Consider the following 576716-nt stretch of genomic DNA (forward strand, 5'->3'; position numbering starts at 1 on the left):
ATACATATAGAGACACACACTGACACATATGCAAATACAGAGGTGCAGACATGTAGATACACTAACACACACTGACACACATACAGATACACAGGAACAGACATGCAGATACACAAACACACACATGTACAGATACACAGGGGGACAAATGCACACAAGCTTGATAAAGACCCGGAAGGGTCGAAATGTTGCTGCTTTTGCTCCAATAAAGCTGCTATTTTTTGTTATCCCAAAGTGCCTGAACCATTATTTATTCTACAAATGCACACAATGAAACACAAGCAAATACATAGACACACACTAATACACATACAGCTACACAGACACACAGATACAGACACCCATTCTCGGCGCTGGGGACTCTCCTCCTTTGGACGTCATCGGCTGAATGCGCATGCGTGGCAAGAGCCACGCGCGCATTCATTCAGTCCACAGGAAAGCATTCTCAATGCTTTCCTATGGACGCTGGATTAACTAGAGGCTGGATTAACACCTATATGTAAACATAGCAGTTTCTCTGAAACTGCTATGTTTACAGCTGCAGGGTTAACCCTAGAGGGACCTGGAACCCAGACCACTTCATTTAGCTGAAGTGGTCTGGGTGCCTTTAGTGGTCCTTTAACACCTCTAATGGAAGGTTAGCTCAATGTTTTAGGATGCAGTGGTTTTTCTATGACTCCTTTCTCTTGCACCTAAAGGGTTAAACATAATCCTGTTAGATTTGCTTGTTGCTTAAATTACAACCCAGCGAGTAAAATCATTCTATGCATTAATCATGCTGTTTCTCCCTACTGCTGTTAATGATTAGAAGTTTCCATATCCCCTAATAGTATGCAATTCCTCTAATATGAATAATTTGTTTTATTTGCCCGCCCAACAGAAATTTTATAACAAGATAATTTACTGTTAACCACTTATCCACATACGTACTTCACATCCTAATCCCAAAATATCCCTTCAGTACAGATAATCTTTGAGTTTATACCTAGGCTTTGTGTGATATCTATCAAAACCAGGGGCAGATCCAGATGCCAATTTGTTATATATCATATCTTATTAAGTCGATTATATGATGCTTGGTTTTTAAAGCAGCATCATTGTAAGAGCAATTTGGGTGCAGCAAGAATGATCTGGATTGTGATGTCGTGCATTTAATATACATGTTTAAATAAAATGGAGCTCAATAAAAAAAAAAAAAAAAAAAAGGATAATACAACATACAGCTGATCAATAGTGTTATTTCCAGACGATTGCTCATTAAACATCATTACAAAACTAAACATTTTTAGGAATTTTTTTATTTAAAACTGTATTTGACCAACCTGTTTAAAAGAGAAATATGAGCAAACATTTGACTAACATAGTGAAAAGGTAAAAACAAAAAACTGATTTTGTCTTAGGTGGAAATATCAGTCCATAATGTGTTAAAGATAACTTGTTGCAGGTGTCATTCAACAGTCTTTCCCTAAATAGCAAGACAACTCAAAAAGCAAACAATGAAACGTTAATGCTTGCCACTGTTTGAACGTCATATAAAATATTCATATTTGGCAGATGGAATGGAACCGAGTGAATTCTTTGTTTTGAGTAAATCTACAAAATTACTGCCAGTATCGACACGGTTAACCTCATGTGCGGATATAGTGGGTGGGGTCTTACTGCTTCTGTGCTTGCAGGCAATTTGGATGTACTTTCACTCTGTTGCCAACATGTCTGAAGAGACAGTTCTGCTTGCTGCAGTTTCATTGCTGTTTGCCTGTCAGCAAGGTAAGGCCGGGGTTAAAGTGATAATGACTCGTTTCAACCGTCTAAACATTAGATATTATTTGCTTAGAACTATTCACTGTGTATTCTTTCTTTATCAATTTAATTTGGTCTTTAAATCTGCATTTAAAGCATGTCTGGATGGAAATGCCTTAAGGCACTGTGATTGTCATTTAATTGAAGTGGTTATAGTGTCTGGCACATTCCTTCTGTTCAGTGTAAAACTTTTTTTTAATGTTTTTAGTGGTAAACAAGAGTCCCCAGTAACATATCCCCTCGGGACTGTTTAGGCTAGTGAGGAAGCATTAGCCAGAGCAGCAATGGGTGTTCTGACCACTTTCAGCTGATCACTGTGTGGTGTGTGGCTAAAAGTGTAACCTCTGCCCGAGCCATTTCTCCAGTAAGGGCTGGGCTGTACGTGGTCAAGGACTTTTATTTCCTACTACTTTAAAAACAGTTTAACACTGAATGGATAGGCAGTGCCAGGTGAGTCCGGCCAATTTAACCAAATCATTGAGATGAATTGTTTTATAGTGTCTACAGTGTCCCTTTAAGATCCATGATGCCACTTGTTTCAAGTGAGTGCACATGCACACATATGCCATTACAATAATAGGTGTGAGAAGATGGTACTTTGGAACTTGCATGTTTTAGACCAAGATCTCCATTGAGGATTGAAACACTGCCGGGTCCACATGTAATAAAATAAAAATCCAGTTGAACTAAGTGTAGCGTACGCATAATTTATTTTCATGTCTTTTAAGGGCTGGAGGGAGCTTTGGCCAATTCACCCTTCAAAACCACTCCATTAACAATAACTCCATTAAAAGATGACATTTTAAAAGGGACACACTAAACACCATTACCTTTCTAGATTATTGTAGTAGTTATGGTTCCCGGTGTCTTGGTGGAATAGTTTGACAAAAAATGGGCCCAAGTTGCCCCAGCATTTTACAGCCAAATTTCAATGGATATGTATGGATAACGTGAATGCTATCTTCTCAGAAGCAGTGTAGATAGTGGGAATCGAGAGAGGTCTTACTGTCACACCTCTTAAGAACTAACCCAAATACTTCTTGCATTATAAGCTAAGCTGTAGTGGTTAGGGAGCGTAGAGTGTGCCTTTAAAATTAGACAACCCCAGGCAGCAATCTGGCTCCAACATTTAATAGAATTTGTACTGTTTTTTTTATTTTTTATTTTCATGATATTTGCATATGTAACTGTCCTGTTACTGTCTTGAATAATGTGAGTGTTAGACAGTAAATTTTATAGAACATGTTAAAACCTGCACTCTATTAATATTACCTACTTCCTTTTCACAACTTCTACTTTAAGTATAAATTAGCCCTTCTCCATGTGAGAGAAAGAGGAACGCCAAAAACTACATTTCTCTGCAAGTGTTCTTTATAAATATCGCAGTTCATATTGTAAACTATGAAAAAGGTGTGAGTCTTGGCGTAAGCAAAGGGGAAATCTTTCAAATTGCTAAGACAGCAAGCAGCATCCCATATTGTTACCATTGCTATGACAAAATGTTACTTTTTAGCTTCATGTTACCAGATGATTGCAGTATGAGCAGCATAAGATATGTTGACCTTTCTTATAATAAATTCCATTTTTTTTATTTTTTTTTTTATAAGAATATTCTCTTGCTGAGGTAATTTCAACTAGTGGGCTACTAAGCAACTCATACTGCGCCTTGTGCCTAGTAAAATATGGGCACAGTATAGAGATTGGGTGCCCAGCCTGTTGACTTCCCTGGGCCGAATTAAGCGCGGAAGAATAGTTTTGAGCCACACATCAAAAGTTGTTATGGTACTTTTTAGCAGTAAACCAAAATGTTTAAATGTCTATCTCTGTTCCTGTCCAAATTAAAGAAAATTGAATTGCGTATATACGCTGAAGTAATTCAGCCTGACACACAGAGTTCAGGTTAAAATAACTTCGAGGAAATTTATTGGCAAGTAAGAAAAGCGGGCGCGCAGGCCCTTTTAAGAGGCATTTTGCATCATCATTGATTATCAGAATATCAGTAAATACACATCATTAATTGGATTAATTGTTAAGTGTCTGGATTAGTGTCCACCTATCAATATAATTAATTGGCTCAAAAACTAAGTGGTTAGCTATGTGTCCACCCACCGAGAGGTGGTATTGTTTGGACACGGGTGGGGACAAGGGGCTCAAGCGCCATTTCCCTTAGCATGAGGTTTACTCGGTGGAAAGGGGGGCTTGAGCGTCATTTTACACTGTCATGATGTCAGGTCTGTGATCAGGTGCAAGGTCTCTTATGAATAGAACATTTCATTACTACAGTGTTCTCATGGCCTTCAATTTATACTATGTTGCGAGTTAGGGGAAATTCAGCAGTTCCTGAGTTAGTCATGTCTTTATAGAAAATACAGTCTTTGTCCATTGTGTTAGACGTGCTGGGAAATTCTGTCATGTAATGTAGTTTTAAAATGAAGTCAGGTTATGAGGACAAAATGGAGGATTTGTCACAGTATGAAGTTAAAATGGAGTTAGTGCAATAATTCAATACAAGTTCAATAAAGATTTTTAATAATTCTACATCAATATATAATATAGATAATGTATATAATTATAGATCTTTAAAAGCCTTTTTCTTAATTTTGATATTTCAATTGTTTAGTAGAGAACTCCCTTATGTTATTATGTGGGATTGGCATATTTAAGGAGCTATCTACTAAACACATACTATATATATATATATATATATATACACACACACACACATAATCACAGATCTACACACACACACACACACATAATCACAGATCCACACACACACACACATAATCACAGATCCACACACATAAAATCACATACACATAATCAGATATACACACCCACAAACATGTCCACAGATCCCTGACCCCTTCCTCCTACACATACACAGCCAATCATTGACAAAACATACACAAAAATCACATGCACACACATTTTAATACTAAAGAGGTCCACCCAGCCTCCCTACCTTGCTCTGGGAGGCAGTGGCGTACACACACTCCATGGGGCCCCGGTGCAAAACCGATCCGTGGCCCCCCCCCTACCGTGAACATCTCCCCCCCGACACCCCCCCGACAGACACATACACACACACCCCCGACAGACACATACACACACACCCCCGACAGACACATACACACACACCCCCGACAGACACATACACACACACACACACACACACCCCCGACAGACACATACATACACACACACACACACACCCCTGACAGACACACAGACACACACCCCCGACAGACACACACCCCTCCGACAGACACACACCCCTCCGACAGACACACACCCCTCCGACAGACACACACCCCTCCGACAGACACACACCCCTCCGACAGACACACACCCCTCCGACAGACACACACCCCTCCGACAGACACACACCCCTCCGACAGACACACACCCCTCCGACAGACACACACCCCTCCGACAGACACACACCCCTCCGACAGACACACACCCCTCCGACAGACACACACCCCTCCGACAGACACACACCCCTCCGACAGACACACACCCCTCCGACAGACACACACCCCTCCGACAGACGCACACCCCTCCGACAGACACACACCCCTCCGACAGACACACACCCCTCCGACAGACGCACACCCCTCCGACAGACGCACACCCCTCCGACAGACGCACACCCCTCCGACAGACGCACACCCCTCCGACAGACGCACACCCCTCCGACAGACGCACACCCCTCCGACAGACGCACACCCCTCCGACAGACGCACACCCCTCCGACAGACGCACACCCCTCCGACAGACGCACACCCCTCCGACAGACGCACACCCCTCCGACAGACGCACACCCCTCCGACAGACGCACACCCCTCCGACAGACACACACACACACACCCCTCCGGCAGACACACACACACACACCCCTCCGGCAGACACACACACACACACCCCTCCGGCAGACACACACACACACACCCCTCCGACAGACACACACACACACACCCCTCCGACAGACACACACACACACACCCCTCCGACAGACACACACACACACACCCCTCCGACAGACACACACACACACACCCCTCCGACAGACACACACACACACCCCTCCGACAGACACACACACACACACCCCTCCGACAGACACACACACACACACCCCTCCGACAGACACACACACACACACCCCTCCGACAGACACACACACACACACACCCCTCCGACAGACACACACACACACACACCCCTCCGACAGACACACACACACACACACCCCTCCGACAGACACACACACACACACACCCCTCCGACAGACACACACACACACACACCCCTCCGACAGACACACACACACACACACACCCCTCCGACAGACACACACACACACACACACACCCCTCCGACAGACACACACACACACACACACACCCCTCCGACAGACACACACACACACACACACACCCCTCCGACAGACACACACACACACACACACACCCCTCCGACAGACACACACACACACACACACCCCTCCGACAGACACACACACACACACACACCCCTGACAGACACACACACACACACACCCCTGACAGACGCATGCATACATACAGAGACACACATACAGAGACACATACAGACATGGGCGTCCGCAGGGATTTTTCCAGGGGGGGCATAATTGTAATGACATCTATGCTTGGCCCCTATTTGACAGTGTCATGAAGGGGAGGAGCATAGTCATTATCACATAAAGCCAGGGTGAATAGCGTTTTCACAACTATGGTGTTAGGAATACATGTTTGTATTTCTGACACGATATTGTTCCTTTAAGCAAATAAAAGGAACATTCTGGTCACCATAACAACTTAATCTAAATGAAAATGCTATGATGCCAGGAAGCCCCTGCTCTTTCCTTTTAAGGGGTTAAACCACTCAAATGGTTTAACCCCAAAGGCTTTCTCCAGCTCCAGGTCCCTCAGTGGTATTCGGCATCTGAAACGGAGTGTCAGGAAGTGCAGATTGACGTCAGGCTTGGGTGCCGCTGATTGGCTAGAGTTGACGCTCTAAGCCAATCGCTAGTTCCCGGTTCATAATTTATTATTTTTTTCTTTTTTATGAATGGGGTGCTACTGATTGGCTTAGAGTGCCAGCTGACCGCTCTAGCTAATCAGCAACACCCCTACCCAGCGGCACTCTGTGCTTCCTGACACTCAGTAAATAAAAGTGAACACATTAACACTGATATTTTTTTTTTACCTGGGGAGATGAGAAGGTCCAGAGTTTCCCTGCCAGGCCCAGATACCAAAGCCTTATGATGTGGTGTCCAGAATAAAGTGGAGGATTCACTTAATGTGTCCTTCCTGCTCCAATCTCCTTTTCTTCTCCTTCATTTGGCAGTCTTCTTTTTCTTCTGACACTGTCTTCTATATTTGGCTCCTTCTGCTCCTTTACCTTTCTGCTTATTTTGCGCCCTTCTGCTCCTTTCTCATTCTGATTCCTTTCTGATCCTTGCAGACCCTTTCTGATCCTTGCAGACCCTTTCTGATCCTTGCAGACCCTTTCTGATCCTTGCAGACCCTTTCTGATCCTTGCAGACCCTTTCTGCTCCTTCTCCTGCTTTACCTTTGTGCTCCTTCTGTCCCTTTCTGCTCCTTGCAGACCCTTGCTGCCCCTGCTCCTTGCTGACTCTTCATTAGCCCTCCCACAACTCACTTGCCTAATCTATAGGCTGCCCCCCACGCCTCACTCGCCTAGTCTATAGGCTGCTGCCCCCCACGCCTCACTCGCCTAGTCTATAGGCTGCTGCCCCCCACGCCTCACTCGCCTAGTCTATAGGCTGCTTCCCCCCACGCCTCACTCGCCTAGTCTATAGGCTGCTGCCCCCCACGCCTCACTCGCCTAGTCTATAGGCTGCTGCCCCCCACGCCTCACTCGCCTAGTCTATAGGCTGCTGCCCCCCACGCCTCACTCGCCTAGTCTATAGGCTGCTGCCCCCCACGCCTCACTCGCCTAGTCTATAGGCTGCTGCCCCCCACGCCTCACTCGCCTAGTCTATAGGCTGCTGCCCCCCACGCCTCACTCGCCTAGTCTATAGGCTGCTGCCCCCCACGCCTCACTCGCCTAGTCTATAGGCTGCTGCCCCCCACGCCTCACTCGCCTAGTCTATAGGCTGCTGCCCCCGACGCCTCACTCGCCTAGTCTATAGGCTGCTGCCCCCCTCAGCCTCACTCGCCTAGTCTATAGGCTGCTGCCCCCCTTAGCCTCACTCGCCTAGTCTATAGGCTGCTGCCCCCCTCAGCCTCACTCGCCTAGTCTAGAGGCTGCAGCCCCCTTTAGCCTCACTCGCCTAGTCTATAGGCTGCTGCCCCCTTTAGCCTCACTCGCCTAGTCTATAGGCTGCTGCCCCCCTCAGCCTCACTCGCCTAGTCTATAGGCTGCTGCCCCCCTCAGCCTCACTCGCCTAGTCTATAGGCTGCTGCCCCCCTCAGCCTCACTCGCCTAGTCTATAGGCTGCTGCCCCCCTCAGCCTCACTCGCCTAGTCTATAGGCTGCTGCCCCCCTCAGCCTCACTCGCCTAGTCTATAGGCTGCTGCCCCCCTCAGCCTCACTCGCCTAGTCTATAGGCTGCTGCCCCCCTCAGCCTCACTCGCCTAGTCTATAGGCTGCTGCCCCCCTCAGCCTCACTCGCCTAGTCTATAGGCTGCTGCCCCCCTCAGCCTCACTCGCCTAGTCTATAGGCTGCTGCCCCCCTCAGCCTCACTCGCCTAGTCTATAGGCTGCTGCCCCCCTCAGCCTCACTCGCCTAGTCTATAGGCTGCTGCCCCCCTCAGCCTCACTCGCCTAGTCTATAGGCTGCTGCCCCCCTCAGCCTCACTCGCCTAGTCTATAGGCTGCTGCCCCCCTCAGCCTCACTCGCCTAGTCTATAGGCTGCTGCCCCCCTCAGCCTCACTCGCCTAGTCTATAGGCTGCTGCCCCCCTCAGCCTCACTCGCCTAGTCTATAGGCTGCTGCCCCCCTCAGCCTCACTCGCCTAGTCTATAGGCTGCTGCCCCCCTCAGCCTCACTCGCCTAGTCTATAGGCTGCTGCCCCCCTCAGCCTCACTCGCCTAGTCTATAGGCTGCTGCCCCCCTCAGCCTCACTCGCCTAGTCTATAGGCTGCTGCCCCCCTCAGCCTCACTCGCCTAGTCTATAGGCTGCTGCCCCCCTCAGCCTCACTCGCCTAGTCTATAGGCTGCTGCCCCCCTCAGCCTCACTCGCCTAGTCTATAGGCTGCTGCCCCCCTCAGCCTCACTCGCCTAGTCTATAGGCTGCTGCCCCCCTCAGCCTCACTCGCCTAGTCTATAGGCTGCTGCCCCCCTCAGCCTCACTCGCCTAGTCTATAGGCTGCTGCCCCCCTCAGCCTCACTCGCCTAGTCTATAGGCTGCTGCCCCCCTCAGCCTCACTCGCCTAGTCTATAGGCTGCTGCCCCCCTCAGCCTCACTCGCCTAGTCTATAGGCTGCTGCCCCCCTCAGCCTCACTCGCCTAGTCTATAGGCTGCTGCCCCCCTCAGCCTCACTCGCCTAGTCTATAGGCTGCTGCCCCCCTCAGCCTCACTCGCCTAGTCTATAGGCTGCTGCCCCCCTCAGCCTCACTCGCCTAGTCTATAGGCTGCTGCCCCCCTCAGCCTCACTCGCCTAGTCTATAGGCTGCTGCCCCCCTCAGCCTCACTCGCCTAGTCTATAGGCTGCTGCCCCCCTCAGCCTCACTCGCCTAGTCTATAGGCTGCTGCCCCCCTCAGCCTCACTCGCCTAGTCTATAGGCTGCTGCCCCCCTCAGCCTCACTCGCCTAGTCTATAGGCTGCTGCCCCCCTCAGCCTCACTCGCCTAGTCTATAGGCTGCTGCCCCCCTCAGCCTCACTCGCCTAGTCTATAGGCTGCTGCCCCCCTCAGCCTCACTCGCCTAGTCTATAGGCTGCTGCCCCCCTCAGCCTCACTCGCCTAGTCTATAGGCTGCTGCCCCCCTCAGCCTCACTCGCCTAGTCTATAGGCTGCTGCCCCCCTCAGCCTCACTCGCCTAGTCTATAGGCTGCTGCCCCCCTCAGCCTCACTCGCCTAGTCTATAGGCTGCTGCCCCCCTCAGCCTCACTCGCCTAGTCTATAGGCTGCTGCCCCCCTCAGCCTCACTCGCCTAGTCTATAGGCTGCTGCCCCCCTCAGCCTCACTCGCCTAGTCTATAGGCTGCTGCCCCCCTCAGCCTCACTCGCCTAGTCTATAGGCTGCTGCCCCCCTCAGCCTCACTCGCCTAGTCTATAGGCTGCTGCCCCCCTCAGCCTCACTCGCCTAGTCTATAGGCTGCTGCCCCCCTCAGCCTCACTCGCCTAGTCTATAGGCTGCTGCCCCCCTCAGCCTCACTCGCCTAGTCTATAGGCTGCTGCCCCCCTCAGCCTCACTCGCCTAGTCTATAGGCTGCTGCCCCCCTCAGCCTCACTCGCCTAGTCTATAGGCTGCTGCCCCCCTCAGCCTCACTCGCCTAGTCTATAGGCTGCTGCCCCCCTCAGCCTCACTCGCCTAGTCTATAGGCTGCTGCCCCCCTCAGCCTCACTCGCCTAGTCTATAGGCTGCTGCCCCCCTCAGCCTCACTCGCCTAGTCTATAGGCTGCTGCCCCCCTCAGCCTCACTCGCCTAGTCTATAGGCTGCTGCCCCCCTCAGCCTCACTCGCCTAGTCTATAGGCTGCTGCCCCCCTCAGCCTCACTCGCCTAGTCTATAGGCTGCTGCCCCCCTCAGCCTCACTCGCCTAGTCTATAGGCTGCTGCCCCCCTCAGCCTCACTCGCCTAGTCTATAGGCTGCTGCCCCCCTCAGCCTCACTCGCCTAGTCTATAGGCTGCTGCCCCCCTCAGCCTCACTCGCCTAGTCTATAGGCTGCTGCCCCCCTCAGCCTCACTCGCCTAGTCTATAGGCTGCTGCCCCCCTCAGCCTCACTCGCCTAGTCTATAGGCTGCTGCCCCCCTCAGCCTCACTCGCCTAGTCTATAGGCTGCTGCCCCCCTCAGCCTCACTCGCCTAGTCTATAGGCTGCTGCCCCCCTCAGCCTCACTCGCCTAGTCTATAGGCTGCTGCCCCCCTCAGCCTCACTCGCCTAGTCTATAGGCTGCTGCCCCCCTCAGCCTCACTCGCCTAGTCTATAGGCTGCTGCCCCCCTCAGCCTCACTCGCCTAGTCTATAGGCTGCTGCCCCCCTCAGCCTCACTCGCCTAGTCTATAGGCTGCTGCCCCCCTCAGCCTCACTCGCCTAGTCTATAGGCTGCTGCCCCCCTCAGCCTCACTCGCCTAGTCTATAGGCTGCTGCCCCCCTCAGCCTCACTCGCCTAGTCTATAGGCTGCTGCCCCCCTCAGCCTCACTCGCCTAGTCTATAGGCTGCTGCCCCCCTCAGCCTCACTCGCCTAGTCTATAGGCTGCTGCCCCCCTCAGCCTCACTCGCCTAGTCTATAGGCTGCTGCCCCCCTCAGCCTCACTCGCCTAGTCTATAGGCTGCTGCCCCCCTCAGCCTCACTCGCCTAGTCTATAGGCTGCTGCCCCCCTCAGCCTCACTCGCCTAGTCTATAGGCTGCTGCCCCCCTCAGCCTCACTCGCCTAGTCTATAGGCTGCTGCCCCCCTCAGCCTCACTCGCCTAGTCTATAGGCTGCTGCCCCCCTCAGCCTCACTCGCCTAGTCTATAGGCTGCTGCCCCCCTCAGCCTCACTCGCCTAGTCTATAGGCTGCTGCCCCCCTCAGCCTCACTCGCCTAGTCTATAGGCTGCTGCCCCCCTCAGCCTCACTCGCCTAGTCTATAGGCTGCTGCCCCCCTCAGCCTCACTCGCCTAGTCTATAGGCTGCTGCCCCCCTCAGCCTCACTCGCCTAGTCTATAGGCTGCTGCCCCCCTCAGCCTCACTCGCCTAGTCTATAGGCTGCTGCCCCCCTCAGCCTCACTCGCCTAGTCTATAGGCTGCTGCCCCCCTCAGCCTCACTCGCCTAGTCTATAGGCTGCTGCCCCCCTCAGCCTCACTCGCCTAGTCTATAGGCTGCTGCCCCCCTCAGCCTCACTCGCCTAGTCTATAGGCTGCTGCCCCCCTCAGCCTCACTCGCCTAGTCTATAGGCTGCTGCCCCCCTCAGCCTCACTCGCCTAGTCTATAGGCTGCTGCCCCCCTCAGCCTCACTCGCCTAGTCTATAGGCTGCTGCCCCCCTCAGCCTCACTCGCCTAGTCTATAGGCTGCTGCCCCCCTCAGCCTCACTCGCCTAGTCTATAGGCTGCTGCCCCCCTCAGCCTCACTCGCCTAGTCTATAGGCTGCTGCCCCCCTCAGCCTCACTCGCCTAGTCTATAGGCTGCTGCCCCCCTCAGCCTCACTCGCCTAGTCTATAGGCTGCTGCCCCCCTCAGCCTCACTCGCCTAGTCTATAGGCTGCTGCCCCCCTCAGCCTCACTCGCCTAGTCTATAGGCTGCTGCCCCCCTCAGCCTCACTCGCCTAGTCTATAGGCTGCTGCCCCCCTCAGCCTCACTCGCCTAGTCTATAGGCTGCTGCCCCCCTCAGCCTCACTCGCCTAGTCTATAGGCTGCTGCCCCCCTCAGCCTCACTCGCCTAGTCTATAGGCTGCTGCCCCCCTCAGCCTCACTCGCCTAGTCTATAGGCTGCTGCCCCCCTCAGCCTCACTCGCCTAGTCTATAGGCTGCTGCCCCCCTCAGCCTCACTCGCCTAGTCTATAGGCTGCTGCCCCCCTCAGCCTCACTCGCCTAGTCTATAGGCTGCTGCCCCCCTCAGCCTCACTCGCCTAGTCTATAGGCTGCTGCCCCCCTCAGCCTCACTCGCCTAGTCTATAGGCTGCTGCCCCCCTCAGCCTCACTCGCCTAGTCTATAGGCTGCTGCCCCCCTCAGCCTCACTCGCCTAGTCTATAGGCTGCTGCCCCCCTCAGCCTCACTCGCCTAGTCTATAGGCTGCTGCCCCCTCAGCCTCACTCGCCTAGTCTATAGGCTGCTGCCCCCCTCAGCCTCACTCGCCTAGTCTATAGGCTGCTGCCCCCCTCAGCCTCACTCGCCTAGTCTATAGGCTGCTGCCCCCCTCAGCCTCACTCGCCTAGTCTATAGGCTGCTGCCCCCCTCAGCCTCACTCGCCTAGTCTATAGGCTGCTGCCCCCCTCAGCCTCACTCGCCTAGTCTATAGGCTGCTGCCCCCCTCAGCCTCACTCGCCTAGTCTATAGGCTGCTGCCCCCCTCAGCCTCACTCGCCTAGTCTATAGGCTGCTGCCCCCCTCAGCCTCACTCGCCTAGTCTATAGGCTGCTGCCCCCCTCAGCCTCACTCGCCTAGTCTATAGGCTGCTGCCCCCCTCAGCCTCACTCGCCTAGTCTATAGGCTGCTGCCCCCCTCAGCCTCACTCGCCTAGTCTATAGGCTGCTGCCCCCCTCAGCCTCACTCGCCTAGTCTATAGGCTGCTGCCCCCCTCAGCCTCACTCGCCTAGTCTATAGGCTGCTGCCCCCCTCAGCCTCACTCGCCTAGTCTATAGGCTGCTGCCCCCCTCAGCCTCACTCGCCTAGTCTATAGGCTGCTGCCCCCCTCAGCCTCACTCGCCTAGTCTATAGGCTGCTGCCCCCCATCAGCCTCACCCCCTAATCTATAGGCTATTTTAACCCCCCCGCCCCCCATCCCTCCCCCCTAATCTATAGGCTATTTTAACCCCCCCGCCCCCCATCCCTCCCCCCTAATCTATAGGCTATTTTAACCCCCCCGCCCCCCATCCCTCCCCCCTAATCTATAGGCTATTTTAACCCCCCCACCCCATCCCTCCCCCCTAATCTATAGGCTATTTTAACCCCCCCACCCCATCCCTCCCCCCTAATCTATAGGCTATTTTAACCCCCCCACCCCATCCCTCCCCCCTAATCTATAGGCTATTTTAACCCCCCCACCCCATCCCTCCCCCCTAATCTATAGGCTATTTTAACCCCCCCACCCCATCCCTCCCCCCTAATCTATAGGCTATTTTAACCCCCCCACCCCATCCCTCCCCCCTAATCTATAGGCTATTTTAACCCCCCCACCCCATCCCTCCCCCCTAATCTATAGGCTATTTTAACCCCCCCACCCCATCCCTCCCCCCTAATCTATAGGCTATTTTAACCCCCCCACCCCATCCCTCCCCCCTAATCTATAGGCTATTTTAACCCCCCCACCCCATCCCTCCCCCCTAATCTATAGGCTATTTTAACCCCCCCACCCCATCCCTCCCCCCTAATCTATAGGCTATTTTAACCCCCCCCACCCCATCCCTCCCCCCTAATCTATAGGCTATTTTAACCCCCCCACCCCATCCCTCCCCCCTAATCTATAGGCTATTTTAACCCCCCCACCCCATCCCTCCCCCCTAATCTATAGGCTATTTTAACCCCCCCACCCCATCCCTCCCCCCTAATCTATAGGCTATTTTAACCCCCCCACCCCATCCCTCCCCCCTAATCTATAGGCTATTTTAACCCCCCCACCCCATCCCTCCCCCCTAATCTATAGGCTATTTTAACCCCCCCACCCCATCCCTCCCCCCTAATCTATAGGCTATTTTAACCCCCCCACCCCATCCCTCCCCCCTAATCTATAGGCTATTTTAACCCCCCCACCCCATCCCTCCCCCCTAATCTATAGGCTATTTTAACCCCCCCACCCCATCCCTCCCCCCTAATCTATAGGCTATTTTAACCCCCCCACCCCATCCCTCCCCCCTAATCTATAGGCTATTTTAACCCCCCCACCCCATCCCTCCCCCCTAATCTATAGGCTATTTTAACCCCCCCACCCCATCCCTCCCCCCTAATCTATAGGCTATTTTAACCCCCCCACCCCATCCCTCCCCCCTAATCTATAGGCTATTTTAACCCCCCCACCCCATCCCTCCCCCCTAATCTATAGGCTATTTTAACCCCCCCACCCCATCCCTCCCCCCTAATCTATAGGCTATTTTAACCCCCCCACCCCATCCCTCCCCCCTAATCTATAGGCTATTTTAACCCCCCCACCCCATCCCTCCCCCCTAATCTATAGGCTATTTTAACCCCCCCACCCCATCCCTCCCCCCTAATCTATAGGCTATTTTAACCCCCCCACCCCATCCCTCCCCCCTAATCTATAGGCTATTTTAACCCCCCCACCCCATCCCTCCCCCCTAATCTATAGGCTATTTTAACCCCCCCACCCCATCCCTCCCTTCTAATCTATAGGCTATTTTAACCCCCCCACCCCATCCCTCCCTTCTAATCTATAGGCTATTTTAACCCCCCCACCCCATCCCTCCCTTCTAATCTATAGGCTATTTTAACCCCCCCACCCCATCCCTCCCTTCTAATCTATAGGCTATTTTAACCCCCCCACCCCATCCCTCCCTTCTAATCTATAGGCTATTTTAACCCCCCCACCCCATCCCTCCCTTCTAATCTATAGGCTATTTTAACCCCCCCACCCCATCCCTCCCTTCTAATCTATAGGCTATTTTAACCCCCCCACCCCATCCCTCCCTTCTAATCTATAGGCTATTTTAACCCCCCCACCCCATCCCTCCCTTCTAATCTATAGGCTATTTTAACCCCCCCACCCCATCCCTCCCTTCTAATCTATAGGCTATTTTAACCCCCCCACCCCATCCCTCCCTTCTAATCTATAGGCTATTTTAACCCCCCCACCCCATCCCTCCCTTCTAATCTATAGGCTATTTTAACCCCCCCACCCCATCCCTCCCTTCTAATCTATAGGCTATTTTAACCCCCCCACCCCATCCCTCCCTTCTAATCTATAGGCTATTTTAACCCCCCCACCCCATCCCTCCCTTCTAATCTATAGGCTATTTTAACCCCCCCACCCCATCCCTCCCTTCTAATCTATAGGCTATTTTAACCCCCCCACCCCATCCCTCCCTTCTAATCTATAGGCTATTTTAACCCCCCCACCCCATCCCTCCCTTCTAATCTATAGGCTATTTTAACCCCCCCACCCCATCCCTCCCTTCTAATCTATAGGCTATTTTAACCCCCCCACCCCATCCCTCCCTTCTAATCTATAGGCTATTTTAACCCCCCCACCCCATCCCTCCCTTCTAATCTATAGGCTATTTTAACCCCCCCACCCCATCCCTCCCTTCTAATCTATAGGCTATTTTAACCCCCCCACCCCATCCCTCCCTTCTAATCTATAGGCTATTTTAACCCCCCCACCCCATCCCTCCCTTCTAATCTATAGGCTATTTTAACCCCCCCACCCCATCCCTCCCTTCTAATCTATAGGCTATTTTAACCCCCCCACCCCATCCCTCCCTTCTAATCTATAGGCTATTTTAACCCCCCCACCCCATCCCTCCCTTCTAATCTATAGGCTATTTTAACCCCCCCACCCCATCCCTCCCTTCTAATCTATAGGCTATTTTAACCCCCCCACCCCATCCCTCCCTTCTAATCTATAGGCTATTTTAACCCCCCCACCCCATCCCTCCCTTCTAATCTATAGGCTATTTTAACCCCCCCACCCCATCCCTCCCTTCTAATCTATAGGCTATTTTAACCCCCCCACCCCATCCCTCCCTTCTAATCTATAGGCTATTTTAACCCCCCCACCCCATCCCTCCCTTCTAATCTATAGGCTATTTTAACCCCCCCACCCCATCCCTCCCTTCTAATCTATAGGCTATTTTAACCCCCCCACCCCATCCCTCCCTTCTAATCTATAGGCTATTTTAACCCCCCCACCCCATCCCTCCCTTCTAATCTATAGGCTATTTTAACCCCCCCACCCCATCCCTCCCTTCCCTGATCTGTAGGCTCTCTGGCTGCATGTGTTGCTCCCCTGCAGTTACACTCAGCAGGGAGAAGCAGGGATAGATGCAGCTTCCTATCCCTGTGTCTCTCTATACACCTACTGGCCAGCGCCGGTATTGCAGCTCATTTTAAATCACACCAAAAATAGCAGAACAAGCTGAAAAATCCAGGGGGGGGCAAGTGCCCCACCCTTTCCCCCCCCCCCTGCGGACGGACAGAGACGCGGACGGACAGAGACGCGGACGGACAGAGACGCGGACGGACAGAGACGCGGACGGACAGAGACGCGGACGGACAGAGACGCGGACGGACAGAGACGCGGACGGACAGAGACGCGGACGGACAGAGACGCGGACGGACAGAGACGCGGACGGACAGAGACGCGGACGGACAGAGACGCGGACGGACAGAGACGCGGACGGACAGAGACGCGGACGGACAGAGACGCGGACGGACAGAGACGCGGACGGACAGAGACGCGGACGGACAGAGACGCGGACGGACAGAGACGCGGACGGACAGAGACGCGGACGGACAGAGACGCGGACGGACAGAGACGCGGACGGACAGAGACGCGGACGGACAGAGACACAAATACACAAAATGTTTCCTACCATGTGTGGGTCCAGTGGTGGCTCAGCCTGATGGGAGTCAGAGTTCCCACTCTGACTCCCTCCTCCTTTCAGTTTCCTCCCACGCGGGCTCTCAGTATGCTGGGAGGAGTGACGTGCGGTCACTTCCTCCCAGCCGTGATGATGTCCACACAGGGGGCCCGGTTGAGCACTTAAAGCGCTCAGCGCAGACCGGGCCCCCTTACAATCCATGTCCATCGGGTGGCCCTGGCCACAAAGTGTGGCAGCTGCTACCCGGTCGCGGGAGGCCGCAGGGCGGCCGGGCCCCCTGGAGTGCCGGGCCCGGTCGCAGCTGCGACCCCCTGCGACCGTGGTACGTACGCCACTGCTGGGAGGGCTGGAGTGGATCCTCTTCCTGGTGGCCAGTGGTTACTGCTGGGCTGGAGCCTGGGACATCTGTGCTCTTCATGCACAGGTTCCCCGCGCACCCAGCAGGGATGCTGGGATGATGTCATATCCTGGCGGACGGCTCACCCTGCCTGGTCCCCCTTCTAAACCCTTGCCCCCTCTACAAAAAAAACCTTGCCCACACCCTCTCCAAGACCTTTGCCCACCCCCTACAAACCCATTCACAAAACCTCGTGTCCCCCACCCTTTACAAAGAAACCCTGTCCCTCTACAAACCCATTCACAAAAAACCCTGCACTCTCTCAAGATCCTTGCTCAAAAAACAACTTTTAAACAAAAAGAAAAAAACAACAATATTAGCATGCACTTCCCTGCTCCTTCATCTGCTCCCTGCTGATCCGGACTCCAGACTCTCCCGCTGCGGTGCCGCTGCCCAGAGTGTCAGAGCATTCTGCTTAGAACACCGCGAGGGCGGAGCATGTGGACAGTACGGCATCGCGCACCTCAGTGCACCTCCGCATTCCTTCTCCTGCTGCCCCCAACCATTTCTACGCCACTGAATGGGCTCCCTGCCTCCCTCTTTGCCCGAAAGCAATGTGCCAGAATAACATGAGGTTTATTCACTCAAAACCCAATTTTTTTACAAAATAGCCATTAGCTGTTTTGGAGAGGTTTTCCTAAAACTTGCAGTTCAGTATCTGTTCACTTCAATTCAGTATTTAGATAAACTCCTATGTTTCAATACTGAGACGGACCTATACCTAACTGGGCCCTGTTACATCAAAAATTCTTTGAAAATGTCTCTCACCTGTCAGGAATTTAATCTTTACAAGGAGCACTTCTTACACTTCAGCCCATTGTCCACATCAATCTTAGAATGCAACAATACCAAAAGGCAAAATAGTTTAACCTAGTGCAGCTATTCTGTATAAGTTGTTGTAGCCCCAATGGCAAGCAAAATATAGCAATCCAACATATTCTTCAATCTCAGAATGCCATACTAAATATGCACAGCATTTACTTTTGACATTCCAAACCCCCTTTGCAATAAACTGGTGTGTTGCAGCACAGCTTTTTATGTGCAAGTTCTGGTATTAATCAAAATGAACCAACACCCATTTAGGATTCCTTAGCATGATGTAATTTAATGCTGCTGTGATGATAGGTGTGGTGAGCTCAAAAAAAGTTGAAACCCCCAAACCCTCCCTGGCTCACATTCTCCCAATGGAGAAAGATTTTACATTTTCCATGAACCTAAAACACACATGGAATAATATATAACTTTGCCTTATTCATGGATTCGTTTTAAATAATAATAATAATAATAATAATGAAAAAAATTGTTAAATGCACATTTTTGACATGAACACACTGTAATTTGCCATATTTAGGCTTTTGGTGTTTAAGAACTTATTAAATTGAGTAAATTGTAAAGAGAAGCTTAACTCCTTAAGGACACGTGACATGTCATGATTCCCTTTTATTCCAGAAGTTTGGTCCTTAAGGGGTTAAAGGGACACTATAGTCGCCTGAACAACAGCTTAATGAGGTTGTTCAGGTGAGAACTATAGCTCCCTGCAGCCTTTCTCATGTAAACACTGTATTTTCGGAGAAAATACAGCATTTACATTGAAAGCTAGAAACACCTCCAGTTGCAGTCACTCTGATTGAACCAGAGGGACTTCTGAGTTGATGGAGGCATAATATGCCTCCATCCACTCAGATCTGCTGTCAGCAGAGCACAGGGCAGCACTGTGCACAGCATCCTGTGATTCAGTATCTCCTCTCTCTGCATGCAGACACTGAACATTCCTCATAGAGATTCATTGATTCAATTCATCTCTATGAGGAGATGCTGATTGGCCAGGGCTGTGTTTGAATCATGCTGGCTCTGCCCCTGATCTGCCTCCTTGTCAGTCTCAGCCAATCCTATGGGGAAGCACTGTGATTGGATCAGGATCACATGTCAGCAGACTGCTTGTGTTTCTTGAGTCTAACAGCATGCAGAGTTACAGCTTCTGGCTTGAATACAGTAAGATTTTTACTATATTTATGGAGGCACGAGGGGCCCAGGTGGGCTAGATGGTCGTGTTAACACTATAGCGTCAGGAATACATGTAGTTGCACTGGTGACTATAGTGCCCCTTTAAATCTTAAAACCGATATGTCCCTTTGGCGTAGTCTTTGCATATTTCACAAAGACCCCAGAAACTGACAGATTAAATATGAGTTCAGGGGCAGCCAGGTGCAGGGGAGGTATATTTTACTTGCCTTAAGGCTAACCCTTGCATCTGTCGCTTTCTTTCTCCTGCTGTCCAATTTGGCTCCGGGTGCTTTGGTTGCCAGGAGTCACGTCAGTGCTGTACTTTCACGTATGCGCAAGAGTACAACACTAAGGTCTATGGAGAATCTCACGAGATCCTCTATAGACGGAGCCTGAATTGCACAGCCATAATTTCTGATGGCTGTTGAGATTGGAAAAAAGTTAATGGTGGAACTCTGCATTTTGTCAACCTCAGGCTTTACCATAAGACAAGGTACTACTTTGCCTCATAGTATATTTGGATTTTGTTGGACTTTTAATGGAATTCCAATGCAGTCTTGATCAGTGTTGCATAAAGAATACATATTGATGAAATACTGACACCCTGTACCCCAATGCACTTTAGTTTGTTAAAATGCTTTGTGTGAAATAGGTCCTCCTCTTGCTTTGTTTTTTTCCCCTTTCCATTTAATACCAAAGTGCAGATTTCAATAGAATTTCACACTTTTAGGAAATTAACCTTGTTCACCCCCACAGCTGTCAATCGGACAACAGGTCTTGTTCCTGATTTGTTAGCTCAGTGGAGTTAGACTTAAGAACCAGCAACTGCTCAGAGTACCTGCCTTGCAAAGACTTCTCATTGAGCTGTATTGGGAAGTCTGTGATTGGACAGCTACAGGAAGTCTGGGCTGAGTTAGAAGAGGAGGGCTTGCAATGGGAGCAGACAAGAGAACTGGTTTTAGACATAACCGTAATGGAAAATGCATAAATTAATTGATGCATGTTTTCATTGGGGTATATCTACTATTTTTTTTTCTATTTTATTTGGGCATTGAAGTGCACCTTAAGTAAATACAGCTCTACTTCGGGCTACATTTACAAAAACAAATACTTTGATTCATTTCAACTTTATCCTAAATCTACCTAAAATTTCCTTAGTAGGAGTTTAAACATAATTAACTGTTAAGTGTTGTGGCCAGGGGAGGGGCATGATCCAGAATATAGGGGACTTCATGATCTAGCAAAAGCCATGTATGCAAACTTCCCAAGTGTTCCTATTTAAGAGGGTAAGTCTATGTTTTGGGCCCAAATCCCTCTGTCCCTCTTTTTTATCCTAATGTCCCTCTTTTCTAAGCGCTCCATATTGTGGGTGTGTCTGAGTGTATAATAGAGCTCCACAGCAATAATACTTTCAGTAATGTGTCTTTAAACTACAATAAATGAGTTTTGAAATCAGTCTGCGTAAATTAGATAAATTGTTCTATAACTTATTAGTAAGTCACCTAAAATCTCTCAGAACAGCCTGGCCCCTGGCCACATCCCTACTCTCACCCCTAAAATAAAAGTGTCACTCTTTATCCATTTGAAATGTTAGGAAGTCTATGTAACTGAGAAAGTCATTTAGGATAAAGCAACTTTTTTTTTTTTTTTTTTTTTTTTTACAGGCAGTAGTTCAGTGTCAAATGCTGCAGGTGCCCCATGCATTTAGAGCCACTTGATGCTTATTATTGCTGAACAGGGTCCTGGTCGGGTGACGCGGCCCTTTAAGAACGCGACCAGGCCCCTGTAGTATCTGCTGGCTGGGAGTGAGAGCCGGTCACTTCCTCCCATCTTCAAACAGAGAGTGCCTTGCAGGAATCCGCCCTCCTGGACACAAAAGTTATACTAACAGGAGAGTGGCTCCAAATATAAAAATGATTATTTATGTGTCTATGTAATAAAGACAAAAAGGAATTGGGGGCACAACTGAAACATGCATTTTGCAGAAATGGTGCTGCCGACTGGGTAACTTTTGTCAAGCTTGCTTCCTAGCTCTCCTCTGGGACACAGGAGTCCTTCAGCCCCTAACCGCTGCAGCTTGGCTGGGGTCTCTCCGTCTCTTCCCACCCTGGAATAGGGTCCATCAAGTGTTTAAGCTCTCCTGCAGAGAATACATCCACCCAGACTTGGTAAAGGGTGAAATAGAACTGTTTTTTTTTTTTTGGGGGGGGGGGGGGGGGGGGAGGTTTATGGCCAAGTTGCCTGCTTATATACAAAACTCCCAGCAGGAGTCTCCACACAATACAATGCAAGCCCCTCCCATAAATCTCTGTGCCTGAGAGATAATTGCGTTAAAGATTCGGTAAGCTAATTCTCTCCCAAGAACAGAGAGGCAAACATAAAAAAAAAATACCCGAAACAATCGTAAAAATATATAATAACCCCACAAATAATACATCCCCAAATAGCCCTTATTTGAGCTCCCAAGTTCTCCAAATAGCGCTCAGATCCATACAGTGTAGGGGAAACGCCACTGTGTTAAATTTCTGACCGGTCACAAGTGGTCCTATGCCCAAAACCGTTCCAGGGCATTTGGTGCTTTGGCTGGTCAAGTTTCGGGAGCTCCAGCTGCCTCTTAGGTAGCATTTGTTCCCCTTAGTCTTGGGCACATTTTCTCCAAAAAGCGCTCTCCTGGCGAATTTCAAAATGGTTCAAAACCTCAAACCAGGTTGTCCATGAACCGCAAGGTCACCTCCTCTAAATCTTTCTGCTAAAAAAATAAAAAATAAAAAAAAATGTCAAAATTCTACATTTAAAAAAATAAAAATAAAATAAATAAATAAAAGATTTAACATAAATCAGTTTTATTAAAAACCTGGCTGTATTCAGATTGACCCCCCCCCCCCCTTAAAACTTGTGGGGGACATATTTAAAGATGTTTCCAGTCTGCATGCAGAGGGAGCAATAAGGTAGAATCCACAGCTAACTGTACAACCAGCCAGTGATAAACAGTTAAATAGAACATTTCTGGGGGAATCCCCAGCACTAGAAGTAAATCTATTATTTTTGTGCTCTAAGACTTTTAATAAGAAAGGGTTTTATGCATATTGCAATGGTGACTATATGTATTGAACTAAACATGACCCTGACATGATCGGGGAGTTCCTTAACCACAACTGGCCGCCATATGTGGAATAAATCATACTCCATAAAATTGGAATACCAGAGATTTTCCTTTTGAATGAGTCACTTTAGGATTAGTAAGCAATATTCTTCTTAACATTTTCCATCTCATATTAATATCTAAATATTCATAGGTCTGGTTTGTTTTGTTATCGTAACATTATATACCTCTGCTAGACAACGCATGCCTGCCTTTGGAATCATTTATCTGAAATGGAATATGTATTTCCTTTATTTTTTTTGCCCCCTTTGCTTTAGTAGACTGTGCCCACTCATGCACATGATGTAGATAACTATTGTGCATGATCCACTAAATTGAGCTCACAAGATGGCAACATTGTGTGTAAGCTCCTAACTCACTGCCTTCCTTGGCCTGCTCCGGCTCCTGGCTGGATTCCAACAAGGTGGGAAAGTCAGCAACTCAACCAGCGCTGTTGTGGTTATAGTGCCAATAATGCCCTGGCTCACTTTTCCTCCATTGTAATAGTTAAACAGCTTAAGAATCTTTTGACTTATCTGCAGTCCTTCAGGTGCTGTTTTCTCTACATTTCAGTGAGAACAGAAAGCTCCTGCTCGGGCACCTCTGTTGGCTTTGTTGAGCAATCAACCGATGCTCTCAGCCAATGAGCTCGCCCTCAGAAGAGCTAATGGGGGCTCCTCCTTACAAGCCTTCACAAGCCTGGAGAGGAACAACAGACCCCTAGTGTGAATCATTCTAAAATGATTTGACTACTTGCAATAGAGAGGTGCCAGCGCATTCATTACACCATAACCACAAACAGTGCACTGTAGTGGTTATGGTGGTTGGAGAGTTTTTTTTTTAAGCTTCGTTACATTGTTCTTTAGTGAAGTGATAGTTATGTAACCATTTTGGAATGCTAAGAGTTACTTAAATCTAGTTTGATCATTTATAGTCTGTTTTAGGATCAAAATATGATATCCCCTTTCAACAAGAGAAGAGTCAGATGCAGACATGTTTGTGATTGTTTGTCTTTTTTTACAAGATGGAACACTAAAGTGTTGGGAATAGAAGCATATTCCTAATGTTCCGTGGTGAGGGTTTAAAATATGTTTTACTTACTGTGGTGGAATCTCGGTAAAAATAAATTTAGTAGGCCGAGATTACCACGTGGCATGTGTACGTGCATATGCTGACGTATCGATCAGTTAGTTGCACGTGGCAAGATACGATCAGTAGTGTACAGAGCATGTGCGAGAATACAGGATGTAGTATTCCCCTCCTCCATTGTGCTGGACAGGCCATGCGGTCAAGCAGGAAGTTAATTCTTATTTGTGTTGATTGGTCAAGAGAATGTGCGGGTGGAGCTTAATATGGGAGGAGTTATATGCCTATATAAGGAGCCTGCACTATTGTCCAGGGCTCAGAACTTGCTGTATTTTGGTGACATTAGTCCCTCTGAGTCCCGATCGGTGAACCGAATAAAGAATCTCTTCCTTCCTGAAGAAACCTGTGTCCATCTCTCTGTGCTTGGCTTCCGTCAGTTTCTCCGGTATCATTTGGTGCATTGGCCGGGAAGCTCATCGTTCAACGGTAGCTGAGAAGCAGAGGCGTGAGACGGTCTATCTTTGCCCCCGTTCTCTACGGCTGCACCCCTGAACTTCTGCGTGGACCTCCCTTCGTCTTGGCGCCACTGGTCTGTTGTCCAGGAGATCATCGGCCTCTACGTAGTAAGTGCTGGGGTGTCCACATCGATGAGTGTGAACTCAGGTTCAGGAACGAGGAGGTAAGACAACTGCTGTTTTAGACGGCAGACCCACTAGGGGTATACCGATTGTGCGGTAGGCCCATAAGGGGTTAAATCTGTGTATGGAATCTGCCCCCTCTGTCGGAGGGAAGGAGCGAAGGCGCACCGCTCAATCGAACGCTCTTTAGTAAGACCGTTTGATTTGGTTTGGAGTCAGGCGGGGTTCAGTGTAAATAGCCCTAGCCGGACACCGGTGTCTTGTCTAGACTAGCGTTCTAGGGTGTACAATTTGTTCGCTAGGTCGGAGGGACCGGGAGACTAAGCAGACTCTGATGTACATTATCGTTTGCTAGATCTCAACCTATCTTGGCTAAGTGGGAAGGCGTGTAAATTTGGAACCCACTAGACCAGCGGTTCCCAAAGTGTGGGTCGCGACCCACTGGTGGGTCGCAGGGCGATTCCCAGTGGGTCGCGCTGACCCACACATTCAGGGCCGCCGGGCAGTCAGGCAGACTGACACCAGGAGGGAGCCCGGCGGTTTTCTCTGTATGCCGCCGGGCTCCCTCCAATCAGTCTGCCCAGCAGCTCCGGTCTGCAGCTCCGCCGGGTGCAGAGCTGCAGACCGTGTGATAGAAGTCTCGCGAGCTCCCAGAGCGTTACCATGGCAACACTCAGGGAGCTCGCGAGACTTTTACCCCACCGGACCACCAGGGAGACACTGGACCACCAGGGAATTCAAGTTAGGTAGGACACAGTCCCCAGATCCTTCCCCCTAATGTAAATCATTTTATCCCTACCCCCCCCCCAAACTGTAACCCCTTCACTCCCTGCCCCTTCCCCTCCCCACCCTGTAACCCCTTCACTCCCTGCCCCTTCCCCTCCCCACCCTGTAACCCCTTCACTCCCTGCCCCTTCCCCTCCCCACCCTGTAACCCCTTCACTCCCTGCCCCCTCCCCACACTGTAACCCTTTCACTCCCTGCCCCCCCCACACTGTAACGCCTGCTCTCCCTGCTCCCCCACTGTAACCCATTTTCTTCCTGCCCCCCACTGTAGCCTTCTCTCCCCCTGCCCCCCCACTGTAGCCTTCTCTCCCCCTGCCCCCCCACTGTAGCCATCTCTCCCCCTGCCCCCCCACTGTAGCCATCTCTCCCCCTGCCCCCCCCACTGTAGCCATCTCTCCCCCTGCCCCCCCCACTGTAGCCATCTCTCCCCCTGCCCCCCCCACTGTAGCCATCTCTCCCCCTGCCCCCCCACTGTAGCCATCTCTCCCCCTGCCCCCCCCACTGTAGCCATCTCTCCCCCTGCCCCCCCCACTGTAGCCATCTCTCCCCCTGCCCCCCCCACTGTAGCCATCTCTCCCCCTGCCCCCCCCACTGTAGCCATCTCTCCCCCTGCCCCCCCCCACTGTAGCCATCTCTCCCCCTGCCCCCCCCCACTGTAGCCATCTCTCCCCCTGCCCCCCTCACTGTAGCCCTCTCTCCCTCTGCCCCCACTGTAGCCCTCTCTCCCTCTGCCCCCACTGTAGCCCTTTCTGCCCCTGCCCCCTACACTGTAGCCCTTTCTCCCTCTGCCCCTACACTGTAGCCCTTTCTCTCCCCTGCCCACCCACTGTAACACTTTCTCCCCCTGCCCGCCGCCCACTGTAACCCTTTTTCACCCTGCCCCCCTACACTGTTACCTGCACACACACTCCCTACCACACGGTCACCCTCACCTGTCTCTGCGTGTATGTGTATCTGAGTCTCCTTTTGTGTCAGTGTGTATGTGTATCTGTGAGGAGAGGGACGCGTAATTCCAGTTCTTACATTCCTGCACCTGGTCAGTACAGTGATAACAGTATCTTAGCTACGTGTAATTAACTAACTGATACTACAAACACATATACATACATATGCCTTGTGGCAATCTTAGCCTGCTAAACTTGTATTTTACTGGAATTACATCACATATGTATATTTTATATACACAATATACACGCACTGCAATCAAACGCAAACATTACATACAAACACACCCATGTATTAAAACACTAAAATGATATACAAACACCCCTTCATTCAAACACCGACACTACACACAAAAAGCACACCTGCATTTAAAGTCCAGCACTACATTCAAACACCCCTGCGTTCAGACGCAAACATTACAAACAAGTACACCACTACATTCCAATGGCAACACTACATACAAACACTCCCATACATGCACACACATACACTTCAGCTTAATGAAGTGGTCTGGGTGCCAGGTCCATCTAGGATTAACCCTGCCTGCTGTAAACATAGCAGTTTCAGATAAATTGCTATGTTTACAAATGGGTTAATCCAGCCTCTAGTGGCTGACTCATTGACAGCTGCTAGAGGCGCTTCAGCGCTTCTTACTGTGATTTCCACAGTGAGAAGACGCCAGCGTCCATAGGAAAGCATTGAGAATGCTTTCCTATGGACTGGCTATATGTGCGCACGGCTCTTGCCGCGCATGCGCATTCAGCCGATGACGACTAAAGGAGGAGAGTCCCCAGTGCCGAGGGAGCCCGGCGCTGGAGAAAGGTGAGTTTTTAACCCCCTTTCTCTCCCTTCAGCCTGGCGGGAATGGGACCCTGAGGGTGGGGGCACCCTCGGGGCACTTTAGTGTCAGGAAAACGAGTTTGTTTTCCTGGCACTATAGTGGTCCTTTAATACACAAACATGCTTAAATTTAAACGCTCAAACACTGCTCACAAATATAACCCTGCAATGATGGGCAAATGGTAGATTCCCAGCAGGCATAGCATTGTTGAAGTTCTCCGACAGATGGAGATCTACCTTTTGGCCACACTTGCACTAGAGGGGGCCCCAGAAAGCATACTTGCACCAGGGCTCTCTCTACATTAGTTCCACCACTGGGATAATCAATGTGAGGGGCCTGGATGAGCAGGACACAACGTCTGATTCTGACTGAGTCTGTGAGTAAGCAGTTGTATGCCTCTAAAACTGATTGCCATGAAATGCAAAGTTTCTGCCTCTAAAACTCCATGATATATCAACATTATGCATCTAAAACTGCCACAATATGCCAAATTATGCCTCTAAAACTGCCATGATATGCCAATTTTATGCATCTAAAGCTGATTGCCATGGTGTGCCAATTGTATGCTTTTAAAGCTGATTGCCATGGAGTGCCAATTTAATGCATCTGACTATTTGCCAATTGTATGCCTCTGAAGCTGATTGCCATGATGTGCCAAGTTTATGCATCTAAAAGTGATTGCCATGATATGCCAAGTTTATGCATCTAAAGCTGATTGCCATGATATGCCAATTTTATGCATCTAAAGCTGATTGCCATGGTGTGCCAAGTTTATGTATTTAAAGCTGCCCTGATGTTCAAATTGTATGCCTCTAAACCTGGATGCCATAGTGTGCCATTTGTAAGCCTCTAAAACTGATTACTCTGGTGTGCCAATTTTATGCACCTAAAGTTGCCATGATGTGCCAAGTTTATACATGTAAAACTGATTGCCATAATGTACCAATTTTATGCATCTAAAGCTGCCATAATGTTCCAATTGTATGCCTGTAAAGCTGATTGCCATGGTGTGCCAATTGTAAGCCTCTAAAGCTGATTGCCATGGTATGCCAACTCTATGCCTCTAAAGCGGATTGCTATAGTGTGCCAATTGTATGCCTCTTAAGCTGTTTGCTATGGTGTGCCAGATTTATGCCTCTAAAAGCAATTGTGTTCACTTTTTAAAATATGCATTAAAAAAAGCAAGTGGGTCTCGAAAAATTACCATTTTGAAAAGTGGGTCTCGGGCCATAAAAGTTTGGGAAGCCCTGCACTAGACTATATGTGGTGCTTGGGCAGTGTGGCTAACCAAAACGGATGTAGATAGTTTTAGGTAGTCCATCAAGGTACTGGCCAATAGTTTAGTTGGGATTGTATATGTGTTAAAGATTGTTAGTAAAGTGTATATCTTGTTAGATAGCGCGAGCTCAGCCGTCTAGCGAGAGTGTTAATAGTGTGTTGCTGTATTATAGTGCACGGTACCATAACCCTGTATATTTACTGACATTGTATATAAGTACTAATCATTGTCGTCTAATGCATGTCTAACACCATAACCACTAATAATTGTATTGTGACCTTAAATTGTACTTTGACCTATGCTAACCGTACTGTAACTACTATTTGTAAAAGACGATGTTATTGGGGTGTGTTATAGACGGGTAATTCATATATAGAGAATTATAGCGTGGGTGACTGTATAGTTTCGCCAAAGGGCATAATATTGATTATTTAGTGACTGGTGTAACAGCTGTGTGTGTACGGGAATTCCCTGAGTGCTCATTGTGTTATTGTGTACGTTTCACTTGGTAACTGTACCACGTGGTGCTGTTGCCGGAAGAAACGGGTGTGACTGTTGAATAGAGCGTGTGTATAGTATTTGTTGTCAACGACGCTCCATTGATAAGTATGGGCGCGTCGGAGTCGACGATTTTGGATCCCTTAGGTTGTATGGTGAAGAATTTTAAAAAGGGATTTACAAAATGTGATTTTGGGGTTAAAATGTCTTGTGTACGTTTGGTCACTTTGTGCACTAGGGAGTGGCCTACTTTGGTTGCGGCATGGCCGCCACGTGGCAGTTTGGATCCAAATCTGGTACAGCGTGTACACGTGGCTGTATCAGGTAGGCCTGAAATTTACGGCCAGTTTCCATACATAGATTGTTGGAGGCAGGCCGTAAACGACTCGCCAAGATGGATCCGGATATGCCACGAGGAGCAATGTTGCCTCATGGTGGCCAGGACTTGTTTGTCCACTAGGACCACGGTTAGGCCCATTTTGGACACGCCCCCTGAATCCGAGATCCCTATACAGCCCCCTTACTTCCCTGTAGAGGGAAGTGATACAAGTACAGGAAGTTCCACACCCACTCGCCCGTTGTCCCCATCCACATCCGCTTCCTCCTCCAGTTCAGAATCCATCCCACCCGTTACTAAACCTCCCCTTCCGGTACCAACCCCCGCTAAACCCATGTATCCTGATTTGGCGCCAACTCAAGCTTCCGGTCAGGCTTCTTTTAGCCCGGCTCGGAATATTCTATTTACCGACCTTCCCCAAAATCAAGCTTCTACATCCTCATGTCTTACTACCCCCCGACCGGAACCTCTAACCGACGCCCTTCCACGTAGCCCTATACTAACCAGACAACTGACCGGTACCCAACGACCCAAACATTATCAGATGCCTCTTCGTTTGAATCCTGGGTCAGCCTATCTTGATGCCACAGGTCAAATGGTGTATGCTGACCCAGTCTTCGTATATGTCCCGTTCACGACTACCGATCTCTTGAATTGGAAGACCCACAATTCCTCGTATACTGAGAAACCACAAGCCATGACCGACCTGTTCACCTCGATAGTTCAGACACATAACCCGACATGGGCTGATTGCCAGCAATTATTAATGACATTGTTTAATAATGAGGAGAGGACTAGGATTAATCAAGCGGCCATTAAAGCACTGGAGGAAGAAGCCCATACTTTAAATCAAGCCAATCCAGCAGCATGGGCCGCAACTCATTATCCTAACACCGATTCCGAATGGAACGTTAATGGCGCAGACATGCGTCACCTAAAAGCCTATAGAGATGCTATAATTGCTGGCATGAAAGCCGGAGGGAAGAAAGCCATTAATATGTCGAAGACAGTTGACGTGATTCAGAAAAGTGATGAAGCGCCCAGTGTCTTTTATGACCGATTATTGGAGGCATACCGCTTGTATACCCCCTTTAACCCGGAAGACGCTGATAATTCCCGAATGGTAAACTCCGCCTTTGTCAGCCAAGCTTACGGAGATATTAAGCGCAAGCTACAGAAGTTAGAAGGGTTTGCAGGAATGTCCATCACCCAACTAATGGAGGTAGCAAATAAGGTGTACATGAATAGGGAATCAGAAAGTAAGAAAGAGGAAGAGCGCAAGATGCGTAAAAAGGCGGATATGCTAGCGGTAGCGATCGCAGGCGTAGATAGAGGCGATAGTAGGTGGAATAGGGAGCCCCTGAGTAGGAATCAGTGCGCGTATTGCAGAGAAGAAGGGCATTGGAGAAGCGAGTGTCCGAAAAGAGAGCAGTACGAGAGAGATCCACCAAGGGCAGGTTATGGAAACTTTAGAGGCAGAGCGAGAGGTAGAGGAGGTCCCGGAGGGAGTAATAGTAATAACAGAGGAAGTGTAAGAGAAGATAGATACTATCCCGCAGCGCAAAGGTCCCGCGATAGAGAAGGTAGGGACTTTGTAGGATTGGCTGACATGGTCATGGAGGACTATTGATACCGACCGGGCTCCATCCCCCTTGGCCGAGCGGAGCCTATGGTCGATGTATCAATAGGGGGAAAAAGGAGTGCAGTCATGATCGACACTGGTGCTGAACATTCGGTGGTGACTGACCTAGTTGCTCCTCCATCTGGAAGAACTATTACCGTGATAGGAGCAACTGGAAGAAGTGCTGCAAAACCGGTTCTTAAAAGTCGACTCTGTACATTGGGAGGCCACGTAGTAAAACACCAATTCCTTTATATGCCTGAATGTCCAGTTCAATTGCTGGGACGTGATATGCTATCCAAATTACAAGCGCAGATTACGTTCCTACCAAACGGAACAACATCCTTAAAGTTTAATGGACCTTCAGGTATTATGACATTATCCGTACCAAAGGAAGAAGAGTGGCGACTTTATACAGCGTTGACTAGCCAAAACCCTAGGAGTGATGAATCCTTATTCAACATACCAGGAGTTTGGGCAGAGAACAACCCACCAGGACTGGCCCGCAATATTCCACCTATTAAAATCGAACTAAAACTTGGGGTTTATCCAGTGAGCCTACGACAATATCCCATTCCGCAGAAGGCTAAGAAGAACATTCAATCTTATCTGGATAAGTTCATACGGTATGGTATCCTAAAATTCTGTACTTCCCCCTGGAACACCCCATTGCTGCCTGTTCAAAAGCCCAGTACAGATGAGTATCGCCCTGTGCAGGACTTGAGAGCAGTCAATGATGCGGTTGTTAGTTGTGCCCAATCCATATAACCTGCTTGCTTTAATTCCGGGCAGGGCTACATATTTTACAGTCTTAGACCTCAAAGATGCCTTCTTTTGCCTCCGAATTGCCGCAGAAAGCCAATGTATCTTCGCTTTCCAATGGGAAAATGCTGTAACGGGCTCAAAACGCCAAATGACCTGGACAAGACTGCCCCAAGGGTTTAAAAATTCACCTACCCTGTTCGGTTCAGCTCTAAGTCAAGATCTACTGGATTTCGAGTCCATCCCAGGAGAGTGTGTATTATTACAATATGTAGATGACTTGTTGATAGCCGCAGTCACAAGGGAAATATGTCAGCAAGCAACGCACGATCTACTACACATTCTCTGGAAGGCAGGATACAAGGTGTCTAGGAAGAAGGCTCAGTTGTGTCTGCCAACTGTCATATATCAGGGATTCCATATCTCTGAAGGTCAAAGGATAATGGGGCCAGAGAGAAAAGAAGCTGGTTGCTAAATACCAACACCCAAGAATAGAAGACAAGTGCGAGAGTTCTTGGGGGCAGCAGGCTTCTGTAGGATATGGATTCCCAGTTACGCGATATTGGCAAAACCTCTGTATGCAGCTATCAGGGGTACAGAACACGACCCCTTCCTATGGACCCCAGAACAGCAAAAGGCATTTGAAGATGTGAAGAAGGCTTTGATGAGTGCCCCAGCATTAGGTCTGCCTGATCACACACGACCATTAAGAATGGCTGTGGGAGTATTGACACAGTACTTGGGATCATGGCAAAGACCCGTTGCCTACATGTCTAAGCAATTGGATGCAGTGGCCAGTGGACTTCCACCTTGTCTAAGAGCCGTAGCTGCAGCCGCCCTGCTGGTAGCTGAAGCCGATAAACTCACTCTGGGTCAAGAACTTTATGTACGAGTCCCACATGCAGTACAGACGTTGTTGGATTACAAAGGAAATCATTGGTTTAGTAACAGCCGGATGACCAAGTATCAAGCAATGTTGTGTGAAAACCCAAGAGTGCATTTAGAGACTGTAAATACCTTAAATCCAGCTACCCTTTTGCCACAACCTACTGAAAGTCAACATGATTGTTTGGAAGTGATGGATGAAGTATTTTCAAGTAGACCCGATCTTCGTGATTTTCCCATCCAGAACCCCGATGTTCAATATTACACAGACGGCAGTAGTTATGTGAAAGAAGGGATCCGCTATGCAGGATATGCAGTAACAACGATAAACAAGGTGATAGAAGCTCGGCCACTGGCAAAAGGAACATCAGCACAAAAGGCAGAATTGATAGCACTGACACGAGCGTTACAATTGGCTGAAGGTTTAAGAGTGAACATCTATACGGATTCCAAGTATGCGTTTTTAACCACTCATGCCCACGGAGCTTTGTATAAAGAAAGAGGACTATTGAATTCAGAGGGCAAAGAAATCAAGTACGCAGCTGAAATCCTACAACTATTGGAAGCAGTATGGGAACCGAAAGAAGTCGGTATTATACATTGTCGAGCGCATCTGAGAGGAGATGGTGATGTAACCAAAGGAAACCGGATGGCAGATAATGCAGGTAAGCGTGCCGCTGAATCAGGAAGACAGGAATATGTGGAACATATAGCTGCTCTTATACCAACCCCACTGTCTCAATGGACTCCAGTTTATACAGCTCAAGAAGAAGAGTGGTTAAAGACTGAACCTGGAAAGTATTTGGAGAACAAATGGTATCAGCTAGAAGATGGAAGAATAGTCATTCCAGCATCACTAGCGGTAGAAATTGTCCAAAACTACCACAACGGGACACATTCTGGGAGAGAGAGTACAGAAGAATCTCTCAGAAAACATTTCTACATACCAAGATTGTCCAACTTAACTCAAGCCATTGTACGAAGATGTGTAAAGTGTGCTAAAAATAATGCAAGGCAAGGACCAGTAAAGCCACCAGGAGTCCAGTTTATGGGGGGACTCCCCATGTCCGATCTACAAATTGACTATACAGTAATGCCTAAATCTGGTGGACATCGCTACCTGCTAGTAGTTGTGTGCACCTATTCAGGCTGGGTAGAAGCATGTCCTACTCGTACAGAGAAAGCGGAAGAAGTTGTGAGATTCCTGCTACGAGAGATAATACCCCGATATGGACTACCCTGCTCTATAGGATCGGACAATGGTCCAGCTTTTGTTCATCAATGCCTACAACAACTGACTCATATGCTTGGTATAAAGTGGATGCTTCATACGGCATATAGACCTCAGAGTTCTGGTAAGGTAGAGAGAATGAATAGAACTATTAAGAACCAGTTGGCAAAATGTGTCAGGAAACCCAACTTAAGTGGAACGTTCTTTTGCCCATAGCTCTGTTACGAATCCGCAGTACACCTACCAGAAGGATGGGCCTCTCTCCTTTTGAAATCATGTATGGGCGACCACCTCCCGTACTTGGTAACTTAAGGGGGGATTTGAGTCAGTTGGGAGAAGGAATTACCCGGCAGCAGGTTGTAGAGTTGGGTAAGACTATGGAGGAGGTACAGAAATGGGTACAAGATAGATTACCTGTGAATATTTATCCCCCTGTTCATAGTTACCACCCAGGAGACCAAGTGTGGATTAAAGAGTGGAATAATGTACCGTTAGGGCCCAAGTGGAGAGGTCCTTATGTTGTTCTTTTGTCTACCCCTACAGCGATAAAAGTAGCCGAAGTGACTCCGTGGATACATCACTCCAGGGTTAAACCAGCAGCAGTCGATTCTTGGCAAGTTACAGCAGATCCAGAGAATCCCTGCAAGATCCGATTAAAGCGCACGACTCAGTCGGAGTAACGAGGAACCTTGTGGATTATAAATTTTGTTTCAGAGATTGGTAAGTGAGTGAGAAGGCCATAATAAAGCCTGTCCGCTCACCGACGTGTAGTTTAAAAGTCAGGAAGGGGGCGGGGCCTGACAGCCAAGATGGCCAGTCGCACATCCTTAGAGCTCCTGCTTTCACGGGCGTAAGTGAGCTGAAACCGAGCGATATGAACATGTTAGCAACACAGGGTGACCGGGAACAATCAAGGAACACCAAGCTAAACAAAACGGTACCAGCCCGGCACCGGTGCAATGCTGAAAAGCCTCTACCGGCCATGCGGCCTAAATCGGAGCGAAGCCTGAGGCCCGGGGAAGGCGGCCGATTCCCCGGCACGGGACAAGCTCGCAAAAGAGAATCCGCTACAGCCCTGCTGCCCCCCCCTCTGGACCGGCGGGGGACATCCCGGTCCTCGCTGGGGACGATTACCCCATACCACCGCCTAAACAAGCGACGAAACCTGCAACTAAACGACAGTCCGGGCCTAGCCAAGATGGCGGATCGGACGCAGCCTAGAAACAAGCGAATGCCTATTAAGCCACCCAAGCATACACTAGAGTTCGTTGGCTGGCTAAGCACCTACCTCTGGGCAAAATGTAAAGCCCGAAGACAATCACACAGGCTAGCCATGAAAGCAGTGATGGCGTAGATCCGCCCGGCCGCCCGGCGCCACCTGCATGGGAACCCTCCTTGTAAATCCAGAGCGGCCCCCAGACGGAAACTAAGCCGAAGCTCATCAGGGCGAGAGACGGCGCCGGGTCCACGGCATGCTGAACCTCACGAACCCACGCTATGGTACAAGACCCGACCTACGCCTTACCCTGCGGTCCCAGCAACCGACATCCAGCAGAGCATAAACAAACATGCAGATACCCACACAGCCCACTGCGACGCAGCTCAAGATGCAACACAGCCGGATTCCAGGGAACGAAACCGGCGGAGAGCTCCCCCACAGCGCACTGGGGAGGGACCCCAGAGAGCTACAGATCAACCAGGTCGAGCCGAGCAGAGGACAGACACCGGAATAGGCTGACCGCTGAACGGTGTCACTAAACCGCATCAACCTGAGCACTACGAGACACTGAGCCTTGCGGCAGCTAGCTCCACGTTATGGGACTCTCGTAAGCCACCCTGATGAAACATCTCCGTTAATACTTATACTCATGTGTTAACACGATCTGTAGATTAGCATGGTTTTAGCTCATCTTGTTCTTACCGCACCTTTGTTTTAAATATATTTCTGTAATCGACTAGCATTTCCACAGGGCCGACTGCATGATACCTAGCATGTACCCAAACAGAAACAACACATGTAATCGCAATTGAACCCTGTCCAGCATGTAACCTAATCTTAGCTATCACCTAAGCTATCTTGTTTGAACAATGTTTAGCATATTTTACATGACCCATCCAAGTTGCGTTTATGTCCTTTATTTTGACCATAGAAAGAGGCTTTAGTGATCTGCTTTCGGCTCTCTACTTTACTGTAAACACTCTACTCTTGCTAATAATCTAATCGAATGCTTTAAAAAATATAAAATGAGGCAGTTCCTCATGAGTGATGATGTACTGTATTGACGTTACCCCAAGCTGTATGAAAACTGTACACCCCCTCTTTATTCTGTATCCCATTTAACAAATGCATCAATAAAAAAAAGAATTACAAAAAAAAAGTCAGGAAAAGTCTCGAAGGGACCCCTGTGAAGACGAGCAGAACTCCATTCCCTGCAGCCCTTACATCCTGGAAGCTGAGGTGCCATCGCACGGCCGAAGACTGAGGATGCCGACGAAAGATGTGTTTCTGATAATGTTTTTATATATGTATTTTTATATTCAGGAAGGTAGAGGTACTGACACTCCTAGCTGTGAGGTATGCATTAAGACTACAAGAACAGGTAACCATATTTCCCAGACCCTAATTTGGCATTCGCAATACGAGTGTAAAGGAGATGTATCAAGATGTAGATACTTAAATATAGAATATAGTGTGTGCCATTTAGGAGTAGGAGAACCTAAGTGCTTCAGTCCAGAGTATCAACCCCGTACAATTTGGTTGACTCTCAGGAATGGAGATCCTCAGGGGACCCTAATAAATAAAACGGTATTAGAATCCGTACATTCTTCGGGTGTTCTGCTATTTGATGCATGTAAGGCAATATCAAGTGGTAGAAAGCCGTGGAATGTATGTGGGGATCTTAGATGGGAGAGAACGTATGGGTCTAATGATAAATATATTTGTCCCAGCAGTAAAAATAAGTACGTGAGTCCTAGATGCCCAAATAGAGATTATAACTTTTGCCCATATTGGTCTTGTGTGGGGTGGGCAACTTGGGGACAGACAGCAGACAAAGACATGATTGTGACTAAGTTGCCTACCAATCCATACTGTAAGTCTATGGAATGTAATCCAGTCCATATTCTTATAAATAATCCTGACCAAATCTTAGATAGATATGGTAATTTATTTGGGTTTCAAATATACGGGACGGGTTTAGACCCTGGGACAGTATTGTTTATAGGGATAGAGACCGATACGGTAACCTCCCAAACTCATCAGGTATACCATTCCTTTTATGAAGAGATGAGTGTAAATAATAAGATCCCCCCCATAACGCTAAAAATCTGTTCATTGACCGAGCTGAAAGTATTGCCGATAGTCTTAATGTTACCAACTGCTATGTGTGTGGAGGTACTAACATGGGAGACCAATGGCCTTGGGAAGCAAAGGAGATAATGTCCGGTTCTGAGGCAGTTGACCAATTAATATCTTCACAAGCCGATTATCAGATGAGTGTTAGAGGTAAATCCGAGTGGAGATTAAAGACCTCCATCATAGGTTATGTTTGCATAGCAAGGAAAGGAATGATGTATAATACTTCTGTAGGAGAATTAACTTGTCTAGGGCAAAAAGCTTATGATGATGATACAAAGAATACAACTTGGTGGTCGGCTTCAAATGGCTCAGAACCATCTAACCCGTTTGCTAGATATGCCAATTTAAAGGACGTGTGGTTTGATTTATCCATCACATCTAGTTGGAGAGCCCCAGCAAATTTGTACTGGATCTGTGGTAAGAAAGCCTATTCGGAGTTGCCACAGGACTGGGAAGGGGCATGTGTGTTGGGTATGCTCAAACCATCCTTCTTCTTGTTACCTATTGAAACAGGTGAGACTTTGGGTGTTAAAGTGTATGATGTGAATCATAGGAAGAAAAGGGGACCCATAGAGAGGTGCCTGGGAAGATAATGAATGGCCTCCCCAGCGTATTATAGATTATTATGGGCCAGCCACATGGGCAGAGGATGGTACTTTTGGTTATAGAACCCCAATTTATATGCTCAACCGTATTATAAGATTACAGGCGGTGGTTGAGATTATTACTAATGAGACCTCACAAGCGCTCAATCTTCTAGCGAAGCATAATACCAGGATGAGGACAGCAGTGTACCAAAATAGATTAGCCTTGGATTACCCATTAGCAGTAGAGGGAGGTGTATGTGGGAAGTTTAACCTGAGCAATTGCTGTCTTCAAATAGATGACGAAGGGCAAGCAATAGCTGAGCTTACTAGCCATATGGTTAAACTAGCACATGTGCCTACTCAGGTATGGAAAGGGTACAATCCAAGCAGTTGGTTTGGTAGCTGGTATGAGCAGTTTGGAGGGCTTAAGGCATTGGTAGGCGGAGTCCTACTGATTTTAATGTTGTGTCTACTCCTACCATGTCTTATCCCCTTAGTAGTTAGGTCTGTGCAAAGCCTGATAGAAAATATAGCAGAAAGGAAGGCTGCAGCACAGATAATGGCTATATATAAATATAAGGCTCTAGATCAGGGAGAACCAATGCAGGAAAAGGAGTGTTGAGGGATTCACATCATGGGAAAAGTCCGGTCTGGTTCATGGTAACCTGAGGTGTATGCAAACCAAGGTTAAGTGATGCCTCAAGTAATTGTGAAATATCAAGAGGCATCAAAGGGGGGAATGTGGTGGAATCTCGGTGAAAATAAATTTAGTAGGCCGAGATTATCACGTGGCATGTGTACGTGCATATGCTGACGTATCGATCAGTAGTGTACGGAGCATGTGCGAAAATACAGGATGTAGTATTCCCCTCCTCCATTGTGCTGGACAGGCCATGCGGTCAAGCAGGAAGTTAATTCTTATTCGTATTGATTGGTCAAGAGAATGTGCGGGTGGAGCTTAATATGGGAGGAGTTATATGCCTATATAAGGAGCCTGCACTATTGTCCGGGGCTCAGAACGTGCTGTATTTTGGTGACATTAGTCCCAATGAGTCCCGATCGGTGAACCGAATAAAGAATCTCTTCCTTCCTGAAGAAACCTGTGTCCATCTCTCTGTGCTTGGCTTCCGTCAGTTTCTCCGGTATCATTACCTTTACATACTTGGTTTTGCCACTATTGCTCCGCCTCCTCAACTGAGATCAGACCCGGAAAAAAGGTGTGCCCACCCACTGAAGACGTGTGATAGTCTGAAGTGTGCTACTGAAGCACTCTCTAAATGTCCTTGTTTTGGGGTGAAATTGGATTGATGTTTTATCACCCTTTTGCCCCCTCCCTCACCCCTTCCTAGTTTAAATATATCTTAGCAAAACCTCTGAACTGCTCACTGAGAACATTTGTTCCCTTTTGAGAAAGATGCAAACCATCCTTTTTGTACAGTTTATTTCCATTTCAAACAGAGCTACCATGAGAAATTAAGCAAAATCCTTGTTCCCAACACCATTCACCAAGTCTAAAGTTAAAGCCCCTAATACGCATCTGCCTGTCGTTCTGAGTGTTATGCACAGGCAGAACTTCAGAGAATGACCGTGTCCTGCCGTATATCATTGGCAAAAAACTTCCTTTTACCTCTGAAACCTCATTGCAAGCCAAGTCATTTGTCCCTAGATGGACAAGTACATCCAATTCCCCTTCCTGCTTTGCTCGCTTAACAATATTACAAATACGTCTCCTGTCTCTGTGAGCATTAGCTCTCACAAGACCACCATTGTCCAGCTCCACACCTCTTATGATGGAATCCCCCAACAAAAACTGCTTTCTATTAGGCCTCACCATAGTCTCCAAAACACCACTACCCTCAGTGCCTGAGCTTATCTCCATAACACCACTACACTTGGTGCCTGAACCTGTCTCAAAAAATGAATTCTGTAGAGCAACAGACTGTGCAGTATGCCTTTTATCCAAAACTCTAAGTCTACCAGATCAGTAATCCATCGGCAATTCCAGCCTGAGTTTGTTTACCAGATATTTTATAAATCTCAGACTTCAAACATACAATCTCCTGCTGCAATAAAGCGAACTTTCTACAGATTAGACAGCATCCAAATCTTTAAAAAGTGGAACGTGAAACAAATGCATAACAAATATTACACTGAACTAAGTCTGCCATTTTAATGAGGTGAATAATTTAAATCAAACAAATCTTGAATGTATTTATTTTTTGTCCTCTTGTATACCTCCAGTTTATCTCCAGAATATCTCCAATCACACACTTTGAAGCAGCTACCAAGCTATATTAGCCAAGCTAATGACCACAACCCTTCTATAACTTCTAAAAGCACCACCCACTAGGAATGTTTAAAACCTGGGTAGGCCTATGCTTATTTGCAAACAATAGCTGATTAACTAACAATCAATAGCAAGCACCTAGCTAATCGAAACAAATGCCTTACCAATAACCAACAGGAAATCAGACCCTGTGCAATCAGTAACCTTTTCCTAGAGATGATTCTTAAATGTAACAGTAAAAAGGAAAACTCTTGGCAAAATCTTAGACTGTTGAAGATTCTGTAAAACTCTCCAGAAAATCTCCAATCACACACTTTCAAGCAGCACTTAGATGTGTTTGTGCTGTGCCCTAGGACTGTTTCCTGGTGTTCCCAGATATAGGAACAAGCACATCCTGTGTGTCAGTGTATATGTCCATACATCTCAGAATTCAAACTTTAACATTATACAAAAGTACACCCCTGCATTCAAATATCCTCACTAAACACAAATACACCCCTGCATTCAGATTGGGAAGCTATCAAACTACAAAAAAAGGTTCTCAATTAATAATAGAGGTTTAGAACTTTGCTAATTTGATAGTTCAGTAAGGAAAGTGTTAAAATATGAAGTCTCCTGTCATGTAGTACAATTGTATATTATGCTAGCTTTAGCATACCAATAATGGCTAGTTTCATAATTTGATATACTTAGAGATTTAAAGGGACACTATAGTCCACCAGTACTGCCCTCCAGAGGAAGCCGGATCTGCGGGCGCATTAAACACAGTCAGCTGGTCCTCGCTCAGCAAGGCCAATCGCGTGCATCACGACAGTCTCGAGAACCTGCTTATGAGGCTGAGCATCACTGGACCCGTAGATGAACACAGCAGGAAGGCATCGCACCCATGGCTGATGGGGTGCCCCTCCACGACTTGGTGAACTGTTGCATATCTGTGTTAAAGTCACACCATCAATGGGCATCGGCTGAACAGATAATTACATTGATTTATGCTATGCTGTATTTACCATTCGGTTATAAGCTATGTTTCTGTTGTTCCTAATTTCACTATATTTTGTTTGTATTCCCCAAGTCTGTATGTACCAGCAGATAAACTGTTCCATATACTAGCAATGAACACTTCTGTATAATTGTTTTTACTTTACTAATGCAGTAGCATCTGCCATAATTAACTCTAACCATCTGGTGGTACTTACCTATTGAATATAATTACAGTTCCATTCTACAGCATTCTGACTTCTCCCTGTATTTCACCTAATAGAAAATACATCATAACATAATTCTATTTCCTTTCAGACAAAATAGTGCAGTATTCCTGACATCTCCTGTAATACCTACAGCTTTTTCATGTCATGCATACTCTTGTAAAATGTCATTGTAAGCTTGTCTGTTACTCCATTCACAACTAAAATAAAGAATTAAAATAAAAACCACTATACTGTAGTCACCAGACCACTTCATCTCAATGTGGTATTAATTCCCTTTTATTTTATATAATATTTTACTCCCTCTTGCTACCTTTGACTAATGGAGAGGGACATCCTGGTGGTCCATTGCGCTAACTGCATATTTTGCCTTCTTACTTATTAGACGAGCCCCAGCGTTACTGAGAGCATTGCCATGGTAACCTGTGGTAATGTTTTTAGTGATCGGTGCTCGCGAGAATATGCCCCAGCCGGCTCCAAGCAGTAGGTAAGTTACCAAGTCTTTCTGCGCTGCTTTGTATGTTTTAGTGGTAAGGGAGATCTCTGATTTCCCTACCGGCCCATGAAGATTAAGGGACTGTTTCTTCTTTGAGCCACGCTTACTGAGTGTCAGCCCTGGATGGACCGGCCGGGTAGAGACTTTGATTTCCATGGTCGGCCTCGGCCCTTGGCCACCAGGCATTTTCCCGGTTTGTCCGTTGTCCAATCTGGGTCTGTCTCCCTCAGATATTTTTGGTGTTTCTAAACTCATCGTGATAGATGAAGCAGGCCTTATAGAACAGAAATGTGATAATTCAGACCAGATATCATTAGAGAGTATTTCGTTTTATTTGTATTGTGGTAAAACAGTGGAATGCAGTTAAGCATTCTTTGGTAAATTCTTGACTCACACTTCTATTTCTCTTTTTTTTTTTTATTTTTTTTTTTTTAATCTGCCATGTAAATGTTATCTATCAGTGCTTATGGAACTCTAAATTCAACCCCCCTCTGTTATTATTTTCTAACGGTTTGCATTTAGATTATTCCTGTCAATGCCTGCCCTGAAACATGCCATCTTGGATAGTCCTTATCTGAATATTTTAGCTGCACAGATCCAGTCTCTTTGATCCAGAGTGGATGTCTGTAATGCTTGCATATAGTCAGGGGCTGTCAGGATCGGGACAGGGATCCAACACGCAGAGTACAAACAGTAGCCAGATACGTATACCGGACCTTAGAATGGCCGGACTAACGTAAGTAGTACAGTATAGAATGGTCAAAGACAAGCCGAGGTCGAGGGTAACAGAAGACAGGTAAGCGAGAGACAAGCCGAATCAAGGGTAACAGAGATAAGCAGAGTAAGGTAAACAAGCCGGGTCAAAACCAAAAGGGATAATAGAATACACAAGCACTGAGTGACTAGAACAAGCTAGAACCACGACAGGGCAATGAGCTAATGAAAGAAGCTCTGTTAAATACCCTGTTCAGAGCAGTAACCACGCCTCCGAGGCGTCCTGATTGGTCCTGCAGCAATTGAGTGACAGGTCGTTCCGGAGGAGTGTCCTGATGAGAACTTCCTGCCTAGATGCTGTAAAAGGCAGTCACTCCCTCGCGGCCGGCCTAGCATGACCGGATAGACCGCGGGGAAGGGAGCCATCAGACCGTCTGGATGGAGGAACAGCTAAGTCTCTACCTCTTTCGGAGGTAGAGACCACAGGTACCCTGACAGGGGCTCAGTCTCTCACAGAGCTCTACAGAAGACCATCTCACTTCCACATCTAATGTGTTCCTGTTTTGGCTCTGTGGTTAACCTATGAAAAGTAAGCCCAACATTGAAAACTATTTCAACTGTGCAGGTCTGCAGATTATAAATGTTAAAGCAAGTTAATATACAAAACCCTCTGTTATTTATTAAATCTTTGGTGATATTATATGTTAAAAGCCACAATGCAAATGCATTTGAAACAACCTGGATACGTGTTATATTTAGATTTCTTATATGTCCTACCCAGTACCTACATCATAAAAGACTATAGCAAAGGAACATAGTATGCCTTGGAAATGCTTAAAGATTGTAGTTTTTTTGTTCCTTTAATGTTTTCATTTGGAAGATCTGAAAGTAGAGATTTCCGCAGGAATATTCATTGCTATCCATGAAATCGGTCACCTTTTGCCCAAAACAGCATTTTAATATTAACCCCCAGTGTGGCTAGTAAGGTATCTTGCCCTTAGTCTTTCCTATCCCTTATGAATTAACCAACACTGCCAATATACTCAATATTACGCACAAATGTGAGTTTCCTATGTTACAAGAACTTGTATCCACATATATCCCAGTTTGCATATATATAGTCAAACCCCCTTTAAACTGGTTACCTTACAATGGGGGGAGGAAGGGAGGGGGGGGAATTCCTGGCACCGTAACCACTACAGCACACTAGTTTATAGCGTGCTTGGAGTATTCCTTTTTTTGGGGCAAGAAATACTTTCAATTTGAACATATTTTTCGGGAAACCAAAAAGCCACTACTCTCATTGTGATTTATGTCCTAGATAGGAAGAGACATAGACCCAGAACCATTTTTAATAATGATTGGACACTGGGCAAGCATTTCCTTCGGGCCCCTGCACCTTGTCCCCACTTGCTGGCATGCAATCACACCCTTCACGCCAACACAGTGACGGAACTATTCCAAGGGTGGCCAAAAGGTTGATCTCTATCTGTCGTGCAACTCCAACAATGCTTTGACAGCTGGGGCTCTAACATTTTCACATGCATGCAGGGTTGTATGTAGCACTGAGCAGTGTTTGAATATAAGCATGTTTTTGTATGGAGTAGGTTTGTGTGAATGTAGGGGTCTGTTTGTATGTGGTGTTGGCGTTTGAATGCAATCATGCATTTATGAGTAGTGTGTTGTTTTTTTTTTTAATGAAGAGGTGTGTTTTTATATATAATTTTGGTGTTTAACACAGAGTTGTGTTTGTATGTTATGTTGATGTTTGAATGCAGGAGTGTATTTTGTGTGTAGTGTTTGCATTTGAATGCTAATGTGTAGGCACATATACTGCCACACACACACCTACACTGAAACACCTGCAGATAAACAGATATACACACTGACCGACACAAATGCAAATATAGACACATGCAGATACACACACGGACACACATGCAGACTCACAGATTTACACACCTCACACCTACTGACATACATGCAACATTTACATTTGTAAACCCACCCTCCATTTTTCTACCTTTTGCTGGAGGGTGATTTCCCTGGAGGCAGTGTGGTGCCTAAGTGCATGGGCCTCCTTAGTGTGTGGGTGCCAGTCTGCACCTGCAGGCCCATGGGGGATAAAAAGAGATTGTTGAGGGCAGCAGGGACCACGGCAAAGCTGCCTTGGGCCCCCCAGGAGTAAATTGACCTGGATCAGCTGTCCTGTTTGCGCCTCGTTAAAGATGGCCCTTCATAGACTGGTCAGATTGAGGACTGCAATGAGCGTCTTTGGTAATATTTAGTTCAAGGGACACTCAAGGTACCAAAGGAGGATTCTAAAAAAAGAAAAATCATCCTGAGGCATGTTACAGGCAGTCTTCCACTTTGACCGCAAAGCTAGAAGACGAAGCAGGCATTTTATGTGTTGATTCTCAGAGGAATGATGCACCCCACAAAGTGTAAACCTTGGCTTTTAGCCACAACACTAACCACAAAAAATACAATAATGCAACAGTTCAGTTTCAGAGCACAAATCAAAAGTGGAGGAAATGGAGAGAGGGGAAGATAGCATTTCAGTATCACACTGGGCTAGCTGTGAATTAGAAGATCAGGTCAAGTACCAGGTCAATGTGAGCAGGCGTATGCCAAGAAGTCTAGATAGAGGACAGGAAAAAAAAAGCAGAGTTTGTGTGTGTGTTTTAAGGATTAACCGTAGACATGGTAACGTGCAGAATTATGGAAAGTAAATCCTGGCTTACAATATTCTAGTTTGCGATTTTATAGTAAAACTACATGGTTGTGTAAACATGAGATGGGGAGTATACGTAAATTATCAATCTGTCTTTGTGGACACTTCAGCTGCAGTCTCTCTGACTCACATGTTCGTTAAAGGGACACTGTAGGCAGCAAAACAACTTTAATTTAAATGACCACTCCACTACGGCTTCATGGGTAAGGAGTATTTTAGTTTAACCCCAGTTTATAAAAGTGCTGGTTTCTGTGAGAAATCTGCATTTTTATAAATTAACAATGAAACAGCCCCCCATGCTGTCTGTGACAAACTCCCCTTCCCGCGTGAGTTTGCCACGAGCTCCTGGAGGAGCTTGCTTGCCAGCCTCCTGCCGAGACTATGAGCCCTGCAGGGAAACCTGTAAAAGACTACCAAACTTGACCAACTGTTATCACTGATTTTGTGATTTTGTTAAAACTGTTTTGTGCATAGGACCATGTGCACAGTCATTCAAATCCTGAACCGACCTGGGTGATTTTTGGATATGTTGGTCCCACAGTTCGGGGCTATCAGGGGATATTACTTTTGTGCGGTTTCCTTTTTGTTTTTGGAGTACTTTTGGGGTGTTGTTGTATTACATGTTTTTTCTGTGCTTGGAGATAATTGGGTTAGATTAGTACAGTTCCTGATCCAATTATCTCCCATGCACAGAGGAGGGATTATTTTATTATGTATGGGAGTGTCATTTATGTAACACCTTGGTCGGTGACTTTGTGCTGCAGTCCCCCACAAGGTCCAGGGGTGATTCCAGGGGTGAGTTCCCCTTGCATGGGTACCTGCATATAAGGCCTTTGTGGCTGCCATTAAACGGATTTCAGCTTACACTCCAAAATTGTGTATCGTCCTGTTATTGGAGGGAAAAAAAGATTTACTCCTGTGTCTGCTGTTCCAGCTTGCAGGGGATTCAACGAGGAAAGTCCTTGTAAGGACTAGAGTTCTCAGGACTGAGTGTTGTCCGGAGCCTGGGGATATCTAGAGTGAATGCCCCATTCTGCTCCAGGAAGGAGCAGTTCCAGGACCCCAGTCAAGCCACGGCGACTGTGGGCAGAAGTGCTGCGGTTGGTCCCTGTTCCAGCTAGGAAGCGGTACTTGGCGGAGGTACCCAGCTGGAGCTCCGCTACACTGTCAATCAAACAGAACAGCCAGAGAGGTTTGGCCGGCAGGCAGGCTCTACTCACGTGTGCATTAGACAGGGCACGCGTGCACTTGGGCACCAATTCAGAGGCTTCTCATTAAAAAAGGAGAGGGCTTGTTAAGGCTGCAGCTCAAGAAAAAAAAATTAGATTTTTTTTTTAATTCTTTATTTTTGGTATGTCAGTGCAATAGAGTCATAACGGGTTATACATTATGTTATTTGCTTTTCACAACTTAGGTAACAAGCCATTTTCCATTGCTCAGTATTATTACCCTTGTCGCTATGTGATGTGTAGATTGCTTATTGATGACATAATTATTTTTTTTCTTCATTATATTATAACAAACCAACTGAGTAACCTTTGGCTACTTTATAAAAAAAAAAATGTAACCATCGTGGAGTGAGCCCTATGGTTTGGACCTTTTCCTCTGACTGCCATAAATGGGCGGTCGTGGTCTCACCCCATCGGCGGTGATAGCTCATATTTATAGGTTACAAAAAGGAAAATGGAAAAGAAGGGGGAGGGGTGGAATAGGGAGTAGTCCCCGCCCCCCACCCCCCCCATTGTAAAAATCGGAGCTCAGAAAGAAGTTCAGCTAAGTTCTATTTGTATTCACGGCGTGAGGAGCTTCCCCCCTAATCTTAATCTTAGTCCTCCCAGTCCCCTGCTGTCCACAAGTCCCAAACCTTATCATACGATTTTATAGTGCCCCTCACCAGTGCCGTGAGGTGGTCAAAAGATCTTTTAAGATATAGGCCCAATTAATATATGCATGAAAAATTAATGCACATTCATTAGGGGATATATCTACTTAAGTTATTGTAGTCTCTTTCTTTAACTTTTTTTTTTTATCCATTTGGGCAGTGTGTTATACTTTTAATGAAGCCATGTGGACGTATGGATCATGCCTCTGCCATTTAGGAGTTACATTGTTATGTTTATATAGCCCTAGTCATAACTTCTTGAATGTGACTTGCACAGCCTCCCTAAACACTTCCTGAAAAAGAACCTAGATATTCTAGGTTCATGTATTGCAATTTCTGTTTATTCCAGAATGTATTATCTCCTTTGTGAAGAAATTACCCTTTTATTCGTTATTTCTTCATTTTCCCTTCGGTAGATGGAACTACCGAACAAAGACCACCCTGGCTCATTTAACTTCAAAGCCTGCGTCAATTAAACCCTCTACGTGTGCGACCAGCGTTCGTACTACCGAACGCCACGTGGCTGAGAAAACCGCGGCCATCGCTTTTCAATCGAACAAAGGCAGCGGGACTTGGTCGTCGAGTGTCTGGAACTAAAATCGGACACTCGACTTCCCGAACACCGGTCTCAAACATACGAACGCTGGATCTATATGTACCGATTAGCTAGAAGAGCGCTATTCGGTACGGTTGTGCATTCGAATGAGGGGAACAATCGTTGCTAGGAGCCAGGGGAATCCATTCGTTACTTTTATTTGCTTTTCTCCCTTTACTGAATTGACCGGCAAAACCACCCAAACTTGTGGAACTATTTTGGGCAGCCCACCCACGGTGAACCGGTCACTGAGGGCTTACATAGTTTTTGAGAACCCCTGAACCGATCTGGGTGAAATTTGAATACGTTAGTCACCCAGATCGGGGCTATGAGGGGACATATTATTTGTGGGGATACCTCATGTATAAAGGGGTGTTCCAGATATTGGGGAAAATAGTGATCTTTCTGCCTGGAGATAATCAAGTTATTACTTTATCAGACTTGATTATCTCCAGGGCTAGGGGAGGGAATTGTATGTTTGTGCTGGGTGTGTTTTTATGCTTTTACTGTATGTGATTGGTTATATTTTGTCCCTCCCTGTGGGATGTCCGCTTGCATGGGGACTTGCGTAAAAGCCGGTGTGTGGTAATTAAAGACAGTTCATTTTGTACCCTTCTTCTTGACTTCGGCTGATGTTTGGTGATACGTATGTTTTACTAAGGGAATTATCTTGGAAAGCTATTTGTATTTCGTATGGATTTCGTCTATTTCAACTACCAAACGGAGAGCTATATACACTAGGCTCTGGTGGTTCGGGAGGAAACTACAGAAGGAGGTTTAAATACACTTGGTTTCCTTTCATCCTTCTCTGTTAATAGCCTTCTAGAGCTTGCAAGAGCTCTAGAACTGTGTGTTATTAAAGCTCAATTTAAAGAGCTGGAGATAAAAACCTCTAAAGCAAGTTACATCTGACAGAAAATGAACCTTTTTTTTTTTTTTTTTATGCAGGCTGTGTGACTCACAGCCAGGGAAGGTGTGACTAGGGTTGCGTAAACAGAAACAAAATTGATATAGCTCTTAAACCGCAGAGGATTGAGCAGTGAGACTGCAGGGGCATTATTTATACACACCAACTGTTTTAGTAAAGGGGCACTGTCACAGTTTGAGGACTTTGCAAAGACCCCTGTCAGTGAGCTGGGCATCCAGTGGCTGGGGGGCAGGCAAAGGTGAATTCTTGTTATTTGAGCCTGTCCCTCATAAGCTGCTATATTTTCCTGGTGAGTCCCCTCAGCTCCTGACACTAAAGCACCATGACCTGCTGTTACTGCTAAACTTTCTCAATTCACAAAAGTACACCATTGAGGTCTATGGAGGTCCACAGTTTGGCACTTCTGAACAGTAGTAGCTCCGCCCAGTGTCAAGAAATAATGTAGGAAATATACAGAGGCAAAGTAGTCCCTACTCTCTCAGTATATCTCTTGACTGGGTTGGAATTTCAGTGAAATGCCAACACAGTCAATATGAGATTCTATTTTTATGAAATACTAATTTCACTACATAAGACTAAAGTGGAAATTCCTACTTCTGCATGAGCAATATCAATTCCATCCATATTTGGATAGAATTCATTGGCATAGAGTGTCAATCCATGCTTCTCAGCTACCGTATTTATCGGCGTATAACACGCACTTTTTTCCCCTGAAAATAGGGGAAAAATCGTGGGTGCGTGTTATACGCCGATATCCCATAATTACTTACCTGTCCTGAAGCGTGGGCCGGCTTCACAGCGCGCACCGCGGTACAGGAACTTTAATTTCAGGTTCCGGTTTCCGGCGGGACTGAAAGGAAGTGTGCACAATAGTGTGCACACTTCCTTTCAGTCCCGCCGGAAACCGGAACCTTAAATTAAAGTTCCTGTACCGCGGTGCGCGCTGTGAAGCCGGCCCACGCTTCAGGACAGGTAAGTAATTATGGGAGGGGAGGGGAGGGGGAGGAAAGTACACTATGGGAGGGGAAGGGGAGGAAAGTACACTATGGGAGGGGAAGGGGAGGAAAGTACACTATGGGAGGGGAAGGGGAGGAAAGTACACTATGGGAGGGGAAGGGGAGGAAAGTACACTATGGGAGGGGAAGGGGAGGAAAGACCACTATGGGAGGGGAAGTACACTATGGGAGGGGAGGGGGAAGTACACTATGGGAGGGGAGGGGGAAGTGCACTATGGGAGGGGAGGGGGAAGTGCACTATGGGAGGGGAGGGGGAAGTGCACTATGGGAGGGGAGGGGGAAGTGCACTATGGGAGGGGAGGGGGAAGTGCACTATGGGAGGGGAGGGGGAAGTGCACTATGGGAGGGGAGGGGGAAGTGCACTATGGGAGGGGAGGGGGAGGTGCACTATGGGAGGGGAGGGGGAGGAAAGTGCACTATGGGAGGGGAGGGGGAGGAAAGTACACTATGGGAGGGGAGGGGGAGGAAAGTACACTATGGGAGGGGAGGGGGAGGAAAGTACACTATGGGAGGGGAGGGGGAGGAAAGTACACTATGGGAGGGGAGGGGGAGGAAAGTACACTAGGGGGGGAGGAAAGTACACTATGGGAGGGGAGGGGGAGGAAAGTACACTATGGGAGGGGAGGGGGAGGAAAGTACACTATGGGAGGGGAGGGGGAGGAAAGTACACTATGGGAGGGGAGGGGGAGGAAAGTACACTATGGGAGGGGAGGGGGAGGAAAGTACACTATGGGAGGGGAGGGGGAGGAAAGTACACTATGGGAGGGGAGGGGGAGGAAAGTACACTATGGGAGGGGAGGGGGAGGAAAGTACACTAGGGGGGGAGGAAAGTACACTATGGGAGGGGAGGGGGAGGAAAGTACACTATGGGAGGGGAGGGGGAGGAAAGTACACTAGGGGGGGAGGAAAGTACACTATGGGAGGGGAGGGGGAGGAAAGTACACTATGGGAGGGGAGGGGGAGGAAAGTACACTAGGGGAGGAAAGTACACTAGGGGAGGGGGAGGAAAGTACACTATGGGAGGGGGAGGAAAGTACACTAGGGGAGGGGGAGGAAAGTACACTATGGGAGGGGGAGGAAAGTACACTATGGGAGGGGGAGGAAAGTACACTATGGGAGGGGGAGGAAAGTACACTATGGGAGGGGGAGGAAAGTACACTATGGGAGGGGGGGAGGAAAGTACACTATGGGAGGGGGGGAGGAAAGTACACTATGGGAGGGGGGGAGGAAAGTACACTATGGGAGGGGGGGGGAAAGTACACTATGGGAGGGGAGGGGGGGGGGGGAAGTACACTATGGGAGGGGAATACTATGGGAGGGGGGGAAATTTCCTGGAATTTCTTTCTAAAAATGAGGTGCGTGTTATACGCCGGTGCGTGTTATACGCCGATAAATACGGTAATTACTGGTTTCCAGACTGGGGAAAAATTGATATTGCTAAAGCAGAATGAGAACTTGAGAGAAGGTTGTAATACTGAGGCCGAACTTTTGCCAACTTCTTTGTCCTAGTAAAGTCTGCATTGTATAAATTCTGTTAACTGAATGAAAATAGTGTCCTCCCCGTCTGAGTGGCACCATGGATTTTCGTATGCTGTGACTTTCCCAACCCCAGACATAGGCAATTCTGAATTTCAAACCTCCAGTCACGGCCAGGGTTTATACAAAGTAACAAAGTGAAAGAGACAGACATTTTATAACTATATCAACTCACAATATTTTCTGTTAGGTAATATTCTTAAAGAAAAAAACAAAAACAAAACCCAGAAGCCTAAGCTAATAGTTACAAACCCTTCCTAAAACAAATCAAGATGCTCACTTTGATTTCTAATTGTGTAATCACTCCTTGTGTGAGGCAGCAAGGTGGTGATGTTTAGCAGGAAAGGGGTGGAAGAATGTAGTCATATATTTCATGTAGAACATGATGAGTGAGCACATAAGTGTTATTTTGTAAAGTGGAATAATAGATCAAAGTTATAAAAGTGGAGAAATCAAGAAATCTGCTTGAACTTGCCATTGGTTCCCCTGACTAGTTTTGGGAAACTCCGCATTTCTTACATGTGCGTTTATGGTGTACACATGATATCTAATATATAGGCAACTATAAACTTTGGACTAGAGATCTTATGCTGATAAGTTGCATTATGTATTTTTTACACTTACGTTGGGGTTCAACAAAGTCAAAAAGATAAAACAGAAGTGAATCCTTCACTCACTACATTGAGAGGAATATAACCTACACCCCGTGGTGACTGGCAAGGTTTTTGACATAGTGGGGCACTAGTCTTCATCCTTGTATTAAGGTTGTGTCCCTCTCTGTAAACTTTGCCCCGAACCTGTTCAACTTTACTCACGTAATGTGCTAATACTTATAGTCGTTCACCAAGCACCGCCTTTAAACCTCCCTCTTTCTTTGAAGAAATGCGACACATCATGAGGAGAGACCAAAAACAGGAACAAATAGAAAATCCCAACATTTGGAAAACACGGTAACAAAGTCCAGTGAATGCCAGTCCATGGAACTTCTCAACCGGAAACCAACTTTAAGACGATAACGGAATCCAGCCATCTTAAACGAAAACCTACCGGGCAGAAGTGAGGACCATCGAGCAACACCAAATCAAGCTGTGAAAACTCAAAGAACAGGTTAAGCCCAACGGTTAAATCTGTACTAAAACCAAACTGCAATTGCCAAACCAGCATGAACCCCGCATGCATCAGGTCATATTACAAATAGTGCAAAACCCACAGTGCATAAACATGAAAATCAAACCAGTGCACTTGTACAGAAAAAAACACTAAATAAATACAATAACACCTACCATACCCTGGAATCTCTATATGAGACAACAACAGCAGGGATGGATAAACAAGTTAAACAAACTCATAAGAATGGGACAATACTGAATCTGTGTCTTTCATAAAATTATGACTTTTCGTCATGAAATGGCAAAATCCTGTAATTTTATGTCAAGCCTCGGAGGCTCATATTGCAAGTTTAAAGCTGACCAACAACCACCGAAAAAACGTGAGGGAATGGAAAAATGTGGATTCCCACGACTAGTCCGCTGTTCTCATCACGTCTTCCAGATGTGCACCTGAAGCCACAATAGAAGTGGCTTATGCCCCCTGGGAAAAGTGGGCACCAAAAACTGACGTGTCCACACAGGATATAGAGCGATGCGCACTAGTCCAAAGTTCATATTCTGGCAATCAAGCAGCAGGATACAAAGTCAGCGAAGCTGTAAAAGTCGGATACGATACCAACCAAATAGCCGTCTTCGTTAACCTAGAGATGTTAAAGGTCATCCAGTCCGGTGAGAAAGACTGCACATCATAGACCAGAGCGTGAACGTTCGAAACCCTCTTGCATGAAATGATGCAGAAGAAGGAGACCAACTTGGGCGACAATTGGGGCAAGGTTAGGTCTGCGATACGCACGGCCAGACTCCAATAATGATGTAAGGAATTGAAGGATTGGAGTCACAGGTGCTGAAATGAGAGCCACGTCACTAGCCAAGCACCAGCCAGTGAAAGCTCGTCAAGCTGTCTCATATGACCGTCTAGTACCGGGAGCCCATGCAACTGCCAGGAGGCATCATGTTGCCTCCGAAACCCCCAGGACATCCCAGGGACCCCGGAAATCCGCCACGCAAGTAGCAGGAGGAATACGTCAAGCAGAAGTGTATGCCGCAGACCCGTCAGATCTAGAAAAAGAAAATCCACGGCAAGCTCCAGCAGCTGCGGGAACCAGGACGGAGTCTCCCAAAACAGAGCCAGCAGGATCAATTTGGCCTGTTGGTGGCGAACCTGGAGGAGGACCCGAGGGAGCATGACCTGCAGGAAAGCGGCCACTGCTTCCACAGCCGGGTCCAGGCACCAGCTGTAGAACCGTTGAGTAGGGATGCAAAAAGGTAGATGGGGTAAAAAGGTCCCCAAAAAGATGAGATAGCGGAGAACACCCCCACGTCCAATCTCCAGTCGCAGCTGTCTGAAATATAGAGCGAACTCCAGTCCGCGATGGTGTTGTGGAGACCCTGAAAGGTATTCTGCCTGGACCACCGAGTCTTTGCCCAAGCAATACATCCAAAAGTAATTAGTTAGACGAGCCAGAACCGCTGATTGGGTGCCACCCATGTGATTGACGTATAGGACTGCCAAGACGTTGTCCATGCGCAAGGGAACTGGCCAGAAGATCCACAGCGTTGATGTGGAGACGGGCCTTGTTCTCTTACCAACGTTCGTCTGTAGTCCCGTTGTTGCAGTGGGCATCCCAGCTGTGGAGACTCGCGTATGAGTCCACAGTTACCTACGATTGTGAACAGAGGCAGAGAAGTTGTGGATCCATCAATTCAATTTGTCCCGCGTCTCGTTGTCCAGCTTGGATTGAGAATGCCTGCAGGCATTCTCGCCAGATGGTGTAGCATGAGCTGCGGGTATGACAGTGCGTGACGCAACTCCTTGAGGATGGTCCGAATATTGGACGTTGGAAGGCTCCGCAATTCTGCTTCTGAGTCCACAGTGAAACCGAGGAACTCCATGCATCTTGAAGACATGTAAAGCGCTAAGTGTTGTGCTTCCAAAGAAAATACAATAAGTCCCTGGACATCTGGGCCACTGAGACCATCAAGTCTGCATCTTCAGATCCAGTTTTGCCATCCAGTCGTTGCGAAGGAGCAGGTCCCGCAGAAGGTAGGTGCCTTCCATCTTGAAGTGGCGGTAGTGCACCAAGGTGTTGAGGGGATGTAGATTGATAATGGGGCGCATCTGGCCACCTTTCTTTCCCACCAAGAAAATGATGCTGAGGACCCCGGCAGGTGCTGTGGGTGCCAGTTCTATTGCCTCCTACCCGTGAAGGGCCGACAAGTCCACGTCTATTAACTCGCGATCTCATGGGGAGAATGAGATTGGGCGAGATGGAGGAATGTGACAATGAGGAATGTGGCAAGGCATGCTGGAGTGGCAATGCATCTATATGGAGACCCCCGAATGGTGTATAGGACCCAAGCACCGGAGTTGATGGCTGATCAGGCAGGGAAAAAGTTTGCCCCCTACACAAACCTGAGCAGAAATATGAGGTAGATGTAAGCTTACCGTAAGGGCATCTGGAGCTTGAGTTCCCTCTGAAACCTTGACCGCCATGGTCTTCCACGTGAAGGTAAGAAGGGGGACTGGTCTCTTGCCTCCTGATAGGGGGGTCCCTGGGTACGGTAGTAGTTATGGCTGGGCAGAAGACCTCTGAATCTGCCGGCCCTGGTAGAGACCCGCCCCTGAAATGCCCTCTTCATGGAGGATTGGGCTTTTTCAAGGGTGTAAAAGCCCCTACCAAACGCCCCAGGTCTTTGATAAAGGAGTCCCCTAATAGAAGGCCCTTGGCATCCTTGCCCACCTCTGTGAGTGCGAGATTGGCAAGTTTGGGCTCTATTTATTTTAAAGAGAATAGCCTTGCGCCGTTCTACAGACAGGGAAGTATTAACACAATACTTCCCTGTATATAGAATGCAATGTAGATAGCCCTCTGCACCAAACCGCGGAGTTCTTCCGGGTCAACCTGTCTGTTCTCAGCTTTGGCGTCTTTTGCCAGGTCAAAGAGCTTAGCCAAGGCACCAAATATGTACAGATGTTTATCTTGGCACGACTTAAGTGCCGAATCCAAACCCTTACGGGGGTTCCATCCCAATTTGGTATGGAACTGGGTCATTTTAGGGTCAACGACCGGGATCTCACAGACTTTATTGGGCACCAAAGGCCATGGGCATTCAGTCCTGAGTTTACTCCAGGCCGCCTTGCTGAAGGGGCACCGTACCCAGGTCTCCAGGTAACGTGCCATGTTCCGCTGGGAGCCACTCGTCCAACTTCAGATAATGGAGATCATCCGGGTCGAACATAGGTTCTCCCGACGGATCCAGGAAAGTGGAACCCATGGTAGCTGGGGTATCACTCCGAGATCCACTCACAGCAGCCCCCAGCTGAGTGGCGGTCAAAAGGTCAAGGCCCTGCTCAAAAGATGAATTATCAGTCACTCGAGGACTTGATACCAGCCTTGTCACTAGACGCAATTTCTGAGTCGGTGTCGCACATTTCCATCGCCGTGCCCCTTCTGCCTAGCGTGGAAGGGCTCTTCTGCGTGATTGAGACACGCTGTCTTGGGTGACCTCAGGTACACAGGTCATAGGGGTTCTGGAGGCAGAGGGAGTTAAATGCCTAGCTTGGCAATACCCATCTTGGTTGCGCACTCCGAGGAGTCCGAACTAAAACGTGGCTGACGCGTTGTTGGACCCGAACTTTCTGCGTCCAGCGAGATGCGAGAGTTAGGCCTGGGAGATGGCCTGAGAGAGGGCAGAGGACATAATGGCATTCAAGGCCGGCCTTAGGCCTTTAGGCGCCCTGTGCGAACAATCTTCACGTTGCCCCCTTCCCCTTCCAGTCATCCATGTATAGTGTGTGTGTGTGTGTGTGTGTGTGTGTGTGTATAGGAGTGCAGTGATTGTGTAGGGGATTTATTAAATTAATATTTAAAAACAAAAAAAATCAGGTGCACACAGTTATACGTATACACTGTCAAATCCACCACATGCAGATAGTCACATACATAGGATCAGGCAGAAACACACAGGTACAGGCAATAACACACATACAGTTACAGGCAGATAAACACACTCACACACAATTACAGGCAGACAGTCACACACCGGTACAGACCGTAACATACATACAACCACACATACAGTCTTACACACACCTACTTACTTACATGCAGACAGTCACACACACACACACACACACACACACACACACACACACACACACACACACACACAGGCGCAGTCAGCCCCACACACACAGGCGCAGTCAGCCCCACACACACAGGCGCAGTCAGCCACACACACACAGGCGCAGTCAGCCACACACACACAGGCGCAGTCAGACACACACACACACAGGCGCAGTCAGACACTATACACACACACACACACACACACACAGGCGCAGTCAGACAGTCACACATAGTTACCTCTGTTCATTATGGAGGAGTGGAGGCAGTGCAGCTTCTGAAGACTGGTTGTTGGGGAAGCAGAGACTTCTTCCTGCTTCCCCTGCAGCAGCTAACTGGCACTTTAAGCTCCGCCCCACCACCCTTTTAGCTCTGCCCCTGCCACAGGGAAGCTCAACCCCGCCACACGGTATGCTCCGCCCCCGCCGCAATGTTGCAGTTGTGTGTTTTTTTTTTTAAAAAAATGTTATTATATTTTAATAATGCTGGCCGCACAGCTCGCACACCCCTAAGGCTGGCCCTGATGGCATTAGTGACTGAGCGCTTCAGTGCCAGGTACTGAGCCTTATCAGGGTGGGCCATAGAGCCAACTACTGATGGAGGGGAGCTAGAAGCTGAATAAGGGTGTGCCAAACTACCTTTTGTCACTGGGTTTTTATGTGACCAACTGCCCTTTGTCTCTGGCTTTTGGAGAGGCCTGCTTGCCAGCATCTTGCCTTGTGACTATGGCCCCTGGGAAGTATTGCCATTTAAAAAGTCTGTTTGGGCTTATTGGATTTTGGGACACTTTTTCTGCCCCTTTGAGTCCATGGGAAGGTGTCTCTTCCCCTCCCCCGTTTCCTGTCCCATTGTTCTCCAGCAGGGTGTTGTCCCAGGGACACTGCCAGACCATTTGGAACTGGATGCTTTGTCCCTCCTCTGCTTCTCATCAGCCTTTGCTGATTTGACTGTGTTCGTGGGATCTGAGCGCTGCCCGGCTATAGTGAGCGCTCAGGTCCAAGCTATCTGGGGATGTGGGGGTTCAGTTCTATAGAATATTAGTTATGTATTTTAATGTGTTTTGTTGCAGTTGTGACTTATTTTCTGTACCTGGAGATAATTGAGTTTACTACAGTTACTTAAGCCAATTATCTCCAGGATAGAGGAGAAAATTGACCGGCTGCACAGCCTAAATCTGTGGAACTGTTTTGGGCATGAAAGCCATGCTTGCAGTCGGTCAAATAGGACTTCCATCTATCTTTAACCCCTTAAGGACCAAACTTCTGGAATAAAAGGGAATCATGACGTGTCACACATGTCATGTGTCCTTAAGGGGTTAAACCACTGGACCAAGTTGCATGATTTTTTTTTATATGTTTGCATACTGATTATGCTGGTTTAGAATATGTAACTTTTATGGAAATTGCATGTATGGTTGGGAAGTTATGAATATTGAATGAAACGGTGTATTTTCCTGCCTGTGATAATTACATGATTTTGCTATTACATGACGAAAAGTCATGATTTTATTAAAGACACGGAGGCGAGTATTGCATATCCCTTTCTTTACTGTTCACCAATAGCAGCAAAGGAAACAAACAGAATGAACATGTGATAACATAGGCCCCTCCCCGCTCAGGTCCCAGTATAACAGGCAGCGCTTCCCTTCCATTTCCCTCTTTCTGCAGATGCGACCAAGGAAAATGTCCATAACGAGAGTAGTGAGAATAAAGTCCCAAGGCAAAACATAAAACCAAAGAAGGTAGAACATCAACAACTGGGAAGCTTGACCGTAAAATCCATAGGACCGATGGAGAACAGCGGGAAGAGACCGACAAGACGGACCATTGCTTGCTGTCTTGCTGGATTAAGCTGTGAAGATATAAAGGAACAGGAGCCAATAGGTTAAAGTCGATACTTGCAACTAGTTTCAAGGTTAACCAGTGAGGACAAAGACCCCCATATGTACAGTCCCACAAAACAATAGATATATCTAGTATTATTGAAACAACAATGTCCAAGGATGGCCCCACTTACCGTATTGAAACCATACTATGCGGTGTGTCGTGGTATGAGTAATTCTGGGGGGGGAAAATATTGTTACCAGTGTGTAAGAGCAACCAAAAAGGGTGGGACAATACTCGCCTCCGTGTCTTTAATAAAATCATGACTTTTCGTCATGTAATAGCAAAATCATGTAATTTTATAACAAGACACGGAGGCTCATATTGCAAGTTTAAAGCTGGTCCATTACCGCAGCGAATGTATGTGGGGCCGGCCGAAAGTAGAATTCTCGGAAAGTAGACTCCCTAGACCAGTCAGCTGTCCTCATAATGTCTTCTAAGCGTGCGCCTGCCGACATCATGGAGGAGGCTGATGCCCCCCGTACTGAATGGGCACCAAATACCGTAGTATCGATGCCTGCTTGGGCTAGCAGCCATTTCACCCAGCGTGACAAGGTAGTGCTAGAAACTGGATGAAAAGGAGGGCGGAAAGATAAAAACAACTGAGGAGAGACGGTAGAGCGGTGTGGTTCGGTGCGAGTTTCGTATTCGCGAAGGCAGGACACCGGGCATAGTGAAGGGGAGGCAGGGAAACTAGGGTATGATACCGCTGAGATGGAAGTCTTAGTCCGCCTGCTGATGTTAAGTTACCCCGTCCGGGGTATATGACTTGGCATCGAAGTCGAGTGCACTAACATCCGAGACTCTCTTGCATGAGATGAGGCAGAGCAGGCAAACTAATTTGGCAGACAGCTGTTTGAGAGAGAGTCCTGCGTTAGCGGGCCAGGATGAGAGGAAAGCCAATACAACTGATACGTCCCAGGTCGTGGAGTAGCGGGGCCTGGGCGGTCTTGAGAATCTAGAACCCTTGATGAGTCGGCACACAAGGGGGTGTTGTCCCGCGGGGCGGCCCTCGAAACCTTGGTGAATCGCTGAGATAGCGGAACGGTAAAGGTTAATCGTCCTACCGGCTTCGAAGAGGGACGTCAGGAACTGCAGGATTATTGTTACAGAGGCCGAAACGGGATCCTCGTTCCGAGCCATGCACCAGCTAGCCCAAGCTCGCCAAGCTGACCCATATGCCCGTCTAGTGCCGGGAGCCCATGCTGCTGCCAATAAGTGTCTAGTCGTGTCCGAAACTCCTTGGACTTCCCAGGGTCCCCGGAAATCCGCCATGCTAGAAGTGGGAGAGAGCCTTCTAGCCGGAGGGGGTGATAGCGTCCCGTCGGGTCTTGCAGCAGGTTGTGGTGTCCCGGCAGGAGACGAGGGTAGTCCAACGTCATCTCGAGCATTTGGGGAAACCATGACTGCGTTTCCCAGAATGGGGTGACCATGACCAGCTCCGCCCGGTGCTTGCGGGCCTGCAGGAGTGAGCGAGGGATCATGGAAAACGGGGGAAAGGCATAAAGGAGGCCTCCCTTCCACTCTTGTAGGAAGGCATCCACTGCCTCCGCCATTGGGTCCGGCCTCCAGCTGAAGAAGCGTGGGAGTTGGGCGTTGAGCCGGGAGGCGAAAAGGTCTATGGTAAATGGTCCCCAGAGATATGATATATCAGAGAACACCTTCCTGGCCAATCTCCAGTCGCTGGTGTCTGAGAGAACGCGAACCCCAGTCCGCCTGAATGTTGTGCAGACCAGGTAGGTACTCCGCGTAGACCATCAGGTTCCGCTCCAGGCAGAATTCCCAAAAGTCTTTCGCCAATCTGGCCAGGACTGCCGACTGTGTACCACCCAGGTGGTTGACATATCTCACCGCCGAAACATTGTCCATGCGGAGCCGAATGCATGATGGGGCACGGTCCTTGGCGAAGCTGCGGATGGCGAAGGAGCCTGCCAGAAGTTCCAGGGCATTGATGTGTAGTCGGGATTCGGACTCCGACCAACGGCCCCCCGTGGAGACTCCCTCGCAGTGGGCTCCCCAGCCGTGTAGACTCGCATCCGAGTCGATCGTGAATTCTGCCATTGAGCCGAAGATGGCTTTGCCATTCCATGCGGACAGGTTGAGAATCCACCATCGCAGCTCGTCTTTCGTCTCGCTGTCCAATGATGCCAGATCCGCGTAGGATGCCCCGGCTCTTAGGTGAGCGATCTTTAAGCGCTGTAGCGCTCGGTAGTGGAGAGGGCCCGGGAACACGGCCTGGATTGAGGAGGCCAGCAGGCCTATGAGGCGTGCCAGTTGGTGTAAGGTGAGCTGGGGCCGGATAAGGGCCCTGCGTAACTCTTTGCGGATGGATCGAATTTTGGACATCGGGAGGCTCAGCGTTGCTGCCCCCGAATCCACTTGGAATCCTAGGAATTCCAAACGGGTGGCGGGGGTCAGGCATGACTTCTCCCAGTTGATTATGAAACCTAAGCGTGCCAGGAGGTTTATGGCTAGCCGTAGATGTGTGAGGAGGGTGGAACGCTCCTGAGCCATGAGGAGAATATCGTCTAGGTAGACGATTAGTCAAACTCCTCGACTGCGTAGCCAGGCCATAACAGGCCGTAGGAGTTTCGTGAAACACCACGGGGCTGAAGATAGGCCAAAGGGCAAGCAGGTGAACCGCCATGTCTCGTGCCGCCAGTAAAAGCGTAGGAGGTCCCGAGATGCCGCCGCTATCGGCACTGTCAGGTAGGTGTCTTTTAAGTCTAGCTTCACTAGCCAGTTTCCGTGGAGGAGGAGATCCCTTAGCAGGTGAATACCCTCCATCTTGAAATGGCGGTACCTGACTACGGCATTGAGGGGGCGCAAATTTATGACTGGCCTCAATTGGCCGCCTTTCTTTTCCACTAGGAAGATATTGCTTAGTACCCCTGCGGGGTTGGGGGGTGCTAGTTCTATAGCCCCTTTGAGCAAGAGGGTAGAGAGTTCCTCGTCGATCCATCCGCGATCCTGGAGGGAAAAGCGGATCGGTCGAGGAGGGGGAATGTGTATGGGGTGGCTGGTGAGTTCTATATTGTAACCCCGAACAGTGTTCAGTACCCAGGGCTCTGAAGTGATTTGTGACCAGGCTGGGAATAGTCTGCCCCCTACGTAACCCGGAGAAGAAATGGGTGGTATGAGGTAACTCACCGTATGGTCGTCTTGAGCTTGGGTTACCCCGGAGGCCTCTGGATCGCAATGGACGTCCGCGGGATGGAAAAAACATGGGGCGGGAGGCATCTTGGTACTGGCTATGATGTTGAAAGGAGCCTCTTCCCGTGCCACGGGATTGGGGGTAGTTGCGGCCGGACAGACGGCTCCTGAGTCTGCCGGCCCTGGTAGAGACCCGCCCCTGGAATACTCGCCTCATGGAGGCTTGGTCCTTGTCTAAAGCCGTGAATGCTCCCACAAAGCGCCCTAAATCTTTAATGAAGGAATCTCCGAAGAGGAGTCCTTGGGCGTCTTTGCCCGCTTCCGTAATAGCGAGGTTGGCTAGTTTGGGTTCAATTTTAAATAATATGGCCTTACGCCTTTCTATAGATAGGGAGGTATTTACACTCCCAGCAATACAAATTGCTCTCTGGACCCAACCTCTAAGGTCTTCAGGGTCGACCATGCGGTTTTCCGCTCTGGCGTCTTCCGCCAAGTCAAATAATTTGGCCAACGGTCCGAATATGTCCAGGTGTTTGTCCTGGCAGGACTTCAAAGCGGACTCCAGTCCTTTACGGGGATTCCAGCCCATTTTAGCGAGGAACTGGGTCATTTTGGGATCAACCTCTGGGGTGTCACAAACCTTGTTGGGCACCACAGGCCTAGGGCACTCCGCCCTCAATTTGTTGCGGGCCGCCTTGCTTAAGGGTTTTCTGACCCAATTTTCTAGGTATGTGGCAACGTGGTCGGCCGGGAGCCACTCCGCCGACCTCGGATGGTGAAGGTCATCCGGGTCGAAGAGTGGGACCCCCGAAGGATCCACGAGGGAGGGCCCCGCAGCCGCGGGGTTCCTGGTCCCTGTCTCGCCTCCGGGCATCTCTGCCTGAGCAGAGGAAAGGAGGTCGAGAGCGCCATCGGCGGCATCCGCATCAGAGTCGGAATCCGACTTGCTCATAGCCTCCTCATTTGACCCGATTTCTGAGTCGGTGTCGCTCTCAATCTGTGCTCTGGCACATTTCCATAGCCGCGCCCGTTCTGCCTGGCGCGGAAAGTCTCTTTTGCGTGGATGGGACACGCTTTCTGGGGCGACCGAAGGTGCGCCAGTCATGGTGTTTCTGGAGGCAGAGGAATGTTTGGACTTACGGGTAGCCTTTTTGAACCCCTCTTTAGACACCTCTCTCTGGGGTGTCAATAGGCCCGAGATTTGCTCGTCTGAAGGACGTGGCAAGAGGGCCTGTGAAATAGTGTGGGAGAGGGTGGAGGACATAGACCCCATAGCTGCCATAATGGCGTCTGTTACTGAGCGCTGTAGCGCTAGAAACTTCCCCCACCGGGGTGGGTATTTCCATCAGCCATAGAAGGCGAGCTATCTGAGGTGACAGGAGCCTCAGTTCTAATGAGTGGGGCATCTGACTCCCCAGAAGGAGTGGACCCAGCGGATAGTCTGGGTTTAGGCATGTTGGGAAATTAGCAGTAGTAATAGGGAATAGAGAACGTATGGGTTAGTCACCCAAACAGCGAAGTAGGAGATAAGGAAAATCGCTCTCACCAGGGCCCAGACCAGTGACACACTAAGATGTAGAGACAGGATGTCAGAAAATGCCCGCCGGAAAATCTCGCGGGATTCGCGGCACCCGCGAGATATGCGGTAAAGCTACCAAACGTGAGGGAAAGAATGCGAAATGCGCAAAGAGGCGCCCGGGTAGAAAAAATACAAACAGGAGACAAGACTACATAGGCAGAGGAGGTCTGGGCCCTGAGACTAGCGGAAAAAACAGATAGGACATAGAGGAACAATGAGACAAGTAACTAGACTTTGATACTGAAGAAATAAACGAATAAATGAATAAATAAATAAATGGATAAATACGAGTAAATACAAGTAAATGAGAGAAAATATCAATGAACAAAAACCAGTATACTAAGAGAATATGAGGAAAAATATGGCATGTACTTATCTTTGTGTCGGAGCAGCAAAGAAAGAGGGAAATGGAAGGGAAGCGCTGCCTGTTATACTGGGACCTGAGCGGGGAGGGGCCTATGTTATCACATGTTCATTCTTTTTTCATTCTGTTTGTTTCCTTTGCTGCTATTGGTGAACAGTAAAAAAAGGGATATGCAATATGAGCCTCCGTGTCTTGTTATAAAATTAAGTTAACCCGTTGTGTACAATTATATCACAGGCAGAGGGAAGGGTTTGTGTGTCCTAACTGGGAGTCTCTGACTGTGTTTGATTGGCTGTTCTACAAAACCATGTGGGTGGTAACTGTGTGTAAAAACTTGCATAAAAGAAAGCCCTTTGGTGCTGATTAAACAGATCATCTTGTACCTTCATGAAGTTTCGGCTCATGTTTGGGGGATTGGAGAATTGCCTACACTCTGGGGATTGTTATAATCACAATACTCCCCAGAGTAAGCTCTTGTAAGAGCTTGCTCTTGTTCCTGCTCTCTGGAATTCGGAGAGGTCGACCTACTGGAAGCTGGACTCTGGTCTTGGGTCCACAGTGGGTGGAGATGGTGAAACCCCAACCAAGCTGCGGCGGTTCGTAGGGTCTGCAGTGGTTATGGTGTCAGATGGAGTGCTTGGAGCCCTCGGAAAGCACTAGGAGCATTCATCAATGGTAGCCCGGTCGGGGTGCTAGCGGTTCTGTTACAAAGGGTTTCTCAGGTCCTAAGGTATATCTATCTCACCAGGGTAAGGGGGGGGGGGGGGGGGGCAGGCAGGCATGTTAGGCTTGGGAATATTAAAATGTGAGTCTCATAAAAAAATCAACACAATTCTAGACCCTTGGGAAAAGCTACAGTTGTAGACAAAAGTAATACAGGCTATAGAAGGGGTTAATCACCCGAACTAGCTACACCATAGAGAGGGAGAGAGGGGAGCTCACCAGGGCCCAGACAGGTGGACACGAGGCAAAGACCGAGCCAGAAGAATGGGTAGTAACAGAAACTGGCCACCAGTCTCACGAAACGCACAGCAAAAAACCTGCAAATGCGTCTGTAACGGACCGTTTCACTTACAAGAGGATAAAACCCAGTTTAGGCGATATCCCCCTTTTCCATAGACCAGCAGCTACAGCAATCACCAATCTCCCGAACTGCAAACTGTACGAATTCTGGAAACTCCCGAACTGGAAACACACGAACCCTGGAATCAGCCGAACAGGAAAAGCATACAATCCGCTTGCACTCCTGGCAGTCAGCATACAATCCAATTCCCCCAAAAACGAGACGACACATCGGTTTGAGGGTCAAGCAGAATCTCTGGTCTGGAACACCCAGCCTGCTTTTTATTACAGTTGTGCACATACAGGACACACCCAGGGGGAGGCATAAAACAACCAATCAAGTAACAGTACAACCCACACATCCCCTCCCCTCAGATAAGCAATTAACATAATTATTACATACAGTAAAAATACAGTTTCCACACATACTCTGTAACTTTAAAACCATACATCACATTCACATAAAATACATATACACAATCAATCCATTCAGGGGAACAACATATTAAAAAAATGGCATGAATCAGACCAGGGGTTCAAAAGTTAGTAAAAGTATCTTTTGTTCCCCCTGGCTGGCAGTATTTTAATCTGGCTCAAACAGTAAAAGTAAAACATCCCCACAATGCATCCTGGCTTCCTCCCTTCTGCCCTGGAGATAATTGGAGAAGTAATCCAATTATCTCCCAGGTCAAAGACAAAACTCCATTACACATGTGGGGACCTAAATACAGGATTATGTTTTTAAAATATATAAAGTTACTTTTTATACATTAAACACAAACATGTAACATATCCCCAGATAGCTCAGGTCTGCGTGCACATTATTAGGTGAATGGCACGCAGACCACACAAATACAGTTTAATTGCCATGGAGCCAAAGTCTTTCCCATAGTCTTTCATTATATGAATAGGCTCCATGGCATAGCTATCTGGGGGTATCACTGCTCACACAGGGCAAGTACCGAATGGCCCCACTGTGTTTAAAGGGCCAGACTGAGTGACATGCACTCTGTTAGGGCCGAATACGTTTTGTAAAAAGGGCCCAATCTCCCAGGGCCATAGTCTAAAGGCAAGAGGCGGGCAAGCAGCCCTCTCCAAGGACACGTGGCGAGGTCGGTTTCGCCACAGCGTCCAATTCACAAACCAAAATTCGGCCAACGGTACAAATTTGAGGGTAAAAACTACTGAAACGTCCAAAACTGCTGAACAGTACAAAAACTCTCAAACTGCGCAAATTTGTTCCAAAAAACAGCCGAAAGGCAACATTTTAGAGAGAAAACAGCCGAAAACGGGCGAAAAAATGGCTCCAAAAAGTAAGGGGAAGAGCGTCTTAAGTGAGGGGAAAAAGAAAACAAGGGGGGGGAAAATAAAGGAGATAATGGTAGAAAACAATATATAGCAGTATTAATAAAGGTAAAATAACAGGTAGAAGAAAATCTGAAATCACCAAAACCGTTAAAAGGCAATTAAAACAGATCATGTTTAGAGCAAAAATAGGTACTTAACGGACTGAGGAGCAGCAAAGAAAGAGGGAGGTTTAGAGGCTGTGCTTGCTGTTATACTGGGACTTGAATGGAGATTGGCTGGTGTCTCACTGTATATGTTCTATTTTTCTATTTGTGTTCTTTGCTGCTATTGGTGGACGGTAAAGTAAGGATTAAGCAATATGAGCCTTTGTCTTGAAATAAAATTATATTTTGTTTTTGCATACACTGTTTTGAGATGTCAAAAAAAAAAGGTGCGCTGTGTCCTTAACCCCTTAAGGACGACGAACGTACTATGCCGTCCTTGAAAGGGTGGCTCTAAACGCTGGAGGGTGGGTATAGTACGCCCAGCCGTCTTCCCGCTGTCCTGGCCCCCCTGGTCTTACCTGGACCGGCGATCCCGGTTGGGGGGGGGTGGGGGACGGGACGGACACAGCCCTAGAGTCCAGCAGTCCCCCTGCAGCATCTCCGGCTCTCCAGGGACATGTGATCACCATGATCACATGGCCGCTATAGGAGTCTATGGAGTTGCCTGCAGGTGGACTGTCTGAGCTCTCAGGCAGTCCCCCAGGCTGCTAAAAGTGTAAAAAAAAAAAAAAATCTATAAAATATTAAAATATATTGAACATATATTATATATGTATAATCTATTATAAAATAAAGCATTTCATAATATATTATGCATATATATGATTTCATTATAAGTGTACTTTGTGATATATACATATATATCTCAACATACACTTATAATGAAATCATATATATTCATTATATATGTATAATATAAAATGCTTTAATTATATTACATTATACATATAGGAAATAAAAGTGTATATGTATATATAATTTTTTTTTCTTTATTTTTGGTGTGCAAAAAGATACATACCAGCTTGTCATGCAACAACAGCACCAACAAACAGAGTATAAAACTTACATGTAACATGGCATTGCAAACATAACATGCACATTTTTGAGAGTGATTATAAGTAGACAGACATGTGTAATCTTAGATTAAGGTCTACGCTCATTCCTAGAGAAAATTATCTAGACTAGAGAGGAACAATAGTAAAAGGAAAGTAGCAAGACTGATGTTGTCAAGTAACTGTTGTGATTATCCCCCTAGGAGGCCCCCGGGTAGATATTAGCAGACTTTCTAAACTTTGGGCCCAAATACAGTGCAATGACCATCTGTACCATGTATATGAGAAAACTGAATATCCAAGGCAAAGGTGTAACTAATAAACAATAGGCTAATGGGTGAGGGAAAAATTAATAGCAGAGAGTCCCTCCATACAATTTTATTTATTTTTATATTTATTTACAATATATTTGTGTCTGTGTGCGTATATATATATATATATAACTATTAATTTTACATAATTATTTGATTTTATTAATTATAATTTGAGGGACCTGCTTGAAAACCCAGGCAGACAATCCAGAGAACTTAATTGGCAAGCCCTATATTTAACCCTGTAAATTTCCAAAACACCATAAAACCTGTACATGGGGGGTATTGTTATACTCCGGAGACTTCGCTGAACACAAATATGAGTGTTTAACACAGTAAAACTTCTCAAGACGATGAGATCACCAGTAAAAGTGCAGTTTTTGCTTACAAAAAATGCAAAAAAACAGATAGAAATGCTAATTTTGGCAAGCGTTTGTGACTAAGTGGCTACTAGAAAAGACTAGACATACCCCATTTTTAAAATGGTAGGTCACGGTGGGGTTAATTTTCATTTCTGGGCTGCCATACCGTCTCAAAGGCAACATAGCCAATCTGGCAAATAGCAATTTACAAAAACAGAAATTGGCAAATCTTATGTTTGACCCTGTAACAGGGGCGGGCTGGGCTGGGCTGGGGGGCAGGGAGGCAATTGCCCCCCAGGCCACCTTAAATCATTTAAAAACGGCTGCTGCAGGGCCGATCCCAGACGGCAGGTGCCTACTTTGCAGCCAGCGACAGAACTACTGGCTGCTCTGTCCGACCCCTGCTGATGTATATTGAGTGTGAATCCCACATCTTGCTGCTACCTGGTGGGAGAGTTGGGCTGAGAATCAGCACCTGCTTGGTCGCCTGCTCATGACATCACGGATGCTTGACCACAACCGGCCTGGGGCGGGCATTTTGCGCGCGGAGCTCAGGGGAAAGGGTCTGAGAGCCAGGAGACAGGAAGGAGAGAGGGAGACATAAACTGGCACTGGTGAGCAGTGGAAGACACTGAAACTGGTCACCATGTACTGCGAGGAGTAGGATTTCCAAATGGTGGACAAAGGTAAGTGCCCGCTGTGGGATATCTATTTAGTAAAGGACATAAAGGGAGCATGAAGGGGGAATAAGAAAGTAAACCGTAAAGGGAGCATGAGGGGGGAATAAGAAAGTAAACCGTAAATGTAAATAAAAGTCAAAATTATGGGGAGGTCTGTGGACTTTTATGGGAGAAGCAAACAAACTGCCCCCTGGGAGTATATCAAAAGAGGGGAAAAGAAGAGACTAGGACAATGGTCTTCTGTGGCTAAGAGTATAAAGACTGAGCTGGGCACATGAGCTGAAAAGTATCCCATTATAGGGTATTAATGAGGAGTTGGTCAAGTTTCCCACTGTAAAATGCCTGTCTATAGGATATTAATAGGAAGCTAAAGAAAATGCTAGAAGCTAAAGAAATGGGACAGATTCCACACTATAGATGTACATGCATAAGAAGTGACGAGCTGATAAATGCCCCAGTGTGGGGTATCACTTAATATTACTATTGCCCAGTGCCCTGCATGCGCTGAATTAACTGAGCACCCCTTGGAAATTCTGGCAATTGAAGTATCACTCTTTGTTGGCCAGCTAGCAGTAACCAGGACAATTGAGGTTGAATAGTTTTATCAGGGTCGGAGAATGGCAGGGAACCGGTGTAAATGTTTCTAAACGTGATATTAATGGGGATACAAATTGTAAGACATCCATTTTAATATTTGCCCCAGTACAGGGCATGTATGTGTTAGATTATAAACACCAGAATAAACCAAGGTGTGTGTGAGCATTAAAGGCTGTTACTGTGCCAGGTAAACGTGGGCATGGGAGACGGTAAGGGAAAGTGCCAGTATGAGGCATCAGATGGCATTGTAGTAAGAAAGGGCTCATTGATAATGGCATGTACCCATTTTGTGCCAATACATCCACCTGTGAACAGGCTGGGTGGGGCAGATTAATCGGATAATAAACATTTCAGGACGCTAGTCTGCTGAGCTAATCCTAAAGCTGAAAGTGGACAGACACCTCTGTCTGCAGCAATATACCGGCCGGGTGAAGAAGGAGGCAGGCAGCGGCGACGGAGTGCTGACTGTGCTTATGATCTTCCTGTTCCCTTGCGCGCCCTCTGTGCCGATGCTGGGAGACGGAATATGACATAATTCCAGCCCCATATTGCTAAATAGTGTGAGGGAGGAGAGAGTAGCAGGAAGATCATAAAAGCCACTGGACTCCATGGAGAGGACTCCTAAAGGTAGGAGCAACAAGCAATAAAATGAATTTGTGTGTGTGCAAGACTGTGTAAGTCTGTGTGTGTCTGAAAGTAAATGTGTGTGTGTGTGTGTGTGTGTGGCTGTCTGTCAGTAAGTTTGTGTGTGTGCGGAAGTGAGTGCATGTATATCTGTCAGTGAATGTGTGTCTGTCGGTGAGCGTGTGTGTGTGGCTGTCTGTCAGTAAGTAGGTGTGTAAGTGTATGTGTCTGTAAATAATGAGAGTAAGTGCCAGTGTGTCTGTCATCAGGGCCAGCCTTTGGGGTGTGCAAGCTTTGCGGTTACGCAAGAGGCGCCCGGCGGCCAACACAGCTTGCAAGTTGGGGACACCAACCAAAAAGATTCCCTGGTGGTCCACTGGTGCGCACCAGCAGTAGGTGCAGTCAGATCATATCCTCTCCCTCATGGTTCCGGCGCCCAGTTAGTGAGTCAAAGCACAGGTTGAGATTCTCAGCCTGTGCTCTGACAACATTGAAAGTCGGAGCCGCGAAGGAGTGGGTATGGCAAAGGGCTACTGATTAGCATAACATCAATATCCGTTATAACACCAGGAAAAGGTGGGCATGAATGGTGAACTGATTTGGTGGTGCAATGGGCCACTTGACTGGATTTGCCCCCCAGGTCTAAGGCTGCCAGCCCTCCCCTGCCCTGTAACTTTCAAAATCACCATAAAACCGGTACTTGAGGAGTACTGTTGTACTCGTGAGACATTACTCTACGCAAATATGAGTGTTTTAGAGCAGTAAAATGTATTCTACTGATATCATTGGTGAAATCTCAGTTTATTTGTGAAAAATGCAAAAAACGAATATAAACGCTAATTTTGGTCAGAGTTTGTGGCTACTAAAAAAGACTGGACATACCCCATTTTGAATACCGTGGGTTGTCTATTTTTACAAATGGTATGCCATGAAGGGGTTAATTTTCAATCCTGGGCTGCCATATGGTCTCAAAGGCAACATAGGCACAGCAAACCAATCTTCAAATTTCAATGTGAAAACATGGAAAAGGGGAAAGCCCTACATTTGACCCCTGTAAGTTTTCAAAATCCATAAAACCTGTACATTGGGGGTACTGTTGTACTCGTGAGATATTTCTGAATACAAATGTGTATTTTTTTTCCAGTAGAATTCAATAGTATTATGACATTCACAGTTAAAATGTCATGCAGAACTTGAAAAATAAATTTTCTTAATTTCTCATATTTTTTAGATTGTATTCATCTTAAACTATGTTTCATATATAAACATTTGATATGAAATTAACCCCTTAACGCCGTTACGGCGTGCTATGCCGTCACGGGTTAAGTGGGCTTTAACGCCGTTATGACGGCATAGCACGCCGTAACGGCTTGCAGCCCCAGGAGGTAAGTTATACTTACCTCCGCCGCGATCCGCTTCGGGAGGACTGCCTCACAGCCCAGGCAGCCCTCCCACGGCAAATCAGGCCCCCGGGGGCCATGTGATCGCTCTCAAAGAGCGATCACATGGCCCCCTATAGCTGGCTGTGGATATGCCAGCAGGGGGACTGTTTGAAATATCAGACAGTCCCCCTGCTGGTGGGAAGTATAAAAAAAAAATAAAAGACAAGTGTAAAAATAAATTAAATATATTTTTATATATATAATATGTATATATATTATATATATAATATATATACATATTATATATATATATGTAACGTCATACAAAGTGTATTTTAATATTAATATAAGTATATATATTAATATTAAAATACACTTAGAATGACGTTACATATATATAATATGTATATATATTATATATATAATAGATGTACATATATATATTATATATAAATACGTATAATTAAAATAATAAATAAATAAAATTATAAAATAAATAAAAAATATTGAAACAAAATTTAATATAAATTATATATGCATATGTAATTTCATTCTAACTGTATTTTGTTATTAATATATATATATCGGTAACAAAATACACTTAGAATGACATTCTATATATATATATATATATATATATATATATATATATATATATAATACAAATAACCGCAAATATATATATATATATAGATAAATACATATAATTACATAAAAGATTACATTAGTATACACGTAGAATTTAAATACCTATAAATGCATATATATTAAAATTCTACATGTATATTTAAATAATCTTTTAACGTAATTATGTGATTTGATTACCGTATATACTCGAGTATAAGCCGAGTTTTTCAGCCCATTTTTTGGGCTGAAAAACCCCAACTCGGCTTATACTCGAGTCAAGGTCTGTATTATGGCAATTTGCATTGCCATAATACAGACTGGGGGGAGAGGGGGGCTGGCAGAGCTGTAACTTACCTGTTCTGCAGCTCCTGTCAGCTCTCTCCTCCTCTGCGCCGTCCGGTCAGCACCTCGGTCAGCTCCCAGTGTAAATCTCGCGAGAGCCGCGGCTCTCGCGAGACTTACAGTGTAAGCTGACAGAAGAGCAGAACGGACGGCGCAGAGGAGGAAAGAGCTGACAGGAGCTGCAGAACAGGTAAGTTACAGCTCTGCCAGCCCCCCTCTCCCCCCCACTGAACTGCCACTGGACCACCAGGGAAGGAGAGCCCCCCTCCCTGCCATATATCAAGCAGGGAGGGGGGACGAAAAAAAAATATATAAATAAAATAAGATAATAATAAAAAAATAATAATAATAAAAAATTAATAATAACAAAAAAAAAAAAGGGTATAAGGACCACTATGGGAGGGGGGGGTATAAGGACCACTATGGGAGGGGGGGGTATAAGGACCACTATGGGAGGGAGGGGGGGGGATAAGGACCACTATGGGAGGGAGGGGGGGGGATAAGGACCACTATGGGAGGGAGGGGGGGGATAAGGACCACTATTGGAGGGAGGGGGGTATAAGGACCACTATGGGAGGGAGGGGGGGTATAAGGACCACTATGGGAGGGAGGGGGGGTATAAGGACCACTATGGGAGGGATGGGGGGGATATGGACCACTATGGGAGGGATGGGGGGGATATGGACCACTATGGGAGGGATGGGGGGGATATGGACCACTATGGGAGGGATGGGGGGGATAAGGAACACTATGGGAGGGAGAAGGGGGATAAGGACCACTATGAGAGGGAGGGGGTGGGATAAGGACCACTAGGGGAGGGGAGGGTAAGGACCACTAGGGGAGGGGAGGGTAAGGACCACTAGGGGAGGGGTGAGTCAGGACCACTGGGGGGGGGGGGTGAAGGAACACGGGGGTGGGGAGGTAAGGACCACTGAGGGAGGAGGAGGGGAAGTCAGGACATATGGGGGGGGAGGGGGCGGCAACAAATTTTTTGCCTACGGCGGCAAATATCCTTGCACCGGCCCTGCACACACTGCATTCACACACTGCATTCATACACACACACGCTGCATTCATGCACACACACGCTGCACTCATACACACACGCTGCACTCATACACACACACACATACGCACACACTGCATTCATTATACACACACTGTAAATAAATATTCAATTAATATATTTTTTTTAGGATCTAATTTTATTTAGAAATTTACCAGTAGCTGCTGCATTTCCCACCCTAGTCTTATACTCGAGTCAATAAGTTTTCCCAGTTTTTTGGGATAAAATTAGGGGCCTCGGCTTATATTCGGGTCGGCTTATACTCGAGTATATACGGTAATTAAAATTTGATTGACATGCCTGACAACACAGGGAGAAAGTGCAGAGAATTTAATTTGCAAGCACTATATTTGACCCTGTAACTCTCCAAGACACCATAAAACCTGTACATAGGGGGTACTGTTTTACTCGGGAGACTTCGCTGAACTCAAATATTCGTGTTTCAAACTGGTAAATTGTATTACAACGATGATATTTTAAGTAAAAGTGACGTTTTTTGCATTTTTTCCAAACGAACGGCACTTTTATGGACTATATTATTGTTGTAATATGTTTTACTGTTTTAAAACACTAATATTTGTGTTTAGTGAAGTCTCCCGAGAATAACAGTACCCCCCATATACAGGTTTTATGGTGTTTTGGAAAGTTAGAGAGTCACATATAAGGCTTGCATTTCATTTTTTTCACATTGAAATTTGCCAGATTGGTTATGTTGCCTTTGAGAGCGTATGGTAGCCCAGGAATGAGAATTACCCCCATGATGGCAAACCATTTGCAAAAGTAGACAACCCGAGGTATTGCAAGTGGGGTATGTCCAGTCTTTCTTAGTAGCCACTTAGTCACAAACACTGGCCAAATATTCGTTTTTTGCTTTTTTCACACAAAAACAAATATGAACGCTAACTTTGGCCAGTGTTTGTGACTAAGTGGCTACTAAAAAAGACTAAACATACCCCACTTTCAATACCTTGGCTTGTCTACTTTTTCAAATGGTATGCCATTATGGGGGTAATTCTCATTCCTGGGCTACCACACCGTCTCAAAGGTAACATTACCAATCTGGCAAATTTCAATTTGAAAATGTAATGTTCTATATTTGACCCTGTAACTTTCCAAAACAACATAAAACCTGTTAATGGGGGGTACTGTTGTACTCGTGAGACATCGCTGATTACAAATATGTGCATTTTTTTGCAGTAAAACCTAACAGTATTATGACATTCACAGTTAAAATGTCAGACGGAAATGCAAATTTAAAAAAAAATCTTATTTTCTCACATTTTTATTCATAATAAATGATGTTCCATATACGAATAGTTAATGATAGATTAAAGCCCTGTTTCTCCTGAACAAAATGATATATAATAAGTGTGGGTGCATATAATTTGAAAGAGGGGAACTACGAGTGAACAGACATATAGCGCAAATTCCAGTTTTTGTTTACGTTTTGTTTTGATCAGAACGTGCACTATTGACTCCGTCCTGAAGGGGTTAAACTCCTGTTTCTCCTGAACAAAATTTTATATAATAAGTGTGGGTACACTTAATATGAACGAGGTGAATTACGGTTGGACAGACACATAGCACAAATTCCAGATTTTGTTTTAAGTTTTGTTTTGATCACAACTTGTACAATTGGCTCCATCCTTTAGGGGTTAAGACAATATAAATATTTTTCATAAAGTGCAACACAAAATTGTATTTTGCAATATAACATCCGTGTACAACAATGATGTCTTAAATGAGGTGTAAAACCGTTTGTGCTCACCATAAAATAAAAGAGCACTTACAATATTCGCAACTCAATAGTAGAAATTTCTCTCCAACGTTCAAAGTATTGTTTATATTGTATATACTTTGAACGTTGGAGAGAAATACCTACTAGTGAGTTGCGAATATTGTAAGTGCTCTTTTATTTTATGGTGAGCAAAAAATGGGTTTACACCTCATTTAAGACATCATTGTTGTACACGGATGTTATATTGCAAAATACAATTTTGTGTTGCACTTTGACATTTTTTTATATTGTCTTAAAGACACAGCGCACCTTTTTGTTTTTGTTATTTTAAGTGTTTTTTGTGAGCTATTTGCACTTTTAACCCCTTAAGACCGGAGGGCGTACTATTACGTCCTTTTAAAAGCGGCTCTAAACGCCGCAGGGCGTAATAGTACGCCCTCCGGTTTTTAGTAACTTACCCGGTCACCGGCGGTCCCACGCCGGCTATCGCGGTTGGGGGGATTCCCAGGGAGCCCCCCCGCGGCACATCTTCCTCCTCCGGTCCCTCCCAGTCATGTGAGAGTGAGGTCCTTGCGAGGACCTCACAATCACATGGCCGGTATAGCTGGCTTCTGTATTGCCAGCAGGGGGACCAACTGTAATGACAGTTGGTCCCCCTGCTGGCTGAAAATCAAATAAAAATAATGTTAAAAGTGTAAAAAAAAAAATTTATACTTAGATTATATATATATATATATATATATATATATATATATATTAATATATATATATATAATATATATATATATGATCTAAGTATATATATATACATACACACACATACACCGTCTAGGTGTATTTTAATATTAATATATATATATATATACATAATTATATATATATATATTAATATCAAATTACACGTAGACTGATACTGATTAAATATATATATAATTATTGTTATATATATATATATTTATAAATAATATAAAAAAATATATAGATGTGTTTTATTTCGTTCTAACTGTATTGTGATATTAATATATATATATTTATATCAAAATACACGTAGAACGAAATAATATATATATCTATATACATAAATATATACGTATATATCACTATATATATACCTATATATAAATAAAAATATTTAAAAAAAATATATATATACGTATATATACACATATGTGTGTATATATATATATATATATATACATATATTAATTCTACACATATATTTATGTAATAATTTTACATAATTAGGTATCCTAATTAATTACAATTAGCGGGACCTGCCTGACCACCCATGCCGAAAGTATAGGGAATTTAATTTGCTAGCACTATATTTAACCCTATAACTTTCCAAGACACCATAAAACCTGTACATGGGGGGTACTGTTTTACTCGGGAGACTTCGCTGAACACAAATATTAGTGTTTCAAAACAGTAAAATGTATTACAACCATGATATCGCCAGTAAAAGTGAAGTTTTTTTGCATTTTTCACGCACAAACAGCACTTACAGGGACGATATTATTGCTGCAATACTTTTTACTGTTTTGAAACACAAATATTTGTGTTCAGCGAAGTCTCCTGAGTACAACAGTACCCCTCATGTACAGGTTTTATGGTGTTTTCAAAAATTACAGCGTCAAATATAAGGCTTGTGTTTAATTTTTTTCACATTAAAATTCGCCAGATTGCTTACGTTGCCTTTATGACCCTATGGTAGCCCAAGAATGAAAATTACCCCTATGATGGCATACCATTTGCAATAGTAGACAACCAAAGGTATTGCAAATGGGGTATGTCCAGTCTTTTTTAGTAGCCACTTAGTCACAAACACTGGCCAAAATTGGTGTTTTTTGCATTTTTCACACACAAACAAATACGAACGCTAACTTTGGCCAGTGTTTGTGACCAAATGGCTACTAAAAAAGACTGGACATCGCTTATTTGCAATACCTTGGGTCGTCTACTATTGCAAATGGCATGCCATTATGGGTGTAAATTTATTTCCTGGGCTACTATACAGTCTCAAAGGCAACGTAACCAATCTGGCGAATTTCAATTTCAAATGTAACACGCTATATTTGACCCTGTAACTTCCCAAAACACCATAAAACCTGTACATAGGGGGTACTGTTTTACACGTGTGAGACTTTGCTGAATACAAATATGTGTATTTTATTGCAGTAAAAGCAAACAGTATTATGACATTGACAGTTAAAATGTCATGTAGAACGAAAAAAATAAAAAAAAATCTTATTTTCTCCCATTTTTTTCATATTAAATTATGTTTCATAGCTAAATATTTGATATTAAATGAAAGCCCCGTTTCCCCTGAATAAAATTATATATAATAAGGGGGGGGTGCATTTAATATGAAAGAGGTGAATTACGGTTGGACAGACATATAGCGCAAATGCCAGGTTTTGTTTACGTTTTGTTTCGTTCACAACTTGTACATTTGGCTGCGGTGTTAAGGGGTTAAGGTTGCAGCTTTTAATCACATAGGAAGTGGTGTTTATAAATTTATAAAGACTTATTGTAGACATTTGGTTAGCGCCTATTTTACTTGTTGTTTTTTTTTCTGGTACACATACTGTTTTGAGATATGTTGAGTACTTTAAAGTACTTTTTATGTTTCTTCATCATTTTGTTGCTTTATTCTTCTTTATATAACGCTTTACTTTTTATTTTATTCTAGCTTACTTTGCCAACCTGGTAGGAAAATGCAGAATTAAATACAAGGTCATTCCTCCTGCAGTAACAGGTTCTCCAGAATTTGAGAGAACCCTCAGAGCACAGTAAGTCCTGGAAAAACTAAAAAAATAATATATTTTTATTACTATTTCATAAACATCACCTGTGTTTCTGTGGCGGAAACCGCCTCGCCACGGGACATTGGAGGGGCCTGGCTGCCTGCCTCCTACCTGCTGACTATGGCCCCTGGAAAATTGGTACGTTTGAACTATATTTGGGCATGTTTTAGTTTATATTGCTGCTGCTGGCCCTTTTAGAATCATCCGTGGACATATTGGGACATTTGGGAATAATGTCCCTTTAAGACTTTGTAACATATCACAGTAATACTGTCTTAAATATTATGTAGGTATTTATGTGTTCGGTTAAACTGGGGATATGTAGAAATGTGTGTTTTATGTGTTAAATGTATCCGTATGTAATTTTATGTCTTTTACTGTCTTTTTGTCTGCCATGTGGGTAATGGAGTTTTGCCTCAGTCCTTGGAGATAATTAGATTCCTTCCCCAATTATCTCCAGGCCAGAGGGGAGGGATTGTGAGGCATTGTGGGAGGTAACCGGTCTGAGCTGGAAAGTCATGCTGACAGGGGTTTTAAAAGATACTATTACGGGGGGCGGGGCTTGGAGGCCATGCTGAACGGTCGCAGGCTGCATGAGCTCCTGCTTCAAACCGATTGAACGGCAATTTGTACCACTCTAAAGGCGACTTACAGCTACAAAAAACCCACCACAAGCAAGGGGACAACGGGGTGCACAAATCGGTACCCGTCAAGCGACGTATCCACAGGTACGCACCCGACACCCCAGCAAGGCCTACTAGCATGGCGGGCACAGGGGAGACGGCCGCTCTCCTGCCGCCAATGACGTTGAGACCGTGGACCCAGAGCCCTCGTTCCCCCCCCCCAAGATCCAGCGGGGGTTATCGCGGACCACCCTTTTACAGTCTCCCTAACGAAGGGTACCCAAGCGACAGGACCTCTGAAACGAGAAAACGACACTGAGGCCTGCAAAATGGCGTCTAGCCCGCACGCCGCAGCCATGTACAGTGCCAAGGAAGAAACTGAGCTCCGTCTCAATGGCTTATTCAGCGCTTTATGGGAGAAGCTTGAGGCACTCTTCTGGCCAGCAGCACAAGGTACGCCACCAGACAGCACTACACAGGGCTCAATAGGGGAAGCCGGAGGGACAGCAGTAATTCCCCTCCCGGACCTCACTCCCAAGACGAGCAGGCATCCTCACCGGGCCGCTCCAAAGGCGGCAAAAGAGAAACCTACAGAGAGCAGTCAAGGCCTGAAAAAGACCATCATGGGGCAACCAGCAAGCAAACACCATCGGCTACACCGCCTACTTACCAACTCCAGGCGCAACACCCGGAGAGGCACAGCCTTTCGAGACAGACCCAAAATGGCGGACATAGCAAACCGGCCGCGCAGGAAACCAAGCAGCCCGCAACCGAGCCAAGCAAGGAGATCTGCAACCGGGACTAACCAACACTCATACAATCAGTAAAGTAAAGCATGGCGCAGGTTTACAGCGATACACCCCAGCGAACGCCTTGCCTACACCTGGCACGTTGCCATATCTGGACTGCAGGCTCTCTGGACACTGACTGCACCATGGGGCGATGACATACCCCGAACAGGCAAGGGTTGACAAGACACTTAGTCCCCCCTTCTCAGCAAATAACCATCATTGGGACTGCTGTTATTCTCTTTCTATTGTTACTTTCTTTCTTTGCTAATCTATAATTGTTTTTTTTTTTATCTCAGTGTAAGCACAGGCACCAGGATAGGCATGCAATGCAATTCTTATAGCAAGGTTGCCGCTCTCTAAAGTGCAACTTTTCTGGTCTAACGCTACTATTAGGAATTGTGCAGTTTATCTACCGCTACACATTTGTTCAACCATTACGGAATTCCCGCGCCTATCTTTGCGGTCTCCACAGCAGATAACCCGCTGCCCCTAGCGTACATCGTAAGTGTGCCCTATCAGTGCATACTTCACGCTTTCCCCTTATCATATGATAAGCATTATCAACTACCAGGTACCACCTGTTAACATAAAAAGTATAGCCTAGCTGTCTCAATGCGTAGTTGTTATAACTAACTAAACTATCAAAGCGAATTAACATATGAGGTTACTTGTCAACCGGCTTATATAAAAAAACAAACAAAAAAAAAAAACACGGGTACCCCCACACACCCAGCCTGTTTAACATGAGACGTTATCCTGTAATACACTACTGTTACACGTTTAAGCTAGATTACTTGCCTGAAACTCATTAGTTGTACTAAGCATGTTTTCATAACAACAAAAATCGATATAAAAAGCTGTGCACCTACCAATACCACTGTTTAACCTGTCTAATCCTATATATACTGTTGAAGCGTTGGACCCTAATATGTTATCATCCAAATCTAAAAATGTGCTGTATACTCCTATGCCACGTTATGTTATTACTGTTTATTACATTACTGCTTGGAACTGCTATTGTGGCTGACCGAGCCTATTGTTATATCACGCACAACAAAAATAAAGAAATTAAAAAAAAAAAAAAAAGATACTATTACTAACTTTTGAACCCCTGGTCTGATTCATGCCATTTTTTAATATGTTGTTCCCCTGAATGGATTGATTGCGGATATGTATTTTTATGTGAATGTGATGTATGGTTTTAAAGTTATAAATATTGGGTAAAAAGTATAGTTTAAACTGTATGAATAATGGGATTATGTGTCACACTAAGGGGAGGGGATGTGTGGGTTGCACCCGTGATGCTATTGGTTATTTTAGGCCTCCCCCTGGGTGTGGCCTGTATGTGTACAGTTGTAATAAAAGCCAGGCTGGATGTGCCAGTCCAGAGTTCCTGTTTTAACCCTCAAAGTGAAGTGTCGTCTCATTATTGGGGGAAGGATTTATTGCATGCTGTTCCAGTTTGACTGCTAGGAGTGCAAACCTATTTGTATGGTTCCTATTCAACTGTCTACAGCATTCAGAGGCTTGAGAGGATTTATATGCTTCTCAGATTCAGTGATTGTGGTGTCTGCCAGAGTGCTTGGAGTCCTCAGGAAACGCTAGGAGCATCCATCAACGGAGGGTACTCGGTCGGAGTACACGGAGCTCCGTTACAGTTTCAATGTCCATGAAGTCCCTTATTTTTCTAGGGGAACATCCGTGTTTTTATTTAAAAATGTTTAAAAAAAATTCTTTACCTAGTGTTTCAGTTTACTTTTTCCTTATTAAAGGAGCACTAAATTGTTGGTTTTCAACACTTTATAAAGCTTTCCTACGCTGTGAAATTTGACTCCTAGCTGAATGGTTGGCATGCACCAGTGCCCCTCAACCTTTTCTCATCCTAGACACACCAGAGCTCTCCCCAGAATCCTGCGTCACACCACAAGCAAACTTTATATTTGTGTATGTATATGTATGTGTGTGTGTGTGTGTGTGTAATGTATGTAACAAAGTACATACAAGAACAGTGTCACTTTGCCCCACAGAACATGGCACAGTATGTTTGCCCATTAAAAAAATTCCACGCTCATATCTCAAGCTGGCTTTAAATCATCTTGTGATGTACAAAAGGAACTAGGACCATTTGCATATCAGACCTATTCTACTTAAAAGGGCGTTCCAGACTCAAAATGCAGGCTGTGTCTTTTTGCACGAGCGATAAAGTAACCTCAGATAATCATTCAGCCTTGTTAGGCCTCTAGGCACAGTGAGCAAGTTGCAGAAATGTACAGATACACCAAAACGTGGATAAAACACACACTTAGTGGGCAATAGATAGAGGGAAAAAAAAAACTCCAAAACAATTACCCTTGTACTACAAGTACTGTAGATAAGGACTCCTCACAGTCCTCAAAATGATATGGAAAACAGACAATCTACAATACAATAATAACAGAGAAAAACATTATAAAGTGGAGAGTAAATGCAATAATCACACACAAACCAAAATTGATTGTAGGCGTATCATAAAAAAGGTAGAAACCTCAGGACTTGTGGAACATCTGGGCAAATATCGAGGGAAAGAAAAAATAATAATAGTGCAGAGTATCTCAGTCAAAATAGACACTTTAATATAAAGACACACTTACAAGATTGAAGTGAAAAACAGGCACATCATATAAAATAGGTTCAATCACAGGATCCCAACAAACCGGAACACCGGAGAAGGCAGCATCCAAAATAATAAATAAATAAAAACAAGTAAATAAAATAAAAACTCTGCACTTTGTTAAAGAGCCCTACACGTTTCGTTCAATAACTTGAACTTCCTCAGGGTCAAGTAAAACTCCTTGTAGGCATAAACGTCCATCAAGTACCAATCTTCTTTTAAACTCCTCTAATGTTGGCGCGCAATGTATCCGAGCCTATCGGCAGCATGCTTCCGGGTTCGTCACTCCTAATGCTTCCGTGTGACGTCACCGGAAATGCGGCTCTAGCCTCGCTTTCAAGCTAAAACCGGACATGGTGATATGTAGGCTTGCGTTCCACCGCTCATCATAAGAGCGAAAAGAGGCCATAATACATAAAAACATAAAGTAACATATCCAATATCAGTACAATATCCCAAATATTGGGTAATTACCACAGTTGTAATAACAAACCTTCATGTATATATTGTTATAAACCCTTAAATCAAAATAACAGAAAATATCCTAAAAATGAAATAAATCAACACTATTTAAATAAAGAGACGGCAGCAAAAAAAAATAAATATATAACATAATATCTTAAAGAAAGCAGATGTTTTTCTCTGTTATTATTGTATTGTAGATTGTCTGTTTTCCACAGTGAGCAAGTTCGCCATGTCTGGATTACGTTTTAAACTTGGAGAAAAAAAAACCACACTTTTTTTAACCCCTTCAGGACGGAGTCAATAGTGCACGTTCTGATCAAAACAAACCGTAAACAAAAACTGGAATTTGCGCTATATGTCTGTTCAACCGTAATTCCCCTCTTTCATATTATATGCACCCACACTTATTATATATCATTTTGTTCAGGATAAACAGGGCTTTAATCTATCATTAACTATTCATATATGGAATATAATTTATTATGAATAAAATAAAAAAAGTGTGAAAATAAGATTTTTTTTTTTAAATGTGCATTTCTGTCTGACATTTTAACTGTGAATGTCATAATACTGTTAGGTTTTACTGCAAAAAAATGCACATATTTGTAATCAGCGATGTCTCACGAGTACAACAGTACCCCCCATTAACAGGTTTTATGTTGTTTTGGAAAGTAACAGGGTCAAATATAGAACATTCCATTTTCAAATTGAAATTTTCCAGATTAGTAATGTTACCTTTTGAGACGGTGTGGTAGCCCAGGAATGAGAATTACCCCCATAATGGCATAGCATTTGAAAAAGCAGACAAGCCAAGGTATTGAAAGTGGGGTATGTTTAGTCTTTTTTAGTAGCCACTTAGTCACAAACACTGGCCAAAGTTAGCGTTCATATTTGTTTTTGTGTGGAAAAAAAGCAAAAAACAAATATTTGGCCAGTGTTTGTGACTAAGTGGCTACTAAGAAAGACTGGACATACCCCACTTGCAATACCTCGGGTTGTCTACTTTTGCAAATGGTATGCCATCATGGGGGTAATTCTCATTCCTGGGCTACCATACGCTCTCAAAGGCAACATAACCAATCTGGCAAATTTCAATGTGAAAAAAATGAAATGCAAGCCTTATATGTGACTCTCTAACTTTCCAAAACACCATAAAACCTGTACATGGGGAGTACTGTTATTCTCGGGAGACTTCACTAAACACAAATATTAGTGTTTTAAAACAGTAAAACATATTACAACAATAATATAGACCATAAAAGTGCCGCTCGCTTGTAAAAAATGCGAAAAAAGTCACTTTTACTTAAAATATCATCGTTGTAATACAATTTACCAGTTTGAAACACTAATATTTGAGTTCAGCGAAGTCTCCCGAGTAAAACAGTACCCTCTATGTACAGGTTTTATGGTGTCTTGGAGAGTTACAGGGTCAAATATAGTGCTTGCGAATTAAATTCTCTGCACTTTCTCCCTGTGTTGTCAGGCATGTCAATCAAATGTTAATCAAATCACATAATTACGTTAAAAGATTATTTAAATTCTACGTGTATACTAATGTAATCTTTTATGTAATTATATGTATTTATCTATATATATATATTTGCGGTTATTTGTATTTTATATTTAGATAGATATATATAGAATGTCATTCTAAGTGTATTTTGTTACATATATATATATATATATATATATATATATATTAATAACAAAATACAGTTAGAATGAAATTACATATGCATATATAATTTATATTAAATTTTGTTTCAATATTTTTTTTTTTTTTATAATTTTATTTATTTTAATTAAACGTATTTATATATAATATATATGTACATCTATTATATATATAGTATATACATATTATATATAACGTCATTCTAAGTGTATTTTAATATTAATATTAAAATACACTTTGTATGACGTTACATATATATAATATGTATATATATAAATATATTTAATTTATTTTCTATTTTATTTTATTTTTTTAATTCTTTATTTTAGCATAGACAGTTACAATGCAGTAATGGTTCACTTCATCGCTTACGCAGAAGCCTATTGGTAAAATGAAGTCATTTGCTAACTGTCTATTTTGCTGTTGTGATAAACATAAATAACATACATATTTACAAGAAAAGAGTGATATCGTGATGTTGGGACAAGTGCTGTGTGCGTCGTAGTGGTGTTTGAGGATGTGCGAGCGTTGCTCTGTTTATAGATTGTAATGTGTTTGGTATGATGCAAGTTGGACATTAGTAGTGCGGTAGACAGTACTTTTGGGTGCATACATACAGAGCGGTTACAGATGCGTGTGTTGTGCCCCATAGGCATATATTCACATTCTAACAGGGGACATCGGTTTGCAAGGGCATGACATGTCAACACAATGCACATTCTTATAGTAAGCTATAAAGTTCTGTGGTAAATATCTGCGGTGGTAGATAACAAGATGAGCTTGTAAGAAAAGTACTTGGTATGCAATTTAGTTAGCGTTATTTAAAATCTACACATTTTGGGCTGTCAGTAAAGTAGGGTGTCTGTAGGACGAACCGTCTAAGCCTAGGAGAACTTTAGGCAACTCCACATAAGAAAGAACATATTATACAAAAGCCTAGCTTTACGGGGCTAAGAAAAGTGAGTTAATGCAAAATGTAAACGTTGTGAGCATTCATATTCATTAATATCTCCCGTTACCTTGCCACCAGTTCATCCAAAGAGGTAGTGAATGAGTATGAATGATGTTATATGGTTAAGCGGTCATAATCTGGAATTTTAGTGAGTGTCGTGGTGAGTCACCGTTTGTGGGGCCTATGGCGATCCCTATTGGTGGGACTGTAGAGCGGCTTGTGTGCCACTAAGGTTCATGCCCTGGTGGGGCTCGCTAGTGACTCTTATGGAGTCATGATGCATACATGTGGGGTATGGCCGGCACCCCGGTAGCATAGGCTGGCCTCCCCAGTGGGATGAGTATAAGCCTATTGACTAATTGTGTGGGCGAGTGTCGTGGGGTTAAAGGAGACTGAGTGACAAGAACTGTTGGTCCCTGAGGGGTTAAGATAGACATTTTGGTGTCGTGCGGCATCGAGACAGGTAGTCACTATCGTTCCATTGGTAGGGCTCGTTGGAGTCTCTTGCGGGTTGAAGCGTAACAGAACCAAAAAGAGGAGAAAAAAAAAAAAACAAGGGGGTTGGGTTAACTGGAGAGTTTGTATCATCCACATGAGTCCTCCCTAATCCGCCGTGGTTTCGTGGAACTCTGGAGCCTCGATGATAATGTAGGCTGTGTGAGCACGAGAGTCTCTTTATGGGGGGTCCTCCCGCCCCATCTGGTGTGCATCTCCCGTAGGCCTGTTTCCTCTTTTCTGCTTTGTAGCGGTGTTCGCTGTGTTCTGGTCCCCCAGCGTGAGCTGCTCCGAGGGGGTCGGTGCTGGTATATTGAGTCCTTTTAAAAACTCTGTATGGTCTTCAGTGGCCGACAGGGTGTGTATTGCATACCCCTGCGATACCACCAAGGTTCCTGACAGCCCCCAGCGGTATTTTATGCCATGATCCCGGAGCGACCGGGTGATGGGTGCGAATTTACGCCATTCGAGAAGGACAGTGAAAGGCAGTTCTTCGTATATCAAGATCCTATTGTGTGCGATCACCAGATTAGGGTTTTGTCTAGATCGTGCCATGATAGCGGTTTTCACTGCAATGTCCCTTGAGACTACTATGATGTCGCGGGGTGCGTCCGCGGGTGCTGTGGGGGCCTTCCTGATCCTGAAGGCCGACACTAGTGGTGGCCATTCACCTTCTGTCCTGACTCCCAGTGCCTGCAGGACTTTATTGGCATACTCGAGTAAGGCTTTTTGGCCTATCGATTCTGGGGCCCCCCGGATTTTGAGATTTTTTCATCGGTGGCGCGTTTCTAGGGAGGTCACCGTGCGTGTAAGAAGTTGTACTTGGTGTGTGAGGGCAGTGACCCGGTAGTCGGTGTTAGTAATCTGTTTCCCCCTCTCCTCCTCTCGGGACTCTATTGCTCCCATGCGGCGATTCAGGCCTCCTATTTCCTCCTGGACTCCTGCGAGTTTCGCTTTCCACACCTCTCTCGGGTCCCGCAGGAGTTTTTTTTATGTCCCCCTTAGTGGATGGGGACTGATCGGAGTCGGATTCCGCTTTCTGGTGCACTCCGCTGTGGGTCTGATGAGTTTTTTATGTGTCTCATCCTCCCATGAAAGCTCCGAGTCACTTGAGCTGCGTGGCTCCAGAGGCGCCATGTCTGTTCGGGCTTGCTGCGGCGGCCTGCAGAAGGACAGCCTGATGTCTCAGTGTTTCTGACCCTCCGCTGGGGCCGTTATTCTGTGCTTTTTGCCCATCTCTCTCGGAGGGGTGTTCCAGGTGTCTAGAAGGTAGGTTTTTGAGCTCTGGCGTGATAAATAAAGTCAGATTTTGGGTCTCTGGAGCGGGAGCTCTGCAAGTATGCGACCGCTCAGTAGCTCAGCTAGCCACGCCCCCCCCCTTAATTTATTTTTAAACATTTTTTTTTTTTACACCTCCTACCAGCAGGGGGACTGTCTGATATTTCAAACCGTCCCCCTGCTGGCAGATCCATAGCCAGCTATAGGGGGCCATGTGATCGCTCTTGCGAGCGATCACATGGCCCCCGGGGGCCTCATTTGCCGGAAGGGGGCTGCCTGGGCTCTCAGGCAGCCCCCCAGAAGAGGATCGCGGCGGAGGTAAGTACAACTCACCTCCTGGGGCTGCAAGCCGTTGCGGCGTACCATGCCGTCGCAACGGCTTTAAAGCCCATTTAATGCGTGACGGCATGGTACGTCGTAACGGCGGGAAGGGGTTAATGAAATTTTGGTCTTTTAGTAGATAGTTTCTTAGTAGATAGTTCCCTAATCTTTGTGGGATTGCATTCATTGCATTTCATTTGTCCGAATGAGAATTCACAACTAAATAATGGCGATAGCTATATATTCCAACTGGGAAAAAAAAAATCGCTGTGTATTAAATCAGCACAGATTAACGTTTTGTTCCTACCAGGTCTTTATCAAGATCTCGATAAAGACCTAGTAGGGTTGAAACATTGATTTTTTTTTGCTGATTTAATATATGGAGTGATTTATTAAAAATCAGAGTGCTTCTTCTTTTCTTTTTCTTCATTGTTTATTGAGTGTCAAGTTATTAAACAATACGATTTTGCAAGAATGGTAACCTAACCAGACAGGAGTAGCGTACATAAATACAAAACCTTTTTTTTTTTTTCTCAATACTTTATTTTTGTGCGAAAGTCCTGTTACATCAAAAGCATACAATGTTCGTTGTATCTTGAGTATATGACACAGGCATTTACAGTATCTCTGACTTATTACAGGTAATCCTTCGTCCGCCAACATTGTCATGCATGCCATATAACAAAGACATTTAACTTTTTTGTTTTTCGCATAACTTAAATATCAAACCAGCAGTATGTGTCGAATGACAGACTATCTGCGCTTATGTGGTTGTTGTTACTTGTTGAACTTTGAACTTCAGTCGGGGGGTTGTGTCACCAATCCCTTATGATGCAGTCGTGGTCTGGCCAGGGGTGGTTATGTCGGTGACAAAATCTTTTTGAAAGACCATATTGTATAGTGATCAGAGGATTAGTCCTCATGACCACATTTTGTTTCTTCATCATCATGGCTTAGATTTATTTTTAACCTTCAATACAAAGAAAAATAAAACCTTGCAGGGGAAAGAGAGAAATAAGTGCGGTGGGAGAAGGGGAGGGGTACCGATATACCACCAAGGAGGCGTGAGTGAAGAGAGCCACCAATCTCCTAGAGGTAGACCCACCCCCCAACTTCCAGAGAGCCCACAAGTTCTGTGTGGACAAAAAGATTGCAAGGATCCCTCAGGGTCTGAAGAGTGAAGAACAAGTATTAGAATGTGACTGGTTATAATGGTCGGAATGTAATGTTAAAGTAGCAGAAATCTGATTCCTTATAATTATCTTATGGCTCTTTGGTCATAGTGCTATCAGAACTGTGTTTTATGTTTGGAATGTAGGACCAGTTATTATGACTATTGAGTTTAACACCTGTTTTGTTTTTTTCATTAGACAGAACTGTATTGAGTTCTCTGCAATATTCCTGATTGACCTTTGGACTGCGGGCTTGTTCTGCAACCAAGGTAAAATCTTAATTGTATATTAAATTTAAAATTGGGCAGTGTATTGTGGAACTTGATGCTATTAAACAACCTAACGTTAACAGTGCAAATATTTAAAAATAGTACATAAGGTTATGTATTCCTGCTGCATATACAGGTATGTCAAATATATCACAAATGTTTCATTGTCTTATTGATGCCATCCTGTTCCCCCCTCTCCCTCCTCCGTCCCTTGCTCTCTTTTTTCTTTCTGGCTTTTCACTGCATCAGTTCATTCATGATTGTTTGACCACTTTGTGTATGGCACTTAGATTTATTTATTTAAATTTTTTTTATGTATACCACATCTCTTACTTTTTCATCATGCCTACGTGTAATTCACATGTTCACAGGTATATATATGTTGGATACTATGTTTTCTTATTTTTGGGCCTCATGCTATCCCATAATGGCTATTTGTATAAACATACTCTGCATCCACTATAAAGACACTGCATTCACCACACACACTGTGTAACTTAATGGATGTGGGCATTTTTTGTTTGGTGTGTTTTTTTTTTTTGTTTTGTTGATGGGGTCGGGGGGCAGCATTGCATCCTTTGATATTGCCTTTGGCCGGCCCTGGACTAAGTGGCTACTAAAAAAGACTGGACATAGCCCATATTGAATATCCTGGGTTGTCTACTTTCAAAAAAAAATGTACATGTAAGGTGTGATTCAGAGATTTATAACAGATAACAGTGTTACAATGTCACTATTGATAAATTTTAAAAATATATACTTTAAAACCGCAATGTCCTTGTACTTATAGCCCTATTGATACCGGAGAAACTGACGGAAGCCAAGCACAGAGAGATGGACACAGGTTTCTTCAGGAAGGAAGAGATTCTTTATTGGATCACCGATCGGGACTCAGAGGGACTAGCGTCACCAAAATACAGCAAAGTCTGAGTACTGAATACATAGAGTACATTCCTTATATAGCACTGTAGCTCCTCCCACAATTAACTACACCCACACATACCCTTAACCTATTTAATAAATAGAGTCTAAACTCATCCATCCGGTCTAACCACGTGGCTCATCTGATACAAAGGAGAGGGACGCGTAATTCCAGTTCTTACATTCCTGCACCTGGTCAGTACAGTGATAACAGTATCTTAGCTACGTGTAATTAACTAACTGATACTACAAACACATATACATACATATGCCTTGTGGCAATCTTAGCCTGCTAAACTTGTATTTTACTGGAATTACATCACATTCCCCCCTTTGATGCCTCTGATATTTCACAATTACTTGAGGCATCACTTAACCTTGGTTTGCATATACCTCAGGTTACCATGAACCAGACCAGACTTATCTTATGATGTGAATCTTTTAACACTCATCTTCCTGCATTGGTTCTCCTTGATCTAGAGCCTTATACTTATATATCGCCATTATCTGTGCAGCAGCCTTCCTCTCTGCTATACTTCCTATCAGGCTTTGCACAGACCTAACTACTAAGGGTATAAGACACGGTAGGAGTAGACACAACAGTAAAATCAGTAGGACTCCACCTACCACTGCCTTAAGCCCTCCAAACCACTCATACCAGCTACCAAACCAACTACTTGGATTGTACCCTTTCCATACCTGAGTAGGCACATGCACTAGTTTAACCATATGGCTAGTAAGCTCAGCTATTGCTTGCCCTTCGTCATCTATTTGAAGACAGCAATTGCTCAGGTTAAACTTCCCACATACACCTCCCTCTACTGCCAAAAGGTAATCCAAGGCTAATCTATTTTGGTACACTGCTGTCCTCATCCTGGTATTATGCTTCGCTAGAAGATTGAGTGCTTGTGAGGTCTCATTAGTAATAATCTCAACCACCGCCTGTAATCTTATAATACGGTTGAGCATATAAATTGGGGTTCTATAACCAAAGGTACCATCTTCTGCCCACGTGGCTGGCCCATAATAATCTATGATACGCTGGGGAGGCCATTCATTATCTTCCCAGGTGCCTATCTCTAAGGGTCCCCTTTTCTTCCTATGATTCACATCATACACTTTAACACCTAAAGTCTCACCTGTTTCAATCGGTAACAAGAAGAAGGATGGTTTGAGCATACCCAACACACATGCCCCTTCCCAGTCCTGTGGCAACTCCGAATAGGCTTTCTTACCACAGATCCAGTACAAATTTGCTGGGGCTCTCCAGGTAGATGTGATGGATAAATCAAACCACACATCCTTTAAACTGGCATATCTAGCAAACGGGTTCGATGGTTCTGAGACATTTGAAGCCGACCACCAAGTTGTATTTTTAGTATCATCATCATAAGCTTTTTGCCCTAGACAAGTTAATTCTCCTACAGAAGTATTATACATTATTCCTTTCCTTGCTATGCAAACATAACCTATGATGGAGGTCTTTAATCTCCACTCAGATTTACCTCTAACACTCAAATGATAATCGGCTTGTGTAGATATTAGTTGGTCAACTGCCTCAGAACCGGACATTACCTCCTTTGCTTCCCAAGGCCATTGGTCTCCCATGTTAGTACCTCCACACACATAGCAGTTGGTAACATTAAGACTACCGGCAATACTTTCAGCTAGGTCAATGAACAGGTTTTTAGCGTTATGGGGGATCTTATTATCTATACTCATCTCTTCATAAAAGGAATGGTATACTTGATGAGTCTGGGAGGATACCGTATCAGTCTCTATTCCTATAAACAATAATGTCCCAGGATCTAAACCCGTCCCGTATATCTGAAACCCAAATAAATTTCCATACTTATCTAGGAACTTGTCGGGGTTATTAATAAGTATATGGACTGGGTTGCATTCCATAGACTTACAATAAGGGCTAGTCGGCAACTTAGTCACTATCATGTCTTTATCTACTGTCTGTCCCCAAGTCGCCCACCCCACACAAGACCAATATGGACAAAAGTTATAGTCTTTATTTGGGCATCTAGGACTCACATATTTATTTTTACTACTGGGACAAATATATTTATCATTAGACCCATACGTCCTCTCCCATCTAAGATCCCCACATACATTCCACGGTTTTCTACCACTTGATATCGCCTTACATGCATCAAATAGCAGAACACCCGAAGAATGTACGGATTCTAACACCGTCTTATTAATTAGGGTCCCCTGAGGATCTCCATTCCTGAGAGTCAACCAAATTGTACGAGGTTGATACTCTGGACTGAAGCACTTAGGTTCTCCTACTCCTAAATGGCACACACTATAGTCTATATTTAGGTATCTACATCTTGATACCTCTCCTTTACATTCGTATTGTGAATGCCAAATTAGGGTTTGGGAAATATGGTTACCTGTTCTCGTAGTCTTAATGCATACCTCACAGCTAGGAGTGTCGGTACCTCTACCTTCCTGAATATAAAAACACATATAAATAAACACAATCAAAAGCACATCTTTCGCCGTCATCCTCAGTCTTCGTCCGTGCGATGGAACCTCAGCTTCCAGGATGTGAGGGCTGCAGGGAATGGAGTTCTGCTCGTCTTCACAGGTGTCCCTTCGAGACTTTCCTGGCTTATACACTATGTGTTGGTAAGCGGACAGGCTTTATTATGGCCTTCTCACTCACACCTGTAACAATAAAATTTGTAATCCACAATAATTCCTCGTTACTCCGACTGAGTAGTGCGTTTCAACCGGATCTTGCAGGGATTCTCTGGATCTGCTGTAATTTGCCAAGAATCGACTGCTGCTGGTTTAACCCTGGAGTGATGTATCCACGGAGTTACTTCGGCTACTTTTATCGCTGTAGGGGTAGACAAAAGAACAACATAAGGACCTCTCCACTTGGGCCCTAACGGTACATTATTCCACTCTTTAATCCACACTTGGTCTCCTGGATGATAACTATGAACAGGGGGATAAATATTCACAGGTAATCTATCTTGTACCCATTTCTGTACCTCCTCCATAGTCTTACCCAACTCTACAACCTGCTGCCGGGTAATTCCTTCTCCCAACTGACTCAAGTCCCCCCTTAAGTTACCAAGTACGGGAGGTGGTCGCCCATACATGATTTCAAAAGGAGAGAGGCCCATCCTTCTGGTAGGGGTACTGCGGATTCGCAATAAAGCTATGGGTAAGAGAACGTTCCACTTAAGTTGGGTTTCCTGACACATTTTAGCCAACTGGTTCTTTATAGTTCTATTCATTCTCTCTACCTTACCAGAACTCTGGGGTCTATATGCAGTATGAAGCCTCCACTTTATACCAAGCATATGAGTCAGTTGTTGTAGGCACTGATGAACAAAAGCTGGACCATTGTCCGATCCTATAGAACAGGGTAGTCCATATCGGGGTATTATTTCTCGTAGCAGGAATCTTACAACTTCTCCTGCTTTCTCTGTACGAGTAGGACATGCTTCTACCCAGCCTGAATAGGTGCACACAATTACCAACAGGTAACGATGTCCACCCGATTTAGGCATTACTGTAAAGTCTATTTGTAGATCGGACATGGGGAGTCCCCCCATAAACTGGACTCCTGGTGGCTTTACTGGTCCTTGTCTTGCATTATTCTTAGCACACGTTACACATCTGCGTACAATGGCCTGAGTCAAGTTGGACAATCTTGGTATGTAGAAATGTTTCCTGAGAGATTCTTCAGTACTGTCTCTCCCAGAATGTGTCCCGTTGTGATAATTTTGGACAATTTCTACCGCTAGTGATGCTGGTATGACTATTCTTCCATCTTCTAGCTGATACCACTTGTTCTCCAAATACTTTCCCGGTTCAGTCTTTAACCACTCCTCTTCTTGAGCTGTATAAACTGGAGTCCATTGGGACAGTGGAGTTGGTATAAGAGCAGCTATATGCCCCACATACTCCTGTCTTCCTGATTCAGCAGCACGCTTAGCTGCACTATCTGCCATCCGATTTCCCTTGGTTACATCACCATCTCCTCTCAGATGCGCTCGACAATGTATGATACCGACTTCTTTCGGCTCCCACACTGCTTCCAATAGTTGTAGGATTTCAGCTGCGTACTTGATTTCTTTGCCTTCTGAATTCAGTAGTCCTCTTTCTTTATACAAAGCTCCGTGGGCATGAGTGGTTAAAAACGCATACTTAGAGTCCGTATAGATATTTACTCTTAAACCTTCAGCCAATTGTAACGCTCGTGTTAGTGCTATTAATTCTGCCTTTTGTGCTGATGTTCCTTTCGCCAGTGGCCGAGCTTCTATCACCTTGTCTATTGTTGTCACTGCATATCCTGCATAGCGGATCCCTTCTTTCACATAACTACTGCCGTCGGTGTAATATTGAACATCGGGGTTCTGGATGGGAAAATCACGAAGATCTGGTCTACTTGAAAATACTTCATCCATTACTTCCAAACAATCATGTTGACTTTCAGTAGGTTGCGGCAAAAGGGTAGCTGGATTTAAGGTGTTTACAGTCTCTAAATGCACTCTTGGGTTTTCACACAACATTGCTTGATACTTGGTCATACGGCTGTTACTAAACCAATGATTTCCTTTGTAATCCAACAACGTCTGTACTGCATGTGGGACTCGTACATAAAGTTCTTGACCCAGAGTGAGTTTATCGGCTTCAGCTACTAGCAGGGCGGCTGCAGCTACGGCTCTTAGACAAGGTGGAAGTCCGCTGGCCACTGCATCCAGTTGCTTAGACATGTAGGCAACAGGTCTTTGCCATGATCCCAAGTACTGTGTCAATACTCCCACAGCCATTCTTCTTTGCTCGTGTACATATAAGTAGAATGGTCGTGTGTGATCAGGTAGACCTAATGCTGGGGCACTCATCAAAGCCTTCTTCACATCTTCAAATGCCGTTTGCTGTTCTTGGGTCCATAAGAAGGGGTCGTGCTCTGTACCTTTGATGGCTGCGTACAGAGGTTTTGCCAGTATCGCATAGCTGGGAATCCATATCCTACAGAAGCCTGCTGCCCCCAAGAATTCTCGCACTTGTCTTCTATTCTTGGGTATTGGTATTTGGCAGACAGCTTCTTTTCTCTCTGGCCCCATAATCCTTTGACCTTCAGAGATATGGAATCCCAGATACTTGACAGTTGGCAAACACAACTGAGCCTTCTTCCTGGACACCTTGTATCCTGCCTTCCAGAGAATATGTAGTAGATCGTGCGTTGCTTGCTGACATTTTTCTTTTGTAACTGCTGCTATCAACAAGTCATCTACATATTGTAACAATACACATTCTCCTGGGATAGACTCGAAATCCAGTAGATCTTGACTTAGAGCTGAACCAAATAGGGTAGGTGAATTTTTAAACCCTTGGGGCAGTCTTGTCCAAGTCATTTGGCGTTTTGAGCCCGTTACAGCGTTCTCCCATTGGAAAGCGAAAATACATTGGCTTTCTGCGGCAATTCGGAGGCAAAAGAAGGCATCTTTGAGATCTAAGACTGTGAAGTAAGTAGCCCCGCCCGGAATTAAAGCAAGCAGGTTATATGGATTGGGTACAACTGGATGTATGCTAACAACCGCATCATTGACTGCTCTTAAGTCCTGTACAGGTCGATACTCATCTGTACCGGGCTTTTGAACAGGCAGCAATGGGGTGTTCCAGGGGGAAGTACAGAATTTTAGGATACCATACCGTATGAACTTATCCAGATAGGATTGGATGTTCTTCTTAGCCTTCTGCGGAATGTGATATTGTCTTAGGCTCACTGGATAAACCCCATGTTTCAGTTCAATTTTTATTGGTGGAATATTGCGGGCCAGTCCTGGTGGGTTGTTCTCTGCCCAAACTCCTGGTATGTTAAACAATGTCTCATCACTCCTAGGGTTTTGGCTAGTCAACACTGTATAAAGTCGCCACTCTTCTTCCTTTGGTACGGATAAAGTCATAATACCTGAAGGTCCATTAAACTTTAAGGATGTTGTTCCATTTGGTAGGAACGTAATCTGCGCTTGTAATTTTGATAGCATATCACGTCCCAGCAATTGGACTGGACATTCAGGCATATAAAGGAATTGGTGTTTTACTACGTGGCCTCCCAATGTACAGAGTCGACTTTTAAGAACCGGTTTTTCAGCACTTCTTCCAGTTGCTCCTATCACAGTAATAGTCCTTCCAGATGGAGGAGCAACTAGATTAGTCACCACTGAATGTTCAGCACCAGTGTCGATCATGAACGCACTCCTTTTCCCCCCTATTGATACATCGACCATAGGCTCCGCTCGACCAAGGGGGATGGAGCCCGGTCGGTATCAATAGTCCTCCATGACAGTGTCAGCCAATCCTACAAAGTCCCTACCTTCTCTATCGCGGGACCTTTGCGCTGCTGGAATATACCTGTCTTCCCTAACACTTCCTCTGTTCCCATTACTCCCTCTATAACCATTACTCCCTCCGGGGCCTCCTCTACCTCTCGCTCTACCTCTAAAGTTTCCGTAGCCTGCCCTGGGTTGGTCTCTCTCGTACTGCTCTCTTTGCGGACATTCGTTCCTCCAATGCCCTTCTTCCTTGCAATACGCGCATTGATCCCTACTCAAAGGCTCCCTACTCCATCTATTATTGCCTCTATCTGGGCCCCGTTTATCTACGCCTGCGATCGCTACCGCTAGCATATCAGCCTTTTTACGCATCTTGCGCTCTTCCTCTTTCTTACTTTCTGTATCCCTGTTCATATAGACCTTATTTGCTACCTCCATTAGTTGGGTGATGGACATACCTGCAAACCCTTCTAACTTTTGTAGCTTGCGCTTAATATCTCCGTATGCTTGGCTGACAAAGGCGGAGTTAACCATTCGGGAATTGTCTGCGTCTTCCGGATTAAAGGGGGTATACAAGCGGTATGCCTCCAATAATCGGTCATAAAAGACACTGGGCGCTTCATCGCTTTTCTGGATCACCTCAACTGTCTTCGACATGTTAATGGCTTTCTTTCCTCCGGCTTTCATGCCAGCAATTATAGCGTCTCTATAGGCTCTGAGTTGAACCATATCAGCACCATTTACGTTCCAATCGGGATCGGTGTTGGGATAGTGTGTCGCGGCCCATGCTGCTGGATTGGCTTGGTTCAAAGCACGGGCTCTATCCTCTAATGCTTTAATGGCTGCTTGATTTATTCTTGTCCTTTCCTCATTGTTAAATAAAGTCATTAGTAACTGCTGGCAATCAGCCCATGTCGGATTATGCGTCTGTACTATTGAGGTGAACAGATCAGTCATAGCTTGTGGTTTCTCAGTATACGAGGAATTATGGGTCTTCCAGTTTAAAAGATCGGTTGTGGTAAATGGGACATATACGAAGACTGGGTCAGCGTGTGCCATTTGACCTGCGGCATCGATATAAGCTGACCCGGGATTCAGACGAAGAGGCATCTGATAGTGCTTTAATTGTTGGGCACCAGTCAACTGTCGGGTTTGGATGGGGCTACGTAGAGAGGCGTCAGTCATGGGTTCCGGTCGGGGAGAGATAGGGTATGGGGATGTGGGAGGTCGGTTTTGGGAAAAGGTCGTAAATAAAACACTTCGAGCCGAGCTAGATGAAGCTTGACCGGAAGTCTGAAGTGGCGCCAAATCAGGATATTCGTTTCTAATGGGGGTGGATTCTGGTTCCGGAAGGGGAGATTTAGTACGAGGGGGGGTGGATCCTGTACTGGAGGAGGAAGCGGAAGTGGATGAGGGTAATGAGGGGAGGGGTGCAGGACTTCCTGCGTTTGCGTCACTTCTTCTTAACGGAAAGTAAGGGGGCGGCAAAGGGATCTCGGACTCAGGGGGCGTGTCCAAAATGGGCCTAACACCAGTCCTAGTGGACGAGCAAGTCCTAGCTACCATGAGGCGACACTGCTCCTCGTGGCATGTCTGGAGCCATTTTGGCGAGTCATTTACGGCCTGTCTCCAACAGTCAATATAAGGAAACTGGCCGTAAAGTTCAGGCCTACCCGATACAGCCACGTGTAAGCGCTGTACCAGAGTTGGATCCAAACTGCCACGTGGCGGCCATGCCGCAACCAAAGTAGGCCACTCCCTAGTACACAAAGTGACCAAACGTACAGGAGACATCTTTACCCCAAAATCACAAACTTTGAATCCCTTTTTAAAATTCTTAACCATACATCCTAAGGGATCCGGAATCGTTGACTGCGACGCACCCATACTTAACAATGGAACGTCGTCGACAACGAATACTATACACGCGTACTATTCAACAGTCACACCCGTTTCCTCTGGCAACAGCACCACGTGGTACGGTTACCAAGTGAAACGTACACAATAACAATAAACACTCAGGGAATTCCCGTACACACACAGCTGTTACACCAGTCACTATATAATCAATATTATGCCCTTTGGCGTAACTATACAGTCACCCACGCTATAATTCTCTATATACGAATTACCCGTCTATAACACACCCCAGTAACATCGTCTTTTACAAATAGCGGTTACAGTACGGTTAGCATAGGTCAAAGCACAAGTTAAGGTCACAATACAATTATTAGTGGTTATGGTGTTAAACATGCAATGGACGACAATGATTAGTACTTATTATATAATGTCAGTAAATATACAGGGTTATGGTACCGTGCACTATAATACAGCAACACACTATTAACACTCTCGCTAGACGGCTGAGCTCGCGCTATCTAACAAGATATACACTTTACTAAAACAATCGTTAACACATTTACAATTCCCAACTAAACTATTGGCCAGTACCTTGAATGGACTACCTAAAACTATATACACCCGTTTTGGTTAGCCACACTGCCCAATCACCACATATATAGCGAGCTAGAGAACCGAATTTACACAGGCGCCTCTTAGTCGCACTATCAAAAGTCTAGTGGGTTCCAAATTTACACGCCTTCCCACTTAGCCCAGATAGGATGAGAACTAGCGAACCGAATTTACACAGGCGCCGCTTAGTCTCCCGGTCCCTCCGACCTAGCGAACGTAATATACACCCTAGAACGCTAGTCTAGACAAGACACCGGTGTCCGGCTAGGGCTATTTACACCAGGACCCCGCCTGACTAACCAAATCAAACGGTCTGACTAAAGAGCGTTCGATCGAGCGGTGCGCCTTCGCTCCTTCCCTCCGACAGAGGGGGCAGATACACAGATTCAAAACCCCTTTGGGCCTACCGCACAATCGGTATACCCCTAGTGGGTCCTGCCGTCTAAAACAGCAGTTGTCTTACCTCCTCGTTCCTGAACCTGAGTTCACACTCATCGACGGGGACACCCCAGCACTTCTCACGTAGAGGCCGATGATCTCCTGGACAACAGACCAGTGGCGCCGAGACGAAGGGAGGTCCACGCAGAAGTTCAGGGGTGCAGCCGTAGAGAACGTGGGCAAAGATAGACCGTCTCACGCCTCTGCCTCTCAGCTACCGTTGAACGATGAGCTTCCCGGCCAATGCACCAAATGATACCGGAGAAACTGACGGAAGCCAAACACAGAGAGATGGACACAGGTTTCTTCAGGAAGGAAGAGATTCTTTATTGGATCACCGATCGGGACTCAGAGGGACTAGCGTCACCAAAATACAGCAAAGTCTGAGTACTGAATACATAGAGTACATTCCTTATATAGCACTGTAGCTCCTCCCACAATTAACTACACCCACACATACCCTTAACCTATTTAATAAATAGAGTCTAAACTCATCCATCCGGTCTAACCACGTGGCTCATCTGATACAAAGGAGAGGGACGCGTAATTCCAGTTCTTACATTCCTGCACCTGGTCAGTACAGTGATAACAGTATCTTAGCTACGTGTAATTAACTAACTGATACTACAAACACATATACATACATATGCCTTGTGGCAATCTTAGCCTGCTAAACTTGTATTTTACTGGAATTACATCACACTATAACTTTCCCAAAAAAGCAAAGAAGATGTTAACATTGGATATTTTAAAACTCAGGACAAAACTTAGAAACTATTTAGCATGGGTGTTTTTGGAGGGGCAAAGTTAGAAAAGGTGTGTTTTTTTTGTTTGTTTTTTTCACCATATTTTATAAAAATGTTTATAGTAAATTATATAATATGATGAAAATAATGGTATCTTTAGAAAGGCCATTTAATGGCGAGATAAACAATACATGTAATATGTGTGGGTACAATAAATGAGCAAGAGGGAAAATTACAGCTAAACACAAACACAGCAGAAATGTAAAAACAGCCCTGGTCCCAAACGGTAAGACAATTGAAAAGCAGTCTGATCATTGTGAGACTGGCTAGCATTCCTTTACTGAAAGGGTAATGTCCAACTCTGCTATCTTCTACTTTCTCATGGATTTAATTGCTGTGAATCTAAGGGTAGCAAGGTTATGCCATCATCTTATTTCCTGCAGTGACCAAGGGGTAACAGGGTGGACATGCACATACAGAGCATATGGATTTACTTGCCATCACCCTATTTCCTGCTGCATCCTAAATGAATAGATCAAGAGAACGGCAGGAGGCAGGAAAACTTGTCTACTTCAAGACCTAAGGTTCAGGAGACCCTTTCGATCTAAGGTCTCTCATTAACTTCCTTCCCGGACCAACGTATTTACACCAGGAAGAGAGTATGGTAGATCTCAATTTTGAGAAGTGGTCATGAAGTGAAAAGGTAAAAAGATGCTTTGTAAATTTCACGGCTTCTCTTCAGTTAGAGGGAGCTACTGTGAGAAATGTTAAAAGCGTCTAGAACACAAAGATTATGTTTCTAACAGGTGGATGGCATTATATTCTAGTTTACAGGATTCTTGAACATTCTTCATCATAAAGGTAGTATTCTTTGTGCACTGGATGAAGTCTATGGATTTGTAGGATTCTTATTCCCATGTATCTATTGCCCCACATCACCAAATGTTTCTCAGATTGCGTGGAAGGACACTTTTATCTGAAGTCACCTTGCTCCCTCCCAGTTCAGGGTATAGCTGGAAACACGGTTCAACGCGGTCCAAGGCACGGTACAGCTCTCTTCAGAAAGTGCAGTAAAAAAAGTAAAGGATGTTGACTGTCATATTACCTCAGCAAAGAGTTTTGATCCAAGTCCTTCACCATAGGTCTGATTAGATGGCACAAGGGAGGAGGTTAACTTTCCTATAGAAATCCCTTGAACAGTGATGACTATGAATACCATCCACTGGGGTTGAGGAACTTTTCTTCAAATTCGAATACGTTCAGGAAAAGGACACCCTTAAAGGATCACTATAGGGTCAGGAACACAAATGTGTATTCCTGACCCTATAGTGCTAAACCCACCATTTAGGTGGCTTGTCTGCCCCCCCCTTGGGCCCCCTATAAAAGTTTAAAACTCACCTTATTTCCAGCGCCGCATGGATCTGTTGGCGCTGGCTCCGCCCCCTTTCGTAACATCATCAACATGGGCACTTTGTAGCCAATCCAATGCTTTCCATTTTGATTAGCTAAAATTGGCACAGGGGTGGGGCCATGGGATCTCCCAAAAGAGTTCTTCTCGCTTCCATCAGGGCAGGTGCTACTTTCCTCATTCTGAAGGTTTCAATATGTAAAGAAGGGCTTATATGTTTTTCAACTGCAGTCATTAATACCCTTGTGAAGGCCATGGAAAATGTATATCCTCGGCTACCTTTACAGAGTTGGGATGCCTATTTTACTGGTCTATTTCTAATTAGTTTATTAGTCAAATTCATACTACCAAGGACGTTCTAAGTTCTTCATTCCAGGACTCCTCTAGGAATTGGCCACATCACCTCAAAGGTAAATGTCTCAGCACTCTCTGATCTCTCTTTTCGTGAAAGGGCTTTGATATGGAGGTATCTAAAGATCTGTCGGCTTTATTTATATGATCCTTCGGTTAACCATTCCTACCATGGAATTCTTCCCTGTTTTTTTTTTTTTTTTTTTTTTTAAGGGCTCTGAAATCTTCACCCCTTTTAACCATGGGACTCTATCTCTCTACAACTGCTTAATATTAAGTTAGCTCTATCTGTGACATTAGCATTGGGCTGAAGAATATCCGATCTTCAAGCACTATTTTGCATGAAAACCCCCCCCCCCCTCCCCATGTGTATTATCTCCTCTATGGAAGTAAGGTTTCAATTGCTACTCACCTATCCACCAATGCAGAGAGCACTATATTGTCTCTTCTTGCTTTCTATGGTCTTCTTAGCTTTCACTTAGCTGCTAAAATATCACATCAAGATGTTTATGTATCCATAAGTGGGGATTTATACCACTACATGCTGTATATACTGGAGTGGGTTTTAAGCTCCATTTCATGTGAGTTGGCAATTGAATATCTGTGTATTGTGTGTAGTGTGTGTGTGTTACATTGGTTGAGACATACTACACTATTGGATCCTTCCTGTCTTCTGTTTTTTTCATGTGTACTCACGGACACACTTTAAGCGACTAGAAGAAGCTTGATTTCCTCCCCCCCCCCTCGCCCAAAAAGAGAAAACTATACCTAGTACTGTACTTTACTATTTTTATTATTGCACTGTTCTCTGACCTAGACTGTACATTATTATGTATACTATTGTTTTGCTTGCTTTGTTACATCTGCCTAATTATAGTGATCATTTTGTCATCAGGTTTTCAGTTTGTGTTTTTATTGGGATTTTTTTCTACATTTCCTCTGGTGAGCTGTGAGTGAGTCCTCTATTTTCTTACTTAGTGCTTACCCATTATCTTGGTCTTGTACTGTCTTTCTGTATAAAGCTTCAGTAATTCCTACTGAACCAGACTGAGAGACCATTTAAAGGCTCATAAACCTTTTGCAGGTGGTATGGCTTACTTAGCTGATTAGAGTGGGACACTGAGCCTAGAATATTGCACCTTTTCACAATATTCTAATTTACTGAGATTGTGGATTTGGGGTTTTCATGAGCTGTAAGCCATAATCATTGCACTTATGACAAATCACAGCTTGAACTATCTTGCTTTGCATGTAATGCGTCTATCTCATATATTAGTTTCCCCTTTTACGTTGCATTACTGAAATAAATGAACTTTTGCACGATATTCTTTTTTTTATTTTTGAGTATCACCTGTATATTCAGCAATCTGTGTGTGTGTATTCAGCAGTCTCTGTGTGTGTGTATTTAGCAGAAACACAGAGGGAATGGAGAAGAAGACCATGACAAAGAGAGGGGCTGAGGAAGGGGGCAATGACACACTGAGGGGCTGGGAAGTGGATAGGAACACACAGAGGGCTGGCGTAGATAATGACGCACAGAGGAGCTGGGGATAGTGGCAAGGATACACAGGGGGGCTGAGAAAGAGGCCAATGACACAAACAGAGGTGCTGGGAAGGAGACAATGACACACACTTAGGGGTTGGGAAGGGGACAGGGACACACAGGGGCTGGAGAAGGGAACAATGATACACAGAGGAGCTGGGAATGGGGATAAAGGACACACAAAGGGGCTGGGGCAAAGTAAGACACAAGGGGGGCGTAAGGCACAAAGGGGAAAAATGGAGGATAAAGTAAACTAAGGGGGATAGATACACTAAGAGAAGTAAGACATTCAAAAGATGGGATAAGAAACACAAAACGGGGTTAAGAGACACACAGGTGAAATTTTTTTTTTTTCTAACAGACTCTCTAATGGATGCTGAGACTGCCTCTGTTAGAGCCCCCCCTCCAGGGCCCTTTATTATTATTATTATTATTATTATTATTATTGCAGACCCCCCTAAGCGGGTCCTAACACTGACCCTTCAGCCTGCTTGCCCGCAGAACTCCCTAAGCGGGTCCTAACACTGACCCTTCAGCCTGCTTGCCCGCAGACCCCCCTAAGCGGGTCCTAACACTGACCCTTCAGCCTGCTTCCTTGAGCTTCTGGCAAATATATCACTAATGAGACAGGGAATGCCCACCTGCCCACGTCAAGGCAGAACCCCCTAAACAAATTACCTCCATTTGTCTAAATATACATAGGGATTAAGGAGAGAGCGCAGGTAACTTTTTCTTTTCTTTGTTTTTTGCTATATATTGGGGATGATGTGTACTGTAGTCATTGCTGCCAGCCCAGTGGTGATGGGAGTGAGCGCAGGACTTCTCTTTTTGTATTGTGCCGCCCATCCCATGTGTTTCCTATTAAGGGTTAATAAGTATATAGGGGTGTATAAAAAAAATAAAAAATACCCCTCTCTGTCTCATTAGAGATATCTTTGCCAGAAGCTCAGGGAAGCAGGCTGAAGGGTCAGTGTTAGGACCCGCTTAGGGGGGTCTACCTTGACATTGGCAGGCGGGCATTCCCTCCAATGGCCATTGGAGCAACTAAATGACTTCCATTTGTCTAAATATACATAGGGATTAAGGAGAGAGTGCAGGTAACTTTTTCTTTTCTTTGGTTTTTACTATATATTGGGGCTGATGTGTACTGTAGTCATTGCTGCCGGCCCAGTAGTGATGGGAGTGAGTGCAGGACTTCTCTTTTTGCATCTGCATTGTATAGTGTTAACATTAAAACAGATTAATCGGGGTGGAGCCTGACCTGCAAGCGGAGCGGTCGCATGTTCGATGGGCTCCCACTGCACTTGCTTATTACATGGAAATACTCGACAACACTAAGCTTGAAAATATGTCGGGGTATGCCACCCATGTCAGGGGCATCCGGGTGAATCGCCTGATACCCGAAGTGACAGCATTCCATGATCGGGAACAAGAGCCGGCAAGCTGCGGCCTGCGGTGGACGGAGCTGGGGAGAGACGCCATATTCGATGCCTTCTGGACGAAAATAGTGAACAGGGGGAGGCAAGTGGAGATAGAGGCATACTCAAATGCAGAAACGACTGCACAGCCTACCCACAGAAGAGCAGGCATACCGTCGAAGGGAGCTCAGAGACGGCGCCATAGGAGGAGACCTCTCCCGCCAAAAAGGAAATACAAACGACTGCACCAGACGGCTACGCTGCACCGCACATCATGACAAGACCCCCCTCAAACTCAGCATCTCATCGACACCAGCTATTAAGCCGCGGAGGGATCGCCACTCCTCGCTGCACCAGACCCAGATAACGCTGAAAAGGTCCCAACAAACCCCACCAGACGCATCGTCTTCCAGCACACCTCACACAGGTCTTCACAGCAACGGGCGGAAGGGCCCAACACTGGGACTCTCACAGCTGGACTCTGTGTCGACCCGGCGGGGCATCGGCTAGAAGCAATGCGGGACTGTAAACACGGGCGCAGCTAGCCCCCCATAACACCCTTAAACACAGCAAGTAGAGTTTATACATAACTAACATACGGTACACTTAAAGTGATACACACAACTCAAAACGACCCCCTATGTGGAATGTATATAGCATAGCGAATCTCTGGGTGAAGGGTATAGCGATCTCTATATTAATCAGACCATCTTAACCCTCATATTTAGCAACATAAATCTTAACCTGGCTGCCATAAATAGAAGGCTCATATAAATGGCAATAATAATAATAATAAGCTCTAGGGTATTTTACCATCAAAAGGTAGCTCCTAATTAATTATTCATACCTAAGCATGCAAACTTATAATAGGTCTCCCTTTGGTCCAAGATTGACCTAAGCCACACATGAAGATAAGACTGTCGACTCACATATAGTGCATACAACCAACCTATGCTGTTAACTGTTTATGTATCATGCATGCACTGTTCATTTACTACTCCTATATTATTGTCAAAAAAAGTGCTGTTATTGAATGCCATGATATTGTTTATTCTGTGATATCCCATCGGCCTGTATCTGCTGTCGTGGTGATATGGGCATGTTTGTTACTCTAAGCACTACAAAAATAAAGAATTAAAAAAAACAAAAAACTGATCACTCAAATCAGACAATGTCAACTTGATTATTTTATTAAGCTTTTGCATCAGGTTTCTCGAATCTATTACATGTCTGCACTTTGTGACTCTGTGTCAGTTGGCGAAGGAGGAGTGTGACCCAGTGACTTGGATTACGGCGCTAATCGGTGGGACACTTTGACGTTAGGAATACAAAGATGTATTTGTAACACTAAAGTGTTCCTTGAATCTCTCTGACAGAGAGAGACTGTGTATCACTTCTCTCTTTTTTTTTTCCTTCTTCTTTTTCTGCAATACATACAGCTTCCTGCATGCACACTAGTCTTACCTAGGTACCCCTGACAAACAAGCCTTTGAGACTCGAGCCCTTCCCATTATAAATTAACCCTAAAAATTGAACTTTCAGTGATTTCATGCATTAGATTGGGTCTTAAGGTCTAAGTCTAAGAAAGAGCATTGTGCCTTGCAATGTCTCTGGAGATGTATTTTTGGTCCAAGTAGTTAGGACCATCCTCAGCCGAGATATTGTGGTTTCCGTAAACATCTGTATAACCAAAATCTTTTGTTGACCATGACACAAAGATGTCACTGTTGTTAAACCATGTTAACACAGAGTAGTTAAAAATGGGAAAATTAACAGTGGTCAAGTAACCAGCTTTACAATTCTAGAACCATTCGAGATCGAACAACCCATTATGACGCTGGATTCATGTTCCTAATGAAATATAGTGCTTTATCAGGCCGTGCGAATACCAGTTCTTTATTTGCATTTTTTTTTGGAGAGAACTCTAGTTCATGTGTTGTCACTGATTTCCATGATGCAATGTAAAATATGATAACTCTAATCTGTGAATTCTTCATGTTGACATATCTGATTTGTTGAATAAAAACCTTCTGACATTTGGGTTTCCTCAGGTTGCTCATATCGGCTTAACATGTAGCATATGCCAGTAACTACATGTACATTGTGTGATAAAATATACACTGCTGAATGGGATGGTCTTTATTTGTGTGTCAACTTGTAAAACTGAATATTGTCTATACTGATTATTTGTGAGTAACCCGAATTGTTGTATACTACTTGACAGCTAAATGACAGCTAGGAAATACATAACACTCTTAATATCTTGTTTTTATTTTTTCAGAGTTAGCTGCTTTGTTTGGCTTGTTATACATTTATGGAAGACGTATATATTTTTACGGCTACGTGGAGTCAGCCAAAGGAAGGCAAGTATCCCTCTGTGACTAAAAAACCCATGGAGCTATTTTGGGAATCCTGTTATTAGGGGTAGTATGATGCACCTATATATTAGCTTGGTCCCCAATGCTCTGCAGCCTTTTTTAGTAAGGGAGGTGGTCTTTCTCCATACTTGATTTCTGACCATATAGTTGTAATAAATAAATTAAAGGGACAATATAGTCACCTTAACAACTTTAGCTTAATGAAGCAGTTTTGGTGTATAGAACATGCCCCTGCAGCCTCACTGCTCAATCCTCTGGCATTTAGGAGTTAAATCCCTTTGTTTATGAACCCTAGTCACACCTCCCTACATGTGACTTGCACAGCCTTCCATAAACACTTCCTGTAAAGAGAGCCCTATTTAGGCTTTCCTTATTGCAAGTTCTGTTTAATTAAGATTTTCTTATCCCCTGCTATGTTAATAGCTTGCTAGACCATGCAAGAGCCTCCTGTATGGGATTAAAGTTAAATTTAGAGATTGAGATACAATTATTTAAGGTAAATTACATCTGTTTGAAAGTGAAACCAGTTTTTTTTTTCGTGCAGGCTCTGTCAAAGACAGGGGAGGTGTGGCTAGGGCTGCATAAACAGAAGCAAAGTGATTTACCTCCTAAATGACAGTGAATTGAGCAGTGAAATTGCAGGGGAATGATCTATACACTAAAACTGCTTTATTTAGCTAAAGTAATTTAGGTGACTCTAGTGTTCCTTTAAATGCTGTAGCTCATTAGCATGAAGTGTCGGGCCGAACACTGGCCATGTACCAACCCAAGAACCATGACAGCGCTTCCTCTGCCAAGCAGGACAAGATTAATGGGGTCCAAAAGGACTATGACAGGGTTGCTGATGGGCCCATCAAGGCAGTTGGCCATCTCACGTTATCACACATAATGTGAATGATAAATTGACAATATTTCAACTTTCGAAACTCTGTAAGAATAAACAAACATACCAGGTATTTGAAGGCTTTAAGAGAACTATTGGTTCTACATTTGGGACACTTGTTCTGCCTCACTTCCATAAACGCTATTGAACTAGTTACCAGGTGAGGTATACGGAAGATATAGAAGTGCCCCCTCCCCCCTTTGCATGTCTATATAGTAGCTGCCATCATGTCTCCTGGAAACAATTCTAACCTAGCGCACACATGACAAGATGGGATATCCCAAATACATCACATGCCAAACTGTGCCAGAACTGCCTAATTTTAGTGTAAGTCACTATAAAAAATCTGTTTGAGCGCAGAAAGCTTTTGGGGTTTATTTATTAAGTTTAAAGTTGTTGCAAAATGAAATCCAAACTGCATACATGCTATAGCTACACCTAGTCTGTTTAGTCTACATTTAGCAATCTGAAATGTAATTTGGGAATTCAGTGAATAACCTTTTAATTATTGTGAGCAATATGGAACAGATGCACTTTCAGATGATGATGATTATTTTTTCTTTTAACCCCTTAAGGACGGAGGACGGTTCAGGACCGTCATCGGCATTTTTCCATTGCCGACTGCTGATGGTCCTGAACCGTCCTAACTTTAAGATTTACTTACCCGATCGCCGTCGTTCCCCCGGCGGCGATCGGTGGTGCTCCCGTTGTGGGGAGACTGCCTGCAGCCCAGACAGTCTCCCCATGGCGAATTAGGACCCCTGGGGCCATGTGATCGCTCAACAGAGCGACCACATGGTCACAATAGGCGTCCATGTGTCTGCCTGCAGGGGGACTGTCTGTGCTGACAGGCAGTCTCCCTGCATGTGTAAAATCATAAAAAAAATTAAGTTAAAGTTAATAAAAAAAATTATATATGTGTGTGTATATGTATGTATGTGTGTGTATATATATATATATATGTATGTATGTATGTGTGTGTGTATATATATATATATATATATATATACACAAAAAATGAAGGCTTGCACTCACGGTCTGTTGTTGGAATTAAAACAATTCTTCTTTATTCAAATTCGCTTAAAACATGGTTGCTGTCATCTCATCAACGTTTCAGCCACATCAGTGGCTTTCATCAGGATTACAAAAACCAAGCTGAGTTGATCCTGATGAAAGCCACTAATGTGGCCAGCCCCCTAGATTGACCTATCGACCCCTGCATCCGCAGGCCGCCAAAAGGTGTCCCAAGAGGAATTGTGACAGGGCGCCCCCGGACCAGGGAGAGATGAGACAGGAACCTGGCGCCACGAAAGGCTGATCTTGCAATTTCTCACTCCTCCCTCGCGTGCCCACTGTGATGCCGGCAGCCAGAATTATGTAATTCCACCCCCGGAATACTAAACTGCGCACGGGAGGAGTGAGGAACACTGGGGTCCCACACTGGACCCCAGGCAGAGGATCCACACTAGCCCTCTAAAAGGTAGGGAGGCTGGATGGGCCTCAAAAAAAATAAAATTAATTTGTGAGAGTGCACATGAATATGTGTGTGTGTGTGTGTCTGTCTGTCACACATGTGGGGTTTGGAGAGACACAAGGAGGAGCTGAGGGTGGCAGAGACACATGGAGGGGCTGTGGGAGAGACACAGAAAGTGGCTGGGTGGGAGAGATACATGGGAGTCTGGGGGGGACACACGTGGAGGGGCTAGGGGGGAGAATGTGACATGAGGGGTAGAATGAGACATGGGGAGGGGCAGGGGGGAGAATGAGACACATGCGTGGGGGCCACAGGGCAATTTTCGCACAGGGGCCCGGTTGTTTCTAGTCGCACCTCTGACCATAACTGCTATAGATTATGTTCAATAGAATATAAGCGAAACGCTGACCTTTTATATCGGATGTTAATCTGCTTGCAGCTTTGCACTGCTTACATTTTTTTCTTATACAAATCTAAACAATATCAATGTTCTTTCGAAAATAAATGCTAATAAATAATTGCTCATTTATTTTTTATTTTTTGTAAACCTAATAAAAAAAAATAATGAACAAAAAAACCTGTAAAACGATCTAATCTGTATCTTATTTTCTTCAGGTTGAAAGGATTTTCGCTGTGTAAAACATCATTGATTTTACTACTGGTTCTGGCGTTAACTGGGATTACAAACAGTCTCTTTGAGAAGTATTTTCACCTAAACCTACTGAAAAAACTATTCTAAGAATAACGCAACCGAACGAATGACTTCCTACATTTAATTATCTTACAATATATGTTTAATTTTCCTTTATCAATATTTGTGGTCATATACCATTTATTATGATAGTATTTTAGTCTGACTTTAAATGTAATTTTATAAATGGACATTGTTGTAAAACAAATATGCAGAGAGAGTTGTTTGGAATTCAAGTTTAGGACAAACTAGCGGAACTATAACACATTGTTCAATTAGACTATTTTGGCCTAAAATTCTAAATTCATGACAACTCACAATTTATTTTATAAAGCAGAGCAATGAAGGCTAATAAATATATCCCTCTCCAGCTTTAAAGGGACGTGCATCATTTGACTATTATTTTTTTTTTTTAGATCAACAAGCAAACTCTTTTAATCCGAAAAGAATGTAATAAACTTGGTCAGATTGCATTATTGTGCACGCCTCTCTAGTAGGGGAGATTTTTCAACCCCCTCCCCCTGCTCTTTCCCACATTTCTCAGTTTTCAAACCAGTCCATTAATGACAGAAACAGGGCATTATGGTGCAGGAGAGAGAAACCCAACACCAGAACCTGCTCTGCATTAATGACACTGATCGAAATCCCTCTCTTCTCCCCATCAGGATGTTGCAAGGTGAAGAGATCTTCCAACTGCTCCTGTTAGACATGTTCAATGCACCTTTTCAGCATTCTTAGGGATAGGACACTGAATCGTTAGGGATGTGAAAAGCAAAGAATGAAGAAGCAGGCAAATATGTATTTTATTTTTTCTTCTTCAAATTTACCTGCATTTTTTTTCAGCCTGCAGAGTGAGGCAACAGTATCATTAAAAGTTAAAGATTAAGTTATCATGTCCCTTTAAAATGCAGTTGGTTAAAATTAACCTCAGTAGAGCAGTAGTGAAGGAAAAACATTTTTTCGGAGGTCATATTTTCATTAAGTACCAAGCAGTTTGTTACATACTTATACGTGAACCATATGGTTTCTTGCCATCACAACTCATGCTTCGGTTTATAAAGCTATGTTTCAAATACTCACCTGCATGTTGACCTGAGAATTTGTCAGAATTGCTGTGCCCAAGGCAGCTTTTGAAATAAGAAAATTATGTGCAATAGGACAATTTAAATTTTTATTATATATAGAATTTTTATATGTAGTAGGACTGATTTGTATTTTTAAGTGCGTATCATAAACCTCCATTCTATGCATGTATTCCTAAGGACATCACAGGGCAGCACACATGCAATAATGAACCCTAAGTGCTTCTCATTCATACAAAATAATGATAAAATACTCTGGTGCTTTTTCCCTGGTCATGAACAAGAAGCAGACCCCCGGTCAGTGGACGAGTAGCTGAATGGAGCTTTTCTTATTTCCTACTTTTGTATATTGTCTCACATTTTATCTAAGGTTACATGCATTTACCATGTTTGTTGTTGTTTTTTTTACTTTGAAAAGCAAATAATGTATTAATTACACTATAATAAATATTTAGTGGATGGTTTCTGATCCTCTTTATCTCTTTAGTAATATGCAGTAAAATCTTTAGGCAGGATTTGGGTAGGAGTGATAGAGGGTTAGAGGTTTCTTTTTTTGTGCAACAGTAGCTGCAATGTGGGCCCTCAGATGTAAACATGTTTATCTCTGGTATACCACTTCATACTGGATAACTGGAATGAACATTTCACATTGAATGGGTTTACTCATGCCTATGGGAGTTGCTCTAAATAACGTAGATCAGTAGAGGCTCACAGGAGGGTTTGGTATTTCAAATCTGTTGCAATACTGGCAGGCTACCACTCTGACCCAGAAAACACAATATTGCCCTCCTCTACACTGTAAACTGGAATTGCATAGAGGACACAAAACTGAACACTCTGCATATAGTGTGTATGTATTTTGGGCAGAGCGGGATCCTAAATGTAATTCTGGGATCTTGAGCTCTACATAACATTCAGTGGGGTTGTGGCATTAAATCGCTAACTAAGATGGTCCTTTCTGTGTCAGGTATTTTGAAAGTAGCTCCTATTCAGGATAGAAAAAGATATTCAAAAAGCTGGAGTAATCCAGACTGGTTGAGTATAGTACTGGAAAAAATAATGAATGAATGGGTAGATAGAAAATTAACCATACAAAATGGATACTGAGTAATCTGAATTAGGTAAAATATATTAACTAAACCTAGTGTAATCCAGCCTTAATGGCTCACCTCCAGATAGATCCAGTGATACCTTGGTACCTATTCGCTCCAGAAATCCCCACTGGGTACTGACTTTATTAGGCAATTAGGTACGGTCAAGTCCAGTGGTTTAGAGCGTATAGAATAGGTGTCTGTCAGGCGGCTGACCTAGGTATCTGGAATAGGTCACTGAAAAAGTCTGGGTAATAGTTAGTGCTGAATGGTTACTGATTAACTCCACTATACACCACACCTATGGTAGTATGGTTGTAAGTGACTGGTTAGATCAGAAGCCTGTATCGGCGTCAGGGGTGGCATGCAGCTTCACCACTGTAGATTAACCATTAGCATCTAGGTACACATATAACACTAGAAATAACTGCTAAGTCCCTGTAACGTTACTCTTATAGTAGTCACAAGATCTACTGGGATGTGTACTGCATGCTTGTCCAGATAACCCCATAGTACTTGAGGAAAAATCCTCTACAGACTGTAATATGTAGAAAACTGTGACCCAGCAAAAGGAGGTGAAAAAAATAGTTAGAGTGACTATATGTGCAGAACCATACTTAGAATGTTGGTTGCCTGCACATAGTGATAGATAGCCGTAGTGAGTGAAAATGAGCCCATAGAGCCCGACGCGCGTTTCGGTGCTTTCTTAGATGCACCTTCGTCAGGGGCTGACTGGAGACTGGTCCCTTGTCTCCTTTTATACGTAGTCAGATAGCTGTGTCTCTGAGATTGTCCAATCGTAAGCCGGTATTCCGGCGCCAAACTCCCCCACGTGATGGTATGCAAATGAGCAGGTACAACCATCCAATCATATGTGTTCTACTCCCTGTGGTTGTCTAAACGTATTAACCACCTCAGTGCCGTGAAAGTCCACAGGCATCTAAGTATATAGAGGGAGCAGTATCACTTTAGCCATTGAACTGTGCTACAGAAAATTCCGAAGTTACGGATCACATCACATGGACTCAAAACGGCCTGGTTTTCACTGTGTGTGCCGATCGAGATTCAAAGCTGATTCTCTCTGTTTCTTTATTGTATAGCAGAGAGAAGCCGGGCTTTAAAAGTCTCTCAGTCTCCATATGTGACCTACGGCCAAATATTCTTGACCAGGCGTTTCAGGACAAATTAATAAGCATAGAGGAATACAAGTTTATGCTCAATAAAAAACCTACCATAGCCACCTTCTATTCATTACCAAAAATACATAAGCAACAGGAAATACTAACCGGGAGACCAATCGTATCTGGTAATAATAACCTTACCCAGAACTGCAGCATCTATGTTGAACGCATTTTAAGTGGCCTTGTCAAAGCTCTCCCCTCATACCTAAGGGACACGAAACAAACTCTGAAAGCTCTGAACAGCCTGACATTACCTACCGAGGCAAAGCTGTGTAGCCTAGATGTAGAAGGGTTATACAGCTCTATCCCTCATGAAACAGGCTTAAACAATGTACAAAGCTTTCTCCAGACAAGAGATTCATCTCTGGGTGACCATAACCAGTTTGTGCTACAACTCCTACAATTTATCTTAACGCACAACTATTTCCTATTTGAAGGTATCCACTACCACCAGGTGAGAGGGACCGCTATGGGGACGACTTGTGCCCCCTCGTATGCAAACCTCCACCTGGGGTGGTGGGAAAAGAACATCGTATTCAGCCAGCAGTTCATGAAATATCATGAATGCATTAAACTTTGGAAACGCTACATAGATGATGTGCTGATTGTGTGGACAGGTTCAACTGAATTTTTTGAGGAGTTTGTAAAAGCACTGAATATCAACAATTTGAATCTTAGACTGACCTATGAAGTGGGGGGCAATCAAATTAATTTTCTGGATCTGACCTTAAAAACCTCAGAAGATAAACACCACGTCTCTACTACCCTCTTCAAGAAGCCTACAGCCACCAATAATTTTCTGAACTGGCAAAGTCATCACCCTGGGCCTCTAAAATTTGGGATACCAGTAGGCCAATATCTCCGGGTGAGGCGAAATTGCTCCACTCTGGACGAGTTCAAAACCAAAGCCAAGCTACTAAGATCACAGTTTAAGGCGAAGGGCTACTTGAATAGATGCCTAAAAACCGCCTACAAAAGAGCTTTGCTAACCGAGAGAACTACCCTCCTAGAAGACAATCCTAGGAAAGACACGTCACAAAACTTGATCAGATGTATTGGCACTTTCGACGCTGGTTGGGTCCCTGTGAAACAGATTTTAGAAAGATATTGGCCTCTCATATATCAAGACCAACACCTCAAAGAGGTCCTAACTTCACACGTGTCACTCACAGCCAGAAGAGGTCGTAACTTGAAGGACCTACTGGTGCCAAGCCACCTCTCACTACAAAAACCAGAGAATACATGGCTGAGGACCCCAACAACTGGCACCTTTCAATGTGGCAGGTGTAAAGCATGCAAATACATTCGAAAAAAATCCAAAGATTTCTCGGATTCAACTAACACGCAAACATATACGACTAATACCTTCTTCAACTGCCAAACAGCAGGAGTAATCTATCTTCTAACCTGCAGCTGCAATCTGAAATATGTAGGAAAGACCTTCAGACCTTTTAAAAAACGAATTCTAGAGCATGTAAACTCTGTAAATCCCTCTAGACACCTCGATATGGTCATCTCTCGACACCTAAAATTAAGACACGATGGCTCAGCACAGGGCCTACGCTTCAATGGTATCGAAAAAATTAAATTAGGTCCTAGAAAGGGGGATATAGATATAAAACTACTTCAACGGGAGAGCTATTGGATCTTCACACTGAAAACTTTATCCCCAAACGGACTAAATGAAGGTTTTTCCTATACTCCCTTTATTTGATATACACACTCATCTGGATCGGAGTAGCTTCTCCGAGAGACATGTCTAAAAGTACTTTTTATTCCCATTCTTAGTCTATGTACCACCTCTTTATGGCAGTACAGAACCCATCTATTACTTCCATTTTGAGCACGCTTTACTACTAATATATATTAGTACAAAAGAGTAATCTGTATATATTGTAAATATGTAAATATGTATATTAGTTATATGCTCTATCATAATCGCTGTGTCTCTAGGACCTAATTGTCCATATAGAGTACCTTATTAACTCTCCATTTTCCTACAATTAATTTTCCTCCATCACCATCCAATACTATATATGCTCTCAATAGCACTCCAAACCACTATCAGCATGACCATGTCAGTGTTTATGAGGAATGCACTGTTACAACAGAGCTGTCTAAATGTAAGCACATATATGCTCGACTTTGATTCAAAATAATACACACTGAATAATATGGCAAGCCACTAGAGGTGAAGATCGATATCACCTTCGATAAGATTGGTTATGGCCACGAAAATAATTAGTATTGTTAAACCTTAGAATACAGCATACAGTAATTCCGTATTGAGTAAAACTGCATCAACAGTGTATTTCTAACAGTATAGCATTTAATAGATCGGCAATCGTATAGACAGTGTCTAATTCCAAGTAAAACGTCCCTAGCAAGACTCCTATCTGTATATAGGAGTCTGAGGCATCAAGGGACAATTCAGGAGACTTTAGACACCTACGTTAAAATGCAATGATAACCAGAATACATACTCTCACCCTAGAGGACTGCATAGTGTAATGCCTTCTGGCTACATGCTATATCCTAAGATAGAGGGATTCCAAACAGCATTTGTCCACTAGGAGATTTGTTCAATCCTCTAACATATATGAACGTTTAAACTGGATACCCTTTGCTATATGATAAATAAACATAACGAATCAGCTGTATTCAAGTATAAACATGTAGCAGTATCGCCCCATAACTGTCAGCAACATAATTTGCAACGGTAGCCTCGTTCAAACACACTATCACCATAATTGGCATACAGTGATAATCATGCCGCTCTGGTAACCTGCAACTCTGTAATACACTGTAGCGCATCTCAACGGCTACATTGATACTGCTCCTCGCACACACCTAGATGCCGGTGGAATTCACCGGCACTGAGATGGTTAATGTACTGTGAGGACTGTGCAGTGGAATGCCGCTCTGGCCGTAGGTCACATATGGAGACTGAGAGACTTTTAAAGCCCGGCTTCTCTCTGCTATACAATAAAGAAACAGAGAGAATCAGCTTTGAATCTCGATCGGCACACACAGTGAAAACCAGGCCGTTTTGAGTCCATGTGATGTGATCCGTAACTTCGGAATTTTCTGTAGCACAGTTCAATGGCTAAAGTGATACTGCTCCCTCTATATACTTAGATGCCTGTGGACTTTCACGGCACTGAGGTGGTTAATACGTTTAGACAACCACAGGGAGTAGAACACATATGATTGGATGGTTGTACCTGCTCATTTGCATACCATCACGTGGGGGAGTTTGGCGCCGGAATACCGGCTTACGATTGGACAATCTCAGAGACACAGCTATCTGACTACGTATAAAAGGAGACAAGGGACCAGTCTCCAGTCAGCCCCTGATGAAGGTGCATCTAAGAAAGCACCGAAACGCGCGTCGGGCTCTATGGGCTCATTTTCACTCACTACTTTTTCTCACTAGGGCTATCTATCACTATGTGCAGGCAACCAACATTCTAAGTATGGTTCTGCACATATAGTCACTCTAACTATTTTTTTCACCTCCTTTTGCTGGGTCACAGTTTTCTACATATTACAGTCTGTAGAGGATTTTTCCTCAAGTACTATGGGGTTATCTTGACAAGCATGCAGTACACATCCCAGTAGATCTTGTGACTACTACAAGAGTAACGTTACAGGGACTTAGCAGTTATTTCTAGTGTTATATGTGTACCTAGATGCTAAAGGTTAATCTACAGTGGTGAAGCTGCATGCCACCCCTGACGCCGATACAGGCTTCTGATCTAACCAGTCACTTACAACCATACTACCATAGGTGTGGTGTATAGTGGAGTTAATCAGTAACCATTCGGCACTAACTATTACCCAGACTTTTTCAGTGACCTATTCCAGATACCTAGGTCAGCCGCCTGACAGACACCTATTCTATACGCTCTAAACCACTGGACTTGACCGTACCTAATTGCCTAATAAAGTCAGTACCCAGTGGGGATTTCTGGAGCGAATAGGTACCAAGGTATCACTGGATCTATCTGGAGGTGAGCCATTAAGGCTGGATTACACTAGGTTTAGTTAATATCTTACCTAATTCAGATTACTCAGTATCCATTTTGTATGGTTAATTTTCTATCTACCCATTCATTCATTATTTTTTCCAGTACTATACTCAACCAGTCTGGATTACTCCAGCTTTTTGAGTATCTTTTTCTATCCTTATTACTAGGGGTCAAGCCCCAGGACACCCCTGGAGTGTCCACTAAGGTGCTGTTCCACCAGTGTAGTGGTTCCAATTTTCTGGACCCATCCTCACAAGTGGAACCTTCCTATTCATTTTAGCTCCTATTCAGACCTTACGTAATGGGTTAACTGACCTGACTTTATCGTCCTTGGCGAGGGCAGGCCTTGCCACTAAGCAAACATATACGCGCACTCTCCACTCCTCCAGTTATGTAGTAAATGCAATGTACCCTACATAGATTTATATAAATACCTTGAGTTATGACGCCTTCTCTCTACGCCACAGCTATCATCCTTTGCCTTTGCGATAAGGCAATATCGTCCTTAGACCCTTTATCAAAAGGCAGCCTGCTAATCAGGTTGTCTCTCTCATTCTGTTAATGTCATTCAAACATCCGTTTATACTGGGTATCCAACTTACAAGAAGAAGTGGCAGGAGGAATTGGAAACAGATTATGCAAATTAATAAAGGTGTGACAATAACTACTAATGGCTCTGAATTATACGCAAAATACTAATCCGCTGGCATCTTACACCAGTTAAACTCTCACACGTACCAGGATGATTCCAGGCTGTGTTTAGGGGATGTGGAATGGAGGGAATGTATGTCCACATTTGGTTTTGCTGTCTCCTGGTGACACTGGTGTGGAGGAATATATTTGCTTTTATTCAGGAGAACATGAATATTCTCATATCTTTACAACCAGAGTGCACCAGTGGAGTACTAAGGGGAGGCTGTCCGGCCCGGGTGCCACCAGGTACGAGGGTGCCACCATGGCTGGCCAGGCTTGGGGTTCTGTGAACTGTGTGTCTGCACAGGGCACCATGGCAGTAGGGGCGCCGAGCAGCCATCACAGCTCACACACGCAGAGGCCAGTCAGGAAATACAGCAGGAGTACAGCATGGAGAGTTGGGGGTGGAGCCAAATGATGTGGAGGCAGACCTACAGGCAGCCTCCACTTGCTACTCTTACTGCAGCACACAGAGAGGAAGCATGAAGGAGTCCCTGCTTCCCCAACTACAACACACCAGGGACTTAAGTGATTCTACTCCTCCACCAGTAAGTGAGAGTGTGGTGTGTGTAAAACTGTGATGGTGTCTGACTCTGCCTGTAACTGTCTGCCTGGGACTGTGTGTGACTGACTTTCTGTGACTGTGTGTGTGTGACTGAATTTCTGTGACTGTCTACCCGTGACTGTGTATGACTGTCTGCATGTCACTAAGTGTGTGTGACTGGGTGATGCTGCCTGTAACTGTGTTTCAGTCTGCCTGTAATTGTGCATGTGACTGTGTGCATGTGGCTGTATTTGACAGTATATGTGTGTAACTGTGTGTGACTGTCTTTGCCCTGCAGTGAGCTGGCATATAACACCATCCCGGCATTGTCGTCATTACGGGTGTGCAAGGGATCTGTGCAGGAAGAGCACAGAGATCCCAGAAGCAACCACTGACCACCAGGGACTAAGAATCCACTCCAGCCCTCCCAAAGCAAGGTAGGGAGGCTGGGTGGACCTCCTAATTATGAAATGTGTGTATGTATGTGTGTATATCTAATTATGTGTGTATGTAACCGTGTATGTCTGTGTTTATTTGTGTGTGTGTGTGTGTGTGTGTATATATATATATATATATATACACACACACAACCACAGATATTTTTTTATTTATTTAAGTATGTCCTGGGTCCACAAAACTTTGCATTCATACATTAGGGTACAATAAAATACAAAAACAATATTAATACACAATATATACAAAATTTAACATAGAACAGGTAGGAAATATATAATCAACCATGACACGTGCATTCTGTTTTGAGGTATGTAGAGAGGGATCTCTTAAAGGACTTTAGGCTTAGGGAAGATTTGAAAGTGTGCGGGAGATTGTACCATAATTCCAGCGCTCTGTAGGAAAAGGAGGATTGGGCTGCTTTTCTTTTGTATTGGGCTAGACTAAATAAAGTGCTGGTACCAGATCGGAGGTTATAGGAATTGGGAACAGCCTGGGAGAGCATTCTGCTCAGGTAGGGTGGGAGCTTCCCAGAAAAGCTCTTAAACACAAGGCTGGAAAGATGAAGGGTGTGTCTGGATTTCAGCGACAGCCAGTTTAGTTATTTTAGGATGTCACAATGGTGGGTCCTGTAATTACATTGTAGCACAAATCGGCACAACGAGTTATACAATGTGTTGAGTTTATTAATGTGGGATTGCGATGCAGATGCATATACTACATCCCCATAATCAATGATTGGCATCAGCATTTGCTGTACAATCTTCTCCATTACTGTAGGGCCTAGGCAGGATTAGTTTCTGTACAGGGCACCTAGTTTTGGATAAAGTTTAGATGCAAGCTTTTCTATGTGGAGGCCAAAAGATAGATTGGGGTCTAACAACATACTCAGGTATTTGAAAGAGTGGACTGCGGTCAGTGTGCTATTTGATTTTGTCTTGATGGATAGGTGGGAATTGTGTAATTTGTGTAATTTAGGTACTGTTCCAAAGATAATTGGGACAGTTTTGTCAGTGTTTAGAAAGAGTTTGTTTTTTGCGATCCACTTTACTACCTCTGTGAACCAGTCTTCCAAAGTTTGGGTATGTTTCCAGACACCAATGATTCGTTAATTAGGGTTGTGACAGGTTTAGTAATTGCCGGCGCACTGATCTTCAACAGCATTGCTGGGGTTTGATCAGGTCCAGACTGGTTTTTCATTTTTAGATTATTAAAGTGTTTCTTAATGACAGTAATAGGTACAGGTCTAAACATAAACTTGTCTATATTGGGTATTTGCAAATTTAGTGGGGCCTGATCCACATTTGTAGTTTCAGGATGCGTGTCATTTATTAGCTTGGCAATCAGGGTAGTGGAGCATCCGACAAAATAATTCTTAAAGGCATGTGCTACATCTAAGGGAAGTTGCAGGCTTTGGTTATCTACTTTGAAAGTGGAGGGTTGGGAGTGGATTGGGGGAGTTTGTAATTTACTTATGACTTTCCAAAAGTTCCAGGGTTTGATCTGTTATTGTTCAGATTTTCACAGAATTATTGTTTGTTTTGTACATATATTTCGCCATTGTCTATATGATCATTCCTAGAGCCAGTACGCTTGAACTTTGACCAGAATGAAACCCGAAACAGGTACATTTGGATGAAGTCAGCTGTGATCCAATTCATATGTGCCCCCTTAACTCTCACCTTATGCATGCAAATTCCAAACTTGTAGGAGTTTGGACTGAAAGAATACAACTGCACAGTATAGATCTGGGATGATGTTTAATCTGTGCCATGGGAGGTTTTTGATGTAATTTAGAAAGGATTCAAGATTAAAAATGTTGAAGGACCTGGTGATTTTAATCTTGGAAGAGGATTTAGTAGCCTTTATTTTGCACATGTAGTATACTAAGCGGTGATCACTGAAACTGTTAGGGAGAGCACCTGCCTCCTGGATTCTATCAGGAGAAGTGGAGAGAATCCAATCGAGCAAGATGTGGTTATGGCTTTTAATGTTTATGCGAGTTGGGGAGGAGATTGCAAAGTCTTAAACAGCGAGCAAGAACTATTATTTTTAGGATTCAGCTAATCAATATTAAAATCTCCAAAAATCAACAGTACACTTTTTTAGTTTAGTTTGGTAGTATTGGAATTGTAGGGTTTTATACTTTTGTGGGTTGGTGGTGGGAGGTCTTGATTTCAACACTTAGATAAATTACAGCAACAAAGCAGGCCATGATGTATAAGAATTTGGTTCTCAGATTGTGGTGAGCGGTGCTTAAGAGGGTAGTGGTAGGAACATAACAGAAGAGTGAGTGAAGATGGTTACAAGGAATATTAACACGGTCAAATTTGGAGCCATGAACAGGAGAGATGATATAAACTCAGACATACACCTATTGTGTTCTTATGTGTGTGTGTGTGTGTGTGTGTGTGTGTGTATATAAATGTATATGTGTTTGGTAGATAGCTCCCTTATTTGGTGTCCTTAAATATTGCAATCCCACATAAGGATAACAAATAGGTGAGTTATCTACTAAACAAGTGAAATTAAGAAAAGGTTTTTTTTCAAATATTGATATTTTAGCTGTTTAGTAGATAATGCCCTAAATTGGCGCCCTTATGTGAGATGTCCATATTTAAAGATACCAAGTTAGGGTGCTGTTTAGCAGATAGCTCCCTTATTTGGTGTACATAAATATGGCAATCCCACATAAGGATAGCAAATAGGGAAGTTATCTCATAAACAAAGATCGAAGTTAAGAGGTGTCAGCCAGCCCACAACAAGAAATCTGGGTGGCTAATGTGAATGATATGCAAATTTGTTAACTGATGCCAACATGCACTGCATGCTGGCATCAGGTAGCCAATGGCACCCCTCCCCCAGTTTTCACTGTGATATCTTAAAGGACCACTATAGTGCCAGGAAAACAAACTCGTTTTCCTGGCACTACAGTGCCTTGAGGGTGCCCCCACCCTCAGGGTCCCACTCCCGCCGGGCTGAAGGGGGAGGAAGGGGGTTAAACACTTACCTTTCTCCAGCGCCGGGCTCCTTCGGCACTGGGGACTCTCCTCCTCCTTCGGTCGTCATTAGATCATTGGCTGAGTGAGCTGTAGTGGTTATGGTGCTTGAGGTGCTCCATTAGGCATTTTCTTAGGGTGCTAGTAGAGGTGTGTTTAACCCTTAAAGTTGAGCATTGCCTTTTCTGCAAGACAGCCATGTTTTACCTTAAATGGTTAAATTGACAAGAACCACTTTAATGGTCCTTTGATTTCTCTATTAATCACCTTTTTAGTGCAGAATCTTGGTCTCCAAATTAAAGGAACTTTAACATGAAAGCGAAACTATAATGCTAGAAAAACAGTTGTTTTCCTGGCACTATAGCTCCCTATAGTGCCCCATCCATCGCGGATCCCTCTGTGGTGCAGAAGGGGTTTCACTTATCTAATTCCACCGGTGACACTTGGCGCTTGTTCAGGCTCTACCTACTCTCCTCTCCTGCCATCATCAGTTGGCGAGGGGCATGCACGGTACTCACCGGGTTCGCATTAGTACTTACCCTATATGAAAGCATTGTATAATAATAATGCTTTCCTATGGGGTTTTGGGGTATGCTGGATGTCCTCAGGCACAGTCTAGACCAGTGGTAGTCAACCTTTTTTTACCTACCGCCCACTAATGCAACTTTTTGGTTGAAAACATTTCCTTACCGCCCACCAGTTTTCGCGCAAATGCGGAATATTTTTTAGAAAGGAGGGTGTGACGAAGTGCCCTTCGCCACTTTGTCCTGGAGAGGCCTGCTTGCCTGCCTCCTCCCCTGTGACTATGGTCCTGGACTATATTGCACTGCAAACCCTGTATTCAGGCATATGGACTTGTATTAGACTGTCTTTTTCCCTTTATCTATGCTGTAGGTTTGGACTGCTAATATAACCTAACAGCCAGGGGATTTAGGCGAATATACTGCATGAGAATACCATTACTGGAGAATACAGCCGTTCGTATGATTTCATGCGAATTCTTTGTGCTCTGAATAGGTGACCGCCATTTCGGGACTTTTCCACGTGTTCGCGGCCATCTTGCGTGCGAACAGCGGTGTTTGCCTGTGAACGCATGGAACTGAAATCGGACGCGCAAACAGGCGAATACCGCTAAGACCTCCAGACATCCAGAACTACGTACGGAAACTACCGAACGACCGGCCGTTCGGTAGTTATACTTAACTTAGTATGGGGATTCTAGCGACCACAAAGATGCGAATGGATGGCAAGAATTTCGTCTATTTTACCGTGCGAACGGAGACCGACCGCAAGGCCAAAACTCATGGAACTATTTTCGGCTAGTTGGTCTGTGCGGTCGGTCAAAACTTTGGAGCTCTGTATCTCCCGAACCATCCATCCGAATGGGCTGATTTTTGGACAGACTGTTCCCCTGAACAAGGGCTATTTGGGGATACCAGATTTAAAGCTGTACCCCCTGTTTTTGGGGTACATCCAGAACTTGGGTAAAATAATGTATGTTTTAATTGGGTTATGTGTTTATCTGAGGGGAGGAGACGTGGGGGTGTTACCATGCATGTGATTGGTCAATTTCATCCTCCCCCTGGGAGTGTCCTGTATGTACCTGATCCTAATAAAAAGCAGGCTGGGTGTTCCAGTCCTCAGACCTCTTCTGACCCTCAATACGTAGCCGTGTCTCGTTATTGGAAGGAATTGCTATATCACACTGGGGATTGCTATGCTCTGCATATTCCCCTGAGCTCTCAATCACTTAGCTCTTTTAAGAGCTTGTTCCTGTTACGCTCTCCTGGAGGAGAGGTCTTCCCCACACGGTCCTGGAGGACAGAAGCCGATCCAGGGTGGAAGGAAGACGGCGCGGCTCCAGTTAAGCTACGGCGGTTGTGGAGTCTGCGGTGGTTGTGGTGTCGTCTGCAGTGCTTGGAGTCCTCTGAGAGCGCTAGGAGCATCCATCAACGGAGGGTACTCGGTCGGGGTACACGGAGCTCCGTTACATTGGTGGCAGCGGTGGGATGGCGTCCTAGTGCGAGGAGAAGCAGCTCAGAGACACTGGTAACGTTTGGAGTTACAATTGAGGGCAACGCTAGCCATTGGGCAGCGCCCCTGGCTACCACAGGATGGCTTCCCTAGTGCGAGGAACAGCATCCTGGGAACACCCAGCAAAACTGGACTATTGGTATAGTCACGTACAGTTTGACGCTATGCTGAAGCGGCGGTTGGCTGTCTACGGGTCCCTTCTAACCGAGGAAATGGTACCAAGAATAAGGAGAGAACTGGCGGAGTATCTGCAGATGGAAGCCGAATATCGGGCAGTGAGGGCAAAGTATTCCGTCCCTGCGCCCCAACAACAGCGTGAGTTACAGGGGGCCGAAGGGGCCGTCCTTTCCCCCCAGCAGCCGTGTGTCCTACAGAGAGCAGAGGCAGTTGGTCCCTCTCTACAGCAACAGGACCATGGTAAGGGAGTGGAGACAGGCGGTCTCCCTCTCCAGCGGCAGTGTGTACCCCAGGGGGCCGAAGGTGCCGTCCTTCCCCCCCAGCAGCAGTATGTCCTACAGAGAGCAGAGACAGTCGGTCCCTCTCTACAGCAACAGGACCATGGTAAGGGAGCGGAGACAGGCGGTCTCCCTCTCCAGCGGCAGTGTGTACCCCAGGGGGCCGAAGGTGCCGTCCTTCCCCCCCAGCAGCAGTGTGTCCTACAGAGAGCAGAGACAGTTGGTCCCTCTCTACAGCAACAGGACCATGGTAAGGGAGCGGAGACAGGCGGTCTCCCTCTCCAGCGGCAGTGTGTACCCCAGGGGGCCGAAGGTGCCGTCCTTCCCCCCCAGCAGCAGTGTGTCCTACAGAGAGCAGAGACAGTTGGTCCCTCTCTACAGCAACAGGACCATGGTAAGGGAGTGGAGACAGGCGGTCTCCCTCTCCAGCGGCAGCCTGTGTTTCCGGGAAAGGAGCACAGCACCCCCTCTCCCCAGCGGCAGCTTCCCCCAACAAGGGGAGACACCAATCCTCCAGACGGCGCAGATGGGACCGTGGTCTCTGTGCCTGACCTACAGGGATGCTGGACAGCCTTTCCAGATCCCCAACTACCCTCACCGGGACACCCAGAGGAGGGGGTAAGTACAAATTCCCCTCCCCAGCTAACTCCTAGCGTGGCACCAGGGTTAACGGAGGCGATGCTAACCCCTCCTGACGTCCATGTTCCCTTGACTACTGAGCCGGACTATGGTCTCAGTACCCCAGCGGAAGAGCTGGCAGCTGGACAGAGCGCAGTCGGCCTCTGCCCTACCTTTGTCCCTGGTCCAGAGCTTGATGTCCTGCAGGCTACCCCAGCAGAAGAGCTGGCATCTGGGCAGAGTGCAGTTGGCCTCTGCCCTTCAAGTACCCTCGGCATGTGGCCTCATTACCACAGCCAAATACCCAGGTGCAGTGACTGTGTGTTGTGGGTGGGCTGTTCCTGTACTTTGATGTTGTGGGGGGGCCACTCGGACATCTGTTTATTGTGGGTTGGTGGATCGACTAACGGAGGCACTGACCGACAGAAGGTCAGGTGCCTGGTTAGTCTTCCCCCCAAAGGGGAGATATGTGACGAAGTGCCCTTCGCCACTTTGTCCTGGAGAGGCCTGCTTGCCTGCCTCCTCCCCTGTGACTATGGTCCTGGACTATATTGCACTGCAAACCCTGTATTCAGGCATATGGACTTGTATTAGACTGTCTTTTTCCCTTTATCTATGCTGTAGGTTTGGACTGCTAATATAACCTAACAGCCAGGGGATTTAGGCGAATATACTGCATGAGAATACCATTACTGGAGAATACAGCCGTTCGTATGATTTCATGCGAATTCTTTGTGCTCTGAATAGGTGACCGCCATTTCGGGACTTTTCCACGTGTTCGCGGCCATCTTGCGTGCGAACAGCGGTGTTTGCCTGTGAACGCATGGAACTGAAATCGGACGCGCAAACAGGCGAATACCGCTAAGACCTCCAGACATCCAGAACTACGTACGGAAACTACCGAACGACCGGCCGTTCGGTAGTTATACTTAACTTAGTATGGGGATTCTAGCGACCACAAAGATGCGAATGGATGGCAAGAATTTCGTCTATTTTACCGTGCGAACGGAGACCGACCGCAAGGCCAAAACTCATGGAACTATTTTCGGCTAGTTGGTCTGTGCGGTCGGTCAAAACTTTGGAGCTCTGTATCTCCCGAACCATCCATCCGAATGGGCTGATTTTTGGACAGACTGTTCCCCTGAACAAGGGCTATTTGGGGATACCAGATTTAAAGCTGTACCCCCTGTTTTTGGGGTACATCCAGAACTTGGGTAAAATAATGTATGTTTTAATTGGGTTATGTGTTTATCTGAGGGGAGGAGACGTGGGGGTGTTACCATGCATGTGATTGGTCAATTTCATCCTCCCCCTGGGAGTGTCCTGTATGTACCTGATCCTAATAAAAAGCAGGCTGGGTGTTCCAGTCCTCAGACCTCTTCTGACCCTCAATACGTAGCCGTGTCTCGTTATTGGAGGGAATTGCTATATCACACTGGGGATTGCTATGCTCTGCATATTCCCCTGAGCTCTCAATCACTTAGCTCTTTTAAGAGCTTGTTCCTGTTACGCTCTCCTGGAGGAGAGGTCTTCCCCACACGGTCCTGGAGGACAGAAGCCGATCCAGGGTGGAAGGAAGACGGCGCGGCTCCAGTTAAGCTACGGCGGTTGTGGAGTCTGCGGTGGTTGTGGTGTCGTCTGCAGTGCTTGGAGTCCTCTGAGAGCGCTAGGAGCATCCATCAACGGAGGGTACTCGGTCGGGGTACACGGAGCTCCGTTACAGAGGGTGTTTTACAAAAAATAAATGTACGTACATTTATCTTTTTATTTCTACTTAATGCAGGTTTATAAGGTTTTTAACTTTATAAAGTTTAATGAGAAAACAATAAAGTAAATTGAAATTACCTTTACTAGTGATTAATGAGATCCTTGAGGTTGATGCTGCGAGACTATTTGATATCTGGTTCGATTTTCGTAAGGAACAAACGAAGGTCTCTTTCAGTGATATTCAGACGACTTCTCTGTTTGCGCATAATATGATTTCTCATATTATCTCTCTATGATTTTTCTTGTGCGTCAGCTCATCTCCTCTCCCTCCTCAATTCCCCTCCCCACCTTTTTTTTTTCACCTTTTTTCTATTTTTTAACCTTCCTTGTAGCAATGCCCAGTAGGAAGGCTGAGCTAGGTAGCCCACTTACTATATAGTCCACTATAACAGACAGACACACGTACAAGACACACGTACAAGACACACATACAGACACACATACAGACACACACACGACACACATACAGACACACACACGACACACATACAGACACACACACGACACACATACATACACACACACGACACATACATACACACACGACAAATACACACACACATACACACACACACACGACACATACATACACACACACGACACATACACACACACACACACACGACACATACATACACACACACAACACATACACACACGACATACATACACACACACAACACATACATACACACGACATACATACACACACACAACACATACACAACACATACATACACACACACACAACACACATACAGACACACATACAGACACACATACACAAATACAGACACATAGATACACAAATAGACACATAGATACACACACACGACACATACAGACACACATGACACATACAGACACACACAACACATACAGACACACACACACACATACATACATACACACACGACACATACATACACACACGACACACACATACACACACACACACACACAACACACATACAGACACAGATACACACACACACGACACATACAGACACACACGACACACACACACACATACAGACACACACGACACACACACACACATACATACACATACACAAGACACACACGACACATACAGGAACACAGACAGACACACAAGACACATACATACAGACACACACAAGACACACATACCAACAGACAGTCACACATACATACACACACACAAGACACACATACCAACAGACAGTCACACATACATACACACACACAAGACACACATATATACAGACACACAAGACATACATACAAAGACACACACACACACACACACATTATATTTAAGTCACCCTCCTGTTTCCTACCTTTTAGATTCAGGAGGGTGACTTTCCCTGGGGTCCAGTGGTGGCTCAGGTGGATGGGAGTCAGAGTTCCCACTCTGACTCCCTGGTCTTCCTCCCGCGCGGCTCTCAGGGTTAGCTGGGAGGAGTGACGTGCGGTCACTTCCTCCCAGCTCTGCGATGTCATCACAGGGGGCCCGGTCGCGCTGTTAAAGCGCCCAGCGCTGACCGGGCCCCCTCACAATCCACATCCATCGGGTGGCCCTGACAGCATGGGCCACCCGATGGACCCCTCCATGTGCAGCCCCGGCGGTTTGCCGCGCGGGCCGGAGCCGCAATTTGTCACGGCGGTACCCAGTCGCAGGGGTACCGCCGGCTCGCACCCACCCGCCCGTCCGCCCGGTCGTCAGGTTGTCAAAACCTGGAAATCCCTACCGCCCACCTGAAATCCTAAAACGCCCACTAGTGGGCGGTAGGGACCAGGTTGACGACCCATGGTCTAGACAGCCACTAGAGGTAGAGTTAAGCCCGGCAGGTAATTATTGCAGTTAAAGGATCACTATAGGGTCAGGAACACAAACATGTATTCCTGACCCTATAATGTTAAAACCACCATCTATACCCCCTGGGCCCCTCATGCCTCCATAAATATAGCACAATCGTACTGTATTCAAGCCAGAAGCTGTAACTCTGCATGCTGTTTGCCTCAACAACAAAAACACAATCAGTCTGTTGACATCATCAGAAGTGGTAGCCTGATCCAATCACAATGCTTCCCCATAGGATTGGCTGAGACTGACAAATAGGCAGATCAGGGGCAGAGCCAGCATGATTCAAACACAGCCCTGACCAATCAGCATCTCCTCATAGAGATGAATTGAATCAATGGATCTCTGAGGAAAGTTCAGTGTCTGCATGCAGAGGAAGGAGATACTGAATGTTTGGGTGCATTTTAGGCAGCCATGATCCAGGAAGGATCTATAAAAGCCATCTGAGGAGTGGCCAGTGAAGTTATCACTAGGCTGTAATGTAAAGACAGTGTTTACAGCAAAAAGCCTGAAGGTAATGATTCTACTCACTAGAACAAATTCAATAAGCTGTAGTTGTTTTGGTGACTATAGTGTCCCTTTAATTAAAGGACCACTCTAGGCACCTAGACCACTTCAGCTTAACCCCTTAAGGACACATGACGTGTGTGACACGTCATGATTCCCTTTTATTCCAGAAGTTTGGTCCTTAAGGGGTTAATGAAGTGGTCTGGGTGCCAGGTCCAGCTAGGGTTAACCCATTTTTTTTTAATAAACATAGCAGTTTCAGAGAAACTGCTATGTTTATAAATTGGTTAAGCCTTCCCCCTAATCCTCTAGTGGCTGTCTCATTGACAGCCGCTAGAGGCGCTTGCGTGATTCTCACTGTGAAAATCACAGTGAGAGCATGCAAGCGTCCATAGGAAAGCATTGTAAATGCTTTCCTATGCAACCGGCTGAATTAGCGCGCAGCTCTTGCTGCGCGTGCGCATTCAGCCGACGGGGCGGAGAGGAGGCGGAGAGCTCCCCGCCCAGCGCTGGAAAAAGGTAAGTTTTACCCCTTTTTCCCTTTCCAGAGCCGGGCGGGAGGGGGACCCTCAGGGCACTCTAGTGCCAGGAAAACAAGTATGTTTTTCTGGCACTAGAGTGGTCCTTTAAAAACTGCAAAAATGATCACTGCAGGTTTAAGGGACCAGAAAGGAGCTGAAGTGGTCTGGGGGCCTATCGTGTCCCTTTAAAAATTAATATATTTATTTTCAATGTTTGAGTGTCCCTTACTTAGCATACATTACATTCCTCACACACCTTTTGAAAACAATAACAAAAAGGCTAGCAAACTTACTTACTTTTGCTTCCGCAATGAGATTGTCCATCTGGGTAATGAAAGGTCAGATTGTCAGGTTCTTATTAAGGCCTATTGGGCATGTATGGCCCATTGCAATTTAATGTTTCTCTATGAGATGCATTAACAGGCCAAACAAGGAGGATGTCAATTATTGATAGGATTCACGAAGAAGTGTCTTTAGTGGTTGTCTCGTTGACAAATTCTTACAAATATTAATACTTACAAATTGCATTTGATGTTTGGAGTGTCCCTTTAACCAGACTATATTATTCATTCATTCACAAATGTATTTATATTATTTGACTCTCCAAAACAATTACTCGTACATTTTTATATTCAGTACAGAACACTTTGGATTCCCCTTCTATTTTATCATGGCAATTTCCAATAAGATAAAATACCTTCATAGAACAAGCCAAATTATGAGGCGCTCTATTAGGAATAACTAAGAATTTTGTTTAAAAAGCTTGTGTCTTACACAAAAGTAAATCTAAATTCTGGCTTTAGTTATCATCTCTATATATTTGCCAAAAGTGCTCTGAAGGCCATCTAGATATGTTCTGAATGCCTGTTGGATCAACTTATTGAAAAAGCCACGAGAGACCAAGGTAGCACCTGTGCCCATGAAGGAAAGGCATGTGTCATTTCTGAATAATATTTGCCTTACTACCCTTTTATGAATACTTCAGAAAACTAGTATTCATTTATTGCTATTACATTTTTAGGCTTTTGGGGTAACTAAGACATAATAGTCACACCCTTACTTACCATCTGAAAGGCAAAAAAACATTTTAAGAGGGGCCCTTAATCATTGAGCAATTAATTATTATACTAAGCCTGCATGTCTGGAGATCTTGCGAAGTGGTTTAAAATAGCAGTATGGCATCTCAGGGAGGGCAGGGTAATATAATCAATTCAGAGTCTTCACAATAATATTCAGATAACATTTTATTTGCTTTTTTGTTTCATCAAAATGGTATGCCAATATCACTTTTTTTCTACAGCCCAATAATCTACAATATCAGAAAGAACCCAATAAAAAAATCAAATGGAGCAAGTTATGAGTTATACAGTACAAATTTCAAATTAGATGCTGTCTAAAGTGCAAAACTACTGCATTGATGATGAGTTAGAGAAGGAAATTAAAATACTCTATTTTAGACCAACAGTATATATATACATATATATGTATATATGTCACGGTATATACATATATATTTTTTATATATATATATTTAATTTTATTTTTATATATATATATATATATATATATTTTATTTTTTTTACAGACCGTACACCCAGTGATATCTGCATTTTTGTAAAAAGATATTTACAAATAACCAATTTCAAACATTTACATCAGCACCATAGTAAAAAAAAAAAAAAATCATAAAAAAAAAAAAGCAAAGAAAACTAACAAATAGGAAACAATTGTCATTTGTCTAAATATTGGTCCCAAAGTGGAGTATTTGGAGCAAGCTATACATAGAATACAAGGAGGCTAATCTTCTCTTTGTGGCTGTACTTCCCAAATAATGACAGATCGTATAGCATTGTCAAGTGGCATAGTCAAGGAAAAACAGACTTACAGCAACATTTAAATAACCATTTCAAACCTGGCTGTGCTCTCTGAGTTTTGCTCTGCTTTGTAGTAAATTATTTTCAAGGCTTTCCATTTGAGACATCCATTCATTGCTTCCAGTTCTTCTGGGATTTATCGAGAAAGGAAGTGACATGGCTGTAGGCAGCAAAACATCTATACCTTGTATTGACTTGTGAACATAAAAATGCACATAATGCTTGAGTCCAGTAACTGGGCCACTGGTCAAGGTAACCTGTAATCTCCAACTGCTGATAAACAGCAACAAAAAGTTATTTGGATCCAATTTTTCATTATCGCTCAAAAATACTTGAAAATCAGTAGCCTGTAGGTGTTCTGTAGGTACTAAGCCACTGATGAACTACACCTGCCATTATCATTTTACAACCAGTGTAGAATTAGTGAATGTGTGGTCTATCAAAGTTCAGAGCGGCAAGGGGTCTATTGTCCTTTAGTATTGCACTCTAACAGTCCCATTAAGTGTTTTTGTCTGTGAGGGGAACAAAAAGGTAACTATGCTTAGAAAGTCTCAGTATGTCATGTATGTATGAATGTCTCGAAAGTCCCTTATGGCCACCAATGGGTTATACTGAACCCTGTTACATAAGTAGACTTCCAATCAGTAAATTCTGTCTGTAGCAAAACATCATGCTATACCAATGGTAACCAGAACTTCAAAGGGATTGTTGCCTCCGGCCCTCTTGTGTTTTGTGGATAAGCCACAAGTAAATAAAACAATGCAGAGTGTAAATAGTCTAGTGCACAGTATATTGTTAACTGACAAATAAATATATTAAGCTTTCTTTAAACCTGCCTGTTTGCTTTTTTTTATATTTGTGTGTGTGTTTTCAAATATATATTTGAAAGCCATTATGGCAATGCATTGCAAAGGTCTAATTATACAATACAAAGAAAACAAAATAACATTTGCATTCACAATTTTGCTCATTTTTGGTGATACAAATGTACAAACACAGACTTGAATGATGTAATTTGTTACTATTACTGCATTTTGGCACTGGATTTTAGTTGCCCTGGTAGAAACAGAGGAAAGAAACACTGTGACATCATATTGTAACATTGTTTGAATACAGTGATTGACAGCAATGGACAATTACATTCTACGTAAATTACCCGTTTTTGTGTTTTGTTTTTTTAAAATCTCTCAATTTTATTTTGTATTTTAATAGATACTCCATTTAAATCTACAATCTTGAGAATTTACCATAAAATAAAATATAAAACAAAGTGTTAGGGTGCTGAATTAGATTTCAGTGGCTATCTGCAAAGTTATCGTAATCACTAGGGAACCGCACAGAAACCAGCTGTGTTTAAGCAATACTTATCTGTGAACTAGAAGAGCAGGTTTAACGCATACCTGTAACTATATAACACCAAAGAAGGTAAAGTGTCATGTATTTCTTGATTTTTTTTTTTTTGGCTCTTGGTACTTAAAGTTATCAATCTGTGCTGCGTTATATCGTTTGTTATGTTGTCTACATGTACTGTTGTCTTACTCCATTGGTACGGGAATCCAGGCTGAGGGCAGACAACTGGCCATGATTTCTGAAGATCAATTTATCGTGGTCTGTTAGCTGCTCTTCACACTTGACACTTTTACAAGATATCATGACAACTTCTGTGCAGACATAACCTGAAACCCACTTTATGTAATGTGTTGGTTGCAGACAATGTTGCACTGGTTCTAGCCATCTCCCTATCCCAGATATTAAGCATAACACTTATTGACCAATTCTATTAGACAAATGTGTAGGCAGCTGTTTGCAAAATTATTTTATGCAAAAATGGTAGAATGCCTGCTAACTTACATTTGGCCTACTTCAGTCTTTCAGGTAGTTGGGCACATTTTTTTTGGAGAGCCCTGTTTTTTTCCTGTTTGAGTCTCCGTTGAGGAGCTTAGTGGTATCATCCCAGTGGACATCCAGCAGGGAGCAGCTCTGAGACCGTCATACCACTCCTACAGTTAACATCTACCAACATCTGCTACTGGCTACAGATAGGAACACGTCTCTATGTGTAGCCGTTCTCCCACTGCATGCTGCATTGCTGTCAACTTGACAGAAATGCACTGATGACCATCTTGATTTCCTGTAACCGCCTGCAGTTCAGCTCAGCTATACAGAACAAACAAGGACGGGAGTGCCATCCTTCAACATTGAACACAGTATCATTTTTATGTTATATTGTCCAAGTCTGATCACTAAGGATTACCAAATAATTCATCAAGTTCCTGCATCCATTCATCTCCTGGTCCTCTGCTCATGATAGAGTCCACAAGGTCTGCACCATCTGCTATCCCAGGAAAAGAAGCAGCGGAGGCATCTGTATAACCGTATGACATGTCCTGACCAGGATTCCTGTCATAAGCTTGACCCTGGTTGCTTTGAGGAAAGTTACCACCTGGCATTTGATGTGTGGGTGCTTGATTAAAACTTGTCATATTGGAGATGCCAGTGTTCATAGCAGGAATTAATTGCCTGGACTGATTGGTTCCTTGTTGTCCAGGCATAGATTGCATCATTTGTCTGCTCATGGCTGGATTCAGGCTTCGTACTGTTCCACTACTGTCTACAACACTCTGACTGAGCCCTTGTTGAAAATGCTGCTTGGACATCCTAGGTTGCCCAGTCTGCATTGGATAAACCGCTCCATTGTTGAAACCCCCCATATCTCTGCTAGTTCTGACAGACATTCCTTGCAAGCCACGCTGAGTCCAGTTTTGCGATCCCTGGGGTAAAGAAGTCATCATGTTTTGAAGTCTTGGTGCCTGGGGCCTAGTTAGGGCTTGACCTACAGGTCCCTTCATTTGCTGATGCTGTTGAGACATAACAGAGTTTACCAGCATGTTCTGACTAAACCCCCCAACCATTGCCAAGCCCTGACTGGATGAAGGCTGCCGTGAACCCTGTACAGTGCCATGGGCCATGTTAATGCTGTTTTGGTTTGGGTGCTGCTGCATCATTTGGTTTACACCTGTGTTCATACTGTACATTCCAGGCTGGCTGACCGATGTGTTACTGTAAGGAGCCATTCCCATTTCTGGTTGCAGGGGAGCAGTAGGCATCGTGCCTGGGTTTTGGGAAGGACCCATAGAGATCATGCCTGCATTTTGAGCCATCATTCGAGATGTCCGCATGTTCTGAAGTGCTGCTTGGTTTCTGGCTGCTGCTATATCCTGTGGTGATCCTAAAAGCACAGAAAACCAAGTTAAAAATCAACACTTATAATTGTTTTATATCTAATCATACAGAAAACATTGAAATGGTCAATGAATAAATACAATGAAACTTAGGAAAACAAAACCTGTAAGAGCAGCCGATTATAAAATAAATTATCTGACGGAATTATAAGCCACCACACTAACACCCTGCAAGGTATTTTAGGATTTTTATCCTTGAGTTACTGTAATGCTAATACATACCCTTGAAAAGTAGTATTTTACGTGTCTTTTTACCACAAATTGTTTTACAAACAAGTCTACAAGATATGAATGTCATTTGTCTGAAGCTGTGTGAAACACATTTACACAAACCACATAAACGCCACACACAGTTCTTTTAAAACATAATAAAAAAGGAAAAATGAAGGACATATTTTTAAGAATGATGGACAGAAGGATTAAGACCGCAAAGGCAGACAGCCAATCCTAATGAAAGACACAAGGGGTAGAGAGAAAGCCTCTGGATTTTATTTAAATTGTCAGAAAATTACATTTAATTTGATAAACATGTTCCACAGGCATAAAAAATTAATAACTACTCACCTGCCCTATTTTGTAACAATTGTTATGGTGCAAATGTAACGTCTCTGGAAATTATACCAGTGAATAAAAACACTGGTAATTACATGTTACAGGGTTTTTTTTTTCTTCATGTGTTGCTCATGTATCTATTAAAATATATATTAACCCCTTAAGGACCAAACGTCTGGAATAAAAGGGAATCATGACATGTCATGTGTCCTTAAGGGGTTAAAGGATCACTATAGGGTCAGGAACACAAACATGTATTCCTGGCCCTATAGTGAAAACCCACCATTTAGGTGGCTTGCCCTTCCCCTCCCCCCCACTTAGCCCCCCTCTCAGAATGGGTTAAAACTCACCTTATTTTAAGCTCTACACGGGTCAGCCGGCGCTGGCCCCGCCCCTTTGATGACATCATCAAAATTGACAATTTTTATCCAATCCAATGCTTTGAAGCAGTTTTGACCAATCAGCACCTCCTCATAGAGATGCATTGAATAAATGAATCTCTATGAAGAAAATTCAGCGTCCCCATGCAGAGCGTTGGGACGCTGAACGGCAGGGCTGCTTACTGTGCAGCACTGAGCCAGGAAGCCCCTTCAGTGGCCATCTGAGGAGTGACCACTAGGAGGTGTCCCTAGGGACAATGTAACAACTGCCTTTTCTTTGAAAGGCAGATTTATCATCATCAAAACAGGAAGCACATACAGGAAGTCTAACAATGTGTTAGTCACGTGCCTTGCTCAAGATATAGATAAAAAAATATATATAATTACATTAAATAGCAAATGACTTTGCTTTAATGGCATATATTTGGTATAATGGTATATATTTATTTGCTTAAAGGGACACTATCACCAGAACCAATACAGCTTAATGTAGTGGTTCTGGTGCAAAGCGACTATCTCTGCTGTCCCTACAATGCAAACGCTGCCTTTTATGAGAAAATAAAATGTTTACATTGTTTCCTAGGGACACCTCTAGTGGCTGTCACTCCGGCAACTACTGGTTGCCCTTCCTTGCACGGCCATGCAATCTTCGCAGGGCCGACTTTGGCATCTTCAACAACAAACCCTATAGATACATTTGTATAATGTATTTCTACAAGAAGATGGTGAATGGTGCAGTCTGGAAATTGCCACCTCAATGTTCCCTATAAGGCAGCAATGGATTGACTGAGATCATCGCTGTTAATGATCTCAGCAAGGGAGAAGCAGCATTTGCCTTGAGAGTAGCCCGGAGAAAGACTAAAGGTCAGTTAAACTTTTTATTTGGCATTCAGGTGGGGCCCATAAATCTAAATAGAAAAACTCTTATGTTAGATATACATACATGAAATTCAAATTTTAGTGCTCCTTTAAAAGTAATGTTTCTATAATCTGGGCATTTCCAACCATATAAATATGTCAGCTGGTCTTTAATTAGTATCAAATGAAAAGCATGAAGAATATATCAAACATAGCTATGCATTGACGGAAGGCTTTGTCCCGTGGGCTGTGAATAGCATGAAGCACACCGCAGGACCTCTCTTGGCATGATTACTATTATTATAATTTATTTATATAGTGCCAACAATGTTGCAGCTAGATACACTGAACAATGACCTGTTGTAATTATCCCGTCCATGGAACCCCTCAGGCAGTATTGGGGTAAGGAGCACCAATTTGTGGTTCATGTTTTGTAGTTTGCCAAAATAGCATGATATGCAGTTAGGTTAATCTACTGACAAGCGTTACTTGTCTGCTGCGTAATATTACAGAGAGCAGAGTACTGAATGTATCAATGGAATAACTGGTATCTTCACAGATTATTAAACAGGCTGACTGTATCAGAGCCAAAATTCTCTCTCTAGCAGGAAGAAATGATTCAAAGAACTTTGTTTAATGTGCATTTGATTTATTACATTACCATGGATTTCATGGATTACTTTTTCAACACCAGCACTTTGCCCAAATATGCCGAGAGGAAAAAGCTGTTCAGAAGGCCCAAATTATTTAAAGAGGTACTGTCACTAACCAGGATTTTATTATAATGTAAATATTATGTTTACTGCTCCCTGCATTTGAAGGAACACTATAGCGTTAGGAATACACACATTTACTGCTAATGCTATAGTCCCCGTTTCTAGCAATATTGAGAAACACCAACTTTTCCAGTAAAATTAATCAAATATTTTACTTGCCCTTTTCCAGCTCCAAGACTCCCTGTGTGCTTCTTACCTCTCTGCCTCCTACAACATCCTCATTGAAACATGGTCCAGCTACTCATAGAGGAGTATGAGGTGCCATGCATTAAATGCTTCTAGAGGACTGAATCTAAATCTTTCCTAGTCACATGACAGTGTTTTACTTGGTCAGTGCAGAGGAAATGCCTCTTGTGGCTTGCAGTAGGTGGGTATAACCCATCAAGGCAAATATTACCGTTCTGCAATGTTTTAACTGTTTAAAGGGTTAGAATGACAGGACCACTGCTCCCAGGCCACTTCGTTCACAACAAATATGTATTTGTAGGGTGTGAAAAAGCTAATCAAATGTAGAAATCCAAATACAGTTATACACAGTGTCTTCAGAATATAAAAAGCATACAGACAAGGAGAAAAAAATAAAAAAATAATCTATTTGTTTTCATTTGCAATGTTTGCCCTGGCTTTGCCTTGTCCCAAATGGATTGTGATGTCACTTGCTAAAACTTATTTACTTTTAATACATTTGAAAGGAAATAGATCATATCATGAAACTACTGTATAGCCTATAAGACATTTGTATTTTTCTGACTTTTCGGTTATTTTAGCCTAATTGTTCAAGCTCATTTTAATCGTATAAGTGGTTCCCCACTGTTTAGTGAATAAACCCCTATATAATAAGTGCGTACAAGTATTAGATGTTAATTTTTACACCAAAATTAACATAAGAAATTATGCCTCTTTGAAAGTACATAGTTTGTCTTTAAGAGCAGAATCAGTGTTGAAGTAATTAAACACAATTAAGTTTAAGAGGAATTCTCACTACTTACACACAGGCTCTGTTATCGGCATTTTGTAATGTGCACTTAACCTTTTCATGCTCTGTGTCTTCAGAGCCATCCAACATGACCGTTAAACGGGAAAATGTAATTTTCCAGATGTAGCTCCTTCTGGTCTGCATGTATTACATGACAAGCCAGTGTATATACTATAAGGAGAGGACTGGAGATGTACAATGGGTGTTAAGAAAGATCATACAATTATATGTTATTACACGGAAGCCTGCTTTGAAACAAATCCAATTAGACTGAGATCCACATTGTAAATGTCATGTTTCATTTTAATATAAATATAAGAAAATAAAGTGAGATCAGGTATTTGTGATGTTTCTCCAGGGAATCCTCATTGGTCAGTGATATTTTGCCTTGGCACACCATGTGTTTGCCACTTAGATTTACTGTAAAGGCTGGCTAGATATATCCCCTGATTGTATGCTAAGCATAGTTTGCAGGACATACCTTGAAACTGGCTGACTTGCTGCACGCTGTATGGGTTTCTTTGTTGCTGCAGATGTCTGGTCAAATGTGGCTGCTGCAGCTGCTTTGAACATGTGAAAAATGGAGAACAATTAAAAAGTTAATGTCAAGAAAACATACCCATTTCAATCTCTATAATGATCTCATTTAATTTCAAAGGTTATAATGCATGGCTTTCCTTGTCTCCCTTTAACCTGCTCATTGAAACTGTGTATAAGATGCTGAAATTGTAAACAACTTCGTAGCCTTTGGTGCAGGTGTAGGCACTGTACAAATTGTGGACAACATCTCCCATAATGCTCTTACAGCCATACTGCTGGCAAAGCATCATGGGAGATGTAGGCCATACTATCTAGAGTGCCGAAGATTGCCTACAACGGCTTTAGTGGATCTCTGATAGCTTTCTATGAAAAAACACACACAGGAGTCACATGCTTGGAAAAAAAATAACATAAGTGAGGCCAATCTGTAAGCTGATAGAAACCATGCTGTTACTTTGTCAGTAAGACAGGCACATTGTTTAGTACCAATGTCATGAAATGTGGGGTTCACAAATCTCTTTAAGGTACAATAACCAAAATGACTGCATTGGCAGAAACAAAAGTGATTTAACTCCTAAACGGCCAAGAACTGAGCAGTGTGACATCCAAGACATGATCTATATACACCAAAGCTTCATTATCACAAGTTGTTTTGGTTGACTGTGGCATCTCTTTTATTCACATTTTAGATCAAAATTGCCAAAGTGGAAGCATACTTGACTTTGAGATTTTTCATTCAATTCAACTATTTGTGGCTTTAAATTTGAAATTCACTTATTCACTTTGAATGCTCACTCCAGTGAATAACAATGTGAACATTATAAATAGACATCTGTAAAAGTAAGTGTGTGTTCCGACATGGAAAACATGAAAGCATTATAAAACATAACATAAGCACATAATAAAGTGCCTGCAATAGAGACTTTTGACTGCATTCTTCACAACTGAAAGTGCAGCATGCACGACAGATTAAAGGTCTCTAACTGATGGATGTTATTAGGGACTGTGGAAGGTAGAGGGCAGTGCTGCTTTATAAAAGTTTAGTTCTCATCCTTTTAACCATTATAATATACAACACCTGCATGTTGTTTATAATGAACTTGTGTTTGAATGTACAGTTGGAATATAGCAATCACAGATTAACTCATAAGGGATTAACTTTTCAGCCCAATTCTTCAAAACAAACAAATCGCATTTTTGTCTGAATATCAGCTAGACATAGCGAACAGTAACATTCGACAGACCCTGAACTGCTGCACATCTTACCGTCTGTAGAAATATGGCTTAGGGTTGGTGCAACAGTTTGGGTAAAGTAACATTATGAGGGATATGCATAGTACGTATTGCCCAGTATGGCACTCTCTGTAGGCACCTATTTATTATTCTTTCCTTTATTTTCACAAAATGTTTCTTGCTGCCTCTTTTCCGTTTTTTTTTTTTTTTTGCTTGGTTAAAAAAAATGTCACATCCAATGTGTACAAACAGAGGTATAAAAGTGAGCCTCTCTTTGAAACTATTTTTTTTTTCACCACTGTAAGATTGGCAGGTTGACGGTTTTCACTTTCTTCAAAGTACAAAAAAAACACCCTTTAAAATGCAAACGTGCCTTTTCTTGCTAATAAATATCAGTCTTTTGTGCTCTAACTATGTGAATTAGTCAGTTTTTTTTTTTTAAATAAACCAAGTGATTGCAGTCTTTTCACTCATAATGTGTATATCAAGTGCGGTAAAAAAAAAAGTACCAATATATAAAGGATGGATAGCAAGAAGTAGTGCAAGAACTATATTAATAGCGTTAATTGAAGGGACACTATAGTCACCAAAACAACTTTAGTTAGCAGTTTTGGTGAGTAGATCATGCTGCTGCAGTCTCACTGCTCAATTCTCTGCCATTTGGGAGTTAAATAATTTTGTTCATGCAGCCCTTGTCACACCTCCCTGCATGTGACTTATATAGCCTTCCAACACTTCCTGCAAAGAGTCATCTAATGTTTACACTTCCTGTATTGAAAATACTGTTTAATTTAGAATGTCTTATCTCCTGCTCTGTCAATAGCTTTCTAGACCCTGCAGGAGCCTCTTGTATGTAATTAAAGTTCAATTTACAGGGCAGAAAATAAAAACATTTAAAGTAAGTTACATCTGATTAAAAGTGAAACCATTCATTTTCATGCAGGCTGTGTGTCACAGTCAGTGGAGGTGTGGCTACACCTGCATAAACAGAAACAAAAGTGATTTAACTCCTAAATGGTGGAGAATTGAGCAGTGAGACTTCAGGGGCATGATCTATACCCCAGAACTGCTTCATGAAACTTAAGTTGTTTTGATGACTATAATGTCCCTTTAAATAACATTAATTAGCCAACAGAGGCACAATACATTTCCAAAGTAATCATTTTACAAAATAGGCTTTGATTCAATAAGTTTTCCAAATGATCCGAACCCCCCCAACTTTTAGAAAACGTCCAAATTATGCAATAGAGTTAGAAAACTTTTCTAATTATTTATTTATCTGCAAAATATTCCATAGCCTTTAATGGTAGTTCTGTAGATAAATTTTCTGTAATTTTCTAACATTATTGGATCATTTGGAATGCTTTACATTGCTTAAAAAGCTTTTCAAATAATGTAATACTTTTGGAATAGCTTTTAAAAATATTGTTTTCAACATATTAAAATACAAAATATATCATATATATAAAAAATATATCAAAACACATAATATTACAAATTTACAATATTCTTTCATGTTAATAAATAATTGTAAAAGTTTATCCAACAATATTAAATCAAGGGCAAGAAAATAAGCAGCATAGGATTTACTTTAATTGACAAGCATTACAAAACATTATATCTAGTTTACATTTCACTATCTTATTCTAATACAGTTTCCTGTGGCCTCAATTTAGTATTGTTTAATACTTTTTCCAAATGATTGAATAAGCTTTTTGGATAAGCTTTTAAAAAAAAAAATTTCCCCGACATATTAAAATATTAAAAATATATAGAAAAAAAATCAATATGTATATAAAAAAATAAATACAAAAAATCAACATATTACAAAATTAAAATATCTTTCAGGCTATTAAATAATTTAAAAAGTTTATCCAAAAATATGAAATCATTTGGAAAACATATCCAACAATATTAAATTAAGGTCTATGTTCTTTTAATTTTTCTCGTAGCAAGTATTTTACTGTGCCGGTGCAGTCAGGCTTTAAATCCGTACCTGCTCAGCTAGTATCTGTTGTTGCTGCTGTTGTCTCTGCTCCCTGAGAAACTGCTTTTGCTGCTCCATGGCATGTAGCTGGGCCCTCTGCTCGATTAACATCTGATTCATCATAGCAGCTTGAGGCTGGCTGGGCATAAAGCCTGCACCTCCAGGGTTTCCTCCGGTGACTGGCACAGACTGCTGCAAGGTGCCAGCCGGCCTTGACATACCAACTGCATTCTGCTCCTGTAGAGAGAAAACAAAGATGTCTTTTTAGTATGGAATCTACTTTAACATCACACTCAACCTGTTGCAATGCTATAGAAATATACCTCCTGAAGAACTGGGCAAAGTAAATATAAATAAGCAGCAGTAAACCATGTGAATACTTAAATCAATAACAAGCAAATCCCAAGCATAACATGCTAGCAAATAAAATCTATATTCATGTAGATCATAGAGCTTTTAAGTACCAGGTTTTCGGATACTGTGCACACCAAGGAATGAGAGCTGCCGTATAACTTACCTTACAACCCGTCATATCATTACGGGCCCTGAATGTACGATTAGGGCCAGGTGAATTGGTGTTGGCATGTGTTGCAGTTATTGTACATAATAGCAAAATACTTTTTTCTTAGATATCCAATCAATTTGATCACTTTTTAATGAAAATGCTGGTAACAAAATGAGAAGATATGATAGCTATCCCATGAAATACTGAAAATAAGATTCATGTTTATACTATTTTTAAGGCTACGTCTGAGCACCATAACAAGGCATATGTACTGCATAGGTCATAGTGAATAGAGTGCCCTGAATATCTAATGTCAAAAGATTCATTTCCCTTCTTTAGTTGCCGTCTTGCCAACTTGCCTGTATACAGCCAGAGACCTAGTTATTTACATGCACAGATAATGGCTTGTGAAATCTCTGCACATTCACAAAATTGGGATCAGGGCTTAAAGCAAATGTACTTTGGTGACTATTAATTTGATGATAGATTCTATTAAATAAACCTGGTGTGTGAAAATACAGCTAGGGGTTAAACCATATATCCCATAAACTCCTGCTGGACAAACATTGTCAATTTGACAGCTTTTGATTGGTGGAACCTTTTCCAGATCTGGGAAGGATCTGTCTTTTAAAGACACTATATTTTTGTTTATTACTATCTATATAACGCATCAAAAGTGGGGGGTTATTCTGGCTGCATAGAACATTGAAAAAAAATAGTACTTTTATTTAGAATTGAGCAGTACTTGTGAAGAGATTGTTCATATATTCAAAATAAGCTAGTTACTGCAGGTAGAAAACCACTGGCCATCCCCTCCACCACCTTTTTGAATTGATCTGGCATTCCAATACTTGAATTGATAATCAAATACCAGTGTGTTCATTACAACTGTACAATGAAAAACTGCATAATCTATCTACCAATGAAAACGATGGGAATTAATTAGCATTTACTCTTAAAACACCATATTATTTTTTTTATTCAATATGTGTTACCTTCTTAAAGATATATGGCTTTATTGGACTGCACACATAGAATTAAGAGTACATCATTTTCTAGGAACATAACTGCAGTGCTGTCAGGATTATACAATAATAACATTATAATGATAGAGTATTAACATCAGAAAATCGTTGTAATAATTATGCAATGGTGAAATACTAATATAAGAACCAGACTGTCATAAAATAAGCAAAGCCACAGTTTGAGTAGTTGAGTCCTACTAAACTGAAATCATTTTATAATTCAGTAAAAGGAGTGTATTATTTTAGTAAGGCTTAAGACCATGCAAAACCTCTCATGAACCACATTTGGCCAGAGCGCCTATACTTGGGCAACTCAAGATTTTATGTTCAAGGAATTAAACTGGTGTCGTATAAAAATGCTTTTGAGTACAGTGAGCCAGTTATATTGTACTGAGTCAAATGTACCTTGAACTAAATGGCATTATATTAAATAGACTATCGAGACAAGTTCAAATATGCATGTAAGTTTGAAAAATATAGATAAAAATTATGAGATTTGATCGTTATAAATTTAACTACAATAATGTAGAAAGAGATGGAAAAATATCACATTTGAAGTTTAATCTATGATTCTGACTGGATGCTTTTATGAACTTCTCTAAATGTTCCATTTTATACAGACTTAGCTTACAATGAGGCTCGAGAAAGGCACTTTTGAGAGCCAAAACATTACATTTGCCTAAATACCATAAACTGTGTTTTAATGGTGATCGGTACACTAGGTCCTTTTCTTTATTATATTTCTTTATTATTATAATTTATTTATACTGAAGTATGGCCATTGAAGGGCAAACACCAGATAACATTTAAACATGGAAACACTCATTTAATTGTGTTTTTATTTTTTATTTTTTTAAAATAACCTCTCAGTTTTGGACTTGCCATAGACCAGCTAAATTTCTGGTTGGATGCTTGCGCACTTACGACAGGATACACCACTTTCACCCCACAGAGGAATTCTACTTTCACTCTTTCACTCTATAGGTGATAAATTCCATCATACAATCAATCTTCCATTCAGATACAGAGGTCGTTAGAATGCCCACACTGCTATGCAGCTAGGGATCATTTACTGAGATACAGCCATAAAAACATTTAGAAAGCTATTTGGAAACATAAAGGATACATACTTATATTGTTCTTATAGTGCGTGTATAGCAAGACACACATTACAGATCCATATATTAATAGAATTTTGTGCAAAGTTCTTCGGCAATTGCCTGTATGGTTTTATACCAACACTAAATACAAAGAGAAGCTTCAGGAGGTTGTGTAGACATAGTTTTAACAGTAGATGTCAGTGACACTCGCAGACAGACAGAGATTGCTCAGTTTGAACAGAAGATAAACAAATTGTTTGCAGACTCAATGCATACACCTCTTTTGCTTCGGCAGAGATTGCACCTTCAAATTCAGTGTGTTATTTGAGAACTATGATATAATGTGCTATGTTACAGGATAATTCATACCAGACAATGTAATACACTAAATACTGGTACCACTCTAGTTTTATTTATTCATTTAGATATATTTTAATTTGTCCCTACCACTTTCCACCTTATGGCGAGGCAGCAGGATGGACAGAATTGATACTGGTAATGCAGACATGCAAATTCCACATTATGAAGTTGGCTGAAGAAGACGTCACTTGGATGCCAGGGAGAAACCCATTTTTCTTAAAACAAACAAATGGGAGACCCACCAATCAGAGGCGTAACTAAAAACCACAGGGCCACGGTGCAAAAATGTTCCTGCCCCCCCATACATCTACCATCCAACCCATACTTCCCGCCCCTCATACATCTACCTCCCACCCATACGTCCCCGCCCCCATACATCTACTTCCCACCCCATACGTCCCCACCCCACACACATACACCCAGATATACTGATACAGACATTCTCTATCACACACACAAACTGTTAAAAAAAACATCAACAATTTTTAGTGACTTACCTGGGGTCTAGTGGCAGCCTCATGCTGATGGGAGTCAGAGCTCCCACTCTGAATCCTTCCTCTCCTGTGGCGCGGCTTCTTACCAGCTCTGACTTCGTCACTGGGGCACGGTTGCGCCTTTTAAGCGCCCAGAAAATCCATTGCCATCGGGTGGCCCCAAGAGCATGGGCCACCTGATAGGCTCCTTCAATGCGGCCCTAGCGGTTTTTCCGCACGGTCAAGCCGCACCAAAATGGTGGCAGGCACCCCGGTTGCAGGGGTCGACGGGGCGGCTGGGCCCCCTGGAGTGACAGGCTGGGTCGCAGCTGCGACCCCTGCGACCGCGGTAGTTCCGCCAGTACCACCAATAGATTCAGCAATGACCTGTAGTGGTTATGTTGTATATCTCCCAAAAGTTTAGAAATCAGGCTATATAAATAAGATACACCGTTCTTGGTCTAAGTTACATTTTAGTTGCATGAATGGTTATTAGTAAGTCACCTATAACATTCCCGCCACTGGCCACACCCTCACTCACACTCCTAAAATGAAATGATGTTGCTTAGACTGCCCGTTGTGACGTAGAAATCTGCTTGCCCTCCGCAAATATTCATGTAGATTGTTAATTGTAAAGGGGCCAAGTGAACCATTTTAGCCTCTTAACAAGTCACCCTATTTTTGTATTATGTAAGGCAAGTATGTCAAACTCAATCCGATAGGAATGCATTGGGAGGCTACTGTGCATGTGTGGCTGCGCGGCCAATCAACATCTCCATGGGGAGAGTTCAGCGCCTCCATGCAGACCCAATCTAATACACTGCTCCCTCCCCCCATTCTAATACACTGTCCACAAATCCAATACATTGCCCACAAATCCAATACACTGCCCCTCCACCAAATCTAATACACTGCCTCTTAATCTAATACACTGCCCCTCCTTCGTCCACTCTAATTGAATACACTGCCCCTCCTCCCAGCACTGTAATTTATTATACTGCCCTTTCTCCCCAAATGTAATACTTTGCCCCCTCCCTCCCCCAATTAAACATACTGCCACCCTCTCTCCCACCTTACTCCCTACCCCAATTTAATACACTGTCCCCTCCAGGAAATTAATACACTGCCCCCCCTCCCCAATTTAATACACTACACAGGAAGTTCCCCCAAGTCCCTCTTCCCCTACCTTAAGATGAGCCGCACATCCTCCAGTTCCAGCCCTGCTCTTCTCTGCTCAAGCAGGCCGGACGCTCCTCTGGCACTGCGAGCAGGAGAGAATGGGGAGTGGCTGGCCTGCGGTAGCACGCGATCGGCCGTGGGAGGGAAGACCAGAATCAGACAGGAAATATATTATAGCAACAACAACACAATGTGGCCCCAGGGCAGGTGGGACGCAAATATATCCATTGTGGGCAGCAAGTTTGGCATGCTTGGTGTAAGGATTTTGAGATAGAAAGCTAATTGGGAAGTATCATCATTTCACTCCAAATAGCGCTGATGGCTCTACAGTAAAGGATCACACAAGAGCTTGTTGGAAATGTCTCCTGCTTAATTGCCAAAAGTAGATATTCTTTTCTGCACTTGCATCTTGAAAAATTTGGTGCTGTGGACAATTTATCAAGGTGATATTTGATGCTGACAATGTTCTAAACAATGGCAATAGGGTCAGCTCTGATAAAATTACAGAAGTTTAAAAAGACCTCCCAACTTTCTCAGATTCAATTAGCCAGTAGTGCAACTAATCAAGTTACCCATACACTGCTATAGCTCTCATGTGTGAGATTGTATCAACTGGAGTTGCTTGAAATAAGTTTACACTGCACTTTCTCTCAGTCCTTTTAACACTGGGGGACAGCCTGGATTGGCTGCCTTTATTGGGAAGACTAATGACAAATGATTGAGAAGATAGATGCAATTTGCACCACCATGTGGCATTGAAGCCTTTGCAACTGACATGGGCTGCCATACCAGCAGCACTAAGTCTTCACGGCTCCATAAAGTCAAAGGTCTTTTTCTGGTTTAATTGAAGTTTATTAAAGAATTTAACTATATACCAAATAAAGGGTTAGCCTTATTTTTGTAAAGTAAGAGTAAACACAAATATTGGGTCTAATATTGCCTTTGATGTATTATACTACCATTGAAATGTAGTAAGGTATTCACAAGACTTTAATGTCCCTGTAAACAATGACAAGCATTCCCTGGAAATGTTAAGAACTTGTGGGGAGTGAAATATTTGACAAAAAAAAGGTGTGTCAATCGTACACATCTACGTGCAGAATTATATTTCATGCTATAAGACACTGGGCCTGTTCTATAGTCCAAATATGTATTCATAATGCTTAAGTGGTCTACTTAGATTTAGCCGCCACAAATTAAATGAAAAGAAAGAGAAACAAGGGTTTTATTTAAATGGACACTACAGTCACCAAAACAACTTTAGCTTAATGAAGCAGTTTTGGTGTATAGATCATGCCTGTGAAGTTTCACTGCCATTTGGGAGTTAAATCACTTTTGCTTCTGTTTATGCAGCCCTAATCACATCTTGTCTGGCTGACACAGCCTGCACGAGAACAAAATGGTTTCTTTTTCAATCAGATGTAACTTAATTTATCAGTTTTTATCTCCTGCTCTGTAAATTGTATGTACCCAGGACATACTTGAAAACGAGAGACATCTCATTGTATCCTTCCTGGTAAAATATTTGTAAATAAATAAATATATTTAATTAATTACATACAGGAGGTTCATGCAGTGTCTAGTAAGCTATTAACAGAGTAGGAGATACGAAATTCTAAATTAAACAGAATTTGCAATAAAGGAAGTGTAAACATTAGAGATCTCTTTACAGCAAGCATGTCAATCTCAAAGGCTAGCACGGGCCACAAAAACAAGGTTTATGTTTACGTGGGCCGCAAAAAACAAAACAAAACCCTACTAAAAAGTACAGTATAAAAGAAAACCTGCATTCCTCTCTACTAAACCCCAGTCTCCCCTCTGTACTAAATCCCAGTCTCCCCCTATACTAAATCCCAGCCCCCCTCTATTCTAAATTCCAGTCCCCCCTCTATACTAAATCCCAGCAACCCCCTCTATACTAAATCCCAGCACCCCCCTCTATACTAAATCCCAGCACCCCCCTCTACTAAACCCCAGCCCTTGTTTAAAAAAACCAAAAAACAATATTAGCCAACAAGCAGATTCCACTCACATTGCCGCTGCCAGTATGCGACTCCGGAATCCAGCCTCTGGTATACCGCGAGTTTGACATGCTTACTTTACAGGAACTGTTTAGGAAGGCTGTGTAAGTTACATGCAGAGAGGTGTGGCTAGGGGTGCATAAACAAAGTGATTTAACTCCTAAATGGCACAGAACTGAGCAGTGAGACTGCGGGGGCATGGTCTATACACACAACTGATTAATTAAGCTAAAGTTGTTTTAGTGGCTATAATGTCCCTTTAGCATATGTCCCTTTAACATTTTTCACTACAGAAGCATTCGGGACAAGAGGTATGCGTGGCGAGCACGGCGCTCATCCAAACAAATGCTTCTCTTAGGAAAGCATGGAATCCAATGCTTCCCTATAATAAATATTTAACGCATGTTCAATATCCTCTTGCAATGCGTGAGGAGGTTTAACTCGGTCAATGAAGCAGAAGCACCTTTTAGTGGCTGTCAGGAAGACAGCCACTAGAGGTCTTTAGCCCAGCAATGAAAACATTTCTGTATCTATAAAATGGAGATGGTTTACCCTACAGAACTAAAATGATAGGGTCACTGCATCTAGACCACTTCACTAAGATGAAGGGATCTGGCTGGCTATAGTGATCCTTAAACATATTTACCATTAAATCTCCAGCAAAACAGGCATCAGAAATAATGGGGCCCTTACACAACTCAAGGACTGGGCTCCAAGGGCTCGCCAACGATTCCTCCCACTGGGTTCACCCCCCAAGTCCGCGTTACAAGGATTAGTAAAGGAGGCAGTGTGAGTATAGCGAATGGAAGGTGTGTGCGTGTATGTGCATAGTGAATGAAGGGTGTGTGTGTGTAGTGGATGTAGAGTGTGTGTGTGTAGTGGATGTAGAGAGTGTGTGCGTTGTGGATGCAGTGTTTGTGGGAGTGTGTAGTAGATGCAGAATGTATGTGCGTGTTTTTCAGTTTGTGGGGTTCTACGGGAACTGTGGGGGCGTTGAGCAGTTTATTTACCAAATGTATAATTAGCTAAGAGGCAGTGAAGGGACACAAGATTTCCTGGTGGTACAACAGCATGTACGAAGAAGAGGAGGGTCCAGCAAAGTCCATCTTCCACCTTCAGCCAGGCGGCAGGTCCTCTCCTTCTTTAGCGAGCCTGGCATGCATTATGTGCCACATGAAGCATTGCCATTACAACCCGCGGCAACACTCTGAAAGCTACGGCTAGCAAAAGAACACTGCTTGAGGTAGAACATGGAGTGGTCTGTGCCCTCTCTTCATTATAGAAGACAACAGGGGCCTGCAGATATATATATATATATATTTATATTGAGTATTACTGTATATATATATATATGCATCTGCAAGCCCCAATATCCACATTATGGATATAGGGCAGCAAAGGCCTCGTACAGCTCTACTGACGGTACTCCCTGATGGAGGTCCTGATTCCCAGTACAATTAACATGCATACAGAGCAAAAGTAAAAAAAAACAAACACGGGAAGCGTTGCAGAAAATAAGTGTCAGTATTTGTAGTTCAGTGTAATGGCATTTATTTAATTACTGATGTGCTAAAGGTCTTCATTGAACTTGTGCTGCTCCACTCAAGGTTATTTGAGTAAATCCTAGTATTTATAGTATAATAGTGAAGATTTCTTTGCATTAAAACTTGAGATGCTTTTCATTTGCTAGACAACTAACTTTGAATTAGTTCCAACATAACAAAGGATTATAATGTGAAATGGTGAATTAGAAAGACCTTTGTCTGGGCCACATTAATACATTTTTATCTAGAAAAGAAAAAAGACAGCCTTCTTCTCAAGACTTATCATCTTTAATTTCCCAAGGGCACAATATCTACACTACATTATGATTTTCAATCCGACTGCAACCCTTTCTCCCAGTCAGTTGCATTCACAGACCTTAAGCAACAGACCTTAAGCAACAAAACTCTGATTGTGGCAAACACTGGGCCTTGTGATTCTCAAGTATTGGACAGGATCAAATCTTAAATCAAAATCAGAGGGCAAGTATTCATGCTGAATCAATCTGTGAATCAAATGGGTCACTTACAAACAGGGCCGGTGCTAGGATTTTTAGTTACACAGGCGAAGATGCATTTTGGCGCCCCCAACCCTCATTAAAAAAAAAAAAATGCATCTTCACCTGTGTGTCTTTCCTCCCAAGCCACAGGCACACAGGCATCATTTTTCAGTCACACAGTCAAAGTCATACAGGTACACTGTCATACAAAGACAGAAATAATCATACAGAGACATACAGACACATACAGTCAGAGACATACAAGCAGAGATAGACATGCAGGCATATAAAGACATACATGCATACAGAGGCATACCGTCATACAGACACATACATACAGACAGGCATACAGAAACATTCAGGCACATACATACAGACATACAGGCATAAAGAAACATACATACAGAGACATACAGGCATGCAGACACATACATACATACATACATACATACAGAGGCATACCGTCATACAGACACATACAGAGGCATACCGTCATACAGACACATACATACATACAGAAACATGCATACAAAGACATACAGGCATACAGAGACACACACATACGTACATACAGAGACATAAAGGCATACAGTTACATACATGCATACAGAGACATATATACAGACATTCAGAGACAAACATACATCCAGTTACATACATACATGCATACAGAGACATACAGAAACATACGTACAAGACATACAGACACATACATACATACAGAGGCATACCGTCATACAGATACATACATACATACAGACAGGCTTACAGAAAAATACATACTCACACACACACACAAACTCACAGACACATACTCGAACACACACACACACTGACAGACAGACACACACACACACACTGACAGACACACACACTCACTGACAGACACACACACTCACTGACAGACACACACACTCACTGACAGACACACACACTCACTGACAGACACACACACTCACTGACAGACACACACACACACTCACTCACACACACTGACAGACACACTCACACTCACATGCACACACACATACACACACAGTAATTAATTATCTAAATTAAAATAAAAAATTCCCACCCAGCCTCCCTACCTGGAGTGCTGGCGTGGGTCTTTCATTGGTGGTCCAGTGGGGCTGCTGGGAGGCGTGCGGCTGCAGTTGATTAGGAGGAGGCGGCGAGGGAGCTCTCTGATCTCTCTGACCGGCTCCCTCGCAGGCTGTTTTCTGATGCCGCGGGAGCCGGAATATGACGTCATATTCCGGCTCCCGCGGCATCAGCAAAAGGCGCGCGAGGGAGCCGGTCAGAGAGATCAGAGAGCTCCCTCGCCGCCTCCTCCTAATCAACTGCAGCCGCACGCCTCCCAGCAGCTCCAGGGATCCAGGAGGTGACCAGGCAGGAGGGAGCACTTCCCTCCTGCCGGTCACTGGAATTTTGCGCCCCCAGAGCCGGTGCGCCCTAAGGCGGCCGCCTGTGCCGCCTTATGGACGCGCCGGCCCTGCTTACAAATACCTTTAAACATCAGAAATAAATTATGAAGAGTAAGAATAGATCAGTAAGGGGAATAGGCAGTATGTTGTATAAGTAGCAGCTCAGAACTCAGATGAAATAAATACATCTATGAAAACAATGTTAAAAATAATTCTCACAGGCGCCTGCCAAATAGACCACTAGAAAGTACATTAGACCTGCAGCAGGAAAATATCTTATTGAAATGAAAATGTGTCCGGATTATCTCACAGATCTCATTACACCATATAAAACCCAAACACCACACGTATCCCGCCATAAGATAAACTCCAAGGAAGACATGCAGACAGGATTAAACAGAACAATTGCAATTCAAAAGTCAGATCACACATATTGTAACTAGCAGCTAAAATGCATACACATTCCCATGACAAGATGAAAATAGTGAATTTTGCTAAATATAGGCTACATGTATAATCACCCTGACAAGAGCTTATGAAATGATTCACTACCGCTATTTTTAGTAATTTTGTAATTACTGCCAGCTTGGTAGAAAAAGAGGAGGGATCCAATTTTAGCCACCCTACATAGTGGCATCTGAAGTGGTGTATTTAGAGATTCCACTTCTCTCCTATAGGTCAGTCATGGATATTATGTGTTATCACTTCGTCTTGGGCCTCTGGTAGACTGGACCATACCACCATGTCCCAGTGCAGTGGAGGAATACTTTGTTTAATGATGTAAATGCTGACCTTTTGACGAATATGGCAATGGACCGAGCTCCCATCAGCTGTCCGTCATAATTGCTGATGGGATCAGTCGTCATGTTGCCAGGTGGAAAATATATACCATGACTGTGAAAAGATGGCTTCCCCAAAGAGGGATAATATAAAGGACCACTGTCACCTCAAAACAATGTTTTGATATAATAATCCTTTCAGCACATTTTGAAAGGAAATATATATATATATTTTTTTTAAACAAAATCAGAAAAACATATCCTTACCATTAGTGTATGACAGGATCCTTCCGCCCTATACACATTGAGATTGGCAGCCTTCCTTGCTTCACTCTGTGCATGGATTCAGGCAAGAACATAGAGACTAACGGTTGTTATGCAAAGACCCCTATAGTGCTGTTTTAAGCTTGCCTCCTCTTTCTCACAAATCACTACAAATAACTTGCTTGTTGGATGACCTCATGCATCAATCAAGTTACATGGGAGGAGGGCCACACTGATAACACTACCAGGAAGTGAAGCCCATTTGTTTTACACAGCAAAAGCTCAACAAACATAAGACAATTAAAAATAAATGAGATGTAACATAGATATTTGGAAAAGGGTCCACTCTAACGGCTTACAGGTTGTTCTGCCTTTTGAGGTAAATATATTACCAACTCTGTTCTTGCTATCAGCCTTCAGGAATGTTTGGATATAAGATTCTATTAGATATAATATCGTAAACAATGAAAACACTGACAGAATTCAAATCGAAATGCAAAAAAGAAGAAACGTCAACATTACGCATTCAACTAAAACCAGGTACATTGACAGAATTGTTCACAGGTATTCACTAAGCTTAACGTTTTAGAGCATAAAGCTGTGAAAAGCTGTTCTGGAAAGGTTTTGCATATACACAGCTTGGCTGTTTTAGTTTTTAGTTTGTCATTCAGATTAATTTTGCTAAAATTTGGGGTTTAACGAATTGAACCAGAATAATTATTGTGTCGTTAAGAGCACGACTATTAGACAAAAATAAACTGTTCTTCTAAACTAGTTTTGTAAATGAAAAGCTGTTTAATAGTGCAATATAAAGCAACTGGGCCCCTTAACCCAGAGATTAAAACCTGTAGCTGTCCAAATTTTTTCCAACAAACCTTATTATAGAGAACTGACTACTAACCAGTGCTGTAGCTGCTCAGCCCAGCCAGTATCTTGACCCTTCTTGTTCCATGCAAGCCACTAGTAGTATGAATCATGTTTACTGGACAGCCCTTCAGTTTAACGTAACAGATATAAAATAGAATACAAATTAATTCTATTTTATCTCTAGGTTTATGGAAGGATTAACCGGGAGATATTAGACATTTCCCAACCTTTCTAGTAGAGAAGGAAATGCTGCACTCTCTAGAGATGCATAAAATAAGAAATCCAGTATATGCATGTTATGCTGGCTTTCATCGGTTTCTTACCAGCTGCAAGAGACAGAAAAAAACCCAGACTTTCTTTAATTGACTTATATCCCAACAACATGTTGGACTGTTAACCCATATAGTGCGTGTTCAAAAATAAAAGATTTTGGGAAGAATTTTGACATTCAGAACCAGGCGAGATGTAAGCTGTCCATTATGTGATAGCCAGCGAAGGACAATGCCGGAGTTCATACTTTGTACCAGTAGATGGTGTTATCAGTCTGATAGTCATGCTCCTCTCTGGGTGATTGTTGCTCTCTCCATGCCTCCCACCCTTTCAACATCGCCACCTTATTCATTCCCTCCCCCATACTTGCAGATGGCTTAATCGTGACTACAGTTCTTCCCCACCCCGCCAGCCCCCACAGTACGTCTGGGATAATGCTGCTAACGTAGAGCTAAGCAGTCAAGTGTGACAGCATAGAGCAGGTAGCCTGGCAACTGAAAGCATAATACTGAACAGATGGTGTGATGGACAGCATGCACACACACACACACACACATACACACACACACACACACACACGCTCACACTACCAGCCTGGAATTCCCTGCTGATTAAAGAAATAAAGGCTTGTTAAAATACTTAACATGCATTATTTGTTAAAGCTGTTCCAACGCACAAATAAAGCTTTTTATGACCATTAAATGAACCCATCGGCTTCTGACAGACATTCAAATAGTACCTATTGACAAGAACGGCTGTCAATTAACGTCATTTTGGGTGTGTAATGCTTCAAATGGCATTCAAGTGATTGTGCCAGTATAATTTCTGTACAAAGCACTGCTGTGACCATTACAGTGGAGACAGAATGTTGACGCACTGCCATCAGTCACCAAATGGCATGTATTTTCTTTAGTCCCGGTTATGGTACGTGTTTGAATCAAAGGATATGGTACTTGTTTGTGATGGAGCCTCTCTGACCCTCAAGGTGTTAAATCCGATTCTGCTAAATCATTCTGGAAGCTCTAGTGGAGAAACAGTCAGGAGCTGATTGCCACAAACTAATGTCATCCGGAGGGACTAAATGACATTATTCTCCAGCCTATCACACGGGTAAATACACTGTGACAGATTATAGAGATTGGGCAGATCTATCAGCAACATTTGGTTGTGGACATAATGAGATAAAAGTCAAAGTATGGTAGAGTAGTCGTGCTGTAGGCTGAAGAGGATAATCTCTCTCTTTTATTATAGACACACTTCACGGAGAGATCTGCTGCACTGGAGATAATGGGAAACTTGTGGGACTCTTAAAGGAATGAGTTCGTCCTTTCGACATATCAAACCTCTGAACACCTTTTTATGGAACCACAGGATTGGAAATGTTCCGATAGACAGATCATGCACAGTATATGATGTTTTAATGCAATGACTGAGCAGTGTTTTCTCCTAAATCTAGTGACATGTTTCATTCTAACAGTAGACCACAGGTATTTATCAACAGGGTAACAGCTTAAAAATCAAACAAAAACACATCTTTTTTTTTCTCTACTGAAATCACAAAATTCAATATATATATTTCCTAAATACTGAATCCCAATAGAGGTCAGTAAGGGTATTTGAATGTGCTAAACGGCTGTTTTTTTTAAATCTAAAGTTAACTTGAATAATTTAACACACGGACACCTATTAGACTCTTACAGCATACATTAAGCAGGTCGAGGAGACAGTGAGCAGTGTGTTAGACAGTTATATAGGAAACATTCAGCCTAGTGTCTCGCTAACAATGATCCTAGACATTGGAGTAGCCCAGCCCAGTGTGTGTGTGGTGAGGAAGGAAGGGGAGGGAGGGGTGTAGAGAATGCTCATAGCAGAACATTCTATGATATTGTCATTGTGCTGGAGGGGGGAGATAGAAAGATCAGAAAAGAAAAGGGGGGTGGGGGGTGCAGCTCTTCAGCAACAGCACAGAGACTTAGCAATACAAAGACAGAACAACATGTTTCTCAGCCAAGGCTAATTAAGGGGCCTGACACTGTGAAGGAGCAGTTCAGTCTTCTAGGTAATGATGGAGGATTTAAGTACATCCTTACTAAGTGGATTGGTCCAAACTGGCAGCAGTGCTTTGTTAAATTGTGGTTGTTAATAGTTTAGATACACTTTTAGCTAGTCATCAGTTCTTTCCCGTGTTGGCATTCTTGGTGTTGAATTCCTATAGCAGTAGTAGGGAAAGAGTCATTAAATGTCAAGTATTTGGAAAATGAAACAAAAATGATAGAAATATTTTGGTTTGTTCTCCATTAATCTCAAAGTTTCTAAAGGATATTTTTTTATTACAAAATGTAAAGGGACACTATAGGCACTCAACTGAATGAAGTTGTCTAGGTGCCATGTCCCCTGTCCCCCTCCCCCCTTATATCCATCAAACTTTTTCAATGCAGTATTAACTTATTGTAAAGCGCTGCGGAACACGCTGGTGATATATAAATACCAATAATAATAATAACCTGCCTCTAGTGGCCATCATACTGATAAAGCTCTACTACTTGCCTCCCATTGCTATCCTAAGTGGAAGCATTGGATTGGCGTAGATCATTGATCCTGCAACAGAGGTGTAGCGTAAATCAAGAGACAAGCACTGCGAGGGAGAAAAGGTAATTAAACTCACCGTTTTGACCCTGGAAGCGGTCACCTAAAGACAGTTGGGTTCCTAATGCTAAAGGGTTCCTTTGACCTAGTTAGGAATATTTATCGAAGTGTAATTGGGGAGGAGTCATCAATGAATGTGTGTGCCGGTTCCATGGTGACTACCTCGCTTACAGAACACTTTGATATATAAACTGCACCCTATGTCACAGCAATATGACTGCCCTCAGAGCTCCATTACTGAGCCTGAACGGTGAGGGGAAATGATGGATAGCTAATGAATGAAGGCCTGAAAATACAGTTCAATGCCACATTTGCTACTTCAAACCTAGATTTGCCATCTTCAATCTCCAAGAGCAGTGGTTTTCAAACACTTGTAGATGGAGACACACTTCAATGAGAGGAACATTTGCAACTATTTTAACCTTCAGCAGCAGCTTATAAATGTCACATTTACTTGAATACTTACTAAAGAGACATGCCTACTTCTAGCTAATTGACATATTAGTTTTAATTAATACCAGATGGGAATCACTATTTTAATGCAGACGCTTATTTAAAAAAAGCACATTTACTCTATTACAATCCTGAATTCAGTGTGTTCAGAGCGCACTTTGAGTTGGCCTAAGGCACATCAGTGCACTGTCCTAGACAGCTCCATAAATATATCTGCAATTACTTTTTAATATGTAACTGTATTGCACCCATTCTATCTTCACTGTTTAATACTGTATGATTTATGCGTGGCTGAATGTCTCTGATAACTAAAAAGATTGCTATGTGTTCTTTCTGGTAATAAAATAAGCTAAATAAACTAATCAACATCACACAGGTAGACGCGTTCTTAAACAATGTTTCTAATTTTACATTACGTGATGAACTTCTCCGTTGGTTTGAAAAGAACTTGCAGAAAGTTTAAAGCATTCCCAGTACTGTATTATATATTAAGAAAGTCCAAACCATTTTAAAGTGCATCGCCAATTCATTGTTTTGAATCATTAATAAAATCAATTAAATCAGTGGACACAATTCATGGCGATTACTAGCACTTAGTCATAGGCTTACATAAGAGCTATCATTTAATCAGCTTTTATATATGGCTAATTGTCAAGACATTCATCCTTACCCATGTTCTCTATGTATTAACACGCTCTATTTTATTACTTATAAAGCACAACAGGGGCATTCTGGAGTATATATTGCAACTTTGTAATTTGTGATGTTACCTTTGTAGTTTGTGTTTTTACCTGAGATGATCTCTATACGGGGGAAATTCATAACAAGTATTGGATGGCCTCTGTAAAAGGGTGTGTACCTAGCCGTACATAGCAATTGTATGCTGTAGTAGTAATATTAATTCAGTAATAAATCATGGTGGTCCATAAAGGGAATCCCTCCATGAACAAAATGATTGATGCCGCTCTGGAAGTATGAATTTTATGAAGTTTCATGTGCTGTCTGGCAGCCTGTACATGTGACATGCAAAAAAAGAAAGGAAATAAAGATTTGAAGAGCACACGTGCAATATTAAATATACGATACCCTTTAATTCAGTGACAGACAAAAGAAATTAGCTTACTATATGATACACTAGAAAGACACACCCCCAAAAAGTGTACCTCACACACACTATATAAAATATGCACAAAAGCGTGTATAAAACCCCAAGGGTGATATACACAGGTAGAGGGTGGTACAAAACAATACAACCTGTTTATGGCTGATCGTGAACGTGGAATCTATTGAATAGCAAAAATACAAAATATGGTGAAGTAAATAAGGCAAAGATAAATTTTGCACGTGGTAGAGAACTTACAAAAGAGAGATGGTAATCACGCCTGTCACCCTGTCAGGGGTATTGTCCAAATGAAGGATCAGATGTATATGATAGAGACTGGATAGCAGTGGAAGCAGGTGTCTGTCTCGTAGTATATGGAGAGGAGAGGTTCCAGATTCAATCGCTTATATGGCAATATCACTTTGGCTCAGGAATAAAAGAAAATAGAAATAGTGCAGATTGTATAAAATTTACAAAATTTATTACAAAGATTGCACTTACAGAAAATCAGTGGTAAAACAGCATGTCTCCATAATGAAGTTTTGGTCTGGTCTCCAGATGGTGATAGAAAGAGATCCAAAATTGGAGATGCACAAAAACAATAAAATAAAATAAAATGGAATGGACTATAATAACAGTGCTGGTTATTAGCATAAAATGTCCAGAGTGTAGTATCCACACTGTAGGATACTACACTCTGGACATTTTATGCTAATAACCAGCACTGTTATTATAGTCCATTCCATTTTATTTTATTTTATTGTTTTTGTGCATCTCCAATTTTGGATCTCTTTCTATCACCATCTGGAGACCAGACCAAAACTTCATTATGGAGACATGCTGTTTTACCACTGATTTTCTGTAAGTGCAATCTTTGTAATAAATTTTGTAAATTTTATACAATCTGCACTATTTCTATTTTCTTTTATTCCTGAGCCAAAGTGATATTGCCATATAAGCGATTGAATCTGGAACCTCTCCTCTCCATATACTACGAGACAGACACCTGCTTCCACTGCTATCCAGTCTCTATCATATACATCTGATCCTTCATTTGGACAATACCCCTGACAGGGTGACAGGCGTGATTACCATCTCTCTTTTGTAAGTTCTCTACCACGTGCAAAATTTATCTTTGCCTTATTTACTTCACCATATTTTGTATTTTTGCTATTCAATAGATTCCACGTTCACGATCAGCCATAAACAGGTTGTATTGTTTTGTACCACCCTCTACCTGCCTTTAATTCAGTGGTTTGCCAGAAGACGTCTCACAAAGAGACTTGAACACATTGACTTTAGTGTTAATAATAGGCTTAATCCAGTCCTTGAATATGCATTTTCATTACTAAATGTCAGCATTAAAATTGAGATTTCCATCTGGCAATTAATTCACCCTAGTTAGGCAATTTAGCTAAAAGTATTAGATGGTGCATGGATTTCTAGCACAGTTGCAGTTAAATATGATGTTTTTACAACAAATACAGATAGGTTAATAACTTTTTTTTTCTTTTTAAGAAAATTAGAAAAATCAACGCTTCCAGGACATGTGATCATGTATAAAACATAGCACTTATTATTTAGTTTAAAAGGTGCTTAGACCAAACACTTCTGTGCAAAAATCACAACAAGTACAATAGTCCACAAGATACAAATATATTGTTCGTTCACCTTACATATTTCAGGCTTATATCAGAAAGTTTTTGTTATTTTACTGCATCCACTGGCTTAACCTTGCTCTGTGACTGAGGCCATCTTCAGTCTTGTTCAGTCACAAGCAGAGCAAAATAAGGCAAACTGAATATGGCCCAAGAAAAGGGGAGCCCTGGAGCCATGAACATTCTTGGCCACATTCACCATCCCAACATGAAAAATACAGGGGGGACCGAACTGGTAACCTGCCTAGAGCTTCGTACCAGTTATCTAAAAAGACCCGGCACAATTTGAAAGTCTGAAACCATCTCAGAGTGCATTTTTAAGATGCTCCATGCTTGCTCATAGTGTCAGGATTTGTGAATGCACATTAACTTAATTAGAAGAACAAATTCTGGTTGGATAAGTTGCACTTATTAACAAAGAGGAGTTAAATATCACCCAAAAAGTGCAGTTTAAGTCAGGAGGTGAACTTATTTACGTGCATTCATGCATGCATTGAAATGAAAACATAGAGGCTATAATACATGTAAACGTTTATTTATATAACACAAAATGATTTAAAAAAATAGTTTAGGGGGAGGGGCGGTGGCTCCTGTAAAACTCTCCAGTTTTAGCCTCTAAAAACCGGCTTAACGGTTACCTGACGACTGGCTGCTGTGACCCAGTACAAGAGGCCACCCTGCGAAGCTCTAGTCCCTCGGAGGGGCGATCCCTGTTGCACACGATGAGGACCGCTCGGGCGGTGAGTGGGGTGGACGGCCGCTGCCCAGCCATCCTGCCCACCAGCGTAAGGCAGAAGCAAGGAGCTAGGCGGGTCTGGCCCTGTTCCCCTCCCTCTGGACCGGCGGGGGTGATCCCGGTCCCCACCCCGTGACCCATTGGAATGTCAGAACACTGGTGCTCAGAGCAGTGGCAGAGCAGACCCAGAACACAGGGCGCTCCCAAAATGGTGAAGACCGCATGGCAGGCGACCCTGATAACCGCCGAGCGCACTCACCTCTCCTGACAAGCGGACTGCAGACTCAGACAGAGCGGGAACAGGCGGTGTGGGTGCCAAGATCCTACAAGCCAAGCTAGGGAGGAGCTGCATTAACCCCTTCACGACGGGTGACGGACGAGGTCCGTCATCCTGGGGATGCCCTTAACGACGGGTGACGGACCTCGTCCGTCACGCGGTAAAATTAACCCCAGATCGCCGCAATCGCGGCGATCGTGGGGTTAATGGTGCTCCGGTCTGCCTCTGCATTAGAGGCAGACCGGGAGCACCGGATCGGGCTGTCAGAGTACATGTGCCCGCTCTGACAGCATGCCAGAGCGGGCACATGTGCTCTCTATACTCACCTCCGCCTCCCTGCACTTCCGGGTTCAGTGTGAAGTGCAGGGAGACGGATCTTCAGTGATCCTGCCCCCTGGTGTTAAAAAAAAAAGTTAAATTAAAATCCCACCCCCCCTTTACCCATATTAATAAAAAATTAACCCCTTCCCTGCCAATTGATCACTGACTACAGTGATCAATTGGCAGGGATTACATTTTAATATGATCTGATTTTTTTTTTTAACCCCTGAGGGTTAATTCTTTTTTTTTTAACCCTCAGGGGTTAAATTTATTGTATTAATTAATTTAAATATTTTAAAATTATAAATTTAGCTAGCTGGGGAGGGTGGAAGTTAGTGGGGAATTGGGGGATTTAGTGTTAGGCTAACTAGGGGTTAACGTTAAAAAAAGTTTTAAAATAAGCTTTAAAAAGTTAAAAAATTAAGTAAAAAAAAAGTTTTAATAACGTTTAAGTAAAAAAAAAAAAAAAAATAAACCCTTTACCCAGTCCAAATAAAAATTAACCCCTTGCCTGCCAGTCTATCACTGCCTACAGTGATCAAAATACAGATCACAGTATTATACTGTGATCTAATTTTTTTTTTAACCCCTGACGATTAACTTTTATTTATTTTTTAACCCTCAGGGGTTAAATTAATTTAATTAACTAATTTAAATATTGTATAATTAAATATTTTGCTAGCTGGGGTGGGTGGGAGTTATGGGAAAATGGGGAATTTACTGTTAGTGCTGCTTACTGCTAGTTAGGGGTTAACGGTAAAAGAAAAAGCTTAGAAAAATGTTAAATCTGTAAAAAAAAGTTTTACGAAAGTTTAGGAAACTTTAAAAAAATGAATAAGCAAAACAAAAGTTTAAAAAATAGTTTTAAAAAGTAAAAAAAAGTTTTAAAAAGTAAAAAAATACATTTAATAACGCTCATTACCACTACACCTGGTACAAGCTAGCGGAAAAATGATCCCACGCTAAGGTTCAAAATATGCCTTTTGAAATACCCTGGGATGTCTTCTTTAAGAAATGGTATGGCTTTATGGGGTATTTGGATTATATAGCCTGGTAAAATACTCTAAAATGGGACATGGGCACAGCGTAAAAATGTAAAGTGTGAAAAAAATGGAATGGCTGTGTCCCAAATGTGCCCCTCCGATGTCCACATATACCTGGCAAAGGTACATACGGGGGTATTTTTGTACTCAGCCGACATAGCTGAGCAACATATAAAGTATTATAGAGTGGTGGTACACATAAGGTTTGCAAAATATACTGTGCAAACTCACTTTGTGTGTCAAAAAGGCAGAAAAAACGCTTATTACCACTACACCTGGTACAAGCTAGCGGAAAAATTATCCCACACTAATTTTCAAAATATGCCTTTTGAAATACCCTGGGATGTCTTCTTTAAGAAATGGTATGGCTTTATGGAGTATTTGGATTATATAGCCTGGTAAAATACTCTAAAATGGGACATGGGCACAGCGTAAAAATGTAAAGTTTGAAAAAAAATGGAATGGCTGTGTCCCAAATGTGCCCCTCCGATGTCCACATATACCTGGCAAAGGTACATACGGGGGTATTTTTGTACTCAGCCGACATAGCTGAGCAACATATAAAGTATTATAGAGTGGTGGTACACATAAGGTTTGCAAAATATACTGTGCAAACTCACTTTGTGTGTCAAAAAGGCAGAAAAAACGCTTATTACCACTACACCTGGTACAAGCTAGCGGAAAAATTATCCCACGCTAAGGTTCAAAATATGCCTTTTGAAATACCCTGGGGTGTCTACTTTAAGAAATGGTAGGCCTTTGTGGGGTAGTTTGAATTTAAAACTTACGAAGATGCTTGGAAATTGCACATAGGTCCAGCGTCAAAATTCAAAGTTCTGTAAAAACTGATGTGGCTTGGTCTCTAATATGCCACTGTAGCTTCACAAAATAGTGCCAAAGACATTCATTGGGGATGTCTTTTTACTCAGAAGACTTAGCTGAGCATAATTTGAAGGTTTTGAACTTAGTGGCACATATGAAATATACAAAATGCCCAGCAAAAATGCAATCCGTATGTAAAAAAATGCACAAAATTATTTTTTACCACATACTTTGGCATATATTGGTGAATAAATGGGGGCATGCTAAGGCACAATATGCACCTTATGATATACCCTGGAGTGTCTACTTTTACAAATGGTAGGCCTTTGTGTTTTTTTTTTTGAACAGTCAAACTGTTATAATACCCCAAATGGAAGCATAGGCTCATTAAATCCGTCTCTCAAAATTCTACTGTGAATACTGAAAAGGACAGGTCTCCTGTATGGCACTGTAGCTTCACGAAATAGTGCCATAGACATACAATGGGGGTGTCCTTTTACTCAGAAGACTTAGCTGAGCATAATTTGGGGGGTTTGAACTTAGTGGCACATATGAAATATACAAAATGCCCAGCAAAAATGCAATCCGTATGTAAAAAATGCACACAATTATTTTTTACCACATACTTTGGCATGTAATGGTAAAAAAATGGGGGCATGTTAAGGCACAATATGCACCTTATGAGATACCCTGGAGTGTCTACTTTTACAAATGGTAGGCCTTTGTGGGGGTTTTTGAACAGTCAAACTGTTATAATACCCCAAATGGAAGCATAGGCTCATTAAATCCGTCTCTCAAAATTCTACTGTGAATACTGAAAAGGACAGGTCTCCTGTATGGCACTGTAGCTTCACGAAATAGTGCCATAGACATACAATGGGGGTGTCCTTTTACTCAGAAGACTTAGCTGAGCATAATTTGGGGGATTTGAACTTAGTGGCACATATGAAATATACAAAATGCCCAGCAAAAATGCAATCCGTATGTAAAAAATGCACACAATTATTTTTTACCACATACTTTGGCATGTAATGGTAAAAAAATGGGGGCATGTTAAGGCACAATATGCACCTTATGAGATACCCTGGAGTGTCTACTTTTACAAATGGTAGGCCTTTGTGGGGGTTTTTGAACAGTCAAACTGTTATAATACCCCAAATGGAAGCATAGGCTCATTATATCCGTCTCTCAAAAATCTACTGTGAATACTGAAAAGGACAGGTCTCCTATATGGCACTGTAGCTTCACAAAATAGTGCCAAAGACATACAATGGGGGTACCGTTGTACTCAGCAGAAGTAACTGAACACATAATAAAACTTTGTACAGGAATAGCACACAACAACTTTACAAAATACACATGAGAAGTTCTTTGTTATACGTTTGTGTGCGAAAACCCCCCAAAAACACAATTTTACTCCAATATTTAGCAGAGGTTGGCGGTAAAATGGCTACGTAGAAAGTGTCAAAACAACCTTAGGTAAATAGCCTGTGATGTCTACTTTATATAAATATATACTTTTGTGTGGCAATTTTGTTTTATTTTATGGCTATTAGGCTTACAAGACAAACATACCAAATTCTAAAATCACTCCATATTAAAATTTTATTTTACTCCTTGTGCTTTGTGACCTGTAACTACCAAAAAAAACTTAAAATCCCAGACACATTATATATTCTGTAAATCAGAACAAATAAATGAATTTATTTTTAATTACTTTCCTTAACCTGCACTAATTATGCACACATTATGATTGCAAAAACTGTAAAAAAAAACAATATTTTTCATTTTTTTTGCATTTTTCTGTATTTTTTTTATAATAAGTAAGCATTTATATATTTATATGTTATATCAAATTAAAGCCCTTTCTGTCCTTTAAAAAACAGTATATAATATGTGTCGGTGCAATAAATGAGAGAGATGCAAATTGCAGTTGAACGCAAACAGCAAGAAAATGCAAAAATTGCTTGTGTCATTAAGCGTAAGTCAAGCTTCTGAAGCTCTGTCCTTAAGGGGTTAATACCTGACATGGCAGAGGATACCAGCCACAGAAAGCGACAATGGTACAACACCTGGCCTAACCTGCCATACCAATCAGCTCACCGCAAGGGGGCCGAAACGCAAGGACTGACCACCTATAGCAGACATGGTAACTCGGACCTCTCTCCAGCCCAAGACAAGCACCCGACTGGACTGCCGACCCACAAAGGGACTATAAGTAATACAGCAGTCACCAAGCCTTTTGTCCCAATAAAGAAATCCTCACTGAATAAAGACGGGTCGCCTGGCATGCAAACACGGATCCTCACCTAGCTGACATGGGACCCACTTGGGGTGGACACTCTAAAGTCTAATCTTAAATGTTGATGCTGCTTTAGTGTTTATCATATATGTTTCTCAAGTCACTCATACTCTAGCTGAAGTCTAGCATAACATGCAACTCATAGCTTAGGCAGCCAAGAGAGATGTCTAACCACCTTATTAGTCAGCCTAACAAGAGCCTAATTACTAGTATTCATTAATTACTCTAATGGAACTGTTATATCTAGCATGACTTACTATGCATACTTATTTACCGTAGTTTACTTGTGTATTTCAAGCCTAGCTACTTAAACAAACAAAAAAAAATTGTCCACATATTCTCGACCACCCCTTTGTCACATATGTTTCAACATTGCATGAGGATTGCCGTTGGGGTATCTCGCGCACGTATGTTAACCTAATATGCACTGCAAAAATAAAAAAATTGTTTAATTTATGGGCATTCATTCTTGTTTATGGTTTTCCTTCCAGTCCCTTTAAAGCCAGCTGATTGACTTAAGAGCCAGTTACATTGTATACCTTGGAAAGGCCTGGCACAATGTGCTGTTGCTGCTGTGTTTGGGTATGAGAGGTATATAAATTATTAAGACTAGTATCAGACTCCAATATAAAATGGCAACTCCAAAATGGAGTCAACACACATCCCCTGTGCATTTTGGAAATTACACAGATAAACTGTAAATTAAGAAATAAAGACAGATCATATCTAGTTGGCTGTATATCCCCCTATAATTTGCAGGGACACCCAGCGTCTGCGAGGACCTGGAACCTTCTGAACCGTCTTCTCAAAGGGAGTATTGCGTATAACACATAATGCGATCTGCAGGTTTACGGTCACATTCAGCCAGGATGGATAGCAAAGGCAGGGTAAGTAGACCGTACAAAGGTGAAAGAGAAAGGGTACCAGAGAATTAGATATGATGCTCAATTGCCACATAATGAGCAATTACACCAAGTGTAAACGATACATTTAGAATATTTACATTCACAGAATACCTATGATATATTCACATCTACTAATATTGACACATATGCTTTCAGTTACAGCCTGACCGGGATGGGGTTAACTGTGCATCTACATGACTTATGCACACGATTTGAGCTGGTACTTGAACTGGGAAAAATGCCAACTGCTTCCATTTATAGACAAAACATCACCCTGTTGCCAAAAGGAGGCCCCTTGCAGCAGGCAAGCTACAAGAAAACAACAGCAGAAAGCAGTAGGCTTCAGGATGTGGCTTGAAGTGACATCATTGTGCACACCTTGCTGAGCTCTATTCACTGTGCTGTACCTGACCATATGGTCCACTGTGCCGAGCATCTGTAGTTTCTTCTACCCAGGAAACAACCGTTGTGCAGCCATATGTACCTAGGAAGATGGGTTACATCAGCTCTAAATGTGAAGTGGTCCTTTATGAGCTGGGTTACCTGTTGCTAATAAGTTAAGACTTTCTTGTTTGGAAGATACCCTATTTAGTATTACCTTGCATCAAGCTGTTATTAGCCAGTCATTGTGTTACAAAAAGATTTCTAAATAAATAAGAACATGCAGAATCATCAGCTTATAGCAAGAGACCCTTTATCACTCCCCCTACCTACACAAACACACACCAATTCGTGTACTGCGAGATGTTTTGTAGAATACTGGAATTAGCTGAATCATCTTGGGACAGACTGCACTATTGTTAGATCCTTTACACCCTCTGAAATGAAGATGATTAACTTTTTATATGCAATTCTTTACAAACTCACTTGGGAATAAGACTGAAGATTATGAAATAGCAGAGTCAAACTGAACATCACATTAGCTCAGCCCACAAATCATTCCAACAGTCAGCTTTTTGTCGACAACTGAATGCTAAATCTATAAGGTAAAGCACTGTAAATATAAATGCATGGTTATGGGAATCACAACTTCTGGGGGACTATTCTTCCCATGACCACCAGACAGTCTATATAGCCCTAGAACACACAAAGACGAAACAGTCCAAGACCAAGAACATCTTCACTGCTGGTAGCACTCATGCCTGTAGACTAATAGACTCGGAATACCTGAAATCCTAATCAACAATTTAACTATTGTTTATTTGGTGCAAGAGTTAGGTATTCTATTCAGAAACATGCTCATCCAACTAAGTTTTGAATCCGTTTCTACTTTATGTATCACACTATGCTGTGTAATCATGGATGCCTGAGGCTTAGGGTTAAAGAGACACTAAAGGCACCAAGACCACGTCATGTCAATGCAGTGTTTTAGTGCAGCAATCACTAACATTGCTGTTTCACTTTCCACCACTCTTACCCTATTTTAAAGTTTATTTGGAGGGATTTGGGCATGAATCAAAATAGGAAAATAAAAGCACTATAGCATTAGGAATACATTCCTTAAATATCATTCTTCAATAGGAGCTGAGAGGACAGAAGCCAAATCGTGGCTCACATGAGTAACAATTATGTAAATATGACACCTAGGAAACATCATATATTGATATAAATGAAAACGATAGATAACTTAACAACAACAAGTTAAGTACAAAGTCACAATGATCTGTATGGTCTATGAGTCATTTTCATATGTAAATATGTGTGAATGATAGGATATTTAGGGATTCTGCTGGTGTACCTAAAATAGAGGATAAGACATAGTGCTAATATTGCTTTATACTCAAAATAATATGCTGGTTTATATGCACTCACAAATTCCAAGATGGTAAAGCGTTTTATGGGTGCCTCCCCACGATGTAGTTGGGGGGTTGTGAAATGTCCCTCCTCGAGTGATAGTCGATGGGGTATCGGGGTCAGCAAGATGATCCAAAAGACTCCAACCAAATGATACTTCAAAGGCAATTTATTCACTCATAAAATTAGGAGGTGTACAAAAAATAGAAATATAAAAACAAATGTAAAAAGATCACCGGTCCTGCGCGTTTCGTCCTTGTACAAAAGGACTTCCTCAGGGAAATTTTTCAATAAAAACAATAATCACATGTACAATAACAAACAAGGCATCCTAAAAAACGCTACCAAGTAAAGGGACATTTCACAACCCCCCAACTACATCGTGGGGAGGCACCCATAAAATGCTTTACCATCTTGGAATTTGTGAGTGCATATAAACCAGCATATTATTTTGAGTATAAAGCAATATTTGCACTGTCTTGTCTTATCCTCTATTTTAGGTACACCAGCAGAATCCCTAAATATCCTATCATTCACACAGTTCTGTCATATGGTTTTCAGCTGGGAAATAACCCTGGGAAGCTGTGTACCTATAAGTTAAGTTTATTATTATTTTTTTTATCAAAACTAATTTTTTGTGTGCACACAAATCACTTTGTTCACGGTTGGTTGTGTGTATTTGCATCATATGTAAATATAAAAGGAAATGGTGAGTGTTAACAGTAGTAAAATATATTGATCTTGATAAAGAACTCCAGATTTAAAGAGATATTCCAGGGCAAGCAAGATGGAGAGAATCTGGGGATGTGTATCCATAGCATTCTTGCACACTTACTGGTGTGTCTGCACACATAAAAATGAACAGGAACCGTTTAAGCATGTGTTCTATACCTGCAAGCGTACCACCAAGGAGCAGATGTAAACGTGTTGCCTGGAGGGGGATGGGGCTGTCAGTGATGCAGCCACAAGAACGCCCAAACGGATTGTGTGTTGGCCTGGCACACATTTGTTCATAGAATGCCAGGAGCTCTATCATCTAGCAAAGCAGAAGAAGTCTGGCATGGGAAGAAATGCCTTGTACAGTAAATGCATTTAGTGGAAAAATAAAAATGGCAGCACAGGTTGGCAAAAAGGTGGTCATACAGCGGAACTTTAAGGCTAGGTCTGGGAGAGTTGAGAGCTAAGCAAATGGAATTAAGATTGAGTACATGGAAGTCTATGTACGGGCAATTTTTACCATTCCTACAGGAATCATGTACATGCTTACCCATACATAACAGAAGCAATGGCAGGAGCAACTAAAGAGGCCAGGTGCTTCCTAATTCAATCCACATATTTATATTATTTAGAAGTTATTTAGTACCAATATCTTCTGCAGTGCTGTACAATAGAGGTAATAAAGATAAAAATATATTAGTAGCAAAAGGTTTGAAATGTTTCATTTTGCAGAGGAAAAAGAAGGTACAGGTCTGGATCTGGAGAAAGATGGAATTCAAAGGAAGTTAAGGATCTACAAACATACTTTTCTGTAGAGAATGACGGAGGGACAGTAGGTAGAATGTGGGTGGGGGTGTACAGCTTTTAGTGGAGTACTGAAACATTTTGGCAAAAGTATCCTCTCTCTTATGTATATGAACACATGAGTAAGCAAGACTATAACTGCCTAAGGAAGGCTCACATTCTTAAAGGGACACTATAGTCACCCAGACCACTTCAGCTCAATGAAGTGGTCTGGGTGCCAGGTCCCTCAGGTTTTAACCTGCAGATGCAAACATAGCAGTTTCAGAAAAACTGCTATGTTTACATTGCAGGGTTAAGCCAGCCTCTAGTGGCTGTCTTCCGGACAGCCACTAGAGGTGCATCTGTGATGCGGAGGCATATTATGCCTCCATAACGCAGAGCGTCCATAGGAAAGCATTGAAAAATTCTTTCCTATTGACAGCTTGAATGCGCGTGTGGCTCTTGCCGAGCATGCGCATTCGGCCCTGCTGACGACGGCAGAGGAAGCTGACGTCAGCGGGAGAGGAGAGGTCACCAGCGCCGAGGGAGCTTGGGCTGGAAAAAGGTAAGCTGCTGAAGGGGTTTTAACCAGCGGATAGGGGCACCCTCAGGGCACTATAGTGTCAGGAAAACCGGTTAGTTTTCCTGACACTATAGTGATCCTTTAAGGGTCTTATGGCTCCCAATGGAGAAAGATTAAACAATCCCTAATTCTTAAATCATCTAGGCTCTTGAGAGCCATGTTTAGAACAATAGCAGTAAATGATGCCATTAAAGAAAATACGAGTGGGTATTTGTGGAACTTGTCTAAAGCACAATAAAGCACATACAATATAATTAACTGGTTAAAAAGTATTGTAAACCTATTTTGGAAAATGCAAAAGGATTAAACACTTTCAAGCTAAAAGGCTTATTAACAAGTTTGTAACAATGCTAATCACGGCACTGATGCATGAAAAGTCCTGCTAACTATTAGCAATAATGTAAATCTAAACGGAGTGTATATATTACACGTGGTTAAAGTGGATTTGCTTGTATTAATAACGTTTTGTAAATTGCTGTGAAATAGAGCAAGCGTGAAATTAAACACATACTCCAAACATATTGACCATACTAGTAATCACACGATGACTCACTGACCTCCTAATTCACACGTAGCGTTTTTATACCAGTTGGTATCCCAAGCTATTGTAAGGAATGGTGGCACATTGTAGGTGAGAACCAGCAGCTTCTCAAAGGGGAACATGCTCAAAACAAAAGTGCTATACAGAACGCAATTATACAGTCCCTCTCCTCCATCCACAAATATAAATCTTACGTGAATTTTCTGTTAACTAAAAATATGAGAAATCAAACAGTCAGTGTTCTGATGTCATGCCTGCCATAAAGTGCTCACTTCACATCCAGGAATCGATGGGTTGCAAGATCAAGGTTACCTATCTGGTTGCTATACAAACTATACACAGGAACACGTTTTAGTTTGAAAACAAATAGTGTCGGTGTGTTTATATATGTATATTATCTATCTATCTATCTATATACACACACACACACATACACGGCTGCTTAAAATTTCAAGACTTACACTACTAGCCCAGCAGAAAAGAGGCAGCAGATGGCAACTAAGTAGATTCAGATTACAGGTCATAATGGCCCAGACCAACCACACTCCCAGCTATAATCAAATGAAGAAAGGAGCAGACATGCTCGATACCACACAATAACAGGTTTTTTAGGGATACAAATGCAATGTTTTGGCTGTAAAAGCAGTCTTTCTCAATTTTACATTTAGCGCCCTAAATAAATCGCTGTTGCGTGGTATCCAGTGAGCCTGGTCTTTCTGCGTTTGACTACACTACTAGCCACACCAGGCCACTGCATACTTCCTTCTGCAAGCATGTGACCAATGGGAATTAACCGGACATTAGCATGCACAGCTACCCTGCCGCCAAATTACTCACACATGAAACTATTTCTATCATATACGTGCAAGCTAGAAGTTCCAACCTGCCTTGCACAGCTGCCTATAGAAGCCATATTTGTTTTATCATAATGGTGTTAAGACAGCAGCAAAGGTTAAAGAACTCACAAAAATACAATGGAAATTAGTTTTTAGCTATGCATTTGGAAGTAATTTGGCTCGCACAATGTATAAATAAACATGTAGTTCATAATTTAAGTTGTGTTAATCAGAATGAACTTAGAAGTAATTACTAACTTCACTAATGTTAATTGGCTGTGTGTAGATGTTACAATAAGCTGCCAGTTTCAAAGACCACTGATTGCAGTGGGGAGTCCTTAACACACACCTGATGGCCACATTTCAAGTTGCCAGGACTGAAAGTCCACTTGCCAATAACTAATGTCAACTTTGGAATTTTGAGCTGTTCCACAAACACAATTAACACTAGATGGTAAAAGAGGCGACTCTCCACCCAAGTTATGGGATCTGCAATCAGGGCAAATTACCGTAGTCTAGATAAAGTGGGGATATGCTTTCTCCAAGTAAAAATCTAACAGTAGCTTGAGGAATTACAAAACATTTAAGAACAATCTCTGCATAATTGGGTAATAGTAACATCCCCTGGATGTTGGACAAGAGTAACATCCCCAGAATGTACTTAGAAACCAGAGAATATCTGAATGTACATTTTCTGGTAAAACACGTTGTTGTTATTATTATTATTTACAATAAAAGAAATGGGACAGCAGGGCCAGGTACATCCCAATCTCAGTGAACATCAGAGAGGTTCCGTCTCAAGCTGAGCCTCACAACATGAGTTGTTTTGTATAATTGAAAAAAAAAATGATTAGGGCAACACACATTATATAATGAAACTTGGCAGCATAAGGACATTTAGTCCCATTTGACTATGAGTATTATTAGTTTTGCCTGTATCAAATTAAAAATGCAAGTGAAATTATTTCATTATCAAAAGTGACATATGACAGAAGAACCAAATCTTGACTGTGTCACCACACTAGCACTGCCTGGACATTTCTCGATCTCCAAAGACGTAGACATGATTGACATTGTTAGGGTCATAAATAAATAGTTAATGGAAAGAGAACTAGCCTAAAAGAATGGTTTTTAAAGTTGAACTTGATGGACTTCAATCTTTTTTTTCACTCTAGACAACTATGCTGCTGATGTCATAACAGGTGGTTTCACTAAATTGTTCGTAAGGAGTGATCAGTTCCGACTACCATCAGCATCCTGTGTATTTATACTGAATATATACAAAATATGTGCACTATAGTGAGAACAGCTCTGGCAACATGATGTAAATCTAAATTTTACATTATCTGATGGAATCCCATGCTATGTCTTGTCACTCGCTGCATATGTTTGTTTTGTACATTCTAATGTGTTTGTGTTTATATATATATATATATATATATTTTACTTTTTTTGTACGTTGTAGTAGTAGATGTAGATGTCAGAGTGGTATTGAAGCTTAATTAATAACCTGTCAAAACAAACAATAAAATTATATTCCTTCTTTGTGCCGCATAGATTATCAGCTATTCTGAACAGGGCCTTGTTCACATATTGTGTCAGTTAATATTAGTAAGTCAATTACTTGTGATATATCCTTAGTCTATGACAGTAAATTACTGCGGAATATGTTGGCGCTATTTAAATGTTGATAAAAATTATAAAAATGATAATGATGATAATAATAAAACGGATCACAAAACAATAAACAAACAAGAAATAAAAGAAAAAGAAAAAAAAGGGGCGGGTGGTGGTGGGGGGGGGGGGGGGGGGTGGGGGAGGGAGAGGGGGAAACAACAACCTAAAAACACTACATAAAGAAACTTGATATATTCCATTAAATTTCAAAGCTCCTCAAACTACACAGCATGGAACCATGTACCAAAACACAATAGATCAGCATCTCTGCAAAACATCTTGCTCTCCCCTCCTGGTTAAATAGGTAAAAGGCCATCTGACTTGGTGTTATTCTCCACAATAGCTCACCGGCAAGGTTTTAATAGCCATGACTCTGAAGCTTATAAAATCTGAAAAGAATATTATATCTGCTAATATAACTATCCTGAAAGGAATGAAAGAATTTCCAAAGCTCAATTTGCTTTCTCCGCTGGACGTGCACTACAATTATATGCATTGCTGGAACATAAAGAACCAAGATTAATGCCCCCTATTCTCACTTAAAATAAAATAAGTGCATGAATGTCAGTGATTTTTAAATATACGGGGTGGTTGCTGAGTTAAATGTTGTCTGCCGACCTTCTAGGGGAAAATAACAACTGTACTAAAGCAGCATTCTTGCCTGAGTTTCATGCTTACACACTGTTACAGAAAAAGGCTAGCTGGGATATAACTTTGGCTATTAATTATAGACAGTGAGGAGCAAACCGTCATTACAACCAATCATTTTTAAAAATGCCCCTTTGAGTTGTGCCAGGCCTTGGGAAAGGAATATATATTTGCCTGTGATTAGAGACTTCCAGCTCTTGCTCATTCTACTTGTGTGGCTCCGAACGGCCTTTGCTTCGACGTAGGAAGGTCTTATGTGCGTCATTCTTTGTCTTTGAGATCAGTTCTCCAGGGGATAGGATAAGAACATTGTGCTGTGCACTTACTGCTGCTCTGTTATGTCACTGGAGGGAATTTTTTTTAGGCAAGGGCCATTTGTATGCACTGCATAAGCATTGAAATTGATGTTTTTTCTGACCTATATAGGACTAGGAAGCAAAACAAGTGTTCCACATATAGACATGAAATTCCAGTAGTATAGCAACTGCAACTTGACTTAGCACTAATGACTGCACTGATCAGCATTGGCTGTCTTAACCCGCAGCATCATTTTCAAGAATGCATGTGCTTTAGCACACAAGGCTAAGAAAATAGACTCATGGGAAACTACCAGTGAGTATTGCATAAACTGTGTGAATGCTTCTGAAGATAGATAGACAATTCCATGTGACACCATTTAGTTATAGTACATTTGCATTATAACTCTGGTGTAAATCCCTTTTTTCATTTATGAAGCTCCTTGCCACCTGCCACTTTGATGTTATATTCTTCAATCTATTAAGTAATGTAGCAAGATAGCAATGTAGCAGAGACGACACTTTGCTATTCAAGTAAGCATTACGAATGCTATTGTCTTAAGAGATAAATAGAAGCCTTATTCCTTCACTTATGAAGACAATGCTTGTACAATGTTGTTTAAAGGGAGGTCAAATAACTCAGTGTGTATATTAACAATATACCAGCAATGCTAACAACTGCTTAATCTGCTAGCAAGACAACGCCTGCTCACTGAAGCTATTCTCTTCACATACTAATAGGTGATAAGAAATTGTAACTGTGTGCATTGGGAAAAAAAATGCACAATTGTGAAAAGTTATCAACCTTCCCGTCCAAAGAAATATGTTATTTTGTTAAAAAGAAATAGATCACAGTGCTAAGTGAAACCATCACCGCTTAGATTTTTACACTGCCCTAAAGCTAAATTAACTTAGCTATGTGTTGGCTCTTTATTTTAGCTTGACACCTTTTATTTTTTTAATCCTGTTGTATGGCTGACTGTCTTGGCATTGATAGAGCATGCCATGTAAATTACTTGAATTACAACAGTGCCATTGCACAGTGGAAGGAATGCCAAAGCATGCACTTACTCGGGGCATCTCTCTCCTGGTGCATCATGGGTCAATGATATAATGATATATTATGAAAATGGAAGTACTGCATAGGTAAGTGCCTTTTATTTACCCGTGTTATACTATTCCCTCTAGTAAGATCTTGATTAGCATTTACTGGGGGTGAAGGAATACAGAATTGTTATTTTTTCAGAAATGCTTTCTAATATGTATTATGTATATAGTTCGTAAATTGCATTTTTGTTTAAACGAACCTTACCATAAGAAATGTTGCATTAGTAATGTTACAACAAAATGTTATGTACTAGCCGGTGTGCCAGAAAGAAAAAAACAGTTTTCTCTACTTCATTCTGTAAGGAATTGTAGAAACCTAATAAGCAATGTTTTAGGTTTAAATGATGTGCTTAGTGGGGCCATGTGTAAGGTCCCACTACCTGAACAACTTGAGTCTTACTGGGTATGTGGTCATGAGGTCTGACTGGGCATAAGACTGCGGTTTGAACTTAAAAATGGGGACAATGAAAAGGGAATTAACATGCACAAATGTACAGACTTTTCCCCACTAGTTAAAGAATCGTATAGGGTTTTTTATTTATTTTTTATTTTACTTTTCATCTAATTAACATCAGCATTTATTTTAAGGAGCTTTAACCCCCTTTTTATGCTGACATAATTGACATAAACATACTTCAAGTACCTGTTACACCTGTGGTGCTTCTGAAGTGGATATATGGCTTTGTGAGCTGGCATAGAGGACAGACAATCTCAACCACCCACGTAATTATCTTTCCTTCTTTCAACAATAGTCAGTGAGTCAAAGGTTGTCACCAATCTGCACATACATTGCATGTCACAAAAGAGCATGTGCTCGACTACACAATCCTGCAAATGCTGAACTCTCTGAACCTGCATAGAGTGCTACTATGTGAGAGTCTTAAGTGCTGAGATCATCGCGCTGATAAAGTCTACCACAGAAAGAGCAGCAACGTGCAAACTCTTTATAAAGTAGGAGACACTGAACAATCAGTAGGTAAATCGGGGTCCATAGTTTGTAGGTAAACACTTTAAACATGTAGACCATAAATCCCGACAGTCCCAGATGCATGTAACCGACATGATAACTGAAGATCCAACTGACAAGGTATAGCTTTATGGATATATTTTAGAAGCTAACCAGGGATAATAAAAGGTGGAAAGAATGGAACGAGTGTTATTACTCATTAAAAGATCTTCAGCAGGCAAGAGGAGAAAATAATTTACAACAATGTCAGGCACTATCCTGGGTCAAGGACACCAGAGAAACGCGTAATCGATATAAGGTACCAGGTCAGGAATAACAAAGAACAGGCTAATTAAGGAAACAAGCCAAACTGTAACTGAAGACACAAGAATACAGAGACCAGAAGCCACAAACAGGTCTCCATCCCAAAGAAATGTGAGCATAAATAAAGGATGCTAAATGATGCCATCAGCCGGTGTTAAAAAGACAAAGATAGAAGGAGCAAGTGCAGATGCACTATTCGCACATTAGTACGAAGGTAGGAATGACACATGGTGTCAGGATTATTAAAGGAACGCACCAAGCACTATAACCACAAGTGCTGTAGTTATTATGGTTTTAGAATGGTTTTAGAATGTTTTGACATCTTACCTGGGATACACCACTACAGAAGAGTTCCAAGCTATCAGTCTCACCCAAGCTCAGCCGTGCAGTGATTAGCTCATTGGCTAAGAAAGATAATCTGATGCTCTCAGCAAATGAGCTGGTACTGTACTGCAGGGTTTAGCTTAGCAGAGCCAATGGAAGCTGGGATGATGTTCTATTTTCTCTATTATTTAGTTTTCTGAATATATTATATAGTATCAATTAAACTATAATAAAAAAAAAATCAAACTAGAACGTACTATGCGTAGGCGTGCGCAGCCTATTGCATTAGGGTGTGCACCCTAAAGCACAAGCACACGCTGCGTGTATATGTATATATATATATAAAATTCAAATAATGATGCACTCACTGAAGTTCTCCAATTACTGCCCGGTGCTGATCGGCAAAAATATAAGTAGAAACGTAGATAGCACTCCAAGGTCTCTTTTCAATAAAAATTAACTTTTAATTTTCCAAGTATAAAAATCAACGTTTCAGTCTGAAGATTCAGATATATACACACACACACACACACAGCTGTGTGTGTGTGTGCTGTGTGAGGGTGCTGGTAGTGTGATGTGTGTGTGTGTGTGAGGGTCCTGGTAGTGTGCTGTGTGGGTGAGGGTGTGTGTGTGTGTGTGTGTGTGTGTAATTGTGAGGGTGCTGTTAGTGTGCTGTGTGTGGGGGTACTGGTAGTGTGCTGTGTGTGTTTGTTAGTGTCCTGTGTGTGTGCTTTGTGAAGGTGCTGTATGTGGGTGTCGTGTGCTGTGTGCGTGTGAGGGTGCTGTGTGTTTGTGAGGGTACTGTTAGTGTGCTGTTTGTGTGTGAGTGTGATGTTTGTGTACTGTGTGTGTGGATGCTGTGTGCTGTGTGTGTGTAGGTGCTGTGTGTGTGTAGGTGCTGTGTGTGTGTAGGTGCTGTGTGTGTGTGCTGTGTGTGTGCGTAGGTGCTGTGTGTGTGTGGGTGCTGTATGTGTGTGTGTGCTGTGAGTGTGTGTGCTGTATGTGTGGGTGATTTGTGGGGGCCAATAAGTTAATAAAGATCCCCCTCCCTTCTTACCTTATGTAGGGAGGGGGGACCTTGCTGCTGCTTCCTTCCCTGGTGGTCCAGTGGAGGTGGGGGCAGATTACTTAACATCCCTCCTCCCTTCTTACATTATGTAGGGAGGGGGGATCCTTGTTCCTGCTGCCTTCCCTGGTGGTCCAGTGGAGAGTGAACTCTAGCCTGCGGGGCTAGAGTTCACTCTCGCGAGATCCGAGCGTTGCCATGGCAACGCTCAGATCTCATGAGAGGAACCCGGCGGAGCTGCTGGATAGAGCTCCCCGGGCCCTCTCCTGCCTCCCTCCCTGCATGTAGGTCGGTGGAGAGGGAGGCTTAGAGCAGAGCCGGCGCTTGGATAGAGCTTGCTCTGCATGAGCTGACAGGGGAGATCCTAAGATCTCCCCTGCCGGTCTCATTCCAGAGGCGTGCCGCGGGATTAGGGTGTGCCCAGGCACACCCGGCACACGCCTATGGTACTATGTATGTTTTGATAGAAGTGTACATTCATATCTTTACACCCAATATCTATGTAATAACCTACACGTTAACATACATGTTCACAAAGTAGAATTATGTGTGGGCAGGTATATGTTTTAGTGTGAGAGTACTTGGCATTCAATAGCGTATTTTTGTATGAACATATTTATTAAAAAAAATTCATTGTAGTTTTTAGCAGATGATGGTTTTCTGCTGTCTGTATATTTTCACACTTGACTGAAAGTTGCTATACACCAACATTTCACAATGTCATGTTGAGGAAACTGAGTTAAAGGATAACCATATTCATAGTAGTGACAGTATATCATGCCTCCCAACATTTCAAATGTAAAATGAGGGAGGTACAGAATACTTTGTCTTCTGATGCAAACCTAAATTTGACCAGGATGGAGCTTCTGCAGTCAGGTCTGGACAGTTCTGACTGTCAACAGCAGGATAAGGCATCTTCTTATTATAAGGTAAATTCTATGTAGGTCCAGAGACCTATGTCTTATGCGCAAGAGTACAGCAAGCGGACCACCAGGAGCTGAATACAATTGAATATGGATATAAGAGAAAGATGGTGGTACCCATGAGTAAGAGCTTGAGGTAAGTATATCTATCTTCAACTTCTTCCCCGGTCCACTTGTTCCAACTGAAGGTAAGAATTACATTTTCCAAGTCAGCTATGATTCCAGCTTTTGTCTTAAATGTTAAATTAACATTGAATTTTTATTTTAGTAATTAAACCTGTCAGAGCATATATATATATATATATTATTTCTAGGGTTCTTTCTAAAATATGCCAAGGCTCCGAAAGAAACAGAGTTGGTCTAAAAGGTGGAGATAGAGGAAAAATAAGGTGGAAGAAATAAAGATAGCAAGGGCCAGAACAAGAGAAGGCTGAATTAGAGAGGTATGCAGATAGGTTTAATTGTTAGCTGCCTGTATAAAAGGGAGAAGAAAACTTGGACAGACTGTGTAAAAGGTGCATGGAAAACAAATTGAAGGCTTAGCTTATACGTGCAAGAGGTGACAACAATAGGAGTTAACCAAGGCCCTGTGAACCTTACAAACAGCACTGGTATTGCCTTGGTCAATCTGTACACTTGATCTGACTAAATCATTCTGAATTATTGCAAAGTACAATTAGCACTGTAAATTGCAGCATGTTCAACAATATCCAGGCACATAGATCGATCCATAAAGCATTTAGACTAACATGATTAATTTTTCAAGCCCAGGATAGCATACATATACAGAAAAAAAAAGTCGCAAATCACCCTTTATAACATTAGAATGAATGCATTGGAAACAATGAAACACTACCAACTACTAATGGTTTTCAAAACATGTATAGATATCCAAGTAAGGCTAGCATAGCAAAGGTTTAATTCCCAAACCTCCCCTCAGGGCACCCAGTAATTGTGTGTACAGTTTTATTTCATGTCATGTGGCATCAGAATACAAGCTTAAAACAAGAAATGTTCTTGCAACTCTGTGTTAATCAAAGTAAACAAGGAAGGAGAGATTGTGAAATGTATTCTGATGATTGCCTTACCAACATTAAGTTTTGTGGAGACAAGGCTCTGAGTGTTTTACATTGCTCTCTGCTGTGATTGGCCCTGGTTGGCGATTATTATTATTTTATTGTTTATATAGCGCCATCAGATTCCGTAGCGCTGTACAATGGGTGGACTAATAGACATGTAATTGCAAGCAGACAACTGGAAGTACAGGAACAGAGAGGTGGAGGGCCCTGCTCAATGAGCTTACATTCTAGAGGGAGTGGGGTATATTGACACAAAGGGTAAAAGTAGGGGTATGAAGTAGGTTGTTAGAAAAGTATTCACTGAGGGCTGAATAGGTAATTTTTGACAGTTGCAGGAGAGGAGTCATGGGGGGTGGGGGATAAAAACCTATTAACAGTTTAATTGATACGCTTTCTTGAAGAAGTGAGTTTTCAATGATTTTTTGAATGAGTGGAGACTGGGTTAAAGTCTTATGGAGAAGGGACGAGAGTTCCACAGAAGAGGTGCAGCCCTGGAGAAATCTTGGAGGCGAGCATTAGAGGTGGGAGTACGGAGAGAGGATGTACGTAGGTCTTTGGCAGAGCGAAGGGGCCTCGACGGGACATACGTGTGTATTAGGGAGGATAGGTAGGTTGGAGCAGCATTATGTAGGGACTTGTAAGCAAGCACCATCATTTTAAATTGAGCCCTATATCTAACTGGAAGCCAATGCAGGGACTGACAGAGCGGGGAGGACGTGGGAGGTGCAAGCGAACAGGAACATGAGCCTTACCACAGCATTCATTACAGATTGCAGGGGTGCAATCTGGGAACATGTAAGACCACCGAGAAGGCTATTGCAGTAGTCAAGGCGAGAGAGAACAACAGCATGGACCAGCGCCTTAGGGGCGGATGTGCGCCATGTTTTTGAGATGGAAGCGACAGGATTTGGCGATTGATTGGACATGAGGGGTGAAGGATAGGTTGGAGTCGAAAAGAACACCCAGGCAGCGAGCCTGTGAGGTAGCGCCGTTGACTTGGAGGGAGACAGACACGGGAGTAGTAACACTTGAGGGAGGAAAGACCAGAAGTTCTGTTTTGGAGAAGTTGAGTTTAACCCCTTAAGGACACATGACATGTGTGACATGTCATGATAACCTTTTATTCCAGAAGTTTGGTCCTTAAGGGGTTAGTGAGCAGCCATCCAGTTGGAAATCGCAGAGAGGTAGTCAGAGACACGAGTCGAGATGGGCGGAGAGAGATCAGGAGAGGACAGGTAGATTTGTGTGTCATCTGAATAGAAATGATAACAGAAGCCAAAGGAACTGATGAGTTTACCAAGGGAGGCAGTGTAGATAGAGAACAGTAGGGGACCAAGGACTGAACCTTGTGGAATGCCAACAGAGAGGGGTTGGGGGGGGGGAGAGGCAGAGTCAGAGAAAGAAACACCGGAAGAGCGCTGGGAGAGGTAGGAGAAGCACCAGGAGAGAGCAGTTTCCCGTAGACCAACATTATGGAGAATGTGAAGAAGCTGTTGATGATCAACAGTGTCAAAGGCAGCAGAAAGATCAAGGAGGATTAGGATGATTTAGCAGCAATTAAATCGCTGGATACTTTGGTCACAGCCCTCAAGGTCAATATGCTGGCTTCACTGCCAACACATCAGCAGCAGAGCGTTTGGTTTAGGGGTCGCAAAACATTATTCAAATCTATACATTCACTAGCATTTCTGCTAGAACAATGTACGGATGGCATTTAAGGATCCTTAATTTAAATCTACTTGTGTGTACCACAACAGGTACATCTAAACACTAAAAATACTTGCCAAACAAAATTAAGAAATATATAGAGCAGACATATGCATAAACACTAATGCACTGGTTACTGATGTATTTATATCCTTTGTCATAAAGCACTCACAGGTTTTATAAGTAAATATAGAGGGACTCTAATGTATCTCATATGTGATTGAGGTTTCATTCTGAAAGCCAGGCCTTTTATTATCAACCTAGTTTTGGTTTGAAATTTAGATTAGCCATTTTTTAAAATGCCACCTGGACTGACATACAAAGAATGAAAACAATGATTTATTGATGGAGTGTTTATGACATGGGTAGATTGCTTTTCTACATTGGATGTAATGTATAATACCCACACACAGACAGAAAAGTGTCTATGAGATGTTGACTTATAGATATGGAAGTGTTAGATGTGTAAACCATGCTGCATTTCTTCTCTGCGACAAAAGTAAGGCTGTTATTTAGTTCATAAACTCACTGGGTCATTAATGGTTATCCCTAGCACTCCAGATGTTTGTGAACTAAATTGGATATACGTGACGCACAACACTAGGCTTATGGAATTGTCTGGTATCACAGCTGAAGAGAATGTGTCCCCTCTGAGTTGATGGCAGAAGGGTTATCAAAATTCTAATGTGGTCTACATTACAATATTCATTTTTGTCTTTAACCCCTTAAGGACCAAACTTCTGGAATAAAAGGGAATCATGACGTGTCACACACGTCGTGTGTCCTTAAGGGGTTAATGTAAATCTGTTAACATGAATTTTTGTTTATTAAACAGCTCTGTTATAGCACTGTCGTGGAGAGTGATGTACCAATTATAACAATTAATCATAGGTATTGTGACAGACAGCAGGACATATAATTAGACATACTGGTACAAGAGGTGTAGAGAAACCTGCTATAATCTAACATTTGACAAAGTGATATGCAAGATGGTGCATGGGCTTACACCCTAAAGCAGGTGTGCCCAAAAGGTAGATCCCCAGATGTTGAAGAACTACAACTCCCATGATGTTTTGCATGCCTTTAGAATGACAAACCATCAGGGAAGCCGTAGCTTAAAAACATTTGTGGATCTATCTTTTGGGCACCCCTGCCGTAATGGGATAACAGATATAAAGACAAAATGTAGCAGGGGAGAAAATAAAGCTTATAACCAATATTGGCTCATATTACATTCCAGTGTCTGTAACATCGTTTCCTTTTTCGGATTTTTAGGCCGGCATAATGCAACGGTTTTCTAAGTGACCACAGTGGTAATTCTATAAACCATTTCTCTGCCAATAATACCGCCACTGCCAAAAAACATTATGGACTTAAATCTGATTGTAAATTGGAATTTCATTATTAAACTATCAGTGTTAAAAGGTGACAGCTGTAATTAACTCACCATATTCTACAGGTGTAATGCAGAGTGTGCATGTCTATTTAAGGTGTGCAAGCAGACTTTTTAGGTATTGAGAATATGTGTACTTATTATGTTGTAAATTTTTCTAGTTATATTTAGTTATAGAGCTCATTGTGCTTTAATTAGTGGAATTATTAAAAAGAAATCCTGCGTTAACATAGCTTATACACGTCATTAAGTCCAGGTGTTTGTCCTGCTTTTTTTTTACCCCATTAAAGTGTCAATAATAATTCTTTGAGAAAGATGAAACCTTAGTGTTTACCATGAGGTATTTGGCCCAATTTTACCGATCCAATATTAGTAATTGTTTTTGTCATGGGCACATGATAATATATTTAATATGCCATTGTAATTTCCCTAAATGTGAGGAAAATCATAAGAAATGTATTTCAGATGTGAGCGATTGCAGAGTTGGTGAGATCTTCAGCAGATAATTAGTAGAGATTTCACACAGACAGAGAGCTATGGTCTATAACTGGGATGGGCAACCTTCGGCACTCCAGATGTTTTAGACCAGATCTTCCATGATGCTTTGTCAAGATTATGGTTGTAAAAGCATGATGGGAGATGTAGTCCACAACATCTGGAATGCTGATTAAAATAAAGGAGGGTGAGCAATTATGTAAAGCAAAAACTAGTCATTAGGGAAGCAGATTAGGAGCACAGCTGAGCCAAGAGAGAAATATTGTCTATTTGAAATCAGCTTGGTATCTGTACTGAACAGATAAGGTTTTTGTTTTGTCTTATATGATGGGAGGGGGAAATACAAAGGAATGTGAACCTTCCAGCCATTAAATATACTTAAAACGGAATGCAATCACGATATTAATAAAATGCATGCCACACATTAAGGTCAATTCATTATGTACTAGCAGTAATTAATATGTATATAATGGTTGGAAAAAACATCTAGTTTTATAGAGTGCATCAGCCGAGCAATACGAGAGATATCGGAATGCATCCTTCCAGGTAAAACATTTCCAAATACATACATAAATGCCGAAAGCCTTTGGTACCATAATATTGTGCTATGGCTCTGCTGCAGGGGTCTGGAAACAGAAGCAGACAGAATGTGCATGCTGTGGCTGACAGAGACAGACACTATGTGGGGAGGCAGTGTCACAGCATACAGCTGCAGCAGAGGGAACACAAACACGACACATGTTCAGTGTTGTTCACATGCATGCGCCAGTTGGAGGATACATATCCCTTGCAGACAGATGGCTGACTGAAATTCAGAGCTCATTTCTCTAGCTATCGGGATTCAGTGTGATGTCCTGCCCCTGGGGTCGCAGTGTAATTGCTGTCAAGTGCTTCAAGGCCAAAGATAGGTCTGCTCATCATTTCTCAAAGTGTTACTGCTGGGCTGTGAATGGGGGCAATGGTGGCAAAACAAGTTGGCAACCAGCTGCTCTCTACACAATATTTCCACTGAACACAGCCTTTTTGTCACTTCAGCTGCAGGGATTAGGGGCACTCTCACCAACCATGGATGCTTGTTAACCTAACCAGCAAAACGGAAATGGCTAAACACAACTTGCTATTAAAGATGGTACAGTAAAATGTATTTTATAACATAACTGACTATGCCTGTGGACAGCACATTGATGCCTTTTATTGCTAGAGGTGGTAAACATATTGTTAAATGTGAACCGTCACTTGCGGACAATTGCCTCGTTGAATAAAACATTTACAAATCACCTATAACTTGTGTTAACCTTTTCTGTGGTACTTCGTTTACATTTAATTGTATGTCAAATAATAAGTAAATTACACAATCAAGTCCAGCCCAGGCACAGCCAGGGCAGGGCACACATTGAATTAGAGAAAAAACAGAAAGGGTCCTTATCTAAAAAGTGATGCAAAAATGGAAAAAGGGAGGAGTCAGTAATACAATATGGCTGTTGGCACCACTGGTTTCCATGGTGATTAACCAACTTTGAGGACAGATCACTATAAAATTTCAGGTGTGTATTTTATGTGCAACCTTTCACTAATTAGCTCACTGTAGATTTATGTTATATTTAAACATTCTGTACATGTATGTACATATATATAATTTTTCACAATAGTACTCTAAACCAGTTGACATACTGCTAAAAGACCTAATACTCCTGATTTATTGCATAACTGTTATAACTGTTACTTAAATTGTGTTGCTTGATCATTAGTTTGTTACCATTGTCAATGCAACTGTATTGATTCCATAAGTGTGATATAACAAATAAAACAACAAATATTACATAGGGGATACGTGTCTAGCCGTTGAAGAAGATGGCAGCATAATCCTACTGCTCCTCGAGGCACCCGCGAATATAACGCTAAAATTCTGCGCACCTATCCAAACACTTTGCTGCAAATGGGACGGACAAAGAGACAGACGGATACCGGAACCCCACAACCATCGGGGAGTCCTCCATCCGCAACGTCCTCACGGCACCCCGAGACCTGGTAACGCAACTCCCTCCAGTCCACACCAGTGAGGTTCTCCCTGACACCCTCCCTCACATCAGAAGCTCCAGGAATGGAGTTGTTCACCAGGGCAGACTTTGAGGTCCTGTCAGACCACCTGGGCCGCGTGGTGAGAGATGAGGTCGCCCAGCTGTGAGCAGACCCGGCCAACATCGATGCCAGAGTAGCTCTGATAGAAACAGAGTCCAAGTCCCTCCGCACCGACCTCAAATCCACCATGACAGTGGTAACAGAGTATGCGGAGGACATAGTCCATTTAAGTACTTGGGTGGACGACCTAGACAACCGTGGCCGCAAGCTGAATCTCCTCATCTGGGGGTGAAAGGGAGGCTCAACAGAAAATATTGCTGAACTACTCCGCACCATTTTCAGTCAGGTGCTGGGTGGCCAATAATTACCCTGTCCCATGCTCAAATGAACACTACAACATCAATTACCATTCTGATGGTGCACAAACAGCATGAGGTACCTAGGGGTATGGCTCACACCCGACCCGGCGGACCTTTACAACCAAATCTATCTTCCCATCCTCAAGGCAGTCACGGAGGACCTACACACCTGTAACTCATATTACATATCATGACACTGCTGCCCAAACTTCTCTTCGTCTTCCAAACAGTACCAATCGCGGCCCCAAAGTCATTCTTCAAAACACTGAAAGCGGCAATCCGCGACTTTATTTGGAAAGGCCGGTCCCCACGCATAGGCAACTCCCAACTGACGTTACCTAAACTCCGAGGAGGACTCGTGCTACCCGATGCCGAAAAATATTTTCGAGCGGCCCAGTTCACTAGGATCCTCAGTTGGTCATCGGCGGTGCACAACAAACCTTGGCTTCAACTGGAGGCAGATAGCATCGGCTGCGATCTACGGACCTTACCTTGGATCACCAAAGAGCCCAGCAAACATATACCGCTCGCCAACCCATTCGTTACCGCAACTTTACAGATCTGGCACAGATCTGGCACAAAATATAATCTCACGACGGACCACAGCCCATTACTTCCGCTGAGGAACAACCCAGACTTTCCAACGGGTGACCAGGGCTCACTTCCGTGACTGACGAATTCACACCAATACTCCGCATGGCAAACGTCCTCCAGACGCCATTCGCCATCCGCCCACTTGTGAAATTCTTCCCAGAACAGCAACATACGTTCTTACATACACTTGCAAGAGAACAAATCACACGCTACACCCAGTCTATTCCACAAAAGCCCTGCCTCCTAAGAGACCAAACACAATTTGAGGTGCTTTGCATGCGGGCTGAAGCGCCACCAAGAGCCCTATCCTTGATCTACTAGGACCTGATTACCGGCAGATATCTATTGGCACCACCATGCATTCGACAATGGGAGGAGGACCTCGAAGAGACCCTCACAGAGGCGGACTGGGATAAGATCATAACACATGTCAAGAAGACGCTGGGGTCGGCACGCCTGCAGGAAAATTCCCACAAGATCATCACACGCTGGTACTTCACCCCTTTGATGCTCCACACCAGGGTTCCCACCATTCCTGATACCTGCTGACGACACGAGGCGGAAACGTGCACGTTATCCATGTGTGGTGGGGATGCACCCTCATCAAACCATTCTGGGAATCGATCAGCGAAATTATACAGGAAGTGTCAGACCAATCTCTACCACAATCCCCAGCCCCCTTTCTCCTGCACCATTCCGCCACACATACAAAAAATCAGTCACCCCGAGGCTCCTCAACGCGGCCAAGGCAATAATACCCATTTCTGGAGACAACTGCGCATGCCACCCCACAAGAACTGGGTGGATGAGGTGGAAAATATGAGAAACGTCACAACACCGAAAGAAAGGGAAAGATATACCCAGAGATGTTTCCACTGGTTGTGCTACATCTCCACAGATGACTTCGCACATCACCTGGCCGCTCCGTAGCTGGTAAGAAGCGGATAGGAGACACTCGAAACGGGGGGACAAGGGGAGGGACCTTAGGCTGGTATGAACTGGGACGGCGACCGAGGGCGAGAAACACCCCCCACCTACGCCCTGCCCCTCTAGTTCAGCTGTTCTAATGGGCCAAACCTATCCCAACATATGCTTACCCCTACATAAAAGCCATCCACACTGAAAACACTCCTGATTTGAACCTAACATAGGGACAGATAAGCCGGTATCTCTGTTATACCTACACATTACAGTCCAGACACCACTTGCTACTGGTAAAATTAGCACCTAGCTAACTATGCAGAGCCAAGCGAACCAGCTATCTGGGATGCCTACAAATAACTGATCATCTCCAACTGCTTATCTTCATATGTTAAATGCAAAGTCATGATTTGTTCGACTAACCGGAAAAAAATCTGTATAAACAATGCCTTTACTGCTAAGCCTCTGTGCATGCAAATTCATGTCAACTGCTATCACTTTGTGATATGCTTTACTCTATGTTATGCTCATAATAAAAACCATTTAACACAAATATTACACAGGGAAACCAGGACATAGACCCTAGATTGAAACTATCCTGCTGAAAGTAGAACACTTGAGAAATACAGTCATGGGAAAAAGAAAGTGCAGCCTCTGGTTTTACATATCAGGACATAACAACAATTATCTATTCCTTAGCGGGTCTTAAAATAAGTTAAACACAACCTCACATGGGCAACACATGACATATTACACATTCTCGTGATTTAACAAAAATAAAGCCAAAATGAATAAATGTCTGCACCGTAAGTCATTCTCTAGTAACTCATTATTTATTTCCAATCTGTATTCTTAGTCCTCTGCTCTTCTCCCACTAAACCTATACTCTCTGCAACCTTATATTACCATTTTGTTTCCAATACCATGGTCCTAACGTTGATACACATCTCCTGATTTTTCACATGCTATAATAGTTCACATTACCAACAGTCCCTGCCAAGGTAAGTATTTTAGAACTGTATATTAAAGGAACACTGTAGTCACCTAAATTACTTTAGCTAAATAAAGCAGTTTTAGTGTATAGATAATTCCCTTGCAATTTCACTGCTCAATTCACTGTCATTTAGGAGTTAAATCACTTTGTTTCTGTTTATGCAGCCCTAGCCAAAAATCTGGTTTCACTTTCAAACAGATGTAATTTACCTTAATGAATTGTATCTCAATCTCTAAATTGAACTTTAATCACATACAGGAGGCTCTTGCAGGGTCTAGCAAGCTATTAACATAGCAGGGGATAAGAAAATCTTAATTAAACAGAACTTGCAATAAAGAAAGCCTAAATAGGGCTCTCTTTACAGGAAGTGTTTATGGAAGGCTGTGCAAGTCACATGCAGGGAGGTGTGACTAGGGTTCATAAACAAAGGGATTTAACTCCTAAATGGCAGAGGATTAAGCAGTGAGGCTGCAGGGGCATATTCTATACACCAAAACTGCTTCATTAAGCTAAAGTTGTTCAGGTGACTATAGTGTCCCTTTAACTAACCTGGAAGCCACTAGCACTGGTCATAACTTTCATTAGCTGCCCTGAACTAAGCCCTGACTTCACTGGCATGGAGCATCAGCTGGGTCCAGATAGTTTAAATATAAACCCTGGGAGGATGCCAGGGTACTACTTTTACCATACCCCCCCTCGATCCCACCCCTGTGTATGTATGTATCTGAGACACAGATACACACACACCGGCACATAGTGACACATAGATACACACACCTTGACACACAGTGTGTATCTGTGTGTGTGTGTATCTATGTATGGATCTGTGTGTGTGTGTCTGTGTATCAAGGTGTGTGTATCTGGGTTTGTATGTGCCAGTGTGTGTATGTGTGTGTATGAATCTGACACACAGATACACTGGCACACTTACACTGACAAACACTAGCACATACACACCGACACACACACACTGAAAGATACACACAGTGACACTCAGATACACACACTGGCGCATAGACTCAGATACACACTGACACATACACACACTTAGATACACACAGTGACACAGACACTAACACACAGATACACACAGTGACACATACACACAGTGACACATACACACACTCAGATACACACAGTGATACATACACACACATGGAATTTTTTATATTTGCATCCTCCTATTGGCATATCTGTTGTCTGAAGGAGGGTGACTTGCTGGCTGAGGCTGGTGTGTGTGGGGGGGAGCTGCTCACTGCCGGCAGCTGCCTCTCTCCCTCCAGCACGGCATTTTCTATTTGAAGCTGGGAGGAAATGGCCATGCGTAATTTCCTCCCAGCATCCCATACTACAGGGACCCGGTCGCGCAATTAATCAGACGCGGCGCTGACCGGGTTCATTTGCAGCAGTGCCCATCGGGTAAATCACAGCGGAACCCCAATTTTGTTCTCCAGGGTTCTGCGGAACACCAATTGGGAACTGATGCTCTAGAGTCTAGACCATTAACCTGCTCAGTACAGCATCATCTCTATATAGCTCTTAAACGAGTCTGGCTCGCTTGCTCCATACAGCTCTATATATCAATTTGCCCTGTAAAGTCACTTATTAACTGTTACAGTGCCAGAGAGCTGAAAAAGCATCTGATAGGTCTCAACGGTTACATTATCCCATTCATAAATGGCCTGTTGTAATCCAGAAGGATAATGTCTGTATGAATTGAACAAAGTCATTAAAATCTGGAATTTATGAGACTAGCAGCATGTATTTTAGAGATTGTTGTCATCCACGTCAGCCATTCCCAGTCAAGATTATTTAGACGCATTATACGCTGCCCTGTCTTGCCATAGAAGGCAGCTGCTCTAATGATTGCACTTTAGTTCTTTAAACCATGGAAAAGCACTTTCTGATGGTTAGCCTCAGCTCAGAGCTCTCACTGACAGGCACACAGAAGATGCTGTGAAGAGCTAGTTGCAAATGACCCTTCAAATGCATCTGGATATTTCTGCTGTAGCCAATGAAGTCGGCTCTCCATTCATCAGCTGCTAACACAGCGTATCTGGTTGTCAGTACCACCCTGCAGCAACAAGACGCAAGTGGAAACTGCAGCCAGATCAAGCAATAGTAAACGCTATTTACAACGACCCTAATTCTTGATTAAAAGACAGCTGGTCTCTAAAACCACTTGAGGTTTCCGTACAGTAACTACCATATATCTTTTGTTTTTCTGCTGACAAAACAGTACATGAGCCATGCAACTGCTTTTTAAATGGACCAGCCTTGGCCATGAGCATGTAAGTGAACATATGTGAACTGTGCTTTTTGCAGCAATATTGTTTCAGGCAGAGCTGACAGATTGTTAATGTCTCTTACACATAGTGCAAGGGTGGTGAAATGGTAGTCCTCCATCTGTTGTAGGACACCAACTATGTAGTTTTATTGACAGCCATAAGACTGGCAGAACGTCATGGGATTAATAGTTCAATGGTAGTCAAGAGTCTACGTTTTTTGAATCCCTAGTATAATGGGTGGTCCTGTTTTTTGTTTTTCTTTCTGTACACTTATTTCTAGACTGTAAGCTCGTTTGAGCAGGGTCCTCAACTACCTCTTGTTCCGGTTTCCTTTTGTTATTGTCTCATTTTATTATAAAGTGCTGCGGAATAAGCTGGCGCTATATAATTATCAATAATAAGAAGAAGAATAAATATATATGGGCTTATTATTGTGCTGGAAGCTCCACTCCTCTGAATGAATAGCATACAAGCTAACCAGAAACCCCAGTGCTCAGACACTATTTGTTAATAAGCAGCAAAAAGGTGCCGATATTGGGAATGTAACCAGTATTTGACTTTCCACTTGTACTAAGATAGAATGACAGTTTACCTGTTCTCCATACTACAGGTGAATCAGATCACCATATCCACAAACACCTCTAGGAAACATGGATTTTACCATCTATCCACTGGAATAAGGAATCAGCACTGGCTACTACCAGATCCAACAAAGTCCTACACATTGTACTCTAACATCAACACCAAATAATTCCTATTTGTGTCTATCCCATCAATTATTTTTCTTGAACACTTTTGGGTTTTTTTTTTTGGTTGGGGGGGGGGGGGGGGGGGGGGGGGGGAGAGGGTATTTTTGGTCCAGAATCTAACACGGTTAATACCAGCTGTCCGAAACTTTATGATTAGGACTGTAGTATTTATTCCCAATGCTACAATATAATGTTTTATTGCAGTGCCTCTGGAATGGCTCCCTAGCATGACATTCAAAACTGACTTTATGCTTTCTTTCTTTCTCTCTTCATTATTATTTAAAAATTTAGCTTTTTTTATTTTCATAAATAATCTTGTCTGTAACCTGCATATACCACTCAATAAATAAAGACCGGCAAAAGTAATGTGAAACTAGTTGTTGCTTTTCTTATGACACCATCATACCCTTATATGTTTTGGAAGTGCTTGTGCAATGTGATTCCCTTGTCTGTGTATGTGACTAGAATATCAGCAGACTTAGGCTTGCTGATGGATGGTGAAGCACAGGTGTAGGGAGACAGTCAGGCAGTAGAGGAGGTTTATATTGAAGAGGTTTCAATGAGCTACTTGTGTCTGGTGGGAGACGTCTATAGCGGTCTACCATCAGAGAATGCAAGACTATGTGTATGCTTATTTTGTTACTTTGCAAATACTGGAAAAAATGACCATTCTATGAAGATCCAGTGCTTTGTTTCTCTTGCTACATAGAAGAGAACAAGGTTTTGGTGCGTCATACAAACTAATTTACCATCAAATCGGTAATTGTTGAAATTACTGCCGCTGTCATTAAAGTTTACTTATTTAATTATTTCCATGCTACAGATGTTAAATGGACACTACTGTTATCAAGACCACTGTGGTCTATGCGCCATGCCCCGCCTCCACCCAATTTAACTCTGCAGCTAAAAAAAACTGGACTGTACTACAGAACAGCAACATTTTCATTGCAGGGTTTAAATGCCTCTAGCGGCGGTCATTCTGACAATCATCGCTTCTGATGAAATAGCAGCGTAAAATGCTGACCACCTGATTAACGCAGTGTAGCTATTTGCTGCACATGCCCAGCAACCTCTAAATGCTTTCCTATGAAAGCACTGGATTGGCCGAGATCGTTGATCTTGATGATCTCGGCCAACGAGGCAGGGCCAGATGAGAAGACTAGTGCAGCGAGGTATAAAAGTTAAGTAAACTACCCATTTTTTCTCCCTACAAGTGGGGGAGGTCATCTAAATGGCCACCAGGGCACCTTAGCATTAGGATTCCTAACGCTATAGTGTTCCATTAACACAGATCAGCAGCCACCAAAGTTTTAACATCTCTCATATGGATTGATAAGAGGCACCTTGTTTACATGCTACATGGTAAAAATTACCACATTTTACTATGTCACTAAAAATTACACTTTGTAAGGTCAAGGTGTGAAGAGGAAAAGTAAATGACTGCAAACTCTCAAAACGTTATACATTAAAATATGTGATGTAATCTGTGTCACGTGTAACACTCTTGAAAGGGACTTGTCATTATGGCAAAAAAATATTTTTATATAAAAAAATAATACATACCGTACATATATTTGCAAAATGTAGGACAAAACAGAGGTATTTACTTATTATATTATTGTTTTTATTGAAAAAATGTGGGCCTGAGGTTTTGAAGGCTCAACGTCTAATGAACAGATCCCTGAATATTATAACATACTGTCGTTTAATATCCCTTACAGCGTACTGTGAAATATGTAAAGGAGTCCGGGAATGGTCACATCAAAATGCCACAATGATGTATGATTCTGGGGTAAGCATAGCCTCTGCAGCTCTTTATAGATCTGGTGGCTTTTTAAGAATAAAGCCTACAATCCTACCAAGTGGTGTCAGCTCTTCAAGCAAGAAACACTGCAGTCAGGGTTAGGCGGAAACCAAACCTGCTGATGAATTGGGTATGACAAGTGCTAAACGCTCCAACTCGCAGAGCACAAAGTGAGAACATGCCCTTTATCATATGCCAAAGCAATCCTATATCTGAGCTATACATCGGTAGACACCCACCAAAAAATAAAATAAAAATCTCTGCCTGTATTAAGGCCTCCACATGTGCCCTGTATCTGAAGACGTACAAAAAGACAGGACCACGCTGAGAAGATTTCCAGGGGTGTCCAAACCTGGCCCTCCACCATTGTTGGAATTTATTTTCTGTTATTATCTGTCACTCAGGAATAATGGGTAACAAGGTGTAAGAAGAGATAAAGGCAGAGCCAGACTTATGTTGCAGGTGCCTGCTCCCCAAATAATGCAGATAACTTGGATTTGATACATTTATTAACTATTGCAGACATAAAACAGTCTAAAAAACATTCTTTGGTAGTTGAGAATTGCATATATATGTGTATATATGTGCCCATCAAATGTCTGCTTGCATTGTGTTTGAATCTGTGAGTATAGTGAGTGTATACAGCAGGGTAAATGCATGCAGGGTTAAAGAAAATGTTAGAAGTGGTTAGTGTAAAAAGAGAATTGAGGAAAAAGAAGAGTTAATATCAGTTAAATTAAATAGGGATAATTGGGGTACATTATTTGTAAGGGGTGTTAACCCTAGGATTAATGTGTAGGGTTTTCTTTGCTTTGAATTGTTTTGTGAGGGGTTACATTTTGGGTGGGAAAAGGGTTATTTGGAGCATGTGGAGCTTAAAGGGTTATTTGCGAAGTACTCACCCTATGTCTATTGTAGTCCAGTCACCATTCTCAATGCTGTCCCTGCTCCTCTTGCAATGTATTTCCTGTGTGAGAGGCTGTTCGTGTGTAGATGGGAAGTGATCATTCCCACTTCCTGTCCAGCCTCACACACAGACACTGGAGGAGCTGGGAAAGCATGGAGTTTTACATCCTATATAAATGTATAGTAGGTTGACTGGGCTCGAGCGGTCACTGGCCAATGCTCCTGGCACTTATCTCTCCAGCCCACTTAAAGCAGCACTGACACCCCATTGAAAATTTTGTATATCATAACAATGTAATTTTTATGAATACTCCAAATCAAGACATATACAGAGACAAAGTAGGAACTTTGTCTGACGCCTGACACTTCTAGATACTGGGAGGAGCTACTGCCGTCTAGAAGTGTTAATGCCCTCAGCTATCATCATTGACGGCTGCAGGGAATTGGTTCGGTCTATGTATTATCTTGCAGGAACATCCATAGATCTTAATACTGTAGTCTAGAGCACGCACAAGAGTACAGAAGTGACGTCAGCTACTCGCAGATTTGCTGGAAAAAGCTGGATGTGCCCGCAAGATCTTACTTTATCTATTGTGAAATCCAGCCCTGGCTAAAGGACTAATCTAATGCCATGCATACTTAAAAAATTCCTATACCGTTTTCCTTTAAAAAAGACTATAGTGTGTACTCCACGTATGCAGTTTTTAACAATGCTGCACATACAGACTCCATGCAGCAGGACTGCTTCAAATCACTGAAAAACGGAGCATCACATAAAACACAAGTTATATGTGATTTTCAATGTTTTATCATTTCCAAATAAAATATTTTTTCTTGTTTAATCTAAAGTTCTGGCACTTTGCAAGTGAGACTGACCATTGCCATGGTAACCCAGATCAACGCTTGGAGTGACTGAGAAGTGCCAGATCATGAGGACTTGAGGAAGAGCTCCCTGTGGTGTCAGCAATCGCTGGGGGTGGAGACCACAGACTCCATTGCTCTATGATTGCTGGAGCAATCTGATCCTCTGATCTCTCTATCTAGCCGATTTGGCAGCAGCCTTGCATGCCATAGGTTGCCGACCCCTACTGTAAAAATGCTAAGTAAATGTGAAAGGGTTATTTTATTTTGAGCATGTAACCTCTGCTCAAGAGGAAGTGGAGAGGGGAGTGGGGGGAGGGGTCAGAAGTTAGCTTAAAGAGACAGTATAGGCTCCATAACAACTTCATCTAAATCAAGTTGTTATGGTGCTAGAAGGCTCGAGGGAGAAATCTAACCTCAAGCAGTCAAACAGTTCTCAAATTGTTTAACTCCAAAGCTTCCCTCCAAGTGGCATCCAGGTTCTCAAATTTGAGTTTCAGGAAGTGTGAAGTGCCACCGGGCAGGGGTGTCGCAGATTGGCTGAGAGGGGTAAGCTAACACTCTTAGCCAATCAGTGACTCATTCACAAAACTGGCTTGGAAAAGGTGAATTCTGAGAAGCCGGATGCCGTCTGGGGGGGAGCGGAGATTGGCGTTGGAGGAGCTTCAGGGTTAAACCATTTGAGAATGGTTTAACCCCTTGAGGTAAAAATGTGCCCAGGGGCCTCCTAGCACCATAACAACTTAATTTAGATGAAGTTGCTTTGGTGCAGTGAGTGTTTCTTTAACCTTAAAGGACCACTCTAGGCAACCAGACCACTTCAGCTTAATGAGGTAGTCTGGGTGCCAGGTCCTTCTAGGGTTAACTCATTTTTTCATAAACAAAGCAGTTTCAGAGAAACTGCTATGTTTATGAATGGGTTAAGCCTTCCCCCTATGTCCTCTAGTGGCTGTCTCATTGACAGCCGCTAGAGGCGCTTCCGCGCTGCTCACTGTGATTTTCACAGTGAGAGCACGCCAGCGTCCATAGGAAAGCATTATGAATGCTTTCCTATGTGACCGGCTGAATGCGCGCGCAGCTCTTGCCGCGCGTGCGCATTCAGCCGACGGGGAGGAGAAGAGGAGGATCGGAGGAGGAGAGCAGGAGGAGATCTCTCCGCCCAGCGCTGGAAAAAGGTAAGATTTAACCCCTTTCCCCTTTCCAGAGCCGGGTGGGAGGGGGTCCCTGAGGGTGGGGGCACCCTCAGGGCACTCTAGTGCCAGGAAAACGAGAATGCATTCCTGGCACTAGAGTGGTCCTTTAATTTCTGCAATTCCAAAAGTCCTGCTCTAGTATATGCTGTGCCTAATCATCATCACATAGAATACAAGCCACTCTGTGCAGTCCCATGGAACTAGAGAACAGAAAATAAAGGGAGTATATAACTGTTGCATAGCAAGTAGGACAGAGCGTGATTAAGCAATAATTTGCAGGGTGTTTCAGCCTCAGTTACTTTACATTTAATCTATTTTGTTAAAGCATGTACATATAGTGCTTTTTCTTTTTTGCTTGTCTTTAGTTCCTGTGCTGGTCAATTTTCTCTTATGTACATTTTGCTCCATGATCAATCAGGCTGTAAAACAAGACGAGACTAACTGATTCTGCGGGTGATGAATTAGTATAGAGAATAGTGCAGGAAGGTTTACAGAGACAGATTTAGTTTACCTAATAATTGCAGTAGGCGCTGAGTACTCACTGCCATCGCATACATTACAGCATTTCATGAAACTTGTGGATATGCATTATTGCTACTGGACTTTAACAATCTGAGGGAACTGGAAACATTTGCATATTGTCATGGAAGCATTGTATTTGCTGTGTTACTGACTTCACTGCACACCACATTTTGCAAATGCACATCTACAGCTGGATGTTTTGCTTGCTCCTTAGGGACTAATCATCACTAAAAGGGACACTATAGTCACCAGAGCAACGTAGTTGTTCTGGTGTCTACTGCCTGTCCCTGCAGGCATTTAATTTTTTTTCAGAGAAAAGGCAGTGTGTACATTGCTGCCTAGTAACAGTAAATGTAGTCACTAAGATGGCCACTAGATGTGCTTTCTGGGTCACAATGTGTAGTACGGACGTTCAGCATCTCCACAGTTTTTATGGAAGCGCTAAATGCTCCATCGATTTAATGCATCTCTGTAAGGAGATGCTTAACTGGCGCAGCGCTGCGTTTTACGGCCAATGCACAATATCCTCCCAATGCTTTCCAGTAGGAAAGTATTGGATTGGCTGAGATCATCAAATTTGATGATCTCAGTCAATGAGGTGGAGCGGGGTTGGGGCCAGCCGCGAGGAGACCTGTGCAGCACTGGAAAAAAAGATTATTAAACTCAAAACCATAAAACTGTAATTTACACTTAAGAGCTATTTATATTAACCCCTTCACTACGAGCACTTTTTGATTGAAACAATATTAGCATAACATTTATTTGTAGCAAGGTATGCATAGCTAGCATATAAACTTGTCATAACACAGCAGTTTTGTGTATAGATTGCTTTGCACACAAACTTAAACATTAACCCCTTCAGGCCATGTTGTACGTTGTTTTGGCCTTGTACGTTAAGGACCAGGGCTGTTTTTTTTTTTTTTGTGTAATAATTTTTATTGAATTTTCAATGTTATAGACAAGTTTTACAGATGCAAAGAAGTGGAACGGTGGTCACAGTACAGAAGTATATCACACTTCATGAAACGGCATACAACTCCGACTTAACATCGAGGAACTTAATGCATTAACAGAACATTGATTCATAGAGCAATACACAATAAACCTGCATCAGTGCCTGGATCTTGTCATCTCGTTTAATTTCAGTATCTAGGCGTAACCATCGTTGCAAATCTTAAACAGGGGAGGGGTGGGGGGGTGGGGAGGGAAAGAAGGGAAAGAAGGGGGAAGGTGTATGGGGGGGATCGGCTTGCATTCTGAGGACATGTGTCCCTTTAGAGTCTATACCCAGTTATGTGTTCTTTTGGACTGACAGCCGCCAGTCGTCCCATTTTTTCCATGCTGACGGCCAGACCTTGCTAGCGGTCCTCATTCGCCTTGCAGCTGTTTCATATGATTTGGTGGTATCCACCAAGTGTAAACATTGGTCAACACTTGGTGGGTTCTCGTTGAGCCACCCTCTGCTTATGGACATTATGATATATGAGATATAAGTCTACCGCAATTTGTGGGGTAGTGCTAGTAAAAGGTACGTTTCTGGGGAGAACGGCAGAGTCACACCTGTGGACGCATTTATGATATTTGAAATGATTCCCCAGAAGGATTTGAGCTTCGGGCAAGTCCACCAGATGTGGAGCATTGTTCCCGGCTCTTTGAAGCATCTCCAGCAAGATTTTGACTTCTGTCCGTCAAATTTGTGTAGCCTAGTAGGCACCATATACCAACGATACAACACATTCCTACTAGTTTCAATATGGGTCGTGTTCAATGTTAGGTGCTTGTGAGCAATCAACAGTTTGGACCAAACTTCGTTGGGTATGTCTCGGTTTAGCTCCTTCTCCCAGGCTTTTACAAATCTTAAAGCCTTTGGTGGGACCTGATTTCTAGATAGTTTATATACGAGAGACAATAGTTTTTGCGGTGGTTTATGGGCCATACATATCTCAGTCAATGTATTGTCCTGTTGGCGTGCACTATCTGTACCTACGTGTTTTTTCGCCCATGACCGTATTTGTAAGTAAGCAAAATAGGCCGTGGGAGGTAGACCTAACGTTTTGGATAGTGAATCCTAGTCCATTAAGCGGACCTCTGACATTATCTGGGATAAACATTTAATTCCACTGTTATACCACAAGCCATGATCAAATCCGGGAATAAGGACATGAAGCGCTTGGGTTTGTAGTGCCGGGGAGATATAGGAGACAGGGTAGTGTTCTTTAACAGTCCCATACTAGGAGTGTCGCTACCGTGGTGGGGCATATGTTCTGGTATCTCGGTCTTTTATGCTTGGGGATCCAAGCTAGGGTGGATATTGCCATCCCGCCAGTGTGTACCATTTCTATTTGGTGCCATGAAGGTGGTGTAGTGTGATGGAAGGTTGTTATGAGGGTGCCCATTAAGGCCGCTGTGTAGTATCTCCTGATATCTGGAGCTCCCATCCCCCCCTACTTAACCCCTTAAGGACCAAACTTCTAGAATAAAAGGGAATCATGACATGTCACACACGTCATGTGTCCTTAAGGGGTTAAAGGGCCTATACATGGTAATCGCCGCTACTCTGGGTCGTTTCCCTCCCCAGATGAACCCATTTAATACGCATTGGGCCTCTTTAAAAAAATGTCTTTGTCAGGTTGATTTGGAGTGTTCTGAATAAGTACTGTAGCCTAGGTAGTACCATCATTTTTACCGCCGCTATCCTACCCATCCACGAGATGTATTTCCCTTTCCAGCTATGCAGCTGTTGTTTGACTCCACCAAGTAATTTTAGATAGTTTGCTTTATATAGCTTCCTTATTGTGGGTGTGAGGTGGATCCCTAGGAATGTCAGGTGGTCCTTTCTCCAATCATATGTGTGTTTGCCTTGCAGCTTAGCGAGTTGTTCTGTAGTGAGGTTAAGGCCCATGGCTTGTGTCTTACTGATAATAAGTTTATAGTAGGAGCAAGCACTAAACCTTGTTAGCAGTTTTTGGAGTTGCGGTAATGAGGTTTCAGGGTTAGACAATGTGAGCATTACGTCATCGGCAAACAGGGTGATTTTATGTGTTTTCCCTCCTATTTTGATCCCTTCAATGTCATGAAAGTCCCTTATATGTTGTGCTCGGGGTTCTAATGCCAATATGTAGAGCAACGGAGAGAGCGGACATCCCTGCCTGGACCCGTTGGAGACCTGGAATAGCTTGGAGGTGAAGCCTCCGTTCGCTATCCTCGCCGTAGGGTTGTCATATAACGCTGATACCAGTGTAATGAAACATTCTGGGAAGGTAAACTTCCTCAGTACAGCTGTTCGGTATCCCCAGTGCAGCTTGTCAAACGTTTTCTCAGCGTCTAGCAACAGTCTGTGGAGGATGTTAATTAGTTTTCTGGTCCCATCGGAGCCCTGCCTGCCCCGAACGAAGCCCACCTGGTCGTCTCGGATTAGTTTGGGAAGAATATTTCCCAGTCTATTGGCATATATTTTTGCCAGTATTTTTAAGTCCGTATTTAGGAGTGATATGGGCTGTAAATTCTGGCATTTGTGTGGAGGTTTCCCAGGTTTTGGCAGTGTTGTTATGTGGGCCATTAGCATCTCTTTTGGTATTTTGCTTATCTTAAGGATAATGTTGTAAAGTTTTTCTAGTGTGGGGGCTAAAATGTGTGAAAAGGTCTTGTAATACAAATTTGTAAAGCCGTCTGGGCCAGGTGATTTCCCCTTTGGGAGGGCCTTGATTGTATGTGCTATTTCATTCTGAGTAATAGGTTCATTCAAGAGGGTACGGTCTTCCTGTGTAAGTTGTCGTGTGTGGGCTTCCTTTAGGAAATTGTTAATGTCTGTGACGAGTGGTTGGTGTGTGTGTTCATCTTTTTTCAGGTTATATAGTGTATCATAATAGTCTGCCAGCATGTCACTGATATCATGGGGGTTATACACCTTGTTTCCTTGTGCATTTAAAAGGAACGGTATTTTCGCATTTTGCCTTTTTTGCAGTACAAGTGCTGCTAAGGCCTTCCCCGCTCTGTTCCCCTGGGTGTATGTCGTAAGTTTAAGCCTATGTGCTATGGTAGCTGTAGTGTGTAGGTGAATGTCGTTCAACTGTCGTTTAATTTGGTCTATACATTGTTGCTTGGAAGTTGTGGGGTTTAGGGTATGTGCAGATGTTTCATCCCTAAGCGATCTCATTAGGGTTATATATTCTGTCTTTGCTTGCCTATTTAGATGGGATGCTTGGCTGATCATGAGGCCTCGAATGAATGCCTTATGTGCCAGCCACATTGTGGCTAATGGGACATCAGGTGTATCATTTATGGCAAAGAACGAAGTGATTTCTTTGGTAAGTTTGGTGTTAAAGTCTGGGCTGCGTAGGAGAGCTTCGTTCATGCGCCACGGTGTTGATCCGCGAGATTGGAATTGGTCCTTTAGGGTTACCAATACAGGGGCATGGTCAGACCAAACTATATTTCCTACCTCACTGTGTATAGCATTCGACATTATGCCGCCCGAGACAAATATAAAATCAATTCGGGAGTACGTTTCATGTACTGATGAGTAAAATGTAAATTCTCGGTCATTCGGGTGCTGTGCTCTCCATACATCATACAGATTGTGTTTGGGACTCAGCCGACTGTGTGGTATCTAGTCTGGGCTGCATTACGTGGTTCAGGTCTCCGCAGAGGATTGTGGAGGAGGGATAAGTGGTGGGAATTTTATGTAAGACCTTCTGTAAAAAAATTCTCTGATCAGTATTAGGGCTATACACCCCCACTAACGTGTATAAGGCATCATTGATTTTGCAGTGCATTATGAGATATCGGCCTTGTGTGTCTTTTTTGAGGCTCAGGAGTTCAAATGTGACCGAAACATGAATGAGGAAGGACACACCTCTTGATTTAGAGGAATAAGTGGAGTGGTATTGCGTAGGGTAGTCCCTGCTCGCAAAGTTGGGTACCCTGTTGTGTACAAAATGTGTCTCTTATATGCACAATATGTCTGATTTAGTGCATTTTGCGTCTTCAGTGAGGAGCCTCCTTTTGTGTGGGGTATTCAGTCCACAAGTATTAATAGTTTGTATCTTCATAATTTGTGTTTAGGTTTGTAGCGGTGCGGTAAAAATAATGTAGCGTCCGATTGATGTTTCCCTTACGTGGAATAAGGGGTTGGTGTGTCGGTATTAGTAGCAGACAAGGTGGGCCAGGGTCAGCCATTGTATTGTATCGTAATATGTGGGTAGATGGGCGGTGATCTTGGTAAGGACTTTTATCGGTCCTCCTGGAGATTTGAAGCCGATCACGGGTATCCTTGGGTGGGGAAGAGGAACTTGGGAAAGGAATTGTACAGAATGTCTCTCTCGGAGACAGTATTTAGTTGTACCACATCCGGGGGACAGAAGAGAGGTTTCTCTTCCATTAGCGTGGCTATTGGGCACCTATATTGTGCGTTTGTATGCTGCATCCCCAGTGAAGTGGGTGTGCCGAGGCCCACGGTGTGGGGCCCAGCGTATGCAGTGCTGACACAGCATCGGCAAGGCGAGGGTGGACCCATCCGGGATCAGGCTGATCCAAGGCCCCGCCCAAGGGTTCAACAGTGAAATCTTATGTGTTAATGAGCTGGGGGTGTATACTGCCTGACGTGGGCCCGGTGTTTATGTGTGACCCCAGTAGCCTACATTATACATAGTCTAGTACAAACAGATATTCACAAAACTCAATAAATCTCTGAATCTTCACATGTACATATTTTTTTTTAAAGTAGACAGCCAAGGGTATTCAATATGGGGTATGTCCAGACTTTTTTAGTAGCCAGTTAGTCAAAAACACTGCCCAAAGTTAACATTTATATTTGTTTGTGTGTTAAAAATGCAAATAAAATTATTAACGCTAACTTTTTGCTAATTTACTTATTATTTTTATAGAAACTTTTTCCTGAAACGTAGACCCTGAAATGACAATAAATACACCCACAAAACAGTTTCACTTTGGTGACAGAATGACAAAGGCATTAATAAAGCACAGATTATGGCAACCACCATCATTTACATGCCATGGATAGTATCATCCTCGAAGCTCTTGCAAGCACAGAATCACGTAATAGGTAACTCGCAACATGAAGATATCTAGTCAAGGAAGAGTATCATGGGAGATGTATTCAAACTCATATTTGAATAAGGAGGGTTGTCATCCTGCTCTCCAGTACCATCATGATGTATATGGACATTATTACTTAAAATATATAATTTTCCATTTATTAATGTGTTTATAGAATACAATTCATACAACTCTTTGCTACTAGTGTAGTTTCTTTGTTTTTTTTTTTTGGTTGAGTTATTTTGAGTGAGCTCTGACCCTGGGTACCCTCACCGTCAAAACATTTTTTGAGTGCTGGATGCCAGGGTAGCACATAAACATGCTACAAACAGCGATTCTGTGTACACATTGCTCTTCAGGAAACATGAAAAAAATCCACCAGAATGTAATAATTTATTTTTGAAGGCAAAATGCTAACAGACTTTAAACAGAGTTACACCAATCATCTATGCTATGGAGGGCATTTTAGTCTGCTATAGCAATCTGAGATAGGAAGTGCTAAGGAAATTTACAGTCCATCTGCAGAGGTTCAGATATTGTATAGAGCCCTTGTAGAGAAATGTATTATTATCATTTCTTTTTTTTTTTTTTAAATAGCACTGGAAAAAAAACAATGTAAGTGATGCTTTATGGTTTGTTTGTTTTTTTTGCATTATTACGCAATGAAAAATTAAAATAATATCATACCCCGTGTATGTTTGCATGCGTGCTTGCATTCAGGACAAATAATTAGAAAAATACCTTTAATCATGACTTTCGTAACAAGTCATCTATCACAAAGGGGTTAAAGCAAAAAATTGTTTTGAGGGGGAAAAAAAACAAAAAATGATTTAATGCTTCCAAAGAATTTTGACTCTGCTATATTAGTGTAACATTACAGGCTCTAGATGTACAATAAAAAAAAGAGTCAGACATGATGACCAAAATACCATTTTGTCAATTAAACGTAGATGCTCAGTCCGAGTGAGTCATTGTCAGAAGTATGATATAGCCACTCAAAAACACAGAAAAGGAAATTGTAAAGCCCAAGATGCAAGATATACATATTAGTAATCCAAAGCAAGAACAGGAAAGCAGCATAGTCAGTCAGTGTCAGAAGGAGATGACGTTTTCGATGCCTGTAAATAAAAATAGAATAATAGGAAAATGCTCACAGTAGCCAGACCGATTACACTCAATAAAGGTCTCTGGATGCACGGGGCAGGATCAAAGGTTTTTGAAGCTGGAGCTGATTACTCTTCTGCTCCGTCAAGAAATGGATGTTATTAAGTATATTTCTCAAAGAAACACACCCCATTGTATGTGTCTATTAACTAAACAAAACAGATGTGGTGATTTGGCAACTGACAGGGGTATTTACTAAACTGGTCATTATTAGTAATCAACCAGGCAAATTGATCTTTTATCCCAAAATAGACAAACAGGAAGCATTTTCCAAAACTATCTTGGCATAACATTGTAAATAACCCTTGTCCCTAGGCCAGGTCAAGTTGTGATAAAACAAGAGAGAGTCTTCAATTCTGGATTTTTTGTCTAAAGTATGTTGTTTGTAAACTGACTGTACAGCAAGAACAGACATGGAACAATAGAAAATATCCCATTAGCATGTATGGAATTTCTTCAATCATAAATTTGGAGCAATCATTCTGCTCCAAATGGCCCATCTTGGACTGGATCACACACACAACACTGGGTACACAAAAAGAGTAGGACATTTCATTAATTCTGATTCATTTGTATTATGCCCAGACAAAAGCTGAGGGTTTGATCAAGGCTGACACCTGAGCTCAAGTTTAAATAGAAAATCAGTCCTACAACACTTTACACAATATGTTTGGTCTAAAGATCAAAACCAATAAGCTTTCATTCGGATAGCAAGTAATCATCACTGGGAATTCATGCTAATAAATAATTTGAATGGTATTTACAAAGAGCAATCCTGGGGTAAAATTATAAAAGTGGATCAATAAACAAGTACAATCTATGGTATTTGTTGCACTGAAGTACTTCGTACAGAAACACCAATCTGTACAATACCAATCTCGTACAACAATTAAAAAAAACTACACTATTGTAGTGGGGGGGGGGGCAAAGTTGTTGAAAACTAGAACAATCATTTAAATGAGGTGTTTATATAAACTGTATTATTACAGGTGTTGCCTCAATGTCTCCAAATAAAATGTTTTGTAACTACCATATTGCTTGTTGTTCCAGTAAGCAATGCATTCCCTTTCGAATCCCCCTAAACTACCACTAAATAAGGAATACAATACAATAAAATACAATACATGTCTAAAAAGGATATAGATATACACCACTAAAAAGTGTAATGTAAAGGACACTAGAGGCCACTCTTCTCTAAAACATTAACCTTGTGATTGTTCTATGTTATGCCTCTAAATAGTTAATTATTTCACCTTGGGGACTCTCTATTTCAAGGTACTAGGTGACATTAACCAGCTCATCCGAGGAAGCAATGATCCTTTATCATTATGAGCATTTAAGGAACCGTGGAAATTCAGTATCACAGACTCACAAGTGGCATATTCTGTGATTGGATTATGGAAATGTCACAGAATTGCCACTGAAAATGTACAAAGAGATAATGTAAAATAAATAAAAGCAAACGTTCACAGTGGTTTGTTGAACCCCTGTGAAATACAGAGTAATGTGTTCAATTTATTTTTTCAGCAGAAAGTGTATATCTCTCTCATTCTTCTACTGTATTCTACAAAACCAAAATTCAACTAAGGACATTTGTTTCCAGCAGACAGTAAAACAGGAAAGTTGTGGTGTAGAGGCAGGTAAGTTCCCTCTTCACCCTGAGTCAAGGTCTGTGCTGTGGTCCTGTCAAACAGACAATACTTAAGAGAAACAATAGATGGCCTGTGAGATAAGAAGAGACATTCTAGAATATTGTGTCCCAATGCTATTACACCTCTCAGCACAACATCAATCCTCATTTGCTCCTCTGGGTGTCTGCATGTGCCTCAAAAAGGAGACTCACTGCACAAAGCTGGCTTATCTCCCCTCTTTCCAGACTAGCTAAATCAGCGGGAAATTCTGGCTCCTTAACAATTAGGATATCACTGCAGCTGACAGAATGAATCTCCACACGCTGCGATCTTTCTCACAGGCGTCTGCCACTTACGGTTTCTGATACCAACAAAATATAAGATGGGTTTCTGAAACACTGCAGTCTGTGTGAAAAATATCTGTGTAAGAAAGGGTATATATGTTACCAGCCCGGTACATAGCAAATAACACAAATAGGAATACATTCTTCTTTTTGCAATAATGTTTAATGGAACTCCAGGTTGGAAATGACTTGTTCTTTTTAATGAATTATACATTTTGCTTAACATTTCATACTGAAACACTGTACGTACAGGCTCTTCAACCATGGCAATTCTCAAACATTGAACTGATCATGATGCTAGGATTAAGCCTTTACTTCATTGTTGCTAACAAACTTATTATTCCTAGGGGGTGTACCCTACCAATTAGCTGTTGCTTGGTCGTGATCATTATTCCCTAAAACATAGGAAGATTCACAGATTCCAGCAGATACTAACTGCTCCCATCATTACACCACTACCACACACACACAATCCACAAAGCATCATAGCTGTGTTATTTGTTCAGCTGATCGCTCTGCTTGCTTAGTGCACCTGAGTTTCTTTACCTTTCCAAAAGCCCGGTCTACACTCTACATTCTCTCTGCATCCTTTTTCTGCAAAGAGCGAATACTCCATCTGCATGACAATGCATTAACACAAAGCTGCCCTAGCTTCACTCTGCAACAATGGGCAACTCAAAACAAAACAAAAAGTAAATGTGGCCATGATTGAAATTGAATAATGTATTTATAAAGCACCAAAGGTTTGTGCAAGGTTGCATATTGTGTGAAATATAGAAAATTGGCATGTTTGGTTCTTGATCTCATCTTTTCTCCAATTAGAAGCATGCAGCTTGTATATATATATATACACAGGAAATGTAATTAACGAACCACGAACTAGGCACCTTGTCTGGACTGCCTAACCGTGGTAGTTAAGCCTTGGTGCTGTTATTATTATTATCGCCATTTATATAGCGCTAACATATTCCGTAGCGCTTTACAATATTATGAGAGGTGGAATGTAACTATAAATAGGACAATTACAAGAAAACTTACAGGAACGATAGGTTGAAGAGGAACCTGCTCAAACAAGCTTACAGTCTATAGGATTCTATAGGAGGTGGGGTATAAACACATTAGGACAGGAAATGTCAATCAAATAAGGTGGGAGTGAAGCAGAGCTGGAGGAGAGAGTAAAGTGCTGCCCTATAGTACAGAGCAAGAGACAGATGTGTAAGGTAGAGGTTACTCTGGGAGGCCATAAGCTTTCCTAAAGAGATGGGTTTTATGGCACTTTTTAAAGAGATACAAGACTAGGGGAGAATCTGATGCTGTTTTACTATTTTATGATGCAAACCCTGCACCTCTCTCTCCCCCTTCTTCCTTTCTGTACCCCCTCCCACCGTTTCTTTTTGTCTGAAAAAATAATAAAAAAATTCAAATCGAAAAAAAACAAAAACAAACATACAGGTTATTGTAAACCAAGCTGATTATCGTAACATGTATATGTTACATTATAATAAGGGCACCTTGAGGTATTTTTAAGGAAAATAATGCTTGCAATTAATAATAGACTTTACACCCTGTTAAACTTCCAATGCCTGAAAAAAAACTATGGAAACATGTATAAGTGTCTGTTTATGACAATTATATAAAAACCCCATAGTTTAATTATTGAGAACATAATTTGCTACATATTCTATCATTTCCAAAAGCATTTACCACATGGAATCATTGTTTATTTTTTGTTAAATTCCCCATCAATAAAGGTAATAATCCACATAAAAGCAACACAAATAAGGCTATGCCTAAGAAATAGGTTTACACAAATGTGTAACAAAAGCAGGCCATCGATACATTTTACCCATCAGGAAATTTTGGCACATCCTGTCTTCAGCTGTGCTATGTTATACATAATGACTTATTACACAGTCTGTCTGTAACTACGTTGAATTAAACACCAGCATTTATTTTAAGTTATTGCACAGCCTGCTAGTAACCATCCTTTAGGTTTCATTACAGTCTGTAATCATGCTATATTACACATCATTATTGATTGCAGTCTGTAATCAAGCTATATTAAATGTCTACATTTATTCTAAAGTTTTCCACTAAACTGTACTACATTAGACAGCTGTATCTCTCCAAAGAGTCCCTATTGATGAGGAACAGTCCTTATTTTAAACCCAAATCCCTCCGTCCCTCTTTTCTATCCTCATATAGCTCTTTTCTAATAGCTCCATATTGTTGCTGTGTCTAAGTGTATAACAGAACTCCACAGCAATAATACTCACAGTAATGTGTCTAACCACGTGAGGACAACATTATGGTCAATGCCATCACGCAGTGCAGGGCTTTGATGCCCGGTGACTGCATACACCATATTGGGGTAAAATCCCTGATGGTACCAAGAAACCCCAACCCCAAGTATCTTTTGATACCAGAGAGTCAGCACTGCACATTGCCCTTTAAATCCATAGCGATTACTGCAGCTGAGCGATCAAGTTCAGTCACAGTATTTATTCACTGGATCTAAAAAAAAACAAAAAGACCCAGGTTACACTCTGTGATAATGATGTTGTAGTTTTATTTCAGGGTAAGCCACCCCACAGAACAAGCAATATTTTGGATCACTGCAGCCTTAATCATGCATGTTTTGACTATTGAGAGACCCTCAAGGTCTGAACGGACACTGGAGGGTCTTCTCTCTTTGCCAAAATGGTATTTTGGTTAGTGCTGAGCTTTGTCAGTTGCCAATTTTTTGTGAATGGGGAGTCATTGACTGACTGATGGCTCTCAGCAAATCAGCGGTGACCTTGCCCAGTGGCACTCAACTCTTCCTGAAACTAAAATTTCAGCAGCCGGATGTCAGTGCTAGAGGCAACTTCGAGGTTAAACTGTTAGAGAACAATGGGTATCTGTGCACTCGGGGACCTCCTGGCACAAGATGATACCATAACAACTTAACTTAGTTATTGTGTCTAACCTGTCCCTTTTAAAAGGGACAGGTGTTTAGAAATCAGTCAGTGTAAGTAAGATACATTGTTCTTCTAAATGTATTTATTATTTATTTATTTATAAAATATTTTACCAGGAAGGATATATTGAGATTTCTCTAATTTTCAAGTATGTCCTGGGTCCACAAAACATATTTGAATTACATTTTAGTTGCAAAAATTATTAGTAAGTCACCAAAAATTTCACAGAACAGCCCCACCCATGGTCACACCCCACAAATGAAAGTATCTCTCTTTGTCTATTTGAAATGTTGGGAGGTATGCTGTCTCTAATGCACTCTGTACTAGTTGTGTGTGTCACATTTACTGTAACCATCCATTATGAAACCTCTGGAATTATTGCAACCATACTATATCACACATGCTGATTTATTACACATACTACACTGCATGCTACACTTCTAACGCATACCTCAATGTACTGGTTAGGGGAGCCCTTTAATCTCCGATTATCAGCCCATTTTGGATGCTTACCTCCTGAATAATCTAGATAGTAATGGACTGTCTTAATTTTGCATCTCTTTCCAGCCATTCCTGTATCTTTCTCTGGAGAACACTTCATTTTTTTTTTTTAAGATATAAAAAGCACATTGTGAGCCCATTATAAAGTACACTTGCACTGCAGGTACCCAATGCAAGGCATATCGGCCTATACAAGCACGCCTCACCAGCACTCTGCACATGGGCAAACTTAGTTAGTTGGCGGCTGGTACCTACTCGTTCCCCAATAACATACTCTTAACATGTTGGGACGTATGTGAGGGTCTTGAATACATGCTTACAAAAGATACGCTTTTCAAACATACATTTACATTTTTAGAGCATCTCAGGTGCTTTACGATCACTTGAGTAAGGTTTGTGCAAGGTTCCATAAACACTGCTTTTCTTTCTATTTTTTTGCCTACCAGATAAAAGAGGTAAATGACCAAAGCTTGCCTGGAGTAATTTGCGATTTTACAGCTGCATTATAATTGAGCAATAAGTGCAACTTGAAACTGCCAATTATCCTATAAGAGGGTTATCACCTTTTCTTTTGTGATTGACTCTATACATAAATACAGGTTATTCTTCCCCACAATCCCATTCAATGAGAATTCGTGGACAGGAGACAAGTGATACAGACATCAGTTTCTTCTGCTCTGCACCATCCTGGCTGGTTTACTACCAGCTTCGTAAGAAGGGATGCGGAAAACAGAAAAAAGCAGGCAAGAGGCTAAGGTAATGGAAAGAGAAAAGGTAAGAAAAAAAAAGAAAAGGGGGGGAAATGTGAAAAAGAGTTTATTCTACAAGGCACATACACACTGTTTACAAACACTTATGTGTTCTATTATTATTGTGGATAATTACACAACACCTGTTCTGAGCACATTGTGCTGTGGCCCTTATATCAGAGCATGTTTCATAAGGGGATGGACAAAAAAACAGAGAGAATGGAAAAAGCAAGGAAAATATCTGTTTTATGGACACCACTGCCTGTGCCCATTATTTGGTTCTGGGGGGAGAAAATGTTAAAAAAAAAAAACCAACAAATAAATCACTATTTTTCCACACTAAACCAAAAACCCACAAACCTCAATTTAGCAAAATATCTATGCAATCAAAAATACTGTTAAATAGGTCCATTCAGCTAACATTGGTCTCCATTTAAGATTTAATATTTTGAAACATATTTCAATATTACTTGATATATTTCTTTATATGACAGTAGGGATTTTAAGTTGATGACATCTCCCATCTCACCTTTTGCCAATATAAACACAAAATAAAATATAAAATAATCTAGGGCAATGCCCATATCTCTTGGTTTATATCTGGCACAGAAATTATTTTTACATCTGTGGAATTGTCACAATATATCTGTCACAAAGACACATTACAAGACTGTTTCTGACTTCGAATAGCGACTTGTTTAGACTAGTTTTGTATGGAATACCCTCAGCATCCTGAATATGTTTAACAGGAGGCCTGATTATTCATCTCTGAAATATTGTCAATGTTTTTATGTATGACTCTTATGGGGAGCCTGGCTTTTGACTGCTAATTATCAATTAGCATATTAAAAACGCTCAAGGTCTACTAAGGAAAAGCCCTAATGTATGCTGCCGGTAGGTCTGAGGAAAGCACAAATGGGTGCAAAGATTCACACCTGGCCAGAAAGGTGCATGAACTTTTCTTTAATTTGTACCTTTTCCCGAGATCTGACAAATGGCGCCTTTCTTGTAGCAGTCAAATTAACCCTTCCAGTGCTGCAAAGTCATACCACCACTATTTTACATTAGCCATCCTACACATCATAGTTATTAACAATATTTCCACAGTGCAAAAATGAATCAAGCTCAAACTGACTGGGCATGAACAGATTACATACAAAACAAACAAAACTTACCTACCCAAAAATCAGAAATAAGCAAATTATATATATATATATATATATATATACACACACACACACACTCTTTAAACTGTATTTGCATGAAACCTAATAGACTGTAATCCTATTCTGCTGTAGAGTTGATGACCACCCATTTGTACAGAGTCCTTAATGGTAAGTATTGGGGTGAAAGAAAGGTTGTAGGCACTGAATAGCCTCTTAATCCAGCCCTGCCTATAGACTGATATCAACATCTACCAAAATGCTCTAATTTTGGCATATTCTTCCACTCACAAACCCTCAACTGTCTACTGCATCAAAGAGTTAAAGGTCTGGTGGTTGGCACATATAGGCCATATCTGATTCTATGTCATTGCTTGTAGTGTTGAATGATAAAACTATACATAATGTTGGCACCTGTATATTTTTTTTCCTGAGTGGCAGGAGTATAGAATTTACCTCTAGTCTTTACAAGATGCTTAATGTTTTATAGGTAGATTGGATTAATTTAAAAGTATACCTGCTATTCCTAAAGAGAAAACAATGCCAAACACTTGGGCTCAGTTTAATTGTTAGATAAACTTTCCAAATTATTTAATATTTCTGGATAGACTTTTAAAAAGATTTTAAAATGTGAAAATAATATTTTGATATAATGATATATATTTTTGTAAATATGATATACTTTAACTGTTAAAAAAAACAAAAAAAAAAAACTGTATACAAATAAATTAAATCATTTTCTCCAACAATATATATAGCTCCCAGCACTATCACTACTTTATCTTGGTTTTACGCGTTAAGCACATAATGCCTCAAATTTCTAAAGTTAAAAAACTGCATATTGAGTACAAATGGCAAATTCCTATAGGTTATCTAAATATGCAACTACTTCCTCTGCAATCACAGTCCTAAATAAACACAGGTGTAATTTTATTGTCTGGAAAGTCGAGCAGATTGTAAACTTGTTGCAGTATTTTGTGCTTTTTAAGTCATAGGTAATTTCGTGTACTTGTACATAGGAGCAGCAACTTGTAAAAGAGATCTAATAATGCAACCATGACCTAGAAGCTCTGATAACTAGTAGAGAAGCAGAGAGGAAGCTGATGGAACCCTTTGCAGCTGCTGATAATGTTTCTGTGTAATAAGAAGTGGGGGTTACTAAAGTTGCCCTGCCATTACTACATAAGGCTTTCTTCCCAAACTGAGCAGATGTGCATGTGTGAAACTGGTTCAGTATGTCACTCGGAAGTTCATTTCTGTTCTGTCACAGCTAAGACAGGTTCTGATAAAGAACTAACATAAAAGGCTAACAGGTATCTACAAGGCTTGCCTGCAAGATATGAAATGGAGATGGGGGTTAGGGGGTGAGACAGTAGAAAACTGTCCCCCCTCCCCACAAATGTTTGCAAATTTTTTTAGATAATCTAGTGCAATGTTGATCATTGTTGTTGCAATGTGGTCATATAGAAAAAAAAAAGATGTTAACTATACAGCAACCTGACATGGTATATAGACGTCTACATTAAATTAAAGAACACTGCATTTACTTTATACATCTAGGACTGCATACTCTAACACAATTTCCCTTTTGCATTGTTAGTATTTGGCCTTTAATTCCCTCCTCATTTATCTCCTCCATCCTGTCCCTATTTCATTCTGACATTTACCCTGTGGTTCCAAATGTCCATTAAACCTTTGTAAATGTCCATCCCCCTTCTCTCTCCCCCCTCGCCTCAAACCCTATTATTCATCTCTATCTCTTCTCCATGCTGTCCTCTCTCTTTCACCGACTAGTCAATCCTTATCATTCACCTGCATTTCGAACTCAGCCACATTCATCATGTCCCATCTTCCTCAGTATTACTGCCACTTAGCTTGCATTTTAAGCAATTGTTTCCCTTCTTACTCACACCCTTTATCCTGTCCATTTCGAAGCAAAAATATATACGTAACTCCTGATAGATAGAGAGACAGACAAACAGGTAAAGAACAATATTCTTACATTACTAAGTACTTAATAAACTGCTGCTATAAAATTCCTGAATAGATAGATAGACAGATAGATAGATTCACAGATTTCTTTATATATCTTGTCTTGCTTACAGACAAGGTAATCAGTGCTTGCTGGGTACATTGAGATCACACATGCTGATTAATGACATCATAGATCAGCTAAACAATGCCAAGTGTTTTCTGTTAATATTTGAAGTTACTATTCATAGACCTTATATCCTAGGGTATGGCAAGACCATATATATAGTTATTAATATATTGGAATATAATGCACACACAAATATTTATAGATTTTCCTTGAACACACTTGTCCCCTCGTCCAAGGATTCCAGAAAACACGACTTGCTCGTGGGATTTATCTGTTCACTTTGTATATCTGTCTCACAGCATGGGGGGGGGGGTGTCACCCCTCTCCCCCTGCCCCCAAGCATTTGCCCTTCCCCCTCTCTCAATGCAGACAAGGAAGAATCAAATGCAGGAAGAATCAAATATAGGTGAGAGAATATGTTTTCAGCCTTGCAGGTTGCAAGACAGGAGATCAATCAAGCATTTGCTCTCCTCTAACAGATCTCCTCCTGCCACACACAGGCAGAACAAGAAAAAGGAGAGGAGGGGAGAGGGAGTCCAAAGAAATGACATATTTCATCTCTCTGAACAGGCAGGGGGAGCTTGTCATTTAACCCTTCCCTGCAAAGATGGGAAGAGCAATGAAACTGTGAATTGAGAAATTACCCATCCATGGATCACATACAAATTCTACAAATATTTTCTATGCATTAGAGATAAGCAATACATATTTTCAAGCAATGACCAAAACACAAATAGTAGCTGTACACACACAATTATTTTTATAGTGCCGACATATTCCACAGCGCTGTACTCTAGTAAACAAAACAGTAATTTAATACTAACAAAACACGTATGACGTAGGGGAACAGTAGGTGAATAGTGCCCCTTATTCACCCTTTAAACCATAAATCATTAAATATTGGCACGTCATGTCATGGCTCTAAGACTGCAGAATATGCTGCCACTTTTTAAATAAACCAAAAATGCTTAAATGGAAAAAAAAAATGGGGATAATGTAGTTATATAAATTCCGGGGGAAAGTACTCAAATAAAAAAAAATGTTGGGTAGATTCTGACAATGTCCATGGTGATTGCATTATTTTTAAAACATTACCCCAAAAGCACTTGTTATTTACAATGTAAATTGTCTCCCACCATAAATGAGTCTATACATCGAGAGTTAGTGGATAGACAAGGGTTTATTCACTAAAACATATCTAAAATTGAAAGATATACGCTCTAGCTCAGATACATTGGGCTAATTTGCAATTCCCTTGTCAATTCTCCTTTATCTCAACAAATTTGCAGCAAGCCTATGTATCCATATAGACTAAAGACAGAATGGGGGAATCTTGCATTTCCTGGACATTTACCCCATATAAAAGTAAACAAAAGGTACCCTCTACTTCCTAGACAGATTTCTTCTGATTTTTCCTGTTTTGTAGATCTTCATACCACCTCCATTTGCCTTTAATATATTCGCTTGCCCACTCCTTACAATTCACACAAGCACTGATAATTGTCCATCTATCATACACATGACAGGCGGCTAGCGTTATTAAGGCTGGATGCAGGTAACCCAAAGTATCACGCTAAAGTTACATATACACATATGGCTTCTCTCCTGCTAGATACGAGTCAGTTTATACAGCTGTCACCCCGCTTCTCATTCAGTGATGTCGTCATTCAAAGTGATATCATGGTATGTGCACATATTTCATCTTTTGTCTTTCACTAGATAAAGAACCGTGAACGTAAAATATGAAATTTAAGGGTGAAGTATGGCTAATGAAAAAATAACTCTTATGTGGGCAAATCCCAGAATGCTTTGTAACTAATAAGGTCAGCACACTATGTGAATGTTAACAAGTCTTTGAAAACCAGCACTGCTTGCTAATACCTTGAATTAAAGAATAATGAATTATTTCTATATAAATGTATTCATTGAAATTGCTTAAAAGAAGGAAAAAAATAAATTACACAACGGAAGGGATAGATAAAAATATCAATGGGGAAAAAAAGAAAAAAGTCACTTAAAAAATGCTGACGTTTAAACTTTAGACATATAAAAGCTGCTGACACTATAATGTTGCCACATTTAAAATACCACCATGGCTTTACAACTTCAATTGCTATGATAAGTGCCACAGCAGTGCCAGGTGCATTGCTGCTCCCAATGCTGGAACAATGCAGGGTAAAGCAGTGTACAACGTAAGGATTTACAGGGTTATATGTTAGCGGGTGCATAGTGTTTAGTTATATAGGTAGCTGCCGTCATGATCCTGTGAACTATAAATCCCATCACTCCGAGCATGTCCAACAGCATCTAGAAGGCAGGTTCCTCCTAACATTAAGCACCATAAGATCCCAAACTATAAGTCGCCTATATCTTAAACACTAATGATAACCCTAACTACTCCTAATGCTACTGGCCCCTCAAAACTAGCCCTAATCCTAACCTTATCTTACCTGACGTTATACTAGCAGCACTGTAATAAATGGCACCTTTGTTAACCAAGGAACAATTTCATTTATATAGAGAATTGGGAACTATGGGATCAACAGCGCATGCACAGACATCACTGTGCTCTGCCAATCACTGCTTCTCTATAAAACTCATTGAATGCAATGCTTCCCTACGAGAAACATTATAGTGTGAAGAAAGTACCTCTATTGGTTGCCACAACTACTAGATTGTAGCAATAATGAACCAACAGCACCAGACTTATGCAAAGTTTTAGAGTTTATTACACTAATTAAGTGTGGACCAGGCAGCCTTTCAACCCACACTGGGGTCTTTATCTTAAATAGACCTATGTGTTTTGAAATATTGCAGGATCCACATTTGGTACTATTTGCATTACAGAAATAAGGAGTACCCTGAACAAATCTCAATTTATCTCCGGTGTTGTTGCTTACAGTGTTCCTTAAAAGCCAGTTAAAGGTTTATTTTGTATTAAAGAGATAGCAAATCTTTCAACAAATCATCCTATCATCTTTCAATAAATAATCCTAATATTAATGATCATAGCAGTAAAAATGTAGTATAATTGTAAATGTACAATCAAAAACAATGATAGAAAGACCTGTTTTAACAATGGCTCGGATGTACGAACAGCTCTCTAGCACGGGGATTCGAGGGATTCACGAAAAGAACTTGCATCAATTGCCTTTTAATAATATAAAATAATTGTATTAGTACATTTATTAAAGGGACAGTGTGGGCACCCAGACCACTTTAGCTCATTGAAGAGGTCGGGGTGCAATATCCCATGTCCCTTAACCCTACACTGGTAATTATTGCAATTTCTGAGAAACTGAAATAACTACCTTGTAGGGTCAACTCCTCCTCTAGTGGCTGTCTACCAGACAGCCACTAGAGAAACTTCTGGGTGCTTAGACTACTTTTGGTCGTCTAAGTGACGCTGGACATCCTCGTGCTATGCATGAAGACTTCCAGCATCACTGGAATCCCCATAGGAAACCATTTATTAATACTTTCCTATGGGGAAATCCTAATGCAAGTGCAACCATTATTAGCATTAGCAGTGTGGGTGGATCCTGACCCAGTGTTGAGGGACATCGGCGCTGGATTCAGGTAAGTGACTAAAGATGTTTTAACCCCTTCAGCGCTGCAGGAGGAGAGAGTGAGGGAGCCGGGCGCTGTAGGATCCTACAGTGTCAGGAAAACAGCTTTGTTTTCCTGGCACTGTAGAATCCCTTTAACAAACTAACATTTCAAAGTCTGCCTCCCCTCACCACAAATACACATATTAACAACCCCAAATTGTAATTTAAGATGTGAAAAGATGGCAAGCCACAAACCAATGCCTGTTAATTTTGGGTAGCAAATGATAAAAGGTGTGATAAACCAGTAAGCTTTATTTTATTGATGTTTATAGTTACTGTGTTATCCTCTGTAATTTTCTGAGAGTATTTATTAAGTAACATTTTTCAGCAGTACTGTACAAAGGACATAGATGCAAACATTGACAATGCAACAATATGAAAGGATGGAGGTGGGGCAGTGACATTGTGTCAGTCACTGGTGACCCCGTCTTTCAGTGTGGCATACATGGATGCCAGGGTAACTAGTAGTCCTTCGGGCCAGCTTCGCTCAGGAATACCCCTGCCCACAGTATTGAAGCCATGAAAACTAAGAAGGAGGAACACTATCCCTAGAATAGCCTGTCTGGCTATTGGGAGGTATGTTGAAGAAGAACAAACTTTAGCCTCCAGGCAAGTCATCCCCACTATGAGATGTTATTTATGCGTAGAGACTAAAAAAGTGTATACAGATTTTTTGCAGTTTATGTTAAAGGGACACTATAGTCACTTGAACAACTACAGCTTAATGTAGTTGTTCAGGTATTATCTATAGCTCCCTGCAGGCAATCTAATGTAAACACTGTATTTTCAGAGAAAATACAGTGTTTACATTGATTGATAGGAATACCTCCAGTGGCCGTCACTCAGACGGCCACTAGAGGGACTTCCTATCACGCAGGGCCCTAAAAAGGCCCTGTACACGTCAGACGTATTAAAATACGTCTGACGTGTTCAGGAGAGAGAAGGCACTGTGTGCGCGCCTTCTCCCTCCAGCCGGTCAGCGGAGGAGGGGGGCGGGCAAAGACCGCGAGCTGAGCAGTCACTCAGCGCGGTAGTGCGCTCAGCACTTCAGAGGGCGGCATGAATGCCGCCCTCTGAAGTATGTGCGCATGTGTGGCGAAGCCGCGCATGCGCACAAGGGAGAAATGACGCTTCCAAATGGAAGCGTCTGATTGCTCCATGCTCGCGCCTAGGGGGCGCGGCTTCACGAGGCTCCCGGCGCTGGAACGAGGTGAGTAAAATCTCCTCCCTGGAGAGTCCCTTTAAAGAGGATTCTTATCAGACCAGCTCCCAGCCTAATCGCAATAAGGGTTTAATTGCATTGCACACCAGGTAAAAGTACAGTTGACGTGATTCAGTCACCATAAGGCAAAAGTAAAGTTAAATAAACATATACCCGTAAAGGGGGAAATTGAGAGAAAGGGGCATTGCAAATGCATTTTCTAGTAATATGAAAATAAAGTGTTAAAATATATGAAAGCTAAGAAGATAACTGATGTAGAGTAAGAATATTTAATGACCAGTCTGAGAGAAGTGTTCATATGTGAAGATGGCTACAATAAAGTGGTTGATATCTGTATCTTAAAAGGTTTTTACAACATGTTTAGAAAAATGGAGGCTTTGGAATTATCTTAAGGGGACAGTAAAAGTAGATGGTCATAAACACACTAGTAAGCTTAAAGGTTTAAAAAAAAACATGATAAAATGTGGGTAAACTTGTGCAGGATTTTGAAAGGCTATGATTGTAAGACAATACAAACAAATAAAATCAAGTTATACACCCTGCGAGTGAAAGGATTAACAGAGGGCTGGCTGTGGACTAAAAAAAAGAATCTGGGCTTGGCGTAAGCACCGCTCTCCTTTTTCTAAACTAAAAACTCAACAATGCTAAAGATGTCAAAAGGCCTTGCCTAACAATATTTGTGAGAGCGTAAGAGCACAAATTGGTCTATTCCTCAAGAACAAAGATGGTGGCTATTTAGAGGCAGATTAACAAGGATTATAATTTCAACAAATGTTGCAGACAGAATCTGTACACAAGGAAGAGGTGCTAGAAATGTATCTAGAAAAAGATTAAATGGACCAAAAACGGGTTATAGATTTTAACAGCAGAAGGAACGGAGCAGGTGAACAGAGTGGGCTTTGCATGAAGAGAACAAAGACTTCTTGAATAAAACAGATATTCTGTATGATTTTGAGGTTGGGTTCACTTTTTCTTTACATAAACTCGCATCCCACCCTCTTGCAGAAATAATTTTGAAATAATTCAGGGGGGGGTCACATAGTGTGGCATTGGGTGGAATTGAGAAAAGACTTTGACTGTCTGAACACAGCAGAACAGAGGCTTAACATCAAACAACCAACACGGGAAATTTGTATTTAAACACAATGGAGAGAAAAAAATTATCCATTAAATATCAGTCTACACAGTTTGTCGGGTTAAAATCAAGGCCAAGCAAATCTAATGATAGTCATTCAAACCAAGGAATACCCCATTCAGTACACTAACAAAAAAATAATAATAGTGCGCAATCTGCACTCAAAAAAATGAACATTCTAATCTATTGTTTATTGGTTCCTTCAAGGTAGGGAAAACAAGTTGCACGTCTGCAAACACAATGAAAACATTAGGTACATTTTTTTCTGCATTTACCAAGCTTCAGATGTGGAAATGAGTTTTTGCTGGCACTCAAACAAAATCGTGTTGACAAGGATGAAATCCTGAGGACTGCAGTCAGACGCCAATTTTCCTCACTTACCGAGAAACATGTCACCTGTGGCCCTGCATCTTCAACACCGTCTGACAGACAGACTCTGAGGACAGATGCTTACCACTCAAATGTAATTACATTTATCGGCAGGCTGGGAGCAATAAATACAAAGCATGCAGTAAGGAAATCAGGGAGGAAAAAAAAATATCTTGATGCTCATTTTTGTGCTTCAGAGAGCGTACAGCCTGTTTATGGAAATGATGCTTACATTATTATATGCTGTGCCTGCACTTTTAAAGAGAAACTGCACCCTAATACTTCAATAAAGCACTGGGAGCTGAAAACAATCCCTTACCTACCCAGAACACTTGCTCCTTGCTTCTTCCAAAGTACTAACCAGGACAAACAAACAGCGGAGTGTGTTATACACATTTTAGCAGTAACATATCAATTACCAAACTGCAACCCCTTTTATCTAACATATCCAATAAGAATTATCAGGATTTTAACAGTACCACGACACACTTGGCAAATTCATCCCCTAAAATTACCATCAAAGTCTCTGGAAACTATTCAGTTTTCTAATAATTATCTAAAAACGGTGAATGGCAGTATTGATTTGGTGGGCCTATCACAGCCATCAATCTCTGCTATGTGTTGGTACAGCTAAGGCAGAGTGTAACTACATCTTTACCATAGTTCCGGTGGGTGCCTGGATGCAGTGGCCTGTGGACCCTGAACCGCGTTAAAATGATTGAAAACAATTTGACACTGACCTGTCAGCTTATGTCAGGGATGCTCCAGGCACCCCATCTACCTAGATGCCTAGAATGTCCCTTCAATGCAGGTTATTTTAGATTGTAAGCTTGTTTGGGCCAGGTGCTCTTCACCTACTGTTCCACTACGTTAATCATGGTTTGTCAAAATTTAGCGGTTTTCTTGTTTACCTATTGTACATCACTTCGGAATATGCTGGCACTATATAAATAATTTTAATTGCTTTGTGTTAACTATCTGGGAGCATGAAGGAAAATGCTATAGCTGTTAATTCCTAACTAAGGCGGTTGAACGTCTAACTCCTTGTATCATGGACCACCTTAGAAGGAAGCCTTTATGCATTCCTTCTGCTCTTCATTACTCTTTCTTTTCTTAATGTTCGATTGCTCGCTGGTGATGCTTTATTTCTAAGTAACCATGTACAGAGTAACATAACCCAATGGTGGGTTAATAATACTTCTGGAATTCTGAGTTAGTGCTTTTACAGAAATAACCAAATGACATTATGGCGTCTTAATGCAAGGCTTCAATTCATGCTTTCCTCTCATCATCTTAGCAGCAAGTATATATATATATCTGCTTTGTTATAAGACAAAGGAAATTAACAATTAGTCTACGAAATATAAAATAAATAATTATTCAACGGCTGTGTGTGTGTGCTCCTCTATTGAACGCTCTACCCTTCGTGTTAAATTAATCAATAATGTCTAAGAATGAGGGAATTTAACCACACACACATTTCCCTGCAGCGATTTGAGCTACACGTGTAGCATTGTGGAAGTATTGAAGGCCATTGCATTATACTCGGAAACCACAGTTTAAGGTGTGAACATACAGGATGTCATGACAGGTAATGAAAGGATTGGTGTAGAATTGCTTCCCTTTTATTTCCCCTGGATATTTTTTACAAGCAGTGTGGGCTCTGTAGATAAAAAGGAGCATCCTATCAGTGCTCTCCAAATCCCACTTATCTAAAGAAAGGAGTAACAATGGTCTATTTGATATTTAGTGCTTGGTGCCAATGATAGGAAGCCAAATTTCTCACAAGCTGTCCATTAGCGTGATGAAGAGGCCAATAATAGATGCATGTGTTTTTAATCTTTATGGTGTCTTTTTATTTTTTTTGTTCTCCATTGGCATCAGTGAATAGCTCTCCAATATGCCTTTGAACAAGGAGCCCTAATTACCTTTCACAATGCCACACATGTGCACACATAGCTCCGCTTATTAGACAGGATAAAAGCCCCATTTGTTATGTGACATAGCCTAACAGACTAAGTTGCATATATGAGATCTGCAAAAGGTATTCTTGATGTGGGAGGGGAGGGAGTTAAAGGAACATTTCAAGGACCATACCCACTATGACGCAGTGTATTTGTTTTGGTGCCAGGAGTTTACCGACACCCAACCCATTGTAAGGAGTCAAACTGTTTTCAAACAAGATTTTAAACATCATAATTAGGAATGCCTGCCATGCTTTAATTTGGTCTTTGCACACAGATATATAAAGACATGAGGATTTACCCACTGACACATGAAATGCAAAATGTTGGCCAAAATTCTGCAACGCCGCTACTTTTACATATTTACATTTTGGCAAAAAAAAAATCAGTTCCCTTGTCAGTTTACAATTCAGTTTAGTGGACTAAACCCCACTGCACTTTGTATTGGCATCTTGTTCTACATCCCTTAAAGGACCACTATAGGCACCCAGACCACTTAAAGTGGTCTGGGTGCCAACTCAATTAAGTGGTCTGGGTGCCAGGTCCATCTAGGGTTAACCCAGCCTGCTGTAAACATAGTTTCAGAGAAACTGCTGTTTACATATGGGTTAATCCAGCCTCTAGTGGCTGTCTCATTGACAGCTGTTAGAGGCGCTTCCGCGCTTCTCACTGTGATTTGCACAGTGACAAGATGCCAGCGTCCATAGGAAAGCATTGAGAATGCTTTCCTATGGAGTGACTGAGAAGTTGGCGGAAGAGGGAGGAGAGTGCCCAGTGCAGAGGGAGCCCGGCGCTGGAGAAAGGTTAGCCTTTAACCCCTTCCTTCCCCTAGAGCCTAGTGGGAGGGGGGGGGGGGACCTATTAACACTATACTGCCAGGAAAACGAGTCTGTTTTCCTGGCACTATAGTGGTCCTTTAACAGATAACTAATGTAACTGAAATGCATTAACGCTCATAGGCACTTGTATACTAAACCACACTGAAGGTAGGTGGCATTTACATATATCATTTTATAGATGACCCTTTTTTGGAAGGACAGTTTTAGGAACCCAAATACCCAAGCCTATGTTACTCCCCTATTTAGCTCAGAATGTTTGGTGTACATTAGTAGATCGCAAAGCTAAACAGCAATATAATTCTCAGCAATGTATAATTAATTGCAATAAGTGGGTTTTTAAATTACTGTAAGTATATTAAACACATTTTTGCTGCAAATTACTTACTCAGTAAAGATAATGAACGGCTATCAAGAGTGATCACTTAAACATGAGCAGCCACCTAACTGTCATACAGGGCTGTGGAGACGGTAGACAAAACCTTCAACTTTGACTCCTCAACTTATGGTACATCTAACTTTTTATATTATATAATATTATATACACTAGCAACCACAATTGTGGAAATCTTGTGGAAATCAGTCTTCTTTAGAATAATGCCACAATGTTATATATCATTAGATTGACAATCTAATGCAGAATATAGCAAACATGTATTGAATTATTTTTCTTCTATTGCTAAGTAACCATAATTAGAACACAAAACTGCCTTATATAACATGAGGCAGTGTATTTTTATATCACAAATACCGTATTACAATTTACCATTTTTAATAATAATACATTGTATTAATTTTAATAAAAATATAAATAAATCACCAAATAGTTAGGGGTTGCCTAATACGACAAACATTAAGTTGTTGATACGTAGCTGAGAAAAAGATAAGGCCTAATTTTAATGCTTTATTGATACATGCAATGCTTTCACCTAGAAAAAGTGCAGAGACAAGCTACAAAATTGATAGAAGGAATGGAGCATTTTAGTTACAAAGAAAGGTTAAAAATTTAAACCTATTTAGTTTGGAAAAACGGCGCCTAAGAGGGGATATGATAACATTATACAAATATATTCGGGGCCAGTACAAACCATTATCTGGAAATCTATTCATAGACAGGACTATACATAGGACACGAGGTCACACATTTAGGCTGGAAGAAAGGAGATTTCATCTAAGGCAAAGAAAAGGTGTTTTTTTTTTTACAGTAAGAGCAATAAGGATGTGGAATTATCTGCCTGAGGAGGTAGTTTTATCAGAGTCCATACAGATGTTTAAACTGCAATTGGATAAATACTTGCAAAAACATAACATACAGGGATATATTTTATAATTAGTGGGGTAATAGCTGCTTGATCCAAAGAGACATCTGACTGCTATTTTGGGGTCAAGAAGGATTTTTTTCCAAGTTTGTTGCAGACTAGGTTTTTTACCTTCTTTTGGTTTAATAGCAAAAGCATTTGTAAGAAAGGCTTAACTTGATGGATGCAAGTCTCTTTTCAGCTTTGTAACCTCTCTAATACCTCTTTATAACTCTAAACTACTTTTCTAGTGAAACAGAATTTCTGGATTGCTTACCATCTGAGTTATCACTCATATGACTATGCTTAGGAGCCATTATTTACTCTTTATACATAATTTAAGGAAGAACTAGCAAATGGCATTAACGCTAGTGGCATCTCCAGGATTCATACTTGGGGGGGGGGGGGGGGGGGGGCACATAAGGGGCCTGGGACAAAAGTAGGGGGGCAGTTATAAAGAGTATATATATATATATATATATATATATACAAACAAAAAAGAAAACCTTGCACTCCTACTCACATAATAAATGACCCAGTGCTCGATTGCACTATTAGATATATATCAAAGATAATCAGCACTCCCAGGATTTACCGAAAAAAACTTCTATTTTATTCCGAATGTCAACGTTTCAGTTCCTCTGGGGAACTTTCATCAGGACAGCAAGCAGGTTGCTTGCTGTCCTGATGAAAGTTCCCCAGAGGAATTGAAACGTTGACATTCGGAATAAAATAGAAGTTTTTTTCGGTAAATCCTGGGAGTGCTGATTATCTTTGATATATATATATATATATATATATATATATATATATATATATATATATATACACACATACACAAACAGGGCTCGACAAATTCCAGGTGCCAGGTCGCCATGGCGACTAGACATTTTAGCCTGGCATTTGTCAGCCCTTTACTAAGCAGCGCAGGAAACATTAAAGCCGGCCCCCGCAGGGAGCATGGAGGCAGCAGTAACCTTCCTGTAGTTCCTCTCTGCTCCCTTGCGCGCCTTTTAGTGACATGACATCACTCTGACCCCAGCATTACTAGCATTGTTCAGGGGGGTGTAGAGAGTGGCATAGGGAAGAGCTTTACAATTTTTACTTTAATAATGGTTTAAAAAAAATAAAAATGAATAATCCCCCTTCCCTGATCTTACCTTGCAGGGAGGGGGTGGCACAATCAGATCCGTGGTGGTTGAGAAGGCTGCCTATCCATCGGGTAGATCGGGTAGAAGAGAGGTATCTCTCTTGGAGTTCATGCACTTACACACAGACTGACCCATACAAACCCACAGACTGACCCATACACAGACACACAGACTGCTCACCCACACACAGACTGACTCATACATGCACAGCCTGACACCCCCCCATCCCCCCCTCCCACACACACACACAGACTGACCCATACACAGACAGACTCATACATGCACAGACTGACCCCCCCCCCCCCCCCCCACACACACACAGACTGAACCACACACACTGACTCACACTTACCAGCAGCTGCCTGGATGACTCTGTGCAGAGCTGAGCTTCCTCTCCCTGTCTCTCCCCTGAGCTGCTCTCTATGACCCAGGAGGAAGTCCTCCCAGCACAGTGCCCCCTCTGGCTGCACGTGGGAAAAGGTTAGAACACAGTCAGTTCCACAGTGACAGTGCTGCTGTAGCTTCTGAAGGGAGTCTTCAATTTTAATTGGGTTAATTGGGGGGGCACAAGAGGGGGGAAGGCACTGCATGATATGGGGGGGGGGCATAGCCATTTAATTAAAATAAATTAAGTAGAACTGTTTAAAAAAAAAAAAAAAAGGGTTTAGGGCCTTTATGGGCGGCAGGTCACATCACTCAGGAGGCATTCTCAGGCCCACTTTCCCGTATCTGTTTCATACCTCCCAATCTTGAGAGGTATGATATAACATAGCAAAATTAATCAAACAAACAATACAAAAATAGAATGTACAAACAAATGCCCAATTTGAATAAGCAACACACCCACATATCAATGTTGATTTAGAACACAACAGATTAATTGCATCTGCACTGTAAAAAGAGTCAAATAGGCAGTCCAGAGCTTTACAAGATGGACCCATTTGATTGTTAACTTTGTAATGTTGGCATATTAAACTTGAGATTAACAGTGACAACTGAAGTTAAAGGACCACTATAGGCACCTAGACCACTTCAGCTCAATGAAGTGGTCTGGATGCCAGGTCCCTCTAGGATTAACACTGCAGCTGAAAACATAGCAGTTTCAGAGAAACTGCTATGTTTCACTGAGGGTTAATACAGCCTCTAGTGGCTGTCTCACTGACAGCCACTAAAGGCCGCTTCCGCGATTCTCACTGTGAAAATCACAGTGAGAAGACGCTGGATGTCCACAGGAAAGCATTGAGTAATGCTTTCCTAATGGCGGTTTGAATGCCGCGCATGCGCATTCGGATCGGACGTCGGCAGGGGAAGGAGAGGTCACCAGCTCCAAGGGAGCCCTATGCTGGAGAAAGGTAAGTAGCTGAAGTCCTTCAGCCCAGCGGGAGGGGGGCCCTAATGACCCTATAGTGCTAGGAAAACGAGTTTGTTTTCCTGGCACTATAGTGGTCCTTTAAGCCTTGTTTAAGTCAATAACAATTCCTAACTTTGGTGATATCACTGGCATATAACAGTTGTGGAATTTTAGGATAATGATTGCACATTTTACACTGAACATACACAAACCATCCAGACTGCAGTTCATAAAACACTATTGATTGAACACCAGCAGTGGATTGTGATCAGGACCACAGATGCATCCACAAAATAGTGATAGCTAACAAAATTCTGGAAGGAAAGTACTAGTCAGTATTTGTCCTTAAACGTAATTCTGTCTCCCTAAGAAGTGATGGAGCCTACACTAGAGCTTATTAGATAATCTATAAATTTAGGTATATTCACTGAATTCTGAATAGGCTATAGAAAATGTGGTTACCTTTATTTAGCTCAATACTCTTCAATTCAGCTATTAAACGTTATCTGAGTTCTATTTATCCACTATTAACCAAACTGAGATCCCACCAAATGTGCATCGGCGAGATTCATTTGAAAATAGCTTTAGTGGAACTGCAACAAAAGTGTAACAGAATTATAAGGGCAGCTGAACTCCCTGCTCTATCAAAGAACAATTTACATGCTGCTAAGGTAGGAGTGAGGATTCAGCAGGATTTAGGGTTTGGATATTGTTAACGGATAAGGGGACTTGGGGTAACATGGATCAAACCCAGGATTGGGGACACTTATAATTTTAACAGCTAGCCAAATGGCAAATTAGTAAATTCTGCTAAAATTGCCTCTGGTGATTAGCAGAATTTTCTTTTCACAAATCTGTACATCTGCACATCAAGTCCATTGTTCAATACTTACCTTGGCTTAATATTTTAGATATGCTCATCAAATGATCACAATCTCTAAGAAAAACATTTAAAATGATTTATATACATGAATTCCCATACAATTTAATGGTGACTTCTGTAGATAAATCGTTTCAACAGTTTTTCTTACAGATTGTAATTATCTGAAGACGTTTTTTCAAGATATTAAATTGAGGCACTTGTGAATAGATAGACCTGGTTGTGTCCACATAGCAGCAGAGAAACAGCTGCAGCTGCACAGTATACTCTCCTGCACTTTTCCCCAGGAGAAATTGAAGAGACTCCTAACACACCAGGCTCGGTGTGAGTATCTTGGATGACTGCATTGAACAATTGTATTATATCTCCACTTTGTCTCTCACACTCAATATCTTTCTCAGTAACTAGCACAATAGACAGGTACAGTAATAATGAAGAATCTTACAGAGTACAGCCTGAAATGGCTGGGATTTAATTAATGTACTTCCTCCCCATATTATCTCTCAGCACCCACTATTTAACCACTGTCTCCCTGCTGCTTCACCTGAAGCTGTATTCTCCTTACTCACCGTCTTCTCTCTTTAACCCCTTAAGGACACATGACATGTGTGACATGTCATGATTCCCTTTTATTCCAGAAATTTGGTATTTAAGGGGTTAAAGGGACACTATAGTCACCAGAAAAACTACAGCTTATTGCATTTGTTCTGGTGAGTAGAAGCATTACTTTCAGGCTTTTTGCTGTAAACACTGTCTTTTCAGAGAAAATGCTGTGTTTACATTACAGCCTAGTGATAACTTCACTGACCACTCCTCAGATAGCTACTAGAGGTGCTTTCTTGGGCAGTCTTGCCTAGTGTGCATCACAACATTCAGTGTCTCCACCCTCTGCATGCAGACACTGAACCTTCCTCATAGAGATGCAGTGATTCAATTCATCTCTATGAGGACATGCTGATTGGCCAGGGCTCTATTTGACTTGTGCTGGCTCTGCCCCTGATCTGCCTCTTTGACAGTCTCAGCCAATCCTATGGGGAAGCATTGTGATTGGCTCAAACCACCACTTCTGATTTTGTCAGAGGTCAGATGCAGTTCAGAGGCAGAGCCAGCAGCTGCAGACTTGAGTACATGTAAGATTTTACTCTATATAGGGAGGCAAGAGGGGCCAGAGGGTCTAGATGGTGGTTTTAACATTATAGGGTCAGGAATACATGTTTGTGTTCCTGACCCTATAGTGTTCCCTTAATCAAAAGAAAGAAATAATCTAAACAGATACGTGTTACATATAATTCCATAAATTTCTCTGCAAGATTTAGATCCCTGGTCTTACTCTGGTATGCACTTTATGTGCTTATCTTACTTATGCATCTATAAGCTTGAACATCTTGAAAACAAAATGTTCCTTTGTGATCTGTGCCCTTCTTGCTAAAATGAAAACAATTTACAAAGAAAAATGTTATATACAATATTATAAATATATTATACCATATATATTCATTATGAAAATGTGGATCATGTTGAAAAGCATCATGGGTTTTGACTTGGAAGAGAAACACTAATCATACAGAGCTGAAACAATGCTCCCTGCATGATCCACACTCAGTGAGCTGCATTTATACCAGGCCGATCTGGGGGCCCCTTTGGGCTGCACCAGCGATGCAATTCGGGTCACTGGCCTGCTTCCCACTGGAATCCTGTTTACAGGAAGTCAATGTTGGAAGAACGTTTCTCTACACAGCACTTCTCTCGGCATGTCAAGAGGAGGAGAGGACCTGAATGAATGATGGCAGCAACAAACACTTAAATCTTTACATCTCCTATATGACAATGACAGGCTCATTCCTAAAAGTAAATTCAACCTGATTTGCAAATTTGTGTTTATCGGTCGCTGGCGTAATCATTTCACCGTCTGGAAAAGATATCCTGCACCATTTACCAGCTCAGAGCTTTGGCATAAAGTAATGGCTGATAGTCTTGCTCATAAATGCAGCTGTTGCAGTTATGTAAATTCTATAGATCCAATGTATCACACTTCTTTACAGTATTACAGTGGGGAAATAAAACCGTAAATAATTGGCAAGCATTATGATCAAAAACACACGGTAATTAAGGTTTTGTTCATATGAGCTTACAATCGAGGATGAAAGTTTTACTAACTCCAAGCTATGTTTCTCCAGTGAGCAGAACACGCACTTCAAATCAATCCCATCGCCTGGGATGTCAAGACCTAACTGTCTGCCAGTAGCACTGTAATGATCCCGGCTGACAGCACTGGGAAAAGCACCAAGGTCTCCTGCCCGAGTCAGATGCACTCAGCCTGCCAAATCTCCACTAAGCCACTGCACAGGCTCTCATTTCCTAGACTCAAGATGTGATGCTGGCAGAGTGACAATATTCATGGTGGAGCTGGCTTCTGTCACTATAAAACAGAGTCATAGTGATCAGGAAACATTCAGCTTTTTACTGGTCTTTAACCTGCAATGGTAGATGCATATAATGTATCTTAGATCTGTATATTGACAATGTCAAACATTCTAAGATTCTTAAAACATAATAGCATTGCTAGAATGGAATATTGTGTCCAATTCTGGAGATTGTGTCTTCAAAAGAGAAATTGTATTAATGTATCGGACAATTAGTTTAATTTACACAATTTCCCAACAAGGATGTAGAATTTAAATTTCTATGTTTACCAGATGGGGCCAATATTTTTTCACAATCATATACGGTATATTCCATTCTCGGTGTGCCGTGCATAAAACTAGCACCAGCATAATGACATGCAGCCTGACTCACTTTTCTAATAGGCAGCCCAGCACCTTGTGTTTATCAGTGTGCATCTCTACTGCTGCAGGGCATAGCTGGAGGTTGCTCTATGCAGAAATATTCTAGTGTGTTGAATACAAATGAAACTACCTCTGTATTTAGCCTAGTAACCTATTCTAATATATTAGAAATGAATGCAATCGTACAATCCAGTCAATGCTGAAATCTCACTTCCAAGTGGATGGTACTGCTACAGTCAAAAAGATCAACTGTAATTCTAAAATTTCCAGGTACCATAATAACCTGTATATGCTAAAATGTTAGTTTCATTTATTGCTTAGCACTATGGCCAGCTAATGGGGTCTGTGTTACCCTGCCTAGACAGACAATGGATATACTGACAAAATACATAGTAATTTGTTTATTTATAGCTATTGGAACAATAAACACATTGAAGCAATTTTGTAAGGATAATGGTAAGAATTGGAGAACACTGTCAGAATATAGAAAAAGGTTATAAAAATCACAGCGTATCAGCCCATTTCAGTGTACATAATAATAACCCCAAGTTGCAAAAATTCACACGTTTTAAAAATCTATACCGAGCATTGGAGGGGTGATCATATCATTAATAGATTAGACAGAGTGGAGATAGAATAGGTATATTATTTATTAAAACGTTACATCCACAAGGGTTACATGCAGAATTAAATCTTTTACATTTTTAATAGCTTTTTTTTCTCTTCCCATTCCAAATCAGTGATGTCTTATATTTTATAAGCTATGTGTAAACGCTCAATGAGTTAATAGCTATTATTGATTTCTTATAAGTGATCAAAATATAGTATTTTTTTTAAAGTATTTTAACTATAACATTTCCTCATTGTCGCAGCTACCTAGTAGTATAATGGTTATTCTTGCTTTAGATGTATAGATTATGTATCAAATATGTTATATTCATTTATATCACCTTTATTTATCCCTTCTTTTTAGGTAGGTACATTGCCCTTAGTTTATATTGTGACTGTATTGACTGATACCCTTTTCAAATATGGCGGCTTGTTTTCACCATTGGCTCATACAGACACGTCACTTCTGGATTTACAAGCAGCTGGAAATACATCACCCAAGATTACAGACACCATCACCAGGAACCAATGTCAAATCATAGCGGAACTCTACTCACTTCTGAAGAAGCCTCAGACAAAAATGTGAAACGTATATTGGCTACTTTTTACGGTTTTATATTTTAAAACTCTTTTTAAATGTGTTTTTACTTTAATCTAAATACATTTGTGAGCTACTATTTTTGGATTCCTGGTATCGTAACTTTATGGTTGTCCATTGTTGGGAACTATCACTTAGAGCAAGTCCATGCTCTATCCTTTTAGACAAATCTGTAAGCTCATGGGCAGGGTCCTCTACCTGTTGTATCGGTCTGTTCTTATTGTGTTTGTCTTTTTCCCAATTGTACATCGCTGCGGAATTTGTTGGCACTTTATAAATGCCAGTAATAATAATAGTAATATCAATAAGTAGGTTACCTGCACCTATATTTATACTGTTCCTGCATACTATGCCATAGTATTTCATTTTTCACTATACATGTACAATACTGAGTTGAATCTATATCCCAATAGATGGATAATATAATTCCACATTACATCTACCCAGAGCTAGGATTGCTCTACATAGTGTGAGTGGGCCTTTTTCTGTACACATTTGTCACATTTTATATGATTTTCATATTTCCCTATGAAGATTTTTCTGTTTATATGTTTCAGTATTTTGATCCATATGGTCTAGAAGATTTTGTATGTACAATTTTCATTATTTACTTTTCTTCTAACTTGTCACAACTACTATACATAATTTATAGTGCAACATTAATCATTGTCTTCTGTTTGGAGGTTTACAGTATTTTTAGACTTTTTGAATCAAAAGAGGTCTTCTGAAGTGTCAAGCTAGTTATGAAACAAATATAACCATAGAGTTCAGGCACATAAATACAAGTATATACGGTCACTCCTAACCCCTTCAGGACCAACAACATGCCAGCATAAGCACAGTAAGGATTTTTTTTTCCAAACCTGGTCCTGAATGGTATAAAAATTAGGAGATTAACTCACTCTGTAAAAGTTGGCCAGGCCTTAGATTTCAGATTTACATATATCAATAAGATCAATAAGAGCTATAGATGTCTTTCATGCTTCAAGTAACTCTGGTTAGTGATCAGAGCTGCAAAATAAATACACAGCAAACCAAATATTGAGACAGCAGACAGAGGGCATCCAAAAGTGCAGTGATGCCTAAAGACAAAAAGCTGTCAGGAGAAAAGCTCAGACTGAGAAATACAGGTTTATAAAAAGGCCAAGTCCAAAGAGCGAATTTAGGGATAGATAATCTAAACCTTTTAAATCAATTCCAACATTAGTTTTCATACAGTTTACATACAACAAGTTATGAGCTACAGATTAAATATGTTTCAAGTAATATTGTTGCTTTTTGTTCCACTTAGTGACCAACTGACAGCATAACAAAAGGGGGTTTATTCAAACAGTAAATTCTAGTAAATAAAAAATAAAAAAATCAATTGAAAATCACAGGCACAAATAGCTGATTTGGAAAAATGATCCAACGTGGCTATATTCAGTGTTTTGTGAATAAAGTAAATATATTTACAGCTTCACAATAAAATATAACTATAGGCAGTTAGAACCTGACAGTAAGCATACTATACAATAATATTAGCAATTTCAAATCTAGGGAAAATCATGGTCAAGTGTGAATCACACATTAAGGACCTATATTTGTATTCCGGCACAATCTATGCAGAGCATCACATTATAAACCAAACATGAACAGCTGGGATTAAACTAGATTTACTTCCACAAAGCAAGTACTGATACTCTAATACTCTATAAAGAGACGCATACCAAACTCTTTGACCGAAGTTTGACATTATGCACTAAGAGGCCATTTTAGGACATATCTCAGACAAGTAGGAATCAAGACAAAACCACACAAACAAACAAAAAAACTACATCTATTTTTCCCCCCAGCAATATTAGTGAAGGAGTGAAGGCATTCTTATTACTGGGGATATCATCCTAGATTCAAAATCGACTGAAAGAATAGTAAATTATATTCTTCATTAGAGAATGAACAATGCATTGAACAATCCTATAGAATGGGGGAGGAGCTAGCCATAGAACTAAGCAGACAAGCTGCAGACAATCAGCTGTTTATAATCAAGATTTATAGTCCAAGCAATTTAGCACTTACCGACAGGGCCAGCCTCAGGGTGTGCCACCTGTGTGACAGTGTACAGAGCACACACAGAGGGAACTTCACTTGCAGGGTCCTACCAGCATGCAGTGTGTGCCTCAGGTAGAAGTGCTACACACAAGTGAATGTGGTGCAGTGTGAGTGAGGCTTCCCTCTAAACGCAAACTACACCGTACTCCAGATGGCACTGAGCAAGGCTGTTATTGACTAGACTGTCAGGGCTTGATAGGGAGCTCAGCCACGCTACAGAAGGTGGAGGGATGTAACTGGAGATCGTGAGACGCACATGGGGCATTGGAGAGACACACAAGTGGGCATTGAGTCTGAGACACACAAGGGCATGTAGAGATATACAGAATGGGCGCATGCAAGAAGAGTCATGGAGTCGGGCACACTATGATTGGCATAGAGAGTGCTGCACACTATATTGGGAAATAAGAGGGGCATACTCAAGATGGGCATGGATGAGCACACACACAAGATAAATAAATATGATGGGTGGCAATGCATTGCTCCTAAGTTTCTCCCCCTTAATATTACTTATTGGATTTATAGTGCGGAAAGAACTGCAATAAAATATGTTACAAAGAAAAACTCTTTAAAAAGGGAAGTGCCAAAAAGGACTGCATTTTTTATGATGCTTTGGCTTCCTGAAACATCTGGAAATTTCCTGTCTGGGCATCTCTCTTTTGCAATACCATGGCAAGAATGTCTTCTACTATAACTCTTAGTAAATCCTCAAAATGGATGCTGGTACATGGTGAGATTGAGGAAAAAAACACAAGCTACCAACATGAATGACATATGTTAGTTTTGGTATAAAGTGTGCATCAATCACTTAGAGGTGTACAGCGGAAATAATCTTAATACAGATAGAGGTTGACTTTTCTTAGTGAGGATTTAACCCCTTAAGGACACGACATGTGGGAAATGTCATGATTCCCTTTAATTCCAGAAGTTTGGTCCTTAAGGGGTTAAAGGATGTAAGAGCATATTTTAGATTGTAAACTGGCTTGGGCATGGCTGATACTGATCCAGTGTCATCATGTCCATCATGTTTTGTTACAATGAAGTGTTTGTTTACTACACTACTACTGTTTAGTATTTGTTGGTAGCCTAGGTTGTGTAGATTTAATTGAGAGTTTTGCATTGAGATTGTTTAGATTTTCTTTTCCCTTACAGTTCCAAACATTTTTTGATCATCTGCTTGGTTCTATTGGCAAGCATGTCTGAGTGTGTTACTGCTTTCTAACAATGTATCACAGGACTGATCTCACACACTTAACATGTTGGTTATTTAGTGGTTGGATTCAAGAATGTGCCTAAAGATTAGCCCAATGAGCTTCATACTGTTCTAGGGAAATTACAGTTTTACAATTACATTAACTAGAAAAAAAAATGTAAGATTTGCCATTAAAATGTTGCCTTGTAAAGCTGCTAAAAGTTGCTAAACTTTATTGTACCAAGTAAAACATGCAATAACCACTAACCTACTATGACATTTGTTCATGGTATTGAAGCATGTCCTTTGTTTCATACATACAGCTCAAGTTCCTAAATGGACTTCCCTCGTTACAATGACATATCTGACTTTTACATTTAAAGAAACATTTCAGACACTTAAAGGATCACTATAGGGTCAGGAACACAAACATGTATTCCTGCAAAATCTCACTGTATTCAAGCCTGACGCTGTAGATCTGCATGCTGTTTGACTCAGAAAAACAATTAGTCTGCTGACATCATCAGAAGTGGTAGCCTGATCAAATCACAGTGCTTCTCCATAGGATTGGCTGCGACTGACAAAGAGGTAGATGAGGGGCAGAGCCAGCAGGATTCAAACACAGCCCTGGCCAATCAGCATCTCCTCATAGAGATTAATTGAATCAATGGATCTCTATGAGGAAAGTTCAGTGTCTGCATGCAGAGGGAGGAGACACTGAATGTTTGGATGCATTTTAGACAGCCATGACCCAGGAAGCAGCTCTAGCAGCCATCTGAGGAGTGGCCAGTGAAGTTATCACTAGGCTGTAATGTAAACACTGCGTTTCCACTGAAAAGACAGTGTTTACAGCAAAAAGCCTGAAGGTAATGATTCTACTCACCAGAACAAATTTAATAAGCTGTAGTTTTTCTGGTGCCTAAAGTGTCCCTTTAAAGTATATTAGCTAGCTGAATTTTTTTAAGGGTTATAAACCAGTGTTAATTTTGGCGGCAAATTTCATTTTAGTTTTAGTTGTATTTTGGTCATCTGAATTGTTTTAGTCGACTAAATCTCCAGTAGATTTTAGTCAACAAGACTAAAATCTAATGGGTTTAGTTAAAGTTTCTGTCTCTTTTGCCCCTTCACCAGCCCCTCTGTGTCTCTTTGTGTCCTCCCAGACCCTTTTTGGTGCCACATTTTGACTAAAATGCCACATTAGTTTTAGTCGTATTTTAGTCATCTGAAGTGTTTTAGTTTTAGTCGACTAAATCTCAAAAACTTTTAGTTGACAAAACTAACACGGTTATGTACATGTCTGATAGGTTTTATTTTTAAAAAGCGTCATTTCAATACAAATTGGCAATTTTATCATCTCCCTTGGTAACTCCTCTAGCCTGTCAAGCAGGTAGCCTCTTCTGTGAGCTCTTGAAGCAGAAGTGAGGGTACCTCACAGAGAAGTACTGGTTTCAATGCTTCTCTATTAGAAGAATTTCTGGCTGCACGTGGGTCCTGGCTTCCAATGCTTCTCTATAAGAAGCATTTTATTTGATGGGAGATCATCACTAACTAAGGTGGGCCAGCTGCAGACTGTCCTACCACTATATAAGAGGTAAGTTATTTACATTTTTTTGGTTGGGGGTGCTAAATCTGCAAAGAAACAAGAACATTCAAACATTACAAACAAATGTCATTCTTAAGTGTTCCTGTAAGAATAGAACACATTCAGTCACAAGTGGAATTACTGATTATCTATATACCTACCTACCTACCTACCTCTTGGAAATAGTCCAGGTAAGTGTGTTTTTAGGTGATATAAATAGTAAAGCACATTTTGCTAAGTTAGTAGTCAGTATTAGTTTGATAGTTTGTACCCACCATTAAAAAAAATAAAAGTAACTGAGGTTATGGATTCTGCTACAGTAAAATGTAGATCCGGTCAACTCATAACATTTAGTAAATAAATCCCTACTGTTCGTACAGTCAAGTTCTAAGGCAAGTTCCTATCTTATAATTATATACAATTCAGTTCTACTCTAATGGAACAAAAGCTCATTCGGACAAATCTCATTCTCCTATATACTTCAATTCACCCCATAAATTACACAATGGGACTATCAACATGAGCATATAGGCTGGCTCTTATAAAAATGATTTTCTTCCAAAGCCATTAATGGGTCCACAGTCCTAAACATCCAATTTACAATGAACTGTCTCAAATGGTGGAGAGCAGTGCATTAGTAGCAACCAGAGTTGGACATATTTTATGCAATATGTCGCATGACTCAACTTTAATGGCTAGAGATCAGTCATTTTCACAGCCCAGTGCTAGTGTAGAGATTATCATATAAATTTCACAAGTCCTCCATTGGGAGAACAAAAGATCCTAAAAAGATATTTGAAAGGATAAAGTAAAATTAACGAGTTTTTTATTCCATCAAAACAACAAAGCTTTATACAAACCTAACAAAACAAAACAATATTCATGAAAAGTATGCTTAACATTCAAGAAATTTTTAAAGTGTAATAAACCAGTGATTGGAAAGAGGTAGTGGTTGTGGTATTAAGAATTGTATAGAGTGGAAGTCAGAATGCAGGAAGACACTCATTGATTAGTTTATTACTCAGTGTTGTCATTGCAGAAGGAAAGAACAAGTGAAATGATCTATTTACATACTTAACACAAGCAGCTGGATTATAGTGCTTGCACGTTTTAGGAACTTGGTGACAAGTGACACATTGCACACCAAAAACGGGAGAACATGTCAGCACCCGGAAATTGTGACTGTCCCTCTGAATGTGGCACTGATGGAGGTATAGTGTCCAATCTAGATACATTGATCTTAAATCTTCAAGCCCCACATAAATTTCCATTTTGTTTTAATAAGCCTGTAGAAGTTTATCATTCACGCTTTAAATGTAATCAAGAGGAATGAACTGGATGTATGTTAATGCACAAATAGCCATTTCTTTTGCATTTTACAGCTTACATGCTGTACCCAAGACACTGGTCGGGCATTGATGCAAGCACTAGTATAACAGCTAAAGGGTTAATTTGCTAAACAGTAATTGGTCACTAGAAACTGTATGTGGCAGAGAAGAACCCATTAATACAATCAGGACTTTTTTCTGAGCTGAGAAAAGAACCTGTTAACAGTAGGTGATTCAGACACAGAGGTTGGTGCTAAGCTGCCCTGGTCACAGGACTGCTAAATTACACAGGACCCAGAGCGTTACAGTTTGCCCTGGGTGCAAAAATAACAAAGTTTTGCCTCTATCAGGCAATTCTCTAAATAGCTTACAGGCCACATAAAGTAGGTTAATAAGAGGCAAGACAGCTTACAATGTGACATTTCAACAGTCGCATGGCAGACGGACCCAGCTGCATGTCACTTATTACTTGAAAAGATTACGTGATCCGTGTACTGCCAGAATCAAAGATACTCGCCTTCAAGGTTTGAAATCAATCCCGTTGTGAGCCAAAATGCCCAACCTATATAGGAATATTGTTATATTTTCTCTAAAGCTATACATGTAAGTAAAAAAGCCCTTTAGTATAGTTTGAAATATTTTATATATTTTATTTGAATCCCCCCACCAATAAAACCCCAGCAACAAACAAGGAAATATTGAATTATGCTTTGGGGTCAAGGGGTACGAACTTAAGATATATGCTATTGTATTTACTGCACTTACTGGCTGTACAATTGGTGAAAGCCATTTTACTGATTTTATATGGGTTTGATTATAGCGACCCCAAAATAACTGGTAATGATTTTGTATACAATTTCCAGTAAATTAATTAATTAAGGTATAATCATAATAATATGCTGAAGAGTGTTGACAACATGTGTTGGAAGTTTGATAATAAAATTAGGCATTCGGAAGGATATTACATTGTAGAGATTATCTGTTTGATTCAGCGACTGTCTACAGCTCAGGCCCACCCACAGTTGGAAACCACACATTAAGATCTAAATGAGTGCCGTACACTTCCTAACATCTGCGATTCAGTGGGACAAGGCTTAAAAGGGAGTGTGTCAATCCAGTGCAACAAAAGAGTTCTCCAAAAGCAAAAAAAATAATTTTTTTTTTAAATTGATGACAAACTTATGTCCCTTGCTAGTTATTTTTGTATAAATGGATTAAAAACAACTTGACACAAAAAACACAAAACTAAACAAAGGCACTGAACACATTTTCTTAAACTATAATCATTAGTTATCTACAGTGGTTATAGTGCTTGGAGCTACCCTTAAAGAGAGGTGGTTTCCCATTTGGATTATATAAATAAGACTGTTCCCCCACTGCTGTTTTAAGATGGCTACTTTAATGACACAAAAATAGATGACCACTGCCATGTCACTTAAAGTATAATACCACGAAGATGCATCATAACCTAGATGGCCATCACTATGCCATACAGAGTAAACAGCCACCTTAAATCCATGTGAAGTAGATGGCCACCACAATGTCATAAAATGTAGAAACCTACCAATGTGCCATCTAAAGCAGATGGCCACCGTACCATAAAGACTGTCACCATGATGCCAAATATCTAGACAATCCTCATTATCAATCAACAAAGAAAACAAATCTGCTCCTTGACATTACTGAGCCTTATCTCAGAAGGTTAGATCTAGATGCCTTCACAATCCCACTACAGATTAATACTTAGTGTAGAACCCTTCCAAAGATTTCAAGTTTGAGTGACAAGTTACTCCACTTTCTACTTTTGTTCTGTGTGTATTTGACATTGTACGAAAAGAAAGTGATCAAACCAGTCACCTGTGTTGGAGAACTACCCTTGAATAATCTGTCCTGTTCTGATAGCATCATTTAAGCATGAGAAAGAAAATCAGATTGCTAGCATGATCCTATTTCTACAAGATGGATCGTTTCACAAGATGGTCACTGCCGTGCATTTCATGAGAGGCACATTCTTGGGATATGTCCAATTGCCCTTGACTTTGGAAGTTTGATATTATTACAGATATGCAATTACTCTTCATTATTCTTCATTAAAAAGGTCTCAATGCTGCCATGCAATGCAGAGCACTGCCTGAACTTCTACCTCCCATTTGCTTTTCCTAGCAACGGAATGAAAGAATGGTGGGGGCAGCAAATATTTAACAGCGCCCAAGACAGATTAATAGACAAAAAGAAATCAAGCGTTTGCTCCTGTTTCATTAAATCCTCCCAGCCTCCTCCATTTGTAGGAGCATGGTCCTGAGCCAGCAATCAAAATAACATGTCTTGAGCGGCTAGTTGGATGCAAATTATTACACAGACAATTCCATTTAACTCTTTTGTTCCGTGATTGTCTTTTGCAGAGCAAGATAATGAGTTGTAATGACAGAATGTAACATCTTCAAAGGTTTAATAATGATGTTTTGTGTGTATTCCAGTAATCTCCTATGAGTGCACCAACTTGTCCATGGATAATCTTGGCTGCTTCTCCAACAAATAAAGATAACTATATGAGCCATTGCATCTTGGAAGTTATAAGGAATTCTAGCCAAACCGGAATGTCTCAGAAAATAAAATGTATAAAAATCATTGCGGTGTTCAAAATTATGTAATTACAACAAAATTACATCCTGTGCATGAATACAAATACACGGGCAAGTTATACTTTAGGTTCTGGGAGGAAAAAGAACAAACCCAACATAAGGCAACAAAGAGAAAGTTCATAGTGCAAAATTGTAATGATGGCATTACTGTGTAACATTTAGACAATCTTCATCTATACATTGAACTAATGCGAAATACATGTAATCAACATTTTAAACAATAGTGACAATCCCAGATTATAAACCCCTATCATTCAGGATTCTGTGCTGTAGACCCATAGTGTGTTAAAATACCATAAGTCCTGCTTCATAATGTGTTTTTTTTCTGTAATTCTTTTAGCATTGCATGCCCTTTTTTACGTTTACTATGCTCCTCCACCATAACAATGCTTAATGCTCTTCTTGCTCCTCTTTCCATTCTATGTGTCATCAATTACTGCTAAAATATATTTATCTTTCCATTTATCAGCCATGGCAAAAAATATTATTTACATTATCCCCTCTTTGTTACTTTCCTTTATCTCACCCCACGTGTGCTTTTCATTATTCTGTTTCCCATTTCCTTCAGTTAATATCTCACCCATTTAAATCCCAATTTCAGTTTCTGTTATTCTCCTTTCTGCTGATATGAATGCAATGTTTGCATTAATCTGGATTAAATGACTGATACACAATGTATAAAGATATTAAAATATTTAGCATATTAAAAAAGCATTTGGAACTAGTGTTACATCACAATAACTTTTGATTTTTAAAGCAAATACAATAGCTGACTACATTACATGCTTTGCCCAGTGTGCCTGACAAAGCATGTAAATAAAATAAAAATAAATCTTGTTTAGAGTAAAAAAAACCAAACAACAACTAACAAATAAAAAAAAGGTTGGCATAATCTATAGCTAACCTGTAGTTAAATCTCATTAGCGACAGAGCCTCCTTAAGACCTATATGCTTATAGGAATGCATTACAATAAATATTGGTAAATAGATAATATCCTACAAAATTGGGCATATTCTGCATCTTTCTCCGTTTTAGCTTATATTGGAATCTCACACGTGGTATCTAGGAATTCACTACAGCCGAGACTCGAGCAATGATGAATCCTGGAATATACTCTTCAGTTAAAGCATCATATAATTTGCTTCACTGCCCGATTTAAAGTCTATTCAGCTTTCCAGAGAAACACTGCCAAATAAAATATAGATCTATGCTACCTCTGACATCACAGGCTCAATAAACCTGTTCTCTGAGGATTGCCACGTCTGTGTGTGCGTATGTTCACGTCAAGATGCATGTACACCTTCCCAAGCTCATTATTTCAGCCAGGTGGTTACATATACGATATCTTATGGCTCCAATCTCAACAGGAAGGAAACACAAATGAACCCTATGGAGTTTCCCACTTACACAGATTTGCCATGTTTTGGAAACAGAGACTAGTGTTTTCTTATACCTTGCAAGAACACTTCTGAAAATGCTTTTTCTCCCTTTATCGGAGTGCATTATGCATAAAAGCAAGTCAAGAGGTCAGTGGCTATCTCTGTATGAGTTAGATCTGACTAATCACCTTTACTTCAGAAGCACTAGCAAAATGTGCCGAAAATACACAGAACACAAAAAGACAAAAAGATTCCATAAAGGGCTGTTTCCTGTTACAGATACCAGCAGGGCCAGACTGGGAATGCACAGCAGCCCTGGAAAAAATGTATGCCAGCCCTCTAAGTCATTGTGCCATGGTAGTGTGTGTGTATGTATATATATATATATATATATATATATATATATATATATATATATATATATATATATACACACACATATACACACACACAAAAACACTAACGTGGCACAATGACTTAGAGGGCTGGTATACATTTTTTCCCCATAGATTTTACACACGATCCATGGGGCCCCAATGCGAAAACTGATCCGCACCCCTCGGTGGTTACACCTCACGGGCTGGGCCATAACACATGGCGGCGGGCACCCGCTGGGCCCCCTGGAGTGACGGGCCAGGTCGCAGCTACGACCCCTCTATTTACGCCACTGTACATACACACACACACATACAAACACAGAGACACATATATACAGACACACACATACATACATACAAACAAACACACAGAGACACATATATACAGACACACAAACATACAAACACACACATGCACAGAGAAACATTCATTCAGACACACAAACATACATACAAACAAACACACACATTTGCAAAATATTTTACTCACCCTCCTGTTTCCTGGACGTGCCCGGTCGAAGCTACGACCCCTTTATTTATATAAAATCTATGTTTATAAATTAGAATTACTCTATCTGGGGTAACAAGACAAAATCATATTTTAAATGTTATAAAGGGATATTTAACATTATCACTATAGGATGTATATATAAAAAAATATATATGTATATATATATGTAATAAATATAAACAATTAAAGTGTGTGTGTATATATATATATATATATATATATATATATATATATATATATACACACACACACACACACTTATTATTGGTATGTTCCTTTTTTAATTATAAATACTAGTCCATTCAGGGTAAAAAATAAATAAAAAAATTATACAGTAAGCATACTAACATGCAGGCACAGACATTCTCACTGACAAGCACAAACGTTCACTGGTACACAGGCTCACAGACAGGCAATCCTACTGACACACACAAGCTCATTGACAAAAACAGACAAGCTTACAGGTACACACAAACTTCATACTACAGACAAACTCATTGCTATAAATAAAGATGCTCACTACAGACATGCTCACTGACACACATATACATGTTCACTACTGACATGGTCACTGACACACATACATGATCACTGGCACACACGCTCACTGACACACACATACATGCTCACTGCAGACATGCTCACTGACACACACATACATGCTCACTGCAGACATGCTCACTGACACACACATACACACAACAGCACACACACACACATGCAATCACTGTCACTCACTAGCTGCAGTGTATTTGAAGCCTACCTGGTATTGTAGGCTGCTGACGTGGAAGCCCTTGGAGGTGAGAACTATATTTCCTGCCCTGAGGTCAGCAGCTTGAGCTGGGGGCGAAGCTTGCGATCAGTGGGCGGAGCTTGTGATCAGGGCGGAGCTTGAGTGCCAGAAAGCTCTTTCCATCCGCACCGGCCCCAAGCTCCTCCCTCCATATTTCCCTTGGACTCTCACAGTCCGAAGGGAAAATCACCCAATAATATTACTATAGGTATTAGGGCTCTCTCCCCGGCCCAAAGTGCTGCGGCCCACAGGGAAATTTCCAGGTATCCTGCTGGGCCAGTCGGGCCCTGGATACCAGAGGAGCTGATAATAGTATGGTGGCTGTGTAGCAACTGTTTGCTGACCTGATTGATGAAAGGTTTTTGCAGGCTCAGAATAAGGACTCCACTGGGTCCAGTATACGGACAGAGATCTATATGAGAGCTCCAAATGGAGAAATCAATGGCAATATTATTGTAACACCAATTTCTACTTTCTAGTTTTATTACTGTACTGTAGTTAAATGTATGTACTGTACATGCACAAACAAATAAGTTGTAAATACAATAAAATAAGAAAAAGGAAAAATACATGTGTGACATAGCCAGGGTGACTAGACTTGGATAGTCCCGTTTTACACTTTTTCCCAGCATCCCGAGAAAGTAGCAGAAGGAACAGAAAGGACCACTGAGCTAACCAAAGCAGGAAGTAACAGGATAGCATGTTTGACTTGACAGCTAGGGATGAAAAAATGTGATTTCCAGGAGCAGGAAGGGGCAGAAGGGGCAGCAAGGTAAAGGATCAGAAGTAGCAGAAAGGTAAAGTAGGAAAAGTAGCAGAAAGGTAAAGGATCACAAAGAGCAGGAATGGTCAGCAAGGAGCAGAATAAGGCAGGAGGAGCAGAAAGGTAAAGGATCAGAAGGAGCGGATCAGATAGAGCAGTCAGCTGGCATGCTAAGAAATCAGTAGCTCTCCATTCATAAAAAAGTAAACCAATTTTAGGAACGAGGAATTAGCGATTGGCTTGGAGCGTCAGATGACCGCTCTAGCCAATCAGCATCACCATGCCTGATGTGAATCGGCACTTCCTGAAACTCCATTTTAAAAGCCGAATACCACTGGGCAACATAGAGATCTGGCGCTTGAGGCAGCCTTTGGAATTGAACCATTTGAAAGCAGTTTAACCCCTTCAAGGAAAGGTGCCTAGCATCTTCATTTAGATGAAATTGTTATGGTGACCAGAATGTTCCTTTAATTTTCTTAACCCCTTAAGGACCAAACTTCTGGAATAAAAGGCAATCATGACATGTCACATATGTCATGTGTCCTTAAGGGGTTAAAGGAATACTATAGTGTCAGAAATGCAAACGTGTATTCCAGACACCATTATTTTAAAAAGGTTGTTTATATGTCCTCCCCCTGTTAAAAAGGCTTTTTTTTGTCACCTTATTTCCAGCACCATGCTGATCTCTCCACAGCTTGCCTTGCCTCCTTGGCTAATGGGTGTCCTGGTTTTTTATTTCCAAAATCTGGTCATCCTGGACATAACCCCTTGAGGTCAAATGACCATCAATGTAGTACAATATGAGCCTTCAATCAGGACTCCAAGCTGCGGACAATGCAGCTCAATGAGAAGTCTTTCCAAGGCAGGTGCTCTGAGCAATTGCCTGACTCTTGAGTTTAGCTCCACTGAGCTAACCAAACCAGGAAGTAACAGGACAGCTTGTCTGATTGACAGCTAGGGATGTAACAAGATTAATTTATAAATGTGCCAATTTCTATTGAAAAGTTTTTGCCAAAGCTGCAGACAAAATCCCTTTCCAGACTTTTTGAAAGGTCTGACAGGTGATCTTAGATCTGCAGCAATTTTTACAAATCGCTGCATTTCCACAACCAACTTTGCATTAATGTTTTGGTGACCCTTTAAATTATCATCACAGACAAAGCTTTCTAGTGCTGCTGTTGCACATTAACAGGCACTTAACCAAACAATATAGTCCGGCTCAAAAGCTGCTTCTCGTATCAATTATGTTTGCCTTTTGTTTGCAAGGAATAAAAGAGGCACACCATGAATATGGAGGAGAGCAAGTATTCGATTTGTTAAAAACCTGTAGCAGTCAAAATCTATTTACACTTCCTGAAAGAAAGCTGCTCTGCTTTTGTTATCTTTGGGTTTCATGTTTACAGAACAAATCGCGTTTTCTCCCTCCGACAGACCACCAATTCAACATGCTGCCTACCAGACAATTATTCATATTCACATGGAGCCAAGACTGCTCCCCCACTTTCTTCTGTAGCTGCTTTTCTTTCTTCCTAAATGTAATTAATGAAGCTCATCGTATGTCGAGGCGGAGAGAAGCTCAAACCACCAGCTCTCCTCATTGACATGTTAATGGGAGGGTCAGAAGCACCCGACCTTCTCCCCAGGATGTTTATATACAACCAAAATCAACCAATAACATGCTAGGCATCTGAGCTATACAGGCAGCATGCACCTATTTGCAATGCATACAATGCTCTTGTTAGCAAATGCTGGCCTTTTCAAGCTGTTAACCCCTTTGTGAAAATAAGCCTTCAATTGGTTTCAGTGGGAATAAAGCCCGTTACAAGGAATTTATTACGTTTAATACCACTTTAAGGATCATATATTGTAAATGCTATCCTAATTCATACTTGTCAAGTGTTCCTCTTTAGAAGAGCAAACCTTCTATTAAACCAAAAAAATTATATTCTTTTCTATCTAGTTTACCAGAATATTCATCAACGTACTTACTTAATATATTTTCCACTTCTCAAGTAAACGTTTAAAATTAGTTCTGATATACATAGCAGGTATTATAAAATAGTCCCACAATCACAGTGAATGGATTGTTGCTGCCTTAATGTCATCCTATTTTATTTTACCAACAACTTGATGAGGCTCGGATTCTCTAGAGCTGAGGTTCACACTAACTAATGCAAAAGTTCACGAGCATTCTAGAGGAGTCTAAATAAATGAAACACTCAAGTCTCCCAATTCCCCTTTATGATATAATTATTATTGAGAGGACCGTAATTATATAATCTACACTATACAGAATGTGTGGGGGGAGACAATGCTACTTTGAGCTAGGGTAGTAAAGGAGAGTGTGTGAGTCTTATTAATCAGTGAGAGTGGTCATATCTATAGGGACTTAAATTATTACTCAGAAGCAGTATCCATAGAATTATTTTTCAGATCTTAGTATTATTATTAACATTTATATAGCATCAACTTGTTCTGCAAAGCTTTACAATTGTAGAAAGGGGATATTTAGAGGTGTAGAAGGCCCTGCTCAATCAAGCTTACAGTCTACGAGCCATCATCAGTAGAGTTGAATTAGACCCACAACTAGACTAAATGGTGCCACATCCTGACCTATCCTTTCTTGCAACTGGTCTGTGACTTTACTTCTATTCTGGTCTGTTCTAGCTTATTGTGGTTACCAACCACCTTACTGATTCTTGTCCACTTTTGCTTACTCTTTTGAGAAATGAAAACATAGCTGTATCAGGGTATATTTCCATTTGGCTATCATGGCCTAAAATTAGGCACCAGGCTAGATTTTTTTATGCCAAGTCATTATGTTAACTATCTCTGAAGAGAGACACCTGAGTCTTGCATTAGCTATGGGATTTGTGCTATGATCTAGTCATATAAGTATGGTCCAACTGTTCTAAATATGATTATATTCCTCCCCTACAATGCTGGCTGGCTACGCTATAAAGAAGGCTTAATAGCGTATATTGATCATTTCCAGGCTTTGGTGCACTGCATAAATTCTACTTACAACCAAAGATCTCTATTTGTCCTCCAAGATTCTATGTTAATGAAGACCAGGAAGAGGCAGTAATTTCAAATAGCTATTTTTCCTTAGTATATATTAAGGAGGAACCTATGGCAAGAAATATGCAAATGATTTCTGCAAAATACTAGCAGAAAAATTGTGATTTGATGACTTAAGACAAGGTGCTGAAGCAACTAAACTAAGTTAATGTAAACAAAGCTCTGGGGCCCAACGGCATTCACCCACGAATACCTAAGGAGCTAAGTTGTGGAAATAAGTGAACCTCTGTTTTTAATCTTTCAGGATTCTTTGTTTTCAAGGAATTGTACTGGGGGATTGAAGGAAGGCAGATGTGGTTCATATATTCAAAAAGGGTTCATCATTTGTGCCTGGCAATTACACCTGTGAGCTTAACTTATGTGACTGGAAAAGTATATGAAGGGTTATTAAGGGATAATACTCAGAAAGTCATTGTGTAGAACATTATTATAAAAAACATGGGTAATGTCAAACTAATTTAATTGCATTCTATGATCAAGTAAGTAAAGTGTAGATCTGGGTGTTGCAGTGGATGTGATTTACTTGGATTTTGCCAAGGCATTCGATAAGGTTCCTCACAATAGGTTAGTGCTCAAACTAAAAAAAATTGGTCTAGATGAAAATATTTTTCCTTGGGTAGAACATTGGCTTAAAGATAGAGTACAGAGAGTTACCATTAATGGTAAACTTTCAAACAAAAGTGTTAAGTGGTGTCCCTCAGGGTTCTGTTCTTCTATTTAACCCCTTAAGGACCAAACTTCTGGAATTAAAGGGAATCATGACATGTCACGTGTCCTTAAGGGGTTAATATAGTTATGAATGATCTTGAAAGAGGTATTGCAAGTCATGTTTCACTGTTTGCAGATGACACAAAACTCTGTAAAGTAATACAATGTGAGCAAGATATTACTTTGCTGCAGAGGGATTTAGAAAGATTGGTGGGCTGGGCACTAAAATGGCAGATTAAATTTAAAGTAGATATATGCAAAGTTATGCACTTTAGGCTAAAGAATGCACAAGCAACTTAAACCAACGATAGTGATTAAGGGATAACAACACACAAGAAGGATATGGGAATTGTTATAGACCGCAAATTAGGCAACAATGTGCAATGTCACTCAGGAGTTGCTAAGGCCAGTAAGGTATTGTCATGTATAAATAGGGGCATCGACTCTTGGTATGAAAATATAATTTATTTATTTTTATAATTTTTTTTATTCTTTATTTTGGTTGTGCTTCATTTGTTGTACTTCATAATCAACATGCCTGTGGTGTCAACAATTTTTCACAAAAAGATAATAGGAGCATTAAAATGGTATACAGCACCTCTCTCAGCTAGCGTATCGTGTGTGTGTGTGTGTGTATGCGCTGAAGCGTTTCCCTTTGGCCTTTGGAGACATGGACTGTCACACTCGATACTAAGTGGTAAGAGTGTCGTCTGGTTTGTTTGCCGCTATGGCGGTCAGCTATGTCTAGTGAGGTCAGCTGTGTTGTAGTATTGGTTGTTGCGTTGCTAGTCGCATTATTACACATCTGGGGTGGCACTTGTCTGTCAGCTAATTGTGGGGGAGGGTCACTGTGGCCGTCAGATTTTATGTCAACTTGCAGAGCCAGAGACTTGGAAAATCAAGTAAGATAAATGGAACATCAGTAAGAAAAATAAATGAAACATCATTTAGTAAATGAAGAGGTAATCAGAACTAAAATATAAATCTTTAAAAATCTTTAAAAATCAACGGTAAGACCACACCTTGAATGTGCTGTGCAATTAGAGGCACCTGTTCTAATGAAGGATATTGTGCAGAAGAGGGCTACAAAATTAATAAAATAAATGGAAAATTTTAGTTATGATAAAAGGTTACATTTAAATAGGGTTTGTTTAGAAAATGTACCCCAGAAGGGATATGATAGCATTATACAAATATATTTGGGGCCAATACAAATGATTGTGTGGAAATCTATTCATAAATAGGACTATATATAGGACACGCAGACAGGTATGTAGACTGGAAGAAAGCAGATGTAGTCTAAGGCAAAGGAAAGGTTTTTGACAGCAAGAACAATAATTCTCTGCCTGAAGAGGTGGTTTTATCAGAGTCTGTCCAGATGCTTAAACCACAACTGGATAAATACGTGCAAAAACATAATATACAGGGATTTTATTTTTAATTAGTGGGTTAAATGAGAGATCTGACTGCCATTCTGGGGTCAAGAAGGAATTTTTATCCAGTTTGTTGCAAAATTGGAAGCGCTGCAAACTGTTTTTTTTTTCCTTCTTTTGGATCAACAGCAAAAACAGATGTGCGAAAGGCTGAACTCTATGGACGCAAGTCTCTTTTCAGCTATGTAACTATGTTGGGTCTTCACCACACAGCAAAAAGGCCACCTGTTTCATAATGTCATAAAACAACAGAGGCAAATCAACATGGAAATTGTATGGGACAGCAAGGACAGAGCAATTGAAAATAAATACAAGCAAGATTACAGTATCAGAAAATGCTATACATGAAAGGTTCCACACTATACATAGGAAAATAACCAATGTAGCAAATGCCTGTTAAATGTAACAGATAAAACCTGTGTGTGAGGGCCATATAGAGACTCACAATTGAGCAACAAAGCCTGACAAAGGGCTTATTGTTTAATGCACATGTTCACTCCTTTACCTAACACAGAAAATGGTTTCAGGGCTTATCTTCCCACACACTAATGCATGGTTCCACTATACGGCTACTCGTGTAATAATACCCATTGTTGCTCTGTCCTATACTGTCCATCAGGAGAAGATCTGGAGGCTTGAATGGTAATTAAAAAGGCAGAGCATTGTGTGCCTTGTTGTGACAGTCACATACCACCTACATGACAGCAGCAGGGACATAGGGATTAGTATTCCGTGCAGGACTCTGTCAGCAGGTGTGTGTTTTCCTATAGTAATACATTCTGCTCTTGTACAGTACAGGCAAATCTCTACACTCTACAGGAGCTTATATTCACTCAGACTCAATATGCACAAAGCCAAGGCTATTGTCAATCTTTAATATACAGTGATACCTCGATTTATGAATTTAATGCGTTCCTTGGGACATTTTGTATTGTGAAAAATTTGTAAACCAAAACATAGGAATGCCTTGAAAACCAATTAATCTGTTCTGGAGGTCACAAAAAGTCAAAATGAGCTGGCATGGAAACCAACCCACAATCCAAAAGGCACAGTAAAGGCATGCAAATGACAAAGCTCAGCTCCGGACATTTCCACCGCCTGAGAAATGCCCCAAACAAGTTCCAAAAAGTCCCAAAACCGCTGCAAAAGATTTCCAGAATGGCTCCAAAACTTGATGCAAAAACCGCTCCAACACCTCCACACTTGACGCCATGTGCTACCCACAAACTCCAGCATGCACGGGGGCAATGCATCCTGGGGAAACTTGCTTTGTATTGCGAAAACAATTAGTAAACCGAGGTATTATTTTCAATGGATTATCATTTGTAAACTGAAAATTATGTTAACCAAGGCGTTTGAAAACGGAGGTACCACTGTATTTTACAAATTATTACATGTATGTTTTATATTATGTTATTAGGGTTACAGTTAGGGCTCCTTTTATATTAGGGTGGCACTAGGACATATATGTCAGAGTCTGCATGAGATTGGAAGGAGTTACACTCCTGGAGCCTTGGGCAGCATTTTCTGTGTGTTGCATGTAATTCCGTCTTCTTCCATTATGGACGTGACTGGAGAAAAATTGGGGGGGACAGAATCCCATTCTCTCTGTGTATCTTCTCTGTACATATCTTCTCTCTCTCGCTCTCTTCAACAGTGGTATTTCTCTCTCTCTCTCTCTCTCTCTATATATATATATATATATATATATATATATATATATATATATATATAACAATTTCATCTAAATGAAGATGCTAGAGAGAGAGAGAGAGAGAGAGAGAGAGAGAGGGGAGAGAGGTTGAGAGAGAGAGAGGGAGAGAGAGATACACAAAGCTGCTACACAGGTGATAGCTGTTTCAGTCTGTTTTAAACATCTGATTAATCTAGATGTTTGAATCTCTGACTACTATAAAGTTTTAATCTCAACATGCCAAATTATGCAATTTTGTAACTTTAAAACTGTAATTCACATTTTGCAGTACTTTTTTTTTATAACTTCTGAAAATGTATTGAAATCCCACGATACTGGGCATAACAACCAGTACTAATTAGTGAATCTATTTCAAGTTAGGTTCTTTAGTTGCATTTGTTTAGTTGCATTAGTTGATATGTTATCCTTGGTCACAAAAACCTCCCATATCAAAACAGCCATGATCCCTAAAGCTTAAAGGTCCTTGGTTTTTGAGGGATTAAATAACAATACCAAAGCCAAATACAAAAATCTAGGCCATCACATTACATGTCAATGAAGGACAAATACAACAGCAGTAAAATAGCATTCGGAGCAAAAAAATCAATAAAATCAAATCCATTTCAAAATCATGGTGTCATCACCATGAATCTCTCAGGCATGGCAGCAAACAGCAAGAAGCGGTATACACTGGCCTGTAATGTTTTGGTCTTGTACACCTACCTGAGGATGGGGCGGAAGAGAGCCATATGCCATTGGCTGGTTCAGGAGTCCCTTCTGTTTCATGATGAGCAGTCGTTTCTGCTCCTCACTCAAATGGCTCATCTGAGGTGGCATTGGTGGCTGTTGCTGCTGTTGTGGCTGCTGCATGTATGGCATCATAGTACTCTTGTTTTGGTTAGTAATTGGAGGGGTCATCCTCTGACTCATTTCTACATTATAATGTGTAAGTGGCTTAGTGTTACCATAACTAAGCATATTGGGAGGTTTGCTGATGGCATTTGTACCCATATTGTTTGTTTGTTGGCTTATCATGTTCATGTGGCTTTGTGGGAGGTAGTTGTTCATGGGGGTTTTCGGTGGGTTGCTTGCCATTGGAGGTACTATGGGGTTTTGGTTGTTGAATGTTTGGGGATACATCATTGGGCTATTTGGTTTTTCAGGACCAAAAGCTGCTCCATAGGGGCTAGTTGGAGGCCCCACAGGTGACCAGTTCGATGGGTGGGTCGTATGCTGTTGCTGCTGCTGCTGCTGCTGCTGATGTTGCTGCTTCTGCTGTATAAGTTTTGCTCTCTGTTGTTGCTGTGCTGCCATCTGCTTAAGCTGCTCTGCTGGAGACAAGTCTGCACTCGGGAGATTTACAGTTCCACTCCCTGAATTAGAAGATGGATTCATGACATAGCCATTTCCAGGTCTTGTTGAGGTTTGACCAGGAGTATGGGGTTGGGTAGGAGTTTGTGGAGATTGAACAACACAACTTGCTGGTGATCCAGCGAGCATTAACGTTGATGGTGCACTGGAAACAGAGGGTATGCTAGACACAGAAGACACATTTGAAAAGGAAGGACCAGATGAAGAGGGTCTAATTTGAGGAGAGCCTATAGATACATGGGGAAATGGAGAGTGAGAAGGATCACTCTTTACGCTGGCACTTTCTTGAGGAAGAGGTGTTTGTGCCGTGGGCCTTGAGAAATCAAGTTCTTTTTTCTCCTCAAAGTCCTCTTTGAACAAGTCCTCTATGTCATCCTCTGGAACGGTGTTGGCAAGTTCATCAATCAACTCCTGCCATTCCTGATCATTCAGATTAATGTCAGAGAAAAGTTTATTTTGGTGGGAAAGAGATGTTTCTGAGGAGTCCATAACAGATGCATCATCTAATGGCTCTTGTTTCATTTCTTTATTCTGGAGAATATTATAGCTGTTGTCAAGTTCACCACAGCCATTTAATGCCAGTTTCATTTCCTGCTGTCCACCATTTTTACTTATGTCTTCCAACCCACTTGAATTAACTGCATTATTCGACACTGGTAAATGTGGTTTAATATCAAGCTGCTGAAGAGGAGACACAGAAGGCAGTGGCATATTTGAAAGATTACCAAGAGGTTCAACAGCCGGTACATCCTTCCTCCTGCGTTTAGCAGAAGGAGAGAACCTTCCATCACAGACACCATTTTGCTGCTCTCCGTTAAGTGGTGAGCGGGCACCTTCAAGTTTCCTCTGTACAGCTTCTTGTAGCTATGGAGAAAAGAAAAACAAAAGCTTTAATTTCTGTTCTTTACATCCAACACTGTCTCTAGATCATTCTCTATCAACACCACAATTAGTTTTAACAGCGCTAAAATTCTAATTCAGGATTACAAATCAACCTGAAATTATGAAATCAAATCCAGAAACCAGCCACTGTCGAACTAGGCACAAGCAATTCTCTCAAAATATAAAAGATTGTAGACGTATTAACAAGTAAATAAAAGGAAACCCACTTGACACAAAGATGAATGCATTATGAAGAGCCCTTCAAAAAGCGAACAAGTGAAAAGTGACACATTCTGTGTATGATACTAATGTCATGCCGTGTTTTCTGAAGCACCGTTAAAGTGGCATTGTCAAGCCCCCCCAAGACCCCCCCCCCCCAAAAAAAAGAGTGTTTCATACAGATAACCAAGTAAAGATATATCCTGAATATCCTGAGACAAAGTAAGAAAAACTTTGTCTCTGTAAATTTCCAACACCTAACACTTCTAGATATTGGGCAGAACTATTGACATCCAGAAGTGTCAATTCCCCCAGCAGTCACCAATAATGGCTGCAGGGAATTAGCTCTCTCTATGGAGGATCCCGCGATCTCTTCCATAGACCTCAATGCTGTACTCTCACCCACGTGCAAGAGATAGTGACAGTGACGTTTAATAACGCAGTAAAATTCTGTAGAAATTACACACAAATATTATTAAAAGATACCAAACTAAAATAAACGGGATACGGTACAGAAATTGTACATTTACTTTAAATAATGACCACTGGATTTTGTGCTTATTTCAAGGCAATAATAACAGAAAAAGGTAGCAAAATAACGAAGGCTGTAGTGCTTATATGTTCGTTTGGGCACAGCCCTACTGTTCCCATATGTCAAACTTGTTTTGTTACAATTAATTGTTTGCTTTCTTACTTATAGTAAAGTGCTGCAGAACATATAGCCACATTCACTAAACATGCAAACTATTGTTGCAATGCAACAGGCATTGTACATCCATGACATTTGCCTTAGTTGTACTTTGTGTGTGAAGTGTCTTCAATTCACTCCTCTAGCACTTTCCTAAATCAAAGACTTATCCTGGCTCATGCCTCACTGCGATCACAGGGATTTCAACTTCTCCATAGCACATAAAATAAGTCCTAGTGACACTATAACGTGTTAGGGCCTGCTATAACTGCCAAGCCTTATATTAAGGGATCTCCAGAAGGTGTGGGATTTGCCTGGATGCAGATCAAAGCCTGAAGATATCTACAGCACTGAGATCACATTCAACACAAATTCAGCAGTAAAACTGTGGTCTGTCAATACAGTAGAATAAGAGAGATGTGTCACGTGAATCTCCTAATAATCCTCTATCTACACATTTTCTATCTATTAGTATAGGGATTTCAGTTGAAAATCCAGATTTTTAGTTTACTTTTAGTGTTTGTATCCCGGTACTGTTCCAATAAGGACAAAAAAAAGGACACTTAAAGAACCAAAATACATATTTTTCCTTGCAGGTCACCCCTGCCTCCATGCTTTCTTTCAAAGCCTACATACATAAAACTATCTTGCATGTGGGTCAGTGTTTCATACCTTTCAATATTGGTAGGTATGAGATTGGGCCATGGCTGGGAAGGCACCAGGGGCCCTTTTCTGCTAATACGCGTAGTCGGGGTTTGGCTCGCTATACTTAATAAATCAGATTCAGGTAGGTTGTTAAACCATGCAAAAAGGGTTTGACCTCTTAGTGTTGGATGGGACCAAAGCACGTCTGGCAACATACCACTACAACACTATGGAATTTGGTGTCTTCCAATGCCACTGTCCGTCTATGCCATAATAATAATTTGTTCTTTACCTGATGCATTTCATTTCAACACAGTAACAGTCTCTCTCTTGCAGCTATAACATGACCTACATACTATATACCCATCTTTATTTCCAATACAACCAGTTTATGTGTGTAATCAAAACACATTGTAATGCTCTATTTAATAAAGAGACGCATATGAAATGTTATGCCTTACATGGTGACGTCAATACATGCTTGGAATGACAAGTACACTTTAAATACATCCATGAATCTCTATTCGACGAATGGGTTAGGAAACGTACCATTTGTCTACGGTCTCAATGACGTTAAATGAACAAAAGCACAAACAAGCACCTACTATGCTTTACAGAAATAAAGTCTCTGTCACCACTGAGCTTTTCACTTACATTTCCGCTAGAGTAAATGAAGCCAAATCCCAGCCTCAAGCCATGATTTTGGATTCTAGTGCCTTTTTGTCACTGCTGTGCTATTAAATAGGAAGCATCACATACAACATATTTGATAAAACAATGATAAACAGATTAAAGAATACAAGGGCTCTGTACTGCTAAAGAGATTATCACAGGATGACCGGGAGTACAGCTTAATCCTCCCGGAGCCAGCGCGGCCTCGCTATGTTGCCACATAAGGTGCTTCAAGCTCCTCTAACCAGTTCTCCCGGTCATGCTGTGATCTTGGAGAATTGCTGTAATTTGAAGCAGTAAGAAAGTCAAGCTTTTACAAAGATATCTAAATGGTATGGGTGTGAGAAAGTATTAATGGTGGTTCTGGTGTGCTTCTATACCAAGGGGTGTGGTCCTACAAACGCTTCCTATTTCACTGGCATTTTAATATAGTTTCAATAGTGTAATGCAGAGGCGACCCATACGTGATCTTCAGATGTTGCTGAACTTTAACTCCAATACTGCTTTGTCAGCCAGAGGATAGCAAAGCATCAAGGGAGGGTAGTTCTTCAACAGCAGGGGCAGACAATTTGGTTTGCAAACTATATTTCCCATGGTGCTCTGCACATATCTGCTGGGCACTATGACATATGGCTGGGGCAGGACAGCTGAGAGGTGATCTTTTAAAATTATTAACAACTGCTGCTTACCAATCTGTGCCATTTCTTTCATACCAGAAAGGATATTTCAGTTAACACCAGTGCAACTGCACATGTAAATACCAAAAAAAAAAAAACGTAATATAAGTTATTAAATCTTACCCTGTTATAGAAATGAAATATCAAACACATATTAAACCCTTAGTGTATAATGTGCAGCAAGCAATTATTTTGACAATTATTTGCATACCCAGTTTAAGTGTAAACTTACAAGACTTAAAAAAATAAAATAAAAAGAAGAATATGCCCTTCTAGAAGCGGCTTAAAATGGAGCACTGTGCTTCAAAATGCAGCATCCTTTAGATAAACAGAAAATAAATACTTGAAGATCTGAGGTACATGCTCAGCTCCATGCCTCTAGCAGCAGTTCATTTCTCCAAAGAGACTAAGCCAAGGTGCTGTTGTTATGGTAACAGTCTTTGCCTATCACAATCTGCCTTTTCTTGACTCTGATAACCTGTTCACTGCCAGACTCACCTACATTGCATGTGACAAGACAGTCACCAAGCAGTACATGGGGGGGAGAAGGAAATGTTTAATTATGGAATGCCATTTAATTCATTATGTGCAAAAACATCCAAATCATGATTATGTATTGTACACACATTGTATTAAAGAGTTTCATGTCACCTGGAATACAAATAATTAGCTTGTTCAAATCTTAATGCCATTATAAGACATTGTGGTCTGTTACAATCCATAGGTATTATTATTATTGTATTGGAAATGAATAGGGAAATCCTCAGCAATGGATCTTTATATGATCCTAATAATTCCTCTTTACTGTCCTCGCCAATAGCGTACCATTAACCAGCTCAATAGTAGTATGTTATTACTTAATTACACTACATGTGATTTCACATGCTCCCACTAAATCTGAACGACAAAAATCGAGGCACTAAAGTCACCCAGACCACGCATCTGAATGAAGCATTTGGACGTGTGCAAGGATTAGAGGTAAGCATGTGTGGCGAAACACCTGCATACAATGAATTGGAGGGGCGCATTGGCCATAGGCCACGCTCGTCCAATTAAAGGCTGCTATTCTTTGATTTAATTTCCAGGCGGACTTTTACTCTGTCTGGAGGAGGCAGCACCTCGAGTAGATTCAGGAAGATAGCCACTAGATGTGATTTAATCCTTTAACCCCTTAAGGACACGTGACATGTCATGATTCCCTTTTATTCCAGAAGTTTGGTCCTTAAGGGGTTAATGGAAATATTTCAGCAGTTTCTACTAAATTGTAATGTTTTGCATTGCAAGGTTAAAAATAAGGGGCTGTTGCACCCAGATGACTTGGTCTAGGTGACTTTAGTGTTCCTTCGAACTCAAAAAAGGTACATTATAAGTGCTAAAAAAAACAGACGCCCCCTACTGTAGGCATTTGCCTACTCTTTCGAATAGGAAATCCAGCCTAGATCACACACTTTAATTACTCAATGATGGTCTTTAAAGCCCACAATTGTGTTTTGATATGTAACACCCCGGCAGCATGATAATAGCCCTTCACATGGATCTGGTACTCCGTGTTTTATGACAAGACAATGGGGAAGAAACAATCACCATGTCAGGGTCTGGGTGTTAGTCGGACTACAAGGTCTGTTAAGGATAATGAACCAGAGGTTAAGAGGATTAACTTGTGTTTTGGATATGTAGCATTGAAGGCAAGATATCCAGCAGGATGTAAGCTACATATGAAGTTACAAATGAACCTAATTGAACAAGAAAGGTTAAAGCACAAGCAGATTTGTCTCTGTGACTGGAAAATCCTATTTCTATGTGTCTTGAGTGAACAGACAGTATTGGAATTATTAAAAAGTAGCTAGTTCTTGCAAAACCTGCATGCGCTCATATTTCAATAAAAGGGACAGAGGGTATTCTGTTGCTTTTTTAAATCACATATTCAAAAGAAGCATTAGATTAAAAATAAAGATCTTTGAATGTCTCTCTGTACAGATCACTAAAATCGTATCTGTCTACACTGTTCTTCAGAACCTGGGTGTTTGTTTCAATCCACTAGCATGGCAAAGGTATTCACCCAAAGTTCTTTCCATAAGCTGGAGATGTCATATTTGGGGTTGTGATTTTTGAGAGTATTTGTATGTTCGCATGTACTCCAGTACTTCCTCATTAAGAAGTCAAGTTGATGGGGTGGGCATTAGATGCTGAGGAATTGCCTATTTGAAATTCAAAACTCTGTTCTGGGCAGCCAATGTCAGTTCTGTGCATATTTTGCATCTGTCGTCAGGGCGCAAAGCATGCTGGCAACAGATGTGATCATCATCTCTCTTGTAGACTAAGCAAAAGATAGTTTCCCCCTCCTACCCACTGTGTGCTCCCTCCTTCTATTTCCCACAGCATATTTTAACCCCCACCCCCCCCCCCCCCAAAAAAAAAGAGAAAGAAAAGCCTCCCTCTCTATCCTTCCTCACATCATTGCATATGCACTCCGAGTCAGCGAAAAGCCTGTGGTTGGACCACATCAGCCTCCAGTCGAGAGAAGGGGCATAGAAATAATTCCTGGGCCTTCGCCAGGTGCTGGTTTCCAGGTAAGTTAATATCTTTTATTTGTAGGTTATTGGTCAAATGGGGGGAGGAGGGGGAGGAATGGGTATCACCATAGTGCCCAATAGGGCATTTTACACAGGAAAAGGTAGAAGTAACCCATTAAGAATAGAGATAATGCCAGGAGTACTTTCACAATAAGAATGATATTCGGTAAGCATATCTTTGGACCAATACATTTGTTGACAATTTCACCATCATACTATGTTTGAAGGTAGACGTGATCTGCTGATGATGGTTCACATTAAACAGAAGGTAAACACAGTCTTGTATTCATTTTATTTATAAAAAAAACAAAACATTTTTTTGCAGCTCGTGACCATTTCTAGCTAAACACATTGCATGCAGTTTCTGACAAAGACCACTGAAGATGACTAAGTATTAATCTGAGAAATTGTCAGAGACAGAGGTTTAGCGGGGTAAACCCTGTTTGCTTCAAAATTAAGAAAACCAGGTGTGCTGGTGACTAGACATTTCAAAAATATGGTGTACTGTTTACCATTCACTTTAAAAAACATTCCAGGCTGGACGTGAGCTATCCTGAATTATCTGTATAGATGCATCTTTAAGTGAATGTTCAAATTAAAATATACCTGTCACGGTACATAAATGTTTATTTAACCCCATAAGGACCAACTTCTGGATTAAAAGATAATCATGACATGTGTCCTTAAGGGGTTAAAGGGACACTATAGTCACCAGAACAACTACAGCTTATTGAATTTGTTCTGGTGAGTAGCATCATTACCTCCAGGCTTTTTGCTGTAAACACTGTCTTTTCAGAGAAAATGCAGTGTTTACATTACAGCCTAGTGATAACTTCACTGGCCACTCCTCAGATGGCTTTTATAGATCCTTCCTGGATCATGGCTGCCTAAAATGCACCCAAACATTCAGTGTCTCCACCCTCTGCATGCAGACACTGAACTTTCCTCATAGAGATGCATTGGGACAATTCCTCTCTATGAGGAGATGCTGATTGGCCAGGGCTGTGTTTGAATTGTGCTGACTCTGCCTCTGATCTGCCTCTTTGACAGTCTCAGCCAATCATATGGGGAAGCATTGTGATTGGCTCAAACCACAACTTCTGATTTTGTCAGAGGTCAGATGCAGTTCAGAGGCAGACAGGGGCAGAGCCAGCAGCTGCATACTTGAGTACATGTAAGATGTACCCTTATCTGCCTCCTTGACAGTCTCAGCCAATCCTATGGAGAAGCACCGTGATTGGATCATGCTACCACTTCTGATGATGTCAGCAGACTGCTTGTTTTTCTGAGTCAAACAGCATGCAGATCTACAGCTTCAGGCTTGAATACAGTAAGATTTTGCTATATTTATGGAGGCATGAGGGGCCCCTGTGGGGAAGCATTGTGATTGGATCAGGCTACCACTTCTGCTGATGTCAGCAGACAGTGGGCAGGTCTAAAGAAAACAAGGAAGCAGCTTCAGGCTTGAATACAAGTAAGATTTTACTATATTTAGGGAGGCGAGGGGGGACCATGGGGGCTAGATGGTGGTTTTATCTTAATAGGGTCAGGTATACATGTTTGTGTTCCTGACCCTATAGGGCACCTTTAATTTAATACTAAATTAAATTGCATTTGAACAATGTTCTCCAAGATTGCTAGCAAATGTATAGATTGGCAATCAAACCCTATTTAATAAAAGATCCCGATCCAACCTGTCAATAAGTTCTGTGGTATAAAGTCAGCATGGACCTCTAAGCTGAAGAAATGAATGTCGGAAGAGCAGGAGAACCTCATACATACAATCAAACTGCTCTCTGGCACTCACTAGCCACGGTTCTAGGGAGCATTGGACCGAAGGCACAACAGGATCGCTAGTTTTTTAGGTTAATAGTAAATTTAGTTTTTCAGGTTAATATTAATTTTAACTCTACGAGAAAATATAGTGCTATCTTTATGAAAGTTTTTGAGCCGTTGTGGTATTTATGCATAAGGGAAAATTTCTCTTGGTTTTAACTTATTTCTCCATGGGTACCTTTTTGACAATCTGCATGAACTGTTGGCTTCAGGCTCCATGAATGGTCAGTTAACAAACTTAAGCACCAAAACTACATTTGCCTAATTGAGTGGTGTTGGTGCATAGCTCATGCCCCTGCAGTCTCACTGATCAATTCTTTACCATTTAGAAGTTAAATCGCTTTATTTATGCAGCCCTAGCCACACCTCCCCTGGCTGTGACTCATACTGCCCCCCTAACCACTGCCTGAAAATAAGTGTTTGTTTTGGAATCTATTTTAGCAGATTAAACTTTATTAGTAATATCTTACCTCTTGCTCTGTTAATTGTCAAGCGCATAATTATTAGCCTCATGGGCAAGATTAGAAAAAATCGAAATCGAAACTTCACGGAAATAGTCAAGAATTCATTTAAGCATGTTTTGGTACATATTCCAGCATAATGTGTTTTTATTAGTTTATGCATACAATTTGCAAATCATTCACTATGGAATTATATAACAATGCTACATTTAACTATATATAGCTTACAAATTAAAAGCATCTGATTAGATAGGAAAGTCATTTTGAAACTTAAAGGGACACTATAGTCACCAGGCCAACTACAGCTTAATGTAGTTGTTCTGGTGAGTATAATCATTGCCTTCAGGTATTTTCATGCAAACACTCTAGGGACACCTCCAAGTGGCCACTCCTCAGATGGCCACTGGAGGTGCTTCCTGGCTCTGTGCTGCACAGTAGGCAGCACTGCCGTTCAGCGTCTCCACACTCAAGTAGAATTTTCCTCATAGAGATGAATTGATTCAATGCATCTCTATGACGAAGTGCTGATTGGCCAAATCGGTGTTTTGGCCCCGCATCCTTGCCGATTTTAGCCACTCCAATGCTTTCCCTATGGTAAAGCATTAGGTTGGCTAAAAATTGGCAATTCTGATGAGGGGGGGGGGGGGGGGGAGGGGTGGAACAGGCCATCTAAATGGTGGGTTTAACACTATAGGGTCAGGAATACAGGTTTGTGTTCCTGACCCTATAGTATTCCTTTAATAAATTCATGTTTGTTTGTTTTTTCAATTTAACTGCCTTGTTCAAGTGCATTATAAAATATATTTTCACGTAGACTTTCTTAACAAAGATGAGTGAAATGTTCCAGAAAGGAATTGCAATTTTTGTATATATTGGGAGAATGGCCATTTATTTATGTTTACAAAATTGTGCTCAGATGCATTTGTTGTTATTGTCACCTAGAAGATATTTTTCCTGCAGATCAGTAGGATACAATAAAGGGACTTTAAAACATGTTTTCTGTATCAGAGAAATAAAATATAGCATCACACAGTTGCTGAGACTTGGATACAAAAGTGAAAGGAAATATAGCATGTAACTAAACCTAAAACTATAGCCTAGCTTTAAGAGAGAGCGGAGTCACAGCCTGCACATGTGAGGTCTGCAACTCAGCCTGTGCTACAAACAAAGTCCAGTGTACAGTCTGACAGCAGCTGCAATATGGCTACTATTAGTTTCAGGAGCAGTTATTATCATGCATGTGATGATTTGAACTGCTCTTTGGGGAAAAAACTACTTATCCCATAATCCTCTGATGGACACGAAATTATGCGATAAGATCTCTCCCCACTGAACAGAATGAGAAACTCAGCAATCTGGAAACTTTTATTTTCAATTTTCTTAAAATGTCATTCTTTGCCAATATTTTTAAATATATTATCAATTTATTGTATTATAAATGTTAGGTCACATTTTGAAAAGGCATCTTTTTAAACGGCATCCATCATGGGTAACATGACAAATAATAATACAGATGATGCTAGCCAGATTGCTAGAAAATCTATAGATTAAACAATTTTAAACTATACTGTAATTTGACCTTCTTCGTAAAGTAGCCATCAGCATAGAAGAGGAAACTACTAACAAAGAGATTAACAGGGTCATTTACTAAAGTGAAAATTCAAAGTGAATTTTAAATGTATGGACAGAGTAGCTGAACTTTGAAAGCATAGCTAAGATTTAACATTGTTCCATTTCATCCAGCATGCTCAGTCCCTCCATCTCTTCCAATAGTCCATGCAGCGTGTGAAGTAAACAAAGTTCAGTCAAGTACCGGTATATTCATTTTGAATAGGTTGACTATGTGCAAAACCCAAATGTGACCTTGTCCTCCATATGATTTGTAGATAACAGGGTCATCTTTACATAGAATTGTGTGTGCTGGGGAAACTCTATTATCACTTTAACCCTGAAATCTAAAAACATGTATTTTATTAAAGGGGTTAAGAAAAAGTGCACTGATGAACGCCACCGTAAAACATCCAAACAGTTAATAGACATAATATAATAAGGTAAAAAAAAAAAAAAAAGACAAAAAATAAGAAAGGCATCATAATACAAGTTGTATTGATATCCATTTAAGATTACTATAGCATTTGAAATAGAAACACAGCATAGTCCCTGGCTCAGCTTATTTTGATGGTAGCTTCCTTGTTTTCAATATGCCATGCATTATATCATTATATGGAGCAGGAATATACAGTCTAGCTGCAGGGATGTGCACCCTTTAAGACTTCAACATCTATATATTGTGTGTAACTCCCATTATTCTCAGCTAACTATATAATGCAGGAGCATCTTGACTGTTTCAGTGCAAGTCCAAACGCTGCCTATCTCTACTTGACTCAGAAATCAGATCATACAGCTATTTGGGTTTGTATTTCCTGCTTCGGCTTCTTGGAAAGCTCCGGGAAAGAATACAATAGATTCTATAAAAAACTCACACAAAGAAAATGCTGCAACATGAATCTTGTGCTGCTAATAAGGAGCACTACATGATACTTCCTGTATCGAGAGTGCAAGTTATTATGGTAAATATATGAGTAGGAGCTAAGTCACAGCCTAAAGCAGCCCTTGTCTGACAAACGCAAATGGAGAATGGAAGTTTGTGCCACAGGGCTGTTTTTGTGACCGTTTATAAAATGCAGATATTACAGACTTCTGTTATGTTTTCAAGAAGCAAGAATGCTATCTGAGACTAACGCCCACTGTGTACAGCATTACATCACCGTGTACTTGTACTGCATGGTGCGATGTCTCACTTTGCAATACAACTTTTTAAACCATAATCTGCCCAGTACCATATTGGGAAAATAATGCAGCATGAGAGAATATATTCGTCTGAAATGCAGGACCACTGCAATACCAGGTGTGGCCAGCAGATGGTCTGTTGCTGGGATGGTGCTCTCTGTAGGTTACTCTAGGGCAAGTTCATTGTTTATATTCATCATGGGTGCTTACTATACATGAAAAATATTGACCTTGGGAATCACTTTTTTTTGTGGAATTTATTAATCTTCCTATATCACACAGTCAAGAGAACATAACTTCATTTGTTAGTGTCTGCTGGCAGCCACAATTATGAAGCTACGTGCTTTTGTAGGAAGGTCTTCTCCGCAACATAAATCCTGCCTTGCCCTGGAGGTCTAACAACAGCCCAATGTCCTCTTTCTCCTTTTGTGGCAGTGTTTGCAGGCTATCTAGGTCAGGGAGCAAGAGGCCAATGCTTCCTTCTGCATGGGTCTCTGGTAACACAGTTCTGATAACTCACGAGTTATCGTGCCAAGCACTTTCTTTTTTTTTTTTTTTTTTAATACTGTAATTGCCAGCATATACGCTCATGGGCAAGAGCTCATTATTTTTCTGTATTCCCTCTTTTGTGCAGTGTTGCGGAATATGTTGGTGCTATATATATATAAATCTAGGGAGTAACTCTGCTTCGTCACATTGAAGACAACATTGTACTTCACCGTTAGACTGCACTCTGATCATGGTAAAATGCACTGAGCATCTGGGAGCAAAGGGATGAATTTGCATTTACTGGGTGATATAGTTAGAGGCAGCATCTAGTAAGAATATACAGTTCAAACTATTGCTGGCAATTTACAATATATAGGTCGAATTTTAATACCTAGCTAAAGCTAACCTTGTCATTCACAGTGTTTGTGAATGACAAGTCCATTCTAACAAGCTGAAACTGAGCATGTTAAAATTCACTGGTATAATAAAATAAAAAATTCTAACATCCCAAATTCCATCATTCAAGTATTTTCTATTATACAAGAAAGCAACGTGAAGCTTAATTCTAATGAGGACCAGCTTCGAAGCAACTATATTATCCTATCTGTAGAAATGGGGTTAAAGAGGCAAATGCTGTTCAAAGTCTGTTTCTACATGATTAGATGCACGCAACCTCCAATGACTGCTCTGTGTGTGCTCTCTTTCCAGGGGCGCTGAATGTGTTAATGCAGATCAGCTGTGATACTGCTACAAATATAATGAGATATTAATGAGCTCTCCATCTTTCCATAGCTGAAAATCCGGTTACCCGGATAATAAAAGATAAGTAGAATTATTATGAAATATCCACTCCATCTGAAGCCAAGGATATATGGATGAATACGGCAGACCAGAAACTCCTCAAAAACAGATAAAAACATGTTCTTTTCTCAATTGTTTTCTTTCTATCCAGTAATGATTTTTTGCAATTAATTGAGCTTAGATATTAGGTGGATCAGTCTGGTTTGTGCAATTTAGTTTCCAATTCACAACAATTTGCTGTTTAATGAATGAGCCTATTCACAAATAATGCAGGGGCATACAACTACTAGAATGTATTTGCCAAACAGTGAACTGTGGTCAGCTGACAAGGAAATTGCATATTTAATCAGAAAAGTTATTGACGTGTTTTTCCAGTTTAAATATTTTACACAAAAAAGGTTCAAATTTCCCTGCCAATTCTCCACAATCCCCAATGTGTATCTCAATAAGAGTTATTCACTAATTAATGGTTAGAATGGTCGTCACACACGTTTTGGTCACATCGCTGTTACCTACCTAGAGCCAAACTAAACAATCATTCATTTTGATTTGCTTATCAAGAGGCTAGGATTCATTTGCTCTAAATGATGGCTCAATTTAAACTCATTTACCGATGAATTGTTTAGAGCAGGTTATACTTGTTATAGTTATTTTTTAAGGTTTAGACTGCCAAGGTGAAAGGCACGTTGATTCTATGGCCAAATAATGCACCAAAATCCTTTTGATAGACAACTATGACATTCTACTGATAACCACACACCATTTTAAAAGCGCACAAAAGGGGCACTCTATACACCATGGTGCCCTGAGTATCCTGGCACAATACCATAAGTAGCAGTCAAACTGCTTTCAAAAGGGTTTCAATTATCTTCACATGTATTCCTAAAGTGAAGCGCCACTGTCTCTACCCCCCATCTCCCCCCCAAAAAGAGTGTTTCATTATGATACAATCTTTACAAAATACTCATATTGACTGGGTAAAAATATTACTGAAATTACAACACAGTCAAGAGATATACTGAGACAAAGTGGGGACTATACTTGAGAAGTGTAAGTCCCCGCAGCCGCAGGGAATTGGCTCAGTTTATGGAGTATCCTGTGGGATTCTCTATACACCTCAATGCTGTACTCTCGCACCTGCAAGAGAGTACAGTAGTGATATCAGCTCCTGGCAACTGAAGAAGACCAGCCGGAGGAGGTTGGTGCCAACTGCTAGTAGTTTCCGATAAATAAATCTCACCTTTACTTACCGAACCTGCAGAAGGTGCCAACAGTAAATCACTTCCATTAGTCTGACATAATTTTGAAGTGCATTGTTCCCTTAAAATGTAATATATATATATTATTGAACTACATTCCGAACACCGTTAAATCTTCCTCCACGCTAAAATCCTTTAAGAGATCCCTGTCAATATATCTCAGTACAGAATGCACATGTAATCATGGTTGATTATATTTTAAGATTATTTTGTATTTTTATTATTATACTGTACTCTATTGTAACAATGCAATGTTTGACGGCCCACGACATACTTTAAAACTAGAGGAATCTCAATGTATCCTTACTGGTAAAATATTTAATAAATATTAAATAAATGTATATTTTGGTCTTTACAGAACATGAACATTTTGATCAAAATAAAACGTAAACAAAACTTGGAGTTTGACTATATGTCTGTTCAACCCTAATTCACCTCTTTCATATTAAAGGGACTCTCCAGTGCCAGGAAAACATATCTCCAGTGCCACCCCCCACCCCATGTTGCTGAAAGGGTTAAAACTCTCCAGTACCACCCCCAATCCCATGTTGCTGAAGGGGTTAAAACCCCTTCAGTGACTTACCTGAATCCAGCGCTGATGTCCCTCGACGCAGGGTCAGGCTCCGCCCACTCTCCTCTGATGTTGGCGGGGGAGACCTAATGCACATGCGCGGCGCGCATCAGACCTCCCCATAGGAAAGCATTATTCAATGCTTTCCTTTGGGGATTCCGGCAACGTGAGGAGAACACGGAAGTCCCTCTAGTGGCTGTCTGATAGACAGCAAGGTAATTATTTATAAACTGAAATAATTACACTTGCAGGGTTAAAGGTGGTGGGAGTTGGCACCCAGACCACTCCAATGGGCAGAAGTGGTCTGGGTGCCTGGAGTGTCTCTTTAAGTGCACCCATACTTATTATATATAATTTTATTAAGGTGAAATATGGTTTTCATTGATCATCAAATATTTAGCTATGAAACATACTTTAACATGAATAAAATATTTTAAAAAATGTGAGAAATTAAGAAATGTTTTTTTTATAGTTCTGCATGTCATTTTAACTGTGAATGTTATAATACGATTTGCTTTTACCGCAATAAAATACACATTTCTATTCAGCGATGTCTCACATGTAAAACAGTACCCCCTATACACAGGTTTTATGGTATTTTGGGAATTTACAGGGTCAAATCTAGCATGTTACATTTTTCAGTTTTTTCACATTGAAATTCACCAGGTTGGTTACGTTGCCTTTGAGACCGCATGGTAGCCCAGGAATGAAACTTACCCCCATGATGGCATACCATTTGCAATAGTCGACAACCTAATGTATTGCAAATGGAGTATGTCCAGTCTTTTTAGTAGCCACATAGTCAAAAAAATTGGCCAAAGTTAGCGTTAATATTTGTTTGTGTGTTTTGAATGCCAATTTTGGCCAGTGTTTGTGACTAAGTGGCTACTAAAAAAGACTGGACATACCCCATTTGCAATACCTTGGATGGTGTATGGTTTTTATTTATTTAAATTTTTCCTTTTTAATGTATTTATATATATATATATATATATATTTTTTTTTTTAATTATTATTTTAGATTATATATATATATATATGTGATCCAAGTATATTATTTTATTTTACACTGTTTTATCTTTTATTTTACTTTATTACAGGCAGCAGGGGGACTACCTGTCATTCCAGACACCCCCCCTGCTGTCACTGCTATGGACGGCTTTTCCGTCCATGTGATTGTGAGGTCCTCACATGGACCTCGCGATCACATGGCACAGGAGGGCCGGATCAGATGCCAGGTAAGTCCCCCCATCGCGATCGCTGGCGGGGTATTTCCAGCGAGCAGGTAAGTTGCCTGGACGGCGGGGACGTACTATGCCGCCCGCCGGCATTTTTGAGCCAGGTCCCCAAGGACGGTATAACACGCCCGCCGTCCTTAAGGGGTTAAACAAAAAGTTTTGCAGTGAATAGGTTTATCTCCCTTATGAAAATAAATATAGGATCCACTATAAAGCGATGACCTAAAACATGGTATGACCATCCCTATATTTATTTGATAAATTTGATTTTAAGTAGCCTTGTAAAATATAAAACGGTATTTGTGTCTGAGCTGTTCACCCATGAAATCTAAGTGTGTCATAGTTCATAAGAACGATTGTGAAACTTGATTTCCCACAGTCCTTTGCCATGGCCTATTTGACATACGTGGGTGACAAAGACATGACTTGCATTAATTGTACAACTACGAGAATCCTTGCCATGAGACACTGAAGCTGAAAAAAATTATACTAACCAAGCAGTGCTCTTCACATTGTGTTCTGAAGAAATCAACATAACTTAGAGAGAAGAAAAAACAGGACACAGGTGAATTATATCATTCACTTTAAATCCACAAATACATAGTTGTTTCATGCAAATACACATAAAAGTTACATACCCGTGTTCACAAACTGCAATTTAATAACCACAACGAAGACTTGTATATAGTAAAACAATAAGAAAATTAATTTGTTATGGCATTGTAGCTACATTGATCGCTACAATGCATACGAGCATAAAAATGTAAAACATTGTTTATTAGAGTACAATTGTTAAATACGTATAATTAACATGTGTTCGGATGTCTAAAATGCTTGAAAATATTTTGTTAGTCTCATAAGCACATGAAAACTATTTAAAGGGACACCTACAGACAAGTTTTTGCCTTTATTTAAAGGAACACTATAGTCACCTAAACAACTTTAGCTTAATGAAGCAGTTTTAGTGTATTGATCATGCTTCTCAGGTTTCACTGCCATTTAGGAGTTAAATCACTTTGGTTCTGTTTATGCAGCCCTTGTCACACCTCCCCTGACTCTGATTGACACAGCCTGCATGAAAAAAACCAAAACAAAACTGGTTTCACTTTCGGTCAGATGTAATTCACCTTAAATTGTATCTTGTTCTCTGTAAATTGAACTTTAATCACATACAGGAGGCTCTTGCAGGGTTTAGCAAGCAATTAACATAGCAGGAGATAAGAAAATCTAAATTAAACAGAACTTGCAATAAAGGAAGGATAAACTTTAGATGACTTTTTACAGGAAGTGTTTAGGAAGGCTGTGCATGTCACATGCAGGGAGGAACCAGGGTTCATAAACAAAGTGATGGCAAAGAATGGAGCAGTGAGACTGCAGGGACATGATCTATACACCAAAACTGCTTCATTAAGCTAAAGTTGTTTGGGTGACTATAGTGTCCCTTTAAACACTCACCAACAGAGTGTTTTATTAAAACACTGTTTTGTGGTTGGAGTAACTATTCAACTTTAAATAGGATAAAAAAAAAAAAAAGAAAAAAAAGTTTCCATACATAAAAACAAAAAATAGAAGAAAGAAAAACACTGAACTTATTCCCTTACCGCCGTTACGGCGTTCTATGCCGTCCCGCTTTAAGTGGGCTTTAAAGCCGTTGCGGCGGCATAGAACGAAGAGGGGAACTACGGGTGAACAGACATAGCGCGAGTTCCAGTTTTTGTTTACGTTTTGTTTTGATCAGAACGTGCACGATTGACTCCGTCCTGAAGGGGTTAAACTGTAACCTAACAGGCATTACTACAGCGTGAGAAGGTAAAAAACAATTTGCAATGTATTTTCCCCATCCTCAGTACTAGAAAATACAGATTATGGAACTGCAAACACACAATAATACAGTTTTAAATCTTATAAGGCTACTTTAAAATCACCCATCTCACCAAATATGGGGATTCAGTTCCACCATACAACCATTTTGTGTTAAGGCCACCACTACGTCACAGTACCCCAATATCGGTGGGTCCTGCACTAAATCCAATGTGGGAGACAAATGAAATAGTGCTAGTGCTAAATAAACTAAAATATATTTACATAAACAGTTGTTTGAGCATGTTGAATATATATCATGCAAAATTAATGTGATAAAAACCAGACCAGATGCCTTTTGAGTTGAGCACCCCTATCAGTCCCCTTCTTAAGATACCCCACCCCTTTAGAGGTGACCACAGGAATGTATTTCATTTGACATTTGAGGAGGTTTTGGATAGCAATGCCACTTTAATATTAATAATAATAATAATAATATGTTTTCTTTGAGAACGAACAGATATATTATATAAAGGATTATACCTATATCTAAGCACTATCACTTAAAGGACCAGTATAGTGCCAGGAAAACAAACTCATTTTCCTGGCACTATAGTGTTAATAGGTTCCCCCCTACCCTCAGGTTCCCACTCTCGCCGGGCTGAAGGGGGAAGAAGGGGTTAAACTCTTACCTTTCTCCAGGGCCGGGCTCCCTCGGCGCTGGGGAACTCTCCTCCCTCTTCGAACGTCAACGCTGAATGCGCAAGAGCCACGCGCGCATTCAATCAGTCCATAGGAAAGCATTTCTTAATGCTTTCCTATGGACGTCAGCGTCTTCTTACTGTGATTTTCACAGTGAGAAGCGCAGAAGCGCCTGTAGCGGCTGTCAGAAAGACAGCCGCTAGAGGCTGGATTAACCCTAAAGTAAACATAGCAGTTTCTATGAAACTGCTATGTTTACAGCTGCAGGGTTAACCCTAGATGGACCTGGCACCTAGACCACTTCATTGAGCTGAAGTGGTCTGGGTGCCCTTAGTGGACCTTTAAATTATTTAGTTATGACACTGTATTTTTTTATTTGTTTTTATCCCATTCATTTTTAATGATATATTAACATTGTTCTTACAACATATCAATTAAATACACTGTAACGGAGCTCCAGTACTCCGACCAAGTACCTCCGCCAAGTCTGCTTCCTTGTAGCTATCAGGGACCCTGAAACACTTCAGACCCAGACGCTGAGGCTTGACTGGGATCACTTAGGGCCTTTTCCACCCTGGACCCAACACCAGACGACACATGGTGAAGGTTAAACAGCAACTCTTTTTGAATACAGCACACATAGTTTAAGCCCCCAACAGCCTCATTTACATACAATAGGTTACATAGATTACTATAGTACAAGGAAGGGTGGGGTCAGACAATAGCAAGGGCTGATGGGAGATTGAGGAGGGACAGAGCAGCTAGATTAAACTGGTCTGGCAGTGTCCCTGGGACAACGCCCTGCTGGGGAAACAATAGGACAGGAAAAAGGGGGAGGGGGAGATGCACAGACCAGCAATACATTCAACATACCCTGCACAAATAATAAGCACAACGTGACAAAACACAAAAGGAATTTGGGAGCCCACCCATAGTGTCTGTCTTCCATTCCCAGTGATGGTGACTACCGTCACATGCACGTTAGTTCATTTAACACTATCACTATTTAAGTTGTGTGTCTCCCATGTTAAAATTAGCGTAGATATTAGGGTACTATTGTAAACCTTAATCCCCATATTTGTTTTCTAAGATAGGTGATTTTAAGTAGCCTTGTAAGATTTAAACTGTAATTTTGTGTGCGTGCGCTACTCCTTAATCGGTATTTTGTATAAATTTAGGTCTTTACAGCAGCACCACTACTGAGAAATACATGTTCCAGGTGTGCCCCAAATTCCAGTTTTTTTCCCATCCTACATAGCCTACATTCTTTTAACCCCTTTTGGAATAAAAGGGAATCATGACATGTCACACATGTCATGTGTCCTTAAGGGGTTAAACATGTAAATAATACTTTTATAAAGATTTTTTTTTACATCTGTTCACTAATTTGTTAAGTTAAAGGGACACTCCAAGCACCAGAATTACTACATCTTCAAAGACCACTCCACGCACCTAGCTTGCTTAAGAGTGTGTCCTCTTTTTTTATTTTAGAAAAAGTACAGGTTTAAATAGAAATTGACAGTTTTATAAATTAACCTTTATTAAACCCCTTGGCTGTCAGAGTTGTGTTACTTCCTGGTTTGGTTAGCTCAGTGGAGCTAAACTCAAGAGAGACAACTATACAGAGCACCTGCCTTACAAAGACGTTTCATTGAACTGAGAGGGCTTAGGCTCTTAAAGGCTTCTGACAAGAGATCTTGAGATGTCCCTCAATGATAATTTGTATAATTAAATGCATTCATGTATCCAATGGGGTTACATACTTTTAAATATTTTATTTTTTTTATTTTGGCAGTGGCATGTCCTTTTAATCCTTGCCTATGAGAAGCATTTGAGTGGACCAGAGATTATCCTACATAATAATCTCAAGGCACATGTTTACCACTTTTGCTTGTATCATGCGATTGTAAAGCAGAAGCCTATTTTAGTAAGACACTTCTAAAATCTTGAGTTTTCTTGCGTCTTCACTATTTGGAGCACATGGAGATCATTTCTGAGTCCCTGCCTTTTCACACATAAAAAAAATGTAGCTTCCACAGAAATCCAGGCTGCTATGATCATCAGTATGGGCTCCGGGCTTTGTTCCGTCTGAAGTTGGGGACCCTTTTATATTCCTACTTCCTGTACACATTGGTTAGTTTGCTGCAATACTGTCAGTCCTTGCCAGACATTTGATATGCTAATAAATGTACACATGTAAGGGCCTGAACAGGAAGAAACCTGGTTTAAAACTGCAGTTCTCAATGTTCTTTTCAAATTATATGAAATTTAATGAGAAATATCCTTCTAATTCACCTTTTCCTGTACTCCGTTCTAAAATACTTTCCTTTTCATGGTTTCAAAAGAGACTTCCAATATTTTTTTTTTTACCTATACATATTTGGAAGTTGGTAATTTATTACTGGGTTCACTAATACAGGGTTTTCACCTAGCTAGCAGATGGCTGAAAGATAAATATGTTTTAATTACACAGGCATACATGTGACCCTACGGTCATCATGTTTTCTAAGAAAAGACAACACGCTAATGAAACAATCTACTTGAGGATCCCTTCCAGATTTAGATCCCAGGCACTTTAAACATTGGGCAAAACCCACAGCCAAAATACATTTTAGAGAGTAATAGACCACAATGGAGAAGAAAATAAGTTTTGAAAATCTGGTGCAAGAATATTACAATGAATCTAGTTGAATTCACTGGCAGAACTACACAGCACTGGGCCCATGTGTTGGATTTCAACACCTGTAAGTGATATCACTGAAATACACAGTCTTTTATCCAGAATGCAGTAGGCCCCTAAAAGGTGCAGTAACATTATATTCATCCATTCTTTTCAAGATCTGCAAAGCAAATCAGCTTCGTTCTTGTCCACAGCTGAACTAGGTTTAATGTAACAGTGCACCTTACAGAAACTCTGAATGCTTTCTTCAATAGCAATAGGTGATTTTTACATTTGGCAAACCTACCTGCGAACAGAGCTGTTTAATACACAAATTTCCCAGACAGCCAGCCAGTATGAACATGGACGGCATTAATGTCCTAATTCTGTGAAAACAATATTATGCTTAGAAGGTAAACACTGGCATTTCATTATAAGGGGTATCCACCTATATCCCAAGATACCTTAGTTGCAGCTCTTGCAAATTTATTTGCTATAATGCAATATTTACACTATGCAATTAGCCCACGTGCCAGTATAACCTTACTATTGACGTGATAGTAAACAGGCTGAAGTAGTTTAGAGACACCAGAACTAGGGAAAGCCTTTAATGAAATTAAACATTCTGATTTGCATTTAAATGACCTTGAAGCTGCAGCTGCCATCAATACAGCGCAGGCTCCTCTCCCAATAGGCTTGCAAAGGGTTAATGTATGTGGGACCCTAACATATTCAGTGCTGAGTGATGCAGATGAAATGTAAAATATCAGAATGAATACAAGAGCAGTAGTGGGGGGGGGGATCCATGTGATCTGATTCTCGCAGTTGCTAACAGGCTGTCTGGAAGCCTCCCCTTTATATCAACGTGCACTTGCTCTCCCTAGCTGGAATATTGATTTTCTGCTGTCCGCCACAGCTCCAGCTGCAGTTTAAGCCTTGTGTCCTCCACGTGACGCTGAGCAGAATCAGATTTTCCTTTTAGTCGTTCGATCAAATTTTCCTTCCTAGAGCTTAGAAGGCACACTTGGGACCTTGTAGTAATTGCCTCCCCACGCTGAACTGCTGATACCTTTATTGGATTGGCGTACTGTTTCAGAGGCCTGTGTTTAACGTGCGCTGAGCCGCAGCAATGCAAACAGCTCCAGTGTTTAAACAAGCATCCATTAGGGCTAGGAAACAACACTGTGCCAGGTGGTTAGGTGCGCTTCTGGTGTTTGCATTTTAACCCTTTGTTTAAACAAGCTTTCTGCGCCTGTGCGTATTCTAGTTTAAAGGGACACTACAGTCACCAAAACAACATTGGCTTAATGAAGTAGTTTTGGTGTATAGATCATGCCTCTGGAGTTTCACTGCTCAATTCTCTGCCATTTAGGAGTTAAATCACTTCTGTTTATATTTATGCAGCTCTAGCCACACCTCCCCTGACACAACCTGCTTTAGAAGTTTTTATCTCCTGCACTGTAAATTGAACTTTAATCACACACAGGAGATTCCTGGAGGGTCTAGGAGGCTATTAACAGAGTAGGAAATAATAAATACTAGATTAAACAGAATGTGTAATTCAGGAACCTAACATATCTAGGTTATTTTTCTAGAAGTGTTTAGGAAGGCTGTGCAGGTCACACACAGGGAGGTATGAGAAGAGCTTTATATGCAAAGTAATTTAAGTTCTAAATGGCAGAGAATTGAGTAATGATACTGCATGGACATGATCTATACACCAATGGCTTTATTTTTTTGACTATATGTGTTAGTATGTATACTATACAAACAGCAATATATGCACATACACTACACCCAGGGGCGTATTAGCCGCGAGGCAAACAAGGCATTTGCCTTGGGCGGCATTTTCCAGGGGGCGGCTTTTTTTTTTCCAGTGAGGCTGGGAGCCGGAGCCGGAATATGAAGTCATATTCCGTCTCCCAGCCTCACTCTGAGGCGTGCGAGGGAGCTGAGCAGACAGCTCAGAGGAAGTGCTCCCTCGCCAGCCGCCCACCAGCGCCGCCTGACTGCCCAGCAGCCCGCCGGCAGCCACTGGACCACCAGGGAGGAAGAGACACCCCCCCCCCCCAGCATTCTCAAAGGTAAGGAGGCTGGGGGGGGGGTGTTTAAATACATTTTAAAAAAACTTGTTAATGTGGGTGAGTGTGTGTGTGTTAGTGTGTGTGTGTGTGTTAGTGTGTGTGTGTGTGTCTGTTAGTCTGTTAGTGTGTGTGTCTGTTAGTGTGTGTGTCTGTTAGTGTGTGTGTCTGTTAGTGTGTGTTTCTGACTGTGTGTCTGACTGTGTGTGTCTGACTGTGTGTGTCTGACTGTGTGTGTCTGACTGTGTGTGTCTGACTGTGTGTGTCTGACTGTGTGTGTGTTTGCCTGTGAGTGTGTGTCTGCTAGTTTGTGTCTGCTAGTGAGTGAGTGTGTGTCTGTTAGTGTGTGTCTGCTAGTTTGTGTCTGCTAGTGAGTGAGTGTGTGTCTGTTAGTGAGTGTGTTTGTCTGTTACTGAGTGTGTGTGAGTGTGTCTGTTAGTGTGTGTGTTTCTGTTAGCGAGTGTGTGTTTCTGTTAGCTGGTGTATGCGTATCTGTCAGTGAATGTGTGTGTGTGTATTTAGAATGCGGGGCGGGGGGAAAGGTTGGGTGGGGGTGGCGCGCCTGAGTTTTGTCCTGCCTAGGGCAGCACAAAACCAGGATACACCACTGACTACACCTACATTGGGGACTGTTGAAAGTTCATGTTACAAGCTACTTGCATCGAGTGCTCCAAGTGAAACACATTTAGTCTTAGGCATGCTAAAATAGACTTAACTAAGTAAAAAATATATACAAGAGACTTGTTAGGGATATCAACTGAATGCAGCCATGTTTATTACTGGAGAAGTCTACTTTTTCACATTGATCATTGGATTGGGCTCGGAAGAATTACTGTAACACAGCTCTACAAATAAAAACATAGACCCTCTCTGTATCATGTGCTTTATCTCTGAACAGCAGTTTGATGTAAGTTAAATATAAAATACAGGATGTAAAAGCTTAAAGAAAAAAAAAAAAACCTCTTATTTACTTAAATAAAACTCCTCCAAATATCACTGCTGCAGAATTACTATTAAAAATAATAACAGATTCTGTCATTGTACAGAAACCTTAAATATACATCTGTAAATGTTATAATATCATATGGAGGAGATTGATGTATTTTTCCTTTGATATGTGTGACCAAGCAGAATGGTGATGCTGGTTGTGTAATGCACACAAATTGGTAATACGGAAACTGTATGTAGGCGGGGCTACATAATAATCCCTGCACAGTGGGTGGGGCTACAAAATAATCCCTGCACAGTGCGTGGGGCCACATAATAGTCCATGCCCGGTGGGTTAAGCTACATGGCACTCAATGCCCACAGTAAAGTTGTTGCATCTGAAATTTAGCTACTGAACCTGAATGTTCGCAGCCATGACTATATCCTCCATTATATATTTTTTTTTATTCTGTGCCAATAGTCACAGTACTATGAAAATATTTTTTTATGATATGTCTAAAAAAAAAAAAAAAAAAAAAGAAGAGTGATCTTAGATAGCCATCAGAGTACTTGTCATCCTATTCCATCGGCAGTCACTCAGATCTGCTTATGTTTTCTCCATGTGCCTAAAAATATGGGCTTTAATACATAAAATTAATAATATACCTTTCACAGTTGAAGCTCTCAGTATCAGTGAATGTCCTGCTTTTTGATTTCCCGATTTCTCTGTTTTATTATTCGTTTAAATGAGCATGGTATATTTCATCTAAGTAACTTTACAAGAACATAAATGAGGTAAAGTATATGAAAAATGCTAGAAGTAGAGAAAGAAGCAGTTGTTGTGAATAAACATAATGTTTTTAGTTCCGGTTTGCTTACTAAAGCATATTCGGTACTAAATCTAAACAGAATTCGATCAATATCTTTATTACTTGCACGTTGCAAATGTTTGAATATCCACTTGGTTTCTGAGACCAACATAATGTATATTAATGTAACAGATTTACTAAGTCCTTAGAAAGCACACTGATACCCTCCCAAAAATTGACAGACTATTGATCAAGGAGGAATCAACACATTAAAAATCAATAAAATCTCAAGATCACCACCGGTCTCCCACCTTCTCACATATACAGTTTAATTCCATGTACTTCTTTAACATCAAAATATAAATGTGTCAATAACGTTAAGAATTGTTCACCTGGAGCATGAAAAATAATTAGCTCCACTGGGGTTTAAGAGTGGTTTTCTATTGGCTTCACGAATCTAACAATTTTCAAAAGACCATTCAACTCAAATCTCCAGGAATAATCGTAGTTAGCAAAATAATAATAATAATAAAGAATAAAGAATGTTGCATTTTGCTATTTAAGTGATAAAATAAAACAATTAAAATCAATAAAAAGAACTGTACTCTCTAAAAGCACAGAAACTCATAAGAGCTTCTATGAGTGAATAAAGTATTCTGTTCATAAGAGCTTACAATCTAGGAGGGCTTTCAGTCACAGGGAAAGAGAAAATGTGTTATAAATAAGTTCTATAATAGGCTGAGATGTGTAATGATAATTCACTCAATCTTTGGTTTGCTCACATACTATACATAATATATTAAGGCAAATATAAATAACTAGGAAAGGGTTTTTTCAGCAGGCTTTTGTACTCAAAATGTTGTAGACTACATCTCCCCTGAAGCATTTCCAGCATTGTGGACTTGAAGGGCATTGTGGGAGATGTATATCACAATATATGGAATACCAAAGGTTGCCTACCCCTGGTCTAGAATATCACACATCAGCACTTACGTTGACACCCCATAAAGCAAAAGAGCATAGGTTTGTTTGTTTCATTTTGGAAGATACATACATTTCAAGTGGTATTTAAAAAATGTAAATGTTTTACTATTAGGGGGCATGTGAATAAAAAAAAAAAAAAAAAAAAAAAATCAGTTAGAACCCTCTTGACTCATTCCAAAAATGCATACAAGTAAAAAAAAAATTTAGTTTAACGGTAAATAAAGAAGAGTTGGATTTCTGTTAACTGGATGGTAAATACAAACTTTAAAAGTTCCAGTTGAAATACCATACCCAAGAATCAACTGAGAACTGGAAGTACATATTTATTTAACAGGCAAGAGCCCCATGGAGATCGGATCAATATGACCGTATTAATCAGGCACTGTCTGTTTAAGACTCTCCTCGCTGTATAACCTGTAATGCATTTTACGTCAGTAAATGACAGAAGCCAATACATGTTGGTTTTTATACTGGACTAACTTGCTTTACATTAACATTCGTTCTTGTTGGGGCACAGAATATGTTAATGTGCTCAGAGGTTTATTTTAGCTGTAACATACCTTATTTGTGTATTTCCTTATAAGGTGGAAATGACCTTTGACAGACTCAGTGCTAAATCGATCTCATTCCATAACTTCATGTCCAGCTGTGAGTAGTCTTACAGTCACAACACAGATTGGAGGAGCAAAGAAAGTTACTTTAACCCTTTTGCTGCTAAGTCTTTTCACACCCTGATTCTAGGCTGATTTTGTATGATTGGGTATAATATATCAGTATAAACTAATGAGATATAAAGCAGTTGCTCTGATATAGAGATATAGAGCATTGCACTGTAAAAGTAAAAATAAACAAAAAAGTGGTTACTCAACTACTTGTAGTATTATTTTCTAGTCTATATGTGCCATTCATTAAAAAAAAAAAAGACACCAAAAAAGCACACTTGTATATAAACTTAAAGGACCATTATAGGCACCCAGGCCACTTCAGCTTAATGAAGTGGTCTGGGTGCCAGGTCCCTTTAGGATTAACCCTTTCTGCTGTAAACATAGCAGTTTCAGTGAAACTGCTATGTTTACCTATGGGTTAATCCAGCCTCAAGTGGCTGTCTCATTGACAGCCGCTAGAGGCGCTTCCGCGCTGCTCACTGTGATTTTCACAGTGAGAAGACGCCAGCGTCCATAGAAAAGCATTGAGAATGCTTTCCTATGAGACTGGCTGAATGCGCGCGCGCGCGCGCATTCAGCCGATATCAGAAGAAGAGGAGAGTCCCAGTGCCGAGGAAGCACGGCGCTGGAAAAAAGGTAAAGGATTAACCCCTTCCTCCCCCTTCAGCGCCACGGGAGTGGAACCCTGAGGGTGGGGGTACCCTCAGGGCACTATAGTGCCAGGAAAGCACTATAGTGGTCCTTTAAAATGTAAAATGTGGTTTCTTCCTGAAGTAAAAAGAACCTTATATCCATATTTGTAAAAAAAAAAAAAAAAAAAACATTCACCCCTTCTGATTAGAATGAATAGAGTTGGAGTTAATCAGACAACCGGGAAGGTGCACTCTCTGGTCGATCACTGCTGGGGAAAGTAGAACCTTATAATTCTCGTAGAAAAAACAATAAAGGGATACTCTACGCAAAGAACAACTTTAGCTTAATGAAGCAGTTTTGGTGTATAGATCATGCCTCTAAAGTCTCAGAATTCAATTCCCTGCCATTTACAAATTAAGAAACTTTTGTTTCTGTTTATGCAATCCTAGCCACACCTCCCTTGACTGTGACTGACACAGCCTGCGTGAAAAAAAGACCTGATTTTCAGTCAGACGTTAAAGGACCAACATAAGCAACCAGACCACTTCAGCTAAATGAAATGGTCTGGGTGCCAAGTCCCCCAAGTTTTAACCCTGCAGCTGAAAACATAGCATTTTCAGGCTATGTTTACATTGCAGGGTTAATCAGGCCTCTGGTGGCTGTCTCCCTGACAGCCACTAGAGGCACTCCCACGATTTACACTGACTAAATTGCACTTATTTGATGCTTGATGTCCTCATGGAGTCCAGCATCAAATAAGATCCCCATAGGAAAGCCTTGAGTAATGCTTTCCCATGGGCGGGTTTGAATGCGCCTGCGCACCTCTGGCTGCGCATGTGCATTTGGCTCCACTCGGGAGCTGACGTCGGCAGGGGAGGAGAGGTCACCAGCGCCGAGGGAGCCCAGTGCTGGATTAAAGTAAGTGGCTGAGGGGATTTTATCCTCTTCAGCGCTGAGTGAGAGGGCCCCGAGGGAGGGGGGCACTCCAAGAGCCTATAGTGCCAGGAAAACTGGTTTGTTTTCCGGGCACTATAGGATCCCTCTACATTGCTTCAGACGTTTTCTCCTTCTCTGTGAACTGAACTTTAATCAAAAATAGAAGGCTCCTGCAGGGTCTAGGAGGTTATTAACAGAGCAAGAGCTAAGAAATTCTGGATTAAACAGAATGTGCAATGCAGGATACTAAAATATTGGTTATTATTTTTCAGGAAGGCTGTGCAGGTTACATGCAGGGAGGTGCGATTAGGGCTGTATACACAAAGTGATTCAACTCCTAAATGGCAGAGAATATAGCAATGAGGCTGCATGGACATGATCTATATACCACAGCTGCTTCATTAAGCTAAAGTTGTTTTGGTGCCTTTAGTGTCCCTTTAAGAGAAGCATTGCACAATTTGCTGTTTTGCACACAAGCAGACAATTTCCTATTAAATGGTAGGATTTGGGGGCAAAAAGTGATTACCTAGAATGCAGAAAAAAATACTTGTTATGGTTATTCACTGAACAAGCTGAAAACAAATCGAATACTTGGTATCTTTGGCAAACATTTTGCTATTTATTTTTTACAGCAACCAGGTAATTCACTAAAGAGTTAATTGTTGAGAATTGAAACTGTATACAAAGTGAAATTCGAATTTTAGATAAGAATAAATGTGTCCTGAATTTGCTATAAAGCAGATTACATACATTCATGGGTGACTGACTTTCTACATGTCATCATTTTTGGCTCCACGTTTACTTTTCAGAAACCCCATCATTTAAGATTAGAAAAATCAAAGATTGGATAACAGATGACAAAATAAAATTGAACTTTTTGACACTTGTGTTCTCTACAGAGTTAAACATAAATATCAGTGTTTATTCCGTCAGCACCCACACAAATCATATCCCATTTTTAAGCAGACCCTGTTCTTTCAGTAAATATGATGTGACTGTATGTACGTCCTAGCATAAAAAGTACATTACACAGAATGCAAAGAAAACATATTAAATGCATGGCAAATTAATAGTTTAGGTTTTTTTCTGTTAAATGTCACAAACAATGGCTTTTTCTATATTTAGAAAATGTTCACCTTTCAATATGATTACATACATATAGTTCCAATGCGAATAAGCGAATGAAAAACAAAAGGCAAGGTATATATATTTTTTTCTTTTAAGGACATGCTGTCTGATTATCACCATTATGGCAAACATTACCTGACATTTCCAGAGAGCAATAAAGAAGTCCATTCCCTCAATTAAAAGATAGTTTACTTTTTTTAAAGTTAGAGAGTTATAGCAGAGTTTGGGGTTCTATATACTCTGTCTTCCAAAAATAAAAACAATGTCATTCGGTCATTGTTGCTGCTATGGTAACCTATTATGGAACCCCTTAACTTGGTTGAGAGATGGGATTGATGAGAGCAAACCCATCTCCTCTAGAATGCAATAGTATATTCACAGACATTAATGCCATTGGTGGTCACCTATTGGGCAAAGGATGAGACCTGTACATTATTTTGAATGGACGATTAGGGAGAGAGGTACTTTCAAAGGGATACTTTAAACACCAAAACAACTTTAGTTAATGAGGCAGTTTTTGAGTACAGATTATGCCCTATGCAGTTTAGCTGCTCAGTTGTCTGCCATGCAAGAATTAAATTACGTTGTTTATGCAGCCCAAGCTACACTTTTCTGACTGTGACTCACACAGTTTCCGTGACTAAAAATTTTTTTAACAGCACAATGTGTTTACTTTAGAAGTTTTTAAACTTTTTTTTCACACACAGGATGTTGTAGGGGCTAAAGGGCCATTAAGAAACTGGAGATGAGAAATTTGTATATGCGTTGTTTTTTTTTTTATATAATACTGACATTTCTATGTAAAATTATAAATGTTTATTTGTATTTTAGTTTATATTCGTAAAAAATTTAAAACGAAATAAAAAAAATATTAAAGAAATAAAAGAAAATTTTGATTTCTTTTTCAACAAGTATGAATAGAGAACGTGTTAGTGACAGCTGGGGATGTGTTTGCAAAGGCTTCAGAAACAGTGATTTATCTCCTAAATGGCAGGGAATAGAGCAGTGAGACTCCAGGGGCATGATCTTTACAACAAAAACATTTCATTAAGCTAAAGTTGTTTTGATGTTTAGAATACACTTTTAAAACTTCTAAAACTCCTCAAGTATTACCTTCACTTGAGTCACTGTGGACTCACTTCCCTGAGTTGATATGACAACCAGTGACAGACTTGGAGGATGGGTATACTATGTAGATTTTCATGAATAGCGATATAACTTTAAAACGGATTACGGTATTTAAAACTGACAGTAAACATTACCTGCTTCAGGGGCAGACACAAGGTGATTTTACACACAGACTTGATATTTAACAAAATCATACACATCAATGGCGTTGAGAATTTTATTTACATTTATATCATGGTGTTTTTTTTCTTCCTAATTAAACATTGTGAATGTGCGCATTTAAAATCAGTATGCTTTTTTTAGTAAGCAGACTAGAAGATGCTAAAATAAAATATACAGCTTTATATTATTTTTTTTATAAATTTTGTTTTATTGCAGTTTCCAATTCCAAAAAGCATCTGCGTCAATATATAGTGGTACAATACCATAAAGTAACATTTATAACATCATACATTCTTACATAGGTAGGCTGCGACATGTGTGTATTGATACAAGGCTTGGGCTTTGCATGGCAGCTTCTATGGTTCGCCTCGGTAGTGCGCCTATGAGAGATGGGGCAACACGCGCCTCTATATTACAGTGCTCTAAAGAGTATAACTGGGAATGCGTGAGAACTGATAATTTAGTGACTAAGTAAGAAGCCGGTACCATTCCTCACAGATTGCTCTATGTGGTGTCATCTATAGACAAACTGGCTGGATGTGGTGCGTGATTCCTACTATTAAGCAGTAACTGGCTAAGCTAGGCTGCACACACATGGTGTATAACGTAAATCTATAAAAATGAAAAGTGGTAGGTAAATCAACTTTAAAGAATCATTCTGCGGTTGGGGACTGGGTAGCTACCAATATGAGTGCAGGACTGCGTTCGCGGTCGTCATTAGTATGGTGTGTTTCAGGTCAGGGCTCCCTGTGCTCGGGTTCCAGTCGATTGGGCATTGGATAGATGCAGTCCTCTTTAGAAGTCAGGGTAAGTGCTGTAGCTTCTTGTATCACGATCAGTGAACCATCTGCTCCCCAGCGGTATTTGATCGCTGTGTTCCGTAGCTGTGTGGCTATCGGGGCTAGTTGTCTGCATTCCGGTAGTGCGGCAAATGGGAGATCCCCACTCTATAGCTTTTTAAAGTGTATATTGCCAAGCTCCCTGGATCGGCTCATGATGGCGGTACAGGTAGCGACATCAGCTGTCACTGCTATGGTGTCTCCTGGCACTCCTTGTAGGGCAGCCGCAGTCTTGCGTACTCTGAAGGCCGATGTTAGCAGTGAGTGGTCTGTGCTTCCTTTTATGCTCATAGACGCCAGTAGCCTCTGGGTGAAGGGTAGCAGTGCGTCCCCTCCAATGTGCTCTGAGATGCCTCTCAGGCGTATGTTGCGTCTCCTGTGTCTGGCTTCTAATGTTGTGACAGATCTAGTGAGTGTTTGGATCAAGCCTGTTGGATCAAGCTGTCCACTTGATTCTGAGTGTGTTACAGCTTGTTCTCTCTGACTTGCTCTTTTGCCTCCACTGTGTCAATTCTCTGTCTGAGAACCCCCATCAATGATTAAGCCTCCTGGAGGTCGGACTTCCATACCCTCCTCACCTCCTGTAGGAGACTTTTGATGTCCTCTTTAGTTGCTTCTTTGTCGGATTTAGAGTCTTGCTCCAAATCTGCCTCTGGCGGTGAGGTAAGATCCTCACTCTCTTCACAGGATTCCTCCTATGCCTCCATCTCCGTCTGCGCTGCCGGCGTCATCTTGGCTATGCTGGCCTGCAGGGCCGCCACCAGAAATTTTGGGGCCCCTGACAAAGCACAAGGTCTGGGCCCCCCCGCCCCATCCCCCAGCCCGCCCCATCCCCCCAGGCCCGCCCACGAGTCCGCCCACAGGACTCTTACCTAGTCCGCAGACAATGATGCAGGACTGAATGTGGTGTGTATAGTGGAAGTGAATTAGAATGTGTGTAATAGATGTAGTGTTTGTGTGTATTAGATACTGTTTGTGCAGTGAATGCAGAGTGTGTGTTTGTGTAGCGGATGCAGTGTGTGTAGTGGATGTGGTGTGTTTGTGTAGTGGATGTAGTTTTTGTGTGTACTAGATGCAATGTGTTTAGTGGATGTAGTGAGTGTTTTAGACGCAGTGTCTCTGTATAGTGAATGCAGAATGTTTAAATGTGTGGTGGATGTAGTGCGTGTACTGTGAATACAGGATGTTTGTGCAGTGGATGCTGTGTGTATAGTTAATGCAGAGTGTGTGTCAGTGTAGTGAATGCAGAGTGTGTGTTAGTGTAATAAATTCAGTGTGTGTGTCAGTGTAGTGAATGCAGAGTGTGTGTGTCAGTGTAGTGAATGCAGAGTGTGTGTGTTAGTGTAGTGGATGCAGTGTGTGTGTTAGTGTAGTGGATGCAGAGTGTGTGTCAGTGTAGTGAATGCAGAGTGTGTGTGTTAGTGTAGTGGATGCAGTGTGTGTGTTAGTGTAGTGGATGCAGTGTGTGTGTTAGTGTAGTGGATGCAGAGTGTGTGTCAGTGTAGTGAATGCAGAGTGTGTCAGTGTAGTGAATACAGTATGTGTGTGTCAGTGTAATGAATACAGTATGTGTGTGTTAGTGTAGTGGATGCAGTGTGTGTGTTAGTGTAGTGAATAAAGCATGTGTGTTAGTGTAGTGAATAAAGCGTGTGTCAGTGTAGTGAATAAAGCTTGTGTGTCAGTGTAGTGAATACAGCGTGTGTGTTAGTGTAGTGAATACAGTGTGTGTGTCAGTGTAGTGAATACAGTGTGTTAGTGTAGTGAATACAGTGTGTTTAGTAGATGCAGTGTGTGTGTTAGTGTAGTGAATGCAGTGTGTGTGTTAGTGTAGTGGATGCAGAGTGTGTGTCAGTGTAGTGAATACAGTGTGTGTGTCAGTGTAGTGGATGCAGTGTGTGTGTTAATGTAGTGGATGCAGTGTGTGTTAGTGTAGTGGATGCAGTGTGTGTGTGTTAGTGTAGTGGATGCAGTGTGTGTGTTAGTGTAGTGGATGCAGTGTGTGTGTTAGTGTAGTGAATGCAGTGTGTGTGTGTGTGTTAGTGTAGTGAATGCAGTGTGTATGTTAGTGTTGTGGATGCAGAGTGTGTGTTAGTGTAATGAATGCAGAGTGTGTGTTAGTGTAGTGGATGCAGTGTGTGTGTTAGTGTAGTGAATGCAGTGTGTGTGTGTGTTAGTGTAGTGAATGCAGTGTGTATGTTAGTGTTGTGGATGCAGAGTGTGTGTTAGTGTAATGAATGCAGAGTGTGTGTTAGTGTAATGAATGCAGAGTGTGTGTTAGTGTAGTGAATGCAGTGTGTGTGTTAGTGTAGTGAATGCAGTGTGTATGTTAGTGTTGAGGATGCAGTGTGTGTGTTAGTGTAGTGGATGCAGTGTGTGTGTTAGTGTAGTGGATGCAGTGTGTGTGTTAGTGCAGTGGATGCAGTGTGTGTGTGTTAGTGCAGTGGATGCAGTGTGTGTTAGTGTAGTGGATGCAGTGTGTGTGTTAGTGCAGTGGATGCAGTGTGTGTGTTAGTGTAGTGAATGCAGTGTGTGTGTGTTAGTGTAGTGAATGCAGTGTGTATGTTAGTGTTGAGGATGCAGTGTGTGTGTTAGTGTAGTGGATGCAGTGTGTATGTTAGTGTAGTGGATGCAGTGTGTGTGTTAGTGCAGTGGATGCAGTGTGTGTGTTAGTGCAGTGGATGCAGTGTGTGTGTTAGTGTAGTGGATGCAGTGTGTGTGTTAGTGCAGTGGATGCAGTGTGTGTGTTAGTGCAGTGGATGCAGTGTGTGTGTGTTAGTGTAGTGGATGCAGTGTGTGTGTTAGTGCAGTGGATGCAGTGTGTGTGTTAGTGCAGTGGATGCAGTGTGTGTGTTAGTGCAGTGGATGCAGTGTGTGTGTTAGTGTTGTGGATGCAGAGTGTATGTTAGTGTTGTGGATGCAGAGTGTGTGTTAGTGTAATGAATGCAGTGTGTGTGTTAGTGTAGTGGATGCAGTGTGTGTGTTAGTGTTGTGGATGCAGAGTGTATGTTAGTGTTGTGGATGCAGAGTGTGTGTTAGTGTAATGAATGCAGTGTGTGTGTTAGTGTAGTGGATGCAGTGTGTGTGTTAGTGTAGTGAATGCAGTGTGTGTGTGTTAGTGTAGTGAATGCAGTGTGTATGTTAGTGTTGTGGATGCAGAGTGTGTGTTAGTGTAATGAATGCAGAGTGTGTGTTAGTGTAGTGGATGCAGTGTGTGTGTTAGTGTAGTGAATGCAGTGTGTATGTTAGTGTTGAGGATGCAGTGTGTGTGTTAGTGTAGTGGATGCAGTGTGTGTGTTAGTGTAGTGGATGCAGTGTGTGTGTTAGTGCAGTGGATGCAGTGTGTGTGTTAGTGCAGTGGATGCAGTGTGTGTGTTAGTGCAGTGGATGCAGTGTGTGTGTTAGTGCAGTGGATGCAGTGTGTGTGTTAGTGTAGTGGATGCAGTGTGTGTGTTAGTGCAGTGGATGCAGTGTGTGTGTTAGTGCAGTGGATGCAGTGTGTGTGTGTTAGTGCAGTGGATGCAGTGTGTGTGTTAGTGTAGTGGATGCAGTGTGTGTGTTAGTGCAGTGGATGCAGTGTGTGTGTTAGTGCAGTGGATGCAGTGTGTGTGTGTTAGTGCAGTGGATGCAGTGTGTGTGTTAGTGCAGTGGATGCAGTGTGTGTGTTAGTGCAGTGGATGCAGTGTGTGTGTTAGTGTAGTGGATGCAGTGTGTGTTAGTGTGTTTAGTAGTGCATGTATGAATGTAATGAAAGTTATTCCCCCCTCCCTGTTTCTTACCTGGTTCAGGGAGGGGGGAAGATCCTTTGATCCCTGGTGGTCCGATGGCATTCTGGGGCCCCCCGGCTCCCTGTATTTGCAGAGGGGGCCCAGCGATCTGCAGGAGCACTTTCCAGCATTTGCCTGTCTCTTACTCCCGTGAGACGTGGTTTGCGCGTCGCGCGGAGCGTTGCCATGCTCTACCAACCGCACATCTCGCGGGAGTTAGAGACAGGCAAATGCTGGAAAGTGCTCCTGCAGTCCGCTGGGCCCCCTCTGCAAATACAGGGAGCCGGGGGGCCCGCGGCTGCACATATATATAGCGATGATCGCTATATATATGTGCAGAGTGTAATTGTGGGGCCCTGGACTGCCAAAGCAGTCCGGGCCCCCCAGGACCGCCGGGCCCGTGACAACCGTCACGGTTGTCACCCCCTGATGGCGGCCCTGCTGGCCTGCGCCACCTTGACTGCACTAGCCTGAGCAGGCCGCTCAAAAGACAGCCTTATATCAGGTAATTTCAGGGTCTCTGTGTACAGGAGTCTCCTGTGCTTCCTCCCCATGTTCTCAGCAAGTGGGGATTAATTAGTGCAGCCACAGATTCATATTATAACACTTCTTTTCTCAAATACAAATTATGCATCTGAAAATGTTATGGTTCACCGTACTCGCAAACAACATACTGGTAACTAAAGACAATACCAAAAATATTTGGCTGCAGTTCACTTGCAATTCAGGATTTAGTAAGAAGAAATGGGCTGCAATGCTTACTCATGATGATGCACATGGTAGAAGCTAAGTAAATGAGTAACACCAAAGGCAGATCTATTCTTCTACACAAAACCTATATATAACCCCATTCTAAGGCGACTAGAATATCAGAGATAACGCAAAGTTTTGTGGGCATTTCTACTTCCAACTGTGTTGGAAGAATGAGTAAGCACATTGATGTCATGCTGAAAAATATGCCAAAAAAATCTGAATAAAAGCGGATATTGTAACCATGGTAGTAATGCATCTTAGTGTTGCATTGTACTTGGCATCCAGCACTAAGCAATGGCTACATATTTTTCCCAGTTGCTGTGCCCACACTGTTATTTTTTTAAGCATTAGCCGAATGTTATTTTGGTTTTAAATCACATCTAACCTGCTACATTTTGGCTGATACTGATGCCCTGTTCACCTGGATAGTGAGTATAGAATCACATTTGTATGAATATTTACACTATTTTGGAAAAAGTATTTTGTTACGGCTGGACTTGTGGCAGACAGAACACTGCAGAAGGACAGAGTAGTGTACTTTTATATTAAGAGGGGAGAAGAATGGCTTTGTGAAAAGCTTTTTTGTTTGCTTTTTTGTTTTAATGACTACACCCAAACTCTGTAACGTATAAAAAAAAATAAAAAAAATCACATACAGTGTATCATTGGACGCCAAACAATATAAACTGCTGATATAAGTCAAGGCAACATAGCTAAAATGTAGAAATAGTAGCAAAGTGAGCCCTTTTCAAAGATTGCAGTTACAGTAAGACGATTACAAACACCTTATCAATACTCCACATAGACCTACTCAGCAAAATTGCTAAACCCCCTGGAGGACCTAGATTCACTGTTCAAAGGCAAGTCAAAATTATTTATTATACTTTTTTAGAGGGAGGCAATAGAGATCTAACTAGTCAGGCATACTTCGAACAGAAATAAAGGTTTTTATTTCTAACCTTAAATGACTTGTTTAAACATATGAGAAATATGCTTTTACCATTCTCCCTCTTTATATATACTCTTTATATATACCGTAGCTTTATTCCATATTAGTTTTCTTTGCAGGCTTAAATTAAACCTATATCTTGTTCGAGTTTCAAAGCATATAGGTTAACATGTTGGATGATGATGATGATGATGATGATGATGATGATGAGTGGTTCTGCGAAAGTCAACAAAATGTTTGAGGTTCGCTCATGAAATATTGTCCCCATTATTCAGTCTCGACACTACTTCATATTTAAGCACTGGACTTAATTATCCTAGCACACAGATAGTACACGCAGACTAGGTTTTACAGAGCTAGATTTTAATAAAACTGCTCCCTGTGTATCCAGCATGATTATTGCATTGAAAATACCACATAACCTTAAAATCAATATTTTATAGAAGCAAATCTATTTTCTTTTTTTTTCTTTTTTAAACTGAAATTTTGAAATGTTATCAAGTACTTTTTAAGATAATGGTATTTGGTTTGTTCCCTGACTAGTTGAATTTACAGACAATACACAAAGGTGGAGGGCTATTTTTAAGGGAAACATTCTAAAAGTGGAGCAATCCGCACTCTTAATGAATAAACCCTACGTATTCTGTAACTGTATGAGCAGTTTCAGACAGTTGGCTTAGCTAAAAACTGGGAGACAGACAGAACGCGTGAAAGAACAACTGCTACAGAAAGCTGATTTTTGACTACCAATGTCTTTTTTTAAAAAAAAAATAAAAATGCATTCCTTAGCCTTTTTTTACAGAGATGGCAAAAAGAGGCTTCATTTTATCCCTACAGATCTTAACAACAAGCAACCTTGCCCAGAATAAACATAGACTAAACCATTCAGAAGTTTATTGGATTTGTATCCACTAATAACAAATGTGTATTTTGCTTCTTTCAACTCGGCTGCAAGATGAAAGTTTTTTTCCAGTTGAATGTATATAAAATGTACCATTTACACGGTGGTCCAGCACACTATACAGAACTAAACTGTGCTTTTACTGTTACAGATACACTTTCACAAAGTGCCAAGACAAAATAAATCGACTTCAGATGTCTAAGGAGAAAAATGCTAAACGCATTGTAAGCAACTTTTCCTTTTCATTCATTGTTTATTTATCCTATGATACCTAGCAAATCATGAACAGATTAAAGATCCCAAAAATAAATATATTCTATATCATAAATATTATATATATATATATATATATATATAAATATATATATATATATATATAAAATATTATCTATAGACTAATAGAGTTCTCTTCAACCAGTTCTCCAGACCAATAGGCACAAAATGCAAATTGAACAGTTATACTAGTTACTGTCTTTTACTAAATAAGTGCCTTCAGTAAACAGGCATGAGCACATGAGCACTTGTTTGTATAGACATTTGCAAAATTAACAAGATTATAAAATTGTCAACTGCCAAATACCAATCCCTATAGACCACTGCCATGCCAGCTTTGTCACAAACTCTGGCTAATTATTAATTCACCTGCGCTGGACTGAGATCATCCCATTCTTTTTCACACAAGTATTATCGGCTTCCATTTAGGGCCTGAAATTCCTGAAAGAATATAAATGTAACAAAACAATGTACCAAAGCAGATTAAAACAGAGAAACATATATAGGCGTTTATGAAAATTAACTTGTAGTGGGAAAAATGAGGTGCAACAACACTATATACCATAAATTGTGTTTAAGGGACACTATAGGCACCCAGACCACTTCAGCTTATTGAAGTGGTTTGGGTGCAGTGTTCATTTTACACTTCGTGCTGCAATGTAAAATATTGCATTTCCAGAGAAACTGCAATGTTTACATTGCAGCACTATGTCTACCTGCAGTGGCTGTCTCTCAGACAGCCGCTGGAGGCGCTTCCTGCATTCAAATGGACCTTTGGTCCTGTATCGGACATTGGACATACTCACACTCTGCATGAGGTCATTCAGCGTCATATTTTTCCTCATAGGAAAGCATTGATTCAATGCTTTTCTATGGGAAGGTCTAATGCGCACGCGGCACTTACCACGCATGCGCAGCCGCTCCTCACATGAGGGAGGAAAAGGCGGAGCCACTAGCCTGCGGGAGGGAAATCAGTCATGGGATCAGGTAAGTAAGGGGCATGAGGGGCTATAGAGCCAGGAATACAGCTTTGTAATACTGGCACTTATGGTATCCCTTTAATATATATACAAAGGAAAATTCAAAAAGTCTCCTGGACTACAAGGATTGCATAAAAATGTATTATGAAGAGTGACAAGATGAAACAGATGAGGTACTTTCAACACTACACTGTTTATCCTCCACACTCCTCTGTGGACTTAAACAAAAAAAAGGTTGTGGTTCAAACACACAGAAATGTACATATTTCACCTCACAGAAACTGCACTGGAAGCTCAATTCACACTTTCTGTTTGGGAAAACCACCCGCTACATTGCTGTTGACCAATTACAAAAATGTAATGTACCCATGGGTAGCCTGGAACAGAACATTCAATGGTTTGGAGATGACTTGCCTAGCAAAGAATAGTGTTACAAATGGCTAACTCCGCCAGACTCAGCCTCCCCTGCTCCAGCATGGTGGGTTACCAGAAATCTAGCAATTTTAATTATAGGTTTGTAGATGCACTATGAACCAGAACTATGATAAACTGCTATGAAGCATTTCTAAAGAAGCACAATAAGAATATTGCAGTGGAGAGTTGGGCAAAAGTTCAAAACCACAAATGCTGATATAATGAAGTTCGTGCTCTAGATAGGTTACATTCTTCACCCTTGCACATGAATAAGCAATATGTTGCCTTTGTACAGTCTACACAGGAAAAGAACATTCATAATGTCATTTCCTTGAGTAAGTAAAGAAGGTACACGCAGTAATGAATAAGACGCTGTGCCCATAGAGTGATAACTTTATATAGACCCCAGTGGGAGCTCGGGCTCGGCTCTTTAATATTTTCAACATGAAAGATTTATTTTTAACAGGAACATGGTAAAAACTAAAAATGGAAGGAGAATTCATTATTCCAACAAACTTCTCATTCACTTAAACTACGCCTATTATTTGTCCAGCTGACCCAAGACCACTTACATCACAACACAAATGGCGAGGGACAGTTCTGGCTGTATTATCTATGATCAGATCATTTCCACTCTTGTTGCAATATATCAACTGATTTGTTGTCAGAAGCAAAAAAAACAAAAGGCAAGTCCAATGAAATAAGGATTTGAATATGGTGAAGAGCCTAACAATCCTTTTTTATAATAGATCTATTGTGATTGTCCACGGGACATGACTCGGCAACAGTGGCACTGTGTGTGTGTGTATATGTATAAATATATAAATAGGTTATAGTGGGGAAAAATTGTGATTGAAAACCCCTTCCACCTGAAGTCTGTGGATAGTTAATACAATGTTAAACCAAAATCTGCACACCAGTCAAGCCATAAGACTTGCTTTTCCCACAGGAATCACAAATTTGCAGTGATGTTACTACCGCTTTGCATCTTTTCCTAAGTTATGTTTCAAAGCTGTTGTATTCAGCAAACACAGACTCAAAGGAATCCATGTTTAAAATGGAATGAGGCAAAAATGTGATTCTTTGTTGAACTAATTTGCATATGCCCACCCAGAATCCTTTGCGGTAGTAACATCACTGCAAATTTGTGATTTCTGAGGGCTTATGGCTTGACTGGTGTGCAGATTTTTGTTTAACATTGTATTAAGTATATATATATATATATATATATATATATATATATATATATATATATACCGTATATACTCGAGTATAAGCCGACCCGAATATAAGCCGAGGCCCCTAATTTTATCCAAAAAAACTGGGAAAACTTATTGACTCGAGTATAAGACTAGGGTGGGAAATGCAGCAGCTACTGGTAAATTTCTAAATAAAATTAGATCCTAAAAAAAATATATTAATTGAATATTTATTTACAGTGTGTGTATAATGAATGCAGTGTGTGCGTATGTGTGTGTGTATGAGTGCAGCGTGTGTGTATGAGTGCAGCGTGTGTGTATGAGTGCAGTGTGTGTGTATGAATGCAGTGTGTGTGTGCATGAATGCAGTGTGTGTGTGCATGAATGCAGTGTGTGTGTGTATGAATGCAGTGTGTGAATGCAGTGTGTGCAGGGCCGGTGCAAGGATATTTGCCGCCGTAGGCAAAAAAATTTTTGCCGCCCCCTCCCCCCCCATATGTCCTGACTTCCCCTCCTCCTCCCTCAGTGGTCCTGACTCACCCCTCCCCTAGTGGTCCTTACCCTCCCCTCCCCTAGTGGTCCTTACTTCCCCCTCCCCTCCCATAGTGGTCCTTATACCCCCCTCCCTCCCATAGTGGTCCTTATACCCCCCTCCCTCCCATAGTGGTCCTTATCCCACCCCCTCCCATAGTGGTCCTTATACCCCCCCTCCCTCCCATAGTGGTCCTTATACCCCCCCTCCCTCCAATAGTGGTCCTTATCCCCCCCCCCTCCCTCCCATAGTGGTCCTTATACCCCCCTCCCTCCCATAGTGGTCCTTATCCCACCCCCTCCCATAGTGGTCCTTATACCCCCCCTCCCTCCCATAGTGGTCCTTATACCCCCCCTCCCTCCAATAGTGGTCCTTATCCCCCCCCCTCCCTCCCATAGTGGTCCTTATACCCCCCCTCCCTCCCATAGTGGTCCTTATCCCACCCCCTCCCATAGTGGTCCTTATCCCACCCCCTCCCATAGTGGTCCTTATACCCCCCCTCCCTCCCATAGTGGTCCTTATACCCCCCCTCCCTCCAATAGTGGTCCTTATCCCCCCCCCTCCCTCCCATAGTGGTCCTTATACCCCCCTCCCTCCCATAGTGGTCCTTATCCCACCCCCTCCCATAGTGGTCCTTATCCCACCCCCTCCCATAGTGGTCCTTATACCCCCCCTCCCTCCCATAGTGGTCCTTATACCCCCCCTCCCTCCAATAGTGGTCCTTATCCCCCCCCCTCCCTCCCATAGTGGTCCTTATACCCCCCCCCTCCCTCCCATAGTGGTCCTTATACCCCTTTTTTTTGTTATTAATTTTTTTTATTATTATTATTTTTTTTTTTTTTATATATTTATTTATTTTCGTCCCCCCTCCCTGCTTGATATATGGCAGGGAGGGGGGCTCCTTCCCTGGTGGTCCAGTGGCATTGGCAGTTCAGTGGGGGGGGGAGGGGGGCTGGCAGAGCTGTAACTTACCTGTTCTGCAGCTCCTGTCAGCTCTCTCCTCCTCCGCGCGGTCTGTGCAGCTCCTTCTATCAGCTCACACTGTAAGTCTCGCGAGAGCCGCGGCTCTCGCGAGACTTACACTGGGAGCTGACCGAGGTGCTGAACGGACGGCGCGGAGGAGGAGAGAGCTGACAGGAGCTGCAGAACAGGTAAGTTACAGCTCTGCCAGCCCCCCTCTCCCCCGGTCTGTATTATGGCAATGCAAATTGCCATAATACAGACAGTGACTCGAGTATAAGCCGAGTTGGGGTTTTTCAGCCCAAAAAATGGGCTGAAAAACTCGGCTTATACTCGAGTATATACGGTACATACATACTTTAGACTTGAGAAAGGGAGATTCTCCTGAAAGCTTGTCATTAAAAAAATCTGTTAGTTCAATAAAAAAGGTATTACAAGATACAGATTTTATCTGGTATATATATATATATATATATATATATACACACACACACACACACACACAAAAAAAAAATGAATCTAGAACTAAGGCCAGTTGTAAACTGTAATACAATAATTGAAGGCTAAAACTGTCCGATATATACTCTAAGCACTGGTGGATACATTCTCTTTAACGAACACCATTTATGTGGTTCTGTCTTGCTGGGTTTTGTCAATTAAACTAGTTCAGCGTATAATTTCACTGCTTTTAACTTTTTAATAGTGCTGTGAACTAAATGTACTTATGCCTCTAAAGTTTAAAGAATTCAGCACATTTTCCATCTCCTCTAGGATTTAGATTTATTCAGCTTATTGCAACTATACATCTTTATGTAGTGGTAAAGTCACTAACATGCTCACTCTGTTTGGACTTGATTATTTAATTAAAATCTATATTTTGTTTAATTTGGTTCTTTTCCGGTTTTAAAGCCAACAATATTTACCGTGAGAGTCTTCTTTCTGAAGTTTATATAATGCTCAGTCAGAATGTTATTTGGCTAAAACCCTGCTTATCTTACTCATAACTAGTTATGTGTAATGTAAATACTTCATGACTTTAAATTATAAAGCAGTAAAATCAACTGATACTGCTAAAAGGATGTGAAGCCCATAGTTTTAAATACTCCCTACACTAACACAATGATAACTTTATAACAAAACAAATAAAAAATAAAAATCAATATACGGTCATATTTTTATGAACATTGTTACTATATAAACAATATTCAGATATCCTCTCAATAATATGCTAGTTTTGTGCACCATTCCACTGCTCACACAGAACTGGGTGGGGGAGGTATACAGTGGTAATCAAGTTTGTGAGATGGCTGGAGAGTGAAAGTATTACTGTCTGACAGGGGATAAACAGGACTGTAATAGCAGGATTCAGAGAACTAGTTGAACCATTGCTTGTATTCCTAGTTTCTTTGCACTAAACAGACAACAGTCCAATAATTGAAACAGGCTTGTCAGGTGTGGTGTTCTGAATGTATTCTTTGTTTGCTGGGCAGATAACAAGATATGTGCTGTAATTATTACAGGAAATGTCTACTGTACAATGTTTTAAAGGTGAACAACTTTCTCAGGTGACCTTTTCTGTAAATCAAGCACATGTGAGCTCTAAATGAAATATATTTTGTAGAGCAGGAAAGCTATACACTACAGATCTCTCTTGTTAAATACAACACATGCAGAAATAACCGGAGCAGAGACAGTTGTGGGAGCAATGTTTGTGGCAGTAGTTACAGGACTGTGAGTTCAATATAACGTGCTATTAGAAATAGGGGAACTTGCTTTTCACTAAAGCATTTCCATGTTAGCATTTTACTTCCATGAATGTTAAACAGACGTTCTAAGCACAAAACCAAGTTTATTTTAATAAATTAGTTTTGATCAAAATTAAGTTATGGTGCCAAGAGGCCTCTGGATGCTTTCTTACCTTATGCATGGAGTGCATAGGCAGGGGCACCACTAATTGGCAAGAGTGGTCAGCTAACACTCTAACCAATCAGCTGCACCCCACTCAAGAAAAACAATTTTTTTTTTCATAAATAGGGAACTGGTGATTTGCCTAGAGCAGGAGTTCCCCCCGGTTAAAAAAAAATAAAAAAAAATTGCCCAGTTTATTGTATGTGCAGGTGTGTGTCTATGTGTCAAGGTGTGTGTATCTGTGTTTGTATGTACCAGTGTGTTTATCTGTGTGTCAATGTGTATGTATCTGACACACAGATACACACACACTGGCACATAGTGGCACACATATACACACACCTTGACACGCAGTGTGTATCTGTGTATGTGTATCTTTGTGTCAAAGTGTATGTATCTGTGTTTGTATGTGCTGGTGTGTGTCTGTGTATCAAGGTGTATCTATCTATCTTTGTATGTGCCAGTATGTGTATCTGTGTGTCAGTGTGTATGAATCTGACACACATATAAACACACACTGGCACACAGATACACACACCTTGACACGCAGTGTGTATCTGTGTATGTGTATGCATCTGTGTGTCAAGGTGTTTCTGTGTGTCAAGGTGTGTGTATCTTTGTGTCAAAGTGTATGTATCTGTGTTTGTATGTGCTGGTGTGTGTCAAGGTATGTGTATCTGTGTTTGTATGTGCCAGTGTGTATCTCTCTGTGTGTGTGTGTGTATGTATCTGACACACTGATACACACTGGCACATAGTGGCACACAGATACACAATTTCATCAGCCAGAAGTCTATGGTGGAAGTGATGATGGGGCGCAGGAGGATGATGGGGCCTTTGGTGTTAAACCATTTGAGAATGGTTCATTGCTTTTACTATTCTGTACAACTAGCATAAAGCCTGCTAATGAAAGATACTACCAAAAGAACAAAAAAAAAATAGATTTAACCAAATCCTTATTCAATAGTTTGAAGTATCCCTGCCCAGGCTGGGTTCCACACCTAATAGCACCATGTTATGAATAAGTGTATTGTTTATCATATACAACAAACCGTGGTACACAAAAAAGAGAGCAAGATTAAATTATATTAAAGAGGTACCCAGCCATCACATATGTTTTGATATAGACCCCAGACCAGTAATGAATGCAAAACAATAGTAATTCAGGAGAAGGTGTTGTGCCATTCTATAGGCCAGATTTAAGGTCCATAGAATGTGACGGCAGATAAGAACCATTCGGCCCATCTAGTCTGCCCAGTTTTCTAAATACTTTCATTAGTCCCTGGCATTATCTTATAGTTAGGATAGCCTTATGCCTATCCCACGCATGCTTAAACTCCCACGCATGCTTAAAAGTCCAACATATATTGTGCCAGTAACTGGGCCTTGTGCCTGATTGTGCCAGATTTATCTTGCAAAAACCAATCCAGGAACTGCACTCTTCCAAATCCATACGCTCAAGTGCAACGGCACCAAGCCTCTAAATGTAGTTAGTAGTAGCCAAAAAAAAAGAACAGTCCAGGCACTCCAAGGTGTAAATAGGAAAATTAATTTAAGAGTCCAGCAACGTTTCGACCAGCAGAGATCTTTTCCAGAAGACCTCTTCTGGTTGAAACGTTGCTGGACACATAAATTTGCCTGCTTATACCTTGGAGTGCCTGGACTCATCTTTTTTTTTTTTTTTTTTTTAACTACTAACTACATTTAGAGGCTTGGTGCTAGCCTCTGGTTTGGTTGCACCTAAGCTTATGGATTAGAAAGAGTGCAGTTCCTGGGTTGGTTTTTGCAAGATAAATGGACAAGGCTAGCAGCAGACATTGTACCTGATGTTTCCCATGCCAAGATTGGGCACAGCTTTTGAACATGCACTGTGTGTGAGCCAGGAAATGTGCATTTCCACACCTCATTGTTCCACTTGCAGCTATTTTTGTGTGTGACATACAGAAAACCAGAGTTCGGAGCTGTAGTAGCACTTTAAGGCTGATTATTAATTTTCCACGTGAATATTGCTGTGCCTTGCAGCTTTTGGGCCTAATGTGCAATATCAACTTCAGCCATGTGCCTCTTGTTTGTTAGAAAACAGCATAGCCCCTAATGCTTGTGAATTCTGAATATTTTCATTTATGGGTTGGCAAATTATATCTACATTCTGCAACCTTCTAGGTTCTTTAAACTTTTATACATGCCAAAAGGGTTTGAAAGATCGTGTGTAATGTTTGGGTTGTCTCATTCATACCTTACACAGCATATGCTAAAGTTCAGAGTTTGATTTGACAGGTAAATAACTTCTTTGTTACCAGTTAAATTTTTTGTTGTTGCAGGTACATATTATAACGGAGTCTGAGGAGGTTTATCATGGCTAATTTCACAAAGGAACAAGTCAAAATTGTGGAATTTATTTTTAAAACTGACAACTGTTTGGCAAACGGTAATTTCAAGAAATTCCCAGATTAATTGACTGCCATGTTTGCCCGACCTTTCAGCTACCGATTCCATCCTGTGGGGATATCTGAAGAAGCGTGTGTATATGAATAAACCGTGTATACTTGCGCAGCTCAAGGAGTATATCAGTGCAGGAATTTGAGCGCCAGAGTATCAAACATTAACGAATGTTATGAAAAATGCAATTGAAAGAGTCCGATTTTGCAAGGTGGCAAATTGAGGTCATTTAAAAGAGGTCAAAAAAAATCTCCATGCGTTAAGCATTCATTGTATGTAATATCATTTAAATTGGTTCATTAATAAAAAAGTTATTGACTCCTCAAACCCTGAATTTTTGCCCATCCCGTACAAACCTAATCCAAACGTAATTTTCTCTTAAACAGGGACTGCATACTACAGACTGTTTTTGGATGAAATGAGGACTACATATCACTGACTTCCTTTTCCACAGCACAGCCCTCATGTACTCATTTCTGTATTAGTCTATTTCTCACCGTGTAAAGAGAATTTTCAATATGGTATCCTGTATAGAGCTCTACTGTATGCACTATGTACTTCATGACTGATTTGCTTTTGTATTGACTGGTTCACCGATTCTCAAACAGGAATGCACGTTAGGCTGTTTCTGGGCCTAAAGAACCCATGGTTATACTCATTCTGGGTGTGTTTCAATATCCTGCAAACACATAGGCCAACTTTCTCTCTTTTCTTTATATTAGCAGACGATTTAGCCTGTAATAAAGAATTTATAAACATGTGCCCTGTCATAAACCAGGGGTACTGACGACAATTAAAATTGTTTCATTCACACAACTTGATCTTAATTGGAAATATTTGGTTCATGCTGATATGTTCAAACAACTTCACCAGATCCTGATTTTGTGACGGCAATTAAAGCCATTAAGTCAGCAGACAGACAGCAGGTTATTCTTTTGCTTTTTGACAAAGCAAACCTTCTTTTGCATCTCTGTGACAGCACCATAATTAAACCTAATCAAACACAATTTATGTTGTTAGGTGTTGCATTTTTTCCCTTTATGCTTCACAGGATAAAGGGCTCCGCTTGATACGAACATTTGCTCCTTCAAAGCAACTGTGAAACATGCAAAATACTCGTAAAAATAGTTAACTTCAAGAGGATTATATATGCTGGTCATCGGTGCATGATGGAAATAAGCAAGTGTCTTCTTGATTTATCTATCTCTGCTCACATAGACAAGCTAGCAATTGGAGAGAGGAAAATAAACACATTACACATTGTTTAGTGGAATCACCAAATGATTTCACAATTTATATATATTTTTTGAACCACTCTTTACATGTTCTTGTTTTGTCCAGAGGTATTAAGTATTGAAACGTAAGAGGCATGTAGAGGAACAAAACGTGTGTGGACTGGCGAATTATGAAAATAGTTAAGGTAAAGCTGACTTGACACACTTTGCAAATGGTCTTGCTGCTTTGGTCTCTTTAACACTGTGGCAATGCCCCCTTTCTTCTACACTCACTACATCCACCTTTTCTATGTCGCAGACTGCATCCTAGGAGATTCTGCCTTCTAGTAAGAAGGTAAGGAGATGAATGGACAAGTGAGTGCTAGGGGGCAGTCCTCAGAAAGTGAGGATTGAGTGCATCATCAATTGTATTTGCGCCAAGGTCAGTCTGCCTAGTACATCCTTAGTTGGCCAGTCTGCATGAGTGGCGGGCAGCCAGACATGCATTTATACCAGGCAGACATTCCAATTCTTCAGGCAGACTCTCCCCCTTCCAGGCAGGTCTGACCCTTTGGGAGGTGTCGGTTACATGGTTGCATGTCAGTGGCCCACCTTTTTACCCTTCCCACTGACATCCTGCTTCACCGGACGCTGCTGTTATGAGGTATGTACTTACTCGAGAGATAAATATTAGAGACTAGCTTAGGGTTAGTGTTTTCTTATATCTGCATTCTGTGAGATTCCCTCTGGCACCAGCTCCATCAGATACAGGACGCTTGGGAGGTATGACTGTTTTACAGTGTTCTGTCGATATGATTCTGTAATAAGCCCCATTGCAATTGCCAGCACCAGGCCCAAATGGGCTTTTAAAGGTAAAGGTTTTAGACAGGGGACATGGTACCATGAAAATACTTGGCCCCTTTCACTAACACTGTGCTAACAGTGTTATTTACTAAAGTGGGAATTGTTGCGAATTTAAAGTGCATTTTATAGTTCTCCAAGTCAGCAACACTTCCACTTTGGCTACGTTGACCTTAAATGTTAAATGAATTTTGAATTCTCAACTATTTGCACTTTTCTTTCTTGCGGTACCTGATTTCTAGAAGAATCTTCAATGTGAATGATTGTATTGCCGAGCCGCACATTAGCGTGTTTTTAAATAATATTGTATGACTCTTACAAATATTGAATAACTGAGTGAAGGGGAAGCCCAAACTGGTAACCTGCCTAGGAAAATGGGGAGCAGGAGAGACACAAAAGAATGGTTGATGGGCAATCAGGAGAGAAACAAATGAGAGAATAACAGGGTGAGGGGATGAGACACAAGAGGGTGGAGCAACACAATTAAATTACAATTTGTGACCAACAGATAATTCCACCTTGTGTGTCAACTAACGTAGGTACAACTCTATATACTATGCATGATTAAAAAGTCCACACGCACATGAACTTTCCCTAATTATCCTATGTGGTTTTCTGTTAAAGTGCTCAGATTTGACTATCATTGTGCTATCAGTTGCATGAAAACCAAATTATATAATGGGAATAAATATAAAGCAAATCGTGAACCAGAAACATGGCTGTGTAAGCCCTAACAGGTTGCCAACAAGAACCTGGCACTGTTGACCACATGCTAAGATCCAAGTACAGATCTATCCTTGGATATAGATAAATAATTTTTAGACACATACTGATGTGCCAGAATAAATGTATCATGTATGTGTGTCACTAGTCACACAGCCGCAAGGTGTTTTAGCCAAATAGACGCATAGCACTACAGTCCGGTGAGTAAGCAACGACAAAGGAGTTAGTAGTAAAATGTCAAAAAATAAACCTCCACTAAATCTAACACACTGCAGCTGATTTTGTTTAATTTCAATGACCGGATTCATCTAAAAGGCTGGATAATTCAGTTACAGCACACACACGGATTGTGAATGGCTGCATGTCACACAATATGTCAGCCCCTGCAGCTGCCGACTAGTCTACTTTTGCGCAACTCTTCAATCTCAGCAGCTCAGTTGATCTGACATGTAACAAAGGGGAAATATCACTGGATGACAGCCAGGTAAAAGAGAAGAGGTCGAAGTTTGTGGCCTGATTCTTAAATAATATAAACGATGCTATGGAACATGGAACACTGAGTCACACTGGTTGAAAGAATTTATAGAGAATACACTTACAGTTTTAGAGAAATAAAGGAGACCTGAAAGGGGACTTAGACCTAGAACACATATCTCATATCATGTAGAGTATTTAAAGAGAACATTACACACAAATGGCACAACAAGAATAATTATTATTCCATTGATAAATTATATTAGTCTAGTCCTTCCGATTTCCCTTCTTAAAGGGGTAATTCTACTACTTTTACTATCTAGTTATGTGTTAAGTAAATATGTGATACAAATGTTAAAAAAAATCTAATCCTTGGAGTTTTCAAAGACTTGCAAAGAGCCAAAGATTGAGCCAAAACAAAGAGTACTTGTGTATACCACCCAAGTGTTATTTATAGCAGTAAGAGTCACTCTTTAAGACCAAAATCCCCCTGTATCTCTTTTCTTTCATGCTGTACCTGATTTCTAGAAGAATCTTCAATGTGAATGATTGTATTGCCGAGCCGCACCGTACCGTGTTTTTAAATAATATTGAGAGCGTTAAGAATTTAGCCTGGCCCCTACTGGAGGTATGCCTAAGGCAGACATTAGACACTTCCTTCTAGTCATAAAACCCGCAATGGGTGCTTTGATAGTCTGAAAGTGGTCAGCTGATACCCCCACTCAATCACAGCCACCCAGTGCTGTCAAAGATCCTTAGCGGACAATTATTGTTTACCAGTCTACCTTTATATGTGGCCATTAGCCCAAATGTTTAATTGTTGTTGAACTATCCATAGTCCTACACTTTGGAACTTTGTTGGACATGTTCCACTCTGTTCCTCATAAGATGATACTAGAGTTTGCTCTTGAGAAGCTTACATGCTGACCTGAGTGTTTGGGTACTTACTTTGTACTATTATGTAAAAACTAACAGGTTAAATAAAAAAAAAATGCAAGACATACAGAACTAGGGGACACAGGCACAAAAAACTGGGGGACAGTCACAAAGAACAAGAAGAAAGTTGGCAGATAACGCTGTGAAACACAGAAACCAAAGAAAATAGAATGCTAGGGGACACAAGCACACAGAGTTTGGGAACATGCAAAGCTGGCGGGACATAGAAATCTGGGGTAAACACAAAAGTTGGGGTACACACATACAGAAACTGGGAATCACAAACACAAAGCCGGGCGTCAAAGACACGCCGAGCTAGAGGATAATGAAACACCAACCTGCAATCACACATGTCTCACAGCCATACCTAGCAATCATGTCACTTACATGTAAATCTATTTTGGCAACCGCTTTTTTTTGCCTCACTCTGTATCCCTAATCCATTTTTGTTAAAGGACAACTGAAATCCCCCCCCAAATTTTTTAAATGAGGTATATTTAAAAATGCCCTACGTTTAGTATACCACAGGATCCTACAGCTATATAAATGCACCTTGGATCAGACAGTATTTGAAAACCGACAGTCTTTCTGGTATTCTGTGCAGGTAGTGAAGCAGTTTTTTCAAACTTAGTCTGAGCCAAAGCACACGTACATGGCTGAAGGATCCTGTCATATACTAAAGAGAGATGGGATTTTCTCTCTTTTATTTATTTTTTTTAAACATGTACTTAATTTAAAACTAGAACAAAATCTATTACCCTTGATGACATTTTTATGTTAAAATAGTTTTAAGTGTACAAAACATCTGAGATAATGCAAAAACTTGACAAACACAGGAGGGCCTTATTCCCATATACTGGGCAAACCTTATCTATGTTATTTCATAAGTTTAAAAAAAAAAAATCATTGGTTTTACTTTTCCCTCCTCAAAAATAATTGACTTTAGTGGGGTAGTTGGCTGCATCACTCCAGATGTTGTGGACTACATCTCTCCTGATGCTTTGCTAACATTATGGCTGTAATAGTATTGTCTGAGATGCAGTCCAACATCTGCTGTGCCGAAACTTGCCTACTTCTGTTATGGTAAAGTTCATAGTGTCCCCAATCCATAATTGAATTTGTCTGATATAAAAACAAAGCATTACATTTTGAGTAACCATACTATATTATAAACTGAAGAAAGCACAAACAATATTAGAAATGTGATGCTGATTTGCTAAACTTTAATATAATAAAACCAAGAGATGTGCACCTAATGGGTTAAATATTCCTCATTAAGGTACACCTGCAACACCACCAACCCAACCTAGAAGGTATAACGCCAGAGATACCTTGAATGCTGTGAGTAGAGCGTTAAATAATGTATTCCTACATATAAAAATGCAGGAGTGTTTGCAGATGTTCCCTTAATCTAGGACAGATGGCAACATTGTCTAGCACTTAAGAGGCCAATCAAGTGGTTATGGATCATGTCTAATAAGAATTTATGTGGATTAGATTAGGGAAGGGTTTGCTTTTACAATCTACTACTGCATAAAAAGATGCTTCCTCAAAACATTTAAAAGAATTGAGCAGGAACTGAAATATACCTTTATTTCCAAAATTATTTTGACCATATGATAAACACACACAATAAGTATTAATAATAAAGAACTCCCATGACGATTTAGGAAAGGTAACAAGCAACTTGTATATACGGAAGAGAGAAAGAATAAAGATAAAGGTATAGAAAGAGAGAGAGAAGAAAAAACATACAATGTACATAACTATACGAGCACGTGTTTTGCAGCTTGCTTGAGGATTGTTAGTGACATGATAAATTAATATAGTTTATATAGTAAGGGGCTCTCTAAGCATCATAAACACTACAGCTAAGTATTGGTTAAGGTGCTATGAGTCAATGGGCGCTGTCCAATGTTTTTTTGTCAAATCATCAATCACCAATGGATCAGTTTGGACAATGGACAAAGCCAGAGCTGTTCCCAGGACCCACTACATGCAAACGTACATTTTCATATTAATTCTGTCCAACCTGGATGGCAGTGAAGATTTTGAATTTGTTTGTACCATTCATGAGATCCAGTTTTTAGATACTTTTTTTTCTTTATACGAGTAAACAGAAATTTTTTTCTTTGTGTGGTGTCTCCTATACACAAATGATGCACCATGCCAGAGATTACTGGCTGAAAGAACTGAGGACAGGAAAAGATGAGGTGACAAAGAACAAGAAAACAGGAACAAATACTTATACTTGCAGTACATCAATGGGGAAAGGAAGCGATAATGAAGACTAGATAGAAAAATTATGATTAGACCGGTATGATATGTGCCAAGCAAGAGCTGTATCATGAATACCCAAGGGATGGAACACGTCAAGAAGTAAGAGGTGATCAAATGTCAAACAGATTCAGTAGGGAATAACATCCTTAGTATTTGCTAAGAAACCAGGTAAACTGATACCTTGGTTAAGATCATCTTGAAAGTGAACTATTGAAAACGAGCTTGAAGATGATGGTCAAGACGGTAAACCCCTTAACAATGTTAAAGCCGAGGCTTTAATACTTTAAGGGCATACTTCTACGTCTTAACATGCTGGTAAATCCCTACTTACACCAGGATGATCGAGATATTAATCAATACCTGGGGCCATTTTAGTTGCCCTAAACTCAAAGTGAACACTGTGTGCAGCCCTTTAAATCTACTCAAGGGACATGCATTACTCATTAGATATGATTTTTGTTTCATATTTATCTTTTTCTTTATTATGCTTCCCACACCCAATCAAGGGTGGACATCGATCTAATCAGAGTCCTATCCCTAGGAATACTGGAAATGTACATTGGACATGCATGACAGTTTTACAAATGTGCAGTTGGAAGATCACTTCACCTTGCAACATCCTGACAGAGGGAGAAGAGAGGGGTTCAGATCAGGGTTATCATGCAGAGCAGGCTCTGGTGTCGGGTTTCTCTATCATGCTGCACAATGATGGCCTGTTTCTGTTATTAGTGGACTGGTCTGAAACTGAACTGAATGGGTATAGGAAGGCTGAAGAAACTCCACTGTCTGAAAGGCATGCCCAATAATGCAAGCTGACCAAGTTTATAAATATTTTTCTTCCTTTATTTTGGTTTATATTTGTTTAAAAGTGTTTGCTGATTTAAAAAAAAAAAAATCATTGTCAAGCGGTGCATGTTCCCCTAATTCCCTATCACTCAACCGTGGTGCTTCTTGGCTGCAAGCTCTCTGAGGGAGACACCAAAGGACTGAAAATACCCTAAGAATCTTTCTGCATGCCCCCTTCCAATTGTGATCGGTGTTGGCATTTCCAGCTGATGCGCACTGATCACAGCATGCTGGAGCTTCAGCATTACAGGGAGATCTCCCTGCCATAGTGAAAACAATCAGTAGATGGCTGTTCTCTACTGTTTTAGCTAATAAATCCTTTAAGTGATATCAGTACTGATATTAGCAGAAGGGATTTTTTAGGGTTTGGGGTAAGTAAGGTGCAGGGTTAGTACTACAGTAAAGTTAAGTTTAATGCTGGGTTAAGGATAGTGTACAGTTAGGGTAAGGAAAGGAATGTATACAGTTAGGGGAAGTGTACGCATATGGAGAGTAGTAGTGTTGGTGCAGGGTTGAGGGGAGGTTGGTGTGGGCTAAACTACAAAAAATGTATTTGGATTCTAGACATACGAGTACAGGCACTTGGATCTATTCTGAGTTGTTTTTCTTTATTTGCACTTGATGTGTAAAAATAGTTTTAAGCAAAAATTTTTTTGTGGGTTTGTTTTTATAACTTTGTTTTCACATTTTTTTAGTTTTTATTCAAACTTAGTTTGTGTTTGGTATACATACAGGACATTAAAACATAGCCCTTTCATTCCCTTACAACTTAAAGGGTTATACGAAATTATTTTGGGTAGTTACTGGCAGCAGGATACAATAGAGAGATCAATTAATGTTTTGAAATGTATTACTATTCAGATAAGAGTGATAAAAGAGCATTATTTAAAAAAAAATAAAAAATTGATGGGACAGCATCAAGGGGGTAGGATGTTAGGCTGGAGTATTAATTTTGGAAGATCTCTCTCCCTTAGTGACATTTGTAAAAAAGGAGTAAAGTAGGTGGGCGAACAGTGGTGATATACCGTATGTGATGATTGAAGAGAAGAAAAATCACTTTTGTTTGTGTCAAACGTCCTTGAAATAAGCGACAAGGTCTTGGGCATTGAATGAGAAGTGGGCTCAATGTTGTTGAGAACAAAGAGGATAGGTATAATGGTAATACTTGTGATGGAAAAGTAATCTTAAAGGAACACTACAGCATTAGGAATGTAAACCTGTACTTCTAATGCTATAGTATCGCTCTGCCCAGTTCTATATTGCACCTCTACCCAGCCTGTTTGCCACAAAATTAATGAAATCAAAGTTTTACTTACCTTTTCTCCAGTGCCAATGCTCCCTCAATGCTGCTGACCTCTCTGCCTCCGGCAAAGTCATCAAGAAGGCATGGCTTCCCCTGTTGATGTTCAGACCAATGCTCCATTTAGTGGGACCTGATGTGCATGCGCGGCGAACACAACACAGACATCCAAGTTTCCCCACAGCAAAGCATTGTATTCAACTGACTGAATTTTACTTTGTTAGTTCAAAATATAATTCACACTGATTTAATGTTTAATGAATAAACACCATAGAAAACTAAACCAATTCTATCTAAAAAAAACAAAAAAAAAAACGAAATTAGTACACACTATTTTAACTCTTACAAAATTCATAGATAAATTATCCAACGGCGCCAGGCATTGCAAGGGTTAAAGAAATTAGCATAAATAGTAAATCCCAATGAGCAGAACAAGGATGATGGCGTTGGGCTGACATGGGGATGCAGGCATTTTGGAGGTGGGACAGATGCAGCGTACAAGGCGTGCAGAGGGAGAAGCAGAAGCTGAGTCAGCCACGGGGCAGACATTCAGAGCTCTTTAGCTGAGTAAATGAGAGGCCATGGGAGGGCTCTCAGTGGGCCCTGCGGTGATTGATTCCACTAATGACAGGGCTTTGTGACTTTTCATAAGCAAGTAATAGATGGCTGAATGGGTTGAGGAAAAAGCTTGCTGTGCAAATAAGTGACTAATGATTTGCAAGCAGCCCCCTCACCCACGCCGTGTGATATTCCATTCCTTCCCCCTCCTTTATGGAGGACAATACTGCGGCTGGTGCTATCCTTTAACATACAGCCACTATTTCACATCCCTCTTATCTCCTGTACTCAGAAAAAGGGATTGCATGAGAGGAGACTAGTGTTCTTTCATTCAGAGATAAAGCTCCTTTCACACGTCAAGAGATACATATCCAGTTTATTAAAGTCTAATATTAACAGCAGTCTCCACTTACGCCTCTGAAAAACATATATATTTTTTTATTTTTACAAATTGACTTTGTACTCCCATATTCTTTAACACATCCATCACTGTGCAATTTTTCTGTAATTTTCCCTTAAGCTGCTATTATATGCTGTGAAGACATCTTACGTGTACTCAGTAACCAAAATCGTCTTCATCGTGGGCACACAGGCACTCACAGAATAAAACTCACCATTACAAGCAGGCTATAGCAGGCGCCTTGTCACCTTTTATTCCAGTATGGATAAAGCAATACTTACTTCTTTAATTTACCAATGGCACAGCCCTGTACAGTATGTTGCCACTTTCTAAATAAAAATTATAACACTGTGTATGTAACACACCACTATATACTGCTGTACAGCGCGGACAGAGACAATGCACGATTTAAACAACGGGCCACTTCCATACTGTGACACTTTACTCCATATCTACATTTTTATTCTGAAACTCTGATAACGGTGTGAGTTTATATATATATATATATATATATATATATATATATATATATATACACACACGTATGCTTATCCATATATATGCACACACTAATTCCGTGTGTTTTTGAAATTCCTTCAAAAATAATGTCCAAACACGTGTGAGATAAAGTAGTTTAAATTTTACATAGTAGTAGGATTAAAGTAAAGCGCCACTAGTGACGCGGTAATAATCATGCAGATAGAGAAGTGGTTCACTAGAAGCAGAGAAGGAGACTATAAAAAAAAACCAAAGAATATACATGTATTAAATGAGGTGTCAGTAAAAATGTATGTGCTGAGAACTTTTAAAAGCATCACAAACTCTGGATATCTATGTTACTGTTCATTGATTTATACAATTTTAACTCACTAAAATCTTAAAGAGAGTTAAATCAATTTGTTTATGCACCCTTAGGCACACCTCCCCGGGCTGTAACTTACACAGCTTTCCTAAACACTTCCTGAAAAAGATCCTAAGTTTTTTAGCTTCCCTTACTGCTCATTCCATTTAATTTAGAATTTCTTATCTCCTGCTCTGTTAATAGCCTGTTAGATTCTGTAAGAGTCACCTGTGTGTAATTAAAGTTCAAGTAACATAGCAGGAGATAATTTCTAAAGGAAACACACTGTGCTGTAAAGTCTGAATGAAAATACACCATTTTTTAAATTTAATTTGAATGGTATATGCTGTGCAAAGTCACAGTCTCTGGCAAAGATTGTGAACACACATGAATATGCATCATAACCACGTGATGAAACTAACAAAGCAACTAAGATAACAGCCTAGAGATCAGGTTTAGACTCTAAGGCCTAGGGACAAGGAAGATACCAGGTTTGGTTAAATCGCTACATTACAAATGAAAGTGGGACACAAAGTGGTATCCTTCCCAGAGAATGTGGGATCCTAATCTATATATGCAAACATTGGATACTTTGTCCTTTTCATGTCACAATTTAAAAATTAAAGGAACACTCCAAGCACCAGGACTGCCTGTCCCCTTTCCCACATTGTAAATAGTCAAAACATTTTTGAAAGTTTTCACTTTTTAGCTGGGGTCCTCCAGGCGCTGCACCTTGTCTCTACTACAGATTCCAGAGAATTGGAAGCTCTCAATCAGGACTTTCCGTTAGCTCTTCAAGGCTAGCTTATTGGCAGAGAACATCAGCTGACTGCAAATGTTTTTTGATTTTTTTCTGGGTTTTTCACATACAGTATTGTGAGCGTGACACTGGTCTGTAGACATGATGTTATCTACTGCCAGGGAAAAAAATGTTTTGTGTTCAGCTATATCCCTCAAGTAGATGTGTCCCCCATGCATAAACAAGACTAGAAGAGCAGACACAGTGTTATTAGTGCTGTCAGTTTCTTTGCATGTGTTCTTCTCTGACATAGTATCCCATCCACTACACAGCAGTGTGTGATCTAACCACCCAACATCTAGTATTATAATTTACTTAGTAACTGCGACATTCAGATTAGAGGGCTACATAACGTGTTCCAAGGGTTACATTTTACCAGTGACATAACTATCACACCACTCGAAGTGAAGGGGTTAAAAACATCCTATACATCCAACGCTTGTCATGTTTCTGCCGTGACTGTAAATGGATTAGATAATTGTCAGCATGGCTTGTTCCATCGATGATGTAATCTGATTTGCAGGATCTGTACCCTCTGCATGTCAGATGATCATAGGAATGTATAATAAAGTTTGCAAACAGAGCTGCTCTCTGCTATATACCCTTCATACTTAATCTTTTTACGTAACAGGTCTTGCTGTGGATGATTAAAACACACAGAATACCATAAAAATTGTAAATATAATATTAGGTAGCTACATTTCTATACAAAACATCTGACCAAGATACTCATTCATCAATGTGTTATGCTGGAGTTGGAGACGGCGTTTTAGCATTTCAATATATCCTATATTCCTATATAGCAATGCATGTAACAAAAGAGGAGATGTCAACATATATTTATAGATTTACTTACATGACCATGTTTCTTGCCCAGCTGACTTCCTAGTTCTACTCAGACAGGTGCAGTAACTTCACTGCCTAGGTGTTTTATATATCCATTTTTGAAAACACTGTACAGAATTTGACCTGTCCTCCTCTATCTCATTCTCTCACTTTACTTGCTTAAATACTCAATAATACTCCCATATAGAGCGCAATGGTTTCTATAGGACTGTTGAATCAAATGGATAATGTCATGTGTAGGGAGGATCAGAGTTTAAGGTTTTCTCGCAAAACTTAGCCTTTCAAGTGTTCGTTTTTACAAATATTTTTTTTTAAAGGACCACTATAGGCACCCAGACCACTTCAGCTTAATGAAGTAGTCTGGGTGCCAGTTCCATCTAGGATTAACCCTTTCTGCTGTAAACATAGCAGTTTCAGAGAAACTGCTATGTTTACAAATGGGTTCATCCAGCCTCTAGTGGCTGTCTCATTCACAGCCGCTAGAGGCGCTTCCGCGCTTCTCACTGTGATTTTCACAGTGAGAAGACACCAGCATCCATAGGAAAGCATTGAGTATGCTTTCCTATGAGACTGGCTGAATGCGCACGCGTCTCGTGCCGATGACGGGAAAGGAGGAGGAGAGTCCCCAGCGCCGAGGGACCCTGGCGCTGGGAAAAAAGGTAAGGGATTAACCCCTTCCTCACCCTAGAGCCCGGCGAGAGAGGGGCAATGAGGGTAAGGGGGGCCCAAGGAACCTATAGACCCAGGAAAACGAGTATGTTTTCCTGGCACTATAGTGGTCCTTTAAGTATAATAAAACAATGTAGTAACTCCAACTTTTTATATGAGAGATGCATATGTGCCTGCTGGATGTAGGGTCCTGCAAGAAATTGTAAAATCTTCCAGAAACATTGTGCTTTCAAGCTACTGTCCAGATATTTCTATATACCACAGCAAAGACTTGCATACTCTTCAGAATAGAGAACTAGAAAGGACAGAGGGTCACTACATGACCGGACTAATTTTAAAAAGGCTGCACATTCAACATGTTTGCACCAACACTCCCAGCAACATTGGGTTTATTTGTTAGAGGAGATATTTCTGCTCATTTGGTTTGTGAGGATGCATTGTATCGAAACAAAAAATCTGGATTTCTGGAGTTTGAGGCACTCTTTATTTTGTACAGTGTATATATTGTAATAATAAAAGAAAGATTTTTCTTATTAGTAAACTTGGAAATGTAGGAGAATAAACGTTTTGTTTGCCTTTTTACCTCCTTCATTTTATCCTTCTTTTACCATTGTGCCACAGCCATGTGAAAACAAACGATTATCAGGCCACATTAACGTACATATGTCTATATGGCAAAATCGTGAATCACAGGGTAAAGTAATTCTCGATTATACAGAATCACCTAATCAGGTGTCTGATCATGTGTGCTATATCTACCTTTACAATATTTTACTTGTCTCATTTAACCAGTGTCCCATGTATGGTTGATGCCGTTTGCCAATCTTTCGACCCTGTGTACATTATACTCCCTGAAATATGTTCTGCGTTGCCAGAAACAAAATGTCAGAAAGGCTGTAGAGTGCTAAAAGCAACATTCTGATTTAAGGCAACACTACATGCACAGAAAATATTATTTTTATGACAAAGCATAAAGCATTTACATATGTGACATCACACAGTCAGTAATTCTTCTATTGAAATCAAATTATGGCATGATATAGCCAAGGGACAACCCCATTTATTTCCTGGAAAGATCAGATGGCTGATCAGATCCAGTTGCTGCTGTAAACCGATAAGATCAATTAAGCCTGTAGACTTGGAGCCTCGAGTTCTGGTAAATGACTTAACACCCAAAAATGGTCTTTGGAAATCAGTGGAAACCAAAAAATTACAATTTATTCACCTGTTATACATAAAATAAAGCATTTTAATTCCATGGACTTACATACATTAATAATTACATGATGCTTACTAAACATTTTATACTATTACCAGGCTTTTCTAGAGAGCGGTTTCTGGGAGATTTTGTTTAGTTATCAAATGCTGGATGGATATTTAATAAATAAATAAAAACCTAAAGATCAAAAAAAAAAAAAAAACACTGCAAAGTTAGTTGAAAGCTAACCTACCTATTCTACGTGATGCTTGGAGTGCCCCTTTAAGCAGTCTAATCTGTTTTGTTTTTTAATGGCAGTAATTATGTGCAGTAACCAGCCATGTCTAGCTGTATCTGTCAGAACATAGATACTGGAAAACAGCTGGATACTTGCAGAGGGCAGGTTAACCAACTACATTTCCAAGAAAAACGAGAACAGGTAACAAATGTATAAAGTGTAATCCCTTTTTACCCAGATTCATAGTTAATGGTTAAAGAGAGTAAAAACAATACACTTAAGAGCTTAAAGAATATTAACAAAATGACAAAATAGAAATCATTTTCTTTAGCTAAAAATGTAAAACAAAACAATAAGCAAGCTTCCACATCATTGATAAAATACAACAAAGATAACAATATTACAGAACTTTGAAGGACATCTGTCAGAGTTTGTTACATGCCGGTAACCTTTGAGTGGCATGGTCTATTATGTGGTCAAATAAAAGTATGGTGAACATTTCATTATTCAGATCATTTTGTCTCTTTGTAGGAGACAAAATGTATAGTCTATAATCTCATGTAATCTCAAAGGCAGCAGGAAGGAGGACTAATTTCACTATGTCTGTACTAGGTAATACTAGCAAGGAGTTGAATGCAACACTTGGAACGGATAAAGATCTAGCCGTGTCTCTGAGACGATCTCAAATTGGTGAGAAAATTAATGGACCGATTTTGTCCTGTGCATACCTACCTTCTGGCTGCCTCGTTTAGTTTCTATCAGTCATAAATGAAAACTGACTTCGTAAACATTTTCTCTGTACATGTGCAAATAGATCTGTGGAAAACCACTGTTTTGTATGTTGTGGAAGTAAAACGAATAACAGAGGTAGAGCTCCATGTCTGCCAGGTGCATAGGGAAACTGTTGCACAAACTAGTGTCGAACAAGACTGTCAATTGGTCATTTCAGTAGGAATGCCATAAGAGGGTGATTTACATTGTTTAAAAGGACATGGCCTCAGTGCCCAAACCACTTCGTTGAAATTATGTGGTGAGGGTGACTATAGTGTCCGTTTAAAGATAGGATAGGACTAGTCTACTTCAGATTTTAAATGATTCACATTTTATTTATTTATTTTAAATTATGAAGCCTGGCCTTTTTACAGGCACAATACAAGCGTCAAAATCACTGTACCCCTATGCAGTGTTTATTATTTGCCCCTCACCACTCATCCAAAGCCATAATCATTCTCCTCTCCCAACCCCTCCACCCCCAAACATTATGTGAAGTCCCTTTTCTCCCATCAATCGGGTTTCAAAATGTTTGCTAAAATTCTAAGCAACAGCTGCATGCACTGCCACTCAAAGACTTGGACAGTGAACAAGGAAGTAAAAAGTCATTGTTAAAACATTGCAAAGTAAGGGGTAGGCTTTGGGAAATTAGACGTTTGTCAAACTGATAGAGAAATGGGTTAATAAAGAGCAGACTCATTTTCTAGCAGCATATCCATCATAATAAACTATATATGCTTGGATGGTTCATTTAATGGAATAGAACATATAACCCATGTGTTTCTATTTTTCTTTCAAATTGTTGATGCGTTTACTTTTAATATATATTTGTAGGAATCGCAAAGCATATGTAGTGACTGCCAAACATACCTGTGACTTTGTTGTGTGATTTTTATACGAAACATCTTGCCTGTCTGTAATGTGTGGATGACACTACCAAACACGAATACTACGGACCACCAACTAGCTTTGTTAATGTAATTATAGTGTCATCAGCTTTGTCTGAATAGCTGGTGTGTTGCATAACTCCTCATTATCACTGTCAGAAAACACCAGACCACATACATCAAATTACAAATTTACTTAGTGTGGAACAAATAAAATGCCCTGAAAACAACATACTAGCTTTTATTTTTCTACTGTAATTCACAACAGTCAGCAGTATATTATATTGTATACTAAATTATTATATACATATTAAATTATTTATAACAACTGCAGGCGCTTACATGTTCAGAACCAATGTGGGCTAAATGTTACGTAATCTGTATTAAACTATAAGAAAAATAACTGAACTGAAAAAAAAGTTTTTCCAAATCTGCTACATTGGCCTAAAATCTGTATTTATTTCTGTTGTTCTTAGCTCTCCACAATTATTGGTTTTCCGAGCAGGCTTGCACAACCTGGCTCCCCCTCCCTCCCCCCCCCCAAAATGTTTTGAACTACAACTCCCAAGGTTCCCGGGCTGTTTCATTTAAAGAATCATGGACATCTTGGGGGGGGTGGGGGAGAGGGGGGGGCGCAGGTTGTGCAGGCCTGGAACTTTAGTAAATAAGTATTTTATTTAAATCAACTCCATTGCACAGCAAATGGCCATTTGCAATTATGATGCATTGTTGGAATGCATTATTGGAATTAATTTAATAGTCAAAGTGGCTAGTGGAAAGCAATCCATCACATGGACACTCGAAAGTGGAGATGCAGTTGACATCTCCATAGTAACTATATTAAATCATAAATTTAAAATATTGTGATTAAAATCCAGGCTACAATTTAAATGGACTGGATAGGCACCCAGGCCACTTCATCTCAATAAAGTGGTCTTGGTACCATGTACCTGTCCTTTAACCTTGCAGTTAAAAACAGTGCAGTTTTGTAGGAGCAGTACATTAAGGGTTAACATGACTGTAGTGACTGCCAGATAGAAAGCCACTAGAGGTGCTTCCGCATCTATAGTTAAACCCAGTTGTACATCAAATGACTCTCCTGGAGAGCATTTGCTTAGCACAGTATTTTTGCCGCACATACACACCAGCCTCCCAATATTTATCTCTGGAAACTTGATGATCACCGCTAAGGAGGCGGAGCAGCCATATGGAGAACAGCGTGCTGCTGGATGTAAGGTAACTAAAAATGACCTGTTAAACACCTGGAAAGGGGGTGTGGCAACTACATATGCAGAACAACATTATAGCATTAGGAATATACATATTTGTATTCCTAACAATACAGTGTTCCTTTATGGGAACATAATCCATTTTGTTTTGTGGTTGTTTTTTTTGGGGTTTTTTTAAATGTTTTCAAGATTAAAAAAGGTAAAAGTGAACATTAGTACTCTGAATTATTGGCATTGTAATGGATCACCACTTGACATATAAGCAAATTATGGCATGGGCCCCGCTGAAGTGATCTGAAGGATCTCTGCCATTCTAATTATTGTACTCAGATACAGTACAGAAAAAAACATGTATAGGAGGTTCCACAAAGCATAGGTGATTTTCAAATGGGTAAAAAAAAAAAAAAAAAATTTTATTTTACCCTAATAAAAATGGTTGTATATTAATCATTTAAGGGGTTGTGTAAAAGTTTGCTTCAAATGCTTTTTAAACTACACACATTAAGTGATTGTCCTAGATTTTTATGTAGAGTTTTATTCATTGGGTGTGGATTAAAAGCCATTGGATTTGGACAAACTCTCCAAAACAAACCTTTGCACAAGGCTACTGCATTTATCACGCAAAATAAACTAGCGACATTTTACAGACTATGACATTCCATCTAAACACAGGGTTAAGTATTCAATAGATTTTATTAAAGACAATTTTTTTGGTATATTAGAATTTTACTCAAAGCTGTTAGTAATGGAATATTGGGGGGAAAAAAAAACCAGTTCCAATCATTGCAGTCTGATGCTGACTTTTTGGCCAGTGTCAGATATTAAAGGGACGCTGTATGCACCCAGACAACTTCAGCTCATTGAAGTGATCTGGGTGCAAATTCCCATCACCCTTAACCCTGCAGTGATAATTATTGCAGTTTTTATAAACTTCAATAATTATCTCTGAGAGTTAACTCCTCCTCTAGTGGTTGTCTACCAGTTTCCCTGGAGAATCCTGGAGTGCCCCCCTCCCTCCCATCCCATGTCGCTGACGTCAGCTGGCGGGGGAGACCTAATACGCATGCTCGGCAATGGCCGCACGTGCATTAGACCTCCCCATAGGAAAGTATTATTTAATGCTTTCCTATGGGGAAAATCTGACGCTGGATAACGGACCAGTTTGTTACGAATCCGGAAGCGCCCCAGTGGCAGTCTGTTAAACAGCCACAGAGGGCAGACAGTGCAAAAGGGACACGGCACCCAGACTACTTCAATGAGCTGAAGTGGTCTGGGTGCCTACAGTGTCCCTTTAACCCCTTAAGGACCAAACTTCTGGAATAAAAGGGAATCATGACATGTCACACGTCATGTGTCCTTAAGGGGTTAGGTGAATCTGGCAATATTTTGGGATATGCTATAAAGAGGCTGGCAACAGAGATTCCTTACACAAAGCTGTCATGCACTGAACAGATAATGAAATAAAGTTAAACATTTGCAGAGGAAGAACTAGTTAGATGTGATATTTATCCTATTTACGATTATTACTATGGCTCACATATCCCACACTTGAGATAAATGCATTTCCCAGAGGGCATTGTGCAATACTTTAGGATGTCCCATTTTACCTAGGTTTGACTTGTTCTCTGTGAGTTCTTGGGTACTTTTTATGCTAAAGGTTTATTATGTTCTAAGAGCAAAATTCTCTGTCTCTTCCTTTATATATGTGTGTGTAAAATCTGTATTTATATGAGCTGTCTTCCTCAGACAGACAAACATATTAAATGAACCCCATATACAAAATGGTCTTGTTTCAGCTACAGTACTCTAGATATTCAGCTGAGACTCCAGCCAAACCGTTCTTTATTTCTTGTAGTAGCTAAATTTGATTTAAGCATTTAACCATTTTCACACTGAATAGCTTACCTGTTTCATTTACACCGATGTCCATTCCCAGAACTTTCAAAAGCCACTGATCTAGCGAGAGAGTCTCAAATCACACTTAAAGGACCACTCTAGGCACCCCGACCACTTCAGCTTAATGAAGTGGTCTGGGTGCCAGGTCCTTCTAGGGTTAACCCATTTTTTCATAAACATAGCCGTTTCAGAGAAACGGCTATGTTTGTGAATGGGTTAAGCCTTCCCCTATTTCCTCTAGTGGCTGTCTCACTGACAGCCGCTAGAGGCGCTTTCGTGATTCTCACTGTGAAAATCACAGTGAGAGCACGCAAGCGTCCATAAGAAAGCATTATGAATGCTTTCCTATGTGACCGGCTGAATGCGCGCGCAGCTCGTGCCGCGTGTGCGCATTCAGCCGACGGGGAGGAGAAGAGGAGGATCGGAGGAGGAGAGCTCTCCGCCCACCGCTGGAAAAGGTAAGTTTTAAACACTTTCCCCTTTCCAGAGCCCGGCGGGATGGGGTCCCTGAGGGTGGGGGCACCCTCAGGGCACTCTAGTGCCAGGAAAACGAGTATGTTTTCCTGGCACTAGAGTGGTCCTTTAACATTCCAAAGTGAAGCCTGGGCACACCAGGGCTAAAAACAGGAAAATGTGTTGGGACAAAGAGTACAGATCAACGTTTCGACTCAACACTGGGTCTTTGTCAACCTAACATCACAAACAAACTAAGCGTGTATAAATGCACATAATCACTGCAATTAAACTAATTAACAAAAAACAAATATAATTAATAATCAAATATCATATGCAATACCCAGTTGTTGGGTCAAAACATTGCTTTGTACTCTTTTTCCTCATAAATTTGTCTGTTTTTGAGTCCAGTCTTCTCTTTGTACTGCTGAACGTATTACGGATAGTACTGGCCCCAAGTTCAGTTTTGCACCCAGTATCTGGCTCATTTGGAAGCATGCAGTTCCTGCATGTCTATTAACCAAATCACACTGAAAACCTCTCTTGATATCCGGCTCCCACTTCTGGTGAAATGGAGAAAAGTTTAAAAAATTAGCAGTTATTAAAGGGTTATTTTCTGCATATGAGAGAACACATCAACAGTCCTCTTTGCAAGTAGCTTCTGGCTCTCTGTCTAAAGTAGTGGAGGTGGGGAGAGCATCCAGTCCCAGATAAGAAGTCACACCATTTTTTTTTTTTTTTTTAATACTTATAATGACTTGGGGGCACCAGGGCACACCATAACTACTACAGCGTGCTGTAGTGGTTATGGATGGTGCTTGGTGTGTTCGTTCCTTAAATGAAATATATTTATTTCTAAGGTAGAGGGAGATATTTGACTGCTGATTATAGTATACCAGTGAATCACAAAACTGATTTCCCACAATGCACGGTAGCTCTCTTTGATGTTATATAGCTAATTTGGTAGTTAACAAGGTTTAGGTGAAATAATTGTATTGCCAGGGAAACCATAGGAAAACTTTTGAACATGCCAAATTAAATTTGCTTCACATGATTTATCAGCTCCAAACTCGTGAAGCTCAATCAAAAGTTCATCTTTCCAGTCCTTGGAAAACATACCTTTTCATATGGTAACTCCTTTACTGAAGTAGAATTTTTACCTATGACATACTGATGAGATAAGTCCCCATTGGGAGGTTTACATAGCAGTGTATAAAATAGTAAGAAAGATTCACAGGGTTATTTACTAACGTTGGATTTCAAAGTGAACTTCAAACGTAAGGCAGAAATAGGTGAAATGTGTCACCTGTGCTTCAAGTTCGACTTATTTGGCATAAAATATGAAATTCACTTTGAATTCTCAGTTTAGAGAGTAGTCCTGACCGAGTTAAAGATATCCCAGGCTGTGGCAACATTTGCACATTGCTGCAATTTTAAAACACTATGAGCAGGGACAAGACCCATGCCCTGTTAAACCCTGACAGTTTACAGATATGCCCGTGGCTTGAGTATAATGTTAACAGCAATACCAATATCCACTGTTACCTGACTTCACATGATAAGGAAAAGAGCACATGTACTAAAGGTAGAAGTGAAATATCTCTACAAAAACACAGTACAGTACTGAAAGGCTGGCATGCCAAGAAACACAAATGGTTTCACATGCAGAGTATGCAACTCTTCATATAAAATATCCATAGATATTAACACTAGCATCATGGCTGCAGTAATCTGTTCGCTAATGTAGATTTAAAGAGTGACCTTTAAAGCTAGTATATATCTTGACTCTGCTCTTTCACCTACTTGACTGGTAAACGTTAATTCAATTTTATGATCTTGCCTGTATAACTCAACATGCTGTGCCACGGAATTTATTGGCATGTCACTAACGAATAACAATATGCTGACATCACGCAGCCTACGTACGGTCTTACACTGTAGCTGTATAAAAAAAAAAAAAAACGCACACACCTTGTCACAGAGAGTCCCTTTGGAGTGCTAGGCCATGTTCAGAATTGCGTTATTTCACTCTATGAAATTCTTCCCATTGGTATTATTACATGCACACACTGGAGACCAACAGGAAAATCTTGAATATATAAATTTACGTTTTAACCCTTCTATATCTGAAGAGAGTGCATAAGTGACACTTTCACTGCCACTAGAGGCAGTCTTAACACTGCAATGTAAGCAGTGAAGTTTCTCTAGAACTGCAATGTTTTACCTTGTAAGGTTAAGGGGACTGGGACAATGAGATGAAGTGGTTTTGGTGCCTATAGTGTCCCTTTAAAATGGTTGTGATTTTTAACTTAAGAGTGTCCCTTTAAAGTAGCATTATAACTTTTGCATTTTTCATAAAGGTAGAATATACTTGAAAAACATGACAAAAATATATAAAATAAACTAAGAAATACGAATGTTCATTAGTCGGGAGCTGCCGATTGGTATGATCTGAAAGTTGAAAGTGACTTCCCCAGGCGCAAACATCTAAGTGGACATTTCTAAGTGGGGATCAGTTCACAAATGCAAATACCCCACAAGAGACAGAGCTGCTCCAAGTTCTACCTTGGATTGTTGTCATGTGCTTGTTTTACCCATGATTAAATCATGCTTTTCAAGTTTCCTTGTATATGATGAATCAGCTCCGATGTGAGAACTCCACAACTCCTAATATACGATTGCATGCAAGCGGCTGCAGTATGCCTCCAAGTCACCCTTGGACAGGGTAGCTGTACATACAATGAAACATGGATGCCATAGTTGGTGTCTTCATCATCATGTTATCAGCAAAGCAGAACAGGTCTGTACAATAAATAAACACCCATAAAAGTCAATCGCACCTTTCAACAAAAACAGAGAATTTGAGAACCCGCAAAAGCTTAGAGAAACTCAATAGCTTGCCCTTTGGTTAGTCCCCGCTCAGGTTTCAAAAAATGTTTGTTCTCTTATGCCATTACAAAGAGAACCTAAACCATTTACATATAACACTGATCTAACCCATAAATCCAGAACAGAAATGCCAACAAGTTCTCTCTACACGGGAGATACAGCAACCCAGGACAATCGTTTCGGCCTTCTTTGGTGTAGCCGATACCCCTCTAGGCACAGTGAGCCATGTGGGATCCATGTCTACATTCCCTCTTTAGCTTAAAGACCTGCGTGGGGACTAACCAAATTTACATCTATGAGCAAAATGTCAGCTCATACAGCATATTGCTATTCACATATACACAGCTCCGTTATCCACAAGACTACCAAAGCTAGCAATCTTTAAACTGTCCTACAGATGTCAAGAAATCCACAGCATCACATTTCCTAAATGAAGAATTTATGCAGCAAACAATAAAAAAAAAGCAAGAGGCTGTTTCACTGGATTTCACAAAAGGCATCCAGTTGCCTATAGGCTCCTGGTAATTAACACACACCACTATATAACTAGCTGCTGCTCCTGCCAAGCACCATTGTTAGCTCTTCCGTTCAATGAAACTGTTAAATCGTGTTAGTGGAAAACCACTGCGCTGTATGTGTCACATTTCAAAAGGCACAGTTTATAATTTTAATATTTTTCATGTGACACTGTCACCTAGCAACGAGGCTGCATGCTCTCTCGGTTAGGTTTGGCCTTCTTTTAACCCTTCTTTATCATGTCACTTTGGAATATTGACTTCCTGTACTAGCACACCATATTATTTCTTTTTTATTATGCCAAATACATCTATTGGCAGACATGGGGTTAAGAGGTGGGGGTATATTTACTAAACAGTGACTTGAGGTATGTTGGCAGAGTTGTCAAATATGTCATTTGAAAAACAACAATTGTCAATGTATTTGAATTGGGAGATTTTCTCCAGTCTGTAGATTAGCTACATGTTGCACTTTTGTTGTCAATCCATTGTTTAGCAAATAAACCTAAAGTTTGTATCAGAGCATAACTATCAGTATATGTGGCTTTAAACACAGGAACACATTTAGGAAGAAAAACAAACCCAGAGAAAGTGCCACAATATGGGCCGGCTATCCATTATTGAAATAACATCATTGTAAAAGTAACCTCATCAAGTCTACTTCTTTACAGAAGAGGTTCAGATTTCACAAACAGTCAGGGTTCCATCTTCTTCATTGATGGACAGCGGTAGCTTTTGTAGTACATAGCATTCATATGCTGCACTAGAGATTATTTTAAAGGGATTCATCAGCCCCATTCAACCCCGTCCAAACTTTGTCTCAATAAAGTCATTATGGCGCATGGACTCTCTTGGTGCCTTTTTACCTTATGGGGTTTAACCGTTTTCGTATGGTATAACCCCAAAGTTGTGTCACCGGGTGTCCAATTACACTGCCTCCAGGTGATGGACTTATGGGTTAAATAATTCACTTTATCTAAAAAAAAAAAAAAGCTGACATTCCTATGTCATTAATTAGTGAAATCCCTTTTCTGTAGTAAAATAATTATATATACACATTACAGCGGAACATGTTTAAGGTATTATGTTCTACAATGTAGAAATTAAAGATGCCAAGAAACATAGTGGATTTGCCACTCTAGGGACCAGTGATGTCCAGTGAAAAATAGGTTTCTAACCTAGCAAAATCTGTGACTGTCAAAGCAGTACTCAAAACAGTATTCTTTCGGACTATCAGTATTCAGCAACATTCAGTAACTATACCATGTTTCCATACTTCTAAACAGGACCAGACAGTGACATAAATTGATTGGTGGGGCAAGGCCGTCACCAATGACACACATTTCCCAAAGTGGGCAAATCAGTATGATGCCCTGCAGGACAACTCATGCACAGCATAGAGCACTACTAAAAGCTCAGGCATAAAGAAAATGCCTTGTGTTCGTTTAGCACAGTGCAAGTACATTTAACAGCATGCTTGTTCTGCCTTTGCTGGTGTCTTGTCTCTGGTGTCCCCAGAAGTAGAATATCAGAGGACAAAAGAGGGACAGGGTGCTGCGCGTATAGAGAGGCTGCCTGTGATTTGGTATGCCTTTGGAGGCTGCTTGTGAGGTAGTTTGTTTGGGAGAAGGATGTTGTTGGTGCTACCTTTTGTGTTGTGTATGCCGGTGTGTGGGGAGGCTGCTTGAGAGGTTTTGTGTGTGTGTGTGTGGCGGGGAGAAGGGGTAGCGCATGTGGGGTTGCATTTGTGGTGATGTGTGTGGGTTTGCATATGAGTAGGAAGTTGCTTGAGAAGTTGAGTGTTGGGCAGGCTACTTGTGGGATTTTATGTCAGTAAATAGAGTTGTTTGTAGTGGAATGCGTGAAAAGGCCTGTTAGGAGTGTAGTGTGTCTTAATGAGGGAGATAAGGACAGAAGTGTATGTGTGAGGGAACTGTGAATATGTGTATGTGGTGGGTTATGAGCTATAGTGTATGTGTGGAGTATTGGGGCTATAATATTTGGAGTGATTATTGGCATAGTGTGTGGGGGACTAATATTGTAGTATGTGAGGATAATAGGTACTGTTGTATATGGAGGGGGGGGTGTTAGGGGCTACAGTGTGTGGGGCAACAGGGGCTGTGCTGTGTGGGGAGTTTAGGGCTAGTATGTTGGTGGTAGGAGCTGTAGTGCAGAGATATATGGGCAGTGATGGGGGAATAAATCCTGTAATATATCAATGGACTCTATATATTTGTTTATTTTTTTTTAAGTAGAAAAATAACTAAAGTTTATTCCTACCTGCCTGAGGCTTACCTTTGGCCAGGGAGGAGGGAATCCTGATCCCTAGTGACCTTGTGGGAGATGAGGCTTGTGTACACCCTTAGCAGGCGCAGACAGCTCTTACTGTCCGGCACTGGGTGGGGAAAATATCAGACCTTTCCCATGGTAATGCAGTAGAAGGATCGGAGAACATGGTCTGTACCTGCAGATCAAATTCTCCCTTCTTTGCCTTTGGCATAACGGTGGCCTGGCCAGTGATCTCCCTAGTAGCTGTGGAGTCCGCTCTCTGCGCTGGCCCTGCATGGGCCGGTCAGGGAGATCCTTTGATCTCCCCTGTCGTCCATCATTGCCCGGTTTGCTCAATACCAGTCAGGCCTGCATCTATGAATTGTTTCTTAAAAATATATGAATTTAGTGTTCTTACCCGTCCACATTGAGGCATCACATTTTTAGCCCAATCACAAGAAATAATGAATTACTATAACATTATAGGGGGACAACAGAAGGACATTACTTAAAGGATCACTATAGGGTCAGGAACACAAACATGTATTCCTGACCCTATAGTGTTAAAACCACCATCTAGCCCCTCTGGACCCCTTATGCCTCCATAAATATGGCAAAAGCTTACTGTATTCAAGCCAGAAGCTGTAGATCTGCATGCTGTTTGCCTAAAAAACAAAAACAAGCAGTCTGCTGACATCATCAGAAGTAGTAGCCTGATCCAATCACAATGCTTCCCCATAGGATTGGCGGAGACTGACAAAGAGGCAGATCAGGGGCAGAGCCAGCATGATTTAAACACAGGCCTGGCCAATCAGCATCTCCTCATAGAGATTAATTGAATCAATGGATCTCTATGAGGAAAGTTCAGTGTCTGCATGCAGAGGGAGGAGACACTGAATGTTTGGATGCATTTTAGGCAGCCATGACCCAGGAAGGATCTCTAACAGCCATCTGAGGTGTGGCCAGTGAAGTTATCAGTAGGCTGTAATGTAAACACTGCATTTTCTCTGAAAAGACAGTGTTTACAGCAAAAAGCCTGAAGGTAATGATTCTACTCACCAGAACAAATTCAATAAGCTGTAGTTGTTCTGGTGACTATAGTGTCCCTTTAAATGGTGGTGGAGAGACAGTTTTTAATTCACAGTATTGCTGCAAGCATGTTGTAAGAGACAATGAATGGAAAGCTGCTTTGTTGATTTAAAGTTAAATATTAACAACATCAACCTTAATACAATTCAACAAATAAGTGAATACATTGTCAAAAGCTGTTACGATCTTTCAGGAAGCAAGACATTTAAATGGATATTTACAGACAATGACACACAGTTTTTTTTTGTTTTTTTTAACTCCTAAAATAGTTAAAGTGACACTTTAGGCATCATAACAACTTCGTTGTTGTACCTTTTATACAGTTTTCTAATTGGGGAGCCAGAGTCAGCAGATGGAGCTGGGCAGAGTGGACGGTTGACATCTTCACAACTTTGGCTTTAGAACAGTTATAAATGATTTATGACCTCCTGGCACCACAACAACTTAATTGAGAGGAAGTTGTTTGGTGTCTGGAGTGGTCATTATGGAGAAACAAAAAGAGGCTCTCCTAAATGATCCACAGCCAAGTAGGGTTGCCATATCCATCTCGTTAAATCTGGAAATACGCAATTTATTTATGGTGATGAGCAGAACATGAAAAGTGTATGTAACGGGCCTATGCTTCAAGATTCCGGACTGAATAATCACTTAATCTCCCACCTGCAATGTTTGAATTCAACTTATTTTAGTTTTGTGTTTTTAATGTTCTGCCCATTATTATGTATAAGTTATTGGCAAAAATGTTATCTGCATTTTTTTTCAATTACTAGTCCATAAATATTAGTCCTGAATTGCACTTGTTTCTATTGTGATATGAAGAAAATAGCAACCTCCCATTTACTATGTAATGGGATAGAGAAGTTTAGATAACACTTATAGAACAATAAATCTCAAATGCAGTGCTCTGGCAATGGACAAGCAAGCTTCCAAGTCAAGTGTCCATAGTCAGAAACAGTTGCATAAATTAAGCACAAAACATAGGAAAATATGTGCAATAAAACATAAGCAGATATTAAAAAACTAAGAGAAATAGTATCCTAGCTTTTGGGAAAAAAAAACCCACAAAATAGAAATGAAATGGTAATATTAGTAAACAGTACAGCAATTATCTTGAATACGGTGAATGAGTGAGCCTCCAGACTAATGCAAATGAAAACAAAAAATTTTAAATTAACAATGGCAAAACTAGTAGAAAAGTAGAAAGGTCTTAATCAGAGGAGACCAAAGGCATCACAGAGACAGTTTCAGTGTGAAGTCTCACTTAGTCTGCCAATTCCCAATAAATCAGGGGGTACCAGCCAAATATCCAGATAGCCTAAATCTGTGGGTGCCTGGGAAAGACCATTAAACTACCACCAGGTATGTACGCAAGCACTTTATCCCTTCTTTATCCCTCATAACTGATCCTGTTTTGGAGGGGCATTCCTGATTATGGGGTCCTGTCCTGCCATCCAAATTTTGTTCTTTGGTGTCCCACATCTGGACAATAAACAATCCTATTATGACCCTACTGGTAAGGTGGTTTACACATATGCTAAAATGACACCTACATCATAATGACAAGAAACACGTGCAAATATATTTGAAGTGATATTTTGCCTTTACAATGATGAAAATAAATATATTTGCTAAACGAATAAGTTAATATCATTGTACCAGGTGAAGAAAGACAGAAGTATTCATTATTGCATTAGTATCCCTAATAGTATTTAGAAACACTGCATTTATCTATCACTTCAATTACTCGTCTCTTACGCACACTGAAAATAGATACCCATAATCATTTCTGAAATGCCATTTCCTACGATTGTACAAACAGTATTAGGTATTATACGTTTGCCAGAAAATAAGCATTCATGAGTCCTGCAAGTGAAATACACTTTCAAACTGTAATATATCATCTAAATTATGACTCAATATAATTATGCTTTAAAACTGATTAGCAACAAACAAGGAGTAGAATTTTGGCAGGCAGGGCCGAGAGCTCACTGTATTTGTCTGGGATATTTAGAACAGGACAGTGATGGCTAACCTTGGCACCCTAGATGTGAGTAAACTACACTCCTCATGATGCTCAGCCAGCACTTTTTTTGTATGAACAGATTTTGTTTAAGGATTATAAATCAGAAGTATTATTTATGGTAGAAGGAAACCAGGAACAAGGTATTTGCATGATAGACAGGGCTGAATATAGGGAGAAGAAATTAAGAAAAAATACATGTGTGAACTATATAGAAGAAGGTTATTTGTTCCTCTGTGTGTTCCACTATCACCCAATGTTCCTACAGCACCATGACATAGTGTTTTGAAGTTGCCATGCTCCTCGGAGTCTGTATGTACAGCATTTCTTTTTAAAACACTGTACATACTGAGTTTGCTGTCAGAGGTGTTACTCCTCTTCCATTAGCATTATTAGCCAACACAGAATGAGACTTACAGGCTAATGTAAATTCTGTGCATATCAGCAATCGTAGTATTCTGGACAAAACAACCAATGGTGGCACGGCTCCTACCCAAGTCCTTCATTCAGTCTGTCTTACCAGACATCCATCTTGCTAAAGTAAGAAAGAGTGAGGACTGCAGAGTACTTGGCCTTGGTGTTGGACTGAAGGTGAGTTTTTCTGTTCTATCTTTTTTCCCCAAGGGGGATCTTTACAGTAAGGCTTTTGGTTGGACTAATCATTTAAAATATAAGTAGTGTACCTCTCTTCCAATGGAAGAGTTAGGTTTTAACCTTTGACAACTCCTATCATTATCATTTTGACATTGTAATGGGAGTTGTAGACTAACAAAAGTTGTAGACCTGCAAGAAACCAATTTATACAGATATGTGCCTCCAGTCTCCTCTCCCAGTAGGCTTTTATTAAATGTAGTTATTGTTTGTAAGTACACATTCACGTCAGCATTATTCAATTGCCTGAGTCCTAACTATTTTGAATGAAAAATATTAGGGGCCTAGAAGGCACAGGTTTGAATGTATGAATATATAATCATTTTCAAAAATATGCATACAAGATTTAAGAAGCAGGTTTTTGTTATAGCCTTATTTTAAACAATATACTGCCTAGACAGCTTCTTGTGTATGTAGTACGACTTAAAACAAAGATAATAATATGTACTTAAAATGTATTTAAAACAGCATTACTATTATCATTCAGCGTAGTGGTTATACTGCAAAGTGTTTTGTGACACTGTATCACAATATTTTGTCAAACGGTTTGGGAGAGGTTTGTCCTGAGAAATAGGACTGTTCACCATCTTCTTACTGAAGATCTATAGGCTACCTATATCAGGCACTGGAGACCCTCTGTACTTAACCAACATTACAGCATGGGACCTGAAGGGACTCACCCTTTTGTGTTCACGGTTATTCTGCTGACTCTTAAGTAGACTTAACAAATCAAGTGAGCTCCCAGACTTCAGCAACAGTAGTCGAGCACTCTACCATCTTCTTCTATGACCAAACAATGATCACAATATACAGAAACATACACAAGTTGGGTGGAGACAACAGATGTGTGGTGCTGTAATCAGTTTCTGCTGTACTTTCATGCTATTTGGATCTGTCGGAAATTCTATTTGACTTCTGTTTGTTGGGACATATCTCCTACAACCCTACCAGGATCTCTGGTCACGATATGTCTGGGCAAACATTAAGAAAATTATAAGTGTTGTAGTGGAGGACTAGTTCCAGTGTGATTACGGTTTTGGACTCCATCTGTGATATTCCGCGTATTTCACTTTAACAGTTGCAGAGTAAGGTTTTCAATCGATAGTGCGAGAGATATTTGTTTGTCCGATAACTCTTACACTTTTCCTTTAAAATCGGTGATATTGCCTATTTGTGGATACAAAATTATTAGTTTCTAATCTTGTAACAGTACAACCAAAAAAAATAAGACTCCTCACAGCCAACTTGTTAACAAGGAATTTATAGTTTGCATTTAAAAAAGTAATGTTCTTCAAACATGGACAGTGATAAGCTGCTAATGCAGGGATGAGTTATCCCAATGCTCTTAGCCCGTCATTGCCTTCTGTCTTGGATGGAATTGATGGAATACAATATAGATGCATAGCAGAGTGATCGGGTGATTAACAATTTCTTTGACTGATGTGCAGCAGAAATGGGTGTGTTTTAGTAGGACTTCCAGACTCTCTGGCATTTGCGTAAAAGCACTGCATCTGCTGTTTAAACCATATTGAATCAAACAGAAAATTACTGATGTGATCGTGTAGAACACCCCAGCGCTTGGCACATAGCTACCCAAATGGTTCCCCTAAGTGGTGGAGATGTCACAAGGAATCAGGCTCAGGTAAAAAAAAAATTAAACCTGCTTGAAGGTGGATTCCTACTGGTCCCAAATACAAAACTTAATATATACCATATGCAGTCATTTTGCTAAAACCTGGAATATTCTTGCTTGATATACTGCTAGAGTCTCTCCAGATAGCATAAAGATCTATAACTATGCAGGTGCTAGTGGCAGCCAGAAGTAGTGCTGCTGGTGCTTGGAATTCTCTACACCCTCCATCCGAAGCTGTGGTTCTGGAGATGTTGGCAGCCAACGGAATGTATGAAAAGCTGATTAATGCAACAACGGGAACATTGGACAAATTCAAAAGAGCATAGAGAGTGGTTTAAAGGTGTCAATCAGACTGCTTCCAGCAAGTGTAATAAAATGTTATATAGTGTTGGGATAGTTAAAAACTTCACCAATCACTCGTCATGGCTCGTCTAGCTGCAAAAAGATTGTGCTGCATTGCTCTTGATATCACTGGTGCATTATGGCAATGTGTCTGAGAGAGATGGGTTTTCATTATATAAACTATTATCTTCTCTAAAAAGGATGGAATGTTCAGATATCACAATCTCAAGGACTCGGATAAGTGAGATTTGTTCTCCTTGGTCTTTGTGGAAGTCTATGAGACTGGTGATCCATAAAATTGGCAAGAATGGTTCCAAATCACACTACTTTGATGGGGGGAGGCAGTACAGTAACTATTTTAATTTATGTCTATAGAGATTTTTAGCTGATAACGTCAACAGTGTGGCACATTGCAGACTAATAAAAAAGCAATAAAGTAAGAAAATAAATGTAGCACCTAAAAAAAAAACCATTAAAAAAAAAACAAAAAAACATACACAAACGCAATAATGAAGGTAGTTAATATAAGGCTCGCAGCAGTTTCCCCTGAATTGAACATTTGAACTAAAATTGGCTCAGGATTTGTATTTTCCTGTCACTGCGAACCCGTTACATATATTTCTAGACAGTCTAAAATAAATGCATTATTAACATACCCTGAATTTTTAACATACTTTTGTCAAGATTCAAATATCACAGTGTATGTAGCAGATTTCACTTAACACAAAAGCTCAAGTGGTGCAAAGTTATATCTCATGAGATAAAACAAGCAGCCATGTAGCTGTAATAAGCCATTCATGAACACTCTCGAATATGGCTGCTCAGCATATTTTGTGCTGTCCTATCAGGACTCCTTCTGAGACTATTTATATACTGCTGTCCAGAAATTAACCAGATTATTTACCATAATATACCACATTGATAAAACCTATAGCTATTTATTTAAATCGGCCAGATGGATATGGCTTACTTTCTGTTTCATTAATTTGATTATTTTGAATGTTTCTCCTTCTTATTACACTCAGTATTTACCAATATTTATTTACCTAACTCTAAGGGGAATTAACATAATTAGCCATTTTATAACTGATCGTCCAGCAAAGCACCCTCTACATATATCATTATTACTTTATGGATGATGGATTGCATGTTATATATGTCAGATGAATAATGAATACACTTTTAGGTTTTCCAGCTTACCATAGTGTCCTCTCTAGGAGATTGATAGCCTCTTTTGAAAGCGTATTGAGATTGTTACAGTGGAGGATTGGCCAAATAAACCATGCTGAAGGCAGACAGGAGTTTTGATTAAAAAAAATAATAACATATTAAAGTAACCCGTTTTTAGGAAATAGAAAAGTTTAAAGCCAAGTTGCCGAATTGGAAACATAAGCATAGCCTTAATTCTGAAATCCAATTTAGAGAATAACACTGTATGTGACCTATTGAACTGGTTCCACAGTATAACATACCCCCAACAATTTGCATGGACATTTTTATTTTAGTAGCGTGAGTGAGGGTGTGGACAGGGGTTGGAGCTGTTCTGGAAAAATTTTAATTGACTTACTAATAACAATTTATGTAACTAACATGTAATTTGGAAGATCAATGCATCTTATTTACACAGACTGATTTCTTAACACATTACTGTGTAGCTCTGTTATACACACAGACATAAAAGGAATATGGAACTCCTATAAAAAGAGGGACAGAGCAATTTGGGCCCAGAAATAGGGACACTTGGGAGGTATGTCATAACAAGGTGTTAACGCCAAAGTCAGCTCTGTCTAGTTCTTCTCTTATAATATATATATGATTTACAAATCCTAAAGAGACTGCAATATCAGTGATCTTTACTAAATATTTTGATTTTCGATAAACATGTCTGCTGCACATTTACTAAATTGTACAAGTATTTGGTTATTAATAAGACTAATCGAGAGTTTGGTTATTTATCTGATCAATTACAAGTGTGGTAATCTTACTGGCCCAAATACCGTAATACGAACAGAGGCAGCAAGCAATATTACACAGCCAACACTTTGGAAAACAAAATCACAACAATGCAACATTTGTGTAGGAAGGCAGTGTATACATTATTTTAAATGGGCGGCTTGTTCTGCGTGTAAGTATTATGCTAAAATTGGCATATGATCATTATTTTGATTCTGCAGCCATCCCCATTAACCCTTCTGCTGTCATGTGGGTATAAGGCTCTCTGGCAGTCGAAGAATTAACCTTGCTATTAAAGAGCAGCTCATTCTAAGAAGATCCCAACTGGTGTTAAATATTAGGTGAACTCTTTCCCTGTGCTTGTCCATTCCCTTCATCGGGTGATAGAAAACGATCAGTCTAAATGCGAGAGGTCTCTTTAGCCAATTAGGTTGTAATGAGAGCTTTAGCTGGCTGTCTTCTGCAGAGGGCACCTTAGCCATTATGTTGCTCCTGTGAAGACCATAGAGTTACCTATGATATTATTACAAATTTCCTTCATAGAAAAGACAGATTATGTATTACTGTGGGGTCCAATTGCTTATCATTGTTGTGATGTATTGAATGCTGAGCAAGTACAGTAGGAAGGAATAAAATGAAGCAATTCAATATCCTAGCACTGCCATACAAAGCTGAACTGGCTAATGTAACACTACTGGAGAATAAGCCAAATGGCAGGTTAAGAAAAAGGAGAGGAGAGCCCAGGATTCTGAGTCTTTGCACCATAACCATTTTAATGAGCTGGAGTGCTTATGGTTTTTTAAATATCCCTTTAAAAAGATTAGTATCTCTTTCATTTCTCCCATTTTATTTGTTTTTAGAACCTGTTGAATGCACTATTTAATGAATTTACAAATGGGTGTCACTTTCTGCATTTTTTTGTCCCTTTTATGACAGGTTCGCTTTTAAGACATAAAATATACTGTTTTTACTTAAATCTAATGCGCGCCTCAATTTTATAAACCTGGTTGCTGAAAAATGTTTTGGTGGATGTAATACGAATTATTTATACAAGAAGATACTACTATACAACATTGTGCCACAATGAAATTTTTTATTGCCATATCCCAAAGTAACATTGATGGGATTTAAATTTTAGTGTTACATAGTTACATAGCTGAAAAGAGACTTGCGTCCATCAAGTTCAGCCTTCCTCACATATGTTTTTTTGCTGTTGATCCACAAGAAGGCAAAAAACCTAGTCTGAAGCGCTTCCAATTTTGCAACAAACTAGGAAAAAATTCCTTCTTGACCCCAAAATAGCAGTCAGATGTCTCCTTGGATCAAGCAGCTAAGTCTATTCTGTTAAGTCTATTCTTTCTTAAAGGGACACTCCAGGCACCCAGACCACTTCTGCCCATTGGAGTGGTATGGGTGCCAACTCCCACTACTCCTAACCCTACAACTGTAATTATTGCAGTTTTTTATAAAGTGCAATAATTACATTGCAGGGTTAACTCCACCTCTAGTGGGCACTTCATCCTTCATAGCACAGGAAACCTGTGCTAGAGCGTCGCTGGACGTCCTCACGCTGTGTGAGGACCTCCAGCGTCGCTCATTTCCCCATAGGAAAGCATTGAAATTATTTTTCAATGCTTTCCTATGGGGAGCGCTAATGCGCATGCGCGGCATTGCCGCGCATGCACATTAGGTCTCCTCGGCCAGTGGGGGGATCAGTCTCGCCCACCGGCCGACGCAATACAGAGGAGGAGACTCACCCCTTCAGTAACTGGGGATTGGGGGGTGGGAGGGAGAGGGAACCTCCAGTGCCAGGAAAACGGATTGTTTTCCTGGCACTGGAGTTTCCCTTTAAGCCCTCTTTAGGGAACAAAATTTGCCTGTGTGAATTCGCCAGAATGTAATTCGCCTATTTGAATTTATCTGTTTGTTTGAATTCACCTGTTTAAATTCACCAGTCTTAATTTGCCTGTGTGATTTCATATGAAAGCAATTTGCCAGAAAATTTCAAATTTTGCCCCAAATGTAACGCGCATTCAAATTTTGAAAATTGTATTTTCAAAAAAAAGGTGTGCATTATATTCAAGTAAATACAGTAATCTATACATGTATTCTACTAACAATAATATATGGCCAATGCTGTATTTTCTTTGGTAAAACAAAATGAAATATCAGTATGAAATTATAAATTAGTCTGTGTAATGAAACCATCTCATCCAACATACACACCAAGATCTTAGAAAAGTCCATGGCATTATAAGTGGAACTCAAGCAAGCCAAAGTCTCATAAAAGGGTACGGCACTATACAGCTGGCTGCAGGTGAGGATGAATGCATTTACCGCTTCCTAAAAACCCGATTTTCTTTATGACGTTTTTTGTGGTGTAGTGAAACAATTGACAAACAACAATGGCTTCTGTCTGCTGTTTACTTACTAAATATATACTGACTGCCCTGGCAGTTTGGGATTACAAAGCCCACGGTGTCCAGACACTTGTGATGTCATCATGTCCTTATATTAAGCAAGCTGTGGAAAATGCCAGTGACCGAAACGTATTACTTCCATGGAGAGCAGGGACTGAACGCTATTTTACTAGTATCTTCCTATTCAAGTCAGTCCAGCACTGACTTTGAGAAATAAATGCAAAGAATGGTAAGTGAAGTGCTCAGAGTATACTGATATAGTTTGGCTCTCTCATCTCCAGTTGATAGAAATACAGTGGAGTGGAAGGTGGTTGTAGCACCTTAAATGCCCTTAGTTGTAGTATATGAAAAGATGTGAATGGCAGAAGACAGAAATCTGATAGCGTACTATGTTTTAGCCACTGGGAAAATCAGGAGAAAAGGGTGCACTTACACTTTGTGGAGCTATAATGTAGCTCCTTCTTATACTGCAACTGAATATATTTAAGGTGCAACACCAACCTCCCCCTCCTTTGACTTTGATTTTCCATATTGGCACCGCATGCATGGGTTTGATCCCCAGCTGTGGTGGAACTGGTGCTGTAGGGCAGGCAGAGCTTCATGGGAGCTGTAGTTTTGCAACAGCCGTAGATCTACTATTTGGCCACCTCTATATAGATCAGAAAATTCTCTCTAAATTACATTCACACAGCGGTTAGAAAAATGACAAATTAAAATAATACTACTTGATATTTATTCATTTGTTTGTATAGTATGGACTTGTAATCTCACTGTACCGCTCTCTGTTTTTATGAATGCAAACACTATAAATATGAAGCCCCTTACGATTTGTCAGCTACCATCCATTAGCAAATGCTGTCTTTCAGGAGGAGGAAGTGATGTTTAATCTATTTTGCCAGCCCAATATATAAACGGCAGGCCTGTCATCCCATTGTTTGCAGAGCAGTTGATCAGACTGGCTGTTTTTTTTTTTTACCATTTAAACAACAGCACAAGTGCATCCTGATAATTTACCTGATGCTACACTTGCATTGGTGGTACCAGGAGAACCAGTTGGGTTATATATAACTTAGAGGTCCCCTAGGTAGCATTGAAGCATGCAGCACGCACCAGCCTATTCACTTGCTTACCAATTGACTTTGTGTTCTTTATAGGTAATAAAAAAATAATATCTAAGTAATCATAGTCATCACAACACTTAATTTGTTATATGTGTCATGATGAAAGGAAAGTGAATTTGTATCTCACTAAACATTTGCAGAACATTGAGAATATGAAGTTTGTCCTTCCTTTCACATTTATAAAAACCTGCCCCCTTAAATAGAAAGACAAGAGAAGTACAAGCATTTCTAAGAGCATCCCACCAAAACATGACCAGGAATAGTTGTTTAACAGTCACAAAGCAATACCGACAGCCTGGCTGCCTGTAAACATTATTTTCCAAAACGTGGGCCTGTGATTAACTGGATAGCATCAATTAAAATGTTTTGAAAGCTATTTTTCAAGAAGCCTGCTCATAATTAAAGTATTAAAAAAAAAAAAAGAAGGACCGAAAATGGGCTTTTCAGCATGTATAAGCATGTTTTTTTAATATATAGATTGCTGGGTGTATTTTATTTAACCCATCACTTTCCAGAGCAGTCGGATCCCGTTGCAGGTGAAATTTTGCTTTCCACCATAAGAAATGATTAAGGGAATGAAAAATGTTAACCCCTTCAGGACTGGACTGTTTTGGCCATGTTGTACGTTAAGGATCAGAGCTGTTTTAACATTTGTATGGTGTTTGTGTTTAGCTGTAATTTTCCTCTCTTTCTCATTTACTGTTCCCATACAAGTTATATCTTGTGTTTTTCAGGTCAAAATGGGCTCTCTTTACATACCATTATTTGTATCATGTCATATAATTTACTTTAAAAAAAAAATATATATATATATATATTTAAAATGTATCAATAGTGACATTGTAACACTGTTATCTGTCATAAATCTCTGAATCACACCTCACATGTACATATTTTATTTAAAGTTGTAAACCCAGGGTATTCAATATGGGGTATGTTCAGTCTTTTAGTAGCCACTTAGTCACAATCACTGGCCAAAGTTAGCATTTATATTTGTTTGTGTGTTAAAAATGCAAAAAAACAATTATGAACCCTAATTTTGGCCAATGTTTGTGACTAAGTGGCTACTAAAAAAGACTGAACATACCTCATTTGCAATACCTTGGAATGTCATCATGTGCTTATATTAAGCAAGCTGTGGAAAATGCCAGTGACCTAAACGTATGCCATCATGGGGGTAATTCTCCTTACTGGGCTACCATACGCTCTCAAAGGCAACATAACCGAGCTGGCAATTTTCAATGTAAAAAAATTTGAGCCTTATATTTGACCCTGTAACTTCCAAAAACACTATAAAACCTGTACATGGTGGATACAGTTATATTCGGGAGACTTTGCTTAACACAAATATTAGAGTTTCAAAATAGTAAAATTTATTATTACAATTACATTACCCCCCATGTACAGTAATAGAGTGTCATAGAAAGTTACAGGGTTAAATACACTGCTAGCAAATTATATTATCTGGACTTTCGGCCTGGGTTGTCAGGCAGGTCCCTCAAATTGCAATCAATAAAATTACTTAATTATATAAAAAATATTACATAAATACACACATAGAATTTAAATATATATACATATTTAAATATTTGAAGTCTACGTGTATATTTATGAAAATATTTATGTAATTTTGTATATGGATATATTTCGTATTATTTTGATTTATTTATATATACATAGATGTATATATAATTTCATTCTAAGTGTATTTTGATATAAATATATATATTAATATCAAAATACAGTTAGAATAAAATTTCATATTTCATTTTTTAAATTAATTTTTACTTTTTTATTTTTTATTTACTTATTTGTATTTTATAATATATATATATACACACACAATATATATATAGTTATATATATTTGTGTATAATTTAATTATAAGTGTATTTTATAATAATGAGAGAGAGAGAGAGAGAGAATGAATATATATACACATACACACATATATAAATTCTATTTTTATTCATTTACTACTTTTTGTTGTTGTGTTTTTTTTTTTTGTTTGTTTGTTTTTTAACATGCAGAAAGACTGCCTATCAGCACAGGCAGTCCCCCTGCAGGCAGATACTTGGACACCTATTGCGGCAATGTGACCACTCTGTTAGAGCAATCACATGGCCACGTGGTCCTAATTTGCCGAGGGGGTACTGCCTGGGCTGTCAGGCAGTGCCTCCACACCGAGAGCATCGCCGATCGCCGCCGGGGGAACGGTGGCGATCAGATAAGTAAATAATAACATAACGGTTCAGGACCGTCATCGGTCCTCAAGGGGATGTTTCCGATGACTGTCCTGAACCGTCTTCGGTCCGTAAAGGGTAAAATGCCTCTGAATTACTTGAAAATACTTGAAATACTTGAAATGGTAAACATTTGATCACACTAAAGAGTAAAAAGGATGCCACAGCTACATATGTGAAAACAGACCCTTTAGTCTTTCAGCATGTGCTACAATAAAATAACTTATTTTCTATCAACATGGCAAATATGCGATGCAGACGTCTGCTGTCTGCCTCCGTCCCCAAGTATACGAGGGCTCAAACTGAAAATAAAGACTGTAAAAAATCTAGATTCCCTAATGCTTCTCCTTGCCAGTCAAATCATGTGTCAGGCACACTGTCTGTCTCTGCATATTGTAGAGATCGTGCTGATGTCAGATCCTGCCAGCTTTTCCAACTGTATGAAGGGAGGCGAGGGTTTTGTTGCAGGGGTAAAGCAGCACAGCAACTTACAGGCTGCACTTGTATATTCACACACCTATTTTGTAGAGATATCTGTGAAAACACAGGAAAGGCACAGTCAGGAACAGGCCAAGGTCAAGGATAACACAAGTGAGACTGAACAATAAGGCAAGCCAAGGTCTAGGATTACCAGAAATCAGAGTCAGGTATATTGTTGGTCACTCATGAATATCAAGAACCATGTCAGGGCACCCGTACAACAGAACTGTGGGTAAATAAAGGCGTAAATTAAAAGCTATTGGTCAGAGTAATTTTTTCAAGGACAAAAGGTTACATCATGCCTACCAGCTGCCCCGATTTTTGGGTCCTGTCCCTCTTTAGTTCCTGGTGTCCTGCTTTTTGGGACACCAGGGAACTGTCCCCAACAATCAGAGCATGAGTGCATAATTAGATGCACTTGTGCTATGTGTACGGCACTAGGACCCTGCAGCGAGGACTGAAGCACTGTAGTGCCACCGGTGGTAGCTGGAGATCATGAGATAGTGTGTCCAAGTCTGCCTGCTCTCTTAACAAGAAGAGGCCATTAGATGTCTGCACCATGAGTCCAGTGGGGGAAGTGCCAGCTGTATTTAAAATGGTTAGTTTAAATGACCCTGGTGAACAGCATGAGAGCACTCATGCACGACCAGGTGGCAGGGGACAGTTCTGGAGGAAGCTAGTTGATAGCCTATTGAAAGGGAAGTTGTAGGGCACCTAGCTTAACAAAGAATATCCTCATTAATCCAAAAATTAACAAGGCAGCAGATCACATCACGTGGTAAAGGTGCCTCCGGGAGGCCTCTAAGATCAGGGCCCTGTGTACGTAACAAAACCTATGACCCCCATCCTCATTATGGTTCAAGATGGGCAGGGGATTACTAATTTTCTGGAAGGCCTTCTAGCGAATATTGTGCCAGTGGCCTCTGTTATCCAAGTCCTCAATATGGAGGGCCATGATTAGGAAGTTTGGAGAATTAGGAAGTTTGGAGAAGCAAGGTGTCTGTTGTAGTAGTCTGTGCTGCTAGCAGGTTGTCACAGTCTGCTTCAAGATGTGATACTTTTGTGTGCCTCGCATGTCAGCCCTGATCTATTTTGCAAGAGAGAAGCCCAATCCAAATATTCAGGAGGTGTGGCAGGGTTAAAGTTACTCCCTTGTTTGGACTGCGGGGAGGAAGAAGGCAAGGTCAATCAGTGTCATCAAACATTGCCACAGAGAGTAGGTAAAGGTGCTCCTCTCAGATGTCAGGGCTCGTGGGCACCTGTATTGCAGAGGGGTGCCCCCATATTGACCATGCAACGTGTCACTGCTTGCCTTTCTTCCATCTCTGACTGGATGTCCTCCTGCTTTCTGAAACTCAATCTCTCTAAAACTGAACTCCTGGTCTTTCCTCCTGGTCTTTGATCCTCCACTCTCGTTCTCCCTTCAAGTAAGTGGTATCCACATAAGTCCATCCTTGCAAGCACGCTGTTTTGGCGTCATACTTGACTCTGTCCTCACCTTTGAGCCTCACATCCCATTTGTGGCCAAATCCTGTAGATTCCAACTTAAAAACATAGCCCACATCTGCCCCTTTCTTAAAAAAGATGCTACCATGGAACTTGTCCATGCTCTAGTAATTTCCCTCATGGATTATTGTAACCCTCTCCTGATTGGTCTTCCAAAAAGCCATATCGCCCTGCTACAGTCTGTAATGAATGCCGCCGCCAGGCTGATTTTCCTCTCTAGTCGGTCCTCTCACACCTCACCCTTCTGTCAATCCTTCCATTGGCTTCCTGTATCCTATAGGAGTCAATTCAAAGTGCTAACACATACATATAAAGCACTGAACAATTCTAGCCCCTCTTATATCTCTTCACAGATCCATAGGTATGCCCCTCCTTGTTCCCTGCGCTCTGCCCGTGACCACCTCCTGACCGCTGCTTGCACCCGTACGTCCAACTCACGGTTGCAGGACTTCTTGCGGTTGGCTCTTTTCCTATGGAATAGCCTGCCTACCCCCATCAGACTCTCCCCTAGTCTTCAATCCTTTAAAAAGTGCCTTAAAACCCGTCTCTTTGTGAAAGCTTATGGCCTCCGAGAGTAACCTCTACCTTACACACCTGTCTCTTGCTCTCTCCTATAGGCCGGCACTTTACCCTCTCCTCCAGTCCTGCTTCACTCTCACCTTATTTGATTGCTATTTCCTGTCCTAATGTGTTTTATATCCTACCTCCTTTAGACTGTAAGCTCGGTTGAGAAGAGTCCTCTTCAACCTATTGTTCCTGTAAGTTTTCTTATAATTGTCTTATTTATAGTTAAATCCCCCCTCTCATAATATTGTAAAGCGCTACGGAGTCTGTTGGCACTATATAAATGGCAATAATAATAATATTGATAGGCTGCTGAGCTGAAAAGTCAACATTTATTTTGAGCCATCTGGCAGCAGAGAGCTCAAGTGGCAATTGTATCCAAGCTCAAGCAACGCCCCAAATACAGTTTTTTTAGGACCATCTACTCTAATAGTGCTTAATTATCCCAGGTGTCTAAGTGCATATAAGTGAAGTACAAAACATACACAAAGATGCTAAATAGATGTACATTTTGTGTCTACAAAGTATTATTTAAAGGGACACTATAGTCACCTGAACAACTTTAGCTTAATGAAGCAGTTTTGGTGTATAGAACATGCCCCTGCAGCCTCACTGCTCAATCCTCTGCCATTTAGGAGTTAAAGGGAAACTCCAGTGCCAGAAAAACTATCCGTTTTTCTGGCACTGGAGGGTCCCTCTCCCTCCCACCCACCAATCCCCGGTTACTGAAGGGGTGAAAACCCCTTCAGTGACTTACCTGAGGCAGCGGCGATGTCCCTCGCCACTGTGTCCTCCTCCGCGACGCTCCTCCTTGTGATTGCGTCGGCCGGTGGGAGAGACTGATCTCGCCCACCGGCCGAGGAGACCTAATGCGCATGCGCGGAAATGCCGCGCATGCTCATTACATCTCCCCATAGGAAAGCATTGAAAAATAATTTCAATGCTTTCCTATGGGGTTTTGAGCAAAGCTGGAGGTCCTCACACAGCGACGCTCTAGCACAGGTTTAATTAAGATTTTCTTATCCCCTGCTATGTTAATAGCTTGCTAGACCCTGCAAGAGCCTCCTGTATGTGATTAAAGTTCAATTTAGAGATTGAGATACAATTATTTAAGGTGAATTACATCTGTTTGAAAGTGAAACCAGTTTTTTTTTTTTCATGCAGGCTCTGTCAATCATAGCCAGGGGAGGTGTGACTAGGGCTGCATAAACAGAAACAAAGTGATTTAACTCCTAAATGACAGTGAATTGAGCATTGAAATTGCAGGGGAATGATCTATACACTAAAACTGCTTTATTTAGCTAAAGTAATTTAGGTGACTAAAAGTGTTCCTTTAAGTTTCTGTGGGATGAATATTGTATGTGCTTTGGGTGAAACCCACATCTGTTTTCAGCGCAAGCAGGCAAACATTCGGACCACAGTAATATCAGAAGGGTAACTCTCAATCAACTATAACTATACTTCCATTCCCTGATTAGCTTTTTAGAAACATAGAAACAAAGAAAGTGAGAGATAAGAACCATTCGGCCCATCTAGTCTGCCCAATTTTCTAAATACTCGCATTAGTCCCTGGCCCTATCTTATAGATAGGATAGCCTTATGCCTATCCCATGCATGCTTAAACTCCTTTACTGTGTTAACCTCTACCACGTCAGATGGAAGGCTATTCCATGCATCCACTACCCTCTCAGTAAAGTAATACTTCCTGATATTATTTTTAAACCTTTGCCCCTCTAATTTAAGACTATGTCTTCTTGTTTTAAATATGGTCTCCTCCTTTACGGTGTTGATTCCCTTTATGTATTTAAATGTTTCTATCATATCCCCCCTGTCTAGTCTTTCCTCCAAGCTATACATGTTAAGTTCCTTTAACCTTTCCTGGTAAGTTTTATTCTGCAATCCATGAACCAGTTTAGTAGCCCTTCTCTGAACTCTCTCTAAGGTATCAATATCCTTCTGGAGATACGGTCTCCAGTGCTGCGTACAATACTCCAAGTGAGGTCTCACCAGTGTTCTGTACAATGGCATAAGCACTTCCCTCTTTCTACTGCAAATACCTCTACCTATACAACCAAGCATTCTGCTAGCATTTCCTGCTGCTCTATTACATTGTCTGCCTACCTTTAAGTCATCAGAAATAATTACCCCTAAATCCCTTTCCTCAGATTTTGAGGTTAGGACTATCAAATATTCTGTACTCTGCCCTTGGGTTTTTACGTCCAAGATGCATTATCTTGCACTTATCCACATTAAATGTCAGTTGCCACAACTCTGACCATTTTTCTAGCTTTCCTAAATCATTTGCCATTTGGCTTATCCCTCCTGGAACATCAGCCCTGTTATATATCTTAGTATCATCAGCAAAAAGACATACCTTACCATCAAGATCTTCTGCAATATCACTAATACAAATTTAAAGAAAATGGGTCCAAGTACAGATCCCTGAGGTACCCCTTGACTACAACCCTCTGTTGCATGTCACTCAGCCACTGCCTTAACCATTCAACAATATTGGAATCCAAACTTAAAGATTGCAGTTTATTGATAAGCCTTCTATGTGCAACAGTGTCAGAAGCCTTACTGAGAGCTAGGTAAGCAATGTCTACTGCACCACTCGGATCTATTATTTTAGTTACCCAATCAAACAAAATCAATAAGATTAGTTTGGCATGATCTCCCTGAAGTAAACCCATGTTGTCTCTGATCTTGAAATCCATGTGATTTTAAATGTTCAACAATCCTATCCTTTAACATGGTTTCCATTACTTTCCCCACTACTGAAGTAAGGCTTACTGGCCTATAGTTGCCCGACTCCTCCCTACTACCTTTCTTGTGAATGGGCACAACATTAACTAACTTCCAATCTTCTGTGACTACTCCTTTTATCAATGATTGGTTAAATAAATCTGTTAATGGCTTTGCTAGTACACCAGAAAGCTCTTTTAATAACTTTGGGTGTATTCCATCAGGTCCCATTGACTTATTTGTCTTTACTTTTGACAGTTGAACTAGAACCTCTTCCTCTGTAAACTCATATGTAACAAATGACAAATTTGTCCTTTTTCCAAACTGAGGCCCCTTTCCTTCATTTTCATCTGTAAATACTGAACAGAAATATTCATTGAGGCAGTCAGCTAGACCTTTCTGCTCTTCTACCTACCTCCCTTCTTTTGTTTTTAATCTAACTAATCCTTGTTTTACTTTTCTTTTCTCATTTATGTATCTAAAAAATGTTTTGTCCCCTTTTTTACTGACTGTGCTATTTTCTCTTCTGTGTGTAATTTGGAAGCTCTTATAACTTGCTTAGCCTCTTTCTGCCTAATTGTATAGATCTGTCTATCTTCCTCACCTTGGGTTTTTTATAATTGCTAAATGCTAACCTTTAGTTTTTTACTATTTTGGCCACATCTGTGGAGTACCACAATGGTTTCTTGAATTTTTTGCTTTTACTGACAAGCCTAATGCAATGTTGTGTTGCTTTCAGCAGTGCAACTTTTAAATAATCCCATTTCTATTGGACTACATTTAAATTACTCCAGTCTGATAATGACTCCTTTACACATTGTCTAATTTTAGAGAAGTCTGTTTTTCTAAAGTCTAAAATGTTTGTTTTTGTGTGGTGTGACTCAGTCACTGTTCTTATATTAAACCACACTGACTGATTATCACTGGATCCTAAACTTTCACCTACAGTAATATCTGATACCAAATCTCCATTTGTTAACACAAAATATTGTATGGCCTCTTTACAAGTTGGCTCCTCAACGACTTGTTTTAGAGACAATCCCAGTAGGGAGTTTAGAAAATGTGTGCTCCTTGCACAAGCAGCTATTTTGTTTTTCCAGTTCACATCAGGAAGATTAAAGTCACCCCTGATGATAACTTCCCCCTTCATTGTAATTTTAGTTATTTCCTCAACTAGTAGATTACCCAACTCTTCTATTTGTCCTAGGGGCCTATAAATCACACCTACACGAGTTACTGTGTGATTACCAAATTCTAATGTAATCCAAACGGACTCTATGTTCGCTTAACTAACTTTTATTAGGCTAGATTTTAGGTTATACTTCACATATTGGGGTACCCCTCCCCCTTTCGTTCCTTCCCTGTCTTTTCTATATAAAGAGTACCCTGGTATTGCTATGTCCCAGTCATTTTTCACCTTATACCATGTCTCAGTAACAGCGACTAAATCTACATTATCAGTTGCCATTATTGCCACAAGTTCATGGATCTTATTCCCTAAACTGCGAGCATTTGTAGACATGTCACTAAGCTTATCATTTTTTAACACACTTGCTACAGGCACCTTCTGTCCTTCTTTTGAGGGGCAATTGGATTGATGTTGTATCACTTTTTTGCCCAGCTCCACACCTCTTATGACAGGATCCCCCAACAACAACTGCTTTCCATTAGACCTCACCATAGTCTCCAAGCCTATCTCCATAATACCACTACACTCGGTGCCTGAGAAGGTCTCCACAACACCACTACCCTCAGTGCCTGAGCCTGTCTCAACACCACCACTACCCTCAGTGCCTGATCTTGTCTCCATAACACCACTACACTTGGTGCCTGAACCTGTCTCCATAATACCATTACACTCTGAAAGTGCGGAAAATGAATTATGTAGAACAACAGACTGTGCAAAATGCCTTTTATCCACAACTCTAAGTCTACCATTTTCTACAGTAATCTGCCATTCCTAGTACGTCTCTGCGGCAGTGGCTTTGAAACAGTTCCAGCCTGAGTTTGTTTACCAGATAATTTACAAATCTCAGACTTCAAAAATACAATCTCCTGACCGCAATATAGAGAACTGTCTACAGATTATACATCATCCAAATCTCCAAAAAGTGGAACGTGAAACAAATGCATAACAACTATTACACTGAACTAAGTCTGCCATTTTAATGAGGTGAATCATTTAAAAACAAACCTTAATTTTTTTTAAATGTCATTTTTTTGTCCTCATGTATACCTCAGATAATCTCCAGTTTATCTCCAATTACACGCTTAGAAGTAGCAACCAAGCTATCTTAGCCAAGCTAATGACCACAACCCTTATATAACTCTTAAAAGCACCACCCACTAGGAATGTTTAACACCTGGGTAGGCCTATGCTTATTTGCAAACAATAGCTGATTAACTAACAATCAATAGCAAGCACCTAGCTAATCAAATCAAATGCCTTACCAATAACCAACAGGAAATCAGACCCTGTGCAATCAGTAACCTTTTCCTATAGATGAATCTTACCTGTAACAGTAATATGGAAAACTCTTGGCAAAATCTTAGACTGTTGAAGATTCTGTAAAACTCTCCAGAAAATCTCCAATCACACACTTTTAAGCAGCACTTAGATGTAGCAACCAAGCTATATTTTATTTGCTTACACTCTGAAAAAACATATTCTTAAACAACGCTAAACATTGCTGCAGAACATTTTAGAAAATATAAGAAGTTTGATATTTGAATATTTTCGAGGTTTTTTTTTTTTTTTACTCTCTTCACAGTTTGTCATAATATTTGTGCTTTTTCAAAGAATACTCCAAACTTTTCAGGAACGACTGTAAGAAAATATTTATGTCATATGTTGCTGAATTATATATATTTTTTTATGGATACATACCTTTTTTAAACTTGTTTCGTTTCTCACGTTAGGAGAAAATTAGTTTTGTCTTAAGACCTCCTAGCAATGAGTCCTTTATTTAAATAAATGTTATACATTCTTTCCATGACACCACAAAATCCACTTTCTAGTGTTTTAGTATTTTTTAGCTTGGAAAGTGCTTGTATTAAAAAGATTGAATTATATGTATGCTCTTTAAATATAACAAGCACCCAAAGACCATACAAGTATTTTTTTTACCAGCCAACATATATGTATATATATATATATATATTTATACATCACATTTTTAATACTTTCTTCACTGCATTGTTAGTTATTGATTTTTTTTTTAGAGCCGATACCGATAATCTGTGAACTTTCAGGCCAGGGAGTGGGGTATGGCATTCCCTGGTGGTCCCGTGGCATAGACTGTGCAGTGGGGGCCCGCAGCAAGTTCTTACTTACCTTCCCATCAGCTCCCCTGTCTAAATTGCGGGACTCGCGAGATTTAAACAGGGGAGCTGCTGGGAAGGTAAGAGCTTGCTGCGGCCCTCCAGGACTGCCGGGCTTGTCATGGGCCGGGCGGTCCTGGTTTGCATTATCGGCAATATCGGTATCTCTATAGACCAACACCGATATTGCCGAAAATACAGAATATCGCCCGTTAATATCGGTCAGACTGATAAATAGGTCGATCCCTAGTTGCACCTACCTAAAACCTACACCTACTTAAAACCTGATAGCCTTTTTTTTGCTCACTTCATAATGTAATGACATATGCTCCAGCAATACATATTTGTACAGAGAAAAAAGTATTTACCTCTATTGTATACTAGTACCACTGACCGGCCTGAACAGGCAAAGATGTTGTCGGTGCAGGGAATGGTGGAATGTCACCATGGAGCAGATGCATGCAAGTCTGATAGCAGGCGGCTCTAAGGGAAGACAGGGCACTGTGCATGGTCCTTATGCCCGGCAGACACACAGTGCAAGTGTGTGTGTGTAATTAAGGCTAGTGAGGACAGCTCTCTGGTGTCCTCAGACTTGGGATACCAGAAAAAACAATCCAGGACAGGAGCCTGAAATTGGGACGGTTTCCAGATTCAGAACTGTTGGGTGCATGCATAACACCTTGTGTGCATTCACATACAAGGGATTGTCAGATTATAACTGCATAATTTTGGACAGGGTGGCTGCATGAGCAGTGGTTGGTCCAGGAGTCTATGTTCGCTGACGAGGAGAAAGAGATGTATATCGTTTGATCTATAAAGAAACACGTCAAGCACAATAACAACTTCATCTTAATTAAACGGTTATGGTGTCCGGATGTCCAGGGCACTGTTATACCTTGATCAAACCATTTACGATTCATTTACCCAAGTATGTTTCTAATGCATTTTCTCAAAGCGAGGCCAATGATACTCTGGAATTAAAGCTGGGCTGGAAGAGTTCATAAACAGTCTAAACCCTTAGGATAAAAGAGCACCCAGGACCTCCAGACACCATTACAACTTTATTAAAATGAAGTCATTATAGTGCCTGGAGTGTTCTTTTAAAGGGTACAATATAAAGGTGAAACATGAAATGCAATCTAGTATCTAGCTAGTCCCCTTCTTCTCATGGTAGGCCCATGCTGTAGGCATACTGACAGTAAGCAGCTGTTTGGGTTCAGTATGGAACTGCGCTGCATGATTTGATTCCATGAAGTCAAGTACTGTATTCACTTACAATTTCCATTTATCATGGTGGTTTTAAATTCCAATTATCATGTTACAATGGAGTTGTATCTCACTGTGCACTCTGTCAGATAGACACAGTATTGTATGAGAACTAATACAGCTACAAAAAGTGACGGACACCTAAACATCGTAATCAGATGTATCCTTAATGAGCACAAAATTACGCGGAAGACTTTCCACTTAAATAATTTAAGAACTATTCATTCCAGTTTCATTTGTATTACGCTCTCCTTTCTACTGTATGAGGAATACTTTGTGCATCTCAGAAGTGACTAAAAAGGTACACCACCAGAACTAGAGCAACCATTTAGCTTTGCCTTTAAAGCACCTTCAGTTTAGAATAATTCCACTGGTGCAGCCGCCATGTTTGAAAATGACACTCCAAGCGCCCTATCCATTAAAGCTTATTGCAGTGGTACTGGTGTAAGTTATGTATTCAAGGTTATGGAGTTAAGAGTGAGAACACATTGCAATGTGCAGTTAAAGGTGGTATGAGCAGGAGTCCAAGAGGAATTGATCAGAATTATACACAATATATATATATATATATATATATATATATATATATATATATACAATGAACTCGATCATAACGGCATGCTCAGGAGAGGGTGTGGTATCACGGTGCCAGGGAATTCCACTGATTGTGTCAAACTGCTTGAACTCTCTTGTTTTAGCACCATAATCACTTCATTAAGTAGTAGTGGTTCTTTTGCTTCTAGTGAACCTTTAATTGTATTGAACTTTGACCACTTAGCATGCGCACACCCCCACACAAGTGCTGGTGAAGACATCTATATGCACTTGGAAAAAAAAAATCACCAGCCTGAACCAACAAAACCAGCATTGATCCACGTGGAATTCATATGACCATCTCTTCAGTGAGTTAACTTATTCCAGTAGTGGGAACAGAAAACCTGGAGCTCAGTAATGATTCATCAAAAAGGAGAAGTTGCCCCTGGTCGCCTTAGTGCTGGGGCCCCAATTCTGTCACTCAGCAGATGATGCTTGAGGCTGACAGCAATCTATATGAGCCAACTAGAAGCCAGCCAAAGCAGCCCTGCCACAGGGCACAAAGTATATGAATACAAACAATATAATACCCAGTATGTAAAACATTCTCCTCTTTTGATTCACTTATTTCATCTAAATGTGGCTTTGCATCAGTAGCTATGAACACCAGCTTAAAGGGGAATTGACAAAACATTCATTTTAACTATGTTTGCTTATCCCATATAATCAGGTCTTTCATACCCACCAATTAAAGGACAGGAATTGGGGGAAGTCTTTGTTTAAGCAGATAGATGCAACTGGGCAAGGAGGTGTGATTAAAGGGAGACACTTGAATTAAAGGGACACTCCAGGCAGCAAAACAACTTAATTTACATAAAGTTGCTATGGTGCCAGGAGGCACACTGACCTCACAGGGTTAAACCGTTCTCGGCCAATCAGTGGCGACCCTGCCCATTGGCACTCCGGGCTTCCTGAAACTGACATTTCAGAAGCAGAATGCCGCCTGGGTGGGAGTGGAGATCGTCGCTGGAGGCAACTTTGGGGTTAAACCACTCAAGAACAGTTTAAGCCCTTGAGGTAAGACCTCTCAGGGCCTCCTGGCACCATAAAAACGTCATTTAGATAAAATTGTTTTAGTGCCTTGAGCGTCCCTTTAATTCAAGTGTTTCCCTTTAATCACACCTCCTTGCCCAGTTGCATCTATCTGCTTAAACTCACACTTCCCCCAACTCCTGTCACTACACTCCTCCGCTTTCCTTGTGGTCAATGACCAAGTGCCATAGGAGTTAGAGTTCTAAGAAATATCCCACTCTGTTAGGATTCTGTCAGCGCCGAGTGCGGCGTGTGTTAATATAATATCATCATATTGTCGCCCTCTATTGGCACTCCCATCACTGGCGCCTAACTAAAGAGTCCTGCCAGAGCATAATCACTCCCAGAATTCTATTTCCGGCTAGCCACTTTGCCACGCTTTATTCATAACAAAAATGCTGCAAACCCCAGCAAGAAGATAGATACTCGGGGTGAGCACGTGCCATTGTGCTCCTACCACCCCATATCCATGCCATTATGTATCAACTGGATTTAGACTCAATTTGCATTGTTAATTCTACGTGCTGAGCAAATAATATGATGTTACAGCCAGGACGCCATAATAAAGAAATATATATATATATATATAAGAAAGCGGCTCCATCCAGGGCAATGCTTTAGTCATCATGCACTCCACCTAAAAGCTTTCCACCTGATGACTGATTTCCTGACAGGTGGATTATATTGAAGTTTATGAGTGAAAGCCAAGCATGTAAATAGATAGAAGAAATCCAACCTGTACATTCTCAACAATGTATTATTTTGTCGCAAAAAAACATTGAAGGTAACGTTCTATATCGTGTTAACAACATGTGGATGTAGCATCATGTACCACTTTAACATTATACAACAGCAATTGCTAACCAAGGTACTGTAACTGTATTCACAAATCCTGCTGAGCATCATGGCCTTAGATAAAGTGTGACACAAAACAAATTAAGATTCTTTCTAACCTCACTCTCCTGCATGTCTTTCTATGTTGCAACATTCACTTATTCAATGGTATAACAAAGCTAATCATTATAAATAATTATTTCAGGTATTCTCGGATGCACAGTTCAAATGAATCAGTTCTGCTTACTTTTATGTGGCCCTTAAAAGAAACGGCAGAACATGGCACCATCCGTTTTTCTGACTGGTGGGTTTCCAAGCAATCGGCACAGATCAAATAAAATGGCACCGCCCCTTTTGCTCCTTGACTATGTTTTAACATCAGAAGCATACACATTTGCTCAGTCTTTGTCTGAAGCAAGATTACTGTAGTAAACATTTCCTGTTACATAGCCAGTTAACAGGGCTGCCACTAACACACACACAGCTCAGCAGTTGAGTTCTTGTTGACCACAATGGAGTTTAAATTGTGGAGATGAAAGTAGGGTAATTTCCAACAATCAAAGAAGATATGACTGCTCTATGCCAGATAATAGTTAGAAAAAGGAAGACTTGCCTACTTTGGCTTGGAGAGCACAGAGGATGCTTGCGAATGCACCGGTTCAAAAAAAGGTTAAAAAAAAGTAAAGTTTAAGGAAAGCCACCTTCTTCCAGTTTTCACAAGTTGTTTTTTGTTTGTGTTGTTTCTGGTAATGGAGTTACATTAGAGCTATGGCCTAATACCTATCCAACTAAAATAGTAGTCTACCTTATTTGTAGTAGTATTGGGAAGTGGTGGAGGGAAATCGTGGGGTCAGAAGGTATTTATGGGGTATTTGTGTATTGTGGGTCAGCATACACTTAAAGGGACACTGTAGGCACCCAGACCACTTCAGCTCATTGAAGTGGTCTGGGTGCTGTGTCCTTTTGCACCTAGTGCTGCAATGTAAAATATTGCAGTTACAGAGAACTGTAATGTTTACATTGCAGCTCTAAGTCTGCCCTTAGTGGCTGTCTACCAGACAGCCACTAGAGGGATCCGGAAACCAAACAGACTGGTCCGTTATCTGATGCTGCACGTCCTTATGCTCTGCTTGATTCAATACTTTCCTATGGGGAGACCGTGGGACGGAGGAGGGGGCGGAGCTTTGACCCAGCACCGAGGGACATCGGTGCACGGATCTGGTAAGTAAATAAACTTTTTGTAACCCTTTATTTACCGGGTAAGACAAGCGGGAGGGAGGGGGGAGGCAGAGGAATCGATAATACAGCTTTGTATTCCTGGCACTACAGTATCCCTTTAACACAAATACATTTGTAATTCCAATATACAGCTGATAATCTGTATTTCCTATGATTTTTCAGATATATCTGTCTTTTCTCGGAAACCTACAAATGATACATTCTTGATAGGGAACTGAAACAGTCTGAATGCTTCTTACAGTCTGTCTGTATTTCACTCTCTCTATTACCAAACATTAACACACTTCATGCATCAATGTCTTCATTTCTCCTGGTTCACTTAACTCTGGATCAATAATGATGTGAACTTCAAGCATCACATCTGGGTTTTGTACACGTTTAAAATCAGCCGTAGGATTATGAGTTTCCCGAACAAGCATCGGCCTTCTATGGAGTTCTATATTTTGTAGTTAAATTGTTAATAGGTAACATAGCCCACAACCCCCCCCCCCCCCCCCACATATTAACAAGGTTCAAATCTCTACCCAGAGCAGACTGATCACTCAATACACATACACCCTTGCATTCACACTCAAACTGACACTCCTCAGAAATAAAGTCCTCCATTCACACAACCTGCTCAAAAACACTCCTCCAACCACACACATACTCTCCACACTAATAAATAGACATGCATACACCAACACTCCACTGTATTCACATAAATAGGCACTCAAAAAAAAAAAAGAGGCCTGCATTCACAAATGCTCTACATAAATACACCCTTGTATTCATTCACACATCAACATTACATACGAATACAAACCTGAATTCACACACATTTGCATTATGCACTTGCAGAACACTGCATTAATACTCTTATGTTATATGCAAATAAATCTCTGCATGTTATACTTCGACAGTACACAAATCGTACTTTAGGACGAACAAACACACTATAATATTACGCACATACATATCCTTACTTTGACACAAAGAATAATAATATTAAATCAAATACTAATACATAATTGCCTTACTATATTTGCAATAGACAAAAATATATTGCATTACCCGCACATTTTCACTACTCAAATGCATACTTGAAATGATGCACAAAAGCTCTGCACTAGACTGGCACTGCATCCACACAGACAATGCTACACACCGTACACAGCCAAAGGAATATACATTGTTATATGAAAGCTATACATTTAACATTTACTTAATAAATGCATATTTGACCTTCAAAAGACCGAGGATAGAATTCTATCTGGGGGTCCAGAAGGTGGTCAGTCTGTCTCTGTCCCTACTATTTTTTTTTGCCCCCCACCCCAATCCCTCCATCTAATCAGCTGACAGCTCAAAGAAATGCCTTCCATAGTCCTTTGTGAAATGTAACTTTTAAATAATTACAAACTCCTCAGGAAATGTACTGTAAGTGGAATTTAAAAAAAAAAATGTTTTAAACACATGAAGACTGCTCTGTTAATAAAGAACAGGCTGGAGAATCAGTGCTCACACAGTTAATGAGAGAACGAGATGTCTGTGTGTGTCCAGAGATCTGTAGAGCTGTACTCGTGTGTCAGCTAAGGCAGGTGGCATTGCCGTGTAGTGATGTCCCGAACAGTTCGCCGGGAACATAGCTTGTTCGCGGCGAACGCGGCGGGCGAACATATGCGATGGTCGGTCCGCCCCCTATTCGTCATCACTGAGTAAACTTTGACCCTGTACCTCACAGTCAGCAGACACATTCCAGACAATCAGCAGCAGACCCTCCCTCCCAGACCCTCCCACCTCCATGGCGAATAGGGGGCGGACCGAACATTGCATATGTTCGCCCGCCGCGTTCGCCACGAACAAGCTATGTTCGCCGGTGAACAGTTCCCGGTGAACTGTTCGGGACATCACTATTGCCATGCCTTCTCCATCTCACTGTTGCTAAGTGAGCAGCACCATATCTCAGGCAACGTTGAACCAATCGCAGCCCGGCTAAACAATGACTGACTAAGGCAGGAAGAAAAGCACAAGAGCTGCCTCTGGGACTGAGTGAAAAATTAAGGTGTAGCGTTAGAAAAAGCATGCACTGGGGAGCATTAAAAGGGACCACACTGGGCTTTGTTACCAACTAGCAAAGACACAGCTCTTAATCTTTTAACTGTGTGAGTGCTTGAGGAAGGCGCCCTAAACCCACGTGCATTCAAAGCAATGAGGCAAAGCTTTCTACTATAATACAATAGTAAGCATCATTGGATTAATAGAGCTAAGACTGCAGGAGGCTTCATAACTAGATCCAGCTAACCTGTTTAGTCAAGGCAAGTAAAACGACACCCAGTCTGGCTGTCCTTAGTAGAGATTTCAACAAGCCAGAGACCTGCAGGAACGATATATTACCTGCTGCATATAGCGGCTTAGTATCTCAGCAAGCAGCTCTGGAGTGAAGATATACCGCAATATTAATACATAAACCTGGGTTTACTCAAAGCACGGTTAATATGTTTCCTGAATCCAAAGGAGAACCTCAAACATTGACAGGATTACCACTGTTTCTCACTGTAACAGTTCCTAAGCCTCCATGGTTCATACCACTTGGCTGACAGGCATACACATCTGATGCGAATTTTAAGATATAAGTGGGTAGCAAGTATTGTTACATATATAAGTTCGGATCTTTTTAAATCATGAATGGACAATAGACCCTTGCCAAGAGACAACTATCCTCTTTACTTTTCCTTCCAATGAGTGTAAATAGCCATATATTTAAGGGCACTGATCACAAATCTTAATTTTTCTTTATTTTAGTCCAATTAAAGAACTGTCGTCTTAGGGTTGATGATGACAGTTGTTTTCATACTCTCCAGTAACCCTCTATTAGGCTGAGGTGTGCATGGGAAAAAGCATAATCCTCCAGCACGTTTGGATGATTGTACCTACATCTTCTTCTTATGAAACTACTTCTGTGCAAGCATGATAGCATCCTTGCAATGATGCAGGGTAAGTACATGGGTACTTCACCCTTCACACAAGGGTTACACAGATCAAGGGATAGCAGAAGATTTACATAGGCAAGGTAAAACTATTGATGTACTTATCTATAGGTGGAAACCCGGGTATGTAGTTCTGTTTACTCAATGGAATTAATTAACTAATTTTGGTCTGGGCTTTTCAATGTGTGGCTGAGACTACATCGCTTTTTGTGGGACCCTACCCCACTCCATTTACTTATAAATGGGTCATGTCTCTAGTTTACAGACATTTCATTTAATAGTTTAAAAAACACTCAATGAATCAATTCCAGGCATAGGGGAATAGATGTCACAAAATAAGAGGTAAAGCACTTTTCTTGTAAAAATAAATAAAATTAAACTTTGGTAACTAGTAATGGTAAACTTCGGCCAAGCATTCTATTTTTTTTTTTTATTATTATTTTGTGAATTTGTCATAAACCATAAGAAATGTAACTATGTAAATAATTAAACTGGAACAAAGCTTTTCCTAGGTGAGTTGACAAAGAAAATTAAAAAAGATGTGTCCCTGCAATTAATGTCTTAATTACATTAAATAAAAAAGCATAGTAATGTGATTTTGCTATACCACCCTCCAAAACAAACTCTTAAAGATGTTTAGTGTTTATTTTTAATTAGGTATAATTGTGCAATGGGGAATCATTTTGTTCACACAAAACCAATTAGCCAAATAAAAATTACTTTCAAACTTTAGCATATAAAATAATTAACATATTAAGGAAACCATGTCCAAAATAAGGTATGATCCGGATTTAAAATAGAACATTCACATCTTAGTAACAGTGCGCCCCTGTGACATTTAAGTGGACGTGTCACCTGGAAGGGTTTTGCATAGGATATGTTTGCTCTCAAGCAGCCTCCTAGGAGAAGGGGATGAAATATATTTCTGTCTTTCTTCACTGGTGCCTTCCTATTCTTTTGTACCCAGGCCTGTGAATACACTAGATTACAAAACATGGATCTATGGAAGCTTCTGTAAAATTTCCAGTAGATATTCATGCACAATAATCATAATTATTCAGCTTGAGCACTATTTAATTAGTCTGAATTGATTTTTGGAAGAGGTGACATATTCCAAGACCACAAAGGACATCAAGTAGAATGTCCATATGATCTATATAAATCATGTGGATTATATAAATATGAATTGATAAAAAAAAATGGTGGGGAAAAGTTGTGATTGAAAACCCCTTCCACCTGAAGTCTGTGGATAGTTAATACAATGTTAAACAAAAAATATGCACACCAGTCAAGCCATAAGCCCTCAGAAATCACAAATGTGCAGTGATGTTACTACCGCAAAGGATTCTGGGTGGGCATATACAAATTAGTTCAACAAAGAATCACATTTTTGCCTCATTCTATTTTAAACATGGATTCCTTTGAGTCTGTGTTTGCTGAATACAACAGCTTTGAAACACAACTTAGGAAAAGATGCAAAGCCAGTGAACCACTCATGGACAGCTGTTTCGTTGTTAATGCAAATCATCAGCATGAGGTTGGTTTCTGGCTTGCTATTGAGGCTTGGCAGTGCTTGGGAAGCAATAACCAAAAGAAAGGCAAACACCAGGTTGTGTGTGTGTTTTTTTTTTTTTTTTTGTTATGGTAGTTAGAACCACATTTGCAAAGGTGATAATATAAAGCAACTAATAAAACTTGTTTTTTTGCCTTGAATTTTGTAAACAGCACCACTTACATTATTACATTATTCTGGACTTCAAGTGTAGGATTTTGGAAAAACACAGCTCTTTAAAACGAGTAACAATGTACTATGATTTTGGTTCAGTAAAAAGTACCTCAGTAACCGCTACGAAGGGCTGCTATTATCGTGGTATAATGTGACAGCAACTCGTTAAAATCAACTGCTCTTCTTTGCAAGGTCTAAGGGATTTCCTGAAGAAACAGTTAAAACACAAATGTGTTTTACAATGCTATAAATGTACCATTATAAAGGGGATAGTTGCCCTTTTGTACACTGGCTCCCAAACCTGGCAGGTTTATACTATCACGGTATAGTGTGCTTGCTGGTTTCAATGATTAATAAATATAAAATGGTCCAAAAGTTACCTTTTTTTAACCAGATAACTACATTTCATCTGAGGCTGTAGTGGACAACATATTATTCTTTATTTACAATTTATTGACTGCTTTGGAGGGTTTTTTTCAGTTGAACTCTGGTGTGCACACCTTATGGAGTGGTTTTCTCCAGTTTTTTATTTTATTTTTTTTAGTTTAAAATCAAGTCACAGAAGCTATGGAATGAGAGAAAGGACAAACTTATCCAGTGCTGTCAAAACTCACATGCAGCCACTTACAATCATATGGAACTAACATTTTTTCCCCCCACTGATATTGAGATATTAGGAAGGAGCAACAATTCTCATAGAATCTAACACAGAAAGTAAGCTCAGCAGAACAGGGCCTTCGTCTCACGTTTGCTTTACTTTACCTCCCTTACCTGAATTTTTCAGCTAACCGTTAAACAGCACTGCATATGTTGGCATTTTATAAATAATAAAATGGATCACATTTTACTTTGCTTATCCATATAAAAAATGGCAAGCTACCCAAAACTGCAATGTATAATGTACTACAATATAGTCCCTATCGCTGCTATTTTAGTGGTGCTTTACAACTTGCAATATAAATTCCCGTGGTAAATGTACTTAACCAACTAGTCCCATATCCACCAATGACACCTCTGAGATTATGATTTGCAGAATTATTTCTCATATCAATGCCTCCATCAAAATATAAAAAACAATGCAGAGAGCTCTGATTCACTCACTCATTTGACATTATTTGCTTACATTCTCTACATCGTGGTAATAAATGATCATTTTAATATCAATGTAATAAATCCTTATATACCAAGTCAATATTAATAATTGTCTAGCTTTGCCACTGAACATAACGATTGGCTTGTTAGATCTTCAGTGGACAGTTCTTAATTCTTTATGACAAGCGGTTAGGCAAATCCCATAATAAAATGGCAGCCCTTGTAATTCATCAAACATAAAGGGGTTAATCCCAGTGACACATTTTCTGTTTTATGGATTTCATTTTTGGTTCTGGGTATGATGGTATTTTAGTCTCCTTCTGTTTACATTTGTTTCTCGCCTGTAGCAGGTGTGTTCCTGACATAGGTATAAAAACAAAAGACAGCAAGAAGAAAATTATATCTGACAAACTGAGTGAGAATGACAGGTAGAAAACGCCAACTAACGATGGTAGCAGCATTGTTAAATCACATTGATCGAGCAAGGTTTGCTATTGATTCCGCTTTGATCAGACATACCGTATATGGATTTAATATGTGGGATCTATGGGGACAGGAGCAGGAGATAATACTTACAGCTGTCTAACTTACCCTAGGTCATGGTTGATATGAAGGCGATTGCACGGATGGAGGCACATGAGGCAACAATGTAAATCTATCACTGTGTGTATTAGTAGACTCCTGGCAGACCTACATAGCATTTTCTCTATATTGGTTTCAATGTAAAAGTCAGGTTATGGAACTATTACAACAGTTAAAAATGCAATTCATTTTTTACATAGCCTTCTATGCTGGGAGAGGTTGAGAGGGAAATCCTTCCTACAAGTTTTTAGCGTGCTTTCCATCAAAGCAACTACACACTAGCTCTGTAGTTGCTGTGATTATTTCTCTAAGGAGTAGGCCTCAAGCTTTGCTTGTAGAGTATAAGAGTGCCAGTGTCCAGACAACAAAACCAGCATTTTTTGGTCACTAGGGAGATGGTTTGTTTGTTCCCAAGCAAGACCAATCTTGCAGGGAGGGGACATGGCTGGTACATTAGTTTATTGCTTCTGAAACCTGCATGACGGCCACGTTGTTGGCAGTCGATAGGAGGTTAGTATTTTACAAACATCAAGTAAAACAATTTATCACTATTATAAATGTTATATTTACTACAATAAGTAGATGTTATCGCTCCATGTGAATTTGTCCAGTTTACTTGACACTGAAGTTCGGAAGCCAAGCACAACCCTGTACACATCACTATATCACATAGTAGCATGTTACAAAGAACCGTTAAAAACTAATGAGGAAATAACTATTATGAACCAATATTCATTTAAAAAATATGTTCCTTAATACATGTCACTTAATTCTGCGGAACCATAGGCACTCAGCCCCCCTTTTAATTTATATGAGGCATGAAGTGATGGCAAATGTGAAAGCTATGCATAGGTACCGTATGGGTATTATAGGGGTTGTATTATGCCTTATTCAAGTTGATCTGTTATCAATATGGCATTTTCTGATGAGGACAGAAGAATATAAAGATGTCTCGTACAAAGATTTGCTGTGCATGCACAGAAAGGATTTTACCTGCTGAGAAATAGCAGAAGCAAATGTTATCAGAAAAGGTAAGCAAATTTAATATAAAGCAAAAAGTTAAAAAAATATATATATATATTTTTTTAATTGGCCCTTCTTTAACCCCTTAAGGACACATGACATGTGTAACATGTCATGATTCCCTTTTATTCCAGAAGTTTGGTCCTTAAGGGGTTAAGCAGAACATAAACATTTTTTCCCACGGTGAATTATTTTCCATAAACATGCAACGATAACAAGCGGAGAGCCACAAATAAAGTTAACACACTAATTGCCCTCAGCTCTTGAAAACATTACGGGCAGCAGGGACTTAACCCCAGAGTCAGATCAATACTGGCACATCACAAGATATCAATCTCACAGGATATTTTAAAACACAATGAAATAAACGTGGCATCCCATGCAAGGGCTGTACGTCCATCTTAACTGTTTTAGTGACATTCTAAGATACTGAAATATAGGAGATCATTAACTGGAGTTTGCAGGTCCTATATAGCTAGCTGCACAGAAAAACAAAGTTCCAAGTGAAATATATGCCATCATTAACATCTAAAATCATAATATATTTTTAGCAAATAGACTTTATTATATTGAAGCATGTAAAATTCCTGGAATTATAATTTCCTTTCCCCAAAAAGTAACAAAAACGGAATTTCTTTATCAAGTATGTAGGGATGCACCCAAATTTTGGCTGCCGAAATTTTCGGCCGAAATTGGGCCTATCCCATTTTGGCCAAAAATGGGTAAAATCTTCAGAAAATTACACCCCCCCCCCCCTTCCCTCTTATGAGAGGGCACAATGCCCAGTTAGTAGCCAGCAGTATGAGAGGGCACAATATCCAGAGATCACAATACTGTACACAAGGGAGAAATGAGAGGCGGGTTTACACTATGAGCCGCTGTCTCCGTGCCGTCACTCCTATGAACCAGGGGAGGAATGATCATGTTATGTAGGGGGGGATAGGTCAGGGGGGACCATGGACCAGAAGCATTTAATGGCTGTCAGCGCTCAGCCTCCTCCCGTCTCCATGGTGATAAGCCCAGGTAACCTAGGATGGGTCACTTCTGCTGAAGTCAGCAGGGACATGTGGATCCAAGATGGCGGCAGCTGTTGTGGCAAGTGTCTCTCCCGGCCTGGTGGGCATGGCTGGACAGGTTGTGTGTGGGAGAGCACGGGGCTGGCGGTCTGCGGGGCTTGATAACAGAACCGGAAATCAGCATTTGCAGGGCTGCCATCCCGGAAGTACAGGGGTCTTCTATTCTATGGCATATATGGCCATATTCATAGCCCTCATCTAAATATTTTATTTTTACACTTCAAATCAAGACTTGCCACGAACAAGGTCTGCCACTTGGGTGCCATGACATATTAAATTGCAACCGTTCTGCTTGAATATTTTCAGCATTTATTAAACCCCATTTAATTGTATAATTATGCACCTGTAACTTCTCATTAGGCCCTCATTTGGCCACCCTGCATCTAGGTATAGTTATGTTGGGCCCTTTTTTGTCCGTCACTATCATAAGAAAGCGAAGGGTGTGCTTAACAGTGTGAAAACATTGGTAACTGCATACATGTAAAGAATATAAAAATTAAAAAAGGCACAACCTTTCATGCAAAAAAAAAAAGGGAAATTATTAAGTCCCCATGAGTTTTGCACGACATGACACATATATGTTTATATTAGGCCTCCACTTGGCCTTCCACAACATATGCTTCATATGGCCCTCACATGACCTAATTTTGGCCTTCCTGTTGCTCGGGGGTTATATGTTGCCCTATTATACTGCATTTAAGTACACCACTCAGTGTAAAAATAAAAATAAAATCAGATCTAATACCAGAGCATCACTACTGTCCATACACAATTCAGAGTCCATTTCTCCATGCACTCCAGCCATAACCCAGATTACCCAGCCCCAGTTCCTGGCGATCTTGTGCCATTTCACTTTTCCCACTGACATAAAGGCGTGCCATTCTCTTATTTGGCTCGGATAATTGTGCTGTACAGACTTGGGTTTCTAGCTCTGGGATCCCCTACCTTGTGTCAGCACGCAAGCGGGAAACACAGACAGCATGACAGGGATGTAGGCCATCATGGCTCCCATCCTTTCATCCTTATGAACAATTGTTGCCACTAGTGACGTTTAGAATTTCCTGACTTTGGACGTCCTACCATCCCATGTAGTACCCTACATCATGATCCTTACTTCTATCCCCTCAGTGTTACACCACCAGTTGCTATCCAGCACATGATTCCTCGTCTAATATTATTATCAGAAGAGTTAGTTTGCATGTCCTTTGGAAGGACATAGCTACTAGACTCGCCAGTAGTTTCAAAGCTAGGGGAACACAGATGGTACAATCTGACTGTTCCATATTCGTTCTCACCTTTTGTCACTAAGAGCTGTCTCCCTCAATACTCACACTTCTCCTCTAGTTGGGTTTCTAATTACAGGTATCACAGTATGTTTCCGCATAGGCGTCATTTCACTTCTATCGGGTATTAAGAGTTTGTCCTAACCTCCAATCTATTAGATAAGACTCATTCAACTTTGGTACTATTAGTAGCAGAATAAAGTATTAGTTTCTTGCTGGGGCCCTTTTGACAACCCCTTTATTTGTGGGGATACCTACCATATTAGCCTAATCAATGGGAATCCCAATAATATCTGCTCAATTTTAACATTGGCTCCTTGTTCTTTAAAGTTCCCAGCATTAGGCCATTGTATTTGGCCTATCTTAGGAAAATGCCATATTCCTCATCTTCAAGTTGCTCCCAGTGCATAAGTCCCAGTGGCATTTGCACGATATATAGTGAACTGAGCATTCTACTTCACCACCCTTCTTACGTTTGGAGCGAAGAGATGCCCAAACTATTCGATATAGTTGCATAATCTATCTGTAGGCTTCTCTTGTACGTCAGTACTGTCCCTCAGTAATACATTATCTACATGAATGTAACTATTATGGAACCGAATGCCATACCCTGAAGCAGATGAGTCTTTTGTATCTGGTACATCCTTTGGAACTCGGCTGTCTTGATCAACTTTTTGCCCCTACACCAATTTTAATTTCTGGAAATACATTAGACTTTATTTCATTGCAGTTCAGCCTCCCCGCAGACTAAGTTCAGCATATCAGGGAAAGGAAAAATCCTTTCTGGGCAATGGTGCTCGTTTCCCATATGGATCTCCAGTCTCTCCTTGGTCTGCTGAACTTTACCATACACCTTACACAAGGGAGCTCATTCATTTACCATCCACTCAACCTATTCCCAGGTTCACCTGTCAACAATGGCGCTGTTACATTCGACACATGCTTGAGCAGTTCTGTTCATGTTGCTAAACTTTCTCTCCCACCAGACGGGGAAACCATGTTTACTCCACCATGGTCCCTACTTTCTGGACTAATACTGCCGCCCACACTGGATTACAGCCAATTTCATAGTTAACTGGGTCTGTGACACATTTCCCATAGTGACATGGAACCTACCCTCTTTTAATAAATCAGCAGCATGGGAATATTTACCGGTCAGTCCCCCTTACCTACAATAATAAGGTTGATTTTGAAGAGATCTGGCTGGCAGCATCACAGAAATTCTACTTTGTTCACATACCCATACCAGGCTGTCACAACATAGCAACCGATGAGGTGACTCGATCACAATTTTTGGTATTCTTCCCAGGGTGGCCAAACAACCTACCAAACCCCTACATTCCAGGATTTAATTGCTGGCACAAGCAACACACTCTGCCAATGCCACCTGTTCATGCACTGGGCTCTGGAATTTTCAATAAACTCACTTCCGCATATGAAATCATCAAACCATACTCATTAGATTCCATGTAGGCGTTCACATTTTTTTTTTTTGCCACCTCATTTTTAACTAGCTCACAACACCTTAAAGTTACTTGAATAAAACCGTTAACATTTTCAGGTCAATCTAAAAGTATATGCGCTGCTCCTACTACCTCTAGCAATATCCCAGTACATTTCATCTAATCGCTGGGACAATAGAGTCATCTGCATATGCCATATATATTCCGCAACCTCAGAGGGAATTGAGACATGCATTTAAAGGGACACTATAGTCACCAAAACAACTTTAGCTTAATGAAGCAGTTTTTGTGTATAGATCATGCCCCTGCAGTCTCACTGCCCAATTCTCTGCCATTTAGGAGTTAAATCACTTTTGTTTGTTTATGCAGTCCTAGCCACACCTTCCCTGACTGTGACCTACACAGACTGCATGGAAACAAAATGGTTTCATTTTCAATCAGATGTAACTTACTTTTTATCTCCTGCTCTGTAAATTGATCTTTAATCACATACAGGAGGCTCCTGCAGGGTCTAACAAGCTATAAACATTGCAAGACATAAATTCTAAATTAAACAGAATTTGTATTAAAGGAAGTGTAAACATTAGATGTCTCTTTATAGGAAGTGTTTAGGAAGGTTGTGCAAGTCACATGCAAGGAGGTGTGGCTAGGGCTGTATAAACAAAGTGATTAAACTCCTAAATGGCAGAGAATTGAGCAGTGAGACTGCAGGGGCATGAGCTATACGTCAAAACTGGTTCATTAAGCAATGTTGTTTTGGTGACTATAGTGCCCCTTTAAGTATTGGTTATGTAATGTCAACATAACTTTTTGCCCTCTTTTACAGGCCTACTCGAACATCGGTTCCGGCACACCACAGATGACTTACACCACTACTACTATAAACAGGCTTATTGTATACGACCACAAATGAGAAGGCTGAGCCGCTAGGCGTATAAATATACAGGCCTATAAATACACAGATCGCCCCATGCTAAAAATAGTCAATCTTGTGAATGGGGGGGGGGGGGGGTAAGCCACCTAAATGGGGGGTTTAACACTATAGGGTCAGGAAAACATGTTTGTGTTCCTGACCCTATAGTGTTTCTTTAAGCCATTCATCTTGGTGGGCCCTCTTTTAGAGGCCTACCCGAATGTCGGTTCCGGCACACCGCAACCGACTATAACAACCACAACCACCATTACTATAACTCGGCTTATTATATATGACCACAATTTTTTTTTATACATATACACACACACACATATATATATATATATATACACACACACACACGCATAAGCTGTGAATAAAACATGAACTATAATAGTCAGAAATCAGCAGACATAGTAGATACAGTCAATAAGCATCTCAAACTGTGTGCACAAACCTACGAGTATTTTTCTGTAAAATGTGTTATTTTTTTGTTCTCCTTTCAAACCACATGTTTGTGCAGATAGATTTCCCCCCCTTTTCCTCCCACTTGAACACAATTTCTAAAAAAAGAACTACCTGGTCCCTGCCAATACAATACAAGAAACATGATACCCTCTTAATGTGTAGGTTGAGAACGGAAGCCACCCCCTGCGAAAGCTTTTCAGTTTGTCCTTCCTATAGGCAGAACATAAAGGAGCAATCTTAGTAACACGCCATCATATCTCATGCTTTAGACCATAACTGCTCTATGTAATAAATGGTAGCTTTAAAGGAACAGTGACAGTAAACATTAAACTGTTAAATCTGTGCAGCAGACTAAGATAAATAAATCAATCTTAATTCTAGAGGAATGTCATCCCTACAAAATGCCAGTTAACCTTCCACTAGCACCACGATTTTGGAATAATTATTTAAAGGGGACAGTGTTATACATGTTTAACTAGTCCAAGACCTTTCCAGACAGAGTACTAGAGTGTGTGGACTTTCATTTTTTCTGTTCTAGATCCCATATAATAACATACACGTTATGGAATCCCATTTAAAGGGACACTATAGTCACCCAGACCACTTCTGCTTAATGAAGTGGTCTGGGTGCCAGGTCCCTCTAGGTTTAACCCTGCCTGCTGTAAACATAGCAGTTTCAGAGAAAGTTTCAGATAAACTGTTATGTTTACATTTGGGGTTAAGCCAACCTCTAGTGGCTGTCTTCCGGACAGCCACTAGAGGTGCATCTGTGACGCTGTAGGCATATTATGCTTCCATCACGCAGAGTGTCCTATGGACACTTTGAACACGCGCGCGGCTCTGCCGTGCATGCACGCTCCGCTGACGTAAGAAGGGGTTGCTGGCGTCGGCGGGGGAGGAGAGGTAAGGGAGCCCGGCGGTGGAAAAAGGTGAGTAACTGAAGCGGTTTTAACCCCTTCAGCACCACGGGAGGGGGCACCCTCAGGGTACTATAGTGTCAGGAAAACCGATTTGTTTTCCTGACACTATAGTGATCCTTTAAGAAGAACATGATTGAGTTTCACACTTCTCTGCGCACACAGCCTCATTCTATTACAGCTTCACACAGTAGTTGATATTCAGTTCAATGGTTCAAAGAGTTACAAACCTGCACGCCATCTTATTTACTGTGCCCATATAAACATGATGACATATGTGCTTAGAAATTTACTATGACAGAAATATTAAGTACGGTTCAAAGGAAGTTATAACTCAATTATTGTGCCAGTTCAGTCATTTCCCCCACCACCAAAAAAATAAAAACATTCACAGACTGTTGGAGTCAAATTTTAAGGAAAAAAGCATCAAATGTGTTCTATCTTATGAAGCTTACTAAAGGGGAAAGCTGTTCTAGGTAAACTGGAACATGTTGCGCACTGGTATGTATCAGTAACTGTTCAACTTGCAAGATAACATACCATGCAGCTGAAAGAGTATGTGCGGGAATAAAATCCTCAGGTAAGAATAGACAATACCTGCAATAATTTGTTACTACTCGACTGGAAACATAGGCCCCCACTAAACAGCCAGAGTATATAGAAGGGAAAAGTATTAGACAAAATCTAACTGGTACCAGAAGTAGTTATGGTGCATTAGATGTTGCTTTAAGAGATACAAAAAAAAAAACTTTGTTTCTATTATTGGGACTATTATAATTTTGCAAAAATACTATTCATTGATTTTTTTTGTATCACTTAAAGCAACATCTTATGCATCATAACTACTCCTGGTACCAGTCAGATTTGATTTAATACTTTTCTCTTCTATACAATGCAGCTGGTTAGAGAGCCATTTTCTGAGGGCAGCTAAATTTCCCCCTCTATCACATACTGTGCACATTTAACAGCGCTTTTAAAAAGGTTTGGATTTTCTGCCATATTAAAGGTCCAGTAAAGGAGGAGACTATATTTAAAAGAAGAAAAACTACCACAACAAGAGGACATAGTCTTAAATTAGAGGGGCAAAGGTTTAAAAATAATACCAGGAAGTATTACTTTACTGAGAGGGTAGTGGATGCATGGAATAGCCTTCCAGCTGAAGTGGTAGAGGTTAACACAGTAAAGGAGTTTAACCCCTTAAGGACACATGACGTGTGTGACACGTCATGATTCCCTTTTATTCCAGAAGCTTGGTCCTTAAGGGGTTAAGCATGCGTATCCCACATAGGCATAAGGCTATCCTAACTATAAGATAAGGCCAGGGACTAATGAAAGTATTTAGAAAATTGGGCAGAGTAAATGGGCCGAATGGTTCTGATCTGCCATCACATTCTATGTTTCCATGTTAAATATTAAAGTGATGCATGTAATGCTAAATATGACATGCTGTCACTTTGTAGCGAATTAAATTTATTCTGTATGTTGGGACAGCCAATTTACTAGCACATGTATTGATGAAAAGTTATTATGAATATTATTATTTTGGCTTGCCATCCTGGAGATGTAGATTATAATCTCCTCTCTCACCCATATAAAGATATATTTAATTGTAGAATACCATTATGGGTGATGAGGGAGTAAATAAAATGTGTAGAGAAAGGCGGATAAATAATGTAACGGTGAGGAAATAGGTAGCGTGGTTGGTGAGGAGTGATGATGGAATGGATGGTATGGGTGGTGAAGAATGGTAAGGGAATGTGTGGTCAAGAATGACAAGGGAATGGATGGTATGGGTGGTGAGGAACGGAAAGGAAATAGGTAGCGTGGTTGGTGAGGAATGATGATGGAATCAACAGTATGGATGATGAAGAATGAGGGAATGGATGGTATGGGTGGTCAGGAAAGGAGAGGAAATAGGTAGTGTCGTTGGTGAAGAATGATGATGGAATGGATGGTGAAGAATGATGAGGAAATGGATTGTGAAGAATGATGAGGAAATGGATTGTATGGGTGGTGAAGAATAATTAGGAAATGGACTGTATGGGTGGCAAAGAATGGAGATGGACAGACAATATGGGTGGTGATTAATGGAGAGGGGTCCTGGATAGTGAGGGATAGAAAAGTATCGAATGGCATTGAGAGAGAATGAACAGTGTGGATGAAGAGGGAGAGAGAAGTAATAGATAGTCTGACTGATATTGTAGGGAGGGAAATTAAAGTTGCAGTGTTATTTATAAGGATGGTGGCAGGGAAAATGTAAGGGAAAGGAGAGGTTTGGTGTAGGACCAGTCCTTCAGGCATGCTGGAAGAATCAGTGTAATAGTGTGGGCGCTAAACAGCATGCTATGAACACTGTGGAGTTAATCAATTAAAATTCCACCAACAATAAAATTATACAATAAAAAGAAAAAGTGCTTAGCGCAAGATATATACGAGCAGTGTTAATACTCTAGCTGCCAGGGTTCACACCACCCAATGTGTTACTTCTTCCCCAATAATGGAGATGTCAGCACAGGTTCTCCTACACAATATAAAAAAGGAAAATCTCATAGGACAACACTTTTATAGTGGTAAATGGGGTTTTTAAGTCTCTGTATGGTCCAACTCACATTTTATTGAGCTTGTTATATCAAAAACTGGCTCAGGTAATATCACTTTAAGTACAGTCTGTTGTGGATCCATACAGGTTGAAGTTTGATCCTCAGATATAGAAGGTACAAGAAAGGCAGCACCAGTTAGTGTAAAACATAACATTTATTACAAAATAATATAAAGTCTTACATTGAGATTACTGCTGGAAGAATCAGAACAGTAAGGACAGCAGACCTGACGCTCACTTTAGTATGGTTAGTTATATATCATGTTCAAGGCATATTAGGATGAATGCACTGCTTAGGCAGAAGATGTCTTTTAGTACACAACACTTTAGTTAGGTTTTTACTGCCCATTGGATAACCCATCTGTTCAGGATGGGTAATCTTCAGCTACAAGAGTTCTCCCTTTCTTTTTATTTAGAATGTTTAAAAATTCTCGCATTTTACAGAATTTTACCTCACCACCCAAAGTTTTGGTTTACAATATACCGTGATAACATCTTGCAGTAGATGATGTAATGTAATGAGACAAAGTTGCTCACACATTTCAAGTGTTCATAAATACAGTGGGAGTGGTTATTAGAGCGATAAATAGAGAGATGGACCATATAGAGAGATGGACGCTATAGAGAGAGATGAAAAGAAAGGTGGTGACTCTTCAAAGTCTGTTTCAGAGGGACATACGGTATGTAATTCTATCAAAATCTCCCATTATTACAATAAGATGGTATGGGGAAAAGTCAAAGTAGCGGAGATTGTCAGTTTTAATGATCTCAGCCAAGGGAGCAGAGTGTGGGCAGCACTGGTCGATCAGCAGGGCCAAATCAACATCTCCTCATAGAGATGCACTGACTCAATGCATCTCTATGGGAAAAGTTCAGCACCTCTATGCTGAGGGCTGTGTTGCTTTGTACAGCACTGACCCAGGAAGCAACTCTAGTGGCTGTCTGAGTGACTGCTACTGGAGGTGTCCCTAGTTAGCAATGTGAAAAGGCAGTGTTTACCGAAAAAAAAGGCTGCAGGGACAAGCTATAAACACAAGAACTATGTTAAGCTATAGTTGTACTGGTGACTATAAGGTCCCTTTAAGTGCTCCTCTAGATAACAATCTACACATCCCCCATGATGTGGACATGCTCACTTCATAGCATAGATTACATTTTACCTTCTAATTCAATTCCAACTTATTTGTAGCATGACAGGTGTTCTATAAAACATGACAATTTATGCAAATTACCTTTTCTCATAATTACACCCTCAATTAGAAATAAATCCTGCTGAAATCAACATGGACTCTTTTTGTTGCATCAACCCTTCTGCTATCTGTTTGACAAAACCATTTAAGTCAATAAGTTAATAATATTTCTGGGGGGGCGATTATGCCATGGGTCTAGGAACTGGGGATTGTGGGGGGATAAATCCCTCCACAAAATCTGGTGCAGCATTTATGATTATTTGTTTTATTAACATATGTTAAGAGTTGGTTACCCCATTCTATTAATAGACTACCTATTGATAATGCATAATTATGCCTGTAGTTAAACATATGCCCTAAGTGGAGCTGGGATGATTATGAAAGGCTGACCATCCCCTCCCCCAGATTGTCACTGGTTTCTACGTTAATGGCCTATCTAGGAGTAAGTAAACTTTGGACTCCAGATGTTGTAGACTACCTCTCCCACAATGCTCTTACAGACATAATGCTGGCAAAGTATCAAGGATACAGCCCACACAAAAAAAAAAGGCCCATAAGATTTTCAAATGATTAAAGAAACAAATCATCATCATTTGAAATGTGGCCTGCAGACTGTACAAATCATTTGTGATATAATTTACAAAAACAGAAGAGAGTGAGATTCAAGTATAGTGTAGCCTAGTGGTTCCCAAACTTTTAGGTTCAAGGCGCCCTTAATATTTCAGTATTTTTCCAAGGCACCCCAAGTCAAAATTTCTAGGTTGTATATCTGTGCAGCGCTGCTGCATTTACTGGCACTATTTATTTTTATTTTTACATATGCAATGAATAACGAACAAAAACATAACAGCAAAAGCTATGGCAGTTCTAATATAACAGATAAGATATATCCAGTAACTACAGTGGAGTTATGGATAGTATTCTCATTTTTTTTTTATTTGGGATGGAAAAGTCCATTTAGCTCTGAGTTTTGGAGAAACCTATTGAAGAAACAGGCTATTCAAGATAACCATGCATATTGCCACGTTTGCAAGTGAATATCCTTCTGTGTTAAATATTTTTTTTTTTTTGTCAATCTTTCTTTTATTGAGGCATAGAGTTGCATGGGAACAGAAGAAAGAAGGGGAGACAATTCAAATACATGCCAAACGGGTGTATAACAGTACAGTTAATATCTCCACGAAGCGTCTGCTTCTTTTTTTTTTTTTTTGTAAAGAATAAGTAGATTGTTAACACACCTATAACTGTAAGGTACATTTGTCAAGGTAATACTTAAGTTGCTCTAGTAACAGTATAGGTAGTATGAGTACATTATACTACTCAATTAAACAGGCTAGTGCCGATAGATTGGTTAGTGGTAATGTATATATAGGGTACATAGACTACTATCCAGTTAATGCCTCATTTTTTTATATTTTAGAAGTCGCTTTACATAAACTTGTTGTGACAGGTTGCGTGAGGAAGCTATATGGCATGTGCGACCCTTCCAGAATATATGATGATGCAGGAGCGCACAGGTTAAGCATTACAGACTAAGGCTGACATGTGAGGACCAAACAGGATCAAATTAAGCAAGCCTAACAGCATTATGCCTAGTTCTAACACCGGTTGTATGGTCAAAATGCAGTAAATTTTTACATTATGTGCAGTCTGGCGCGATGCTTACTGTCACGTGCTGGAACGGCCTGTGTAATCTGCACTACAGTGCCTGAGGCATGATATTCCATGTTGTTAGGTCGCATATATACGGGGAGGCAAGTGGATACACTGTGCCTCCAGATTACATGTTAAACTTGCATAAACAGGTTAGGCTAATTGCTGGGTCAGACAGTATAGTATCATATATGCATTACAGTTAGCAAAACAAAATAAGTGATTAAACCAAATCAGGTTAAAGGAAACGTTGGTGACTCTAGGCGGTCATATAGTTACAGCAGTGTTAGAGCGTCCCCAGTCCTGCTCGGTGTCTAGGCTGGTAGTTGGGGTGTGGGCTGTTGGGTCACTTCACCCGATGCCACTAGTGTGCTTCCGGAGGCAGACCACCCCGTGGCCCGGCGTGGTGCTCTCAGCATCGTGTCTGCCCGGATTCTCCTGATTCCCAGCTCTTCGCATTGCGGCTCTCCTTCTGCTCTTCCTGGGTGTTTGGTGTCCGGGAACCGTGTGTCTTCGGCCCAAGGCCTTAGTAGGGGCCTTTGCCACATGTCCATTGACCCCATCAACAGGGTCGGGGGCCCAAGGATTTGCCGGTGCTTGACCGTCTCCTTGGGTATATGGGTGGCGTGGAAGGGTTACCTCCTGGTGAACCCCCAGCTCGGAAGAAGAGTGTGCGGTCCCTTTCTCGTCATCGGCCCCTTGGGTGGCTAGGTGCGCCTGGCGGTTTGTCCGGGATGTGCTCAGGAGTTTGCCTGGGTCGGGTCCTGCCTCTGCTCCGTGTCTGCCTATATGGTTTGGTGAGGCCTGTGCAGGCTTCTTCCCGCCTGTAATATTGTGTGGCCTCCACAGAGTCGCCCTCGAGTGCTTCAGTCTCTGGTTAGGGTTTGTCGGGCAGGTTCTGTGGCCTGCCACTGCGATCAGTAATTGCTGTCGCTTTGGCCCGCAGGCTCTATGTAACTGCCGTCTGCGGCTCACCCAGTGTGTCCTGGGGATTCGCGGTGGAACCGTCTCCGTTCGGGTATGTGTCGGCTGCTTTGCGCCTGCCTGTTGCTCTCTGGACGCCAGCTTCATCCAGAACTTGGCGAACAGTTCGTCCAGCCTAGTCTCTAAATCCTTTGTCTCTGTGGACCGGGCACACGTGGCGGCGGCCAAGTTGCTTCGCTTAGCTTCTCCCCGCTGTTCACAAGGCTCCTCCGCCGGGGCTATTGTTGGAAGGTTGCTTTTCCAAGTTGGACCGGGATAACCCCCGCCGGTCCTGGGGGTGGGAGCAGGGCATCTGTGAAGCCGTGCCCCCAGTGTCTGGGCGAGGAGAGCGGCCGCCTCTCCCCACTTCCATCCCCTGTAGGCCCTGGCTTTCCATTATGGTCTTCCGATTTTCCGACCACTCACTGAGGGTGTCAGATTTGTCACCAGGTCTCCCCTGGTATAGGTGACTCTTCCTGGTACCGTTATGTCTAAATTTTTGTGAGTTTTCATGGAATGGTGGCATTTACAGCAGGAGCCCAGCTTCCATGCGACTTATCAGCTTGCTGGCTTGGCCCCGCCCCCCCCTTCTGTGTTAAATATTAAGTGCTGTTATTGCCATTTTAGCAATGGGAGTTAAAAGGGGCATTCGGGGTACCATAACCACTATACCACACTGTAGCTATTACAGTGCCAACAGTTCAATTGTGCTATTCCACTTTTAAGAGTGAAAGCATCTTTGAATGATTTGTCACTTAACTGGGGATCCCTGGGTGCTCGTGGTCCGACCTTCTTTACAAGTATAGCTAAGGTGGATCCATCAATTTTGTCCATATTAGTACATATTTCCTTGGCTGAGGATGTCAGTTGACACTATCAGGAAATTAATTGTGTCCAAAGACAGAATTTATTTTCTAATGAAGAAGGTATACTTCCATTTTAGCTAAATCTGTGAAGAGTGGCTGGACTGTGGGTACTTTGGGAACCCAGGCAAATAACTAAATAAAAATAAAACAATTAAATAAAATTAAGCTCTGTGCTTATGGTGCTTAACGCTGTATTATATTTTACATTTCAGAGTTTCTTTATTAGTTTTACTAATATGTTTACTTTATGTTTGTTGTGCATGAAACAAAATTATCCAAGGACCCTCTACTACAGATCTGAAGACCATGTAGCATACTCAGCCCACCACTCAGAGTGATGGCGAAGTTGTGGAATGGGGAGAGCAATGGGTGTGTGAAATAAAAGTAGAAGAAGAGTCTTTGATGGGATCCACATGAAGCTTTGATAATGCGTGTTTGCAGTTTCACCTTCCACGCTAGGCTATTTGCGTAGACTGGCGTGCCAGAACCTGCCCACCTACTTGATAGACTATTTGATGCATGCATGTGACAAAGCTTTTAATTGCCATTTTATCAGATGTTCTATAATTAAACTAAAAATCAAAGTGTCCCGGAGTTTACTGGGAGATCTATTTAACTTATTGCAGTCCAGTAACAATCAGCAATATACAAAACCGTATGTATAGTGTGATACAAAATATATCTGGCTAGAACCGCTCTAATGTTTCCAGCCAGCCACTAAATCTGCATGAAACTTGTGTTTCCCTTTTCCTCTTTTCCTTTAGATTGCAAGCTTTCAGACTCACATTCGATGACTAAAAATGTTTATATATTACAAGATAAACACTAGAGTTGAGTTAGCTTTATGTATACTTGCTTGTTTCTCTTATAAATAAAATGTAAGCGTAAATTATGACAATTGTAAGAAAACAGGAACATTAGTTATGACATCCAAAATTAGAAGATTTGAAAGGGTGCCTCTGTGAGTATGCTAGATACACAATTTGTATGTATTTGTCCTGCTGTACCTGAGAAAGTTGTATGAAGTATGAAAGAATAAGTGATTGCATATCTGACAATCTTCACTGTCCACCTTCCAAGACGGAGGTGGACAGAGAAGAGAGCAGGCTGCAGAGAATAGTAAAAAAAAAAATTTGAGAGAATGAGAATATTTACAGATCTGTGTTCACACGAAACATGTAACAAACCATTTTTTGCGTAGTCTCAGAGAATGGCTTATAATTTTATATAAACAGATCTGGAACTAATATGTGATTCAAAGACCTTTGGAAAAAAGTGTTGTACTGTTTGTTCCCTCACAAGGCCAAACATTTTGTCTGTGTTACATACACATATGACACTGTAATACATTTATTGTAGCAGGTAGTGATGGTGTCTGTAAGGCAGGGATGGCTAATAATGGCTCTGCCGTTTTTTTGAAATACATTTTCTGAGATCTCCAGTGCTAAGTGAGCTTCATGGGAAAAACAAGCTCATAAAACATGTGTATTATAAAGGTTAGTCACTGATGTTCTAGAACTCAAAATAGTGATTTGAATGCGTTGCTTGTCTTTCTAAGGATCAAGTTGAAAAGTCACAGGACTTCATAACATTACTCAGATTAAAAGAAAAGAAATATATTTGCGTTTGTTACCTTTTCAATATCACAGCAGAGAACTCACAGAATTGTGTGAAGTTAATGAGTTTGTGTAAGTTTTTTTTTTTTTTTAATTATATTTGTTACTAATATTGTACCCGAGATTAGGCAATAATAAGGAATGATATGAAATATGCTTTCTACACATGTCAAGCCTGCAAACAACACCAGCACAGAATAATATGGTCGTATATTGCACAATCGTGTTATAATTCTAATGGGGTAAATCACAGCAGTTAAATTAAAGCCATTTGACAGATAAAGCTAGCACACAATCATATTCTCATTAAATCAGGACTGTGCTGCTGTATCCAGGACAGTTGTAAGGTATGGTGGCAAAGGTCTCACTCCGAAAGTAGATCGAAAAGGTGGAGCTACAGTATCTCACAAAAGTGAGTACACCTCTCACATTTTTGTAAATATTTTATTCTATCTTTTAATGTGACAACACTGAAAAAATTACACTCTCCTACAATGTAAAGTAGTAAATGTACAGCCTGTATACCAGTGTAAATTTGCTGTCCCCTCAAAAAAACTCTATCTTGCTTAATGGAGACATGCAGAACCTTAGCTAAAAGAGCTATGACTAATGATCCAGAACCAAGCCTTTGATGGTAGACAACACTGTGAGGGTAAAGGTGATGGACTGGCCAAGCATGTCTCCAGACCTAAACCCTATTGAGCATCTGTGGGGCATCCTCAAACGAAAGGTGGGGGAGCGCAAGGTCTCTAACATCCACCAGCTCCGTGATGTCGTCATGGAGGAGTGAAAGAGGACTCCAGTGGCAATCTGTGAAGCTCTGGTGAACTCCATGCCCATGAGGATTAAGGCAGTGCTGGAAAATAATGGTGGCCACACAAAATATTGACACTTTGGGCCCAATTTGGACAATTCCACTTGGGGGGTCTACTCACTTTTGTTGCCAACTGTTTAGACATTAATGGCTGTGTGTTGAGTTTTTTTGAGGGAACAGCAAATTTACACTGGTATACAGGCTGCACACTTACTACTTTACATTGTAGCAGAGTGTCATTTCTTCAGTGTTGTCACATGAAAAGATATAAAATATTTACAAAAATGTGAGGTGTGTACTCATTTTTGTGAGCTACTGTATATTCTGACACTCACAGAGAACAGTGTGTGGCCTGGAAGTTCAGCAGTCAGTTCTCCTGATCAGAAAATCACTGATTTACCATCAAAGGCTTGGTTCTGGATCATTAGCCATAGCTCTTTTAACTAAGGTTCTACATGTTTCCATTAAGCAAGATAGAATTTCCGCATCTCAACGCTTTCCTATATTGAAATGTTTATCCCAAAGTATGCAAAAATAATTCATCAAGGAATTTGATGAATATTTACAATATTAAGTTGGTATGAATTTTTGGTGAGTTGGTATGAAGTGGTCATAAAATTAATATTTAATCAATTTTAAATGGAAATACACCTTCTAAAATCTAACCGCTTCCAGACAGCAACAGGTTGCAATAGGACACCTATCGAAAATTAAACCATTAGTCATTCCACATGTAGTGATAAACAGTAAAAAGCCCTAGTTGCCCCCCACTTGACTGTCTAATATAGTGTACAAAGCGCTCTAGAGCTTTACAGGAAACCAAGAGGATTAGGCAGTTCATGCGTACCCCTAACTCGTAAACAGGATGCTAAGCCATGAGAAGCAATTTGATAAAACACGACGTGTGCAGCTGGCAAACTGTAATTGAAAAACACTTCCCATTCTAAAACTGTTTAGGGGTAGTTTTACCTTCCAGAAAAATAAGCACAACAATATTTCTTACAACGCATTCAAAGGTTAGTATAACTTTGTGGTAGTGTTTGCAGACATCTGGGTTTTCAAAGCACTTTTACTAATGTGTGATCAGTTTTAGAATTCACTCTCCAAGGAAGTTGTCTTAGTACCTATGCCATCCAGCATGATGTTATAATTGAATATGTGTTATACACTTAACACTTAAGTTTACAGACTCCACATTTAAAATCTCCCAACTCCTGGTTCCACTTCAACATTAGCAATATCAATTTTGGCCATATTTGGACGCCACTGATATGTTGAGTGTGTCAGTTGATATGCCCTTTAGTCTGCTATTCATTTTGTGAGAGCCTCCTGCCCACTTTGTGGCCTAAATTCAGAAAAGTTTTCAGGCTGAATTCATTTTTTATTTTTTTTAATCAAAAAAAACAAAACAAAACATTAATCTTTCAAATTCAAATAATGCCGGTCATGCCTAGGTTTGGTGAAACATTAGGAACCTACAATTTAGTCAATCAATGAAGTATTCAGTTTGGCAGCAAATAATTAATTGAAAATATATTTTCTATAATATATATTTCACCTTTCTGACTGTACCTTCATACTGTTGACCTACAAGTAAAGACTAGGTCTAAGCGTGCCACACAACATCCTTGCAACATTTGGGGGCAGTTACATGTTGCAGAATGCCCAATTCATGCAAGTATAACTAACACACACACACACACACACCACGCTCTGAGCTTTTGAGTTGGGTAATAAAACCATCTAGGATAATAAATCCTGTATTCTTGGATCTAACAAAATGTTAAAGGGACACTATAGTCACCCAGACCACTTCAGCTCAATGAAGTGGTCTGGGTGCCAGGTCCCTCAGGTTTTAACCCTTCACATGTAAACATAACAGTTTCAGAGAAACTGCTATGTTTACATTTGGGGTTAATGCAGCCTCATCTGCGACCGCTTTGTTTTCCTGACACTATAGTGATCCTTTAAATATAGTCTTCCGGACTTGATATTCTGATGATATTGATATTTTTGCATAGCATAGTTCCTAAGAAATAAGGGATACAAGAACTGTAAGAGGTGCAGAGAATCTAAATTTGAATTCTCTGTACTACCAAAATGTAAGAGGTATAAAGAATCAAAATTTATATTCTCCTTGCTACCTAATAAAAAAAAAAGAAAAACCTCTGTCCGAGTACAATTTGCTGTGTAGTGCTTAACATTCACACTATGCTTTCATAGACGATAGACTAAGTGTAACTATCCAAAGACACTGGGAATGGGCTAATTTAGTGGTTTTCTTATTATTTTAGTTGGTATGGGTTTATTTGAGGTATATCATATTTGTTGTTTTTCACACTGTGTGGATTGAGGTTATGGGTTTTCTTTTTCATAGTATGTAAAGTTGTTTTATTTTCTTTGTCTTTTTCTTAAAAGAGTGCCAAGCAAGAGCACTAAAACTTGTGATATTTATGTTGGTGAAAGTGTGCAGGATCTTATCTTTTTTGACTTATGTTGTAGAAAAAGACCTACCGGTATATCTGCTAGAAAGCCACTATGAACGATTTTCTATAATATCCAGACATTCTTTGGTCACAGGTAGTTAATAACTGTACATTACACAGATTTAAACACCCAAGAAACATGCTAATAACGTGCATTTTGCCAACCAGCTGCACACTATAACATTTTCAGAAACGTAATGTAGCTGGTTACATGTCTGTTACAGTATTGGCATCCATTTTTCACCCAACCTTTAAATATGCTTCGTCACCACAAAGGAATTTCATTTCACTGCATGCTTATTGGAAATGCATGTGCTCTAAATCCACTGAGCACATTCAGTAACAGTATTTAAATCCAAATTTTACAATGCTTTTCTTTTTCTCGGGGGAACATGAAGAGTGTTTCAGCCAAAAAATAAAAACCAAGAACACCACAAATTATAAAGAGAATGGTCAACTGAAAGAATACATTGGGACATCCCACAAATAATGGTTAGATTTTCATCTGAAACAAAACCTCACAGGTACATTGGTGAGTTTCCCTACATCAAAATGAAGGATAAAGTGAAATACTGAAACACTGTTACCCAGGTGTTATTTTCTCATACATTTTTCATGCACCCCTGGGCACAGGATGATAGGCACTTGCCCAGATCCATGACCATATTTATATGTAAAACATCTAAGATGAACATAATGCCATCTGTTTTCTGAACGTCAGACTTTGGCCTATGCAAATTGTCATAACGAGTGATTAATTCTCTTGTTTACATTCAACCATGTAGATGCTGATAAAGCTAGCCAAGCCAACTCCCTCCAAAATGCACCTTAGTTACACTGCACATTAGGTAACTGGATCGGTGTTAACTCAGATACAGTAACAAGCTTAAATTCATCAGGTATTCTGTGAGCTTAAGGACTGTTCAAAGGCTAGAAGCTAAGTGAATGGGGCAAAGCGGTTGGGGGGGAAAAAAGTATTTGTGCCTTGCTGCATATATAAAAAGGTGTAATTTGTAACTTTCTATCCAGCCAGGATAACTGTACATTACAAGGCAACATTATATCCTGGCCGTGCACATTAACTAACAAATCCTTAAAGTGATTTAACCCAGGTCTGACAGGCTGCAAGCAATATCGCTCTATTTCCTCAGCTCTAGTCATATCACTGCAACTCTCTGCTCCCCCTCAAAGTAAGTAAGATAATGTCAAGGGAACAGCCTTTACGCCCAGCGACTTTTACATCTTATTAACTTTTAAACAAGGCCTTAAGACAAAAGCGCCTCTTGCTAATGCTCCGTCGGATTCAAACTGGAATAATGTGCACGTGGAAAAGGGCCGCTTGTCTCCTTGACACCAAGCATTAGCGGCATGCTTTGGCTGCGGCCCAGCTTTCTTCCCCTGCCTTTTTCATGACCGCTGCTAAACTTTTGGCAACACACAACAATGTTTTATCAAAGCAGCAATTCAGCATCTTTAAATGCATCTGCCGAGGAAACAAAAGCGCTCTCTCTCCCTCTTTTTTTATTTTAATCCTGGCTGTTCGGTTCATCCCAGCTCTCAACATTGGATGAGCCATTTACACACTGTGCTTTGTCACTGTCGATGAGCCTAACAGGAACCAACAGTTCTGTGGCAACTGTCTGACTATTTAGTAACAGTGAGCACACACATAATCTACACACAAGCGTACGACATTCACACAGAGGAAGACACAACCCTGCCCTGAACTTGTTCAATCCAGTTAGGACAGATTTTTTTTTTTTTGCTAAAGACGCATTCCTGTGGCTGGAAAAACATCTTTACTCAGCTAATTTCACTGCTTGTACACAGTGGTCACGTCTGCTACCCAGTGTAGCCATACACCTAGCAAGCGGCCTACCAAATCTGCCCCAGAATCCTTACCTGCAAGGCCTGAAAAATAATTTTGAGGTGCAGCACATTGCATTTACATGATTTGTTAAGAATCATGGTCATTTCATTTTCTAAGTGTCAAAAATGTCACAGCTGCTACTAGACTGCGCTGTTGTGAAGTGATTGTTTGCGACAACCATGGGCAACTATAAACAGCAATGTGTGCTTCATGTTCTGACAGAGATATTTACATGTCATATATGTAACTAACACAGAATAACTTTAACCCCTTAAGACCGGAGGGCGTACTATTACGTCCTTTTTAAAGCGGCTCTAAACGCCGCCGGGCGTAATAGTACGCCCTCCGTTTTTTTTTTCACTTACCCGGTCGCCGGCGATCGCGGTTGGGGGGACTCCCAGGGAGCCCCCCGCGGCACGTCTGCCCTCTTCAGCCCCCCCGGGCCATGTGAGAGTGAGGTCCTTGCGAGTCCTATGCACTGTTAGACTCCACTTGGGAGCTGACGTTGGCGGGGGAGGAGAGGTCCCCAGCGCCGAGGGAGCCCGGTGCTGGATTAAGGTAAGCTGCTGAAGTGGGGGGGGGGGGGGGGGGAAGAGCACCCTTAGGGCACTATAGTGTCAGGAAAACGGGTTTGTTTTCCTGACACTATAGTGATCCTTTAATGATTTTGGATTTGTACTTTTCAGCATCCCAGAATGTATAAGTAGTTTGAATGAGATGGCTGGATGGAGAAAAAGTTGAAGAATACAGTCACTATCAAATTTACAATGTTTACAGAGTTAAGACAGATTTAAAGCGTTGATATATTATGCAAATTATGCATGAAAAAAAAAACTAATGAAAAATATTCCTCTATTTATTATTATTTTTGCCATTTATATAGCGCCAACAGATTCCGTAGCGCTTTACAATATTATTAGAGGGGGGATTTAACTATAAATAGGACAATTACAAGAAAACTTACAGAAACGATAGGTTGAAGAGGGCCCTGCTCAAACGAGCTTACAGTCTATAGGAGGTGGGTTGTAAAACACTATGAATGTTAATTGTCACCGATCATTGCTACATTGGCTGCATTAGTCAAGATGCGGCTCATTTTTCTCTGCCAATTTAAAACTCAAAAATACTATAGTCCCGAGGGATACTAGAGTAAACAACTTTAGCTTAACCCCTTAAGGACACATGACATGTGTGACATGTCATGATTCCCTTTTATTCCAGAAGTTTGGTCCTTAAAGGGTTAATGAAGCAGTTTCTTGTATAGATCATGCCACTGCAGTCGCACTGCTCAATCCTCTGCCATTTAGGCGTTAAATCCCTTTCATTCTGTTTATGCAGCCCTAGCCACACCTCCCCTGATTGTGACACACAACCCGCATTAAAAAAACCTTCATTTTCAATCAGATATTACCTTGCTTTAGAACATTTGTATCTGTTGCTCTGTAAATTTAACTTTAATCACACACAAAAGGCTCCTTCAAGATCTAGCAAACTTCTTACAGAGCAGGATATATGACATTCTAAATTAAACAGGCTCTGTGATACAGGAAGTATAAACATTGGATCTCAATTTACAGGAAGTGTTAAGGAAGACTGTGCACATTACATGTTTTGACTAGCGCTGTATAAACATGTGATTTAAGTTCTAAATAGCAGAGAATTGAGGAGTGGGACGGCAGTGGCATGATCTATACACAACAACTGTTTTGATGAAAATAGGGTCCCTTTAAGATTGATTTTGTTTAAAGTGACGTGTATATTCTTCTTGACATCTGTGGTTCAGTGAACAGGTATATTTTTAAACTGTACAGTGAGTGGCAGACTCAATTTGGTTAACTTTTATTCAATAAAAAACCTGAATGAAATTAGAATACAGACCACTAGATGCCATGTTCTAATAACATTCAGACTAACTTAACCCCTTAAGGACCAAACTTCTGGAATAAAAGGGAATCATGACGTGTCACACACGTCATGTGTCCTTAAGGGGTTAAAGAAGAATATGGAAAAAAAACACAATATATATATAGAAATATATAGTGTAACACAGTTTACAATGTAAACACTGCGCAATATGAAAAGCACTCACAGGACCTTATTTATATTTATTTTATCTTTATTTTTTAATATTGAATTAAAGCCGCTTTTTCAAAACTTCACCCGGAGTCCTGTGTTGGAGTGACAATATCCAGGGGATCCCCCCAAGCCCCCCATATCTTCAGGGGAGGCACTTTACACGCTTGAATTGTCTAGAATCCTGTGAGTGCATTTCATATTGCGCAGTGTTTACATTGTAAACTGTGTTACACTATATATTTCTTTATCCATTCTTATTTAGATTACCAGCTGGTTCCCTCGTTGTGTGTTTTTTCCATATTCTTGTTGTCAAGCTGATCGCTAGCTGGGAGCGATCAGAGGGAGGCTGTATCCATCTATATTTGATAAGTATTCTTGCATATATACTGTGTGTGTATAAGGTACATTATCATTGGTTGTTTTGGTTAACTTAAAGAAGAACTATCGCTTGCCAAGAATTTTAACATTATATTTATGGTACACATGTTATCGGTGGTTTTCAGAGTTTTATCAACTGGTGCAACTTCAAGAGACCCCTTTAATTCATATTATTTCATGAATGAAAATACATGACCACACAAAGATCATTCCTCACTTTCCAGTCCTAGTCTTGGGTCACTTTTGGCTAGGTGCTACAATTTACATATCTTCTACACAGCTGGGCAGAGTTTTTCCTAATCCAATTCACTATTGATGTTTGGAGTACTCTCATGGGTTTAGCATCCTAAAGTGTTTTCTGTTACTGTCTAATTCATGCGAAAATGCCAAAATATGTGATCCCAGTGTCTATGTTTTCTTACTTCCTACAGAAAAACCAAGCTGTCAATAACAACTGGAGCAGTTAAACTGGCTGCTCATATATGTATCACAGCACTCCTGGGAATGCATTCAGTGAATGATGTGCAGTAAAAGCAATAATCTCGCAGGATTTATTTCATCAGCAACTGCTTGTTAACACATTTTCCCTCTTTCATCTGGCCAGCATCATGAATGGCCAATATTATAGCCATGTTATCACAGCCCACAAGATCTTGCAGCAACCCACTTGCACAACTCCCAAGCCTCTTGCGTCTTTGACCTGCCTCCCGGCCTTGTAAATTAGCAGGGTAGAGAAAGACAGACAGCTTCGTTCCAAAGCCACACACAAGCCAGAGGATAACAAGCCACTCCTCATTAAAGAATTACCTGACACAATAAATCTAGCAGACGATGGCTGCCTGCTAAGGAATGAGATGTTAATAAAGAAAATTACATATTATTGTTATTATTGCCATTTATATAGCACTAACAGATACCGTAGTGCTTTACAATATTATGAGAGGGAGGATTTAACTTTAAATAGGACATACACACACATACCTAGGAACCCAGATACAAAACCACACACTTATGGTTATATAGTAAAAATGTATACAAAACTATACATTGTTGTAACATCCAGCAGGCTGTCAGAAAGCATGACATTCAACTAAAATTTGAAGAGTCAGCGCCACATAAATTGATGTTTTAGTTATGTGTTCTGTACTCACTCGCCACTAGCCATTGGTGGCTAAAAATGTAGCCCAGGTGAGTAGAAATTCAGCCCTGGAGGAAATGCTATGGCGTACATTGGGGAATAAAACTTAAGGCCCGGCTAGTATCATAGGACCACAAATGTGAATTCCTGTTGTGTTTATATAGCACTTTATATTAAAGTAACACACATACACATATTTTACATGATCTGCCTGCTAAACCCAGTTTGATATCACCAACTGTATTTCATAGTTAGACATAATGCTCTGAATTTTAACTACCATTATGTCCCTTTCCCATTAGTTGAGCCAAGTTGACCAGCATATAAGTAGGGGGAGATTGATATAATTTTTAGTTGCAGCCAGGATCTCCTGAGAGCATAACACAGACTTCACTGTTCATTATCTGTTTATAAAGTTATATAGTTCAGAGGACGCTGTGTATTCTTTCTATATACATATAACTAGCCATTCCGACCCGATTCTAATGTATGCATAAAAGTATTCCAAGTCTCCCTCACTCTCCAAGTACTTATAGAAAAGAATCAGGAAGATCTTTTGAAGTACTACCCTGAAGAAAAGTGGCTGCTATTGCGAAATCATGATAGGGGTGGGAGGTGCAGGCCAGAGTTCCGGGCTAGCTTATGTCAATTCTGTGCATATTCCCATTCATAGAAATACCTTAATTGGCCAAGGATGCTTAGTTGACACCCTCAGATAATGAATGGCTGGTGGGATCAGCTCTACAGATGCTGGATGTCATCACTGGTCACAGAAGGACAGTTGGCAACCAGCAAGGACCCAGGTAAGCGTGTAAACTGTTGCTTAATGAGTGACGGGGGCAAGAGCACTCCTAGCATCATAACTACTACAGCATGTCAATTCCACACTGGGCTGTGACTTTAAAATCATAACTGGGCTCTGTTCTGTTTTCCTAAGGTAGGATAATCACAGACATAAACATAAAAAATAAGGATACTCTTTGCCATCTGTGAATTAAATTGGTTTGCTCATGTTGTCATCCTGTGAGCCCTATGTTTTACTACCTAGAATCAGCTCAGTACTGACAGTAAATAAGTGTACAGAATTCTGTCATCTGTCTCATCGATTCAGGTGCACATGTTTACACCATGCCTAATGGTTCCCTGTAACAGAGATGAGCAGGGCGTCATTAACCCCGCTAAAGATCTAACTAATTAGAGTAGTTTAAAACAGATTGGTAATAACCGTGTATTAGACTGAAGGCAAACAGGAGTGCTAGCTCAATCATGGCACACAACAAAGTCAACAAAATATGAAACCAAAACAAAATAGAATAAGCACTAAAAGTCACCAAATGTTCTATGAGGTCTGAAGCATTGTGTGAAATTCAATAGATATTTAAAAACACACATAATACATATCACAGGGCTGCACTGACTAAAACAAGATAGACTGCAACTGAGAATGTATGTTTCACAAAACAAGCACTTTGATGACTTGGTGTAATAGGAAGGCATATCGTATCACTGGGCTAAAATATTCATAATGGAAAGAAGAGTATCTCCAGATGAATGAATCAATTAACAGAAAAAGGACTACAGTGTACCCCTAAGGAATACTCATTGAGTTTCTGAGCCTACCATAGATCTAGATTTCACTGCACTAATCTACATCCAGTGTGAGGCTGAGGAATAGCCTCAAACACACTGCAGTGGGAATCTACTTTAATCTCAAACACTGGAGAACAAGGATCCCATCGTACAGTGCTACGGAATTTGCTGGCGCTATATAAATAATCAAATAATAATAATAATAATAATAATGGCCTAAAAGATGCTGAAGACTACTATGGCACTTAGTGATAGCTTTACAGAATTGTGGACTAGAAAGCTCAATTACAGACAGTATGGAGCTCAGACATATTGAGGAAATTGTAAATTAATCCGGGGCACGGCGATCACATCAAAGATATCGAGGACTGATCTGGGGCTCAGTGATCACTTCACAAACATTCCAGATTTATCGGGGTCTTAGCCTGGCTAAATTGATTCTGATAGTGGAAATAGTAAAGCATAGGGTATCCATTAGAATTATTATGGGAGCTCCACTCCATGGACTGGAGTGCTAGGAAAAATCACTGGGAGGAGGAAGAAATCATAGCGTAATAACGGTTACTCCAACATGTTTCTCTATATACCAAGGGAGAAGAGGAAAACTCTTCTCTACTACTCCTTCAAGAACTGTATATATTGTAAAATAAACCAGGTTTTAAGGACTGATGGAGTAGGATGCTCTACTAATTCACTAACAGGAGGTCTGAATAGAACAATGAATGCTAAATACCCAGTAATGGGAAAAACTACCTAGAACACGAATTACATAAAAGGACACTATAGGCATCCAGATCACTTCAGCCCGGGATGCCATGTCCACCTCATTTTAATCCTGCAAGTGAACAACTATGTTTACATTGTAGGGTTTAAATGTCTCTAAAGACGCTTCAAGTGAAATAGCGGAGTGAGACCACCTGATTGGTGCAGTGCAGCGCTTTGCCATACATGAATACTAGCCCCCAATATTTTCCTATGGGAAAGCATTGGATTGGCTCTGAGCATTAAGCTTGACAATCTCTACTAAAGAGGCAAGGCCAGCCATGGAGAGAACAATGTAGTGTGTGATTAAAAAAAATAAATATGTTTTTGACCCTTGCGGGATTAAACTGACTAGTACACTACAGTGTTAGAAATACACTTTGTATTCCTAACACTATAGTGTTCCTTTAATAGTGCTGGTACTGAAACGATCTCATGTTTCTAGAAATAAACAAAAAATTAATAAGTTCACATACAAAACAAAGCTATATCCTAAAGATCTATTTAGAGTAAAAATTAAAAATACTGGTTATTGACACCAGATTATGGTATGCTCATCACCGTAAAAGCAAATATTGTTTTGTATGTATAAACAGTACAAGTTAGGGCACAGGATCTATAGGGTGATGCTATGAAATCACAAGGGTTAAAGTACACTTTTTTTTTTTTAACTTTAAATCTGTATTAATAAAGGATGCATTTACTCTTTTGATCTATGCAATGTATACTATAATCCAGTAGTAGGACAACTTGATTTTTGGGGCGTCAAATTTTGTTAAAGGGACACTATAGTCACCTGAACAACTTCAGCTTAATGAGGTTGTTCAGGTGAGTGCTACAGCTACCCGGAGCCTTTTTCTTGTAAGCACTGTATTTTCTGAGAAAATGCAGTGTTTACATTGGAAGCTTGGAACACCTCTTGTTGCAGTCAATCAGACGGCCACCAGAGGGACTTCCGAGTTCAGAGGCCCTAAAAAGGCCTCTCGTCCGATGCATTCTGGGTGAATGCATCAGACGGGCTATCAGCACACAAAGCACTGTGAACGCGCTTTGTGTGCTGATAGCCTGTCAGCACTGCTGTGGGCGTGGCTTCAGCTGACAGCTTCAGCTTCAGCTGACAGCTGAAGCCCGAACCCACAGGGACGCTTACGGTCCACAATAGTGGTTGAAGGGGGGGGGGGGAGACCTACTCTCCTTCCCCCCCCCGGCCCCCACCGCTGTGCGGCGGGTGGGGGCCCTAAAATTATCAATAAGGGGGGGGACCTACTGCCCCCCCCCCGGCCCCCACCCCTGTGCGGCGGGTGGGGGCCCTAAAATTATCAATAAGGGGGGGACCTATTGTCCCCCCCCGGCCCCCACCCCTGAGCGGTGGGTGGGGGCCCTAAAATTATCGATAAGGGGGGGGCCTACTGTCCCCCCCCGGCCCCCACCCCTGTGCGGCGGGTGGGGGCCCTAAAATTATCAATAAGGGGGGACCTATTGTCCCCCCCCGGCCCCCACCCCTGTGCGGCGGGTGGGGGCCCTAAAATTATCAATATGGGGGGACCTACTGTCCCCCCCCGGCCCCCACCCCTGTGCGGCGGGTGGGGGCCCTAAAATTATCAATAAGGGGGGGACCTATTGTCCCCCCCCGGCCCCCACCCCTGTGCGGCAGGTGGGGGCCCTAAAATTATCAATAAGGGGGGGACCTATTGTCCCCCCCCGGCCCCCACCCCTGAGCGGTGGGTGGGGGCCCTAAAATGATCAATAAGGGGGGGACCTACTGTCCCCCCCGGCCCCCACCCCTGAGCGGTGGGTGGGGGCCCTAAATACAAAGGGGGGGGGGGGACCCTAGTTAACCCTCCCCCCCCCCCCAAAAAAAAAAATTATCTCCCTACCTACCCCCCTCACCCTAAAAATAATGAGGGGGGGAACATTAACTAAAAACCTGTAAAAAAAAATAAAAATAAAGAGATAAAAAAAACTTACCATTCGATGTTTTCTTTCTTCTAAAATCTTCTTTCTTCAGCCCAAAAAAGGCCAAATAAAAATCCATAATAACCGACGCAATTAAAAAAAAAAAAAAAAAAAACCGAGCGCAAAAAAAATAATCCATCTTCACCCATGGAGGGCTCCGCGCAGACTGAGCTCCGCAGGGTGGGGAAGGCTTATAAAGCCTTGCCCCGCCCTGCAATTAGGCTAAGAACACTCTGATTGGTGGGTTTAAACCAATCAGAGTGCTCTTTGTCATTTTACAAGCGTGGGAAAGTTCTTTGGAATTTTCCCACGCTTGTAAAATGACACAGAGCACTGTGATTGGATGGATTTCAAGCCATCCAATCACAGTGCTCTGTGTCATTTTACAAGCGTGGGAAAGTTCTTTGGAATTTTCCCACGCTTGTAAAATGACACAGAGCACTGTGATTGGATGGCTTGAAACCCATCCAATCACAGTGCTCTGTGTCATTTTACAAGCGTGGGGAAATTCCAAAGAACTTTCCCACGCTTGTAAAATGACAAAGAGCACTGTGATTGGATGGCTTGAAATCCATCCAATCACAGTGCTCTGTGTCATTTTACAAGCGTGGGAAAATTCCAAAGAACTTTCCCACGCTTGTAAAATGACAAAGAGCACTCTGATTGGTTTAAACCCACCAATCAGAGTGTTCTTAGCCTAATTGCAGGGCGGGGCAAGGCTTTATAAGCCTTCCCCACCCTGCGGAGCTCAGTCTGCGCGGAGCCCTCCATGGGTGAAGATGGATTATTTTTTTTTGCGCTCGGTTTTTTTTTTTTTTTTTTAATTGCGTCGGTTATTATGGATTTTTATTTGGCCTTTTTTGGGGCTGAAGAAAGAAGATTTTAGAAGAAAGAAAACATCGAATGGTAAGTTGATTTTATCTCATTTTTTCTTTTTTACAGGTTTTTAGTTAATGGTCCCCCCTCATTATTTTTAGGGTGAGGGGGGTAGGTAGGGAGATATTTTTTTTTTTGGGGGGGGGGGAGGGTTAACTAGGGTCCCCCCCCCCCCTTTGTATTTAGGGCCCCCACCCACCGCTCAGGGGTGGGGGCCGGGGGGGACAGTAGGTCCCCCCCTTATTGATCATTTTAGGGCCCCCACCCACCGCTCAGGGGTGGGGGCCGGGGGGGGACAATAGGTCCCCCCCTTATTGATAATTTTAGGGCCCCCACCCGCCGCACAGGGGTGGGGGCCGGGGGGGGACAGTAGGTCCCCCCCTTATTGATAATTTTAGGGCCCCCACCCGCCGCACAGGGGTGGGGGCCGGGGGGGGACAGTAGGTCCCCCCCTTATTGATAATTTTAGGGCCCCCACCCGCCGCACAGGGGTGGGGGCCGGGGGGGGACAATAGGTCCCCCCCTCATTGATGATTTTAGGGCCCCCACCCGCCGCACAGGGGTGGGGGCCGGGGGGGGACAGTAGGTCCCCCCCTTATTGATAATTGTAGGGCCCCCACCCGCCGCTCAGGGGTGGGGGCCGGGGGGGGACAGTAGGTCCCCCCCTCATTGATAATTTTAGGGCCCCCACCCGCCGCTCAGGGGTGGGGGCCGGGGGGGGACAATAGGTCCCCCCCTTATTGATAATTTTAGGGCCCCCACCCGCCGCTCAGGGGTGGGGGCCGGGGGGGGACAATAGGTCCCCCCCTTATTGATAATTTTAGGGCCCCCACCCGCCGCACAGGGGTGGGGGCCGGGGGGGGGACAGTAGGTCCCCCCCCTTATTGATAATTTTAGAAAGCGAGCTGAGCTGTCAGTCAGACAGCTCAGCTCGCGAACGCGCATTCCGCGCACATGCGCGGTAAAGCGCTCAGGTTCTTCATAGGGCGGCATTCAATGCCGCTCTATGAAGAACGCGATTGGTCCAGCGCGAAGCCGTTCCATTGGGCCCCGCGATTTCGTCATTTTGACGAAAAAGGGGGCGCGGCCTAGCGGGGAGCTCGGCGCTGGAACGGAGGTAAGTTTTTAATATAAAAACATCGAATTTTTTTTTTTTAATTAATGAAAGTTCATATAAAAGCAAGAAGGAAGGCTGGGGGACCTGTCTTTCTTGCTTTTATATGGTGACTATAGAGTCCCTTTAATTCTTTTCATAACTGCAATACGTGTGAGTTCCTGGGAATCATTTTTAACAAATAAAATAAAGATGTCCTAATCTGCTGAAGTATGTTAAGTAGATGTGTCTCCTTTCTATCTAGACAGAGTTTGAATTACTTCTGATTATATAAACATCATCTCTTTCAAGGGCAAGTATGAATCCTCAACATAATATTTTTAGCTTGGAACAGTTCACATCCCAGAAGTTTAAGAATGTTGAAGTATTCTGGCACCAACGAAGAAATAAACTGATATTTAACATAAAAAACTTAGCCCCTGATTGCACTGCAGTAACATGCAAAAGGATACAACAACAATAAAGATAAAATGAACGCCATCAGTACCAAGCACTTCGGTATATCTGTTATAAAACACAAACTTGTCACATGACATCATTCTATAAAGGGTTAAAGGGACACTATAGTCACCAAAACAACTTTAGCTTAATGAAGCAGTTTTGATGTATAGATCATGCATGAGATATAAATCACTGCTTAATTATCTGCCATTTAGGAGTTATATCACTTTTCATACAGCCCTAGCCACACTTCCTTGCTCAACCTTCCTAAAGACTTCCTGTAAAGAGTCATCTAATGTTTACACTTCCTTTATTACAAATGCTGTTTAATTTAGAATGTCCTATCTCCTGCACTATTAATAGCTTGTTAGACCTTGCAGGAGCCTCCTGTATGTAAAAGTTCAATTTACAGAGCAGGAGATAAAAAAACAAAAAACTTTTAAAGTAATTTAACATCTGATTAAATATGAAACCATTTTTTTCATGCAGTCTGTGTCAGTCAGAGTCAGAAGAAATAAACTGGTGTGACTTGGGCTGCATAAACAGAAACAAACAGATTTGATTCCTAAATAGCAGAGAATTGAGAAGTGAGACTGCAGGGGCATGATCTATACACAAAAACTGCCTCATTAAGCTAAAGTTGTTTTGGTGACTATAGGGTCCCTTTAAAGATTTGATAAGTGGTAACTCGCATAATGGTCAAATACTGCAAGATTCACAAGGCCAAAGTAATTTTAGTTGAAAGCATTGCTGCCTTAGAGACATTTTCCAATTCGGCTATTTTTTCATTCAGTTTTTTTTTCCTTTCTTGAAAACGGACCATTATAGGCACCCAGACACCCAGACCACTTCAGCTCAATGAAGTGGTCTGGGTGCCAGGTCCCCCTAGTTTTAACCCTGCAGCTGAAAACATAGCAGTTTCAGAGAAACTGCTAGGTTTACACTGCAGGGTTAATCCAGCCTCTAGTGGCCGCTTCCACGATCTGCACGGAGTAAATCGCACTTATTTGATGCTGGACGTCCTCACAAAGTCTTTGGCCGCGCATGCGCATTCGGCTCCACTCAGAAGCTGACGTCAATGGAGGAGAGGTCAACAGTGCCAAAGGAGCCTGGCGCTGGATTAGGGTAAGCAAATAAATGGTTAATTAACCATTTATTCGCCACGGAACGGGGCCCTAGTCACCTAAACGCTGACTAGGGCTCTATAGCGTTAGGAATACATATTTATATTCCTAACACTATAGTGTTCCTTTAAGCTTAGCAAGTGTGCTCTCTTGTCTGAGAGACTGTGTCTCTTGTCATATATCACAACAGCATTTGTATAGTCAAAAAGCATTCTACTCACAATTTAAAGGAGCAGCACCAGTAATGGCCATTGCATATACCCTGGTGCTGGTCTAAAGTAAGTAATACATTTTTTTTAAATGGTGTGAAACTGGCCTGTATAACTGGGCACCTGCGGTTTGGCCCCCTCTCAGATTTCACACAAGTTGAAGTCCATATTTCCTCATTAATGGATTCACATTAATAGGTGGTATTGGCTGAGAGTGTGAGGTCTCAGACCAATAAATGCTGTCCTATTAGAGACAAAATTATATATACGTCATGCAGAAGGGGAACGTCTTCTTAAACTACAGCTGAATAGAGAACCTGACTGTAGTCCGATGCCATTGGTGGCAATAGAATAAAGTCTGTGTCTCCTAGGTATGAACAGATCATTATGAATGCTCTGCCATAATGTGCAAGTCATACCGATATATGTCCCAGGGACATATGTTGTCACTCAAAACTCCTCCATCTGTCAAATAAATATACTGCATATATAGTAGGACTATCCACATAGAGATCTGTGACATTCAGGTGTTTGACATTATTGATCGAGTCTGGAGTGGAGAACATGGGTGAAATGGGCATAGTCAAAAAGGTCAGGAAGTAGGGTTTCCAAAATAGGGGGCAGATTTCTGTTCCAGGGGTGAAATCTGTTGCCAACAACCATAAAACTTTACCAGTTGCTACTGGAATATACTTAAGTGTGCTACATGTGCTAATAAGTAGCTAGAAGTTAATTTAATGTATTAGCTTTACAGATGTTATGGTGGTTGAGAAGATCTTCGGATAAGAGGCACCATCCAATCTAGCCAGTTGCACCCTGAATACTTACCCCCTTTACGGAGAGCAAAACCATTTTTGCATGCAATGCTTAAAAGTAGTTTATATTAGCTTACCTGCCTAACTGTCATTAATTCAAAGATAACCACAGGTACTGATATCTCAAGCCAAATTCAATCAAAGTGAATTGTTTAAATACTCTCCATGCAGAAATGGGTTTCTTTCCTTGCTCAGGCGCACCCAGAATCACAATCTGATTTAGCCAAGTACGGTGTATAGAATGTTTGAACTCACGGGGTTCTGTGCTATAAAAAGCTTTTCCAGTACCCAGGTATCGTCACTTACCAAATAATCTATGTACATATATTTTGTGCAGCTCTCACTGCTATGTTTATAGTTTCCAGCTGGGAGAAGTGGATTTATTCCTTGGCAGACATGGATGCATAAAATAGTAAGCAGCCCTACAAAATAAAGACCTTATTAGAAGGATAATGCTGAGCATTAGAAAATCGAAGTGTTAAAAAATCTGGGTGCCATGAATATTATTATTATTATAGCGCCAACATATTCGGCAAGTATGCAGTGTCTTGACCAGGGACACTTACTGGTGAGGTGACGTAACCGGATTCAAGCACAAGTTCCAGTTAACATCACTGATCTACTGCAATGCTTTCCAAATAATTAACAATTCATTAAAAATAAATAAATAATATATATATATATATATATATATATACACAAAATCCAATATGATTGCACTCCTGGTGATAATCACGATATTGCCCGGTGCTGATCCAGCAAAATTAGTAGAAATCCCAGTAAACGGAAAGCACTCCAGGGTCTTTGAGGTATGGTAAAATTTAACTTTTAATTCATATAAAAAAATAATAAAGCAAACATCAACGTTTCGGCACACATCTGGAGCCTTCTTCAGGATGACAAACATAACATTTACAGACAAAGCAGTGCAATATATGTACAAAATAATTAAATGCTTACCATCATCATATGAGTCACAGGCAGTACCCGCCAAAAATCCACGAGACAAAAAATATATAAACCAGGATGTCAGCATCCACACAGCTACCTAAAGCTTGGCTTCTACTGCAACGAATATGAAGGGGACCAGGGGTATTGTATATATAATATATGTTGCATGTTTTGTTCTTACAAATGGATGCTCTATGTACAGGGGGTGGGCTGGGACTAATGTAAGGGGGCCCCCAAAAAAACTTCCCACAAATGCAAAAGGTGACCCGACATAAGGCCTAGAGGCAAGAGGGAGGACACGACAGGGTCACACCCACTCGCGTTTATCATGTCCCCAACAGGTGAAAAAATTATGTTACCTTACATTTGTAACAAGTTTGCCAGATATTACGCCAATTTATACAAGCTAAACAAAAATGTAGACACCTTCCAGCCAACGCAGGAACACAAACTCATATCTGGCCACAGTCCGCCTCTCCACCCTCACGGCCCAACAGGCGGAAGACCTCATAAAGCCCATCTCTGTGGAGGAAATCACAACTGTAATAAATCTTCTTCCAAAGGGCAAAGCCCCAGGACCCGATGGTCTGGACAACAAATACTACAAGCAATTTCACAAACACTTGGCGCCCTAACTCGTGCAAACTTTCACAGAAGCAATCTTAACACAGTCACTACAACACGACTCTCTACTAGCTCACATCATAACACTGACAAAATCAGGGAAATACCCCACACTCCCTCAAAACATCAGGCCAATTTCCCTGCTCAATACAAATGCAAAGCTGTTTGCAAAACTATTCGTAACGAGATTAAGCAAAATCCTCCCTCATATCATCCACAACAACCAGGTTGGGTTTGTAGCGGGGAGACAGGGCGCTGAAAATACACGTAAAGTGCTGGACTTCATGTACAGCCTACCCAAACTACACACGGGTGGGGGCCTGCTCATTTCCCTTGACACAGAAAAGGCTTTTGACCGCCTACACTGGAAATGTCTGGAGGCAGTCATGACAAAATTTGGAATACCGGAGGGCTTCCTGTCCGTAGTCAAGGCATTAAACAGCTTCCCGGCAGCTCAGGTGCTCAATGCAGAATTTCTGTCATGCCCGTTTGCTATCGCGTGCGCCTCTGCTGTATGTCAAGGCACTGGAGCCGTTGGCTTCCAGGATCAGACACAGCTGTTCCATACACGGGGTGTGCATCGGGGAACGCGAATATAAAGCAAATCTATGCGCAGGTGAAGTGCTGCTGATCTTGACCCAACCACTGATATCGATGCCCAACCTTCTAAAAGAAATAAAATACTATGGAGACAGCTCCTATCACAAACTTAATGTGACAAAAACCCAGTCCACGGGAGTTGAGGTGCCGAGTGACATGCTACGCATACTTCAGGACCAATTCGTGATGAACTGGAGAACGAACAGCGTTTCCTTCTTGGGCCTCAAATTAACTAAATCCGTAGCGGGATTGTTTAAGGCTAATTACGAATCCCTATACAAAGAACTGGCCTCCTGGAGTGACAAATGCCGCTCTTGGCTGGGAAGATTGGCGGCGGTCAAAATGACCCTCCTCCCCAAGCTCCAATATATTTTTCATATTTTGCAGTAAACTAAATGTTTATCAAATTTATCTGGGTTCACAAAAGAGTGAGAGTTGCCACAAAATTCCTATACAGACCAGTGACAGAGGGCAGCCTGACACTCCCCAATATTAAATTATACTACCAGGAAGCACTAATAGCCCCGGTGGTAGAGATGCATTCCTCCAACACCCCCCTACAATGGTTAGACATAGAAAACCGCTGGATACACGGGGCCGACCTCAGCAAGCTTATATGGGTGCTCAAAACGCTACGCCCCAAGGTACCTCATATACTACCCACCACAACAACACTTATATCAACCTGGGACATGACCCAAACGCTGCTAAGTACCACAACACCATGGTCACGGGCTGCACCGCTGATCAGCCTACACACGGCTAATTCCAAGTTTGAGCATAGAGCGTGGACAAAGGGGAGTTGCACACACATAAGGGAACTATACACATCACACACGCTGCTGCCATTCCCTACACTCCAAGAGAAATTGAATCTGCCCTCTAGAACAATATTTTCGTACCTACAGTTCAAATCCATGCTAGCAACCCAAACACTGCCGAGAGTACACTCACACACTCAAAGTTCGAGTAGGCTTGTATGACCCAAAAGCCAGCGCGGAGGTTAATCTCCATGTGCTACACTCTCCTCAACGTTGGGACCCCGATAATACTAGACAGATTTAGCGAAGCATGGTACGAGGACAGGGGGAGGAAATTCGATGCAACACAATGGTCGAAAGCACACAAGGGGAAAACAACATGCACGGCACACCTCATTTACTGAGGAAAATATATTACAGATGGTACATGGTGAAGGTCTGATTAGCTAAAATTTTCCCGGGAACAACAACCCACTACTGGAGATGAGGGAAGGCGGAAGGTACGATGTATCACATCTGGTGGTCTTGCAGCCTGATTCAACCATACTGGTTGATGGTAGAAAACATTATCTCCCGGGTCACACACAATACGATCACACCTGAACTGCGCCTCTTACTCATGAACATAAACAGAATCCCTACAGGAGAGGCACTGCTTATCTTCCATGTGCTGGATTCATGCAACAGCCCACAACTCTTAGGACTAATGGGTACAAAAAGAGAATACATGAAGGGGAATTTAAAGAGCCAAACCTTGACGATACTGTGACAACTTGCACAGTAAGGAACTGGCAGGACGTACATGCCAAACTCGCACCCCTCGCCCCCACCTGATGCCCCCATGCACCCCATCCAAGGAACACTAAGTACATTCTATACGCAACAGCCACAATGCAGATCGACCAATTGGACAGGGAACACAACGAGACGGGGTCGGACAGGAGACAGGAGCCCTGATCCGCAGATATAGAGCGACAGGAGTACAGGCAGGCAAAAGGTATAACCAGGTGCTCGAGGACAAACTATAACTGTACTGCGACCCAGAGTCCCCAGGTCCGTCCCCGAAATTCTGGCCAGAGCCGGACACACAACGTAACGGGTGAATAGCTTTGACGGGAAACTTGCCGACAGGTCAGCAAATGTAATAATAGATATGTTAGAAACTATGTACTGGGAGTCAATCTATTGAAACTGTGACGATGGAAAGTATGCTTATGTGCTCACCCCTGCCCCCTTTCCTTCTGTACCCCATGTTTGAAATTTTAACTTAAAATTGTCAAATTGAAATATATATATATTATATATATATATATCATTTGAAATCTAATAATTAACCCCCTCACTGCAAAGCTACTGACAAGTGCGCCTGGAGGGAAAACATGTCTGTCCTGTGCAAAGTGGAATCTGATAAGTGAGAGAGAGAGACTTGTTAACAGAGAGGCACTCCTATTAATACGCCCCAGCTCCTTTAAAGAGTAAAAGAGCAGGCAGTACAGCTCCTGATACTGGGATGGCGTTCAGTAATTGTCACTTAGCCACTTAACTCCCTGCTGCATTGCTCACCGCTCATTGTGGGTTTATCTCTTAGCCAATTAGCTTTGTCATTTGCATTTCAATGCATGCAGTGAGGAGCCAGTACAGTGTCATGAACAGATCAGGAAACACAAGTACCACTGGGAATCGGCCATCAAAATGTTACAGAGTCATATTTACATTCAACATCTGCACGCGGCCCCACATTCTGTAACACTGTTTCATACAGAGGCGTATTTACATTTCTTTATTATGTCTGTTACTGTTTAAGTATGGTTATCTCTGATGCTACGATTGTAACATTGAACTGCTCACCTAAACATTTATACCTCCCAAAACCCAGCAGAGCTGTCCTGATTTGGAAACACATTCTGCTGTACTGGACTGTCCCATTTCACATTCTAGGTGATTACTCCTGTTCTAGATCTTTGTCTCTGAATTTACCTTCAAGCATAAATGCATTGGGACTACATTTAGAATGAACTAAAGGTACATTTATAAAGGATTTTCCCAATGGGAGGTCAGTGATCTATCACCGGCACCCCATTGAAAAGCTTTCACATTGAAGCCGGGACTGGAGGAGCAGAGGGTCCAAGGAGATGGGGGCCATTAAAAGCATGTTAATGTGAAACGGTTTAACCTCATAGGGTAAGATGGTCTCTGGACCTCCAGACACCATAATCACTTCACTGAGAGTAAGATGTTATCGTTTCTGTAACGTCATCAAATTAACATGTTTGTAGTGTTCACTGGGCTATACGCGAAAGGGAGTATTGCAGGCAATTCAAAGTAGATTTCAAATTTAAGTTCAAAATAGATGAACTAGAGAAATTAGCACAGTCAGCTATGCTTTCAATTCAGCTACTTTGGCCTTAAATTTTAAATTCACTTTGAATTCCCTTCAATTCTCGCTATAGTGAATAACACTTTTAGAAACATTTTGGCGTATTGGTTAAATGGTCCCGTTAAAATCCCACTATTTCATCTTCTAAATGATTGTGCTTTCCAACACTTCCAGTGCTTAAAGGACCACTCTAGTGCCAGGAAAACAAACAAATTTTCCTGGCACTATAGTGTTAATAGGTCCCCCTCCCCCCCCCTTTCCACCCTCAGGGTCCCCCTCCTGCCAGGCTCAAGAGGGGTTAAGCGGTTAAACACTTATCTTGGGGACTCTCCATCTTCCAACGTCATCCGCCGAATGCGCATGCGCGGCAAGAGCTGCGCGCGCATTCAATCAATCCATAGGAAAGCATTTCTCAATGCTTTCCTATGGACGGCAGCGTCTTCTTACTGTGAAAATCACTAGAGGCTGGATTAACCCTAACGTAAATTTAATGTTATCAATAATTTACATTTTAATACCTGTGAGTGGTTGTGTAGACAGGGTCAGAGTGCATTGCCTTGCTCGGGGCCTATAATGCTGTTTGGGCATCGCTGTTTTATTGCGTGGTTCATATAAATATATTGTTAAGTGTTTCTGTTATTGTGTCCAACATGAGCAGTGTGTCTCCATACATATCCATATACTTTTGTATAACTATAGTTTCTCTTTAATTGTACTGTTATGGAACAGAAGGGTGTCATGTCACATTTCATAGTTAAATGTCTTATTTTATTGAATTCATGGTATAAGTATACACCCAACTGACTCAATACAACAGGCGACATTAAGCAGAGCATAAATGTGGTACTTTCATCAGGGAGGGGCTGTTGGGTGGCGCTTACAGAGACAAAATGAGTCAGATCAATAAAAACAAAAAAAATACACACACCTGATATTAAATTTACTTTAGTATAGAGCAGAGCAAGTTTTCATTGCTGCATTGTATGTATATAGAAAGTGAACATTTTCACGAATCAATAAGAATCACAATTCCCAGATTTTAGAGGTGCAATCTAAGTCATATAATAAGTTGTTAGACATTAGGTCCTATTTTTAAAGGGTTAATCCCTTGTCATGACCACTTCATTTTGAAATGTTCATGGTTGAAACACTGCACATCCAGTGTTATTTGCATCTGTGTGCCAGGGGCTTGTTACAACCCCAATACATGTGACTTTTGCAGCTGGGAACTTCTGTTTGAGAAGCCTTTGATTGGACCTCACCGAACAGTCGTGACGTCAGGAGAGGGCATGCTAAATTGCGAGGAACTGGATTTCAGAAGAGAAACTTATTTTATTACTTTTTTTTAGTGTTTAGGTGGAATCTAAAAAAGAATGGCAAAAGCATTATTTGTTTAAAAAAAAAAAGAAGATAATAATGACGTTAGTGTAACCCTTACAATGAAGTGCAGTGAAACTTTTTGGGGTTTTCCAAGTCATCACTTTTTGTCTAAATTTGGCAGTTCAGTTTTTAATACAATACAACCTGGTGTTTAGGCAATACATAACAATGTTGGATAATTTATTTCATTATTTATACCTGATATAAGCCCTGGAAAAATGATAGTATTATGCAAAATAACAGTTGTGTAGTTAAACATTCTTAACTTAAAGGGACACTATAGTCACCAGAACAACTACAGCTTAACCCCTTCAGGACGGAGTCAATAGTGCACGTTCTGATCAAAACAAAACGTAAACAAAAACTGGAATTTGCGCTATATGTCTGTTCACCCGTAGTTCCCCTCTTTCATATTATATGCACCCACACTTATTATATATCATTTTGTTCAGGAGAAACAGGGCTTTAATTTACCATTAACTATTCATATATGGAATATAATTTATTATGAATAAAATAAAAAAAACTGTGAGAAATTTATTTATTTTTTAAAAATGTGTAGTTCCGCCTCACATTTTAGCTGTAAATGTCATAATACTGTTAGGTTTTACTGCAACAAAATGCACATATTTGTAATCAGCGATGTCTCACGAGTACAACAGTACCCCCCATTAACAGGTTTTATGTTGTTTTGGAAAGTTACAGGGTCAAATATAGAACGTTCCATTTTCAAATTGAAATTTGCCAGATTAGTAATGTTACCTTTGAGACGGTGTGGTAGCCCAGGAATGAGAATTACCCCCATAATGGCATACCATTTGAAAAAGTAGACAAGCCAAGGTATTGAAAGTGGGGTATGTTTAGTCTTTGTTAGTAGCCACTTAGTCACAAACACTGGCCAAAGTTAGCGTTCATATTTGTTTTTGTGTGAAAAAAGCAAAAAACGAATATTTGGCCAGTGTTTGTGACTAAGTGGCTACTAAGAAAGACTGGACATACCCCACTTGCAATACCTCGGGTTGTCTACTTTTGCAAATGGTATGCCATCATGGGGGTAATTCTCATTCCTGGGCTACCATACGCTCTCAAAGGCAACATAACCAATCTAGCAAATTTCAATGTGAAAAAAATGAAACGCAAGCCTTATATGTGACTCTCTAACTTTCCAAAACACCATAAAACCTGTACATGGGGGGTACTGTTATTCTCGGGAGACTTCACTAAACACAAATATTAGTGTTTTAAAACGGTAAAACATATTACAACAATAATATAGTCCATAAAAGTGCCGTTTGTTTGTAAAAAATGCAAAAAACATCACTTTTACTTAAAATATCATCGTTGTAATACAATTTACCAGTTTGAAACACTAATATTTGAGTTCAGCGAAGTCTCCCGAGTAAAACAGTACCCCCTATGTACAGGTTTTATGGTGTCGTGGAGTATTACAGGGTCAAATATAGTGCTTGCAAATTAAATTCTCTGCACTTTCTCCCTGTGTTGTCAGGCATGTCAATCAAATTTTAATTAATCAAATCACATAATTATGTTAAAAGATTATTTAAATATACATGTAGAATTTTAATATATATACATATATATGTATTTAAATTCTACGTGTATACTAATGTAATCTTTTATGTAATTATATGTATTTATCTATATATATATATTTGCGGTTATTTGTATTTTATATATAGATAGATATATATAGAATGCCATTCTAAGTGTATTTTGTTTCCAATATATATATATTAATAACAAAATACAGTTAGAATGAAATTACATATGAATATATAATTTATATTAAATTTTGTTTCAATATTTTATTTATTTATTTTATTATTTTATTTATTTATTATTTTAATTATACGTATATATATATAATATATATATGTACATCTATTATATATATAATATATATACATATTATATATATGTAACATCATTCTAAGTGTATTTTAATGCTAATATATATACTTATATTAGTATTAAAATACACTTTGTATGACGTTACATATATATAATATGTATATATATTATATATATAATATATATACATATTATATATATATAAAAATATTTTCAATTTATTTTTTAACATGTTTAATTTCTTTTTTTATACTTTCTTACCAGCAGGGGGACTGTCTGATATTTTAGACAGTCCCCCTGCAGGCAGATCCATAGCCAGCTATAGGGGGCCATGTGATCGCTCTTTGAGAGCGATCACATGGCCCCCGGGGGCCTCATTTGCCGTGGGAGGGCTGCCTGGGCTGTCAGGCAGCCCCCCAGAAGAGGATCGCGGCGGAGGTAAGTATAACTTACCTCCTGGGGCTCAAAGCCGTTACGGCGTTCCATGCCGCCGCAACGGCTTTAAAGCCCATTATAATGGGGACGGCATGGAACGCCGTAACGGCGTTAACGGGTTAAAGGATCAAACATGTATTCCTGACCCTATAGTGCTAAACCCACCATTTAGGTGGTTTGCCCCCCCCTTAGCCCCCTTATAAAAGTTTATTTAAAACTCACCTTATTTCCAGCGCAGTGTGGGTCTGCCAGTGCTGGTTCCGTCCCCTTTGTGACATCTTCAAAATGGCCAATTTTTAGCCAATCCAATGCTTTCCCACAGAGAAAGCATTGGATTGTCTAAAATCGGCATGGGGCGGGGCAAAATGCCATTTTGGCCAATCAGGACCTCCTCAGAGATGCATTGAATCGATGCATCTCTATGAGGAAAATTCAGTGTCTCCTTGCAGCGCGTGGGGACGCTGAACGGCAGAGCTGCTTACTGTGCAGCCCTGAGCCAGGAAGCCCCTCCAGTGGCCATCTAACGAGTGGCCACTTGGAGGTGTCCCTAGGGGCCATGTAAACACTGGCTTTTCTCTGAAAAGGCAGTGTTTGTATGAAAATGCCTGAAGGGAGCGATTATAGTCACCAGAACAACTACATTAAGCTGTAGTTGTTCTGGTGACTATAGTGTCCCTTTAATGTACTTGCTCTGGTGAGTATAATCATAGTATGCAGGCATTTTGATGCAAACACTGCCTTTTCAGAGAAAAGGCAGTGTTTTCATCCCCTCCCTGGGGACACATTTAAGAGGCCACTCCTCAGATGGCCACCAGAGGGGCTTCCTGGCTCAGGGCTGCACAGTAGGAAGCTCTGCCGTTTAGTGTCCCTGCGCTTTGCATGGAGACGCTGAATTTTCCTCATAGAGATGCATTGATTCAATGCATCTCTATGAGGAGGTGCTCATTGGACAAAACAGCCCCCACCCCCTTGCTGATTTTAGCCAATCTAATGCTTTCCCCATGGTTAAATCAGTAATTCTAATGATGTCACCAAGGGGGCGGGGCCATCGCCAGCAAACCCGCGTGGCGCTGGAAATAAGGTGAGTTTTATTACATTTTTAGGAGGTTAAGGGGGGAAAGCCACCTAAATGGTGGGTTTAGCACTATAGGGTCAGGAATACATGTTTATGTTCCTGAGCCTATAGTGTTCTTTTAAGATGTTTTCCTATGTACTTTTAGATTACCGAGCCCCTTTCTAAAAATTAAATTTGTAAAAAAAAAACAATACAACATTTTATACTCACCGGTAATTCATCCACTCAGCCTCTTCTGAGATTAACAATCCTAATGATCTCAGACCATTCCAATGCTTCTCACAGAGAAACATTGGGAACTTATGGCACATGCACAATCAGATGCTTCTCAAACAGAGTTTATCATCATAAAGCTGGGCATGGATGTTTTAACAAAAATATAAGTGACATTGGAATGTTTAACATGTAAGAAAAAAAATAAATAAAGACAGCCTTTGAGCACTGAAACTACTTATTTAAGTTGTTACTAAGGAAATTTATAAAAGTGCCAATTGCTCTTTAAATTGCCACTTGTACAAACTAGACCTGCAGACAAATGCAGATAATTCCTAAAGAGGTTCACTGCGTGTCCTAATGAGTATCTATGAGAAGCATCTGATTGGACTCAAGTCATAATTAAATACCAAACTGTATTCCTGCCACTATAGATCCTTCTGCTTCCCCCCCCCCCCTCCCTTGCAACTCCCCGCGGTGGTCAAGGGTTAAAAATCCTTTATTTACTTACCTTACTCCGCACCCTCCTCCGTCCCGCAATGGGCGGGGGATAACCCACAAATATTAATTCTTTACAATGGGAAAATACGGACGCTGAATGAACTCATGCAGAGCGTGTGGACGTCCACCGTCAAATACCGGACAAAGGTCCTATTGGATGCAGGAAGGGCCTCCAGTGGTGTCTGGAAGATAATAATTTCAGCACTTTCGTGCCATAAAAAAGTGTGTGGATTGGATTGCTCATTTAAATGTTTTATTTGTATTTTTTTTTTTTTAAACTACTATAATAGAGCTTTCTATACTTTTTTTTTTTTTTTTAATATATACGAAACTAGTGCAGTCCTTTGCTTATGTGTAATTGTATTTTAACCCCTTAAGGATCAATGACCTGCTAGGCATGTCATATTATAAATTGGAATAACTAAAATCTGGCTATCAAGAATCAGCATTGGATTCATTCATTTAGTGGTGTTTTAACCCACAGGAATAGCTGAAATATTGTTCGCATTGGTGCGAGCATGTAAACATTACAATCTACAGCCATGAGTATATAACCATTAAAGGACCACTCTAGGCACCCAGACCACTTCAGCTTAATGAGGTGGTCTGGGTGCCAGGTCCTTCTAGGGTTAACCCATTTTTTCATAAACATAGCAGTTTCAGAGAAACTGCTATGTTTATGAATGGGTTAAGCCTTCCCCCTATGTCCTCTAGTGGCTGTCTCATTGACAGCCGCTAGAGGCGCTTGCGTGCTTCTCACTGTGATTTTCACAGTGAGAGCACGCCAGCGTCCATAGGAAAGCATAGCGTGCGCATTCAGCCGACGGGGAGGAGAAGAGGCGGATCGGAGGAGGAGAGCAGGAGGAGAGCTCTCCGCCCAGCGCTGGAAAAAGGTAAGTTTTACCCCTTTTCCCCTTTCCAGAGCCGGGCGGGAGGGGTACCCTGAGGGTGGGGGCACCCTCAGGGCACTCTAGTGCGAGGAAAACGAGTATGTTTTCCTGGCACTAGAGTGGTCCTTTAACAATGTCAGTGTCAAATAGTACATTGCTCTAACACTATGAGTTAATAAGGGTTAAAGGACCACTATAGTGCAAGGAAAACATACTCGTTTTCCTGGCACTATAGTTCCCTAAGGGTGCCCCCACCCTCAGGGTTCCACTCCCTCTGGGCTGAAGGGGGAGGAAGGGGTTAATCCCTTACCTTTTTTCCAGCGCCCGAACTCTCCTCCCTCTTCTGACGTCCCTGGCTGAATGCGCATGCGCGGCAAGAGCTGCGCGCGCAGCCAGTCCATTGGAAAGCATTCTCAATGCTTTCCTATGGACGCGGGAGTCTTCTTACTGAAAATCACAGTGAGAAGCGCGGAAGCGCCTCTAGCGGCTGTCAATGAGACAGCTACTAGAGGCTGGATTAACCCATATGTAAACATAGCAGTTTCTCTGAAACTGCTATGTTTACAGCAAAAGGGGTTAAACCTAGCTGGACCTGGCACCCAGACCACTTCATTAAGCTGAAGTGGTCTGGGTGCCTATAGTGGTCCTTAAACCTTCTTTTGGATCAACAGCAAAAACATATGTGAGGAAGGCTGAACTTGATGGACGCAAGTCTCTTTTCAGCTATGTAACTATGTAACCATGATTTAGCGGGCAATTTCACTTTAAAAAAAAAAGTTCTAATTGTGCCTTATATCTACAACTGCACATGAAGAAAGATGGGAAGATGCTTCCTTTCAAGCTACATTTCCTTCCTGTTTCTAATTTTACTTCTGAAACAGCTAAATGTTTACCATCCAATTCCGTTAACCCCATTTAGCTGCTTAAAAACATGCATAGTATTAGAACACAATACTCACTCACAGCATGACTCTTTTCATATATCAATCTTTATCTCATCATGTCGCTCATAAAACAGTAAAAGGTTCATTTCAAATGTAAGAGATTTGTATTCCTTTTAGCCATATGACATTAGCGAAGAGCTTAGAATATTTGGAAATGTGATAATAGAGGGCTCATTGCGAACGTGGCATGAGATGAGCTTTGTTATAGGGACACTCTTAGCACCATAGCTACTACAGCCTGTTGTAGTTATAATGCGAGCAGACTACTGGAGCCATCTCTTTGTTCTATGTCAAACAACTTTCAATAGATCTGACAGAAACCGATGGTACCCCAGATGCCCACGGTCTTGCCCCTAGCTTAATATTGCCTTTCACACTTTCACATAAATAATATTAATTGTGTCTCACTTTTAAAAGCATATATTCACTAAGAAAGTTAGCTGACTCACTAGGTCAGTTAATGCCAACCAAATTTGAACGCAATTGACATGGTTAATAATAATAATAATAATAATAATAATTTTTAAAAATGTAAACAAATATAAATTATATATAAATTTGTTTTTATTTTTTATTATGTGCTACATAGTCTTTTTAGATAACTGTCCCACTTGGTTTTTTAAAATTAATTTAAAAAAATCTATTATACTTACTGTATTCCAGTGCCACCACAGTCTCATCACTGCAGCATGAGGCTACTCCCGTGAAGTCATCAAAACTTTTGTCCAATCAGATGCTCATAAAAAAATCAAAAAAATCACACTGCTTATGTGCGGCATTTGCCACAGTCTGCCTATTTAATGCTTTCTCTATGAGAAGCATTGAGTCCAAGGCTTCTTAGCCTCTAAAGGATGGTGGGCGTTCAATGCCATCCTTAAGTAGCCGAGACTAAACGCCGGCGGGTGACAGAAATGTATTTTGATATTAATATATATATATATATATATATATCAAAATATCCTTAGAATTAAATTCTATATAATTATGGATATATAGATTTTATAGATATATATATTTTGTATCTTTTTTTTTACAGTTTTCCAAAACTCATATTTGTGATAAGCGAAATCTCCCTAGTATAACAGTACCTCCCATGTACTTGTTTTATTGTGTTTTTAAAAGTTACAGTGTTAAATATAAGACTTACCCATTTAATTTTTTTCATTGAAATTTGCCAAATTGGTTATGTTGACTTTGAGACCATATGGTAGCCCAGAAATAAGAATTACCCCCATGATGGCATACCATTTGCAAAAGTAGACAACCCAAGGTATTGCAAATAGGGTATGTGCAGTCTTTTTTAGTAGCCACTTAGTCACAAACACTGGCCAGAGTAAGCGTTCATATTCATTTTTTGCATTTTTCACACACAAACAAATATAAATGTTAACGTTGGCCAGTGTTTGTGACTAAGTGGCTACTAAAACAAAAAGACTGGACATACCCCATATTGAATACCCTTGTCTACTTTTGCAAATTGTATGCTATCATGGGAATAATTCTAATTTCTGGGCTACAATACGGTCTCAAAAGCAACATAACCAGTCTGGCAAATTTCAATGTGTATAAACTGAAAAATGTAACATGCTATATTTTACCCTGTAACTTTCCAAAACATCATAAAATCTGTACATAGGTGGTACTGTTGTACTTGTGAGACATCTTTGAATACAAATAGGTGCATTTTATTGCAGTAAAAACAAACAGTACTATGACATTCACAGTATATATATATATATATATATATATATATATAAAAATAGTTCGTATGAAATGAAAGCCCTGTTTCTCCTAAACAAATTAATATATACCAAGTGTGGGTGCACTTAAAGGACCACTTCAGCTCAACGAAGTGGTCTGGGTGCCAGGTCCATCTAGGATTAACCCTTTCTGCTGTAAACATAGCAGTTTACAAATGGGTTAATCCAGCCTCTAGTGGCTGTCTCATTGACAGCCGCTTGAGGCGCTTCCCACTGTGATTTTCACAGTGAGAAGACACCAGCGTCCATAGGAAAGCATTGAGAATGCTTTCCTATGAGACTGGCTGAATGCGCGCGCGGCTCTTGCCGCGCATGCACATTCAGCCGATGACGGGGAAAGGAGGAGGAGAGTTCCCTGCGCCGAGGGGGCCTGGCGCTGGAAAAAGATAAGATTTAACCCCTTCCTCTCCATCCAGCCCGGCGGGAGGGGTCCCTGAGGGTGGGGGCACCCTCAGGGCACTATAGTACCAGGAAAACGAGTAGGTTTTCCTGGCACTATAGTGGTCCTTTAATATGAAAGAGGTGAATTACGGTTGAACAGACATGTAGCGCAAATTCCAGTTCTTGTTTACGTTGTTTTGATCACAGCTTGTACAATTGGCTCAGTCCTTAAGGGGTTAAGGAGAACCAATAGATATACAAAATGGTTTATTTACTAAATAGACCTGTCCCTCCAGTTTTGGGTCAGTTGCATGGCCAGGACAATATGGACTTTCACTTTTGCAATATGTAAGCAGGAGGTGAGGGGCTGGGATTTAGGTCCCTCTTTTTCTCGGACCAAAAAAAAGCAATTTGATATAGAGATGGAAGGAGCTTGATATAATGATGGAAGAAGGACTGCACCCAAAGACTATGGTGGTTATAGTGCTTAAGATGCCCCTATAATGGAAACACTATAAAAACAGCTAGCAGCAGCTAAAGAGATATACATAAAATGGGCTAAAATGAATACAATGATACAGATGTTCACTATGGCTCAGGTTAATTGTCTGAATCTATTTCCTTCTGCTATAGGTGGCATTGTGAAGGTTTATAAAAAGTACCTAATCAACAGGCAGAACCATTTTATTTAATATACTGACGGCAATGCGTGTGACAGAACAGGTACTGCCAAGATGCCAGAATTACCCTCTTTTCTTACAAACAGAATGCCTGAGGAACCCTAGTTTAATTATGATGATGATCTTAACCACTTGATCCTTATAATCTGGGAATTGCTACTTTATTCCCCCAGCAACAGCTGAGATAGTGAGCCCTGTACCAGTGCTAAGATAGGCTTAAGAAACACTTTTGTTTATTTTCGAGACATTGCATTTTGGGCCTAATTTAGAGGTGGCATCTTTTAATCATGTAATGTATTTTTTTTCTCTTTTCAAACTTACACTTAAAGGAACACTATAGGGTCAGGAACACAAACATGTATTTTTGACCCTAAAGTGTTAAACCCACCATTTATGTGGCTTGCCCACCCTCTCCCCTTAAAAGGAATTGAAACTCACCTTATTTCCAGCACCACGCGGGTCTGCCAGCGCTGGCCCTGCCCCTGATCCGCCTTCTTGGTGACATCATCCGAAATGCCGATTTGTAGCCAATCCAATGCTTTCCCTATGGGAAATTAGTAAAAAAACAAAAAGTATTGGATTGGCTAAAATCAGCAAGGTAGCTGGATGGGGGCAGGGCCAAAGAGTTTTGGCCAATCAGCAACTCCTCATAGAGATGCATTGAAGCAACTCTATGAGGAAAATGCATGGGGATGCTGAACGGCAGTGCTGCCTACTGTGCAGCACTGCCCTAGGAAGCACCTTCATTGGCCATCTGAGGAGTGGCCACTTGGAGGTGTCCCCAGGGGGGGATGTAAACACTGCATTTTCTCTGAAAAGACAGTGTTTGCATGGAAAGTCTTACATATAATGATTATACTCACCAAAACAACTACATTAAGCTGTAGTTGTTCTGGTGACTATAGTGTCCCTTGAAGCCTACTGATTTATTTTCCTCCTACCAAATACCAAATTACCAAATAACCAGTTAGACCCTTTCTACTTGTCACCAACTTTGAACCAAAATGTGACTCACACACACAGTAACTCTTCTTCCTTCGGAGTTCTGAAAGTGGCAAAAAAAAACTTTTGTTTTTGTTTTTTTTACTTATGACTGTTATGCATTATTTACCTCCGTAAGTGCTGCAATACAGAGAAGGATCAATGACATTCCTCTTTAATCCATTTCTCTTTGAGAAGCAGAACCCCCCCTTTTGGCTAAAACATGCCTTTCTTAAAAGGACCACTCTAGGCACCCAGACCACTTCAGCTTAATGAAGTGGTCTGGGTGCCTGGTCCAGCTAGGTTTAACCCTTTTTTTATATAAACATAGTTTCAGAGAAACTGCTATGTCTATATAAGGGTTAAGCCAGCCTCTAAATCCTCTAGTGGCTGTCTCATTGACAGCCGCTAGAGGCGCTTGCGTGATTCTCACTGTGAAAATCACAGTGAGAGCACGCAAGCGTCCATAGGAAAGCATTGTAAATGCTTTCCTATGCGACCGGCTGAATGCGCGCGCAGCTCTTGCCGCGCATGCGCATTCAGCCGAAAGGGAGGATCGGAGACGGAGAGGAGGAGGAGAGCTCCCCGCCCGGCGCTGGAATAAAGGTAAGTTTTAACCCTTTCCTCTCCCCAGAGCCGGGCAGGAGGGGGTCCCTGAGGGTGGGGGCACCCTCAGGACACTATAGTGCCAGGAAAACGAATATGTTTTCCTGGCACTATAGTGGTCCTTTAAAGTATATGGCATTAAACTAAGCAGCACGGTGCAAAATGTGGAAGAATCCTGCCAATTTCATATCCGAGTCATGCCATAGTTTAGTGAAGAGACCACCTAAAACAAGCATTGAATAAACAGAATTATTTGATAGGGTTTTAGAATCAGCCACTATTTTTTATAAATTAATTTCATGTCCAACAGAAATCTCTTTTTAGGAATGATGAGAAGATAACCATAAACTCTACACATAGAGAACTTGAGTAAAGAATACAAACGTGAGTGGCATGCTATTTTATGCATATGGACAATTATATGAAACAGAACATTACAGTAATCTTCTTTAGGCTATGTTTAAATGTAAATGGGGTTCTATAACATTTTGATCATAGATTCTCTTTAATTAAAGCTGCCCGACAGACATGCAAAGGAGTAGGATTAGGTTGATCTGTAGAAGAAGAGCTAAACCCAGAAGCAAAGCATTGAAGGGAATAAGGTGGGATGTATAAAAATATTGATAGGTTTAACAATTTGAGCACCAAAGAAGCACATGCTTTTGGTTCTCAAACATCTCAGATCTATTTACTGAGGTAAGAATTGTTGGAAATTCAAAGTGAAGTCCAAAACACTCAAATCGAAAGCATAGCTGAATTGAAGATTTGTGTACCACTTTGGCCTTGAATTTGAAATGCACTGTAAATGCCCAACAATTCCCACTATAGCGAATAACCCTGAAGGTCATTTAGTTATCAAGTGACAGGGAACGAGGCAGCATAAGAATTTTCATTCTAAGACTTATTTTTGAAAATAATTAAAGGGGACTGCCTAATGTAAATTCTGTGCATATTTTATGTTGTCGTCAGCGCGCCCTGCACGCTATTGGTAGATTTAATCATCTTTCCCCTCCCTCACTCCCACCTCTCTCCATTACTTAAATAGGGTTTTTTCCCTCCCACATATTCTTTTGCCCACATCCCCCCTCTCCAGCTCAGATTGCGTGCATGTGATCTAAGCCAGCAAAACAGTCCAATTTCAGGCTTCCATGTGACTGGAACGCGCAAGTGCAGCAATGGCGTCAGGATAGGGCATGGAAAACAGTGCTGGATCTCAGGCAAGTTTAAAACCTTCTTCTTACACGTTTTAAGGGCTGGATGACCTTCGTAATGCAACATTAAAGCATTGTTAATTCAAAATAAAAATAGTTTTTAGAATAGTTGGAGTAACCCTTTAAAATTATTATTATATTATATGTGATGATTGGACCGGAGGGTGGTGGATAGAATGCATTTAAAATATTTAGAGTGTGTGCAAGCATGTTTGTTTAAATATTAATTGAGCTGTCATTTTAAGTATTTCTCATGGTGTTGTGTCTTACAATACTAAGTATACTTTGTTTACCTTCTATCTTGCACATTTCTGCCGGTTTTGGTGCACTTTATTTTTACTCTCTAATAAGGATCACTATAGAATTCTTCATATGCATATCTATGGAATCATTTATCTTCATCTATGTACTTATTACATTGTATAATAATCCTGTTTATCAGTGGATTTAAGTACTTTATTACTTATTTGCACTTTTTTGTTTTTTATCTGTCTGCATTATGTCAAAGTTTATTCTGGGTCAGCACAATATATTGAATCATATGAGCCTTTTGTGTTCCAACATCCTTCTTTATACTTGTACTAGAGATATTTTATATTTGCATTGTGAACATGGTATGTATATTCTGATTGTTTTTTTTTCTCTATTAAACATATGCACTGTGCCTTTATTTAGATTGATGTCATCATTGTCAGACAGAATATTATTGCACACACCTCTGACTTTGCACACTGCAAATTAATAGTGAGTACCCACCCTTATTTGTATACTACATATTCTGTTGATGCTGTGGATTGTCAAACAAAAACTAAGTACATAGGAGGGGCACTATTCAAGCTCCAAGATTATTGGTATCTGTGCTGTGAGTAAAGGTCCCAGCTTCAAGGATCCAAAAGTAATCATTTATTGTGGCTTGGTAAAGACCCACATCATGTCGAAACGTTGCCTGTCCTTTGGGATGACTGAATCAAATACACATTGCACCTGAAACTACAGAGTGCTAAAGCTTTATTTCTTTGAGATGCTGTGGATTGTGTTGGCTTTCTTGTGTGAGCCAAAGCATTGCTATGTGTGTGCTTTCTGGTATGCACTAAATAAAATAACACTACATTATTTTTGGAGAGCGCTGGAACATTGTTATTTTTTTTTATTTTTTTTTTAAGTGGCGATACCAAATGTCTATACAGCACCCAACTTTAATAAGTGTTCATCCATCCATTTCGTGTTTTACAGGAATTGGTATAGAATGGCTCATTTTGGAAAGGAGTGTTATTCATAAACTGTAGAGATATTACAACAGACTATGGGTATGCACAGAACAAAGCAGTAAGATGGATTCTTACTAAATGAAAATCTAACACAATCGTGCTATGCTGTACCTTAGTCTGTCTTAAGATAATTTGAGATGCTTTTCTTGGCTGAAAATATCATGTGAAACTCCCTCACTATTAAAACGCTGATCTCTCGGGCTGCTCTTTCCTTTTAGCCAAGAGAAACATGATGGAGATAGAGAACTTAGCCTGAGTCAGATGACAATGAAGATTTGGGAACGAGTCACTTAAAGTCATAGCAATCTCAGTAGCACCACAGACCTGTTGAAATGTTAAATGTTACAGAATGTGCTGTTTTACAACTATTAGATCAGATGATTAACAGTTAGTTTGGTGAATAAAGAGGCATCACTGGCCCAGGAAAGCGTGGAGTTTCCACAAGATAGGAGTTCCTTTCTCTCCCTTATCTGCTCCTTATTGTTTGCTTTCCTGTTTGCTAAATGCCCCTAATCCTAATCACACACTCACTGATAAATCCTTCATGATTTCTAACACTGGAAAATAAAGACATCTAATAAAGAGTGCATGATTTCCAAATTAATAATGCTGATTAGAATTCATTTTATTACATGTTAAGGCTGATAGAAACCCTTATTTGCAAACTATTAGCTCATTTTCATAGTTGTTCATAAAAAGCAGCTGTTAAGCATTGTTAATACGTACAGTTTGCAGTTAAATAATACCTACCAGTTACAGTCATGTTTACATGCATCAGAATGTTAGTTGTGGCTACCTGCGCTGTTACTAACTACCACAAAGCGTTTACTCTTTTGCAAATCAAGAAAAGGGAGGTGGGGGGGGTTTGCTTTTTATATACAATTGACTGGCATCGGAAATCATCTGAGATCTTATGAACAAGTTGGCTGTTGGGTTTGAATAAACTTGACCTGCCGAATAATCTATATATATTAAAAGTTACATTCACCTTGCTTAATAGCATTAGCGTCTCAATGTGCCTATGGGCATAGGGACACTATAGTCACCAGAACCACAGCTTTTTGGACGACCACTAGACCACTAGAGATGCTTCCTAGTTCAACGCTGTTATGTGTGCATACCTACATTTAGCATCTCAATGCAGAGCTGAATACAATGCATCTCTGTAAGGACATGCTGATTGGTGTAGCAGAGTTTTGGGAAAGCAATGGATTGGCTAAGTTCATCAAGATGGATGATCTCAGCCACAGAGTCGCGACGATAAAGAAAAGGTAATTAAACGTTTCTCTCCAATTTTGGGGGGACTGGGCACCTAAATCTGTACTACATCACTACAGTGTTGGGAATACATGTTTGTATTCCTAACACTACAGTTCCTTTAAATACAGAATGAATGTATTTTGTAACATAGAAAATATTCAGAGCCTTTAAAGGGACACTATAGTCACCTGAACAACTTTAGCTTAATGAAGCAGTTTTGGTGTATAGAACATGCCCCTGCAGCCTCACTGCTCAATCCTCTGCCATTTAGGAGTTGAATCCCTTTGTTTATGAACCCTAGTCACACCTCCCTGCATGTGACTTGCACAGTCTTCCATAAACACTTCCTGTAAAGAGAGCCCTATTTAGGCTTTCATTATTGAAAGTTCTGTTTAATTAAGATTTTCTGATCCCCTGCTATGTTAATAGCTTGCTAGACCCTGCAAAAGCCTCCTGTATGTGATTAAAGTTCAATTTAGAGATTGAGATACAATTATTTAAGGTAAATTACATCTGTTTGAAAGTGAAACCAGTTTTTTTTCATGCAGGCTCTGTCAATCATAGCCAGGGGAGGTGTGGCTAGGGCTGCATAAACAGAAAAGGCGATTTAACTCCTAAATGACAGTGAATTAAGCAGTGAAATTGCAGGGGAATGATCTATACACTAAAACTGCTTTATTTAGCTAAAGTAATTTAGGTGACTATAGTGTTCATTTAACTTGTCTTTTTCCCTAGACACCTAGATGAGGTGGGTGTAACTTTAGTCATATAGCAACAGGTGTCAATTTGTACTAGCATGGAAACCAGGTGCTACTTAGTGTTTAGCATTTCCTTTCAAGCTCTGTGGGAGACTTTAAAACCTTTGGCAGCCACTGAATTAACATTTGTTCAGTTTTGCAATATGGAAATAGCCGGTAGTTGCTGACAACAATGCCAGCCATTTTAACAATAAGTGGCTTGAAGGAGGTATCAATGAATGCAAATACACACATACGAACAGTGGACATATGCAAGACCCTATAAATGCAATGACATGGACACCTTGGTGACAGCACTGAAGCTTGCCCTTTATATAATAAGGATGATTTGGCAATCCTGGTGACAATATCAGAAGTCCGTGTCGCTCTAAATAAACATAAGAATTTGGCTAGAAGCATCATTTTAACGAACTAAAGCTTACCAGAAGTGATAAGCTATACGAAGGCCATTAGCATAGTAGTGATTGGAGGGATTTAAGCAATGTAGTGTAATTAGACTTATTGATATTGCAAGCTTGAGGATGGATGTAATTACCGAAGGACAAAATACGGTCAGTTCTCCATTAGAGTCAGGCACAAGGATGATAATGATCTCAGGTTGCCTACGCTTGGAACATTTAACTTTAAACTGAGAAAAATAGACTTCTCTAATAGAGTTAACTTACATAGTTACATCGTTACATAGCTGAAAAGAGACTTGCGTCCATCAAGTTCAGCCTTCCTCACATTTGTTTTTTGCTGTTGATCCAAAAGAATGCAAAAAAAAAACAAAAAACAGTTTGAAGCACTTTCAATTTTGCAACAAGCTAGGAAGAAAATTCCTTCTCGACCACAGAATGGCAGTCAGATTTATCCTTGGATCAAGCAGTTATTACCCTACATTGAAAGATTATAAAATTGAATATTCTGGTTTTGCAAGTATGCATCTAGTTGCAGTTTGAACATCTGTATGGATTCTGATAAAACCACTTCTTCAGGCAAAGAATTTCACATCCTTATTGTTCTTACAGTGAGAAGAAAAAAAAAAAAACACACCTTTCCTTTGCCTTAGACCAAATCTTCTTTCTTCCAGTCTAAACGCATGACCTCGTGTCCTATGTAAAGTCCAGTTTGTGAATAGATTTCCACACAATGGTTTGTATTGGCCCAGAATATATTTGTATAATGTTAAAATATCCCCTCTCAGGCGATGTTTTTCTAAACTAAACTAAATAGGTTTAAATTTGTTAACCTTTCTTCATAGCTGATATGTTCCATTCCTTTTATTAATTTTGTAGCCTGCCTTTGCCGTTTTTCTAGTGCCATAATATACTTCTTTAGAACAGGTGCCCAAAATTGCACAGCATATTCAATATGTGGTCTTACCAGTGATTTATAAAGAGGCACAATTATATTCTCGTCTCGAGAATGAATGCCCTTTTTCATGCATGACAATACCTTACTAGCCTTGGCCACTGCTGATTGACATTGCACATTGTTGCATAGTTTGTTATCTATAACAATTCCCAAGTCCTTTTCGTGTGTTGTTATCCCTAATTCGCTTCCATTAAGGGTATACGTTGCTTGTTTATTCTTTACGCCGAAGTGCATAACTTTGCATTTTTCAACATAAAATCTCATCTGCCATTTGAGTGCCCAGTCCACCAATCTTTCTAAATCCCTCTGCAGCAAAGTAATATCTTGCTCACATTGTATTATTTTACAGAGTTTTGTGTCATACTTGTTTGGAGATGTTTCCTAGAGTGATCATAGGTATAAATATAAACGCAATTTACAATATCCATGTAGAAATCATAACACAGGTTGATGTTGCTAGATTCAATAACTTAATATTTTCCATGACAAAGACACTGTAAATATTTTTACATAACACTGTCATTAGAAATCCAGGAACAACAAAGAAAAAGATAAATATACTATCATATTCTCCTGTTCCTAACTGGCAGTAGTGATGACTGTATGACAACAGTTTTACACAAGGTTCACATACGGAATGAGTGATCAAGACTTGCATATCTAGGACAAAGAGTGTGTGACTTATTGTAATGGAAGATATTGCTTCCTGTGCTGCTGTTCTGAAAAACAGTGCATCTCAAGTTATTCTGTCCATCATGGTTTTCTCACAGGGCAGGCGGTATATACTTGCCATTATAACAAACTACTTAAAATGACATATTACAGGCAGATCTGATTTTCCTATGGGAAAATATGTGACCCAGTTATTACAGATATTTTTCAGACACAAATCTGAAATCTGGGCCTCCCAGATCTGGCTATTCTTTAGTCTAATAATGGTGCAGACTTTGTATTCCAAATTTTCTGCTCACCTAATATGAGATGTGGAAAAAATGAAAGGAGTTACAGAAAGAGAAAACCTAAATATATTGGTAAACTGTCAGGGCCAAGCAATCACATTATTCCAAATAAACTGTGAATGTGAAATGTGCTTCTCCTATATTAGTCCCAACATTCTTTTTACAGCAATGCTTTCACAATAATGCATTTCCTGTTTATTGTAAAAGTTTACTAAAGAGGCACAATAATGAGGAATAAACCCTTTCTTTGTTAATGCATGAAATATATAATAGTTTAATAAACATGCAACAAAAATGTTAAGTAGAAACAGTATAAAAACCCAAATCACCTATCTTTAAAGTTTTTAGAGATGCTATACTTGCGCAGGCAATGAATTGCTAGGAACTTGAAGACTCCTCCCTCTCCAGGAAGAAACTTCGCCAATTAAGAGTCTCTCATTCTGGCCTACAGATTGATGCTCTTACGTAAAAGTCATAAAGCTGGCTGCCCCAGATGAATTAGCAACAATTTGTGCAGTTAAAAGCCACCTTTCACAAGCAAGACCCTGTGAAGGTCCTTCTCTGCACGATATAACCTTTGCAATGATTCAAACTTGTTATTGTGCTCAGAGTAACCCCTTCTAATGGACCATTAAGATTTTCTGATGTACATGCTACAAGAAAAAGAAAGGTATAAACAATATACCAGCGAGTGGAGCGCTATAATGAATATAGATATAAATAATGAGGGAGTATACTCACCCCTCCAACATAGTGATACAATGTGTCCAAATGTACATACAAAGTAAAACAACAAAAAAAGAGTATATAGTGCAGATGGTTTACAAAAATAAAAAATGAATAATAGTAGCAATTGGTTGAAACCACTCACGTGGGTTGGAGCCTATAAGCTATTGGCTCCGTAAGTAACTCCTTTTTGCTCTTGAGGCAGCAACACACCCCTTTATCCCAAACGATGTTCTCCCGAAGATATGGAACAAGCAGAGAGAAAAAAACCTCATAGGTGGTATTGTACAGATAGTGTATACAATATAGTGACATAGTAATGATTATGCTCACCTTAGACAGAGCCTTGAATTCCTGGCTCTGAGGTTTGTTGGCAATATGCTAATTTATTGGGATAGCATTCCCCACATGGTGTTCCTGGAGGCTAGAAAGGACTATATGGACTAATATAAAAAAAATTATGATTTATTGTAGAGATAAAAAAAATAATAATAAGAACAATACTAGACTTCTCAAAAGCATATAAGCAAAATGAAAGAAAGTCCAAGTATAAAAGTCCAAACTCCAGCTAAACGCGTTTCACTCTTGTATGAGCTTCCTCAGTAGCTGTGAAGTAGCCTCAGGAATCTTCCACTTTATAAGTGTTCCAAAGTTAATTCGGATCCTCCCTTTGGGGTCACAGGATGTGTAATTATCCAATCATAAGGTCAGAGTCTCTTTCAAATTTCTTATACTGATCACCTGTGGTAAAAAAGCTTACATTGGCTGAATTGCCTGTCAATCAATTAAAAAACTTGATTAGAACGAATTCTATTGGTGGTTGGATGGGGCTGTCTTTTTCAAATGTATTATACTGATCACCTGTGGTAAAAAAGCTTTCATTGGCTGAATTGCCTGTCAATCAATTAAAAAAATTTGATTAGAACAAATTCTATTGGTGGTTGGATGGGGCTGTCATGCATAGCACCCATTCAGGGCAGTGGTTGGCGGAAGTGACGTATTGGAAAGAAACATCCGTCACTTCCGCCCTCCAACGTCTTCCCGAATGTCATTATTAATAAAGAAAACAAAAAAAACGGATTATTAACAAAGTGAAATAAATAAATAGGTACAATAACAGAGAGATATCCCTCAAATATAGAATAAAAGGGATTACCAAAATGGGGGTCGATTAAAAACTTACTGGATGAGGAAGTGCAATCAAGACAAACTCCTCCCATTGGAATTCAAGACTTCGTTTTATAAAAGGACATAAAAAAAAACAAATAGCATGGGGGCGGGGCCAGTCCCAGGGAGTGTTACAATTCGATGACCATCTATTCACACCACCCTGACCGTAGCATTCAGCTCACAGCCTTATATTGTGGGCTCTCTTTCTGATAGTAGCCCTTTGACTCGTTTTTGGGTTTAACTTATTATTTTATTGGTATAGTAGTATGCACAGCATGTTTTACTACTAGATAGCCCTTTTTCTATGTATGCTGACAATCTCTGTGTACTTTTCACTCAGCTATATTCTGATTTTAATCTTATTATTAAAAGTTATATTTTATTTTCTTAGGGCACTCAGGATTTCTTTGATTGTGTTTTACTACTTTGGAAGTTTACTGTGGGTTAGCCCCACTATGAGTGTTTCCCTTTAGCTTCCACCCCCCCCCCCCCCCCCCTTTTTAGATCACACAAATTGCAAATAATTTCAACCAAATTATAGCAGAATTAAATAACCCAAGATTAGTGAGGCTTAAAATTTTAGGTGCAATTCCCCAAGTCTGTAATAAAAACCACAGAAACAACTGAATTAGGGCATTTCGGCGATTTGTGAATAGTGAAAACACTCATGTTACATGGAGATTTCAACAAACAACCAAACTGCAGCCAAACAGAAGTGCAAATAAGATGAAATATCCAAATTTGCCATTTGTAAGTAGATGGCGGTTGTTGTCCTTCAGTGAATAGAAAGTTGTGCTTATTGTTTGATTTGTAGGTTTTAATTTTTTAACTAATTTGGCAGGTGCGAGCTGTGGTTAAATGCTATAGCATTTATTTGTATTCTTTAATGGTGCATAATTTAGCAAAACTACAATGGGATATTCAGTCACTTTAGAGATGTGGGTTTTAAACTAAGACGCGTTTTCAGAGTGTACTTATTGCGTCACTATTCCCCCCTATATCTGACCAGCACATCATTGTGCTCACATGGCTGGGACTTGAATACTATGACAAAATGTGGGTCATAAGTAAATGGTTTTCTAAATGCATAACGCCAAGATGGAGAAGTACACACGCTGTTTGCAAAAATGACAACAATTTGGCTATACACGGATTCTAAACTTCAGTCATTAGTCTTAACCAAGACCAAAATATTAACAAATAAGTGGACTTATTAGAATATGATCCATGAACTCTTAGAACATGGGTCACGTTACAGCAACAGCCCCATCACTTAAAGGACCACTCTAGGCACCCAGACCACTTCAGCTTAATGAAGTGGTCTGGGTGCCAGGTCCAGCTAGCTTTTACCCTTTTTTTTATAAACATAGCAGTTTCAGAGAAACTGCTATGTTTATTCTGAGGGTTAAGCCAGCCTCCAGAGCCTCTAGTGGCTGTCTCACTGACAGCCGCTAGAGGCGCTTGCGTGCTTCTCACTGTGAAAATCACAGTGAGAGCACGCAAGCGTCCATAGGAAAGCATTATGAATGCTTTCCTATGCGACCGGCTGAATGCGAGCGCGGCTCCTGCCGCGCATGCGCATTCAGCCGATGACGTCGCGAGGAAGAAGAGGAGGAGGAGTAGAGCTCCCCGCCCGGCGCTGGAGAAAGAGGTAAGTTTAACCCCTTCCTCCCCCCAGAGCCCGGCGGGAGTGGGTCCCTGAGGGTGGGGGCACCCTCAGGGCACTCTAGTGCCAGGAAAACGAGTATGTTTTCCTGGCACTAGAGTGGTCCTTTAACAAAACAACAGTCTCTTTAGGTGTGCATGTAAGCTCAGATACCTCATCCTTCCTAACAATTCAAGGAAAATAAATGTTCCCAAAGTGGGAGGAAGTTAACTTGCCTGTAAGAAATAGAAATAGTGGGTGGGTGAGCATTTGAAAGCTTCACAAGCAGATTAATGCTTAGTAAAAATAGATATACACTCCTGGATTGTACTGTGTACTCATAGCCTCCACCTTGCAATAAAGACTGCTCTCCTGCAGCTAAAATGGAGCAACACAAAGCTACACTGAAGTAATTACTAATTTTCACAAACTATTTGTTGTGGACTACATTTTACTATGTTATTTAGACAGATGGAGGACAGCAGACCCAGTGTCAAAACTGACCTATCCCTGGTACACAAGCTTACAATCTTTTGCCATGATTGTATATCAACTTTCAAACTGATATACCTTTTTTTCCCTCCTTTAGGAAGTAATCCTAAGAAGAAAAAAAAAAGTGCTTCCAAGCCAGTGTAATTACTCCTGTGTAATTACTTGCCCCTCCTTCTCTTAAAATGGCCTTTCAATTACATCTATAAAGACAACATTTAACAAAATCTCTTAAATGCAATTATTCATCGAAAATATTTGCAAGTAAATACAACTTTAAAAGAAAACAAACGGTTAGCTACTAATCCTGGATTTATTCCAATTTAGCGATTTCGACCTAAAATTTTAAAATTTCTGGTTAGGTTCTGACAATTTCGAATTTGACCAATAATTGTAAATCCCATAATCAAAACAGTAATATATTACACAGGATCTATATTTTAGGAGCAGAAAATTCATACATATCCAAATTGTAGTTCTTTTCTTCCACCCCTTCGCTCATATCACGAGTTCATAGTGCAGAGTCCCCTTCCTAAAGCAGGAATTCTCTTTACCAATATTGGTATTATAACACAAGCTTGGATCATGGAAATAAGTCCTATACATAGAATATGATGGAAAATTATGTTTGATTACTGGATTCTTGAATTAAAGTTGTATAATTTGATGATTCATTCTCTATCCTCTTCTAGAAATGATTTTCACTTTAAACTTTAAAGGTATTGAGTCTATGGCACATGACACGGAGATCTGCGCTCGCAGTGAGATTAGTATATTTATAATCCTTGGTGGACTTGGTTAGAAAGGTGGGAAGGATCCTATGATGGAATACCAAGACTCTGACCATGGCATGTGTGTAGTTATGATGTCATGACTGGCTCAGCCCACAAAACACTTTTGATACGTCAGAAATTAATACAGCCCATGACAAGTAGATCCGGCTGCTAGGATTCTTTGGATCAAATTGGAACAGCCGGGAAATAAATCATTTGGTAATATTGCAGAATTTTTCATCAGTAATTCTCCCAATTCAGAGACATACAAATAAATAGTTAATTGGGAGATAACCTAAAGAACGACGGTCCAGGTCAGCATTCCTAACGCTATAGTGTTCCTTTAAAGCGGCACTGTCATGCCGAACTTACCTTTCCTCAATCTCTTCCTCTTCTCCCCCTCTCTCAGGATCTGTTCTTCTTTTCTTCCTGTCTCCTTTAGTTTTCTTTAAAACCATAAGACAAAGTAGGGACTCTTTGTCTTATGGGATTCCTCCGCTTGACCAGCTCTGACCAGCGGAGGAGCAAAGTGTGCTTCATTTCCGCTGGTCAGAGCAATTTTCCCATGATCCCTAGCTTTCCTCCCTGTTCCCACAATGCTTCCTGTCAGTATTGCCGAAAGTCCTGTCACTTAGACAGAACGCCGGCAAAACTGCCGAATTGCATCCTAACAGAATTCTCCATTGGTGTTAGGATGCAATTCGGTACTTTGTTTGTATCGGAATTTCATTCTAATGAATGAAACTCCGATCCTATTCATTGCCGCGGCTGCATCTTGCAGCCACTTAGTAGATAACTCCCTAATTCCCACGGTATCAGGGAGCTATCTACTAAAAGGCTGAAAGAACTAAATTGGTCTTTCAGCCAACTTTACTAACACTAAGTAAAAATGACTTGGTATTAGTAAATAATATGCCCCTACTCGCTATACCGCTAGTAGGGGCATGTCTAGTAAGCAGTGAGCAGCCTGTGGCTGCTCACTGTAAAAAACAAAAAAAACAATAAACACCCCCCCTCCCCTGCGCGGGGTTAAAGATTGGGGGGGGGGGACCTACTGCCCCCCCCCCCGGCCCCCACCCCTGCGCGGTGGGTGGGGGCCCTAATAAAACAATAAGGGGGGGGACCTACTGTCCTCCCCCCCGGCCCCCACCCCTGAGCGGTGGGTGGGGGCCCTAATAAAACAATAAGGGGGGGGACCTACTGTCCCCCCCCCCGGCCCCCACCCCTGAGCGGTGGGTGGGGGCCCTAATAAAACAATAAGGGGGGGGGACCTACTGTCCTCCCCCCCGGCCCCCACCCCTTGCGCGGTGGGTGGGGGCCCTAATAAAAACAATAAGGGGGGGGGAACCTACTGTCCTCCCCCCCCGGCCCCCACCCCTGAGCGGTGGGTGGGGGCCCTAATAAAACAATAAGGGGGGGGGACCTATTGTCCTCCCCCCCTGGCCCCCACCCCTGCGCGGTGGGTGGGGGCCCTAATAAAAACAATAAGGGGGGGGGGACCTACTGTCCTCCCCCCCGGCCCCCACCCCTGAGCGGTGGGTGGGGGCCCTAATAAAACAATAAGGGGGGGGGGACCTACTGTCCTCCCCCCCGGCCCCCACCCCTGAGCGGTGGGTGGGGGCCCTAATAAAACAATAAGGGGGGGGGACCTACTGTCCTCCCCCCCGGCCCCCACCCCTGCGCGGTGGGTGGGGGCCCTAATAAAAACAATAAGGGGGGGGGACCTACTGTCCTCCCCCCCCCCGGCCCCCACCCCTGAGCGGTGGGTGGGGGCCCTAATAAAACAATAAGGGGGGGGACCTATTGTCCTCCCCCCCTGGCCCCCACCCCTGCGCGGTGGGTGGGGGCCCTAATAAAAACAATAAGGGGGGGGGACCTACTGTCCTCCCCCCCCGGCCCCCACCCCTGAGCGGTGGGTGGGGGCCCTAATAAAACAATAAGGGGGGGGACCTATTGTCCTCCCCCCCTGGCCCCCACCCCTGCGCGGTGGGTGGGGGCCCTAATAAAAACAATAAGGGGGGGGGGACCTACTGTCCTCCCCCCCGGCCCCCACCCCTGAGCGGTGGGTGGGGGCCCTAATAAAACAATAAGGGGGGGGGGACCTACTGTCCTCCCCCCCTAGCCCCCACCCCTGCGCGGTGGGTGGGGGCCCTAAATGAACCCCCCCCCCCCATCAAGGTGACTAGGGGTCCCAAGTCCCTAGTCACCCCCCACCCAAAACATTCTATCCCCTACCTACCCCCCTCACCCTAAAAATAGTGAGGGGGGAATAAAATAACTAACCTGTAAAAAAAAAAAAAAATTAAACTTGCCATTTGACGTCTTCTCTTTTCTAAATTCTTCTTACTTCAGCCCCCCAAAAGGCCAAATAAAAATCCATAAACCCGTCGCACTTTTAAAAAAAAACCGAGCGCAAACAAAAATTAATCCATCTTCACCCATGGAGGGCACGCCGCGTACTGAGCTCCGCAGGGCGGGTCAAGGCTTATAAAGCCTTGCCCCGCCCTGCAATTAGGCTTAGAACACAATGATTGGTTGGTTTAAGCCAATCAGAGTGCTCTGTGTCATTTTACACAGCGTGGGAAAATTCAAAAGAACTTTCCCACGCTGTGTAAAATGACAGATCACTGTGATTGGATGGTTTTCAAGCCATCCAATCACAGTGCTCTGTGTCATTTTACAAGCGTGGGAAAATTCCAAAGAACTTTCCCACGCTTGTAAAATGACACAGAGCACTGTGATTGGATGGATTTCAAACCATCCAATCACAGTGCTCTGTGTCATTTTACACAGCGTGGGAAAGTTCAATTTTCCCACGCTGTGTAAAATGACACAGAGCACTGTGATTGGATGGCTTGAAATCCATCCAATCACACTGCTCTGTGTCATTTTACAAGCGTGGGAAAGTTCTTTGGAATTTTCCCACGCTTGTAAAATGACACAGAGCACTGTGATTGGATGGCTTGAAAACCATCCAATCACAGTGATCTGTCATTTTACACAGCGTGGGAAAGTTCTTTTGAATTTTCCCACGCTGTGTAAAATGACACAGAGCACTCTGATTGGTTTAAACCAACCAATCATTGTGTTCTAAGCCTAATTGCAGGGCGGGGCAAGGCTTTATAAGCCTTGACCCGCCCTGCGGAGCTCAGTACGCGGCGTGCCCTCCATGGGTGAAGATGGATTAATTTTTGTTTGCGCTCGGTTTTTTTTTTTTTTTTTTTTTTAAAGTGCGACGGGTTTATGGATTTTTATTTGGCCTTTTGGGGGGCTGAAGTAAGAAGAATTTAGAAAAAAGAAGACGTCAAATGGTAAGTTTAATTTTTATTTTTTTACAGGTTAGTTATTTTATTCCCCCCTCACTATTTTTAGGGTGAGGGGGGTAGGTAGGGGATAGAATGTTTTGGGTGGGGGGTGACTAGGGGCTTGGGACCCCTAGTCACCTTGATGGGGGGGGGTCATTTAGGGCCCCCACCCACCGCGCAAGGGTGGGGGCCAGGGGGGGAGGACAGTAGGTCCCCCCCCTTATTGTTTTATTAGGGCCCCCACCCACCGCGCAGGGGTGGGGGCCAGGGGGGGAGGACAGTAGGTCCCCCCCCCTTATTGTTTTATTAGGGCCCCCACCCACCGCTCAGGGGTGGGGGCCGGGGGGGAGGACAGTAGGTCCCCCCCCTTATTGTTTTATTAGGGCCCCCACCCACCGCTCAGGGGTGGGGGCCGGGGGGGAGGACAGTAGGTCCCCCCCCTTATTGTTTTATTAGGGCCCCCACCCACCGCGCAGGGGTGGGGGCCAGGGGGGGAGGACAATAGGTCCCCCCCTTATTGTTTTATTAGGGCCCCCACCCACCGCGCAGGGGTGGGGGCCAGGGGGGGAGGACAATAGGTCCCCCCCCTTATTGTTTTTATTAGGGCCCCCACCCACCGCTCAGGGGTGGGGGCCGGGGGGGAGGACAGAAGGTCCCCCCCCCCTTATTGTTTTATTAGGGCCCCCACCCACCGCGCAGGGGTGGGGGCCAGGGGGGGAGGACAATAGGTCCCCCCCCTTATTGTTTTTTTAGGGCCCCCACCCACCGCTCAGGGGTGGGGGCCGGGGGGGAGGACAGAAGGTCCCCCCCCCTTATTGTTTTATTAGGGCCCCCACCCACCGCGCAGGGGTGGGGGCCAGGGGGGGAGGACAGTAGGTCCCCCCCCTTATTGTTTTATTAGGGCCCCCACCCACCGCGCAGGGGTGGGGGCCAGGGGGGGAGGACAATAGGTCCCCCCCCCTTATTGTTTTTATTAGGGCCCCCACCCACCGCGCAGGGGTGGGGGCCGGGGGGGGAGGACAGAAGGTGTCCCCCCCCCTTATTGTTTTATTAGGGCCCCCACCCACCGCGCAGGGGTGGGGGCCGGGGGGGGGACAGTAGGTCCCCCCCTTATTACCATTTTTTTTTTTTTTACAGTGAGCAGCCACAGGCTGCTCACTGTTTAGTGGACATGCCCCTACTCGCGGTATAGCGAGTAGGGGCATTGGGGAGATTTTAATCTCCCTTGTCCTATTATGGGGGTCATATTGACCCCCATAGAGTGAGGGGGGACATGGGGGGCTTAGGAAGTGGCGAGGAGCACTGCTCCATGCCGCTTCTATAGTTACATATTACAAGGAGGGAGCTGCACGCCGGTAGCTCCCTCCTTGTAATAAAAGCGAACAAACAAACGAACACTGATACTCAGTGTTAGTTTGTTCGTCTGATTTTTTCTATTCATTCATTCGTCTGTCTGATGAATGAATGAATAGATGAAATTCCCGTTCGCATGTCCAGGTGTTTCACTGGGCATGTGCGGGAATCTCACAGTCTGTGTAGTGTGGGTAGATGACGTGTCCCACAGGGACTTCACCTACCCACACAAAGATGGCGGCGCCCTGAATAAAGATCGGGGCAGAAGATAAAGAATTAAAAAGAGGTAATGTGGGGGGCTTAGGGGCATTTGGGGGTGACTAGGGGGTCAATTGGATGTAGTGGAGGCGGGAGGGGGGTTAAAAAAAAAACGGGATTCGGCATGACAGTGCCGCTTTAAATATACTTTCTAAATTTGAACTGAATAAAAGTTAAAAAAAATAGAACATACCAACTTTTCTAGTGGCAACCAGGTTTATAGAAAGACAAACAATGAATAGTAAAAAGACTTGTAAGATATATGATTGATATGAAAACTGAAAAACCATCATGCTTTATATATGCCTTTCAGGAAATTTACTTATTTACTTTATTTTGTCAGTTCAATGACATAGCTATTACAAAAAGAAAGAAAAAAAAAAAGAAAAGATGATCCACAATTTAAAAACAAACATAAAAATAAAAACAGAGAAATTAACATACATAACGCAATGATTGTGGTTAAGCAGAATAACCAAGCAATCTTTAAAAAACAAAACAAAAAAAAAAACACTGTTGGTTATTTTCCCTCCCCCTTCTTCTTTCTCTCTCCAGTTCCTGTAACATATTTTCACTTAACACCAGTTTGATGTATAAGATCTGACAAGCCAGGCAGTAATAGGGCACCAGCATCAGTGTCGCCATGACAACAGTGAAAGACAATCTATGATCTCCTGCCCTGGTCACACATTTCACCACAGCTTATCTGGCCAAAGCCACAGAGTCTAATGGAAGAGAGTAATTACAATCTCCCACTTGCTGTCAAAATTTCTGCACCGGATAATATGCCTCCAGAATTATTTAATCCCTATTATGGAGGTTTTACAAACATTTGGTGGCTCAAACACGGCTCCTCATGAATGTATATTTGCATTAAAGGGACAATGGAATGTAAGCACTCTTACCCAGGAATAGCATCTCCCTACTGATGACTTGCCTTATAAAAATACGTGCGACTCTATATAGAATTGCTCAATCAAAAATGGCACCAGGATGGTGCTGATAAGACATTGTATTAATAGTGCCATGTTATGCAAATGTGTGAATAATTCATATAATTAATACAATATGAAATTTATTGGCACATACAAAGACCGGCAAAATGGCAGGTAGGGTCCTATTTAAAAAGAGGGGTATGGATCAGCAGAATCAAGCTTCCCTAAAGTTAAGGGACATTCAAATCAAGGAAAACAAAATAATTAAAATTACAAAATTACACATTTTCGTTTTTTGCATTTGCTGTAAATAGTTTGGTTTGCAGTCTCTGTAGATAGCCCAGCCTAAACCAGGAAGTGACTCAGAAATTGTAAGATTTTTAGATAACTTTCTTTGGCAGTGGTGAGCCAATCCCATAAACCATAATTACCAAGTGTCCCCATTTAAAGCGCAAATCTCTCTGTCCCACTTTTCAATCCTAATGTCTCTCTTTTATAGGAGCTCCATAGTGTTGGTGTATCTGAGTGTATAACAGAGCTCCACAGCAATAATACACTCATTAATGTGTCCTTAAACAATACATGTGTTTAAAAATCAGTCTGTGTAAATAAGATACATTGTTCCTGTTCTAAATTACATTTGAGTTTTAAAAATTGTTACTGGTGGGGGGGCCTGACTGTAAATAAAGATATACACATCTAAAGCAAGTTCCTCCACAATCTTGTTATAAAAGCATTTTACAGCCTAACACTCAACCTGAGTCAGAACAAGCGAGGTCTAGGTTGCCTGACTTACCTGCTATGCTGGGAGGCGGTCGGCGGCTTCCCGAGAGTCTGTTAGTTCCACTGAGGTAAATGCGGCCTGTTGCACGCAGGTCGGAAGATGCGCCGATCTACTGCACAAAAGGCTTTAATCCTGTGAAAGTGCCCCATTACCCCCACTCCCTTGGACCGGCGGTAGTGATCCTGGTCCTCTCCTGGGAGGCTGCCCAATCCAGCGAGGAACGCAAGCTCATACCACGAGCACCATGGCCTATCTCCAAGCACTAATCCCAGTGATATACTACTCACCCGGCTGCAAATTGAGCACAGAATGAATCAACCTGCCCCCCCACAGCCAAGTACTCATTCACATCGGGCTCACTTGTTAAAGTCCGCAACTCCATGAGCAGCACGGACTGCCAAATGGCGCCGGAACAGGAGGTGCATCTCGTCCAAGCGTGGGACAGCTTGAAAACTTACTCCGCGGCTGACTAGATCTACTCCCCGCTGGGAAACATGGTGGCATTCAAAAGCTAAACTGCAACCGACGCTCCCACACAGCGTGTACTTGGCGTGCAGAAACCTCCTGTCGAGAGCTTAGTGGTCCTACTATAAACTGGGTATTGGGTGAAGGAGTGAGGGAACCCGAGTTGACTCCTGGTTCACAGAGGCGATCTTGCTGGCATGGACACTACGCCAGACCACATTATGTGCGATGGACATCTGTCTCACGCTAGATTTCCAGTTGATTCAGATTACTTTTACCTCCCTCACCAATCTCTACAGTCTTCACGTGTTTCAAGGCATTAATCTCGAATACTTATTTTCCAACCTTTTAGTCTAAAGCGGAGACAGGTTATGTTTCATGTTTATTACTATACTAAAAACTTGTGCGAATATGATTAATGTCATACCAAGTTATAATTTGTCTGGCAACTATGTACCTTTCAATGCTGTTGTGGCATTACAGGCATTCTTGTACCTCACTGCACATTTAAAATAAAGAATAATTTTTTTATTTTTATTTGAAATTGTTAGTAGGAAGTCACCTAAAAATTTTCTGAACACTGCCGACCGTAGCCACACCTCCACTCAGATTGCTCCACTCGCACCCATATAATTAAAAAGAGTTCATCTTTGTCCATTTGTAATTTGGACTTTTACAGTATTGGGAGGTATGCATAAACCCTTGAGCAGAAAAACTGTATGGGCACAACTGACTTCTCGGGCGGGGATTTGTGCAATTCTCTGCTTTCTATTGTAGAATTCTAACAACTGAACCACAGGCCCACAAAAACTGGTGGAACTACTGCGGTTGCAGGGGTCGCAGCTGTGACCCGGCCCGTCACTCCAGGGGACCCGGCATTGAAGGGGTCCATCGGGTGGCCCATGCGGTTAGGGCCACCTGATGGCAATGAATATCCAGGGAGCCCCGGTCAGCACTGCGGCGCTTTAACAGCACAATCGGACCCCCTGTGAGATGACATCAGATGCTGGGAGGAAGTGACTGCCCCGGTCACTCCTCCCAGCTATTAGAGATAGAAGGAGAGGAAGGAGAGAGAGTCAGAGTGGGAAATGACTCCCATCAGCCTGAGCAACCACTGGACCCCAGGGAAAGCCACCCTCCTGCACCTAAAAAGGTAGAAAACAGGAGGGTGACTAACATTTTCCATGTGTGTGTGTGTGTGTGTGTAAGTGTATGTATGTATGTATGTATGTATGTATGTATGTGTCTGCATGTGTGTGTGTGGAGGGGGGTGGACGTATGGGGGAGGGTAATAGTAGACCTATGGGGGTGGAGAAGTAGACCTATGGAGATGGGGAGACCTACAGAGGCTCCCAGGGCAATTTTCACACCGGGGCCCCATGGTTTGCGGTTACGCCTTTGCCCACAAACCTAAGTAATACTATTTTGCACAGCATTAAAAGTTATATCTCACAAATTTATAAGGAAGGTACAAGAAGGATGAGTTTGTCGTGCAAAACTAATTGTTTAAAAAAAAACAAATCTAAAGAAATAATTAACAATAAAACAAATACACCCATAATAACTAACAGGAGCCTAACTTACACATTGCACCCAACATCTGTGGATGCTTCTTCGTCTCAATTAAGTGGTCTGGGTGGCATGTCCCCTCATTTTACTCCTGCAACTGAAAACATTGCCCTTCTGCCAAACCATTACAGGGTAACACGCCTCTAGTGGGTGCCACACTGACAGCCACAAGAGACACTTTCGGCCTAAGAGCCGAGTGAAACACAGCTATTTAAATCAGATGGACTCATGGAGAGATGTGTGCAATCATTTGTAATGCAGAATTAACACATTTTAAAAGATAAGCATGTTTTACTTTAAAGTGTTACTCCAAGCACCTTGACCATTTCAGTGATTTGAAGTGGTCATGGTGCCTGGCGTTTGTATGTGCAGTGTTTCACTGTGAAACACATTACTTTAAAGGAACACTATAGTCACCTAAATTACTTTAGCTAAATAAAGCAGTTTTAGTGTATAGATCATTCCCCTGCAATTTCACTGCTCAATTCACTGTCATTTAGGAGTTAAATCACGTTGTTTCTGTTTATGCAGCCCTAGCCACACCTCCCCTGGCTATGATTGACAGAGCCTGCATGAAAAAAAAAACTGGTTTCACTTTCAAACAGATGTAATTTACCTTAAATAATTGTATCTCAATCTCTAAATTGAACTTTAATCACATACAGGAGGCTCTTGCATGGTCTAGCAAGCTATTAACATAGCAGGGGATAAGAAAATCTTAATTAAACAGAACTTGCAGTAAAGAAAGTCTAAAAAGGGCTCTCTTTACAGGAAGTGTTTATAGAGGCTGTGCAAGTCACATGCATGGAGGTGTGACTAGGGTTCATAAACAAAGGGATTTAACTCCTAAATGGCAGAGGATTGAGCAGTGAGGCTGCAGGGGCATGTTCTATACACCAAAACTGCTTTATTAAGCTAAAGTTGTTCAGGTCACTATAGTGTCCCTTTAAACCCAGGTGTAAAAAAATAGAATGTGACGGCAGATAAGAACCATTCGGCCCAGTCTGCCCAATTTTCTAAATACTTCTATTAGTCCCTGGCCTTATCTTATAGATAGGATAGCCTTATGCCTATCCCACGCATGCTTAAACTCCCTCACTGTGTTAACCTCTACCACTTCAGATGGAAATCGTGTATATAAAGTTACACATTCTAATAAGCAGAGGGATGGGGTTTGTATCTTGCTACTTTATAGAAGACGGGTTCGTATCTAGCAGGTGTCCTTAGAGAGTGATAGTGTACAAATCATTAAGAAGTACGTTATACAATGTCCCAATGCTTCATCACACAACTGGTGAATAAGCGGAAATTGACTTTTGTCATGCACAGCAGGTTTAACGAGAATAAATAGATAAAACTGTCAAATAACCTTTCTTATAGGTATTTTAAGAAACTTGCTAGCATTTATGAGAATGCAGAGTTCACAAAAAGCTAATAAATATAACATGGACGTCTCTATGTGGTCTTAGTGCCTACATACTGTCGGTACACTTGGTTTAAGTTAACTAGAGTTAACTTGAGAGTTAACTTAACCCCTTAAGGACCAAACGTCTGGAATAAAAGGGAATCATGACATGTCACACGTCATGTGTCCTTAAGGGGTTAAGTTAACTAGACCTGTAGTATACAGTATATTAAAGGAAAGTAATGCAGCCAAAAGAGAAACTTAACAGTGCGCCCCAATCACTATCTCCAACCCAAATCTCTACTGCTAAACATCAGCTCAGTACATTTTAGTCTGGCAATGTGGAAGAAGAATCTAGATTTGTTAAAGGTACACTATAGCCATGAAAACAACTTTAGTTTAATAAAGCAGTTTTGATTTATAGATTATACCCCTGCAGGCTCCCTGCTCAATTCTCTGCCATTCAGGGCTTAAATCACTTTGTTTATGTATCTCTCGTCACACCTCTCTGCATGTGACTTGCACAGCCTTACTAAACACTTCCTGTACAGAGCAATCTGATGTTTACACTTCCTTTATTGAAAATTCTGTTTAATTTAGAAATTCTTATCTACTGCTCTATTAATAGCTTTGATAGACCCTGCTGGAGCCTCTTGGGTGTGATTAAAGTTCAACTTACAAAGCAGGATATACAAACTTCTAAAGTAAGTTACATCTGATTGAAAATCCTACCATTTTATTTTCATTCAGGCTGTGTCGGTGACAGCCAGGGGAGGTGTGGCTAGAGCTGCATAAGCAGAAACAAAAGTGATTTAACACATCAATGGCAGTGAGACTGCATGGATATGATCTATACACCCAGATGACTTCATTTAAACTAAAGTTATTTTGGGGACCATAGTGTTCATTTAAGTTTCTCTGTATGAAGCAAAGGGATCTGCCAGGTGTAAACGGGCACTGGAAGAGGTGGGAAGGCAAGTAGAACTTATATAGCCCATGTCTGAAGAAAGGGTTTAAGTGTGTTTTAACCTTAACTAAATATATGAAGATATTAGATAGTTTTATTTATATTGGTGCAACCATGTTCTTCAGCACTGTACAACACTCAAACTGTATGCCACACATAGGAACGGTAATTAGGTTACAATGAGCATATTCTTGTGAAACTGCTATGAGGTACTTGGTAGTCCCATGCGTCATCATTGCTTTGTATTGAAGCATCAGAGTTTAAAAAGGAACACATTATTCTGTGACATGAAGGGCCTCTGTGGAGGTTAAAATTACATTGACACACCAGTTCAGATTCCTTTTAGAATCCCTGCCTATTTAACCTTGCGATTTCAGGTCTTCTTTATTTAATACTTTGGTGTTGAAATTATAGATATTAAATTACCCTCCATGTAGTTAAAGGGACACTATTATCACCCGTACAACTACAGCTTAATGCTTTTTTATGTAAACACTGCTTTTTCAGAGAAAAGGCAGTGTTTTACAGTGCTGTGTAGGTACACATCTAAAGCCGGCCACTAAATGTGTTTTATGGGTCAATGCTGCACAATGTGCAGCTCTTACATTCAGTGTCTCCACGTTCTGCACGGAGCAGCTGTACATTCCTCATAGCGATGCTTTGACTGACTGATATCGTCATTCTGAATATCTCCGCCAAGAAGGGTAACAGTCAGCGCAGCGAGACCTGAGCTGCACTGGAATTAAGGCGAGTTTTAAAGGAACACTATAGTCACCTAAATTACTTTAGCTAAATAAAGCAGTTTTATTATTATTATTATTGCCATTTATATAGCGCCAACAGATTCCGTAGCGCTTTACAATATTATGAGAGGGGATTTAACTATAAATAGGACAATTACAAATAAACTTACAGGAACAATAGGTTGAAGAGGACCCTGCTCAATCAAACTTACATTCTATAGGAGGTGGGGTGTAAAACACAATAGGACATTAGTGTATAGATCATTCCCCTGCAATTTCACTGCTCAATTCACTGTCATTTAGGAGTTAAATCACTTTCTTTCTGTTTATGCAGCCCTAGCCACACCTCCCTTGGCTATGATTGACAGAGCCTGCATTAAAAAAAAACAACTGGTTTCACTTTCAAACAGATGTAATTTACCTTAAATAATTGTATCTCAATCTCTAAATTGAACTTTAATCACATACAAGAGGCTCTTGCAGGGTCTAGCAAGCTATTAACATAGCAGGGGATAAGAAAATCTTAATTAAACAAAACTTGCAATAAAGAAAGCCTAAATAGGGCTCTCTTTACAGGAAGTGTTTATGGAAGACTGTGCAAGTCACATGCAGGGAGGTGTGACTAGGGTTCATAAACAAAGGGATTTAACTCCTAAATGGCAGAGGATTGAGCAGTGAGGCTGCAGGGGCATGTTCTATACACCAAAACGGCTTCATTAAGCTAAAGTTGTTCGGGTGACTATAGTCTCCCTTTAAAAAAAATTTAAGGGACCTAATGTGTTTTTAGCATAGTAGGGTAAGGAATAAACATCCGTATTCCTGACCTTATAGTGCAAATATTTAATTGTCTTGACTGGTCTGCATGCTGCAGACACCTACAGGTTTAACTTTTATTTTATTAATTACACATTAAATCAGAAAAAAACAAACTTTTGTGTTCCAAGATGGACAGCTCTGACGCTCACACAAACTTGTCAGCTCATCCCATTCTAACCAAGAGTAATGTTGATCTACTGTATTAGCCGACTACATGCTGCGAGGAATGAGATCCACAAGCATCTTGTTACAAGCACTGCTCACTCCATTTAATGTTTGTATCCATAACTCCTTTTTTTTCCCATCGTAGAGCACTTTGGCTCTGCATTAATAAATAGATGATGTTAATCAAAACAATACTTGAAATGTGCCCCATGTTGTGCTGTACATATTCTCCTGTCTCAGGCTACTTCTTTGAGAATAATGTGGTAATGAGAGAAGTCATGAGGTCATTCAGCCTAAAGGCTTGCTTTCTTCCCTGATTTCTGCTGCTACCATCTGACAGCAATAAGCAAGCATTTAGCCACATGTAAAAACATCACAGTGAAAAGTTCTACACCACATCCATGATTTCACAGCACAAAACTCTTTACACTTATCACCTGCAGAACCACTGACAAACAGATGAAATTTCAGGCTTAAAGGGACACTGTAGTCACCAGAACAACTAGAGCTTAATGTAGTTGTTCTGGTGAGTATAACAGCTCCCTTCAGGCATTTTTATGTAAACACTGCCTTTTCAGAGAAAATGAACACCTCCAAGTGCCCACTCCTTAGCTGGCCACTGGAGGGGCTTCCTGCCGTTCAGCGTCCCCACGCTCTGCATGGAGACACTGAATTTTCCTCATTGAGATGCATTGATTGAGCTGAACATAAGGTAAGTTTTAACACATTCCGAGGGGGCTAAGTGGAGAAGGGGGGAGGGTGGGTGGGAGAGGGTAGCCACTTAAATGGTGGGTTTTCACTATAGGGTCAGGAATACATGTTTGTGTTCCTGACCCTAGAGCGATCCTTTAAGATCTCCACAGATTTCAGAAAACGTTTACATCATTCTTGGCATGTAGGAATGATACTTAAAGGGTTACTCTAACCTTTTTAGTCTAATAGTTTATTATATTTATCATTTCTGGCTGGGACACTGTTTACTAGACCCAACCTCCCCCAATTTAAAAAAATAAAATAAAATAAAAAAAGAATTCCTGTAACTTACTATTGTGGGGGGTGAAGTTCCCCTTGCCAACATCTTGTCTGACGTCACCCCTTCCCTTTCTGTGTCTAATTGATTGGGCCATTCTCACCAGCTCATAAAAAGGAAAATACCACTTTCCAAGTGTAAAAATAAATAAATCACTGCTTAGTAGATTTACCACCAATGGAAACATGCAAGCATTTAATTATACATTTTTTCCATTGGGTGTATCTAAAAACAGCTTGCAAAAAATGCAGATCTCCTGTCTGCTGCCTTTGCTAGCCCTCCCCGTGTAATCTAGCCCAGACTTTCTGACCAATCACAGGCTTTTCAGTGCAGCTCAATGAGAAGTCTTTTCAAGGCAGGTGTTCTGGACAATTGCTGCCTCCTGAGTTTAGCTCTGCTGAGTCAACCAAACCAGGAAGTAACAGGACCGGTTGTTTGACAACTAAGGCAGTGTACAAAGGTTAATTTATAAAAGTGCCAGCTAATTTATAAAAGTGCCAGTTTCTATTGAAATCTGAACTTTTTTGTCAAATGGAAAACATACTTTTCACACATAAAGCAATTCAGCTAGAGTTTTACTTGGCTATTTTATCGGAAGCATCTCTAATAGTTGACAGCCACGAAAGGCATTGTAACCCTGCAATGTAAACATTGCAGTTCCTACAAAAAGGCAATGTTAATACGAGAGACACATGGCACCCAGACCATGGCATAGTTTACTGTATGTGTAGCATTTCAAGCAGAAACACTGCTCTTGCAGATTTCTACCACCATGGCCAATTCTAAAAGCAGAACCGGTCTAGGTAGTTGGAGTAACCCTTTAACATTATTTAGAACATACATCTGACAGATTAATGAAGTTAGTAAAGGTGTACTTACTTAAAGGAACACTATAGTCACCTAAATTACTTTAGCTAAATAAAGCAGTTTTAGTGTATACATCATTCCCCTGCAATTTCACTGCTCAATTCACTGTCATTTAGGAGTTAAATCACTTTGTTTCTGTTTATGCAGCCATAGCCACACCTCCCCTGGCTATGATTGACAGAGCCTGCATAAAAAAAAAAACTGGTTTCACTTTCAAACAGATGTAATTTACCTTATATAATTGTATCTCAATCTCTAAATTGAACTTTAATTACATACAGGAGGCTCTTGCAGGGTCTAGCAAGCTATTAACATAGCGGGGGATAAGAAAATCTTAATTAAACAGAACTTGCAATAAAGAAAGCCTAAATAGGGCTCTCTTTACAGGAAGTGTTTATGGAAGGCTTTGCAAGTCACATGCAGGGAGGTGTGACTAGGGTTCATAAACAAAGGGATTTCGCTCCTAAATGGCAGAGGATTGAGCAGTGAGGCTGCAGGGGCATGTTCTATACACCAAAACTGCTTCATTAAGCTAAAGTTGTTCAGGTGACTATAGTGTCCCTTTAACAGCCCCCACCCCCCACCCAATACATTATATACTGTGATTACATATCATAAACAGCTTGCATGATTTTTCTAAGCACCACGTTATAGGGTAAACTGGCCTTTAAAAACTTGCGGTAACAAGCTCCAGGGCTCTTTACACTTAAACATTTTTAGCCAGATGCCATTGGTGCACAGTTGCTTATTGCCTCTGGTTGTAAGCAGTTATGCATAATTTTTTTCCCAAACAAAACCAGCAGTGTATGATTTCATATCAACACAAAGGCACACCATTATCCCCATCAAACAAAGTTTCCTTCTGTTTTGCAAAAAAAAAAACACAACACAAATGCCTGCATTCAGTGCTACACAATGTTAAATAGTTACTTCAAACACAATCACCCCTTCAGGGATTTGAAGTGGTCATGGTGCCTGGAGTCTGTTTCACTAAAAGACGCTGCAATAATGGAGATTAACCCTTCTGCTCCAAGAGGTGTAATTACATCTCCCTTAGCATCACTGAGTGCCATTAATGGTGGCATTCTCCCTTAGTGTCACCCCTGTCCTCCCTCCCCCTCTGGCCAGTGGAAATGAAGCAGCATTGCAAGAGGGAGCTGCAGGGAGATCTCGGCACCTGGGTTCTAACAGAGCTTTTGGGAGTGATGGGGTCTATAAGTTTTTTGCTGCCCTTGTTTAATTCAGAATTTCTCATCACCTGCTCCATTAATAGCACGCTAAAGCCTGCGTCAGCCACTTGTGTGTCAGGTTCAATTGATAAAGCACCTGTACTAAATTGTAAAGAACATCAATCGTGCAAACATTATATGGTTTTACTTTTTTAAAGAAAAAAGTTAAATCTACACATTGTGATATACAAATTCTGTAAGTCAATTTTAGCTCAAAACGTTGTAGAAACTGGATGCTGAAGGATTGTGAATGTTTCAAACGACTATGCTATTTTCCTTGTGAACCTACTAAGAGTTTCGTTTTGCATAAACCTTTAAATCTATAGAATGCTTGGGGATAATGAGAGACCGGTCTGCAATGATACATAGCAACCTATTGCAAATTGCTAATAGTACAACAATTATTCTGCTACTGATTAGATACACAATGGACCTAAAAAATTCCAAGCTTATATCACTTGCGTATCAGCGGTTTCTCCTTGTTATTAAGTTTATTATTTATTCCTGTTCATTGGTGTTCTTTTGTTTTTGATTTTTCATGTAGTTCTTGCTACTTTGAATTGATATATTTAGATTCAACCAGATCTCTCTCATGCAAGATTTCTGTGCTCTTTAACCCCTTAAGGACCAAACTTCTGGAATAAAAGGGAATCATGACGTGTCACACATGTCATGTGTCTTTAAGGGGTTAAACCCATTAGTTCAATCTCAAAGGAAACTTTAAGAGCACTTTACCCTTATATATGTCTGTCTAAATGACAGAACCATACCATATTTTAATGAATACAATTTTCATGTTCCTCTGTTCAATAATCCAAAATATTACCAAATAAAAATTATTCTGATTACCCAACCTGTGCAAAAGCACCCTTATGAAACTACTTGATTGAAATCGCTGTACTTTAAACTGTACACTAGGGGTGTTGACTAAACTGTTGTTCCCATCAAATCCAGCTCACAGATGACTTGTAGCGCTGCATTTATGGTCTTCAGACAGCATGTTTTCTATAAATACGTATTAACTTTTTTTTCTTCTTCTTCTTCTTATAAACTGCCTAAGCAAACATCATGAAGAGCTCAATCATGCTTTGCAAATAAATAACCTTTTCCCCACGCGTCCAGCCGAACATAAAAGAATAAGTTTAAATGGAGACTTTGGCAAGCATAATGAAAGGTGCCAAGTACTGATTCAGAGAAATACACTCCCTAGAAAACATAATGATAGCATTTCTATAGACAACCAATAAAGGAACACTAACTATTTAAATACACACTAAAAAGACATTTAAAGATCACAGAAAACACCATCATCACATGTTAAAATTGTTTTGCAACAGAGTAAACTAAATAAAAGGCAAATGTGCCTACCGTGTTATTTGTATAATTACTACAACTGCTGGATACTGTAGATGTACTAATCTAGTAGAAAGAAATACATATTTTCTCTGGAAATTGAATGCTTTCCTGGGAATGGGGTTAAATGATGTCACTAAACAATGTGCTGAGAAGCTGAACGAACAAGCTGTCTAGTGAGCAGTGATGTCATAACCCAGTCAGTAGCATCCATCTTGCAATACACTGAACACTGATTTTACTACTTAACAGATGAAAATCAAGGGGTACTGTATCAGAAGATGAGGTGTAATTTATCTGTTGTACTCCTACAATTTATCTGTTGTATCCAACAATCCAGGGTGCTGTAGTGGTTACGATGCCAGGAGAGCCCTAGCGCCCCCCATTTTAAGATGTCAAAACACTTGACTTATTACCCGATGTCTGCCAGTGTAATTACAGGCACTGTAAAAGTCAATCTAAAGAAAGCAGACTGTTTTAATTAATGGAGACATGATCATTCTTCTATTTGAAAAGTGTGCTGTTTTTATTGTGTGTACAATTAATATTTATTTTACATATTACATTCTACAGCACCATTTTGTCTGTTTTCTACAAGTCATATGATCTTCCATATAATTCCTATTCCGAAGCCTAGAGTGACAGCAAGCAGGAGATCATGGGAGTTGAATATCACCTGCAGAGTCACAGGTTGCCCACAGTGTATGAAAGATGCTATTATAGTTTGTTATTGACAGAGCATATTTGTTCCTGTATGAACACTCGTATTTGTGGTTTATTTAGGTTTCAGGGACCCTGTTTTTCCATTAAAAAAAAACGGTTAATCTAACCTAACCTGCAATACAGTACAGAGAACGCCTCTTTTGAGCAGCCAAATGTCAGGAGAGGAAATTGCTGCAATGCGCCAATCAAATGCTTCTAACAGTCAAGAACCAAGTCTGACTCACTGTGGAAGCCCCATATAGTGGCTGTTGGGGAGACAGCCACTAGAGGTATGCTTTACCCCCACAATGAAAACACTGCCGTATCTCCAAAACAGCAACGTTTTAGAGTTCAGGGGAAAAAATTACATAGTTACTGCACCCAAACCACTTCGCTGAGATAAAATGGTATGGGTTATTACAGTGGTCATTTAACCCCTTAAGGAACAAACTTCTGGAATAAAAGGGAATCATGACATGTCATGTGTCCTTAAGGGGTTAAACTTAAAGGGACACTCCACTGCCAAAATACTAAATAAGAATCATTGTTTAGTAGATATAGCCCAAAATGAAAACTTGCATGCATTTAATTATACATTTTTCTATTGGGGATATATCTTGCAAAACCTGCACTTCTCTTGTCTGCTGTCTTTGCAATCCCTCCTCTTCTAACCCCGCCCAGACTTTCTGTGGCTGTCCAATCACAGGCTTCCCAAAGCAGCTCAATGAGCAGTCTTTGCAAGGCAGGTGCTCTGGGCAACAGCTGCTTCTTGAGTTAAGATCAAATAAGCCAACCAAACCAGGAAGTAACAGGACTGTCTGATTGAAAAGCCAGGGAGTGTAACCAGGTTAATTTACAAAAACATAAAAGTCTATTGAAATCTGCACTTTGTCCAAAATGATAAAAAGAGGACACACACACACACACACACATAAATCTTTTCAGCAAGCTCAAGTGATTTAGGGGTCTGGAGTGTGCCTTTACAGATTTAGCTGTAATGTGAAAATACCCTTTTTGTACATAGATGAATTACTATGTTTATCAATGTGGTTGTTACTGTACAGCTATCAGTCTCGTTAAATAAGCATTGTCTCTGTCCTCTGCTCCATGTCCAATGATCTAATTGGAATTATAAAAGAGGACAAAATATGTAATGTTGTCTGTGAATAAGGGGAACTAACAACTAGATACAAAATTCAAAGGGTGACACACACTAAGTAGGAATAAGAATCATGTATATACTTTGTTAAATCATGCATTGAGATAAAAGAAAATGATCATGTGCTTAGTCTGTTGTGGTGCTTGGGGTATAAAGCATACCTCCTACAAATTTCAGAGTTTCTCACAGCAGTTTTTATTCATCTGATTTGTCATTTCTGTATGAGAATACAGACAGTCACTGAGTGATAAAGTTTGTTGTGCAACAGCTTTACGGAACACAACTGAGCATACTCAATTGCTTCAGGAGAGCTCTGTTTATGCACAGAGTTTGAGGGCTGACAAGCCAACCTTTGGATCTCACATGTTCGGCAAACCCTATATTGTCCCAGTCAAAAGCTGGGAGATATGTTACGGTCAGATTCTTAGTCACATGATGTAGATATGAATAGAGAGACAGGGGTTCTATAGCTAGTAATGAACTTTCACTGAAATTCCAATACAATCAAACATTATGACAAGACAGGGCCTACTTTTTATTGCCTTAGCAATCTCAGAGCATGGCAAAAACAGAAGAAAATGTGTATGTGCTCAATTTTATGTGACTTGTCTTTAATGCTGGAGAGATTGATCTCTTCCATTAAAGTGGCTCTGCCACCTTCAGCGGTCTTTGTATATTCAGAAAAGAAGACACGGAGAACATCACATTCGGTGTTTGGTGGTCTGGAAGTTAAGCTAGGGGAGATACACTCACCTGAAGCTCTCCCTCACAGGTACCATCATCTATCTTTAGCACGTGGCTCATCATCCACCAGAAACCCACATCATTGCTGTGCAAAAGTGTAACATTGAGGTTTATGGAGGATTGTGCTATTACCACAGTATATTCATAGCCCAATCTCTTGATGCACAAAAAGATGTCCGTTTACCACAATTGCTAGTGATGACTGGGGGTATTGACAGCTCTATCTTTTGTCAGCTTTGCAAATTGCCTTATATAAAGCAAAGCAGTCCCTACTTTTTCTTACAATCTCTTTTGATTACATTGTTATTCCAATGCAGTCAATAAGTGTTTCATAATTATTTTATTGTGATGAGATACTTAATGGTACATAAACCTGCATTCCTAATGCTATAGTGCTCGTCACTAACTATTCACAGTCACCCCTTCCATATGCAATAGAAAAAAATAAAATATACATTTTACTCATGTTTTTACAGCTTTGAGACTCCGTCAATGACACTCACTTATCCTCCTCCCAGGATGTCATCAAGGAGACATGGCTTCCTCCAACAATGGTCCAATCCAATGCACCTCTCACAAAGGCGAGTGCCATGAGCATATCCATGAGCTACACGTGACCACGTTTTACTCGGTCATTGCGATCAGTAGGACAGCCACAAGAGGCATGTTTAACCAATCGAGGTAAACATTGGCCGTTCTGTAAAATGGCAATGGTTTACCTTGAAGGGTTCAAATGATAGGAACACTGCTCTCAGACCACTTCATTGAGGTACCGTGATAGATCCGCTGTAATATAAGGTTTATGTGATAGTTATTTGCCAACAATAAATAATTGCGTAAAGTGTAAGAAATTAAGTGATCAGATTTTTTTATCTGACCACTCATCACAGTCATTAGTTAAACCTATATTTCATAACATGTAAGAAAAGAAAAAGGAAAACCCAACACCTTCTACTCAAACACAGCCCACTCTTGATACAGCTCAAGGCATTGGTTATATTGCATTGCTATCTTTAAGAGCATTAACAGGTCTGCTAAAAATTTCACACTTCACACTGCTGGCATAGTGCCAGCTGGAAAGACAGGCAAGCAAAGAGTGGCTTCACTTTATCTACTGCTCTATTGGAAGAAGCTTTGTAAACTCTAGAGCACGGATGGCTAACTACGTTGCCCATCATTATTTTCTCATAGTTAATGTACTTTATAAAGAAGATTGTTGCTAAGATTTGCAAATATAATCACTACTAAGAACATGCAATAAATACTTTCAATTCTAGATTGTATTGACTACAACGCCCAAGGAGTATTATTGAGCCTAACCTAGGAACTGGTTGTGCATTTTGAGAGTTCTACTCCACAGCAGCTGTCCCAGCAAAGTCCACGTGGTTCCAGTCTTCTCCGGCATGAAGCAGGTTAACAGGGAGGAGTGGCAAGTATGCATGGATTTTGTGGACGGGGTTACAAGAGTGCAAGTTTGTATTGCAGTGTTGTTATGGTGAACAAACAAAGTGGGTCAGATAAAATATGGCTTGAACAGTGGCAGAGATAAGTAGCTCAGACTGCAAATGTGCTTACGCTAGCAAATTACTTTTGTACCTGAGAGACCCGATATTGTGACACGCAGGAAACAAGGCTCAGAGCACACCCTCATACATGGCTGGCAAATGTAGAAGACTGACAGACCTACCTAGGAGAGCCAATATGAAATTAGGAGCCAGAGAAAAGAATTAACCTAAATAAAACACACACACACACACACACATACATAATATAATATTATATATATATATACATATACACACACACACTTTAATTTATATTACTTGGTGGTGCCACCCTGCTCCCAGGTCCGGAGTGTTACATAACCTGCTGACATTGCTATAAGAAATTGTCTACACACACACACACATACATATACATATACATATATATATATATATATATATATATATATATATATATATATATATATATATATATATATATATATATATATATATATATTTTATTTTACTAAACATACATATAAATGCAGTCTAAGACCTAACTCAAACTATACCTGTTAAGTGTCCCTATTTTGGAGGGACAGTCCCTATTTTTGGTTCAAATCCCTCTTTTCTATCCTAATGTAACTCTATTCTAGGAGCTAATAATAGTAATAAAACTCAGTAATGTTTTTTAAAGGGACAATCTAGGCAACTAGACCACATCATCTCACTGAAGTAGTCTGGGTGCAGTGTCCCTGTCACCTTTAGCCCTGCAAAGTAAAACATTGCAGTTTTAGAGAAACTGCAATGTTTACAATGCAGTATTAAGCCTCTAGTAGCGCTCTATCAGACAGCCACTAGCGTCCCTTCCAAGAAACAGAGCTGGACGTCCTCACACTGCATGAGGATGTCCAGCGTCAGAGAAAACCCCATAGAGAAGAATTAAAGGACCACTCTAGTGCCAGGAAAACATACGCGTTTTCCTGGCACTAGAGTGCCCTGAGGGTGCCCCCACCCTCAGGGACCCACTCCCGCCGGGCTCTGGGGGGAGGAAGGGGTTAAACTTACCTCTTTCTCCAGCGCCGGGCAGGGAGCTTTCCTCCTCCTCCTCTTCTTCCTCGCGACGTCATCGGCTGAATGCGCATGCGCGGCAGGAGCCGCGCTCGCATTCAGCCGGTCGCATAGGAAAGCATTCATAATGCTTTCCTATGGACGCTTGCGTGCTCTCACTGTGATTTTCACAGTGAGAAGCACGCAAGCGCCTCTAGCGGCTGTCAATGAGACAGCCACTAGAGGATTTAGAGGCTGGCTTAACCCTCAGTATAAACAGTATAAGGGTAAAAGCTAGCTGGATCTGGCACCCAGACCACTTCATTAAGCTGAAGTGGTCTGGGTGCCTAGAGTGGTCCTTTAAGATAAGCTTTCCTATGGGGAAATCGAATGTGCTTGCAGCGCTTACAACGCAAAGTGGAGGGTCGCAGGGGCTGAGGAACACGTTAGTGTTAGGAATACAAGGTTCTTGTTCTAAATTACATATTAATGGCATAAATTGTTATCAGTAAGTCACCTAAAATTTCTCAGAACAGCCATGCCGCTGGTTACACCTCACACCCCTTTAAAATGTAATGTCGCTTTTTACGATTAGGAATGTTGGAAGGCATGCTCAAACCAGTGTTTGCATAAAATATAATAAGCACATGTAATATCTTCTAAGCACAGAACATACTAAATTAGACGGTCAATCTATATGTTTTTAAAAAGTACCATTCTATAAATAAAAAGTGAATGTTTTTAACTGCTCAGCACTCGGCCAGTCTGAGGGAAGTGAAAGCAGCCTTCTCTGTGGATCAATTCATCTCAGTCAAATCCAATGCAACATATCTCCCTGCTCAACAGGCTAGGTGGTGATAAACACAGGCTGATAACAGTGTCACTGTTGGCTGTATACAAGCAGGATAAATCAATGCTAGCTGCACATACAGCATTCGGCTCTGGAACTAAGCTGGCCCACATATATAAGTGACATGGTACTTTAACTTAAATGCAGACTGTCACACTTCATTCTGCCACTGCAGTTTAGCATTGGAAGAAAAGAAATAAAGGGGCATAGTGCTACAACAAAAGTAAACTCTTTTAACAAATTACCGGTAAACTTATATTGGATGTATGGTAGCTTCATACATGTCTTCATGCAATTATCTTTTTAAGAGACATTCTAAGCATTATAAACACAAAACCGTATGTAGTGGTTATTGTGCCTGATGTTTCAGTATGGAGTCCCTCCAGTTTTTGTGATCTGTTTTCAAGCAGTTTAACAAAACCAGTTAGCTTTTCCCAGCACCAAAACCCATCTCTATTGTCTCTGCTGGAGACAAATATTTTAATCAATGAGGATGCAAAAGGCAACAGATTTTAAAGATGCCTTAACCCCTAAGGACCAAACCTCTGGAATAAAAGGGAATCATGACATGTCACACGTCATGTGTCCTTAAGGGGTTAAAGCAGCACTCCAAAACCCTAAAGCAATTAAGCTTGTTGAAGAGTTGTAGGGGTTAAAGCAACACTCCAAGCACCATAACCACCACAGTGTACTGTAATAGTTATGGTGCCAAAAGTGCCCTGGCAACTCCCAATGTAAGTAGTCAAACCATTTTACAATGGTTTGACCTATAACCAGACATTGGCTGTGCGCCGCTCCCCACCACTCTGCCGACTCCGGGGAATGGAGAGTTCTAGCTGATTGCTCTCAGCTGCAGAGCCCAGTGTCTGGTGCACACCAAGTAAGAAGTCAAACAGTTCTAAAACTTTTTGCTTACATTAGGGAGGCATCAACTCCCTTCCGGTACCACAGTTTGCTGTAGTGGTTATTGTGCTTGAAGTATTCATTTAACTAGCTGTGCTCCATGTCATATTTTATAAAAGAGAAGTTTTGCAGTTTTGTAATCACTCTTTGCAACATACTGGTTGTCATCTAGAAAACCGGGACGGCTCTTCCTCATTCCACTTGAGTGCACAATCAAGGAGGTACTGAGGGCATTGTTTTCAATGCTTCTTTGTGTGAAGCACTACTAGTGGATCACACCGAATGCCACACCTGCACCCGGTCTCCAAAGCTTTCTATATTGACCATTTGATCATTATTTGTGATGATCTCCAGAAGGTAGAATGGAGCTGCAGTGAGTAGATAGTTTCGCCTCAGGATTACAGGTAAGTAACTTTCAGGAGACTTAAGAGATGGGCATTGAACGTTAAAGGACCACTATAGTCACCCAGACCACTTGAGCTCAATTAAGTGGTCTGGGTGCCAGGGCCCCCAGGTTTTAACCCATCAGATGTAAACATAGCAGGGTTAATCCAGCCTATAGTGGCTGTCTTCCTGACAACCACTAGAGGCGCTTCTGCAACGTTGAATGCGAAAATTGCATTCAGCATGCAGAATGTCCATAGGAAAGCATTGAGAGGTCACCAGTGCCGAGGGAGCCCGGAGCTGGATAAAGGTAAGTAGCTGAAGGGGTTTTAACCCGGAGCTAAGGGTTATATAGTGTCAGGAAAACAAGAAAAAAAGAATCCCTCCAACAATTACATTTCTACACTACAGAATTATCCATAGTATATTTGAAAATGTTGTTACATAGATTGTATAAGTGCTGCAAAAGTATTTAAAAATATAAATTTTACATTTCCAGAACTAAGTTCCTATCGTAGACATTGATTTTGGACACTGCCCCTATCATGTTTGGATGCCCAAAACCTACACAAGAATATTATATCATATAAAAATATTTCCAGGTTTACTAAATTATTACCTATAACCATGTAACAAACGGTGGCTAATAATAGGTTGAAAATGTTTTTAAACGGCGGGCAAAGCGGTCGGTCGCATGGTTGCGGGGCTCCCGACAATCGAGCCGACAAACCCCTTCTACAAACGAGCAAATACGACCCAAATACGCTCCAGATACTCACCGAGACCCACACATCCTCAATGGGTCGGAAAATGAAAAAGGCGAGAGCCGAAAAACCACGACAAGGCATGGATATCGGGGAGATGTGGCGGCAAGCACAGGCCGCAACCGGAGCGCACATGGCGGCCATGCATGGCGGATGCTCTGATTTCTCGGACGGGACCTCTGAAGGAGAGGATGGGGACCACCCACAGCCCGAGACCATACAGGTACAAGCGCTGGTACAGGCACAGCCACCCATGAAAGCACCCACCCCAGTGACTATGGAGGCCTTAGGGGAACTCATGGCAGACCACCATAGAAAGATAGCTGCAGATGTGGCCCTGCTTAGGGAGGACTTTAAACTCATCACAACCAGACTGGGAGCTGTGGAAGGCACCGCCAACAATCACACAACACAGATCGCAGAATTACAAACGGCATTACATAGCCTGAAGCAGCAAACCCTGCTCCACGAGCAGCTACTTGCCTCCCAAGAGGATAAACTTCGCCGTAACAACCTAAAACTTAGGGGAGTCCTGGACTCCGTCCCAGAGGCGGAACTACCACATTTGGCCAGAAGGCTTCTTACCACGCTAGTGACCCCGAAAGCAGCCAAGGCAATCACCCTCGATGGCATATTCCGCCTACCAAAGTCAGCGAGAGCCCCACCAACCGCCACAGGGGACCTCATAGTCCGGTTCCAGTCCATCAGTGACAAACAGGCAATTATGGCGGCAGTTAGAGGCCAACCGACACTTACCTTTGAGGGGATGACACTTTCCTTCTTCTCTGATCTATCAGGGGGGACATTGGCGTGGAGGAGATCCCTGGGCCCATTCACATCCCTCCTACGACGACACCAAGTCCGGTACCGCTGGGGTCCTGGGCGCGCCCTTCAGATTGACCGAGGAGGCAGCTTTCATATAGTCCATAACATGCAGGAGGCCACGGAGGCACTAGGACTATTGAACCTCCCCACGACCGCGCTCACTACAGCGACAGACAAGGCTGGATCCACGCGCCCACTAGGGAGGAACGCAGCCGCCGCACCGGAGTTTGTCCCTCGACGATCCCCTGCAAACCCTTACGTGGCAGCCACTACATGACCTGGAGCTCGATAATATGGGACTCACTTTAGGACATACAATACCCCCCACCGTCGACCATTTGCATGAGACTCTATATATGTTACAGCTGAAACCATTTCGAGTTTTAATTTTGCACTACGGAAATAGTTTAATCTTTTAGTTTTTCTTTTTTTTTCACTAACCTCACCAGAACGTGCCTAATAAGTCCATGCCTACACATATGTTGACACACACAGTGCACACTATCTTACAGCATAGGGGCTTCCTACGCAGTACCACACCTCCACTGGACCCGCTTCAGCTGCGACGCGCCACCAAACGGTGACATCGGCAGATAAAGGTCTAAAGTTGCAGGTCTGGTCTTATGCAGCACTAGGCTGTGACCCTTATGCCTATCACAGATCACCCATCACACTAGGCCGACCATCATATCTTAGCAGCACTGCTTCCTACACTCACTTTACTCTTAAACCAGACAAAACATATTACTGTTGACATTTTTGTACATATTACAGGAGCACCCACATTAATACCGACAATCAAAAGCACTCTCACGCCATCTATCTATGGCTCCCCCGAGCTTCCACGCAACGCAACACAGCTCATACCAACATAGGATAACTCTCATGAACATCCATGCACGGCGAATCATTATGCTTCAGAACCTAACTCTATGTACCCTATAATATGCTGGCAGCTATTGCCCCCCACAGCCAAACCAGCTACACTCATCATGTGTCATAGCTATGTGCCCTGCGAATGTTATTCTCACACTGTTTTACTGCCATATGTCAACGCGACAACTTAATGCCAGTGGTGTTACTAGCTTATTCCTAAGTTTTTAATGTTCTTAGTTTTGCGACTGATAACTATCTTGCGAGAGGGTTTGCTTTATGTTAACTAGTTTTTGCTTATTTACAGTAGACGTACTCAACGTCCAAGTATTCACTTATACTCACAAAAAATGTGCAAGAAATCTGTATGTCATGACACTGTTATCTCATGTATGTTAAAATTGGGCTTGTACCGCTGTCGTGGCGCAGCAAGCTTGTTTTGTTCATGATTTGCACAATAAAATAAAGATTGACAAAAAAAAAGAAAATGTTTTTAAACGTGTATTTATTGTTTTATGTGAAAAATAAAAGGCCAGAGCTTAGTTTAATTTTGGTCTAGATGGAACAGATATTTAAAACACTTTGTGTTTATTGGCTTGTTTACCGACAACCATAACTATCCCTTTTTGTTTTGTTTTTTGTTGTGCAGGTAGGTACATACCCGTGTCAAACGCCACAACAGGGTACATAGATGCATACAGGCTAGACAGTGGCAAAGGTAGTTGCACAATTATATATATATATATATAAATATATATATATATATATAAAACAAAAAATAGGTTCTCATGTGCTTTTAAAAAAAAAAAAAATACCACCATCCAAATACATTTTTTTTTTTAATATACATTTTTCATTAGTGTGCTTCTTTTGACACAAGGCAAAGGTGCATACATTGTATATTAAGTTCCTGTACAAATCATTTTAGGACCCAAACTTCACTGAAAGTCATCTTAGAGCTCTGTAAAAACACAACTGACATGGGCTCCAATTACCAGTGATAAAGGTTAAATATTGTCTGACTCAGAGACTCACAGATCCGTATCTTTCCATCAGCGTCCGGGCAAACAATGTAAAATATTAATCACGAAAACTGTGGAGAAAATAACATTCAAGGAAATTCTGTGCCAATGTATGGAAAAAGAGTTTCACATTTATTGTTTTAGTACTACAAACCAAAATGTGAAATGTCCCGTCCCAGTTGTTACTAATTTATTGATTTCACACCAGGAGTACATGAATTCCACTGGGCAGCACACAGCTCTGTCCCAGTCTTTTTTTATTTTATTTTTAAATAAATCAATAAATGTACAATTAAATTTTATTATTTAAGGTACTGATTTTTTCTTCCTGTGTATGCCCACTCTGCTTTTAAAATAAATTTATAAAAATAATAAAAAAATTATATTTAAGAGAGACAGTCACTATTTTGGGCCCAAATCCCTGTGTCCCTCTTTATCATAATGTTCCTCTTTTCTAATAGCTCCATTTTATTGGTGTGTCTGAGTGTAAATGAGAACTCCACAGCCATAGTACACACAGTAATGTGTCTTTAACCAATTCGCACCATTAGGACGGGTCATTACTTCCCGAACGGCATAGGTTTTAACGACATTAGGGCGTAATGACCTGTTTAATAAATTGTTATCAGTAAGTCACCAAAATTTGTCAGAACAGCCCCACCCCTGACCACACCCCATTCAAACCCTACAAGATAAGTTTCCAATTTGGCATTTGAAATGATGGGAATTATGGAAAAGGGGGTGATGCACCGTCCACATAAGCAAAGCTCTGCATGTTTAGTGCAGTCAGGCTCACAGGTCATATACATTCTATATAGTTACAGCACTGTGGGGCCTTATTAGTGCTATATTGACCGGATCTGAATTGAAGTGCATGCCTTCAAAACATTTTAAGAAGGTCTAGACAAGTGGGAAGAGTAGAAATCCATTCCAATCAGATTTCTAAGGCCAAGGATGGGCTAACTCAATGTGGAAAACAGATAAAACACAAACAAATCGTGCTAAAAGCATAAAATAAAGCAGGGATTATGAGTAGAGTACATTTTGTCTCCTTCCGTGCATGTCGCTAATGTAAAGAATCTCACGTCTCCTACAAAGCATATAAGTACATGGGCAACTTGCAAGCTAATTTAACAAATTTTATTGTAGTACTCAACTTAATACTTGTAGGAGTAAGGCCAATATTAAACAGCTTGAAAACAACGGATATATAGTCAACCAGCTGTGAATTTTTTATTCTTTAGTTATGATTAATTGCAGCTGATTTAAATGTTGTAGTTCTATAGGCAAAACGGATATAAGTTCACAAGTGAAAATGCTTCTTGATATAATGAAACCAGTTTTGCTACATGCAAATTAAGATTTCAGATGTTCTGAAAACGAGCTGCTGGTTAATTTTTACCTATTTCAGATGAGGAGTTGGTTGCTCCACCTTTACAATTTCAAACAAAACTTGTATTTTTTTATTTTATTTTGATGGGAACAGGGAAGATGTGTTTAAAAGGATCACTTCAGGTACCATAACTTTTCATTTGCAATGTTTGCTTTTGCTCTGCCCTGATCAAACGGGATTGTGATGTTGAACGGGATTATGATGTCATGGTCTTTAATAAAATTTAAAAGTCGAATTTCAATGTTTTGTTGAACAGTGTAAAAGTGACAGTTTTCAATTAACTCCCAAATTGTCTTCGTAGCGCTTGTCAACTTGGCTTCTCTGCCTCCTCCTACTCCAGCACCAAAAACACTGTAACGGAAAGTTTCCTTTGTTCGCATGGGATCGGCTGAGCGTGTCCGCTGATGCTCTCAATCTAACACTGGCCTCCCATTGAAATAAATGCTTTAAAAGGTGCATCATTTTCTAAATCATTTCACTCCATGACTGCCGGGGATAGGCTGAGAGCATCAACACTAAACAAAAAAAAAACCCATTATTCACTATTTAAATACATAAAGCAGTATGGTCATTTTGCAGGTTTATCATTAAAATTATTGTTTGTTTGTCCCCCTATGAGAATTTTTTAATTCTCCTACTGTTTCTTATTAGGAGTGTGATCTTTGGCAAGCCTCAGCAATGGGTGGAGCTTAACCAAGGTTTCATTTCATTTCAATTGCCAAGGTAATTTAGTCACAACCAAATAGTTATAAGAATCCCCACAGAAGGGCAAACTGCAGACATCATGGACAAAGAAAAACAAAATGGCAAAGAATAGATAGAGTATTGTCATTAATCTACAAGGAGCATAAAAAAAATAAACAAATACATTGCCATTTAAAACATGACTATTCTGTGGTCTTCAAGCCTCTGTTGTAATAAACAGAGAGGGGACGTCTCTCCCTGGCTAAGCGGTCAAAGCGTAAGCTCAGCAGTTTGGCTTGCACTGCCAAAGAGCTTCCTTATTGGCTGGGAGCCAGGGAACTTTTGCTTCACGCTTTTTTTGCGCGGGCAATGTGGCGGCCTGTGAGGTAAATTTCACACACCGCCAAAAACAAACAAAAAAAACCCTATACATTTAAAAAAAAATAAAAAAAAATGTTTATTCAGCTTCCCTTACACCATTTATGTAAATTTACTCTAACAACATTCTAATCAGAGTCTTTATTTGGACTGTTGCCTGCATAGGTAAATGGCGGGTAAACATTTTATATGGTGTTATACGGGCTATGAAAAGGCCATGATGTGGCGTTTTTGTTACAAGTTACAAGTTACATGATTAGTTATGCAGTTGTGTTGTAAACGAAGTAAAGTATGATTTTAAGTTCCTTTCAACAAAGACCATGGTCTTTCTCTAAATATTTATTTCTGTGTGTTTATGTTATTAATAATGTTTTAAGTTTTCTTTCCATAACACATTAGAATGGAGGAGTCAGGATTATATTGCTCTTGGTCACAATACAAACCAAACAAATGATGGGATTCAATCGTATTTATAGTTTGATTCATGCATCCATGACAACATTACGGAATATAATAAATGACCAAGTGCAGCAGAGGCAAGTCATTTTTTAATTTTTTTTTTGTAATATACACATACAGGTACAAAAGGTTTGTTTTTTTTTTGTTTTTTTAGCTTAAATCTGCATGCAGGTCATCAGGTAGACACAAGCTACTGCCATGCATCCACCATGGTCCCAGAATGCAATGGGAAAACTCATTAAAACAAACTGATCCCACATATATATGAATTGAACTTCAACATGTTTTCTTACTGCATGTAACACACCATTAGAAATTATGTAATACGACAATTTAATATACAACAATTTAAAAAAATTAAAGAAAACAATAGGTTTAGAGTGTAATCAAATTTCTCTGATAGATATCGTGATTGTTTGTTTTTGTTCATTTCGGATTGTACAATGAATTTGTTTCAGAAGACCTTTGCTTTTGTTTTCCCCCCTGATAAGCATGCTAGCCCTCTATCTGCCTGTATTTCCTGTAGTAGATTAGTGAGCTTATCGTACATACTATATTAATTTCAAAACACTAATTTCTTCTGAAGAATACTATTTCTTATTCCTTTACAGTGTGTACGGTTAACTCAAACCCACCAGTGGAACCTCAGCTGGTACAGCTGAACTGGAATCCAAATGCTGGGGAACCATTGTTTCTCAGTCAGGGCCCTTTAAGAGCACACCAGACCAGGCCCCCGTCTCACTGGCTATGGTGCTGGGTGGAAGTGAGTATAGGTCACTTCCTCACAGCCGCATAGGGTGGGAAAAGAGGAGGCAGAGGAGGGGAGAGTAGACTGAAAACATGGACCAGCCTCAAACTTCCATGAGCCCCAACCAGCACCTACAGCAGACAGGTATCAGGAAAGTCACCCTCTTCACGCAAAAAAGTGTGGAAACAGGAGGGTGACTAGAAATATCTCAATTAGCACTTATATGTGTGTATCTATATGTGAGTTTTAATGTGTATAATCACATGTGCAGTGATTATCTGTGTGTATGTATATATATATATATATATATATATATATATATATATTTATTCTTGATAAAGACTTGATAAAGGGTTGAAACGTTGATGTTGAATGATGAATACTTCTTAATACACTATTGGAAAATCCAAGTGAGTGCTCCTGTCTGAATTTGTTTATTAATTGGCCTGGAGGCACCCGAGTAATATATTTTTGATTTCGTATTTTGGGTTGAGTGCCAGAGTCTGGGACACACACACACTAAAATGGCAAAAGCACATTCAAACACACACCATTCGACTGCCAACACTATACACAAACACCCCTACATACACATACTCCACACAAAAACATGCATATATTCACACACACAGAGACTGCTCACAAATATAACCCTGCAAGAATGGGTAAATGGTAAAGGCCCAGCTAGCAAAGCATTGAGGTAGTTGTACGATCTATATTTTAGATACACTTGCACTACATGGAGGCCTAAAATAAATTGTTTCACCAGGGCCCTCTGTTCTGCCAATTCTAAAACCAGCTTTTACATGATAACTTCCTACAACAGAAACCATCACTATCTTTAACTGTTACAATATGTTACTGGGATATAAATCTTGAGAATTAAAAGGACCACTATAGGCACCCAGACCACTTCAGCTTAATGAAGTGGTCTGGGTACCAGGTCCAGCTAGGATTAACCCTGCCTGCTGTAAACATAGCAGTTTCAGAGAAACTGCTATGTTTACATTAGGGTTAATTCATTGACAGCCGCTAGAGGCGCTTCCCACTGTGATTTTCACAGTGAGAAGACGCCAGCGTCCATAGGAAAGCATTGAGAATGCTTTCTATGGACTGGCTGAGCGCATGCGCATTCAGCTGATGACGCCGATATGGAGGAGGAGAGTTCCCCCCTTCCACCTCTTAAAGCCCGGCGGGAGGGGGGGCCTGAGGGTGGGGGGGGACCTAGAGACCCTATAGTGCCAGGAATAAGAGTATGTTTTCCTGGCACTATAGTGGTCCTTTAAGTCTGAAGGAGAAAACGGTAATTTCAACTTTTTTGAGAATCCCGTTGAATACCCAATGCTGTAAAATAAGCAGTATTGATAGAACATTAATATCAGTCTTATTTGCATAACACTGGAATTCCTTTATCATATACAGCACATAGATATGCAATACTGGATCTAATAAGAAGGGGACAAATGATAGCATAAAATCTGGAATGGAAAAAAAATAATCTATTCTATATTATTCATAGAGCATAGGGTGTGTTGAAAAGTGTCAGCATATGAATAAATGATACTTGCTGCTACAATAGCACTATATACTGCAATTGAATAAATTCAAAACATAGCGCCAACTCAAACAAGAATGCTTAGTGCACCTCAGTGCTACCACATTTTTTTTTTCTCTTTTTTTTAAGGATATATAAAACAAACGTTTCGGGTAGAGATACCCTTTGTCTATGTACATCCGTTCACTTACTCAAATATATATATATATATATATATATATATATATATATATATATATATATATATATATATATATATATATATATATATATATATATATATATATATATATATACACACACATACATATACACACATACTATATATGAGCACATACTCCCACCGTGATAATTAATTTCCATTGAAAAAAAAAAGTCTAGGGAGACTAGAACTGCATAACAAACCGACAATTCTTTATCCTACAACTGGGCACCTGTATCTTGGCCCCATGTCAATCATTGTTATAAGCTCTATTTCATGTACCTGGCAGTTACCATGGGAAAAGTATACAGAATAAAAATGTTTCCATTTATGCTACTCATTAGCAATTCATGCCTTGGCTGTGCCTGGATTGAAGTAGATTGTAATGTAATTTGCAAGATCATTAACATTTAAAGGGACACTATAGTCACCAGAACAACTACAGCTTAATGTATTATAGCTCCCTCATAGAAAAGGCAGTGTTTACATTGCCTCTAGGGACACCTCCAAGTGGCCACTCCTTAGATGGCCAATAGAGAGGCTTCCTGGCTCAGGACTGCACAGTAAGCAGCCCTGCCGTTCAGCATCCCCATGCTCTGCATGGAGACACTGAAATTTTTGAGATGCATTGATTCAATGCATCTCTATGAGGAGGTACTGATTGGCCAAAATGGCATTTGGCCCCACCCCTTTGCCGATTTTAGCCAATCCAATGCTTTCCCCATGGGAAAGCATTGGATTGGCTAAAAATTGGCAATTTTGATGTCACCAAGGGGCGGGGCCAACACCAGCAGACCCGTGGAGAGCTGAAAATAGAGTTTTAACCCATTCTGAGGGGGCAAGCCACCTAAATGGTGGGTTTTCACTATAGGGTTAGGAATACATGTTTGTGTTCCTGACCCTATAGTGATTCTTTTAAAAGAAATACTGAGCTAACAATAAAAGGGTTAACACAAGTTATAGCTGATTAACAATGCTTTAGTTATAGCTGATTAACAATGCTTTATCCAGCGTTGTAATTTCCAGAGAAATGTCAGTTCCCCTTTAAATCAACTACATCCCTTCTAACAATTTGGCGTAACTTAATTACCAGATGAAATTTGCTTCTCTTAACTGTGACTATACAAATGTTTGTGAAAGACATTTCAACTCGATGCTCAGCCTCTGCTGGCTTTGCTTATGCTTACTTATCTATAAGTATATCAAAAGGGCTTATGACATTGTCTGTCAATAAAACAAGCCTTCGTTGATATTTATTAAGACAAGTTGCTGAGTTACTGACTTGATGCCACTATTAATCTGGTCACCGATTGATAGTTTGCATCAGTTTTGGGTCTCATCAAGGTCTGACTTGTGACAACCTTGTTAAAATTCAAGTAAAAATGAGGAACTTGAAGAAAAATCCCCTATTGAAACCAGAATCTGTGTGCCAGTTCAAAACGCATACAGAAAAGATAGTTTTCTTGCCATTATTCACATGTACCTTACTCCTCAAGAGAGCCATATCAGTTGCTCAAAACAAAGATAGCAGGTTATGGGGTCCAGTTGCCCTGACCTGAACAGTTCTATAGTGAAAGAAAAGGTTGTGCTTTCAAGGAAAAATACGTATGTTCTGTTTAAAAGAAAAACTCTGAAAACCTTTTTACACATAAAATAAGTTGCAAAGTTTTATTTGCGGGACATCCGTACTGTTGTCCTTGAATCATTTCTGTTACAGTGCATGTCTGTTGAAGTAATGTTCATGTCTGCCCTCTGTGGCTGGCTGCTGTCAAGACCGCATCCATAGTCTAACTCAGTAATTATCTAGTTATACGCCTGAAGATCATGTTCTTCACAGAACTGAAATATCAAAATCACGGAGGAGATAGGAAGCATATACCTATATTTCATATTAAGTTATCAGGGCCAGTGCAAGCATTTTTGGTTCCCTAGGCGAAGACAAATTTGCTGCCCCATTTGCTTCACCCAATCATGCAGACTATCACACGCTGACTCAAGTAGACACACACATGCACTAACCCATGTAGACTGACGCACACAGACTCTTATGCAGACACACACACACACTGACATACATAAACATACTGACTAAAGCAGACTAACACACACTCTCTGACCTACCTTACCTTCATTGCGGTTCATTCCCTGCGCCTAGCTGCCCTTTCTCTGCACATTATGCTCCCGCCCACTTCTCCCCACGCACAGTGGAAGGGGCGTGAGCGAGGAATTGAAGAGCCCACGCGCTGCCGCAATGCATGTCTGGGAGGGGAGGCCTGGCTGAGCAGGCTGATCTGTATGCCGCCGGACCTGTGTTCTACTGGGCACTAGTGAGCAACAATGTAAGTGCTTCAGAGTGCCCGGTAAAATACTTAAATACTTAGGCGGTCACCTAGTTTGCCTATAGGGAGCGCCGGCCCTGTAAGTTATGTTAGTTAAAGTGGCTCTGTCACCTTATGGGATATTTGCATATTTTGCAAAGACCCCTGACCTATGATTACCCACTCTGACAGTGCGGTAGCCATGGGGTGCAGGGAAAGGTGGATTTTACTTACATGTCTCTCGCGGCCACCACAATTCACTTAACTTCTACTCTTCTAGTTTAGTTCTTGTCTGTTATTTCAATCATTGAAAATTTGACTTTTGTTTCATTGCTGAAAACATTTGTCAACAAAATGAATGACATCAAAAAGTTGTATTGCAAAGCATGATACCTGTGAAAGAGAGGGGGTACCATAAATGCTGCTAGTGCAAACTAAAAAGCATAAGAACAAATATGATTTCAAACAATATGAGCTTTAGAAAAAGACAAATGTAAATATATATAATATATATAAAAAAAACAAATATATAGTCAATTTATTATTTCGCAGTGGGGGGATGGGGGGGGGGGAAGGGTCACGGCGATTCCAGAACATCAGAAAAACTCACCTATACACCTTTGCATTTTTTCCCCCTTTCAAATATTTTTTTTTTTTTGCAAAAATGGGGCTAACAGGAATATATACCGTATATATAAACATGCGCGTTTATTCTCTTGTACTTTCAGCTAATGATGCAATTTCCACAAGTGCTTCATTCCATGAATAACCCAGCTAAGCAACTGCTCTGGCACTGAAAGCAGCTGCAGCTCATCAGGGGTTGATAATGATGACTGAGGTTGCATTTAAACAAAATTCAACACAAGTAGGCGCGCAGGTATCTGATTAGATTTCTAGGCCTTCTCAAGTGTGTAAAAAAATATTTGCATATTGGTTTACCATAATATTGATTGTCGTTTACAGCTGATAACACTGCATAAATGGCAAAAAAAAAAGTCATTGCATACAGTATAGCAAGCACCATGAATTTGGCAAAATATCACCGAATTAGCTTATATCGATAGTTGAATATGAACGATTCAAATAGTGGTGAATTTATATTAAATTCACTAGACTGAAATTTCTGTCAGAGAACACGTTTCTCTAGTATGTTGTTTGAATTGGATATGGTCACATCCATACTGGAAAGGCCATTTGTCCCAGTTACAGTGTCCTGAATGAACAAAGTACATTCCCTCCTTAAATATGGTATTATTAAGTGGCTATTACCATACTTCCAAAGACTGTATGCTGTATAGGCGTTATACTTTAAAAAACAAAACAAAAGGCATTTTACCATACTCTAACCATATTTTACCAGGTGTCCAGAAAATGCAGACAATTAAGTAGCATTCAGTAATGGCACAATTAGAGTCCCAAATCAAGTTTCATAGTCGTTTAGAAGCAGGATGTATGCATGTGTATTTGAAGTGCCTGTTTCACTGTACCCAGTGATGTGTTCAAACATAGCACTTTCATAGCACTGGAGTTTTCGATTCTAAAGTTAAAAAGTAAAAGAAAGAAGACCTTGCAATATCTTGAAAAGTAACTAAACATATATATAGCCACAGCTAAAAATTCTACAATTGAAAAGCACCATTTATCTTCTGAAAATAGTTGGGGGGAAAAATGAAAATGTGAATGTAAAAAAATTAGATAAGTAAAGGGACAAACTGAAACAGTCATGTTTTCATGTCGTGATAACATATAAACTACACATTGCTAGATATCTGGCTAGCACAATCATACAGACCAACTGATACATAAAGAAAAAACTTTAATTAGATATTCCCGTCCAGCTCTGGACGCCCAAGTTATCCATAAGAAATTTTAGTGCAAAAAGTTACAGACCTAACCTCGAGCATTATGCAACGCAGGATAACACTTGACCCGTGGGCTTGCCTACTATCACGGCCAACGGAGGGGATAAATAAACACGACCAAAAGCTGTTAAATATGCTTAACCTGGCAGCTCGTAGAGCATTAGCACAATATTGGATAAAACAAGAAGTACCCCCGATCTCCCTAGTCCTCTCCAAAATAAGGGATAATTACCTGATGGACAAGCTAACTGCACAGGTTCGCGATTCCAATGCCTCCTTCCAAAAAACTTGGGCGCTCTGGGAACAATATGACATATAACAAACCAGCATAACCCCATAACCGACAGTCGTGAAGATACTACTTATAGCATGACATACCCAATGTTACTGGTTTTACAGTTCCTGTCATATACTGTACATATAGTACCCGATTTTATTATATGTTATTTTGATAGATATTTTTTACTTGTATATGTCTCACTGCACAATAGTCTTCAATGAATGTATATACCTACGAATTGAGACGAAATCTAAATTTAAATACATGTGGACTCGGCACAACACAAAGATATGTCTGAAAGGCTTCTGCGCAAGCCAATTGAGAAGTATTTTCTATGTACTAACATACCCTTCCTTTCTGTATTGCAACTTTTAAGATGATCCTATTGATTGGGCCTCTGCGTAGGCCAAAAGAAATATGATGCAATGTGCCAGTCGACATTTAAATAAAGAGTTGAAAAAAAAAAAAGAAATTTTAATGCGCTCTTGACATTATGGTATGGATACTGCGGCAAACACGGATGGAAGATTTGTACAGTAAGAATGTACCAAGAATTAGTAACAAGAATATGCAACCATGATAGGCCATGAAAAATGTATCTGCTAAACTACGAATTTGCTAGCCATTAAAGGGACACTATAGTCACTAGAACAACTAGAGCTTAATGTAGTTGTTCTGGTGAGTAGAATAGCTCCCTTCAGGCATTTTCATGTAAACACTGCCTTTTCAGAGAAAATGCAATATTTACATTGCCTCTATGGACACCTCCAAGTGGCCACTCCTCAGATGGCCACTGGAGGGGCTTCCTGGCTCAGGGCTACACAGTAAGCAGCCCTGCCGTTCAGCATCCCCACGCTCTGCATGGAGACACTGAATTTTCTTCATTGAGGAGGTGCTGATTGGCCAAAACGGCATTTGTTGTCCCCGTCCCCCCTGTGCTGATTTTAGCCAGTCCAGTGCTTTCCCTATGGGGTGCGATGCTGGAAATAAGGCGAGTTTTAAACTTTTATGGGGGGGGTGGGGGGGGCGCTAGCCACCTATATGTTAGCACTATAGGGTCAGGAATACATGTTTGTGTTCCTGACCCTATAGTGATCCTTTAAGCTAGTAGCACACTATATAGATTCAATTGTAAGCTTGTTTAGGGCTCTCTTCACCTTTTGTATTTGACAATGTTACTTTGTAAATCAATTATTGGTTGTAAATTATCCCCATGGTATAATGTAAATCTCTGTGGAATACGTTGGCACTATAAAAAAAAATTCTAACAAAAATAATTAGGAAATAACACTGGGGCAGCTCTATAGTAAAACTAAATCTGGTAGTTTTAACATGTATGCACATTATTTACAAAAATATCTCTTGCCTTTTACATTTAAGAGTAAATATGAGGAACACACTTAAACATGTGGCAACACAAATGTCACTTCAAAGTGTGTGTGTGTGTGTGTATATAATTCCAAAAGGCTAAGCCATGAACTATTACTGATTTTGTTTCTTTGCTTGGTAAAGCTATGACTTGTGATCTTCTGTTTCAGGAAAGCTACAGTGAGGTTTTTCAGTTTCCTGTTTAAAAGAAGAAGAGAGAAAAAAAAAAAACATGTCTCTGGGTGGAAAAAACAGGACTCCTCCCCTTGTTCTTGATCCAACAACTGAAACAGACAGCAGCTTAGCTGGACACATTCCCTGTTTTTTTTTTTTTTTTTTTTTCCTTCTAGAGAAACAAAAGGACTGGAAGCCAGAGCAATTGCAGAACAATCAAGGAATCAAGACTGAATCGGCACATATCAATAAATAGACAGCATGACCATGTGGCAGAGGGCTTAACCTATTCATTACCAAAAACTGCAAAAGGCGAGATAACACTGTACAGTACTGATAAGTAGGTCGTCTATCTGCTAGTACTGCTCATAGCTCCTTTTGATAAATTACAAGTGTAAGTCAGCAGAGCACAAATAGCCTATAAACCATTAGCAAGAGGCACCAGACTCATCTGGCAACCATTTAAGTGTCAGAAGGGCTGTGTTTTGCTGTTTGGAATGCAAGAGGTTAATGCATAATAAATTCAGATCTAAAAACTTTTGCAATACAAGTTTTTTTTGTGTTTTTTTTACTGAATACTAGTAAATGTTAAATAGAAAAAAAAAATACATCACATGAACTGCTAGCAAAACTAAATTTACAACCACTGGTACACATTATTGTTAGTTTATATAATGAAACTATATTCTACGGTGCTGTACGATGATATAAAATTAACAAAATAATGACAGAAGTTAAAGTAAACAGAAACAATGCAATAATTCATAAATTGATCCTATTGTGTTTATTACATTTATAAGGAAAATGGTTAATTCTGTCTGTTTACTCTGAAAACATTCTAAAACAACATGCTAGGATTTTTGTAATCTTTCCAGAGGCAACATAAATAATATAATATAGCAAGTGATCTACGAACTGGCATGTGCTATATACACAGTATATAAATGCCATTGGCAGGGAGTTCATGTGGGCAAGGCAGATCAAATTCCAAAAAGCTGATATTGTTACAATGGATATGCTCTAATTTGTATCACTAATTACATGAGTGTCAGGTAGATGGGTGTATTTAATTTATACAGAATAGAACATAAAACTAATACCAACATTCACACTTAATCAGTTTGCATTAAAACATGCTTTGCTTAACCAACCCAACACCTTCAGGGAAATGTATGCGGTTTTAGAGCAAAATATAGCACATGTATACAATAACTACACATTGGATTTCACCATCTGGGTTTAAAATGTGTTTATCTCCTGTATCTTAAACCCATGGGGTTGCTCTCTTCCCAACAGCAAATAAAGTCTAAATATTTATTGGAATTAAACTCTGCCCTCCTCTCTCTGGGAGTATTCAGGAGAGATGATCTTGTCTTTTTTTACAGCATTATGTGAGGTAAGAACAAGGCTGATTCTGCCCTAATGCAGGAGAAGCTCAGTGAAGGAGGGGGTTGCTTCCTGTAAGATATCTAACCAGTCTAACAGCATCAGTCAGAAGGAAGGAGGAGGGAGAGAGGGGAAATAGCCACTACTGTGCAAACAACCCTCCCCCACAAGCACACACACTTTGCCACTCTAAAGTGAGCAGCAAACAGACCTGCCTCAGCTCTGACAGTGTCCTGATTACTGAAGCAAAGGATGCACACTTTACAATTGCACCCCACCCCCCTTAGCACTGTGCTCCTCCCTAGCGCATGACTTTATTTAACCACAAAAATCCAGTTGTCTACATTTAGATCAAGCATGCTGCTTCCCTCCTCTCAGTGTATTTCACCCCATGCACAATTCAATGCAAATAGAACAAGCAGGGAAATATGCAATAAATATGCCAAGAATATACTGTCCATTACCAGCACATGTCTCAAAACAATGTATCACAATGATGTTCTAATTGAATGAAGGATGTTTATAATTCTCTTCCACTGGGGGAAATGAGTTAATGCAAAGCTAGGTTGGCAATTATACCAATCAATATGTCGCTTTATAAATATATATATATATATATAGGCATATTGGCTATTGATCAGCACAACCCTGCTCCTTGATGTTTATTATTATTATTATTATTACCAAATTTCACCTAAATGTAGAGAATTATGTAAACACATATAAGCACATATAAAACCCCATGCTTAAGACACTAATATGTGTAGTATTAGCGTGTTTCCACACCGGTGCAAAAGCAAGAATAAAGAAACACATGAACACAAAACATGCTTTATTACAAGATCTAATCAATAATTCAGTACTTCTGACTACTTAAATTCTTAAAGCTTTTCTTCGTTCAAACTTGCTGACAACTTCTCCCTTAATTTAAAGTGTATTGTGAACACGGGTGGGATTAAGAATTTCAGTTTAGGCTTAATAAATACAAACACCTTCCACTGCTGGACTGAGATTTGGGGTTCATCTGAAACATACAGTACTGCAAGTAATACTCCCTGGCTATATCTGCATGTAAACTTCAATAATTAGAAACACCCACTCTCAGTAACTGGACATCAAACGTGAAACAAATGATAGATCTAATGATTACAAGTCAATTAGAACTTTTAGCAATTTAATCAATCAACAAGTCAACGCAGGGTTAATGTGCGAGAGACAGAAGACATCCCACAGCTAACAGGATTTTTTATTATTATTTTTTTGTATGCGAACTGCTGTCTGCAGGGAATCGTGACATCTAATAAAGGGATCACAGTTCATGCTTGCCCCTGCCAATAAATACATATCACAAAGCAGCAAGGACGAAGATCAACAGCATGATCCAGCCCTTCATCAACTGAAAGACACACTTCAAGGCAACAAAGAAGCATCCAAAAGCAAGCCTTCTTATATTGGCATGTGGAACCCTCGGGATGGAATACAATGTTTGCAGCCATTGTACACAGTAAATCACCGTGTTCCACACACCTGGCACCAAATAATGTCACTGTATTAGTAGATCAAGCCTGGACTTTACACCAGAGGAGTCAGCAGCCAGATCGGACAAATCCTCTCATTTACCTCAACTAACCAAGGAGTAATGGCAAAACAATATGAACTGGAAGAATATCCAGGATATCTTATTAAAATATATATAACCAAAAACTTTCATTTACACAAAAAAATTCATCAGTTTCAAACTTTGAGAGGCATTACCCATTGCACATAGCTCCACCCCTAACCCCGCTCCGAAAACACGGGATAACCCCCTCCCTCCACCTACTCCCCCCTTCATGCCAAGCAATGAGACTCCAGCAGCAGCAGTGCCCACTAGCTCCCCCTCTTACCATGATCAGAGTGTGGTTCCTCTGCTCAGCTGTGCCGCTGGTTGGTGGATCTACATCCTGCAGCTTGCCCTGGTGGTGGTGGTGGTGGTGGTTGTGGTGCTGCTGCTGGGGATGATGATGATGATGCTTGTTGTTGCCACCAGCTCCACCAGCAGCTGAACCTGCAGTAGATCCTGCAGACGCGCCCCCTTGGTTAGTGCCTGACTTCTTAGCTCTTTGCTCCATAGTCCTCTGGTAGAGATTCACCGTCTCCCTTCTCTCCATGTCCAGCTGTTCAGCCTGGGCTTGCTGGTGCCTGGTCTCACAGCTGACATGGTGCTTCCTGCAGCCTTCTATTCTCTGCCGGAGCCGTTCCACCACAGTGCTGTGTTTAGGAATGCTGGTGCTGCTGCTATTGTTCGGTGCATTGGGGGCAGCAGCGCTGGGAGGGGTATTAGTAGTACCGGTACCAGTCCCACCAATGCTGCTGCCCAGGGCAGTACTGATGCACAGGCTGCCGCCGTTGGAGGAGGCAGAGGGGGTTGTGTAATCCCCCATCCCTGTCCCCGTGCAAACTATTTTGGAAAATAAGTTTGCAGTCTCCACAAACTGTCCCCCCACCTTGGCTTTTAAATCCCCCCCAGTACTTTGGCTTTTAAAAAAAAAAAAAAAAAAAAATAGAGTTTCTCCAGGTGCTTTGTTAAATTGGATCAGGGGCGAGTTTGGGGTTCTGCCCCTGCATGGGTGGGCACCCAATGCCTCTTGCCCAGAGTTGTATCCCACAATCAAAGCATAATCTCTTAGCCCAAGTCAGTCCCCCCTGGGACAAGAGGTGATGAGCAAAAAAAAAAAATAATAATAATAATAATAATGAATAATCTAGTAATGAATAAATCAGCAGCTCAGGATGGATTTCAGGAGTTCAGTTGTCTTCTTCTGTCTATAATCCAATGTGTGATACATTCCCAGATAGGAGCAGACAGGTCCAGCCACACATATACACTGTTACTTCCACACTCCTGATCACAGTCGTGCACTAGACATAGGTATACACAAGTCAACACACAGGCACATGCACTCACTCCTCCTCTCAGACACTATCAAACAGCCTGCTTTCCTATTGGATTCCCCTTCCAGAAAAGCAAAGGAAAAAAGTTTAGTGGTGTGTGCAGCAAAGCGTCCAAAGTACTTTTTTTGTAGATCTCTTGCATGTTAAGCAAGGGGGGCGGAGGGGAGAGGGTTTAAGAAAGAAAGAAAAAAAAATTACTAAAGACAAGGTTGTGCAGAAGAACCAATGGAACGAAATGTATCTCTTTCTACATAATAAATCCTGGGGGTGAAAGAGGGAGGAGGGGGGAATAGGTTGATAGGGGGACAAGCACACACAGCTCTATAGCCAGAGCAACTGCAAAAAGTACAGCAGTGGAAGCTGGTGAGGGGAGCTGATAGACTAGGGCTTTGCTAATGCTGCTGCTTCTGCTCATTTGCTCCTCCTGCCACCATCACAATGATCAAGTGCTCTCCTCCTCCTCTCATTGCTTCCTCCTCCTCCATGCCAGCGGAGTGATATCAGGACAAGAGCTCAGTAAACAGCAGCAGCAAGAGGCCGTGAGGCGGCCCCGGGGACCAGGTGTAAAACCTGGAGCAGAGTTGAAGCTCCAGCAGAGGAGTGGAGCCTGCTGGGAGGGAGAGGAGGACAGTACGCACAGTCAACTTTTGACCTCCCCTTGATTCTGTGTGTATGTGTGCACAGGGGAGGGAGCAGCAGGAAGAGATAGTCTTTTTTATTATTATTTGCTTCACTCAGTAACTGAACCTGCTTATTAAGCCCTCAAATCTACTGATTGCCTTTTGCTTTCTGTTTCCCTCAAAGTGGTTCAGGAAAATAACCCTCACATTTAAAAGGTGTAATAATCTCTGGGATAGCTTGTAATAGACTCTATGAAATAATAACATACAAGCGTTATCATAGAAAGTAAGAACCTTTTTTTCCCCAGTCCATCCTCTTTTCTTTCTTGTTTTTTTTTTTTTAGCTAATTTATATTTTTCGCGTTTTGCTGACATCAACTAGCAGTGTCCTAATTTAATAAATATTTCACTACTGCATTCATGTGTCCATTTGATCTAAGACATGTCTGTTTTGGAGAACAATCACCTGGGGTCTTCTTGCACAGGCATCTATCATTGTATCCTTGAAAATGGTGATGTCTAGCTAGGATAGATAATGCACAGGCTCTATCCTTGTTTTTATAAAATTAACATTTTACTACCACTTTCTTTCAGTTGCTATCAACTAAGAGATCAAATAAAGGAATGTAATTTCTTTGCATTAAAAATGATTGTACGAAACTAGATTCTGCTACATTTTTTTCTCATATGTAGATTGTCACTATATAATAATAAGATGACTGATAGAATCCATTTTGCTTTTGCAGCACAAATCTGGGTAACTTTGTGATAACATTTAGGCTCTATTCACTGAATCCGTTATGGTTAAATCATTGATATAAATAGCTATATAGAAATTATATATATATATATATATATATATATATATATATATAGTGGTGGTGGGGGTGATCTTACCTGTGACTTAACCTATTCACTGCACACTTTTTGCTTTACAGATATTAGAATGCTAATACATATTTGTGGAATTAAATGTTTTGGATATCACGTAATATCCCTGAGCACAAGCTCAGTTATAGTATCGGTTTGTAAAATACAGGGATTTGCAATGTGCATAGTAAACTGCATTAAACGTTTTATTGCTGTGTGTGCCCCTCTGCCCCCTCCACAACTGCTAGAATGCAACCGTGAGGTTTTGTTCTTTGAAGCTTTCTTTGCTGTGTTGAGGTGGGAAATATAAAAGTTATTGTAGAAATCCACACTTCTTTATCCTACCACTGGGCACCTCCATCTTTACTCCCTGACATTCATTGTTATAAGCTATGACCAGCACAGAATTAGTATAAAAAGAAGAGGGCATCTGCAACAGTGTTTGGATTTTTCCTCCTCATTTGCATTGTATGCCTTTGGTTTGCCTGGACTGAACTGGATCGTGATGTCATTTGCAACATCTTAAAAGAAAACAAAAGCATCTCATGAAAAAGAATGGTTGATTAAAGGGACGCTGTAGGCACCGAGACCACTTAAGGTCATTGAAGTGGTCTGGATGCCAACTCCCATCACCCTTAACCCTGCAACTGTAATATTTGCAGTTTTTATAAACTGCAATAATTACCTTGCAGGGTTAAGTCCTCCTCTAGTGACTGTCTACCAGATAGCCACTAGAGGGACTTCCGGCTTCTTAGACGACTTTTGGTCGTCTAAACGTCGCTGGACGTCCTCACGCTATGCATGAGGAGCTCCAGCATCACCGGAATCCCCATAGGAAAGCATTGAATAATGCTTTCCTATGGGAAGGTCTAATGCGCGCGCAGCCATTACCGCGCATGCGCTTTAGGTCTCCGACGTCTCGGACATCAGCGGGGGAGGAGCATGGGCGGAGCCTGACCCAGCGCCGAGGGACATCGGCGCTGGATTCAGGTAAGTGTCTGAAGGGGTTTTCATCCCTTCAGCGACATGGGATCGGGTGGGAGGGAGTGGGGCACTCCAGGATTCTCTAGTGCCAGGAAACCAGGTTTATTTTCCTGCCAGTGGAGAATCCCTTTAACACAAGTTATAGGTGATTTTCAATCATTTATTCAATGTGTAGTTTCCAGGGAAGTGACAGTGTAGTTGATATCCAAAAATAGGATAGTAACAGTCACTGATGCATTTTAGGAATATTTTTTACTTTTTAAAAATTATAAATGTTATGCAATTTTTAATTGTAAAAATTGTTCATTTATACAATTATTTTTTTTCATTTATTCCTTCATTCTTGATGGAAGCTTTGGGAGAGATAAAGGTTATTAGAGATTACGTGGTTTACCATATATCTTGCAACTTTTCAAACAGAGCTTGAAACTCAGAAATACGATTTTTGACAAATACAGTATGTGTGTCAAAATATAAAATGGAAATGGTCAAAACCCTGTTTTTCTGTATTTCTTACTAACCTGGAGTTGATGCCTCAGTCATGATCTCCTCCAAGAGATGCAGTAGATAGGGAGTGTTCAGCATCTTCGTGCCACATTAAAAAGATCCAGCAGGCCACAAGTGGCCCATTGGACATGATATTAGCACACCTGATCTGTATTATAATGAACATTGCATGCTCATACTGCGCGGAATGAATTGTTAAAGTTTACCCAGGTATCTCAGAGCAATCCTCGCTCCCTACACAGATTAAGATAGACAGAAAATAAATTTAACATAGAAATTTGGTTTTCTACAGAGTGGAAGCCAGCATTGAAGCAAAGATGACGTGGGGCTTTTATATAGGGAGGCTTTTATATAGGGAGGAAGGGGTTAAACAGTTATTAGTGGGTTTTCTGTTAGATAAACAGGCCGATGTTTTTTGTTTTGTTTTTTTTTCGTTCTGATGACCTGACAAATAACAAATATGGGAATTGCTGATGTTATGACAAAAATCCTTTTCCCAGAATTCCCCAAAACTTTTTTTCCCATAAAGTTCTAAAAAAATATTACATTCAGCAGTGTATAACTGCTAATTGTCACTTTAACTTTAGAAAACAATTTTCTCTTACGTCCAGATTAAAAAGGCACTCTAAGCATTGGCACCCGCAGTCAATCCCCTTGCTTACTGTCTTAATAATGTAATAGTTCCACTTCTCTATACAATGTCAGTGTTGTCCAAATTTAGAAGGAATAGGATTTCTAAGTTTGAGGCACTCAGTGCTATCCAAATTAGGACACAATTGACATTACTAATGTGTAACTTCCTTATTAGCAACCAGGCAAGTGAGGGGCTAGACTATTGGCGCCTAGGGGACCTCTCTGATCAAAAACATTGACGTGGAACCAAGACACAGCAATTGCAGCCCTTTAGCACCATAACCTCTACAACAGGCTGGTAATGATTTTGTTGCTTAAAATCCCATTTTAAAAGATAACTGTGGGGGGGCGTGGCCGACCTGCCGAGGACAGCAGTCGCAGAAACTCTGAGCTCCGCGCATCAAACGGCGAAAAACCGAATAAAACACCCAAAATAATACCCACGGACCCCCAAACAACAACGACGGAGATCCCCCTGAAGCAAAGCGCAATGGGGAAGAAAAACAAAAAACCGGGACCAGACCAACATACCTCTGAGCGGACGATCGGCGACATGTGGAGGCAAGCACGAGGCACGATGGAGCCTAACATGGCGGCCCTCCATGGCGGCTGTTCCGATTTCTCGGATGAATTTTCTGGAGACGCTGAAGAGGATTACGTGGCAGCCCCGGCCATCGCACGGAAGGCCAAGCCTACGGGCACCGACGGCGAGTTGGTAACCACAGGGGTCATGAAGGCACTACTGGCAGATCTCCAGAACAATATACTGGCAGACGTGACTGCCCTCAGGGGAGAATTGCAGGGCCTAACGGGCCGCATCAGCACGCTAGAGAAAACGACTCAAGGACACCAGCAGGACTTATCGACCTTACAACAGGCAGTACTGGACCTACAAAAACAGAACCGGATACATGAACGCCGCTATGCGGCTCAAGAAGATAGGGGAAGAAGGCAAAATCTAAAGGTCAGGGGGCTCCCGGATGAGATACCTGAGACCGACCTGCCGCAGGTTGTACGGCGTATGATAACAGCCATATTGCCACACGAACAGGCTATGGCCATCACCCCTGCTGCCCAATTCCGAATCCTTAAACCTCCCAGAGCACCACCCTCGGCCACGAGAGACACTATAATCACTTTCCGAAGCGTCAAGGAAAAAACAACGATTCTCTCGGCCCTCCGAGGTAAAACCCCCATGCAGTTTGAAAACAGGGGTCTGACCTTTTTTGCTGACCTTTCCGGTAGCACCCTGGCATGGCGCAGAACGCTACAGCCGCTCACCTCACTGCTCCAACGGCACGGCGTCGCCTACCGCTGGCGGAACTCCAGAGCCCTCAGTGTACAGCAGGGTGCGGCCTCTCATCTGGTACACGACATTGAGGAAGCCCCTGACGTCCTGCGGACGCTGGGCATACATCAGACCTTGCTCAGTCAGGAACGACTTCTTCACCCAACCACCCCAGCTCAGACCTGGGACCCGGCAAAAACCAACCCTTTTGTTCCGAGGGGTTCAACCCCCGAAGCCTATGCTGCGGTCACCACCTAAACACGGCACCCCAGGGACTATGCACTCTTTGGACGCTGAATGTAAGTCACCCCGGCAGACCTATCTGAGAAACTTGACTCTCTGGGAATGTTTCCCACACATTTTATGTGACCCTGGTCTGCAACGACTCACGCTCACCAATACAGCCAGTCTATATGGCAACCATCCTTCACAGCATGACTGACTCTCACAGAAACACGCTGGCAGTCTGGCCAGAAGTCTCCGTGCGGATCTCTAACTTACAATGCCGGCTCGACAACGTATGCCGGGCCCCGGTGACTTAACCCCCATGCTTAATAGTTGTCTTTACCTAACATGTAATAAGATTGTTTGCTCTCATGTCTACTACTCGCAAGGTCGGACAGCATAGCCCGATCCTTCTGATCTGGAGTTTTCTCTAGTGTCTCTCCACTGTCTATCTCTCCTATTACTATAACAGTAAATAGTACAGATAAAAGGCATCTAATAGAGTCTAGCTAGATATTGACTACCCAAAGAACATACGCTGTGATCTCCACCTAACAATGATGCCAAACATGTATCTACTCTTGCCTTTGTGACTCCAAAAGTGTGCATGACCTATTACTGCTATGTTTTATGTTATTTTATGTATTCTTAACTTATACGCGTTGAATTAGCTACTCTGTCCAAAGAGTTAGGAAGTTATATTTAGGCTTTCAGTGAAAATCTACGTGCGCCCTGCGAAGGCTTAGCATTGTGCCTAGACACCTAGCGGGGCAATCCTTTACACATACCCCAACCAAGATAATTAACCTGTGCCTATGCAGAGGACCCTACAATGTATACATTGTACTGTGATATAAGTATATCGCTAGCTCACTTACCCTGAACTAGAACCATACCACACTCTTAACGCATGTCGCTCTATCCCCACGCATGCCCCTTACTTAAATAATAGAACGTGCTGGTAACTCTAAACTAGCTTTGTGATCCGTACTCATGATAAGGTGACATATGGTTAGCCTATCTGTAAACTTTTCCTTCATTGAAACTAAAATGTTAATCCTGGATTGTGCAACTCCTCAATCTACATGGTACCCCCTGCGGGCATAGGCTGATACTGGCCCTGAGACTAATCGCCGAGGGGTAAACCCTAGGATACACACAACAGCCGCAACGCCACGTGCAATCATTTATCATATACACCACTGTACCCAACATAGAAGAATCTTATTCTGAAGCCTCTATGCCCGCTAGCCCGCACCATGGGGCTCCTACCAGAAGTAACAAGCTTGTCATGCCCCTTAGGAATTTATTTTCCCAGTATTGCTGCATATACTGCCTGCATGTCTATTTTGCTCTTGCCATGCTGTTTACTAATTATTTTGTAAAGTATAAACTCGGGGGCAAGTTCAAAGGAAACCCCGCTAGCACAGAATCACAGATCCTGTATATCTAGTCTACCTACCCAATAGCCGCAGTTGTCACTGGCGCCTTGCGACAGCACGTCGCATATCCCCTCTACCTCTCACCTAACTGTTAACCATGGATTGTAGGTGCACACCGGCTTGACGCTAGTTGACTAATTATGCCGGTTCTCCTCAACATGATGCGTATGCACAGGGAGGCCTCCCATCTTACTTAGAAGTTGCATGTCTGCCTAACTTTGATCCAGCAGGTACACACATGAAGACTACAAGATCGAGACTTGCCTAGCATGTTATTATATCTTTTGTTCTGCGTTTATAAACGTTATAAATTTTCTATTCGTATACCTAGCACCGCTGATACTTACATGTCATATATCACTGGATAGTCTTTCCACGTTTTAAAAATGTTTAAAAATGTGCTTTTACCTCAATGCCACATTTGTATGACTCTGTGATATTACTGTGAACATGTTTGCTGTTGTGGCAACGTATTTCATTTTGTTGAACCATGCACAACAAAAATAAAGAATTCAAAAAAAAAAAAAAAAAAGATAACTGTAACTTGCAGGGTCTTTGCACTTTTTATAAAAAAAAAAAAGACTACCCGGAAGAGATATATTTCTTCCATTCATTGGTGTCTTTGGGTCTATGGAAGATCATGTAGGATCCTCTTAGAAGATCTCTCGCACATGGAATATGACGTCACAGATATTCATTGTGAGAAGGTGTGGAGGTAGAACCTGCTTGAAGATTAACTCATTGCCGCATTTTGATATCATCAGTCATTCTATGAGACAGACTGGACCCCATTTTGTTTCTTGTAAATCTTTTGACTGCTTTTGAATTTCAGTGAAATTTCTATGCAGTTTTTATGAGTTTTCAAAACTCGAACAGGGGAATGGATAGGGGAACTAGCTCTGCTCGCTTCCAGGCACTGGGCGGCACTCAGTCCTGGGAGCTCCAGTCCTTACAAGGACTTGCCCTGCTGCATCTTTCATCAGCTGCGACAAGTTGGCACAGGGATTAACCCTTTCTTCCCCCCAGTAACTGGACAAGACTGGGTTCTGGAGGTACAACACTGATGCTTTATTGGTACAGCCTTATTTAATACACAGACCCCCACAGGGGGTCTCCACTCTTTTCAATACACATCCCTTAGTCCCAGGCAGGACAGGGGAGGGTTTACAGAAAACCATCTCCTGCTTTGGAAGATACCAACAAGAAAACAGTTACACACATTAAAATATATTATATACAGGGGGAAAACTTAGGGGCTCCATGCCCCAGGAAGGGTAGTGGTCACACATGCAAAACATATATCACTGGATGTACAGAGCCCGAGATATCATTGTATAAAGCCTGGGGCTCGAGGTTCTGTACATCCCCGCAATTAGTTCCACAGCAATGCTTGGTTTAGTCCAGTGAATTCCAACTTCGTCTAAACCAAGCAACAGCCAATCTGGGGAAAGGGCACAAATCAAATCTCGCCAATCAGCGCTCAGGGAGAGGAGGCGTTATGCCAACGATCAGGGACCAGGGTTTTTTCCCTGCCCAATCAGGAGAAAGGGTGCAAAACCCCGTTTGAATGGGCGCTCCTTCTCTGATGGGTCGCCTGCACCTCGCAGCGACCAATCAGCGCTCACTTGTGCCGACCTCTCAGGAGAATGGCGCAAACACCCTTTGAATGGGCGCTCCTTCTCCCATTGGTCGGCATGGAATTCCAATCGGCCAGCGGGACCTCTGTGGCTCCTGTGGTGTATTACCAAACTATATAAATTATGTACGCATACACATATAAACCCTGGTCCGTCTACTTTAACAAATATTTATTCAGAGACAAAACAACAACAACATACAAATAATGACACACAATCTAACTAACTAAAACAACAACAACCACAAACTAACTAACTGACAATAACAACTAAACCTTATAAAGTCATTAGATCCCACTCACAGTTCACCATGATAAAAATTAGCCCATGTCTGCTCACATGTCTGCTCAGTAGCACAGCCAAGAAAGAACAGGGTGGAATGGAGATAGGGGGAAGTAGTTATCTCTTTCCTGACTTGTAAAGGTATAGATTTACCTAATTACCATATCAAAGGGTAAAGCTTATCCCTCTGTAAGAAAGGCATACATGAGCTTGGTCACATGACGGACAATAAAATCAGCATTAAGGAGAATAAAATCTCCCGAATGCCCCAACTCACTATACCGCGAGTAGGGGCATGTCTACTAAACAGTGAGCAGCTCACTGTAAAAAAAAAAACCCTACTAAATTACAATGGGGGGACAGGGACCTACTGTCCTCCCCCCCGGCCTCCACCCTTGAGCGGCGGGTGGGGGCCATAAAGATAATGGGGGGGGGACCTACTGTCCTCCCCCCAGGCCCCCACCCCTGGGCGGCGGGTGGGGGCCATAATGATAATGAGGGGGGGACCTACTGTCCTCCCCCCCAGGCCCCCACCCATGGGCGGTGGGTGGGGGCCATAATGATAATGAATGGAGGAGGGACTACTGTCCCAGCCCCCACCACTTGGCAGCGGGTGGGGGCCATAATGATAATAAGGGGGGGGGGAACCTACTGTCCTTCCCCCCCCCCTCCAGCCTCCACCCCTGGGCGGCGGGCCATAATGATAATGAAGGGGGGGACCTACTGTCCTCCCCCCCAGGGCCCCCAACCCTGGGCAGTGGCCATAAAGATAATAAGGCCCCCCCTCTGCCCCCACCCAAGTGGGGGCCCTAAGTCAAATCCCCCCCCCCCATCAAAGGTGACTGATTTTCAATCAACAGCTAGCATAACTGACAATATGGAAATTATCACTGTTTTATAAAACCTTTCTTATAGTGGACTGTCTGCCTGTTGCATGAATGTTTTCATTAAGCCATAATGCAATTTTCTTTGCATTCTTGGAATTAGACTTCAAATTTCATCGCTCTGTCTTATCACTTTTCTTTTGACAACATGTTGCATCAATCTTTTTCTTGTGCATGCATACTAACAAGCCCCTAGTCACCCACCCCCCACCCAAATAAAAAGGCCCCTACCTACCACCCTAAAAAATAGTGAGGTGGGAATAAAATAACTAACCTGTAAAGTCAAATTAAACTTACCATTCAACGTTTTTTTTTTTCTAAAATCATTTTTCAGCCCCAAAAAAGGCAAAATAAAAAACCATCATACCCGTCGAACTTCAAATAAAATAAAAAACCCAAGCGCAAAAAAAAGAAACAGATGAAAAAGAAAAAACCTGAGCGCAAAAAAAATAATCCTTCTTCACCCATGGAGGGCTCCACGCAGGCAGATAATAAATTGCCCCGCCCTGCAATTAGGCTAAGAACACTCTGTTTGATGGGTTTAAACCAATCAGAGTGCTCTTTGTCATTTTACACAGCGTGGGAAAATTCCAAAGAACTTTCCCACGCTGTGTAAAATGACACAGAGCACGGTGATTGGATGGCTTGAAATCCATCCAATCACAGTGCTCTGTGTCATTTTACACAGCGTGGGAAAGTTCTTTGGAGTTTTCCACGCTGTGTAAAATGACACAGAGCACTGTGATTGGATGGCTTGAAATTTTACACAGCGTGGGAAAATAAATTCCGTCAGTTGTAACACAAACTCCATCTGGGGTGGGTTAAATCTTCCTGATTTATCCAAGAAGTAGGAGGTAGCCCTTAATCCTATATCCTATACTCCTCAGGAGAGTGAGCTCAAAGACACAAGTTGATTAAGTAAACATTTTATCTGACAAAAAGGATTCACAGTGCTGGGTACTAAAATACAGAAACAAATGACACACAGAAACAGATAATAAATGGCAAAACAGTCCATAAAGTAAAATAGGTGAAAACACAAATTCCTGACATATATTTACTGCTTATATATAATTCTTGTGGGAGATTCAGATGTTACAGATCTCCAAGTAGTTGTTGAAAAAAGAAATCTCTGACTGGATAGTCTACTCCAACATCCTCAATATATATCTAAAAATAGTTATTTCTAAGTGGGCAGACCCCTGGTTGGTTTCGAGGGGGTTGGCCTGGCAGTTTATTGCCCACTCTATATTTTCTTAAATTATGTGGTCCTTTAAAGAACCCAAAGTCAGAGCATATGCACCAATTATTTTTACGATGCCCTATGTCCAGCTCTGGTGATAGCTTTATGGCTTAGGCCTGGTGTAGGATCAAAGCCCACAATAAATGTTACCCCAACATGTAAAAAAAAAACTCAAAGCCTACAATAAATGTTATCCCAACCTTTAGAAAAAACAACTCATAACATATATCAAATGCCAACTCATGCTTTGGAATGGCAATACTCATTATTGGAATCCCACTAATACAATTTAGTATTCCGCTCTCATCACAGTTTGATACTATTTGCTTAATATGGATTCTCAGTGAAAGAAAAAAATCTAAGTTACGTTACATTTTTATATTGCGTATGTGTAACATTCCAATATAATACATGTCCCACTGTTGGAATACTTGTAATACAAACATCGAAAAAGAGAAAAGAGACCTAAGTCCCTATTAGGAGAGTAATGAAATGAAGGGGTCCCTACCTTTAATAAATCTAAGATAATAAGTAAAAAGGACAGGAGGGGACCAAACAGGGATTATTGGAACCAGTCTAGACCATTATTATGTGGTGAGTAAAAATAGGTAGATGATAATGGGAAGGGGAGGGTGTGGAAGCCAGAGAAATAAGGGAGACAGTTCTCCTTGGAATAACCAATACCCCAGTGGCTCACCTTGAGTCCCAAATCCCCACACCTAAAGGGGGCACACTACCTGCCCTGTATATCTCAGCACTGTAGAGAAAACCATAAGTGTCTACCTAAAAACTCGATATCCTATCCAACTGCACAGCTGAAGATCAGGATCTCGTGACCTGGTCCCATACGAAGGGGGAGGAGGTTAACCAGGGGTAGAGGGAGAAGGAAACCAGAGGAAACATGAGAGAATTCCCCTCCTTGGCGGGGTTGAGGGATCCCCAATAATCCGCCCAGAGTCCAAAGTATCCCAGTTGTACACACTTAAAGAGCACACTGAACCTTGCCCTGTATACCTCAGCACTCTGGATAACCCAAGAGTGCCTACCTTCAACCCTGATGCCCTTCCTGTCCTAGTAGCAACGAACACACACTTAGTGAAATCACTCCATAGTGCTACCTAAATCAATAGTGCTACCTAAGGTGAAAAAAAGAAAATGAATTAAATTAAAATTCTATCTCGACGCGCGTTTCGGCGTTCTAACACGCCGTCGTCAGGAGTAATGAGCTTCAGTGTAACACAGTTTCCTTTTTATATGTTATGTGGCAATATGTTATGTGGCAATCACTTGCCACATAACATATAAAAAGGAAACTGTGTTACACTGAAGCTCATTACTCCTGACGACGGCGTGTTAGAACGCCGAAACGCGCGTCGAGATAGAATTTTAATTTAATTCATTTTCTTTTTTTCACCTTAGGATTTGGGACTCAAGGTGAGCCACTGGGGTATTGGTTATTCAAAGGAGAACTGTCTCCCTTATTTCTCTGGCTTCCACCCCCTCCCCTTCCCATTATCATCTACCTATTTTTACTCACCACATAATAATGGTCTAGACTGGTTCCAATTATCCCTGTTTGGTCCCCTCCTGTCCTTTTTACTTATTATCTTAGATTTATTAAAGGTAGGGACCCCTTCATTTCATTACTCTCCTAATAGGGACTTAGGTCTCTTTTCTCTTTTTCTACGTTAATATTTGTGGGTTATTCCCCGCTTTGGAGAGTTTTCAGGGCATATCCACACCAAACCACTGGCTACCTTGTTGTTAGCCCCTGGTTAGGTGTTTTTCTAATTATTTTCTTTTGTAATACAAACATCAACTTGACCTCAATGTAAATATTATATATTATGTGTGACAAACTGCCATTTGCCACTGGGCATTGGAGAGGACTGATTGCCAGCCTCCTGCCATGTGACTATGGCCCCTGGGATGTATTGCCCTTTAAGGAACTGAGTTGGGGCTTATGGACTTATATTATACTGTTACTGACCCTTTAAGAACTGTATTTGGGCATAATGGATTTTTATAATGCTGTTTCTGGCCCTTTAATTACTTTGGAGCAGTGTTGCAACTTTAAATTGCCACTTCGGATACAGCCAAAGTGCCGCCATTCGACAAATGAACACGTGGTGGCGGCCATTTTAACTAATTCGAACGCAGTCAGCGGTGTGTGCAGCCAAATCTATGGAACTGTTTTTGGCTACCCAATTGCACGAACACCGCTGACCCGTACCTTCTTCTCCACCTCGACACTGCGGCTGGAGACTAAGTCCTGTTCGAAGATTCGAACGCTCGTTCGAATGGGACTTAGCCATTTTTTCAGTGAAAAATAGACCGACCGCACAGCCCAAATCAATAAATCATAAAGGACGTCCGCCTAACTTTTGAACTACTGGACGGATTTTTATCATTTTTGAGTATGTTTATATTTAAAGGATGCTGGTTTCAAATATGTAACTTGTATATTTAATTAATATTGAATGTATACTTTTAAAGTTATACGAATTGTGTAAAAACTGTATATTTTCTGTCTGTGATAATTAAGTTACTCTATTGTGTTGAGATAATTGTATCACAGGCAGAGGAGCGTATTTCTGCTGGGATAAATGGGGGTGGTTTACATTATTGCATGTGTTGTAATGCTTTTATTGGTTGTTCTGCAAAACCCTGTGGGCGGTCCTGTATGTGTAAGACCTCCATAAAAGAAGGCCCTTTGGTGCTAATTAAAAACAGTTCTTCTTGACCCTCAATACGTAGCCTTGTCTTGTTATTGGAGGGTAGTGCTATATTCACACTGGGGATTGCTATGCTCTGCATACTCCCCTGAGCTTTAATCACTTTTAATAGCTGTTCCGGTTACGCTCTCCTGGAGGAGAGGTCTTTCCCCACACTGTCCTGGAGGACAGAAGCTGATCCAGGGTGGACAGAAGACGGCGAGACTCTAGTTAAGCTACGGCAGTTGTGGAGTCTGCGGTGGTTGTGGTGTCCAGTGCTGTGCTTGTGGTCCTCGGCGCAAGCTAGGAAGCGCCCATCAACGGAAGGTACTCGGTTGGAGTACGGGTAGTTCCGTTACATTATGTAACATGATCGAAATGCAATATTTGAGTATTGCCAGGATTATATCATAATCACTTACACATTGCATCCTTCTGAAGCATAAAAAACTATAAATGTCCCTAATATATAAAACACAGTAATATTTGAATAAACTTTCTTAGAATCCTAAAACAGAATTTAGTTTACTGTTCCCATAACAGAAGCTGTTGAGTTAAAATCTTTCCATTAGACTTGTGTTTTTTAATTAAATCAATCGGTACCTTTCTCCCCCTATAACTACTGGTCACTTACTTCAACAGATTCCCCTCTGATGAGCCTGTTGGCGTAACGCGTGCGTCAGGGGCTCTAAGACACCCATCAACACATTAGACCAGCAATTCATATTTGATTACGCTATTAGACTCTGGTTGATGGGATTCTCCTTTTTCTTATTTTTCTTTTTTAGCTACCATTTTAGACTTTAGGAGGAAGGAAGCCTCTTAGATTAAGTTCAGTAACTGGGGTTTCCTCGAAGTGCCCTTGAAGGCACAGAAAGGGCTTAGACGTTTAAAGGTAGAGATATAGAAGTTTCTGATTTATGGCAATTACTTTGTAGTTATTTAAATGTATTTACAAAGAGTATCATTTACATTATATACCTTTCTCTGCCTAATAATATTGCCCTTTAGGACACCTCTCTCTCTCTCCCTTACCTTTTTTATTCTTATACTTTTTTCTTGTTCCCTCTAATTTTAGAGTAAAATTATCATGGTTATGTTTAGGATTTATTAAAAGTTAAGTTTTATATATTTCTTCCACTATCCAATATCCTGTTTTCAACACACTCCACTTTCTTTTTCTTTTGCTTTCTTTAATTGTTTAGGGTTATCCCCTTTTAGGAGTGTTTGTTAGTACAATGCTTTGCCATATGGAGAGCTATCATTTGCCTAAACTTGCAAGTTTGTGTTTGTGAGCAATGTTTGTATGTTAGAATGTAAGTATGTGTTTGTATGGAGTCTGTGTGTGTGCATGTAGGGGTTGGCGTTGAATGCAGATATATGTTTGCGTCTACTGCTTCCACTTGAAAGCACTGGTATACTTTTGTGTATTATTTGCTTTTGTATGAAGTAGTGTGTTTGTATAGTGTTTTTGTGTTTGATTGCAGGGGTGTGTTTGTACAAAGTGTTGGTATGTGAATGGTGTGAATGGTGAGATGTATGCACTTAAATACATACACTGATACACACATACATACTGACAAAGATATACATACAACTTGACACACAAACATGCACACACTGACACATGCATGCACAAATACACACATGCACACACTCTGACACACACAGATACCCACATAAGCACACACAGATACATACATACACACACTGACACATACACAAACACTGACAAATACAGACACAGATAAGTAATAATTTCCATATTTTAACTACCCTCCTGTTTCCATACTATTTGGGTAGGATAGCTTCCCTGAGGTCCTGCGGTCCCTCTCTCTGCCCACTCTCCCCCTCTATGAGGTGCCTTCTCTCCCCCTCTCCATGTGGCTCTCTGAGTAATTTAGGAGGAAGTGAGTTCAAGTGGTCAGCACCAATGGGACAGGGGCCCAGTCGTACTCGTAATGGTGGCCAATCGGGTCCCTGATCAGACATGCTAATCAGGTGGCGTTAAATGCCTGGGACACACTATGGGCCCCCTGCAGCTTGTGGGCTCTGGTGCTTCCACAGCAGAGGTAGTTCAACTGCTGGCCACCCATGCACCCTGCCTCTCAATGCTTCTCTGTGAGTGATGATCTCTCACAGGCAAAACAGGCAAAATAAAAAACTTGCTGCTAAGTTAGACTTAAGTGACCTCTTTATTTTACAGGTACAGGGGGGGAAAGGAGGTCCAGTATAATCAACAACAATCCAGCATAATAAATATGTATTAATTTGAGATGTAAGAGTATTCCTTTAATTGTTTTCTTTGTGGACATATTTTGGGATCAAGAGTTTTATCTATTTTATCGTATCACTCTTCTGCAATATTTTGGACGGGCTCTGAAATTTTGTCATTTCAGGAGATTACCCTTTAGAAATATGCAGCATGTGTGACAAATAAAAATTATAAAATAGCCCGTTTATTGGAATTTGTAAGGAACCTGATGCCATTTTTTTTAAATGCAACTCCACCAAGAATGATAGTAGAAGTACTATGTGTAAACACAGCTCCTTTGCCACCCTGCACTAATGCTGGGAGCAGTAATGTAACATCCACCAGCAGCAGTGTTAGAGCTGCAGGGAGCTGTGCTATCAGTACCTAGACTGATCCCAGCAGCATACTACTAGACACCAGTAATTAAAAAAAAAAAATCCAAATGTGTTTATTAATGTGAGTATTTGCGTCTATGATTATGTGTGTATTATGGTTGTGAGTGTATGTGTGAGTGAAAATGAAATAGAGCATTTGTATAAAAAAAGATTATGAAATATATAAATACTTTTCTAAACTATTTCTACTTGAAGAAGCTTGTTTAGGCGAAACGCGTTTAGAAAAGTATTTATATATTTTATAATCTTTTTATTATTTGTTACAATAAGGACATTTCTGGCTTTACACACCCTGGTTGCCATATTCCTTGTTCTTTTCTTTTTCTTTTTGTTCTATTTAACCTGACTACATTGAAGCTCATCTCCTAAGAAAGAAGCATAAAGAATCCTTAGGTGGGGATTATACCCATACGCTACACATCGAGCATTGTGAGTACATTTCATACTTTTTATTATTTTGTTTTAAAGATAAAGTGTGCACTATATTTTATTACTTTTATTTTTGGTTCGGATCACACTGCTGCTGAAAAACTACACTCCACTAACCGGCAACACACCATATAACCTTGAGTGGGGATCAATCCACTTCACGCATTTCATACCAGAGCTGGATTTAAGCTCTGGTGATTGTGAGTAGTACCTCAGTACTATTATTATTTTATATTCAAGTTTACCTACATAATGTACCATTGGAGTCCTTTTTCTTCAGTTTTTTCCACATGCTCCATTGAATTACAAGCCTATACCCAAGATGTTTCAACCTTTTTGCTGTTCTACAAGAACTTCCTCTATTACTGTGGATTATACTCCATTGGACTATTTTAAGTTATTCGGACTTTATTTTATTATTTACTTGTATATATCATATTTATTTTTTACTATCTTTTGCTATTTTAATTAAAAGGCGCATCCTTTTTTCTTTGATTTGCTATACACATATTTATAGGGGACCAGAGGGGATTCCCCTTACCCTTAGGTGTGCTGCCTATACTATTTATATGACCAATTTATTGTGGCACTTTAGCGCTGACCCAATTTTTGATTCTTCTAACTGTATATTTTGTATAGGTTTTTTGTACCTGAGAGATGATTGAAGTATATTTTTTTTCTCACAAAATTATCTCTCAGGCACAAAGGACCCTGGAAAGGGAAACTCTGTATTGTTGGGTGGGAGACCCCATGTAGGGGACTGTACATACACCTCCGTCAATTACTGCTTCTTAGTACTGGCGAGTACCATAAGCACTGCAATGGAACACTATAACCACCGTAAACCCCACGAATCGCCACAGCTTAGTTGGGGTCTCGCCGTCCTCCACCCACTCTGGACCCAAGACCAGGATCCAGCTTCCAGTGGGTAGGCCTCTCTCAGTGCCGAGAGCATGGCAGGAACAGCTCTTACAAGAGCTAGTGATTATACTCAGGGGAGTATAGTGATTATAGCAATCCCCAGAGTGTAGGTCTCCAATCCCCCAAACATTTGCCAAGACTTCATGAAGGTGCAAGATGATCTGAGAGTTTAATGGTACAGGTTGGATTTTTATACAACTTTTCAGGCCAGAGGAACACCCACTGGACCTGATGGGGGCACAGGACACAAATTGTACAGACCAAAAGTAGAAGAGGATAAAGGTCTAGTTGACTGCCTCAATTAATATTTTTGTTCGGTATTTACAGATGAAAATGAAGGAAAGGGACCTCAGTTAAGGAAAAGGATAAATGAGTCATTTATTACACGTGAGTTTACAGAGGAAGAAGTTCTATTTCAACTGTCAAAAGTAAAGACAAATAAGTCAATGGGACCCGATGGAATACACCCAAAGCTATTAAAAGAGCTTAGTGGTGTACTAGCAAAACCATTAACAGATTTATTTAACCAATCATTGTTAACAGGATTAGTCCCAGAAGATTGGAAGTTAGCGAATGTTGTGCCCATTCACAAGAAAGGAAATAGGGCGGCGTCGGGCAACTATAGGCCAGTAAGCCTTACTTCAGTAGTGGGGAGAGTGATGGAAACCATGTTAAAGGATAGGGTTGTTGAACATCTAAAAACACATGGATTTCAAGATCAGAGACAACATGGGTTTACTTGTAGTTGTTGTAGTCAATGGAGTATATTTCGAAGCTTGGGCTTGTCACCAGTGGGGTACCTCAGGGATCTGTACTTGGACCCATTCTCTTTAATATTTTTATTAGTGATATTGCAGAAGGTCTTGATGGTAAGGTATGTCTTTTTGTAACAGGGTTGATGTTCCAGGAGGGATAAGCCAAATGGCTAATGATTTAGGTAAACTAGAAAAATGGTCAACTGACATTTAATGTGGATAAGTGCAAGATAATGCATCTTGGACGTAAAAACCCAAGGGCAGAGTACAGAATATTTGATAGAGTCCTAACTTCAACATCCGAGGAAAGGGATTTAGGGGTGATTATTTCTGATGACTTAAAGGTAGGCAGACAATGTAATAGAGCAGCAGGAAATGCTAGCAGAATGCTTGGTTGTATAGGGAGAGGTATTAGCAGTAGAAAGAGGGAAGTGCTCATGCCATTGTACAGAACACTGGTGAGACACTTGGAGTATTGCACGCAGTACTGGAGGCCGTATTTCCAGAAGGATATTGATACCTTAGAGAGAGTTCAGAGAAGGGCTACTAAACTGGTTCATGGATTGAAGGATACAACTTACCAGGAAAGGTTAAAGGATCTTAACATGTATAGCTTGGAGGAAAGACGAGACAGGGGGGATATGATAGAAACATTTAAATACACAAAGGGAATCAACACAGTAAAGGAGGAGACTATATTTGAAAGAAGAAAAACTACCACAACAAGAGGACATAGTCTTAAAGGGACAAAGGTTTAAAAATAATATCAGGGAGTATTACTTTACTGAGAGGGTAGTGGATGCATGGAATAGCCTTCCAGCTGACGTGGTAGAGGTTAACACAGTAAAGGAGTTTAAGCATGCGTGGGATAGGCATTAGGCTATCCTAACTATAAGATAAGGCCAGAGACTAATGAAAGTATTTAGAAAATTGGGCAGACTAGATGGGCCGAATGGTTCTTATCTGCCGTCACATTCTATGTTTCTATGTTTCAATAGAAACAATGTAACAATGCCTGACACTCCCATATACAGCACACAATCCCTCCCCTCTGCCTGTGATACACTTAAGGTAGATAATGTGTTAACGTAATTATCCCCAAGCATAAAAAACACCACATATTTTACAAAGTCTCATAAGTACCCCAAAACACAACATATCCCGATAAAAGTAGGGATTCAGGAAATTCCTGGTAGTCTTATTTTTGACCCACTGTGCACATGGTCCCATGCCCAAAACAGTTCCAGAGAATTAGGGCTAATGGTCAGTCTCTCTGTCTGGAGTACAAAAGTACATACTTCACATGAACAGAGCCTTTTAAAGTGCATTGGGCAAGGTATATTGCAGGACCCATAGTCCTGAGGCAATAGGCTGGCCAGCAGGCCCCTTCACGAACCCTTGACGAGGTTCAGTTTGTCACAGGGCCATAATCACAGGGTAGGAGGCTGGCAAACAGGCCCCTCCAAAAGCCAGTGATGAGGCTATTTTCGTCTCAGAGTGGAAAGCAGAAGGAGAGCAAAAGGAAAGAAGGGGAAAGCAGAAGGAGAGCAAAAGGGAAGAAGGGGAAAGCAGTAGAGCCAACGGAAAGCAGGGGAAAGCAAAAGGTAAGGGGGGGAAAGCTCAAGGAGAGCAAAAGTAAAAGAGAGGAAAGCAGAAGGAGAGCAAAAGGAAAGGAGGGGAAAGCAGAGCAGGAGGAGAGCAAAAGGAAAGGAGGGGAGAGCAGAAGGAGTCAAGGAGGAGAAGACAGTGTCAGAAGAAGGCAAAGAAAAAGAAGATTGGAGCAGGAAGGACAACGTGGAAGACAAGTGATCCCTCCACTTCATCCTGGACACTGGGTGCAGGTTTTGGTACCTGAAAGGCAGACTTTGGACCCTCTCATCATCCCAGGTAAAATAAAATAAAAAAACTATCAATGTATTCACTTTTTTGATTATGTGAGATGTAGACATATTGGTTATTTTTAAAGGAACACTATTTACCATAACAATTTAATCTAAATGAAGTTGTTATGGTGCCAGTAGGCTCCCAGGCACTATATTAACTTTATGGGGTGAACCTATCCTAGATCTTCAGGTCCCCCAGCACGAACCAGCTTCTGAAACTGAGTTGCAAAAAGGTCAGAGTGCCGCTGCGTAATGGCCACACAGATTGGGTATGGAAAAGAGCTACTGAATAGCATAACATCAATATCCCTTATCCCTTATAAAATCTGGAAAAAGTGAGCATGGATGGTCAGCTGATTCGATGGTGCAATTGGCCACTTGACTGGATTTGCCCCCAGGCCTAAGGTTGCCAGCCCTCCCCTGAACCCATCCTTCTTGTGGACATAACATATTACAGTAAGTAAACTGTTGGTTGATCTTACACATGAGTTAATGGCAGAGGAGTCAAAAAAAGGAAACAGTCTAGGTAACTGGTGTTCACAATAGCAATTGACAGACTATCAATCACAAAATCATCCTACTAGCTTTTATTTAAAGGAACACTATAGGGTGAGGAACACAAACACGTCTTCCTGACCCTACAGTGTTAAACTAATCCCCCTTAAATATAATAAAAACACACCTTATTAACAGCATTGCACGGGTCCGTCGGTTCTGGCTTTGCCCCTAATCCACCTCCTTGGATGACATCATCAGAATTATTGATCTCAGCCAATCACAACGCTTTCCCTAGCCAAACGCCACCCTGGCCAATAAGCATCTTCTCAAAGAGATGCACTGAATCAATGCATCTCTATAAGGAAAGTTCAGCGTCACCAGGAAGCACCTTCAGTGGCCATCTGAAGAATGCTAACTGGAGGTGTCCCAAGGCCTTAATGTAAACACTGCCTTTTTGCTGAAACTTCATTAAGCTGTAGTTGTTCTGGTGACTCTAGTGTCCCTTTAACGATCAGTGATCCATAGCTTGGGAAAGGTGAAGGTACGTAGAAGCTCATGGACACTATTATGTTTTGTACTGCTTTTACATGAAAAAGTAGAGCTAACCAATCTATAAACACTGTTAAGAGTTTATGTCCCAAATACATTTTCAGTTAAGATTAATGAGTCGTTACATTCAGAAAGTAAAGGGGGAAAAAAACAAACATAATAAAAGAAGGAGAAGAAATCATATACGTGCTTTACATTATTACAAATATTAAATAGTACCACCATAGTCTACTCTCTCTTATTTGTACTGTGTTGTCTAGTTCCCAAACTGTGTGACAAGTACAAGTAAGGGCCGTGCAAAATGTTTCCCGTGCCGGCAGGAATCCAGGCAGGTCCCCCAGGAGGTCTCATCGGGGGCCTGATAGGTGCTGCAGCCCTTTGGCAGCCTTGCCGGGCCCTTTTAATATGTGCAGACAATGCTGGGAGAAAGTGAAGTCAATTCCTCCCAGCCTACTGACCGCGCGGGCTGGGCACATGGAAAAGGCACAGAGAGGGAGGAGGAAGAACACTGCAGGCAGACTCCCATCAGCAGCAGCTAGACTCAGGATTCACCTCCCTGCAATCAAAAGGTATGGAAGCAGGGGGGTGATTAATAACATGTAAATTGTGATTTGTGTGTGTCAGTGTGTATGTGTGTACAGGGCTGACTTTAGGGGGGTGCGAGCTGTAAAAAAAAACAATATTGCGGCGGGGCAGAGCTTATCGTGCGGCAGAGATGGAGCTAAACTGATGGCAGGGGGAGAGCTAAAAGTGCCGGGTAACTGCAGCAGGGGAAGCAGGAAGGAGTCCCTGCTTCCCCAACAACCAGTCTCCAGGAGCTGCACTGCCTCCACTCCTCCATAATGAACAGTGTATGATTGTCTGCCTGTGGGTGGCTGTCTGCCTATGTGTGTGTGTGTAACTGTCTACCTGTGTGTGTTTGACTGTCTGCCTGTGTGTGTGTGTGACTGTCTGCCTGTGTGTGTGTGTATATGTCTGCGTGTGTGATCGTCTGCATGTAAGTGTGTGAGTGTAAGACTGTATGTGTGGCTGTATGTATGTTACTGTCTGTCTGTACATATGCGTGTGACTGTCTGCCTGTAATTTTGTGTTTATCTGCCTGTAACTGTGTATGTGTGTGACTGCCTGTACCTGTGTGTTTCTGCCTGATCCTGTGTATGTGATTATCTGCCTGCGACTGTGTGCATGTGGTGGATTTGACAGTGTATATGTATAACTGTGTGCATCTGACTGTGGGACTGTGTGCACAAAATGTATATTTTTATCTGAATTAAATATCCATCACACACAGTCAATACACCCAGCACAAATATCACATACAACCAATACATGCATATCACACACAGTTAAGGCACCCATTACAAATATCACACACAGTCAACACATAGGATACATATCACAACCCAGTTATCACACCTATCACATACACAGACAACAGAAACATTACATCACATTATAGTGAGATGTATTACAGTGGAGCTCTGGTATACAAAATGCACATTACTCTGTGTTTTATCGTTAGGGAGCTCGGTAATACACTAATAGACACATTGCTTAGACTTGCATTGTTGTGTAGTGTATGATATTGTCACATAGCTCCACATTACTGGGACTTTTATTGTTGTGGAGCTCTGTGATAAATGGAGTGAATAACTACAAATTTTTATTTCAAACAGGTCAAGGTAAATAAGTATAATCCAGAGCTCCATAGCAAAACCTCTCACAGTATTATGTGACATACTTAGTCTGCTCCTCTATAATGTAGGGGAGGCAGTCTGGCACTTCTGGCCTGCATTTCTGTTGGCTGCAGACCATTAGTAGCTGTCTTCCTAGCTCGGGACAATCAGAGCGCTGCCGCAGATTACCACAGGACACTGCAAGTCCCTGAGCTTGAGAGACAGTTACGCATGGCCTGTACCCAGTGAAGGGGTCAGACTAGATTCAGATCAGCATGCCCGTCTCCCAACTAGCTAACAACAGAGAAGGAGAAATAAATATTGTTTTTTAAATCATTATTAATTTAATAAATCCCCTGTAAAATCACTACACTCCTATATACACACACACTATACATGGATGATGAGGGTGGGGGGAGGAAAGATTTTTCGCACAGGGTGCCTAAAGGCCTACGGCAGGCCCTGTGTGTGTATGCCAGTGTGTAGCTGTAAGTGTAAGTGTCATTGTATATCTCTGTGTGTATGTGTGTGTGCCAGTGTGTCTGTATCTGTGTACCAGTGTGTATGTGTAGGTATGTGTATCTGTGAGTGAAAAAAAAATATTGAAATATTAAGGACGCCTTGAACCTAAAAAGTTTGGGAACCACTGCTCTAGTTCCAAGAGTGTAACCTACAAGCTGGGTCCATACACCTTTTTTTTTTTTTATTGTTCTCTTTCCTTTTGATTGTTCTGTTTAATGACTTAATCAGTTTCTGTTCCAATATCGAGAACGCTAGGCATTATTTCACGCAGAAGACACATAGATCTACTTGTCAACATGTCTAAATTTCGACAGTGGTGATATCTATGTGAATATGTACCTTCGAGCAATGTCTTGCCAACCACATTGTCATTATTATGGAGTAAGAAGCACTTCTTAAGTAAGATCACTCTATTTGTACATCTCAATATTGCCACATGGGAGATAAATGCCATCACTTGCCATATGTAACCATTTTACAGTATATTAAATAAAATAAAAAAAACAATTTATAAAAAAGTATCTAAGACACCTAAACAAGCATTTAATGTTTTGTTTCAAAAATCATATAGGTTTTACATTTGACAAGTATTAATAATTTTAAATAAATTGCAAAATCAAGTGACTAAATGGCACTATAAATATCTATACAACAAGGCTCACGCCATTCGTACCTCAAAACTGACAGCCAAACGGCGCAGCAGCAGCTCCAACCTGAACCGAGAAACCCAACACTCTCAGCAGCGACCTGCTACCCCAGGACGCACCAAAGCTGCGACCCGCAGCGGCAGCACTTTAATACAGGTCACAGGTTTATATGTTACCCCGGACTTTTATTCCTTTTCTACATTGTTTTTTCTTTCCCTTTTTTTTTTTGAGCACCCGGAGGTCCATACAGTAATCTGGGCATATCGGGGGCTTCACCCTGACTCTCCGCAATCCCCTCATTAACCCTACTATGCCCCACTGTACCACGGCAATCAATACCCCGGGTTAAGAGACTCTTGGACTTCCCACGCTGGCCTATCCAAGAGGCCCCCTGATGTGGCTTACAGTTTATAACGCTTTCATAACGCAAATCTTTATTTTCCTATATCCGGTGTAATGTTTGACAGGAATCGACGAGTTAACACCGCACATCATGACAGTTGAGAATAAACTGAAGCCCACACCCGGCACGTAATAGTGCCGGACTCCCTCCTCACCCACTCGCCCACTCCAGGGGCAGTGAACAAAAGACTCATGCACACATACTGGACACTGCACTCACAACCACACCGCATTCTAAGGGCAGATGACACAGCAATACTTAGGCCGCATACAGATACCTTCTTGACAACTTCTGTCGCATACGACAGACTACACAGCCCAAGACACAACGCCTAGTCATACCGCTGGCACGTTCCCTACAGATCCAACCGAATGTTGTACCCCAGAATTACTTGGGTTATATACACAATATAATAACATGGCCCATGAGACGCTATACATAACGATATACTTGGTATATTATATACCACCACGGAAATGCCACTATAACACTTGTACTCAGACAAATGTTACTTAGCAAGTTTCTCGTATTGTTTCTTATACCTTTAAAAATTGTGCATATGTCTTCATACAGACAAGCAAAATGTATATTGTACCTACTGTCATTAGCTGTTGGGGCATGACAAATTGCGTGTATTTTTCTGCACTACAAAAATATAGAATAAAAAAAAAATATCTATACAAATAGCAGCAGCAGCTATTGCACTTTGTTAGGCTGCTGCTATTTGTATAGATATTTTTTTTTTTATTCTATATTTTTGTAGTGCAGAAAAATACACGCAATTTGTCATGCCCCAACAGCTAATGACAGTAGGTACAATATACATTTTGCTTGTCTGTATGAAGACACTCAATTAAAATATTAACACCTACACCCTATATTGTTGTTAATAATTGTATGTTATCTTTTATACAACGTCAGCTAAATAAATGTTCTTTAAGATGTGTTTTATACAGTAACATAAGAATTTATTGGCATGCTGAAATGCTACTGCAAAGTGAAAGTGTCCCTGGAATTCTTATAAAAATTTCAGACAGGATGATCACAGAGTGTTCCTAACAGCTAGCTGCGTTGCTTCGGACGGAACATGCAGTGAACAATGTATCTTTAATAGCTAGTAAAAAAGTATTCAAAATGTAATTCAGCTTTATCAACCTCGACAATCTAAACACCATATTCACTAGTAAGGGACATTGATAGCTTAAATCTAAAGCAGATAATCAGCCCTTCTTTATTTCACACAGACTCTTATCTACTCTTCAACAGTTTACACAATTTACTGCTTGCATTATACTTATCGCTCATGTACATCCATTGAAATCATGAATAAAGAATGTAAAGTGGCCATGTTCAACTCAAATATCTAGAAATTTGATGAGTTAAAAAAAACAACAGATTTCCCTGGCAGAAGAGTTCTATGAGGTCTACGTCCGGTGTTATATGCTGAGTAGTCAGCATGGTAAGTCGATTTTTGCCTAAACATTGTGATAATGATCAGTCGGGTACGGATGAAGTGATTAGAAGGATCTTATTTCCTTTTTGCCATTTCACAAGAGAGTTTTATTAATACTTGGCATCTTTAAATTTGCAGATGTAAAGCACGAATAGCTAAATTGGGAGGGGCATTAAACTGTTTTGGAGAATTCTTACTTTCCTTACCTCTGTGTAACGTTTTGCAAGTCTGTTGCCGAACCACCACAAATTTACTGTTTAGTTAACAGACCATATTTACAGTTCAAGTGAAATCTATGTCACCACATCTGGAGTGCCGAAGGTTGCCTATCCCTAATCAATGCGGATATAGCAGCTAATTTAAATTTTATTCAGTTCAGAGTTTAGTGATTAACCCTGCTGGTTTCACTATAATTCGTCCTGTCTTGACAGACTCTCATCTTCGTAATGCCAGTAAACCTACTTCAGAAAAGCATACTGGTATCTACACATTCACAGAAAGAGTAAAATTAAGACCAGTTTAACACAACAATTCATTTTTTCAAGCATATTAAGCATATTAGGATCTTTATAACACAGTTGATCTGGGTACCATTCAAAGCTAAACAAACTCGGGGGCAGAACCTGCAGCCTTGCTGACTGGTCGCAAATATCGAGAGCTCTGAAGACTACAGCTCTAAAATAGCCTCACTGCTTACCTCTCAGCTTGAATTTCTACTGCATTATTGTCCTGGAGATGGGAGACCCCTGAGGCAGAAGTTATACTCTTGTTTCAGACCAAGATCGGTGGCTTTAATCGGGGACAGACCAAGCAGCCTACACGAGGCCTACTGAACAATTGGGTGGGAGAGGCAGCCGTTCTTCTGCTCTGTGAATGGGAGTCCTGACCTAAAGTTCATCTGCTATACCATTGTCCCCTCTTGAACCAGCAGGGGTTATCCAGGGCCTCACTGGGCCACCATACAGACCTCCAGTGAAGCACACCAACTGCCTCTGCAGGCCTTCGCCACGAGAGAGAGAGAGACAAAATGGCATCTGTAGCCCTGCATCGCAAGCATGACGTGCCATTAAACCTCTGTGGTTCCACTCAAAGCTCCCTATCGAAGCTAGAATTGGACAACAAAATGCTTCTGGACAACATTGGGAAAAAAAATCTGACTAAATATACCGCATATGCTGGCCTATAAATCTATCAAAAAAAAATCAGGCTTATATTCACTGGTATCCCCCCAAATAACATGCAAGATATGGCCGTAGGCTAGGCCTGTGGACTCCTATGCTTCATTGGGCCTAGGCTTGGCAGCAGAAGTCAATGAACAGTACTGTGTCATATAGAATTAAAAATGTTGTTTCACTTACTGTATCCAGTAATATTTTTTTTTCTTATATTCTTTATTTTAGCGTGCATAAGGATAATAAACTGGTACATTCACTTTTGCAGTGCCCCAACAGCACATGCATTTGTTATAATTACAGACAGATTTCTTAGGGCAAAGCAATGGAAAAAACATACTGCACATGTTTTGTAAAGTGTAAGCTTAATCATGAGTACAGTGCTAGTGAAGGGTTGGCTATTGCGGCATAAACATAAGAGCTATAGGCACTGTGATTAATAAAGGTTTCTCCCGGGAGGCTCCCCAGGTATATCAGGTTTTGAGTCCCGCTGTGAAAATAGAGGAAGGGAACATGCTAATATGGTGGGTTAAACTTAGGTTCATCTGGACGCAAGGTGTGGGCACCAAGGGTGCACTGCTGGGGTACCGTGGTACCTGTACTCAGTCCTGGGGTCATCCGATGCTGTGCTGGGGTACTCTGCATCCCTGCCCCGAGAGTCCCGCTATTGAGCCCTGGTGCCTTCCCGGGTAGGGGCCCGCATACATGTGCAAGTTGTGAGGCAGGTTTCTAGGGGCGGCCCGGTCGGGTTGTGGCAGGTTAGTCGTTGCGGTTACCGCCGTTTTCATGCTGGGATGCTTGGTTATGTTTCGATGAGCAGCGTAGGAGCGTCGTGAGTGGGGTCGTGTGGTCCGCCATTTTCGGGCCCTCTTCACCTTGGGTAGCTTGGGTCTGCCACTGGGTCGCGTAGCTGCCTTGTAAGGTAAGTGTTCATTCTTATCTTGTGCCTGAGCCTGTTGTTGCCTGAATTCCAGTTTTTCTCAGAAGGCAGTGAACAGTTTATTCAGTTTAGCTTCGAAGTCCCAGCTTGTGTGAGAGCACGTGGCGTCCGCCATTTTCGGCTTCTCTCCGGCTGGATGATGCCCGTTTGTTGCCTGTTCGTGTTTCTTGTGGAGCAGAGTTGCCTCCCTGGAGTGGACCGGGATAACCCCCACCGGTCCCTGGGGGGGTGGGGGGGAGAGGTATACTGTCGCTGTGTTTGTGCCGCTGGCGTCGGGACGAGAAGAGCGGCCGCCTCTCCCCATCTCCGTCGTTCTCAGGCTCCCAATGTCGGAATCGCTCAAATCGAGTATGAGGGGTACACCAGCTCTCCCCCGTTTTAGGTAGAGCAGTTTGGTGTGTGTTCAAGCTGTGCAATTCGATTTGAGTCAGGAAATATGCTGAGATGAGCGGGAGCCCTGCGGACATGCAACTGTTCGTCTTGCAGGTCAGGCTCCGCCGCCATCCAGTAATATTTTAAGTTGTTTTATTATTTTATCATATGAGTAACAAAATGGTCAGAGTTTAAATGTAAGCAAATAAAACATTAGCGTGTAGTTTACTTATTTTGCTGGTAGATTACAAATACAGTTGTAATCAAAATTATTCAACCCTTATTGAAATTCAGGTTTATTGTCAAAAGTTTCAGACTTCAGCTGTCTGCAATGAACAAATCAAACAAAAGCAATTGAAATAGCTTAACACAACAAATGCTTCCAGTGGTCTCCCCAAATTCAACTGAAAATGCAACTTATAATGGCTTCTCCAGTATTAAAATTATGCAACCCTCTGAATAGAACCCCTTACAACAGCACAAATAAGCAAAGCTGGTGTTGTCTCAAAAACACCTGGTGCAACTAATCGTCATTAGTTGCACCAGGTATGATTGAACTAGAACGTATGCAATAGTAAAATGACTAGGGATTTGTTGAGTGTCCTGTTAGACTGCATGTTAGAAATATGGCTAAGTCAAAAGTATGATCCACACAGTTAAGATAATAGATTGTCACCCTTCACAAACAAGGAACATAATACAAAAAGATAGTGAAGACACTGAATGTTCTTAGAGAGACCGTTGGAAGCATAGTTCGCAAGTTCAAAGTTAAAGGAACAGTGATTACAGTACCTGGGTGGGGCAGAAAAAGGAAACTATCCATGGATGCAAACAGATTTCTGAGAAGGCAGATTGTGAAAAACTCTTGAGTAACTGCAAAAGATCTGCAGCAAGACTTGGCGGCAACAGGCACTAAGGTTTCAGTGTACGCAGCAGGGCATAGAAGGTTTCCATGTCAAGATGTACACCACTACTGACCCAAAAGCCCAATTTAAGCTCCAATATGCTCAAAATCACATAAATAAGCCACAGAAGTTTGGGAATTTTGTTCTGTGGAGCGATGAGACAACACTGAAACTTTTTGGCCCAATGGATCAGCAGTATATCTCGAGGAAGAAGAATGAAGCATTCCCTGAAAAGAACACTCTGCCTACAATTAAGCATGGAGGCTCAGTGATGCTCTGAGGCTGCTTTGCATTATCTGGCACTGGAAATCTGCAGCATGTAGAAGACAAGATGGATTCATTGAAGTATCAAGAAATCCTAGGAGAAAACGTCACGCTGTCTGTGAGGAAGCTGAAGCTTGGGCATCATTGGACCTTCCAACAAGACAATGATCCTAAGCATACGTAAAATTCCACCAAGGCTTGACTGCAGAAGAAGTCTTGGAAAATTCTACAGTGGCCATCACAGTCATCTCACTTGAACCCCATAGAAAATCTCTGGTGTCCACTTATACACAGGCGTTAATAAACTACTTCATGTTATATGGCACCAACATAAAGAGTCAGACATTCTGCACTGGCAGTTAGGGTATTCTGTGGTTGGGTACAAACTTAAATGATTGTGACCGTGTACAGGTTTGGGCCTCTGTTAGGAGGTGCATCCTTGTTGCGGTCAGACCTTGCACATTGTTGTGAGTGTTCCTTATAGTGGTTCGAGGTCTAAGTGGCTCTGTCGAGGCAACTTCTTCGCAGAGTTCTGTTCATCCCCTGGGTAGGTGCCCATTGTTGGTGCCATGGAGTCATGTATACAAGGAAACTGGGATGGGGTATGAAGGGGATCTGTGTTCCGGCCGTTTGTGGTTCCATATGGTTCTGGGACGATTTTCGGCTGCTAGGTGTGTAGGCCCAAGTTACAGGGTATTGGTGATGTGGGGAGAGGTCAAGAGCTATGTACAGTTAGTAGGTGTTGTGTGTGTGACGTTTGGTATTAAGGTTATTGGAATGTGCCGTGGGTGGAGTGTAAGAGTGTAAGAAGGATTGAGTAAAGAGGATAAGGATGGGTCAGTTTGTAGGTGCTCCCGGGGAGCTCTACCGGGGGGAGGGGTGCAGGTTAGAAGTGAAGGGGGGGAGTGGGTGATTGGATGGATGTTAGGCAGAAAGTAGCGATTATCGTTATGTTACTGTGACACGGGTATTTCACATTCCACTGTCAACCCACGGATCCCACACCCTTTAGAATACTTTGGGTGTGTCAGATTTGTGCTGGTAATCTATCCATTTCTAGTGCTTCATTGATTTTATGTTTCACTGTGGTGAGTGTTGGTGTGCGTTTGTCTGCCCATAGTTCATTTTTTCCCTTTTTTCATATTTGCGGAAGTGTTGCGCTATTTGGCCAGGCGGGAACAATTTGTTGCACAGTATTGGTGTTAGTGGTGAGAGGAATGAGGTGTACTCGTATTTGATTTTAAGTCCGTCCCATAAATCTAGAGAATGGGTGGGTGGGGGTAGTTATCATGTCGGGGGGCAATGGCTTTCCCGTAAGGAGTGCGTTGAACACTTTGCACATGTGCGGGAGTAGTTGGGCGCGGAATGTTTTGTAGTACAAGGCTGTAAAGCCGTCCAGTCCCGGGCTTTTACCTGGCTTGCAGGACCAGCGGGCGATTTTTAGTTCCTCTTCATCTATTTCTTGTGATAGGATGTCTCGCGCTCCTGGTGGCAGTTTAGGGAGGTGCAGGGGTGTCGGGAAGTGTTCAATCTATGTTGTGAGGTCTGGTGGTAGTGTTGTTTTAGGAGAGTGGTTATAGAGCGTAGAATAGTCATCCGTTACTGTCAGGCTCCGCTCCCCAGGAAGGGCAGTGTAATGAATTGGGGTAGCAGGGGAGGGCAGTGTATTGAATTAGGGTATCAGGGGAGGGAGGGCAGTGTATTGAATTGGGGTACCAGGGGAGGAAGGGCAGTGTATTGAATTGAAGTAGCAGGGGAGGGCAGTGTATTGAACCGGGGTAGCAGGTTAGGGCAGTGTAATGAATTAGGGCAACAGGGGAGGGAGTGCAATGTATTAAATTGGTGGCGGGGTAAGAAGAGCAGTGTATTAAATTGGGCAGGATGGAGGTGTATTAACTTAGGGGGAGGGGGAAAGAAGGGCAGTGTATTAAATTGGGGGAGGGGGATGGAGGGCGGTGTATTAAATTAGGGGGGAGAAAGGCAGTGTATTAAAATTATACACACACAGCAGCCCTAATGCAAACTGTAGCCCTATACACACACTACAGTCCATACACATAACATTAGATACACGTATAGGCACACTACAGTCGTTAGATGCACACACCCTCTAGACACACACTACACCACATAGACAATCACATACACTACACCCTCTAGAATCGCAAACACTCTCTATAGCCCCTAGACTCAAACACTACAGCCCATATACAAACACAAACTACCCTGAAACACAAACTACAGCCCCTATACATAAAAACACACAATACAGCTCATGTAACACGCTACAACCCCTAGATACACCCACACAAGAGTCCCGATACACATACATGCACACTACACCCTCTAGAACTACTATAAATACACACATGCTTTCTCTCTCTCTCTCTCTCCAACCGCTAGACAGAGACACACAATCTCTACACACCCTAGACGCATACACTTTACATCTAGTGGAAACATATACACACTACAGTCCCTAGCCACAAATAGTACAACACAGACTCCTTTACACAAAACACTACAAACAGTCACTTCTACGCACACGCAATCTCACAATCAGCCTCCAACCACATACAGTGCCACAGAGAGCCTAATCACACATGCACAACATATTTTACTGGTCACACCCTACTTTTGTCCTCTATTATCTCTGTGGTAGGGACACCAGAGACAAGTCACCAGCAATCGCAGAACTTTGCTGTGTAAAATAAACACAGGGCATTGGTGTGAGTGCTCTTCAGCAGGGCTTTGCACATGAGATGCCCTGGAGGTACAGCCAACTAACATTATTGATGACCTAAAATGCCCATTTTCTGTCCCCCAACCCCTCCAACTGGGCTGCTCTGCCTTTAACCCCTTAACCCCTTAAGGACACATGACATGTGTGACATGTCATGATTCCCTTTTATTCCAGAAGTTTGGTCCTTAAGGGGTTAAGGACACATGACATGTGTGACATGTCATGATTCCCTTTTATTCCAGAAGTTTGGTCCTTGAGGGGTTAAATTCCCAGACTGAATTATTTTCTCAGTCTGGCCCTGGTAGGGCCCCTCCCACCTGAAAATGTTTTCTTGAGAGCAATTAGGCATGTTAAAAACTGGGACAGATTCAACATCCTGTTTCGGCAGGTTTTGTACATGTCAAGTCTCCCTTTCAAGTGGCTCTTTCAATTCAAACTTATCTTTCTACTGTTATTTCCTTTTTCAGAATCGGTTCTTCTTTTCTTCATTTCTGATCTATTTGTCTGTAAAACATATTGAACAGTCAGTTTTTGAAAAAACGGGCAAGCAAAAAAATCTGAGTGACTTTGAAAAGGGCAGAGAAGTGATGGCTAGACAACTGGATCAGAACATCTCCAAAATGGCAAGTCTTGTGGGGTGTTCCCGGTATGCAGTGGCTAGTACCTACTAAAAGTGGTGCAAGGAAGGACAACCGAAAAAACAGGAGTGAAAGTGAAAAAGGGGAGCGAAGGCTAACCCGTCTAGTCTAATCACACAGAAGAGCTAATGTAGTTCAAATAGCTGAAAAACATAATGCTGGCCATGATAGAAAGGTGACAGAACATATAGTGCATCGAAGTTTGCTGCGTCAGATTGTCCATGATGAATCCTGTCCACCGCTGAAAGCTCCTTTAATTGGTACATGAGTATCAGAACTGGACCATGGGGCAATGTAAGAAGGTTGTCTGGTCAGATGAATCACATTTTCTTTTAAATCAGGTGAATGGCTCGGTACGTGTGCGTCATTTACCTGATGAAGAGATGGCAGCAGGATGTACTATGGGAATAAGGCAGTCTAACGGATGCAGTGTTATGCTTCTGGTAATGCTCTGCTGATAAACCTTGGGTCCTGACATTAAGGAGGATGTTACTTTGTCACATACTACCTAGAGATTGTTGCTGACCACGCCCTTGAGGGCAATTGTGTTCCCTGATGGCAGTGACCTCTTTTCAGTAGGATAATGCACCCTGCCACACTCCACAAAATGTTCAGGAATGGTTTGAGGAACATGACAAATAGTTCAAGGTGTTGTCTTGGCCTCCAAATTGCCCAGTTATTAAATGTCTTAAATATTGCACTGGTTCTCATGTCACCTGTTTAGTGAATATATTAAAATATATTTTCTGTAGCTTGACATCTTTACCACATATACCTGTGTAATTTTTTTATTCTCTTCCTGTGCTTTGCTACATTTGATCAGATTGTGTGTCGAATAAAATCCCTAGAATAAAGTAGCCCTTGAGTACACACTTTCATGTGACATGCTAACTAATGCTCGTTATTTACTCAGTAATATGAGAACGGATCACATTCTCCCTTGTGTCATTATCAAGCACCTCCAGTGAGTCAGAGACGAGAAGTGTATTGCACATTAACTAGTCTGCAACCACCAAATACAGGAGCTATTAACATTTTATATGCATGGAAATTAGTCTTCCTATACATGCAAGATCTTCAAATGATGCATTGCACCTTGTTCTGCACCACAGGGATTTCGCCATACTTTGTAGAGCTGTGTGAAGCAAGCCCCTGGTGCTCTGAATTTAATGTTCTGCCTACAGAGTTTACCTATCCCTGTATATTAGTACTCTATGCAGAATAGATCCATTTGCATTAAAGCGTGGGCATTTTACATATTCTTGTTTATATGAATCATTACAGTGGCATTCAATATATTTATCAGCACTTTAGTACTGAGACAGATATTTGCAGGGATGTGCTAAGGTGTGACCTGTTTCTGAGCTTTTACTTAATTTAGTGCAGGAAAGTCATGCTCATTTTACACACAAATACAAACAAAACAGACATACAATGCAAACATAAATATACACACATAAAGTTTACAATCTACACACTTTCTTTTATATATATGAAACCAAGAGGCTATTTTTCAAATTGACGTTGCCATATTCTGCTTCTTATTTATGGGTGCTGCTGTTGCTTTGTATTTGTGTGTATGTGGACTGTTATATTGTATATGTTCATAAGTAGTTTATGATATTGTGTACGATACCTCTGAATGTGAGCTGTGTATGGGGGCTGCTTATGGAATTGTGTGTGGATGATATGTCACATTGTGTTTTTGGTTGGGTGTATATATGTGTGGGTCTGCATGTGAGAAGCTTCTTGTGGGGTTGTGTACGTGTATGTGGATTGTCAGTTGTGTTGTGTTTGAATGTGGGCCGTTTCTATTATTTGTATCACGGAGAGGCTTATTCTGCAGCTCTGTGTATATCTAGAAGTGTGGGTGACTTCCCTAAGGTCCAGTGGGGACTGAGCTGGCCAGGTACAGGTCAAGGGCAGGAACTGTGATAGGGTAGAGGGTAGTAGAAAGGCGACACCAGTAATAAAGAGAAAAGTAGATAAAAATAATAATAATATAGTCTAAGTGATTAAAAGTCCAGTAGTAGAGTTAAAGCATGTATTTTGGGGGACTGTTTGTAGAAGATAACTAAAATGTAGAATATGGTAACAGCTCTGTAAGTTGAAGATGTTCTTACACTCCGTATGTGGAAATAAAAGAGACAACTAATGGTGCAGTATATTCAACAATCAGCTGTTATTCTGGTAAAAGTCTTATATGATCCTACTAATTTTTTATAAAGCTAATGGCCTAGCTTATAGGATATGTGAGGTGATGTCTTGTCTGAGGGAAGGTCATATGAAATAAAAAGGAACAGCAATAGTGTTCTCTATTTAAAATCAGAAAAGCAGAAAATAAAATATAAAGTGGTTACTCACATTTACACAAGCAGGCGGACTGCTCAGTATATAGGGCTTGAGTGGTATAATCCCCACCTAGGATTCTTTGGAGTAATGTCTCACTGGAACAAGATAAAACTCAGAAGCCAGGTAAAATAGGTAAAATAAAATAATATATTTTGTTTTAAAAGTAAAATGGCAACTCACAGTGAGGAAGTGACCAAAATACCTTTAATAAAATACAATATAGTTTAAAATGTCCACAACGCGTTTCGCCAGCAGGCTTTTTCAAGTGGAAATGTCGTAGGCTGCTCTACTCCAGTGTGGATTCCTATTCACAAGTGGGGGATGAAGTGATCTGAGATTACGTCCTCTAAATTCTGCAATCCGTAAATTGAGAATTGTCCCTCACCACCTGCAATCACAGCTCGAGTTGCACTAGCAGATATCCTGAAAAGCATGAGCCTGTTTGGCTCTCCTAGCCTTGAGTGCCATAGGTTGCTGACCCCTGCATTATAGGGTGAGTTATTATACAAGTGAGTTCACTGGATCGTGTATGTTTTGCACAATATATATATAAATAAAAACAGTCTATAGAAAGATAGCACTCCAGGGACTAGATAATATGGTGAAAAAAAACTAAGCTTTTATTCAGCAAGATGCCACAGTGATCAATGTTTCAGTTCCACTATATTATCTAGCCCCTGGAGTGCTATCTTTCTATAGACTGTTATAATTTTTGCTGACATATGTATGTATGTGTATATATATATATATATATATATATATATATATATATACCAAAAAGAGTTGTGGTGGGGAAAAAAGTGTGAATGAAAACCCCTTCCACCTGAAGTAAGTGGATAGTTAATACATTCCTAAACACAAATATACACACCAGTCAAGCCATAAGACTTGCTTTTCCCACAGAAATCTCACTTTAACAGTGCTCTCACTACTGCACGGGATTCTGGGTAGGTGTATGCAATTGAGCTGAACAAAGAAACACATTTTTGCCTCATAATTCTACTTTATACATGGATTCCTTGGAGTATGTGTCTGCTGTATAGAAATATATATATATATCTATATTTATTTTACAACATTCCCAGGTTTGCTCCTTGAAATGTCCCCAGAAAGCACAGTGTAAGCAATATTAGATCAATATTAGGAAAAAAAGGCATTAAGTCACGCAAGAGGGCTTCAGAAGTTCTTTACTAACATGTAGAGATAGCCAGACAGAATTAATTTTCAAGGCCAACCTGCCCATTCATTACCACCCCCTTATTGCCTCCCCATACCCTCACAATCCGACATTCATTACAGACTATGTACATACAGTAAATATATTTTTAATAGTGACTCCCTTATAGGCTGAATAGCACTAGTTTACTTATGCATCAATATGTGCCCATCAGTACTTTTCATAATTCTTCCAATGTGTGGGGTTTGGCTGGTAATGACTGGTTAATGCAATTGTCCTGCATGTCCAAAACGCTCACCTCACAAGACCATATGGCCAGGCTGTGTGAGACACTGGAGAAGTGAGCACTGTGTACCCACAGCTCTTCTACCACTGAGCAAAAGTAATGTTGGAGGCCAGCCTTTCAATGAACTGGTGATATAACATGGTTTTTATTCCATAAATACAAAATTATAGTGGACTGTGTCACGCCAAGGGTGCATAATACATTGTTGCACAATAGAATTTTGCCATTTAATGTCATTTGTGTAGTGCATATATGCATTGGCCACTTGGTAGAGGTCAGATGACAGAAGGGTTAGTGTAAATTGTATAGGAATGTGAAAGGGGGCAGATGGTTTACAGTATGTATTGATACTTTGATTAATCAAAGGCTCTGTAAGATGTGAGAAGTCACACATAAGTGGCCTGGAATTAAAGGCTATTGATAAGGAATGTAAACTAACTGACTTCAACCATATGGCCTGTACCTCTTAATTGATGAGTACATTTCTTTTATATGTTGATGATCATTTGCCTTCAAGAAAAGCGTTGTGTTCCAGTATCATATCCAAAAGAAACATTAATAATTACCCACAGAATAATAAAGCCTCATTTTTATTATATTTAGAATGGGACAAGCACAATCTTCTAGTCAAGCCCAAACATGATTTGCGTAACTTAACCATAGGAGAAGGGATTTTGATGTCGGCTATAGTGGGTCACAAGTAAGGAGTGTGAAATATCTATGGAATGGAAAAATGGTAACAAATTCCTAGATGCATATATTATTTCTGTGGCAAGTACATAAGAGGAGATAGAACCATGTTTCCATTTAGATTGATGTTGGTCTAGAACACAAGGGGGTGGTCACTTATTATTTCTGTAGGTACACCTACAAAATGTGTGTTGTACTTACTTGGGGTCAGAATCTAATTTTGAGTGAGCCACCATCTTCCCTGACAGAGACCCCCTGGGTAGAAGTTTTACTTTCAAAAAACCCGAATAAAGTGATTAGGACTTCTGTTATTTTATCCCTTTTGTTTTATTTGTTGTTGGTGTAAATAATTTGTTTATCATCTATTTTTTTGTATGCACTGTGAATATTTTTTGCTCATAATAAATATTCCTTTATTAAGCTCTGCCTTTGTCTGGTAAAGGATCACGTTACCTGAAGAGACTAATTTGTATTTTGCAATTACACAAATATTGTCCTAAGTTGTATTTGGTTTATTTTTATTATTAAGTTACCTGGGGGACCTAGGCACCCCATTTATAAATTGTCTTGGTGGTGGCAGTGCTAAAATAGTAATATTTATATTATTATGATTAAGTGTGGGTGGTGTTAAGTGAGATTTTATCATTATTTCCAGGCTAGTGTAGACAAATAGTGAACTTTAACTCTTTCACCACCACAACTACATCACGCACACTCTTGAAGTAGGGTGCGTTCATGACAGACTGGATTTAAAATTTTTAGAAAAAGTGCTGGAAAAGTTTTGGACAAAGGGCTCAACTTAAGTCACAACTTTTATATTTTAAATTTTAGCCTACATTTTGCAGTTAGGCTTTAAATTTAGTACAATTCAATGTTAAGTAAATAGAGTACACTGGAGCATAGCTGAATGATGGACTATAAAGAATGGAGGAGATGAAGTTTCTCCTTAGATGTGACATTTCAGCACATAACATAAGTCAATATGCTGTGTGGGTATAGATAATAAAATAAATAAATCTAGGGGCGGAGCTTAACTGCCATGCGGAGAAGTCGCATGTAACCAGAGCTCCTGCAAAAAGGCAGACTTTAAACTATCCTGACCGCAATCCAAACAAGATAACCGGGCTACACACTCACCCGCACCACAGAACCCACGGCAGGACCAGACTGAGAAACCATGGCGTCTCTGGACGCACTAACCGAGGCAGGTCCGACTTGCGGCCTAGCGGTCGATGCGGGGCGGAATACGCGGCCGGTAATCCAGCCCTGAAGACACAGATCTCTCCCCCCCCTTGGACCGCTGGGGTCATCACGGACCACCACTTCCCCCCCCCCCCCCCCCTCAAACCTGTTACCACACAAGCAGGCCCTACTGGGGAGATGCGGGCAGGAGAATACTACAACGCTCCACACACCTAAGATGGCGGCAGTCCTCATCACAATGCCCCATGCAAACGAACGGCCCCACGCATTAGAGTAGCAGGTGCCTAAAAGGTTCTATGCAGCGTCGGAGCAGCAGAGGCCGAAGAGGTAGGAGGCAACAAACTACCAGCGGTAAGCAGTGGAGAATGCCTCACGACAATAGGCAGAGAGAAGCCTTACCCACTCCCTCCAGCACCACACGCCGGCACCCAGAACGCAACGGCGGTTGCACAACAACTCAGCATACTGTCATGGACCTCCCTCATCTAGGACTGCACGACCCAACCACATGAGATGGCGTAGACCCGAGTGGCATGGACTGATCCAGGGACTAAACTTACCAGAAAGCGATGAAGGCTCCTTCCCCAGTCACAATCATTCTGTCACACATCCCCTCTGCTCTCACCACCGGGGGATACCCGCTGTGAAGCTCATCCTAACTAACGGTGCCGGGACTCACTCATAACAACCTGTCACCCCAGATTTAAACACCTTTCACCAAGGTGGTGAACCATCTTAGTGTTACATCTCTATTGTTTAACTTTTAGCATGTTTAAGCTTGTGTACCATCTAACAAACACATTTCCTTCCCAAGCTTGCGCACAGATTACCCTACAAGCCTGAGTACCCATCCTGTCAGTATAATCAACCTGTATCTAGATATCAGTCATCTACTGACTCATCAATAGCATGTATACTCTTTGTTTCTCTATTATAAAACTATAAATGTGCAGTATCTCACAAAGCCATGTAAATGTAACATATGTATGCATATCAAATGCTTGTTTAACCCCTTCAGGACGGAGTCAATAGTACACGCTCTGATCAAAACAAAATTTAAACAAAAACTTTCATATTATATGCACCCACACTTATTATATATCATTTTGTTCAGGAGGAACAGGGATTCCATTTCATATCAAATATTTATATATGAAACGTAATTTATTATGAATAAAATAAAAAAAATGGAGAAATTTTAATCATTTAAAAAAAAAAATTTGTAGTTCAGCCTCACATTTTAGCTGTAAATGTCATAATACTGTTAGCTTTTACTGCAAAAAAAGCACAAATATGGATTCAGCAAAGTCTCACGAGTACAACAGTTGCCCCCATTAACAGGTTTTTTTGGTGTTTTGGAAAGTTAAAGGGTCAAATATAGCACATTCCCTTTTTCAGTTTTTTCACATTGAAATTTGCCAGATTAGTAATGTTACCTTTGAGGCCGTGTGGTAGCCCAGGAATGAGATTTACCCCCATGATGGCATACCATTTGCAAAAGTAGACTACCCAAGGTATTGCAAGTGGGGTATGTCCAGTCTTTTGTAGTAGCTTAGCAACAAACACTGGCCAAAGTTAGCATTCATTTTTCTGTGTGAAAAAAGCAAAAAACAAATATATGGTTAGTGTTTGTGACTAAGTGGCTGGACATACCCTGTTTGCAATACCTTGGGTTGTCTACTTTTGCAAATGGTATGCCATCATGGGGGTAATTCTTATTCCTGGGCTACCATACGGTCTCAAAAGGCAACATAACTAATCTGGTAAATTTCAATGTGAAAAAAAAATGAAATGCAAGCCTATATTTGACTCTCTAACTTTCCAAAACACCATAAAACCTGTACATGGGGGTTACTGTTTTACTCGGGAGACTTCACTGAACACAAATATTAGTTTCAAAATGGTAACTTGTATTACAACAATAATATCGTCAGTAAAAGTGTCGTTTGTGTGTGAAAAAATGCAAAAACTTAAAGGGAAACTCCAGTGCCAGGAAAACGATCAGTTTTCCTGGCACTGGAGGGTCCCTCTCCCTCCCACCCCCCAATCCCCAGTTGCTGAAGGGGTGAAAACCCCTTCAGTGACTTACCAGAGGCAGCGACAGGTCCCACGTCGCTGCTTCCTCCTCCCCCGCCGCTCCTCCTTCTGCTTACGTCGGCCGGTGGGCGAGACTGATCTCGCCCGCCGGCCGAGGAGACCTAATGCGCAAGCGCGGCAATGCCGCGCATGCGCATTAACGCACCCCATAGGAAAGCATTGAAAATGAATTTCAATGCTTCCCTATGGGGAATAGAGCGACGCTGGAGGTCCTCACACAGCGTGAGGACGTCCAGCGACGCTCTAGCACAGAAAACCTGTGCTAGGGACCAGGAAGTTCCCTCTAGTGGCTGTCTAATAGACAGCCACTAGGGGAGGACTTAACACTGCAAGGTAATTATTGCAGTTTAAAAAAAAACTGCAATAATTACACTTGCAGGGTTAAGGGTAGTGGGAGTTGGCACCCAGACCACTCCAATGAGCAGAAGTGGTCTGGGTGCCTGGAGTGTCCCTTTAACTTTTACTAAAAATATCATTGTTGTAATACAAGTTACCATTTTGAAACACTAATATTTGTGTTCAGCGAAGTCTCCTGAGTAAAACAGTACCCCCCATGTACAGGTTTTATGGTGTCTTGGAAAGTTACAGGGTTAAATATAGTGCTTGCAGTTCAAATTCTCTGCACTTTTTGCCTGGGTTGTCAGGCATGTCAATCAAATTTTAACTATTTAAATCACATAATTATGTTAAAATATTACTTAAATATACACGTAGAATTTTAATATATATACATATATATGAAACATGGGGATGGTTGCACTCACCTGAACATGCTTAAATGGGGTGCTGCTGGGGGCCATATTATACAATAAACTATACACATGATCCAGCGCACTCTCCTATCTACTAAACAGCAACTTCAATGTTGACAGATTTTATTAGTTTTTAAAAGTTTTTTAAAAACACCTAATCTAGGCAAAAAAATAATGGGGATTCAGTTACATTATATGATAATACATTGCATAAGCCTGCCTGTAGATAGGAGAGTGCGCTGGATCTTGTGTATTGTTTATTATATATATATATATATATATATATATATATATATATATATTAATAACAAAATACAGTTAGAATGAAATTAAATATGTATCTATAATTTATTTAAATGTTTTTAAATATTTTATTTCTTTATTATTGTAATTATACGTGTATATACAAATATAAAATATATATAGATGTATTATATATATAATATATATATCTTGTATATATTTAACGTCATTCCAAGTGTATTTTAATACTAATATATGTACTTATATTAACATTAAAATACTCTATGTATGACGTTACATATATATAAGATGTATATATATTATATATATATATATATTTTTTATATATATATAAAAATACTTTTCATTGATTTTACATGTTTAATAATATTTTTTTTCATACTTCCCACCAGCAGGGGGACTTTCTGACACTCCAGACAGTCCCCCTGCTGGCAAATCCACAGCCAGCTATTGGGGGCCATGTGATCGCTCTTTGAGAGCGATCACATGGCCCCCGGGGGCCTCATTTGCCATGGGAGGGCTGCCTGGGCTGTCAGGCAGCTCTCCAGAAGAGGATCGCGGCGGAGGTAAGTAAATCTTGGCTCCTGGGGCTGAATGCCGTTACTGCGTTCTATGCCGCCGCAACGGCTTTAAAGCCCATTTAAATGGGGAAGGCATAGAACGCCGTAACGGTGTTAAGGGGTTAAGCTGTCGTGGCAAACAATGCATGTTTGTACTCCCCTGCACGCTATAAATAAAGAATTTAAAAAAAATAAAATAAATAAAAATAAATCTAAGTTTCACATTTCAGATACAAGCAAAGTGAGCAGTATCTAGCTTGTCTTATCTACAGAATTAAAAATATACTCAAGGCACCAAAGAAACAAGACTGCCTCTAAAAGAGCATCGAGTAAAAAATTAACCCCAGTTGTTTTTTATATCATACAAATCACCGGTCACCGGTATACAGGTCTATAAAAGTGACAGGGAGAGCAAGAGTTCATTCCTAATGGCGGTTCTCTGCTCCCTGTTTCTCATGCTTCCAGGGGGAGCAGGTCATAATGTGCTGTCAGGGAAGCCAGCATGTTAGAGTAATCATTGTATATTGAATGAATTGTGTTTCTTTGGGAAATGTCCCCAAGCTAGGGCAATCACACCAGTGAGCGGGCAGCAGAAGAAGTTGAGTATTTTAACTGTATAACACATGGGTCATCAACCTGGTCCCTACCGCCCACTAGTGGGCGTTTAAGGATTCCAGGTGGGCGGTAGGGAGTTCGGCGGCACAACAAGCTGAATCCTCCTTCCATTGAGAGAGTGGGCGGGCGCAAGTGCACAAACGTGCATGAACGAGTACATATGCGTGAGAACTCGTGAGAACAAGAGAATGCGTGCATGCGAACAAGAGAACCCATTTGCGCGCGTGCCAACATGAGTGTAACACGTGGGAAGAGGAAGGGGAGGAGTGGGAGCTGATGCACGATAGCAGGGACAGGCAGAAGCAGAGCAGAGCACTTGTAAAATAGGAGAAAGAAAAGTTATAGGCACGAGAAGGAGAGAAAAATAACCAACAATCTAAGTATGGTTCTACACATTAGATCACTTTAAAGGGACACTATAGTCACCTGAACAACTTCAGCTTAATGTGGTTGTTCAGGTGAGTGCTACAGCTACCCGGAGCCTTTTTCTTGTAAGCACTGTATTTTCTGAGAAAATGCAGTGTTTACATTGGAAGCTTGGAACACCTCTTGTTGCAGTCAATCAGACGGCCACCAGAGGGACTTCCGAGTTCAGAGGCCCTAAAAAGGCCTCTCGTCCGATGCATTCTGGGTGAATGCATCAGACGGGCTATCAGCACACAAAGCACTGTGAACGCGCTTTGTGTGCTGATAGCCTGTCAGCACTGCTGTGGGCGTGGCTTCAGCTGACAGCTTCAGCTGACAGCTGAAGCCCGAACCCACAGGGACGCTTACTGTCCACAATAGTGGTTGAAGGGGGGGGGGGGGGAGACCTACTCTCCTTCCCCCCCCCCGGCCCCCACCGCTGTGCGGCGGGTGGGGGCCCTAAAATTATCAATAAGGGGGGGACCTATTGTCCCCCCCCGGCCCCCACCCCTGAGCGGTGGGTGGGGGCCCTAAAATTATCGATAAGGGGGGGACCTACTGTCCCCCCCCGGCCCCCACCCCTGTGCGGCGGGTGGGGGCCCTAAAATTATCAATAAGGGGGGGACCTATTGTCCCCCCCCGGCCCCCACCCCTGAGCGGTGGGTGGGGGCCCTAAAATTATCGATAAGGGGGGGACCTACTGTCCCCCCCCGGCCCCCACCCCTGTGCGGCGGGTGGGGGCCCTAAAATTATCGATAAGGGGGGGGACCTGCTGTCCCCCCCGGCCCCCACCCCTGTGCGGCGGGTGGGGGCCCTAAAATTATCAATAAGGGGGGGGACCTACTGTCCCCCCCCCCCGGCCCCCACCCCTGTGCGGCGGGTGGGGGCCCTAAAATTATCAATAAGGGGGGGACCTATTGTCCCCCCCCGGCCCCCACCCCTGAGCGGTGGGTGGGGGCCCTAAAATTATCGATAAGGGGGGGGGACCTACTGTCCCCCCCCGGCCCCCACCCCTGTGCGGCGGGTGGGGGCCCTAAAATTATCAATAAGGGGGGGACCTACTGTCCCCCCCGGCCCCCACCCCTGTGCGGCGGGTGGGGGCCCTAAAATTATCAATAAGGGGGGGACCTACTGTCCCCCCCCGGCCCCCACCCCTGTGCGGCGGGTGGGGGCCCTAAAATTATCAATAAGGGGGGGACCTATTGTCCCCCCCCGGCCCCCACCCCTGAGCGGTGGGTGGGGGCCCTAAAATGATCAATAAGGGGGGGGGACCGACTGTCCCCACCGGCCCCCACCCCTGTGCGGCGGGTGGGGGCCCTAAAATTATCAATAAGGGGGGACCTACTGTCCCCCCCGGCCCCCACCCCTGAGCGGTGGGTGGGGGCCCTAAATACAAAGGGGGGGGGGACCCTAGTTAACCCTCCCCCCCCAAATTTTTTTTTAATCTCCCTACCTACCCCCCTCACCCTAAAAATAATGAGGGGGGGAACATTAACTAAAAACCTGTAAAAAAATAAAAAATAAAAAGAGATAAAAAAAACTTACCATTCGATGTTTTCTTTCTTCTAAAATCTTCTTTCTTCAGCCCAAAAAAGGCCAAATAAAAATCCATAATAACCGACGCAATTTAAAAAAAAAAAAAAAAAAAAAAAAAACGAGCGAAAAAAAAATAATCCATCTTCACCCATGGAGGGCTCCGCGCAGACTGAGCTCCGCAGGGTGGGGAAGGCTTATAAAGCCTTGCCCCGCCCTGCAATTAGGCTAAGAACACTCTGATTGGTGGGTTTAAACCAATCAGAGTGCTCTTTGTCATTTTACAAGCGTGGGAAAATTCTTTGGAATTTTCCCACGCTTGTAAAATGACACAGAGCACTGTGATTGGATGGATTTCAAGCCATCCAATCACAGTGCTCTGTGTCATTTTACAAGCGTGGGAAAGTTCTTTGGAATTTTCCCACGCTTGTAAAATGACACAGAGCACTGTGATTGGATGGCTTGAAACCCATCCAATCACAGTGCTCTGTGTCATTTTACAAGCGTGGGAAAATTCCAAAGAACTTTCCCACGCTTGTAAAATGACACAGAGCACTGTGATTGGATGGCTTGAAATCCATCCAATCACAGTGCTCTGTGTTATTTTACAAGCATGGGAAAATTCCAAAGAACTTTCCCACGCTTGTAAAATGACACAGAGCACTGTGATTGGATGGCTTGAAATCCATCCAATCACAGTGCTCTGTGTCATTTTACAAGCGTGGGAAAATTCCAAAGAACTTTCCCACGCTTGTAAAATGACACAGAGCACTGTGATTGGATGGCTTGAAATCCATCCAATCACAGTGCTCTGTGTCATTTTACAAGCGTGGGAAAATTCCAAAGAACTTTCCCACGCTTGTAAAATGACAAAGAGCACTCTGATTGGCTCAAACCCACCAATCAGAGTGTTCTTAGCCTAATTGCAGGGCGGGGCAAGGCTTTATAAGCCTTCCCCACCCTGCGGAGCTCAGTCTGCGTGGAGCCCTCCATGGGTGAAGATGGATTATTTTTTTTTGCGCTCGTTTTTTTTTTTTTTTTTTTTTTAATTGCGTCGGTTATTATGGATTTTTATTTGGCCTTTTTTGGGGCTGAAGAAAGAAGATTTTAGAAGAAAGAAAACATCGAATGGTAAGTTGATTTTATCTCATTTTTTCTTTTTTACAGGTTTTTAGTTAATGGTCCCCCCTCATTATTTTTAGGGTGAGGGGGGTAGGTAGGGAGATTTTTTTTTTTGGGGGGGGGGGGGGGGGGAGGGTTAACTAGGGTCCCCCCCCTTTGTATTTAGAGCCCCCACCCACCGCTCAGGGGTGGGGGCCGGGGGGGGACAATAGGTCCCCCCCCTTATTGATAATTGTAGGGCCCCCACCCGCCGCTCAGGGGTGGGGGCCGGGGGGGACAATAGGTCCCCCCCCCTTATTGATAATTGTAGGGCCCCCACCCGCCGCTCAGGGGTGGGGGCCGGGGGGGGACAGTAGGTCCCCCCCTCATTGATAATTTTAGGGCCCCCACCCGCCGCACAGGGGTAGGGGCCGGGGGGGGACAGTAGGTCCCCCCTTATTGATAATTTTAGGGCCCCCACCCGCCGCTCAGGGGTGGGGGCCGGGGGGGGCAGTAGGTCCCCCCCCTCATTGATAATTTTAGGGCCCCCACCCGCCGCACAGGGGTAGGGGCCGGGGGGGGACAGTAGGTCCCCCCCTTATTGATAATTTTAGGGCCCCCACCCGCCGCTCAGGGGTGGGGGCCGGGGGGGGCAGTAGGTCCCCCCCCTTATTGATAATTTTAGAAAGTGAGCTGAGCTGTCAGTCAGACAGCTCAGCTCGCGAACGCGCATTCCGCGCACATGCGCGGTAAAGCGCTCAGGTTCTTCATAGGGCGGCATTCAATGCCGCTCTATGAAGAACACGATTGGTGCAGCGCGAAGCCGTCCCATTGGGCCCCGCGATTTCGTCATTTTGACGAAAAAGGGGGCGCGGCCTAGCGGGGAGCTCGGCGCTGGAACGGAGGTAAGTTTTTAATATAAAAACACCGACATTTTTTTTTTAATTAATGAAAGTTCATATAAAAGCAAGAAGGAAGGCTGGGGGACCTGTCTTTCTTGCTTTTATATGGTGACTATAGAGTCCCTTTAATTTTCACTTTCTGATTTTTCACCTCATCACACTGGACATGCTGTTTGGGAGCAGCTAACCATACTCCAAGACTTATAACTATAAACCTGCAAGCTTTTTCCTTTTTTCACATAATATGGGTAAGATATACTGTGAGCCTTCATATCACTAGTAGGTCTCATTACAGTTATCTAGCCCTCATACATGTGGGTATGATTGCAGATTGGTCTTGTTGATAATTTGAAACACAGATGCTAGTTGTGGCATTTAGAGCCTTATAACTAAGTCTGCTCCCAGCACAAGGACCAGTGTTCCTAGTCAATACTTTACTTAGCAACTTGAAGCTAAGTTTATCTATTGTCTGTAGTTATCAGAATTGACCTACCATGATTCAAGTCTAATATCTGTAGCTTTTTAAAGACGATCTAGAAGTACCTTATTGACTAAGACATTTTGAGGTGAGCCATTGAGGCTAGATTTTCTACCCAATTCGGGTATTTGACAACCTATTTTGTTACAATTGCTAAATGACTTCTTACGTTCATATTATTGTTTAATTTGGCAATCCCATCTCTCCTATTCCAGCATTTACTATAGACTTCTGGATTTGGTGTCCAGATGGTCTAAGTAATTTCCTTTTCTTTGTTCTGAATTACCCCAGCACATAGTCATCGTAACTACTTACTTTCACGTATGCAGCAGCAATAACAGGGTTAATGCCCATGTGAGGCTTTTTACATGCTGAGTTCTATATTCAGGAATACAGAGGATTGCAGAGCTACCAGCTGTCCCACTTAAGGCAGAAATGTCAGGATTTTGGGGTTCTGTCCTGCTGTCCTGACTCTAGTTCCCTTAAGACTAAAGTCGGGAGAGCCAGGATTAAAGGATATTAATGAGGAAGAACTGCTGATTGAGGTTGCAAATCTGGGTAACATGTTCCTTATTGGAGATTTTAATCACCCAGACAAAAATTGGGATAGACAGACTAGTAGTTCAGCAAGGGGAATCAAGTTGTTGAACCTGTAAAATGGCACCTTTATGTCACAACTGGTACAAGTACCAACCAGAAGGAATGCTTGTCTAGATCTGGTTATAACAAGCAACGTTGACAAACTTTTCTTGGGTAGATCATTGGCTTAAAGATAGAGTACAGAGAGTTATCATTAATGGTAAATTTTAAAGCTGGAAAAAAGTAGTAAGTAGTGTCCCTCAGGGTTTAAAAGTCATGTTTCACTGTTTGCAGGATATTAGTTTGCTGCAGAGGGATTTTTTGCAACCACAATCCGCTGTTCTTCCTCATCAATATCCTTTAATCCTGGCTCTCCCAACTTTAGTCCTCAGGGATTATAATAATAATAAAAATAAAAAAAAACAGGTGAAACCTAAGGACAAACAAAAAAATTAAGCAGAAAGTGCTGTACTGTTCTACATGTTAAGGTCTGTGAGAACTCAGCATGTAACAAGTCTCACATGGGGCATTAACCCTGTTATTGCTGCTGCATACGTGAAAGTAAATACTGTAGTTTAAATGACTGTGCTGGGGTAATTAAGAACAAAGCATGTAATTATAGCAAGCTGATAAACATTTTGCTGCCAATTCAGAAATCTCCATATGTTATACAGTTAAAATACTCAACTTCTTCTGCTGCCCCCTCACTGGTGTGATTGCCCTAACTTGGGGACATTTCCCATAGAAACACAATTCATTCAATATACAATGATGACTCTAACATGCTGGCTTCCCTGACAGCACATTATGGCCTGCTCCCCCTGGAAGCATGAGAAACAGGGAGCAGAGAACCTGTCACTCAGTCCTTTTATAGACCTGTATACCGGTGACAGTGATGAAGACAGAGTGATGGGTAAGAAAAGGATCATGTTTTAAATAGCATTTATTAAAATCTATATATTTGTTAGCACAATGTACAGATGACGTTTAATGCACTTTAATTGAAACTGTACTGTGTGTCTCTGTCTTATACTACAGTTTGTATGAATATATGAAACCATTCAGTGTGTCAAATATGCACTAAACTGCAAACTGTATTGAAATACATTCCACAGTGCAAAATTTATGCTGAAATAGCCCAGCTATGACTATAGTAAGTTGGACAATTTTTCCAGATCAGTTTGTTTTTTTTTGCCTCAGTTTTGCCATCTATAATTTGTTTACTAAAATAAAGAAAATAAAAATCTAATAAATGCCATTTTTGTCTTTTTTTCAACATACCAAATGCCATGTATGTCGTTTTTATACGATAAAGATCATTGGGAGTGATTGTAGAAAGCATGGGAGTGTTATTTTATTTAAACACAGGGGATTTCCACGGTAGTTGTTTGTAACAGGAAAAAATTGGTTTGGCAGTAAGGTGCAATTAATTTAAAAAACAACACTCTTTGTTAATTCCATATACTAGTTTTAATTTATTTCTATCTATGCAGCAACATCACAAACTACATTTTGGTCCTAACAATTGACCTTTATCAAACAAATATGTGTGTGTGTATATATATATATATATATCTCAGGCATATAGAAGTCGTATTGCTCGGAGCCCAGGACATGCAGGTTTTTTAACCTTTAGCCCTGCAGTGGTTAAGCCTCTGAGCTGCCTTAGTAGGACAGGTCTGTGGGAATGTGAGGCCTGAAGTTCCGGCAGGTGCTACGATTCCCAGCATGCACTCTGACTCATTTAGTGCTGGACTGCAGCGGAAGTAGGCTCCTCCTTTTCCAGTGTTAGTGCGATGCAGAAACCTAACGTGTATGTGCGACAAGCAAAGTGTGAGGACATCCAGTTAAACTCTGTGAAACCTCATGAAGTGAATCTAGTGGCTCTGCAATGGAAATATTGCAGTTTCTCTAAATCTGCAATGTTACCAGCTGCAGGATTAGGGGCAGGGACACTGCACCCAGACCACTTCAATGAGATGAAGTGCTCTGGGTGCGCATAACGTCACATTAAGAAACTTTATTTTCCTGGTCATTAAAAAGCTGAAACAAAACCACAGGAATACAAATACTTTTTTTGTGGTTGTCCAAAAACATATTTGAACCATTTCCCTCTCTTGACAGGAAAGGCAAAATATTTTAATTGTTTTGTTTAACAGTTTTTCACAGGGGACATAGGATAGGCTTCTACAGTTTGAACAATATATATTGAAGGTTTCACACCAATTATTTCCTCGACCCTCCCATGTCCACAGACATAAATAACACCTTAATTTCCAGTCTGGGAAAGGAGATTCTGATTTAACAGTAGTAAAGCCAAAAGTTTCTTCAGTAAAACGTTCCATTTATTTTTAGAAATGTAAATGCCTGTGTTAGTTTGCTCAAGAACATAATTATTTGGAAAACATTGTATCTTCTTATTAGTGTCAATAGAGCATCTTCAACTATATTTCAAATATCCATCATAGCAAGTTCCAATAGCATGAAATTCACCAGCAGTAGCACCTCCACGGTTTGCCAGATCTCTCTGCAGAACTATCTAACACCATTACCAGACCTACCATGTATTATCATCAACCACCACCTTCAGATTATCATCAACCACCACCTTCAGATTATCATCAACAACCACCTTCAGATTATCATCAACAACCACCTTCAGATTATCATCAACAACTACCTTCAGATAGCTTCTACCATAAAGACTAGATCTGCCACTACAATCATATTTCCCCAGTATTAGCTTTTTTTTTTTTTTTTTTTTTTTTTTTTTATTAATTGAGTTTATTGTTTTCAATCATAAAATAGAAAGGGTGGGGGTACAGAAAAAAAAGGGGTAGGGTGGGGGATTCAGGGTTACAGTACAAAGGATCAGATACAACACAGTGACATTCATATTTCATATTAATCACCACCTATCTATGTACGCAGTGGTTTGGGCGTAGTGTAGTCTCTGCTCGTCCCAATTTAGAACGGGCGTTACCTATACCCCTCTTTACCACCTTCAAGTGTAACTCGTCATTGAGGCCGTGTAGCTATCAGCCTTTTGTAGGCATGCAGGGGCGATGCTCTGGCTATCTTGTGTCTGTTCGTCATGTGATACGTGTACCTGCTGTATACCTTAACCTTGTTGGGCATTCAGGGGGGTCAAGAAATCTCAAGTGTCGGCTATCTACTCGACGAGGCTCTCCACCTACACTATTAATGCCTCCTATATATCCCCCTAAGTGTGGCACTCTGTGATGTATTACGCAAGTGTCAAGGCATTGCTCCGCCTGAACCTCCCAAATTAAAGCATAATAACGGAAAAAACAAATAGAATACATTTAAAAAACAATCTAACATAAATCTAACATGAGGGAGAACCTCCATAAAACCTTCAATAGGCCTCAGATCCAGATCATGCACACACCTGTTACTATCAAACCCCCCCCCCCCCAAAAAAAAAAAATAAAAAAAAAATAAGAGAACTTTAGGGCAGGGAGCTTCTTATCCCCCCCCCCCCCCCATCCTGGTCGATACCATCGCCTAAGACGACAGCCATAGAAATCCGAATAGCTGCTGGATAGCAAGCAGTATTAGCTTTTTTTAAACCACCGTTAGCTCTTCCTAACTCCACAAACCACAGAATCTCTCCAGCTGTACTATCTCCCACCAACAGAAGGCCTTTCCAGCAACATCATGACACCATTCTGCTGCCATGCATCAAGATAATATATATATATATATATAAACAATGCACCTCAATATAGTTCATCTAAAATAGACACTCCAAGCATTGTAACCACTACAGCTGATTCGAATGTAGGGGTACACAACCTCTGGCCAATGAGCCACATTCAGCTCACAAATGTATGAGCACTTCTCTACAGCCCAGTGTACACAGTTGCACGTAGCTACCAGCTGAGCATTAGGGATGTGCATGATCAAAAAATTTGGCGGCATTCCGAAATTCGGCACTTCAGCAATTCAGGACTACCCTGTCTGCCCAGCCCCAGCTTGCTGCGGCCCACCAGGAAATTTCCCTATATCCCGGTGGGCCAGTCCAGCCCTGCGAGATCCTGGTCCACCTGCACTTCCAGGCTTGAACTTACCTTTGAGCTCCAGTGACCTGCAGTCTGGGACCACAGAGAGGCATTGCTCCAAGGCCATGCTACCTTTTGTAGTTTACTGAGCGGGTGCTGCTTTCACAAAGTTGATCCACATGGCGGATGGCTAGAGGTCCTGTGATTTTGAGTGGTTACATGTGGGACTGTTGCTGGCCCAGAATAGGGAATTGGCTAATAGTCTTTTACTCATAAAGGGTTGCCCATTACTCTTTGTCTTCAAACCCATCATCCCCCTGGTTCAGTGGCGTACACACAACCCATGGGGCCCCGGTGCGAAAACTGATCCGTGGGCCCCCCCCGTGCGCGCGCTTACTCTGCGCGGGCTGGGGCCGCAACACATGGCGGCGGGCACCTGGTCGCAGGGCTGCGACCCCTGCGACCACGGTATGTACGCCAGTGCATGCATAAACACATACACTTAAAGGACCACTACAGACACCCAGATCACATCAGCTCAATGAAGTGGTCTGGGTGCCAGGTCTCTCTAGTTTTAACCCTGCAGCTGAAAACATAGCAGTTTCAGAGAAACTGCTATGTTTCACTGAGGGTTAATCCAGCCTCTAGAGGCTGTCTCATTGACAGCCGCTAGAGGATTTTCTGCGATTCTCACTGTGAAAATCACAGTGAGAAGACGCTGAACGTCCATAGGAAAGCATTGAGTAATGCTTTCCTATGGGCGGTTTGAATGCGCGCGTGGCTCTTGCCACGAATGCGCATTCGGAGCTGAGAGGCGGATCGGGGCGGAGAGATCCCGAGCGCCAAGGGAGTCCGGCGCTGGAGAAAGGTAAGTGCTTAAGACACACACATTAACTGACAGACACACACTCAGTGACAAACATACATACACACTTACTAACAGAAGCACACAGACACACACTCTACCACTAACACGCACACTCTAACACGCACACTCTAATACTAACACACACACACTCTAACACTAACACACACACACTCTAACACTAACACACACACACTCACTAACACACACACACACTCACTAACACACACACACACACACTCACTAACATACACTCACACTAAAACACACACTCACTAACATACACACACTAACATACACTCACTAATATACACTCACTAACATACACTCACTAACATACACTCACTAACATACACTCACACACACACTAACATACACTCACACACTCACTAACATACACTCACACTAAGATACACTCACACTAACACACACTCACTAACATACACTCACTAACATACACTCACACTAAGATACACTCACACTAACACACACTCACTAACACACACTCACTAACACACACTCACTCTAACACACACTCACTCTAACACACACTCACACTAACACACACTCACTAACATACACTCACACTAACACACACTCACTAACATACACTCACACACGCACTAACGTACACTCACACTAACACACACTCACTAACACACACTCACTAACATACACTCACTAACATACACTAACACACTCACACACACTAACACACACTCACTAACACACACTCACTAACACACACTAACACACTCACACACACACAAACACACACTCACTAACATACACTCACACTAACATACTCACTAACATACACTCACACACACACACGTTTATTTATTTATTTATTTTTTATTTAATCCCCCCAGCCTCCTTACCTGTGGGAGAGCTGAGGGGATTCCCTGGGGTCCAGTGGTGTCACCCGGCTGGCTGGTCCTGCGGGCGCGCGAGGGAGCACTCTCCCCTGGGTGCTCCCTCCCTCTTCAGCTCCCTTGCGCGCCGCGTACTGATACCGGAGCCGGAAGATGACGTCATCTTCCGGCTCCGGTTTCAGTGCGGCGCGCGAGGGAGCTGAAGAGGGAGGGAGCACCCAGGGGAGAGTGCTCCCTCGCGCGCCCGCAGGACCAGCCAGCCGGGTGACAGCAGGGCCAGCCTCTGGGGGCCCTGAGGTGGCCGGCTCTTGGTCCCCCATGAGAAGAGGCATGCCCTGTGGGTACATACCTGGGTCGCAGGGCGGCCGGGCCCCCTGGTGGGCCGGGCCCGGTCGCAGCCCCGACCCCTGCGACCCCGGTATGTACGCCACTGCCCTGGTTCCCATTTCCTCTTCCTTGACAACTTTGCTGCTTGGCTTCCCTACTTCCTCGCCTCTAATATTCCATCACTAATTCTTGGTGACTTCAACATTCCCATTAACCTACCCTTGTCCTCAGTAACCTCAAAACTGCTTTCAATTACCTCCTCCCTTGAGCTATCACAATGGGCTAAGTCCCCCACCCATGTAGCTGGCAATACCCTTGATCTTATTTTGTCTCATGAATGTACAATCTTTTATCTCTGTAACACTCCACTTCCTCTCTCACCACCTCTTAGCATTTGCTCTTAATAGCCCATCATCCTCAACCTAACCCCCTTCAACTAAGAAGAAATCTGAATTATATTGACCTCCAGCAACTATAAGCTAATATTGATTCCCAACTTCTATCCATCCCTACTTTCTCCTGTGCCTCACGGGCTATCTCCTCATATAACACTACCCTCACCTCTGCCCTGGATGCTGCAGCCCCACTTCAAACATGCAACTTGAGGAGAACACACCCCCAACCATGGCACACTAAATCAACAAGCTACATGCAGAGGTGCTCCCATTCTGCTGAACGCTGCTGGCTTCATCCACCCAGTCTGACTTACTTCACTACAAATTCATATTGCGTTCATACAGCCCAGCCCTTGCCCTTGCCAAATAGTCATACTTTTCCTTCCTCATTAGCTCATGCTTACGCAATCCGAGGCGTCTTTTTAATACCTTTAACTCCCTTCTTTGCCCTGCTGTGATCAGCCCCCAAACGAACCTTACAGCCGATAGCTTTGCATGCTACTTTACCAACAAGATTGAAAAGCAAAGGAAAGAATTCTCACCACTTTGCCCCTCTCTTTCTCAACCACATCTAGGTCATGCCTTTCCTACTCTTCAGACTTTCTGCCAGGCTACTGAACAAGAGGTGGCTGTGCTTCTCCTTTCCACTCAACCCACTACTTGCCCGCTTGATCTTGTCCCATCTCACCTTATCAGATCTCTGTCCTCTTGTTCCTTCCTTAACACACATCTTCTACTGCTCTCTCTATTCTGGTGTTGTCCATGCTGCCCTTAAACCGCTACTGCAGGCCCGGACTGGCCATCGGGTAAATGCCAGTGGGCCGCGATGGCCACTGGCCGATTGGAGGATCTCCCCGGCCGGACCTTGCAGAGCCGGCGCTATCCGAGTGCCAGCCCAGCTGTGTTCCATGAAGGGCCGGTGGGGAGATCAAAGGACTGGCAGGGGAGAGAGGGAGGGAGACAGCCAGGAGAGGAACCCACAGAAGCTCTAACTTACAGCTCTGCCGGGTTTCTCTCACGAGAACCAGACCATTGCCATGGCACAGCACCCTAACACATAGCACTCTAACACACACAGCACCCTAACACACACAGCAGCCTCATACACTGCACACCTCACATACACAGCACCCCTCAAACACACAGCACCCTCACACACACATACTGCACCCCCACACACTATATACTTCTCACAAATGCAAACTACACCCCTCACACATACACACTACACCATTCACGCACACACAGCAGCCCCCAAACACACTGCACCACTCACACACACACACACACATTACTTCCAAACATATATGTATATATACTACAGAACCCCTCACACATATACTGCACCCCTAAACACGTTAAATTCCAGACAACTTTCCAACCAAATCTGAATCATCTACAGATGTACACACACTAGATATCTATATAAACTCTGAATCCTCTATACACACACACTCACACACTCACTAGATCTCCTATACACACTCTGGGTCCTTCAAACACACACTAAATCCCCTACAGACAGACGCTGCACCACCTACACACACACTTCATTTCTGACATACACACTCTGAATCCCCTATGCACACAGGGCCGCCCTTAGGCCTTTAGGCGCCCTGTGCGAAAAATATTCACAGCGCCCCTCCATGGTCACATACCCTCGTCCATCTTGTAAAAAGTGCTAAGCCTCCATTACATAGGTGTTACGTATTAATGTGATTTCTGGGCATATCATGCATATACACGTATATTAATACATTTGTAAATGTTATAGGCGTAATAACACATATAATAATAATAATACACCCATATTAATATACATGTATATTTAAATATTACTCTCAGAAATCATGTTAAATTCTACTTATTATGGTACACACAATTTATGGTATTTTGAACCCCTTAAGGACACATGACATGTGTGACATGTCATGATTTTCCTTTTATTCCTCTTTAAGGGGTTAAAGAGCAGAACACACACACACACATATATATATATATATATATATATATATATATATATATATAGGAAACATGGGGGGATGGTTGCACTCACCTAAACATGCTTAAATGGGGTGCTGCTGGGGGCCATATTATACAATAAACAATACACAAGATCCAGCGCACTCTCCTATCTACTAAACAGCAACTTCAATGTTGACAGATTTTATTAGTTTGTAAAAGTTTTTTTTAAAAACACCTAATCTAGGCAAAAAAATAATGGGGATTTAGTTACATTATATGATCATACATTGCATAAGCCTGCCACAACGTCAACTAAATCCCCATTATTTTTTTGCCTAGATTAGGTGTTTTTAAAAAGAACTTTTACAAACTAATAAAATCTGTCAACATTGAAGTTGCTGTTTAGTAGATAGGAGAGTGCGCTGGATCTTGTGTATTGTTTATTGTATAATATGGCCCCCAGCAGCACCCCATTTAAGCATGTTTAGGTGAGTGCAACCATCCCCCCATGTTTCCTATATATTTGGGAGTCTAGCCAACTCCTTGGTTTTGCACCCCTCCCTGTTACAGGTGCCTCATCTCAGGTCCCTATTTAGCCTTGTACTGCAGAGAGCCTCAGATGGAATTTTTTCCCAAGTAAGTGGGTTAATCTCATAAGAGCAGACATTAGACTGTGAGAGTAGGACCTGCCAAAGATGGGGTACATTGACGTTGTGGCAGGCTTATGCAATGTATGATCATATAATGTAACTAAATCCCCATTATTTTTTTGCCTAGATTAGGTGTTTTTAAAAAAAACTTTTACAAACTAATAAAATCTGTCAACATTGAAGTTGCTGTTTAGTAGATAGGAGAGTGCGCTGGATCTTGTGTATTGTTTATTATATATATATATATATATATATATATATATATATATATATATATATATATATATATATATATATATTAGAAGAATTCCTCCCACATGTATAGATTTACATTAGGAGTAAAAACACATTTCTAACATGAGTGTCCTGTCTCCCTGAAGTTGCCATGCCATTATGTTGTGTATGGAATAGGGATGCAGTGTGTGTAGGGAAAATAGTGTGGTGTGTGATAGGGATGTAGTGTGTGTAGATTATGTAGTGTGTGTGTGTGTGTGTGAGTAGATTATGTAGTGTGTGTGTAAGTAGATTATGTAGTGTGTGTGTGTGTGTGTGTAGATCATGTAGTGTGTGTGTGTGTGTGAGTAGATTATGTAGTGTGTGTGTGTTTGTGAGTAGATTATGTAGTGTGTGTGTGTTTGTGTGTTAGAGTGTGTGTAGTTAACACAGTAAGGGTGGGATAGTGATGATTTGTCGGTAGGAGGGGGTGACATAAGACTTTAAATTAGGAGGTGGGAGAGCAATTTTAGGTTTTGTTTTCTTAAATTAATTGTTGATTCCCCCTTTCTGCCCCCCTCCCTCTTGCATACCTTTGGGCAGGGATGGGAGAATACCGATTACCTGGTGGTCCAGCGGTCTCTGCGAGCTCTTGAAGTTCTGCACCTTGCAGAACAGGAGCCCTCCTCTCGCGAGCTCCGCGTTGATAGTATGAGAGCGTTGCCGCGGCAACACTCCGAATGCCGAGCTCGCGATAGGAGGGCAGAATCAAAGCGCTCACTGCTTGCTCCCATTATCCAAACAACGGGCCGGTGAGAGAGGTACTCAATAACCTCCCCAGCCAATACCAAAGCAGAGCGCACTCTGTAAGGGCCGGCCAGGGCGCAATCTTTCACCCACCAGGGCGCCCTGAGGTAGGGCAGGACCTGGTTGTGCGAGCTTTGTCGGTTGCCCGGCGCCCCTGTTAGCATGGCGCCCTGTGCGGCCGCACAGCTCGCACACCCCTAAGGCCGGCCCTGTATGCACACACTATATTCCATTTAAGCAAACACATAGTGTCTCCATAAATGGGATACCATGAGTATCCCAATTATGGAAACCCCTGAGACAAGTTTCAAGCAAACACACCGCAAGCATGTTATTAAATTTGCCTTTGCTGTGCAGAACAAATACAGGGCCCTTTTCTAATGCCCTGGAAGAGCATTGAACCAACATGCTCACTTTGAGATGGGTCATGCTTGTCATTGGGGATGACAAAACACACCCTATCTGGCCCCGCTCCCTCTTCAGTGGGCCACTGTGAATAAAAAATGCCTGGGCTGAATTTTTTTTCCCAGTCCGGGCCTGTGCTACTGTAGTACCCATCTTACAAAACCCATCTTTTGACCCGTCCCATATCCCTCTCCTTCTAACTATCATCCCATATCCCTGCTCCCTTTTTCCTCAAAGCTTCTGGAAAGACTTGTCTTTACCTGTATGATTTGCTTACTCAATTCCTAGACCCTCTTCAGTCTGGCTTCTGCCGCCTGCACCCGACTGAGACTGCTCCTATTAAAGTCACTAACGACCTAATCGCAGCTAAATCCAAAGGGCACTATTCACAGAGACATGCTTTTCAAAAAATGTCATTTATATTCTCATATGCCCGTGCGACCTGATGTATGTAGGCAGAACTATTAGATGCCTACACGTCAGAATTGCAGAACATGTAAGAAACATCAAAAAGGGTTTAGAAACGCACAGTGTATCGAATCATTTTAAGATACACCATAACAGTGATCCAAAAAACATGTTCTTTTGCGCCTTTAAATTAGTACAGAACGATTGGAGGGGAGGAGACTTTAATAAAAAAATAGGGGAGGAAGAGATGCAATTTATTTATAATTTTAAGACACTTATCCCACACGGTCTTAATCAAGATTTTGAATTATGCCACTTTTTATAGTTCCCCCTTTTTTTAAATACATCACCCATTAGTTGAAGACAGATCCGAATATGAACGTATTTATTTATTTATTTAGGCCAATCAAGACCATGTACAATATGATTTTTTCTTTTTTATAATAAGAGCACTGTCACTTCAAACATTAAGGCACTTATGGGCTGAGTCTTTAATAAGAGTAATTGCACTTTGGCACTTTATCGAACAATGAAGAAACAAGGTTGAAATGTCTATACATCCTTGTGTTAAAATTCTGCTTTAAATGATCCATTAACACAATTTTTTTTCTTTCCCTGGTTCAACTGGAAGCTCTGTGGCAAACAGCCTTTTTGAGCCAGCCAAAAAATTGTATTTTTAAATATTCATCAGAAGGTATTGAGCCATGCCTAGAATTATGCACGGTCACTTTAAAAACTTGGCCAACTCCCTTCTCTTTCCTTTTTTCCCCCTTATTTAACCTGAAGCCCTGTGTTAAATAGCCATTTGAGCCAGCTAAAAATTGCATTCCCAAATATTTATCAAAATGTATTGAGTTATGCCTAGAATTATGCACTATCACTTTAAGAATCTGGCCACTCCAACTGTCATTTTGAAAGATATGAGTCTTGTAACTTGCAAAAGTCTGTCAGTAATACACTTATTTTATTGTGTTCTTAGTCATATTATATCTATAATTGCAAATAATATACAGTCATCATTATATAAATATGTTAAGTATTCTCATCACCGAAATTGTATTCTCCAATGCGAAATAAGATATCATGTTCATCAAACACTGCCCACGTGACGGCACACATGACCGAAGTCAGGAAGTAAACACAGATCGGCGAATGGAACGCAGGATGCGTTCCACCTACGAAAAGACTGCCCCACGTGACGGACCACATGCACAGAACCCGGAAGTAACCAACGATCGGAAGATGGAACGCAAGGTGCGTTCCACACAGAAAAAGACCGCGAAACCAGCATTTAAAGACACAGAAGGACCCAGAGACTATCACACAGCCAACTGAGGAAGCCCAAGGGGCGAAACGCGTTTTGGCTATCAGCACTTTATTCTTAACTTTCCTATATATTTTATATGTATCAATAAATTATATTTTACTCCAAATTGAATCCCTTGCTGTTTGTGGCGGAGCAAGAAAGCATCCTTGGATATCCAGAACACCTGCAGAGGGATTTGGATCACCCCTAAAAAAGATCCTGAGGCCTTGATACCAGAGCCAGGTCCAATTGGCTCTAAGTTTGTGAGTGTTTTCATCTATTACCTAGCTACACTTGTTTATAGCCATCTGCACTATTGTGTGTATCCCTCTGTCTCCACAGAATTTCAAGCTGAGAAGAGAGGACAGATATTGCTCCATCCATTTGTTTTTATTTTGTAGTTACCTTATTTTACCTGCACCAAATCTGCACTGCATATACCTATAAATTGGTGTTTGCGGTGAGGCATCCTGCTGGCTGGCATTGCACCTGATCTTGGAGCCTACTGTGTATGGTGTATGGAATGTTGGGAGAGGCAGCCGATCCCCTGATGCAGAGCATTCATCTCAGCACAAGACCTGCAGCCTCATTACCCCCTCTTTGGATCGATGGGGGATATCCTGGTCTCCACTGGGCTACACAGTCCCTCGACAGATGCCTGCAAGCCTTAAACTCCAAGCACCGCGTGGCAGATCAAAGATGGCCACCGGGCTGGATATCCAGCTCTATGGAGAGAGTGAGCAGTAGAAGAATCTCTTCCACTCCAAATTTGATGTAATATGCCAAGAATTCTGGCATTGGATGAGCAGCTACCTTTCCACACCTGATCCACCTGATGTTTAGATGGAGCAAACTGCCTAACCTCCTACCTTCTCTCCTCTCCTGGACCGGGGGCCCAAGCGAATCGTTTTCTGTGCTCCCATCCATATACCTAGGAGCCTGTGGGCTTAATACCCTCCTTTTGTGACCTGGAGGTCTTATGGACATCGGGCATCAGGCCCTTTCAGAGCCCGGAGTCAAGTGTGCCAAGATCGGAGGCGGTGTTGGCGCAGTTCACTGTGCATTGGAAGGCAGTGTGACTTACATGGAGATGCAGAGGAGGTTGTAGACATTGAGTCGGTAGTAGGGATTGACTCTCTATTGTGGCCCACGAGGGGGAATAGTGTAAAACAGGTCTGGCTTCCGCACTCAGGGCCGGCCTTAGGGGTGTGCGAGCTGTGCGGCCGCACAGGGCGCCATGGAGCAGGGGGCGCCGTGGATTTAAAAAAAAAAAAATTATTATTTTTTTTTTTTTTAAAATTTGCAGCGGGGGCGGAGCTTACCGTGCGGCGGGGGCGGAGCTAAAAGCGCCGGAAAACTGCTGCAGGGGAAGCAGGAAGGAGTCCCTGCTTCCCCACCAAACAGTCACCAGGAGCTGCACTGCCTCCACAATGAACTCCACAGGTAACTGTGGGATTGTCAGGTGAGTGTGACTCTCTGCCTGTGTTTATTACTGTCTGTGTGTGTATGACTGTCTGCCTGTGTGTGTCTGTGTGTATGACTGTCTGCCTGTGTGTGTGTGTCTGTGTATGACTGTCTGCCTGTGTGTGTGTGTCTGTGTATGACTGTCTGCCTGTGTGTGTGTGTCTGTGTATGACTGTCTGCCTGTGTGTGTCTGTGTGTATGACTGTCTGCCTCTGTGTGTGTCTGTGTGTATGACTGTCTGCCTCTGTGTGTGTCTGTGTGTATGACTGTCTGCCTCTGTGTGTGTCTGTGTGTATTACTGTCTGTGTCTGTGTGTATGACTGACTGTCTGCCTGTGTGTGTCTGTGTGTGTGTGAGACTGTCTGCCTGTGTGTGTGTGTATATGACTGTCTGCCACTGTGTGTCTGTGTGTATGACTGTCTGCCTCTGTGTGTATGACTGTCTGCCTCTGTGTGTATGGCTGTCTGCCTCTGTGTGTATGGCTGTCTGCCTGTGTGTGTGTATGACTGTCTGTATGTATTACTGTCTGCCTCTGTGTGTGTCTGTGTGTATTACTGTCTGTGTCTGTGTGTATGACTGACTGTCTGCCTGTGTGTGTCTGTGTGTGTGTGTGTGTGTGTGTGTATGACTGTCTGCCTGTGTGTGTGTGTGTGTGGATGTCTTCCTGTGTGTGTGTATGGCCGTCTGACTCTGTGTGTGTGTGTGTGTGTGTGACATACAACCAATACACGCATATCACACACTGTTAATACACCCATTACAAATATCACACATAGCATACATATCACACACAGTCATCACACCTACTATCACATACACAGACAACACAAACATTACAGCATACATGGATGACGGGGGGGGGGGGCGCTGTGAAGATTTTTCGCACAGGGCGTCAAAATGCCTAAGGCCGGCCCTGTCCGCACTACACTGTTATGTCTCATAGCTGAGTCTACACATGTGCACACAATCATAGGCCATCCGTTATACTTTAGCCTGCGCACCGCCCAGTGGTACCTTCATTAAGCATAGTATCTAATTTTCATAGCTGTTCTGGTTCCAATTCATGTTAAAACCTCCAGAATGCATCCTATTTCATGTTTCCATCCTAGATATTCATTACTGTACCCAGCTTGATTTATCTTGTTGTTTTTTGTTTTTTTTTTATTCTTTATTTATTGCGTGCATAGAGATAACATTGCTTGGTGCTCCACAACAGCTGCAGCAAACAGAAAGATAACAAGACGAACAGGGTTATGGCATTCACATAAGTTGCACATTTTTAAGTTATATATCATGCAGGCTAAACAGGCTAAACAGTATAAGTCTGGAGTAACTAGTGAAAGGAAGCTGCTAAACTTTGCTTGGTCGTAGACCTGATGATAGGACCTGATGGTAAGTTAAACAAGGCAGGAGTATATACTTCTTGCAGGTACATTTTACGTGTTAGGTTAAGGTCTAAGCATGTTAGGAGTTACAGCAGTAATCGTTTGCATGGCATTCTGAACAACATGAGGAGACGGACACACGTAACCCTTAGCGTAAGTCAGCATGTCTATGTCAGCTTATATCTGCTCTGTGGCCCAATGAAAGATAAAACCATCGCTAGCTATGCATTGTTTTTATTATTTTATTCGACCTTAAATGTTTTTAAAAAGGTATACTAATTCCTGTCATATCCTATAGCAATACTGCAATCTTTTATGTTTTACTTTACAATATGGATATCTCAATACAAGCGTGTTTGTTTAAAAATGCACAACAAAAATAAATAATGTCAAGCTATGTGTGTAGGTATCCTTTCAACACAAGCAGACTCCCTCCACCAGTCCTATACCTTTGAATGGCAAACATCTAACATGAAATACTTGGGCATTACCTTTGCAAAAAATGTATGCTGCGGACTTATATCCTGCAAACTATATAAAGACGTGGAATTAATGTAGACGGCTATTGCAGAGATGTCTGCTATTTCTCTCATGGACAGAGCGGACAGCCGCTTTCAAGAGGTCTATCTTGTCCAGGATGCAATATGTCTTTCGCAATACAAAACAATACAGAAATAATTAAACAAATTAATTTGGGCAGGAGGAAGGCTGAGAGTGGCGAAAAACTGTTGCACGCACCTTAGACCCATAGTGGATTAGCGGTCCCAAATATTCAGACATACTATCAGGCCTCAATACTGGCCGTAGCCATTACGCACATACTAGAGTCTCTGGCAACTCAATAGGCCCACTTAGAACAGCCCTGCTTAGCTCCCCATGACATCTCAACATTGTTATGGCTCCCTAAACACTCTTGCCCTGTTGTCCCTGCTGCTCCTCCAATTATAGAACTGCTACTCCAGACCTGGGATAAGCTTAGACCTAAACGGACTAGTGGAGTATCACTGTCCTTAACCACACCACTTACTGCACTCCCATATTGTATCCCAACCTTTAACATCAAAACATGGCTTGAACGAGGTGCAACGCACCTATACTATCTATTCCATCTAGACACGCTTCTTGATTTTGAGACATTGGCAACTAGGTACAGCCTTCCCTGTACCTCACACTATTCCTATATACAACTGAAGTCTTACATTACCAGACAACATAATTTAAATGACAGACATAAGGTATCAAAGGCTATGATTACTGAATGTGAACAACTTTGTATAAATACAAAATTGACTCCTAAATGTAAACCACTCTCCATATGTTATCAATTGGTGCTTGAATACACAAGGTTCTCGGAATCCACCACGCACGACAATGGCACATTGACCTGGATTGTACCCTATCCAAAAACAACGGGACTCAATCATTAACCTCAACAAGATGCTCCTGAAAGAGTCCACGTTGGCGGAACATTACAAAACATTGAATTTTTGATATAAGGTGCCAACCAGGCTTCACAAGATTTTCCCCCATACATCACCCATATGTTGGAGATGTGGGACAGAGAAAGGCAACACACTACATGTGTGGTGGCAGTGTCAGACCGTTAAGGTATTCTGGAAAACACTCCACTAATCCCTCTCAGGGAAACTAGAATGCGACTTACCATTCTAAACCTCCCGAACACAATGCCAATCCACAAAAGAAAACTGCTTCTGCACATAGTGCTGACAGCACAGAGAACAATAGCGAGAAACTGGAAGTCTAAGCACATACTGTTATTATCCGAGCTACTCTCGGAAGTAAATAAGCAGAGCTCATATGAGAGGCAATTCCAAAATATAGTTTTACCTTCCAAAGTTGTGACAGACACATGACGCCTGTGGGACACATGGAGATCGGGTGATGGAGCCCTAGGTATCACTTTACTAAGAATTTTGTATTAATGTATTTTATGACAGTTTTAGTGATGTGCATAGCCCTACTGATGAACATCACTCTGAGAAGTAGCGAGATATATCTCACTGGTGCTAAAAAGTCATCACTGCCTCTTCAGATGTTCGCTTAATAAAGATGAAACAACTAATACTCGATAAATGTACTGTGTACACAACTGTGCTAGAAATTTAGATGTTAGCAAACTTTGTGTGTAATTATCACTGCGGAACTTGACCGCTGTTATTATGTGCTGTCCACCTCCCCCCCTTTCCCCGTCCTTTTCTTCTTTCTGTAACCCCCCTTCCTAAAGTATTGTAAAGTCATCAGGAAAAAAGGGTGAAAAGAATTTCAGAGTAATGAAAAGTCATTGAAAAAAAAGATTATTTTAGTGCACTACAATAATAATAATAAAAAAGTAAAGTATTAGTAATAGTTTTCTATATAACAAATGTGAACATATGTGAAAATCAGCACAACTATTTTTATACTAAACCCCTAAATAAACCAGTATATATTTTTTGCATACCTACATTTAGATTTATACCTGAGGGTCTAAAATTTATGAATTATGCAATCACAGTAACAAGTCCAAGAGAGAACAGGATCAAGGGAGTCCATATGTCTGCTACACAGGCTGCATTAATTTCTTCTGCGGTAGCATAGAACTTTTCCATTGACCTCGACAGCCACACTGGTACAATTACGTAGATGGGGTGGAGACAGAGCATGGCCTTTCTCTGTTGTATGCACAGACCTGCCACCTGGCTGCCCCAGCTGTCCCCTGTAATATTCAGGCAGGCACCCGGTGTTAGAAGAGGTGCCTGCCTTACTTTAGTGTTAGAGGCCCCTCAAACCCTGCCTGCCCCTGAGCACAGCACCCCAGCCACACGTCACCAACAACAGGTGCCTGTCATTAAAGCAGCCTGACCACCGGACAGGCTGCTCATATGTTTTATTAAGTTACTTTTTTAATTTTTAGTTATAACATTTTCTCCCCAGGAGAGAATTTTTTATAACAAAAAAAATCTCTATGCAGGGCTATTTTTGATAATAAAAATTCAAAAGGTTCACAGTGGAAATGGTACACATACTGTTCCTAATATATATTTCCTACCTGTTCTATGTTAAATTTTGTATTTATTGTGTATTACGGTAATATTGTTTTTGTATTTTATTGTACCCTAATGTAACAATGCAATGATTTGTGGACCCAGGACATACTTGAAAACGAGAGACATCTCAATGTATCCTGCCTGGTAAAATATTGTATAAATAAATAAATGACTCATCATGGCCAGAATCCAAAAATTATTTTCTTTTGTGCTATTAAACAAGTTAAAAAAGATTGGAGAGGAGGTAACTTTAACAAAAAAATAGGCATAGAAGAAATGAAATTTATATTCAATTTCAATACTTTCATGTATTCAATGTATTGAATTGAATTCGAACGAATTATTTTTTTTTAAACCCATAGGATATTTCCCATTAAAAGTAAGAAAATTGAATCTTATGCGTTTATACTGGTAGCATTAAATTTTACATATAGTATTTGCTGTTCTGGTTTTATTTATATTTATTTTAACAATATGAGAAAATTTTCTTTTTTTATATAGCTAATAACATCATATCTCTTGTCATTATTGTTTCATTCATATTTAATTTATTTATGATACTAACATATTTCTTATAGTAACATATTGTGAAAGCCTTTTTCATTCGATTGGACTTCTTATAAGACTGTACACATATTTATGAACTACTGCCCCCTTTGGAACGAAGGATGCGTCCACATGTATTGAAAGAACAAAGTATTGATGTGCTTCGCGAATGGAGCGCAGTGTGTGTTCCACTCGGAAGAAAAGCAGAGAGATGACTTCGATGGGCACTGGAACGCAATCTGTGTTCCATGGAGAGAATAGCGCCAAAAATTTACGTCACGCTGTATTGGAGCGCACCCTGCGTCCCATCTAGGGGGTCCACTAAGAGGATGTAAGAGGGAGGAAACACGTCATTGGAATGCACGGTGCATTCCATCAACGGCACGAAAACCTGGGGAATTTGGATTAACAGGCTATTTAAGAGACTCTTTTGTGGATATCCTTTATCATGCACATTAACAAGGATTGTCGAGGGAGGGGGAACCTATAGTGCCAGGAAAACAGAGAATACCTTTAAAACATCATTGTTTGGATTGGTTGAGAGTCTTAAAGGGATAACACCTCAAGGTTAGCCGCAACAGTATGTTTCCGTACTTGCTTGCACCAGCTATCATGGCAGTGCAAACATGATTGATTGTTCACGCTATGCAAAAATAAAACAAAAGAATTATTAAAAAAAAAAGGTTAGCCGCAACAGATCTACAACCATATTAATATAAGTTAAGTATTACTGATATTTATTGGGATGGGAATTATTGTTTTGCATACCTCCCAAGTGTCCCTATTTAGGAGGGACCGTCCCTTTCTTGTACCAAAATCCACGTGTCCCTCTTTTTTTATCCTTATGTCCCTCTCTTCTAGGAGCTCCATATTGTTGGTGTGTCTCTGTCACAGTTTAGTAGAGAGAGCCCCAAACACAGCAATTGGATGAGAGTGTCCACAGCAAAGTACAGATAAGGGTACAGCGTTAGTGTAGTCAGGCAGACAATGAGTCAGATCAGGCAGCACAGGTTCATAAACAGGAGACAATCCAAAGGTCAGATACCAGGTCTTAGTGAATAAATTTCTAGCAACCTATTTTATTACCCCATCTCATACCCTTTGTGCCACTATACCCCACTCCCTCTAGCATGTAAGCTCATTGAGCAGGGCCCTCAACCACTCTGTTCCTGTGCGTCCATTTGTCTGGTTACATTTACGTGTCTGTTAGTCCACCCATTGTAGAGCGCTACGGAATTTGCTGGCGCTATATAAATAATAAAATAATAATAATAATAATCAGGACAATTCCCTTTAGGAATCCACATTATTGGCGCGTGTGCCTCTAGGCTGATGATTGTTAGGATTGTTAGGTTGGGCCTAAATGAGTACGTGTGGCTTCTGCTTTTTTCGGTGTAGTAGGGTTCAGCGTTTGGAAGTAAGAAGCGATTGAGGTAAGTGTCGGGCTGGGTGAGGGCAATAAATGTGTTTACAAATCAGCATATTTACATACATTGCTCTTGTATGATTTGAGTTGCATAAATTGGTATTAGTAAGGCACCTAAAATGTGACAGAACAGGCCTACCCTTTGCCTCACCCCCACTCGCAACCCCAAAAACAAAAGTGGACCTCTTTGTCCATGTGAAATGTTGGGAGGTATGGATATATTAAAGTAAAGCTGCTGCAATACAATTTACTCTATTAGCTATCTGCACCTGCCCATTTCCCCCCTGTCCTATATTCATTCTGCGCCTGCACTTACAGCCTGGATAAAGAAGTAAAACCAGCCACTGTATGTTAACAACTGGGTATGCAGGTATAGGGTGGGGTTTTAGGCCTGTTACAGTCACAGACGCCAAGCAATGTTACATCTCCAAACCTGTGTTTCCTGTGGTGAATCATACATTGTGACATCACACATATCTCTAAGTCACTGAGTTACATCATAAAGAACCTGTTACTACAGTGGTAGCTTGACTAGGAAGGTAAGCCACTTAGAGCTGATATGTAGCCCACATTTAGTATCTAATTGAGCAGCTGGAGCAAAGAGATGTTGCCATTTGAACCTCTTTATTTGCTGCCGTCATCGAATGTGAGTATATATTGGGCAATCTCTATTTGAATTATAGTGTTTGCATTGCCTTTTTGTGGGTTATTGCCTTTTTATTTTATGTATTTGGATTCAACATTGTCTGCTATTGAATCTCTTCTTTTCTTATGTTATATATTTTTTTTTTTTGTAAATATATTTTTATTGGGTGTTTTCACGCTTTTAGTGCTAATATACAGTGCGGACACGCAGGTCCTAACAAAAACTTGTTTAGAATCAAACACGTTTAGATAATTGACGAAATGAAGTTGTTGAACACGCAAACAAAAATTGGTGACGCGCAGGTCACTGTGTAGCGACAGTAGCAGTTACGTGTTGGACTCGCAGGTCCCATGAAACATAAGTATTAGGTAGTTTTTTCATGTGGTGTAGTAAATGATAGTGTGGACACGCAGGTCCCCGTTTACCTAAGGTTAGTGTTCGTGGCGAGAAGCTACGGGCCCTTTCATGTGTCATTGCGGGTTTGTGTGCTTGTTACCTTGGCTCGCAGGCCCTTAAGTGTCAGGTAGTATTGTGACAGGGTTATCTTTGTGATAGGTTCAGAGGCGATTGAGACTTGTAAGTTTCTGTGCGATGCAGCAGTCTATGAAGTCGGGATACGCAGATCCCGCACCTGTCGCCTGTCGTGTGGTACAGGGTCCTAGGATGTAGTAGTTTATTGTAACTCGTAGACCAATGTCGCAGTGGCCTATAAGTCATCATCTGGGTGTTGCATCTAGAGAGGTTCTCCGGTGTCAGCGCTGTAGAGAGTCACATCCAGTCTCGGATCCCGTGTGTATGTCTGCCGGTGTTCGTGTGTGGTGGGCACATGGTGCCTGAACCATGTCCGGTCCGCCACGTACTGTCGTGTGGTGTCGTACTTGTTACGGTGTTGTGTGTGCGCAGCTAGAGCCCTAATTGTTGGTTCAGCCCTCAGGTATGGCCCCCTTCTGCGGGTAGCGCTTCAGCGCGGTGTTATGGTTCTGCGTGTGTCGCTGTGGGTGTTGGTGATAGCCGTGGGTGGTCGTACACCAGGTCTAGGCGTCGGTTCATACAGTCTATAGTGGTATGTGTGTAGTGTGGGGGGTTAGGGTGGGGGTTCTGTCCGTGGGGGGTCGGGTCGCTGTTGGGATGTGTCTCTGTCTGCAGTCACTTGGGCCTCATATCTGAGCCTGTGTGCAAAGTCTGTTTTGGAGGTCGTCAAGAGCCAGTGTGCCCAGATTTCTAGATATTTGTCGGAGGCGTTAGTGGCGCACATATTGAGTTCTTCCACTGCCCTAAGTTCCTCCATTTGGGAGAACCATGTCGTCAGTGGAGGTGTAACCGTCTGCTTCCAGAATTGTGGGAGCACCTGTTTGGCTACGTTTAAGATTCGTATGGTTAGTGATTTCTTGTAACGCGATCTGGGGGGAGACCGTGTATGCCTTTCCAGAAGGGTCGGATAGCCTCACAGTCCCACCAGAGGTGAAGTGTGGTGCCTATTGCGGTGTTGCATCTCCAGCAGAGTTCTGAGTGTTCCGAATTGATAGCGTGGAGTGTGGTCGGGGTGCAGTACCAGTTTGTAAGAAGCTTAAATGCCGTTTCCTGTGTCTTGCTGAAGACTGAGCAGTGATGCGTTAAGTAGTACATCTTCTCCCAGTCTCCATCAGTGAATGTTTTGCCTAGTGTCTGTTCCCATTTCCCCATGAACTTCGGTTGCTCTGTTAGGGTTTCCCTCTGGAGTGTGGAGTAAAGGAGTGAGATCCCGTGTGGCTGGGGGTCTGGGTCCATGCATAGGCGTTCAAACGTGGTGGGGTTTCTCGTCAGGGCTGTGCAACCTGGAAGTGTTCGCACATAACTTCGTAGTTGACTGTATTTGAGGTGGTGTAGTAGCGTGGGGGTGGCTCCCTCTAGTAGGTTAGGGAGTGTTTTGCAGTCAGTCCCGTCGAGTAGATGATGTAGTTTGGGAGTGTCATGGTGTAGCAGGTCTCTGAATGCGTTGGGGTCTGAGCCTGGAGGGAAGCTGTCGTTGTGGGTCAAAGGGAGGAGGGGAGATGGGTACAGCGCCAGTCTGTATCTTTTTGCCACCCCCCTCCACACCTGCAGCATTGCTGCTGTGTAGGGCGAGCAACGTCCTCCCCCCCCCCTACTTGCCATGGTAGGGTGGACAGTGGCCTCCCAGCCTCAGTTTCTTCCACGTCCTTCCAAATTTTTTGTACTTTCCCTTTTGACCACTCCATGAGTCTTTGGAGGTGGCAGGATTCATAGTACAGAGTGAGGTCCGGCATAGCCAGGCCTCCCCTGTACTTAGGTAATGTCAGCATGGACATCTTGACTCTCGGCCTGCGTTGGTTCCAGACATACTTTCCCATTGCTTGTCTCAGGGTGGTAAAGAAGTGCCTGGGAATAATGGTGGGGAGGGCCTGCATGAGGTAAAGTAGGCGCGGGAGAAAATTAATTTTTATAACTTGGATCCTGCCTAACCAGGATATATGCGGGTACGCCCAATCTGATAAGTCTCGTCTGAATCTGTCTAATAGGGGGGCAAAGTTTTCCTTGTAAATGTCTTTGGCCTTCTTAGTCAGCCATGTACCAAGGTATTGGATCTTGCGGTCTGCCCATTGGAACGTGTGGCTCTGTCTCAGTGGGACGGCCCTGGCCTCAGGCACGCTAACATTCAGGACGTATGACTTTGAAAAAATGATTTTAAGGTTGGAGATTGCCCCGTATTCCCTGAACGCTTTCAAGATGTTTGATAACGTGATCTCAGGGTTGGTGACAAAGAACAGGAGGTCGTCTGCGTATGCCGCTACCTTATGCTGTGTGCCTCCCTTTGTGATGCCCCCTATGTCCAGGAAGGGCTCGAGTGCCAGCAGGAATAGTAGGGGGATAGAGGGCATCCCTGCCTTGTGCCGTTATGCATCGTCAGCTCTTGTGTCACAGCCCCGTTGACGACATGTGACGTGGGTCCGTCGTATAGTGCCTCAATCCAGCTCCTGAAGTGAGGACCCAGTCCTATGTGTGTCAGTGTATGGAACATATATTGGCAGTTAACTCTGTCGAAGGCCTTCTCCGCGTCTGTGGACAGCAGGAGAAGGCCTCCATCGTTGCCCCCCCGACTGTGAATAAGGGTCAGCGCCCTAACCGTATTGTCTCTCGCCTCCCGGCCCATGACGAATCCCACCTGGTCTGGGTGTATCAAGTGTGGGATGTGGGTTTGGAGGCGTGTGGCAAGAATTTTCACCAGTAATTTAACATCACCATTGATTAGTGAGATCGGTCTAAAGTTACCGCAATGTTCCCTGTCTTTGTCACCCATTGGAATGAGTGTGATGTGTGCAGTCAGTGACTGTTTAGGGAGGCGATGTCCCTCTCGTAGTGCGTTTAGCGCGTCTAGCAGGGGGGTGTAGAGGTGGTCAGCAAACGTTGTATAGTATTTCAGTGGCAACCCGTCTGGGCCTGGGCTTTTGCCTTTGTCATTTTGATGGCCAGGGCCAGTTCGTCCATTGAGATGGGTTCGTCCAGTTGGTGGCTTCGGTGTCTATTGTCGGGAGGGGGTGTGCCATCAAGTAGTTAATGATTTTCGCCCGGAGGCCGGCTTTCGCCTTGTCCGATTGGGGCTGTGGGAGGGCGTACAAGTCTGAGTAATATCCCCGTATTATGTCTGCGATTTTAGTGGGCAGGCGTTGTAGGGTGCCACTAGTGTCCCTCATTTTGTCAATATATGTCGTCTGTCTCTTTTTGGCGAGCATTCCTGCCAGTAGTTTTCCACTCTTGTTGCCATGAAGTAGGAAGAAGGCTTTATGTCTGACCACATCTCTGTGGTGTTTCCTGTGGAGGAGGCTGGTCAGTTCACATCGTAGTTGTAGCAACGTCGCCTGATGTGTCTGGTGTTGTGCAGCTTTGTTGAGGGAGTCTAGGTTTTGTATTTCTGTCACCAGCTCTTTCATTCGGCAGTCAGTCTGTTTTTTGAGGGTGGCGCTCTGTCTGATGAAGTGTCCGCGGACTACGCTTTTATGCGCCTCCCATCTAATGGTCGGCGATGTGTGTTCAGCCGTGTTCATCTCAAAGTATTCCTTGAGTGTTTCCCCTATGTCTGCTGTTAGGTCTGGTCTGGTGAGAAGGTAGTCGTTTAGTCTCCACTTAGTGAACCTCGGTCTGTAGAGGGGGGATGCGAGTGTCAGGGTTACGGGGGCATGGTCTGACCATGTCGCTGTTCCGTGCTCCGCACTACGTGTTAGTGGCAGGTGATAGTGCGTGGTAAAGATATAGTCCAGTCTGGTGTATGCGTTGTGAGGATGTGAGAAGAAGGTGTAGTCTTTCTCATCGGGGTGGTGAGCCCTCCAGCAGTCTATCAACTTGTAGCGGGTCAGGAGTGAGTTGATTTGGTTGAGGTGTTGCGTCGGTATGCGGGAGGTGCCGGAGGATGAGTCCCAACGTGGGTGAAGTGCGACATTCAGGTCCCCCCCATTATGAGAATCCCCTCCGCAAAAGACTACAGCTTTTTAAGTGTAATCGCGAGGAATCTATGCTGCCTGTGATTAGGAGCATAGATGTTCGCGATGGTATAGGCCTGGCCCGCTATTGTGCCCTTTATGAACAAGTATCTGCCCTCCCTGTCTGTCATGTGACCCCCCTCTTCAAAGGGAATTCGTTTGTTGATCAGGATGGCTGTGCCCCTGGATTTCCCTGCGTGGTAATCACTATAGTATCCCATCGGGAAGTGGTGGTTAGTCAGTTTCGGTCTACATCCCTCTCTAAAGTGTGTCTCTTGTATCAGTACGATGGATGCTCTGTTGGCGTGGAAGTCTCTCAGCGCCCCAGAGCGTCTCTCCGGTTTGTTGAGGCCTCTAGCGTTAATAGAAAGGACGGTGAGGTCGTCCGGTGTGAGAGCCATTTGCGTCGTGGTGGGGTGGTGGATGCGTCGGTAATTCTATGCGTCTCAGTCTGGTCTAGGTGTTTTGGGAATGGTACGTCGGGTGGGTCTGTCTAAGTAGGGTTGGTGGGTAAGTAAAACGATGGGAATGGGAAGTGTGTGTGTGATCTTGTCCCCTGTGGGCGACAAGGAGGAGTCAGCGACGGGGAGTGGGAAGTCCGCGGCCTCCTGCGGTCCGCGGGTTCCACTCACCTTTTGAGGGTCGCTGTGCCCTACAAGGTTGTAGGAGGAGGTAAGGAGACTCCGGGTGGGTCCAGCCCTCCCCGTGTCTATGTGGTCAGCAAATACCTGAGAGTAGTGTCTCGGTCCCTGCTCGACGGGTCCCTGTGTGTTCCCTGGTCAGCTCTATTTTGTGAGAGTCGTGCTTGTAATATGATCCTCGTCAGTGTGGTTTCGGGTCGGGTGGCCATGGGCTGGCCGTGGGTGTCTGCCTTGGGAGTAGGCAGGTGTAGTACATCATAACTGTGCACAAAAACAAATGCAATAACATATAAACCTATACATTTATCAACAGCGTATTCCACATTACAGGTACCCCTTTCAGAGTGTTCGGGCGATTGCTCCCTGTCCCCTGTTCCCCCCCCCCCAGGTGAGCGTGCCCCTACCTCTGGTCGGTTCCCCGGTCCCCCATGGGGCAACCCCTTCGTCTCTAAGTCCCCTCAGCTGTTCCTCGTTGTGATGGCGTCAGGTTGAGTCAGTAGGTGGGGAGCATGGTGTGGGGGCTGAGTCATTCAGTGTCTGCATGCTGCAGAGGTGATGGTCAGGACCGTTTTGTCCGGTCGCCTAGTGTGTCAACTCTCCCCCCCTGAGGGTCACGTGTGTTCTCGGGCTGTGGGTGAGTGAGTGGGCCCCGTCGGTGAGGCCCCCCGCCTGCTCGCTCAGGTCATCACAGGTCTACTCAGTCTGGGCGGACCCCCCCCCGTGTGGCCAGGATAGGCCGCACCCCGTCGGTATCTCGCAGCATTCCTGTCCGACTCCTTGCAGTCATTTAAAAGTGTCCCTCTCCTAGGCCCCGATCCACACCATCCCCCACTCCCCCCGGAGCCCTGTCTGCCCGTATGTGCCTCCCCTCCCCATGGGGACTCCCTAGGCCCTCGACTTGGTCAGTGGGAGATGGCCCGGACGCCATGCTGGGAACCAGATCAATAACAATTGAGTAGCCCGACATTCCCCCAACCCCCAGCCCCCCCCCCTTTGTACTTCGGTTACCACATGTCGGACAGTTTAGGCCTCAGAAAGTCAGTAAAGGGTTACAGTCCCGGATGAAGAGAGAGTCCCATGGGGTGCTACTTGCGGTTATGTGCTGCGTTCGTCTCCAGGTCACTTAGGCTGCGGTCCCCGAGAGCCTGGTGGCTTGCTGGCGGGATCCCCTGCTTCTGCAGGGCGGGGGCCCCCGTGTGTCAGAGTTCATTGTGTAAAAGGCGGCGGGGTCCGGCCAGGCCATGTGGATGGGAGGGAGTTGCAGCTCCACAATTAAGTCGGTTAAGTCCTCAGGGTGACGGACTGTGAAGGTGCCCTCAGCTGTGATGGCCTGTAGTCCAGTCGGGAAATTCCACCGGTATCTAATCTTTTGTGCTTGGAGAGCTCTAGTGAGGGGCCTCATCGCCCTCCAGTAGGCTAGGGTAGCCGGGGAGAGGACGGGGTAAAGCTGTACCTCCACTCCGTGTAGTACGATCCTCTCCATTCCGCGTGCTTTGCGCAGTATGTCCTCCTTGAGTTGAAAGTCTGCCAGGCAGCAGATCGCATCTCTAGGGGGGGCCTCCGGCGGGCCTCTCGGTCTTAGTGCCCGATGGGCTCTGATAAAGTCGATCTTGGTGGTTGCTGGGTGGCCCAGTATTTTGTTAAATAGTTCTTTGAGAGTGTCCAGGATTGGTGTCGTTTGGTCGGTATCCTTGGGGATGCCCCTCACCCGGATATTCTGTCGTCGGCCACGGTTGTCTAAGTCCTCCAAATGTAGGGCCATTTGTTGCATCAGGGCAGTGTGGCTCCGCATGGTGGTCGTAGTGGCAGACTGAGTGGATGTCAGATGGTCACAGTCCGCTTCCAGCTGTGCCACCTTGGTGTGGAGGCCTTGTATGTCCTCCCTGAGGGAGTGCAGCTCCGCTGTAATGGAGGTCCGCAATTCGGAGTTAGCCTCCTTAAGGTCTTGCTTTGTCGGGAGTGCCCGGATGAGTTGCACCCAATCTGGTTGGTGGTCCAGGGGTGCCTGGGTTGGCGATGTTTGGCGGTCACCACGTGGTGATGCTCGGCGGGAGGCGCCAGACGCCTCTGAGCCGTTAGAGGCCTGAGATGCCGTGTCGGCGTGGGACAGCAGGTCCGCATGGAGGATGAAGTGGCACCTTTCGGCGTGTTGGCGGATTTGGCAGAGTGCGACGCCCGGTGAGTTTTGCCCATGGTAGCCCGATTAGTAGTGCTGGAATGAGGAACTTAGCTGAGCCTGCAGGGGAGCTCCGGGTTTACGCCGCCATCTTCCTCGGCCTCCAAGCCACCTTTTCTTATGTTATTAAGGGAGATTTATAAGGTCAAATAAGTGCTATTCTGGGGCAAAGTGCTATATAAAGACCAAATATGACGTAAACAAATAATGTCTCTCAGATTTTAGCACTTTGTACATCCAGTATCTGTCTTCTCTTGGTAAATTTCCACCATTGTATTTTATTTATTTATTGATTATTTAACCATTTGATGGTTTGTCTCTAAAAGTTGAGACTCACAGGTCACATATGTATTTGAAACAGGAAGGTATCGATCATCAATGCAAGGGTTAGACACGCAGGTCTATGAACATGCTAATAATTAGGAGCATTAAGCAACCATAATCAGGACCGGATTAACAAAGGGGCTGATGGAGCTGCAGCTCAAGGCCCAAGCCCATTTTTTTTTTACACACTACTCTTAGGGTTGCCAGGTATTTTTCAGGTATTTCTGAGGGTTGCCAGGTATTTCTCAAAAGTATTTCTCAGGTATTTGAGGCTGCCTAGCCGGTGCCAGTATTGCAGTAATATCAGCAATACAAATGTCAGTCTCATTATGAACAGAGATTAATCAGCAATACCAGCGCTGGCCAGCAGGGGTCGCTGTGTGTGTGGAGAGAGGCAGGGATAAGAAGTTACAGCATCTCCCTCCCTTCCTCTCTCTACTCAATGATCCGCGGGGGAGCAGCTCCGCACAGAGAGTTCAGACAGCAGCTCCGAGAATGCAGAGACAGCTAACAGCTCAGGTAAGTGAGGGATGGGGGGAAAGGCTGCAGGGAGACAGACACTAGGGGACAATGGGAGACATTAGGGGACACTGGGAGACATGGGGACACTGAGACACTAGGGGGCACTGGGAGACGTGGACACTGAGACACTAGGGGAAATTGTGAGACATAGGGACAGTGAGCGACTTGGGGACACTGAGACACTGGGGAACATGGGGACCCTGAGACACTAGGGACACAGTGGCCCCATTTCTCCCAGTGGCCCCTGGTCTCTGTGTCTCCATGTCTCCCAGCCAGTGTCCCTAGTGTCCCAGTGTTCCTGGTGTCTTTCAGTGTCCCCATGTCTCCCAGTGTCCCTGGTGTCTCTCAGTGTCCCTAGTATATGTGTCCCTAGTCTCCCAGAGTCCCGTAGTCTCTCAGCGTCCTCATGTATCTCCCAGTGACACTGGGAGACATGGGGACACAGACTCTAGGGGACACTGGGCGACATGGGGACACTGGGGGACACTGTGTGTGTAGTGTATGTATCTGTGTGTGTAATGTGTGTGTCTATCTGTGCCCATGTACCACAGGTGTGGCCGAAATGTTGGACACTTAGATAGTGTTAAAGCATAAAATATATAAAACAAAAAACAAAGACAGTTACTATGTTAAGGGGACACTATAGTCACCAGAAGAACTACAGCTTATTTAGTTTGTTCTGGTGAGTAGAAGCATTCCCTTCAGGCGTTTTTCTGTAAACAATTTATTTTGAGAGAAAATGCAGTGTTTACATTACGGCCTAATGATAACTTCACTGGCCACTTCTCAGATGGCTGCTAAAGCTGCCTCCTTAATGGACCACTATAGGCACGCAGACCACTTCCCAGACCAGACCACTTCAGCTTAACCCCTTAACGCCGTTACGACGTACCATGCCGTCCTGCATTAAATGGGCTTTAAAGCCGTTGCGGCGGCATGGTACGTCATAACGGCTTAAGCCCCCAGGAGGAGAGGTGTACTCACCTCCGACGCGATCCTCTTCTGGGGGGCTGCCTGAGAGCCCAGGCAGCCCCCCTCCGGCAAATGAGGCCCCCGGGGGCCATGTGATCGCTCTCAAAGAGCGATCACATGGCCCCCTATAGCTGGCTATGGATCTGCCAGCAGGGGGACTGTCTCAAATATCGTCATACAAAGTGTATTTTAATATTAATATAAGTATATATATTAATATTAAAATACACTTAGAATGACGTTACATATATATATATAATATGTATATAATATATATATAATAGATGTACATATATATATTATATATAAATACGTATAATTAAAATAATAAATAAATAAAATAATAAAATAAATAAATAAAGTATTGAAACAAAATTTAATATAAATTATATATGCATATGTAATTTCATTCTAACTGTATTTTGTTATTAATATATATATATCGGTAACAAAATACACTTAGAATGACATTCTATATATATCTATCTATATATAAAATACAAATAACCGCAAATATATATATAGATAAATACATATAATTACATTAAAAATTACATTAGTATACACGTAGAATTTAAATACCTATAAATGCATATATATTAAAATTCTACGTGTATATTTAAATAATCTTTTAACGTAATTATGTGATTTGATTAATTAAAATTTGATTGACATGCCTGACAACACAGGGAGAAAGTGCAGAGAATTTAATTTGCAAGCACTATATTTGACCCTGTAACTCTCCAAGACACCATAAAACCTGTACATAGGGGGTACTGTTTTACTCGGGAGACTTTGCTGAACTCAAATATTAGTGTTTCAAACTGGTAAATTGTATTACAACGATGATATTTTAACCCCTTAAGGACCAAACTTCTAGAATAAAAGGGAATCATGACGTGTCACACATGTCATGTGTCCTTAAGGGGTTAAGTAAAACGACGTTTTTTGCATTTTTTACAAGTGAACGGCACTTTTATGGTCTATATTTTTGTTGTAATATGTTTTACTGTTTTAAAACACTAATATTTGTGTTTAGTGAAGTCTCCCGAGAATAACAGTACCCCCATGTACAGGTTTTATGGTGTTTTGGAAAGTTAGAAAGTCACATATAAGGCTTGCATTTCATTTTTTTCACATTGAAATTTGCCAGATTGGTTATGTTGCCTTTGCGAGCGTATGGTAGCCCAGGAATGAGAATTACCCCCATGATGGCATACCATTTGCAAAAGTAGACAACCCGAGGTATTGCAAGTGGGGTATGTCCAGTCTTTCTTAGTAGCCACTTAGTCACAAACAAAATGTAAATGTAATATGGACTGACAGTGAGAAATAAATATACCCAATGGGATGAAATAACAGTAGGGCTGCGTCACATACAAGGGAGCGACTTATTAAATGAAACCGAAAAGATATAACTGGTATGTGAGCGCTCCAATTAATTATGCAGATCTACATAAAAATCAAGATGAAAATATCAATAAACTTAAAAATGACCAATCTCGCCGAGATCACCACAATGACCACCATAAACCACAATTGAATGTACTGGGTGAGTCTTATCTGAATCAGAATACTCTACACATATATATAAGAGTATAACAAAATATCATTTATTGTATAATAAACCAATCATAAAAAATGAAACAACATCTCAAAACGTCCAGTATCAGATGTAATCGTGATGAATAGTAGGGGGCCCCTTATTCATATTCTTGTCGACAAAGGACTGATGTAAAAAATCCGAGATGTGCACATTAGCATAAAAACTATATGTGAACTCAAAAAACTTATATATATTACGATTCACCTTAGACCCCATGGTCTTTTTAACACTTATATGAATCCTATATGAGTGTTCAGCATTTTTTTCCAATGTTTTTATGTAGATCTGCATAATTAATTGGAGCGCTCACATACCAGTTATATCACTTAGTCACAAACACTGGCCAAATATTTGTTTTTTGCTTTTTTCACACAAAAACAAATATGAACGCTAACTTTGGCCAGTGTTTGTGACTAAGTGGCTACTAAAAAAGACTAAACATACGCCACTTTCAATACCTTGGCTTGTCTACTTTTTCAAATGCTATGCCATTATGGGAGTAATTCTCATTCCTGGCTACCACACCGTCTCAAAGGTAACATTACTAATCTGGAAAATTTCAATTTGAAAATGGAATGTTCTATATTTGACCCTGTTACTTTCCAAAACAACATAAAACCTGTTAATGGGGGGTACTGTTGTACTCGTGACACATCGCTGATTACAAATATGTGCAGTATAACCTTACAGTATTATGACATTCACAGTTAAAATGTCAGACGGAAATGCAAATTTAAAAAAAAATCTTATTTTCTCACTTTTTTAAATTTTTTTATTCATAATACATTATGTTCCATATATGAATAGTTAATGATACATTAACGCCATGTTTCTCCTGAACAAAATGATATATAATAAGTGTGGGTGCATATAATTTGAAAGAGGGGAACTACGGGTGAACAGACATATAGCGCAAATTCTAGTTTTTGTTTACGTTTTGTTTTGATCAGAACGTGCACTATTGACTCCGTCCTGAAGGGGTTAATGAAGTGGTCTGGGTGCCAGGTCCAGCTAGGTTTAACCCTTTTTGCAGTAAACATAGCAGTTTTAGAGAAACTGCTATGTTTACCTATGGGTTAATCCAGCCTCTAGTGGCTGTCTCATTGACAGCCGCTAGAGGCGCTTCCGCGCTTCTCACTGTGATTTTCACAGTGAGAAGACGCCAGCGTCCATAGGAAAGCATTGATAATGCTTTCCTATGAAACTGGCTGAATGCGTGCGCGGCTCTTGCCACGCATGCGCATTCAGACGATGACGGAAGAAGAGGGAGGAGAGTCCCAGCGCCGAGGGAGCGTGGCGCTGGAAAAAAGGTAAGGGATTAACCCCTTCCTCCCCCTTCAGCGCCACGGGAGTTGGACCTTGATGGTGGGGGCACCCTCAGGGCACTATAGTGCCAGGAAAATGATTATTGATTCAATTCATCTCTATGAGGTGAAGCTGATTGGCCAGGGCTCTGTTTGACTTGTGTTGCCTCTGCCCCTGATCTGCCTCCTTCACTGTCTCAGCCAATCCTATTGGGAAGCATTGAGATTGGCTCAGAATAACACTTGCAGGTCTGAGGCAGACGGGGCAAAGCCAGCAGCTTCTGGCTTGAATAAATGAAAGATTTTACTCTATTTAGGGAGGCAAGAGAGGGCCAGGGGGTTTAGATGGTGGTTTTAACATAATAGGGTCAGAAATATATGCTTGTGTTCCTGATCCTATAGTGATTTTTTAAATATGCTACGATTATAGATTGGCTGTAGCTTATCGGCACTAACTCGCAGACAGCCATTTGTCACTGAATGATATGGCACTATCTAGCATCACTGTTACTGAGACATAATCCTGGATATGTTTTCTAATTATACAGCACAATCTTTTATGGGCAGACATGTGCAGCGTTTAATGACCGTTAGCAAGATCCAGGTTATTGGGCTTCATAAATGACACCAAAGGACTTTTGAATGCATTTGGTTAACCCCTACCAAACAAATCACACAGAAATACTCCAAAGTTAATACTTGTTATTCTTTGAAACTAGAGCCACTATAATGGAAAACTTGACCTATCACAAGTCCATTGCCACAGTTGCGAACCTACCCACCTCCCACTTTAGTATCCGTTGGTATGCAGTACCCAATAACATGGGCATGTTTATGTTACTTTATATGTTACCGTGTGTGTGTGTATCTCTGTATGTGTGTCAGTGTGTATGTCTGTATCTATATGTCTGTCTATCTGCATGTGTGGCAGTGTGTATAGCTGTATGTCTGTGTCTGTATCTACATGCATATCAGTGGTTCTGTACATTTATATGCGTGCCAGTGTGTCTGTATCTTTGTCAGTGTTTGATATACATACTGACACACATACAGTTGCACAGACACACTGATACACATGCAGATATACAGATACAGACACTGACACATACAGATGTACAAACACACAGATGTGAACATTGCCACACTGATACACATACTGAAACACATGCAGATACACAGACACTTTGCATAGGTGCAGCAAGTGTATTTGCTGCAGTTCACACACAGACACACACTACATCCCCAGAATACACACAGACCCTCCCCAGCACACACACATAGACACACTACCATTGCAGATGCATACAGTTGCAAGAAAAAGTATGTGAACCCTTTGGAATGATATGGATTTCTGCACAAATTGGTCATAAAATGTGATCTGATCATCATCATCTAAGTCGCAACAATAGACAATCACAGTCTGCTTAAACTAATAACACACAAAGAATGAAATGTTGCCATGTTTTTATTGAAAATACCATGTAAACATTCACAGTGCAGGTGGAAAAGGTATGTAAACCCTTGGATTTAATAACTGGTTGAACCTCCTTTGGCAGCAATAACTTCAACCAAACGTTTCCTGTAGTTGCAGATCAGAAGTGTACAACGGTCAGTAGTAATTCTTGACCATTCCTCTTTACAGAACTGTTTCAGTTCAGAAATATTCTTGGGATGTCTGGTGTGAATCGCTTTCTTGAGGTCATGCCACAGCATCTCAATCGGTTTGAGGTCAGGACTCTGACTGGGCCACTTCCGAAGGTGTATTTTCTTCTGTTTAAAGGGACACTATAGTCACCTGAACAACTTTAGCTTAATGAAGCAGTTTTGGTGTATAGAACATGCCCCTGCAGCCTCACTGCTCAATCATCTGCCATTTAGGAGTTAAATCCCTTTGTTTATGAACCATAGTCACACCTCCCTGCATTTGACTTGCACAGCCTTCCATAAACACTTCCTGTAAAGAGAGCCCTATCTAGGCTTTCTTTATTGCAAGTTCTGTTTAATTAAGATTTTCTTATCCCCTGCTATGTTAATAGCTTGCTAGACCCTGCAAGAGCCTCCTATATGTGATTAAAGTTCAATTTAGAGATTGAGATACAATTATTTAAGGTAAATTACATCTGTTTGAAAGTGAAACCAGTTTTTTTTTTTCATGCAGGCTCTGTCAATCATAGCCAGGGGAGGTGTGGCTAGGGCTGCATAAACAGAAACAAAGTGATTTAACTCCTAAATGACAGTGAATTGAGCAGTGAAATTGTAGGGGAATGATCTATACACTAAAACTTCTTTATTTAGCTAAAGTAATTTAGGTGACTATAGTGTTCCTTTAAGCTATTCTGTTGTTGATTTACTTCTATGCTTTGGGTCATTGTCCTGTTGCAACACCCATCTTCTGTTGAGCTTCAGCTGGTAGACAGATGGCCTTAAGAACTCCTGCAAAATGTCTTGATAAACTTGGGAATTCATTTTTCCTTCGATGATAGCAATCCGTCCAGGCCCTGACGCAGCAAAGCATCCCCAAACCATGATGCCCCCACCACCATACTTCACAGTTGGGATGAGGTTTTGATGTTGTTGAAACTTTGGTTTCATCTGTCCACAGAATATTTCGCCAGTACTGCTGTGGAACATCCAGGTGCTCTTGTGCAAACTGTAAACGTGCAGCAATGTTTTGTTTGGACAGCAGTGGCTTCCTCTGTGGTATCCTCCCATGAAATCCATTCTTGTTTAGTGTTTTACGTATTGTAGATTCGCTAACAGGGATGTTAGCATTTGCCAGTGACTTTTGTAAGTCTTTAGCTGACACTCTAGGATTCTTCTTCACCTCATTGAGCAGTCTGCACTGTGCTCTTGCAGTCATCTTTACAGGACGGCCACTCCTAAGGAGAGTAGCAGCAGTGCTGAAATTTCTCCATTTATAGACAATTTGTCTTACCGTGGACTGATGAACAGCAAGGCTTTTGGAGATACTTTTATAACCCTTTCCAGCTTTATGCAAGTCAACAATTCTTAATCGTAGGTCTTCTGAGAGCTCTTTTGTGCGAGGCATCATTCACATCAGGCAATGATTCTTGTGAAAAGCAAACCCAGAACTGGTGTGTGTTTTTTTTTTATAGGGCAGCTGTAACCAACACCTCCAATCTCATCTCATTGATTGGACTCTAGTTGGCTGCCATCTCACTCCAATTAGCTCTTGGAGATGTCATTAGTCTAGAGGTTCACATACTTTTTCCACCTGCACTGTGAATGTTTACATGGTATGTTCAATAAAAACATGGCAACATTTCATTCTTTGTGTGTTATTAGTTTAAGCAGACTGTGATTGTCTATTGTTGTGACTTAGATGATGATGATCAGATCACATTTTATGACCAATTTGTGCAGAAATCCATATCATTCCAAAGGGTTCACATACATTTTCTGGCAACTGTATATGTTTATGTGTGGGGGATGGGGGGTGGGGGGAGCAGCATATCATCCTTGGGCCATCTCTGTATGTCACAATTGTTTGAATAGATTTATATACATTTTTGTATGTATATATGTTTTTATTTTCTTTAAGTTCCATTAAGCAATTTAGGTTTTTCTTTTTTTTAAGAATGAGAGACTCTCAGGCTTATTCACTAGAGTTAAAAGTGAACTCAAAGTGAATTTCAAATTGAAAGAAAATACAATCAAACTGGAAAAATTCTCTAAGTTACACATGCTTTACATTCAACTACTGTGGCATTAAATTTGAATTCACTCTGAATTATCACTTTGGTGAATAATATTGTTCTTTAAGCAGAGTGAACAACAATTACTCTATAGCAGTCTGTGGGGAAATTGTTATTCAGTAAGCGGTAACCCTTACTCTATGAAAACCCAATACTATATTTGTTTTCAGCACATATGTGAGATTTCTCCTTAAACTAAGGATTCTTCTAGAGTAAGGGTTTGCTCTGCTTACTGAATAGCAATTTTCCAATAGACTTCAATGGAAGAATTGCTGTTCAGTAAACAGAATAAACCGTTACTCTGCTAAGAGTATCCAGACAGTTATTTCTTTCAAGTTGTTTTGTTTGCTTATTGATGGTTGCAGAATAAACGTAAAGATGAGGAGAGTGAGGCGTTATAGACTGCGCTATGTGAGGCGTTATAGACTGCGCTATGTGAGGCGTTATAGACTGCGCTATGTGAGGCGTTATAGACTGCGCTATGTGAGGCGTTATAGACTGCGCTATGTGAGGCGTTATAGACTGCGCTATGTGAGGCGTTATAGACTGCGCTATGTGAGGCGTTATAGACTGCGCTATGTGAGGCGTTATAGACTGCGCTATGTGAGGCGTTATAGACTGCGCTATGTGAGGCGTTATAGACTGCGCTATGTGAGGCGTTATAGACTGCGCTATGTGAGGCGTTATAGACTGCGCTATGTGAGGCGTTATAGACTGCGCTATGTGAGGCGTTATAGACTGCGCTTTGTGAGGCGTTATAGACTGCGCTATGTGAGGCGTTATAGACTGCGCTATGTGAGGCGTTATAGACTGCGCTATGTGAGGCGTTATAGACTGCGCTATGTGAGGCGTTATAGACTGCGCTATGTGAGGCGTTATAGACTGCGCTATGTGAGGCGTTATAGACTGCGCTATGTGAGGCGTTATAGACTGCGCTATGTGAGGCAGTATAGACTGCACTATGTGAGGCGTTATAGACTACGCTTTGTGAGGGTTGTCAGATTCAGGATTCTGTTTCTTACTTTTTACTATGGCATTACCTGTTTCTAAGCCATTGATTAATTTTCTTTTGCTGTTATATGGTGTTGTAAAATTCTTTCATAAATCTTCTCATCATACTTCAGCCTCGTGGATTGAAGAAAATTCTGATGTTATGTCATTAATGTTAGAAAAAAATCCTGGATTTGAATGAATTAATGGATCAATATACCTTAGATAAAAGCAAGACTGGAAAAAAGTTAGGTTTACAATATCTTTACAAAAATAATAGGTAGTGTGTAGGCGCTTCACAAAATGGAAAAATAGTGAGTACAGATGTAAATACAATACTGTGGTTGATATAACAGTGTTTCCCAGACACTAAATAAAGGTAGATGTAAATAGGTAGTATATATCAAAACCACATAAGAAGGTACAACCCCAAAAGTGAAGTGGTAGTACAGAATAATAAAATACAACCTGAATATGAAGAGATGGCAAAATGCAATCTAAAAAATAAATACATAATAACATAGTGTAAACTGTTATTAAAAAAAATACAAATTAAAACAAAGAAGGACTACCACTCCCATTTACCAGAGCTGTCCCAGGCTCTGTATAACAGGCTCAAGGGTGCCAATACAGGCTAGCGATACCCCAAAGAGTAGATGGAGAAGTTTCCGTAGTATAACATATTTTTATTAAGGATAAAATAATCCACAAACTCTAGGTACTAAGGGAGTGGAACCCAATAGTAAAAATACATAAAAGAAGGGGTATCCACTTACCCTAGGTATAGTAACCAAGAGAGTAACATAAAACAAAGAAATAACAAGCAAATGAATAGCAGCAAACGCGTTTCGGCTCGATAGCCTTCTTCCAGTGCTGTTCCTCGAGTCTTCAATGCTTGTTTAAATATGCCCGGCATCTCAGTTCACCTGTATGTGGTTTATTTACGCGTGCGTCACTCCTGGTATTCTCAGATGATGTCACTTGCGGTTTCGTCAATTGGAACGCACGGTGGAACGCAAATAGCGTTACGTCATTTCCGGTGGTCGGAAAGAATGCTTATGCATGAATAGTGATACAAATACAAAATAGGTATATATATATATACCAATAAATAACCCAAAAGAGGGTTTCTTTATACTTACATATAACACATATGCTTAGCATATATTATAAAACAAAATACATATGTAGAAAACAAGAAAGGGGATATAAGAGCTGGCAAAAGACATATAGGAGCAATAGGAAAAGTGAAATAGAAAAAAAATCATAAATAGAACAAATAAGTAAAAAATCCAAATTTAATATAAAAATCCAAATTTAATATAAAAAAAATGAATAAACTCAAAATCTAAATTTAGTCCATTGGGAGATAAACAATCTACATCAAAGATCCATTTGCTCTCTATCTTTGCCAGCTCCTTCACATTATTTTCACCTCTCCAATTTTTATCTTTTTTAAAAATAGCCATAAATGAAAGTACAGATGGATCACTCCTATGTTTATCAGCAAAATGTGCCGAAACACTATGTTTCACATACCCCCTCTGGATATTACCCACGTGTTCCGCAACCCTAGTTTTTAGAGCTCTGGTGGTCATTCCTATATATTGCAGACCACATGGGCACCAGAGGAGGTATATGACGTTGGTAGAATGGCACGTCAAAACTTGGCGAATGGGGAAAGTGCGATGGTTATGATAGGAGGTGAAAGAAGTGTTTTACCTGTCTAGCATTTTCATTATAATTTAAAACAATAGGAATGGTTGAGGAATTCTCTTTCTTTTTAGTAGTGAGTATCTCACCATCTGGATTCAAGATATCCTTACGTTCTTTTTCTTTAATCCTTCCTATAAAGTTATCTAGCGACCTCAAATCATAATTTTTTTCAGCTAATCTAGTTTTTAAAAACTGTGCCTGTTCATCAAATAGTTTAGGATCACTACAGTTTTTTTATAAACGCAGAGACTGACTATTAGGCATATTATGTAGCCATGGGCCATAGTGACAACTTGAAGTATCGATGTATCCGTTAACATAGACATATTTAAACAAGCATTGAAGACTTGAGGAACAGCACTGGAAGAAGGCTATCGAGCCAAAACGCGTTTGCTGCTATTCATTTGCTTGTTATTTCTTTGTTTTATGTTACTCTCTTGGTTACTATACCTAGGGTAAGTGGATACCCCTTCTTTTATGTATTTTTACTATTGGGTTCCACTCCCTTAGTACCTAGAGTTTGTGGATTATTTTATCCTTAATAAAAATATGTTATACTACGGAAACTTCTCCATCTACTCTTTGGGGTATCGCTAGCCTGTATTGGCACCCTTGAGCCTGTTATACAGAGCCTGGGACGGCTCTGGTAAATGGGAGTGGTAGTCCTTCTTTGTATTAATTAGTATTTTTTTTTATAACACTTTACACTATGTTGTTATGTATTTATTTTTTAGATTGCATTTTGCCATCTCTTCATATTCAGGTTGTATTTTATTATTCTGTACTACCACTTCACTTTTGGGGTTGTACCTTCTTATGTGGTTTTGATATATACTACCTATTTACATCTTACAATATCTTTATTCTCAAATTTGTTTTAAAGTCAATGTGAGTTAAAGTAACACTATAGTCACCCAGACTACTTCAGCTTATTGACATGGTCTGGGGGCAGTGTCGTTGTGTCATTTATTCTTGCAATGTAAATCATTGCAGTTTTAGAGAAACTGCAATAATTAGCTTGGAGGACCAAGACTGCCTCTAGTGGTTGTCAATCAGACAGCCACTAGAGGCACTTCCTGGATGTTAACAGACACAAGGTCGCCTAAATGCCGTTGGACATCCTCACGCTCTGCATGAGGATATCACACGTCAGTAATATTCCCATAGGAAAGCATTGAGGCTGACTTCACAGTGCCGACCCATCGCCGGGGGACATCGTGCCGGAATAGGCTAAGTAACTAAAGTTTTTTTTTTTTAACTCTTTATATTATGGGGGGAATGCGAGGAAATACAGATTTGTATTCCTAACACTATAGGATCCCTTTAAAGAATTAAGGGTTTATATCAAACAAAATGTGCTGTAAAAGATACCGGCTTATTTTTCACTAGTATGTGAATTGCCAAGAATTCAATGTGAAAACAACTAAACATTTTTAAAAATGTTTAACCGAATTATGTTTCCTGTTTTACTGCTCAAGATAATAATTTTAAATCTTAGCGAATAAACATCTTTAGTGAATATCTTTGTCATTTTGTAATTCATTTGCAAAATTCACCACAATTTACACTATAATTTCAGTGATAAGAAAAAAATAATAATTTAATTGTAAATGAATATAAAACATTTGCTTAAAACTTTGCAGCTTTGTGTACTTTGTACTACAGTGTGGTGACCAGCACATTACCTTTGAGTATATATTAGTCTGCCTTGCACTCTCCCCTTTAGGGAAAAGGTGACCTTATAGTGTGTGTATGTATACAGAGACCTTTTAGTATCTCAATAATTCAAAGGTTGTTAAACTTTGAAACATAATTTGCAGGTGGCATTCATAGTCACTCAAAAGGTTTGGGATCTCCAGTGAATCAGTTACCGTAATCTGTAATGGGAGAATGATGGGTGTTCAAGTGAAGTGTGGGTTTGAAAGAATTTATGTTGATCTTCTCTGGATGAAGGAATATTTATAGAATAAGTGAGAACAGGTAACGTTATAGTTGAAGTGTTGAACAGAATTGCAAGAGGTACAGGAAGTAGTAAAAAAAGAGCCAAACTAATTAGCAGTTGTCTGTTGCTAGCTATACAGATTTACTTACTGGAAGGCTTGAATTTACAACAAAATAGTGGTCAATTAGATTTGTCTTAAAGAGGAATTGTTCCTTCCCAGGTATTGCAATACTTTGTTTACTTATTCCCTATGTTAAAGAAATAAGTATTGGTAAAATGTGAAAAATAAATCATATCCACAAATCCACACATCTTTATCTTGCAACTAGACTCCTCCATCTTGGTTTCCTGTCAACCATTGTTATAAGTTCTTTCCTTTTGCACCTGGCAGTCGGCATAGTGAGCTTACAAAGAGAAGTTAAAGAAGGTTTCTTTTTCTCAATGTTAAGGTGTGCCCTGGCTGTGCCTGAACTGAATGTTATTATGATGTAATTTTCTAAATCTTTAATATGAATGTAAAAAAACTATCCTGGGCTGGAAACACAGGGTTCCAGATTTACTACTGGAATGTAAATGGGGACAGATGAGGGTAGGTTTGAGTTTGAGAGGGGGGCCATATCAGATTCAAAGGGGAACCTCCTTTCTCTGCTTCCCAGTCCTCTCTTATGTTTAAGTTACACTATGCTTATTGTAACGGATCGCCTGGCACCCCGACCGGGTACCTCCGTTGAAAGATGCTCCTAGTGCTTCCTGAGGACTCCAAGCACTCTGGCAGACACCACAATCACCGAATCCGAGAAACCTTTTAAATTTTCCCAAGCATATGAATGCTGTAGACCATTGAATAGGAACCATACGAATAGGCTTGTACTCCTAGCAGTCAACTGGAACAGCACTCAATAAATCCTTCCCCCCAATAATGAGACGACACATCACTTTGAGGGTAAAACAGGAACTCTGGACTGGCTCATCCAGCCTGGCTTTTATTACAATAATCCACATACAGGCCACACCCAGGGGGAGGCATAAAATAACCAATCACATACATGGTTCAGCCCACACATCCCCTCCCCTCAGATAACATTAAACCCAATTATCCGGTACACTTTTCCGGCCAAGTTCTGGATGTACCCCAAAAACAGGGGGTACACCTTTAAATCCAGCATTGCTGGATAGCCCTTATTCAGGGGGGAAACATATCCAAAATTCAAGTCATTCGGATGAACAGTTCGGGAGATATGGGGTTCCAAAGATTTGACCGACCGCATGGGTAAAGTATCCGAAAACAGTTCCATGCATTTTGGCCCTGCGGTCGGTCACAGAAAAGGGAATGAAACAGACGAATTACTGGTGTTATAGAGACTAAGGGGGATTCGCATGAATCCCCTAGTTCGTGAGTTTCTTTCTACCGAACGGCGGGCCGTTCGGTAGTTTCCCCACGAAATCCTGGAGGTATGGAGGTCTCAGCGGTGTTTGCCTAGTCGAGTGTCCGATTTCAACTATGTTGCAAACGGTAATTGGAGGCACACTCATTCCTGGGTGGTCTGGTTGTTCGGTAGTTTCACTCAATATACTGAACGGAGTGATTCTACCGAACAATCAGATGAATGCTGCATACAAATCACCCAGGATAAACTTAACACACAAATACACATATAATATTACAGGCAGTACACTAGAATATGTATCACAGTCTTAAAGGGACAGTAGTCCCAAAAGTCCCAATATGTCCATAGATGCTGTTAAAAGGGCCAGTAGCAGCAATATACAGTACAATATGCCCCAAATAACCCAGGGGCCATAGTCAGCAGGTAGGAGGCTAGCAAACAGGCTTCTCCAGGGCCCAGTGGCGAGGTTGGTTTCGCCACACTTATTAGGGGCACAGAGTGACTGGCAATCCCAGTCTGGCCTGCCCAAACCAGACTTCCACGGACTGATCAGCTATGAGGGCTACACATGCTTACTGGGACAAACTTAGAAACTGTGTAAAACTACCAAGCAGATAGGAACTCTCTTGCCAGGGCCGGCGCCACCTGTAAGGCGACCTAGGCAGCCGCCTAGGGCGCAACTTATCAGGGGGCGCTGGGTCCCTGTGCCCGGTGTGCTCCTCATGCTGCGCCGCCTGAGCGCTCTTGCAAGCCTCAGGCGGCGCAGCACTGCTGCATGGAGGGCGGGCGGGTTTGAGTGACCGGCAGGAGGGAAGCGCAGAGCGGTCACTCCTGCCGGTCTCTCCATGTAGCGTGGCCGGGCGGCGCGAAACGCGGGACAGGAACCTCTGTTTCCTGTACCCGGCCGCCGGCGGACTGACAGGAAGTGCTCACTCAGTGAGCGCTTCCTGTCATTCCGCCGGCGGCCGGGTACAGGAAACAGAGGTTCCTGTCCCGCGCCGCCCGGCCACGCTACATGGGCAGGAGGGGAGGGTAAGGACCACTATGGGAGGGAGGAGGGGATAAGGACCACTATGGGAGGGAGGGGGGGATAAGGACCACTATGGGAGGGAGGGGGGGATAAGGACCACTAGGGGAGGGAGGGGGGATAAGGATCACTAGGGGAGGGAGGGGGGATAAGGATCACTAGGGGAGGGAGGGGGGGATAAGGACCACTAGGGGAGGGAGGGGGGGATAAGGACCACTAGGGGAGGGAGGGGGGATAAGGACCACTAGGGGAGGGAGGGGGGGATAAGGACCACTAGGGGAGGGAGGGGGGGATAAGGACCACTAGGGGAGGGAGGGGGGATAAGGACCACTATGGGAGGGAGGGGGGATAAGGACCACTAGGGGAGGGAGGGGGGATAAGGACCACTAGGGGAGGGAGGGGGGGATAAGGACCACTAGGGGAGGGAGGGGGGGATAAGGACCACTAGGGGAGGGAGGGGGGATAAGGACCACTAGGGGAGGGAGGGGGGATAAGGACCACTAGGGGAAGGAGGGGGGAGATAAGGACCACTAGGGGAAGGAGGGGGGAGATAAGGACCACTAGGGGAAGGAGGGGGGAGATAAGGACCACTAGGGGAGGGAGGGGGGAGATAAGGACCACTAGGGGAGGGAGGGGGGATAAGGACCACTAAGGGAGGGAGGGGGGATAAGGACCACTAAGGGAGGGAGGGGGGATAAGGACCACTAAGGGAGGGAGGGGGGATAAGGACCACTAAGGGAGGGAGGGGGGATAAGGACCACTAAGGGAGGGAGGGGGGATAAGGACCACTAGGGGAGGGAGGGGGGATAAGGACCACTAGGGGAGGGAGGGGGGATAAGGACCACTAGGGGAGGGAGGGGGAAGGTAAGGACCAGTAGGGGAGGGGAGGGGGGGAGCAAGGACCACTAGGGGAGGGAGGGGGGATAAGGACCACTAGGGGAGGGAGGGGGGGGAATAAGGACCAGTAGGGGAGGGGAGGGTAAGGACCACTAGGGGAGGGGAGGGGGGAGTAAGGACCAGTAGGGGAGGGGAAGGTAAGGACCAGTAGGGGAGGGGGGGGAGCAAGGACCACTAGGGGAGGGGAGGGTAAGGACCACTAGGGGAGGGGAGAGGGAAGTAAGGACCACTAGGGGAGGGGAGGGTAAGGACCACTAGGGGAGGGGTGAGTCAGGACCACTAGGGGAGGGGTGAGTCAGGACCACTAGGGGAGGGGTGAGTCAGGACCACTAGGGGAGGGGTGAGTCAGGACCACTAGGGGAGGGGTGAGTCAGGACCACTAGGGGAGGGGTGAGTCAGGACCACTAGGGGAGGGGTGAGTCAGGACCACTAGGGGAGGGGTGAGTCAGGACCACTAGGGGAGGGGTGAGTCAGGACCACTGAGGGAGGGGTGAGTCAGGACCACTGGGGGAGGGGGGTGAAGGAACACAGGGGGAACAGGGGTGGGGAGGTAAGGACCGCAATAAATTAACTTTCCTTAAAGACCACTATAGGCACCCAGACCACTTCAGCTTAATGAAGTGGTCTGGGTGCCAGGTCCATCTAGGGATAACCCTGCCTGCTGTTAACATAGCAGTTTCAGAGAAACTTGCATGTTTACATATGGGTTAATCCAGCCTCTAGTGGCTGTCTCATTGACAGCCGCTAGAGGCGCTTCCGCGCTTCTCACTGTGATTTTCACAGAGAGAAGATGCCAGCGTCCATATGAAAGCATTGAGAATGCTTTCCTATGGACTGACTGAATGCGCGCGTGGCTCTTGCTGTGCATTCAGCCGATGACGTCGAAGGAGGAGGAGAGTCCCCAGCGCCGAGGGAGCCCAGCGCTGGAGAAAGGCAAGATTTTAGGACAGATACATTTGCGTGTCATCCGCATAGAAATGATACTGGAAGCCGAAGGAGCTAATGAGTTTACCAAGGGAGACAGTGCAGATTGAGAACAATAGGGGACAAACCCTTGGGGAACAACAACAGACAGAGATTGGGGAGAGGTGGCAGAGCCAGAGAAAGAAACACTGAATGAGCGCTGGGAGAGGTCGGAAGAGCACCAGGAGAGAGCGGTATCTCGAAGACCGAGATTACAGAGGATGAGAAAAGGCTGATGATTATCAACAGTGTCAAAAGCAGCAGAAAGGTCAAGGAGAATTAGGATAGATTAGTGGCCATGGGATTTTGCAGTGATAAGATCATTGTATACTTTGGTCACAGGTGTTTCAACAGAGTGACGAGTGCGGAATCCAGATTGAAGCGGGACAAGCAGAGATTTGGATTCAAGGAAGTCTGTCAATCTCGCATACACAACTCTCTCAAGGATCTTGGAGACAAACGGCAGTAGCAAAATAGGGCGGTAGCTGGACGGTGAATTAGGTTCAAGGTTGGGCTTTTTCAGAATCGGGGTTACAGTTGCATGTTTGAAGGGTAGAGGAAATGTGTCAGAGGAGAGGGAGTGATTGGAACTTTTAGTGAGAGGCAAAGCAAGAGAAGGAGACAAAGTGTGGATGAGATACGAGGGAATAGGATCGAGGAAACAGGTGGTGGGGCGGGAGGAACGGAGCAAAGCAAAAATTAGCGTACGACAGCTGAGGGAGTGTGGTTAGGGGTAAAGTTGTAGTGGATGGAGAGAGATGAGAGATCTGTTCCCCGTTTGTAGAAATCTTCTCAGTGAAGTGAGTTGCAAAGTTTGTGGGGGTCAAGTTGGTAGGAGGAGGAGGCACGACAGGGCGAAGAAGTGAGTTAAAAGCATGAAACAGTCGTTTGCGCTCACGGGAGAGTGTGGTTGAAGTAGTTTTCTTTTGAAGAGGAAAGCGTCAGACCCGATTATAAATCCACCCACCTTCTTTCATCTGGTGGGGCATGCCATAGGATTATCTGTGCCAAATGAGCCGCTACATACTACAAATACAGATTGGGCAGGCCCAGGCCTCCCATTGATCATGGGCGATAAAGGATAAGCCATGATCTTCTATATCTCTTCCCTCCACACACAAACTCATCCACAGCTGTCTGCAGACTCGCCAGGTCTCTTTTTCTGAGAGCAGAATCGGTTAGGCATTTGGAAATACAACAGGATGCAGGGCAGTACATTTCTTTTAATAGCGTGAATCCTGCCTATCCAGATAATGTGTTTGGAAGTCCAGTTATCCAGGTCAGCTCTGAGTGTGCATATAATGGAGTATATATATATATATTGATCCTGAAGAAAGTCCCATACAGAGGACTGAAACGTGAATTTGTTTAATATGAATAAATAAAGATTAGAATTTTTAATTCCGTGAGTGCTGCCACCTTTTTGGATGGATTTATATATATATATATATATATATATATATATATACATATATACACACACACACACACACACACACACACACACACACATATATATATATATATATATATATATATATATAAAAAACAATAGAAATTTAGAAAATCTTTTGGTATATATATATATATATATATATATATATATATATTTATTTATTTATTTGAGAATATAATGCTGTTGTGACTGCCATTTCCACCATCAATTATCAAACCTTGGCCAATGTCGCATAAATCCAGTGTCTTCTCCATTTTAATATCTGGGAGAATAAGCCTCTTGACAGCTGCACATTTTAAAAATGTAGTTAGTCTCACATGATTCTCCCTTTTGATTTAGCTAATGAACAAGAGTGCCTAATAAAATGGTGACTCTACGTAGTGTACAGTGGGACCTCGGTTTACAAATGCCTCGGTTAACATAATTTTCGGTTTACAAATGAAAATCCATTAAAAATAATGCCTCGGTTTACAAATTTGTTTCGCAATACAAAGCAAGTTTCCCCAGGATGCATTGCACCTGGGAGGTTTATAGCATCACTCCCTGCATTCTGGAGCCTGTGGGTACCACGTGGTGTCGAGTGTGGAGGTGTTGGAGCGGCTTTTGCATCGAGTTCTGGAGCCATTCTGGAAATTGTTTGCAGTTGTTTTGGAACTTTTTTGGTGCACTTCGCCAAGCTGTGGAAAGGTAGGTAGCTGAGCTTTGTTGTTTGCATGTCTTTTATTGTGTGTTCTGCATTGTGGGTTGGTTTCCATGCCAGCTCATTTTGACTTTTTTCTGACCTCCAGAACGGATTCATTGGTTTTCAATGCATTCCTATGGGAAACTGTGTTTCGGTTTACAAATTTTTTGCAATGAGAAACGTCCCGGAGAACGCATTAGATTCGTAAACCGTGGTCCCACTGTATATGTGTATATATATATATGGCATAATTGCTAATAAGCAAAAAAATGAGGTTTGGTAGAGAGAAAGAAATGCAGACAGACAGGCTCAACGTAAATAGAGATTTTAGAAAAGATTTACTAAACACGGCTTATTGCTTATTAATATCATATTTTCTCTGCATTAGTATTTGAAGTATAAAGTGAAGATTAATGATTAAAAATAACATAATTAAATCTACAATGCAAATCTACAAATATAAAACAGTATTTCAAAGATAGAGAAAATGAACATTAGCTTGAACAACGTGATCTAGATATTAAGATGTATTTATTTGAAAACAGAACAAACTGAGGAAAAGGAAATGTGTACATTACAAATTACTTTTCATATGCACCCCGTGGCCAGTTTAACTATTGCACACAATTGCTCCATTCAAGACTTTTTGTTGTTGTTTTGATTTCAATTTTGTTTGTCAATTTTTGTTTTATTTTTTTAAGTTCTGAATGAATACAGGTATTCAACTCTAATGTATGCTCTATATCTTCTAAAACCACAATAAAGTTATAAAATATAACCCTACTACAGTTAAAGGACCACTGTAGTGCCAGGAAAACAAACTCGTTTTCCTGGCACTATAGTGCCCTGAGGGTGCCCCCACCCTCAGGGTCCCACTCTCGTGGGGCTGAAAGGGGAGGAAGGGGGTTAAACACTCACCTTTCTCCAGCGCTGGGCTCCCTCTGTGCTGGGGACTCCTTCGGTCGTCATCGGCTGAATGCGCATGCGCAAAAGCCGCGCGCGCATTCATCCAGTCCATTGGAAAGCATTCTCAATGCTTTCCTATGGACGCTGGCGTCTTCTCACTGTGAAAATCACAGTGAGAAGCGCCTCTATCGGCTGTCAATGAGACAGCCACTAGAGGCTGGCTTAACCCATATGTAAACATGCAAGTTTCTCTGAAACTGCTATGTTTACAGCAGGCAGGGTTAATCCTAGATGGACCTGGCGCCCAGACCACTTCATTAAGCTGAAGTGGTCTGGGTGCCTATAGTGGTCCTTTAATGCTTTATATAGAGACTGTATTAAAATATGCAAAAATAAAAAATACCTTATACAATTCCTTGGGTTACTACATTTATGCAGTCGATTTTAGAAGCAGGCAGATATCACCTTTATTAGGAAAACACTTAGCAATTACAAGCCTCTCATTTTGGTCTGTACGATACATAATTTACCCCCCTGGAGTTGCTCCACTCATCACATAATTTGAGTAGAACTGCAGCTTAAATTGGTGGCAACTATACTGTGCAGAGAGCGGTGTGTAGGTTGACTCTCTGACACGGCTGGATTTACATCACAAGTGCTTTTAGGTACAGAATTCTAAAGCATGCCAAACCTCCCCTCCAAACTAATAAAAAATAAATAGATGACAGTTTAAATATGATACAAATTGTTGTTTATACACACACACACGAAGAGTGAGTGTGTCTGTTTGTATGTATGTGTAGCAGTGGGTGTAAATGTCTGCATGTCTGTGTATATGGTTTTCTGTGTATGTGTGTCAGCGTGTATTTGTGTAATATGTGGGTAGCAGTATGTGTGTATGTGTAGAGTGGGTAGAACTAGCAGTAAATTCTGTATTAATAGAACTTTAAAAATAAAAAATGAAAGGAGCTACCCTATTCCTTCCCAAAGCTGGGCATAACTGGGCAAATACATTAACAACCAGCAACAAAATAAAGAAAAAACACAAGGAAGGGAATGGGATCATCATTTAGATAACGTAAATGGATGCATGGAATAGCCTTCCAGCTGAAGTGGTAGAGGTTAACACAGTAAAGGAGTTTAAGCATGCGTGGGATAGGCATAAGGCTATCCTAACTATAAGATAATGCCAGGGACTAATGAAAGTATTTAGAAAATTGGGCAGACTAGATGGGCCGAATGGTTCTTATCTGCCGTCACATTCTATGTTTCTATGTTTCTATGTAAAATATAGGCAGTGGATTTGATATTTGGACCAATATTTATTGTCTTCCAATAAGCCAATCGAAACTGATTAAGTCAATGCCATGGTGTATTGACTGACCCTTTAAATAAGTTTTAGATTCTGTAATAACAGTTTTTTAGAGGGCAGTTGAAGAAAGTACATTTTTATATCATACTACATTCTGTGATTGTCCAGTACAAACATCCATTCATATTTAAAACAAACATAATAGGTCATACATTTTTTTATGTATAGTACATTTATGTATTTCTGTCTCCATATTGTATTTTTTTTGTTATCTTCTGCTTTCATGCTAATATATATATATATATAAATATAACATAAGATCCAGTGCACTCGCTTATTCACTAAACAATGCGTTCAAATCTCACAGATTGTAATAGTTTTATTTAAAAAACCCTAATCTAGGCAAAAATAATGGGGGTTTAGTTACATTATATGATCATACATTGCATAAGCCTGCCACAACGTCAATGCACCCCATTCTTGGCAGGTCCTACTCTTGCAAGATAATGCCTGCTCTTATGAAATTAATCCACTTACTTGGGAAATATTTCCTCCTGGGACTCTTTGCAGGTTGAAGTTAAATAGGGCCCTTGAATGAGGCACCTGTGACAGGGAGGGGTGCAAAGCTGAGGAGTTAGCTTGGACTCCCAAATATATATACCTGTATATGAAACCAAGAACATGCATACATTAGAGGGTGCTGCTGGGGCTAATTTATACAACATACAAGATATAAGATCCAGGGCACTAGCTCATCCAAGGTGTTTTAAATAAACCTATGACATTTTGTAAAGACTACTTTACCACAACAAGAGGACATAGTCTTAAATTAGAGGAGCAAAGGTTTAAAAATAATATCAGGAAGTATTACTTTACTGAGAGGGTAGTGGATGCATGGAATAGCCTTCCAGCTGAAGTGGTAGAGGTTAACACAGTAAAGGAGTTTAAGCATGCGTGGGATAGGCATCAAGCTATCCTAGCTATAAGATAAGGCCACGGACTAATGAACGTATTAAGAAGATTGGGCATACTAGATCGGCTGAATGGTTCTTATCTGCCGTCACATTCTATGTTTCTATGTTACCACATCAACTTTTGTTCATCTTCCTGCGATATCATTTGGTTGATAGGTAAAAAGGTAAAAAACGCCAGCAAGCATTACACATGAAAAAACAGGAGAGATAATTCATGGGAAGCTAATTGACATGAGAAGCCTATAAAGAAAAAATGATTGAAACAAGAACAATTTGACTGAAAACTAAATACATATGAAATATAAACTAAATTTAAAATAAAAATCAGAAAAACGAAAATCCCAGAAGTTTAATGATTAGTAAATTACTTTTAATAATATTTTTTTCATCATACATTTGACAGTTTTATTAGTTATATATTGGCACATGAGAGCATCATGTGGTCTTTAAAGGGACACTATAGGCACCTAGACCACTTAATTTATGTGGCAAGCTTAAGACTGCCTCTAGTGGCTGTCTAGTAATATTAATGCTGCGCTAGAATCTGTTAAGTGTTTAAAGGTGTTTTTAACCCTTTGATTGAGGAGGAGGGTGCGGAGAGAGAGGGAAACTATAGTGTTAGAAATACAGCTTTGTATTCCAAACACTATAGTGTTCCTTAAATTCTATACCTGAGGATGCATACATTAGAAGTGTGTGTAAAAATGTTACCTCTCTTTTGAAGCTATTATTTCCGTAGAAATCTAGTGAGTAGTTAATAAATATGTCCTAATTTCAATTTTTTGTACCTTTCTGCAAACATGTCTCAGAACCATGAATGTGTTTAGAGCCCACATGGCCAGTTACAAAAAAACAAAACAGGGGTATATTTTCCTGGACAGGGTGATTGCGTTAGTTGAAAAGAATCTAGAATCTAGCCCTTAGTATTCTGCTCCAGTGCTGCTGTGATGGATGACATTTAGTATATAATAGCAATACAGTGTGTCCTTGCTGGCTCTCCATCTTCATTGCAAAGGTGCAGCTCTGATACCTGGCTATTACAGGACGAAGAGTGAAGATGTCTCGGCTTGCCCTTGGATATATACAGCAAGCCCATTGTCTGAATACACAGGCGTGCGAAGCGCTTGTGAGACTAAGGGAAGGGGGAGGGGGACCTGTGTTGTGGGAAGCTGAATCATGTGCTCATAAACCAGTGACAGGAAAGAGACAGGAAAGAAATTTTGAGGTTGAGGCACAGAATAAAAGAACTCTAAATGGATCCCGGTAGTTTTTCTCCAATATTGCTGTAGGGATATCACTGACATACAATATAATGGCAAAGTTTCGAGTTACCCTTTGCTTTATTTATTATTACTAGTCTAAAAGGTTTTCCAAGCTCCCTGTACGCTAAAAAAGGTCTTAAATGGCCGTCAGGTCGGGATTAACCTTAATTCAAAAGCCCAGAGCTTGGACCTTAGTGTGATCAAAACAAGTCACCTCATATATCAATTTACAGTCTGGATTTAATCTCAAGCATCAGATTTTCTTTTTTCATTAAACTTACAGCTGTGGGTGTCTGGAAGACAAATCTGCATTAGGAGGCCTTGGACCTGACTGTATGGGAGTTGGATCTGCCTGTAGTTTTGCTACTTTTGGACAATTGTACCAGACTTCTTAAGAGCAGTACTATTTTTGTGGAATTCTTTACCTCATTCCATCATGTGTACCTTGATTTCCATTCCTATAACTTAAAGACATAGGCAATTGTCCAACATACATTTGACAGTTTTATTAGTTATATATTGGCACATGAGAGCATCATGTGGTCTTTAAAGGGACACTATAGGGGGGCGTGGCCAACTGCCGACCGGAGCAGCCGCATGTAACGCTCGCTCCGTGAACCACCGTGCCTAAAGCAACGATTAGCCGTCTGGCGAGCTAAAAAAAACTAACCCCCGGGAGCGGACACTGCTGTGGACACACATGGCACCCTCAAAACAGACCAAACTGACCGATCCGGTGCGGCAATCTGGAAAAAGCCACGTGCGGCAAATCCAAGATGGCGGCGGGTCCGCGCCACAATCACCGTGCTCGGAGGGAATACCTGACCCAGAGGACTGCACTATCGCCCCAGAAGACGCCCCAGTGACTAATAAAAGCCTGCACACCATGATGCAGGATCTGAAAGGGTCCCTGAGAGCGGATCTCCGCCAAATAGCGGATGACCTGCGCAGCGACATCCAGGAACTGGGGGGACGAACAAATCAACTAGAGGCTAAGACTGATGAACTATGCCTTGCACACAACGACCTTGTAGACAAACTACAGAAAATGGAAGAAGAACAGACCACCATGCGCCTTAAACTCGCAGATATGGAGGATAGGGCGAGGAGGAACAATCTACGCTTCAGGGGAGTAGCTGACAACATTCCACAAGAGGCCCTGGCGCACTATATACAGTCCATGTGCGCGGCTCTAGTTCCTCACCTGAAAGAAGAAGCCTGGATGCTTGATAGGGTTCACCGCCTCCCACGACCCGCCAGATTTACAGCTGACACCCCCAAAGATATTGTAGCCCGATTTCATTATTATGGCTCCAAGGAAGAACTACTTAAAACAACGAGAAAACTCGCAAATCTGCCAGAACCTTACCAGGGGATCAGTGTGTATGCTGACCTTTCGGCAACTACCATGGCGCGCAGACGGGAATTCATTGATGTTACTAAGACACTGAGGAACCACAATATACCATACAGATGGGGATACCCGACGAAGCTTCTTATCTGGCATGGAGGGAAATCGGTGGTGGTCCTGGAACCTGAAGTGGGACTAGCCAAGCTAAAAGAATGGGGCCTACATCACGCCATGGGACAGTCACCTAAACAGAAGCCACCACTGCCGAAAAGAATGAGGCCTGAATGGACTCTCGCAGGCTCCCCGACGAAATTGAATACTCCATCTTCCACAGACTGATGCATATCTTTGGCTACGCACGTCTTCAAGGATCACTTGAGTATCGCAATGCTCTTATTGTCACTAGAATGTTATATGCTAATTTCCTGTTTCTTATATTCTGTAGCTATTAGGTCTTTAATGGCTCAATAACTGTTAGAGATATTGTATTGGATAGGAACCCCAGGGTAAATGTTAATCCGATGAGTCCCCTATGACTCTCGAGAGTCATGTTCTCAGGGCCCAACACACTAATCCAGGGGGGTACACACAAACTACCAGTCACATACGCTTTACCCGCCTATGGCCTCGACAAAGACGGGAAGGCCGCAATTATAGGTAACTCAATTTAACGCCCCGTTAAACCTACTTCAGGTGGAGGTCCCTAATACAAGTCACGGATGTACACCCGTACTGAACCGAATAGCAATCGAGGGGCCTATATAGCAATATATATTGCATTAGTGATGTGAGTCACCTAATAAAGAGGATCTATTCCGGGGTATACCCCCTTATACACTTAGGCCCTCACGACAAAAGGCCATCAGAGATCACCGACTAGGCCCCACGAACAATGGGGTTTCCAGACCCAGATGTACCACACTACAGATTATCATTACCCAGGGTCATCTCTGTCGTATCCACCTGTCTCTCTATTACGTTTCAACATAGGAATAGGATACAATGCATATATGTTTAAACTGTGTATTCCTTTATCTGATATATGGTTATCTGCCGCTACTTTCAATGTCCAGACAACTCAAATGATAAGAGATGGCGCATAACGGTGGATTACTCACCACCCCACCCAGACCAGATAATGTGTAGTGTGTTTAGACACACACACCCTGGTCTCTTTCTTTGCCCTAACGGCAAAGGAGTTCTGTATAAAGTTTATTGTATATATTGTTCATATCGTTTGTTATGTTTAGTATGTTTACCTTTCTCTCGTATGCTAAACCGTACTATGAACCGAATGTCTGACGATAGCTTTCCGAATATGTATTTGGAGACACGATACACTTACAGCAGGCAGGTGCCAGGAAATCACCTACAGCTCCACAAGATAGGTATCCACCACATAGGGACACAACCCCCCCAGCTGGGATCTGTTACCGAATTATACCTACTATGTATGCACAAGACGATTAACCCTTCCCATACAAATGGCATCATTTAAAGTTTTTTCTCTTAATGTGAAAGGCCTAAATAGTCCCCACAAAAGACGTCTCGCAATTCAAGAAATGTCAAAATCTAATGCAGCGATTGCATGTTTGCAAGAAACCCACTTCTGCTCACGTAAACCACCGAAACTGTATTCGAGACAGTACCCTCAAATATTCCATGCATACTCCCCGAGCAAATCTAAAGGAGTATCCATATTATTCCACACAGACTGGGTTTTCCAGGAAATTGAGCAATACACCGACCCCTTGGGCAGATTATTAATTCTGGTGGGGTCATTGAATGGCTTTCTGGTTACAGTAGTGTCCTTATACGCACCAAACGACAACCAAATTGCCTTCACTCGCAAAGCTTTGAAAAAAATAGCGTCACTAAAACAAGGCCACGTTATTATTTGTGGCTACTTTAACTGTGCACCGAACCCTGAATTAGATATAAAGAGAGCTCAAAATAAATCCCCCACAGCGATATCTCGCACTAATGGTAACCTTTTCTCCAATTTGCTTTTTGAACACAATTTGTATGACACATGGCGCTCCACTTATCCCACAGAAAAAGACTATACTTATTTTTCCCCCGTTCATATGACATATTCACGCATAGACCTTTGCCTCGTAGATGCCAGAACCCTACCGAATATATTAGATGTCTCCATAGGGACGCGAACATGGTCGGACCATGCCCCAGTTGTGGTAACATTTGCGGCACTATATCCAGCTAGGGGACGAGGGAAATGGAGACTTAATGAAGGGTTGTTGGATAGGGCTCAAGTGTTGAAAGTAATCACTAGGGAGGCATCCGAATACTTCAAGGAAAATACCTCTGACGAGATACCGGTCAGCACACTGTGGGTCGCCCACAAGGCGGTGATTAGAGGGGTACTAATCAGGGAGGGAGCAAAACACAAAAGACACCAGACAGATATACACCTTTCACTCATGAAATAATACACAGAGTTAGAAGCACAGAATAAATTAAAACCGTCCAAATCACTCTCCAAACGAATAGGAGATCTGCAGAAAGAACTAGGCTCTCTATCTTTAAACACGACAGAACGATGGATGAGGTCCCTGAAGCTGAAATATTACACCCAGGGAAATAAAGCGGGTAGACTCTTAGCAAACAAAATTAAAACCAAACAACTCCAATCTAAAATCCCCTATATCAACTCACCCTCTAAAGGTAAATTATATAATCCGGAAGATATTGTCAATGAACTAGCGCAGTATTACCATAACCTCTACAACCTAAAAAATGACCATAACTCGCCCCACCCATCCCTAAAAGATATTCATGATTTTTTAGAGGCCACCACTCTACCCCACCTGGATCCCAGAAAGAGCAGCGCATTAGATTCCCCTTTCACAGAAGACGAGATAAGGCGAGCAATACACTCTTTACCAAAACATAAGGCCCCTGGTCCGGACGGACTATCCAATTATTATTATCATAAACTGGAACCGATCCTAACGCCAGTCCTGACTTTGCTCTATAACGACATAAAAAGCACGGGCTCTATGCCTAAAGAGATGCTAGAGGCACATGTTGTAACCCTTCCCAAACCAGGCAAACCGCCCACAGTGAGCGAAAATCTCAGACCAATATCTCTGCTAAACGCAGACACGAAATTGTATGCCAAACTTTGGGCGACAAGGATCAAACCTCTCCTGGTAGAGTTAGTATCGGAAGAACAGGCTGGTTTTGTGCCAGGTAGACAGGCGGGAGATAACACGAGACATTTCCTAAATCTGATTCATTGGGCTAAGACTAGCAAGCAGGGGGGTGCCGTTCTGGCGCTCGACGCTGAAAAAGCGTTCGACCGTCTGAACTGGGACTATATGACACTAACACTCACGAAAATGGGGTTCTCATCCTCCACCCTGGGGGGTATTATGGCCCTCTATCAGGCCCCATCAGCAAGAGTTTTCAACTCTGGTTTCCTATCCAAGCCGTTTGACATAAGTAACGGCACCCGCCAGGGCTGCCCGCTTTCACCCCTCTTGTTCATCCTGAGCCTAGAACCGGTCATAAACCGCATTAAAGCCCACCCAGGAATCAAGGGTCTAGACACGCCGGCCGGAGTTCAGAAAATTGCACTATTTGCGGACGATGTCCTACTTTATTTAACACACCCACACACCTCCATCCCGAATTTGATGGACCTTATGTCTCAATATGGGGAGGTCTCCTACTACAAAAACAACCTCAAGAAAACTCAGGCACTACCCATAGGCCTGCCCCCACAGATGGTACAAACATTAAAAGATTCACACCCCTTTGACTGGAGATCAACCTCTCTTAAATACCTAGGCATAAAACTGGCGAAATCTGACTCACTACTAGTGCAGGAAAATTATGTATCTATGATCCACAAACTGCAGGCACAATTAGATACCTGGCAGAAACTGGAGGTGTCATGGTTAGGTAGAATACACACCACGAAAATGATGGCATTACCACATGTACTATACCTCTTTCGAACGCTACCGATAAAACTACCAGATAAAATCCTGAAGAGATTCCAGTCGATCTTTAATGCATACATCTGGAAAAAAAAAACCACCAAGGATAGCAAGACGACTCACATGGCAATCCCCGCTAAAGGGAGGCCTGGGCATTCCAGACGTGAAATCATACTATAAAGCAGCACTACTAGCGCAAGGACTGGAGGTCCTGTCTAATCCCAAACCCCCGGTATGGCTACGCCTAGAAAATGCATGTTTACACCCACACAACCTTGCACAGGTGCTTCGAACACACACAACATGGGACACAAAACAAAACAACCCTCTGACAAATACACGCTTTTTAATAAACAGCTGGTTAAGATGGGCCACCACCCTCACCGGTGCAGAGAATCTTATATTTTACGCCCCTACGAGCGCTCTCGCAGCACTGTCACATAATATACCAGTGACATCCTGGATCCAAAAAGGGATCTCCCATATCCACCAAATGTTCACTCCACAAGGCCTTAAGACCTTCCCAGAACTACAAACAGAATTTAACTTACCGGCTAAAGACCTTTTCACCTACATAAGAGTTAAACATATAACACATACACACAAAATACAGCCCACAGAAGAATCTCAGCTCACTCTCTTCGGACGACACTGTATAGGCAAGGGCACAAAGATCAAACCATTATCCCTGTGCTATACCGCCATTAACGGAGCAGACCCATTGTCCAAACACAAGTACATGGACCAATGGGAAACAGAACTTGATATCTCTATCCCTATCCCGCTATGGCTCCAAGCTATCCAAACAACCAAAGCTTCCTCACACAGTCTCTCTCATTGGGAAGCATACTGCAAGCTCATGATGAGATGGTACTTGGTCCCAAGTCGATTAGCACATATGTATCAAGGTGTATCAAATAAGTGCTGGCGATGTGGCCTTCATGTGGGCACTCTCAGACATATTTTTGGGGACTGCCCTACATTGGGGCCGTATTGGCAACAGATAAGAAAGGCCCTTAACAAACTCATGACGGTACCAATCCCCTTTGCTCCAGACTGCTATTTACTCCATCTCTCCCCGACTGTCTTCTCACAACCACAAAAAGTAGTTGCCATTCATATCTTGATGGCAGCTAAGACTAGTATAGCTAGCCACTGGAAAGGCATCAACGCACCTTCCTTCACGGAAGTGTGGAACAGGGTAGACGCCACATATGAATACGAACTTCTGGCGCATAGGCTTAATGGGTGAGAGGAATTACACGCTACAAAATGGGCAAGCTGGACTGCTAACAGAGCAATCCTAAAACCGATATTCCAGACTTAAGAACAATTAGTTAGGAACCGCATAATCTCTTGGACCCTCTGGACTAACTGAACCTAGCACTCTTCCTACAGGCAACACATCCCCGCTGATGTATACGCCAACGCATTGACATAAGCTATTCCACTGTCCTGTCGATCTGTAGGTTACTACTTATTACCTCCGAGGACATGTAAGGCTCTCCTATGCATAGTACAAATAGCATTGTTTCTTTTCTTTCCCTGGTTACTCTCCCCCCCCCATTACCTCCCCATCCCACCCAATCCAGTTACACTGCGTCCACGTTTTTGAGGCATAACACAGGTATAGATGACAGAGAATGGGGGGGTGTTCGGTTCCGATCGTCTTGCGGGTGGTCGCTGAGGACCGTGCGCGGGGGGATCGGGACGGGGCATTCCCCTAAAAGGACGTTAGTCTTATAAAACAGGCCGGACGACTTCCACTCAGCAATTATTCTACTCATGGCAACATTAAGAAATACCCAACATATGAATAACATAAAGAATCCACTACTCAAAGTTAACACATGGAAGGGGTCACCCGGCACTGTTGAGCATGGGGTAATTAGTGGAATAGGCCGGATCAACCTGGGCACAGGTCAAGGAGGGATTTAGCAGGCCACCAGAATAAGTAACTATAACCCTACAACTCTGGAGGTTTTTAACATGCCGTCCTACAAGCTGCTTAAGTTAGGTTGTGGTCGTGTAGCTCTCCCTCCAATAATACACGAACTATGTAAATGTTTCACTTATTCTTGGTAGAAACAAATACAAGGTGGACAACTGTAACGTACATTGCAATGGTAACAGCACATAGGTCCATTAGACCAAATTGTCACTTTATTTAATTGTTGATCCGTTTCTGTATAAACTGTCAGATGAAGACCGACTGTAATCCTATTCGCTTGTATATACCTGTTCACAATCTACCAAATGACCTGTATGTCTCGAATAACATGTATGTATTGAATATTCCCCTCCCCTACTCTTCTCTTCTGTATCCCATTTGTTTCTTTGATATATATGAAAAATTTGAATAAAAAGTATACATTGAAAAAATAAAAAATAAAGGGACACTATAGGCACCCAGACCACTTAATTTATGTGGCAAGCTCAAGACTGCTACAATGTGTGCTTTCTCTTTAAGTGCACCCATACATATTATATATTGTTTATTAAAGGACTAAACATGCTTTTTTTTAATATCCAACATGTATGTCCAAAAGAACATTCAATATGAATTAAATTTTTACACATCAATTGTAACAAAAAACTCAAATTAGAGTCACGTGACAGTCCTGATTGTTACATGCCTCTTATATCTAGGATCTAAATTAAACTTTGATAGTTAATTTACCCTCTGCTCTTACTTTTACTGTTTACCTACCCTAATCACTCCCATAACATTCACCCTACTCTATCCTACTCTATCCCTTATACTAAAATAGCATTCATTCTTGTTTTCAAATAATTTTATTGAGGTATATATATATATATATATATAGAAAAATTATAACAATATATCAGAATATGTCAACAACAAAAAAATACACTTTTAGAAAATACAACTAACCATGATTAATTGAATAGTACAATACAAAAGATTACCCTTCCTTTCCATCTTTCCCCCCTCCCTTTGAAAGGGCCAACCTACCCTCCATTTTACCGTAAAATTGGAAGAGTGTTATAAAAATAAATAAATAATTTCAATTAATGTTAAAGACCCGGGATGTTCTAATTTAAAGGACCACTCTAGTGCCAGGAAAACATACTCGTTTTCCTGGCACTAGAGTGCCCTGAGGGTGCCCCCACCCTCAGGGACCCACTCCCGCCGGGCTCTGGGGGGAGGAAGGGGTTAAACTTACCTCTTTCTCCAGCGCCGGGCGGGGAGCTTTCCTCCTCCTTCTCTTCTTCCTTGCGACGTCATCGGCTGAATGCGCATGCGCAGCAGGAGCCGCGCTCGCATTCAGCCGGTCGCATAGGAAAGCATTTACAATGCTTTCCTATGGACGCTTGAGTGCTCTCACTGTGATGTTCACAGTGAGAAGCACGCAAGCGCCTCTAGCGGCTGTCAATGAGACAGCCACTAGAGGATTTGGAGGCTGGATTAACCCTTAGTATAAACATAGCAGTTTCTCTGAAACTGCTATGTTTATATAAAAAAGGGTTAATCCTAGAGGGACCTGGCACCCAGACCACTTCATTAAGCTGAAGTGGTCTGGGTGCCTAGAGTGGTCCTTTAACTTATTATGGTACAATATGGATCAAATCCATTTTAATTCCTAATGCTCTACATGTTAATACCTGCCTCTATGTCACCACCAAAATTATTCTTGGTTTTATTCTCAGCCAGCCTTCTTCTTATGTTACTCTTTCCTCTAATATAGGACCCCACATTTTCCAGAATATAGGCCATATATTCCAATTGACATATATGATAAAGCATTTTTTTTAGTAAACCTTGCATTGAAGGAACTTCAGTTTTTAGAAATAAAAGTCTTAACAGTCAAAAAGAAAAAAATATATAAATCTCTTAGTTTGTAAGGGAATTGTTGTCTAAGGAAAAGGGAATGCAGACCTGAAGGTTAGATTCAATAAGATCATGTAGTGACTTCCATACCTGATAATTTCTTTAGCAATCCCACCAAATATGGGATAGTGAGCCGATCTCACCACTTTCTCGCCAGCAGCAATTAGAGGCACTTGGGTGGACAGGGGTTAAGTACCATCTTGTAAGTAGTTTGTATGATAATTCTATATGATTTGTACATTTTGAGATTTTTGCAGTTAATCTTACCAAAGACATCCAATTCTTGTCAGAAATTGAATATTAAAGGATCACTATAGTGTCAGGAAAACAAACCCGTTTTCCTGACACTATAGTGCCCTAAGGGTGCCCCCACCCTCAGTGTCCCCCTCCCTTGGCGCTGAAGGGTTCAGCTACTTACCTTAATACAGGGCCAGGTTCCCTCTGCGCTGGTGACCTCTCCTCCCCCGCCGACGTCAGCTCCGAGTGGAGTGGGGGCTGATGCGCCTCTAGCGGCTGTCAGTAAGACAGCCACTAGAGGTTGGATTAATCCCTAATGTAAACAGAGCAGTTTCTAGAAACTGCTATGTTTACATCTGAAGGGTTAAAACCTAAGGGACCTGGCACCCAGACCACTTCATTAAGCTGAAGTGGTCTGGGTGACTATAATGTCCCTTTAAGGATTAATAGCATACCAAAAAGGATTAACATTAATATATTGGAAAAAAACTGCATCTGCCGCTGATCCTCTAGATAGCATTAAGGAGGCCAAACAATGCAGAATCTTATAGAATCGTATATAATCAACAATTTCCACCCCAGCCATCACCCAGCCTGAGATATCTAGGTCAGGAACAATTGTTTCTAAAGTCGCTAGCGATAATAGCATTAATTCTTAACATTAACCCTACACTAATCTTACATCTAAGCCTAAGGGTTTATTTTTGCTAATGTCAATACTGATATCAGCAGAGGGATTTCCAAAACAGTAAAGGGCTGTAGTTACCAAAACAGTAGAGGGCTGTAGACCGGTTACCTCCGCTAGTTCCCTTTCTTCAGCCAGTCAGGAATCACTTAAAATGTACATAAACCAATTTCTTCTACCCAGTAACTGGAGAAGACCAAGTTCTGGAGGTACAACAACACTTTATTGGCCACACACAGCTTTTATGCAAAAAACACCATGCAAGGGGTGTACACCACACAATCACAGTGTCCCCTCCCCAGGTCCTCTCCCTCCCAGGGGTCTTAGCGTGACACAGGAGTTCCGGTCCCTTTGTCCCCTGCTCCCACCACCCAGGTACAGGTTTTCACTCTTCCAGTCTTCTTCCCAGGATTCCCTTTGTCCCCTGTTGTCACCACCCAAGTACAGGGTTTCCCGCTTCCGGTGACAGGGGGTCTTCTTCCCATGAGCCTCGGCACCTGGGAGTCACAGCGCCCACCTCTTTGACTCCCAGTTACAGAAAACCCGCCCAACCTAGCCATTGTCCCCAAAGGATGCCCACACCAACCCCAGGAACCCCCATAGTGGTACCTGTCGCGCACAGCCTCGTGGGTCCCTGTGTGAAACCAGGCAAGGGAAGCATCTCTTTTTGGAATACGAATGCTCCCCCTGGTTGGTGCTCATCTATACGAATGGCGGCCAACCAGGGAAGCACTCATTAACTACTTCCCTTGCGTTTCACACTTATGTTGTGAGTAGTGATGTCACGAATGGTTCGCTGGCGAATAGTTCCTGGCGAACATAGCGTGTTCGCGTTCGCCACGGACGGCGAACATATGCAATGTTCAGTCCGCCCCCTGTTCGTCATCATTGAGTAAACTTTGACCCTGTACCTCACAGTCACCAGACACATTCCAGCCAATCAGCAGGAGACCCTCCCTCCCAGACCCTCCCACCTCCTAGACAGCATACAATTTAGATTAATTCTGAAGCTGCATTCTTTTTTTTTCTTTTTTTTTGTGTTTGTGTTTATTATACATTATCCTCCATAGCCAGTAGCCTGTGTTTATTATACATTATCCCCCATAGCCAGTAACCTGTGTTTATTATACATTATCCCCGCATAGCCAGTAACCTGTGTTTATTATACATTATCCCCCATAGCCAGTAACCTGTGTTTATTATACATTATCCTCCCATAGCCAGTAACCTGTGTTTATTATACATTACCCTCCCCATAGCCAGTAACCTGTGTTTATTATACATTATGCTCCCATAGCCAGTAACCTGTGTTTATTATACATTATCCTCCCATAGCCAGTAACCTGTGTTTATTATACATTATCCCTCCATAGCCAGTAACCTGTTTATTAAACATTATCCTCCCCATAGCCAGTAACCTGTGTTTATTATACATTATCCTCCCATAGCCAGTAACCTGTGTTTATTATACATTATCCTCCCATAGCCAGTAACCTGTGTTTATTATACATTATCCCCGCATAGCCAGTAACCTGTGTTTATTATACATTATCCCCCATAGCCAGTAACCTGTGTTTATTATACATTATCCTCCCATAGCCAGTAACCTGTGTTTATTATACATTATCCTCCCCATAGCCAGTAACCTGTGTTTATTATACATTATCCTCCCATAGCCAGTAACCTGTGTTTATTATACATTATCCCTCCATAGCCAGTAACCTGTGTTTATTTAACATTATCCCCCCCATAGCCAGTAACCTGTGTTTATTATACATTATCCTCCCCATAGCCAGTAACCTGGCAGTGGGAGCCAAAAGTTGATTCCAAAACACACAAACGTTTTGGGGGCGTATTCATAACCTGGGCCAATCAAATGTTAAAGGATATTTAAACTTCCCTAGCCCTATCCACTTTGTCCTATCGTGGTTTCTGTGTCAGTACCCTTTAGTGCGTTCCTTGATCTATTTTTTTTGTTTTGGTATTGACCATGGCTTTGTTCTTCTGAATTTATCTTTAACCCTTTCCTGTCTTGTTTGACCGTGTGACTGATTACCATCTACCTGACTCTGGCTTGTTCTCGTTTTCGTAGTCTCTCTGTTACTATGACCTCGTCTCGTTTCTGATTACGCTTTATCTCTGTCTGACGTTTAGTCTGGCCATTCTAAGTCCAGGTAATAAGTTATATCCTAGTCTTGTCCCTTGCTATCCTAAACTCTGCTTGTTGGGGTATTACATCATGACATTATGATAGGACCATGGGCCCTGCAGGTTTAGGACAGCAAATGGCCTCCTATGAGGCAAGATTTTAAGAACAGTATCACCGTATGGACCAGATTGCCCAGGCCCATCAGACACTTTTGTCCAGAAATGCTTATTTGGCCCCTGAGACACTGGTATGCGTACCATCTCAACCCGTACCTCCCATTCCAGAGGCATCTATCCTGAATAGAGATGTCCCGAATAGTTCGCCGGCGAATAGTTCCTGGCGAACATAGCTTGTTCGCGTTCGCCACACATGGCGAACATATACGATGTTCGGTCCGCCCCCTATTCGTCATCATTGAGTAAACTTTGACCCTGTACCTCACAGCCAGCAGACACATTCCAGCCAATCAGCAGCAGACCCTCCCTCCCGGATCCTCCCACCTCCTGGACAGCATCCATTTTAGATTCATTCGGAAGCTGCATTCTTTTTTTTTTTTTTGTATTATTCTTTTTTTTTTTTTTAGATTTGTGTGTTAGATTTGAGCATGCTAGGCTGAACGTGCGTATATCATGGCTAGTTGCACTGAGGGTATGAGTATATAGCAGTACATTGTTGTGAAAGATGGCTGTCATGTTTAGGGTGTAGCTTGCACGTTATCAACTGTGTATTTATCTCAGCAGCTCCACCACTAGTTATAAATCAAGTGTGAGTCGCCCCATGAGATGAGATTAGTGAATAACATAATTAAGGTAAAGGCATGTAAGGAACTACGACAATAAACTCTTCAGGAGGTGAAATAATGACATGTTTAAACGCTTGCTACTTTACGATTAGTTAATGTGCAGAGAGCAGTTCATGTGATCAAAGGCATGGTGTGGAGGATCGGCTATGGTGGGACATGCTTGGCAGGCTGCTGTTTACTGCTTGTGCTCATCCGATCCCTTCTGGGCGCCACGTGCAGACCCTGGGAGTCCCTGATACCTGGAACAACAAAGGCAAGTCTATGGCTGAGTGCCGGGTTCGCGGCTTGAGGTGGTGGAAGCTTGTTTTGTCGGGTGGTCGGATCTGTCCCAGTGGTGCTTCACGTCTGGTGCGGGATTGTGGTGGCTTAAGGTGGAGGCGAGTGCTTGATGTGGGGCAGGCTCTGCATTTCTGTTTGTGCCTCCGGTCCCGTCTTCGATGCCTTTTGCGTTGGTGGATTTTAATGGGGACTGCTTCGCTTAGCTGTGGGGCTGTGGTGGAGCGTGTTGGGGCTTCCTGCTTGTTATTTGCTTCCACGCTTGTTCATAGCTGCTTAAAGTGAGATATTGAGATATTGAGGGAGCTCACACGAAGTGCGTCTTTCCTCCATGACAGCTAGGCCCCGCCCCCCGGAAGCTGCATTCTTAGTGAGAGGAGGGACAGTGTAGCTGTTGCTGATTTAATAGGGAAATCGATAGCTAGGCTAGTGTATTCAGTGTCCACTACAGTCCTGAAGGACTCATCTGATCTCTGCTGTAAGGACAGCACCCCAAAAAGCCCTTTTTAGGGCTAGAACATCAGTCTGTTTTTTTTTTCCTGTGTAATCTAATTGCAGTTGCCTGCCTGCCAGCGTGTGTGTCAGGCACACAGCGTATACTGTGCCCACTTTCCCAGTGCCACCACTCATATCTGGTGTCACAATAGCTTGCATTTAAAAAAAACCTTTTTTGACTGTAATATAATAGCAGTCAGTTTCCTTCACACGTGTGCGTTTCAGGGCCTGCCAGGGCACAGTGTCACACCAGTGCAACTCTTATCTGGTGTAACAGTAGTGTACATTTAAAAAAAAAAAATGCAGGGGGCTTGTTGTCACCTTTCGGGGACCCTTGCTGCTGTACGTGGCTGGGTGGAGGAAGAGACCTTCAATGATATCAGTGAGGACAAGGAACGGGACATGGCTAGCTTGGTATCCAACCTTGTGCAAATGGGGAGTTTGCGGTTGTGCAAATGGACTGTTTGCATTTGATTGCGATGCGTTAAACGGGGAGTTTGGTCTGTCACTGTGAAGCGGGCGTAACCCTTACACTACCTGATCGAGACAACA

At 41.8% G+C, this 576716-nt stretch overlaps 2 protein-coding genes across 3 annotated transcripts; one reads left to right on the forward strand and one right to left on the reverse strand.

Moving 5' to 3' along the window:
* Positions 1-1684: 1684 nt before the first annotated feature.
* On the forward strand, positions 1685-109085 carry LOC134615541 (microsomal glutathione S-transferase 2-like). Its single transcript, XM_063460079.1, has 5 exons — positions 1685-1767; positions 77108-77207; positions 87843-87913; positions 105806-105887; positions 108875-109085. The coding sequence occupies exons 1-5, from the start codon at positions 1686-1688 to the stop codon at positions 108996-108998; spliced, it is 459 nt and encodes a 152-aa protein (XP_063316149.1). The 5' UTR covers position 1685; the 3' UTR covers positions 108999-109085.
* A 21282-nt stretch (positions 109086-130367) lies between these two features.
* On the reverse strand, positions 130368-462422 carry MAML3 (mastermind like transcriptional coactivator 3). 2 transcript variants are annotated; one of them, XM_063458448.1, is made up of 5 exons: positions 461559-462422; positions 251050-252561; positions 141200-141427; positions 137912-137990; positions 130368-133875 (listed from the first exon to the last, which is right to left on the reverse strand). In XM_063458448.1, exons 1-5 carry the CDS (start codon positions 462093-462095, stop codon positions 132890-132892), a joined length of 3342 nt encoding a protein of 1113 aa, XP_063314518.1. In that variant the 5' UTR covers positions 462096-462422; the 3' UTR covers positions 130368-132889. The 2 variants fall into 2 exon arrangements, with proteins under 2 accessions (XP_063314518.1, XP_063314517.1); XM_063458447.1 differs by having other exon boundaries at positions 137912-137993.
* Positions 462423-576716: the final 114294 nt, after the last annotated feature.

The sequence above is a fragment of the Pelobates fuscus genome, chromosome 6, assembly GCF_036172605.1.
Source record: "Pelobates fuscus isolate aPelFus1 chromosome 6, aPelFus1.pri, whole genome shotgun sequence".
Classification (NCBI taxonomy): domain Eukaryota; kingdom Metazoa; phylum Chordata; class Amphibia; order Anura; family Pelobatidae; genus Pelobates; species Pelobates fuscus.

What these genes read in the sequence shown, in the direction of transcription:
- LOC134615541 (XM_063460079.1), top strand. Translation starts at nt 1,686, where the DNA reads ATGTACTTTCACTCTGTTGCCAACATGTCTGAAGAGACAGTTCTGCTT. An exon ending in GCTGTTTGCCTGTCAGCAAG is followed by an intron (nt 1,768 to 77,107) that starts GTAAGGCCGGGG and finishes ATTTTATTCTAG; the next exon opens with CTTACTTTGCCAACCTGGTA. An exon ending in GGGCTTGTTCTGCAACCAAG is followed by an intron (nt 87,914 to 105,805) that starts GTAAAATCTTAA and finishes TTATTTTTTCAG; the next exon opens with AGTTAGCTGCTTTGTTTGGC.
- MAML3 (XM_063458447.1), bottom strand. Translation starts at nt 462,095, where the DNA reads ATGGGGGATTACACAACCCCCTCTGCCTCCTCCAACGGCGGCAGCCTG. An exon ending in GGAACCACACTCTGATCATG is followed by an intron (nt 252,562 to 461,558) that starts GTAAGAGGGGGA and finishes TTTTCTCCATAG; the next exon opens with CTACAAGAAGCTGTACAGAG. An exon ending in CTCTTCCGCCCCATCCTCAG is followed by an intron (nt 141,428 to 251,049) that starts GTAGGTGTACAA and finishes TTCTCTCTACAG; the next exon opens with GAGCAGAATGCAGTTGGTAT.